The sequence below is a fragment of the Hemicordylus capensis genome, chromosome 6, assembly GCF_027244095.1.
Source record: "Hemicordylus capensis ecotype Gifberg chromosome 6, rHemCap1.1.pri, whole genome shotgun sequence".
Lineage (NCBI taxonomy): Eukaryota > Metazoa > Chordata > Lepidosauria > Squamata > Cordylidae > Hemicordylus > Hemicordylus capensis.
Genome location: NC_069662.1, coordinates 138297162 through 138797098, shown reverse-complemented (window position 1 = coordinate 138797098; position 499937 = coordinate 138297162). Strand labels below are relative to the sequence as shown.

Genomic DNA, 499937 nt, shown 5'->3' with positions numbered 1-499937 from the left:
TTAGGCAGTTATTCATCCTGAATTTCATTAATTGATTCTCTTCTTTTACTCCCCTTTCCTTCCTAAGTGTGTCATGTCTTCAGAATGTAAGCCTGAAGCAAAGGATTGCTTTATTTCTAAGTTTTGCAGAACACCTAGCAAATTTTGTCTTGATGATGATGATGATGATGATGATGATGAGCCATTAACCACTTGTTAGTATGTAGGAAAACATTTATTGCAGGTATTGTTGATCTTGGTCTTACTCACTTTCTTTTAACCCACAGGTTTTCAAACTTGGATCCCTAGATTGATTTATTTAAAATATTTATATACCACCCAAAACTTGCGTCTTAGACTACAGTTCCCATCATCCCCAGCTACAATGACCTTCAGCCACAATAGTCCTTACAGCTGGGGACGATAGGCATTGTAGTCCAACAACATCTGTTTGTTTAAACAGGGTTGTGGAGCACATTCAGATGAATGTCCCTTCATGTGATTAAAGCACATCCTAGTGACATTAAGGTGGGCACATTCTCAGCACATCCCTACCCTAAACACAGGTGCCAGTGGACACTTATCCAAACTGGATTACTAGGACTGCACAAAGCAGCCCTCATTCAGTTCAGGAGCTGTCTTCAATTCAGTTCAGGGCTGTTGACTGATGAAGCGGTTATATTCAGGTAGAAATAATTCAGCCGCATCACCAGCCCCGAAAATACTGTCTTCTCCCCCGAGCTGCTTTACTTACAGAGATAAGAGAGATGTAAATGCTTCAATGCAGCTTATATTTGAAAAGGACTGTTGGAAGAGAGGTTATTTCCTCTTTCTGCAGTCCTGGAGAAATTGCAAGGCCTTTTGGGAATCACAGAGGTCATTCACACAATCAAAAACTGTGTTCTACCTGAATTTGGGAGCTGTGTGTGCTCCCAATTTTCAGTTATGTGGAAGCAAGGTAAGAGGAAAACCTAGGTAGAAGTGATTGTGTGAAAGCAAGGTAGGAGGAAAAGCTACCCAGGTTTTCCTCCTACCTTGCTTCACACAATCACTTCTACCTGGGTTTCTCTCTTCCCTTGCTTCCACACAACCAAAAATTGGGAGCACACACAGCTCCCAAACCTGGGTAGAACACCATTTTCAATTGGGGCTATTCACACAATTAGCAAAAATCGGGCTAGGAGAGCCTAGCCCAATCTTTGCTAATTGTAAGAACCACTGTGCTCGGCTGCGAGCCCGGTGGTTCTTGAGTGGCTAACCCGCTCAAGTAGCCTGCCCCTTCGCCTGGGTTTGCAGAGTGAGCGCTCCGCAAACCCAGGCTATTGGATCGTGAGTAGTCATGGCCTGGCTCCGCACTGCGGCTGCTCACGAGGAAACCCTCGGACGGGAGGCAAAAAGCCACCTCCTGGCTCCGGTGGTCTCGCCAGCATGCCCTAAGCGCTCGCGCGGGGCATGCTGGAGCTTGTGGGGGCCATTCGGCCCCCGCTCCCCCCAGCCCCCGCCGGCTCCGTCATGGAGCTGGCAATCGTGTGGGCAGCCGATCCAGCCGCCCAGGGCTTCTGAGCGATCGTCTGCGGGGAGAGCGGGCTTAGCCTGCTCTCCCCCCAGTTTTGCCAAAATTGGGTCTCATGGATCGTGAGACCCGCCTCATTGTTTGAATGACTTCATGGTCTTTTCAGAGGCTATTGCTTCATGAGAGGAAATCTCTTCCTGTCTTTGGGTCAAACCAACCGGATGGCAATATGAAAACTTACGGCTCATTGTCAGTGAACTGGGAAAGGGGCCTGCCAATGGCCAAACAATAACTCTAGCACAATAAATTGGTAATTATGCAATCAATATTTGGGTATGGCTTGTTTGGCAAGGTCAGTATAGTCTGTGCCAGCACCAAAAGACACTTTTATGTCATGTTGCATCCTTTGGCCCAAAATCACTGCTACAAGTGTCCTCATAGTACATTTATCTTGTAGTGAAGCCTCCTGCACATTTAGTGAAATGTGAATGCTTCCGTTTTTATTGGGCTCTGTTGATGGAACTGCCTCTGGGGTGTTTGGTCAGCACCCCCAGTTTGGGGGAATGTGAGGAATTTAGCTCAAAAGGGGAGGCAGTTCCAAGCAGTTTTAATTTGTGCAAGTGTCTGGACTCAAGAAAATCAGCTTGAGAGAGAGTTTTTAATTAACAAGAAGGAGTTTATTGAAAGAAAAATAAATAAAAGCAATAAGACTAAGTTACTAGGTGGCCCTAATGTAAAGGCAATACATATATGTTTAAAAATAGACTATAGTAAGGCACATTTAGCTTGAAGTTACAAATTATGTGTAAATTCCCAGGTGGGCTAGAGAGAATTACTTTAAGATAGAGGGGTAAGGTTTCAGAAATAAGAGAAAGGGGTAGATTCAGCCCTGAAGGAGCCGGGAAAGAGGCTATATCACCTGTCCTCACAAAAATCTGACTCGGGCAGCTGGAGACTAGCATCCATCCGGGGAGGTAAAGTGGGGAGCAGGAGAGTTGAGGGCTTAGTGGGGTTTGCGGAAAGATAGATGCCCACAAGATAAGTGTCTCAGAGGACTCAGCTCCCTACCCCTGCTAGGGATGCTGTCTGGAAAGGCACACATACTGATCCAGGTAGTGATTTCAGCTCGGGTGGCCCCAATGGAGATGGGGAATACTTGTAGCAGTGGAGTCTCCAGTAGGATGGAAAGGGGAACACACGATGTTCTGCAGTGGGAGTCTCCAGTGATAGATACAGGTGAGCATGAAGATGTTTTGCAGTTGGAGTCCCGAGTTGGAAGAACAAGGGAGCACACTGGGTCATAGGGTTAGGGATATTTATATCCCAAAACATTCCTTGGGGGCACCTTGCTTCTGTCATGCTGTGCTGAATAGGGGAGACCAGACAGACTTTTTTTGAATGCATTGTTTCTGATCGTCCTTCCTGAGTAGGAAGGTGTGTGAATCTCCTATTGTATGCAAGGCTGATTGTAATGAAAATCAGAGTATGCAGGTGCGTCAAAGAATATCCTGTGTTAGGACTGACTCTCCCAATAATTCTATCAAACGTTTCAGTGGGCACCTTTTCAAAGTTATGCCACTGACTCATCCCTATTGTGAGAGAGTCTGCTGCTGCACTTGTCTTATCTGCCTTCCCTTCCTGGTATTGTTGCTTCATTAGCATCAGGTGTTATCTCTCTTACAAGAGGATGAGAGGAGTTTAGAGTTCATCCTAAATCCAAAATGACCTTGGATGCCAGATTTTGCAATCACTAGTTCTGGAGTCTGCTTAGCCGGGCCCCCACATGGGGGGGGGGGCATGAAGCTAATCCCCTTTGCAATTTGTGTTACTTGCAGCCCAAATCTAGGGGCAACCAGTCCACTGCCAACTCAGTGACTTGTATAACATAAACAGGCAGCTCACATTGCCGTGCAGCTTCTGAGCCTAGCAAAAGTACAATCTCCAAGCCTGGAGATGCAGCTGTAAACAGGGAGGCTTCTATGAGCCAGGCAGAATAAGCTCAGTCAGTAACAGTTCAATAAACACTCACATAAATGCTTTAGCTGCTTTTGTGTAACATCTGAAACCACTCTCAGGATGTACCCATTCACATCTTTAATCACACCCTCCAGAAGTTCTCATGGCCAATACTAATTGGCCAATACTAGTGCCAATATTAACTGGCACTAATAGAAGCTTCCCTCATAGGGCAAATAGCAGCCACGGTGGTCTTAGACTTCCTGGCTCATTGCCCCCTGGCAGAGGGCTAAAGCCCACCTCTCCACATGCCATGATTCTAGTCTGGAACATCTACATTCACAGCTATTAACTGAGATCAAGGCAAGTATGTCAGCCCTAATAGTAGGCTTAATGTCATGTGGCCTAGTTTCCAAGGGTCCTTTCTGAAGTCAAGGCCCTCCAGCTGCAGTTGGACTACAACTCCCATCTTCCCTGACTATTGGCCACTGTAGCTGGAGATGATGGGAATCTTATCCATTCAACAGCTGGAGGGCCAACGTTGGTCACCACAAATGAAGCTACTGGAAATGCTTTTGTGTGGCAACTACTCTATATAATAGACACAATAATGTATGAGAGCTGCTTGCACACATTATGTTCAGCACTTGTACAATGAGTGTACAGTGTATACAGGAACAGAGCTGTACACAGGTACAGTCATTCACATGCTATGCTGAATGCAGGTACAGAAGTACACTTTCTATCTGTACCATGCATTTGAAGGGCCTATATCTAGGTTTACTTTTATAATGAATACAGTTAAGGCTATGTCTGAACCAGGCTATAGATTACCTTGATTGATGTGGAACAAGCAATCAACATCTGCATTGTCCATTCCTAGCAAGCAATAGTTCACATGGTCAGAGTGACCCAGTGATGGGCAGATGTTACATGTTAAAAGCACCCCTTGACTCCTCTTCCACCCAGAAGCAATTCTAGAGGCTCCCGTGTGCTAGCTATAATGTAAGAATAATCCTTCATTTCACTGTTGAGAGCCAATGCTAAAGTACTTCATTCACTTCTCTGCTTTGGAGAATATCATCCTTCGTAATTAATAAGATCATTCACCTTTCAAATTATAATTCTATAAATAGGGCCACAGTGCTTCAGATGCAGCAAGTAAACAGTTAATGCGTGATGCAAAGCAAATTAGATTCTTTTAAAAATCAAAGTGAGGTTTTAAAGTTGCATCAACTGTTATAATTGTTTTACCCTTTCATAGGTTGCTTTCTGCTGCACCAGTGCAGGAGTTATACAGTAGATGTCTTAGCCTCTGTTCTGCTTTAATAGATTTCTTTAGCTATTCACTGTGCAATCAAAGATGGATTTTTTATTTATGGATTTGGATTTTTATCCAAAGGGGCACTGTGGACTGCAGTGTATTTGGAATGAAAACAAATGCTAAACATTCCATGTAATCACAATGCAATTCAGACCTCAGAGCACAGGGACTACAAAGAGAACACAGAAATGTGAAGCTCTGAAACGGCAAATTCCTCAGCAGGTTTAAAAAAAAAAAACCTACACAAATCCAATCTGCTTAAACTGATTACTAACCCCATTGCTAACAGAAAGATCATGCAACACTTTTGGAAGATGCTGGGGCTCTGCTGAGGTTCCATGCAGAGAAAATCTACACATTCTCTGCATACCTTTATCTTCTATAGTTCCACTTTCAACCACACTGACCCCAGTACCCAAAACTGTCAAACTGTCACTTGGTTTCTATTCATGCAGTCAACAACACCTGGGTCTATTTATTCTTCCTTCGCCTTTAAATTGTCTTCTTGTTATCATTAAACAATCCCCTTATTGTTCATTTAAATATGCATATTAATTTAAAACAAACAAAGCATGAAGTTATATTTTTCATTGAAAAGGAACGTGAAATTTCTGCATCCTGGGATTCTCCTTTAGTTCTGTCATGTAATCCTGACTATTTTGCCAGTAGATCTGGGAAAAGAGGGCAGCTGTTCTGCTTCTGAAGCCTCTTTGGTCTGTTAGCGCAACATTAGCAGATTTATCTTTTCAAAACTGGGATTCTAGAAAGTGGGAGGTAATTGGCTTGATATGTTTGAAGAACACCTGCTGTGTTAATTATCTGCCTACTTCTCCTTGAGAATGAGAAGATGAATGAGATAAGACATGCAAAAGCTTTATGGGCACAGTATAAGATTCAGATTATTTGATATTAAATCAGTCACATTGTGAGTTCAAGAGTGAGCTCAGTGCCTGTTACAGAAATTAAGACACCTTTTTTGAAGGATGTCAAAGAGTTTCATTACACTGAAGCACAAAAATAATCTTGCTGCAGGTCCAAGAATATGCACTGCCCCATTTTCATGGCAAGAGTCTTCCGTGGGTGCAGAATTAAGGAGGGGTGGACTAAGATTCAGGACCCTCCCCATAGTAGCCTTTTGTCCACACGGTGGAAATTTGCAGCATATCCTCACTTTGAATTAAATTGCTGTTTCAGAGGGAGGGGCTGGGGTGAAAATGGCACCAGGGGTCCCCTCCTTGCCCTGCACCACATTCCCCAGTCAGATCAGGGGCGCAACTCATTTTGAAACATATTTCTGGTCCACTTCCATGTGGGTTTAATATAACATACAATATAATTGTATTAGGGCCAAACAACAAATAATTTCAGTTTAACAATCTGGGGGCTTCCCTGGGTGTACTTCTCTGTTTGTTTCTAGGTATACGTTCCTGGCCACTGCCTCAGCCTGAGAAACCAAAGAGCATTTTGGATCCAGAAGCACTCCCAAGCTACATACTTGCTCCTTCTGGGAGAGTGTAACCCTATCCAGAACAGGCAGATCTAAACCATCTCTCAACTTTAAGATTCAACTTTAGTTTGTTATCCCTCATCCAGCCCATTATTACCTCCAGGCAGGGGTTTAGGGAAGTTGTGCCATTCCCTGATGAGGTTGATATGGAGAAATAGGTAGTGGTGTCATTGGCATATTGATAACATCTGGCACCAAATCTCCTGATGATCTCTCCCAGAGGTGTCATGTAAATGTTAAAAAGCATTGGAGACAGTATGGAACCTTGCAGAACTCCATACAATAACTTTTGCTTTGTAGAGCAACAGTCTCCAAGTGATACCAAGTGGAATCTACCCAAGAAGTAGAACCACTGTAAAACAGTGCCAACCAGTCCCAATTCCCTCAGGTGACCCAGATGGTTTCTATAGTCAACAGTATCAAAAACCACCAAGAGATCCAGAAGGATCAACAGGGTCACACTCCCTCTGTCAGTACCTAATTGGAGATCACTGATCAGGCCAACAAGGCAGTCTGAACACCATAGCCCGCTCGAAAGCCAGTTTGAAATGAGTCTACATAATCTGTCTTCTCCAAGATTGCTTGGAGCTGAGAGGCCACCACTTGCTCAATCACCTTGCCCAACCATGGAAGACTGGAGACAGGTCTATAATTGTCTAACTCAAAGGGATCCAAAGCAGACTTCTTCAAATATGGTCTAATGATAGCTTCCTTAAGGCAAGAAAGTATCCTGCCCTCCATCAGAGAAGCATAATATTTGCCAAACCCTCTCTGATAGTACATTTGTCAGATGAAATAAGCCAAGTTGGGCAAGGGTCAAGAGAACAGGTGGTAGGATGTACAGTCCGAAGCAGATTGTCCACATCCTCAGGAGCCACAAACTGTTAGTATACATGATTATTTAAACACTGTAGTTATTTAAGTGTACATTTCCCCAAAATTTATGTATTCTTTTAGTAAGCTTTCTAGGATGTACATGTGGGGCAAAATATACATTTATTTGACTGCTATTAATGCTACTTTATTCAAGAATGAATGAATTAATGAATGAATGAAGTTATTATTACTTTGAGCATTTTTTTTGTAAAACAGTAGTATTTATATGAAATAATACTGTAAGTGCCCCTCAAGGTCTGTTCCAAAGGTCCTTATCTTCTGCCTTGGTCAAGTCACAGTTTCTCAGACTCAGTTCTCCATATGTAAAATGGACCTAATGTCACGAAGGTGATGTCACTGCAGATGCACCAAGATTACCCAAGAAAAAATGAGCACAATACTTTGGTTTCCAGATGTTGAGAAATAATTTCTGAATACAAGCTGCTGTGATGGAGATTGTCTTTGAAGGATGTCCTTGATATCTTCCTCTGCATTTTTCTTTTATGGTCAGCTTGGATTACATACAGCACCTTAGATCATTTTCAACAAATGGCCTAGGGATAAATTTCTACTACCTGATAATTTGGCCCCAATTTCCTATCTCCCTTCATTGCCTCCTGCTGCTTTGCCTCTTGGGATCATCAATCATCATGTGGGAAGAAAGGAGAAATAGTTGCCTGTAGTTCTTCCATTACACTGCCTCAGTAACTTCAGCATCTGCTTGTGTCCAGTAGCTTTTCTTTTTATAGTGTCCTTTAGCACTTTGAGATCTTCCCATTCTATGACAGCTTTTTAACATTTTGAATTGTATTCGTATTTAGCTTTTATTTCTTTCCTCTCTAACAAATTGTCAGATATCTTTCAGGCTTCTGAAGTTCACATCCCTTGACATAAAAACTTGCATTCCTGTGGTGAGCAGTTTCCTTAGAACAAATTCTAAGGCAGGCCAGAGAAAGTAGCTGATCTTTCTACCTCTACTGTGTCACAAGACTCAGACTTATTTCAGGCTGAATTGCCTGAAGAGATGGCTCCTGTCCTTGTTTTATAGCTGCTTCCCTCATACACAATGGGATCTTATGTAGATTTAACTAAAGGTTTATTCAGCAACAACTCCATTTTTCTCCTTCTCCTTTCCCTTTCTGACTCCACCCACACACTCTCTACAGGATCCCTACTGGGACAAATGTCCAAACAACTAAATACAAAAGGTTACTGGACATATTACATCCCTCCTCTTTATAACAACCAAAAGTTGAATTAATTTAAAATCTAGTGACAAAGTCTTGAAGTCTTTTAGGTCATCTCCTGGCATGCAGACTTCTCCTAAGTCTTGGGTTCTCTGGCACCGGAGCTTTGTTCTTCTGGATTGTCCATCACTTTAATCAGCCTCAACTTCAAGGTCAAAACTGAAGGCAAGATCAAATTCAACTTCTCTCTTGAGATCAGACTCCCTTCTCTCATCTCATAGTGTGCATCTGGAAAGTCTCAAACTGTTCCATTTCTTTCAATCATCCAATAGGACAGAATGTCCTTGGATTACTTTATTTGTTTTGGTCCAGAATACTTGGAACATCCCGATAAACACGTTATAAGGTGGGAATACTTGACCAAAGTCCCCCACCTGAAATGTTCACTGTTTTGCACCCCATTTCTGATCTAAACACCATCTAATTTTTTGTTGCTTCTCCCTTACCCAATCACGCATCTCTGCATCCTCGGGGTGAGTTAGCAGGGAAAGCCCTATCAGTTGTTGCCATTGGATAAGTTTGGTGGAAGCTTTTGTTACCAGACAAGCTGTGTTTCGGGTTAGCACAGAAAGCACCCCTCTTTGTGCATGGGACTGTGGGATCACATTCTCCATTTTGAATGTTTCAGTTCATGGGTTTGTGAACTTTTCACCTGTCTGGGTTTAGCAAGACCCATAGCTGGTCACCAAGCATGAGTAAAGCATAGGGGAAGACATCCGCAGGTAAGGATAGCAAACACCAAATGGGCCACCCCTGTCTTTCACAAAAGAGAAGGCACTAACTGGAGAGCAGACTAGACTTCAAAAGGTGAACTAATTAAGGAAGGAATCCTCCCTTCAACTAGAGATAATGGTAGAGCACTCCTTAGGAGTCACACAAGATAAGCGGTGCATTTCCTAACCCATCTTTGAATTAACAAATAGCTGGCAAGGATTTAGGGAAATGGGTGCATCAAAACTGGGGAGGTATATCTTATGCCCCTAGGTATTCTGCTCTTCAGATATGCAATCCAGAACAGCTCTATTCTACTGAAGTAACATATTTTGCATAACCACCTTTCCATTGTTAGCCAAGATCCATTCAATCAGATTATGCTCAAGTAGCTATGAGCTTCTTTGTCCATGGAATTTGCTACCCTCTGGGTAGACAGCATGGGTTGCAAACTGCCTCCAGGCATGTTTTGGGGTATATGTACCCCCAGTCAAAACACAACCCCAGAATCCATTTGGATGGACTCTCAAAGTGAGTGGTAGCTTTTGCTCTCTGCCCCTTTTCTTCCCTGTCTCGCTGCTCTTCCCATGAGGAGACCAGCAAGTGCAATGAATGCACCACCAGACAGAGGATAGGTAAACTAACCCCTTGCCTTTCTGATAAGTCTCCACTCCCCCTTCTTCCTCCCTCCTTCCCCACCTTGAAAAACTTTCCTCAGCAAGCCTTAAGCCTGGCCCTGGTATAAGCACCTTAGCAAGGCTGGTCTACCTTCAATTTGGACTTTAAGCTAAATTACTGTCAACAAGATTCATGCTCAGAACCTTACCTAAGATTGTATTGCCTTATCTAACGTACGTTTGCCTTCCTGTACCCCATTTATCCTTAATAAAACTTTTAAACTGCATTTCTGTCTCCTTGTCCTTTTCCAAAACTCAAAACTTGCTCAAATGGATACTGAACCCAAACTGCTCCCTCCAGCCAAGCTAATGCCGCATACTCAGCCTAGTTGGAGTGTCTAGCCAGCATTCCAGGGCAGTTCTGATAACACTTCACATCCTCTCTGTAGTTTAAAAGGTGATTTTCCTGTAGTAGAATGAGGAATAGTTTGATAAGCAAATAAGAGTTTCATGGATTGCCTCTTTCCAGGGTTGTTGCGTCGTACCCAGTTGTAATTTCCCCCCCAGTAATCTATTCACTCTTTCCACTAAGCCATTCCTTCAAGGATAGTACAAGGAAAGAGTCTTGTGTTTTATCCCATGGTTATGCAGCAAGTATTGCTCCATTTCAAATGAGGTAAACTGTGTCCCATTGTCAGTCACTAGTTCTTTAGGAAGACCTTCCCTCGCAAAAATTCCAGCCATGAACAGGATCACCTTGTTTGTAGTAATGTTGTCAGCAAATGAAACTTCTGGCCACCTGGAATAGTAATCCACCATCACTATAACAAATCTTTGTTTGTTTTGTGAGTTGGTTATCAAAAGGCCCCATTATAGCAAGTTTTTCCTAGGGACCAATGGGATACTCTACTGGAGTCAAGAGAGTGGTAAAAGTCTTCTGTGGCTTATCAGATACAGCATAAGCCATACAGTGCCAGATTACATTTTCAATGTGTTTGTCCATACCAGTAGTAGTAGTAGTAGTAGTAGTAGTAGTAGTACTTTATTACAGCCAACAGCCAACTCAATACAACAAAATAACACACACAACAGTACATGACACATCAGAAACATCAAGAGAAACTGCAATAAAAACAGTACAGTAAAAGTATCATATATGAAGAATTTTGTCTAGATAAAATCAGATGACCCTCCTACTATACTATGCCCGCATCTAGCCTCTCAATATGTCTTCTGCAGAGTTTACTTGCAATACAAAGAAACTTGGCTACTTTTGTCGAGATGAAATCATCCAAGTCTGCAAGTAAAAACTCCACCTTCTCCTGACCTGAGGTCAATCTACAACCTCTTAAAAGGGGAAAAATTAATTCTGTTCTTAGCTCCTTATAGAAACAACAATTCAACAACACATGTTCAGTAGATTCAACATCTCCTGCATGGCACGGGCACAATCTCAGGGGATAAGGGATTTTCAGAAATCGCCCTTCCAGGACGGCTGAAGGAAGGGCAGTGTTTGTCCATACCTGGCTTTCTCTGATTTGCCTTTTAGTTAAGCCCATGCCAGAAGACCTTTGTGGGCAATTTTGATCACTTTTGCTTGTAAGGAAGTTGGCACCACCAAACGATCAGTCCCGAGCCCCAGCTCATTGAGAAGAGATAGCTCACTTGCTACGTGCATGTATAGTTGAAGATGTTCAGGTACCTTGTTTTTCAACGGCCATCCATGAGTAATGTAAGGTTTAAGTTCAGCAAGCACTTGATCAGCACTGAGGTCCACTTTCCATAAGACATGGTCACTCCATGGGTAAAGGTAAAGTGTGCCGTCAAGTCGATTTAGATTCCTGGCGCCCACAGAGCCCTGTGGTTTTCTTTGGTAGAATACAGGAGGGGTTTACCACTGCCACCTCCTGCACAGTATGGGATGATGCCTTTTAGTATCTCCCTGTATTGCTGCTGCCTGATATAGTACCAGTGGGTGAAGATATTTGCCCAATTACTACTCCTTCATCCTTATCTTCTGGGATCTCCTCTTGGCCTGGAAGTGGAAATCAAGATAAACAATCTGCAGTTGTATTCTGAAGACCTGGAAGATATTCCACCTGGAAATCAAAATCCATAAGCCTGATGATCCATTTAGCTATCTTGGGGTTGCTCAACTTGATCCCTGAGTAGTAAATAAAGTAGATAGGGGTTTATGGTTTGACCATAAAGTGAATTTTCTGCCCCACAAGTAAGTCCTGAAGTGCCTCAGTGCCCAGGAACATGCTAAAACATCTTTTCCAGTGACATAATACGTCTTCTCTGAAGCAGTAAGCATTCTGGAAGCAAAGGCAACTGTAACTTCCCTGTCCCCTTTTTGCGGAATCAAGTCAGCACAGGGGTAATGAAGACTGTGTAATTGTGAGAACTCTTGAACAGAGGAATTTGATGATAGGCCAAAGACAAGTCCAAAGTTGTGAACATTGAGGCCTCTTTCAGAGTAAGCAGCGTTTCATTGATATTGAATAATGGATGACAATCCACTACCGTGTTGAAGTTTGCATCTCTTAAATCCATATGCATTCAAAGTGTACCATTTGATTTCCACACAAGAACAATAGCAGAGACCCATTCTGATGAATGAACAGGTTCTATGATGCTTGGTTGCCAGATTGGCTTTTTTAAAGCCAAATTTTGGGTTAAGGCCCATTTGACCCACGAGTATACCCCTCAGGTTCTCAGCTGTAATCTTAAGAGCCCCTCTCTAAGTGGTTGGTGGCAATGCTATGGATACATTCTTCGCATTGTATTGTACAGGTATTGCATTTGCCTTCATCTGATTTCTATGTTTGAAATGTATGGCAGTGCCAGGAGTATCAGAAAAAAATCCAAGAAATCAGCAGTCATATCAACATATGGATGCTCCATCATTTGTAATACGGGTTTTGTGCTATTTGGGTCTAACATTGTCTGTAGACCTTTCTGATGTTTCCAGCCCAATACTGAGACTACTTTTTGTGACACACACACTTTCCCTTCTGCAGTATGTCCTTTGAATCCCAGGACAGCAGTGAAGTATCCATTTGTGGCAATAGCGGAACCTCCATATCCCCATGGGAGGAGGTCTGAAGGCTATAAGTGCATATCTGATGTAATGAGGAGTTTCTTGTAAAGTAGATAGGGAAATGATAGTGTACGGAGAACCAGAATTAACCAGTATCCGCATTTCATGGCCATTAAGTTTAACTTGACAATGAGGAGAAGCAGGCTCTGACTCTGTCACACTGAAAATGCTGGCAGGAAGCGGTTTAGCTGCCTCATCCTATCATATGGTGAGTCAATAATGGAGTGAACAGCAGACTTACAACTCTTGGCAAAGTGCCCCTTTTTTGCACCTATTGCAAGTGACCTTCTGTGCAGGACAATAAACACAATTGACTTTGTGGGCAGAGTCTCCATGTCAGTAGCATTGGTAGCTCCTCCTTGCTTGTGCTGCCATTTTCTGGGGCAGTGCCATATGAGAAGATTGAAGGATTTAGTCTGAACAGCCTGGATTTCAGGAGGTTAGGGTTTTGAGATACCAAAGAGTGATTTGGCAGAGTGAAGAGCATTTTCCACCCTCCTAGCCATCTCTGTAATTTTATCCAAGATAAGCTTTTGCTCCAATAGCAGTTTTTCACACAGTTTGGAGCGGTTTGTTTTCGTAACAATGTGATCCCTGATCATTTCATCAGTAAAGTTGGCAAACTCACAGGTTACACTGAAGACACATTGGAGTGTAAAAGAACTGTTTGCTGTTTCATATCAAACTGGGCCAGTTCAGTCGTGGTTAGAGTGCTGGACTAGGACCAGGGAGACTCGAGTTCAAATCCCCATTCAGCCATGATACTAGCTGGGTGACTCTGGGCCAGTCACTTCTCTCTCAGCCTAACCTACTTCACAGGGTTGTTGTGAAAGAGAAACGTACGTATGTAATACATCGCTCTGGGCTCCTTGAAGGAAGAGCGAGATATAAATGTAAAAATAAATAATAAATAAAATAAATAAACTGGGACCAGTTCAATCTGCTATCGAACTGGACCAAACCCAGTTTTATGCAAACCGGTTTGAAGTCAAAGGGGGAATGGCTGGCTGCAGGGGAGCAATGAGAACGGTTTACGGTTCTTACCCGCCTGCTGCTGCTCACTGCTTGCGGCAGGGAGCACCTCACTGGATTCCCCTTTACGAGTATTGCCACCCAAACCATCGAACCGGTTCAGCTGAACAAACCAGCCGGTTGGTTCGACCAAACCTGTTTGGCGGAACACAGTTTGGTTTGAATTTGATTCAAATGCAAACTGAACCAAGTTTTTGTGTTCATGCAGAACCCTAAAGGCATGCCATTCTGTAATATACTAATTGATAGATTCACCAGGCAGTAGGGATCTAGAACAGAACTTGTAATGTTCAGCAATTACATTCAAAGTAGGGTTGAAATAATCATCTAAGGCTTGAAGAGCAGCTTCAAAAGAATTAGCGTCCCAAGTTGGCAGGAAAAGGCAAATAATTATATATTATCTGCCCTTCAGGGCCCAGGCAGTGGACCTACTGCTTTGCTGGAGTAAAACCAAGGAGGTAACTGCAGAAATAGGACTTCCATTGTTTCCAGGGAGGAGCAAGTCATCCTGAAGTGGACAAGAAAAAAGGTGGTGGTAGGAACTGAGCCATGCTGCAGTGTGCATCCAGTGAACAACAGAGTTCAGGATGGATAAGGAAACAGGGGTTGTGCAGGTGAGGAAGTTGGAGAAACAATCAGCTACAGCAATAGCAGAATGCAGTGCAGGAACGGAGACCCAGTGATGCAATGAAATGAAGTTACAGAAACTGTCACAAGCTCTGCAGGCTCAAGGCTTAACTGATTCAAAATCTTATCACCAATGTTTTATAGCTGCACCCCTCATGCACACAAGGAAATCTTATGTAGATTTAACTAAAGGGTTATTCAGCAATAACTCCATTTCTCTCCCCCCACCCATTCCCTCCCTTTTCTGACACCTCCCCCACACTCTCTACAGGATCCCCAGTGGGAGGGGGGTGTTATTTATTTAACTGTATTTATTTAACCTTTATTTAACTGTAGCTTAGAGGGAGACCTTTGAAAGGTACAGATCAAAGCAATGATTGGTGCAAATGCATCTATCACTATAATAAATGCAGAGTTAACTTGGATGTCTGTTTCACACATTTGTTGTTGTTGTAGGGATACCAGGAACACTCTTGCAATGCAGTTTAAACTGCAAACTGGCTCCAACACCAGTTCCTAATACTTTTTCTTCAGCACAGGCAGTGGCTCAGTTATGTTTCACCTTGGCACTAACCCAGGGCTTGTTTCTGAAGGTGGCAAAGAGCCCGCCGTTCCAACAAAACCTTCACACTTTGCATGGAGCAGTGTGAGATAATTCTCGATTTGCACATCCCTCATCTTCCAAATTCAGGGAACCATGAGGGTGTTTTATACAAGAGCCTCCAAACTCCTAGAACAGGGTTTCCCTAGAACAGGTTTTTTTTTTAAATGGGAGACTACATCTCCCATAAACCCCAGCCAAAATTACCTTTTATGGGATGACAGGAGTTGGGTCCGCCCAGATGTAGCTGGAACGACAAGGTTGAGGAGGCCAGTCCTAGAGTTTGCATTGATTGCACCAACCGAAGGTAAAACTCATAATGCAGGCAAGCCCTACTTCCCAGAGACACCCTTTGTTTCATCACACTTCCTGGTGTTTACCCCTACTGAGCTGCTGGCTTGGTCTTCAGCGCTTCACTCAGGTGGTTCAATTTTTATACTGCGGCAAATGTGAAAGACAAGCACAGTTACAGTTGTACAATACAGGCAACGACATTTCCAGAATGCAGAGAGCTGTCTGCAAAAATCTCTGCAATAATGTATGCCCACTGCAGCTTATTACAAGAGAAGCCAACTCATAGAAACAGATCCAAATGTCAGGATCTTTCATCCGCAGTCAGATTTCTAGGCAGCCATGGATCCAGATAGCAGCAGCTGTTGGACAACAAGTACAATACAAACAGCATACATTCTGTAGAAGTGTGCATTTTGGGAACATGGGCCACAGAGACATATGGATGCTGGGTATATGGCATCCTGATAATTTCAACAAAAAGGGCAAATGCAGGCAGCAATGGCACTCCTTCCTCCAGATGGCGACGCTGTAGCCAGAGAGGATCAGGCCAAGCTCAGCAGTGTGATCCACGGTGCCTTCCGTTTTTGAAGTTTCTGCTTATCTTGTTGCCATCTAAAAAAATTAGTCTCTGGCACTTAATATGCAACCCTGAAACATTTTGCAGATCAATTCTTACATGTATCCAAAAACAATTGGGAACAAGTAGCCCTGTGAAGACTCTCAAGCTGTTTGGAGGATGTTTTTGAGCTTGAGCTTTCATGGGTGACAGCCATTTCATCAGATGCAAAGCAAGAGCTGGATGAAGCACAGTAGAAGTGTCAGTTAAAAGCATTGTGAAGTTCTTAAAGGGACAGTAATAGTACACTAAGTGGAATCTTGATCGAGTTCCATTTCTGGAAGTGGAGAATGTAGGACACATGCATCTTAAGAAGATGGTCAATCACTTAAGAGCTTGATATTGCCAACTTTGGCTTATGGGCAGCCACTGAAGGGTAGGCTGGAGCCTGAAGTCAGTCCAGCAGAGAATCAAGAGCAAGAGAACTGACCAGGAACTTGGGCCAGGAAGCAAGCCAGGAGAGAGTGCCAAAGCTAAGAGTCAAAGCCAAGCAGACAAATGAGAACCAGGAGCAGAAGACAAGCCAATCAGAGTCAAAACCAGTGACAAGCCAAGCAGGGGGTCGGGATCCACAATGCATCAAGCCCAAGAAGACGTTGAAACTGAGGCAAAACCTGAGCCCAGAAAGGAAGGCTTTATATCCTTCCTATTCTGGAAAGATCCAACTGGCAGGGTCAATCCAGGATAAGGCTGCTGTACTTCCACTAGCTTCCGTTCCGGATGGGGCAACTGAATGTAGGTTCTCATATTCCCAGCCTAAACTCAGGTAGTTCCTGAGAAGTGTATTTGTCTTCTGACTGAGGATTCCTTGCAAAGGAGCAAAATGAAGATTTGCTGAACAGGATCAGAAGCCAAAGCCAAAGCCAGACAGAAATTGTACATAGCACCTTTTTTTGCTCAGATACAGTTGGCATATTTTCTCAACCTTTCTATTGAAAGGCAGTCCAAATGAATCCGGCAATGAATATAAAATATATCCAGCAGGAAAGTGCTCAATCAGCTCATACCAGATCAAGGCTGAAGCTCAGGATTGTTTGAAATAAATCCAAGAACAAACTTGGTTTATTCCAATGCATATTTCCACCTATGATTGTTAAGCCTCATAGTGGTGAGTTAACTATATGAAGAGTCCAGCATCCCAGTATTGATTGCCATTGTGTGTCAAAACCCAGCAGCTAACACTATGAGGAACATTAGTCAGTTCTACAATGAATCTCAGCCCACTTGAGTCTTAATCTAGGAGTGGAGATAGAACCCAGAACAAACATTCCCACTTCCAACAATTTTTAGAAAGGTAAACAAAGGAATAACAGTAAATAGAAATAAATGTCTAAAATTCCCTTGTACAATAGTTTTCTCCCCACCCTTTCCAATATGTTACAGGGCTAAAATTAAAGAAGTCCTGTTAGTTGCTGTGGTGTTGCCCAGGTTGAACAGATTGAAGATCTCACAACATTGGTCTGTGTTGCCGGTTGTTGGATCTCCTGAACCTCATGGACATTTTGTCCCACAAAATAAAAGTCTTCCTGTCTTCCATCTCCAGACTCTACACTCCTGTCCTCTACTGATAACACACAGCTGCCTTCACTTGCCAGTCTAGATTCTACTATCTCTTCTTCTATACTCTTTTTTCACCCTTTTCTTTCACCCTGTCCTTCAACCATCCTGCTCTCCTCAATGGCCACTCGCCAACCTTCTCTTCTCCATAGCAACAACTGTTGCCAGGTGTCCTACACTCTCTTGACCCCTCCTTTTCTTCATTGCCTCCAGATGTATCTGCCACACATACACATAGCATCCCAAAATTGTGAACTAACATTGAGGAGAATCTGGTCTCTCACTGACCCTCACTCGAAAAGTATGTTCAAGCCATTTCAAGCTTGGGCTTCATTTTGGTAGCTCAACTGGCAAACCATGATAGAGCTCCTTCAGAGATGAACATTTTCTACACAACTATTGTTAACGTGCCCTGGGTCCTCAGAAATTAAGGAGCTCTAAGAAGCAGGGTAATTTCAACAGAATTTATGGACAAAAGTGAGAAACAAAGGTAAAGTAGTAAGTCGTCACACAAATACAACATAAACAAAACAAACAGTGACAATTACACAAATATTTTTTTGTATATAGTACTTCATTTCCCACACCTCCGAAGGTGTGCTTCCCACAGTCCCACCAAACTCCCTTGCAGCTTCAGTCAGGCCTGACACTTTAAACAAGGGCTGTATAACTTCAGCCCTCTAACTGTTGTTGGACTATAACTCCCATAATCCCTGGCTATTGGCCCCTGTATCTGGGGATGATGGGAGTTGTAGTCCAATAACAGTTGGAGGGCTCAAGTAGGGATGTGCAAGGAACCAGCGGGGGCAAGTCCGAAGGTGGGGGAGGGATAACTTTAAGGGCAGGAGAGGGTGCACCTCCCCGCTGCATTTTTCCCTCCGGTGCACTCTGTAAAACCGGTCCAGCAGGACGGCAGTGTACCTCCCTCCCACCCTGTCTTCTCCTTGGACTGGAAGTAACCCACACACGTGTGCACATCAGGCACTAACATGCACAGATACACAGGTTACTTCCGGAGAAGTAACAGGAGAGGACAGGGCGGCAGGGAGGTATGCTGCTGCCCCACTTAACTGGTTTTACAGAGAACGCCAGTGAGGGTAATGTGGGGGGGGGAGTGCACCCTCCCCACCTTTAAAGTTATCCCCCTGCCTTCGAACCAGCCAAACCGCTGGGTGTTCGAACCTGTTTGGAGGCCCATAAAAGGGCCGCTGAACAGGTCCGTGCACATCCCTAGGCTCAAGTTGTATGCTTTAAATGCTGCTCTCTGCTGCTCTGGATCCATAATCCCCAGCCACAGTGGCCAGTAGCCAAGGATTGTGGGAGTTGTAGGCCAACATCTGCAGGAGGGCTGAAGTTGAGCAGCCCTGCATTACAGGAACTGTGTCATCAGGTAAGTCTCTTCCTTTCGATTCTGCTTCTTCTCCTCAACTTCTTCTGTAGCCCTCTTCTCCTTAGTAACTCTCTCCTATCTTCCCTCTTATAATTTCTCTCTCTCACCAACTGCTCCAGCAACAATTCAACTGTTCCTCCTGGTTACCTAGGTAACCTGCTCCCTTGTCCCCTACTACTGCCTTCTCCTAGGCATTGCATGCTAGTCTACACTATTATTCCTATGTAGAAGAACATATGCCTGTGTACCTTTTTCACCTTGTTATGTGTGTGGTTGGTACACATGATAATAGGCGGCTGCAGCCAGTCTCCACTTCCCCAAAAAAACATTTTAGATGATCACAACACTCAATCAATCATCCACAAGAGTATGGAGAGTACTAGAGGGTCATTCATCCATAAGAATATGGAGAGTACCAGAGGGCTCTCGGGTGCATCAGAGTGCCTCCTGCTAGCTGCTATGCTTTCTTCCCAATTCAGCACCTCAAACTGACCCAGAATTGAAAAAGTAATCATTGCAGATCCTGTAGGATTGGCATTTTGTGCTCTCAAAATAAAGACTTAGTAAACAGCAGGGCTTCAGCATTTTGGGCCAATGGTAGTATCCAGGTGCTCTTCAAGGCCGGTCCCATGTAGAGTGCATTGTCGTAATTCAAAATATAATCAGTGTAACATTCCCATTCACTTTTTAAAAACCATGGTAGTTTAATAAGAATCCAATGCATATTGTGATGGGTAGTGGATAGGCACTATCACACAGTTATGCATCATCATGGTGCACAGAAAGCTACCAATGTCTGCAGATCTCTTCTTGGATTGGGGCACTTGTGAGAATCGGACCAAAAACATTTTAGAATACAAAATATTATCACACTAAAAATAGCAGCCCCCAGATTTTAATTCCATCTACCATTCTCTAATATGTAGTCTTCCACTTGTTATTGATCTTCTCAACTTTGACTATTGTTCAGGAAATAAAACTAGGATAAACATTTCAGAAGGCACAATAGAATCTTTAAGGCACAAACAATCTTTTTATTAATTATTTCTCCTTGGGGAGTGAGATCTAAATGGACAAAGTATATATTGCAAAACAAATAGAGAAATGATGAATAGTTAACTTTAATGGTTAAATGTATTCAGCGTCTTTGCCATTCTTTGTTTGTTTGTTTTTAGACATAATCATGAAGTTAAAATGATATATTGTAGAGATGTGCAATCAAAAGAATAAGCAAAACTTGATTATGCTGGAGAAATTTTATCCGTTTTATGGTTAGATTCCCATTTTTCTATCCTGCTTTATTCCTTCCTTCTGTTTTGCCTTATCCATTTTCTTTTCCTTGTGAAGAATAGCACTTTGAAGACCAGAAGGCTTATTTTCATAGTCCGCAGTTTATAACTATGTCAAACACACTTCAAAAAGAGTTGCAATCTTCTAGTCATTAAAGTGAATTGTTAATGGATTTTACCAATTTGATAGCTAAATAAGGCTCCCAAAATGTTTCTCAGCAAAATATCTTCTGAAGTTTTGTGAGCTTTGGATAGAGCTGCTTTATTTTTTCTTAGAGAACATGGAGTTCTGTTTCTCAGATATCACATTTATCCTATTCAGAGCTAAAAAGCATTTTCCAATGCCTTTCCAAGGACTACAAAACCCTGTAAGCCATAGGCTCTGACTAGGGACAATGGAATTTTGTGGCACAAGAACTGGTTTTAGCTAAATTGGATCATATTCTTACTCATAGCTGTATGGACATGTCCTTGTAGCTGTCTGTTTCTAGTAAGGCCATACAGCCCACTATATATATATAGTGCCAGGACTCCTTACAACCTGATCTCCATTGGGTCAGAGTGGCACAAGGCCTCCCTGCTCTCCAGGGTTTCCCAGTGCTGCATGTTCACATGCCCAAATCTTTCAAGGAGAGAAATGCATGGCATTTTCCTCCTCTCCGAGGGCCAGCAATAGAGGCACAGCTGACCGGCATCACATTATACCTGCCAATCACTGTAATCTTAAATTGACATGGTGTAGTGGTTAGAGTGCTGGACTAGGACCGGGGAGACCCAAGTTCAAATCCCCATTCAGCCATGATACTAGCTGGGTGACTCTGGGCCAGTCACTTCTCTCTCAGCCTAACCTACTTCACAGGGTTGTTGTGAGGAGAAATTCAAGTATGTAGTACACCGCTCTGGGCTCCTTGGAGGAATAGCAGAATATAAATGTATAAACAAACAAACAAACAAACAAACAAAAAACTGTGATTTGTGTTATGAAATCTTATTCTTAGGTATAAGGAACAGCTTAGAAAATTAGGTTCAAACTAGAAGTGTTCCAACAAGAGAGGCATGTGTCTTTTCCAGCCATCTTTTGACTTGTAAAAGGCTTGTTCTGATGATCATTAATTGGGTAGGACAAACATCCCACCCAGTTTCAGGAGCTGTGTGTGCTCCTGACTTGAACAAGTAAACAAAAGGGTAGGAGGAGGGGGAAATTCTCATGTGTGAGGCTCCTACTGGGTAGGACAACTTGTTTAATTGCTGGATACAAGAACTGAGCAGTACAGCACTATCCTACCCAGTGGGAGCTTCATCCCCCCCCCACTACCCTTTGTAGACAATCAAAAATCAGGAGCATGCACAGCTCCCAAGCCTGGGTAGGATGCTTCTACCCAGTTAATGATTGTCAGAACAAGCCTCTTATGTGTTTTTATAAGCTTAATTTGAGACTGGAGAGCAAAAATCAGAGCAACTCCTGAGTCATCAGACTTGGAGACAAAAGTGGCAAAATAAAGAGTCCTAACTGCTTACAACCAACTGTAATGGAAGAAACTACTGTTTAAATCAGTGGGGTTTGTTTTCTCATTATTTATTTATTTATTTATTTGATTTCTATACCGCCCTTCCAAAAATGGCTCAGGGCGGTTTACACAGAGAAATAATAAATAACTAAGATGGATCCCTGTCCCCAAAGGGCTCACAAACTAAAAAGAAACATAAGATAGACACCAGCAACAGTCACTGGAGGTACTGTGCTGGGGGTGGATAGGGCCAGTTACTCTCCCCCTGCTAAATAAAGAGAATCACCACATTAAAAGGTGCCTCTTTGCCAAGTTAGCAGGGGTAACTATGGCAGGATTCAATGAACTATGCCACTAATTCCATGGACTGTGGACTTGGTTGTGCCCCATCATGGCATGTAAAACTATTTCTACTAGTAATTTTATTTTTGTTGTTTGATTTTTAATACTTCTGTTGACCTTCCATCAACTACAACTCAATTGTATGCCTAAGGGATTTGGATGACCATGTATTTTTATTTATTACATTTCTCCTAGGGCATAACCAACCTGCACATACAAATGGCCAGTGAGCACGTGCAGCGGCCTGCAAAATGGCCTCCGCGAGCAGGCAGAGTGCCAAAAAGGCCTGTAAATGGGCCTAACTGGCCCTAACAAGTCCGGGGGAGGGCGGCAGGGGGAGCAGGGTCCATTGGAGACTCCCCCCCAGCTGTACTCCCTCAAGGCCACCGGGCCAGGTGGTAAGTTTTGTTAAAAAAAGATTCTGACTTCCCACCTTCAAGCTGGGTCCGAATCGGCTTGGCCTCGAGCCAAACTGGGCCTCAGCTCGATGTGCATGGACCAAACCAGGCCTGGTGCAGTTCGATTCAAACCGAACTAGGCTTCCCAGTTCTGTGCACATCCCTAATTTCTCCCTTTCTTCATTGAATCATGGCAACATAAGTGGCATTCCCGGATGGTCTGAGGCACTGACCAGACCCAGACCAGCTTAGCTTTAGCAAGGTTAATGAATCGTGTCTTCAGACACCTATGGAAAGATGAGCCACTCTCTCTAGCTGCTATTTGATACTATTTGATGCTCTCATGTTGTCCATCATTCCACAGAGGATGATGGGAACACTATTCCATATGAATAGGAAAGTTGAGCATGTGTTTAATTGTCTGCCATTGAAAGCCATGAGACTTAATAATTTTGTCTGGATGCTGCCCAAAGTAATTTCTCCAAATCCTGCCTCCAAATTAGTTGTACAAAAACTGGATAAGTAGTTTTTAAAATGCATTAAATAAGTGCAAATTTTAGAATGAATACAAGAAGTATCTGGCAGAAGGACAAGTAATTTTTTGTACTGGGTATATGTAACTGCATTTTCTTTTAAATTGCTAAAATGTTCTACTATTGGGTTTGGGTTTTGTGTGTGTCCAGGGGCGGGTATACATACTGTAACCAATTTCATTAGGCTATGAAAGTTTTTTCATATACAGAGGAAACTGTTGCCAAATTGTGTACTTTATTCCATAATCTATGTATGCAGATATCATTTTTCCCCTTCTTCTTTACATCAAATTATGCAAGATCTTAAAAATAATACAGTGTCTAGGTGCCCAGGATTGGTACTTAATAAAGCAATCTTCAAAGAGTGATAACAACATCTTTGCATACAAAATATTGAGGGTATATTTCAAAAAGACAATTTGATGTCAAATTTAACTTTGTCAAAATAGACAGATCTATCTTCTATCTCAGTCACTACAGAACCAGCTCAGAAACATATAGAACCTGATGGAGAGAATGTCTTTGTCATCAGGGAAAGGTGTTAGGAGATATATATCATAGAGTACAGATGTTAATTTCCTGAAGACAACATTCCTGATAACAGAAACCACCCTGATCTCAGTATAGCCACATATATTTGAAAAGCAAGTTTCCCAACCTGATACATTAGTCTGAGCTGTGCAATAGTGGTGATTAGATTGGGGCCAGCCCATCCACTACCAGGCCTGCTCAACTTAGGCACCCCAGCTGTTTTGGATGACACCTCCTATAATCTCCAGCCACAGTGGCCAATTGTGGGTTATGGGAACTGTAGGCCAACATCTGCAGGAAGGCTGAAGTTGAGCAGCCCTGCTCGGCTAGGCAGACTTAGACGGTCACATAGGACACCAATTTGGGGGAGGGGGTGCTAGCACCCATCCACCGGAGTAAATTAACCAAGTGTGGGTGGGTGCAGGTGCCATGCTGCCCCATGCCACAGTGTACCAGCCTGCCAGTCTCATTTCAGCGGGCACAGGCACCAGCCTCCTGCCTGCCTGGCTAAGAGAAAGGAGATGCTTTGCTGCACTGCTGCCAGCAGCACAGCTCCCTGGGTAGAAGACGAGTGGGCAGGACCTCCCTCCTGGCTGGCCTCTGACTTGCTTCCCTCCTCTTCCCCCCTCAGTGTGCTCTGTCCCTGCCCTCTGCCACTCTGTCCCTGCTGTGGTTGCTGAGGTGGGAGCCTCCATCCTGGTTTCTCAGGTACCTCCTGGACTCAGAAGTAAATGAAGTGTGTGACAATGGGCTTGGCTGCAGTTGGTCACAGGGTGAAGCTCCTCTCAGCACCATTAAAAGCTGCCTCTCAGGGAGACAGAGAGGTTGGCTGTCCCCCAGGAACACAGCAATAGAGTGTCAGGCAAGTGTCAGGTGGCCTCCATGCCTCTTACTAGTGTCTTCTCCTTACCAAACAGCTGATGAGCACCATGCAGATTTCTGTCCTGCAAACGTGCATGTGTGGAGTTGGTCTGGAGCCAATCTGTTCTGTAACCATTTGCTGTTAAGATGTCTCCTGCAACTTAATAGGGAAACAATAGAAGTGGTACTTAATTGGTAGTTAACACCCAACTGTCACTGACCAGGGTAATGAGGGACATTTCACCTGACTATGACCTCAGCTTCTAAGTATGTTATCTCCCTGCCCTCTGCTCATATGCATTTACCTGATGCCATGCCACTAAAACCTAGCATTAAGGTTTTACAGTTACTGAAAGTTTCCAAGACTTGTGACAGCAGGCAAAAAAAACCCTCCACTTAATTCTGAGAATGGAAGGTGACTGCAATAACCTGGCTGGCTGTGGGCCAACACACAGCCCAAGCCTGGTGGTTGTGTGAATCAGCTCTTAGTCAGTAATGTACATCAACCTGAATGAGATTACTTTGCAAAAACACATAGAGTATGACCAGTGTTTCCTCCAATTCTTTACATCTGTATGCAGAATGCATTTTGTTCTGGGCAGCAGTATCAAGGCAGTGTGTGCACATGTGCATTCAGAATGGAGCCTTCCTGAGTCAATTTGAGTGGGATCTAACATTAACTGAGTGGACATAAAAAAAACTGGTGCACATCAGTGTTCCCTGTAAGAGGGAATCCCAGATGTCATTGACTACAGCTCCCAGAAACCCTAGCTGCAGTGCGGTTTGGCTAAGGATGCTGGGAGTTGTAGTCAAAAACATCTGGGATTTTCTGTTAGAGGGAACACTGGTGCACATGCATATGCCAGAGGGAACACTGGATGTGACCTATTATGCCCCTTTTTCCTTTACCCAATAAACTATAATCTGTTAGGATTGGGGTTCTCAAACTTGGGCCCTCAGACACTGCTGGACTTTGAGAATCCCTGTATTAGGGGAAATGATTCTCTGATAACTGCAGTGAATAGCAGGAGGAAGGTCTTTGTTTACTGCATTTGTAAATGAAAATGCCGCTCCACAGTGTAAGTTTAGATGTTGTTCCAATAAGTGGCCAGCATGATGCACTGTGTTGGGGTGAGGCTGTGGATATATAAGACAGCCTCCATACTGTTGAGATTGCGCAGTTGCACAAGCAGCACTACCAGAGTTATTGCCATTGTGGCTTACTGAGACCTCAGTACCCCGGTGCAGACTGCACTGTCACCGGAATGTCCGGCATCATGTCAGCTAGTTTTTCCTTGTCCCTTTGTACACAACTGGACATTATTGGTTCAGGCTTTTTCGACAGCTCTTGTCGATGCAAGTAGGTTTGATTTCTTATTTCTATCATGATAGAATATCTCAGCATTCTGTCTTGGTTACTCCATTCATGGTATGCTTCTGCTTGTATTAAATTGTGAACTCTCCCCACCTCTGATTTTCAAGCTAATGACTATTTATCTCCAGATCAGACAGAGACATCAGGAGCCTCTGATTATCAAAGGGCTTTGCCGCTGGCATTCAGATGGCTTTTCTTTTGGATTAACTCCTTGAGTGTGCAAACAAGATGAATATTTAAGTGTCAGCATGTGAAATACTTTTCTCTAGAAGTTACAAACACAAACATCAACAGTATTTTTTGAACCTTGCATTTTTGCTTCAGTGTCACTAAGGCGGTAGGTGGCAATCACATTGGCAAACTTAGGTTCTCAAACAGGCATTTGTAGAGAATTATGAATGCAAAGGAGAGAACATTTATTGGGAGTATTATGGGGTGGGAGAAGGGGGTGTTTGGACCTTCTGTCATTCATCCTCCTGAGGAGATTTATTTTTCAGTTAGACTCATTTCTGGTTCTGGAGCTCAGGTGAGGAGGAGAAACAGTCAGAAATACTCCAAGAGACATTTGCAGGTGCACAAAATCAGTTGCCAGGGAAGAATTAAGCATCCCCCTCCCACCTACAAATGACCTCCTCCCTATTTTAGCATTATTAGGCAAACATAGGATTGGGAAGCCTGTGCTTATCTTGCAACTTGTAGTTCTACCCGCAATTCATGGCCCTATTGCATCAACAGTTTAAAAAATGGTTCTACCAAATTATGCTCCACTGCAGTATCTCATTAATTGGCATATCTGTATGCTGGCCTTTAAGTGTTCTTATTGATCTCAGTTCACGGTCCTAATGCACATGATGCAAAGCTGGCTCCAGTCAGTGACTGGGTAGAAGACCTCCTGGGAATGCCATATTCTTTACTTTGAGTTCCATGATGGGAAAAGCAGAATATCAACATGGGGAATAATTTCCACTCAACATAAATTGGAGGAAACTTGGCTTTTTCGGAAAAGACAGTACAATGCAGTAAAAAGCTGACATGACCTAGATATTACCACCACTGCTATTGACATTCCTTGCGAAGATACTGATGTTCTTCTATTAAGGAACAAGGAAAGAAAAGAGACCAGAATTGAGTGACCAAGTCAGAATGAAAGCATCACATTAGAGCCTTTTTCAGAGTGCAGAGGACATGAATAAAAAGGTGGGGGCTGTCTCCAGAACCTTGTGTTTTTGAGCTACCAGGCAAGCGGTGTAGTCAGGGAGCTGCAAAAAGCTACAGTAAGTGGGTGATTATTTGGAAACAACAAGTGGAAAAGAGCCGTACCACTCTGCCCACTGGTCTGGTGTAGGATTAGGTTGTTGCTTTGAACCCTTCTTTTTGAGTTGGACTGCTCATCAAATATAAAGAGCAAGTGAAAGAAAAGCCTTTCATTACTTTAGGAGACATCTAAATGTATCCCTTCTTAATCTGTGTAAATAGTTATTGCAGATGTGCATCCTAACTTGGGTCATTGCATGCGCAAATTAACTATATCTTGCATATGACCCCAGGATCTATTATTTTCCCAAGCATGGTGTCATCAGTGTCTAACAGCCACGCAATCCTGTTTTTCCATCAAAGGCTGACAGAGTACCAAAAAACGTCTTTGTAATAAGGCGGGTTTACCTTCTTGTTAATCTGTTGAATCTATAACTGCCTTCTATAACCATAGATTACAGAGATGGAGGAAAAAACCATGCTACATCTGTACAGAGTCACACATACACTAAAAGCATAAATACTCTATAGGTGACATCTACGAAAATAAACCACACACAATTGTGGATCGTTTGCATTTTGAAGAAATGGGGAACATAATAGGCACAGAATCCTGAAAGAAGACTTGATGTGCAGTAGAGGAAGAGAGACTTCATTATGTGAAAGTGGGGGGAAACCCCAAACAACTCTGGGCTTTTGGTGTATGGAGATGCACCCCCATTGCATTAACTGAAGCTTGGACTCATGCAGCTGCTACATCCTAGGAGGCAGGTTTGGCCAAAGGGATGCATGCCATGTGGCATACCTGGGTGGGACAGGTGTGTGATGGAGCAGTCCACCAGGCAAGTAGAGATAAGGAGTACCTGTCAGAGGCAGAACTAGTCCAGAGTCAAGCCAGGGGTCAGTAGCCAGGGAATCAGTCCACAGGGATGAGCCAAGCCAGAGTAAAACATGAACAAGAAGGCAGAGGCCAGGGAATCATATGTCCACAACTAGGAAGCTGGACATGTTTGCAAGCAAAGCTGCTTCAGCAAGAAGCAGGGGCAAACTGAGACCTGAAGTACTAGCAACCAGAGGTGCAGCCCCGCCCAAGCTTGGAATGCACTTGGTCTTATCTATCTGTTTGTTTGTTTATTCTTTTTATATACCGCCCTTCCAAAATGGCTCAGGGCAGTTCACAACAGAATAAAAACAAGTAAAAGCAGTTAAGAATTAAAATCAAAACTAAAAACAACAGAATAAAACCAATTAAACATTCAAACAGCTAAAAACCCTAGAGAACCAGGGCAAACATTAAAACAATTAAAACAGAGCTTAAAGGGCTTGTCTCCTCATTTCCAGGCTTTGGCTCTGGTGGGGCTGGGTAGCTAGTGGAGGAGGTTCTGGTGCCGCTGCCTCATCCTCTGAGTCCAAGAACAAGGGCAGGGGAGTGTTGAGAAGGTCAGCAGGCATGGGGTACACTGGTGGAGGCCCCTTAAACCTCTCTTCCTCAGACCCTTGCATTGTGGGGTCAGGTTCAGGATTACTGACTGCCTCCTCCACTGAGTCCTCAGAGTCAGACTCAGATACCATAGAGTCAGACTCAGGTTTATGACACCATGGTTGTGTGATACAGTCATCCCTCATCAACTGCTAGGGTTCCATTCTGGCAAAACCTCGCTGTTGGCAAATTCACGATTGGTGAGGTATTAACATCTATGGGAAACAGAGGGTTAGGGGTACCACAACCACAAAAGACCTAAAAATAAAGGGGAAAGTACCCCCCAAATGCTAAAATATCACCAAAAAATCCTGTAGTATCTCCAAAGTCACCAAGAATCAAACCTCTGGAATTGTACCTCTGATCGAACCTCTGGAAGATCAAACCTCTGGAAGTTCAAACCTCTGGCAGTTCCAACCTCTTGAATTTTTTTGAAACCCCCCCCCCCAAAAAAAAGATCACTCAAAAGAATTTTATATTGGCAGGGGACAGCAAGGTCAGAAAGGGTCAGCAAGAGGAATGAGCAGATTGAACCGCTGAACCCTCCAAAATCACCGAACCACCCCCATCACCAAAAAACCATAGCCAGCCATGGATATTCAGTTTGCGGTTGGCAAGACCTGTTACAATTTCCTATTTGCATATACTCAGAACTGAGGTTGTTAAAACCATGGTTGGCAAGGGTTGATTGTATTTGGATTACTGTAATGCACTGTATGCGTTACCCTTGAATAGTCTTTGGAAGCTTCAGCTAGTGCAAAATGCTGCAGCAAGTGTACTATCAGGGCCAGGTAGTGTGATCATAATCACCCCAGGGTTTGAAAGAATTGCATTGGGCAGCAATTCAAGGCACTAGTTTTAACATTTAAAGTCCTAAATGGCTTGAGTCCTGGATATCTGAAGGAAGGTCTGCTCCCAGCAGAATCTCCCCACCACACATAAGAAGCTGCTTTATACCGAGTCAGACCATTGGTCCATCTAGCTCAGTATGTCTACACAGACTGGCAGCGGCTTCTCCAAGGTTGCAGGCAGATGTCTTGGAGATGCCAGGGAGGGAACTTGGACCCTTCTGTCTTCCAAATGTGGTGTTTTTGGTTAATCCATTCCTTGATCCAGGCCAGCTTTGGAATGGTGCTTTAGTTACTTTTAGTCCTGAATTAGAGGCAAGGCTAACAAACAATCAGCAGCAAGAGCATAGAAAGTACATAATATCTATTACATTGAACTATTAATATTCCTGATTCTGCTCTGCTGCCTGGTCCTTGTGTGCCACAACTCTTTCCTCTGGATTCTGCACTGGCGATGAGAGTGGCTGAGTGGCTCCTCTATAAACCAACAAACAATCCAAACTCCCTTCTCAATAACAGAAAGTGACACAGAGGGGACAAAAGCAAGGGACAGAAACAAAGACACACCATTCTTCTAACCAGATACCTCTGTCGTTCCCTTACTTGGAATTCTGAATTTTTCTTCATAGAGATAACTCGCTGAGGCTGTTCTCATGCACAGGCAAAACTGGGCTAACAAAGCCAAGCCCAGTCCTGCCTGTGCATGAAAACCACTAGGATCGTACCTGATCCCGGTGGAGCCTTGGCAGCAAGCCGCCCACCCTCTTAAATGGCTAGTGCTCTCTTAGCCCCATTTTTAACATTGTCTACCAGCCCGGGCTGCTTGCAGCCAGGGCTTGGAGATGGCGGGGCTCCCAGCCGGCATCGGGGGAATCCTCATAATGCACCAGGCACTTGTATGGTGCATTTGGGGATTTCCAGAGGCTGGGATGAAGCATCCTCATCTTCCATGCTGCCAGCAGCTGCCAGCAATTGTGTGGATGGGCGATCTGCCAGTCCACTCCAGACAGAGAAGAAGTATCACCTGCAGGGAGGTAGGTTCAAGCAGCCTTCCTCTCCACTCTCCCTCGAGCCCTTTCTTACCCATCAGGAGAAAGGGCTCACAGTGTAACACAGGTTTTTTAAATAGTAGGCTGCTTTTGAGTGCAGCAGCCATCTTATCGACTGTATAGTCTCATAGCTTTGCGTGAAGGAGTGGAGTGGCAGCCATGTGAGTGTTTCTTTTATTACGCGGCAGAACATCATTTTCCAATGGTGACAGGTTCCTCTTCCAATTTTATGCGCTTCTGCTTTTGTTCTTATCGACATGCTTCCTACTTTTCCTGAATTTGTGATTCATGATTCCCACTCTACATTGGGACCTAGATGGGACCATTGCCTTGAAAGACTGGAAAATCTATTTCTTGTGATAAATGAAAATGAACCCACCACCAAGCAGGCACTGCTGTTGCACACCAGCCAGTGTGGTGTAATGGTTAGAGTGCTGGACTAGGACCGGGGAGACCCAAGTTCAAATCCCCATTCACCCATGATACTTGCTGGGTGACTCTGGGCCAGTCACTTCTCTCTCAGCCTAACCTACTTCACAAGGTTGTTGTGAGGAGAAACATAAGTATGTAGTACACTGCTCTGGGCTCCTTGGAGGAAGAGCGGGATATAAATGTAATAATAATAATAATAATAATAATAATTTTGCAGGCAGTGAAGTTCACTAGATTTTCAAAACATTACCTGCTTCTGGAAATGGTGATGATTATGAAAAAGTGAAGTTAGCACTCACCAAGTATTTTAAGCCCTCAAAAAAAACATAGACTTTGAGCAGTATATGTTTCGGCAAGCACATCAAAAGAAAGGGGAAAGTACTGATGCATATTACACCCATCTTCATCACCTTGCACAGTCCTGTGCATTCACAAACACAAATACATATAAGGGCACATATAATGCCAGGATGTTCCTCAGCCAAGCTTCAGCAACAAATTCTATGTGAACCCCAGAGACTCTCATCAAAATATTGGACACAAGCAAATGAAATGCCTGATCAACATGTTCAACTGATTGAGCAAAGCAGCCATGCCCCATTAATGGAAACTACAAAAGCTTCAGAGACACCCCAGTTGCAAGCAGCGAATGCCGGTCTTGTGGTAGCAAGCATGACTTGTCCCCTTAGCTAAGCAGGGTCCACTCTGGTTGCATATGTATGGGAGACTTGATGTGTGAGCAATGTAAGATATTTCCCTTAGGGAATGGAGCCGCTCTGGGAAGAAGGTTCTAAGTTCCCTCCCTGGCATATCCAAGATAGGGCTGAGAGACATTCCTGCCTGCAACCTTGGAGAGGCCTCTGCCAGTCTGGGGAGACAATACTGAGCAAGATGGACCAATGGTCTTTCTCAGTATATGGCAGCTTCCTATGTTCCTATGTTCCATCTTCAACCATGCAGCATACGCCTGAGCAGATGGCCCAATGGGTTTGTTACAACTGTAGTGGATCTTATCCCCACAAGGGAGTTTGCCCTGCCAGGGTCACAACTTGCCATGCCTGTGGGAAAAAGTATGGGGTAGGAGCACGCAACTCTCCCTAACCATATGTATTAGAGTTTATCCAATCTACCCACCCGTTTTCTTGGCAGATGGGTGAATTGAGGTTGTCAGTTACATATATTGGTGTCTACATAAATTGGTGTCAGGGCCCAGAATGGTCAAGATGGACTGCGGTCTGGTCTCAATACAGATACAAAAGGAACAAATGACCAGAGGCAGAATATGTAATCCTGGTACAAGCTTACAATTTAATAAAGCATGTCAAACAAGGAAAAGTAAATAAATAAAGAAGAGTGATGTACCAAATGTCAGTTTTGGCAAAAAAAAAAAAAAAAAAAAAAAAAAAAAAAAGTACCATGAAGGAAAAGTGAAAATAAAAAGTTAAGTTTTCAATAATGTCTGGAATAAACGAAGAAGAGAAGCCACAGAAAAATGTTTCAAGCATGTAGAACCTTTTGGAGCTAGGACCCTAGCAGCATCAGCTCTTAGCTGCAATGTCTCATAGTGACCACTAGGGGTGGGGATTAGGGTCATGGATAAAAGTGCTGAACTCCTCCCCTCTTGGTTCTTCCAGTGTTAGTCTCCATGTTGTCTCTCCAGAGATGGCTGTTTGTTTTGGTTTCTCTCTTCAACCATGAACTACAGCTGAAATTAACAGGCTTTTCCACTTTTGTTTGTAACCTTTTCTTTAAACAAATCCTTGTAGTTCTTGTAGTATATGAAAGAAAAATATAAATCCTTGTAGTATATGGAAGAGAAAGACAATACTAAAGAACTGTCTCAAGACCTCTTGCTTTGCTGCTTTCTCACTAAACTGGTTTTGCTCTGCTATTTGGGGACTGAACTGCTATTCTTCCCCTACAGAACCATGACATAACAAGAACAAAGCAGAAGAATAGTACATTAAAGATAAGTTTGGAAAAGATGAGTACCAGAAAAGTAAAGAGAGTGAGGAGTATGAGGAGAAAGCAGAGATGAGAGATAGCAAGGAAGAAAACTATCAACTTTCTGAAAAATGAATAAAAACCACTTAAATGCAATCTGATAAGGCAGAGGAAACTAATGCAAAGAAGTATATGAAAGAGAAAGACAATTAAGGGGAGAGGAAAAAACAATTAAATGAGCAGAAGAATTGAAGACAGATGTTAGAAAGAAACAGGAATACCAATAATAATATTGCAATGACCAAGAGGCACATGGGACTCTAGATGTTTAAGAGGTTTGAAATGGCCCAAAGATTTTAAATCTGTGATTTTGTTGAATGGGTAGATCAGCCTGTAGAAAGAGATGTTAGATATGAGCATCTCTCTCTCTCTCTCTCTCTGAAGACTGTGCTGCCAATGCAACAAAATTGCAAGTTTAGAATAGTCAAGAATCTTCTTTTTTTGAATGACCCAAGTTCACAAAGCTTGCATAGGGGAACAACAGATATCATCACACCGTAAAACTATTTCAAATATGGTTTCTATTTCAACAAAATGTAAACAGTTGTCATTTGCTCTTTCAAGGATAGCATTAATTCACCATTAAAATATTCAGTCCCAAAGCATTTCCAAATTGTACAGCATTTTACAAAGAAAGCTTAAAAGAGGAGCAAGAACATGTTTCAAATGAACAGATAATATTGCCCTTCTTTCCAGAGAAATTTGGCTCCATTAGTTCAACTGCAACTAGAAAGATTTAACCTGCATGGAAGATCTTTACATGGCATCTCGCTGAAGGACTCTGCAAATCTGATAGCTCTGGAGACATAAATTTTTATTAAGCAAGTTCTGAGATAGCTTTAAATATATTTCCAAGAAATGCATTTATTTAATGTGTTGTAGTTTCTACTCAGCCAGCATAGTTACCACACGTTTTTGTAGCACTGCAATCCAAGAAAGAAATGTGTTCACTGAAATAGCCTTCACACATGAGAAGAAAGTACATCAAACCACCTTCTCCATTTGCAAATTGACTTTCCTGATTTGGAAAAATTCCTCTGAACATTTTGAAAGACAGTGCTAAGAAAAATAGTCATTAAATGTGAATGTATGATCGATGGTGCATTAACAACACAGGAAGATCAACAACTTTTATTAAGTCAAGTGATGTGCTCTAGAACAGGCAGGATGCTCTGAGAACCAGTTGCAGGGGAGTAACAGCAGGAGACAGGGCATGCCCCCAACTCCTGCCTGTGGCTTCCAGCAGCATCTGGTGGGCCACTGTGCGAAACAGGATGCTGGACTAGATGGGCCTTGGGCCTGATCCAGCAGGGCTGTTCTTATGTTCTAACAAGGAGGGCATGCATAATCCCCGTTGGTGTGGCATCACACAAACATAGGAATTAAAAAGGTAACTTCTCGTGTCTCTTCTGAAGTGGTCCTCTGTGCAGTAAATAGGAAATCTGTATTTGCTGAGAATCAGATCTGCACTGCGTCTTGAACTGGTGGCCTAGGCAAGGATAGCACAGGGATTTAGCCTATCCTCCAGCATCTAGTGCTGAGCAAGCAGAGGAATGGCAGGGAGACTAATCACACCATCCAAGGATGGCACCTCGCACCGATTCATTTTCCAGAGTGATTAGGCAATACTCCCTGATCCAAACCAAGGCTTCTGCAGGGGTCTGGACAGCGGGAAAGCTTGAGGAGCAACTCCTCATCTAAATTTGGGGGTGGGGAAGAAAGACACAATTGAGGGCATGAGCTATATGTCATTAGGTTTGGTGGGAGAGAGTTCAATAAAATGAGAGGTGAACACCTCAAATGTTTAGGGGGGCATCTGCACCCCTGGGCTTCTGAGTCAAACTTCTTCAGCAGCCTGCCTGACCATTAAGAGATCCATTCTTGCTGTCTGCAGATTGCTTTCACTTAACCTCACTCTCAACAGCAGAGGAGCTGGAGTTCCAAGAGACAACTCTGTATTTAAGATGACCCCCCTAAAAAGTAGAGATTAAATATAGGTTATACCTGCATTTACTTGAAAGGAACAGGACTCTGAATTTAAGATGACCTCCTCCTGATTTCTAATATAAAAAGACTTGGGGGGAGGAACTTAGTAATGGATTCAGGTAAATACAGTATGGGCTTTCTGCACACAATTCCAATTGTTACATTTCATTGTTAAAATAAAAAAGACATTGCCCTTTTGTTGTGCCTTAATTTTTTTTATGTTTTCCAAAATGTGTGAATACTATCACCTGATTGCAAGTGAACAATATCAGTTCACTGTGGTTTCATGTTGAGAAACTGTTTTCATGCTATCACACACCTTGGCCATTAACAGTTCTGAAAGCTGGAGCTGAAATTGAATCTTGCTATAATTTGACAAGTTCAAAATTGTATTACTTTTGAGTGTGTTTCATATGCAAGTAAGCAGCAGCCTCTTGTTCTTTCCGACTGATACGAAAACCCCGAATCTAAGTAAATTAGATTTTACATAGATTTTCATCCCTGCACATTATCCTTTTTTTAGTACTGGTCTTCCTGGCAGTTCAAAGAGAAATAATTTTTTTTTTTTTTAAAGGCCAGGGGGGTGTAGTACAAGTATGTGCTGAAGGCTTTGTGTCCAGCTAGAAGCTTGCTCAATTTGCCTGACAGCTTTTCATTAATTATGGCAGAAATTGGATCAGGGCCTAAGTGGCCACCTAAATGGCTTTATAATGCATTGGGCCAAGGGAGAAGCAAAGTTAAAATTGAGGCAGAAGCAGTGTCTCCTAGTTTCCTTAACTATTGTGTATGTCTCTTTTCTTACTTGGGTTGCATATTTCTTTCTTGCTGAGCAGGATTAGTAAATTAGAATGGAAATGTAGCCCACCGGTAGAACACATGCTTTGCATGATTTCACTCAGTCCCTGAGAGTTCCAGGCATTCTTAGTATCTTCAGGTAGGGCTGGGAAAGATCCCTGTCTGAAATCCTGGAGAACTGTTGACAATCAGTGTTGACAATATTGAGCTAGGCAGACCAGTGGTCTGATTAAGTAATAAGACAACTTCATATATATTCAGAGCAGCAGCAGATATTCATACTCAAAATGGTTCAAAAAGCTGCAAATGGAAAAGTTTGCAACTCATGGGAAGGAAGCAGAACATAGAAAAGCACCATCAGTTTCTGTAATCTTCCTAGAGTAATCCTGCATCAGAGTGCACACAAGCACATATTGATGCAAAATCAAATAAGAATATAAAGGAACATAGAATGCCACCTTCTACCAAGTCAGACCATGGGTCCATCTAGAGCAGCATTGTCTACACAGACTGGCAGCGACTTCTCCAAAGTTACAGGCAGGAGTCTCTCTTAGCCCTATCTTGGAGATAACAGGGAGGGAACTTGGCACCTTCTGCATGCAGACATGCAGATACTCTTCCCAGAGCGGCCTCATCCTCCAAAGAGAATGGACCGGGTCTCACGATCTGTGAGACCCGGTTTGGGGCGGTGAGCAGGAAGGGAGCCCTGGGTGGCCGGATCGGCCACCCACACGATTGCCGGCTCCGAGATGGAGCCGGTGGGGGCTGGGGAGCTCGGGGGCCGCGTGGCTCCCGGAAGCCCCAGTATACCCTGCGCGAGCATGCAGGGCATACTGAGGAGACACCCCCCCCGGAGCTGGAAGGCGGCTTTTTGCCTCCCCTCTGGGGGTCTACTCATGAGTAGGCATGGTGCGAAGCTGCGCCACGGCTACTCACAATTAAAAAAACCAGGTTTGCGGAGCGCTCACTCTGCAAACCTGGTTTTGGGACAGGGGTTCTCAAGCGGGTTACCCGCTCCAGAATCACCAGGCTCGCAGCTGAGCCCGGTGGTTCTGACTATCGGGAAAAATCAGGCTAAGTAGCCCGATTTTTCCCAATCATGGGAATAGCCCCAATATCTTATAGTGATCACATGTAGTCTCCCATTCAAATGAAAACCAGGGTGGACCCTGTTTAGCAAAGGGGACAATTCATGCATGCTACCACAAGATCATAGCTTGTATCCAGTCTGTGCTAATGCTGGCAAGGAGAGCTGGCCTTGTGGTTACAAACATGAATTCTCTCTTTCGCTAAGCAACATTTGGATGAGATGACCTTTGCTGTAAGCACTGTAAAACATCCCCTTACATTAATTCCTTTTGGGTATTCCCTTTAGGGTATGGGGACACAGCTCAGTGGAAGAGCATCACATACTCGCACGCAGAAGGTCCCAGGTTCACTCCTTGGCATCTCCAGGTAAGGCTGGAGATTCCTGCTTGTAGCCTTGGGGAGCTGCCGACAGTCAGTGCAGACAATATTGAACTAGATGAACCAATGGTCTGACTCTGTAAAAGGCCACTTTCGATATAATGCTTCCTATGTAGCACTATATACTCCTATGGCAGGACTCAGTCAAAAAATGAGGTCACACAACTGAAAACTTGGTTTGGTGTGTGCTCCCAATTTTCAGTTGTGTGAGAGCAAACAAGAAGGTAGGAGGAGGGAGACATGATTGTGTAGAAGCAAGTTAGGAGGAAAAGCGGAGTAGGACAGCAGAGTTCTAACCAGCTTTCATACCCTGCATTTGACCAAGGTAGGAAGGAAAGCTGTCCTGCCCAGCTTTTCCTCCTACCTTGCTTCCACACAATCACGTCTCCCTCCTCCTACCTTCTTGTTTGCTCTCACACAACTGAAAATTGAGAGCACAAACAGCTCCCAAACCTGGGCAGAACACCTGTCCCACCCAGTTTTCTGTTGCCGGAATGACCTCAAAAAATACGTTTGCTGTGAGCATGTTAAACACCGTCTTACCATTTGCTGGTGAGAAAGAATTGGAACGCTGTTCATCATTTTGATTTGCAAAGTTGAAAATAGCAAATACACTGGTAGTTTTGTATTTTTACTCCCAGTTGTGTGGTTCGAATGTGTAGTATGGCTAAAAACATATACACTGGTTGGCATCCAGAGAACCAGAAGTGTGTCTTCCCTTGGCCTCCTTCCCTTCCCTTGAACAGCCACCTTTTGAAACTATAATGGTTATATTAGGACTACTGATGTGTAAATTTGATGTACACTGAGTAGGTATAAATGGAGGTAACAATGGATGTGACCTAGTTGCCTGCTAACTTAGACAAAATAAGGTGTGTATGTTTTTGTACCTGCCTCCCTGATTTATTCTATATGTTTGTTGGGTACAAGCATTACAAATATAACAGGAACTATCTCTGTGGAACCTACCCTACATATCCTGATTCTAGCATCTGCTCTGCCCTATGATTCTGCACCTCTCGGCCCTATGATTCTAGCATCTGCTCTGGACTTAATTTCTGCCTAGCTTGTTCTGCACAGAATCACAGGATTTTAGAGTTGGAAGGGTTCCTGGCAGACTTCTACTCCAGCTCAGTGAAGGAACATCACCTCCGGCGCTCCCATCTGACTGCTTGGAGGTCTGATCCCATGGGGCTCTGTCCACAGGACTCCACATCACCACCATGCACAGGATAACACCAGCATTCTCTTCGAGACACTGAGGTGATTCTCACGATCGCCAAAAAGCGGGCTAAGGGAACCCGTGTGGGTAAGGCGCCGTGTGGCTCCCAGCAGCAAACTGCCCTAATTCCCCCTCCCCTTAGCTGAGGTTAACAGAGTGAGTGCTCAGTTAACCTCGGCGTTTTGATCGTGTGTCATCGTGGCTCAGGGGTCTCTCGCACAGGGCATCCTGGAACTTCCAGGGACCATGAGGCCCCCAATCCCCATAGCCCCCGCCGGCTCTGCGACGGAGCCGGCAGTTGTGTGGGCGGCTGCCCAGGGCTGCAGGGACAATTGTCTGCAGGGAGAGCGGGCTAAGGCTCCTCTCCCCGCTAACCCCCTTATGGCGTGTCTCACTGATCTGGAGACTCGCCTCAAGGAGAACCAGGGAGCCTAGCTAGCACCACTAGTGCTTCTAGGGCTCACGGTCTCAGCATTACAATGAGTGAGTGGAAGAGTGGCCTGCAGTGTTCTGTTTACGGCATGAGCATGCGTCTGCTCAGAATGAATCAGGAAGGCCCCATTCGGAAAGCACATGCACACACACTGCCTTGATACTGCCACCCAGAACAAAACTCATTCTGCACACAGATGGAAAAGATGAGAGGGAATACTAGTGGGCTGTCTTTCTCAAACACAGCCACAGTCTGGATTCTAAGGAGAATTACTGCTTCTACTCAACTATACTGTCAAGAACAAGTCAGTTGTCACTTTGGAAATATGAATTTGTCTTTTGGTCTTTGTGCAATAAGTGAATTGAACAATGATTGCAGGATGGGAGAGAGGAAAGGGGGAAAGCACCTATTACGTTTCTTTTAAAAATGCTATCTAAATGCAAAATCTGAAGAAGATTTTAGGTAATGGTCCCACCTTGGTGCAGAGACAGTCCAGGAGAATGACAGATCTCATTTTCTGTGGCTGGAAACAGCTATAAATATAGCACATTCAAAAATTCCATTTCTGAATTAAATTGAATTGTTATATAGGGAACTATTCTGCTGTGTGTGTGTGTGCGCATGCGCATACGTGTGTGTGTGTGTGTGTGTGTGTGTGTGTGCGCGCGCATTACCCACCAGTAAGATGAGTTAACTAGGTTTATTAATGCACAGGCATCCATTATTAATATTGACAACAAATACACTTTTCTGGGAGATATTCCATTGTTTTTTCCAAGAGTGAGGGCAGTTGCAGAATAACTGCAAATGGTAAATGATAATCTAAACCATGGGTTCTGAGCCTTTTCCAGCAAGTGTACCACTTCTGCCACAAACCTTCAGCTCAAGTACCCCATAGAGATTGTGCGTGTGTGTTTATGCACACACACACACACACACATTTAAATGTTACAGTTATGAGACAGGTTACTCCAGTCACTGGCTTACATCAAGACTGAGCTACCCATGAGCACTCCTACTGAAATTAATGTGGCAAGTTTACTTGTCCTATTTATTCCAATGGGAGTACTCAGTGCTAATTTTCTGAAGCCTATCAAGTCAGACTGAGGGGACGGCTATGCTCTGCTTCAGCATGTAGTCAGACAATCAAGAACAGAAGAAGAGGGTCTTCACCCTCCTTCCTCCCCTTCTGCAATAGGAGGAGGAACTGAAACTAGCTTCAGATCTCAGCTTTGAATCCTGGGTTCCCTGCAGCAGGTAGGTTAGGACATGTAGAGACTGGTGAGTTCAGATGTCCAGACCAATCTCTGCATACACTATTGTAACCTGGAAAGGAGGCAGGCATGTGTGTGAGGATGGAGGGGAAAGCACATGCTTCTGGGGCTGTGGGAGCTCACATGAACCTCAGGTGCTGTGTTATGTGTGAACCCACCCTTAATCTAACTGTGATAATTTAAGAACCAGGATTTGAAACCATAGGTTTTTTCCTGGTTTATTTGAAATACCCACAGTTAAAATGGATCTGCAGTTTCTCTCCCCAGACTCTGATTTGTACCTTCAGTATGTTGTGAGTTTTGCTGCCTTCAACTCAGGTTCTGTGGTACCAGCGTTATGTCCGAATGCAGCACCACAGTCTCCCTCACCGGCAACCAGAGTTTGAGGAAGCTCCTCCCTCCTCCAGCTGTGTTTGGCTGCTGGGGCTGTCTTTCAGTAAAGAAGGAAGGCCAGGTAGCCAGTTCCCCCTGCTCTCTGCAGTCTTGCTGACTGCAGAGAGGAGACTCTTCGTTACGTTCAAATTCAGACGGGAGAGTGGCAGAAGTGGGGAAGCAGAACCGTGGGTCCATTGGATCTACAGTTCTGCATTACATGTGATTGTGGCCTATGTTTGGTTTAAGGGCTGTGGATCTGACAAAGAAAAACAATGGATAAGACATACTTCTCTCAAGAACATATTATAGTAAATTGTCACATTTCTGACTTGCCTACAGGAAGCATCCTAATCCAAGAACAAGTCCATTATAATCAGTTTGATCATTTGGATTCCAATGAAGATCGTTCTTTTGTGCCTATACCTTGGAACACTAACATAACCTTTTAAAGTTCCTCTAGGATTTAAAATTATGGACATTTTTGAGTCATCACTTTTCAATAAGCACAGTAAAATCAGAACGCCAAGAAAACCCGAAGTTCTGCTTTTGATTAAATGAAACTTTTCTTTATTAATACACTGGAATTTGAACTGTTCAACCATGTAGTGAATTCAAAACTAAACTTACCAAGACTGTTCTTTGCCAGCATAAATATCACGTAAGGCTTTGCTTTCCCATGTGGGTGGATGCTATTTTGAATGAAGTGTGATCTGGAGGACGTAATTATTCTTGTATGGAAATCATTCCACTTCCATTCAAGTTACTAATGCTATGCTATTATTTGATTCAATTTTAGAAGCAGGAAAACATTATGCCAGATGAAGTTGCATAAAATATCTGTCTTGTTTTATTCCCATTTTCAGTGACATCTCACAGCGTTTTCGTATTTCCTGTCGTTGTGCCATATAAAGTTGAGGTTGTGCCATACAAAGGGTTGGCAAAGGAATCGGCCATGATGTCATTACTGTGAGAAAGCTGCAGGGGGAGGGGAATACAAGGTCATTTCAATACAAAGTGCTAAACTGAAATAACATATAACAAGAAGTGCTAAACAAAATGCCAGCATATTTGTGTAGTACATTTAAGTAGGGGTGTGCAATTCAGACTTTCTGTGTTTCGATTTGTAACCGAATTGAAACAGCCCTGATTCGATTTGGATCCGAATCTGACACATCTGAATCACCCCAAATTCAATTCGGATCCGAATCGTGGCTGATCCGAATCGAATCGATTCGGGTTTTGGGTCTGTCCTATTAATTTCCCCAGATTCCCAGCTTTCATTTAAAAAAAGAGCTAAGCTCTAGACCTTATAGAAGTGGAGTTATGGAGCAAAATGTGTGGTCACTATTTTTTAAGTGTTCGGATTCTTTGGTGTATAATAACTTTCACTCAATGAATCCTTATGAGGATTCATTACACACCTTCATTTCTTCTATTCATTTTGACTGTCTTTTAGACAGTGCCAATTGTCAACTGCCATGTGCCAACTACACCCCACTCCTACCCACAAGGCAGTGAAGTACTACTCAGTTTAAGTTAAGCGCCTAATGGGTGGAGGCTACCACCCAAATTGCAGAGGAATTGGACAAAGGGCTGATTTTTGGTGAATTGTTGAAGTTTTCCATAGGCAATCATGTAGGTTTCAGCAGCCCCATAACTGCACTTGGGGAGTGCTGGGGTGGCCCAGAGTGAGTGGTGGTGTAGTGAACAGAGGGTGCCAGCCACTCCCATGGGTTTCTAGTCCATGAGGTTCAGGGTGCTGTTGTTTCTGAGGTGTTCTGAGTGTAGATTCTCTGGTAGCAAATGAGATTTTCAATACAAACCATGAATCCACTCTCATTTGCTACCATAAGATCTACACTCAGACCACCTCAGAAACAACAGAACCCTGTACCCCATGGGTTAGCAACCCCATGGGGTACATGTAATGAATCCTCATAAGGATTCATTGAGTGAAAGTTGTTATACACCAAAGAATCCGACAACTTGAAAAATAGTGACCACACATTTTGCTCCATAACTCCACAAAGAAAAACATTCCACAGAAGTCAGATCTTTTGCCTTTCTTGCCCACTTTATGTATCTGAAGAAAGGAGCTTTTACCTGCAAAAATCTATGTGAAAATAACCTTTAAAGTCCTAAATGGCTGGGGATCAGGGCACCTGAAGGATCACCCTTCTAAGTATTAGGATTTTTTTCCCAGGGGCCCAGCTCAGAATGCCCCATCCTTCTGAAGTGAGCTGAATGCCAAACAGGATCAGAGCCTTCACAGACATGACACATTGACTCTGGAATGCCCTCCCTCTCTCCTGCATTCAGGTTTTCTCCTTCTTGATTCTAAAAAAGAACTAATGTGTTTTTTGGCTCTTTTCTGCTGTCTTTCGCCTGAGTTGGTGCTGCTTTTGTAGTTGGTTCTGCTGATTTTTTTTATTTGTTGATGGTTTTTTAAGCAAATGTGAGGGCTAGTGGACACAAATGCCCTCTACTCATGAGCCGCCACTGTATCTTCATAACCACTCATGAAGCAGATTAAGATGGTATCAGTGGAATTATTTGTTTGTTTGTTTGTTTGTTTGTTTGAAACATTTGATATACCGCCCACTCCGAAGACTCTGGGCGGTGTACAAAAACATGATAAACTACAGGGTAAAAGCCTGGTGAAAAAGAAAAGTCTTCAATAAGGATTTAAAAAACGACAAAGAAGAAACTAAACAAATCTGCATGGGAAGGGAATTCCAGAGAAGTGGGGCAGCAACCGAGAAGGCCCTTTCACGGGTTCTAGCACCCCAAACTTCTCAGAAATTGGGGACCGACAAAAGGGCCATCTGACCAGATCTGACCGGACGGGATGTAACTGGATGGGAGAGGCGGGTCTGAAGGTAAACAGGACCTTAAATTGAACTCGGTAGTGAATAGGCAACCAGTGCAATGACTGCAGGAGAAATGTTACCCTGTCATATTTTCTGGCACCCATAAGTAAATGAGCCGCTGCATTCTGGACCCGTTGTAGATTTCTGATCATCCTCAAAGGTAACCCTAGATAGAGGGCTACAATAATCTAGGCAGGAGATAACAAGGACATGGGTCACTGTCATTAATGCTTGCCGATCCAGGTAAGGGTGTAATTGATGAATCAGACGGAGCTGGGCAAAGGCACTTCTGGCTGCAGCCTCCACCTGCTGTTCAAGCAGGAGGTGTGAATCCAAAAGGACTTCCAAGTCACGTACAAGCTCCTTCAGGGGCAGCGCCACCCCATCTAAAACAAGGTTCACATCCAGCTGTTGGCTGGTATGAGGGATGAGCAAAAGTAGTTCAGTCTTGGTGGGATTCAGTCTGAGCTTATTTTGATTCATCCAGACCTTAACAGCTTCCAGGCATCGAGTAAGCACAGATACAGCATCTCCAGAATAGTCTGGGATGGCAATATACAGCTGAGTATCATCAGCGTATTGATGAAATCTCACCCCAAACTGGGAAATGACCTGACCCAGCGGCTCCATATAGATGTTAAAGAGGACAGAGGCAAGAACTGAACCCTGGGGAACTCCATAAAGGAGTGGCCATGGCTCAGAGCATCTGTCCTCAATGCATACCGACTGGACACGCCCGCTAAGGTAAGAACGGAACCACTGTAAGACAGTGCCCCTGATACCCAACCCACACAGGCAGCCAAGGAGGATAGCATGATCGATAGTGTCAAAAGCTGCTGAGAGATCTAGAAGGACCAGGAGAGGAACACTACTCTCATCAAAGAAGGTCATCTACCAGAGCAAGCAGTGCTGTCTCTGTGCTATGCTGAGGCCTGAAACCCAACTGATAAGAATTAAGATAGCCAGTTTCCTCTAAGACCCTCTCAAGCTGGGCACATACAACCCTCTCTAACACCTTCGCTACAAAAGGGAGGTTGGAGATTGGCCTATAGTTGTCAAGGACCTCAGGGTCCAGGGAGGGTTTCTTCAAGTGAGGGCGAACTATTGCCTCTTTAAGGGCTGCTGGTACGAAGCCCTCACTTAACGAGGAGTTCACCAACTCCCGTAGCCAAGAATTAACCTGGGTCTTTCTGGTTAGCTGTCTTCAAGTTGAGAACGTTGGCACCCACAATCCATAAGCAGACACTGCCAGTTGTTGTGCTGACTGCTGCCAGCAAATGAATCAGCAGGATCGCCATGCAAGACATGGCAATTATGGTACAGGAAGTGGAATAGTAGGGCCAAGTCCCCCTGCAAGGACTACTTCTTTGAGTCACTTCCAGTTTCACTTCATATTTTGGTGCTACTAGAGAAGCAGCCACCTGGAAGTGCCACAGGAATATTTACTCTCTTATCCACAGACTGCATTGTTCTATAATATCACCCCAATCTAAAGACCTTTGAGTGATCATTGTGTGCATGGATGTTCATGTACTAGGGCTAGAGATGTGCAAATTGATTCGCACTTGGATCGCTTTGAGCTCAGAATGGGCCATTTCGAGCTTGAAACAAAACACTCTTAAAATAAAGTTTGAAACAGCCCCTTTTCAACTTGAAACATTTTGAATGTTTCAAATGCCATTTTGAGGCCTACTTTTCCAGGGAGATGTGGTCTACCAATTGGAGTCAGTGGGTAGACCAGCCCTTTACTCTGGACTTCACGCGCTGGCCCACCTTGGAGGACTGGTCTACCTGCCGCATGAGGCGGGTAGACCAGGCTTCTGTCCCAAGCTTAAGAGTGTTAGCCCACCTCAGAGGACTGGTCTACCTGCCCACCCCAATTGGTAGACCAGAGCTCCCTGGAAAAACAGACCTCAAAATGGTACTCGAAACACTCAAAATGTTTCAAGTGTTTTGAAGTTGATTTGTTAAAACAACCAGCTTTGGCTGATGTTTCGATGAATTGATACATGGAATTTTTGATTCATTTCAAGCTTGAAACAAATCACAAAATCCATTTTGTGCACATCCCTAGCAAAGGCTAACCAATTAACTTTAATGCCAAGGTCATCTTTGCACATCAAATAAGAATAATGTTCAAGTATGAAGCTGGGTTGTAAGCTGCAAGTGTAGATGGTCTGTGTTATGCACACAGCAGCGTCAAGTTTCAGTCTTTTATACACTTACAATTTAAATATTCTTGCTAATGTGGCATGGAATATCGTTCAGCTTCATAATGACTAAACCCCTGGTTAGGTGATTGATTTCCCCCTCCTTTTGGTTCCTACCGAGGTATGCAAGAAACACATACTGTGTGCACGTTTACTTATGGAAAAAGGAGATGAATGTCAACCTCCAGGCAATGCACTCTATGCTTTTAGTCATTCCAGACAGTTTCTAAAGCAACTGCCTTGCTGATAAGGGCTAGCTTGCTTGCTGTATGTACAACACAGAGAGATGTAATGCTGCATTGCACAGCTGAACTGAACATCCTGTGGCGAAGCCCATAAAGCGGGACTTCAAGCTGTTTGTGGGGATACTCCAGGATTAGTTAGAAAAAAAGAACAAGAAGTGTGTCATCTCTTTCATGGAAGATTTTACAAATTATTTGTGTGTTTACCAAAAGCTTGCTATCGATGAGATCTCCCCCAAAATCTTATTGCTATACCCCTGCTCTTTAAATTTCCTAACACAGTATTTGTTGATGTGAAAACTGCTATCAAAGAGTGGGTGGTGAGACCAAACTGTCTTAATTTCAAGTCCCTTTGCATAAATTTGGAGGTAGGCCAGGGCAATCTGAAATGCAGGTATGTATCAAGCCAGAGGTTGCTGGTTTGAAACCCCACTGGTATGTTTCCCAGACTATGGGAAATACCTATATCGGGCAGCAGCGATATAGGAAGATACTGAAAGGCATCATCTCATACTGCACGAGAGATGGCAATGGTAAACTCCTCCTGTATTCTACCAAAGACAACCATAGGACTCTGTGGGCGCCAGGAGTCAACACCGACTCGATGGCACACTTTACCTTTACCTTTCGTAGCTTCAGTCACTACAATTACAATTATGTTCTCTCTTTGCGGATCAAGATGGAGTCACTCCTACTTCCTGCAAGTGCCTACTTTACTACTGAGGAACTGAAGTACAGCTTTGGTTTATTGCCCTATCTAATCCCACCTTCTTTCTAGCTCCTCCATCTCATCTTAAGTAAGTTCCTTGCATAGCACAGGGAAAGTGAAACTACACTCATACAACGTTGGAGTCATTGTAGCTGGGAATGATGTGAGTTGTAGTCCAGTATTATCTGGGGACTCAAGTTTGAGAACTCCTGGGTTACAGGGATCAGAAAATAGGGATTGTCCCTGGTAAATAGACAATTGGGACATATGATCCTTAGTGAAACAGCTAATGGTACCGGGCAACAACAACAATTAGCAGACGTGAGCAAAACTTTTACGGGAGATGGAAGTGAAGATTTAAACCAGTTTTTCACCTGGCAGTGAAAAATTGGATCATTTTAGTAATACATTCCTGACCACAAAACTTCTTTTTGAAAGCATTTAAAAAAGAAAACTATTCACACAGACCTCCTGCTGTGCCTGCCATGGAGAAACACTGATCTGAACTCCCAGTGAGGCAGCATACTCTGTAGACTACAAAAGAGACAAACATTAGCTTCAGGCCAACCTTATTCAACAGTGAGCAAAACAACAGTAATATTGCCAGCGCTATAAAACCAAAAGCTTACCATTAAGAAAGAAGAAAATACTCATATCATGAGCTGCCTAGGGAATCTGGTGGCTTGATTAGGTCAAAGCAAGAAAAACCCTCATAGACCATCTTGCAAGCCAGCTCTGATTTTGAATTCACGTATCACTAAAAATAATCAGGCCAGTCAATGGCAGTTAATCATCATCAATGTAAGAACGCAAGCCCCAATTGGCTTCCTGCTCATCTGGATAGTAAACACAAGGGAGACTTTAGTGGCCATATCCAAAGGCTAGTCACAGGGGCAGGTAGGATAGGGCACTTAGGATGGAAAATCTCTGGCAATGAAACATCACAAAACAACTGCTGGGTTAGGGTTGGGATTTTATGGTTCATAAAATCAGAGTTGGACGGGACCTTGGAGGCTTGGTAGTCCAGCCCTCTGTTCAGGGCAGGGTACTGCTATATCCCTGAGAGATGGCTGTCCACCTTGTTTAAAAACCTCCAATGAAGGAGAGCTCTCAATTCCATGTGGGAGACTGTTCTTGAGTCGAACAGCTCTTACAGTGAAGATGTTCTTCCTAATGTCTAGCCTATATCTGCTTCCTTGTAATTCCAAGCTATTGGTTCTAGTCTTGCTCTCAGGAGCAACAGAGAAGTCCACTCCTCCTTCTGTGTGACAGCCTGTTGGATAGCAGAAGATGGCTTTCACAGGTTAGAAAGGCAAGGATATCCTAGCACAAATGTTTAGTGTCATAATGCTTCAGACACTGGTTGTTCATCAGAGGCCTCATTCTCATGACCATGGTGTGAACATTTACTCAGAAGTTCAATGGGGCTTACTTTCAAGTAAGAGTGCATAGGACCACTAACAAACTCCCAGTTTGGGTTTTAAATCCCTGTGGTGCATATGATGTGCAGTGTTATGCCCCACTGTGGCAAACAAAAAAATCTGTGGTAGCACTGCTTGCTCCTCTTGTAAACCGCCTTGGGATTTATTTATTTTAATGAAGAGAGGTATATAAATTTAACAATCTAACAATCAATCAATCAATCAATCAATCAATCAATCAATGTTTTTAAAATTGCTCATTCAGAGCAGTGTTGGGGCTGCTTAGGAATCCGCAGCAGCCCTGGGGCATTTTCTTTCTTTCTTTCTTTCTTTCTTTCTTTCTTTCTTTCTTCCTTCCTTCCTTCCTTCCTTCCTTCCTTCCTTTCTTTCTTTCTTTCTTTCTTTCTTTCTTTCTTTCTTTCTTTCTTTCTTTCTTTCTGACACATTTGTATACTGCCCAAAACGCAAGTCTCAAAATGCAGATCTATCAAGGGCTCTGAGCTCCTTGGAGGGAAAGTGGGATATAAGTGTAAAAATCAATAAAAAAATAAAATAATACTGCACATCATGTAAGCCACAGATTTTTTTTAACATCTGGATTCTGCCCAGTAAGCTTTGAATGTTTGCATATGTGCTTTTCAAAGTAAAAAGAAGAAATTCAGTCACAGTATTGCCGGGTCTCTCTTCTGCTCTGAAAAAGTTTGCTTCTGATTTTCATATTACAATTTTGTTTTTCAGTCTCCTGTGAAATAAATCCTGTCACAGATCTCTTTTATCTATCAACACATGAGTGTGCAATTGAAATGGGCAAGAAGACTGCATCAGGAATATTTCTAACCCAGACTTTTCACAAATCCAAACTTGCCAAGTGAATGAACTTGATCTAAAAGCAGATGTGAGAAGCCTTTTACTGAAAGGAAGCAACATGCCATGGTTCATTTTGCTTATGAACTGGGCAAAATCTTATGGTGTATTTATGTAAAGATAAAAGAAATTTTATTTGCTGCTGCCATCCTACATGGCAGCACTGATCATAGTAAGGCAAGCAAGATGCAAGTGGCTTAATCTGAATCTTTGATTCCAGACAGTTCTAGATGATGCCCCTTTGATTCGTTATTTTTAATAAATGGAGTGAATAGCAATCATAAGACAATATTGTAAATGCAATCAGAATATCATTGAGGTTGAACACAGAGCAGAATTTCTGGCCTACAACATAATTCAGTGTTTGCATCCTTTTAATGAAAGCTCCAAATAGATTCCTAATTCCATTTGTAGGGTGTTCAAATGTATCATTGATTGATTGATTGATTGATTCATTCATTCATTCTTTATATCGCCCTTCCAAAAATGGCTCAGGGTGGTTTACATTAAAACAAAACAATTAAAATCAATTAACAGTTAAAAACAGACTATAAAACACCATAAAACAATCAACAGTTAAAAAATTCAACACAGTTTAAAACCCTGGAAAACCAGGTTACAAGAAGCTGACAACACAAACAACAAACTCTTCAGCTTGTCATCAGCAAATGGGATTCAGGAAACTCAAACCAATGAGTGTATTTTCTCCTAAAGTTTGGTTTGCTCCCCATACAATTTCACAGTTGTGTGCATATAGCGACACTGCAGTTAGAGGATTTAAGGACAATGCGACACCCACAGGATTTCATGTTTCAGGAAATTCAAAAGAGTTGCAGGGCATAACTGGTTGAATGAACTCGTTCTTTGTGGCTGCCACCCAACAGACATTGCAGCTGCATCCATTCCATTCATTCCAAAGGGGACTTCCCAGGGAACCTCATGCAGCCTGCTGAAATGAACAGAATTTCCACCGCAGCAATATTGGGGGATTGCAATGATTATTTCCAGGAAACAAAAGTATGCGTGTGCAGCAACTCATGTTGGCATTTCTCCATTTTACCAGCCTTTGACAACAATAAAGACAGAGGCTGCAGAGGTATTACCCTCCAAGTGGAGTTTACCAGTATGCTGAGAGTACGGTTGTCACAGAAATATTTCGTCAACTGCCACTAAGAATGCGGTATCTTTGTAGCACTTGTATTCTTCATTTAAATACATTCACTGAGGCAAACTCTCTTGATGGGCAATATACTTGGAAAACAATTGCAGCTTTATTATCATTCATTTCCAAAAGTGCATGACAGGCTGTTTTCACCTACCTTTATGCTTTGAGCTTCATAAAGTGGATTGTCAAATGAAGTATTGAGGGACTCCTCAGGTTTCCTTTAAAAGACACAGTTTCAAAGGGTATTACATGTTAAATCTTGCTTCCAGTTAAAAATAAGATAGGAACCAAGAGGAAAACAGGGAGCAAAATAAACCCAATATAATGACAACTTAGTTATTAAAATTATGTCATAAGGAATTTAATCAAAATGGTTAACTTTTCTCTCCAAATAGTAAATTTAATGGACCATCCAATCTTCTTTTCTGGAAGGGATGTGCAAAACGTTTCAATGCTGAAATGTTTTGACTCAAAGTTGCCTGTTTTGAGCCAGAAACCGAACACCTTTTAAATAAATGGCCTGTTTCATGCTCAGAGCAGAACCACCCAATTTTGATCAAAACCTTTAAACATTTTGAGCGCTATTTTGTTTTCTCCTTGCTGATTGGTTTTCTGGCACTGGCTTCTGACTGGCTTGCGATCTCCTTGCTTCTTAGTTGGCTTGTTATCATACAAATAAAGTGTTGTCATGGGCAGCTCTACTTCCATTGACTGGAAGGAGGGAGGGAGGGAAAAAACTTTTGGAGGGAATATTAAAGGGACTGGGAAGCAGAGATAGCCCTTATATTGTGCCTCTCTTGAAGAAGAGGCTACATCAGGAGAGGAGGAGGGAAGGTTTGATTTTTGTGATTTTCTTTTCTCAGCACTAATATGCTGTGCTATTGCAACTATAACTATCTGGTTTTGCTGGATCTCAGAACTTGGGTGCCTGTCTTCCTTGAGTTGTGGTTTGTTTTGTTTGTGAGATAGTATTGTGGTGAGAAATGGACAGTGGCAGCTGTCATTCTCTCTGTAATACTTCTTGGTGATTGCTGTGATGAGCTCCATGTCTGACCTTGATACTAACTTGTGCTTCAATCACTGCTCTGGTATGCAATCTGCATTGCAAGGTGTTGTACTCAGTCAAAATGTGGCTGAAATTACTCTAGTTGAGCTTATGGCTATGCTTGCTGCTAAGTAAGGGTGCTGCTGTGGCAGCTGTTGAAATGCTAGAAAGTAATTTAATACTTTTAAAAGACATAATTGTGTGTGAGAGAGCAGTTTGTGCCAATGATGTTACTGCAGCACAGGCACTGTGGCTGTCAGTGGATTCTGGGTCAGTGATTTTTTTATTTTATTTTTTGCCATTATTGAACTGTTTTTGAAATGTGTGTTCTGTGTTGGGAGGGACAGATTCCCTTTTATTGTGTGCTTCTGCAGGGTTTTTCAAGGCAGGTTGCAAAACTTGTGTGCATGCATTCTGTGAGTGCAGCTTGTTCTTGCCATAGGGAACAATAGGGGAACTCAAAACACCCCAGTGTTCCACATGGGTCGGACTGGTTGTTTTGACAGAATGTTCTGGCAGGAAGACAAAATCCATTTCGTTCACATCCCTATCTTCTAGCTCTTGGGACACAGTCTTCCTTCTGAGGTATTTTGTATTGCATTTTAAATAATATTAGATAAAATTTGACACATGTTGTGAATAAAAATGTCATAATTTGATATAATTATAATAATAACAATAACAACAACAACAACAACTTCAAAACCATATCCATTAATTCTAAAGGAACACTCTGATGAAACATACATTCTTGCTATAACTATGAAGTTAACAATTAATTCTTGTTCATCTTTGTCTACATAGTCTATAACATAAGAAAAAACAAGTAAGTCATTGGATTAAAAGGCAAGGTGATTCCAGAAATATCCCAAATAATTTGTGCCACTTTTTCCTCCAATAATTGTTCCTTGCTTCATAACCTCAGCACATATGATGGTGATCTGCATTTAGCCTTGTGGAGAAGCTGCTTAGCCTAATATGCATTTTGTTTAGCTTTGGGAGTTATATATGATATGAACATATTTTAAAATGAGTTTCTTGCATATGAGTAGCAATGGTTAGATTTCACACACACACACACACACACACACACACACACACACACACACACACACACACACACCTCCGCTCTCCTAGTACTATAGTCCTGATACAGTTTTCTCCCCTTCCTTACTGTTTGGTTATTTTGTTAAAAAAATTGAGTGACAGAAGAGGCCCATTCACACGTTATGTTCAACACTCACACAATTGTACAGTGTATATAGGTACAGATCTGTACAAAGATACAGTGATTCACACATTATGCTGACCACAGGTACCGAAGTACATTTCTTATCTGTAACACACATTTGAGGGATCTGTGCCCAGGATCACTTTCAAAATGAATGCAGGTACATTCATGCACAGATACACATTAATAAGTGTGCAGACATCTGAATGCAGGTACAATATAATGTCTGAATAGGGCTAATGTCTCCTAGATCTTCTCTATTTAGTTTGGTCCCAGGGTCAGATGTTAACTAGCAGATTTTTTAATTTAAAAACAAAACAAAAAAACTTTAACCAGATGGTGGTCCATCCAGGACAATGGGGAAATCACAGGATTCTCCACCCACAGAACACCACCCTGATCAGAGTGGAAGACCAAATCAAGCGTGTGACCAGCAATGTGCATCAGCCCCGAGACCACTTGGGATAGGCCCATAGTCGTCATGAACTCCTGAGCCGCCCCGGACAAATTGGTCCCAAAATGAACATTGAAGTCCCCCAGCACCACAAGCCTGGGGGACTCCAACACCAAGTTCAAGACCAAGTCTATCAGCTCAGTTAGGAACTCAGTTGAGCAGTGGGGAGATCGGTACACCAACAGAAGTCCCAGTCTATCCCTGGTCCCCAGACTTAAGTACACACATTGGATATGGTTCAACACTCTAACAGGGATCCTGGTAAGGGAAAGGTTATTCTTATAGACCACAGCCACTCAACCTCCCCGCCCACAGTCCCTCACCTGCTCCCCAACAGAGTAGCCTGGAGGAAGAATCTGGGACCACACTGGGCCCCCAGCCTGGTCTCTGTAAGACATACCAGGTCGGCATCATCCATTCATCCAGAATCAAATCATGGATGGTTTCTGATTTGGTCTGGACCGACCTGGCATTACAGAGGAGCAAGGTGAGGTTCCAAGGGTGGTCGGCACTGCTCCCCAAGGTCAAAGAGCTGGCAGGACAGCTGGAAGGGGAAACAGCTATTAGATTTCCAAGTCCCCTTCCCCTGTAATGGCCCACTGACCTGCCAACGTTCCTTCTTCTGTTCCCCACCACGACTGGAATGGCTGCCCCACAGCCAGTGGACCCGCCCCGTCTCCCCATCTCCAGTTAAGCCCAGACACATTCTAAAATTATCTCACCCAGGACGAATTAAAAGTTTTATGTTTCTGCAAATGCCTCTTGGGCATTATATGGCAACAAACCTGGATTTCTGAGTGGTAGGGAGATGATGTTAATCTTGGTTAGTGACTTCATTGCAGGGGGGGCAGGGGACACAGACCCCCAATGTTTTGGAGGGTGCCCTGGACCTCCTCCACCTTGCCTCTTGCCTTGCTTCTCCACTGCTGCATGGACGGCAGCAAAGGAGCCAAACCACGTGCTGCCGGTGTGTGAAAAGCAAGCAGGGAAATGGCGGTGAGTACACAAGCACCGCTTCCTGGCAGGTTTTTCTCATGCCAGGCAGTGGCATACTGTTCAGTTCCACTGCTGCCAGTGAGGTGACAAGTGGCAGTGGCAGTGGCAGCAACCAAGGCTCCCCCTGCCCCAGATGAACCTTAAAGGGTTTTAAAAGAAAAAAATGTGGTGCCATAGCCGTGAAGACTGTTGGAAGTGAAGGACTTTGCGCTGTCTCTTGTCTCAATGACATAGGAGGACAGACTAGTGAGTCAGAGGGCTAGAGGGTCAAGACACTGGCCATTCCTTCTCTACTACTCTGACACTATCCCTTTGGAATGTAGATTGCTACTCTCAGGGACACTTCCTTCCTGCCTGCCTTTTCACTTCCTCTCTCCCTTCCTCTTCCCTACCTTCTACCTTGCAACATGCAAGCTGCACTTCCTGCACCATGTGTGCAGAGATGCAGAATCCATCTGAATCCAGCTAGATAGATAGGTTAGAGATCCTGACTCCTCACTTTCCTATCTAGAATGGAGTTCTCTAATAAATACCATTTATATTGATTTGAAACTATAAACTGGCTCCAAGTTACTTTACTCTCAGCATACATGCATGCCTAATTAAATTCTGCTGTGTTGTGCCTCTGTGCACTCTGTTATAATGAAAAAGGGTTTCTCTTACCAGAGACAATTCCTAACAAAGACAACAGCCTGTTTGGGGGCTCCCAGCAGCACCTCTACATGTGATTTGGAATGACAGGCTTGTAGTTTCCATTTCAGTTATTGGGACTGAGGGCTCACCATTTGCCTACATGGGCTAACTCCACAAAATAAGCCACTTAGCAGGTAGCATGAGAAGTTAACTTCAGGACAAGCCTAACGTGCAGCTGAAAGGGGGAACTACTCCCCATACTCCCGCTCTGTTTATGCACAGAAGAAGTTGCTGAGTAGACCCAAGTTAAGGAGAAGCTATTTCTCTGCAAGTAGCTGAAACCCGTCTCAGTGTTGGGACAAAGGATTAGCCTTCTAAGCTAAAGCTAATCACCTTCAGAGGAAAAGCAGATAAGATTGCAACAGGCTCATCCCTCTAATACAGTGTTTCTCAACTGCCGGTCCACAGACTGACGCCAGTCCGGTTGAGTACTGGTCCGTGAGGAATTTTACCCCCAAAAAACAATTTTGGGCTGGCAGGGGCTGCTGCTGCAGGGCACTCTCCAGAGCTCATTTCTAGGCAGACAGCCCTTGCTTCTGGGTAACATTCATTTCGAGGAATCAAAATGAACATTATCCAGCAGTGAGGACTGCCTGCCTAGAAACGGGCTCTGGAGGCTGGGCCCCACCCCCTTTGCACATGACATCACGTGCAAAGGGGTGGGGCGGGGGGCAGGATCCACAGAGTCCAGGCAAGCTCTCTGGAGCTCATTTCTAGGCAGCCAGCCTTTGCTGTTGCATAATGTTCATTTTGCTTCCTCAAAAGGAACATTATCCAGCAGCGAAGGCAGGCTGCCTGCCTAGAAATGAGCTCCGGAGAGCTCCCGGCAGCGGCAGCCCCCACCGGCCCAAAATTGTTTTTTTGGGGGGGTTGCTTGGGGGTGGGGGTGAGAGGAGCAGCCCCTTTACTAACTGCTGGTCCAGGAAACTGTGCAAGAAGAATGTCCAGGACTCAAAAAATGTTGAGAAACACTGCTCTAACATATGTGTTAATGGTTGGCATGAAGCATGGGAATCACACTCATTATGTTAAAGCAATATATTTATCTTCTTTCTGTCCAGAAGGTCTTTCTGATGCAAGATAAATCCGCCTGTTCAAGCAGAGGCGCACTAACCCCCGAACCTTGGGGACCTGGTCCAGTCCTCCAAGATCCGGGAGGGGGGGCCTCCAAATGGCCAGGGCTGGGGGCCTCCAGCCACCTCACCCCGCCAAACCTCCAGTATTTTTTAAAAGAACTCTTACTGTGGCTGAGGGATGGCTGTGGGGGGGGGAGTGAAGCAGTCCTTCTCCCTCCCCCCCAGTAGTGGGGGGGAGGAGGACCAGGAGTGACGCTCAGCCCATCCATTCGGGCCAGCGTCTTTAAAGAACTGCAAGGTGCACCTGAGCATCACTCCTGGTCCCCGTCACTGCCAGGGGAGGTGGGGAGAAGGACTGCTCTGCTCCCCCCCAGCCACCCCTCAGTCACAGTAAGAGTTAAAAAAAAACAACAGCAGAGGTTTGGGCCCCCCAAAGGTTGTTCCAGGGGGCCTTGCACATGGGGAGGCCCCTCATGGCTGGACGGTCCGACTGGGCACCCAAATTACCTTGGTGCACCCAGTGTTCAAAGTTTTTACATAAAGGTTGCCTAAACCTTTTCACTTCATTGTTTTCTAGAGGACACCCACCTAGAACTGAACAGGACAAAATGTATTCTTGTGTTCATCACAGCTGTCACCTTCATCATCAATGAGGTGTGATCCGCATTTGGCCTCAAGGCAGACTTCTGCCTATTTGTATCACAGATGCCATCAAACAGAGTGTCTTTTCTCTGGATTCACCCATTGCATGTACATGTGTCTGGGCACCAGCTATTCCACCTGGCTGTGCCTTGGCCCACTTTCCACCTCCAGGTTGGCCCTGTCTCCAGGCTCAATCTGTGCAGCACCCTTGGCTGTATCAGGGAACTGGTCTCTTGGGATCAGACCACCTTTAGACTATTTCTGGCTTCCTGACTTGTGAGTGGCACATGGGTTCCCGCTCTTGCACCTGTTTTCCTGCTTATCCCTGGAGAAAGAGAGATCCCTCAGCACTGGCTGAGCAACAAGTGTCCGACACATCATTGGATGGATATAGGTATACTAACCAACCTCTGATCCAAACTCTTTTGCCCCCTCTTTGCTCTCTTGAAGTCTAAAGCTATTCTCTAAAGGCCCATTTCTCTGGCCAGACTTGAGTAGATTCTAATTCAGATCTCAAGCTAAAACACCTCTTCATGAGTTTCAATTTAATATCATTGGTATTATTAGTCCTCTTAGTTCTATTAGTCAATATTGTGTTGTTTATTAATCAATATTTCCTTTCTCTCCCCCTTTAACACACTGATTTCTCTTCCCCTGATTACCCATTGTATTCTGATTCTGTCAGTAATTTCCAAGACCGAAGTTTTGCACAAATTTGTTTTGTAACGAACTGCTTTCTCTCACTTTGGTGATTCCCCACACAAGCCCAAAAGTTAGTCAGAAGTGCACAGCCAACACTCCAGAGCAGTTTCATTAACATAGTAACACCCCTGCTAGACTGTATGGTGTAAGTGTTCCTAAGCATATGCATAGGGCCACTTTATGGCTGACATGCCCCACAGGCTTATAAGGGCAGTGCAAGAACTTCATCCTCAGAAGAACCTAACTATCTAACTGCTTGCAAGGTTTGCCTCAAAGCTGCACCGTACAGGGAGAGGAGCGGGAAAGCAATTTTATCTTTTCTCCCCTTTCCACAATAGTCCTCATGTACATGATATGTCCATGATAGCTGTGCAACCCTCACAGACATATTTGTGGATACAAAAAGGGGGTTTTGTAGGGAGGGGAGAAAAATGCAATTTACTCCCCCTCCCCCTCTTCACATGCTGCAGCTGTGAGGCAAACCTTGTGTGCAGTTAGTTAGATTCCTGCAAGGCCAAAGTTCTTTCAGGGGGGGGGGAAACATGTGTACACCTAAACACATAATGTAAGAATCAGCGCCTACTAAGGACTGCTAACTCCCACAACTTCTTTCACTGGAATTTCTATCTCTCTGCTCTGCTCTTTGGCAATTCTACAGAGGGTGTCATTGCTCGAGCCACTGGCGTAGACAACAAAAGCAAGAGAAACCCTGCACAAATAGCAAAAATGCTGTGCTGGTAGAAGCAGTCTCACACTGGGCTGTACTGTACTAAACTCCCACCACTGATGGCTCCTGGGAACCAGGCAATGAAAATAAGTTGGGTTTGGCTAATTATCTTGCCAACAGTGTAGATGAGGCACATTCACGCTGCCCGCCGCTTGAATAAGCGGCGCAGTGCTCTTGCCTGGCCCCCTTTGGAGAAGCACGAGGCTTCTCTGTCTCTGATTGGCTGAGGGGCCCGTGCGGGGGCGGAGCTTCAGCTCCGCATCCTGCTCCGGGCCCGTGAGAGCTCAGTTCGCTCTCAGCAGGCATCGGAGCAGGACGCCTTTTCAGGCTCCTGCGTTCTCGGCCCGGAGCGAGATTTAGGAGCGGATACCACCCGAGCGGTGGCAACGGTCAAGGGGGGTGGCTTTTTAAGGCCCCCCCCAGGTTTGGAGCGGCTCTTCAGCCGATCGCGGGGCGGCGGTTCCCGCCCTTGTTATAGGGCCCGGCGGTGGTCCGGCTGGGTGGCGGTTTTTGGGGCGCCCGACGGGGTGGGCGGAGGTTCCCCCCCACCTAACCGGCAGCGGGCATCAAGCGCCCCCCACCACTTATTCCTTCAGTGAAGCATTGGGGGATTTCGGCCTTTCGGACTATTTCGGGCGGCAATCTGTTCCTCTTCCCCGGGCTGTGAAATAGCCGGATTTATAGGCCTAGTGCCTCGAGGGGGTGGTGATAAAGGGCCTTTTCCCACTGGGGAGTCACTCCAGTTGGGATTGCCTGCTATCTCACTGGCACTTGGTGGCCTTACACGGGTTCTTGCGGGCTTATAGCCATCTCACCTGCTCTTAGCTAACACAGCCATGGGGCCTAAGAAAGCCAAGGCGAAGTCTGGCGGGAAGCAGGTCCCCCCCCCCCCCGCGCCCATCTCTGATTCCTCCTCAGACGACGATGGGGATTTGGGTACAGTGAGGGCGCTCATTGCTTGCCTGGAGGCACTTGAGAAAGAGAGGCAAGGAGGGGTGCCTGCTACAGAGAAGGGTGGTCCATCTGGCGCTCCATCTGGTCCCAAAAGGGTTACTAGGGGGGCAAAACGGGCAAAGCTAATACAATTACTCTCATCCAGACTTGATGCTTTGGAAGCACGTGATCTACATTCTGCTACCCCAGCGGTGGACCTGACCTCGGATGCGGCTGGCTCTCTGAGCGTTTCTGAACCTGGAGGAGGAGACATGCGTCCATCGGACAAGCAGGGGGCTGGTGAGTTTCTGCACCACACCTGGCCTTGGGGTATCTCCCCCTGGGCTCAGCCGTTTAACACCTACGGATGGCACCCGGCCCCCTTGGGCTCCATCCCCCCATACGGGGCGTGTTCCCAGGTTTGGCAGGGGGCGGCTCCTTCTGCACTCACTGCATTACCCATGGTCACGGGTTCCATAGTAGATACTTCAGGGACACAGATTCCCTACCCGCCATGTGACACCTCCCTGCCACTGGGTGACCACTTGTTGCCCGCGGTTAGGGAGCGCATTTGGCGCGGGAAATTTGTTGACATCTTCCAACTGCTATTCAGGGAGCCTGAACCCGTCCCGAAGGAAGGGGAACAAAAGAGAGAGGAAGTAAAATCAAAGCGCAAGCCAGTGGAGCATAACTGGGCCAACTGGCTGTCAGGCTTCACGGTCTATATGGGTGTCATGCTCCAGGTACACACCTCAAAAGGCCCTGCCTTGGTGAAGTACTTGGATATAATACATAGGGGTTACATGGATTTTATGGGCAACGCTTGGGAGCGCTATGACCGCTCCTTTCGACTTCGAGCATCCCTGAACCCAGCCATTCCGTGGGAAAGGCAACACCAAGAGCTCTGGCTCCTCATTATGACGCCCTCCAGGCCCATTCAAGGGGAACGTGCAGACAGCGGTCACTTAATTTCTAGGACTCCCGCAGCGCAGTCTTCTGGGTCTGTCGCTGCGCAGGGTGTTCAAAGTCCCCTGCCATGCTGGGCCTTTAATACCAGTGGGAGCTGCAACAGGTCCCCTTGCAGATTTCGGCACGAGTGCAGATTCTGCGGGGGCAAGCATGCCAGCATTCACTGCCAGCGCGTTAAGGGCCCCCGGGGGGTGCACGGGAACCACCTGCAGGCGGCAGGAAGGGAGGTGGCTCCATGCAGGGCACCACTCCTGGAAAAGGGCCCCAGCCCAATTAAGATCCCGGTCCTAGAACGTTTTCTACGGGATTACCCATTGAAGGCACAGGCAAGTTACCTGAGGGAAGGTTTTAAACACGGTTTCCGCATTCCTAACGTAGGCCCAAGAGTTCACAGTATGGCCCCAAACCTTAAGTCCGTGGATGGGATGGAAGCGGTGGTGCTTCGCAAGATTAGTAAAGAAATAGTCTTGGGGCGAGTTCTCGGCCCGTTCCAGGAGCTGCCCTTGCCGGACTTGCGCATTTCCCCACATGGGGGGTGGTGCCCAAGAAGGCGCCAGGCGAATATCGTCTTATTCACCACCTTTCCTTCCCCCTTGGTTCATCTGTTAACGACGGGATCCCGGATGGTCTTTGCTCCGTGAAGTATACTTCATTTGATCAAGCAGTCAGGGTGGTCCGGTCGTGTGGACAGGGTGCCCTTCTGGTGAAATGCAACATTGAGTCTACATTTCGCCTCCTTCCGGTTCACCCAGCAGACTTCAACCTCTTAGGGTTTGCGTTCCAGGGCCATTTTTACATCAATCGGGCCCTGCCCGTGGGCTGTTCAGTTTCTTGTGCGGCCTTTGAGGCATCCAGCTCCATGCTCGAATGGGCTCTTCGGTGGGAGGCTGGTCTCGGGACCACGGCTCATTAACTCGATGATTTTCTCCTGGTTGGCCGACCTGGAACTGACCAGTGCAGACACCTTCTAGCTGTATTTCAGAATCTGTGCGCGGACCTGGGTGTCCCACTGGCTCAGGAAAAGACTGAGGGTCAATCATCCATCCTTACATTTTTGGGCATCGAACTGGACACCATTGCGTGCTGTTCCAGGCTCCCACAGGCGAAAATAGACACCTTGAGGGCTTTGTTGGCCTCCTGCATTCAGGTGCGCAAGGTCACCCTTAAGCAGCTCCAACAGCTTATTGGACATTTAAATTTTGCATGCAGGGTGGTGGTGCCCGGCCGTCCTTTTCTACGCCGGCTTTGTGACGCCATTAAGGGCATCAGGTGCGGTCACCATAGGGTCAGGGTCACGGCTCCCATGTGGGCTGACATGCAGCTGTGGGCCACCTTTTTGGACTCTTATAATGGGGCGTCCTTTTGGCGGGATACCCTCCTTTTGGAAGCGGAGCTCCACGTCCAGTCAGACGCTTTGGCGTCTACTTTCGTGGCTGCTGGTGCGCGGAAAGATGGCCTGAGGCTTGGGTGGCTAGTGGGGTCACCAAGGACCTGACCTTTCTTGAATTTTTCCCTATACAGGTGAAACTTGGAAAATTAGAATATCGTGCAAAAGTCCATTAATTTCAGTAATGCAAATTAAAAGGTGAAACTGATATATGAGACAGACGCATTACATGCAAAGCGAGATAAGTCAAGCCTTAATTTGTTATAATTGTGATGATCATGGCGTACAGCTCATGAAAACCCCAAATCCACAATCTCAGAAAATTAGAATGTTACATGGAACCAAGAAGACAAGGATTGAAGAATAGAACAATATCGGACCTCTGAAAAGTATACAGTGTACTGTGCTTGATTGGCCAGCAAACTCGCCTGACCTGACCCCATAGAGAATCTATGGGGCATTGCCAAGAGAAGGATGAGAGACATGTGACCAAACAATGCAGAATTGCTGAAGGCCGCTAATGAAGCACCCTGGTCTTCCATAATACCTCATCAGTGCCACAGGCTGATAGCATCCATGCCACGCCACATTGAGGCAGTAATTGCTGCAAAAGGGGCCCAAACCAAGTACTGAATACATATGCATGCTTATACTTTTCAGAGGTCCGATATTGTTCTATTCTTCAATCCTTGTCTTCTTAGTTCCATGTAATATTCTAATTTTCTGGGATTGTGGATTTGGGGTTTTCATGAGCTGTACGCCATGATCATCACAATTATAACAAATTAAGGCTTGACTTATCTCGCTTTGCATGTAATGCTTCTGTCTCATATATCAGTTTCACCTTTTAATTTGCATTACTGAAATTAATGGACTTTTGCACGATATTCTAATTTTCCGAGTTTCACCTGTAGTGGTGGCCATACATCTCTGGGCAGATCTTTTCCGGGACAAGACGGTGCGATTCTGGTGTGATAACCAGGCCACTGTACAGGTGATCAATAGGCAAACCTCTAAGTCTCCTATGGTGATGTCCCTAGTCAGGGCCTTTGTTTTAGCCTGCCTGTATAATAATATCCAGTTCATTGCATGCCATGTACCGGGCGTCTAGAACGGCCTGGCGGACACGCTGTCTCGTTTCCAGGTGCAGCGCTTTCGCCAGCTGGCTCCAGAGGCGGAGCATCAGCTCGAGCAGATGCCGTCGTGGCTGTGGAGCCTTGGCGCCTAGAAGCGCAGAGGGCTGTTTGGGCCTCTTTGGCCTCCAGCACGCGGGCGGCATACACTAGACAGTGCAGGGTCTTCCAGGAGTTTAGGACCCAGGTAGGATTGGGCTGGGATTGCCCCCACCCCCACGGAGCAGCTGATGCAATTTTTAGTCCACCTTAAGGGTAAGGGGTTGTCTCCAGGTGCTATGGCGGGTTATCTTGCAGCTTTGGCTTTTCATTCGAAGTCCCAGGGCCTGGCTGACACCACAGGGGACTTCAGAGTATGGAGGATGCTGGAGGGCTGGTCACGGGAACGCCCGGTTACGGCGGACAGTTGGAGGCCCCTTTTGCCCTCTACCATCCAGAGGGCGGTAGAGCAATTTGTGGTGGTTTGCCGCTCTCCCTATGAGGCTGCGCTATTCCATGCAGCCATGCTAGTTTTGTTTTGGGGGGCCTTTCGAGTGGTGAGTTACTTCCTAGAGGGCGGAACAGCCTTGTTTGCAAGGTAGTGCATTTTGGAGACGTGGTCCTGGGACAGGACTTGGTTCAGCTGCGCCTCCGTTTTTCTAAGACTGACCAGAGGGGCAGGGGGCAGCTAGTATCATTGCATAGGGCTGACAATATGCTCCTGTGCCCAGTGTGGGCCTTAAGTCATTACACAACTCTCCAGGGATCCGCACCTGGGTGCCTTTTCATTCACGAAGATGGGCGCCCCCTCTCTCAGTACCAGTTCTGGACTGTTGCTTGTCATGCACTGGGAGCGGCTGGGGTCGACACTACGCAGTTTTCTCTTCATTCATTCTGCATCGGCGCGGCTTCGACAGCCTCCCAGCTGGGTCTTTCGGGCGAGACCATCCAGTGCATTGGGCGTTGGCGGTCTGCCACTTACAAGAGATACGTGCACTAGCGCCCTGGCGATGGCCGCTGATTGTTTTTCTCTTTACAGGCCCTGTGCGACGGGCGGCGAGGGCTCGAGTACTCGTCATGGGCCACTCCATAGTTTTCTGGGCTCATAAGGCAGCACGCGTGGTGCAGCCTGGAATGCAGCTAGGTCTCGGGCGGTGGGCGTCAATCTCCTGGATCGGTCGTCGAGGGATGGTCATCGCCCAATTTTTACCTATGCTGCAGGAATATTTGGTGGCGAATTCGCCGCCTGACATTTTGGTCCTCCACTTAGGGGAAAATGACTTAACGTCTCAGTAAGGGCTATCCATTCTTCATAATTTGCGAAAGGACATCTTACAAGTTCTTGATTGGTGCCCAGGAATTGTCATCTTTTGGTCGGCCATGCTGCAACGTAGGGTATGGAGAGGTGCTGGGGACCCTTACAGAGTGGACAGGGCTCGCAGGAAGGTTAACGCCCAGATGGTGTGTTTCTTGGCTGCCATCGGGGGGGGGGGTCATAGACCATCCTGACATTATCTTTTCGGTTCCCAGTTTGTTTAGAGGGGATGGGGTTCACCTTTCGCCCAGTGGGACTAGTTTGTTTCTGAGGGATTTAGAGCAGGGATTGGCCATATATCTGCGCACCTGGTGGGGTGGCGAGGGTTAAGCTAGGCTAACCCACGCTGTGGCAGGTGCAGTGCGGTTGGGAAAATATTATCAGGCTGTTGAACACCTTCGGGTAAGTGTTTGGCTATGGGTCGGGAAGGGCAACTCCCTAGAGACTGCACGGCTCAGGCATATCTGCCCTTGGTCGACCTACTCTGGCAGGCTAAGCCCCAAGGAATCACTGAACGGCTACCTGGGGGTGATGCTAGCCAGGGGCCCGGCATTAGGCCGGCTAGGATAGGCAGCCCCAGATTGAGAGCATTTGGGGTTGCCTGGAGCCAAGGTGTATCACCCTATGCTATAGGTTAGGCATGCCCTGGTGGCGCATGCCTATAGTACCGCACTGCTGGTTGAGAGGCCATCCCTGCTCTTTAAGTTCTGGTTGAATTTGTTAAATAAATTGTGGCCCAGTTTGCACCAATACCTTGTGTCTCGTGTCTTCTTGGGTGTCGGGCAATGAAGTATATTTTGGCCTTTATTATATTGCAGACTCTATGGGAGGGGTGCAATATGGTTGGTAAAATGAAGGTATCTTATACTGAGTCAAAAGATCAGGTCATCTAGTCCAGTATGGTCTACACAGCCTGCCAATGAGTTTCAGATGGGTGGCTTCCAGCCCCACTTGGAGATGCCAGGGATTGAACCTGGAACCTCTTATAGGTTACTTAAAGTCTATGGTATCCCAAGCAAGGAGCACTCTTTAAAATAACAATAATCTTTATGTTTATTCTTATCAGCATATCAAAATATAATGAGCAAAGTAATCATGAATACAAATGTTAATTAATAATCTAGCACCAAGATTTCAATAAACATCCTTATGAATACCCGCAAAGAGATGGAACATAACTAAACTGACAAATGGAGATACTAAATATAAAATAATTAAGCAGGAAAGAAAACTGTAATTAGGCTGTAATCCTATGCTCGCTTGAACGTAACTCCTATTGAAATCAGTGGGATTTATTTCTGAGTTAACATACATAGGATCAGGATGCAAGATAAGTAAAACTGGGCTTAATCTGAGTAGTGAGGACAGAATTCAAGCTATTATCTGGAATAAAGTATCAGTCTGCCCAGTGTTTACTCACCAGTGTGCAGTGATTATAGGAGGGTTATGGAAGACAGAATCCTGTAGGGCACATAAACTAGGAACTCCTGTAGTGGGATAGCTGCCTTGTTCTGTACTACCATGAAAAAGTTACCATAGGATGGAATTATTGAAGCTGGCTTCAACATGGTTGAAGCTGGCTGCATGGTTGTGGAGGCAGGCAGTGTGCACCCCTCCCCCCCCGGCCAACCCTGGGGCTTTGCACACACAGTTGCCCAAAGGTAGATCTGCCTCTGCTAGTTATTGAAGCAATTCATTAGGGATGTGTACAAAATGGATTTTGCATTCTGGTTCAAGCTTGAAATGAAATGCAAACACTGAAATGTTTCATTGAAAACCACAGTTCAGCCGGCTGTTTTGATGAAACAAATTCAAAACACTTTGAGTATTTTGGCCATAAGGAGCAATGGGGAAACTCAAAAGACCCCATTGTTCCCCATGGGTAGTTTCCTAGGGAGACCAAAGTGGGTTGGATGGTAGGACATGATGGGTGCTACCTACCACCCAACCCCCCAAAAGAAAGAGGCAAGCAGGCAATTTTTAAACCAATTTTTATCCTGTCCCCCAAACCCCATAGGATCTTGTTTCTATGGCTGGAACAAGCTGCGCTCACAGAATGCATGAACACAAGTTTCTCTTCCCTCCTCCCTGCCAATGGAGGCACAGTTGTCCATGACAACACTTGATTTGTATGATAAGAAGCCAACCAAGAAGCAAGGAGATCGCAAGCCAGTCGGAAGCCAAGCCAGTGCCAGAAAACCAATCATATATACATCTTGATTGTTACGGTCGTTCGACCAGCAAAGAAAACCAAACATCAAGGGGAAAACAGGCCTCCAAAATGGCTCTCAAAACATCAAAAGGTTTCACTCATAATGTAGCTGTTCTGCTCCGAGCTCGAAACAGGCCATTTATTTAAAGGGTGTTCTGTTTTGAGCTTGAAATACTCAGAATGGCTCATTTCAAACCAAAATGTTTCGACATCATCGAGACGTTCTTCACATACCTACAATTCATAGATCAAGTACAGATTGAGCTCCCAGACTAATCCCTGCATACTTGCTTTATAGCTTGCTGCTCACCTCCATTACATTAGCGATGACCATGTTACGCCAACATACAGACACACTAAGCAATAAGGAAGAACTAGGGTCCTGCATTTTCCGCCATAGGTTCCACTACACTGAATATTCCTGTTAACAGTTTGACAAGCTATTTTTTAAACAGATCAAGGAGACTCTTCCATTAAGTATACAGTAGTTAACTTGGGGTAATCTCAAACTTGTAATGTTTGCTTGTTGTCTGACATAACAGAGACATTACGCTTATTGGAAATGAAAGCTCATGGTTAAAGTAATCAGCAGTTTAGCCTTCAAAAGGTCTCATAAAGAGTATAAAGTTATGTTGCCACTTTACAGCAAGTAGCAAGCCAACCCACTGCTTGCATATTGTCCAAAATAATCAGAAAACAGGCCAGAATGTTATATTATTTCATATTAGAGTACTTTGTACATAAAATGAAATTAGATAAAGTTCCAAAATAACATGAGTAGAGAGAAAAAGCAGGAATCTATCTGAAGGTTTTTTTTACATGCCAATAGCCAAGATTCCTAGAGAAAATAAATATTTATTGAAAGAACTCAGACAGTTTTTTTAAAGAAAACAACAACAAAAAATAATGCTGACAGGAAAAGGAAAAGTTTAAATCATCTTGGATTCCCCAAAGCAGATCACACGGAGAACTGTTTTTTGTTAAACGTATAACATAATACAGCAGCAACTAGAGATTATGCAAGATCTATATAAATATCCTCCAATGTAGATACTATCATGACAAACCATAGGGGAAAGCCTATATTGATCACAAAGAACTAATCAAGTCTTATATTGATCATAAAGAACTCATCAAGGCTTAAAGAGATCGCTGAATGTTATCATGCATTTTAAGATGGATCTGGTGCCCCTTTATTGATGTAAGCTATTTCTACTCTGCCTTTTGACCATAATTCTTAAAAAGGATTTATATATAGCTTCAGTGGGGGCTGCTATTTCATAGAGAGATGCTACTCTTCTGGGGGCTGAATAATACACCACTTGGATGGGATTAATCACATAAGATCTTTCACACAGAAATGGCTGCCAATATCATGGGAAAGGTCCACACAATCATGTTACCAGGCAGCCCCCTCCCCCTGCATTTTGGAAACTTTGGCCTCTGACCTTTGGTCTCTGCCTTTGGCAAGGCTGAGAGGAATCCTAAGTATAGATGTTTGATATACCATGGAGGGGTGGTGAGCCCTCAGGTGGGTCACATGATGAGTCCTGTAAATCTGTGTCTAGAAAGGCAGCACACCGAATCAAGAATTCCTTGCATTCTTAAAGACACCAGAGTTCCAGGCACAAGAAGTCACAAGTCTTAAACTAAGACCAATCGTGGGAACTTGAAGAACACCAAACTACCATGCAACCAAAGCCAAGCTCCAACTCAGTTCTGTCCATTTGGCACTACAGAGCCGTTTTGTTTCGAAATCCAACTGAATAACAGCTGTCCCACCCACCTTCTTTAGATCCTGAGCTGGAACCATCCTCCTTGTCTCTTTTGTATATCCCATTTTGAACCATAGAGTGTGCTGTGAAGAGCAGCATATACTATACACACATAGCAGCCCCTGATCTCTATTACAAACATGGCAGCCAGCTGCCAGGAGCTGCTGCAAAAGGGAAATGCCCACCCACAACTGAAGACATTGAGGTAGGGGAGCTCTCTTTCCCTCCTACCTTAGTCAAGAACAGAGAAGCTTGGTTACCCGCATTTGAGCAAGCTAAATTGGAGGGATTTTTGTGGGTTCTCGTGAGCCTCCACATTTGTGTTGTATTCCTCCAACCTTCATTTTGATAATTCATTGTGTGACTAGCCCTACTATGTCTGTGAGAATCTGAGGAAATTAGAGCCAAGCTGCATGTTATTTAAAGGTGGGTTCACACATAGCATGAAACCTACTTGCAATCTCGGTTACCCAGTTGTGTGCAATTGTGTGAACCCACCCTATGGCAGGAATCACGTGTTCCCTCAAGGTGGGAAGCCTAGATGTGTCACCAAGAATTGAAAGCTGGGTTGTCACCCCTAGTAATGCTCCATCTTAGGCTGGCACTACTTCTGAATCCACACTCTTCATGAACCTCTGGTTCCTTCCAGATGAGCCAGCCTATGAAGGGCTGATACAGGGAAGGCTTGCCCATTGAAGAGCAGCACAAGGTAGGCTGGGATTGAATCCAGGGAGGTGCAGATGGGAGCGTATCTCTGCTCAACTCAGCAATTTCCAACAAACCGAGATGTGTCTCTGCAGTGTCAACTTTAAGTTCCCTCCATATTTCAGGCTGGGGGAACCACAGGTTCCCACTATGAGCAAACCCATCCTAAGTGTGTTATTAGCCCTTGCATCCTTGATCCCGCCCCACCCCCCACAAAGGCAACCATAGGGGAGCAATCTGAATCAGAACCAAGGCATGAGATGGGGTTTAATCTTTTTGCCACTGTTGTTTATCCCAGGAGCAAAGCTGCCATTGGCCAAATAGCAACACATGTAGCTTTGGGGGGAGGGGTCCTGTCAGTGTTCCCTGTAACAGGGATTTCCAGGTGTTGTTGACTACAACTGCCAGCATTCCCAGCTACAAGGGCCTGTGGCTGGGGATTATGGAATTTGTAGTCAACAACATCTTGGAATCCCTGTTACAGGAAACACTAGTCTTGATCCAGACCATGGCAGGGCAAAGAACTAAAGTCCCTCTATCCCCTCTCTGCAACTTCCAGTCCAGCTATTATTTAGGATATTAATCCAAACATCTGAGGGCCAACAGCATGCTTAATGGAACATGTAGTTTGGTCTGTACCGCTTCAACTGTAAGTGACAAAACTGAAATGTAATGGAATGGAATGTTATGATACATGACAAGAATACTACTGCAGATATGCCCATAGTTGTAAAATCTCTATGCCTGGAATTCATTTATTCATACAAGTCAACTCAGATTCCACAACTCAAGCCCTGAATAAATTCACACACTGCAGAGCGCAACATGGGATGGGTTTAGACATTTAGCTGAAACAGCAACAAAGCAAACCTGAGTGACTCAGACTTCTTTGTCGCTACCTATGGAACTTGTGCCAGGAGGGGGAAATTATATATTCCCCACCACAAGATCTGTGTTCTCCCTTGGGTGCATACTCAATTGCTCACACAGCTCTGAATTATGCTTAATAGACTTGTTCGTTATGTATTAGAAGAAGGGTGCTTTGCTTGAATCACAGCACTTACCTGTGCTAGAGAAAAAACTGAAAGGGGAAAATCATCCTACTCAGATTAAACTGACTCAAATATGTACTTTAAAAGATGTGCCAAATGTTCTGTAAATAAAACTGAAGCTAATACAACTAACAATTTTATCAATAAAACTACCATTGCACACAATTTGAGTATGGGGGAAAAAAGGAGACTATTACATACCATTTACCTAGGAAGCTACCTTGTATTGAGTCAGGCCATTCATCCATCTAGCACAGTATTGTCTGCACAACATTGGCCCTCCCCCCTCATTGCTGGACAACAACTCCAATCAACCCCATCCACAGTGGTCAGGGATGATGGAAGTTGTAACCTAATCGCTGGAGAGCCATAATTGTGCAGCCCTGGACACTGAATGTTTATGACTCAAGTTACGTTTATTAATAAAGCTTATTATTATTATTGACGGGTAGCAGTTCTCCAGGAGATACTACGCCCCCTCTCTTCAGATATATCATACTCATCTGAAGAGACAAATGCTGTATCTGGGGAGAGATCAGCCCTGTGACTGAGAATGTTTGGTGCCCAGTTCTTTATCATGAGATGTGGCCATAGCTCAGTGGGGAGAACAGCTGCTTTGCATGCAGAAGGCCCCAGGTTCATTCCCTGGCATCTCCAGGTAGGGCTGGCGAAGACTCCTGCCTGAATCCTTGGAGAGTCATTGCCTTGAGATACTGCAGGTCAAACATTTTAAATATTTAGGCATGGTTTTTAATTCGACAGGTTCTTGGATGTCTCATCTCAATTTTATTTCGGCCAAGGCCACTAATAGTGCTGCTGCTGTTTTGCATTTTTATCGAATAGGAACACAGGAACACAGGGAGCTGCCATATACTGAGTCAGACCATTGGTCTATCTAGTTCAGTATTGTCTTCACAGACTGGCAGCGGCTTCTCCAAGGTTGCAGGCAGGAATCTCTCTCAGCCGTATCTTGGAGATGCCAGGGAGGGAATTTGAAACCTTCTGCTCTTCCCGGAGCGGCTCCATCCCCTGAGGGGAATATCTGACAGTGCTCACACTTCTAGTGTCCCATTCATATACAACCAGGGCGGACCCTGCTTAGCTATGGGGACAAGTCATGCTTGCTACCACAAGACCAGCTCTCCTCTCCAATAAATGGAGGATACTTTATTTTCCTGGCTATCAAAGTTTTTAGAGCAAAATCTTTATCTCCGTTACTGTTTGATATCCCAGTTGGGTGTAATCAAATCAACCATGTAGAAAAAGTCCAGAAATGATTCCTTAGAAATCTTTTTGGGGAACCTAAATGTGTGGCCAACATGCTGCGCTTGGAAGCTGCCTAACTAACTGCTGCGACTCAAGCATGGTTGGCTGTTTTAAGTTAATGACTGCAGTTATTATGTCTAACACCCCAAGGATGATCACCTTCACTATTTGCTGACTCTTCTGTGTCTTCTTTGGTGAAAAGATTTCCCCCCAGACTTTGGAATGCTCTCCCAGTGGCCATTTGCTCCTTGGACTCCATCACAGTTTTTAGAAAGCTTGTTAAATCTTGGCTTTTTATCCAGGCTTTTACATGATTGTTTTCTATTGCTGCTTCTATGTGTTTTTATCCGTGTATAGTTTTTATGCTTGTATTTTATAGATTTTAAATTAGATTTGTTTTATATTTTTAGCTTAATATTTTTACTGTCATTTTATTGTATGTTTTTTAATTTTTGTAAATCGCCTTGAGATTGTTTTTAATGAAAGGCGATATATAAATTCAACAATCAATCAATCAATGATGACAACTGAAGTTGAATACTATTGGCCTTTCCCAGGATTTGATGCTTTCTTTAGGATACCAGAAAGCCAGAATATGTGAAAGGCAAAGTCTTCTAGACCTAGATCGCCAATATACATTGGCTTCTGCCGGGAAGTGTTGTTCTCCTCTTCATAGCTGTCCTAATCTGACTTCTTCCTCTATTGCCAGCACCTTCAAGCTTGACAAAGATCAAATTTTAACTTGCTAGATTTAATGTTTTACCAACACCTGTGTTCACTGGCCATATGGCTGAAATTCCTATTGCAGAACATCTGTGTCCATGTGGGTCTGGGGAAGTGGACGACTTGATTCATGTATTTTGTTGTTGTAATAACTTCTAAAATAGTTTACATGATGTATTTATTTGGCCATTGCTTATCGTTTGTTCCAGGAGGCCTTTGGGGTTCTATGGCTCTATGGGAGCCAGTGTGGTGTAGTGGCTAGAGTGCTGGACTAGGACCGGGGAGACCCGAGTTCAAATCCTCATTCAGCTATGATACTAGCTGGGTGATTCTGGTCCAGTCACTTCTCTCTCAGCCTAACCTACTTCACAGGGTTGTTGTGAAAGAGAAACTTAAGTATGTAGTATACCGCTCTGGGCTCCTTGGAGGTAGAGCGGGATATAAAATGTAATAATAATAATAATAATAAATTTTTAATTAGCATTACAAGAAAAGTAGCCATCTTTTTAGTTTCTGCCACTAAAGTACGTGGCAAACTGATATAATATGTACTGAATTATTCTGAGTCAATTTTTGTGTTTTTGAGTGTCCTGTGATTTTCTTGTATTGTTTGAACCACCCAGTTTTTGAACCAAAGTGTTTGTTATGGTGACTACTAAACAAATAAACTGATTGATTGTTGGTGCCAATCAGTGTAGGCAATACTGAGCTAGTGGACCAATGGTCTGACTCACTATAACACGGCTTCCTATGTTCCTTTGATAAGGATTTTCCCCTGAGTACAGGTTTTTTTCTGCAGACAAATACTGTGGTGAATGGCAGGGAGCAAGATTAAGGAGTGTGTTGATGCGTGGGGCTTCCTGTATCCCTCCTGTTAAGTTGTAGCTGCATACTGGCATACATAAGCTTGGAGAGGGCTTCTATTTCTTGCTTGATCTCCAAATATAGCCAGGGCCCTCAAGTTCTGTACTTCATTTTCCTCTCAGGCACTTTTGGTTCATTTATATTATTTATAATGGGATATTTATAACTCTCTTAATTATCATGCTTAACTCCATCTCAAGGAATAAATAATTTTCATGTTTTCTGAACAGCAAAAGACTATTTCATCCAATTTCTTTGTATTCAGTCCCATAAATGTAATATGATGTAGATCACCAGCATGATTTTGGATAAACACTAAGACCAAAACGAATCAAAGCTTTCATATACATCAATATAGATATTCTTTCCCCATAGTGACCATGGCTGTGAATAACATAATTCTAAAGAAGTGATTAATCTAGATGATAAAGCCACTCATGGGGAGGAGGCACCTATTTTGATGTTCCATGCATAAGCAAAGAATCACACATCTTTTTGCCCCCCAAGATCTCCTTTAGCCCCTTTCTCCAGCATCCTTCCACTAGGAAGGTGCCCAAACCGGTTGGGCCTCTCAGAATGGAAGTGTGAAACCAGTCCGGTGGGCGCAACCAAGCTAGTCTGGTGGGAAGGGGATGGAGAAGGAACACAGTTCCTCCCCTGCTCCTCCATCGCCCCACCATTCACCTGGGACTGGCACTGGCATGCAAAAGACTGCGTGCAGCTGCTTCCCAGTTCCCAGCAGCCTGCATGCAGCGGCCATATGTGTGTTGATGCCACGTGCAGGCTACTGGGAACTGGGAAGCAGCCATACACGATCAAGCTGATTTGTGCACACCTCTATCTTCCACTAGTTCATCTCTTCTGCCTGGCTGCAAATAATATACAAGGAGATTCTGAAGGCTACAAAATCAGGACCACCATGCCAGCAACATAAGCTGTGCACATTTCATTGGATATGTGCACAGACAGTGCCTAATATATAAGCAGGCTCCCATATGGAGATGCATTTGGGGTCATTCATAGGCTTATGCATATGTGACCAACTTAGTGGTTTTTCCTTAGTGCAGCAAGCTATCGTATATATTGAGGTTTTCTAGAAAGCAACAAAAGATGCTATAAAAATAAATATAAATCAAGAGCATACAGACAATCCAGATCTTCCCAGAGACTGACATTGTCTATTCTTCAAAGATCTGGTGGGGAGGTCATATTGAAAGAAGCCTCATAGCATGATTTACACTGTGCTCCATGTTGGCCAGCTCTTGCTTTTCGTGATTAACCCATGATTAACTCACCTCTTTTCAAATGTTTTTCCTGGAATGAGCTAATCAGGAAAAGCAAGAGCTGGCCAGCAGAGGGTGCAGCGTAAATCATGCCAGGAGACTTTTCTTCCAGTGTGATCTTCCCGCCTGATCTCAGAAGAAAAGGCAGTGGTAATCTGTGGAAGGGTAAGAACATAAGAACAGCCCTGCTGGATCAGGCCCAAGGCCCATCTAGTTCAGCATCCTGTTTCGCACAGTGGCCCACCAGTATGGATGGGCCACCAGTATGGATGGGTATGGATTGTCTGTACGCTCTTGGTTTATATTTATTCACAAGCTCTGTTTGCAACATTTTTATGGCCGCCTAGAAAACCTCATTGGACTGCTGTTCTGCATGTGAAAAATAATTTCTGATTGTGACTGGGGTTCTCTGGATTGGGCTGATTTATTGGACAGGAACCACATGCATTTGAAAAATTGGCTCATTACATCCATGATCATTGGCTTTAATGAACCAATACAGTTAAGTTGGATACAATGTATTTGTTTTGGCTCCTTGAAGTTTAATTTAACCTTGAGATCAAATGAAACCAAGATGGACATAAATATTCTCTTGCTACACACCAATCTGCTGAAAGTCATTTTAGTGCTTCACCCCATTCCCTCAAGAAGGATAGCCACCAGCAAAAGAGGGAAACAGCAATTGCCTGCCCAGTCATTTGCTAAGGAATGAAACCTCTGGAGTTTAAACAGTATTCATATGCATAGCCCTCATAGTCTAGCAGTGTGGGGAATTTTGCGCAGAGAGTTCCTCACTGTGCTATCCAGAAGCAATGGAGTCACTCCTGTATCTGCCTTTCATTGCAGCATTCCTTCTGCTAAACTGTGCCACAGCACCGGCTGGCTGTTTATTGTTGAGCTGTATCATTCCAGTAAGAGTTCTAGGCGTGCAAAGGACTTTTCCAGATGACTGGCTGAAGTCTTACTATTTCACAAGGCAAAAGAAAGGCAAACAGGGCAAGTTTTGCTGGAAGGAACACTCTTACTGGGGGGCTCTGAAAAATACTGAGCATTGTAAGAATTTATAAGAACAAATTTCAATGAAATCACAGTCCAATGCTACATAACAGGCAAACTTCTCAAACAATTAGGAACATAGGAAGCTGCCTTATACCAAGTTTGACCATTGTCGGTACAGGTGGACCCCGTTATCCGCAGGGGTTCTGTTCCCACAGATTTCCCTGGGTAACAAAACCACAGATAATGGGGCATTGAGGCAACAGGAAAAGGAGGGTTAGGTTACTGAGGCTGCAAAAAAGGGTGAGAGAAACTGCAGAAATAATCAAAATAAAGTGCCCTACCATGCTTCACGGGTCTGCAACTGTTTGGCAATAGCCCCCAAAAGTCAAAAATCCACCATTTCCCTGTGATTTTTCACTGAAAAAAATGTTTTTAAATGAGCCTCAAAATGGCTTTTTAACAAAATGGTGGCCAGAAATGACCTTGGAGGTCATGTCCAGCCACCCTGATACCAGGGATATGGGAAATTTAACCCCTTTCCCCCATGTATACCAAGGTTGAGTGTTAATTGCCCAAGCACGGATACGCAGAAACACGGATGTCAGGGCTGTGGATGGCGAGGTTTGCCTGTATTGTCTACAATGACTGACAGCACCTCTCCAAATTTCCAGCCCTACCTGGAGATGCCAGGGATTGAACCTGGGACTTTCTGCATGCTTGTAGGCTTAGCTCATCTCTGAAGCAGGCATTGTAAAGAAGGCTCAGTCCTCAACTATTCCTCAGTAAAAAAATCACTCAGGGGATAAATCTATAGAAAACAGATGCAGTGGTGATGATTGAGCCTGTGGGAGCATGAAATATACACTATGAAATATACACTATGACCCTACAATTTCCCCCCCTAGGTACCTTTTTCATTTGCTTCCTGCACCTTAATTTAAGATAGTTTGGGGGCCTTACAGCTTATAGGGAGAAAAGGAAATACAACTGACTTGCAATTCTTGCTTTCTATGCTTGTTTGTAAAATCCACAACATGCATGGGCTCCACATGATGTGGAGACAAGTTAGGTATCTCACTATTGGGGGGGGGAGGGAGGGATACAGGGGTGTAACTACTATTAGGCAAGGGGAGGCAGCTGCCTGGGGGCCCCCACACCTCGAGGGGCCCCCCAGAGGCAAGTCACATGACTCCCCAACACCCACAGAGCTTCCTTCATTATGATCCTTCCTTCGTATTTCTTCCTTTGACCTGGCTAGTATATCTCTCTCTGTCTCTCGACCCTCCCTCCCAGGGCCGGCGCTTCCATTTAGGCGAACTAGGCAGCTGCCTAGAGCGCCAAAATGGAGGGGGCGCTGGCCACGTGGGGGCGAAAATACAAAGTTCTCCGGCAGAGCGCATTGGCGCTCCCCCGGAACGGTCACTTCTGTGCAGCTTCCCCCCCCCCCCCCTTATCTCCCAGGGCTTGTAGAATACGCTGGCGGTTGTGGGACTGACGACTGAATTTGGTACCGCCTGATGCCTTGCAAGAAAAACAGTGTCTCCTGGGCTGCCTAGGTGGCGTGGGGGGAGCAAGGGGTTGCGCGGGTGACAGATGCTTGGACTTTTTCTTCTTTTTCTTGGGCAGTGTAGGCGCCGCTACAGTTGCAACCGGGTCTGAGGGGCCAGGGAGAGGTGGCACGCTCTGCTTTGGCTGCTTTGGAAGGGGGGACCACGGAGTGGGAGGAGAAGCTGGTGGTCGCTTCTGCTTCTTTGAGCTCTATCACGACCCTGTCAGCTTTGCGCCCCCTTGGAATCTGAGGCCGAGGACAGCCTGACAGTCAATTTCGGAAGAGGTGGCTGGGCGCCGCTTGGACCTGGGAGGGCGGGGACCGAGTCGGGAGGCAAGGGCATAGCCAGGTCTGAAGATGCGGCGCGGGACCGGCAGCAGAGGCAGCGGTCCCGGGCGAGGATTAGGCCTGGCCAGAGAGAGTGCAGACTGGAACGACGCCTCAGGAGTAGCTTACATGGTGTGTGTTGGCAACACAAGTCCCGTAAGGGGAAGAGGTTGTGCCGGCAGGCTTGCAGCCGCTGGGTCTCTGCACGCACGCGCGACTCGGCCGGCGGGGTGCCGAGTCACGCTGTCGCTGAGCATGCGTGCTGCCTAGCGTCCATCCTGCACGTGGTCGCGGATTTGCACGGAGCCGCCGAGGAGAGCGTCGTTGGGGCTGCAGCAGGTGCAGTGTGCAGGCAGGGCAGCAGGACACGGAGGCGCCGCACAACAAGAACGTCGGCGGCGGGGCGGTGTGAAGCCAGCGTGGTGGTGGTCACTCACAAAAACAAGAAGGTGTGTATTTTCAACTTATTTATTCTCGCAGTCTACTTCCTCTATGTTGTTGCAAAGCTTGGTTGGGATGGGAAACATCTCTGGAAATCTACTAGCTGCTCACTGCAGCCTGCAGGGCTGTCCCCCAAACTGGGATCATGGCACAAGAAAAAGGGTAAAGCCTCCTTCTGCAGTACTGCAGTCTTTGCAGATACAAATGGACTCCTTCGCCTATGACTGCTATTAACATTTTTAAAGTCAGGTCCTAGAACACTTGTGTCTATCTGGCTTGGCCCTGAGCTGGCCCTCTCAGAATTTAATTTGCCATTTATGCCACCCCAAAATATTAGTTTTACTTCTGCCATTGGGACTCTGGCAAGTGTTCAGATGAGAAAAGTGAGGCCCTGAGATAATTTCAGGTTAAGTACTATCTGATCCCAACTTTTCCAGATCCCCAGAGGCAAAACATAAGCACAGATTACACCTGTGAATGTCCTTTTTAAATGCTGGGCTGTTTAATATAAACATACCATAACAGTATTTTATTTATTTAATACATCTCTATACTGCCTACTGCAGAAGTCTCAAGCTATGTCACAGGGTTGTTGTGAGTAGAAACCTAAGTATGTAGTATACCGCTCTGGGCTCCTTGAAGGAAGAGCGGGATATAAATGTAAAAATAATAATATCAAATTCAAACAACAAATCAGTAAAACTCAACCAAAAGCCTAGCTGAAGAGATGTATCTTCAGTTTTGTTTCCTAAAAGTAATCTGGGATAGAACAGCTCTAATCTCAGCAGAGAGTGTTCCACAGCCCCAAGGCAAATACAGAGAAGGCCCTCTTTGAATTGCCACCAGGCTAACCGATGGCACCCCCAGTCTAACCTTAGGAAACATAGGAAACTGCCATATACTGAGTCAGACCATTGATGTATCTAGCTCAGTATTGTCTTCACAGACTGGCAGCGGCTTCTCTGAGGTTGCAGGCAGGAAACTCTCTCAGCCCAGCAATGGGACAAATTGTGGAAATGGACGTTGGACGTAAACCCCCCCCCCCCCCCCCGATTACCTGATGTGCCTTGAAATCCCCCACCCCCGAGTTACAGTACTACCTGCTGCATATACTTCATAACCTTGTGGGTTTCCAAATCCTTGTGTGTAAATCGAACATGCTGAAGCATCAGCACTTGACCTGAAGGAACGGTTAACAAAATTTGCAAAGGAAAAGGCACGTAAAATAAGATTTTGATTTGCTTGAAATTGAAACAAAGAGACTTAAATTTCAGCATCACATTTAACATTCACAATTTTTAAAAAATAAATTAACAATTTCAAATTCTGTGCTTTTCATTCTTCCTATAATACATCTGTGTTTGAAATATGATTGGCCGGGGGTGGGGGGCACCAGAAGGTGATCTCGCCTAGGGCGCAAAAAACCCTAGCACCGGCCCTGCTGCCTCCCTGCCTCCCTCCTTGTGTGTTTGTATCAGCGAGGGGCCCATTTTAAAATTTTGTCTCTGGGCCCACTCCAGCCTTGTTACGCCCCTGGAGGGATATGAAGGTTCTGCTTTGAGCATTAGAAATCAGACCAAATCATCTTTATTATGGTCAGCCTTTGAGCATTATAAAGATGTGAAAATATAAGGGCAAGTTACTTGCACTTATGATTTACAAACAATATGCAATGACTGAAGCAAGCCTTAGAACACAAGCATTGAAGCAAGAAACCTGTAATTTGGCACCTGATGTGTCCAGTAGGGGTGTGAGAGCTGGCTTGATTCAAACCAGCCTAGTTTGGGTAGTCTGAGTTTAAACTGGCCTGGCTCCCCAAAGGTCGCTCCCGCTGCTCTCCCCCTGTGGTGGCGGCCGCTGCTGCCATTTGTAAGTAGTACAGACTTCCCTCCCACCCCTCTAGGCTAAGAGAAGCCCCCATGCTCCTTTTCGAATACTCACTAGATTCCCCTTTACCAGTATACTTCCGAACCGTCCACGAACCAGTTTAAACCTGTCTGGATGTCGAACCAGATTGGACCCAGTTCAACCAGAACCAAACCAGGTGGGGTTGGTTCAAAGCTGGTTCAGATTCGAACTGAACTTGCAAAACCAGTTTTGTGCACACCCCTAGTGTCCAGAGTGTGCAGATACTCTTATTTTTTAATCAGTTTGTCCTGCATTGTTGCAGAATACCAACAGGATTGCAAAGTGCGGAAGGAAGGAAGGAAGGAAGGAAGGAAGGAAGGAAGGAAGGAAGGAAGGAAGGAAGGAAGGAAGGGGTTGGTTCTGTAGACTTTTTACTATGTAGGTTTCATTAAATAAATAATAATAATAATAATAATAATAATAATAAATTATTATTATTGGCAGAAATATTATTATTATTATTATTGTTGTTGTTGTTGTTGTTGTTGTTGGCAGAAAAAGACCAAAATAATCCCAGTGGCAATTGGCAATTTCAAAACAACTTGAAGAGCACCTCAACACCATAGGGGCCACATCACCATCAGCCAATTACAAAAAGCAACTTTACTGGGAACAGCCTATATTTTGCGACAATATCTATAATAACCAACAGTATTGATGATAAATTTCAGCCATCCCAGGTCCTTGGGAAGGACTCGATGTCTGGATAAAACAAACCAGTCAATAACACCTGTCTGACTGTGTAAACAAGAAATAATAAATGGCGGTTTATTGTCTGTCTTTTGCCCATGGAGAATGAATGTGCTTTTTCTGAATGTGTAGGGAAGGGAAGGGTCAATTTTCACCAGTCCTGCCTTTCTTCTTCTGCCACCTCCCATGCCTCATAGCACCATGTTCTCAAGAGTTCCCCAAGCCTCAGGAGTAGATTTTAGGGATGCACAGGACTGGGGAGAGGGGGAGATCAGTAAAAACCATCCCTTTTGTGCAATCTGAAGTTCTTCTGTGAGCAGAAGACATGGTTTAGATACAACCCAATGATCATATATTAAATACAATAAATAGAAAGGTGTGGTAACACTTCCTGATTTAGCAGTTACGTTGATGTCAATTCTTTGCACTGTTTCCTGATCAGACAATATTGATTGCACTAAGGCTAATTTTAATTCTTTGGGGATTGCTTTCATTCTGATGTATATTGAAATTTTTAATTCTGTTAAGTTGCTTAATTTTCATTGTTGATAGTCAGGTAAATTTGCAGTAGAAACAAAAGTCCCCAAATGATGATAAGTTGCTCTTTCTCAGACGACAGCAGATCTCTCTGTTCAGACCCACCCATGCTGTAGCACTCCAAGAATGAGGAAACATGGAGACACATTTCAAAGGGAAACAAACAGTTGCATAAGGGTCATTCCTTCTCCCCCACTCCAGCTATATTTACTTAACCCAAGATTCCCTCAGCTGTTTTTAGAGCATGAAACCCAAGATTAGCAGGACAGTACTAAACTCCTTCGCAGTCTTGTCAGATCTATCAACCCTTTAAAATAATATATTTTACAGATGCATCTACATACAAGTTGCTTGTTGTCGCAGGACTCAATTTATAGGCATTAGTATTACTCCATTGGCCACATTCCCTCCCAAAGGTACTATAGTTGTAGATTACTATTAAAGGTAAAGTGTGCCCTCAAGTCAGTGTCAACTGCTGGTCACCACAGAGCCCTGTGGTTTTCTTTGGTAGAATACAGGAGGGGTTTACCATTGCCATCTCCCACGCAGTATGAGACGATGCTTTTCAACATCTTCCTATATTGCTGCCGCCCGATATAGGTGGTTCCCATATCGTAGTCTGGGAAACATACCAGCGGTGATTTGAACTGGCAGCCTTCCACTTGTTAGTCAAGCATTTCCCCACAGCGCCACTTAATAGCAATAGCAATAGCAACAGCACTCACATTTATATACCGCTTTATAGCCGGAGCTCTCTAAGCGGTTTACAATGATTTAGCATATTGCCCCCAACATTCTGGGTACTCATTTTACCGACCTCGGAAGGATGGAAGGCTGAGTCAACCTTGAGCCCCTGGTCAGGATCGAACTTGTAACCTTCTGGTTACAGGGCGGCAGTTTTTACCACTGCGCCACCAGGGGCTCCACTTAAGGAGCCCCTAACCACTTAAGGTGGTTAGATTACTAGTACTGCTACTTATATACCACTTTTCAACAAAAAAAGTCTCAAAGCAATTTACATAGAACAACTGCAGCAGCAGCAAGATGGTCTCCTGTTCCAAAAGGGCTTACAATCTATAGGAAAAACAAGGCAGACACAAATACAAGAGCAACAGTCACTACAGAGATATTGTGCTGGGGTTAAATAGGGCCAGTTGTTTTCCTGCTGCTTTACTACTACTACTACTACTACTACTACTACTACTACTTATATATCGCTTTTCAACAAATGTTTCTAAAGCCGTTTACATAGAAAAATAAATAATTAATAAATAAGATGGTTCTCTGTCCCAAAAGGGCTCATAATCTAAAAGGAAACATGACGTCAACACCAGCAAGAACCATTGCAGGGATGCTGTGCTAGGGATGGATTGCTCTCCCCTTACTAAATATCAGAGAATCTCCACTAAAAAAGGTGCATCTTTGCTCAGTTAGCTGGGGATTCTATAATCTACTATCGTTGTAGACTAGAAGATTTTCACCAAAACTTTACATTAGCTGATACTTCATCACCAGTAAAATATATGAAGTGAAACTGGAATATGGACATGACCTTTTCACATGCATTTGTCCTCCAGCACTAAGCCTTGAAGCTGAATGCCAACCTCAGACACTCCTCCTGGGTGACAGGCAGTTCTGTGTTCTTTAGCTAGTTGCCTCAAGCTGTTGGAAGAGTGTCATCTGCATAGATTTTTGTGGGTCTCTGAGTTATAAATTTTGCTGAGCTAGATGTTTCTCTGAGGTACAGAAGAAGCTTCAAAGGAAACAATTTCAGAACTCATCAATATAATACCACTGCTCTTACCTGGCATTAATATTTTGATGGCATGGAGGCCTGAGGGCCTTTTCAAGTTTAGTTCTCTATAGCAAGTACCCCCAGAGACTCTTACCCTCCATACCTTTGTCTAAAATGTGAAACTTGATATAGTGTGGTGAAATTGTGGGTTGTTGCCTCTGTTCTTTTGTTACAGAGATTGCTGGTTTATTTAATAGTTCTGGATGCCAACTTGATGTTCCTTACACAGTTTCTTAACAGGAGATACCAGGAAGGATAGTGTAAGACTCATAAATCCCAGGTGAAAGTTGTTGATGTTGTCTCACCTGTCATCCTTGCCCTCTCCCCAAACCAAGCCAGAGGCATCTGTTTAGTCTCATGTTTTGTGTGAAAGAGACACAGAGTAGACTGATTTCTGGAGGCTAGAATTCTTAAACTAGGGCCGCATTTGCACATAAAACAAAACTGGAGGTCCCTTACTCCCTTCACCTCCGGTTTCACTAACCGCACATCTGAATACAGGCAACCACAGTTAAAGCCAGAAATGGACCTGCAGTTTCCCTCCCCAAACGCCATTTTGTACCTTTGGTTCTCTCTATGATTCTCCACCTCTACCTCCGGTATAGCGGTGCCAGCATTACATCCAAACACTGTTAGCCTTGTCCCAAACCAGAGTTGAGGAAGGAAACTCCTTCCTTGCTCCAGCTGCTATTGGCTGTGCAGGCTGTCCTTCATGACAGAAGAAAGCCCAGATAGCCAGCTCCCCAAGCTCTCTGCAGTCTCGCTGACTGCACGGAGTACCTTCTCCTGCACATCTGAATGCAGACGGGAGAGTGAGGGGAGGGGTGGTGCAGAACCACAGGTCCATTCAATTGTTATGTCTGAAGGCAGCCTAGGAGAAACCAGAGCCTTCTTCAGATGCTATAATTGGTAAAAATCAGGGAGAAAGTCCTGCCCCCTTGCTGTCACTGACCCCCCCCCACACCTGACAACCATGCTTAGGGTGCTGTTTGTCTGAATGGGGTGGTGCCGTAAGTGGGATTGCCAGCCAGCATGCTTATGGTGCCACACCATTCAGACAAACAGAGCCCTAAGCGTGGTCATCGGGTGCAGGGGGGAGTGAGTGACAGCAGTGGGCGGGACTTCTTCTCTGTTTCCCCCCTCACGATCAGAACTCATGGATACAATTTATACCATCTGAAGAGGGCTCCGGAGTAGCTCAGAGTGCAGAGTTTTGTTCTCTGCAGACAGATATAAACAATCTATTGGTAGGAGTGTGTCCATCTAATTTTCAACGTGAACATTTGTAAATAAACCAAATAGTGCAAAGACACCATAAGTGTCCAGTGACTTCTCCTCCAAGGGAAGCCAGAAATGAAGAAGTGCTGCATCCTTAGAACTTCTCACTGCTCAGAGAAGTGGTGTTGTGGGGGGTGTAACAATATAATGGTTCTCTGGCAAGTGAAGCCAAACCACTACTCAGTTGTCCCCTCCCCTTATTGCTCTTTCTATTACTGAGGTATGAATCTCTCGCAAATGACTAGCTCTGTGAAAACTGACCACGACGACTACCTCATATGGGTTCTGCATGTGGACTCAATTCAGCAGGCATCACCATATGCATAGCCCCAAGTGCCAAATAAGCAGCTTCATCCACCACTCTGTACTTTTTTGGACACGAAAGACTAAATCCAGCTATGGAATGGAAAGGCATGTGCAATTTTTTAAAAATTAAAAACCATTTTTTGATTTTTGAATTGTGCATATTGTACACATATTTTGTACTCTTGACAGTGCATAGATCTTTAGGGGTATCTTTGGAAAAGACAGCCATTTGAGCAGGACTGTATAACTTTGGCGCTCCCGCTGCCATCATCCCTAGCCACGGTGGCCAATAGTCAGGGATGATGGGTGTTGCAGTCCAGCATCTGCATTAGGGCCGAAGTTGTACATCCCTGCATGTGAGAATTAATTTGCCCTTGGAAGGTTTTGCAAAAAGTGATAGGCACACCTCACCCACCTAAACACAAATACATTCAATGATTGCTGCTGAATGTGTATGAATATGGGGTTTATAAGTTCATCAAACCACATTTGCACTTACACAACCAAGCTTCAGGTTACTCTCTTTCTACTCTAATATTCAGTCAATGTGATCTAGGGCTGAAACATATGTTTGTAGGCTTTTTGTCATTCACAGCCTACAGTGATATTTGAAAGTTTAACCAAGAAAATGTGCTGTATTCCCACTGCTCTGTTCTACACTGTGTTTTTGTACACAGTGAAAGGTTTCACTTACATTCTTGGCAATTTCCTCTTTGAAAGGATGCATGAAATGGCAACTGCAATTTCAATCAACAGGAAAGCTAATCCAGCACCCAGCACAGTCCAAGTATCTGTAGAGACAAGCAAACGAATGAAAGAAAGACGTAAACAAAGGTCGCCTTGAAATGGTTCAAAACTGTTTTACTGATGCTAGTGGACCCACCATTTTGTAGAGAACCAGAAGATGGCATCAAGGAAGGATTAGCTTTTAAGTGGCAACGGTTTCCTCTCCATTCTTTTCTACATCTGATGGCAAAAGGGGGGGAAACGGTTGTGAGATATTAGGGAACGGATATTCTATATACCACCCTATGTCAGCCAGAGTATACTGTAGCACAAGCAGAGATGGAACTTACAACATGAGGAATAAGTTTAATAATACAACACAGATGAGGAATACAAATTCTGCCCATCTCCATGCAAATGTGTGCAGAATGCATAAGATTCCAAGTTGGCTTGGAATCAAGCACAAAAGCAAAGCATACATCTTAAACATTCAGAGCAAACTGGACGGGCTGGAAATCAACACGTTAGCATCATCATAGTCCCCAAGGAGAAGTGATGTCATCCTCCTGCACCAAAACCTGATACATTTAACTCATTATCCTGCCAGTCCTCTTACCTATTTATTGGATTAAAACATGAAACATTTCTCAAGAAGGGAGAAAGGCTTGGCAGCTGATAGGAAAGAAGGCATTTCATTCCCCTTGGTTTGATTTTTCAAACTTGTCCTTCCAATATATAGATTGTCATAAAATCCCCCCTTCCAAATTATTTGATAAAATATGTTCATTTTCCCTCCCATAATACATAACGTTTGCCACATCTCTGACTGCAATGCTGGCATAAGATACTGACAAGCAAGGCTAATGTACCATGTGCTGTGATGCTACAATACTGGAGAAAAGGGGCTATTCCTAAGGTGCTGCAGGCACTTTATTGTTGAAATGAAATTATTTTAGGATTATCATTCATGTCTTGAAAAGCTCTTGCTCTGGGCATGTCTGGTTTTCCTAATCACTTCCTATTTAGAGTTGGTAAGCTGGGAATGAGAAGTGAAAGAATATACCTTTCGTTAGACATGAAATGTCCTGAAGAGTCAGGTTGTTTACTTAATCATATCAGCGGATATCCTGATTAATGAAGCACTTGTGGAAAGATGGTCAGAACCCTGCTGATGAAAGAGTAAAGAAGCACCTTATACAGGGTACTTCTCTTATTTCTAGCAGGGAGAGAGCAACTGGCCCTATTCAACCCCAGCACAACGTCCCTCTAGTAGTTGTAGCTGGTGGAACCAAGCATCCGTTAGGGCTAATTCCAAAGCTTCTTGCGGCTGAGCCTCAGGCATCTTGGTCTCGCAAAACGATAGATAAACTTTGCCAATGCAGCCTATCACCCACTCTATTACTAGAGAGCGGTGAGAATACAGCCCGCAGTTTAGTATGACAGAGATTGGTTGACATAGACATTTAGGAAGAGAAGGATTGTTTACCACCTTTTTATAAACAAGTGTATGCTAAGACGGATCTTGCCCCAGCAACGTATTTATTTACAATCACCTTGAGTAAATTCAGATGGGCCTTCTCCAGGGCCAGGTTCAATGCTTTCCCATCTGCAATGCTTTATGGGAAATATCTGAAACTATTATATGAAGAATGGAAATGCCCCTGTGGAAAGGTGATTGAAACCATGGCCTACATACTTTTAGTGTTCAGTATATCAAAACTTGAGGTTTCAATTAATCAGTCCACTGATAAAAGATATGAGGGGACAACCTGAGGATCTTGTTGTAGCATATTTATTAGCAGATAAAGATGCAACTATTTCATATGTTGTAGCTAAATTTTGTTATGTAGTCACCAGATTACAAACTTCAAATAATAGAATACAGTTTGGGGTTCCTTAGTGTTAACTTTAAAGTATGTATATACATTTACCCCTTTCCAATGCTGTTATTTTATTTTTTTTTCTATGTGTAATTATTCCAAAGCCGTTATCCATTTATGTGTAATTGATTTTCTATTTATATTTTTCTTTTTAACTATGTAAAGATTTTCATTTCTTTTTTGGTCAAAGAATGTAAATAAAGTATGACTATGACTAATTAATTAATTAATTAATTAATATACCACCCAAAACACAAGTTCTCTGGTTTACAGGACAATAAGGTTTACAGGACAATAAGAACAGCCAATAAAAGATCAAAACATTCCAACAATTAAAATTAAAAAGTTAAAACTATTAAAACACAATTAAAACATTATTTGTTGATTAGGTTGTATTACAATATTCTATCTATCTATCCATCCATCCATCCTACTCTTCTTCCAAGGAGCCCAGAGTGGTGTACATGGTTATGTTTAACAACCCAGTGAGGTAGGTTATGCTGAGACAGAAGTGATTGGCCAGTCAGTCACCCAATCAGTTTCATGGCTACATGGGGATTTGAACTTGGGTCTCCCTGGTCCTAGTCCACTCTAACCACTACACAATACTTTGGATCACCAGAAAGACATAATGAAGAGGCCCTGCATCAGATTTCCTTTCCATCTGTCTCTCTTCTCCATTCCATTCTCTTCTCTATCTCACTCAGAAGCTGCCTGTCTACAACTTCTTGTCATATCACACATGTTCTCCTTGGTTTGCGGTGATGGGGGAAAGGTTGGGTCGCCTTTTATGGCTTATCTTCCAGGGAAGTCTCCCATTAAGGAAGCCTGGACCATTCAGGAATGCTGGTGGTTTTGTCAAACCCCAGATTCTGACCAGGGAGTGCCTTAGGGCAACAATAGTGAGACACCAATTATAACAGACTCCAAGCTAGTAACAATAACTTAGCACCCCAGAATTTTGTATTTGCAGATGTTAACCCCAGGCACAACAAGTATTCTAATCAAGTATTCTAATTCCTCTCTCCTTCCTCTATGGACAAGGATGGTCCTGTCATAAGGCAAGGTGAGGTGGCTGCCACAGGTGGTGGGTTATTTGGATTCCAGCAGGGCGGCACGATGCCCCCCGCTACCAACACCAGCCCAGCTCTTTGGGACTGATCAGACAAGCAAGCTCTGTAAGGAGTTTCTCTCTTCACACTCCTTGCAAAGGAGAGAAGAGGCAGCTGCTGGCATCCTTTCCTCTTCTATGCTCCCCAGGCCACTTTCAAAGCTTGCAAGGATTGGTTTTGAAAGGGGGCTGGCCCCCATCAGAGTTGTGGGGCAAAGCGGCATTTGGTGCCTTGTCTCAGGTAGGGATGTGCATGGGCAGGTGTGGTTCAAAGGTGGGGGGATGCTGCTTTAAGGGTGGTGGAGGGTGCATTTACCCCTCCCGGCGCTCTGGTTTTCTAAAGTCCCTACTTCCCTGCTGCCCCGTTTACCGGAACTATCTGGAAGTAGCTGCCATCTACAGAGCCACCGTAGCAGCCATTTCTGTCTACAGGATGATTCTAAAGTGGGAGTGTGCAGGCCCATAAAGGGCCTCCCAAGCAGTTCCATGCACATCCCTAGTCTCAGGTGCTGCAATACCACGAGCCACTTCAGTCTACAGAGTGATTCTAAAGACAAAGCCACTACTGCACCTAAAAAGGAGAAGACATGTTGACATGCTGCTTTCCATATCCCCTGCCCTATTGGGCTGGCCTGATGACCCATGGGGTGCCAAGCCAATCCGCCTTTGTTTCTGCTTCAGGTTTCTGGAGACCGGGACATGAAAGCCCTGAAGAAATCTCCAGGAGCCCAAGCCCCATTTCCATGTTAATAAGAGCCACTGAAGAAGTGTTGTAAGGAGATAAACAGGAACCCAGAGGCTTCCTACTGCAGCGATACATGGTTCCAAGCCTCTTATTAGCAATTATTTTTCCAAGTAGGCTTCTACTTGGGGAGGCAGATTTCCTCAACTGCATTATTAAAAAGGAAGAGGTTTTCATTATTGTGGACCTTCTCCCAAAGAAAAGGGAACATTTATTCCAATGTGGGGAAATGTAAGAGGCACAGATTGAAGATGAAGCAAGCAGAAAACAAAAGTTGTAGCTCTGAAAAGTTGGAAACTGGCAAAGGAAGCAAGGAAATGGGATCTCAGGAGATTGGGTGGAACAGTGGTGAAATCAGGGAAAAAATTACATACAGCTGAAAGAGCGAAGATGCCGAGGAAAAACACCAACAATGAAAAGAGGGAGAAAAGGCAGAGCTGTGATTTTTCTGCTTGTGATAATAAACCCACATGATGACTATTGTAGATAAGTGTCCCAAACATGCAGCTGATTTGTAATGACCCTCTTTGGATCTTCAGAATATAAAAAAAGGGACTGGATATTCAAGGTGTTGCCCAAAAATTCAGGTTGGCATCATATTACAGGTTGTTTGTGCTTTTGGATGAAGAACAGTTACAGTTAGAGAAAATATGGATGCAATGTGCAACCATAACTCCCATCAGTATACAAAAATCTCATCTCTACTTTTGCAGAAAAGTGTTCCCAGCATCCCAACGTGAATGGGGGTGGGAGAAACGTCCATGAAAACAAAGGGACTTGTTTCAGGCTTCCCTACTATAAACTGAGTTATCAACTCAGCTGCATAGCAGGGTCAGCAGGGAGCAAGGCAAACCATATGTGCAACAGCAGGGGCCACAGCTCAATGCTAGACCACTTGCTGTGCATGCAAAAGGTCCCAAATTCAATAGCCAGCTTCTCTAGTTAAAAGGATTAGGTTGCAACTGGTTTTGCTTCAAGTCAGTCAGAACAGAAAATGGCCAACATGCAGTGCAATGCAAAGTCAGCATTTCACATGCGCAAAGCTGCAGAGCATGTGAGACCGCGCCTTGGAAGAGCTGCGCAAGAGGACATTTGCAGAACTACCTAAAATAGTGCATGGCCACTTGTATCATGCTACTTCCATTGTTTCCAATGGAACATCACCAGGGCTGGCATTCACATGCGCAGAACCCTGGTGGGTTGGAAACACCACCACTGTGTTGTGCAGCATTTCAGCCACTACTGGCTAGATAGTCTGGCAAAATATAAGGAAGCATCATATGCAGGTGAAGAGACTGTGAGGCCAATCACACAATCAAGCAGGTGGGGGAGTGGGCAGGCAGGGGGGAGGATGCACGAAGCTTACCTTCCCCCCCAGACAATCCATGTAACATTGCTGGCAGCGCAAACCATGCTCCCAGATGTTCCACTGCTGCATCTGTCAGTGTGGAGTTCTGGAGGCTGGTACGACACATCCTGGCTTCTGTGTATCTCACAGTGCATTGGGGGATTCGGGTATCTGAGCACGGTGCATTGGGGGATCTCCTCAGGAGATGGGTGTTCTAGGCGCCCATCTCTGTGTCTCCATGGGATAAATGAAGCCCGAGGAGACACACGATCCTGGAACCTGGGCTAACGGTGCATGGGCCACCAGGATCAGGCCAGATCCTGGCAGTTCTCATGTGCAGCCTAATCCAGGCCATGCTTCCCTAGGCTGTTTGTGAGAACAGCCTCTGCAGAAAGCTCCAGGTTCGATTCCTGGTATCTCCGGGAAGGGCTGGGAAAGATCACTGTGTGAACCCCTAGGGAGTGTAGCGGAGTGTAACAGAGTGGAAACTGAGGCTTGTTAAGTTTCTTGAACAAAGTTACTGAGGTTTATTCCTGAACTATTACCAAATCAAAAACAACAGTCCTTCTCTGAGTGAAAAGATCATCATAACAGAAAAATAACAGACTCAAGATTCCAGTAAGAAACACTTACTGACTAGGTCAGTGTAGCTATAATTGAGTGGATGGGTTCAAAGAACCTGGGCTCTCAAGCTCCTGAGGACCTCCCTCAGCTCCACCCCTCCCTATTTTCTTCATTATCTCCCTCACTCCAAGGGGCTGCTAGAGAGAGGGGTGAACACGGTCCCCCACCCCCATAGCTACGCCCCTGTAAACTGACCAATCATTCTACAGAACTGATGACTGACACGAACGTTCTAAACTCTACCCCAAGCCTATACACAGATATACATACATCACATCAGTGGCAAGAACCAAGACAATGAATATACACCTAAATCCCAGCAGAAAGATTCTGCCATTCAGGGCCGACTGTCTGACTTAGCAACTTTGGGAATTTTAAAAAGTCAGAACAGGCCCTTGAATGCTTGTGTCAAGTGAGTCTTTCTGTTGTCACTGTGCTTTTTATGTTTTCACTGCGACAAAACAACATTATTACACTTCTGGGAAATATTACCCTGGGATACATCGATATGCAGGAATATGAGTCAAATAACGGTGAGTGCCCAGAGCCCTTTAGTAGTCAGATCAACAACTCCTGTTTCTCTCCCTTCGCAATGGTTGGTGCACATTTAGCAACACTTTAATCAGGAAGGAAAATGAGTTGCTTTCTTCCTCCCAAGCTACTGCTGACATGCTTGGTGTGTTGAGGCGAGGCCTGATGGTGCACAAACAATATTGTGACATAAAGACCTTCCAAAGAACCGATCCAATATGTCTCCTCTGTGGAATTTGTTAATTCCACACTAGGAAGGAAAGGAGAGATTCCTTAATAAGCCTCCCTGCCAGGGTCCAATTTATTTTGAAGACAGGCAATTGTCAGAAGTTACCAAGTAAATCCCCTAGGCCACAATGCTCTGAAATTTCCACATTAAATACAAGCAATTAATTTGCCTGGACTAATTGCTTCATGACTAACTAAGAGCAACACTTTTTGGTAACAGCTTTATTATAAAATGCTATCCATTTCCAATCTGAAGCAGAGAGATAACCATTTCTAAAAGCAAAATATTTCTATATCTAGTCAAGGAGCATCGCTTTCTTGACAGTATATGACAGATGAGAGATAAACCGGCAACAGAGTGCTTTAGCTATCTACCCAAGTGCCAGAATGTATTCTGCTATTAGGCACAGTCAGGCTGTTAAGAAGAATGGTTGACTCATGCAGTTTGGCCTTTACTCATGTAAGCAAATGCTGGAGAATGAGCTATATCATCTTACCACTAACATGTAACCTACAGCAGAAGTTTGTATATGATTGGCCTGTTATTAGGGATATGCAAATTGATTCTGGTACAAATCAATTTATACCCAAATCTAGCTAATTTGGGTGATTTGGAGACAAAACAAATCACCCCTGTGGTCCATTGGCTAGATTTGGGTCCAAATCGAATCACGTCTGATTCGATTCAAATCAATTCAAGATTCAGATCCCTCCTATTAATTCCCCCAGATTCCCAGCTTTCTTTAAAAAAAAAAAAGAAGAAGCTAAGCTCTAGCCCTTGTAGAAGTGGAGTTATGGAGCAAAATGTGTGGTCACTATTTGTCAAGTGTTTGGATTCTTTGGTGTATAATAACTTTCCCTCAATGAATCCTTATGAGGATTCATTACACACTTTCATTTCTTCTATTCATTTTGACTGTCTTTTCAACAGTACCAACTGTCAACTGCCATGTGCCAACTACACCCCACTCCCACCCGCAAGGCAGTGGGGTACTACTCAGTTTATGTTCTAGGATTTTTTTCAGTGTTTAGGCTCTTTGGTGTCATCTTGAAGAGACCATATTACTCCTGTATTACAGGAGTTGCACTGGCTGCCAATAAGTTTCTGGGCAAAATACAAAGTGCTGGTTATCCTCTATAATAAAAGCCTTGAGCGTGATCCCGTGTCCTTTTCTGGCCCGTGTCTTTCTCGGCCGTTCTGGGCATGCGCGGAGCGCATGCCCAGAATGTCTGAGAAAGATACGGCCGCAGGGACACGGGCGGCCATGTTGGAAGGACGGCTGGAGGTGGTGGCCGCGGCGGGGCGACTGACCCAGATGGCGGCGGCGGCAGTGCGGGCGAGGCGGTGGTGGCCGCGCTGGGGCGACTGGCCCTGATGGCGGCGGCTGCCGCGGCAGGAGTGCAGACGAGGCGGCGGTGGCCGCAGCGGGCCGGCTGGCCCTGCTGGCGGCAGCCGCCGTGGTGGGGCAACTGGCCCTGATGGTGGCGGCAGTGGCCGCAAGGAGACTGGGCCCACTGGTGGCGTTGGCCGCGGCGGGAGGACTGGGCCTGTTGGCGGCCGCCGCAGGAAGCCCAGAGGCGGCGGCCGTGGAACCGGACCGGCCGTGGGAAGGGTAAGGGAGCCCTGAGGTCGCGGGGGGCCTGAGGTGGGAGGCCTGAGGTGGCGGGGGCCTGGCCCGGCCAGGGAGGCCGGGGGCAGCCCCGGATGGCGCCGGCCCCAGCCGAAGGAGATGGTGGGCCCGGGTGGGAGGAGGTGGCAGTTGAGGGCGCAGACAAGCGCCCGTTAAATTAACGGGCTGAAAAATACTTGTAACCTATAAAGCCCTAAAAAGCTTAGGCCCACGGTACTTAAGAGAGCATCTTCTTCTGTATGATCCCCATCGTCCACTACGTACATCAGGGGAGGCTCGTCTGTGGCGACCTTCATGTCACCTGGTGGCCACCAAGGGACAGGCCTTCTCTGTTGTCACCCTGAGACTTTGGAATGCGCTTCCCGTGGGAATAAGAGTCTCCTCGTTTCTAGCGGCTTTTAAAAAGTGTTTGAAGACTCATCTTTTTACCCAGGCTTTTTAACTTTTTAAATTTTAGACTATTTATCTTTTAAATTGTTTTTAGAATTTTAATTGATTTTAATGTTTTGTTTATTGCTTTGTTGTGAACCGCCCTGAGACCTTGGTTTGGGGCGGTATGTAAATACGTTAAACAAACAAACAGATAATAACTTTTCCTCATAATGAATCCCTGTGAGGATTCATTACACACCAAAGAGTCTAAACACCTCAAAAATTCCTAAAATATAAACTGAGTACCCAGTGGCTTGTGGGTTGGGGGGTAGTTGGAACATGGGATGCCACTAATTCCCCACCCCCACCTGCAAAGCAGTGGGGTTAAAATGAACAGAAGAAATGAAGGTGTCTAATGAAGACACAAAAGACTCTAAACACTTCAAAAATACCTAAAAAAAATAAACTGAGGACTCCAGTGTGTGTGTGTGTGTGTGTGTGTGTGTGTGTGTGTAGGGGGGAGTGGGGTAGTTGACACATGGCAGTTGATCCTTTTTGCAGTATATGAAAAACAATGTGAATTTGGTTTTATTAACGGGGGTTGAAATGTAAAAATAACAGTTGGGGAATTTGTTATAGTAATGAAACTAATAGATTACTATGGTGATGAAAACAAGGATTAGGACATAATAACCAGATATATAAATATGAAGAAAATATTTACATGAGAGCAAATATGGATGTTGCAGTATAACTGTGTTGAAAGATGAACGGGAAGTCACATTGATATGTAGAAAACTAATAAAAATAAAGTGCAAAAAAAAAAAAAAAATCTGTACACAGCCATCAGATTAAATTCCTAGGTAAGAATGAGGGCAGCACCGGGGAGGTGGATGGTGGCAGTGGTGACGAGAGGCTCCTTTAAAAATAAATCAACAGGTGCTTACCAGTGTTAGGGCAGCACCTGTAAGTTGTTTCAAGCAGTGGCACTCCACTCAGAATCCCATGCAGGGTGGCGGCACCCTACCTGGCATACCTGGAGGCCAGGGCCACACTGCCACCCTACAGGGATGCTGGGTGGGGCACCACTGACCCACATGGCCTCATCAGCTGCTACTGAGCGACTCTTTTTTCTAGCCAACTTAGTATAGCAACCTGGCAGGTAACTCCCACTATTATTGACTATGGCTGCAACATTTAATCAGTTCGGGCTGGGGGTTCACACAATGACAAGGATGCTGATTAAAAGGTTAATCAGGATTAGTCAGCCCAGCAGAGCTGATTGTGTTAGCCCAGAATTTCAGGGCAATCCTGGCAAAAGCACTCTGGTTAACTAGGATTTAACCAGGATTATCTATTTTGTTTAAATGTTGATTAACCAAAGCAGTTTAACCAGAATTGCCCTGAAATTTTGGCTCATGCAATCAGCTCCACTGGGCTGACTAATCCTGATTAACATTTTAACCAGCATCCTTGTCATTGTGTGAACCCAGCCTAGATTAATCAGTTAAAAAACTTCTAAGTGACTAAAAGGAAGCTCCTGATTAATTGGGTAGCAGATTAAAAAAATATTTTAAATATTTTAAGTGGTGCAATGGGGAAATGCTTGACTAGCAAGCAGAAGGTTGCCGGTTTGAATCCCCACTGGTACACTATTGGGTAGCAGTGATATAGGAAGATGCTGAATGGCATCATCTCATACATACTGTGCAGGAGGAGGCAATGGTAAACCCCTCCTGTATTCTACCAAAAAGAAAATCACATGGCTCTGTGGATGCCAGGAGTCGAAATCGACTTGATGGCACACTTCACCTTTACTTATAAAAACAGCAGATAGCAATACCCTCTTAAAAGAAGCATTTCCACTTTGCTCTAATGAGATGGTATCTTTCTAGTAAGAAGAAACTTGCTATCATATGTGAAATTACCATCCTAAAAAAGTGTCATTTACGTCAGAACTATCATTTTTACCCATATATAAAGTTATACACATTTAATCATTCTATTAACCAGTGAATTGACTAAAACACATGCAATTAATCAACTAAAATTTATTTAATAAGCCTTATCATGCAAGTAGTAAGTGCTTAAATCTGCCATTTTATCTTGCTGTTGTTTTATTTTTAGGCTTGTTCTATTATTAGCTATTGTTGTATTGTGATTTTATTGTAAGTCACCCTGAACAGCAGGATGCTGGAGGGCGGGACAGAATATTGTACATAAATAAATAAAATGAGCTGGTATAGCAGGATAGCCAAGAAACTGAACTATGAATCAGGTGAATCATTCACATGACCATTACGTGGGGCGGAGGGGGGGAAGGCAGGATCAAACCTACCTTCCCCTCAGATGATTTTTCTTCTTCTGTGGATGCATGGATTGCATGCCCACAAAAGCCACACTGCTCCCAGTAGCACGGCGTTCTGGAGGCCAGGTGAACACAGCCTGGACTACAGATATCACTTAATGCTCCTCACAAGCATCCCTACTCAGGTCGTGTGAACAGCCTTAAAGTGTTTGGTTTGAATCTTGCCTCTCCTATGAATTAACATAGGTGGCAAATTATTCCATCGTTACCTCAGGGCTCCACATCTGTAATATGGGAATAATAATCCTGACCTACATTACAGGGTTGTTGTGAGGATCACAACAGAACAAACATGTGAAGTATTTTGAATATCTGAAAGTGATAGAAATGTTAATGGCTATGAGGAGGAAAATTAGGTTGTTCCACTGGAATGAAAAGGACAAGTTGGGAAATGCCTTTTAATTTCAATTGAACTACTCTGAGTAATTTCCCTCTTCTTATCAGCCAGTATTATTAAGTTCAATGTACAAGAGCACCTGGGATACCAAATGAGAAAATAATTTGTGCACATGTGCTGCCATAACAGCAGCAGCAGCAGCAGCAGCAACCAATCGGAAGGCAAGTGCTCCTTCTTCCCATTCCCTTCAGTGTGATTCTAACTTCATGCACTTGATACCTGACTCTTCTGAGTGGCTACAGAGAAAAAAAAGCCTAAATGAAGAAGGTGAGCATGCATCACTTTCAGGTGCAGATTCCCATGACGGTTTCACTTCTGCCATAGAATCGAAATGCTGCCATTTTCCTGCAGTCATTCACCCCTATTTTAAGAAGACTGCATCCAACAGTTTCAAACACAGGAAGCACTTTAATGTAGAGCAAAGTATGACAATCTGTGTGTAGACTATCATGTGTGATAGAGCTATATACCACATATCATCATGTGTAATAATCACAACTTCCAGCTGAGGTGCATCACAACCATAATCCAAAAACATTCTGATGAGTTGAATCAGAAACCAGTAAAGATTGCTAAAGTGCAAGCAGCCCTTAAAGGATGTGCTGGACAGGGTCAGAAAAGGCCAGAAAGATTTTGATGGAATACATAAACCTGCCTGCTTCAAATCACAAGTGATAAATAAAAGGACCTTAAATTCTGGCCTACTATAGGTAAGGATTTCTATATTATTTTCTTCAATGCATAGGAAGGGTTTCTAAAACTTCAAATAAGTCCTTTTCTTAATTGCAGTTTTTGTTTAAGAGGCACCACTGAAATGGAAATAAAGGTTTGTATGTTACTGCAATAACCAGTGCTATTAACGCTGCCTTTTAAGAAGGGAAATGGTCTTCTTAGTGAAGAAATTTGAAGAATTAATGCCTGTGATTATGCAGAAGTGAAACAAGCCCTTTAATTAACATTAAAAGGACTTTCAAACAAACAATGTGACTGTTTGAAACTGCTCCTTAAAAGTCTAGGGGGACTGCTTAGATTGAAGAATAAGCAAGAATTTCTTAGCCTTTAATTATTAGAAATAAACAGAACATCAGTTTGGAGAAGGAATAGGAAACAATCTTATACTGAGTCAGAACATTGGTTCATCTAGCTCAGGATTGCCAACACTGATCAGCAACAGTTCTTAAGAGCTTTCCCCAGCCATACGTGGAGATGCCAGGCAGCCAGGGACTGCAAAGCACGTGCTCTACAGTGAGCCACCAACAGAAGTACCAGAAGATCTGGCACCTCCTACATTACATTGTGGGACATGTAGGACAGCATTTTTAATCTGTGATTATGCCTTGTCTCACTGTTTCCTCTCTGTTTTACCATTTCTACGCTGGGGTACGACTTTCTATTTCAAATTAATTTCACATTATGTAAAACTTGAAACATTAATCAGGTTGGCCCTAGGGTTTTTGGCACCTGATGGAGAAATTCCGGGAATTCTGGGTTCGTTTAATGAGCAGAGGCCAAGCCATCCATCAGGTTCAAGCTTTTATTGATCACAACATGCCAGGTGTCTCTCTTCCAAGAGCACACACTCAGGCTTTTGGCAAGAGTCTTTTATACTGTTTACATACAGGCTATAGGATTGAGTCCCGAGGCCAAAGTTTCATAGTATACACCATACTAGTACAGGCAGAATAAAGCTTAGCCATTGGTAGACAAGGTGAAACAATTGCAAGGCAGAAACCAGCAATAATGCACCAATCAGCTGTAGCTGTGCATATGCCTAGTCACGCATGGCAAGCTATGATCAGCAGGTGTTTATCTCTTCTCAGGCGGAGCAGAGTATTGTTTCCAAGAAAAGGGGCCCTGTAACAGCAGGGTGAAGAAGCCTGTGACCTTTAGGACTTATGTAGGTAACACAACTAGGTGAAAGGGGATAGTGGAATTTTCCTTCATCACACATTAGGCAAAGTTTGACTTCATTTATTTGATTGATTGATTGATTGAAACTTCTTATATACCATCTCCTCCAAAGACTCTAGGCGGTGAACAACAGAAATACAGAAAACAGAAAAGCCAGGGAGGGGGCTGAACTAATCTGTGGGGAAAGAGTGTTCTACAGAAGAGGAGAAGCCACAGAGAAGGCCCTCCTATGGGCCCAGGCACCATGCACTACACCAGGGCCCGGGACACTAAGGAGGACCAGCTAAGAAGACCTCACAGGATGGAATACAACTGGCCAAGAGAGGCGATCCCAGAGATATACAGGTGCTAAGCCCATAAGGGTTTTGTAGGTGAGAAGCAGCACCCTGAGTTGGACCTAGAAGCAAACAGGCAACCAGTGCACCGACCGAAAAAGAGGTGTGACACTATCAAATCTATGGCCACCCATTAGGAGGCGGGCCGCTGCATTCTGTACTAGCTGAAGCTTCCGAATCGTTTTCAAAGGCAACCCTAGGTAGAGCGCATTACAGTAATACAAATGAGAGGTAACATTTGTATTACAAATGTTTGTATTTAACATTGTATAAAATTTGTATTTGTAATACAAATGAGAGGTAACAAAGGCAAGAGTTACTGTTGCCAGGGCCTGCCGGCTGAGGAAAGGCCATAACTGGCGAACCAGCCGAAGCTGGAAAAGGCACCCCTGGCCACGGCCTCCATCTGCTGTTCAAGCAGGAGCCGCGAGTCCAGGAGGACCCTCAGATCACAAATCATCTCTCTCAAGGGAAGTGCAACCCCGTCAAGAAATAAACTCACACATGGCAGTTGGCCAGATTGCAGACTGAACAAGAGCAACTCAGTTCAGCCAAGAAGGGCAGAGACCCAGCTTTAATTTGAACCATGTAGGTTGCTCATTCACCAAGATGGGGAAAAAAATTTGGGATGAGAGAGAAAACAAAGCAAAACAAGGCAAGGTTGGTTTTGCTCGCTCGCCGTTTCTCCCCACTCCACACACCCCTACTCCCCACTCCAGGGACGAGAACAAATGGGCAAAGGGGCACTCTCAGCAAGTCAGACATGACAGTGGTTGCTTGGAGAGAAAAAGGGAGAAATGTAGCATCCCTCAAGAATTGGTGCTCTAGGCGACTGCCTAGGTCTGCTTAGTGGACGGGCCAGACCTGAACATTAAGCTAGTGAGCACGTGGTAGAAAGTACATGGTTTCAGTTCATTTGAAAAAAATCAGCACAAACCTAGCCCACCCACCCCCGCCCCAATATCCTCTTCTACACAGGTAAACGCCTGTGTTGTTTACTGGTTTACTTTTAATGTAATCTGCACAAGAAGTCTCTGCTTAGGCCAATCCAGTGCCAAAGTCTGGTGTCTCATTTGTGTTTTTAGTTATAAGATGTCACTGTTATTTATTTTACTTCTATTAGATGTATAGTTAGATGTTCCCTAGGTTTTTCAACTTAATTGAAATCAGCTGAGCTACAAGTAGGAGTGGCAATAATACAAGTTGGTTTCCCAGTAGTCATGGCTTTATTAAATGCAAAATAATAAGACAGCAGATAGGATGCTGCATTATTTAGACACTTTTGTCATATTGGTGCGATAGTGTGCTAGAAAGCAGAAAATGACCATTCATCCCAGTTAAAGGATGCTACGTATCTGTTTTCCACGGTGGTTTGCCTTCTGAATATCTTTCCCAATAATGAATCTGCAAAGCCCCGATAAAATTAAACAGTCAGTTATTTTATAGGCCTGAACAATTATGGGATTTCATTGTATACATTATGCCATCCATCTCTGGAAAACAATTCTGTGATAAAATTTTGTGTTTTTCCCCTTTAAAAAAAAGAATCTCAGCGTGGTGTTATCAGCTGAAATAGCCTGCTTCAACTGGAGCTTGCCAGCCTAGGACATTACTCCTGCCAGGTGGATTGCAGTGCATATTGGAGAGAATAAATCATTTTGTCAGTCCCAAGTGAACGTAAATTCATCTACTCCCACAGAAGACAACATTACACAATAATGTCTGATGCTGTTTCTTTACATTGGATAAAACAGGTGCAGCAGGAAAGCAGCACATCCAATCCATAATTATGAGATGTCTTTTCTTCTAGAAATGTGATTTTGCATTTTAAATGGGTGAAAAAATAATGCCAAGATAATGCCAATAATGCCACTTCATAGTTTCCTCCTGACACAATAAATTGTTTGCATTACAATCCAGTCTGCACTTATTGTAACTAAGTCCCGCCAAATTAAATTAGGCTTGTACCCCTCCAAATGTGCACAGTATTGCGGTATTTGTGTGTTCTTCATTTATTATTTATATATCATATTTTATACCACCTGATATGTACATCTCGAGGTGGTATACAAAATTAAAAAACCATATAAAAAGTCACAGATTAAAATCCACAAAACACAATTAAAACAATTGCATAAAACAGTTATGAAAACAAATTATTAAAATTAATTCTTATTAGAGTCTCTTCCTGAAAACAAACAGAGAAGGAGATGCTCTTATTTCAGCGGGAGCATATTCCAAAGCCCCGGGGCAGCCACAGAGAAAGCCTGGTCCCGGGTCGCCACTAAATGAGCTAGCAGCAGCCGTTAACCAGACCTCTCCAGAAGACTGTAACAGGCGGCAGGGTTCATGACAAAGAAGGCACTCTCTTAAATACCCTGGGGCCTAGCCATTAAAAACTTTATAAGTAATAATCAACATTTTTATTTCATCTGGAAATATATCGGCAGCCAATGCAGTTCTTTTATAATCAGTGATGATTATAACCCTTCGTGTTGTCCGAGAGACCAATTTGGCTGCCACATTCTGTATCAATTGTAGTTTCTGGACTACATACAAAGGCAGCCCCATGTAGAGTGCATTACAGTAGTCAAGGCTGGAGGTTACCAGCATATGTACCACTGTTTTAAGGTCATTTACCTCTAGAAATGGACGTAGCTGACTTATCAGCCAAAGCTGATATTATTATTATTCAGTTACCAACTTAACTAAATTTTCAGTAACAGAATGCTGGTACAAAATTAACAAACTATGCCCTCTTTCACTCCAAGGTAGCTTTGTTATTTGTATCACCCCTTAGATTCAGGTGCGTGATGAAATAAAGGGCAGAATGTGTGATAAAATGGTTGTATGAATCATGGAATTTGTAAATTCTAACATAACCTTATATTAAGCAATTAGCCTAACATGAATGAATATATGGAGTGCAGTAATGTTAACGATGGAGATTACGCCCCCTAAATTTTTGAGGATTTCCTTTTCAGTAAAACTTCCTACAGAACCTCCACCTCACAAATACTGATGTGATATGAGCACATTTTGTACTGTTCATGATACTGGGATGCACATGGATATGAGGTCACTGCAGAATCAGTGCTGGTCTGATCACAAGTCAGGGTGAAATGAGCTGCTTCCGGTGGGAAATTGTGGATCTGATCTCAGGGCAGCACAGCTACCCCACCCCTCCCCACCCCCATGGCCTATGGAAAGAAAGAAGGCAAAATGGTACCATATTGCTTTTCTATCCCTCTAGGATAGAGAATGATCTGGAAGTTGGGAAGAGATCTGAAAGAAGGAAGCAATTGCTGTGTGATTTTTATAGAAAAAAGAGAAGGGAAAGGAAGGGAAAGGAGAAAGTGCCATTTGGTGCCTTGTTTAAGGCAGCAAGATGTCTTTGGACAGCACTGTAGAGAATAGATTCCGTGAGTCCACAATTATATCTTAGGTATCATGACTCTGATCCAGATGGTAAGCGCACAATTTTTCTGGAGGGGAAATATACTTTTCAATAATATCCCAACAGAACTCTCAATGCATAGTTTAAACTTCAAAGTGCAGTTGACTTTGGACTGATAATGGAAAATGTCAAAATAACAGGGGATAGGTGCCCACACAGTCCTTTTAAGCGGTCTTTGCACTCAGCTCCCTAAACATGAAGGCATTTTAAAATGCAATTTCTCCCAGAACAGGCCTTATTCCTTGTTTACTAAAATGAGCCAAGCTGAGTCAAGCCAACATTAATATCTGGAAAAAGAAATGTTGAGAGATAAAATATGCAACGTGCAGGGTGGGACAACTACAGTAAGTGATTTTCTTTTTTTCTGACTAAACAGGAATAGGACAGGACTAAGCCAAAAGGTTCAGTAAAGCCTTAAAGAAAGATATTATCAGTGATAGTTTTTGCTGTAAAATAGATTAAAATATAGTAAAGATAAATCTATTTGTTTTTATAAACTTGTATTTAGGATGCGAATGCATAACCTTTGCATATAGAAGGTCCAAAGTTTCAGGCAGGATTGGGAAAGACCCTTGTATGAAATCTTGGAGAGTCACTGCATTGTAGACCATATTAGACTGACCAATGGTCCAACTCAGTGGAAGGAAGCTTCCTATGTTCATATCTATCATAAATCACACAATCTTGTAAAAGTATGCCATGTACAATATGTGGTGGGAAACAATGTCTGAAGTAGAGTTTTAAAATGTTCTGAGTCCAAATTTAAAACTTTAGACCCAAAGCCCTCTATCAACCAAGAGGGAAATGACTGAAGCCATTGGAGTAAGTCCAGTTTCAAACAGAAGAGGGCAATGTTGACGTGTTGCATGTACACCACCAGTGGTCTAATACATTTGCTGCCTCTTTTGATTGAGCACCTGGACTGCAAATATAATGAAAAAAAAGATTACTTGCATTTCAGCACTTTCCAATCTGAAACAGGTGAGAAATAGCCATAAGGGGGGAAAAACACCTTTTCATCATTTTGCTACATAAAACCTTTTGATTATAGGGAAGGCAGATGAGACCACAATTACAAAGAGAATCATAAGTAGTGAAAGCAATTGTTTCAAACACCTGAAATAAATCAATTTATTTAGGTTGGATATCAAATTACTGGATTTCTTTATACTAAATTGATTTTTTTTTTGCTACATTTGACTAGAATACAGGAAATTGACCTGAATTTTAAATTACTGGATTGTTTTATACTCTGTTTGAATTGATGTTTTTATTTCTTTTATTCTTTTTACACATTTGACTACAACAAAGGAAATCTACACTACCTCTTATCACCATACATAGTCTGGATTGCAGGTTACTAAAGTGTCTGCTTCATATCACCTGAGAAATAGCTGGTCATTGACCATAATACAATTCAATTCAATACCACCTAAGAAGAATACTTCAGAATTCCATGAAGAGGATACTGTGAGCAACTCTTGGTTGACATTCATTGGTGCCTCTAAATATATTGCCACCTTAAGTAAACATGAGGGTTTCCTTATAGATGATCTAGTTCTCACCGAAATGGATTTTCTTTTTCTTCCAAATGTCATCAGCAATGGAGATTAAAACCACTGAAAATTTCAGACTTGAAAATAGGTCATTTAACAAAGTTACAGTTTGTTTTATTTTTTCTTTTAGAAAAGTTATATCTGGCTATTCCAATCATGAAAGCACAAGGTAGCTAACTAGCTAACATGAGGAATTAAAAACAAATATATAAAATTTATTTATGAGAAATAAATGTTGCGTTGTACTATTTCATCTCTACACTGTAACTGAGGTTCTCCTTACTTTGACCATTCTATGGTAACAATAATTTGAAGTAAAGCAGTGAGGCTTGTAAAATATATATAGCTAGCTACTCATTTTCATTCAGAGAGTAGCTATACAGTAATATGAAGCTGCTTGGGCCACACTCACTGACATGAAACTCCCAGACCAAACCACTAAATATTGAAACATGCTATTTTTGGAAGTAGATTCCGTGCTAACTTGCCCCTGCTAACTTGTCAAAGAGGCACCTTTTCACATGGTGATTCTCTTTATTTAGCAGGGGGAGAGTAACTGGCCCTATCCACCCCAAACACAGTACCTCCAGTGACTGTTGCTGGTGTCTATCTTGTGTTTCATTTTAAATTGTCAGCCCTTTGGGGACAGGGAACCATCTTATTTATTTATTATTTCTCTGTGTAAACTGCCCTGAGCTATTTTTGGAAGGGCGGTATAGAAATTGGATGGATAGATAGATGGATAGATAGATAGATAGATAGATAGATAGATTCCATACCTCACCCATACTATTAAAAGGGAGGGGGGAGAGAAACCCTGGAACTCTGGGTTTCATTAAGTTCCCAGAAAATGCTGGAAAACTCTCCCATTAAAAATCATGGGAGAATGATATCTCATAGAGATACACGACGACTAGGGTCACAGAGAGCTAAGGAATGCTTGCAAACTTCAGGCCCTTACTAAAGTAAAGGAAAGTGTGCCATCAAGTCGGTGTTGACTCCTGGCAACCACAGAGCCCTGTGGTTTTTCTTTGGTAGAATACAGGAGGGGTTTACCATTGCCATATCCCGTGCGGTGTGAGATGATGCCTTTCAGCATCTTCCTATATCACTGCTGCCTGATATAGGTGCTTCCCATAGTCTGGGAAACATACCAGTGTGGATTTGAACGGGCAACCTCTTGCTCCCTAAGCAAGTCATTCCCCGCTACGCAATTAGGTGGCTTTAAGTCCTTATTAGTATTCACATATTGTAACACAACACAATGCGATGAGTAGGTGAACAAAAGGAAAGAGACTTGTAAGAGTCCAAATTCTAATGTCAGATTTACTACATCTCCCCACCCCCACCTTCAAAGCCTAGTACATTACTTTCACTGGTGAACAAACTACCGCCCTTAACTTTCATCACTTATAGGCACTATTCATTTAATGTACTGCCACATTGTACAAAATGAAATCCAATATTCTATAATAAGATAGAGAAACTTCAGCCATTGAGCTTGATGTAGTTCTCTTAATGGGAGGACTCCCTTTACATTCTGCCTAGCATGCACAAATGGCAACATTAAAAACAACAGGAGCAGTTTACTACATAGCAGTGTTTCAATAGGCTAATTTTAATTCAGTGCACTCTCATTATGAGCAATGTTTAAGGAAATCTATGGAGTTCTCTGCCTTGGGATGTGGTGATGGCCATGACCTTGGATAGCTTGAAAAGGGGCTTAGACAAAATCATGGAGGACAGGTCTATCAATGGCTACTGGTCTACTGGCTATAGACCACCTCCAGCCTCAGAGGCGCCTCTAAATACCAGCTGCAGGGAGAGCAACAGGAAGAGAGAGAGCATACCCTTACCTTTTGCCTGTAGGCTTCTCAGAGGCATCTGGTGGGCCACTGTAGAAAACAGGATGCTGGACTAGATATAGTAGGGTCTGATCCAGCAAGACTGTTCTTATGTTCTTATGAAATGTCAGAAAGCATGGAAACATGATGCAAATATACTGGGAACTAGGTTCATATGAAGACTCGATTTTGTTTGATAGGGACACTGAAATAAGAGTTGGATTCTGGAGATACTTTATGCATGCTCAAGGGCTTGGGAATGCTCAGGGGGAGTTTTGGTTTTATTTCCCTTTGCACAACATTTAAACCCCCAAGCCTCCATAAACTGCTTTTAAAAGTCACATTGAGGTGATTCTCACGATCACCCAAAAGCGGGCTAAGGGAGCCTAGCCCGCTTTTGGGCGATCGTGTGCTGCAACGGGAGCCGCACAGCTCCTGGCAGCTAACCACCTTAAATACCCCTCCCCTAAGACGAGGTTAACGGAGTGAGAGCTCCGTTAACCTCATCTTTTTGCTCATGTGTTGCCGCGGCGTGCAGTGACACACGAGTAGACCCCCTGACCAGGAGGCTGCAAGCAGCCTCCTGGGCTTGGGGGTCTCTCCAGGTGCACGGGGCATCCTGGAACTTCCAGGGGCCATACGGCCCCAGACCTCCGCTGCCCCCGCCGGCTCTGTGACGGAGCCAGCAGTTGTGTGGGCGGCCGATCTGGCCTTCCAGGGCTGCCAGCTTGATTGTCTGTGGGTAGAGCGGGCTAAGCCCGCTCTCCCTGCAAACCCCCTTTCGGCGAGTCTCACTGATCGTGAGACTTGCCTCATTGTTTCATAAGTGATTTGCCATGTGGAACAGAGAACTACTGTTGGAGAAATAAGCCCAAAGCCCTCTTGAGTGCACAGAAATAGTAGGGCTGTCTTTGGCCCTAGGAGTACATCAAAAGCTACAGCAGAAGGCTATCTACTGAATGTCACATCTTCAGGGGCTCAAATGCAAAATAATAATAAATAAATAATAAATTATGGTGGCAGCAATGGTTTTATTTAGTAGCAGTCAAAGGCCAGAAGGTCAGCCAGAAACAAACGAAGGATCACACTGAGCAGAATGCATAGCAAAACAAACATGTCAGAGGATGTCCTCTGTCAATATCATGGTGGGTGCGCTCCTCTCGGCACACCTCTCACGTGTGCCGGTGCTGTAGTGCCTGAACTAGACCAGTATCTGTTATCCTCAGTATGATCCTTGGCTTTTTCCTGACTCCCAACTCCTGTTCTGAACCTCTGACTCTTGACTGCTACTAAATAAACCCAGGGCCTTGTCTTCCATTTGCATTTGAATCCCTGAAGATGTGATATTCCATAGATAGCCTTCTGCAATGGATGATATACTCCTATTGTTGTTGTTGTTATTGTTGTTGTTGTTTACACAGTCAGACAGGTGTTATTGACTGGTTTGTTTTATCCAGACATCGAGTCCTTCCCAAGGACCTGGGATGGCTGAATTTAGTTGCTTTAGTTGAATTTATTTTTTGCTTTAGTTCTTGTTGCTTTTCTGTTAAATGGCATTTGGGTTTTTGAAGTGAAGGCAAAGGGGAGATTGCTTGGTTTTGATTTTGAAACAGTTCAGCAACAGTGGCATCCTCTATTTCCAACGCCTCCTCCACCTGCACCTGAGCAACTTCTTCAGTTGGTGCTAATTCTTCTTCCATATCTTGAGCCTGTGTTGCCCTTTGCAGTTCTTCCAGCTCAACTCCTGTGAATACTTTATTTCTTATTATGAATCTTCTCTGATCTGCTAGCCTTTGTTCTGTTACTTCTGTATCTGGATGCTTCTCTTTCCAAATTTGGTGGAGCCCGTTCGGCTCCTTGGTTTTCCTTGGAGCTTAGGGTGATGAAGCAACTCGGGCGATGGCTGGAGCGACGCTGGAGGAAGTGTCGTCACAAATCCGACCGAACACGGGCTAGAGCCCATTTTAGGGACTATGCCGTGGCGGTGGGGGTGGCGAAGAAATGCTTTTTCTCCGCCTCCATTGCGTCTGCTCAGTGCAGACAAACAGAGCTGTTTCGTGTGGTGAAAACCTTGCTCCACACATCCCCCCAGACAATGGGGGAGGAGTCATCTACAGCTCTTTGTGATCGGTTTGCCTGTCACTTTGCAGATAAAGTCGCTTGCATCCGTGCTGACCTGGACTCCAGAGTTTTGGCAGTTCCGGCAGACGTGCCTTTGGTACCATCTGGTCCCGTTGTGTTGGATTCTTTTCGGTTGGTGCGGCCTGAGGATGTGGACAAGATCCTGGGCAGTGTGCGGGCGACTTCGTGCGCTCTTGACCCTTGCCCTTCATGGTTAATAAAAGCTGCCAGGGAGGAGACGGGCAGATGGTTGGAGGTGATCGTTAATGCTTCATTAAGGGAGGGCAGGATGCCATCGTGCCTCAAGGAGGCGGTGGTAAGACCACTATTAAAAAAGCCCTCCCTTGATCCCTCCAACCTGGACAACTATAGACCTGTGTCTAACCTCCCCTTTTTGGGCAAGGTGATGGAGCGTGTGGTGGCGTCCCAGCTGCAGAGGGTCTTGGATGATACGGATTATCTGGACCCTTTTCAATCTGGCTTCCGCCCCGGGTATGGGACTGAGACTGCCTTGGTTGCTCTAGTGGATGACCTACGCCGGGAACTAGACAGGGGGAGTGCGTCCCTGTTGGTTCTGCTGGACCTCTCGGCGGCGTTCGGTACCATCGACCATGGTATCCTTCTGGGCCGCCTCTCGAGTATGGGAATCGGAGGCACTGCATTGCAGTGGTTCCGGTCCTTTCTTGAGGGGAGGGTCCAGAAGGTGGTGCTGGGGGACTACTGCTCGGCCCCGTGGCCGTTGGCCTGTGGGGTCCCGCAGGGATCGGTCTTGTCCCCCATGCTGTTTAACATCTACATGAAGCCGCTGGGAGAGGTCATCCGGGGATTTGGACTGAGTTGTCAGCAATATGCGGATGACACTCAGCTCTATCTCTCCTTGTCATCTGATCCTAGGGAGGCGGTGGATGTCCTGAATCGGGGGCTGGAGGCCGTGATGGGGTGGATGTGGGCTAACAAACTGAAACTGAATCCGGATAAGACGGAGGTACTGTTGGTCAGTAGGAGAGCCAATCGGGATGAGGAGATTTTACCGGTTCTGGATGGGGTTGCACTCCCCTTGAAGGAGCAAGTATGCAGCTTGGGGGTACTACTGGACCCGGCTCTGCTTTTGGAAGCTCAGGTGGAGGCGGTGGCCAGGGGTGCCTTTGCACGGCTTTGGCTGGTGAGCCAGCTGCGTCCCTTTCTCGAGTAGGCAGATCTGGCCACGGTTACCCACGCCTTAGTCACGTCGCGGCTGGATTACTGTAACGCGCTCTACGTGGGGCTGCCCTTGAAGAATATCTGGAAACTGCAGCTAGTGCAAAACGCGGCAGTGAGGGTGTTATCTGGAGCTGCCCGTTGGGAACATATCACTCCCATTTTGAAAGAGCTGCACTGGCTGCCGGTTCATTTCCGGGTCCAATTCAAGGTGCTGGTTTTGACCTTTAAAGCCCTTAACGGTTTGGGCCTGGGGTATTTGAGGGACCACCTGCTCCCAAGGGTTGCTGCCCACTTGACAAGGACATCTGAGGGGGCCCTGCTCCGGGTGCCGACAATGAGGGAGGCCTGGCTTTCGTGCACTCGGGACAGGGCCTTCTCTGTTGCTGCCCCTAGATTCTGGAATGCTTTCCCGGTGGCCATTCATTCCTCAGACTCCATCACGGCTTTTAGAAAGCTTTTAAAGACTTGGCTTTTTACCCAGGCTTTTACATGATCGTTTTTACTGCGGCTTCTCTGTGTTTTTATCTGTTATCTGTTGTCGTGTTTTTATGCTTGTTTATATGTTTTTAGCTTGATGTTTGTATTGCTTGATGTTTTTACTGCTTTTATTGTATGTTTTAATTTTTGTAAACCGCCTTGGGGTTTTCTTTTAACAAAAGGCGGTATAGAAATGTAAAAATAAAATAAAATAAATAAATAAATAATTTTTTGGGGTACATTCTTTTAAAATAACCTCTTCTAGTTGGACTAGACTTGTAATAGCAGATCATTATTTCCTTGTTGGCATTTTTCATATATTTTTTCCAGTTAAGCGACGTTTCTTCCAGCAACCTTGCAGTCTCCCGCCCTGGTTGCTTAACTGAAGATCCTGAGTCCTGTAGCCCACTTGCCACCAGATGTCCAGGGACTCCAGCACCTGGCACGGTCCTTGTTGACCCAGGCGATGACCGATCCGGTATAGATTTATTAAAGTTATGTCTCACCGTATTGTTGATGGGAGTGCCTCACTGGGGGGGGTGGTTGTTGTTATTATTACTATTATTATTATTGCTCAGGGCGGTTTACACAGAGAAATCACAAACTAATAAGATGGATCCCTGTCCCCAAAGGGCTCACAATCTAAAAGAAACATAAGATAGACACCAGCAACAGTCACTGGAGGTACTGTGCTGGGGGTGGATAGGGCCAGTTACTCTCCCTCTGCTAAAAAAAGAGAACCACCACATTACATCATATTACATCATCCCGTGCTAACTGAGCAAAGAGCAAAGAACAATGTGTCCATGCTAACTGAACAAAGAGACACCCTTTAAAGCTGTGAATCTCTTATATTTAACAGGGGGAGAGCAACTGGCCCTATCCAGCCGAAGCACAGCATCCCTCCAGAGGCTGTTGCTAGTATCTGCCTTATGTTTCTTTTAAGAATGCGAGCCCTTTGGGGACAAGGGACCATTTTATTTATGTATTTTTCTTTGGAAACCACTTTGTGAACTCTGGTTGAAGAGCGGTATATAAATATTCATAATAGTAGCAGCAGTATTAGAGATAGAGGTTAGAGGGAGAAAGAGCTGCTTGTTTAAGGCTTAGGAAGACATGGCTGTGATCTGAACCACATTTATCCAACTCATAGCTTTATGCTCCAAACCACTATGTGACAACCCCCTTTTTATTTCACTTTCACAACAATTAAAGATGTATATACAGAGTGGTGAGGAAATTAGCTTACATAAGCTGACCTTTTAAAAAATACAGACATTTTAAAACAAATCTCAAAAGGTCTTGCATTTCCCATAGAGCCTGCACAATTTCAACAATAATTTCAATATATATTGCCAAATACAATTAGAAGGATCCGTATTCTGCAACTGCCAAAGGGGGGGAAGCCATTCTGGAAAACAAGTACAACAAAATGCAAACATCCTAATTATCAGTTACAGAGAAGCATGTTAATGTGCTATGCTTTTCTGAGCATGAACTTCTGCAAGAATGTGCTTACCTTTTCAATGTAATTATTTTTGCTCAGCGCTTAAAGTTTGTTTGGCTCTTTCTGCCTCTGGATGTAATATGGCCTCTTGCTGTTGCTGCTGCTACAAGTAAGCTGCACATCAGGAGGTTTCAATAAATAAAAGCCCTTTTCCTGTTTCTTTGGTCACCCACACAGCAAAAAGGAAGTTAAACTGTTTGCTGACATGTCTCTTATGGTTTGGGCCTAAGCCGTCTTTTAGGAGCCGGTTGCCAAAGTTTGGCTTGCACAGACAATACATTGTGGGTAGTGACTTCACTGAAATTGGAGCACTTAGGAACTGGAGAACTTGACAGTGGAGATTCCAGACAAGTTCTATGTTTGTGGTGATTAGGAAAGCATAATTTATACCCCACTTTTAAAGCTGGAGCAGATGTGCATATTTTTGAAGCAGTTATACAGCAGAAGGACCAGAAGTGTGAGCACTGCAAGATATTCCCCTCAGGGGATGGAGCTGCTTTGGGAAGAGTGGAAGGTTTCAAGTTCCCTCCCTGGCTTCTCCAAGATAGGGCTGAGAGAGACTCCTGCCTGCAACCTTGGAGAAGCCGCTGCCAGTTTGTGAAGACAATACTGAGCTTCATAGACCAATGGTCTGACTCAGTATTTGGCAGCTTCCTATGTAACTCCTCAGCTCCTATAACTATAACTTAACCAATCACATAGAAATTAAGCATAACACACAGAAATTAAGTATGTCGTAGCATTCCTGCTCAGAGGGATCCAAAGTGAATATAACTGGAAAGGCAGTTCTCAATTCAACCACCTCTTATTTTCCCTTTTGCTCGATGAACTTCATATAGTTGTGCTTTAACTGGGGAAAATAACTTATTTGAAAAGATTGAGAAAGCTTAGACAAGCAAGGCTTTCTGATCCATTCCCAATTTGCCCTTGAGCAAACTGAAGAGGAACTGAAGGGACATTACAAAAACATTAACAATATGGATGCATGTTTGTGCAGTATAATGACACTGCCTCCATCTAAGGAAACGGGAAGAATCATACAATGCCCTAGATGTTCGCATTATATTATCATCAATGAGAGTGCCACATAAGGAATTTGAATTCTTTAGCATGCAAACCACAAACCACTAATGTAATTCCAACATCCCACAAGTTCTGTACTGCATGAGTTCTAAGGTGATGCAAATGTATTTCTTTTCTATGGTATACAAGTTATAAAGACATGCCTCAGGGGGACCAGGATCAAGAGTCTTAGGACAAAATCTTTCCCAGCCTATTTGAGCCAAACTGGGCACGACACAGTGTTAAGGATCCCCTCAATCAGGACTTTGGGGAGTTCTCAGAGAAGCAGTCAGTGGACAGCAGAGGCCCAGATCCAGAGCTAAAGATTCCTCCTTTATGTGGCACTACTACTCACAGTGCTACAGAATACCTGGATGAGGCTACACTGAGGGAAGATCCAGCCCCTTCTGAAGAGCCACCATCAAATCCACCAGATCCCCAGGAACAGTGCCGTCGTTGAACCCAAGCTCAGCTGTGGTAGTGGTTTCAGAGCGCATAAGTGGCAGCCTGCAGACTAGGCCAAGAAAGATATCCTCGTGAAGTGTGTGTGTGTGTGGGGGGGGTGTCTCCTCGGGAGGAGGAGACAGGAGGACACATAGGTGTAGGAGATTAGACCAAATAGTGCCAATAACCTCATGGTGATGTAACCTTTTTCAGGCTGCACTCTCCCAGGTCCATTAACCTGTTCTTTACTCTAAAGGTTCTGTTAGCCCTTCTTGTTCTCAGCCTCTTTGCCTTTCATTACATGCATGGGTTTCATTGCCCTTGGCCTGCCATGACTAGCTTTCCTCAGGCAGGCCAGGTCACAGAATCACATACATTTTTTCCATAGTTTTTTTTTTTTTAAAAAGAATTAAAGTCTCAACAGGTTGCAAGTTTGAGTGCAGGAATGGCAGGGGGAGGCCACGGACCCCCTTCTCCTGTTCTACATAATGGCAGAAGCTGCTTTTTTTTTCTGCCCTGAAAACTATTCTCTTCACAGTCTGACCCTGGTTTACAGGGATCGCTCAAGAGGTTTAACAAGCCAGGAAGCTTTTGATTTAGCTGGGTGTATGAGGGGAGGAGGAAAGGAGGAGAGAGAATGGACACACAGTTCTTAGCTCATTCAAACCATGGCTTGCTGGATCAGGATCATTTTGTTCAAACAAGGCCAATGTCTCAGGCCAACGACTGTACGCAAATTCCCTAACTTCAAATGATTGTAGTATGTTAAATATACCCCACCCCATTTTTATAAGATCTATAATTAACAAAGAAATATTGTAATAGTTATGCAGACATATAACCAGAATATCGTTCTTCATAGATTTTAACTGGCGTGCCTTCCAGTCAAAAGTGCTTTAAAAATGCAGAAATATGTTAGGTTTATGACCCAGCATTTAAAGACGTTTTATGGAAAGATCATAAACAGTCATAATGGTATATTGCTTTTCTTGTCAGGGATGATTATCATCCCGTTGGTAATGTCTGACTTCTGCACCTTTTGCCACATCAGATTTTACAAGGAAAAAGGTAGAGCAGCAAGAGCATCATACCAGAGATGTTAGCGCAACAAAGATGCATTTTAGTAAAGCAATATTTTAATACATATTTCATTTTCATCAACATATTATATTTTGTTGTTCATGGATGTAACTTGTGCAGAGCCAGGATGGCTACCATGGCTGATCTCCAAGCGATAGGACATGGACAGAAGTCCACTTATTTGGAAAACAGAAGTCAAATCTGGCCTAGGATGCTGAATAGGGTCCTTTAATTGTTTGTATATTTTATTGACTGACTGGTGGGCTGGCTGTATTTTATTGCTTTCAAAATTATTATAAGCTGCCTTGAATCATTCCTGAGAAAGGCAGGATATGAATTTAAAAATGAAATGAAAATAAAATATACATTTTAAAAATAAATTAATACATATGGTTGGGAGATAACCAGAAAATAAAGAGAGTAGAAGCCATGATATGGAACTGTAAGGTGGAAGCAGGGGAGCAGTAAAATGGAAGTTTGCTAAAGATCTGGGAGATAGAACAAAGGAACTATCCTGATAAACCATGCTAAGGAAATTGTGGGTTCTCTAAGGGGACCGTACAAATCCCCAAGGATAAAGGGAATAACTTACAGCTGGTGTTGAAAGAGTGGGGAGCCTTGAACTGGCACTGGGTGACAAAGGGGACCAAGTTGCTAGGTAATGCTATAAGATATATCCCAATGTACACGTGTGCACTGTATGTGCGTGCAGCCCAATATCTGTATACTTGTCAGGCCCACCTCTGATGTCTGTACATGCAGTGGAACACTGAATAGAGAAGCTATGCATGTGCAGCTGTATACCCACAGAATCCGCTGACTGACATTCTCCTGAATGTGCAGCTATTAGAGACAAGACTTGGAGATGTACAGATGTCATGGGTAGACATGACAGGTGTGGTCCTGCTTTCCCTTCACACACACAGTAGTATAAGTGCAGGCAGGGTAGGGGACAGGACATCAGAACACCCCTTATAGTATCCATGAACTAAAGGAGGCTTGCAGAACGTTCAACCTTTGGGTCATGCATAGATTGGCAGCCCATACATTGTGGCACACCAGAGAATTTTGTGTTTTGGCTGTCCTGTTTTCTGCAGGTCTGAGTTAAGAGAAAGAACCATGAGGTTCATTTTGGTGAGCAGTGAGCCCATAATTCCATACCTAGTAACAGGGCAATTGACTTGTTATCTCCCTTGGGGGCTTTGTGAGAGATCACGTCAAACTCACCAGGGATCCAGACAGAGGCAGTTCTATTCCTCATCACACAGATGCTTGAGATAGTCAAGACAAATTACTAGAACCATGCTTTTGAGAGCCATGCCTTTGGCTAGCATATATGAAATTACAAACAGGTTGGCTGTCCTCTCCTTACACACTTTCCTTTTACTATGACTAGCAGGCACCCATTACGCAAGGCGGTACCAAATATAAGGGCTCTTTATAGCAATCAGCTGATAAGGTTAATCGTTTAGAATTGCATTCATCTTAGACTGTGCACTACAAAAACTATATCGATGCAACAGTATTTAACGTATTCATTTGACTGCACCAGCATTCAAACAGAAATATCTGAAATTCAGTATTACTCAGATGCTGCGTATCAATCTTGATACATGCATTATTTATGTGAAACTTGCTTGAATTCTGAATCTAGTATGGGTTCCAAACCTTTTTCTGTGGGGTCTAGCTATGGAGCTGGACAATTGTTAGGTAAGGACCTGCCAAAAGCTAGTACACTATCTTTCTTGGGAGCTGAGTGTCAGACTAGAATGTTAAGAGCCATTTCAGTTCAGCTGGTTACAAAAATAAATTCAGAACTCTGCTGCTGTTTTGTTTTGACATCAGGTGAAATAAGAACAACAACAACAACAAAACAGCCACTGTCACTGCATAATTTTGCTGCTGTAACCCAGGGTCGAATATTTATCTGTTTGCAGCAGAAATCCCTAACACCAAAATTAGATCTCTGGATTACTCTGTACAGATTTTCCTTTTAGGTATGAATAAAAAAGGGGGAAAACCGGGTTTGTATATATGATAGGTTCATTTGTGAGAAAAGTCTCATATGTGGGAAAATGTGTGAGGATAACACATAGTTACAGCCTTTCTATCAGGGATGCAAAGTAGTAGCTCATTATCACTATAGCAAATATGAAACAGCGTTTCAGAGTGATGAGAAAAGTCATGTCTCTGTGTGTGTTTAAAATTAAAATTCAAGGAGCTATACTAGTCTGTAAACACTATAATCTACCAGGAAAAGTTCAAGAAGTTCTACTTAATTTGCTAGATTTTTGCATGTGTTAGGCAGTGCCTCAGCCACCTAGCAACGGCATAGAGAATTTAATTTCCAATAGCTGAGCTCATGCTGGTTGAGCAGGAAGAATGGTAAAGTAGGATCAGAGAAGTGCAAGGAAGCCTGCAGCTTGTGAAACAACAGGGAGTCTAATAGGGGCAGACCAGCTGGTCAGAGGTCAGTATGCTGGGCCACAAGCTCAGAACACAAGATAATACATTTCACTCGGTGCAAATCCTTGCTCCTTCCTCCTGACATCAAATGGATCTCTCGAAGAGATAGCTAGGGCCATTCATATTCTGCATGAAGGAAAGTCCTTAATACTGTTATCAGGATAAATGGTTTAAATCAAAACATGTACTGTATGTAATGATAGCCACTGGCTAAGATGACTTTCAAATGTGATTAGACAAATTCACGGTGGCTTAGTCTATCAATGACTATTAGCCGTGATGGCTATGTGGAATTTGAATGCAGTATGGGGAACAACAGCAGGAGGGGGCCATTGTCCTCATGTCATGCTTCTGGGATTGCTGTAGGAATTTGGTGGCCACTGGTCAAACCATTAGAAAGTGTGATGCTGGAGTAGAGGGACCTTTGGTCTGATCCAGCAGGCTTTTCTTATGTTCTCAACCTATATACTTTGTCCTAAATCCAATGCTTGAATTTTTAAATTTGGGATTGCATATTTCAAAGTTATTTTGTGGGGTACCTGAAGGACACATATAGAGTGGCTTCAGACACTGCATGGAGCCTCTGTTGATGTCGATCTATGCATGACATCCCTCAGCCTTGGGAGCACATGCTCTCAATTAAAATGAGGGCATACCAAGACACATGGAGGTTGAGATTCTCTTTGACTTCTCTCTAAAATTCAATGGCAATGGAAGTCTTTATGGAGAAAACCAAACATTTGTGCTTTGGGTGGCAGTGCAGTTGTCTAACCTGCAGATGTCTAACTAAGAAAATACAAATTGATCAACCATGAATTGATTCAGATCGAATCAGGGGTGATTCGATGATCTACCTCAAATTGAATGAACCTCAAAAAAGAAGCCAGATTTGGGGTAGAACAGTATTACCCCCGATTTGACCCAAATTGGTTTGGGAGATTTGGGTGCCATTTTGAGCCGTGTTTTGCTGGGGAAACATGCGTCAAAATGTCAGGGAGAGCTGGTCTACCAATTGGGATCAGTGGATAAACCAGTTCTCCAAGGCGGGCTGACATGCAAAGTTTGGATTGGAGGGTTAGTCTACTCACAGTTCCCAATTGGTAGACCAGCCTTCCCTGTAAAACCAGGAGAGCTGGTCTACCAATTGGGACTGGCGGGTAGACCAACCCTTCAATCCATACTCCGTGCATTAGCCTGCCTCAGAGAGTTGGTCTACCCACTGATCCCAATAGGTAGACCAGCCCTCCCCACCATTTTGAGGCCCATTTTCCTAGCACAATGGGCCTCAAAATAGTGCATGATTCACCCAAACCCATTCAGGTCGAATTGGGGTAATTCATCGAGGCAGCTGGCCAAGCCAGCCACTTTCATCATATCAATTAGGGGGGGGGGGGTCTGTGATTTGATTCAACCTCAAACTGAATCACAGATATTGATTTGTACACACCCCTATGTCTAACCTGATATGACTATATGATTAGAATATAACTATATGATTATCCATTGAATAGAGTTGATGTCACTCTTCATAAGTTTATTTGGACAGAATTCAGACCTGAACCCCTCTTGGCATTCATTAACACTTTTTTCAACTGAATAGACAATGAGCAGAAAAAGAAACATTAGGTCAATGTATGGCCAACTTCTTTAAAAAATAAAACAAATACTGTACATATTTTGAATCTGGTCTAACTACCATTTTCAGTTCCAGTTCCAAATTATACACATTTTTTTAGCTATTTGGGTTTACTGCTCCTTCCTTACACACAAAATAATAAATGTCTGTCTTCAGTTTCCCCCCTCCTGCTTCCTAGTGTTTATTAATACCTACTCCCACAGTCTGCTGTAGTTGCACAGAAATTATATTGAACAATGAATTAACCTTCTCCCTTACAAAGAGGAGCAATGTTTCTTCCCCCCACAGCTTATTTCTCATCTTCAACAATTTTCCTTTCAAGAAAAAAGAATCCTTTCTGGAACATTAGCTAACCTTTGCAATAAAACCTATACACTAAAAGCAATCTGGACCCTCAGATGATCTATTCCTTTCCTAAGCTTCACTGACCCAAACTTAATTGTGGTGAGAGAAGATGCAAGTCATCACGGGGAGCAGGGCTTTCTCAAGGTCTAATAGGCCACTTTTGATGCAAAGATCTAGGCCTTCATCCTGGCTATCCTCACTGCTTGCAGTCACCTGGCTTCCTTTCAAGAAAAGCACACTGTCTTATAAATAAGCCTATGTTTTTGCCTCATTGGGCACAATTTAAAATTGTGGGAATCCGAGCGAAAATGCAGATCATTTATCAGACAGCCCACCATATGCTCTTAGCATCCCAAACACTGATGCAACCTGCCACAGAGTCCTGTAAAGGGATTTGCAAACCCCAGACCTGCGAGATGAATTCTTCCTCAATAATCTTCCAAGGCTTTTGAATCACTCTCCCTTTTCCTGTTCTCTAATGTTTTCCTTTCCGTGTAGAACAGTCTTGCAATACTTTTGCATTAAGAATTCAATTATTTGGATCAGATGCTAAAAATAACTCAGGTGCTGATACCGCATAATCCGACAGGGCTGATAAAATACGAGCAAGAGTGCCTAAAGAAATATTTAGAATGTGTTCTATGATAACTTGCTGAGCAGGGGTTAACGCTTTGCTCAGCTTCAAAACTCTGTAAGAAAAGACGCATATCACTTTCATCAGTTGCCTGGCTTGACTTTGAAACTAGTTCAGGGGAGGGGAAAAAGTTTTGTACTTCTTTGTAAAGAGGAAATGACCCAGCTACCATTCCATGCTGGAAGGAGTCAACCGTCGGGGATGACTGATAGGCTAAATCTGGTCAGTGGCCTTCCATAAAAAATGCCACCCCTGAAGAGAGAAAAAGGTCACCTGAGTGATCTTCAAAGCCATAACATTCCAGCTTCTACAGCACCATTCAAGACACAGTTATTTGCTCCCATCTAAAGTGGCAGAAAAACATGAACTTGAATTATTGGCTCTAAAAAGGAGGTCATTCCAAAATGAAGCTGCAAAGGTCCTGATTGGTACAGGGCCCAGAGGACCTATTATACCAGTTCTCTTTCAGCTGCACTTGTTACCAGTTTCCTTTTGAATATAATTCATTTCCTGGTGATTACCTTCAAATCTCTAAATTGTTTCGTGCCAGGGTACCGAGAGAGGAGAGCTAGTCTTGTGGTAGCAAGCATGAATTGTCCCCTTCACTAAGCAGGGTCTGCCCTGGTTGCATCTGAATGGCAGACTTGATGTGTGAGCACTGCAAGATCTTCCCCTCAGAGGATGAAGCCGCTCTGGGAAGAGCAGAAGGTTTCAAGTTCCCTCCCTGGCTTCTCTAAGGTAGGGCTGAGAGAGATTCCTGCCTGCAAGCTTGGAGAAGCCACTGGCAGTCTGTGAAGACAATACTGAGCTAGACAGACCAATGGTCTGACTCAGTATATGGCAGCTTCCTATGTTCCTAAGTTTCTAAGGTTCACACTTCCCTCATGTGAATCTGCCCATACTATTAGATGTTTTAGGAAGGCCCTCCAATGTGTTCCACTTTCAATTGTAGTTTGTCTCGTGGGCGTGTGCCAGAAGGCATTTTCTCTGATGGCCCCAGACTAGTCTTCTTGAACATCCTCCCCTGAGAGATCCGGTCTGCTCCTTCCCTCCCTATTTTTGGTTGACCAAGGCCTGGCTCTTTAGGCAATCCTTTCTGCATCTTGCTGATGTCTCATATGCTGTGCATATGCTTTATTGTTGGCACCAGTGTGGATCTTGCTTTATTTATTTAAAATATTGATATCCCACCCCTCCGGTGCCATACTGCTCGCAACAATAAAACAGATAAAACAATAAAAACAGTATAAAGTTAAAAACAAAACAACGAAACAGACAAAATATGAGATTATATAAAATAAATCAACCAAAACAGACCCAATTAAAAGTATTAATTTAATTAAATTGCATTTTAATTGTTTTAATTATGTGATTTGTTGCATGGTTTTGATTTTGATGCTTGTGAGACAAATAGGATATTTTGAGAAAAACAGGATACAATTTAAAAACAAACAAACAAATAAATAGTGCCACAAGAAAATTTAATCTCATTATTTGGAATGGATTGTTAGTCTCTTTGCCCCACAATACTTGATTTCAGGAAACAAAACTTTGAGGTTGCTTCATTTCCTCAAAGAAAAAAAAATTTGCCTTCCTCTCATTATTGTAAAAACTGCCCCCAGCACCTAGCAATGGGGTGGCATAAATAAATAAATATGAATGGATTTGAGGATGAGACAACCCAGTTCAAATCCCCAAAGCTCTTCTAGTAGAAGCATTAATGAGAACGATCACATATGAAAACCTTTGTTGACTTTTTGTCTACCAATTATATTTCCTTTAAAAATCCACTCAAACAAGCAGATTTGAGTAAATATGTTCACAGCTTAAAATTTACTCAAGAAATGCAACCTACTTTTATGTTAGTTGTGGGTCTGAAAGAGGACTGGCGTTTCCTCAAAGTTTAATCATTTGAATTCATTAAATGGGCTATGCATTAAAAATATGATTATATGGAATGACTGCTAAAAAAGAATTTCACAGCTACTTGGTGCTTGGTATTCAAGATGTAGTGCACTATAAAATAAATGGTACTAATATTTAACAACAGGAGCATCTCATTTCATCGGTTAAAAGTTATAGCACATATCTACCATTGAGTGCAATTTTATTATATTACAGTCGAATGCTCTGATACGAAACACATTTTTGGAAGTCAGTTCTAAAGTCCTACTGATTTCAATGGTTCTAACTTTCACAATTTGCTCTTGGGACCAAGGGTCAATTCCAACCCTTTCCCCTGAAGTTCATAATTCCTATGTGTGAAAATGAGTAAAATATAATGTGGGATTGCCCATGCACATTTCTATTTCCCTCCAAATCCACCCATCTCATCTGTATCTTCCTCTTTCACCAGAGACATGGGCCAGTAAAATTCCATGATCCTTTCTACTTTACGTGGAAAACCACAGAATCAGGCTATAAGATGAAAAAAAGCTTGTAGACACAATGGAAGTTCAGTCTGGGGTGAAAATGCCACTACTGGTCTATTTTGTCTGTAATAAACTTGTTTGCCACCAATGGAATTATGGCCTCTGGTATGCTACTGTCTCATTTGACACCCTTCCTGCATCCATCATGTTACCCACAAACCTACAGCAACCATCACATTCTTTCCCTACCTGGCTAGAGCTAAGGCAATAGAAGATATCAGCATTGTTGAGGCAACAGTGGACATAATTCCACGCGTAAGGACTGAATTGCCTAAGTGCTCCCCATCAGTCCTGAGCTAAGTGTTCTGAGAATGAAGACAATAGCAAAACCTACTGGCAGATGGGCACAACTTCTTTCTTGCATGTTCCTCCATTTTTGCAGTATGCCATTGGACACTCTAGAAAATAATTAAGTTAAAAAAAATTAATTGTAAAAGGGTACTGGCATAGCCATACGCTAAATACTGGATGTTTTCATTAAACAAAATGTAGTCAGAAGATTTTCCATTTAAAGACTAAACTCCCATAATATTTTATTATTTATTTTATTATTTATTACTAGTATTTTCAAGCCCATTAAAATAACGGGTGCTAGTAGGGCGGCCTCTGTCGCCGTGTTTCTTCTCCCCGCGCTCGGCCCACCCTCTCCCCCTCGCCCGGCTTCCTCCGCCGCCTCTGTTGTTTTTGGCGCCTGGGCCGGACCCGCTGCCGCTGCCTCTCCTCTTCCAGCAGCTGGGCTGGACCTGCCGCCCCCGCCTCTGCCCTCCTCGTGGCCGCCTCTGACCTTCCTGTGCCCGGGCCCACAGCGTCTTTCCCTTCCCTGCAGCCGCCGCTGCCCCTGTTCTTTTTGGCGGGTGGGCCAGACCCGCCGCCGCTTCTATCCCTGCGGCTGGCCTGGACCCGCCGCCGCCGCCTCTGCCGGTCCTGTTGCCGCCGTTTTTGTTCCGCGCCGCCAGGCCTCGGCTGCAGCTTCGCCGCCGCCTCAGCCGGCTTCCCCCACCGCCTCCTCCCCCCTCCATGTCCCCGCTTCTCCTTCTCGGTTCAGCGGCAGGGCCGTTCCTGCCACTGCCGCCTCTGCCCTCCCTGGTCCCCGCTTCCCGCTTCTCCTTCCCCCTTTATGGGAGCCAACATGGCTGCCTGGTGCCTGCGGCCATATCTTTCTCGGATGTTCTGGGCATGCGCTCTGCGCATGCCCAGAACGGCCGAGAAAGACACGGGCAGGGAGACACGGGATTACACCATGGCTCTTTATTATAGAGGATTTATTATTTATACTGCCCTTCCAAAAGGTCAGGGCGGTTTACATTAAAACACCTTTAAAATCAGTTAATAATTAAAATTATAAAGCATAAAACAATGATTTAAATGATTTAATGATTTATACCATTTAAACAATCTACACATATCTCCGCAGGGATGTAGGAAGGTTCATGGCTGCTCCTCTTGCTGTCTGCCTTCACAGTGGCTCCCGCGCTGGCTGAGCAGACCAGAGAAAAGAGCACCCAACAGGCAAACAAAGCGCTTGCCTCACTGCCAGGGAGAAACTGACTGGTGGTTCTTCTTACCCAGTACCAGACATGCCTTCTGTGTCAACATGCTTCTAACATCAACTTGGGGGGCACTGGGCACAGAAACGCCACCTGCCTCCCTCTCGCAACCAGCGAGAGCTTTGTTTGCTGGCTGAGTGTCAGGGTGCAGGGCAAGGGGGTGCTCTGGTAGGTCTAGACCCCTACAGCCCATGGGCATTTACACCCTCTTGTTCCACTATATCCCTATATTCATTCTGGCCTATAATTTGAATACATACAGAAGTATCTACAGCATGATTCAGCCAATGTCAAGTACTTTTCTCATGGATTTCAATGGAAGAGTTAACCATATACCTTCATTTATTTTTATGATACACTATGATCCAGTTGAAATAACACTGAAATCAATGAGGTTAAAAGTACTTAATTTTGACTGCATTAGGCTGTCTATTTGAACCCTTTATTTTATCTAGCAAGACACAGAACTAGGGATGTGCAATTCGATTCATGCACGAATAGATTCATACCGAATTGGGGCAATTTGCATGATTCTAGCACAAATTGAATCACCCCTAAAATAAAGGGGCTGATTTACATTAGAATCAAATTAGCCTCAATTTGATACAAATTGATTCGCATTATTTGAGCAGCCATTTTGGTGGGCTTTCCTCCCTTGCAGATTGGTTTTCTGGCACTGGCTTCCAATTGGCTTGAGATCTCCTTGCTTCTTGGTTGGCTTGTTGCCATCATTCAAATCAAGTGTTGTCATGGGCAACATGAGAGGAGGAGCAGGGAACAAAAAAAGAGGGAATTTAAAAATGTTTTCAAAGTGTCTGGGTCTGGGATGCAGAGAGAGTCCTTAGTGTGCCCTTTAGTGGGATACATCAGGAGAAGAGGAAAGAAGGAAGCAAGGAAGGTTTGATTTTGTGGTTTTCTTTTCTCAACATTGAGTATAATATGCTGTACTATTGCTGCTATATTATTTATCTGGTTTTGCTGGCTCTCAGATTGACAAAGGCAGAATTTGGGTGCCTGGCTTTATTCATTGGGTTGTGGTTTGGTTTGTGTTGTGGCATTGGACAGTGGCAGTTCAGCGCTCTCTCTCTCTCTCTCTCATATATATATATATATATATTTGCTTGGTGTTCATGTCTGGCCTTGAGAGACTAACTTGTGCTTCACTCACTGCTCTGATCTGCTCTGCATTCTTCATTGCAAGGTGTTCTCACTCAGTCAAAATATGGCTGAAGATGGTGCTGTAGTTAAGCTGACGGCTATGCTTGCTAGCTGCTAAGGGTGCTGCTATGACAGCTGTTGCAGTGATGAAGTAAGGTCATAACTGTGTGTGAGAGAGCAAATTGTGCCAATAATGTTACTGCAGCACAGACATTGTGGCTGGCCATTGATTCTGGGTCAGTGATTCTTTTTTGGCCATCTTCAGACTGTGTGTTTGGCAAAATCTGTTCTCTGTTGGAACTGTGTGTGCTTCTGTTCTGCAGTGTTGTTTTCCAAGGTTGGGTTGCAAAATGTGTGGACTGCACTCTGCTTGTTTTGCCAATAGGAAACAATGGGGAACATGAACCACCCCATGGGTAGGTCCTAGGGATGGGCTGATGGGTTCTACCTACCACCCAACCCACAAAAGAAATGGGAATACAGACAATTATTTTTTTTTTAACCTAAACCCTCATAGGATTCTATGGGTTTTTTGGGGAAAGTTTAAAAAAATTGTCCACTTGCCAATTTCTTTTGTGGGTTGTGTGGTAAGTAGCACCCAATATGCCCTACCACCCAAACAACCCACTTCAGTGTCCCTAGGACCTAACTATGGGGAACAATGGTGTGATTTGAGTTCCCCACTGTCCCCTATGGGTGAATAGCAGGGTTTTTTTTTTGCGAATTTTCAAATCGATTTGTCAAACAAAGTATCGATTTGAATTTTTGTGATTTGATTCAAGGTCAAATCGAATAGCAAAAAACAATTTGTGCATATACTATCTATCTATATAATTCTCCAAGGCATACCCGTAGCTAATCACGTGTATGGCAGCTCTCATGAGAGTTCATGAGCAGAAGTACTGTGGTGACTGGGCAGTGGGGATTCCATATGCAGATAGGGAGGAGGAGCCTTTGAGAGCAGAAGCACCATAGTGATTGGGCAGTGGGGATTCCATATGCTGATAGGGAGGAGGAGCCTGTGATGTTTAAAGTCAGTTAGAATGCAACTGTTACTGGTTGGAAGATGCTCTTGATTGTAGAGGAGAGGAATAGGTAGATAGATAGATAGATAGATAGATAGATAGATAGATAGATAGATAGAGTGCTGGACAGGGGTCTGTGAAGAGAGGAGTCGTAAGGGAGGAAAGAGCCCCTTCAGGAGAAGGAGGCTGCCTTTGTGTGAATTAGATGAGGAAACCAGATGAGCAAGGTCTGTTAACGCAGGAAGGGAGAAAGAAAAAAAGAAGGGTGGGGAAGAAAGACGGAGGGGAAGAGTGAGTGGAGGAGGGAGAATGAGAGAAAAAGAAGGGAAAACACACACACACACATTTTTGCAGTAGATCACATTTTTATCCTAGTTTTCTACATATAACAACAGAATATACTAAATATTATCCTGGGGACATTCTATAACGTCTTATCAAAGTGAACCCTACCCATTTTATGTATTATCTCAAATTAAATAAAAATGTTACTCCTGAGTACGAGTAACATTTTGATTTAAAATTAGCAGACTACCTGAACAGCTTGATTCATCAGGAGCAAAATCAATGCAGTCTACAATACCATCACAGCGCTGAGAAACTGGAATGCAGGAATTAGTTGATGGGCACAATAAAGACCCATTGAAGCAATCTTTAATGGCTGAATGAAAGAAAGAAAGAAACAAGATGGTTAGAGATCCCTGTTATTCAGTGATGACACATAACTGGTCATTCATTTTACACATGACCCCTGTGCTCTGTGGTCTGTACTGGTTTTACTTTATTTTTATGGACCATTAAGTTCAAAGTGCTCCTTGTCATCTATAAAGGTCTAAAGAGTGTAGATATGAATATGTATTAGAGTGTGTCTTCACTTCTATGCAAGGGTGGCTCCAGAGGTGGCGGGGGGGACCTGTTAGAAAACTGGTTGCGCCCCCATGCCCCTCCATTTCTGTTTCAGAAATCTAATATGTAGGACACAGCTCAGCCATCCAGAAATGCACTTTGCCCCTTTTGGGACCCCCCCCTCATTCCACACACCCCGGTGCTGCCACTGGTCCTATGCTCCATTGCATTCTCCTGTTTTGACAAATAATGCCTTGATGTTCACTATACGTTTATCTAATTTATTTATTTAATGAATTGATAGACCACTTTAAAAGATAAAACTAGTCACGAAGTGGTGATGATTGCACAAAGTATGTGCAATGTGGGTACATTAAGATGCGTTCCTAAAAGACTCTCCAAAGCATAATTATGAAGGCCAATTTACATCACAGTTGTTGGGTAGACTCCCCAAAGGCTAATCATGAAAGCCTATTCACACATATATGTACACAGCTCAACCCCTAGTTGACCACCACTGAAAAGTATGAGATGGTTGAAACATCTCTGTTTTGATCTGTGACGGCTATTTTACATTTGTAACTAATCACTTGAAGTTCATTCATTAAATGATAAATATGCATTTGCTAACCCTAAGTTATTCCTGAATATCTAAGGATTCCTGAATATCTTGGTGTACTGGTCATGCAGGGGCTCTATCATGGTCCAAGTCTGTGACTGGGCATGCTACTGTTCAATCAGCTTGTGGTAGAACAGCCCATTTATTCATGTGTGATTTGGTCCATCATGTCCTCAGTGTGGAATTTACACTTTAATTGTTATGGGGTGGCCAACAAATAAAGTTGTTGTTAAATATGTGGGAACTAGGGAAGCATACACAACTCTGTTAGAGGTTCCCAATCTTGGGTCACCAGATACAGTTGAACTACAATTCCCTTCATCCCCAGACACAATGGCCTTCAGCCATTATGGAAGGAGATAAATGCGAGTTGTAGTCCAACAACTTCTAGGGACCCCTGTTCTATATTTATAATATTTTTCTGGTGTTTGGAGGTCACTGAAACCTCTGTATTGATTGGTTGAATTATCAAGACCTTAAAAAACAAGGAGATAACTTGCATTTCAGAATCAGAGATAGGCATGCCTATCCAGAAGCATCTTGCATGTAATTTAGTACTGAAACTATATAGGCAGGTTGAAAATATTACAGTACAGACATTTAACACACCATAATTGAATTTAAGTAACAGAGTACTTAATTAATTATTTATCATGGCAGCAATAATTTACCAAATGTCCTAAAATGTTCTATGATCTAAAATGTTCTATGATGTGTTGTTCAAAGCAAGACATACTATAATTCCTGCAATCATAACACTATCAAGATTGCATTCTTCTCCACCTCCCCCCACCCCCAAGCTGCATTCTGTCAGGCTGTAGCATTCAGTTATAATCTTTCAAATCAAATGACCTAAAGGAACTCTGAAGGGATAATCTTGGGGAAAATGAAAAGCCTCTAACTAATTTATGATGGGATCACAGATCTATAGAATGTGACTTAAATGCCTGTGCTTACTCTTCCAGAAACTAACAACATTCTGTCATTAGAAGACCTACTCCAACTAATGAAATGTTCTGTAGCATTGCCTGAGATTATTACTTCGTTGTTTAAAACATTATGGGTGCCCCCACCCTGTACCAACATAAAGAAAAAAACCTGAATAATTCCACATTATGAATAACTGGTCTTAGTTTGACATAAAAAAGGACCATGGAAATACAAGCGCATGCCCAAATACATAAGACAGAAGTTCACTGGACCCCTAGAAACCACAAAATTGCGAACAACCAAATTCTAAGAGTCAGTCTAAAGGCACATGATGCACCAATCTTGCCAAAGCTAAGCAGGTCAGGGTTTGGTCCAAGCTTGGATGAGAGACTGCCTGAGAACCTGAAACATCACTTTGAGTTCTATGCTGTAAAATAGGCAAGATATGAATGCAATAAATAAATAAATATAATGCAGCACGCCTGCTACAGCAACAGTCCTTTGTCTCAAATCACAGTGTTACATAAACGATGCAGCAACATGGGAAGAAATTATCCTGTGCATTTATTTTGAACCAGAACCACAAGCAACATCTAGCATAAGGGGAGTACTTTCCCATGCCATATCAACAGCAGAGTTAAACTTATGGCAATTAGTGGGACATAAAATAAACATGCTCACTTGGAGTAGATCATGTCCTTAGGCACACTGGCACAATTCCAAAATGCAGGCACTAGGGATGTACACAAAACCAGTTTGCCCAGTTTGGTTCAAATCTGAAGCAGATTTGAACTTTACTGGGCATGTTTGGCTTTGCCCCCCGTGAATGGGGCTTGAATTCGAACCAGTTTGGGTCTGGTTCAAGGCTGGTGGTGGGCGTAAAAATGGTCTAAAATAAAGAATGACTTACCACCACCAGTGGCGGTGGTGGCCTTGGGGGTGCTGTGGCCGCTCCCTTTCCCCCTGGCAGCCTCCCCTCTAGTCTCCTGGGGCTGGTTTGGCCTGTTTGAGGGCTGGCTTGGCCCTGTGTGCACACAGTGACTATTTTTTGGGCCACTGTGCATGTGCACGGGCCATATGTGTGGCCACACACAAATGGCCCATGTGCATGCATGGCCACCCCAAAAATGGCCACCACGCATGCACAGAGGGCTGAACTGCCCACCAAATGGGATGAACCAGCCCCAGGAGACTTGGGGGGGAGGCCACTGGGGGGAGGGGAAGCTACCGGAGGCCCTCCATGGCTGCCACAGCACCCCTTAAGGCTGCCTCAGCCACCGGCAGAGGTAAGTCATTCTTTATTTTAGACTATTTTTATACCTCCCCCCCTTGATCAGGGCCAAAACCTAGCTGAGAGGTTCAGTTCAACCTCTGACTGAACTGAGTCCAGTTCGGTTTGAGGTTGAACATCAGAATTGGCCCAGTTCAAGCACTAACTGGTTCGATATCAAAATGGTTTGCACATCCCTAGCAGGGACTAACATGGGGACAAGAGCTGCACATGTGCTCCTGTTTGAATCACACAGACCAGGATGTCACCAAATCTTCATTAAAAGCGCCTGCAAGAGTGTAGCTACAGTTGAATGGAGGGGGGCATACAAATGTCCCTGGACCACTGAGGAAGGGGGCTTCAGCTGACAGCTTACTGTAAAGTAAGCTGCCTCTCTAAAGAAGGAGGAAGGAGCACGGGGTCCATCTTCAGATTTTGTGCTAGGTCCCACTCTACCCTTGCTATGCCCCAGAGTGGTTGGTTGAGATTCAGATTAGCACTGCACTGGTTCAATAGTTCTGACATCCAGACTACCACTGCATTGTCGCATGAAGGGGGAAGTGTTCATTTTTGACGACTCCTCTTTCCCTCTAAAGCCCTCTGTGCAGCATGAAAATATGTCCCTGAGGGTCGCACAACACTCAGGGACTTATTTTCAGGTGACATGGTGGGCTTGAGAGGGAGGGGGATATTGTAAAAGATCGCCCCTTCTCCTGCTCGTGCAATGGTGCACCATTTCTGAAAGGGCTGTATAGAAATCAAATAAACAAATAAATACATAAATAAATACACACACACACATACATACATAATAAATTAGTATGGAAGTTAGCACTGTTGCACCAGCAGAGTGCTGGTCTGGATGTCAGTCAATAAGTAGTGAATATGAACTTTATGACTTTGTAATCTTTGAAATATTTTGACCATAATGTGTGGTTCCTTGTCATCCTGTAAAGTCACATATCTGAGTTTCAGATAAATTCCATTCAGAGGATAATCAAATATCCATTAACTTGACTGAACTCAAGGTTTTAACAGCACACTGTAGCATTTCATAAATTAATTACTCTGACTTTGATTGGTTCAGGTCATTCAGCTTGGAGGAGCATTAGTCCAATTAGTTCAAATTTTTGAGAACTAGTTGATTTTTGCTTACTTCCATTAGTTTGGTTAATATGATTGGACTCATTGATGTGGTGGCTAAATTTTAAAAATAGTGGTAAAAAGTTCCATTCCAGTCTCAGGGTGGGTGCGGGTGGCCTGCAACATTATTGTGAAACCACCCTCAGTACAAAAATGCATTTCATGAGCTTTAGAAACATACAATTTCTTTATTTAACTAGCCAATAAAGAAGGAACTGAGACACATGTTGCATGTAAATGACTATGCTTTAAGGTTATTATTTCCCCTTACTGCTTTGTGCAACCTCCTGTAAAATGAGGCACACTTTCTGTAGTTAATGACAAGCACATTTCTGAAATTCTGCATTTCTTTTCAGAGTTTGGAGTTCCAAATAACCTGGATTTGTTTCCTAAGTGGAATTGATGCATTAGGGATCCTCTTTTAATAAATGAATGAATGAATGCCAAATTTGTATAGCATGCAGTTTTCTGGTTTCAGTTTCTTCAGTTCGTTTGTGCCTGATCCTCCACTACTGATACACACACGTGCACATTCCTAAAACACTGCAAAGAAGCAATCATTATATATTTGTATGTATGAGTATACTAAGATTCTTTTGTGTGGTGTTTTACCAATTTGTGCATGTGCATCTGTAACATGTGTGCATCCATGAAATGTCACACAAAATCAAATCTTGATGCAACCACGATTGATGAGTGCAATGTTGCGTGGGTGGAAGCTGGGGATTTGCACAAGCACTAGAAGATATAGTAGGTATGTTGTGTCCAAATGCACAAGCAATGCAATTAAATAACTCATCACGTGCAAGCGCAGCCTGAACTGCTACTATAACTGTTCTGGCACAAGCAGTGCTGGCTGATTTCTTGCACTATCACTGCTGTACAAGTGGAAACACTAGTCAGCAACGCGAGCTCCCAGCACATAAGAATCCTTTTGTGCATGAATTTTACGTGCTAATGAAACATTCTTCTGCAACTATAACACTGCACAGTATGTCAATCCATATGTACAATTACATCAAAATTGATTTTTGTGTAATGTTTTATTAATAAGGATTGTGCCCATTAGTAATGCAGAAGAGAAAAGACACATGATCACAGCTGAAGGAATGAAAAGCTGCGATAAATTGCACATCCTTTAATTCCAGAGTTACTTTTAGTAATTCCAACACTATTCTTTGAAAGGTTAACTAGTGGAATACTCTGATCATTCTCATGTTTATACTTTCCCTTAAGTTGCATTTATTGCTTTGCAGTTGATGAATATTGTATGTGGTCCAGGGTTTCTGATAGTTAAAACTGAATTTTGTGAGAGACAATTAACATCTTCCTATTAATGTTTCATGATGCTGATATTAAATATATGTAGGCTCATGAATGCTAATGAGGTTTTTACAGGTGCAACTACTCTTGTTTGCAGCACTGGGGGAAAAGATCTCAGCCCTTAAAAAAAAATTTATTCCTTAACGTTTTGTCTGTCTCTTGAAGTTTACAGGGATCCAGACCAGAGCCTTTGATTGCAGAATTAAGGACAGGAAAATAATTTCTTACTCAATGCTGCAAGAAGCTAAGCTAGGCCATATAGACAGTGTATAGATGTACCATAAGTAGGAGTTTAATATTTGTTATTTATTATTTTGAAATAATGTTGTTTTAAAAATACATGAATGAGAGTATCTTTGCTAGTCTACACAAAGACAGAAGGGCTGGCTAAGAATATCATGCGTAAGAACACAAATTAATTTCATGCTTCTTCAAGAAAGAGCAGGAAATAAAATCCACCATATTAATAGCTATAATGCAACATTAACATATATACCCTACTATCAAGCGGTTCCATCAGCACCGCCGGAAACCTCCTGTCTACATAAATCTTTAAATCACACATGGCAAGAATTTTGTGGCAGCAATGGTGGAGATTAGGGGTTCCAAAGATCTGAGAGATAGATTTTCCGATTGCTTCACTTTTCATTCTGGATTTATGCTTTATCTTTACAGAACATGTTCTTCTCAGTCCAGCTTCTTCTCTGGGAAATGTTTTGGCCTGATAGTTTGGGACTCAAAACCCAGAAAAAAAAAATGTGGGCAGCTTGTAGTATGTAGCATAAAATTATAATAGGAAAGGAAATAATGTTTACTTAACCACATGGCTGTCACATTTGGGGAGATAGTTTAAAGCTTTAAAAAAAAACACCCCAAGACTTATGGTATGTTTTTGAAATTCATTTAGAAATCTAACACAACTGTCCATAATAAATAGTTTGAAATCAGGTCTTTAGTATGTCAAAGATGCCCCTGCTAACTGGGCAAAGAGGCACCTTTTACCGTGGTGATTCTCTTTATTTAGCAGGGGGAGAGTAACTGGCCCTATCCACCCCCAGCACAGTACCTCCAGTGACTGTTGCTGGTGTCTATCTTTTGTTTCTTGTTAAGATTGTGAGCCCTTTTGGGACAGGGAGCCATCTTGTTTATTTGTTATTTCTCTTTGTAAACCGCCCTGAGCCATTTTTGGAAGGGCGGTATAGAAATCGAATTATTATTATTATTATTTCTTGTTTACACAGTCAGACAGGTGTTATTGACTGGTTTGTTTTATCCAGACATCGAGTCCTTCCCAAGGACCTGGGATGCCAGAATTTTATTGTCAGTTGTTATAGATATCGTCGCAGAATATAGGCTTTTCCCAGTAAAGCTGCTTTTTGTAATTGGCTGATGGTGATTTCTGTGGCCCCTATGGTGTTGAGGTGCTCTTCAAGGTCTTTTGGAACTGCACCCAGGGCGCCAATTACCACTGAGATTATTTTGGTCTTTTTCTGCCACAGCCTTTCAATTTCAGTTTGTAGATCTTGGTATTTGGTGATTTTTTCTATTTCTTTTTCTTCTATTCTGCTATACCCTGGTATTGCTGTGTCGATTATTTTCACTTGTTTTTCTTTCTTCTCGACTACAGTTATATCTGGTGTATTTGTGTGGCAGATGTTTGTCTGTTTGTAGTTGGAAGTCCTATAATATTTTTACATCTTCATTTTCAACAACTTTTTCAGTTTTATGGTCCCACCAATGCTTGGCTACACGTAGCTTGTATTTTTTGCAGATGTTCCAGTATATCATCCCTGCTACCTTGTCATGCCTTTGTTTGTAGTCAGTCTGTGAGATCTTTTTACAACAGCTGATTAGGTGGTCCACTGTTTCACCTGCTTCTTTACAAAGGCGGCACTTGCTGTTTGTTGTTGACTTTTCTACTTTTGCTCTTATTGCATTTGTTCTTAGTGCCTGTTCTTGTGCAGCCAGTATTAAACCCTCTGTTTCTTTCTTCAAGTTGCCATTCTTAAGCCATTGCCAGGTTGCTGTTGTTATTATTATTGTTGTTATTGTTATTATTATTATTATTATTTACACATTAAGCATGTGCTTCATTGCTTGTTTTTTCTTTGCTAAAGAGCATATGTGAGGGTCCAATCGAGATCACATCAATGGCCATGGGAGATGAGCTTTGACATTTTCCCCCAACAATGATCCAGACTGCCTTCTGCCTGAGACTATTTGACCAGGAAGAATAGTTCCAATTGGTGCACACCAGTCCCTGGTCAAAAGAAGCTGTGGGGGAAAGAGCCCCATTCAGACTAGGACTGAGACAGAGGAAAAGTCCCCTGGCATGGCCCTGCTGCAGACTTAACAAAGAAAAAAAAGCACACAACTGCACAACACACATTTAAAGTAACATCTAGTTCAGGGCCAGGGGCAGAGCCACCATTGGGCGAATAGGTTCAAGGAACTCAGGCCACCACCAATCAGGGGCCGTGAGCGTGGTCCCAGAAGTACCCTCCGCATCTGACGTCAGATGTGGGGGCATTATTTCAGTCCCAAACGGGGCCGCACAGCTCTGTTTCGAGCCAAAATCAGCTCGCGCTGCGTTGGCAGCGCAGTCGGAGTGACTCTCCCTGCCTTAAAGGCAGGGAGAGCCGCTCCTGGCCATGCAGCCCCATTTAGGAGAGAGATCCGCTCGTGTTGGATTGGCAGCGCAGCTGGAATGGCTCTCCATGCCTTTAAGGCAGGGAGAGTCAGTCTGGCTCACGCTGCCCAACGCAGCACGGGCTGATCTCCCTTCCAAGCAGGGCCGCAAGGCCCTGTTTGGGAGGGAGACCACGTCCTCCGTGTCTGACGTCAGACATGGGGGCGTGGCTAGCCGGGCCACTGCGTCTGATGTAAGATGCGGGGGCGGGGCCAGGGGGCCTCGGTGGTGGCTGCACACAGGCTGCCACCAGCCTCCCTACGCTCCTGTTCAGAGCTACACCACTTTGGCCCACAATGTTTAGTTGTTTTTAGACTACAACTTCCATCATCCCCAGTCATATTGGCTAATAGTCTGGGATGATGGTTTGGCCAACACCTGCAGGAAGGCTGAAGCTGTGCAGCCCTGATCTAGTTAGACCCTGAGGAACTAAAAGGAGGACTGTCACGATCCAGTCTCAACCAGCCCCATGATCTTAAGCTTCACCATGGCCACCAAGTAGACTTTTTTTTTTGCTGTGTCTACTGATGTCTACACAGCTCTGTGTCTACAGAGCTTTCCAAACCTCTGTTTCTCTCAAAGTTAGGTAGGGTGGAAAGGCTTTTAAGCTTAGTACAATAGCTACAAATTTTTAAATTCAAAACAAGAACACTTTAAATTAGTTCAATTCAAAACAGTAGTTCTTTTGGAAAAATTAGTACAAAGAAACAGCAATCATATGAGCATAAGGAACAAATAAAATACAAAAAAAAAAAAAATGCATCCAATCTAATCTGCACCTAATACTGTGCCCTAGATCAGTGTCCTTACCAGGAGTCTTCTTATAATCACCTCTAGTCAGCTTCTTCAGCAAGCTTGGCTTTCTCAGCCTCAGGTCTTACTCTTTCTATCCAGTTCTGGTGGTTCAGTTCCAGTCTGTCCATTCAGCAGTTTTTAGAGTGATTCAGTTCTTCACAGAGTTTCAGTTCAACTCTCCCAGTGATTTCTCAGCTCTAATTTCAGCAGCTCTTTTCAGCTCTTCTATCTTGGCTCTCCAAGACTCCAACTGGAACTTGTACTAACTCAGCTCTCCCACTTTTCAACTAACGTCTTCCATTCTGACTTCAACACTGACTTCTGCTTCAACTTCAGCTGCAGCTAACTCTCTGCTACAGGCAAGCCTCCTTTTATTCTCTTGTTTCCCTCCAATTTTTCTGAACAACCTAAACAAAACAACTCAAGTTCCCTCCTTTATTTTAAAACAAACCCAATCAAATCAAATAGGGATGTTAACCAAATTGCTTCGGTGCACATCCAAGGCCCGAAATGTTTCTCCAAAGACACGCCAAAATGTTTTGGGCTCATCCCTAAGACCAAACCTCTCTTCTCTCCAACATTTAACCAGTACAACTCTTCTCCCTCCCAAACCAAACTGCAGAACAGGAGCTGTGAACTTTTGATCCATGCCCAGCTTCTTTTGTACACAGAACATAGGGAGTAAATACACATGCAATACAGAAATCTAACACAAAAACAGGAGTCTCAGGCCTCATTCCTTCACAAGGACAGTTGGTCTTGAGGCAGCAAGCATGAATTGTCCCTTTTGCTAAGCAGAGTCTTCCCTTGTTTGCATTTGAATGGGGCTACATGTGAGAACTGTCTGCTGTAAGATATACCCCTTGGGGTCAGGGCTATAGTTAGATTATCTCCTTGCATGCAGGAGGACCCAGGTTCATACCCTGGCATCTCCAAGTAGGGCTGGGACTTGGAGAACTGCTGTTATTGACAATGAAGTTAATGGGCACTGGGCAAGCTGTTCACTCTGGTTAATGTTACATTTGGTGCTACCTGGCAGACACTTAACGAAGGAGAAGCTATCTATGAGGACAGCAACATTGGCAACAATACCTTTAGCTAGGGAATTAAGATTGCATCTCCCAGCATGTCTATGAGCTCCAACAACAACACTACAGAGGGACAAGGCAGGAATCATGTTCAATTTGACATCCTGCCATGACGCTTCTCTATAATGCTGCCTGGGACACTTTCTGAGTGAGTGGGGAGAGGCAGTAGGAAGAGAGTTCTAAGGACACGTGACTTACGACAATCATCTTCATCTTCATTGAATCTGCAATCAGCCACGCCGTCACATCTCAAGAGTGATGGGATACATGACTGGTTATCACACTGGAACTCAGTTTCCTTGCAAAGCCTTGGAGAATCTGTGGTAGGTTTCACAGTAGGGCAGGCCATTTCATCTGTCCCATCTTCACAGTCGTCTACTCCATTGCATTTTGCAAAGAAAGGCACACACTGCTTCGTGTATATGCAAGTGAATTTGTCACTACCACAGGTTGGAGGTTGTGGTGAAACAGGTCCTAGAGAGATGAGATAAGGACGACAATTTAACTCCTGGATGCTGGAATAAATCCTGATGATTGAATTGCTGGTAATGTGGATGATCTTGCAGTTTTGCCATACAAATTAGGGATATAAATACCATTTTGTACAACAGGCGTTTAAATAATTACAATTATATTTTCTTAATCATTTAAACATGTAAACACTGGAATAACACCCAATCTCTCTTCCTTTGCCTGGGCAGCACCATCTTTCTTCATTTGCTTCCATGTGCAAGTGGTCACCCCTGACTCTCATCTCACTGTACAGGGCCAGCCTCCTCACACTGCAGTTTAAAACTGACACCACACAGCTGCTGTGAAAACTTGAGAAATGAGATTTTTTTAAAAAAATCCCACTTCTGTTGTTGTTCCAGGCAACTTGGTATGCTCTAGTCTCCACAAGTTTCCTACTACATCTTAATGACCCATCTATCTTGCCCTAGGCCACAAACATTTAACTTGTTTACTGCACTTTCTTACCTCTCAGACTGATCGTAATGTTTAAACATTTAGAAGTGTACTATGTTACACTCCTAACACAAGTTAATTCGCTCATATTTTGAACTACAAAAGATCTGCCTAACATTTTGCTTGGGTTCGGTTTTCTGCCATCTGAAAATGCTTGATTTGGTTAATACAAAGATGGCAATCCTGCATCCATTTGTTTGCGCTTAGGCCATGCTGATGTCCATATGGAAATGATATCATGTGTGTGAGAGTGGCTGTATTTGAATGGGATGTTAGCAAGTTGGACCAAAGACCTATCTAATTACTCTACGAAGGAAAGTTGGGACAAATAGAAAGCTTTGGGCTTTCAAGAGTAACTGACCTTGGTTTTAAGCAGGGCTGCTCAACTTCGGCTCTCCTGCAGATTTTGGCCTACAGCTCCCACAATCCCTGGCTATTGGCCACTCTGGTTAGGGATTATGGGAGTTGTAGTAGATGGCAATGGTAAACCCCTCTTGTGTTCTACCAAAGAAAACCACATGGCTCTGTGGTCGCCAGGAGACGACACCGACTTAACGGCGTAACTTTACCTTCACTTTAGTCCAAAAACAGCTGGGTGGCCAAAGCAGGCATGGTTTAAACTAACCTGTAACCCATAACTAATAAGGGAGGAATAGAATCTTGATATTATCTGACAATCTGCAACTGGATTACATCCTGTCAAATCTTTTTGAAGAGAATGTTTTAAAACAATATAACTGTTATAGTAGTGATGCCAATTTCTGTGACAATCTATTGTGTCAAGCACCATCCACCTCGAGCCAGGTTATTTTCAAAATTACAGTGGCATCCTCCACCACCACAGGAAATTCTATGGAATTTAATCTAGTCAGTCTTTATAAAGACCTGGATGTGGAGAAAGCAAAATGGCTTATATACCACTGGACCAACTTAGGACTATAATATTATTCAATTAATATTTGCCTGATAGCTGGCAAATAAATCCACATCAGCATGGGTAAGAGGCAGCTCCTAAATGCATGTCCTTTCCAGTATTATTTCAGCTACGACAAGGGTTGCAATGTGTTGTTCATAGGTCTGCCCCATTCATGTAGGGAACAAGGCCTGGTGGGTTAAACAAAAGGTTTAATGCAGCTGTGGGGAGCTGAATTCCCCCTCCTTGGCCTTATTTCTCCATGCTACATGGCTACGCATTTCTCTGAGCCTAGCTCCAATGAAAGGAGTGAACCAAGCTGTGGAGAGTGGGGGTTGGGTGGGAAGAGTGCTTGAAGTGACAGGACATCGCAAGGTAAGGCAGATGAGAGGGAGTGGCTCAGCTCTTCTCTCACACATGCACTCTTCATTAGAAAGAGGAAAAAAACACCAAGATCCAATTCCAAACCAAAACCCACTTTCCATTTTATGGGTCAGGCGTTCCCCAACCTTGGGTCCAGTGTTCCCTCTAACAGAGATTCTCAGATGTTGTTGACTACAACTCCCAGAATCTTATATTGGGGATTCTGGGAGTTGTAGTCAACAACATCTAGGAATCCCTGTTAGAGGGAACACTGCTTGGGTCCCCAGGTGTTGTTGGATAACAACTCCCATCATCACCAGCAACTATGGCTTTTGGCCACTGTGACTGGGGATGATTGGAGTTGTAGTCCAACAACCTATGAGGACCCTATTTGCCTTTGTGCCACATTTGTGGCTGCCCCTATTATGTCTAGTTTGGCCTTCAGAGACAGAGAATGATTTCTCATTACATATTTAATATTTATCATATGTTTTTATCTATTTATCTCTGCCTATGCTTATTAGGCCCTATCTTCTGGTCTATCCTGAAAAGAGATCTGGGCCAAACTAGAAGTCCTGGCTCCTTGGAGAAAGAATATACATATTTTATGTATAAATATATACATAAAATAAATTAAGTTATATCAAGAATGTGACCTGAGCTGCTTTATTTTTATTCTCTAAATAGCAGCTCACGGGCATTGGTGGTGATCCAGACTGGAATTAAAGAGTGAAGGAAGGCCTTTCAGCCCACTATGGGGGTGGTGGTCTTGATGCATAAGCCCCCATGATTGCTACTTATGCCATTGGTGCCAATGGAAGCTTCCCTCCCAAGGCAAATAGCAGTTACAGTCGGGGGATCATGATCTGGGCCATGACAGAGCAAAGGGTTAACCACCCCCCGCACCCCCCCCACACACACCTCAGTCCCTATCTGAAGCCCTCCCTCCCTGTGGCTGCTATTTAGAGATTACAAATCAAGCATATCAGGGTCAAGTACGTTACTGACATAGCTTGTCGACTGGCCTTCAAAGGCATGACAAGGAACTCCATGCTCATGTTCACCTTCATCTGGTCTCTGAATTCTCTTCTCTGATAACAAAAAAAACTTCCTATATGTTTTTCCTACATTTATCCAGAATGTTTGTATCTTTACTTTGGCATAGTGAAGAGATTATCATCTCTACAGGATACACAGAAGCATATTTAAAGCCAGTGCAAAATGTCTGACGAGAAAAAGCTAAGGAGAGAGGAGTTTTAAGTGTAGCTGATGTCAACTCTCTGACAGAAGGTAGATTAAAGCCATTATTTATTAATTATTTTATTTATTAAAATTTTCTTATATACTGCCTCCTACAAATACACTAGGCAGTGAACAACAATGCCAATAACAATTACTTTAAAATAAAAATAAAATAATACAAGTGGGTCTTAAGAAGGGCCTTAAAAGCAGCCAGGGAGGGGGCTGAATGAATCGTGGGTGGGGGGAGTGTTCCAAAGAAGAGGGGCAGCTACAGATAAGGCCCTCCTACAGGCCCAGGCACCACACACTACACCAGGGCCCGGGACACTAAGGAGGGTCAGCTGAGAAAACCTCACAGACCGGGATACAACCCATTGTACTTGGGAAGTTTTTATTCTGCAATGCACTTGTTCCATGCGACCCCAGTAGTATGCCCTGCTATGTTCAATAGGTCATTGTGCACAGGATTGAAGCCTTTGATTGGTTTTCTGTATACAGCTAGAGAAACAGAGCACCACTCTAGGGTAAAACAAACCTTTATTCCTCACAGAACTGAACGAACGTACAGTATTTGACTTCTAGGCAACGCTTGCTGACAGTAAGTTTCAACATTCCCTGTTTCTGCTGCAACATTCAAAGTGGGACTCATGAATCTCACCATGTCAAATACAACCACAAATTGTAACTACATGGAAAGAAGGAGCATGACTCATCCTCCTTCTGTATAATGTATGAGCCAGCTCTGAAGCACAATCTACACAGAACTAAGTGGTAGAAGAAACTATGTCATAGGAACCTGCCATACACCAAGTCAGACTATTGGTCCATCTAGCTCAGTATTGTCTCCACAGACTGGCAGTGGCTTCTCCAAGGCTGAAATCTCTCTTAGGGGATGCCATTTTGAAATGCTTTTTCGTATGTAACGCACCCACCACCAACAGCATATTGGGATGAAAGTTTATAAACCCAGCCCTCTCTCTGCTTTTCTACTTGCAGGGAATTTCTTTCTTCTATACTCTTTAAAAGAGGGGAAATTCCAAAAATGGCATTCCCTACCTTTAGTCTGAAGTGATATGGCCCTGTCTTAGCATCCCAACAACTTGTTGTAAAGCACTGTAGGTCCCGTAGAATCAGGACTGGCTTGGGTCATAACTGAATTTCTTTTCAAGAGGCCGTGGTGTTGGCATTACTGAACCAGTGGGAGCAAAAACCCCGGGCTGTGGATCTCAGGGGGCCACTTACCAGCCCCTCCTGCCCTCTACCCTTACCCAGTGCCAGCCACATTGCTGAGCTGCTCTAGGTTTGCCTCATCCCATTGAGAACAGATGCCCCCCTTAAAGCAGGTCTGTTCTTGGGCGGGCATGGGGCAGTACACCAGTGCAGTGACATCATCAGACTGCTGCTGGCACCAAGTTGGGTAGGGACAGCTAGCAAAGGCAGCTTGGTGGCAGCTGGTGGATAGGCGGGGGGGGGGATCTGGAAGGCAGTCAGGCAGGTCAGTGCCTCAGATCTCACCCCAGGGCCACCTTCAACCTAGCTACACCCCTGTGAAGAGGTCGCACATATCAGATATCTGGTTGAATAGCAAAATTCGATCGTATAACAGGGACAAGTAGATATGATAGTGTGTCTTTCTGATTATTTTTAAAGTTTTTGAGGAGGGATTGCCTACTTTGGTCCATCAAGCTCTTGTTTGTACTGGATCTGTTGTTAAATTTTTATTTTAGAAGTTCAAGAGTATCCAATTCTTAACCTTTTCTTGCTGATTAAAAAAACACCACCCTTTAGCTGCCGTCCTCTAAGCACTTTATTCTGCAATGGTGCAACTGACTTAAGTAGGATTACTTTTGAGTAAGCAGATAAATTGTTGTAGTTTTTCTTTTACAATCACAGCCAGACAATGAGGCTGTTCTTACAATTAGCCAAAACTGGGCTAAGGAAGCCAAGCCCGGTCTTGGCTGCCCGTAAGAACTGCCGGGATCCTGCCTGACCCCAGCAGTGCTAAGGTAGCAAACCTGCCTACACAACCACTCTCTTAAATGAGGTCCCTGCTCATGTGCAGTGCTGGCTGCTTTTAGCTGGCACTGAAACACGGATGGGTGGCTGCCCATCTCTGGGGGAATCCTCATAATGCACTGTGCACTTGCAGACGGGTGCAAATTATGGGAATTTGGGGGGTCGGAGAAACACATCCTGGACCCTGACCCTCTGTGTTGCCAGAGAAGGCAGCTGCACATCTGAGTGCATAAGCTCGGCGCCCAGACCCAGAGCAACAATAGTCTGAGGGGAGGATAGCTTTTCAAGCCTTCCTTCCTGTGTGCCCTCAAGCCCGATCACTGATCATGAGAAAGGGCTCAGTATCCATTTCTGTAGTTCTGAGGAGGGAGGAAAAAAGGCAGGTGCCCTCATTGCCCTGAAAAATGAGAGTACTTAAACCCTTGTCATAATTAGAGTCTAAGAATTCATGCTTTCTTGACACCTTCCTCTTTAGAAAAGGAATTTAACAGGAGTCGGCAGATACATAAAGGTGAAGGTTGTGATCCAGGCAACCTTATTTGGCATGAAGTTTTAGGAAGAAATCAACTGAAATGTGTTTAGGATTGAGGGGCCAATACGGTTAAGTGTGAAAAGTGATGCTTCTGAGATTTCAACAGGGAAATAACTGATGAAGATGATCACATTTCTATCTCCATTAATCTAGGATAAAGCCAAACATAATGCCTTGGAAATCAGTGGTAATACTTTCAAAGTCCTTAAGATAAAGCAGTGTTAAGCTGTCAGCTAGTAAACAATTAACACAATAAAACCTTAAGGGTATTTTTTTTAACCATTTGCACTTTTCATTATAAAGTTTCATTAACATTAATGATTCAGTATTTCCTGCAGCATTAAGCTTTGGTTTGGATTTGTTAGACCTCATGGGCTGTTTATGAACTGTAGCTGACCATGATACACTGGGGTATAACTTGATTCCTAGAGCACAGAAATAGCTATTTATTTATTTATTTATTTATTTAATTTATTCATTCATTCATTTATTTTATACTGCCTTCCATAAAGCATCCCAAGGCAATTTACAAAAGTTAAAATACAATAAAATATCATTAAAATAATTTAAAACTTTAAAAATCGGATAACAGTAAAAACCATATAACACCAACAACAGAAGCAGGAGAGCTGAGAGAACCCCTAAGGGGTAAAAGTCTGAACAAATAATAGTCTTTAGTTTTTTTTTTAAAGCAGCTACAGATATTAAAGAGTGGACATTCACTGGGAGCTCATTCCAGAGCCTGAAGGCAACAACAGAGAAGGCCCTGTACATATACAATAAATATGTATATATGGCAGACATGACGTGCTTCAGCTTAGAATATTGGGGAGAATTAAATGCTTTTATTTATTACAAGAGATAAATTTATTTGTAATGTATGTATGTGTTTATTTAATTAAGATATTGAAGGTTCTTTGTCTTTAGGATCTTAGCCTAATTAACACTCATGTTTTGTGACTGATCTCATATTAGGTAATCAATCATACACCCATCCACTCCTTCTTTGTTGTTACTTCCATGCAAGTCCTTGCCTTAGCCCAGTGGTAAATGGACATGGTTTGTTTCATAAATCAGAATTTACTGTCCTGGAAAGGATATTTAATAAAGTATTGCAATTGCAAATTTAGCATTTCTTAAAGGGATCCACCCCACCACCACCACACCTCCCCCCTGCCCAGCTTATTTTGTGAACTGCAAGAAGAAACTGGAATAATTTCCCCTGAAACTCTGAAAGTATCTCAGTTTTTGCTGGCCCCAGTTCTGATCTCAGTTGGACCCCATCATGCAATGATGTCTGAACACTCCCCCAACTTCCCCACATAAGCCTCCATATCTTCTATCTTACCTACCTGATTGGCTCCTTCTTACCCTCTTGATTAACCTGGTTGCTGAAGATCGGACAGAGGAGGGAATGGAGATTTCTCTCCTCCTACTGTTGGGTGCATGCATGCTGCTACATTTACCCGAGCAATTAAGTGTACACTTGATTTTGGAGGAAGCATCCAGGAACATATTTCCTCTTCCCTTAGATGTGGAATAAACTACTCCAATTGCATATTTTTGTTAATCTAACCCCTTTATCCTCAATATGTTTTCAATGGGAGTTATTTCCATACATGTGCTTAGAATCACATCCTAAGAGCCTAATGGGACTTAGGTACAACATTTATTATAAAGAGATCTGTTTCTGATCGATAGAAACTAGAGAATTCTGAACTGCAACTTATAACAAAGTGCCATTAAGACAAATACTGGTTTACTGGTTTTTCAATTATTTACGAGGGCCCTTAATTTATTGTGGTATTTTTATTCCTGCTTAGACTGTAGTTGTACAATCTCTCTCTCTCTCTCTCTCTCTCTCTCTCTCTCTCTCTCTCTCTCTCACACACACACACACACACACACACACACTCTCTTTTGGAAAACAATGCTATTTTGAAAAGCCAAATATGTCAAAATTACACCAGTTAATGCTGATAAACTCCCACAATCACATAAGACTCCATGGATGATGAATAACCTGAAGCAGTAGTTAAAATGTTATCCTTGTGTCCCTTCATTTCCCATTAAAAAATTGATCTATGCAAGGACAAGTATCATGTGAATGATTATTGCAAGATTCACAAAGTCAAACTTTCTACGTTTATGGGCTTCCAGACAGCCTTGTGAATGATCATGAGTATTCGCCAAAGCATCAACCTCCCTGCTGATGCCTATAATTCAGCGAGTGAGTGCTCAAGGTCTTGCTTTTGGTCTATAAAGGAGCAGGTAACCTAGTTCAAATCTACTCAAGAGACGATCTGCTCTTGAAACATTAGCGTTTGATAAGACAGGATAGGCTTCCCGACTTACTGAGTAATTCAAAATGTTCAGAAGTCAGTCTTTCTTCTCTTGAAACTTGCATTGTAGTGTCATGGCCAGGCTGGTGATTATACCTGAATCTAGACCTGGAAGCATTTGCTGATAGGTTTGGGCAATACAAATATTGCTGCATTTCTTGGATTTAAAAAAGGAATGGTTGGCCATCCAGTTTTTGAAGGCTCTTACTAGTACTGTAGTCTGTTGCACTGAAAGGACAGCATGAACTAATTTCACCTGGAAATGTGTATATGCATAATCAGACATCAAATTCTGCTTTATTTTGTCATTGATTTCCATGGCACTTCTTGGATTTGCTATGGGGATTTATTAAACTGAAGATACCATGAGCTCTTAGAACTTAAAGATATATGGCTGACATTTTACACAAGGGAATTCAGGCAGTAAGCACCACCTACACCCGTGTGTGTGTGTGTGTGTGTGTAAGCATTGCCAACAGGACTGCACGGCAGGGCACCAGTGCTCTGTTGTAAGCATTCAGTGCATGGTACAACACCCATTATTTCCAATGGGCATTGCATCGCTCAGCCGCATTCACAGAGTGTTTGTGATAGCCCTTCCCATGGTGCTCACACATACAGTACTCCGGGGCATGGGTGGAGCTCCAGCCACCTGTGTTGCCTTGCATGGTATATCAGCCTTCCCTTACTGGTTTTATAAATAAGGTTAAAGGTAAAGGTAATGTGTGCTGTTGAGTCGATTTCGGCCCCTGGCCACCACAGAGCCCTGTGGTTGTCAATGGGATTTACCATTGGCTCCCCCCATGCAGTGTGAGATGATGCCTTTCAGCATCTTCCCATTTGCTGCTGCCCAATATAGGTGTTTCCCATAGTCTGGGAAATATAACAGCCGGGATTTGAACCAGCAACCTCTGGCTTGATAATCAAGTCATTTCCCTGCTGCACCATTAGGTGGCTAAGTAAGGTAAAAGCTGCCCAAAATTTGTAAAATTTTAAGGTGAGGTTTGGGTTTCCCCCCTTCGTTGACACAAACTGCAATTCATCAGTATAGTGGCATCACCAGTGACATCAAGGACTGAAGAAAGAAATGTTGCATGGACTGTTACTAGGCGTCTTTTTCAAGCTTTTATTTCCAACCACCAAAGAGAAGAAAAGCCCTCAAGACTATTCCCAAGTCAGTGGATTGAACATTGTAGTCTGTGTTTATAAAAACCAAAGGGCAGCTGAGATCTCCAAGATTCCAGAAGCTACAACTTCTGGAAGCTACAAGAAAATGCTGGGAACCTCATAGGTGGTGGGGGAGGGGGAAATGTAGTTGGCTCCCTATTAAATGATCCCTATTATGAACAGTAACAAAGCGTGTAAAGGCTGTACATGACTCAGCAGCATGATTTCAATTATATGGGTCCTCAACGGGCAGGAGATGGCAAGACATGTGTCGAAGTGAACAATATTCAGTGGCATCAGCAGATTGCAATGCTTCTTAAATAATTACAAGACATTGCGCCAGCATTTTACTGGAAAAGCACAGGATCACATTTTATCACATTCAAAAGTATTCCATTCAAAAATATTCGTGGGTCTGGCAAAATTCTCTTGTCTAATGAGGGCGTGCTATTTAAACACACACACACACACACACACACACACACACACACACACACACACGTATAAAACTTGGGCGAACTGAAGGAGCTGATAATGTTTTATTGCTTAGAGCTACCAACCAGCTAAATGGTGATTGCTTCCATTTAGAACAGGTTACCCTGGAAAACGTAAAATAATTAAAGTGAGGCTGGAGAAGTAATAATGCAGAAAGAGAGGGGAAATGTCTGCAGCAACAAAGCAATCCTTTAAGGGAAGAGAACATTATGGAGGATAGTGTAACAGTATGTTCTCATACTGGTCTTTTATCTTGAGTTGAAAAGTTGCTGAACAACGGTAATTGTTTTGTGCAAATAAACAAACAAATAAACAAATGCCACTGATAAAACACAAGTTTTTGTACCCATTAACACATACAGATGGAGGGGGAATGGAGCTAGGTTTTTCACCCACAGGGTAAAAGGCGAGAGATCTGTTAGCTTTAATAAGAAAGAAACAGCCTCCCTCTTTGTCTTACAGAACATAAATAGATGTGGATGTTTACAATCCTTAAAAATATATATTAATAAGACTAATGCAATACCACAATGAGCACTGATTCATTGGAAATGAATCGTTCCGGTTTCCAATGAGTCTTTGTGAAATTGTCTGACAGAGTTCAAAGCAATGTCTCAAAACCTATCTCCCAACATGATCGTTATGGCAGTCTAGAAGATACAGTGGCCTACATGGTGGGTATAATTCCTCAAAGTAGTCCCATTGAAATCAAAAGGACACATTAGGCATTGTGTAATATGTCCTTTTTATTTCAATGGAACTGCTTTGCTTTTTCCCTCATGATATCAGCCACTGATAGCACATCAGAATATGTAGCATAGCAAAAAGTATCCACATAAGTCAACCCTTTTGATTTCTATATGTATTGCACTGGAGGGGTGGGATACAAAAGACATATGTTAGAATATTATTCAGCCTTAGCTTAACAGGTAACTTGCTTCAAAAACAGGCCGTGACAGAGAGGCCCACCTGTTTCTCTGCAACAGGATGTAGCTAACCACTGATTGTTCCAGGATGTGACTGTCTGCTAAGAACTAGCTTTTACTATATCTGCTGAGAGTTAGTTTTTGCAAAAGAGCTGACGTGTTAGAATATAAGTAACAAAAGATAATGTAGAGAAATGGGCCTCGCCTTCTAGGAAGGGCAGGAGCATCAGATGACTTGAACGTGTACAGGAGAGATGAGATGCCTATGCCAATCAGAGCTTGTATGTCTGAAATGTAACCATATAGGGATGCTTGCCTGAACTGGGATCGTGTGCGCAGGTGCAAGAACAAGTTGTTTACTGCTTGGTATATAAGAGGGGTTGCCCCAGATGTCGGGGCGGCCGCCACCTGAACTGTTTGCAAATTTAGGCAATAAAGCTTGTTTGAAACTCTGATACTGGTGTCCGGTGTATGACCTAACCAAGAGAATGGACAAAGTGTCAGGGGAGCCCCCCTGACTCTCACCCAACACATATATAGCTCTATATCTATATCAGGGCAGAGCTACAAGTGTTCCAAGGCATCCAATGAACATGGGGCCTGGATCCCAAGGATTTCTGTGGGGCCACTGCTGGGGGCGGGTAAGAAGCGAGCAAGCGAGTGAACCAGGGACAAGTCAGAGAGGGTGAGCCAAGCTACCTGCTGAGGAGGAGGAGGCAGAGGTGGAGGTGGTGTTATCATCAACAAAGAGAGCCCTTCACCTGCCTGCTCCCCAACCCAATTGCCCCAATATTTCCACCAGCCCAACCGCCCACCAGCCCTCATGCCTCTCTCCCTCCCCTGCTCCCTGATGCTATGCATGGGGCCGCGGGAGCCATCTGCCTGCCCGCCTATCCTCCTGCTATCTATATAAGCTATCTATCTAAATATCACAGCTATCTATATAAATATATATTTAAATTTCAGTATATGCCCACTTTGTGATTGTGCAGCCATATTTGCTCTCACAGAAAAAGGCACAATTCTGGCATTTCCAATGAGCGAGCTGAGAAGCAGCTGCGATGCCATATCCATAATTCAAAAGCCTTTCAACATAATATACCCTCTATATGGTGATTTACTAATCTCTCACTCTGGTAGTTAACCACTGATGTCGACTAGAGTGAATGTCAACTTAACAGACATAAGCAGTCAGTCAGTTTCCCCCACTGACGACAAGAAGCCATTTTAAAACACAGCAAATCTTTGATGTACAACCCTGTCAGACCTGACCTTTCACCATCTGAAATATATCTCCCTAGCACATTAACCATGTCTTTGAGAAACAAAGTTCCTGCTGGGGTTCATTTGAGCATGGGCTTCAGCATCTCCTGTAGAAATCAATGAGATTGAAAGGTGGCTGGGTGCATCAAGCTTCAGATGTTCAGATTGGGAACTGAAGCTAAGAAGATAAGATATTTCAGCTTCAGTTCCATTATCTGAACATCTGAAGCTGCTTTATATTAGCCAGGCCATTGGTTCATCTAGCTCAGCATTATCGACATGGACTGGCCTTGACACTCCAAGGTTTCAGATGGATATTTCTCAGCCCTATCTGGATATACTTGGGATTGGTTCTAGCACCTTCTACATGCAAACCATGTGCTCTGACACTGGCCTACAGCCCCTCCCCATCATTCTTAATATGATAGTTAATTATCAACACCACACAGTTGTAGTCCACACAAATGAAATAGTATGCACAGCTTTGCAATTGTACTGCTAATCATACTCCAGAAATTCTCTCTGGAATAAGAATAATAGGCCCCTGTTATTCTGTTTTTATGTTTCTGATTGTCTTGTGTTGCTATTTTTAGTTTGTGAAACTGCTTCATTGATGGTTTTTTCTTTAAAAAGATATGTAAAAACGGATCAATAGAAATTATTTTTTAAAAAAGAAAAAGAAATTGTGATTAATATATATTCCGATGATTCATCAGCTTTTCACAAGAGTAAGGTTGTGCCACATCACCAGCACTTCAAGAATATGCTGCATTTTCCCCTTGAGATGTGTTTTTATTGTCATTGACAAAAGAGGCATTGTTTTAAACATGATGTTAAACAACTCACTGAACAGGCTGATGTTTTGCAAGTGGGGGTCATAATTAGAGCAGCGCAACCAGTGGCAAATTATTCATGAACATATTCTCCAACACTGCTATCATTTTTCATTTAGCCATAACTGCCACTGTTGCCATCTGCTTATTGCCAACCACAGAAAAATTATTCTTCTGAACAGTTAAACAAATGGCCAATTTTAACACGTCTACCCTATTCACATGCAAATAAAGGCATTTACCTGTGCTGGAGTTTTTAATACTTTTAGAAGTACCTCTAACGCGAGCGGAGCTGTCTCATTAAACTCAGATCTGTCCCATTTTCTTATAAAGCAGGGTGTGGTCCAATTTAGGGAGCAAAATGGGTGGTAAGCAGGTGTGGGGTGCTGAACCTCTCTTTCCTTAAACCTTATTTCCCTGCAGTCTGTTCCCCAATGAGCCCATTCTCGTGATCGGAGAATGGGCTCGGCAGGGCAAGGGGAAGAAGCTGTGAAAAGCTTCATCTGCAGACAATTGTGTCCATGTTGCTGGGCAGCCAGATCGGCTGCCCTAACAATTGCCGGCTTCTAGCAGTAGCAGGGAGGGAGCAGGGAACTTTGGGGGCTAGGGGTCATAATGCACTGTGCAATGCCAGTCGGGAGACTACCTGAGTGCAGGTGCCGCGCAGAGTCACGTGGTACCGACACACGAGCATTTAGCCCACTTTTTGGGTACCCTTGCGCCCCAAACCCGAGCTAAGCAGCGGGTTCCCTAAGTGTGCTTGCTGCTGCACCACTGCTAGGAGCCATGTGCATACACACATCGAAAACAGGCTGGGCTTCCTCAGCCCAGTTTTCGGTGCATGTATGAAGAGCTTCATAGATACTTTTCTTGCAACTAGACATCAGTACCGGGAGTGAACCCAGCAGGGGGCACCACCTGGGGAGAAGCACTATCGGGAAGAAAGTGTTAGATGGATCTGCCACTGTTGTATATGATCTGGTCCTCATAGGGGCTTCCCACTCATTTATTCTGACACAGAAATTAATACTCTTGTTGGGAAAGGCATGATTAATTAACAACCTCATGAGTGTCTTGGAGGAGGCTTAGATTGCATTGTGCATAATAATAATCTGAAAATTACTGCAGGTACAGTGCAATCAGAATCTCAACAATATTACTAAAATATGATATATCTCTGTTAGGACTCCCCGCCCCCCAGATTTTATATCTGTAAAATTACTTACCTCCGAATGCACATTCTGGCGTGAAAGAAATGTCATCGATGGCAAATTCTATGAGCTCATTTGCTCCAGCCACTGCTTCAAATGCCACTTTGAAAGGGCTGCTGGTGGAAAGGATCACATTTGCATATGTCCATGCACTACTTTTATTTCCAGTTGCTGACCACATCAAAATATCCATTCCAAATTCTTCAACAGTGTAAACCTAGGTAGCAAAATACATTTCTCAGTCTCATCACACTGTAGCACAGTGATAAAATAGTCAAAAATTCTATCTCAAAACAGAAATCACTAAATACACTCAGGACCACACCCAGTTTTGCAGTCTGAACAATGCCAGTTTATGAGTGCTCGATATAAGGAGTTGAACGGTTAAAAAAATAGGTTGACTTCTGGATCAGGTTGATCAGTTTTTTGTTAACTCCCCACTTTGGTTTTGGTTCAAAAACTAACTTTAAAATGTGATTCAGTAACATTTTCTCACTTTGAACCAGCTTTGACCTGGATAAGAAACATATCATTCAGAATAACACCAAACTCTTTTGCTTGCAGAGAAATGCAATAAAAAGAATATAATGATAACTGTGTAGCTTGTGGGGAAAAAATGGCTTATGTTTTAAGCTGCTTATTTTAAGGGTTTTGACAAACTATATATATGTGTGTGGATTAAAAAAAACAGGAAAATAAAACATTAACCATACAGATGCAAGCCAAGTGTCTGATTACTGAACCACTTAAGGCCCATTTACACATTATGTTCAACACTCATACGAGTGTTCAGTGTACACAGATACAGATCTGTACGCAGGTACAATCATTCACACATTATGCTGAACGCAGGTACAGAAGTACACTTCCTATCTGTTTCATGCATTTTAAGGGCCTGTATTCAGGTTCACTTTTAAAATGAAAACAAGTACTGTCATTCACACAAACAAATGTATTAGTGTACAGACATCTGTACATTCGTACAGCACAATATCTGAATCGGGCTTTAGTTTCAACCAATATTGTGGTTCAGGTTCCATTCAACTCACTGGCACAATAATTAAAAGTATGTTAGAAAATGAATTATAAGCTCTACTGCAATGTCATTTTATACACCAGTGGCATATTAGTACTTTGTGGTTGACATCCTGCCCAGCAAAGCACCATTTCAAAGGGAAAAGCACCAATGTAGCACCAGTAGTTCTGAAGAGTTCGAGACTAATACTGCACAAGTGCTAGTGCATGTGTGGGGAATTTCAACGGATTTCCTTTACCCCAGAAGCAATGTGTCATCTGAAAACATGTTCCTGAGAGCTGTGCGACCATCGGGGACATATTTTCAGGTGGCACAGACAGCTTCCTTGGGAAGAGAAGGTCATTGTAATTTGCCCCCACTTCTGTGGCAGCAGTGGAGCTGAGTTAGTTGAGCTATTCAGAAGAACCAGTGCTTCTACCGTTGTGCAGCTGCTTTGTTCATCACAATGTCAGCCTGTATATTTAAAGGTTCTATTCAGGTTCAAGTTCTATTCAGGTTCAAGGCAACCAAGACATTTTAGGTTCAGGTTCAGTTCTGATTCTCTGGGGGAAAAAATCTATCTGAACCAATTTTGGGATTCAGGTTCCATTCAACTCACTAGAACAATAATTAAAAGTGTTTTAGGAAATTAATTATAAGTCCTACCACAATGCCAGTTTACACACTAGCTGCACATTCTCTAGGCTATGATTAATTATTGAGAAGAAGAGGGTATATTGGTTTTTGTATGCTTTTTAAAAATTCTATTACCTTCTTGTTGAACAAGGCAATATAAAATCTGGATTCTTGTACTGTAGTAATTCTTTTGAATGCATTTTTCTTAAATCTGACAATTATTCCTCTTTCAATCAATAAAGGTAATTTATTATTTGATTCATTGAGATTGGCACTTTTCCATTTTCAACTGATCAAATGAGTCAATTGCAAATGAAAATAAAAACCATAAAATGTGTATGCAAACATTCTTTAGACAGTAAAGATGGAGAGAATTTTTTTAGACCTTCTGCTTGGCAAACACCAACTAACTACACAGAACATTTGAATTGTGAACAAGGAATCCACCTGCTTCAGAGACCAAAACTGACACAAGGTGTTTATTAATGAGTCTTTGCTTCCATAACTGTTCTAGGGAGACTATTCCAAAATTTACCTTTTAAAAAGCTGAAAACTATTTTCTCATCTCAAGTCTCAAATTTGTTTGAGTACACATTATTTCATTTGGAATCAGTGATTTGACAGGGGTATAGCTGTTGAAGATCATATAACTTGTGATCCACAAAAATGAATGCTGCATCCTGTATGCCTGAGAAACCACCCACAGCCCTAAATCCTAGGCAAGCAACAGCAGCAGAAGCAGAAGCAGAAGCAGATATATCAGGTCCTTGGTGGACCTACAGGTAAAAATATGAAGCAGCCTTCTACTGAGTTTGACCATCAAACAATCTAATTCAGTATTGTCTATACCAAGGGTCCCCAATCTTTTTAAACAAGTGTACCCATTCTATCAAACTTTCAGCTCAGATACCCCTTAGAGATTTTGTGTATGCGTGTGTGCATGCATGTGTGTGTGTGCGCATGTGAACATTACAATTATGAGACTGGCAACATTACTCAGACAACTTTACTAATGAGTACTCCCACTGAAATTAATGGGGCAAGTAAACTTGTCCCATTAATTTCAATAAGAGTGCTTATGATATGAGTAGTGGGGGAATGCTTGACTAACAAGCATTTAGTTCAAATCCCCCACAGGTATGTTTTCCAGACTACAGGAAACACCTATTTTGGGCAGCAGAGATACAGGAAGATGCTGAACGGCATCATCTCATACTGCACAGGAGGAGGCAATGGTAAGCCCCTCCTGTACTCTACCAAAAGAAGACCACATGGCTCTGTGGGCACCAGGAGTCGAAATCAACTTGATGACACATGTAAGCTAGTCTCATAACTGCAATGTTTACATGTGTGTGTACACATATATACATAAAAGCACAAATTTAAGTATTATAGCTAGGGAGACAGACTACTAGTCAGCGGCTTACATTGATACTATGTTTCTCATAAGCAATCTTACTGAAATTAATGGGACAATTTTAATTGTCCTATTAATTTCAATGGGAGTACTCAGTGCTTATTTTCTGAAGCCTCTCAGCCAGGCTGAGGGGAAAGGAGCACTGCACATCAGCACATAGCCAGCGAATCAGGAACTAAGGATGTCAACATCATGTCACACTTTCCCATCTTCCCTCCTCTTCTGCAGTGGACACATAGCTGAGGATGCATTGGCTTCAAGCTGGCAACCCTCAGATGGAGAACAGTGTGGTTGCACAATGGGGAGGTAGAAAGGGCCCTGAATAGCCCCTGAAAGCCCTTCAGGTATCAGAAATCCCTGGTCTATACTAAGAGGCAATGGCTCTCCTGTTTTAAACAGCGGTCTTTTCGATCCCTCTTTGGAGGCATCAGGGTTTGAACCTGGGGCATTATGCATACAAAAGCAGGTATTCCCACCCCCAGCACAGTACTTCCAGTGACTGTTGCTGGTGTCTATCTTATGTTTCTTTTAGATTGTGAGCCCTTTTGGATTCTTTTAGATTGTGAGCCCTTATGTTTCTTTTAGATTGTGAGCCCATCTTATTTATTTATTATTTCTCTGTGTAAACCGCCCTGAGTCATTTTTGGAAGGGCGGTATAGAAATCGAATTAATAATAATAATAATAATAATAATAATAATAATAATAATAATCCGCAGCAGCAGCAGCAGCTACTGGATCATGGTCCCATACTTCTGATAGACCTCCAGACAAGACTGGGCTATATTCAGCTTGAGGGTTCACAGGCTGTGCAGTGCAGAGGGGTCTGCAATGAAAGCATGAGTGCACAGAGAGATTATTTTCTTACTGGTTAAATTTGGAGCAGACGGGAAAGACAAGATTAGCAAAGGAAAGTATCTATAATGTTAATAATTACAGTGGCAACTGGTTGAGGAAATGTGAACTCATCTTGTCAGAGCATGGGCCAGTGCCAGTTGAGCTGTGATTCCTAGATCTTGGTGTTGCCAGAAAATGAATTAAAAATAAAAGGCACTGATATACAATAAAAATAAAATACACTGATATACAGTTGTACATGGCATGTCTTTATTATACAAAACTCTTTGCAATGGTGCCAAAAACTGACCATTCCAGAAGCCTTAGTTATAGTTGTGACATTGTGGAAAGCCTTTACAGCTTCCAGATGATACCTTCAGCCTATTTGGAGGAAAATATTCCAAGAACCTAGTGATTCGGCATTTTTGTATTTGTGTTCAGCAGAAATTATTCATGTGTTTTGTATTTACTGTTACATGTAGCACCCCCAAAATGATTTTAACTGATATTCTGGACAGAATGACAAGTGGTAATGGTTTCAATAAGTTTTGCTGCTGTCAGGCAAGAATAAATATTCAGTGTGCAAAACAAAACAGCTTTGTACACTGCTACAGTGCAATGATTTCAAAGTTCAATCTAAATTTGACCAGGTACACATTCCAGTTTATACAAAAATATGGAACCCACTCTGGCTGACAAACTGAGCAAAATTATTCATAGTAGTCCCACTGAAATTAAAAGGACAAGTTAGCTGTTTTACTTTGAGTAATTTTCCTTGTCTTCTCAATTACATTCCCCCTACATTCATAAGCTATTTGCACATACTTGCAGGGAAACATACCATGTCTGCATGTCTCTCTTTGGACAATGGTCCCATACAGGCACAATAAAAATCCCAATATTTTATTTCCTCCTTTATAATATGGGGGCGGGGGGCGGGAGAGAAGCCTTTCTTTACAAAAAATTGGCCTGTTGTGTTTGCCACTATACACTTTGGGTGTTATCTGGCACCAGAAAAGTCTTTATAGAAGCATTGGCATATTCTATCCTCCTCTATATACTTAGGCAGTCATCTTGCACAAGGGTTCAAACTGTAGCATGTCAACACAATTCTTCCAGCAAAGGGAAAGGTCTCAGCCCAATGCACAGAAGACCAAAAGCATCCTATTTTTGCTTTATTGTGGAGGAAACCCCAGATCATAGATTCACCTTAACCAGTGGTCATCAAGGGGTCAAATCTTGGCACTGTGCCTCAGTTGAACAGCCAGGAAGAAAACAAAAAGAAAGAAAAGAAAAACAACGAACAGGTTTGAACCAAGGCAGGTTGGGACGGAAACTGCCTTGATCGACCTGGTGGATGACCTAGGCCGGGAGACAGACAGAGGAAGTGTGACTCTCTTGATTCTCCTGGACCTCTGAACCACTTTTGATACTATTGACCATGGTATTCTTCTGGGATGTCTCTCTGGGTTGGGACTTGGATGCATGGTTATACAGTGGCTCCGCTCCTACCTGGAGGGTCATACTCAGAAGGTGATACTGGGGGATGCCTGCTCCACCCCTTGGCCTTTGGCATGCCATAGGGATCTATTCTGTCCCCCATACTGTTTAACATCTACATGAAACCTCTCTGTGAGACGTCGTCCATAGGTGTGAGCTGCAGTGCTGACCCAGCTCTACCTATCTTTTGAGTCAGCAGACTACCTATCTTTTTAAGGTCATCTGAGGAGGTTCGTCGCCAGTTACCACCAGCTCATCTGGTGGTGACTCAGAGGCAGGCCTTCTCTATAGCTGCTCTGGGGCTGTGGAATGCGCTCCCTGTGGAAATCCGCAATTTGAATTCTCTATTAGCCTTCAGGAGAGCCCTTAAAACGTATTTGTTTGGCCTGGCTTTCCAGGGTTTTTAAATCGGTTTTAATATTCTAACCCGATTTCGGGGCTTTTAATCACTGTAATTGTTTAATTGTTGTTTTAAAATGTTTTTAAATAGTTAATTATTGTTATATTGTTTTTAATTTGTTTTAGCTCTTTACTGTTTTAGTGGTTTGTTTTAACTGTAAACCGCCCTGAGCCATTTTGGAAGGGCGGTGTGCAAATCAAATCAAATCAAATCAAATCAAATCAAATCAATCAATAAGATGGTTTGGAAACTGCAAGCTGGTCCAGAATGCTGCTGGCTACTGGCAAGAATGCTCATGGGCGCAAGTCACTTCATGAGTGTCACACCCATCCTGTGGTAGTTTCATTGGTGACCAGTCCGCTACTGAGCTAGATTCAAGGTGCTGCTCTTGATCTTTGAAGCTCTACATGGCTTGGGGCCGGGGTATCTGTTGGACCACATTCGCCCATATGAACCTGCCAGGGCCCTCCACTCATCATCTCAGGTCCCGCTCATGGCCCTGCCTCTAACAGAGATCTGGTTGGCTGACACTAGAGACAGCACCTTTTCTGTTGTGGCCCCTTGGCTTTGGAAAGCCCTCCTTGAAGAAAATCTCTCCATGCAACTTTCACCTTGTAAAGAACCTAAAGCCTGCTTGGCCAAACCAATGTTAATGAGGCCTAGCTAATATACTATAGTCTGACCCCACCCCCCGCCATTCTTATCCTAGAATATTCTTTTAACCTCCTCCAACAGATTCCCATGTTTTTTCTTTAGAGGGATACTGTATTTCTTCAGCATTATCGAATATTTACAGGGCTTTAGAGTGTTTTCAAGGTTCTTTAAGGCAGTCATGATCGTCATTTATCAATGTCTTCTGCACTGTTGATGTGGGTGATTGGTGAACATTTAAAGAAGTGCAAAAAGGGGGCCCAAAGGGACAAACTGCCCTACAAGCCTCAGGATCCCAACATTGTTATTTTATTTACTGGCACATTTGATGGGGGAGGGGGGAGGTTTTGCCATGGGCCTGGCAAAAGACTAGGTTTTGCCATGGGCCTGGATTACCTCTTTGTAATCTTGAATGTTTGCGTTGTATCTTATGTTGCCAATATTGTGGGTACTCCACTTTGAATAGTATTGTTACATTTCACACTGTTTCAGCAAGCACGTCTTTAATACTTCTCATTTATAAAAAATATTGTTGATTCATACATACCAGTGCTTGTTTTTGTGTGTGTTCATTACAGTTGTGTGTGAAGAGAACTTTTTACAAATCTCTACTAAGCCATGAAACTCACTGTAGTCATTCGCACAAAAATGGAATGAATTCAGTATGAATTGTTCTTATATTGTTTTTAGCATTGTGTTTGAATTGTGGATTTTATGTCTTTTCAAAAAGTTGTTATACACCTCCAAGAGCCTCTGGATGGGGCGGTTTATAAATGTAATACATACATACATACTGTTCTACCTGGGTTTGGGAGCTGTGTATGCTCCCAATTTTTGTTTGTGTGGAAGCAACAAAAAAGAAAAAACTGGGGAGAAGTGATTGTGTGGAAGCAAGGTAGGAGGAAAAGCTACCCAGGTTTTCCTCCCACCTTGCTTCCACACACACAAAAATTGGGAGCGCACACACAGCTTCCAAACCCGGGTAGAACACAGTTTTTTATTGTGTGAATGACCTCACTATGTGCCCTTGGATGAATCACAATCCTGCAACCTCTCCTACCTTATAGGATCATTGTAAGAATAGACTTGGGGTAGAAACAAGAACTTTACACACTATCCTGAGCCTTCTGGACAAAGGGTGGGATAAAAGTATAATAATTAGTAAGTAAGCCCCACTGAACTCATAGGGACTTACATCTGACAAAACATGTATAGGAATGAGCAGGAACACTGGATGGACAAAATATTTTCAGTTTATTTTCATAAACTAAAAATAATTTTCATAAACTGAAATTATTTTCAGAAAACAAATTATTTTCAGTATTCCATGGATACAAGTTTAAAAAACAGAGAACAAAATATCTGCTCATACATGGGAATAGATTTACATGTATAATAGAAAAGGCTCAAGAGCTTTTGCTAAGCTGGTGAGACTATATTTCATAAACATAACACATATTTATCAGCCGAGAGTCCATCTTCTCATCTTAATAATCCTTTTGAGATTATATCCTTTCTTGGTTTTCACCCAACTGTAGCCCTGCAAGTTTACTTTTTGTAAGTTAAACCAATGGTGGCATTAGAAAAGATATGGGGGTGGCACAGAATGAACAAAGTGCAAAGAACTTTGCCCTGCACATTCGATTTCTGAATGGAAAATAATGGCATGTTTCACATTGACACTCCTATGCTAAACATATTTTCTCTGAAGAAAGTGCTGTTGGTTTTGATGGGGTAAACTTTCAAACTGCAGCCTAATTTTAATTCCCAGTTTATGATTCAGCAGTGGGTCCAGCAATGTTGGGGAGGGAGTTACTTGCCTGGTGAATGCTTGCTCCCCTAGAACTCCCTATGAGTTGCTCTCTTGGAACTCCCTATGAGCTGCTGGAACATGGTGCATATGTATTCAACCCATTTCTGCTGCATTACAGTCCAAACATTATGGTTCTGAAGATGCTATAAGTTTTAAGAAGAAAGCTTCTTCTGTCCTCAATGGAAACCTTCTTCCAGGACTAACAAAAATGCAGTTTTTGTGACCGCCCAGAGACATATGTTTTGGGTGGTATAAAAATATGTTAAATAAATAAATAAATAAATAAATAAATAAATAAATAAATAAATAAATAACAATGTTAACATCAGCTAATAATAGAAGCTAATACCCAGGAGCAGAGCTAGGCTGATGGCGGCCCATGTGTGGCCACTGTTGCGGCCCCTGGCCCCGCCCCCCGTGTCTGATGTCAGATGCCGCCGGCTAGCCATGCCCCCGCATCTGACATCAGATGCAGGGGCGTGGTCTCCCTTCCAAACGGGGCCGCGCGGCCCCATTTGGAAAGGAGATCAGCCCGCACTGCTTTGAGCAGCGCGGGTTGGAACAACTCTCCCTGCCTTAAAGGAATGGCTTTTAAGGCAGGGAGAGTAGCACCAGCCGTGTTGCCAATGCAGTGCAGGCCGTTTGGGACCGAAATAACACCCCTGCGTATGATGTTAGACACAAGGGGCGTGTCTGAGACTGCACTCGCGGCCCCTGATTGGGCATGGCCCGGGTTCTTTGAACCCATTCGCCCAATGGTGGCTCTGCCCCTGCTAATATCATGGTCACACCCTCTCTCTGGCTGCCATTTAACTTACAAAAAGCTAACATGCCAGTTTAAAGTACATAATATGACCCTTGTAATTATCACTGGGGAAACTTCTGATTAGCAGAAGCAAGTATACAAATTTGTTAAGTAAAGTTTCATGCAACACTATGATATCACTTCCAAAACAGGGAAAACAGCACAAAAATTGCTTATCCACTGTGTTTTCCCCACAAAAATGAGCTGAAGCAATACAAAATTAGTCATTTTTAATGAAATTGGCCTGTCCTTTGCTGTAATTTATTACACCCCAGTTCACAGCAATTTATGTAATATGAACTGCCTAACAAGCTGGAAAACTGAAATATTGGACATATATTATCACAAGGGGAATTAATTTTGCTTTAACTTTCAGTGTTATGGCAATATGTTCCAGTAGCATTCTAGTGAAGGGATGCTGAACAGTGAAAGTGCAATTACTCTCTGTGCCTCATTCTAGATAGTAAAGCATCATAAGGCACTAAGGACTGAAACCAAGAAGACTAAGAAAGAAATCAAGTAATCCAAGAATAGCTATTTTAAATAGCTTCATTCTTTAAATCTACTAGAGGTAAAACTGGAAGAGAGCTGGTTTGAGTTCATTGAATCATTGAGTAAATGATTTTAATGTTAATGATTTTAATGTTTAAATTATTTTAATTGTAAAATGCCCAGAAATGCAGGTTTTGGGTGATATAGAAATACGTTAAATAAATAATAAATAAAATAATAGTGCATTGCAAAAATATTTATGAGGCAAAGAAGAGCCTGATCCAGACATTAAGCTATATGAGTATACAGGTGTCTGTACACTCCTTCATGTGTTTGTGTGAATGATTGAACCTGTGTTGATTTTAAAAGTGAGCCTAGATACAGGCCCTTCAAATGCATGGTACATACAGGAAGTGTACTTCTCTACCTATGTTCAACTTAACATGTGAATGACTTGTACCTATGTACATAGTACACTCGTATGAGTGTTGAGCGTAATGTGGGAATGGGCCTTAAGAGTGAAGGCGTTGACAAGGAAGTGGCTCCTATCGGCACATATCTCTTTCTTTACAGTTGGGAGATGTTGCCATTCTTGGTGGACAACATGTTCCGCAGCATAACACATGAGGTACTGAGCTCCCACTGGTGGTCTTGCGCTTTGCTCAAGAGTGCAAATATTTAAAGTATTGTGTCCACACTCGACTTCTGGAGTGTGGGTGGACTGCTTTAAGTTTTTGCTTTGATGGTGGTGTTTATAGACACAGCAGCATGTGTTGCTCAGAAACATTATGCCGCAGAACATGTCAGTTGGTATCTTGCGGTATACCAAGACTTGGGTGCTCTGCCTTCTCATTCATTCCCTTCCAATGATGCGAGGCAGTCCAACAACATCTGGAGACCCAAAGTTGGGAACCCCTGACCTAACAGATCCTTGGCAAGTTCCAGAGTGAGACACTTGCCCCAGATAGAAAACAGTGGTAGTGCCCTCCTTCTACTACAGACCATCATGACAGGAATTAACTTCAGCGCCTTGATACTTGCACCTTAAGATTTTTTTTTTTGCTGCCAAAACAATGCACTATTATTTTATTTATTATTTATTTAACATATTTCTATACCACCCAAAACCTGCATCTCTGGGCATTTTACAATTAAAATCATTTAAACATTAAAATCATTAACATTATAATCATTTAAAACCCAACGTTGAAATAATATAGCTATCAATCTAATTAAAAGCCTAGGTGAATAAATGTTTCTTCAGTGCCTTTTAAAAAATTGCGGAGGCTCTTATTTCAACAGGGAGCGCATTCCAAAGTCCAGGGGCAGCAACAGAGCAGACGAGTTGGTGGCAACCACAGCCAAAACTCTCCAGATGATATTAACTGGTGGTGGGGCTCATGGTGAAGAAGACTAGATATTGCTATTTTACTGTCCAGCATCCTGGAGGGTAAATTTTTGGCACCTATGTGGCTGTTGGCTAGTGCAGCCTCTGAGACTAACGCATCTTATTTTTGTGAATGACATACAAGGACAAAAACAACAACAGGTAGACTCCACATGAACTGGAGTCTAAAAGTTAGAAAATCCAGACTTGGAAAAGAATATCCTAGAATTCATTTCCCCCCAAATATTATGTACCTGCAGCACAAAAGAACTGCTAAAAGAATAGAACTGCAACAGTAAATTCTCATCCATGGATATTCTCAAAGACAGCCAACATTTGAATTCATAAAATCCTGTGGTTCGGGGCACAAAGATGAATCTGGGCACAACTGAATCTGTTCTCTTTTACATAAGAATGGAAGCTGATTATTACCAGCTTAGCACCAGGAATTAGTGCATTTCCACAGGGGAGGTAAAATGCCTTCCCTGAAAAAAACAACTGTTTGTTTAAGGTATGGAAGAATTTTTAAAAGTAGCTTAGTAGTTGAGAAGGAGAATTGAACATGGGTTCTTTCCTCACTGCTCTGAAGACTATGGTATGGCCACGCTCAGATTAATACAAACAGATTGGTACCTTTTGAATCTAAAATTCTATTATTTTCCTGTGAGTCCCCAGAGAATCCAACACTCATCACCCTATCATCCATTGCAGAAGAGCACAGCTGAGGACTCAAGCTTGAGGACCCAAGCTTAAAGACCAAAGCTTGAGGGACTACCACCTCTTTTCAAGCCTTCCATTTAACCTCACCTCACCTCCAGTCTGACCTAGCCTCTGGCTAGGCTGGAGGTGAGGTGACGAAGCAGGCTCAAGGTGAGGCTAGAGGTGAGGCAAGGCTGGATGTGCCTCCAGTCTACTGCCTTGCAACACCTACAGCCTCATGCTGCACCTTGCCTTGAGGTTCCCACCTTACCTCACCTCCAGCCTCTCGTCTTGCTTCCAGACGCACCTCCAGCCCAACCTCCTGCATCACCTCAAGGCTCCCACCAGTCCTTGCCTCCAGCCTTGCCTTGAGAATCCTGTCTTGCCTCCAGCCTTGCCTTACCTCACTTCGAGGCTCCCACCTGGCCTCAACAGCCTGGCGTTGCCTCCAACCTAACCCCACTTTGTCTCCAGCCTGATCTTGCCTTGCCTCAAGCTTTCGACCTTGCCTCATGCATCCTGTATGACCTCACCTCAAGTCTCCTGCCTCACTTCACCATATGCCTCCCACTTCGCCCTTGCCTCACCCTGAGCCTTCTATCTCACTTCACCTCCAGCCTCCTGCCTTGCCTCAAGCCTCCCATCTTGTCTCACCTCCAGCCTAGACTGCCTCACCTCCAGGCTCCCTGCTTGCCTTGAGGCTCCCACCTTGCACCTTTCCTCTAGCCTTCCACCTCGCTTCCAGCATCCTGTCTCACCTCAAGGCTCCCACTTCGCCTAGCACCTCCCACCTAGCCTCAAACCTTCCACTTTGCTGTCAGCCTCACCTTCAGCCTCCTACTTCACCTTACCTCCAGCCTAGCCTTGCCTTGCCTCCCACCTCTATCCTAGCCCCACCTCACCTCCCTCCTAGCCTCACCTCCAGCCTCCTGCCTTCTGCCTTGCATAGAACCTCCCACCTCACCTCCAGCCTTGAGCCTAGCTTCACCTCAAGCCTCCCATCTAGCCTTGCCTGGCCTCTAGCCTAGCCTCACCTCCCAGCTAGCCTTGCCTCCTGCCTCACCTCACCTACAGACTCCCACCTTGCCTTCCCTCCAGCCTTGCTGGAAGCTAGGTGAGGCTGGAGGAGAGGCAAAGTGAGGTGAGCTGGGAATTCCTCAAGCTTGGGTCCTCAATTGTGGCTCCCGTCATGGCCTGCTGCAATGGAAAATATGGTGATGGATGTTGGAATCCAGTCACAGCTGGGGACTCATGGTGAAACAATAGAATTTAAGACTTTTAAGGTACCAATCTGTTTGTATAAATCTGAGCAAGGCCATACTACAGAGTTCAGAGCAGTGGGAAAAGAACTCATGTCCCATTCTCCTAATCAACCATTAAGCTAACCAGGTGGCCTTGTGCCAATCTCACAGTCAGATTAATCAAAAAGCAAATTGATTAATTAAAAAAAGCTTTGGTCCAAATCTTAAAAGAAACTGTCATTTTCAGAGAAGGCATGACTCTGTCTCCCATGTGGAGAGAAACTAATTCCTGGTGCTAAGCTGGTTATTAATTAGCAAAAAGGTGCAGATTATGTTTTCATTTGCAAATGAAGCCACAGGATGAGAATTATTTGAAGAACATTTTAAGAATAATTGGAAGTTCAGCAGGATTCTTAGAATTTCCCACCTCACATATTTGCCATGAGAATCACTCGAGAATACTTTGTGGCATTTTCATACCAAGTCTAACCGCCCCCCGCCCCCAGTATATCTAGCCATATACTGATAGATGGTAAAGCAAATATAACAATTCCAATCTGCAAGAATCCTGCAGTTTCTCAGTTCTGGCAATTATATTAACCTCCTCAACTAGTCCATATCTAAGATCAGTAGTTTTAAGAACCTTCATAGAAAGAAATCCAGAATATGTTTCCACCAGAAGCAGTCTCAACACCCAATTTACTGCCCCCCATCCTGAAGGGTAAATTGTTCGTGCCTTTTTAGCTACTGGCCAGTTCATCTTCTGAGACTACCATATCCTAGTTTTGTGAATTATGTACAAAACAAAATTACTCTGCCCCACAGTTATGCTGTCCACAATACATGTGGACAGTGTCAATACATAGCTTGCTTCAAAAGTTCATGTGCTAGCGAGGGTGAGCATAGGAGCAGCAATGCAAATGTGAAAAGCAGATGAAAAGCCTGTTTTGCTCCAGATCTTCTAACTGTCATGACCCAATACTGACTAGTGTCTCCAGGTCTGAGGCACAACTAGCACCAGATCCAGCCCTGACTCCTGACACTAGGCCAGAGCCTGAGAACTCCAGAGATGAAGTCACCCAGGACAGTATCCATAGAGCCTGGACTCCCAGAAACTGAGACCCTGGGGAGCTGGCTCCTTCCCTTCCATCATCCTCCCTGCTATCTGCACATCACCACCAGCAAAAGGCAGGGCTAGGTAAGCTGGGGAGGAGGAGAGGAGCCAGATTCCAGGCCAGAAGGCTGCCCCTTTAAGGCTGCTGCTCTTCAGGCAGGGAGGTGAAGCCCAGCAGAAGTAGATTGAGCTCAGAAGTATTAAGAGTTTCATTTACTTCTGGCTGTTGTTGGATCAACATATCCCACAGACCTATCCATGGTGCTATCCTGGCCAACCCAGATTGCCCAGCTGACAGAAATTGTGGGATAGGACTGGACACTAACCAAACAGGACTTACAGCTGTAAGTCAGATGATCCAACCGTCAGCACGCACAACATAATTTGTGAAAGGGCCGTGCAGGGAGGAACCTATTGCATTATTTGTTAATTACATGAGCTGAATGGGTTGGAGAACTGACTAGAGGAAATAAGTGGGCCAGACTTGCTTTGCATTGTGTACAGTGGCCAGTTCCAGCATGGTTCTTCTAAAATGGCAACCCTGTCGTTTTACCACTGTGGATCAGCTTGGAGCAATGTGTAGGAAATTATGGATTGGCAACCAACAAAAGGATGTATAATGCTAATATGACAATCACAAATATTTCAAAATATTCAATGACTGCAAACATTGCTACTAGACATCCAACTCCTTTTTGCTTACCTTTAACACTCCAATTTGGGGGGAGTTACATGTCCAAAACCAGAAGCGGAGTCTGCATATACCCTGGCTGGCTGGGAAGTATCTGGCAGTAACTATTCTTGCTTTGTCCCATTCTTGTTGAGCAGATGAATTGACATATAAAAAATTACGTCCATTACCTTCAGGTGGATAAAAAAAGTCCTGTTAGTGTTAACATTGCATTAAAGTGGAGGAAACATATTAATCCTCAGCTACCATACACAAGATATGGTCTAAGTTAAATTTTTATATCCTTTGTTGTGTTCACAGATCTCTCTGCAATAAAAGTTTGAGTGAATTGGTTTATAGTCCATGACGTTTCATGTCAATGAAGTGGCTGTGGAATCAGGGGCGTAGCAAGGTTGAAGTAGGCCCTGGAATGGAAAATGAAGATTTATTTATTTTATGTTTACGTTTATATACTGCTCTTCCTCCAAGGAACCCAGAGTGGTGTACTACATACTTGAGTTTCTCCTCACAACAACCCTATGAAGTAGGTTAGGCTGAGAGAGAAGTGACTGGCCCAGAGTCACCCAGCTGAATGGGGATTTGAACTCGGGTCTCCCCGGTCCTAGTCCAGCACTCTAACCACTACACTATGCTGGGCCCTTGCCTCCCCCAACCTCTCCACCTTTTACTTCTGAGAGCTGGGAGAAGAAGAGTGAAAAGCAAGCTGTCAATAAATGGATGGGCGTACTCTCCCTCAGAGGCCCAGGGACATTTCTCCCCGTGCCTCACACCTTGTTCAACTGGATGTCAAGCACTGTTGCACCACTGCAGTGCTAGTCTAGTTGTCAGCCAATATGCTTTTATTTGCTGGATAGAAATTTTTCTTTTTCTTTTTATAGACCAACAAAGAAAATAACTCAGCGCCAAAATAACACTTCTAAAAGCTTATGTTTCTTAATTATTTATGTACTCCCGCAAAACATGGTCAATACTCGGAACGTTCAATGCAGAAACGACAGATCACGCATACGGTATATTTTTTATTGCTTCGAAAATATTGTCAGGTTTAATAAGCACATTTTGCTTCTCTCTCCAATTCATCATTCTTATCTTTAATTAGGACAATACGTTTCTACCAGATACTTAATCTCTGTGGAGTCAAGCTGCTTCTCCACTACTGAAGAAATACAAATAAACCTTTCCAGAATTTTCAGACTGATTTAAAGTCAGGAAGATCCAATGATCTTATGTTCTAAGACAAGTGAACATCCTTAGAGGTTAAGGCATCCTTGTACCATTGTATACACAGTGAGGCTGTTCTCACGAGCAGCCTAGCCCAGACTAGGCTGCTCATGTGGAGAGCTTAACCCTGCTCCTAAGCCCAGCTCTTAGCCAAGGTTAAGGGAGCAAGCACTCCCTTAACTCAGTTGCCAGGCCCATGTGTCTCCTTGCCTTCATGGAGCCAAGGAGACACAGAGACGGGTGCATAGAGTGTCTGTCTGATGGGGGAATCCCCCAAGGCACCATGTTCACTGTGCAGCGCCTTATAGGATAAGCTGAGGCTGGGAAAATGAGTCCTGGTCTCTGTTGCTCTGCACTGCTGAGAGCAACGCAGAGAGTCATCCATGTGGCTCCCAGCAACACAGGTCATGTGGGCACGCGCCTTGTGAAACAAAAGGATAAAGAGGGATCATCAATAGAGCCCCTGGTGGCGCAGTGGTAAAACTGCCGCCCTGTAACCAGAAGGTTACAAGTTCGATCCTGACCAGGGGCTCAAGGTTGACTCAGCCTTCCATCCTTCCGAGGTTGGTAAAATGAGTACCCAGAATGTTGGGGGCAATATGCTAAAATCATTGTAAACCGCTTAGAGAGCTCTGGCTATAGATCGGTATATAAATGTAAGTGCTATTGCTATTGCTATCATCTGGGGGAAGGTAGGTTGAACCCTGCCTTCCCCCTGCCCACCTGGTTGTGGGCTACGTAAGAGAATTAACCATAACTTTATCCTGCAGAAAAGCACCATTCAAACACCATAATACTTTCCAGCAAAGATACTTGTTCTGTAACAGTGCCAGGTTGCTTTAATATTTCCCCTGTATGTTGTACCCCATATCATTTCCCTTGTATTATTTCCCTTGTATGTCATAAGCAGATCTCATTTGAAAAATAATACAACTGAGTAAACTATGTCAAAGGAGGACTTAGAGTTTATAGAAGTAAGGAATCTTAGAGAGAGCCTTCTTCTGCATGATCCCCACCATGCATTAAGGTCATCTGAGGAGGTCCATCTTCAGTTACCACCAGCATGTCTGGTGGCGACTCAGAGGAGGGCCTTCTCTATAGCTGCTCCTGGGCTGTGGAATGCACTCCCAGCAGAAATCAGTAATTTGAATTATTGGTTTTCATTATTATCATTATTATTCATTATTTCATTATTATCATTATTGGTTTTCAGGAGAGCCAGCCATTTGGCCTGGCCTTCCAGGGTTTTTAAACTGTTATAAATGTTCAGCCTGGTCATCCAGGGTTTTTGCATTATTTTAAATGTTTTAATTGTTAATTGGTTTTATGTTGTTTTGTAGTTTTTGTTTGTAACTGTTAATTGATTTTTAATTGTTTTTATTTTAATGTAAATTGCCCTGAGCCATTTTTGGAAGGGTGATATATAAATCGAATGAATTGAATGAATGAATAATGGTTTTATGTTCTTCAAAGAACTGCAGCACCAACCTTCAGGGACAAAATGCAGCATAAATATGACTGGTGGTAAGTATACCAGTGATTCCTATATAGGTACCTGTATGTTTTCCAGAATGGTCAATTTAGACTAGAAAGATGATGTGAGGAAGAGTTAAAATCTCCCTCCCTCATGCCACAGTCAACCCACAGCTGTTTCTAACTTTTTTTTTTTTAAAGCAAAATCCTGATTATGGCTCTCCCACATCACATTTTAGTTTAACATTTTGTCTTAATCCATCATGCATTTTTAACAAATGCCCAAGAATTGCTGTTCTGGATCAGAGCAAAGTTTCACTTAGACTCAGAAATTATACTGTTAATGGGTTAGTACTGTATGTGTGAACAGGCCTTAGAAGGTGCTACCGTATTTACCCCAATATAAGGTGATTCTGAATTTATGGTGATGCCTTAAAAGATAGAGTTCAAATACAGGCTATACCTGTATCCCGCACACACCCCCACCCAAGGACTTGAATTCATGATGACCCCTCACAATATTTAACAGGAAAAAATGGGAGTGGGGGGACTTCTTCCTGGAGTCAGGTAAATGTGGTTACCACAGTTGGTTACATCTTCTAGTCTAGCTGCTGTGAACTTGCATGGCCCACTTCTTCAATATGCTGTTCATGCCTGTGGCATTCTAGTGGAATGAGAGGCAAAAGTTAGATTTTTTGGAAAGCAATTCTGGGAAGTGATTAATACACAGTATGTTGTGTTTGTTATTAAGATATCCAGTGAGAATACCGGCTAATGGAAAATGTTATTAGCAACTGATCATGCATCCAAGTAGCAATTCTTGTGTTCAGGTGGCAACAGGCAGCACTCTACGAAAGTGAACACGGCACAAACAAAATGTGTTTGTGGGAGGGTCTTAAAGAGTCTGGCTCAGCTGAATTGAGGTTACAATCTCAAAAGACCATTTCTAGTTGTTGTGAGATGTAATTTTGTCTTCTTTACTTTGAAAGTGAAGGGATCTAATGGGTTTCCAAGCTGCAATATAACATATCGCAAAGACTTGAAAATGGCTGCTTATTTTCAGACTTGCAGAGTTCATCCCTCAGACCTATGTAATTTCTTGCTGTCATTCAGTTTTCAATGGAAAGGTTAGCAACTGCTGGAAAAAAGCTCCCAGGTCACATTCTGAAGTCACAGATGATGTCTTCACAGTTCAGTACAGTACAGATAACAAAGGTAGGGATCTCATGAGCTTGGAAATTCAGAAGCTCAAGAGAAAAGAATTTGTTTTACAAGTAATTATTTTACATTCTCTAGGAATGATTTATTTCCATGGGAGAAATTAAGTATAACCCATCATACTGGTGAGCTTTTCCTAGCTGAAGAAAAATATCAATAGTCATATCATTATTTTATGTGTTATTCTTGTGGTCTGTTCTCTTTTTCTTAACACTATTCTGATAATACTTACTCAGAAATATAAAGCTACATTTCCCCTTCATCATTTCCCCCTGTAAACCCCCCAATATTCCAGTTAGAGGGAACACAGCCTGCAGTTCCACAATCGGATGTAATGCAGGCTGCGTTTAACTTTGGGTTGGGGTGACAAAACACTATAACTCGAGGGTAAAGAATTTCAAAAAGCAAACCTCAGGTTGCTCTCCTTTTGGAACCGGAGTTTCTTGCATTTGGATGTACAGGTTTGGGAACCTCTGGCCCCCTAAACTCTGGTTTCACATTATGTGTGAATGTGGCCATTGCTTGCCTTAGGCAAGCCACTATTCTTAGTTTCAACCCACCCTCCAGCAACATCTGTCTAAACAGGGCTTAGACAAATTCATGGAGGACAAGTCTATGGCTACTAGTCCTGATCGCTATAGGCTGCCTATATGTTCAGAGGCAGGATGACTCCAAATACCAATTGCAGGGGAGCAACAGCAAGAGAGGGGGCATGCCTTCATGGCACCTTTTAAAAGTGGTGGTTCTCTTTAACAAGGGGAGAGCAACTGGCCCTATCCCTCCCCAGCACCCCAAACCCTCTAACAGCTGTCGCTGGTGTCTATCTTATATTTATTTTTTAGATTGTGAACCCCTTGGTGGACAGGGAGCCTTGTTTGTTTGTTTGTTTGTAAACTGCTTTGGGGACTTTGCTTGAAAAGCACTATATAAATATATTCACCACATCTCCTGGTTGTGCGGCTTTCCAAGGCATTGTGAGAAAACAGGGTTCTGTAAAGACATTCCTTTGGCCTGATCCAGCAAGCTCTTCTTATGTAGAAGTGCCCCTTTGCTAACTTGGCAAAGAGTCACCTTTTAACGTGGTGATTCTCTTTATTTAGCAGGGGGAGAGTAACTGGCCCTATCCACCCCCAGGACATTACTTCCAGTGATTGTTGCTGGTGTCTAAATTAGGGGTTTTTTTAGATTGTGAGCCCTTTGGGGACAGGGATCCATCTTTCTTTCTTTCTTTCTTTCTTTCTTTCTTTCTTTCTTTCTTTCTTTGTGCAAACCACCTTGAGCCATTTTTGGATGGGCGGTATAGAAATCAAATAAATGAATGAATGAAATTAATGTAACATCTGCAAGATAGTAGGACTGACCTTGTTTACAGGCCTGTTGTAAGGATAACTAGATGAAATAATGCATGTGTACTTGTAACACTCTAAAAGCGCCATATAAATGCTAAAAGTGCCATATAAATGCTATGGAGATATAAGCAGTACAGACTAAAACATGTCTAGAAGTCATTTATTTCTCCAAAGAGCTCTGGGAACCATGTTCTTTGAAAGGGGCTAAGAATTCAAACAGGATTCTCCACACCTCCACCAGACAGAGAAAGCTGTTTCCCATTATTTGGGAAAGCCATGATAGTTGACCTGATAAATGTGTTGGGATGCCACGTTACCTGGTTGCTTGGGTGACTCTGTGGAGTCTGGAGAAGGGTGTGGCATCCCTCCTGTAGGGCTTTTGTTTCCTTCAAGGAGCAGTAGGGATGAGAAGGGCCCAGGCTGGTCGGATCCCAGTGGGGTTGAGAGGGCAAGGCAGGGAAAACTGCAGGAAACAGCTCCAGGGAGACAACTAGGTTGGGTGTAGCAGGAAACAGGAAGCAAGGTTAGGAAGGGGGCAGGGCTGGAAGTCAGCTTTAAGCCCTCTCAGCTCTGCACTGGGGTATTTAAAGACAAGGCAGCTGATGATGAGGAGCTGCTTCTGAGTATGGGAGCCAGGAGTTCTCCAGGAGATGGAACTGGCTGAATGCAGCAAGCCAGGAGCAGGACAACTGGGGTGACAAACTAACCTCCTCCCCTGCCTGTTCCTGAGGCTGACCTTTTTTTGGTGTTTACTCAGTCATTCTGGAGTTCAAGAAGGGCTAGGAGCCCACCTCGTCCCCTGGGAGTCTCACAAAATGTCCTTAGTGTTGATATGCCGTCAATATCATTATTTTGTTTTTTTTATTAATTACTACCCCACCTTTCTGTAAACAGTATATTCAAAGAACTTAGCAATAAGTAAAAGAACAACACTACTCACTAAAGCCAACAATTACAATAATGCACCAGAGTAAAAACAAACCTTTCAAAGACAATGAGGCTGTTCTCACCAGCAGCCAAGACTGGGCTAGGGCAGCTAAGCCTGGGCTTGGTTGCCTGTGGGAGCTGCCATGAGCTGACCAGCTCCCTGCGGTGCCTCGGCGGCAAACCTGGCTAAGAAGCTGGGCTCTCAAACAAGGTTAAAGGAGTGAGCACTCCCCTAAGCCCACTTACATGACTGGGTGTCAGGGCCAGTTGCTTTGAGCTGGTGCCGAAGCACTGATGGGCACCCACCCGTCCATAACTGGGGAGATGCCCACAATGCACCATGGTGCACTGTGGGGGTTTTTTTTGGGGGGGTCGGGGGTCGGAGCAACACATCCTGACCCCTGCACTTCTGCGCTGCCCATGGCAGCCATGGACTATCTGGACATGTGAACTGTGTGCCCAGACTGGCTCCCCCCATCACCTGTGGGGAAGGCAAACATCTGCTGCTTTCCCCACCACCCACCCTCATGCCCTTCGTGAGAAAGGGCTCAATAGATTTCAATCTTATTGAAATCCTTTATTTATTTAACATTTCCATCCTCCTCTTCTTCCAAAGAGCCCAAAGCAGACTACATGGTTATGTTTAACCTCACAACAGCCCTTCGTGGTACGTTAATCTGAGAAGTTACTCACTGGCCCCAAGTCACCCAGTGAGTTTCATGGCTAAATGGGGTCTCTCCAGTCCTACTCCAACTTACTACACCACACTGGCTCTTTATTGTCTTTGGAAAGTGGGCAGTGATGGGACTGGAATACCCTTCCAGGGTATTCCAGAATCAGGGTGTCACAGCCAAAAAGAAACTTTTCCTTATGGACACTTGCCATACTTCCAATGGCAGGGGAATAACAAGAGAATGAAGGGTACGGGCAGGTTCACATATGAGATGACAGCTTCTACTGTAGTATTATTATTATCATGACCACAACAGCAAGACAAACACACCAGGAACAAAGAAACCTTAATACTGAGGCAAGGCCTATCAGAGGTTAATAGTGTAGTAGGCCATAGGGATGTGCGAACAGGTTTGACGTTTGAGAAATTCGATGTTGAACCTGTTCAGTTCAAAGGTTTGGGGTCGTAACGAACCATCCCCTATTCGGTCCGACCCTGGGCCAAACACCCCCTGACTGTTAGGGGGTTCACGGACCTTTTTTGTTTTGTTTCTTTTTGTTTTAAAGATTTTTTTTAACTTATCCTCTTTGGGATAAGGAGGCGGCGTGTGTGAGTGTGTGTGTCTATGGGGGTTCCCCCTCCCCCCACCGGCCTTCCTTCGGCCAGTTTTTGGCCTTCTCCCGGTAGCACGGTGGCCATTTTGAAGGCCACACACCTGTGCAGACTCCAAAATGGCTGCCGGGCTACTGGGAGAAGGCAGAAAATTCTGGCTGAAGGCATAAAGAAGGCCGGGCAGGGGGAACCTCCATGGACCCCCACCCCCGCCACCTCCAGGAACTCCCCCGAGGGGGGTAAGGTTAAAGAAAACCTTTTTTCTTAAAAACAACAACGCTTGTGACCCCCCAGACCAAATTGAGCTGGGGGGGGTTGAGGGGGTTCTGGACCAAACTTGCCCAGTCGGGTTCGATTCCGGTCCAGACTCGAACCGAACCAGGCCAGCCAGTTCCATGCTCATCCCTAGTAGGCCAAGGAGGGCTCATGACCACCACCTACTGGTCATCAGCTAACCTGCACTAACTACAGTCATTTATAGAGGCCAGTAGCACGCAGGAACTTCCACAGTGCTCTGTTCACTGAATCCCAAAGCTTCCTGTGCAGGAAGACAGCCTCTAAATGCAAACTTGCAACACCCAAGTCCTGTAATTCAGCAAACAGTATTACTCACTCAAAACAAAAAGCCAAACAGTGCCAAAGGGCATGAAAAGCTATTTACCTCAAACCTCAGACCACACACAGGTCAGAATCAAGCCCACCAATTGCAAACAGGTTGGCAAGGCTGACCTCAGGCAGGATGGGTTCAAATTGGAGTCTGGAGAGAAACTTTGGGTCACACAGTGAATGGGACCGGAGTTACAAGCCTTTGAATGTAACAGTAAGGAAACCTCATATCCTTGGAACTCTGGTAGTGTGTGATGTGCGAATGCGGTCGGTGTGTGTTAAATGAACTGGGCTCAGTTTCAGTGACAGACTGCTAGCAGCCACCAGGGTTAAATGCTACTTAACCATGCTTGTATGATGATCGATGCAAGTACTGAGAAAATGCACTAGACCAGTGGTTCCCAACCTGAGGGCCTCCAGATGTTGCTAAACTACAACTCTCATCATCCCCAGCCACAATTCTACAACTCCCATCATCCCTAGCTACAATAAATTGTACCTGGGGATAATGGGAGTTGTAGTTCAGCAGAATCTGGAGGCCTTCAGGTTAGAATTACTGCACTGGTCAATTTGCACAAAAATGCCTATACAGCAGGAGATAGGATTGTCACCAATTGTCACTCTAGCTAACAATTATCACGCCAGTTGTGACTCTTAATTCTTCAGCCAAGTAGATCTAGCACGGGAAAAGTTTACAAGCACCACTTTAATTAACAGCATTTTTGAAGATGCATGCAAATGTACAGGAAGCTTATTTAATCGACCAGAACATTTTCTCTCTCCCAATGTGTCCTGATTAATTAGTATCTTTACATTTTATTTAGCAGTTCATTATCTTAAGAGATGACTAAACAAATGCACCCAGCCATAGCAGAGAATGGAGAATGATACCATCAGGGCTTGAAAGCGAACAATCTATAAAATTACACTGCCTGTTGCTAACTCAAGCAATGATTAAAATGGCCGATAGCTGGCCATTCTGTCAGGCTTTTTTGTTTTATTTCCAGTCAACTTCGACATTAGACAAGATTCAATGTACTCACTTTGTCCAGTGCTACTCAACCTTTTCAGGTATCTTATTTTCCATTATATTCTCACCCCAGAAAACAAAATAACCTTCTTTTATTGGCATTTTGCAATTAGCTCCCAGTGGCATTTGTTCACTATTGCTTGCTTGCTTACACAACACACAAGATTGATTTCATGTCCACTACTAACTTGACTTGCTGTTCCTTCAACAAAGGGCTTGAAGATATCAGTTTGAGGAATAGCAGCCTTCAGTCATTCGCTAAAATTGGCTGAGAGAAATGGCATATTACCTGGTGTGTGATCCGAGTCCGGGCCTCCTTGTTCTATGACAGCCCTATTGCCAATACGCCAGTCGAATTCATCATCAGAGTCCTGTGTCAATCCGCACACAGCAGTCCAGTCTTGACCTTGCGTCTCAAAGTTACAGCTTCCTGGGATAGTGGTATATTGGCCTGCAGATACACACACATACACACAGCATTGATTTATTGACCTTTATAGACCACCCTCTACAGAAAACAGTGTAGAACAGTGGACAAGCAGGGCCAGAGTCAAGTTTCAGCACTGATGGGCAGCTGCTGAGGGCTTAGGGCCTTCAGAAAGGCCCACTGCTGATCCCCAAGATAAGGTCTGTGCCTATAGGCTTTGTATAGTGGTGGCAGAGTGACTCTCTTGAGGTTCACCCAGGTAGGAGGAGGCCCATGGAGAGCTGCTTGCTGAGAGTCCCCTGAAACCTGAAGGACTAGGTTTGGGGACACCTTGGATCAAAGCCCTACATAGCTATGAAACTCATTGGGAGCCTTGAGCCATTCACCATTTACACAACGGAACGTCCCCTGGAAACCATGGAAGTTCCATTGCACAACAGGGCATGCACTGTTTTAAGTAGTTACGCAACTTTGCTCTTGTGCCATAATGCTGGGGCTGACTTTTAGATGTGCAGCAGAGCCAGCCAATCAGGAACACTGGTGTTGTGTTGCCCACCACACTGGGCTGTATACATGTGAGTTACCGGGAACAGGCAGTGGGAAGAGCTAGAAGAACCCTCAGTTGGATCCTGAAGAACTCTTCTTACACTATTGTACACGATGTCAGGGCTTCTCAAGAGCTATAGAACACCACAGGATCAGCTTTATAATAAAAAAATCACTTTGATAAATACTTGATAAGCCTTTGGGAGTAAGTCCTGAACAATGAACACACTGTTATTTATCAAGGAGCAAATGCTTTCACACATGAAGAATTTGGATCAAAAGACTTTTGTATGTAGTCTGTGGAAATTGATTTGGGAAAATGTTGTGATGAATGAAAGAACCTTTGTTTATGGCTTGCAAGGACCAAGTGCGTTCTGTGTATTTTGTGCTTTCTTGTACCTGAAAAGTTTAAAGAGTGAACTCAAATTTGAAAAGACTTTAATTTAAATTGATTTTTTCCCCCTTTGGTATCTGAAGAACTCTTGATTCCCACGTTTTATTATGTGACTATAAATGAATCTGGTCTTCAATTAAAAACCACCTTGCCTGAGTAAAAGAAATCAATCTAAATAGGCTGGTTTACTTCTGGTATCTTCAACAACCAAGAGTTTAATAGAATGCTCCAGCACTGTTTGTAAAAAAGAAGCAAAGGAGATTTATTTAGTATGCCAGACCAACGCAACCATAAAAAATAGGTAACTACAGGTCTACTTATTAAAGATATTCCCAACTGAATGAATGGCACACTATTGAGCTTGGTTGAAAGAGTGTCTTGATTCTGGCCAGGCCTGAAAGAGAGTGATAGCAGATGAGTATTGTTATGATTTTTTAAAAATTATGTCATCTAAAAGTCACAAGGATGATACTACAAGAACACCTGTTGGTATCTGAAAATCAAGATCCAGGGTTCTAAGTATTGGAGAGAAAGCAGAGATATCTTCACACACACCCCAATGTGAGGGCTGCTTCCACACTGTGCAATCGCACCAAGTACAACTACTGCAACGAATATCTACTCACCACTCTCCAGGATCTCAAAGCAGTTTACACAGAAAATTAAATAATAAATCAATACGATTGTCCCCTGTCCCATAAGGGCTCACAATCTAGCAGGAAACATAAGGGAGACACTCAGTAACAACCACTGGAGGAATGCTGTGCTATATTTGGATAGGGCTAGTGCTCTCCTTCTGCTAAACATAAGAGAATCACCATTCTTACCAAAGAGAACCATTCTTTGCTCAGTTAGCTTCTTTGTGGGTCTGCTGGGTGAACACATGGTAATGAATCAGGGGACATGGCTGTCTGCTTGGGTCTAGATTGCTGGCCCAAGTCTGATAGTTTCCCCTCATCTGCTTCTTTCCAGACCAGGCTGTGGGTTCACCAGGCACAGATAGGAGGAAGAGCCTAGAACTTAGATTGAATACCAATTCCAAAGCTCCAGAAAACTGCAGATTAAAGGAAGGGGCTGTTTCTGTGGGTTAGCATCCGCCCTTTCTCTCTGGAAAGAAAAGGGTGGAACCTGGACAACAGAAACAATTACCAGGGACCAGAAGAGACTCCCAAGCATCCTGCTGTAATGGTACCTTTTAATGTATTTTAATTTTAAGTTTCTTTGGGAGGTAATCTTGGCAGAAATGCTGGCTGTAAAGAGGGTGGATTCACACATAGCGCAGAACCTACTTGCAATCTACTTTGTCTGCAGAACCTACTTGCATAGCGCAGAACCCACCTAGTTGGCTGTGATTATGTGAACCCACTCTAGGGCAACAACTCCATGTTCCCTTGGGGCGATAAACCTAGATGTTGTCAAGTTGGCTTCTCAACCCTAGTAATGCTCCACCGTAGGGTTGCATCATGTCTGAACTCTTTACGAATCCTATATTTGTTCTAAGTGAGCCAGCCTCCTTCACAATTGAGATCAATTGTTGTGAAGCAGACGATGTAGAGAAGGGTACTGCAAAGCAGGCTGGGATAGCATCCAGGGCCTCACTGGGAAGCACAGAGAGGGGGGTGTACCTTTGCTTCAGCTCAACTACTTCCAACAAACTGAGATATGTAACTGCCTGTGGCAAAAATTTCAGGTTCCAGCTACAACCTGGGCTGCTGGAATTGCAGATTTCTTGCTGTGTGTGAACCCACTCTGTATATTACAGGTAGGTATCTGGTTTTTTGCTAAGTGCCATGTGTGGTATAGTGTCCTTGAGTTGGTGTCAAGACTCACTGGATGGGACCATGACGAATCCAAATTTAAGCACTTAAAAAAAAATTCAGCACACTTATGCACACTCTCTCCTACTGTGTATCGGATAAAGTAAGCTCTTACCAATGGAAGCTCATGATACAATAAATTTGTCCTTAAGGCATCACAGCATTCTGTTTTTGTTTCAACAGACTAACACAACTACTCTTCTAGGATCACTACCAGTGAAACGGAAGGGACCAACGTGTTTAACTTTGGCTCTCTTATGCCTCATGATATCATCATTATTAAAAGGACTATCTGATAACAGGATCTCAATAATAATAAGTAATAACTTGCGGGAAAAGAAAATCCGAAGCTGCAAAGAGAATTACAATGGGAACACATAGAACGTAAAACCTTAAAAGCTGTGTTGAAGACATTTCATCCTGGAAAGAATCTATCTATGTGGTCACTAAGAGTTGACATTGACTTGACGGCACTTAATCAATCAATCAATCAATCAATCAATCAATCAATCAATAATTCATTGCATGTTGCTTACAATAAATATTAAGAGCAATTTGAGCTTTTAAATGAAGTCTGCTGCCTCTTTGTACCTGGTCATTCCTTCATTTTTGATGTAAAGCAAATCTATTTACAGGTGATGGGGAAAGGACTCTTCCATTTGTCTCTAAAATTGCTTTTATTTCGATATGTCAAGGTATTTGACTAGATGGTTCATCAACACTGAGGCTTGCTTTTAATAAAACCTATGTGTAATTGAATGCAGTTCAGAAAAATGGAAACTGCTTTCAACGTGCATGCAGTTCTCCCTCACGTCAATACTGTCACTGATTTTTAAAGGGTATAAGGACTGTGTGAAACTGTCAAACTGAAAGACAAACATGTTTTAAAGTTTACACTGCAAAAAGAAAACACTGTGTGCCTTTTTAAAACTGTTTTCTTTTAATCTCACAGCAGCAGTTCTATAAATTCAGTGGGACTTTACTTCTGTGCAAAAGCATTTTCAGCTGAGATTGATGGGAATGTAATGCCAGTCGGCCTAATTTGGTTGCAATACAGAGAAATGCACAGGTGCATTTAGTCCAGATTAGAAAATAAGGATTGCTGGCCTTGAGTAGTGACATCAGAGACTTTAAAGGAAAGTGGTAAAAGTGGAGATTATCCTTACTTTGAACTTTAGTTTTTGAGAAAAGAAGAAAATAATACAAGCAAAGATACAACACAGCAAATCAGACTGCTGGGTGCAAATTGTAGGGATGTGCAAAAAATTTCGGGCACAGAACGATCTGTGCCCGAAATGAACAATTTCGGGTGATTCGGGGCTGAACCGAATCACCCCCGATGTCCCCCGATATTTTTCGGGCACGAGCCGAATCACCCGAATTTCGGGCACGAAAAATTCGGGTGATTCGGTTCACGGTTGATTTTTGGCGATTTTTTAAAGTTTTAGTGACTTTGGGGCAGTTCGGGGGCATAGCATGGGATCTGGGCAAAAGTAGTGGGGTGGGGTGGTAGAGCCTAATGGGTGCAGGCTACCACCCAAATTTCAGGGGGATTGGGCAAAGGGCTGATTTTTGGTAAATTTCTGAAAATTTCATGTCTCGGGGGCAGATTGGGGCATATTGGGGCAGAAAGTGGGGCCTGGGGCAGAATAGTGGGGTGGGGTGGTAGTGCCTAATGGGTGGAGGCTACCACCCCAATTTCAGGGGGTTTGGAAAAAGGGCTGATTTTTTGAGAATTTTTGAAGTTTTAGTGACTTTGGGGCAGTTTGGGGGCAGAAAGTGGATCTGCCCCAAAATCTTGGGGTGGGGTGGTAGTGCCTAATGGGTGGAGGCTACCACCCCAATTTCAGGGGGATTGGGCAGAGGGCTGATTTTTTGAGAATTTTTGAAGTTTGGGTGTCTTTGGGGCAGATTGGGGGCAGAAAGTGGATCTGCCCCAAAGGAGTGGGGTGAGCTGGTAGATAGTGCCTAATGGGTGGAGGCTACCACCCATCCCCAATTTAAGAGTGATTGGGCAGAGGGGTGAATTATGGTGAATTTATTTTTATGAGGTTTGTCTTCATAAGGTGAAGTGTGCTAAATTGATTACTTCCTCATATTATCCATAGTAAAGGAAAGTGTGAAAAAGTGAAAGTGGGGTCATGAGAGTTGTTTAATTGAAAAAAATCTCATTTGCTATGATAGAATGAGAATTCACACCTCAGAAAAAACTTCTGAGGTGTGAATTCTCATTCTATCATAACAAATGAGATTTTTTTCAATTAAACAACTCTCATGACCCCACTTTCACTTTTTCACACTTTCCTTTACTATGAATAATATGAGGAAGTAATCAGTTTAGCACACTTCACCTTATGAAGACAAACCTCATACAAATAAATTTACCATAATTCACCCCTCTGCCCAATCACTCTTAAATTGGGGATGGGTGGTAGCCTCCACCCATTAGGCACTATCTACCAGCCCACCCCACTCCTTTGGGGAAGATCCACTTTCTGCCCCCAATCTGCCCCAAAGACACCCAAACTTCAAAAATTCTCAAAAAATCAGCCCTCTGCCCAATCCCCCCGAAATTGGGGTGGTAGCCTCCACCCACTAGGCACTACCACCCCACCCCAAGATTTTGGGGCAGATCCACTTTCTGCCCCCAAACTGCCCCAAAGTCACTAAAACTTCAAAAATTCTCAAAAAATCAGCCCTTTGTCCAAACCCCCTGAAATTGGGGTGGTAGCCTCCACCCATTAGGCACTACCACCCCACCCCACTATTCTGCCCCAGGCCCCACTTTCTGCCCCAATATGCCCCAATCTGCCCCAAAGACATGAAATTTTCAGAAATTTACCAAAAATCAGCCCTTTGCCCAATCCCCCTGAAATTGGGGTGGTAGCCTGCACCCATTAGGCACTACCACCCCACCCCACTCCTTTTGCCCAGATCCCATGCTATGCCCCCGAACTGCCCCAAAGTCACTAAAACTTTAAAAATTCACCAAAAATCAGGATTTTGCCCAATCCCCCTGAAATTGGGGTGGTAGACTCTACCCATTGGGCACTACCACCCCACCCCAAAATTTTTCCCCGGGGCCCCTTTTTACCCCCCCGAATCGATTCGGATTCGGATTCGGATTAAATCCGAATCCGAACCGAATCAAGGGTGATTCGGGTGACCCAGATTCGGGCACAAAACAGAACAGGGGTGATTCGGTTCGGGTCCGAGCCGAATCACCCAGAATCCCGAATTGCACACCCCTAGCAAATTGTCAACTTTACTTGTGGCTAGGTATGTACATGGCAATCACATTCTAAAGACTGGCTGACATCCTGACTAATACAGCACTGATATAACACTAGTGCTTCTGAAGAGTTCCAGACTAATGCTGCACTGGTGCTGGTATGTGTATGTATGTATGTATGTATGTATGTATGTATGTAATTTAACATTTTTATACCATCCAAATTTGCGTCTCTGGGCGGTGTACAATAAAAACAATACAAATTAAACAAAACCAAAAATGATTATTTTTGTTTGTGTGTGGGAATTTCAATTACCCTCCCCTTTCCCTAGAAGCTCTCTATTTCACCCGAAAATATGTCCCTGAGGGCTATATGGCCCCCAGGGACATATTTTCAGGTGGTACAAAGCACTTCTTGGGGAACAGGAGATCATCAAACCTTTCCCCCACCACTGAGACAGCAGTGCAGCTGAACTGAACTTTTCAAATGCTTCATTATTTAGGATGCCAGCTATTATTTTTCTCGACTTTATACAGAAGGGATATCCCTGCTGTTACAAAAGTGTAAATCATGCATCAAAGACCAAATAGGCTTTTCTCAAAGCAGCACATCATCTCTTGTTGTCAGTCTGATGAGTCAGCGAAAACAAGAAGAAAGGTCCTCTTGCCAGGATAAAGAACTAAAATAGACAGGTATTTACTGAGCAGTGCTCAGCTGTAGCTCATTCTCTACTGGGCTGCTGTATTATCGTTAGCATGGAAAGGACAGAGATGTAAGGACTGAAAGGTGACAGTATTCTGAAGCTGTGGTGGAGGGTGCACACTCATGTCAAGCTGAATGGTAGACATCAGGTCACAGAGCAGCAAAGAGGTACATTGTCTATCAGCCTGGAGAAAGGAAAGGTCCAAAAGGCCAGCTAAACCAAGGTTAAAGTACAACAGCAAAGTGGTGCAAATACCTTAGGATCAGAGAGAGGTGATGTACCCCTTATATTCTCTCCTCTCATTGCTTGTTATTAGAACAAAGTACTGAATAGTATGCCTTTCTGCTTTCAATGCTCCCGGAACAGTACTGTACTTTTTCATCCTCTGTGAAAACCTTTCATCCATTGTTGTAACGTTTGGGTGGCTTTACAGAGGCTCAAACTGATTTATGGGATTGTATGCTCCTATTCATTGTCCGAATGAGGAAAGAAAGCAGATGCTATCAATAGTCCTTCAGGGAGTGCTTTCAAAAAACTACTAGCAAACACAGTATCTTCGAAGAGCATGATGGAATAAATCATGATTTTCATTGGGTTAGCTGAGGGATAATTACAGGGCATTTCAGGTGGGATGCTTTCCTTTTGGAGGCTATAAAACATTTTGAGAAATGAATTTTAAAAGTGCTTTTCAAAGTAAAACTCTATAGAAATGTTGGTGTAATATTGCAAAAAAAGGAAAGCTCCCCACCCCACCACCGGGCGTATCAGAATTTGAAACCATTTTTGTTGTTGCATAATGTTCAGTCTTGATTAGTCCATAGGTATAAGGCTGATTAAAGGCCAAACTATATCATATATCTGTTTCCAAAAGAGCTGGAAATGTTATGATCCTTACAGATGCAAAACTGGAGAACCTGAGAGGGAGATAGGGATGTGCGAACTGGTGTGTGTGTGTGTGTGTGTGTGTGTGTGTGTGTGTGTGTGTGTGTGTGTGTGTGTGTACACACACACACACACACACACCCCACTGGGTCCAGCGGTCTCTGTGGGTGCTCTGTGGGGGGGGGGTGTCTGCCATTTCCCCTCTCCCCACTGGCCTCCCCCCGCTCTTCCAAGGGCCATTTCGGCCTGTTTTGAGGTCATTCCAGCCCCTTCTCCGGTGGCAGTGGCTGTTCTGGAGGCTGCCACACATGCAACCTGGCCATTTGCATGGCCAGGTCGTGACCCAAGTGGTGAGTGTTTTTTAAAAACAGCAGCAGCAGCAGCAACAACAACACCTTGAACCAGGCAAACCAGTTTTGTGCACACGTCTAGAGGGAGATACTGGCAGACTCAGGCTATGCACAGATACACCAGTTTCACAAAAATCTGAAGAAAAAACCCTACATTTGCCCTAGTGTAACTAAATAGAGTGGAATGTTCATCAACTCAGAGGACACTCAACAGACAACTGGGTTGAGGTAATGGAACTCAGTGGTGAGGAGAGGAGAATAAGGGCTTGAACAAAAGAGTAGGAAATGTCTATTCTTAGAGTATTCTTAGTTTGAAGAATACTCCCTCAAGACAGTCCCAAGCCCTTCTGCTTCTGTGGGGGGAAAGTGCCTAACTCATTCACCATGCTCAGGCACAGGCTCAGGCAACACATGCACATCAGGGTTATATTGCAACATTTTGTTGCAGGCTCATCCTTGTCTAATCTTAAAAGCATTTTTAAATAGTGTGCTTGGGACTGGCAGTTGGAGGAGTTCCAAAAAGCACTTGCAGGGGGAGCTGATCTGAACTAGGACCATGGTGCAGGAGGAGGAGGAAGATTTAATCCTATCTCTTCATGTCATTTTTCTGCAAAAGATCCTCACAAGCTCATATTAGCCCCCAAGGCTGCTATTTGCTGCAAACATATCTTTGGGGAGGACTTCTGGCAACAAAGTTGTTGATGACAACAACAAAACTGTACAAGGAGAAAAGGTAAACCCCTCCTCACCTGTGACATGGTCATGATCCAGAATTCTCCCCCATCAGCTACATTTTGTTATGGAAGAAATTTGGGCATATTTACACATATGTTTAATACATAATGTCGTTTGGCCTCAAGAAATGCCCAGAATAATGTAATAGAATTAGCATAACAAATTGTCCTTCAAAATAGGTCTGATTTAAACAAGGTGATGTCAATGCATACTGCTCCATGGCAAAGATTTTCAACAAAAGCACAGCAAATGACACAACAATTTTGGATGCATCAGATCATCATGTATTCTCTCTTCCTAGAAGCAGCTTATATGTGAATTACATTGTGCCATGACTTCTGAGACCTGGGTTTAATGGTTTTTGTTTTAGTATAAACCTAGTGAACCTTTGTCTCTTCTATATATCTGTTGCAGTTTCAAGGGGAATCTTGCATTAAACAAAGCATAATTTAACCACATATATATAATTTAACCACATAATTTAACCACATATAAATGCACAACAAAGCAAGGGCTCAGCAGCTATTGAGGTCCAGACAGTTGGCACATCGAAAAATGGCTTAACAGCCTTCAGGAAATATCTTCTCTCTCTTTTCCCTCTGTGCAGCAAGGAACACCACACAATGGAAGACTCCAGCCATACTCACACGTAACATGAAACTGGAAGTGAAAGAATCTTTGGTTTCAAAAACTGTACATCCCAATGGGCCCATGGTTTCCCTCATAAGAATGTAAGAACAGCCCTGCTGGATCAGGCACAAGGCCCATCTAGACCAGCATCCTGTTTCACACAGTGGCCCACCAGATGCCTCTGGAGATCCCACAGGCAAGAGGTATGTGCATGCCCTCTCTCCTGTTGTTGGTCCCCTGCAACTGTATTGAGAGGCATCGTGCCTCTGAGGCTGGAGATGACCCACAACCATTCCAGGGTGGCCAGAACCTCAGGGGTATACTCGTGAGTCAAATGGACTGTAACCCAAAATTTGTCTTTAAAAAAGCCAAATCTGGCAACAGAGCCTTAGACTAGTAGCCATTGATAGACCTGTCCTCCATGAATCTGTCTAAACCTCTTTTAAAGCCATCCAAGCTGGTAGCCATCACCACATCCCATGGCAAGGAATCCCATAGATTAATTATGTGCTGTGTGAAAAAATACTTCCGCTTGTCGTTCTTAAATTTCCCAACCTTTAGTTTCATGGGGTGACCCCTGGTTCTAGTGTTGTGAGAGAGGGAGAAAAATTTCTCTCTGTTTACCTTCTCCACTCCATGCCTAATTTTATACACTTCGATCATTTCTCCCCTTAGTCGCCTCTTCTCCAAGGTAAAGAGCCCCAGATGCTGTAGCCTAGCCTCATAAGGAAGGTGTTCCAGGCCATTTTGTTTGCTCTCTTCTTCACCTTTTCCAGTTCTACAATATCCTTCTTAAAATACAGTAACCAAAGCTGTACACAATACTCCAGATTAGGATGCACCATAGATTTGTATAAGGGCATTATAATATTAGCATTTTTATTTTCAGTCCCCATCCTAATTATTCCTAGCATGGAATTAGCTTTTTTCACAGCTGCCACACACTGAGACAGTACTTTCAATGAGCTGTCCACCACGACCCCAAGATCTCTCTCCTGGTCAGTCACCGACAGCTCAGATCCCATCAGCGTATACGTGAAGTTGAGGGTTTTTGCCCCAATGTGCAATGCTTCACTTTACACTTGCATACATTAAACCGCATTTGACATTTTGTCACCCAGTCCTCCAGTTTGAAGAGATCTTTTTGGAGTTCCTCACAAAGCACTGTGGATTTCACTACCCTAAATAGTTTTGTGTCATCTGCACATTTGGCCACTTTGCTGGTCACCCCAACTTCTAGATAGTTTATGAACAGGTTAAAGAGCACTGGTCCCAGTACTGATCGCTGGGGGACCCCACTTCCTACCTACCTCCATTCTGAAAACTGTCCATATATTCCTACTCTCTGTTTCCTGTCCTTCAACCAGTTACCGATCCACACGTGAACCTGTCGCCTTATTCCATGACTGCGAAGTTTATTCAAGAGCCTTTGGTGGGGAACTTATCAAAAGCTTTTGGGAAGTCCAGGTATACAATGTCAACCAGATCACACCTGTTGACACTCTCAAAGAACTCCAAAAGGTTAGTGAGGCAAGACTTTTCCTTGCAGAAGCCATGCTGCTTCTCCTTCAACAAGGCCTGTTCTTCTATATGCTTAACAATTTTGTCCTTAAGTATGCTTTCCATCAATTTACCTTGCACCAAAGTTAAGCTGACTTGCCTGTAATTTCCCAGATCCCCCCTGGATCCCATAATGAAAACTGGAGTCACATTGGTTACGTCCCAGTCCTCTGGTACAGAGCCTGATTGTAGGGACAAGTTATATATTGTTGCTAAGAGATCGGCAATTTCACATTTGAATTCCTTCCGAACTCTTGGGTGGATGACATATGGCCCTGGCGATTTGTTAATTTTTAGCTTTTCAAGACAGTTTAGAACATCTTCCCTTGTCATCTCAAATTCGTCCAGTTCCTCAGCTGCTAAACCTGAAAAACTCAATTCTGGAGAGAGTATATGGTCAGTATCCTCCTCCGTGAAGACAGATGCAAAGAACTCATTCAGATTCTCTGCAATCTCCTCATTCTCCTAATAATCCCTTTCACACCCTCATCATCTAAGGGTCCAACCACCTTCCTGGCAGGTTTTCTACTTCTTATATATTTAAAGAAGTTTTTGTTATTCCCCTTGACACTTCTAGCTATATGCTCCTCAAACTCTCTCTTTGCATCCCTTATTGTGTCCTTGCATTTCTTTTGCCAGAGTTTATGTTCCTTCCTGTTCTATTCATTTGGGCAGGACTTCCATTTTCTGAAGGAAGTCTTCTTCCCTTTTATAGATTCCCTGACTCTACTTGTTAGCCACGCTGGCATCCTCCTGAACTTGGTGGTACCTTTCCTCCTTCTTGGTTTACATTCCAACTGAGCTTCTAGTATTGTGGTTTTAAATAAGTTCTGTGCTTTCTGGAGTGATTTGACGCTCTTGACATTCCCTTTCAACTTCTTTCTTGCAGAAGTTTCCTCTTCTGAAGTCCTCAGTTCCTTAGCCGCTAAACCTGAAAAACTCAATTCTGGAGTGGGTATATGGTCAGCATCTGTGTTGCACTTCCTTGACAATTCTCCACTTGCATATATGCTGAATTGGATCACACTATGGTCACTGTTGCCCAATGGTTCTGCAACTCTGACATCTCACACCAGGTCCTGGGCACCACACAGGATTAAATCCAAAGTCGCCATCTCTTTGGTTGGTTCTGCAACTAACTGTTCTAAGGCGCAGTCATTTAGAATTCACCCTCCCCAGACAGTGATATGTATCTTCAGTCTCTAGTGAGATCTGCCACCTGGACCACTGGTTCTGTGGTGCCAGCGTTATATCTGAATATTGGCACTGCAATCTGGTTGCTTTGCAACTGGAGTTGAGGGAGGAAGCTCCTCCCTCTCTCCAGCTGCTATTGGCTGCTAGGGCTGTCCTTCAGTAAAGAAGGAAGCCCAGGCAGCCAGTTCCCTCTTCTCTCTGCAGCCAGAGAGGTTCCGTGGTTCCACGTTATGTCCGAAAATGGCCAAACTCTCAAGAATGTCTTAATAATAATAAAATTATTATTATTAAGACTATTATTATTATTATTATTAATGCCATTTCCCAACAAAATGGTGCTCAAAGCAGTTACATATTTACAAAGAAACAAGATGTCTCCCTGTGCCCAAAGGACTCACAATCTAAAAAGAAATATGGTAGATACCAGCAACACCACTGGAAGGATTCTGGGCTGGGGTTGGATAGGGTCAGTAGCTCTCCGCCTGCTAAATATAAGAGGATCGCCATTTTGAAAAGTGCCTTTTCCCTCATCTGGCAGGGTCTGAATGGACCTGAGTTGTATGTATGTCTTTGGTTCAGCAACTGTCTCCAAGTGATAAAAATGTCAAGTCTCAGCCTCTAAGGGAACAACAAAGAAGCAGTGTGTTCATAATGATCCTCTCTTGAGTAACTGTAAGAAGCTGTGTTATAGCACTTAGGGGAAACAACAACAACAACTTGCATTTCACATTCATGCAGATAGAAGTACTTACTGCAATCAGCTTCATCTGACCAGTCTCCGCAGTCAGCCTTATAGTCACAGACAAGGTGAAATTCAATGCACTTCTTGTTCCAGCACACAAAGTCAGTAACAGTAGGGCACACCCCAGAATCTTCTCCAACTGAAACCAACAGGACAGCAAAATCAATACTTTAATTAAATCAAAGAATGCCCTTTTTGATTTGTTTACCCATTACACACCATCACTTTAGTGATTTACTGCTTCCAACAGATGTTATTCAATCCCACTCACTTTTAATGATGGTTTGTACCTGCTTAGACTACGCTATTGCCTACTTTTCAGGGCTTAATGGATGGACTGGAATTCAATTCAACACCAGGACAGCTTATCACTTGTCTAGTTTGTTCTCCAGATGAATGAGAGTATGATAATGTTGATTGAAAATAAGTACTGAACGAGAGCCAGGGCCAGGTTGTGATGGATCCTTGGACAACGCTCTGTAGAGGCCCGCTTTGTAGAGGCATTGGGCTACTGTCCTCCTAATGGTGCACATGTGGCACCACCTGGTCTCCCTGATGCCTGGAAAAGGCAGCAGATGCTCCTCATTCAGAGCTGCCATTTGCTATAAGACACTTCCATGCATAGTGTGCATGGTGTATAGGAACCTCTCTCAAGCATTCAGCTGAACATGTGGATGCAGAGGTGCACCTAGGTAATTTTGGAGCCTGGACCAAAAGGCCTTTGGAGGCCCCCTCTTCCCTGAAAATGAAGCATCATCATGCTCGGCTGGGTGACCACACCACCCAGGACAAATTAAAGATGATTTGGAGGGGGAGGGGCTGTGGAGGCCCTGGACTTTGGCACCAAAGTCCGTGGGTAAGAGCGCCTCCGTGTGGATGCCAGTCCATGCCAACATTGGAGGTGTGGCCAAAGGCATGGCCCCACTCCAACTTCCACACATTCAGTGAATGGAAGGAGTGAATAAGGTAGAGTGACATCCAAATGTGTGAATGATCGTAAGATGACATACCACTCCTTTCAGCTATTTTGTTCAGTTCAGGCTCAGTACAGACACTATTTAATCATTTTTGCATTTTATAGGACTTTAAATTTTACAGTAAAACAAATACTAAGGTCATTCTCACAGCCATAATAGGGGTAGGGAGGGTGGATGTGGGGGGAGGCAGGGTTGAACCTACCTTTCCCCCAGATGAACAAGGAGCTCCTCTTCGGTGCACCGGAACACACTCACATGATCCACGTTGCTCCTGGCAGCATGGATCACTGGAGGCCAGGAAAATGAGCCCAGGCCTCCATGAGTCCCATAATGCATCACATGATGAGCATGGTGCATTGGCAGATTCTCCTGCGAATCAGGCAATGCATGCAGCCTGAGCACACACAAGATCCCAAACCTGGAATTTTCAAGTGCACAGCTTGGGAGTACTGCTGGACCCAGCTCTGCTTTTGGAAGCTCAGGTAGAGGCAGAGGCCAGAGGTGCTTTTGCACAGCTTCAGCTAGTATGTCAGCTGTGTCCCTTTCTCGAAAAGGCAGATCTGGCCACAGTTACCTACGCCCTAGTCATGCCGAGGCTGGATCACTACTCTACGTGGGGCTGCTCTTGAAGGATATTTGGAAACTGCAGCTAGTGCAAAACGTGGCAGCTAGGATTGTATCCGGAGCTGCCTGCTGGGATCATATCACACCCATTCTGAAAAAGATGCACTGGCTACCAATTTGTTTCTGGGTCCAATTCAAAGTTCTGGTTTTGACCTTTAAATCTCTTAATGATTTGGGCCCTGGATATCTGAAGGACTACCTACTCCCCAAGGGTTTCTGCCCACTTGACAAGATCATCAGAAGGGGCTCTGCTCCGTGTGCCAACAGTGAGAGAGGTGCAGTTGTTGAGCACGCAGGACAGGGCCTTCTCAGTCATTGCCCCCAGGCTTTGGAATGTTCTCCCAGCTGGAATTGCTTCTTAGTCTCCTTGACAGTTTTTAGAAAAAAGTAAAAGACATGGCTCTTCAACCAGGCTTTTGAATGAAAGTATTGTTTTTATTGCTGCTGATTTGTGTTTTATGTATTATTTTTAATGGGTTATTAAATTCTTAAATAGAGATTATTTTTATTTTTATATTATCTGTACCTTTGTATTTTAATTATGCATTGTTTTAATTATATTGTAAACCACTTTGAGATTATTTTAATGAATAAATAATGGTATATAAATTGAACAATCAATCAATCAATCAATCAATGAAATCTGATTAAGAGCAGGGGATAAAGGTCAGGCTAGTGGGGGTGGAAGCACCAGGATTGGGAGTGATCCTGGTGCTCCACACGAGTAGCCCAACCCAGGCTGTTTGTATGAATAGCTTCACTGTGTTATAGCCCTAAGCTTTACTGTTAGGTTTCTTAAGAATCTGCTTTGCTGTAGTAGCACAGGCCACAGCAAATACTTCTTAACAAGAAGTTCTGTAGCAACAACAGCATTTTAAACATGGCAACCAAAGCAGAGAAATGCAAGTATATGTTACCTGCTATAGGAAGGCTATAATATCCCCTGGTTGTCATGAATTTATTCATTCATTCATTTATTTAACACATTTATAAGCCACCCACTACAAAAGTCTCTAGATGGTTTACAACAAACCAAGCCAAAACATTTTTAACACATTCAAAACATATATAAAATTTAAAGTTAAAACAATCAATAAAATTCAACTAAAAACATCAGCTAAAAACTTCAACTAAAGGCTTGGCTGGAGAGATGTATCTTCAGTTGTTTCATAAGTGGTCAGGATTCTTTCAAACAGGGGTTTATTTATTTATTTAGCAAATTTATTGACCGCCTGATGTCCATAGACTTGAGGTGGTTTATATAGATTAAAACAATCATGGAGACCAGAGGAAAAAAGGGGAAAACAGACACACGCACACACTAAAAACTAAAAGCCTGGCAGAATAAATAAGTTTTCAAAAGCTTCTTAAAGGACAGAAGGGAGGTTGCATTATGAATCTGAGGAGTCAGGGTGTTCCATAAGGAGAGGGCTGCAACAGAGAATGCCCTCCCACAAGCCCTGGCCCCCAAGTACCTCCCCTGGGCCTGTAACTCTGAGAAGGCCCACCTGAGACGACCTCACAGGGCGGGTCAAAGTTGGACAGGAGAGGTGGTCCTGAAGGTACACAGCCACCAAACCTTGAAGGGTTTTCTAGGTGATAACCAGCACTTTGAATTGGACCTGGAAGCTAACTGGCAACCAATGAACTGACCGCAACAAAGGTGAAACATGGTGATATTTTCTGCTGCTCATAAGCAGCTGGGGTGCAGCATTTTGGGCCAGCTGAAGCTTCCGAGTCATCTTCAACGGCAACCCCAGGTAGAGCGCATTACAATAGTCCAACTGAGACGTGATGAGGGCATGAGTCATGGTTGCCAGGGTCTGCCAGTCGAGGTAAGGCCACAGTTGGTGCACCAAACAAAGCTGGGCAAAGGCTCCCCTGGCCACGGCTTCCACCTGCTGTTCCAGCAGGAGCCACAAGTCCAGGATGACCCCCAAATCACGAGCCTGCTCTTTCAAGGGGAGGGTGACCCCATCAAGGAAGAAACTTGAAAGCAGAACCTGGCCAGATTGAGAACTAAACAAGAGCAACTCTGTCTTGGAGGGATTAAGCCTGAGCTTGTTTTGACCCATCCAAACACTTACAGCCTCCAGACACTGGGTCAACACATTCACAGCAGCCCCGGATCAGCCCAGGGTGGTGTTGTACAATTGGGTATCATCAGCATACTGATGATACCTCACCCCAAACCGACGGATGACCTCACCCAGCAACTTCATACACTGTAGATGTTAAAAAGCAAGGGAGTGAGGACTGAGCCCTGTGGCACTCTGCAAGAAAGAGGCCATGGGCTACAGCACTCACCTCCAATGCAAACCGTCTGAAACCGTTCTCAACTGGGTTCCCCAGAGGTTGTTGGACTTTAACTCCCACCATCCCCAGCCACAATGGCCAAAGGCCACAATATGTGGGGACCCAAGAGAACCCCTGCTTTAAAGTCTTATACAGTTTGGGACCAGTGTTCCCCCTTAGGCAGCGTATGTGTGCACACAAAAACTTTTTTTATGCCCGCTCAGTTAATTTTAGATCCTGCTCAGCTGAATCAGGAAGGTCCTATTCTAAATGCATGGGCGCACATACTGCCTTGATACTTCCACTCAGTTCAAAACTCATTCCATACACAGATGAAAAAAATTAGAAGGAACATGGTTTGGGACCAGGATATCTGAAGGCCCTCCTTTCCCGCACAAAACTGCACATCCCATGATAACTTTCTTGTGTGTCTCTTCTCTTTCAGAAGCAGGGTATGCAGGGTTGATGTCAATGCAAGAGAGGGCTTTTTTGGTCACTGCCCAAGCCCTGTGGAATTCCCTGCCCCAGGATATCCAGCTGGATCAGCCTATCTTTGACAGTATACCGCCATCTTGTTAAGAATTTCGTTTTGGCTGCTACTCCCCTTCTCCCTCTAGTTCTTGTTTGTGGCACTATGCTAACTTTTTAAAATTTTGTTTAATATATTTGTTTTATTATCTTTTTTGATGTTTGTAATTAAATTCTTTTGGAAGCTGCCTTGAATTTTATAAAGAAAGGCAGAATGCATATATTGAAAATAAAAATTTTAAAAATGAACTTGGAAACAGATAGTGCCCTCACCAGGGATTGTTAAGATCCTGTATAATGTGCCATCAGCAACTATTTTCCGGATCCACTCTGAGTAAACTCCTTTCATAGCCTGGCTGTGCCATGAAGGGATTATAGGAAACATGTTAGGTCCTTCCTTGTATTTGGCAGACAGACCCACAGTTATGTGGGTCTCATAACAAAAGGATATGAAGTGAGTTTGTTAAACAGCCTAGATGCTTTTGCACTGAGGATGCTCTTTTGACAAAAATTAAGAGGATCCTTGTAAAAAGGAGTGTTTTCATTTGCTTTGATCAAAGGAAACTGGTTTCATACAAGGTATTCCCTGATCTGTTCTGTATTTATCAGCTGAATTTTTGAATTTCATTAATTGGAAAAAGTCTTTATTTCAAAATAATGCCAATCATAATGAAGTCCATCCCTTCATATTAAATATAGCTTACTTTACAAATTCTAGATACACATACACAATCCACAATACACACACACAACCAAGAAAATAAGAAAGGAGGTTTCTTTTACCAAACGAAACTTAACATCTCAGTCAATCAGCCAGGAATAAAATTATGGAAATGTACAAAAGAAGACATCACAGAAAAATTGTGAAACTGTATATCAAGTGCAGGCAATTTACAAGAATTTCCTGTTTTTACCTGCTGTGTTTCTCAAGTGTATTCACAGGGCAAACTATGGGGAGATGCTGAACTTGAGAGAAACACGGAAATCCTGAAAGGACGCCATGCTGTGGGTGGCCAACCCCTGAGTTCAATCCCATTATATCTGAGCCCTTACATTTATTTTGAAAAATCAAGTTCAAATGAATACTTGAGACTATAAATACAATTTATTTCAGTCAAGAAATGTGTCTCACTGAAAGCAATGTTCCAGGGTGCTAACAAAATGGTCCCAGGAAAAAAAAAAAGCTTGTATATTTTAATGAATGGGGAAATGATCTTTAGAACTGTGCATAACTAAGTGTTCATTTGTGGTCAAGGGGAAAAAATCAACTCATGGATGCAGTAACTCTGCAAAGTAATTAAGTCATTTAATCATCATTTTGATGTTGGGTTTTCTATGAGGGTTTTATTTGGCAAGGGTGTAATGTACATTATCTTGGACTATGTAAACAACATAATTTGGCAAGACTAGCAAAACGATAAAGCAATTTTGAAATAAGTTCATTACAGAAATAGTGTAAGAACTTAATGATACATAAGGATAAAATCTATGTTTGTCATAAAATTAAGCATCATACTGGGCTCCCACCATAGTCTAGGAATATTTTTAAAAATACTTTGGCCTGGTTAGACACACAAGCCATGGTTAAATCCTTGTCCTGGATTGTAAATCACATGGAAACCACAGCTCCCAGGCAGTAGCAGAGCCAGGCCAGTGTGGCCATGTCTGGCCGCCATTGCAGACCCACCTCCTATGTCTGATGTCAGATGCGGGAGGGGGGCGTGGTCTGGCTCCCAAACGGGGCTGTGCTCCCTGTGCTGTGTTCCCTTAAAGGCAGGGAGCAGGGGCGTAACAAGGCTGGAGTGGGCCCAGAGACAAAATTTTAAAATGGGCCCCTCGCTAATACACACACACACACACTTCACAATATGAAGTCATGTGACTTGCCTCTGGGGGGGCCCTCAAGGCGTGGGGGTCCCCAGGCAGCCGCCTCCCCTTGCCTAATAGTAGTTACGCCCCTGGCAGGGAGAGCTGCTTCTGGCCATGCTGCGAATGCAGCACTGGCCATTTAACTCCCAAATGGGGCTGCACAGCCCCATTAGAGATTGAAACCAGCCACCCTGCATCTGATGTCAGATGTGGGGGGCACATTGGGGCCGCGAGGTGTGGCCCCTGAGGGGCGGTGGCCTGGGTTCTTTGAACAAAGTCACCCAATAGTGGCTACGCCCCTACTCCCAGGTTTGGAGGACATGAGAAGCTGTGGTTTAACAGACCAGAATTGTGGTAGCAAGCATGACATGTCCCCGTAGCTAAGCAAGCTCTGCCCTGGTTGCTTATGAAAGGGAGACTAGAAGTGTGAGCACTGTAAGATATTCCCCTTAGGGTATGGAACCGCTCTGTGAAGAGCAGAAGGTTCCAAGTCCCTCCCTGGCATCTCTAAGATAGGACTGAGAAAGATTCCTGCCTGCAACCTTGGAGAAGCCGCTGCCAGTCTGTGAAGACAATACTGAGCTAGATGGACCAATGGTCTGCTAGATGGTCATATGGCAGCTTCCTATGTTCCATCACAATTATGGGTGCAAAGTGAAGAGGGAAGGGAAGGGAGCATGTGAATTTACCAATCTGTCCACTCATGTTTCTCATCCAAGAGCTGAATGGTTTGTTGTATCTTTTAACCAGGGTCAATGTATCAGATTAGATCATTTCATTTACATGATTTTGCAAATAAATACTTTTAAAAAAAATCTAAAAAACACTTCTGAGGTAACTAGAATAATAATATTGTTCTAGAATAAGGTTCACATAACTTTTATCTTGCTGAGTTTGCTCTTTGCTTCTTCACAATTTTTAGTCTTGCCCAGACAACTGAACAGAGGAGAATCAATAGGCAGAAAGAGAGGAAAGGAATCATGCCCATTAGCTCTGCTTTCATTGATTGGCTCTGTATAGGCAACGATTGGCCCTGTATGTGCAATCTGTATATGGAGGTCAGTGACCATGATCCCATAACCTTTCTCACATTTTGATTCACTCTGCCTCCAATCATCTGTACAAGACTTCAATCATTTTCTTCCAGCATCAAAACTCTTGCATTATGTGACTAAATCCTATGAAGCAGTTATGTACCAATTATGCTATAAGAAGGAATTACTTTTATACTCAAAGGTAATTCTAAGGCCCAGCTCAGATGACAAGCAAAACCACAGGTAGGCTTACTTGAAGTTAACCTCAGAAGCCAAAAATAGTGCCGCAGACAACCCAGCAGCTGTGGTTTCGTTGCCTCTGCCAGAAATCCCCTTCCCTTTTCCTCCTCCACTGAGTTGGTCACTTGCCCAGCAATCATTGGTTGTGAAAGGGGGGGGCATGCTCGCGGGAAGAGCTTCAGTGCAAACCCCAGGTTGCTGCATTCAGATGGCACTAGGGGGTCAGCAGAGCTCCAGTTCAGCAACCTGTCCAACTTCAAACCGAGGGTTCAATCTGCAGTTTGGAAGAGGCAATGGAATCATGGTGATGGGATTTCCCCACATGTGGATGATGAGAGACGCCAACCTCAGGTTAAGTAGAACTGAGGGTTGCCTTCTTGCCTGAATCCCATAGTGAGAAAGGCTATAATGAGAAAAGCTGTATGGCCTTTCTTGGAAGAAGATAATGATAATTTTTCAGCACTGAATAACTTAGACATAGTTCTTTTATTTATTTTTTCTCCAGAAGATTTTTTGTGAAAACCAGATAATCATGCTTACTTATTTATTTAATTTATTTATTTATCTATATCTATGTAAATTGCTTTGGGAACTTCTGCTGAAAAGTGGTATATAAATATTTGTCGTATTTGTATTATTACTCCAAATTAGGGATGTGCATGAACTGGCATTCAGATGGTTTGACAGCCGAGAGGTTACTTTTAAGGAGCGGGGAGGGTGGTCATCCCTCCTGCCGTGATTTCCCTGCTGACACTGATGTGAAAACTGCTGGTGCAAGGCGGTAGTGTACCTCCTTGCTGCCCTGGGCAGCATCGGACTGGAAGTGGCCAGTGTGCATTCGCTTTCAGTCCAATGCTGGTCGAGGCAGCAAGGAGGTACGCTTGCTGTGGAGGTACGCAAGGAGGTACGCCAACAGTGCCGGCGGGGAAAATGGGGGGTGGATGAGCACCCTCTCCGCTCCTTGAAGGTAATCCCCTGCCACCGCCGAACCCACCTGGAACCGGTCCATGCACATCCCTAATTGTGTTGTTGCGTATGTTTGCTTGAAAGCCGCCTTGAGTCCTATGGGAGTAGGGCGACATATAAATCTAACTAACTAACTAAATAAATACTCCAAATCAGTAAAATCCTCCAAATACCCCAAATTTCAAGAGGAATTGAAAATGAACCATAACTCAGATCTTCTTCTGTTATGTACAGAATGGACAAAGGTAAATTAATCATGATAATCAGCATAAAAGCTTTTTATATATGCACCAACTCCCTTTTAAAAATGCATTTCACCTATTCTACAGTGTTGATATAAGAGTTTCTAAGATTATATCTTTTAAGCACTTAAAAAACTCAGAATGTGCTACATAAGTGCTAAATAAATTAGTTGTTATGTCTTAGGACTGTTTCATTTGTCAAGCAACCTCTTGGTTAAAGTCTGGCTCTGCATAACATTCCTCTGAGCCTCAGGAATGCAGGCTCTCCTCTCCCATGCACTGAAATAACCTACTATCTGATACCAAGGTTTGAAGTGAGTTACAGGTTAAAGTTTATTTCATATAATAAACCAAAATGGGTCAGTTTGGGTGTCACAACTGATCTTGGTTTAACCTCAATCAGTAGTGGCTGCTTGCATGGTCATGGGAAGGGGGAAGTTGTGCTCCCAAATCTCAGGGATGTGGCACAGAGCTAGCCTATAACCGTGGTTCCACATGATGTCAGAACCAGCCTTTATAGTTTCGTAGGTATAAAGGTTTTTGTGACACTCATATTGTTGCACAGTTCTCCAGAACAAACAATAAGCCTAATATGTATTTTTATTTGACACATGGTATTTTATATGACATTTACATAACAAATCACATCTGTACCCATTTCGGTTTTGGCATTCTGTTTTCTCTATTGATCAGTACTGCTTCATGAGTCAACCCCCTGCCAGGCCTCCTTAGTTTATAATGTTATTGATGAGCAAACCCAGGATATTTCATAACAGTTTAAAAAAAAATACAGCTACAGCAAATAAACAATGACACTGAAGACAGCCAGAGGTGCACCTAGGCAATTTTGGAGCCTGGACCTAAAAGCCTTTGAAGGGGCCCCCTCCCCTGCAAATTAAGCATCATCATGCTCAGCTGGGCGACCACACCACCCAAGAGAGACTAAAGAGAATTTGGGGGGGTCCCAGGGGCTGTGGAGGTCCTGGATTTTGGCCCCGAAATCCAAGGGTAAGAGTGCCTCTGAAGACAGATAACAAGTGTAAACATGTAAACACAATGCACCATTCACACAGGAGGAACTGGGTTACCAATAGAAATACTATGGATTGTCAGTCATACATAGGTGATCTGATTCAACCCAAGTGATCAATGTATGAGGAAGTAAGTCCCACTGAACACAGTGGCTGATAGCCAAACTAAGCTACTCAACAGTACTACTCAGAAGTTACTCCAAAGGGTGACTTAATTTCAATAGGGTTACTCAGGTGTCAGTCTGGATGTCAGTCATTGGGACGAAGTCCTAGTAAACTTGCACAAGATTTTGCTTTGAGTCCTATGTATGACATACACTACAGAAGATAGTTTGCTTTCATATTTTACTTAACAATCAATTTTTTATTACAGCGGTTGGCCAACCAAGAGATAAAAATCAGAATAACAAATATAATTAATATACCCAGATAGTAACTGATAATAACACACAATATAACAGTATACAAGCATCCAGGATAGATTACTTTAAAAACAGTAAAACAGCTCCTAAAATTGAGACCTCAATCTCATAGCAATATAAAAAAAATTGGCCGCCACTTTTGTGATCTCACAGCTTGTATCCGCGAGGCAATATTGTGTATACAAAAAGCTCACACCTTCCAGGAAATCTAACTAACGGGGGAAATAAGTTCTTCTCTGACACCTCGATACAAAGAACAATATAACAGAACATGGGTAACAGTTTCCAGGAGGCCAGAGCCATAAGGGCAGAAAACTGTAGCTGAAGAATCCTTAGCGAACCTCCTTTCCAAAAGAGAGGAGGGCAGCACATTTAAGCGAGCCCAAGCAAACGCAAACCAAAACTAGGAAAAGTGAAACGTTGTTAGATAATTTGCAGCTCTATCTCCCATAGGGGGGAAAATCCCGAAATGTAGGGGAGAGCAGGTCCTGTTAGTCGAAGAGATAAGTTCCTGATGTCCAATGTCATGCAACCGTAGAAATAGTATTTCCTTCACCTTATTATTCTCCAGAGTAAGTAGTTCAGAAGGAGAAAGTCTCAACGGCATTATTTTGTTGTTTACATAAGATAGCCAGGGGTTTGGATAAGAGTCCAACCATAAATAACGGAAGAAAGAAAATTCCCGAATCTCTAAAAAGAGTTTAATCCATCTAGCAAAAGTAAATTCTCAAGCTTTACAGGCTCTAGAAAGACCCAGATTCCAGGCAAAGAACAAAATATGGCACACACCTAAGCACTGCAAAGATTGCTCTTAGGAATATAGACTATACTCTCTCCAATTCAATTGTTACCCCCTATATCCATAGTGAGGCTCCAAAAGGTAATTGAGCCACAATCTTAGCCCGAAATACCTGGAGTGCCATAGGTATATACTGGCCTCCTTTAGAATAGTAGAAGAGCAAAAAGGCACTAAGAGTTTTACAGGCTATATGGATGGAGGACAGACTGTGAGTATTCCAGTTAAGATTATACTGGGGAAAAATGCCTAAGTATTTATATTTGTAAACCTGCTCAATATAGTTCTGATTTACTACCAATTTGTATAATTTCCTTGATTTAGAAAAAACCAGGACCTTTGATTTTTTTATAATTGATAACTAACTTGTTATTGTTGCAGTAGCAGGCAAAAGCATACAGCAATCTTTGCAAATCTAGTCTAGTCTGAGATAATACAGCCACATCATCCGCGTATAACAACACCGGCACTCATTTATTAGACAGCTTCGGTGCATGTGAATCCACCTTTTCCAGACATTGGTGCAAATCATTAATAAAGAGATTAAACAATGTAGGGGCCAAGACACAAGCCTGTCTGACCCCACGAGTAGAAGGAATTAAATCAGTTAGAGCCCCATTAGTGGCATACCTAACCTGTAACGAAGATATGGAATAAAGCTGCATCATCAGAAATAACAGTCTCTTATCTACTGTAATTTTTTCAAGTTTGGACTATAATAAGTGTCTGCAAATGGAATCAAACACAGATTTTAAATCTATAAAAGCAACAACAAAATTGCCTTTAGGGCCACTACTTAACAATACTACTGAATTTTATCCAAGCACTGTTTGGAGGTCACAATTGGCATGTTTGTAATGTTCACCGCTAATCTTCTAAGATAAGCATTACGATTCAAAATTTCTATAGCAGATTGGGTTTTAATACATGTTTTGGAAGAACTTAAGCACCCATTACTTCAGCCCCCGCCCCAAATACCTTTCCTAGCTCCTTCCTCTCTTCCACCTCTTCAGTTGCCAAATGGGTAGTAGGAACTGTAGTTTCTCCAATGCATTAAAGCCTTAAACTGCTTAGGCCCTGGGTATCTAAGAGAACATCTTCTTCTCCATGACCCCATGACTCCATGGGGTCATCACGCACAGAGGTCATCTGGAGAGGTCCACCTGCAGAATGCCGAGATGGGCATTCTGTTGCTGTCCCAACACTCTGGTATGCACTCCCTAATGAAATGAGAGCCTCCCCATCCATGTTCCCTCTAACAGGGATTCACAGATGTTGTTGACTACAACTCCCAGAGTCCCCAGCTGCAATAGTTTTTGCTTGGGGATTATGGCAGTTTTAGTCAACAACATCTGGGAATCCCTGTTAGAGGGAACACTGCTCCCCATCTTTGTCAACTTTGAAAAAGTCATTAAAGACTTACATTTTCACCGAAGCTTTTTAATTTAATTGTGGTTTTACAACATAGAGCACACTTAAAGATCTATGCTCAGGCAATACGTGTGGCAAAGAAGCAATTCTTTTCTGCCCATATTGCTTCTGTGAGTTCATGTCCGGCAGAGTTGTTCAAGGTTGTGAAGGGGCTAGTATCTGCCCCCACCCCCAAACCAGAATTTGGAAGCATCAGTCACCCACTGTGATGTGTTTAATGAATTTTTCGCAGACAAAATCTCTCAGATTCAGGCCGACCTAGATGGAGACTCCACAATTAATTTGATGTCTGAACTGGAGGTGTCCAACAATTTCTCTTATGTGATTCGACTAGATCAATTTCAGTTTGTGACTCCTGAGGATGTGGACAAGCTGCTTGGATCGGTAAGGCCTACCACTTGTTCTCTTGACCCTTGTCCAAAATGGCTTATTCTATCTAGCAGGGAGGCTGTTGTAGGCAGCCTGGTAGAAATCATAAATGCTTCTCTGAGGCAATTATTAGACTTCTTCTAAAGAAGCCTGCATTAGATCCCTCAGAGTTGAGCAATTATAGGCTGGTCTCTAACCTCCCGTGGCTGGGCAAGGTAATTGAGAGGGTGGTGGCCTCTCAGCTCCAGACAGTCTTGCACGAAATTGATTATTTTGACCCATTTCAAGCTGGCTTTCGGCCAGGCTATGGGATGGAGACTGCCTTGGTCGGCCTGATGGATGATCTCCAATTGGGAATTGACAGAGGAAGTGTGACTCTGTTGGTCCTTTTGGACCTCTCAGCAGCTTTCGATACTATCGACCATAGTATCCTTCTAGAACATCTGAAGGGGTTGGGGGTGGGAGGCACTGTTTTACAGTGGTTCCACTCCTATCTCTTGGACAGGTTCCAGATGGTGTCGATTGGAGATTGTTGCTCTTCAAAATATGAGCTTAAGTATGGTGTCCCTCAAGGCTCCGTACTCTCTCCAATGCTTTTTAACATCTACATGAAACCGCTGGGAGAGATCATCAGGGGATTTGGAGCTGGGTGTTATCAGTATGCTGATGACACCCAGATCTACTTCTCCATGTCAACTTCTTCAGGAGCTGGCATATCCTCCCTAAATGCCTGCCTGGAAGTAGTAATGGGCTGGATGAGGGAGAATAAACTGAAGCTGAATCCAGATAAGACAGAGGTACTTATTGTGCGGGGTCAGAACTCCAGGGATGATTTTGATCTACCTGTTCTGGATAGGGTCACACTTCCCCAAAAGGAACAGGTCCGCAGTCTGGAAGTACTCCTGGATCCACACCTCTCCTTGGTTTCTAGTTTGAGGTGGTGGCCAGGGATGCTTTCTATCAGCTTCGGCTGATATGCCAGCTGTGTCCATTTCTCGAGATCAATGACCTCAAAACAGTGGTATATTTGTTGGTAACCTCCAGACTTGACTTCTGTAATGCGCTCTACGTGGGGCTGCCTTTGTATGTAGTCCAGAAACTTCAGTTGGTTCAGAATGCGGCAGCCAGGCTGGTCTCTGGGTCATCTGGGAGAGACCATGTTACTCCTTTGCTGATGGAGTTACACTGGCTGCCGATAGGTTTCCGGGCAAAATACAAAGTGCTAGTTATAACTTATAAAGCCCTAAACAGCTCAGGTCCTGGGTATTTAAGAGAGCGTCTTCTTCGCTACAAACCCCACCGCCCACTGAGGTCATCTGAGGATGTCCGTCTCCAGTTACTGCCAACTTGTTTGGTAGCTACACAGAGACAGGCCTTCTCGGTCGCTGGCCCGAGATTGTGGAATGCGCTCCCTGCTAAGTTACGATCGTCCCCATCTCTGGCTATTTTTAAAAAACATTTGAAAACCTTTTTTTAACCCAAGCCTTCTCAGCTTTTTAATTAAAAATACTGTTTGTTAATTTTATGGTTTTTAAATTATTTTATTGTTTTAACTTTAATATATGTGTTATATGTTGCATTGTTTTAATTTTTATATATGTTTTAATTGTTAGCCGCCCAGAGATGTATGTTTGGGTGGGATATAAATTTATATACCCAGTACCCAGAATGTTGGGGGCAATATGCTAAAAATCATTGTAAACTGCTTAGAGAGCTCCGGCTATAGAGCAGTATATAAATGTAAGTGCTATTGCTATTGCTATTGCTAATAAATAAATAAATAAATGTACAACATGTCTGAATAATGTCATAAGAAAACAGCCAGTGTTTTTTCTTTCTGTAAAGATATTTTTCCACAGTCCGGCAAATATCATTACTGCCTTTTCAGAAATATAGTGCAAAGAAATAAAAAGCAAATATTTTCTCTTCCATGGGACTAATTAAGTTAGATTTTTAGGCATATACATTCAGAAACATTCCTTGGATGTAAAATTAAGTGATAACAATCATTAAAAACTAACAACTAATTCAGGCACCTTTTAATGTGGTTATTCTCTTTATTTAGCAGGAGGAGAGTAACTGGTCCTATCCACCCCCAGCACAGTACCTCCAGTGACTGTTGTTGGTATCTACGGTATCTTATGTTTCTTTTAGATTGTGAGCCCTTTGGGGACAGGGATCCATTTTATTTATTTATCATTTCTCTGTGTAAACAGCCCTGAGTCATTTTTGGCATGGCGGAATAGAAATCGAATTTATTATTATTATTATTATTATTATTATTATTATTATTATTATTAACCATTCCAGAAAATATTTTAAACACGTCATTTTCAGGCCTTTAAGGATCAGCATGTTTTGCCACATGCTCGGATACTTAGAGGAACAGCAGCGCATTATCGGCATGTTCATCACTAACATCTATGGCTAAGGATGACCTTGACAGTTGTCTTCAAGAAATGCTAGATAAAGCTTTTCCTCAGGCAGTAGCTAGGTCATATAAAATATGGTGTGATTTCAATTCAGAAGCTGTAGGGAATTTTACCCAGCCACATATGTCATGTAAAAGGCCAGGACTAATCTGAAGACATATATTGATTCTGACACAGAACAGACTTAACAAATTATATTGGCTTCTTGAGAATTCTGTCTTGGGGCATTGTAGCCTAGCCAGGTGGGTCCCACAATAAGTAACGATTTGTTGGCTAAGACATCAAGATATTGATAATTCAAGCTATAGCCACAGATTTGTCAAAATGTAATAATCCCTGAATCAAACTTCATAAATTTCCAGTTCTGCTAACTTCTGTTTGTTGATGTAGAGTAAATCATACTGTGAAACAGTGTGGAGGCAAGAAGCGGGTGATAAATAACTGCCCATAGATGGAAGTTTGAGGCGGTCTACAAATCCAGAAAATGAAGGAAGGAAGGAAGGAAGGAAGGAATAGGTGAAGGTAAAAGGTAAAAGTAAAAAGGTAAAGTTTGCACATCCAAGAGAACGATTCAGGGGGGATAGAAGGTAAAATGACTGTCCTCACTACTGGACCACAAAATATATCTAATTTAATTGACATAGAGCCTGGGAGGTTCAGGTTGATTGATGCTTTGTTAAAGTTGAAGAGTCTGAGAAAAGCAACATAGTGCTTTACATCCAGACAAATTTTGAACACATGCAACACGGGAGGGGCAATTTTCAACAATCTCCCATTCTCTGTGCAGTCCACTGTGCCTCCTGAAAGTATGTCCCTGAGAATTGTCAGACACTAAATATTTTTGGAAGATGCAGAGAGCTAAAGGAGGGAGCAGTATTCCCTCTAACAGGGATTCCCAGATGTTGTTGACTACAACTCCCAGAATCCTCAGCTGCAATGGCTTTTGCTTGGGCATTATGGGAGTTGTAGTCAACAACATCTGGGAATCCCTGTTAGAGGAAACACTGGAAGGGAGAATTGGTGAAAATGGCCCTTTCCCATTAATTGCACGAAACATTTTTCAGCACATGCCATTTTAGTCTTGCATGTAAGTCTGTGGGAGCTCAGAACAAAATGGGATGTACTTGCATCTAATTCAGCTAACTGCTTGCAATGAACTAATTTGGCTCATAGCTTCAAGGAAAGCTTTTTCCACATGGATATTAACTGACACAAAAAAAATTTGATGAGCAAAAACAGGCAGCATAACAAATGAAATAAACAGATGATTTAAGACTTCCTGTGCATTTTGTGTATGGCCACCTTCACATAGAACAGCAAACTGCAGGTCCAAAGACTCAGAGTTTGCCTCCATCCACCCTGGACTCATGTGCTCCCAGATTATCACTATCTTCAGTCTGGGAGCAGCAACAGGGGTAGGACTGGCTGAGTGGGCTTACTCCGACCTTGGAAGGACAGCCCGCACCAGCCAATGGGAGGGAAGCCTGCAGGAGGAGCTTCATCCGTTAACCTGTTTGGGTTAAATTCCCAATCTGGATGACATGGACGAGGGAATTAACCCTTGGTTGGGTGACAGTTCACTACAAACTAAGGGTTCATTTCCAGGTTTGGGGACAAAATCGGAACTGTGGTTGGGTCCGCGAGCCATGGTTCTGATGATTCAGACAACATAGGGGCTGAACTGGAGGTGAGTTTGTCTCTAGTTTGGCGTTATGTGCAAAGGCAGCCTTTGTCTCTGTATTTCTGTTATATTTGGAGTGATCAAGTCCCTCATATTCCCCCTTCCCCCTGCTAACTGAGCAGAGTGCCAACTTTTTAAAGTGGCGGTTCTTTTTATTGAGCAGGGGGAGAGCAACTGGCTCTATCCATCCCCAGCACAGCTTCTCTCCAGTGGCTGTTGCTGGTGTCTAGTTTATCTTTCTTTTTTTAGATTGTGAGCCCTTTGGGGAGAGGGAGCCATTTTATTTATATCCATGTAAACTTTGGCAACTTTTGTTGAAAAGCAGGAAATAAATATTTGTTGTATTTGTATTTATATATTATTTGGACTCAACATTTTGCCAGCGCAGAAAATCTGGAAACCTGAGGGTGTGTCCACCTTTTTCACAGCAATTCTAGAAAGAGTTATGGGTTTGTTCTTAAGATAGTCTGCACTTGGTCATAACCAAAGGACTACCTTCTTCCACATGGTCTTGCCCAGCTTATTAGGCTTTTGAGGCCTTGCTCTCTATCTATCCACTACCAGAAGTGCAGCTGGTGGGCACAGGAGCCACACCTCCTCAGAGGCAGCACACAGACTGTGGAACACCATTCTCTGAACAACAAGCTAAACAAGGGTGTAACCTTACTTGTGCTGCAGTTCTTGTATTCAATGTCATCGATTGCTGCTCCGCCTCCAAGATATTTGGCTCGAATGCCCTCAAATATGACTTCAAAGTTCCTCAGCTTTCCCAAGAGTATTTCTGCTCTCCTCCATTGGCCACCATCATTTTCATTTTCTCCAGAATGGCTCCACATCTTTAAAAGGCTACTGTCAGTCTGAAGAGTTAAAAAGAGAGTTATGTGGCATATATCGAGCTCAGAATGCCCCCTATTTTCAGGAGCCACAGTGGACTGCAGAAGGAAGAGGGATCAGCAAAAATCACCCCGGCCCCATTGTGCGTACAAATCATATTTCAGCACATGCGAAACTCATCTGGATAATCAGCCCCTGTACTTAGGAGCTGAGAACAGGATAGAATACACTTGCACCTAATTCAGCTATTTGCAGTGAACTAATTTGGCTTCAGGGACGTTTTCTCCACATGAATATGCAATCTCCACATGCAAATGGCCAGCACGCATGCATGGCAGCCTCAAAAATAGATGTCGTGTACACTCAAAGGAACAAAATAGCCCCCAAATGGGCCAAAACAGCCCTTTGAAGACCGGGTGAGACCAGTGGGGGAAGGGGAAGCCACCAGAGACCAACCCCCACCACCCACCACCCACGGCTGCAGCAGCACCCTCCCAGAGCTGCCGAACCCAGAGGCGGCAGTAAGTACAACAAAAAATTACTCTTGCTAATACCCCTGAACTGGTTCTAATTCAAAATGAGCTGGGCCCTCATTTGGGGGTGACAGAACTGAACATGCCTGGTCCAGTTTGAATCCAGTTCAGATTAGAACTGAACTGGGCAAACCAGTTCTGTGCACATCCCTAACTGTCTCCTGTCTCCCACACAATCACTTCTCTCCCATCATATCTAGTTGTTTACTTCCACGTAACCAAAAGTTGGTAGCATGCACCGCTCCCAAACCTGTGTTTTATCCAGTTTTCGGTTGTGAGATCCAGCCTCATTTTGTCACCTTGTAAAACACCAATACATATTCTCCAGTGTGTGACAATGGAAATAAGTACAGCGTAGCTAGTTGACACAGAGCCCAGGTGGGTAGATTATAGGGATGTGCAATTTGATTTGCACCAGATTGGGACTATTCACACATTGACCATTAGTCGAATCACCCCTTAGATGAAGGTACTGATTCAAGGTTGAATTGAATCAGACACGAATTGATTCATGTGATTCGCATCACGGGTGCTATTTTGTCTCTGTGTTTTTCCCTTGCTGATTGGCTTTCTGGCATTGGCTTCCAGTTTTGGCTTGAGATATCCTTACTTCTTAGTTGGGTTGTTGTCATTCAAATCAAGTGTTGGCATGGGCAAGTGTGCCCCCATTTGCTTGGGGGAAGGAGCAGGGAGGGGCTGATTGAGCAGAGAGAGCCATTGCTGTTTTGTGCCTTGGGAAAAGAAGGCTGAGAGAGAGAGAGAGAGAGAGAGAGAGAGAGAGAGAGAGAGAGAGAGAGAGAGAGAGAGAGAGACTACAGCGGCACTGAGAAAGAAGAATAGTGGTGGTGATTTTGCCTGGCCCCCAGTTTGTTTTTCCTATAAACTTGGAGTGCCAGCTGCTCCCCCCCCAATCTTTTAAAGCACCTTTGGCTTAACTGGGTGCTGCCCAGTTATATTTTATTATCCTTGCTTGTAGCCACCCCACCCCAGGTGGCTTTAATAACTGGGGTGCTGTGCTGTGTCCCCCCCTTCTCTTGTAGCTTCAAGCTGCACCTCTTCTTGGGTGCTGCACTCTGGACTGAATTTTTTTTTGGGGGGGGGTAGGCTGGTGTGCTGTGACTTCTGATTATGTTTCCATTGGTGGAGGGGCCTTTTTTGTTTTGTTTGGGTGGGTGCTTGATTGATGCCCACCTGCTCTCCACCCAGCTGTTCAGTCCTGGTGTATGCTCGGACTAAGAGTGCCTCCAAGAGTAACACCTCACAGACTCCAGCCAAAGATGCCACTGGAAGCCCCCAGCTGAAGACATTGGAAGGTGAGAGACCCCCCTTCCCCATGCCTTGGTCACATTCAATTTTTTTAAATAGGGCATAGTTTGGGGAAGATGGCAAGACTGTAGGACAGGAGGGGTGGGTTAGAGATGGGCCACAGAAATCCCCTTCTTTGCCTTCCCTTCCATTTGACTTGCCCCATTGTTGTTCAGTCCCCTCCAAAAACAGCCCCCCCCCCACAAATAAAGACTGAAGATAGTGATAATCTGGGAGCACGTGAATCCAGGGTGGGTGGAGGCAAACTGTGGGTCTTTGGACCTGCAGTTTGCTGTTCTGTGTTAAGGTGGCCATACACAAAATGAATGGGAAGTCTTAAATCATCTGTTTATTTCATTTGTTATGCTGCCTGTTTTTGCTCATCAAATAATTTTTTGTGTCAGTTAATATCCATGTGGAAAAAGCTTTCCTTGAAGCTATGAGCCAAATTAGTTCATTGCAAGCAGTTAGCTGAATTAGATGCAAGTACATCCCATTTTGTTCTGAGCTCCCACAGACTTACATGCAAGACTAAAATGGCATGTGCTGGAAAATGTTTTGTGCAATTAATGGGAAAGGGCCATTTTCACCAATTCTCCCTTCCAGTGTTCCCTCTAACAGGGATTGCCAGATGTTGTTGACTACAACTCCCATAATGCCCAAGCAAAAGATATAGATAGCACTGTGTGTGGCACACAGAGCATAAATAGACCACCCTTGGGTCCAAGCCCCCATAAAAGTGCTTCTTCTCTCCCTCCCCTTCATCAGAGTTAGGGCTTAAATTTTAAATAAACCCAAGATGTCCAGGAGGGTCCAAAGCAAATCCAGGAGCACAGTGGCAGGTAGAGGGAGGGGTGATGCTGGTCATGGTGGGTGATGGCAAAGAGGGGCCTATTCCCCAAGTCACTTGTGGAGACTGAGATAGAAATTGTGGGGAGGTCTTCCCCTTTCAGGGAAGAAGCTATCCTTTCCATTGCAGTGGAGGAGGTGTTGTTGTTGGCTGCTACCCCAGCCAGAACACTCTCTCCATCCTTCCCAATCCCAGTTGGGAGTGCGACCCCCATGTTTGAGACTGAGGAAGAGCAGGTGGAAGTCATTCCAGTTATTCCTGGACCTTCTCAGCCCTGGGTGGATGGCAGCAGTGGTGGTCCCCAGAATGAACCAGCAGCCCCAGTACCACCACCACCAAAATGATCCCAGACCAAGAACAGCATGGTGTGGGACTACTTCATACTCTGCCATGGTGACCCACACCATGCTGTCTACATCCACTGCAGAACACTACTCTGCAGAATACTGCAGGGTACCATTCAAGCACTGCAGAACACAGGTCAGCAGGGGTAAGAACACCAAGCTTCTTGGGACAATGGCAATGCTGCAGCACCTGTGGCGGCATCACCACCCAACCCACTTTGGTGTCCCTAGGACCTACTTATGGAGAACGAATGAAGTGATTTGAGTTCCCTTTGGGCAAACTGTGGAATTTTCATAAATTTCTGATTTGATTAGTCAAACCGGCTGGCTATAGCTGGCCAGTTGGACCAATTCAATTTTTTGCTATTTGATCCGAAGTAAAATTGAATTGCAAAAAACTATCCTTGCATGACTCTAGAAGATAATACATGCAGCAGGAAAGATACAAGGCTGAACCTGGGGCTTGCACACTCTACCTCATCACACCTATATTAATCAACCACAGCCTATGCCTGGCAATTCAAATGAGGTGTACCTGTATAGATACCTCTCATATTACTCGTTCAGCATGCAATGGGGAGAGGCGGATAAACCAGCCCATTAAGACAACATTATGGTTGTGACAAGGCATGCAATCACATATCTAAACATATATTTCTCATAGTGGGTTTAAAAGAGTGCTTTTCAGTGACGTAACACTGTTATGCATGTTACCAGAAACACCTGCTTTTTTGCATGTGTGGCTTGAAGAACAGTGTGCAGTTTGACAATATCAATGCAGGTTCAAAGCTGCATTTAGATATGCTCACCAGACTGCTAAGAACCCCTGAGAAGACTAGTCAGACAGCAGGTTGAAGCATCCAATTGTCTAGCTCAGACAAATTGCTTCTTCACTTGAGGGGAGCAAGCCACCAATGATCCCAAGTTCCCCAGCTCCTGAGGCTCATCATTTTGATATCATTATTTCAAATGACTGCACTGATGATATAATCTATACTGCTGTAACATCAGCCCTGAAGGCATAGCAGATTTGTAGTGAATTGCTCAAAATGTACAAGAAGCGAAATATCCATTCCTATGTGCATGCTAAATTCAACATTCAATGGCACGTGAATAATTTATCCAATAGCTCTCTACGGTTATATATACAGTATCTCTCTGTGTATGTACACTATCTCTCTGTCTTGTCGATTCCAGTGAGTGAGCACAGACATTCTGAGCCTTTACACCCTTTCTCTCCTGCATGCAGTCAATTTAGAAGCTATGGCATGATTAGTTAACAACAAAATAAAACAAACAGGGCCCTCATTGATACTTAGCTATACAAATGATATGGGTGCCAATGAAAATCAATTATAATTTACATAACTAATTTGCCTACTCCTGAACTCCTGAACCTTTCCTACCTTGGAAGGCAATGCATCTATTTGTTATATATGGCAAACTCATTTTTTGGCCCTCAACCAATATCATTAAAGTAGAGTGAAATTTTTAATTGAACAAGCATTAACTTGCCTTAAACTCTTTCTACAGCTAGAATGTACAACTGCCAGCTTTTCCTTGTGCCTCCTGTGTCATCTCCCCAACTGCTAGCAACCCAAGAGATAATATAAGGATGAAAATTAAACCCTAGAATGCCTCTGGTCATGAGATGCATCCATTTCAGTAGAGAGAAATTAAAGCTGATCAGAAATAACATATCCATTCACAAAATATGTAGCCCACAAGTACAAACTATGGCTTGTAGCTTGTAGTAAGTAAGTACATTTGTTGTTGTAATCACTGTAATCAGCTTCTAGTACATAGGAATGATCTCACACTTGCTTCCCCACACACCAGTGTTATTAGAGCTACATATTTCTTGTGGGTTACACATTTCTTAACAGTATGTTGCTTAACATTTGAAAAAGGCCATCCGGTCATAGAGAGAGGGCAGCAGTGGGTATGAAAACGTAGGTTAGCCAATGTAAAGTTGAGTGTAGTATATAATTATCTGGATTACATACTGAGTAAAATGAGGAAAAACACTCATAAGGGAGAGATCAGTGCACTCTCTGTGTCTAAGGGCTCCTTAGCTGCCAAATACAGAGTCTCATCCAGCTGAAAATGTGCAAACATATACCATGAGTGCTGTTCACATGGCGGCTGAAGTCTGTACTTCAGGGAGGGACGTGGCTGACATGTGTCCTTGCTATTTTCTGATAGATTGCCTATGTAACAGTAAATTCCTGTAAAGTCAGCTACTTGAGATGAGAGTGCATGTCTTCTCAGGATTCCCTGCTGTTTTACATTGTCCCTCCTCTTTTCTGTTCCTCTACCTTCCTTATACTAGGGGCAACCCAATCCACCACACCTCTCAGTTCCTTCCGTCCAGTTGTTTCTCCTTAACGGCCTTTTCCTGGCCCCTACATATTCCAGCCCTTCCTGTTTCTTGAGGACCCCCTCTTTGCTCCCCCCCCCCCCCATTTCAGCATCAACACAGGGCACCTGGTATGTTTGCCAAGACCCAAGTGCCCCAGGGAGGCCACTGCCAACGTTTGTCCTGGGGTCTTCGGGAAGGATTAGGTCCCACTGGCAGCTGACAGTCAATGACTGGGCAAGTCCCCTCCTTACCTTGGCAGCAAGTATTTCAGTCTTGGGTTTTAGGGCAGTAACAACAATGGTGTTCTTCTAACCGGCAGCCACTGGTTGCCAGTCAGCATGTTTTTTTTCTCCCAGAGTGCCCCATATGCTGCATCAGAGAACAAGAGCGAACACATGGTAACTGGCAGCTGCTGTTCAGAATGCTATTGTTGCTCCTGCTAGCCCCCTGCTGCCAGAGGCAGTGGTGGGAAGGAGAGCTGGTCTTGTGGATTGTCCCCTTTGGTCTTGTGAATTGTCCCCTTTGCTAAGCAGGGTCTGCCCTGGGTTGCATTTGAATGGGAGGCTACATGTGAGCAGTGTAAGATATTCCCCTTAGGAGATGGGGCTGCTCTGGAAAGAAGGCCCCAGATTTCCTCTCTGGCATCTCCAAGATAGGGCTGGGAGAGACTCTTGGCTGTAACCATGGAGAAGCTGCTGCCAGTCTGTGTAGACATTACTGAGCTAGATAGCTCAGTGGTCCTATGTTCCTATGTAGCAACCCTTTCATCAAGGTAAGAGGAAGGTCAGTGGGCCCACTGAGGCAAGCCACCTTTCCAAGGGCCTCATTAAACATGGAACCAGACACACTTTCTCCCTCAATAACCCCTTTTTGCTGCTTCACTAATTAATATACTACCCTTTCCCATTTTCATTTCTGCTTCATGCTGTCTTGCGTCCTATCTGCTCTGCTTGGCCACTGTAGACTCTTCCAAGCAACGGTTTTTGGAACAACCTTACACTATCCTACTCCCTTTCATCTACTCCTTGCCCCTTACAAATTGGATAGTTTCCAAACATTGCTGCTTACAGTATTTGCATTTACCACTGAGGAATCTGGGAAGAAGTGTTTGTTGTTTCTTTCTTCCAGCTATAAGCCAACTATAAGCTAAAGAGGTCACGAAAGCATCAGCTATGGGAATAGCTAGCAGAGACTGTAATACAATCCTTTGGTTAATCTATTGGCTGTTTGAGTTAGGAAGCTTCCCAGAGTTGGGTTAGACAATTCTAGGGTTGAACAGCTTTTTCTTCAAGGTTGAAGAGTCACTGGCTGGGCTTTGTCCACTCAGTCCTAGGGCCTTTTGAGGCCATTTGCTTATATTTGTTTGAACTGAGGTTATTGTCCAGAACTTGAGCAAAAAAAAAAAAAGAAAAGATAGAGTATTATAGTATAACAGTACAATCAACAAAATGAATTGATTTAGAATTCTGAGAGAAAAAGAGATTTTCTTAGAGGTCTCTAAAAGCAAATTGCTCTCCAGATACAGTGAGATGTGCCAAAATTCAATTGCTTGTGGACTAGGAAAAAAAATTTCAGTCTGGCCTGAAGAAATAAATTTACTAAAACCAACAAATAAGTCCAACAGAAGCAGACCTGCTACGTTAGTGCACACTACAGGGTAAATCACCAGCCAAGTTAATGCGAAGAAAATTTCTTTTGCCATCCTGTAATTTGGAGATCAGTTAGACAAATCTGTGAGATAGCATGGTTTGTGATACCGATAAAAACCTAAGGCAATTATTAGGCTCTTGCGTTTAGTTCTGTATCGTTGTAGACTAAATATTCAAGCACTTAATTGCATCTAATCCTTTAGTTGTCTCTGCACCTACATCCATTTTGCCCTTGAAATCTTTTTGGTATGGGAAAACATTCCAAAGCATTATTAATAAGAAAGACCTGATTAATTTTATAGAAGTATAAGAGAGATAACTATTGATTTGGGAATTAAGGAGGACCTTTAATTGAAGTGAAAATTAATAATGGTAAATTATAACAGAAAATTGATCCATGTAAGTATTTACTGGTGAATTAGGCATATCTAGTGTTCCCGCATTTGGACACTAATCTTGGAAGACAGAATTGCTTTGTCTGCTGTACAGGGAATAGTCCCACTGAAATCTATAGCTCCAATCAACCACCAAAGCATCTTAGATCAGTTAAAAGTATGGTTCTTCTGCAATTTTCTGAACATGTGTATCTGGAATTACTGTAAGAGACCATTATCATAATGCTTCATACCTTTTGCATTTACAAAATTTCTAAATATCTAATAAAACATCAAAATGAAAATACTAGAGCATAAGTATACAACCCCTCTTAACTAAAATTCTACTTGAAATATCCCATCAGGGTCAGTGTGTACATTGCTATCTGCAAGGATCTGCACCTATGTCCTCACCTAAAACATGGTTGGCAGGCACTATGAATATTAGCAGTGCCTGTCAATCACCTGTTTGAGGGCAGGACTGAATTCAGCCAATTGCCCAATCCCAATGGTTATGCTTAATTATGATAATTTTGAATTGATCGCTTCTTTAGCAATATTTGGACTTTATCCAAGGGACTGGAATTTATCTAGAGGCAAGGGATTATGGCTATTGTGGGCACTAGTTCTGAAAAATGTCTTATACTTCAGAGATGGAGAGTGAAGAGCATTCCTGCGACAGAACAGTGGATTACCAATTTACTGGTTTTGGTTGCATGTGAAAAAAAAAATAGCTTATTTTAAAAGGGAAGCTCATGACATGTTCCAGATAATTTGGAGACCATTCTTGGAATCCTATGCATTGTGCAAGATGTAGAAAATAGTGGTCAGAGTGATTGTGTGACTGGAGTCTTTTTGTTTTGTTTTGTTATTTTTATGTTTATTTAAAGGAGGAAGAATTTTGAGGAATGTGATGGATATATTTCTATAATATATAAAAGGGGGAGGGAATATGTTTTGTCTTAATTTTGCTAAAATTTAATTTTGCTAAAATTGTTCATCCTGTCTGAAAAATTATGAATAAAAAACACAGGTTTTTCAGTTGGATTTTACCATTATTTATTCCAAATAAGTAATTTGTTATAATCTTTACTCCACGTATGTTCCTGACCAGTGTTTCCTCTAAGGCATGCACATGTGTGCGCACTCACACGTTTTTTGATGTCTGCTCAGTTAATTTTAGATCCCACTCATGATGAATCAGGAAGGCCCCACGCAGAATTCACATGTGCACACACTGCCTTGATACTGCCGCCCAGAACAAAATTCATTCTGCACACAGATGAAAAAAATTAGAGAGAACACTGTTCCTGACAAGAATCTACTTTTGTCTAAAGTCTTCTTTAGCTAGTTTGTGTTGGTGTCATTGATATTGCTTCACCAATATACAGGAATATTATGTCTGCTGCTAGTACTGAAATAGGAAACAGTAATGTAGCAATGATCAAAATTCTAGATAATTTTGCATTGTGACCTCAACTGAAACCAAGGCAGGGGCAGAAATAGGAAAGATGAGAACAGCAACCTGTCTAATTTAAGGCAGGCTAATTTTATTAATTACAGTTTCCAAATCCAGAAGTAGTTTGGCAGAAGCAGGGACCCCAGATAATTATGACATCTTTACTCCTGACACTGGTATCCCCAGTTCATTTGTCAGGGATGTGATCAGGGAGGAAGGCAGTAAACAGTATAGGCCCTTCAAATCTTCTGTCACCAGGATCAGGGGTTGTGGCCAATGTGTCAATTTCATATAAAAGGCTGGCCTCCTAACACAACTGATGCCATACTGTTTTTAATTGATTTTAATATTTTGAAATTATTTTATGGCATTTTATTGTATTTTAACTTTTGTAAACCAAATTGGGATGAGTTTTATGAAAGGCGATACAGAAATTAAACAATACATAAAAGTTCCCAAAGTCCCTTAAGGGACTCCCAAGGTGGAATATAGGACGTCCACTTCCACTAGCCCATTGGCTATGTTCACTGCCCAATGTCACAACACCAGAACACAGCAAGTAGTGACGAGCAAGTCAAAGCAAAAGCAAAACACCAAGGTAAAAGTAAAGTTGGGCTGTCGAATTGGTGTTGACTCCTGGCAACCACAGAGCCATATGGTTTTCTTTGGTGGAATACAGGAGGGTTTTACCATTGTCATCTCCTGTGCAGTATGAGATGATGCCTTTAAGCATCTTCCTATATTGCTGCTGCTAGATATAGGCATTTCCTATAGTCTGGGAAACATACCAGCGGGGATTTGAACCAGCAGCCTCTTGTTCCCTAGGCAAGTTAACTCCCTGCTGTTCCAAAGGAATCATTAATTTGTACTGAGAAAGACAAAAACACCCCTCATAGAATCAAGGGACAATGAGGACCATGGGTAAAATTCCTCCCCATCCTCCCCAGGATGCATCTAGTGAGTGACACTAATCTATAGCAAATGAGGGATGCAAAACACAATGGAAGGAGGGAGGATAAGCAAAGAAATGATGATGGGCACCGTGGTTGGGCCTTCAATGTATAATTCAAGAATGGACCAGAGGAAAAAAAGCTCACCATTGGTCTTCTCCAGGGCCCTACCTATACCCCATGCATTTGACCTAAGCCTATTGGTCCAGGCAGTTATGAGGATGTTGACTGATGGTCAGACAACAAAAGGAGCCTACCAGGTATTGGCCATTCCTTCTGTTTTCATGCACCACTTCCTGCACTAATCCAAAGAATGCCTCTGGTTAGACAAAGAGCCAAACTTACTTTCAATGGAGATGAAAGCCCATTTCAGACCTTATGCTGTATGAGTGTACAGATGTTTGTACAGTCATACACATGTTTGTGTGAATGTACCTGTGTTCATTTTAAAAGTAAACTTGGATACAGGCCCTTCAAATGCATGATACAGATAGAAAGTGTACTTCTGTACCTGTGTTCAATATAACATATGAATGACTGTACTTGTCTACAAATCTGTACCTGTGTACACTGTACACTCATTGCACAAGTGTTGAACATAACATGTGAATGAGCCTTCTGTTCGTCTAAGTTCTATTATTCTGATTTTTTAAAAAAACAACACACCAGACTTTTCAGTACAGTCATAGCAAAAATGTAAGAGGTATCATTCCTAATCCTTTGCTTGTCTTGCAACAAAATCAATAAGCTGAAAACAGACCTAACAGATTAACATAATTTTTCTTTTGTTCCTGTTAGTATAACAAGGGAATGATTTCAAGGCCACTGTAGCAACTGGCACGTGGAAAGAAAAAGAAATGAAAAGGTGACTTTTGTTTTGTTTTATTCCTTCAAATACATGTCCAAAAATACCGGATTACCGTTTCCTCTTTCTCATCTGGATTCACATGAATCATTTATTGTGATTACTAAATCCAGTTTATATTTCTTTCCTAAAATAGAGAGGTCACTCCAGTTTATATAGTGGAATTTTCTTTATCCTTTGCAACGTTGTTGCTTACACTTCTACCCACCAAAGCCCCAAAGAATGCAGAGAATGAAAGATGTATCTTGCCTCTGACCAGTCTACTTCACCTCACCTAGCTTTGACCTTTGCAGGTGGTTGTCCACTGAAGGCTTCCCAAAACTGTGAATAATGCCAATTCACATGCTCTCACACAAGTTTTCTTAGAGGCAGGAGATGCCACAAACCATAAAGCAACAGTTTTCTCTCTATATCTATAATGTTGATCAATTGAGGATAACACTTCGTGAACTGATGAAAGAAAGGGGCTGTAGTTCACAAAAACATATTACACAATAAGTCTATTTCATCTTTCAGAAGCCACAAGACTCTACTTATGATCTAAACTAGAAGTGTGCTATATGCCCAAGCTTTCTCATAGATCACAACTATACCAAAAGATCACCCGAAATGACTCTCCATTATGTAAGACATACTTCAGATGTTCTCCAGCCCATTTATCCCTCTGCAGAACAGTTTTCCCTAGTCAGCCCATTCTGCTAAAAGTATGAATGGATGACACTAATGTAGAGGCTCAGATCTTATCACCACATGTTATGGACTGTGTTGGGGTGTGTGTGTTTTGATCCAGGTTGCTTCAGGTTATTGTACTAGACACTTGGTCAACCACAGTGCCCATTGTAGGAAGTGTTCTAATTATTCTAACCTGGAGTGTCACCAGCAATAACTATCCCTCACCCCCTGACCCCAGATTATCAGGTATAACTCCTGGTCTTCAAGTTCTCAAACATATTGGGTGGGGAGCTTAGTATTATGCTTTTTAAACAGCATTATTTAAATGACTAGTTTTGATGGTCACCCTCTGCCAATATAAACTATATTCCAAGAGAAGAACGTAATACTCCCTCTTGTGGTGCTGATATGAAATATTCCACTAATTCCTGGTCATCAATTTTTATTACAGCTGTTGGCCAGCCAAGAGATAAAAATCAGAATAACAAATATAACTAATATACACAAATAGTAACTGATAATAACACACAATAAAGCAGTATACAAGCATCCAGGATAGATTACTTTAAAAACAGTAAAACAGCTCCTAAAATTGAGACCTCAATCTCATAGCAATATAAAAAAAAATTGGCTGCCACTTTTGTGATCTCACAGCTTGTATCCGCGAGGCAATATTGTGTATACAAAAAGCTCACAGCTTCCAGGAAATCTAACTAACGGGGGAAATAAGTTCTTCTCTGACACCTCGATACAAAGAACAATATAACAGAACATGGGTAACAGTTTCCAGGAGGCCAGAGCCATAAGGGCAGAAAACTGTAGCTGAAGAATCCTTAGCGAACCTCCTTTCCAAAAGAGAGGAGGGCAGCACATTTAAGCGAGCCCGAGCAAACGCAACCCAAAGCTAGGAAAAGTGAAACGTTGTTAGATAATTTGCAACTCTATCTCCCATGGGGGGGGGGGGGGAATCCCAAAATGTAAGGGAGAGCAGGTCCTGTTAGCCGAAGACATAAGTTCCTGATGTTCATGTCATGCAACCGTAGAAATAGTATTTCCTTCACCTTATTATTCTCCAGAGTAAATAGTTCAGAAGGAGAAAGTCTCAACGGCATTATTTTGTTGTTTACATAAGATAGCCAGGGGTTTGGATAAGAGTCCAACCATAAATAACGGAAGAAAGAAAATTCCCGAATCTCTAAAAAGAGTTTAATCCATCTAGCAAAAGTAAATTCCCAAGCTTTACAGGCTATAGAGAAAGACCCAGATTCCAGGCAAAGAACAAAATATGGCACACACTTAGGCACTGCAAAGATTGCTCTTAGGAATATAGACTGTACTCTCTCCGATTCAGCTGTTACCCCCTGTATCCATAGTGAGGCTCCAAAAAGTAATTGAGCCACAATCTTAGCCCGAAATACCTGGAGTGCCATAGGTATATACTGGCCACCTTTAGAACAGTAGAAGTGCAAAAAGGCACTAAGAGTTTTACGGGCTATATGGATGGAGGGCAGACTGTGAGTATTCCAGTAAAGATTATATTGGGGAAAATAACTAAATATTTATATTTGTAAACCTGCTCAATCAGGTTCTGATTTACTACCAATTTGTATAATTTCCTGGATTTAGAAAAAACCAGGACCTTTGATTTTTTTATAATTGATAACTAACTTGTTATCGTTGCAGTAGCAGGCAAAAGCATACAGCAATCTTTGCAAACCTAGTCTAGTCTGAGATAATACAGCTGCGTCATTTGCGTATAACAACACCGGCACTCGTTTATCAGACAGCTTCGGAGCATGTGAATCCACCTTTTCCAGACATTGGTGCAAATCATTAATCAAGAGATTAAACAATGTAGGGGCCAAGACGCAACCCTGTCTGACCCCATGAGTAGAAGATAATTCCTGGTCATGTTCATTTTTACATGGTGTGAAATTTGATATATAAGAACAGCGCTGTTGGATCAGGCCCAAGGCCCAATATCAAGCAACAATATCAAGTCTGCTATCAGAATACAGAGCAAATACCCCTGGAAGTTTAATTAATTCAGTACACAAAGACACTTAGAGGCCAATTCAAAAACATGACAATTCACACAACCCCCAAGACAGGAACAGGAACAGAAGTGTTAGGAACACCCAGAAACTCCAATCAACAACCAAACAAAGGGAGGATCAAAGAAGGAAACAAACATCTTCTTTCCCTTCATTATAACTCCTTGCTACTGTGCCCCTTCCGGCTTTACAGCAGATTACATACAAACTATACAATAAGTTCTAAGCTGTGGCTGTTGCATATCCCAACAACACTCACCTACCTCAGGACTGCTTCACATGTGAACAAATTCCCCCTGCAAAAAAGTATAAATAATACATATACTTTGTCAGGACGTGTATAACGGATTTCCAAGTCATCAGATCATCGTAAATCTAGCTCAGTGTTACCAGGAAATTCCCAGAGTTGTTCAAAAGCCACTGAGCTACTCTGAAATTTCCTTATCCATAATTCTTCCAGGACTTTGGACTAGTTTTAGTTGTGTATTATTTGAGGTCACTTCTGAAGTGAAATGGATGCAATAAGAATTCTCAATTTTTCCTTTTTAAATTTCCAAATTTTGAACAAAGCACTATGCATCTGACATTTCTCACAGCGTTCCTTCTGTTCATTTGTGTCTTTCTCTCCAGCACACACACTATCCATGTGCACATAAGATAAAGCACTGGAAAGAAAAAGAGAAAGAATACAAAAGCAGTCTTGATGAGATTGTACTTGAAGCAACAATCATACATACAATCAGATCAAGATGGGTTTTTTGCATGTGTTGTGGTGACAAAGAGGGGGGAAAGATGCACATGAAATGGAGTAGAAAGCCATGTGCTCCAGTTTTAGAAATTATTTGAATTGAACAGAAATTTGGGTGGAGTGGAAAGCAGAGCAGAGCAATCCCACAGAACAGTAAAGAAATAGAAAGGGGAAAGTGGAAGCTCAGCTGGTGGTGACACAGGAGCAGGATAGGGCATTCTCTGTGGTGGCACTCACCCTATGGAATTCCTCAATACGTGAGATCCATTTGGCTCTCTCATTACTGATATAAACTAAAAACTCTCCTTTTCAGATGGGGTTTTCAACTTTCTTATTTATTTTTTAACTTTTTGAAAATGCTGTGTGCTTATTACCCTTGTGTTGGCCCCATTAAATTGTTTATCTCTCTATATAAAAGACTTAGGTTGTATGTGGCAAGCCCTGCCTTCACCCTGCTGTCACAATGCTAAACCAATCAGGACACTGTGGGAGCGTACACCCTCTCTTGCTGATGCGCACACTCCCCAGGCAAATTCACTTTTGGTGGCCGCCATGTTGGAGCTGAGGTGGTGGCGGTGCTCTGAGGGGCCAGAGGAAGAAGAGGCAGCAGCAGTGGTGGCACATGGCCAGCCCTGCACCAACACTTACAGCATGGCCAGCCCCTATGGAGAAGAGGGGAGAACAAGGTGGGGATGGTGGCAGAGGTGGCAAAAGCTCCTTCCGTGAGCCTTCCTGCCACCCAAATTACAGGTTGGGCCATTTGCACAGGGAGTCCCGAAATGGGCCCAAAATGGCCTGACCTGTCATTTGAGTGGCAGGAGAGTTCACAGAAGGAACTTTCGCCACCTCCACCACCATCTTGGATGGCAGGGGGGAGTTTAAGGATTGGCCGGACTGGCCGGAGAACTAGCGCGCAGATGCTCTGCGCTGGCCCAGCTAGTTATTTGAGATTGCTTTAGGACCATTGTTGTAAGCCACCTTGGGTGCCAGTGTGGAGGAAGATGGGATAGAAAATTTTAAATAAATAACATCTACTCATACCTAGTTTTAACAATACTACAAACATGTCATTCATTTATTGTGTACACACAGAACATGTGTAAACACATGACTCATGACAATCACACAGATAATTCTCAAAGGGGAATAACTGGAATTATAATTTCCAGTTATTAATTTCATCATACATGGCATGGAAGAGTTTCCCTCTTCAATTATCAAATTTTTTAAAAAGTAAGAATTAAGTTCCAAATGCACACACGAACGTTGTTGTTCAAAGATTTAAAAAATGGGTTGTAGATGTAAACAAACTATTGGGATCAGCTCTAAAATCTTCAGGGGAAATAACCTCTTTTTACTATCTAGAAAGTGAGCTTAATATTGAATATGTAAGCTCTCAACCTCTAGCTATGGGCAATGGTGAGAATCACATTTTATTGTGTTGGATATTCTTTCTCACATAGCTGTACCAAATAGTACAGCTATAATTATTTATGAGGATGCTCCTATAAGGAATTGGTAACAATCTTAAATGTTATCTGGATAGTCTAACAATAGGTATGCTTTAAAAAGATTTTAATTCTGGCACAATGCCATATTGATAAGTTCCTCAATGAAGGAAAATACATTTATTCTACAAGGGGGGATGAGGGAAGAATGATATTCCCTGAATACCATTATGGGCCGCTACAGTGCTTTTCTCCCTTTCAACCCTCTGCTGATGGAAGTTTTCAATGGCTTCCTTGCTGCATATGCATTTGATAATATCTTCAGAAGGTGAGCAGGAAATGAAACTGTGATTACTAAACAGATGAAGGCAATGGAAACAACTGCACGGCAAGCCTTTTGGCGATAACAAAGACGCTTAAGATCTTCTCTGAGAAGAAAAAGCTCATCCAATAAAGTGACACAAAAAAGGTTACATATTTATGTTATGCCTCTCCCAGCATCCCATACATGCAACAATAAGGGAACTTTCTCCAAGGCAATGAGCTTGGGATTCGCGTTAAAATGTTTCTGGCAAATTATGGGAATTACAGTAGGGCTGTTTGTAATGCTACCTCATTGCTCAAGCCTTCTGATTTTGAATGCAGTCTCTTTGGAAACTAGAATATGTTGTCCTAGTTTTTAAGAAAACACTCCGTGTTATTTGGTTACAACAATTCAGTAATGTCTTGATATGCAGAGTTGCAGAAGCACCACATGAATTCTCTTGCGCAAAAGAAGAAACAACAGAAGAATTTTGGTAACTTTTATAAAACAAATACACACATATGGAAATCTGAGAATATAAGAACAGCCCTGTACATAGGAACATAGGAAGCTGCCTTCTACTGAGTCAGACCCTTGGTCCATCTAGCTCAGCATTGTCTACACATACTGGCAGCAGCTTCTCCAAGGTTGCAGGCAGGAGTCTCTCTCAGCCCTATCTTGGAGATGCCAGGGAGGGAACTTGGAACCTTCTGCATGCAAGCACGCAGGTGCTCTTCCCAGAGCAGCTCCATGCCCTAAGGGGAAGTTCTAACAGTGCTCACACATGTGGTCTCCCATTCAAATGCAACCAGGAAGGATCCTGCTTAGCAAAGGAGACAATTCATGCTTGCTACCACCAGACCAGCTCTGGTCTTGTCCATAAGCTGCTCTGTGTTGGTGAAAAGGGCAAATTATGAGCTGTGCTAGGAAAAAAACTTCGACAAGTATTGTGAGAGACAGGCAACTAGATATGTTACACTGCTTCAAGCAACATAACAGATCTAGGTAGGGTTTTTTTACTTGAGGTAAGAGCCAAGCTTTTCAAAAAGGACTGCTAATTAGAGAATACCATCTCACTTTTCTTGTGATATTTTAACATGACCAGAATAATGAACTTTATTGCTCTCCTTGCATGATGTGTGCTTACTAGCTTATACATTGTGCTTGTCTTTCCCCAAAATAGAATACCATGTCATAGCTGAGATGAGTTATTGCCAATAATTCTGTTATAAAGTGCCACTGCACTGTCTATATTGAATTGTTATCAGCCTAGTGAATGACAAAGTGCCAAGGGACAGGCATTCTCATTCATAACTCAAAGTAAGGTCAGCTCTTGTGACCTTACAGTCTTCATTCATTTTTCTTCTTGTCAAGAGCTTACAAAGAGTTTCATTTGATTTCCTTTAAACATTATTCTTCATGGTGAAATCAGCTGGGATTTTCTTAAAGCCCCATTTGGCTTTCCTCAAGTTTTAGCATCACCAAGTGCAAAATTAAGAAGAGAACTAAGGCTTCTCATACCTGTTCCAGCTAGGAAGCACTAAGGGCAAAACCACATGTTACTTTAATAACACACACTTGTTTTTTATTCCCTATATAGCAACTGCCGGGGGTCTGATACAAAACAAGATGAACATGTGGCATGGAATGGGCGGGGTGGGGGTGGCGGCTTTCCTTCTGGATGCTACTTTATCATGGCCCAACCTGTCACCACCTGCTCTCTCAGTCATGACTCTGAGTCAGATATTGAGCGGGTGGAGCCACTGCCAGCCTCTGTCCTGGATTCCACCAATTCCACCAATGGAGATAGAGCTAGCACTGGCCTCAGCTCTAAACCATGCCACTGATCCAGAGACAAAGGAAGTCCTCAGGATCAGGGGCCCAGAAGCAGCATCCATGGGACCCAAATCCATCACAGAGTCACCCCTCCCCCATTACTATGCGCCCCGCCCACACACACACATTGGCATGCAGTGCCATCTGCAAGTCAGGGAAGAACAGTTTGAACCGAAAAGGAGCTTCAGACTCATGACAGTGACTCCTCTAAAGTAGGGGTGTGTATGAATCAAAACCTGCAATTTGATTCAAGGTCGAATCAAACTGCAGACACCCCAAATTGTTTCGTTGAAAGCTGCTGGCTTGGCCGGCTGCCTTGACGAATCAGCCCCAAATCACCCAAATCAATTTGGGTGATTCAATTCACCATCAAATCAATTGGGGCCGCATCAGGGGTGATTTGCAAATTTGACCTCGGATTGAATCACCCTCAAAATAGAGGGCCCGATTTGGAGTTGAGGAGAATCACCCCTGATTCAACGCAAATCAATTCAGGTGATTCACAAGCCATTTTGAGGCCCATTTTGCTGGGGAAATTGGCCTCAAAATGGTGCTTTTCCCCCTGGGAGAACTAGTCTACCAGTTGGGATTGGTGGGTAGATCAGCCCTCCGCGCCAGACTTAGCGCATCAGCTCGCCTTGAAGGACAGGTCTATCTGGGTAGACTTGTCCTACAAGGCAGGCTAATGTGTTAAGTCTCGAGTGGAGGACTGGTCTACCCACTGATCCTAATTGGTAATCCAGCCCATTTTCAGCCTCAAAATGGCATTTGAATCACTCAGATAGATTCGGGTCAAATCGGGGGTGATTATCCTCAACCCCAAACTGGGCCTCTATTTTCGGGCCCTTGGGGTTGAATGTGCAGATCACCCGATTCAAGCTGAATCAATTCGATGGTGAATTTAATTGCACACCCCTACTCTAAAGCTCATATCTCCAGATCCAGAGGTGAAGCCCAGGAGGGGTAATCTGAGTTTCAGAGCACTTAAGGGCTCAGTCTGGCTTCAGACAATGGTAAGTCACACTGTTCCCTGGGACATCTCCAGTGTCATATAGCCTAGTTGAGCTGAGCCTAGTCTTGCCTAGCCTAAGCTTCACCACAATCTTCCTCCCTCCCACTGTGGCCAACCACTAGCAGCTGTCATTTGGTAAGGAGACAGAGAAAGAAATCAGACCCATTTTGCTCCCAATATCATAGGGAATCTGATTCCAGTTCATAATTGGGCTTAGAATAGATCGAGTAATTTTCCCAGTTTGGGGAAAATCCCACTTGGGGGATTTGGCCAGAGGGTGTTGCTAGGAGATAGTTGCTCTCTTAAACGAGAGCTACCGTTTGGTGTCCCTCAGGGCTCCATCCCATCTTCAATGCCTTTTAACATCTACATGAAACCGCTGGGTGAGATCATCAGGAGATTTGGAGCAGGGTGTTATCAATATGCTGATTACACCCAAATTATTTCTCCATGACATCATCATCAGGAAATGGCATAGCCCCCCCTAAAAGTCTATCTACAGGGAGTAATGGATTGAATGAGGGATAATAAACTGAAGCTGAATCTGAGCAAGATGGAGGTACTCATGGTATGGGGTCATACTTCAAGGGATGTGGTAGATCTTCCTGTTCTAGATGGGCTTGCACTCCCCCCGAAGGAACAGGTATGTAACTTGGGAGCACTTCTGGACCCAGGCCTCACTCTGGTTTCTCAGGTTGAGGCCATGGCCAGGAGTGATTTCTATCAACTTCAGTTGATACAACAGTTATGTCCATGCCTTAAGGATAATGATCTCAGAACTGTGGTGCACTCTTTGGTAACTTCTAGGCTTGACTACTGCAATACACTCTACATGGGGCTGCCTTTGTATGTAGTCTGGAAACTTCAGTTGGTTCAAAATGCTAGATTGGTCTCCAGGGTTTCTCGGAGAGACCATATTATGCCTGTTTTAAAGCAACTGCATTGGCTGCCAATAGGTTTCTGGGCAAAATACACAATGCTTTTAATGACCTTTAAAGCCCTCAATAGCTTAGGACCAGGTTACCTGGGCGAGCACCTCCTTCTGCATGATCCCCACCTCACATTAAGATCATCAGGGCTGTCCTTAGAGAGCTCTGGAGGTGTGTGAGCCCCGGGGCAAATCAGCCAGTGTGGGGCCCCCTTCCAGTTAGTTCTAATGGGGGTTAAAAGAGTGGGACCTGGCCCAGGGCGGTCGCCCTGCTTGCCATGCCCTAAGGACAGCCCTGAAGATCATCAAGAGAGGTCCATCTCTGTATACTGCCAGATCTTCTGGCAATGACTCGGGAGCGGGTCTTCTCTATAGTAGCTCCTGGGCTGTGGAATGCTGTCCCTATGGATATTCATGGCTTAATATCTTTACCAGCCTTTAAAAGAGCCCTTAAGACACACTTCTTTAGCCAGGCTAATATAAAATAAATAAATAAATAGCTCCAGTTTCCAATCACCATTAGAAATCAAACTCCTTGCATGTGCGTGCATGTGTGCATGCATGCATACATGCATGCATGCATACATACATACATACATACATACATACATACATACATACATGTGTGTCTCATAATTAGCCCCCAGCACTACCACTTTTCTATTAAAGATGGTATAGTGTAACAGCTGAGAATACAAAGCTGTGAAATCAGGAAGCCCTAGATCCACTCTTGCTTCTGCCATGAACTTACTTGGTGGCTTTGGTAAGCTGATTTCTCTCAGCCGTAGCCATCTGCAGTATGCGGGATACTGTTGTATCTTACAGGTTTATTGTATGTAAAGGGCTTTGAACCTTTCCAAATGCTACATGAAAACTAAGCAATGTATGTTTCCAACTATAGCAAAAGCAATAATTGAATCACACCCTAGGAGTATATCTTTATAACTATCTTCACAGTGTCTTGCTTTTCTCAATAAATGTAATGGATGTGATATTTGCTTTGACTTTATTTCTGAGGTTAGTATAGCAGTATTTCATATAAGTGCTATTTCTACGAAATCCTTTTCATTTCAAACAGTATTATAGGATCCCGCCCCCACAAACTGTCATGGTTCAGATCTAATATTTACTTAATATTTCTACAGGTTACTGTATTTTTATTTTTTATTTTTTTTAAAATCAGGTTCTATGTGCAGTACATCTAGCAATCATCAGCAAACATTTATGCAAATGAGCAGATTAAATGTATAGCACATTCCAGGAGAAAGTAAAACCTTTGATTCTTACAACTGCAGCATTGCTAATTCTATCCTTCTGTTGAATATTGTAGAGTTCTAAATAGTATGTTGCTTTGGCCTATTGCTTTGGACCCATTTGCATGGGTCTCCACATCCTAAGAGCTTAGGACAAGAGAGGAACACATTTAGATATTCACATGGATCCTCCTTTTTTCCAGAATGGATTCAAGGCCCAAAGATATAGGAAGGAATCTTTCCATGCTCCTCCCAATCCTGTTCTGGCCTTACTCCAGTCCATTAGAGTCTCTCTAATGGTATCCTGAATGTCCAGCAGCTGCTTCCTCTTCTGCTTCTAGCTACTCCAATTGAACATACAATAATATTTCCTTTTCATTCTAATCTTGACCCTTTGTGTCCATGCCATGCCTTTTCGCAAAAGTGCAGGCATGTTACCATTAATTCTCTCTCCTCATCTCACTGGCCAGTGGCATCCATCAAGGAGTATCTGTCATTGCCATCTAGCTGGATGGCCTGCCTATCCCTCTTTGCTTTCCTCAGATATGGGAGTACTATCAACTAGATGGCTCAGGTAAGTTTCATTTGTGACAATAAGGTTCCTTTAAGGGATGGCTGGAAGCAGCAACCAGATAGATATTATTAAATGAAGGATATGGCCAAATCTAGCAGAGAGAACCAAAAAGACAAGCTGGAAAGTTCTCTATAATTGAGTCCATGTGTTAAACAGTTACATTAAAGTGTTATTAGCACACACAGTGCTTGCATTATTCATCACCGCCAGTTCTTCCCAAATGAGACAGTCTTCCTTCATTCCCTCCTTCCCATTTGGACACACCTTAGTCTTATTCTGATACATCTTGGAAAAGCCCGATCAAATAGAATGCAAACATTATACATTCACAGAAAAACTTCACATGTACTTTTCTCCAGTTATTTATACATACAGTTTGCTCACTAGAACACATTAACTCTGCCAAAACTAAGTCTGCATAACACTTCTGTAGGTTGTTGAGTTAAAGATATCTGGTAAATAAATATTGATAAAGCACAAACTAGTCAATTCTAAATCTATAGCATCTGTAAAATACAACACACCCAAACCAAAGGCATGAGAGATCAGAGGTCTTGCTAACAACTACTAGAATCAGAGGTGCAGCTAGGTAATTATGGACCCTGGACCTAATGAGCTTGCGCTCCACCAACCCCCTGCAAAATAAGCATCCTTTCTGTATATATACATTTTAGCACAAACCCACAAGTCTAGGCCAGAGTGCATTTGCCAAAAACACAAAACAACCCCTGCCCCAACAAAACACTATTCAAGCCCCAAAGAATCCATTCAGCTTCTTGATCATTCACTACAAACCCACAGATCTGTGCCAGACTGCATTTGCCAAACAAACTCCTACACAAGCTCGAATGGATTCACATAGCTTCTTGACCATTCACAAACTAACTGTGACACAACATTGTCCACTGCTCCACATTTCAAATACAAAACCAACTTAAACATACAATGCATTCATAAGGCACAGAAGACACATTTATTCACTCAGGCTTTTAATTAGATTCATGGTTTAATGTTGGTTTTAAATGATTTTAATGTTAATGATGTGATTTTAATTGTTTAATTGATTTAATGTTTTAAATGATTTTAATTGTAAACTGCCCAGAGATGCAAGTTTTGGGCAATATATAACAATATGTTAAATAAAATAAAAGAGAAAAAAATAAAACTACAACATGTGACCCTTGCTTCATAGTTCTCAAGCAGACCTTTTGGATCACAAACCAACTTGAGCATAGTGTATTTGTAAAAATAAATAAATTACTGGTTGTTTATTCAGATGTAACAGTTCCATTTTCAATTGATGTGAAGTATTCTCTAAATAGAGATAACTCTTTCTGGCAGATTTACTGCAGTAGGGAAAAATTCATTAAAAATCACAGGATTGACAAATGTTCTTGAAATAAAACTACTCCAGGTCCTGACATCTTGGATGGCATGTGCACCCAATTTCAGAACCAAGCCATTCTGAAAATGTAAAGGGTTGGAGAAAAGGGGGGTGGGTTGTACTTTTTTAATGAAGGCAAAGGGCAGATTCATTAACATGGCATAGAATGATGGTTCTAGGGAGGGCTTCAATTCCAGAAGTTTTGTAATTTTCTTCCGTGAAACAAGCTACTAATAATAGTTTTTTGAAGTTTTTTTTTAAATTCAAAAAATCATTAAAAATCATTAGATTGACCAATCTACTATAAAATCAATAAGCAGAATCCTGTTAACCAGTCCAACATCTGAACCCAATATCAGAACTCTAGGCCAAGCCATTCTGGAAATATAAAAATGATCCTCTTTTCCCTTCGGGAAAATCATGGGGCCCTTTAGGAGAGTTGGCACACGGACCTGGGCCCAGGTCCATGCCTAACGACAACTCTGACTGGAGTCTGTACTAACCCCTAGGGTTTCTACCACACCATCCGACAAGAATGTTATCAAAGAAATGATCTGGAACTGGAGCTGTGCAAGAGTTCAGGATGAACCCATCTGCCCAATTATAGCTCCACCCCTAGTACAGTCTCTCTTTTCTTAGTGATTGGGAAGTGTGAAGATCGGCATCTTGTTTTTTCTGACTACTGTCCTTAATCAGAATGACAGTAGAAGCATGTTTGGGTGCTGGTGACTTCAGTGTTGAAAGACATCTGCAGAGATATCTGCGGTAGCAAACAGGCAGAGCAAGGAAGCAGCTACTCAAGCAAGATTGTAGAAAGCAGCAAGTGTCCTCCCGTATCTGTGCTTTAACGATTGATACAACAGAAAAAGTTGTGAAACTGGGTGTGCTGTAGACATGTGTGAACCAGTTCTAATTGGAACAGGTTCACACTCGAACTGGCTCAGTTTGAGAGGTTCAACTTTGAACTGAACTAGACCCAGCTCAGTCTGAGGTCAGACTGAACTTTTCTCAGACTGGTTTGAGCCTGGTTTGAGGGTGGGGTGTGTGTTCCATTTTCAGGTTAAAAAAAATGACTTGCCGCCCAGCAATGGCAGTGATAGCCTTTGGGGTGCTGCTGAAGGGGCCACGGGAGGGTCTCCTGCATTTCCTCCTTTCCCCATCAGCCTTCCCCCAGTCTCCCACAAGCTGTTTTGGCCCGTAGCCATGACCCGACTATGCAAATGGCCCCTACACATGCATGGTGACCTTTAAAATAGCTGCCATGTGCTCACAGAGGGCCGAAATAGCCCAGAAATAGGTTGGCCTGGCCTGTGGGAGATTAGGGGGTGGCCAGGAGGAGGGGGGGAGGGGGATCCATGGATCATGACCATGGATCCATCAATATAACCATGTTTATATGACTTCACCATTTTCAGTATAGTTCATATTTATATAGTAATTCTTTATGTACTTTTTCCTAATTGGATTATTGGATCTGTTGGTTTTTGTTTTGGATGACAAGTGAATATCACCATAATAATTAACAAACCTACTTCCAGGGGTCACTTCAACATACACGCACCTATTCAGTGTCCTCTCATTGTTCTGCTCTCCTTACAAACAAATAAAATTAAACAGATGTTGGCCAGGCAACTATAATGTTGGAAGACTTACTTGACTGAAAAGGGGAGGGGGGATACTATTAGGGCTGCTTTTACAAAAGCTAATAAATGATGTTGCTTTTTCTTCACATCAGCACTTAACATCTTTTCATACAAAGTGGGTCCCAACCCCTTGGAAAGGAACAGCATCTTGGCAGAAAAAAGGAAAAGAAAGAGAAGAGACTGTCCTTCAAACGTGATTCCATTGTATTAGTAGCATGCCATTTAATTTGTTAAACAAAAAGTAACTTTGTTCACCAAAGTGGCCTTTGTACAAGATCTGTTTTAACTTCTATACCTTATATGCATTTTCCATGAGGCCACACTGAATGTTTGCCCATTTTGATTTGGGGACTGAAAATGGAACTTGGGGTCCCAAAAGATTTCCTAAACCTTGTTAACGTTCACTTTTTTCAAGTCCTCTTACTACTGGCCATTGTTATTGTTTCTCCAACTGTGCTTCTTTGATGCGATTTCTTCCTGGTTTAGAGCAAGGGTGGGCAGGCTTAAGACTTCCAGGAGCTCCTTTTGTGGGTAGTGGTGGGACAGCTACCAGCATGAAAGAGTGGAATGGGGAATTGGAGCCATTCAGAAAATGGCAACTAACAGAAGCTGCCATATACCAAGTCAGTGCATTGGTCTGTCTAGCTCCGTATTGTCTACACAGACTGGCAGTGGCTTCTCCAAGGTTGCAGGCAGGAATCTCTCTCAGCCCTATCTTGGAGATGCTGCCAGGGAGGGAACTTGGAACCTTCTGCTCTTCCCAGAGTGGTCCCATCCCTTGAGGGGAATATCTTACAGTGCTCACATGTAGTCTCCCATTCATATGCAACCAGGGCAGACCCTGCTTAGCTAAGGGGACAAGTCATGCTTGCTACCACAAGACCAGCTCTCTTCTCTGGCTCACAGAGATGGAGCAATATGCAAAATGACAGCTTGACAAAATTTACATCTACAGAATAAGGGGTTTTAACATCAAGCCCCCTGAATTCCAGGAGAATTTTACTGCCAGACAGGAGAGGAGCATGATAGTCAGCTTAGTGGAGGAACAAAGCAGAGACAAATAAATGCAGAGAATGTCAAAACACCCAAAGATAGAGAGGGTAAAAATGGCACGGCCATGCCCCCACTAAGTCAACTTATCAGATGCGCAGTATTGGTTGGAAGGAAAGGCAGGGAGAAACAAGACCAAACACCTGGAGAACTATCAGCAGCTATGTCATGCTATACAAGGGAACAACCTTACTATGTAAGGGAACTATGTAAGGGAACTACCAGAAGCTATGTAATGTCCACTCCTGGTTTAAAGCATCTAATTCTATTTCACAGAGTGATCCTACATAAGCTCAGTAACATGGTTTATCCATTGTATCCAATAACGTGGATTATATGTATAAACCACCCAGAGACGAAAATTTGGGGTGGTATACAAATTTGACAAATAAATAAATAAATAAATAAATAAATAAATAAATAAATAAATAAAATCTCCTATTGCCCTCATTGTATGAGGAAAAAAACTTTTTTAATCCTGTGTGACACATTCCCTAAAAAGTTGGCAGACTGCTTTTAGATCAACACTCTTTTAAAAACTGATATAACCCGCCTGATATATAACTGATATAACCAGTCATATGCTTTTGTTTCCAAATACCATGGCACGCCTATATTCTGCTAGGCCATTTTCTATCATCAAGTCTGGCTTATTGGCTGATCAATCATGGCTAAAAACTTATGTTGCATCAGATCTTACTTAATAACCAGTAATTATTCAGAATTAATGATAGTCAGAACCAAGGGTGTCATGGAGGGGGGACCCGCAGGGACGGAGCGCCGGTACTTCTTGGCTTCTCCGGCTGTTGGGGTGGGCATGGCCATGCAGGCTGTCATGGAGAGTACCTGCACTTCTGAATTTGCAAATACATAACTGGTCATAACATTTATCAAGACCAACTAAAATGTCAACTTTTCCAGTTACCCACACTTCTTCAGGCTGGATATTATATCTATAGATAGATATAGTTATAGTTAATAATGAGAGTGTGTTGAAAAAGCCAAACTCTATACATTGCAAGATGGAGTGGTGGCAGTATTAAGCAAACTACGTATTTCATTAAATGCTTGGTTTGGCCCTTCATTCTGGGTTTTTACTGAACGTAAGGAGCAGCTACAGAATCAGAACCACAATGCATGTGGGAAAGAACCACAATGCATGTGGTTAACCTCTGCTAACTGGGCAAAGAGGCACCTTTTAATGTGGTGATTCTCTCTTATTTAGCAGAGGGAGAGTAACTGGCCCTATCCACCCCCAGCACAGTACCTCCAGACTGTTGCTGATGTCTATGTTTCTTTTTAGATTGTGAGCCCTTTGGGGACAGGGATCCATTTTATTTATATATTATTTTGCTGTGTAAACCGCCCTGAGCCATTTTTGGAAGGGTGGTATAGAAATCAAATCAAATCAAATCAAATCAAATCAAATCAAATCAAATAAATAAAGGGCATGTACTGCCCTAGCAGTACAATCCTGACAAAGATCATGCCCCCAAAGCTGGCTTGGGAGGAGAGCTCCTGTATGAGCCAATGGCAGCTTCCCTCCCACGGCAAACAGCAGCTTCAGGAAGTGATGGATTTTGTCAGAACAAGGACTACAGCATGAGGGGAAAGAGTTGACTTATTTTTAACCAGGATCAAAATGATGGTGTATGTGTGGAGGGGTATTTAAGTTCAATACTTTCTCTGCATGCACCATCGTCTTGATCTTCATTGGGTCTCATGGCTACTGCTTAAGTTCTTCATGACATCCCTCATGGTCATGGCCATGCCCACCTCAACAGCCATATAAGTTTAAAAAAAAATGCAGGGGTAAACCAAATGTTACTTTGGCCCTTAATTAGGTTAAGCCATGCTAGGATCTCAGCTAGAGATACAATATATCCAAATAACTGTGAATGTGAGATTGTGTGTGTGTGCCCACTTAGTTCATCCTAATATTATCAATTTATCCTAATAATAATAATAATAATAATAATAATAATAATAATAATAATTATTATTATTATTATTATTATTATTTCTTGTTTACACATTCAGACAGGTGTTATTGACTGGTTTGTTTTATCAAGACATCGAGTCCTTCCCAAGGACCTGGGATGGCTGAATTTTATTATCAATATTGTTGCTGTTATTATTATAGATATCGTCGCAGAATATAGGCTGTTCCAAGTAAAGTTACTTTTTGTAATTGGCCGATGGTGATTTCTGTGGCCCCTATGGTGCTGAGGTGCTCTACAAGGTGCTTTGGAATTGCACCTAGGGCGCCAGTTACTACTGGGATTATTTTGGCCGCTTTCTGCCACAGCCTTTCATTTTAAATTTGTAGATCTTTGTATTTTGTTATTTTTCTATTTCTTTTTCTTCTATTCTGCTATCACCTGGTATTGCTATGTCGATTATTTTAACTTATTTTTATTTCCTCTCGACTACAGTTATATCTGGTGTATTGTGTGGCAGATGTTTGTCTGTTTGTAGTGGTAAGTCCCTAATATTTTTGCATCTTCATTCTACAACTTTTTCAATTTTGTGGTCCCACCAATTTTTGGCTACAGGTAGCTTGTATTTTTTTGCAGATGTTCCAGTGTATCATCCTTGCTACCTTGTCATGCCTTTGTTTGTAGTCAGTCTGTGCGATCTTTTTACAACAGCTGATTAGGTGGTCCACTGTTTCATCTGCTTCTTTACAAAGGTGGCACTTGCTGTTTGTGGTAGATTTTTCGACTTTTGCTCTTATTGCATTTGTTCTTAGTGCCTGTTCTTGTGCAGCCAGTATTAAACCCTCTGTTTCTTTCTTCAAGTTGCCATTCTTAAGCCATTGCCAGGTCTTGGTGATGGTCTGATTTCCCACTTATATTGTGCAAATATTGACCATGCAGTGGCTTATTTTTCCATTTTTCTGCATGGTTCTTGACTTGTTCTTTCTTGTAGGCCTGCTTTCTTTCATTGGTGTTGAATAGTTTCACATTATTGACCATTTGAAGTGCATCTTCTTCACTGTCCTTGATATATTTTTCAAGGCCTCTTTTCTCCTCCTCTACTGTTTGATGGACTTGCAGCATTCCTCTTCCACCTGAGCTGCGAGGGAGGTATAGCCTATCTACATCACTGTGGGGGTGCAGAGCATGATTGATGGTCATGATTTTCCTAGTCTTACGATAGCGTCTCTAGCTCTGCCTGGGTTATTTATTTATTTATTTATTTATTTATTTATTTATTTATTATTATCTCTGCCGAGGTTGTGGTGGTGGTTGTTATTAGTTCAGTTCTGTTTATTCATGGATACTGAACAGAAAAATATTATTTCTTGTTTACACAGTCAGACAGGTGTTATTGACAAGTTTGTTTTATCCAGACATCGAGTCCTTATTGTTGTTGTTGCTACTATTCTTCTTCTTATGGACCACTATTTTTTATCCAGGCCTTCTTTCAATGCACAAATGCTGGTGATGTCCTTCTTCTGTATATCCCTACTTTGATCTATTTGAAGAAGTTGGCACCCTTGCCCTTCATGGATGGTAAGGCTATAGGCATCTACCCAGAAGCTGGCCACCTATACTAAGGAAAACTCATGGAATTCTCTGTATGCTGCCAAACCAAAATTCCACAGAACAGTTTTAAAAGAAGACTTCTGTGTACCTCCAGTCAAGAAAAGTAGCAATTAATGTTTGCTAGCAATTATTAATAATTTCATGATCATTTTCATTTCACTGAAATAAACAGCATGCAGCAAAGAAATGGGTTTTCCTGCTCTCTTGTTCGTCACCTGATTGTGTGGGTCTCCTCATGGTGTTGGCCCTGTCACACATTCCTGTCCTCTGTTCTGAACTAGAGCACATTGACATGACAGGGGCATCAGATACAATCATTTTTCTATTTGCTAATGGTTACAAAATTAATTCCACTAGCTCAGACTCACAGAATTAACCGGTAGCATTAAATATGAAAGTGCTTTGTGCTCTTCAAATGCAAAGATTTGCTCAAGGAAGAATTACAAACTGCTAGGCTTTATCACTGCTATGTTATTCAATAAAGGCGTCAAGATAAAGCAAGCTGAACTAAAGGGAACCATGCCTGAAATATTTCAAAGCATTTGAATGCTTTTAAAGTTAATGTTTAAAAGTTTAGGCTATTGAACAGATCTGAGGTGCCATTCTGTCCTCCTGAGAAGTCACAAAAGGGGAGCTGGAATTACTGTAAACCATTCTCCAAAGTTGGATTTATGTTGAGTTCTGCCACACTGATTTTGGTTGGCTGGTAGCAAAAGGCAATGGGAATTATTTTATTGGTTCTAAGATACTCTCCCTATGCATATGATTTGCTAGAGTCAATCCTAGGTGCCAAACTACATGTTAAACTCATGCCTGAATGCTGGCCCAACATGCTTAACCTTTCAATACTGAATAGCAACTACAGGGAAGAATCTGAATTGGGACCACAGAATGGGAGGATCCCTGCTATAGTCCTGATTCATGGTTGCTATTGCCCTGAATGGAAGCTCATGTTTCTCCAGACAGAAACAGCTGCGGGCAAGTGGTGAGGTCAAAGGTGCCACAACTCTGATCCAGATTGGCTCTCTGCACTCCTGTTTAAGCAAGACAAATCAAGCATGCCAAGCCAATCACATTATTGACATAGAGGTGCAGAGGGAAAGCTTGAGGAGCAACTCCTCGCTTAATTCTTTTTTGCCGGCGAGGGGAGGAAACACACGTTTGTGGGGGAGATATGAATTATTAGATTTAGTAGGGGGTTAAATAAAAGGGGGGGGGCACATCAAAGGCCTAAGAGGGAATCCTCACCCTTGACTGACATACATGCCGGATGAAGCCATGGTGGAAAATGATTTGCCACCACACAAAGTGTGGAGTGGCTCTCCCAGGCTTGTTAATAGCAATAGCAATAGCAATAGCACTTACATTTATATACCGCTCTATAGCCAGAGCTCTCTAAGCGGTTTACAATGATTTAGCATATTGCCCCCAACATTCTGGGTACTCATTTTACCGACCTCGGAAGGATGGAAGGCTGAGTCAACCTTGAGCCCCTGGTCAGGATCGAACTTGTAACCTTCTGGTTACAGGGCGGCAGTTTTACCACTGCGCCACCAGGGGCTGTTAAGCTTTTGACAGTGTCATTGACCAGCACAGTCAGGAGGAACATGGGGAACTTACTGGTAATCCAAATCTGAAAGGTTTGCAGGAGAGCAGTTCAGGGGATGAAGCAATATTTAGCTATCAGAATCCTTGTGGATCATGTGGGTGGAGGTGATCTGATAATGTATGTATTGGGGCGGGGGGCAGTGGTGATTATGAGTTAATTCCTATAGAAGAGTTATATATCCCTGGAATACCATATATGGAGATCAAGCAGCAAGAGATGGCTAATGCCTTTATGTCTTACTTTGGGGCAGCTGTGAGACCTCTGTTGGAAACAGGATGCTGAACTCGACAGTCCTTGGTCCAGTCCAGTAGGGCTCTTCTTACTCTCTTAGTTATACTGGGAGGAGAGCTGGTCTTGTGGTAGCAAGCATGACTTGTGCCCATAGCTAAGCAGGGTCTGCCCTGGTTGCATCTGAATGGGAAACTTGATGTGTGAGCACTGTGAGATATTCCCGTCAGGGGATGAAGCCGCTCTGGGAAGAGCAGAAGGTTTCAAGTTCCCTCCCTGGCTTCTAACAAGATAGGGCTGAGAGAGATTCCTGCCTGCAACCTTGGAGAAGCCTCTGCCAGTCTGTGAAGACAATAGTGAGCTAGATAGACCAATGGTCTGACTCAGTATATGGCAGCTTCCTATGTTCCTATACTCCCTGGCTCTATTATTTATCGACAGTTACAATCCATACATGCATTGTATGGCTGTGGGGAATCCTAGATAGATCCTCTCTCCAGCTACTTATGTTTATAATCTTACAGCACAGCCAAAAGCATTGTCATACCTTTACTCTGGCCCAAATAAATGTGCTACCTTCGATACATTTGGAGGGAAGATTTTGCCATAGGCTACACTATCAATGACTTTCTCCTTGTCATTCAGGCATGATTGAAACAATTGAGCATGTGCTATTTTTCTGTCTGCTTTATAAAGATATATGTTCCTCTTTTATAGGTCTAGTTCTGTTACAGTATCCAGGCAGGCCAGCTGATTTTTATGTGAATCTTCTTCTCTCTGATGTTGATGCCGAGATTACCTATCGTGTGGCCAAATTTTGCACCACCGCCTGTATTATCAGAAAGTAATTGGTTAATGTTCCTATTGGTATGTAAGGCATAGGTCTGTGGTGCTGGGTTGGTAGAGTCTAGTAATTATTATATGAACATCTCAAATTGGTACTGCTGGAACTGTTATCGTGGCATGTGCTGTTTAGACTTGGACCATAATAAAGGAAATCTGATTCTACAATGTGTAACGTGCTTGCAGCACCCTCCACTTAGAGCACAGTTCTAGTTAATTTAGAAAAACAGTGATAAGCTTGTTTCAATGTAAACCCCTTATTTTCTTTATAAAACACTGCCGTTTCACAATTAAAAAAGAAAAAGAAAACCTCAAAGAGACTGTCAATAAAACACATGAATGAAAATGCATTCAAGTGATCTTTTATCTCCTACACCCTATGGCTGACATATTGTTGTTGTTTCAAGCTCATAATACATCCTTTATTTGCATTATTGTGCCTGGTTTATCATAATTTATCTTTCCTAAAAGGCACACATTACAGAGGCATGCTGGCAATAGATTTTCTGCACTCTTCTAATTTTTTCAGCATTTTCTCATTTCCAAATGGATGCCAATACTAGCACTGCCATTTTTTTTATTTCAAAGATTCTGGCCCTTTTGGTTGGTCCAGATCAGGCTAGGGTGGAACATAGTGCATCATGGATAGAGCTTAGCAGAACCTGGGAGGCCAAAGATAGAGGCAAATCAAGAAACTAGCAAGTCAAGGCAGTGCCTGACAGTTCTGTGTTAGTAATCAGCAGACTTCCCTTGACTTAATAGAGAATTGGCTTTTTAAGCTCTCAGAAAAAGCTTACCCTTTTCTTAGAATTCACTCCTGGCTCATAATATTGCCACATACACCCTGATGGTCCCTCACACAATAATCCCTCACAGAGGCACCTTATTATATTGCCTCTTGAAAGTGGTAATGTTCAACCAACCAACTCCCAACACATTCTCTCTCTCTCTCTCTCTCTGAACTGAACAACAACAACAAAATAGTGCATTGAACCAAACAGAGAAGACTAAAAAAAAAATGCTGTTTGAATGGGTGGTTAGATCATATCATTCCATAATGATTAATGTGCTATGAGTAAGGGGCTAATATTAAAAGAAAGAACTAGCCTGGTTCTGTTTAAAGAAAAAGCAGCTGGCTTTCACATTCATGTAGTTTCAGTGTGATCAATGATTGCGTCAATGAACATTTCATCAAGAGCAAAGTTCTAACATTAAATAACTTTTTGCATATCTGCCTACAAAGTAGGCTGGACAGCCTGAATCAATTCTTTGTTTAGATTATTTGAATGCTGACTGCACATCTTCAAAATCTCATTGTACATTCTGAGCAGGACAGAAACTTCTCTGGCAAATGATGCTCAATTCATTACACTTCCAAGCATTCTGAAGTGGACACATTCAAATTCTGAACCAAATTCTAATTATAAACTCCAGTGACATCACAAGTCAATCCAGTTTGGAATCTTAGTGCATTTCAGATCCTTGAAATGCACTTATCTGTAAGAGGATCATTTTACTGCTCAGTTCAGTAAGATACTGAACAATTCTAGTCAATAATGACCAGTAGGGCACCTTGGAATAGCTCTATGGGCAGTTCTACAGAAAATACAGTCCTAATGAATAAATGGTACCCAAACCACTTCATAAGTCACCTGGTTTTCATTTTGGGGTAAACTTTCAATTCTATGGTTCTGTTTCATTAACCAAGCACAGCTATTGTGTAACCTACATGCAATAACCCATGTCCAGATCACCATTACCCAACCAGGTCTACATTTTGTCCCATAACTACTTTTATCAATTCCTGTAGTTTTACAGTGATATTAAAAAAATGAAAGCAAATATAGAAACACAAACATGATTGATCCATCATATATACCGTCAGAGGAAAAGAAAGGTGAATCTAATTCACTCAGTCCACTTCTCAGCATCTCAAAATCATTATCTAACTTTACAAATATTAGTTGGAGCATATTAAAGAACAGAGATATTTAAAAATATCTAATCTATCATATTACTGCCATAAGGTATTCTGCTATTAATATAGACATTATTGTCTCATAAATGCACGTTCTATATATATTGTCTCATAAATACACAATAGGATTTTGTTTTCCTACAACAATTCTGGAAGAAGCTTCTCTGAAAGCTCAGAAGCAGAAACACCATGACGAATTGCAATTTAGTAGTAATTTCAGCAACATAAAATGTTGCTGAGAAAGGTAATCTGTTTGACTGAGAAAGTGCCAATTTTCTTTTGTTGCAGAACAGCTTTCTTTGCCACCTCAAAGTAATTAGATGTACCTCACACTGGCAACAATAGCACCCAGGAAGAGCATTTACACCACAAATTTATCAAACGGGCTCTGCATTAAATAGCCAAATGAAACATTTTTTATGGAATATTGAAAAGAGAAGAATGCAATGCCTTTTCTTTTTAATGAAATAGTAGTAACGCGCAGGATAATCCCAAATTCACACCATGGAAAAGCAGATATTCAAGACTGTTAGTTGTATTGGGGCTTCTGGGAAATATGTTAGTCAAACACTGCTCTCCATCACTGAGGATGAATGGATATCACCGTCTCAAAGACTCACTGCTTTCATGAGTTGAAGGTCTGGGTTCTAATCGTACTGTTGTCCAACTAGATTTTTGGAAAGGTAGAGAATATGCCTTGCATGCAGGGAGTCTCAGATTCAATCCCTTGCATTCACACTGAGAAGATTTTCAGAGATGGGGCTGGGAAGAGCTACCCATGTGACTTTCAAGAGCCACTGCCAGGCAGAACTGACAGTGCTAGGGGACCAATGGATGAACCATTGGATCAATGACCTAACTCCATATCAGAGTGACTGCTTCTTATTTGCTTCTTATGATATCATTTTTCTGCAGGACCTTGAAGGTGAAAGTGATCTCTCTTTGTTTTTATGGATTGGTTGCTAGTTGGACAACAGAGCTGAGCCACAGGTAACTCTCAAGCAGGAACCAGGACATGCTCAAAATTTTAGAGACTATCATTGGGCAGGAAAAACTGCAGCCTCAACAGGAGGCTAGTACTTCATGGTGAAAAGAGCCATGGGGTGGGTGGGTGAGTCACTCCAATACCCAGGAACTCTTACCTAGGGAAATGTTCCAAGCTGTAGCAATAGTAGCTACTCACCACATAAGGCAGCTGTGCATTGAGTTGTGAGTTTCTGGGTCTAACCCTGGCAACTCCTGACAACCAAGAGATCTTGGTGAAACCGAGATCCTGAAGCCCCACGACATCAGCCTGCCCCCCTGGTCCCCACATACTGCAAAGCAGTCATAAGGAGTTCCAGGCACTGAATGGAGGCTGCATTGCATACATATGAAGATACAATGGTGGTGTGTGAAATCCTGTCTACCTATTCCATTTTCCTATACTTCCATTCACCTACTAAAGCATGGGCTAAGGTGGCAAGAAGCTTTCTGTGCAAACATTTCCTTATCAACTTTCCCATCAAAAAACCTTTGCTTTCACATTTTTATGGGATGGAGATTGCTTTCCCTTCATTTTCCATCTTCACTGCTCACTGGAATTGCCCTAATTTCCAAATTCCTATATTAGTATCCTCCCTTCTGGAGCCTTTGAAAAATCTCTCTTTCCTTACTCTTTGACAGGTGCATACTAGATGCCATTTTTAAAAAAGCACCATAGTATTAAAGATGCTGCATTTTACAAGGGATTTAAAAAAAATTCTTCTTGGCTACCAGCCAACATTTCCCTACCTCCTGGTGTAGTCAAAAATGTATCTGTGGCAAAGAAATGAAGAAAGAGTATGCCATTCAGCTGAAACTCTTGGGCTTTGCATCATGGCCCATCATTAGTATTATATCATGAAGTACCAACAGATGGATCTCCAAACATGGCATCTGGCAGGTAGCAATGAAAGAGCTCTTTTTTGAGCTTCTTGATTGCTTTGCTTAGCTAAGGGACAAGAGACACCATGGTTCCCATCAAAAGAAATGCTGACTGCTTATAGGAATGATTACTGCCTGCAGCCCTTTTCTTTTCTAGACAAAAACTTAAGAATAATAGAATGGGAGGGGATGTAGCACAGGCATAGAACACATGTTTTGGTGTAAAGTTGCAAACTGTAAGCATCTCACCTTCATTAAACTTTTAGTGGTGGGAAGTTGCTTCCCCCTCCCTCCAAGAGATCTAAATTGCAGTGTTTTGCCCATACACATTTTGCAATCCTGCTTGGAATTAGGAATGTAGGAAGCTGCCTTATACAGAGTCAGACCATTGGTCCATCTAGCTCAGTACTGTTTACACTGACTGGCAGTGGCTCTCCAAGGTTTCAGGCAGGAGTCTTTCCCAGCCCTACCAGGAGATGCTGCCTGGGAGTGAACCCGGGACCTTCTGCATGCAAGCGGATGCTCTGCCACTGAGCTTCAGCCCCATCCCCTAAGGGAAATAACTTGTAGTTACCCATGCAAATGTATACCACAGCAGACTCTGCTTAACAAAGGGGACAATTCATTCTCACTACCACAAGATCAGCTCTCTTCCCCAGTTCATGGGGAGTATGCAGTACATGGGGTGGTGGAAGGAAACATGTTTTCTAGGCCAAAGCCCAAAGCTGCAAATAGTCCAAGAGGCTCATGGACACACAGCTCTGCCTGCTATGCACTCAAGCAAAGCAACCCTTTATGAAACACATGAGAATCTTCCCAAAACCTCCCTGCTAGTGGAGCTCAAGCTGGTGCAAGAGGCGACACATATCACACCATTCCACTCTCAAGCCAAACACAAAGATCGCCTAACCAACTGATTGCCCAAGAAGCAGGCTATTGCTCTGTAAATCTATGACTAATTAAACCTTTCAAGCAAATTTCAGTAAAGGCACTTTTGTGCAAGAGGTTAACAGCCAATGTCTGAGCATGTGCTGACAGCAGCAAATGGCTTTGAATGCCATCTGGTCTGATGATTGCCAGCCATGCAGGTGCCATCAGCACATTTGCTCATAATGTATTTTACCATCTACTATTGCTGATAGATTTCTCTTAGGCGTACCCGTCGCTAATCCCGTGGGTGGCAGCTCTCGTGAGACTTCATGAGAAGCTGCCCGGATGGGGACGGGGAGAAAATGGTGGCGGCAGCTGGCTGGCTTGTGGGCAAAGAAAACAGTGGTGAATGGTGGCAGCTGGCCAGCTGGCTGGCCAAAGAAAATGACCACAACAGCGGTGGTGGTGGGCAGGAGGGAAGAAGGCACCGGGGGGGGCACCGGGGGAATAAGACGGGGGCAGATGAAGACGGCCAGTGTGGGGGGCGAGCAGGGGAAGTAGGCGGTGAGCAGGCAGGCAAAAAAATGGCGGTGGGTGGGGTCAAAGCTCCATTTGCAACACGTACTAAAGGGAGGAAATGAAGAACAGCTGCAAACCTCAGAGCAAAGAGACACCTTTTAAAGTGGTGATTCTCATATTTAGCAAGAGGAGAGCAACTGGCCCTATCCAACGCCAGCACAGCATCCCTCCAGTGGGGAGATGCTAGTATCTGCCTTGTGTTTCTTTTTAGATTATGAGCCCTTTGGGGACAGGGGACCATCTTATTCATGTATTATTTATTTATCTATGTAAACTGCTTTGAGGACTTTGGTTGAAGAGCAGTATAGAAATGTCCATAGTAGCAGAAGTTTCCACAGCTTTGGAGCAATTACTGTAAAGGCCCTGCAAGAAGATAAATGTTTTTTCAAAGCAAGAAGCAGGTAAGAAAGTGTAAGCCTCAAGAAGGTCTGATGCTTACTAGTATGCTGCTAATACCTGCTACCCGCCCAGAGGCGCGTTCACGGGCCACCACTGGCAAATATAGGTCAGATGTTCAAGGCCAGTGCTAATTTGACCCTGAAAGGCCTTTTGCTCAATGGATGCTGGCCCCTCACAAGTACAGTTCTGAGATATCTCCTCTATAATATAATCCTTTGCCAGAATCAGACTGTCAAGAATATGACACTGCACAAGAGAAACCTTTCAAAAATGACAGTCTGCTTGATACGTTGAATCTCAAGGCTTGCCCTGTTCATTGATCAATGAAATGAGTCTACTCACACAGGAGTCATATTTGCAAAGATACCTCTTGGTTAAATGAAGAACCCATATTTGAGGGAGGGGGGGGAATGCACACACACACACACACACACACACACACACACACAGCCTTCTCAGCTAGATCAAAACGAAAATAAGTTGGAAAAGGTGAAGGAGCTAAATGGTACAAAGCAGGTGAAGATGACAGTGAACAATTCAGGTAAAGAGCCAATAGAATCTAAAAATAAGCCTCAGGTTTTAATTTGACAGATGGTAGGGCAGCCTTATCTTGCCCTGGCTCAGCAGAACAGGTAATATTTTAGCTGCCAAAGTGACACAGTCAATGTACAAAATCCAGGCCTAAACAAATGGCTTAAAAGCAGCAAGATGCTTCACTTTTGTTCCCAGATGCATCGATTCCAGCATAATACAGACAGAGTGCCTTTTCACATCTAGCCTGCTGCAGAATGCCCAACAAATAGGTATATCTTTCAAAAAACTGTTTCCCTGCAAACCTTCCAGGGTTTGGTCTTGACATTTCCTTATAAAAATAGGTCTCTCTATAGAAAGATAATCTAGAAGCTACTGTCTTAATAATAGATTATTCAATCCTGATCAAGAACTGGAATCATTCAGAGGTAAAAAGAGAAAGGAACACATCAGAAGGTTATAAATGGAAAAGCTGCCCAACCTGCAGTTGATGAGAAGGACTTTCTTTTGCAATCACCAAGGGGACCCTCCTTCATATACTAGAGGTATCTTGGCAAGCAGGTGGTTCAAACACTAGGAATTCCTCTCCCATAGTGGCAGAAAAACCTTAAGCTGCAGCCCCTCTAAAGGGACCTGGTGATAACTGTGTCTGTTCTAGCAGATTCCAGAAGGCCAGCTTATCTCCTGCCTCCTCAACATTCAGCAGGACCCCAAAGGAGGAGAGAAGGGCAGGGGATAGAAGATACAGTGGCTTTCAGGCACAGTACATTGCCTTGCCCATGAAGCCCTGATTTGTCAGGCTTTTATCTATCTACCTTTGGGTGCACTTTAAATAATCCCTCCCATCCTATAACATGCAGTGGGGGCAGGGCCTTTAGTGGGGGGGGGGCAAACAGGACAATTGCGGGTCCTCACACAGGGGGGGATCCAAAGTATGGTTCAGTATTTGAAATGATTAGATGGATCCTTTTCTTTCAAGGCGGTAAAGCTAATCAGTTAAAATATAACTCCAGGATGAAGTTACTCCAGCATTCTGGGTAATTGCATTGACATAGGATGCAGAGGCTGACATAATGAGCAACATCAGGCATGTGGTAGAATGCGACATTTGCCCAGTTGCACAAGTGCAAAAATTGCACAAATTGAGTTTTCTGACTGTGCAGCCATTATATAATAGGGCCAAATTTTTGCCCTTAACACAACTGCACAAACATTACATCCCACCATGTGCATAATGTTGTGCAGTATGTCAGCCACAGGAAAAAAACTGGGTGGGGGGCGGCCGCGATTCAAATGAATATTCTGCCCCAAGCCTCTCTTTCTTTAAGAGGCTCTGAATGGGATAGTCCTGTTGAGAATCCTTTTGATGTAAAAGTTAAGAGACGGAGAGAATGTAGAAGAAAGCTTTTCAGATGTTATTCCAGTCCTGTGGAGGCACTTCTAGGGCAGAACCATTCGAGTTGAATGAGATTTTAGAAAGCAAAAAATAAAGCCCCTTATTTCAATTCTGCTTTTAGGAAGCTTATAGGAGTTTCCTGAAAATGTTTTTAGCTGCTGCTCAGTTCTTCTAATCCTCCTCAATAAAATGCCTTGTTTGTATGGTTTGTGTTTTCTCAGTGGGTATACAATTATACTGTGATTTTATTTCTGTTATGTAAGCTGTCCAGAGATTTTATGAATGGGTGGCACAGATATTGAATAAACCAAACTTCACTTAAGCTGTGTTTATGCTGCATCATACTTGGCAGATCACAGGCTCTTCCAGGGCTAGGCCTTAACCCTGCCAAAACTTAACCCTAAACAACTACTGTGGCAGATTAAAACTTGGAAACGATTACTTAGACTCCATATTCGGCTGAGTAGTAAATTGTCAACTCAGGGACCCTACCTGTGGGAAATGTGTGGATTATTTTTTATGCCCAACTGCTGGCAGTCGGTTTTGCTATTTTGATCTCATCCTTTTGATCTGATTAGCTTGACCTGCCTTTCTAGAAGTTCATGCACTCAATCCATCACAGAAAATAATGTGCTAAATAGCACTGCTCATGGTTTATATGTGATGGCTCTCCCCATTATGGCAGCTTGTGGGATGGTGGTTCACCCATTTACCCATCTGGGGATCCGATACACATGGTGGAAGATAAGCAACCAGTGATAACTAACGCAGTGGCAAAAATCTGCACCAGGGGCGTGCCTCTGGGGTGTTGGTGGGTGGCTTCTTTAAGTGTAAATAGAGCCAGTGCTCCGTGCCACCCAGAAGCCCCCGTGGTGGGGAATCGCCTCTGCCACTTACCTGGCTCCCACGGAGGCGAGCCCCCGCCAGGTGAGTGGTGGAGGTGATTCCCCGCTGTGGGGGCTGCTGGGCGGCATGGAGCACTGGCTCCGTTTACACTTAAAGAAGCCGCCCGCCGCCCCGCCCCCACCAGAGGCGCGTTCACGACCCGCGCCTGATCTACACTATGGCTAGCAGAGTGCATCATGAATTAACTAAGGACTCCTCCAATCTATAATTGAATGAACTGAACAACTTTAAACGACTGAATTTAATTGGACTCTGTGCACATTCTTTTTCAATTGATTATATTTTATTCTATCATTACTTTTGAGGTATAAGTTCTTTACTGTTATACTACTGGTATATATTATACTGTTATATATATTATTTATATTCCCTACTGTCACATCACATCTGGCAATTTACTTACTTAAATGGTGGAAGAGCAGTGGCACACCTAGGTAATTTTTTGGAGCCTAGACCTGAAGGGCCCCCAGCTTCAGTGGGGGGTCGGGGACAAATTAAATCTTAAAAAAAAAATTTCCCAACTGCTGCTGCATGACAGGGGGTGGGTGGTGGGGTGTGGACTGAGGTGGTGGAAGCAGAGGCAGTGGAAAGAGCTCCTTCCCTGAGCCTGCCTGCTGCCCAAATGGCAGGTCAGGATGTTTTCGACCCATTTAGGGGTTCTCTGCACATGGGTGCAGAGGCCCAAAACTGTCATTTGGGCAGCAGGTGGGCTCAGGGAAGGAGCTCTTGCCACTGCCTCCACCTACCCAGCCTTGGTCTGCAGCCCATTTGCTGCCCCGTCTCCGTTACCATTCCCACCACACAGCAGCGGTTGTAAAAAACCTGATTTAACTTGCCCCCGACCCCCCTCCTGCGGGCAATGGTGAGGTGGGTGCAGGGAAGTGGCAGGGCTCTGGGGAAGTGCCCCCAGAACATTTGGAACCCCCCCCCCCTGGAGACTTGAGGCCATGGACCAGATCCCCAAGGTCCATGGGAAAGTGTGCCTCTGTGGAAGAGTATGCATGTGTTTGACTTTCTGGCATGCAAGCCTATTTGGTATTACCTATATAAGCACTAGGGCCACTGGCTCCCATTTTGCGCAACGTTCCATCTACTTTGTAATGGAATGTGCAAGATGGAAGAATTGTGCAAATGCAGTTGTGCAATGGGCAGCCATTATTCCAATGGCCATTCATTACACAATTGCATTTGCACAATTCTTGCACAACTGTGCTCTTGTGCAACAGCACACACATTCCATTAAAAGGCAGGTAGTGCCCTCCTGCCCAAGTCCTGCAATACTGCCTCATCATGGCAGGGGGGTGGTTTCCTGGGAGGGATGAGCAAAGTACGCCGGGAAGTATACTCCCAGTAGGATCACCCAAAGCGTGAAGGTCATCCCAGCTGCCCAGCTAAAGCAAGCAGGCACCTATATTGGGCAGCAGCGATATAGGAAGGTGCTGGAGGCAGACGATCACTTCAGTGACAACGACAAAGGCATCATTCCATACTGCGTGGGAGAAAGCAATGGTAAACCACTCCAAGAAAAGCACATGGATAGACAAAATGGAATGATTGTCGATGTAGTGCCGGATGATGTGCCCCTCCGGTTGGATGGTACTCAACATGTTACTGAGGAAGAGCTGAGGATCTCTCAGAGTACCAATGGTGTTTATGATGTGGTTAGACTAAAGGCTTTTGGACATCTAGCAGCTGATGTTGCCATGCGGGAAAAGAAAATCCGAAGCTGCAGAGACAGAATTACAATGGGAACTGTGGAACGTAATTAGCATGAATATGGGTAAGCTCAACACAGTGAAAGACAAAATGAATCAACTACAGATTGACCTATTGGGCATCAGTGAACTGGAATGGAACACTTTCATTCAGAAAACCATAACGTTTACTACTCAGGACATGAAAACCAAAGTAGGAACGGTGTTGCTTTCATAGTCAGGAAGGATATAGCAATGACAGTACTTGGATACAATGCAGCCAGTGACCGACTAATATCAATCAGATTTTGTGGACAATCCTTTAACATGACAGTTATTCAAGTCTATGCCCCAACAACTAATGCAGAAGAAGATGAAGTTGATGAGTTTTATGCTCAAGTTCAGTCTGAAATTGACAGAACATGCAAGCAAGATGTGATGCTGGTGGTTGGAGACTGGAATGCCAAAGTTGGAAAAGGTAAGGAGGAAAACACAGTCAGCCTATATGGCCAAAGAAATAGAAATGAAGCAGGAGAACGACTTCTTAGTTTCTGCAAAGCCAATGGTCTCTTCATTGCTAACACATTCTTCAAACAACCAAAGCGGTGCCTATAAACATGGACATAACCAGATGGAGTACACAGAAATCAAATTGATTACATTATTGGGGCAATGAGGTGGAAGAGCTCAGTTATAACAGCAAAGACATGGCAGGGGGCTGATTGTGGAACTGATCACGAACTGCTCATGTGCAAGTTCCAAGTCAAGCTAAAGTGGAAAAACAAAGCTATCCAGCTTCCACGAAATGATCTTGAGAATGTACCCACCATATTCAAGATGAACATCAGGAACCGCTTTGAAGTTCTGAACCTCATTGATAGGGAACCAGAGGAACTGTGGAATGAAATCAAAGAAGTTGTTAAGGATGAATGTGAAAAGAGACTGCCAAAGACCAAGAAACAGAAGAAAGCAAAGTGGATGTCAGAACAGATGGTGGGAATTGCCAAGAAGAGGAGAGAAGCCATAGTCAAGAATGGAAGGAACTAAATAGAGAATTTCGGAAAGCTGTTAGAAGAGACAAGGAACAATACTACAATGACATCTGTAAAGTCCTTGAGGATGGAAATAGACATGGAAAAACAAGGCAAGTTTTCCAAAAGATCTCTGAACTCAGAGGGAGTTTCCAACCTTGAACTGGTATGTTAAGGGATGCCAAAAGGCAGATAGTAACTGATTCAGATAAGATCAAACAGAGATGGAAGGAGTATACTGAAGATCTGTACAGAAGGGATGTCAACATCCAAGATACTCTAGAAGATATTCCCTACTTGCAAGAACCTCTAGTATGGGAAGATGAAGTTAGATCAGCACTCCAGTCATTACCAAGTTGGAAGGCTACAGGAATTGATGGAATAGCTACAGAAATATTCAGGCAATAGAAGAAGAATCAGTCAAGGCTCTAACCAAACTATGCCAGCAAATTTGGAGAACGTCACAGTGGCCAACAGATTGGAAGAGGTCAGTCTACATACCCATACCAAAGAAAGGAGACTTAACAGATTGTGCAAACCATCAGACAATATCTTTAATTTCACATGCTAACAAAATAATGCTCAAGATCATCCAACACAGATTAGAGCCCTATGTAGAAAGGGAAATGCCAGATGTTCAAGCTGGCTTCAAAAAAGGCCGAGGAACAAGAGACATCATTGCTGATGCACACTGGATAATTGAGAAAGCCAACGAATACCAGAAAGAAGTTAATATGTGCTTTATTAGTCAACAGAAAAGCCTTCAACTGCATCAACCATGTCAAGTTGTGGAATATCCTGAGGAAAATTGGCATCCCGGAACATCTCATTGTTCTCATGAGAAACCTATACACAGGACAGGAAACCACAGTCCAGACAGAACATGGTGAAACAGACTGGTTCCAGATCGGCAAAGGAGTAAGACAAAGCTGTATACTTTCTCCTTCTTTATTCAATTTATATGCTGAACATATACTGAGATAAACTGGATTGGAAGAAGAGCGTGCTTTTAAAATTGGAGGAAGAAACAGCAATTACCTGCGCTACACTGATGACACCACTCTGATAGCTGAGAATGCTGATGATCTGCAAGCTCTAGTAATGAAAGTCGAGGAGCACAGTGAAAAAATGGGACTACTATTAAATATAAAGAAGACTGAACTAATGACAACGGGTACAGCAACCAGCCTCAGAATTGACAATGAAGACATTGAAGTGGTGGATAGCTTCTGCTTTTTAGGATTGACCATCAACAGTAAAGGATTCAGCAGTCAAGAAGTATGCCGCAGACTAGCACTTGTTAGGGTTGCAATGAAGACCTTGGAAGGATATTTAGATGTCATGATGTGTCTACACCTACAAAGATTAGAATCGTTTGGACACTGGTTTTTCCCGTGACACTCTATGGATGTGAAAGCTGGATTTTGAAGAAGCAAGATAGAAAAAGCATTGACGCTTTTGAACTTTGGTGTTGGAGAAGACTTTTGAGGATACCATGGACAACCAGGAAAACAAACAATCCAGAATTTTCACTCGAGGCACAAATGACCAGGCTCAAACTATCATACTTCGGACACATTATGCAAAGACCCAGCTCCCTTGAGAAGTCTATAATTCTGGGGAAAGTGGAAGGAAAGAGAAGAAGAGGATGACCAGCAGAAAGGTGGATGGACTCAATTACGACAGCACCACTGAGAGAACTTAAAGGTCAAGTTGAAGACAGCTCATCCTGGAGAGAATCTATCTATGTGGTTGCTAAGAGTCGACACCGAATTGATGGCACTTAATCAATCAGAATGTTGCACAGTATATCCTCTGCTAACTAGACAAAGATGCACCTTTCAAAGTGGAGATTCTCTTATATTTAGCAGGGGGGAAGCAACTGGCTCTGTTTAACTCCAGCACAGCATTCCTCCAGTGGTTATTGCTGGTGTCTTCCTTGTGTTTCTTTTTAGACTGTGAGCCATTTGGGGGACATGGAACATCCTCCTTTTTTGTATATATAGACCGCTTTGAGACCTTTTTTTCTTAAAAAGCTTTAATAACTAGTAGCTGTCATCATCATAGTAGTGGTGGTAGTAGTATGTACCACTGGGTGGCACTATGCAGGGAGTCTAGGGGTTGGAAAGAAATTTATGTATGTATGTATGTATGTATGTATGTATGTATGTATGTATGTATTTAATTAACATATTTGTATACTGCCCAAAACACAAGTCTCTTGGGGTTTATAACAAAACAATAAAAACAAATACAAAGCTTAAAACATTACAATTTAAAATTTAAAAATGTTAAAACTATTAAAAACCATCAAACCATCAAAACAGTATCTAATTAAATGCCTGGGTGAACAAATATGTCTTCACTGCCTTAGTGCCTTTTTAAAAGTTGTAAGAGATGGGAAAACTCTTATTTCAGCAGGGAGTGCGTTCCAAAACCTCAGGGCAGCAATGGAGAAGTCCTGACCTCGAGTAGCCACCAGACGAGCTGGTGGCAACTGCAGATGAACCTTTCCTGATAATAATGGGTGGTGTGGGTCATAGCAAAGAAGATGTTTCTGTTTAGGGCTTTATAGGTTTTAACCAAGACCTTGCATTTTGCCTGAAAACTTATCGGTAGCAACATGGTGTCCAGGCTCCTGTTAATTCTGTATAATGTCAGAATGGAAAGTCTCTACAGGGTACAGAAAGCTTTACAGGGCAGTCAGAGGACAGCAGTTCAAACACAAGAACCTTGAAGACTTAGCTGTTGCAGCCTTAATCTGTGTAATACTGCTACCACACCTGATAAAAGGAGAGGACACAATCTCAGAGAAACCTTAACCCTTCCAACTTACCAGGAAGCTACAGAAGATTCACAGGAGGTATATTTGAAAGGCCTCTATTCTTCCCTTGAGGAGAAACCTGGCATCTTTTTTTTAATTTTTTATTTTTATTTTACATTTTATATCCCGCTCTTCCTCCAAGGAGCCAGAGCGGTGTACTACATACTTAAGTTTCTCATCACAACAACCCTGTGAAGTAGGTTAGGCTGAGAGAGAAGTGACTGTCCCAGGGTCACCCAGCAAATATCATGGCTGAATGAGGATTTGAACTCGGATCTTTCCAGTCCTAGTCCAGCACTCTAACCACTACACCACAGAGGCAGCATTCCAGGTTCTAGTAACCCTGGACCTCTACTTTTCTATGACACTCTAATATGGAAGCAGAGGGCCTGGAAATGACATATTTCAGGCACTAGGAGTTGGGACATATAATTTCTAGGGTGGCTGAGGTTCATACTAAGGACTCCTGGAAAAGGACATTAAGAAATCCTGGCTAGGGATGTGCAAAACGTTTTGATGTAGAAACAAAATGCCCTTTAAATAAAGGGCCTGTTTTGTGCTTGGAACAAAAAAAAAACCCCAATTTTGATTCAAGATATTTTGACGTTTTGAGCTCCATTTTGGAGACCTGTTTTCCCCTTGCTGATTGGTTTTCTGGCACTGGCTTGAGATCTCCTTGCTTCCTGGTTGGCTTGTTATCGCACAAATCTTGTTATGGGCAACTGTGCCCCCCATTGGCTGGGGAAAGCCCACTAAACCCTACAGCAATGCTGAACAGTGTGTTCTGCAGCACCTGCAGGAGCCGGCCAGGAGATGGAGCCGGCCAGGAGCCGGCAGGCCAGGAGATGGAGCCAATCCATTTTTGGGCAATGCATTGCCAGGTCTGGCCAGACTTGGCAACGGTTGCCGTACAGTTCCTCTCATGCCCACCAAGCAGTGTCCAGAGCAAAAGAGTGTTCCCAATGGCTAGGGACAGGGTGACGCTCTATTGCTCAGAGACTGACTTGGCAGAGCAGCTGGTCTTCCTGAAGGCCCACCTCTGCCTGCTGGGCTATCCCACACTGGCCTTGGAGGGTGACTGACTCATGGTTACCCCCACCAATGGCAGCATCGCTAGCAATTTGCTCCACCCTGGCCAGATGTGCCACAGTCTGCCTGTTAGCACTGCTGACACATGCAGACATGCACACACACCACCGCCATGGCCTATGATGAGATGGATTGGTGCCCTGGCATCAGTCATAACCATCAGCTGGGGCCCAGCGCCAATCTGAGGCCATGGTGTTATCCAGACACAGGCAGGCAAGCAGTGCTGGAGAAGAAGAGAAGAAAGAACAGTTCTTCTCATGGTAAGAGCCTAGAAACTTTGTTTCTTGTCAGACCATTGGTCCATCTAGCACAGAATTGTCTACAGTACACAGGGTCAGACATTCCCAGGTTACAAGCAGGGGTCTCTTTCTCAGCCCTATATCTACAGATGCCAGGGAGGGAAACTGGAACCTTCTGCATGCACGCAAGCATGCTGATGCTTTTCTGAGAGTGAACCCATCCTCCAGAGGGAATATCTTAGAATGCTGCTTTCTTCTTCTTCTGGCTCCTTCCATCCTGTTCAGATTCTTCAGACAGCTGAGCTCAGAGCTGAGCTGTCCAGACCATGACTGCTCTGTCATAAGAACGTAAGAACATCCCTGATGGATCAGGCACAAGGCCCATCCAGTCCAGCATCCTGTTTCACACAGTAGCCCACCAGATGCCTCTGGGGAGCCCACAAGCAGCAGGTATGTGCATTCCCTCTCTCCTGCTGTTGCTCCCCTGCAACTGGTATTGAGAGGCATCGAGCCTCTGAGGCTGGAGGTGGCCCACAGCCACCAGACTAGTAGCCATTGATAGACCTGTCCTCCATGAATCTGTCTAAGTCCCTTTTAAAGCCATCCAAGCTGGTGGCCATCACCACATCCCATGGCAAGGAATTTCATAGATTAATTATGTGCTATGTGAAAAAGTACTTTCTCTTGCCGGTCCTAAATTCCCCAATCTTCAGTTTCATAGGGTGACCTCTGGTTCTAGTGTTGTGAAAGAGGGAGAAAAATTTCTCTCTGTCTACCCTCTCCACTCCATGCATAATTTTATACACTTCGATCATGTCTCCCCTTAGTCACCTCTTCTCCAAGGTAGAGAGCCCCATATGCTGTAGCCTAGCCTCATAAAGAAGGGGCTCCAGGCCCCTGATCATTTTGGTTGCCCTCTTCTGCACCTCTTCCAGTTCTACAAAATGCTTCTTAAGATATGGTGACCAAAGCTGTACACAGTACTCCAGATGAGGCAGCACCATAGATTTGTATAAGGGCATTATAATATTAGCATTTTTATTTCCAATCCCATCCTAATGATTCCTAGCATGAAAATCCTCTTCTGATGGCAGGCAGAATAGAAGGAAGGTGGGTTTTATTTTGTGGTTTTCTCAGCACTGAGTATAATATGCTGTGCAACTGCTGCTATAACTATTTGGTTTTGCTAGATCTCAGATTGACAATGGCAGAACTTGGGTGCCTTCCTTCCTTTTTTTGTTTGGGAGATAGTGTTGTGGTGAGAAATGGCCAGTGGCATCTCTCTCTCTCCCTCTCTCTCCCATATATGGTGATTGTTGTGATAAGTTCCATGTCTGGCCTTGAGACTAACTTGGGTTTCACTGTGCTCCGGTCTGCTCTGCAATCTGCATTGCAAGGTATACTCAGTCAAACTGTGGCTGAAGTTGCTCTATTCGAGTGTATGGCTATGCTTGCTGCTAGGTAAGGGTGCTGTTGTGCCAGTTGTTGCAATGCTAGGAAGTAAGGAGACATAAATGTGTGAGAGAGAACAACTTGTGCAAATGATGTTACTGCAGCACAGGCACTGTGGCTGGCAGGGGATTCTGGGTCAATGATGCTTTCTTGGCCATTTTTGGACTGTGTTTGAAATATGTGTTCTGTGTCTGTGTTTTCCTTTTACTGTGTGCTTCTGCAATGTTTTTCAAGGCAGGGTTGCAAAAAGCATTGCAAATTGCCATGTGACTCTTATATGTTCACTCTGTGAGTGCAGCTTGTTCTGGCCAGAGGGAGCAATGGGGAACTCAAAACACCCTATTGTTCCCCATGGGTAGCTCCTAGGGACACCAAGGTGGGTTGTGTGTAGGGCATGATGGGTGCTATGTACCACCCAACCCACCAAAGAAATGGGCAAGCGGGCAATTTTAAACAAATGTTTAACCTTTTCCCCAACCCCCAAGGGATCAGTATCTATGGGGTATGGATACCCCATAGAAGAAACCCAAATAGGATTGTATGCACTATATATACATAACATATGTGTATGCTGCAATTTGCAAGAGCATAGAAAAAGCACAGAATGTACCTGCGGGCATAAAAGGCAGCTTCCTGGGAAACTTATATTTTGGTTCTTGTTCTTTAAAACAACAACAACAAAAACTTTCTATACTTCTGCCTGCAAAGGTATGCTTGAAAGTCTGTGGGCAACATCTGCTGAAATCTCAGATGTCAAAGAAGTAGCAGAATAAGATTGTTGGGTCTATGATATGAGACTTCATTATCCTTGCCTCCTCCATAACTAGCAAAATGAGAATAAATTATGCAAAATAGTAACAATTGCAGAACAAATTATAAAAAATTGGAATAAATCCAGATTTTGTTGTTATTAGCGTGGCATGCACACAGCCCTAGATATGACTTTGGAGACAAGGAAGGCATTACATATATGTTGCTGCTCATAAATTTGCTTCTCTAACCTACAGGAAGCTGGCAGCTGCAATGGACTGACACTTCTAATTAAGCAAACTTTCGTTGGCTTATATTTAGATTATCGTTAAATAATGCAGTTTTGCTAGTTGCATGGAAGACTGTGCACAGATAGATTACTAATGGCATGAATACAGATTTTGAATGCTACCTCATTTGACCCTTTTATAGAATTAATTGGAAAGTGTCTGGCTTCTACTATCTTGGATAAAGTAAATTACTTTGGAGCATCACCAAAATTAAATATAGGATCTCCCCTCTTTGAATAGCTAGTTCAGTTTTCTTGCTAGAGACTAGAAATTAAAATCAATCTTGTTAACAGAGAACTGGATACCCCCCCCGCCCCCACCCCCCTGTTAGCGCACCTTTCAATTTTACTGAAATTATTTAAACATATCAGCTGGGATCCAAAGAGCGAATTTAGGCACACCCAAGGTTTTGTGCAAGGCCAGACGGATTGCCTTCCTCCCCCCCAACCCGCCATTGAATAATAGACTACCATAGTATACCATATTTTACGGACTAGAAGACGCTACGGACTATAAGACACACCTTAATTTTAATCCAGTTTTTCAGAGTTTTAACATATTAGACTGTTAAAACATATAAGACGCTCCTGAATTTGGGCGGATATTTTTCGAGGAAAAAAGTGAGTCTTATAGTCCATAAAATACGGTATCACAAATGGGTTTGGAAGCTCTCATCTGTTTCAAAAGTGATTTGCCAAGCACCCTGGGAGTTGCTGCTTCAGAACTCTAAGTCCAACACACGTGGCATTAGCTGCCCAGTTCTATGGACCACTCTGTTGACGTTCTAAGTCTGCTCAATTATCATCCAAGATTCTGAAGAAATGCCTCAGTTCCCCACTTCCAAAAGCTTGCATTGCTAAAGTCATATTTATTATTGTTAATACTGAATGTCATATTTATTATTATTTATTTATTTGATTTTTATACCGCCCTTCCAAAAGGGCTCAGGGCGGTATATTTGGCATCCATATTCTTGCTGAAGTCTTCCTAATGCAAATTTGTCCACTTTGAATAGTGGGTAAAATGTTCCAAGAGTACCTATGGGGCGGGACACAAGGGGGATTAGGAGGAGAGAGGACAATAAAGAGAACGTGAAAGGAGGGAGGGGTGTGTCAAGCAATCCCCATCCTTTCTTGTGAAAGCTTTCTGGGCTCACATGAGGGAAATAAATCAGAAATTCGGTAGCCTTCATGAGTCTGCCTCTCTGTCACTGGATATGTAATGAATGTATTGTCAGTAAAAAGGAACTGCATATGAAATTATTAATTTAGGCTGAAAGAATTATAATAAATACAAGTTCTTGTTTACAAGAATGCACTGTAAGAATTGTCTGACATGACTATCAAACTATTGTAATGTGTGCTCTGGGTAGAATTTGTTTTTAATTTTTGTTTCTTTGTGAGAATGTATCTGTCTGCACATCTATGAGAGAGCTATGTGTTGCAATGCATACATCTATTTTTTAAAAAAATCCCACAAAAGGTTACCTTTGCATGTGTTCTTACTGTGGCAGCAGTGGCAGCTTTAGGCACATGCAACATAATCTACAGCTTAGGGTCTCACATTATGAGGGGCCTCTGAATAATTTTTTTAAAAGACTAAATTTCAAGCTTTACATAACGTATTTTCATTTAAAGGCATTTCTACTACAAACAGGCTTATTGCAAGAGAACTGTTTTGGATAGATAATTAGTTTTTCATTGCAACATTGCCAAGTAAAAATAAAGGTTTATTGTCTCTGTTTCCATTGCCCATTATAATAATATTGTTTTCATAATGTAATGGGATCTTTTAAGCTTGACATAGCTTAGGGCATCAGCATGTCACAATTCGGCCCTGAGTGGCAGCCCAGGCCATTGTTGCTCTTAAGACAAGGCGCCAAATACGAGCCCTCCTTCCTTCCCCGCCCCTTCAACTAGAGGTGAAGGGAGGCAGGTGAGATGGAGGCAGGTGAAGTGCTGCCTTTCTAGTACATCAATAATTGACTCCTTGAGGTGACCACCTCACCTCATGGAAGGACCGCCCCTGCGTTCTTGGTTTCTCTTTGCAAACAAGTAGTCAAATTTAGTTGCACAGGAACACGGATCTCAAAACCATGGACTTGTAATGTCAACTAAAAAAGCTCACCCCCTTCCATTAAAGAACAGATCACATGCAAACAGATGCAAATCTGAGAGCCAAATGGCAGAACTATGTCCCGAAGGGTGCCTCACACTTATATTTGATCTCTATAAAGTTCTGAGCAAAATATATATTTTTAGCTGCTTCCAGAAATCTAAAATCAGAAACAGCTTTTTGGACTTGACAGTGGATTTAAATCTACTATGTTTTCCATGGTTGAAATATATAAATGTAATCTTTTGCTGTTTTAGAAGCCAGAACCAGTGGATTCAAATCACGACTGGGTACTTTTGCCTTTCAAATGTTTTCAGTGCCCTGGAAATGAATTGCCCCTGGAAAGAGGTATCTAGCATGGGAATCTTAAATCTATGAGCCATTTTAGGAGAGAAGATTGGCCAATTTCTCAAACAATTCAGGACAATCTAACTGCTGGATTCAATTCTTATTATTCCTTCCCCTGATCATTTTGAGTCTATGTAAGGAAAGCACAAACATTTTAAACATTTTGAAGTATTCCAATCAACCCATTTCTTACTATCATCATGCTATCATGAAACTTTTTAAAAAATAGTGACCCTTATGCAAAGCAATTTGGTTTTGTGTGCACTGGAAAGGTTTATTATTCCAGGTCACTAAAATATTTTGAATGAATGTTTAAATTGTGTATTTAAAAAACAACATGAGATTGTTTTCCAGTCATCTACTTGCAGTATGACTAGAATAATTTCACATTTTTCATTTGAAACAAATGCAAAACAGCCAATGATAAAATGTTCTGCCTAGATTTATGGATCTCATTAATTTCTGAAAGGATATACAGGTTGTCCATTTTACTGATTTGCTGCCATTATTACACATTTGTATGTATCTCTTGCTTCAATTACTATTTTGGATTAATTCTAGTACCATTATCCACAAGGAGTCAAGCACTAATAAGTACCTGTAAACAGTAATTCCTCACAGGAATCAATCACTTAATTGTCACAGAGGTGTGTTTCTTCTCATTTGTCTAGCTTAGGGATGGGTAAGCTTCCAAGAGTAGTAGTGTAGTAGTAGTAGTAGTAGTAGTAGTAGTAGTTATTATTATTTCTTGTTTACAAAGTCAGACAGGTGTTATTGACTGGTTTGTCAATTGTTATAGATATTGTCACAGAATATAGGCTGTTCCCAGTAAAGCTGCTTTTTGTAATTGGCTGATGGTGATTTCTGTGACCCCTATGGTGTTGAGGTGCTCTTCAAGGTCTTTTGGAACTGCACCCAGGGCGCCAATTACCACTGGGATTATTTTGGTCTTTTTCTGCCACAGCCTTTCAATTTCAATTTGTAGATCTTTGTATTTTGTGATTTTTTCTAGTTATTTATTATTATTATTGTTGTTGTTGTTGTTGTTGTTGTTGTTGTTGTTGTTGTTGTTATTTTGGCTACAGCTTGGTAGCTACCAGCTCAAACTAGTGCAGTGGCCTGGAGACACAGAGTTAGTCACAAAATGGCAGCCTGGGGAGGCAGAGAAATCTGCAAAATGGCTTGTACAAAAATATACATCAACAGAATAAGGGATTTTAACACCAAACCCCCTGAATCCCCAGATAATTTTGTTGCAGGGCAGGAGGGGAGCAAGAGAGGCTGCTTGTGGGTGAAGAAACTGGAGAGAAATTAATGGCGGAGAAAGTAAAATCAGTCAATAGAGTGATTGACTGATAACTCAATAGAGTGATCACTCAATAGAGAGAGATTAAAAATGGCACAGTCATGCCCCCATTCATTTAGCTAGCCAGTCAGATCTGCAGTACTGGCTGGAAGGGAAGGGAGGGAGAAGCAAGCCCAAATGCCTACAAAACTACTTCAGATAAGCCTGGAGCTACGAGTAACCTAACGCTTGCCTCTGCTTTAGTTCATTCAAACAGTCAGTTGTACAATACTGTTTGTACAATTCTGTTTGGTGAATAAAATAGAACTGAATGAAATTAACTAGATATGGCTAGTCTGATTAACCATGTTCATGAGAACACAATACTGTATGCCAAGCCAGGGTGTCCACCAAGGTAGGAATCCTTGGCCTACTCCAAGGGGAAGAGAAGAGCATATAGGATAGCTTTGAGCAGGACCACAAGAGAGATAGCATCATAAGAGGGATTTGCTCCAGCAACTGCTTGGAGGTGATGCCAGTTTTTATGGCTGCTGCCAAGGAAGAGTGGATTGCACAAAGCCCGTCCCTTTCCTGGGAAAGGTTCTTTTGTTTAAAGTGGCTCTTGCAGTACTGGAACCTCTACTTGGGCTGCCAGCTCCTCAAGGGACTCTTCTGAGTCAGAGGATGAAGGAAGAGCTGTGTCCATGGACCATAATAAACGTACTACTAGCTCTGGTCCCCCAGTGTCTGTATGTCGGGGGAGCCGCAGCAGTGCAGGATCTTTCAGGATCTGAGTTGTAGGGTTTTCCTACCCTGTCTCACCCCCTGAAACTGTCTGCTTTGCCCTACATTTGTGGGGGTCATGACATACTACACAGTTTGCCAAGATCTTCATTTTTTTCATACTGAATACAAGTCTGGGAGGTTTGCAATTCTTGACTCAAATACAAGGTGAGTATTATGAACTCCAAATTCTTCTGTGAGCTAAAGAAGAATTCCATCCCTACCTCTCCTGCAAAATCAGCTCTCAGCCCTTGTCCCCCATGTCCCTTCTTACCTGCACCCCATGTCCCCACTTACCTGCACCCCGCTCCTGCCAGAGTCTTAGCAGCAAGTGCAAGGAGGGAGGTCCTAGAAACAGATCCAGATTAGCCTGGAAATAAGCTGAGCGGGGGCGGTGGGATAGATTGGCTTACTGTAAGCCGAACCAGTTTGAGCATGGGAGTGTTTGCCCACCACCACTCTAGCTAGTTCAGTACCCAATCCAAGTTATTATTCCAAAGTCTTCTATCTACATCCACTGATATCATCACTCATATAATATGATTTGCACCACATGGATCCCTGACAAAGTCCACTGCATGTTCTGCACTCGTGCTGTTTGTGGAGCTGCATTCTTGCTTCCACAAAATAAGAAGGCAGCCTCACAACTGCATCTGTGGGTTAATGCAAGCCCATTGAAAAATGTTTGACTTTTGTCACATTACAAACTGCTTCTGGAATGCTACCAGAAAAACGCAGTGTCAGAACTTTCCGCTTACTGTAGATTTGGTTTCCATATTTCTAGCGTGCATTGTATTCCACTACAACTAATCAGGCTGCTTCAAAGGTCTGTGTCATCAGCACCTGGATCTAGACCAATGAAGCAAGCTATTTATATATAACTGCAACCTGCTCTCCTCCCTTCCTTATGCTAGCTGGAAAAGGCAACAGCTGTGATGCCTGATGACACCTGGTAAGAAGCTAGAGGATCCGAGTGACAGATTCCACACTGTATTAATCCATTAGCAGCTTGGGGACTGTAGCTGATGTCTCAGGCTGGCATTATGCCTGGCTTGTCAACTATCCCTGGAACAGACTATGGGACTGTCCTTGTTCAGGTTAACTTTAACTGGCTGGAATGTCTTGTTCCCCTAAATGCCATTATTGTGTTGTTCACTTATGATTAGATACAATTAATTTACTGCGGCAGGTAACAGCACTGCAAGTCTCTGGGGTATTACATACTTTAGTGTTTTCATACATTGCTATGCAGTATCTACTGGAATATATAAATCTAAGACAAAATGCTGGTGCACATCTTATGCAAATTAACAAATTACAAAATTTGCCAAAATTTGTATAACTTTTGGGGACTCCAATATTTATGTTGTCAGTATATTTGGAACTTTGTTTTGCTAATGGAGATAAAGGTGTTGGAAGAATCTTAAGTGGGGGGGAGGGAATAAGGAGATAAGGAGATTCCAAGAAATTCACAACAGGGAGGGGCAATAGCCCGTCTTTGCTGCTGTCCATCAATAAAAACTGGTATTCTGCTTCTTAAAATGGAGGTACTATACATCCAGCAGATATAAAAGAGCATATTCCATATTTTATTTCATTTCATACAAACACACAGCCTCTATATTTTTTATTACTGGCTAAAATGACTGTGAGTAGCACCCACAATCAGCCAAGACTAACTTGTCTCTAAGGGCAGCTGGGGTTTATATGGGCGACTTCTAAGGGCGGCCGGGGTGGCGGCGGCAAGAGGGCAATCTTACTGGTGCTGCCAGTGGCTCCTCTAAACCCCATCACTCCCTCCAGCAATGTGGCCCACACAGCAGTAGCACAGTTCCGGCCTCCGCAGGAGCCATTTGTGTTACCTCTGCACATGCAAATGGCCATGCAAATGGCCTCTGCGCAACCATGGAGGCCGTAACTGCTTGGGCCATGCTGCTGGGGGGGGGGGAGGCAGGGTTTAGAGGAGCCACCAGCACTGGCAAGGTGCCCTTTAGCTAAGGTGTCCTTGGTGCCAGTAAGGTGTCTCCCTGACCACCCTTAGAGACCTTTAAAAGGCATAATTCCCTTTTGCTTGTAAAGGGGAATCCTCACTAAGGATGTACATGGAACCGCGGCAGGACAGTTCGAAGGTGGCGTGGGTGCCACTTTAAGAGCTGGGGAGGGTGCACTTACCCCTACTGCCACTTCCCCCCTGCTGGCATTCTTTGTTAAGAAAGCTGATTGGAGTGGCAGCATACCTCCCTGCCACCCTGTTGGCCGGATATGGCTGGAAGTCCCTGATGTGCCTGCATCTCCCTCCCCCATTCTTAAAGGAGGTGGCACCCTCCCCTGTTCTTAAAGCGGCACCCCGCCGCCTTCGAACCAGCGGAACCGCCAATTCTCCGAACCAGTTCAGAGGCCCATAAAGGGCCTCTGAACGGTTCCATGCACATCCCTAATCCTCACCAGATTCCCCTTTACAAGCATAGGCCCTCAAATTTGGTCAAACTGGTTCAAACCAGTCCAAGCTGGTTTGATTGAATGGACCACCGGCCAGTTCGACCAAATCGGTTCACAGACTGGTGGTTTGGTTCGAATTCAGTTCAAATACGAACCAAACCACCAAAAATGGTTCCGTGCACACCCCTAGGAGGGAGGACAGCTAAATAGGCAATCTGAGCTGGTGGGGTGGAAATCTCATGCGCACAGGCCCAATCACATGACTGGCATTCTAAATAAAAGCAAGGAATCAGCTGTACAATGTAAGCCTATGGGTATTCAGTTTTTCATGCTACCTTTACACATTGCCTTTTTGAAAGTCATGCCATGACATGAATGTCTGGTTGACTGGAAGTAGCAGCTATACTGGATGAGCAAGGAGGAAAGGCTCTTTGCTCCTCTCCATGTTAGGGGAGAGATTTGGGTAGGGTTATCATCTACTACTACAAATATTTATATATTGCTTTTAACAAAAGTTGTTAAAGTGGTTTACATAGAAAAATGAATGAATGAATGAATGAATGAGGTGATTCCCTGCCCACAAAGGGCTCACAATCTAAGAAGATAATGTAAGGTAGACACCAGGAACAACCACTGGAGGGATGCTATGCTGAGGTTGAATAAGGCCAGTTGCTCTCCCATGGCTAAATATAAGAGAACAATCACTTTAAAAGGTTCCTCTTTGCTCAGTTAGCAGAGTTATCATCTGATTTGGCACTTTCTGTTAATTCCTGTTGCATTAGAAATTGATAAGCTATTCGATTTGTAAATAGACAGAAAGCACAGCTATAGCAAGAGCCTATAATATTTATGCAAAAGTAATGTGTTCTTTTCCATATTCTGAACACAGACTAAAGCATCAATGAACTGCTTTTTTCACCTAGATAAAGCTAACCCTTCTCTATACATCAGCCAGAATGAGGTCAAACATAGGAAGCAAACAGTTTAAGACATAAAGGAAAAATCCTTTGTGGGTTATTTCTGAACATAACTCATACAGCTTAGTGTTAAAGCTAGTAATTAAATTTGTATATGTTACATCTTATTAATGAGCAACATATGTTTGCTCAAGATAATGGACAGCAGAAGATAAAGGTCTTTCTAAATGGCACAGTGGAGAAATGACTTGATTAGCAAGCCAGAGGTTGCTGGTTTGAATCCCCACTGGTATGTTTCCCAGACTATGGGAAACACCTATATTGGGCAGCAGCGATATAGGAAGATGCTGAAAGGCATCATCTCATACTGTGCAGGAGATGGCAATGGTAACCCCCTCCTGTATTCTACCAAAGACAGCCACTAGAGATGTGCACGGTCCGGACCAGTCCGGACCGGCACCAAAGGGGGGCCCTTTCTTTTAGGGCGGGAGGGCTTTCTTACCCCTCCCGCCTCTTCGCCCCCTCCAGCGCCCGTATTTGACTGAATAACGGGGCGCTGGAAACCAGCCCCCCCCCAGCAGATTCACATACAAAGGTGCCCATACCCCTGCCGCCGTCGCCAGCCCGCCCACCCGCCAGCTAGCCAGCCCTCCCTCCCTCCCTCCCAGCTGCCCGCCCGCCCGAGTCCTTACCCAGCTGCAGGAGAAAACGAGAGGAGCTCCCGGACAGAGCTCCTCTCGTTAGAAAGGCCTGCTGCAGAATGAAGGCGCTTTGCGCGTGCGCGCGCATGTGCGCGCCACAAAGGACACCGGAGGCCCGGTCTACCCGCCGGGAAAAGGCCGGGTAGACCGGGCCTCCGGCGATCGGAGGCCCGGTCTACCCGGCCTTTTCCCGGCGGGTAGACCGGGCCTCCGGCGTCCTTTGTGGCGCGCGCATGCACGCACGCGCAAAGCGCCTTCATTCTGCAGCAGGCCTTTCTAACGAGAGGAGCTCTGTCCGGGAGCTCCTCTCGTTTTCTCCTGCAGCTGGGTAAGGACTCGGGCGGGCGGGCAGCTGGGAGGGAGGGAGGGAGGGCTGGCTGGCTGGCTGGCGGGCGGGCGGGCGACGGCGGCAGGGGTATGGGAACCTTTGTATGTGAATCTGCTGGGGGGGGGCGGCTGGTTTCCAGCGCCCCGTTATTCAGTCAAATACGGGCGCTGGAGGGGTCGAAGAGGCGGGAGGGGTAAGAAAGCCCTCCCGCCCTTAAAGTTATACCCCCCACCCGGACCCGAACCAGCAAGGGCCGAACCGGTCCGGCAGTTCGGCCATTCCTTAGAATGGCCGCCGGACCGGTTCGGGCACACCCCTAACAGCCACAGTGCTCTGTGGTTGCTAGGAGTTGACACTGACTCAACACACAAAAATCAAAAAGTGAATTGAGATAGCAAGTTTAAATTATGTTGTTACTGAGAACGTTAAGCATAACAAGATCCAAACTAAATTCTTCATGAATAGTCCCACTGAAATTAATGGAACAAGTTATTAATGACTAATGTTGGATTAATTTCAATGGGACAACTCTTGAGTAAATTAGTAGTCTGGCTGTCAGCCACTACTGGAATAATTATATAGGTAAGATTGCCAGATTGTAGCCCAGAGAAGATGTCTACTGTACCTCCCCCCCAAAAAACCCTTTTGCCTCCTCAAGTCACTTTCTCCTCAATTGACTGGACAAACCCTCTTCACATGTTATTAATCCAAGTACTAAAGTGGGTAGGAAGTCCATCCCAGGGCTATCACTCACTCCCCTCTGACACTGCTCACGGTTCCAGTAGTGTTCATGTGAAAACTGGAGCGCGATAACTGTGGTGGCAGGTGCTTCCGTAATTGACAGCCTGGATGGCCCCAGACCACCAATCATGGAAGCACCTGCCACCACGGCACTTCCCTTTTCATACAAACACTGCTGGAACCACGAATGGCATGAGTGGGGGGATGAGTGACAACACTAGGGCAGGACTTCCTGCCTGATTTTGGTGCTGTAAGCATGAGCGCCACTTGGATTAAAAACATTTGAAGAGGGCTCAAGGTTCCATTTCTGAACCACTTGAAGCAGAGATGATGAGGCTCTCCACACAAGCAGGGTGGAGACCCTGCAGGGCTTGACCCGCTCCCCCCTCACCCTAGCTTTACGCCCTCCTTGGGCATCTGGATCGGTTGCCCACATGATAATCGGCTTTGTCATGGAACTGGTTGGGGCAGCGGGATTTGGGGGCCGTCCGGCCCAGGAAAGTCCCAGAATGCCCCACACGAGTGCACGGTGCATTCTGGGGAGACCCCCGATGCCAGGAGGCTTGCTGCAGCCTCCTGGTTGGAGGTCTTCTCATGAGTTGCTGTGGTGCAGAGCCACGCCATGGCAACCCACGATCAGGGCAACAGGGTTAGCAGAGCGCTTACTCTGCTGCTAACCTCATTTAACAGGGTGGGTGGGTATTTAGTGAGGTTTGCTGCCAGGACCTGCATGGCTCCCACTGCAGCACATGACCACTGGAAAGTGGGCTGGGCTCCCTTAGCCCACTTTCCAGTGGTCTTGGGAATAGCCTTAATGAGTGGTTCAGAACAGCAGTAGAGGAATGTGGCCGGAAGTACACCAACTGCAGCCTAAGCCAGTGCCTGACAGTTTTTAAAGGTAGGACTGCTATTTAAATCCTCTTCTCACCTTAACATCACCTGGCCTACAGAACATTTATAGCCAATGCTACTGCTACAGGGAAACTGCGCTATTCGTGAACTCACCATCTGCATTTTTGCATGTATCCAGGTATTCATTGTTCCTAGAGGGCTGGAAGTGACCATAGAGGTAAGTTCCGGCCACCATTTTCTAAGCATTTGTAAGCTGGATGTAAGCAGGAGCCATTTTGTGGTTCATTTCTTATTTTAAAAGACATTTCCCCCGTGATTTTCCATAGCTTTGGGGGGAGTTTTGCAGTTTGGGAGGCAGTGTTGTGCACATGGAGGTCACAAGAAGACTCCAGAGAGCACAGTATAGTAACCCCCCCCCCGTTTCCACCATATTTTGCCCTTTATTCAAGATTGTGGGGGGGGGCATTGCTGGGCATTTCCCCCCCCAGCTCTTTGATGGTTTTTGCCCTTCTTTTCCATTCAGGAACCTAATCCACTGTTTTCCATAGGCACAATGCCTCACTATTTGTGATTTTGTTACTCGTGGTAGTAGGCGAGTAATGAGGTTTTCCTGTTCTACAAATATTTATATACCTCTTTTCAAGAAAAGTTCCCAAAGCAGTTTACATAGATGTAAACAAACAAACAAATGGTTCTACCAAACAAAAAGAGTAGACCAGCTACCATTCATGCCTGAAGAGGCCTTACACTATTTTTAGCAAACAGCTCTTACCAATAACCTTCATGGCAATAACTTTTCCTACTAAACATTAATTTCACAGTGTACAACAACATCATGCATTAATACGAGCCATTTATTTCACACCTATCTTATTAATTCTTATATAAGAAGTCTACCATTAACCCTTTCTAAGGTGTTAATTAGAAGACCTGAATCTAAGGTGTTAATTAGAGCACCTTAATTTCAGTGTAAAAAAGCTACTATTAACCCTTTATAAGGTGGCGAAACAAAAATGGTACAACACTTGTGATTTAATTTCTGAATGTCTTTTTGAATAAATTCATTCCTTTTGTTTTTCATTCATAGCTGCTTTATCACAGCAGTCTAATTTTGGAAACATGTCACTAATAAGAACAGATGTTTATTACCTAGCTATTTGATTTCTAGACTCTGGAGCTTCTGAGAGCAGTATATAACTCACATAATGATCCATTAAATTGTACAGCTAGTTGAAGGTTGGTCACTGATAGTTAGGTGGGAGTTTGTACTAGCTCAAGGGGGATAAATGCCCGTCCCTTGTTTTGATAATTCTGATATTAAAGTCTCCAGGGGTCTCGATAATGAAGTTTCCATCTCTCTTCAGACATTTGAATTGTTCTCAGCAATAACTGGGCTTAGCAATAACTTGCTGTATATAATTTTCAAGCAGAGAGATTAACTGAATATAAATTTTGGAAGGCACAGAGATCCAGAACTTTGCCATCTGTAGATAGTTGCTCTACAATAACCAGGGCCAGCTGCCCATTATGATGTGTTGTGGGTGGCTGAGTTTTCTCCAGGAAAAAATTAGCAGAGCAACCAATTCAGCTCTTCATTCCATACCAAGCCACAACATATCTTCAGGCTCTGTTCACAGCTTTCGCTGGACGCATGGAGGTCGGGTCTGGAGTCAGTGGTCATGACCCCCTACCAGTGTTCTAATTTTTTTCATCTGTGTGCGGAATGAGTTTTGTTCTGGGTGGCGGCAGTATCAAGGCAGTGTGTGCACATGTGAATTCAGAGTGGGACCTTCCTGATTCAACCTGAGTGGTATCTAAAATTAACTGAGCAGACATAAAAAAACTTGTGAGTGCATGCACATGCACACACCTTAAGGGGAACACTGCCCTCTTCCCATGGCTAGAGTTACTTCTTAATATGTTTAATACATACTCATTTCTCTACACAGACTAGAACTCATCAATAATATGACAGTCATGCAGTTAGCAGTGTTGATAAGTGGGAAACTGTTTATAAGATCTCACAGCAGCAAATAACATCCCCAAGTTGGGCTTTATAATTTCTAACATTGCATTCAAAACACCAGACTAATAATTTCTTATTACTACTAGTAGGGAAAGGAACAGAGCACCTACAAAAAGAGAAAATACTACAGAAACATCATTTATTTATGGACTTGATGTCTACACTATTTCCAGTCATAAATATTGGCACTTTGGGCCTTGATCTTTGTGGAAAATCAGAGTTAAAATAATAAATATAATAAAATACAGTTATATTGTTATATTACTATATTATATGACCTCAGAAAGGCATCCATACACTGGAAACAGATGGAAAGTAAAATAACAGAATTTTAGAGTATTTTATTATTATTAATACAATAATGCCACCACCATAAAACATTTCATGCACCAAGCAAGGGTTGAACTAAAAGACCTCAAAGGTCCATTCCAACTCTAAAATTATATTATTTTAATTTCCATCTGTCTCCAGTGTGGGCTGCCTGTCAAGGTACTTATCAAGCTTCAACACATAGCTACAGCTGAGCACATATGGTAACTTTTGTTGGATCATTCAGACTAGAGGTGCAAAATAATATGTTTGGAGGCCTCTGCACATAGAAATCTAACATATCAGGGAGAAGGGTTCTGAAGGAGTCTTCTCCTAGATGTGCTGCTTTTTTTGTGTGAGAATATTACTCTGAAACTTGCCAATGGCCGGCTGAAAAGGTACAGCTTAGGAAAAGATTTATCATATAATTCTGCTGCATATGTACCCGTAGATAAGCCTTTTGTACTTTGTAACACCATGGGAAGTGAGCTTCACACACACACATATATAAAAGTAAACACCATTAACAAAAAGAGCACCAACATTTCACAGATAGCTCTATTTTAGCCACTGACAGCACAATTATAAGCATGTCAGTGGGACAACTGAAGTCAATGAGACTTACTTCATGGTAAGTGTGTTTAGGACTGCAGCTTGAGTCTCCGGAGAGAATGAAATCCAAGAGTCTAATCACAGTCTAATCACAGGAATGTCACGTTGGCGCGGTGGGGGAAGGAGAAATGGAGGCTATTCACACCAAGGAGGAAAACCAGGCTAAGGGGCCCCAGTCCGGTCTTCCTCCTTCGTGAGAACACCAGGTTTGTGGGCAAGCCCGGTGGTTCAATGGTGGCGAGCCCGCCAAAGTAGCCCTCCCCTTAAACAAGGTTAGTGGAGCGAGCACTCTGCTAACTCTGTTTCTTTGATTGTGAGTCACTGTGGCACAGCTCCACGCTGCATCAACTTGCAAGGAGACCCCCGACTGGGAGGCTAAAACAAGCCTCTGGCATTGGGGGGCTCCCCAGAATGCCCCGCGTACCTGCTTCTGGGGGCTTCTGGTAGCCAGGCAGCCCCCGATCCCTGTTGCCCCTACCTGCTCTGTGAAGGAGCCGGTAATTGTGTGGGCGGCCGATCTGGCCACCCAGGGACGGCTCGGTGATGATCTGCGGGATGGGGTAATTTAACCCACTCTCCCCTCAGAGCCACCCCCCCCGCCCTTCTCACTGATCATGAGAAGAGCTTCATGGCCTCTCTTCAATCTGGGAGGAGTTTTTTGGACAGATGCAAGCCCCAAAGTTCTCATTTAGGATTTAAGCATTGCTTGAACAGAACAAATCTGGCCTGTTTGGCACATGTGACGTGGTAGAACAGTCTGTAGGTCTTCTGCCTGCAAGTGGGGAGGGCACCATTTCTGAATACCCTCATATGTAAAATAACATACTGGAGGAAAAGACCCTTGCACCTCTGTGAAAAACATTCAGGCTCCTAACTGTTGCAGTTCTTTTTCTTGCTGAATGCTGCCATGGCCTCAGATTCTGCTCAGATCAGGGGCCTGTGTTCCCCCTCCTCCCTGGAGGCCCCTCGGCGTGTGGGAGATAATGAATAAAATAGGGAGAGGTGGAGCTAGGGGTCCCTCAGGAGCTGGGGGCCTGGGTTCTTTGAACCCATTTGCGCAATTATAGCCACACCCCTGGTTCAGATACTGCTGGATTCTGTCTGGATTCTACAGACCCTCTCAAGTGAGCTGTGGCTGCTGCTCCTCGCTCTTTATCCCTACTTCTACCCTATGCTTTACTCAAGAGGAGGCACATCTGCCCAGCCATCGTGCAACCTAACACACCCAGGAAAGATAGGTAGCCACCTATCTCCAGCCACTTATCTCTAAGCCTCCTCACCTCTTTTTTCACTTCTCTCCCCACTCTCCAGGCAACAGGTATTGCAACCCCCTAAGCAGGCTCTCATTCAGGACTTTAGCCAAATTATCTCAAACTTCTAACCAAGACTCTCATTTATAACCTCAGACAAATTACTGAATTGCCTAACTAACCTTTTGCTTTCTGTATCCCCATTTTTACCCTTAAAACATTGAACTGTACCTACATCTCCTCATCCTTTCCAAACACACCAGACTTGCTTAAATTGATACTGGAGCTGAAATGCTCCCCAATGCAAGCCGAGTCCCCCACTTTAAGCTGAAAGCATAATTGAGGTGTCTAGCCAGCACCTCAGGGCAGGTTTGGTAACACTCTTCAAATGGTAAGTGGGGTAGAAGCAGCACACCTTCTCCCACTACCCCTTCTGCTATGATTTTATCATGCCTTGCCACTTGTATAAGAATTTGTGTTTTCACCAAACCTGTGTACAATGAATAATACTCAAATGGCAGCTATATTTATATTTTATTTTAAATCAGGTGATACCTTTCTAACTCTTGTGCTAAGAATTCTTACTGAATAATTATTTCATATCCTCGTGAGGTCAGAAGAGGTAAAAATCTGCTTTCTTTAAAAAAAGAGAGAGGGGAGGGGGAGAGGGAGGGAGGGAGAGGAGTGGTAGAGCAGTGCAGAGGGAGAGAAAATTCAAAAACAAATGTCACAGGTGTGGCATTTACATTCTATCTGTGCTGGCTGCTGAACATTCTCTGATGACAGATGCCACCATTTCAAAACTGCACTGTTACATATTGCTTTCAACCAACAGGGGACCAAAAACAAAGCTAATATTTTGCTAACATGAAAAGTATAAAAAAACACACCACCCTGACAGTTGTTTGTCATTTGAAGGGAAAATCTTGCAGACCAAAGATAAAAAGAGAAGGAAAGAGAGGGGGAAAGAGCTCTTAATGAATTTTGTTTTGCTGCAGCATGCCATTTCTTTTTCACGTCCAGGTTGGGATGCTGTGCTGAGGCACCATGGGAGTGCTCTTTAGGCTTTGCATTTCACATTGCTCAGCCTCATGTTGAGGCAGGACACTAAAAGTTTAAAGAACTGTAAACAGAGCAGCATGCTGCAGTTTTACAAGGTGTGTTCGAGCAGCCTGGTCCAAAGTATGTTCATGGCATAACTGGGTCAGAGGGAGCTTTGGAAACACAGGTTCTAGGAGCATAGGAAGCTGCCTTATACTGAGTCAGACCACTGGCCCCTCTAGTTCAGTGTTGCCTTCACTGGCTGGCAGCAGATCTCCAAGGTTGAGGCAGGAGTCTTTTCCAGTCCTATTTGGAGATGTCAGGGACTGAACCTGGGACCTTCAGTGTGCAAACCAGATGTTACCACTAAGCTATAGCCCCATCCCCAGGCTTGTAAAAGCCATCTAGTTGAGACCCCTGCTTAATGCAGGAAATCCAGAGCTAGAATACACCCAAAAGATGGCTGTTCAGCCTCTGCTTGACAACCTTCATCAGAGAGAGCCAACCTCTTAGGTTATTGGCAATATTTTCGAACTGCTCTTACAATATACTTGTATGGTTTTTGGTTGTATGGTTGAAAGGGACCTTGGAGTTTTTCCAGTCAAAACTCCTGTTTAATGGAAGAATCAATGCAATAGCAGTTTCTCCAGAATTACTAGTGAGAAATTTCTTCTAATGTTCAACCAAAATCTGTCCTCACATAGCTTAACCTGATAAGATCTTGCTCTGCCTTCTGAAGCAGCAAAGAACAGGTCTTTGCCCTCTTCTTTGTAACAGTCCATGTGTTTGAAGAGTGCAGTGCTTTACTGATGTGCACATGTGCTCCCATTCATTGATAAACGCAAGAAGAATCCCAACAAGTCATAAGAACAACCACGGCAAGATTGCTTTTTTGCAATGTCTTATCAATGTATGTGTGTGTATCAGTAAAGTAAAGAGACCCGAAGACATGACTGAATGGAAGAAAGTGGCAAACTTCACAAACACTGTAGAAAATGTGGAAATGAGAAAAAAGGGAACAAGGGAGGAATCTGAATATATTAATTCTACTTTGTAAACAAGATCAACTCAATCAGAAAGCACTTGGATGAACAGAATTTTGATATTCATTCATTCATCCTTTTTTAAAAAAAAGTGTATGCCCTGCTCATTGAATGCACTATGGCTCAGAGCAGCTAACCAAAATTTAGTAACACATATACAAAAATAGAAAAATAATGTAAAATTAATAGAAATCAAATTGAGAAACATCCAAAATCATGGGTTTAACTTACTCTGTTTCTGCTACTCGTGAAGAGGGGCCAAAAGACGTTCTATAGACAGCAAAAGCTTTTTCTCTTAGTTCAGGATATAGTATTCAGTTTATAGTTTGAGATTTATTAGACTCTCAGTTTATCCTCACAACTTTTCAAAAAGGATGCAGGACTCCGTATCTAATATCAAAATTCTCTTCTTGTTCAACATGACTACAGAATGCACATTATTTATAGTTCCTTGTACATCTGCCCATGCATTTTTAGATCCTGTTGCAGCTGAGTGTGTGAAGGCACCTTAGGACCATTTCAAATGTGACTGAATTTTACACAGATGGCACTGTTGTGTAGGAAAATATAGCAAACCACATATGGATCATTTTGTGTACTGATCTGCATGTATTTCACAGTGCAACAGTCTGTACTCCATTTGCACACATTTTCCCTACAAAATAAAATGTTGTCTGGAGTGAAAACTATCAAGTTTAAGTAACATACTGGGAGAAAAATAAGAGACAATGAAGCTCTACATACAATCCGTGTGTAGAACCAGGGAGGGTTCTGTGGGGAGAGCAGCTTAGCCCTGCAGACAAGCAGCTGCTTGTTGCTGGGAGCCCAGATTGGCCACCCACACAACTACTGGCTCCGTCACGCCCATGGCTCTGTCACACCCACACAACTACCAGCTCCGCCTGGCCCACAGAAGTCCCATGATGCCCTGTGTGAGTGCGCGGGGCATCCTGGGGAGACCCCCGACACTGGTCCATTTTAGCCTCCCAGCAGGGGTCTCCTCATGAGTCGTCACAGCGCGGTGTGGCGCCCGCCATGGTGACTCACGATCGGGGAAACGGGGTTAGCAGAGCACTCGCTCCGCTAACCTCATTTAAGGGGAGGGCTTCTTTGGCGGGCTAGCTGCCAGAGAACCACCAGGCTTGCCCACGAGCCTGGTCATTCTCACGATGGGAGAAAACTGGGCTGGGCTCCTTTAGCCCATTTTCCTCCCATCGTGAGAATGTTGTGTGGAAGATACTTCTGGGCTCCAAAACATCAGTTCTGTCTTACAAAAAAATCTGTTTGGTGAGAAGTAACCTTACACTAAGCTGGGAAAGTGACAGACAGAGGATGTATCAAGAAACACTTGGAGGGGATAAAAGTGAAACCATTACCTTAATGAGAACCTGGATGTGTCCTGTTGCTTTTGAAGATATGTAATACCAGAAACTCAATGTGCAAGTGGTGCTAGATTCTTTCCACCTGGAGCTCTTCAGATGTGCCTTTTCCCCTTTGACGCCTGTTGAAGTAGCTTCAAGATACAGAAATTGTCCTATGACCAAAAATGATATAGGATATGGACAATTCCATAAGCAAAATTCAGCCCAACAAATTATGTACTGTGTATGTTCTACCTGTCAAAAACTAAATGGGTAAGCCAAATGGGTAAATAAATGGGTAAGCCAACTCTTACCCCTTTGGAAAATAGGATCTATTCCTCAGACAGCCGTGTCAGGAGGTCTGGGAAGTGGTAGAAAATAAGGTTGTTTAGCTCTAATCTTTAACTGTTGCTCTAAGTGGTCCTCTGCCATGCATGTTGCTTCCATGGAGACAGTGGGTAGAGAGTAGAGGTGTGCATGAATCATTTTTTGCTATTCAATTCAACCTCCCTCCCTGGCTTCTCCAAGATAGGGCTGAGAGAGATTCCTGCCTGCAACCTTGGAGAAGCCACTGCCAGTCTGTGAAGACAATACTGAGCTAGATAGACCACTGGTCTGACTCAGTATATGGCAGCTTCCTATGTTCCTATGTTCCTAACCTTAAATCAGATTGCAAAAATCAAATCAATGTGTCAAGCTGGCTGGCCCCTGCAAATGAAAAGATCATGATTTCTCCACAGGGAACAATGGGGAACACGAATGACCCCATTGTTCCCCATGGGTAGGTCGAAGGGACACCAAAGTGGCTTGGAATAAGTGCTACCTTTTCTTGGGATAATTGCTACCTAGATAAGTGCTACCACCCAACCCACAAAATAAACAGGCAAGTGTGTGATTTTTTTTTTAAATTAAACTCCCCCCCCCCAAAAAAAACCCCACAAACCCATAGGATCCTATGAGGATTTAGGTTAAAAAATTTAAAAATCAACCGCTTGCCCATTTCTTTTGTGGGTTGGTTGGATGGTAGGTAGCACCCATCACACTGTACCATCCAACCCACTTTCGTGTCCCATGTGGAACAATGGGGTGATTCAAGTTCCCCATTGTTCCCTATGAGCGAAACAAGCAGAGTGCACTGAACACCTTTTGCAACACTCTCTCTCTAATGATCCTCTCCTGAGGCACAAAAAACAATGGCTCTCTGTTCCTCCAAGCAGCCCGTTACCTTCAAAATACATTTTGAAAAGCCCTTCTTTGGCCTCTCACCCTCCCATGCCAATGACAAACCAATCAAGAAGCAAGGAGTCTTAAGCCAATTGGAAGCCAGTGCTGATTAAGGATGTGCATGGAACCACACCAGGTGGCTCGATGGTGATGGGGGATTTCACTTTAAGGACAGGGGAGGGTGCAATTACCCCTCCCTCCGCTCTTCCCCCACTGGCGCCCAGTTTTCCTCAAGTCCTACAGGACGGCAGTGTACTTTCCTGCTGCCCCATTCACTCTTTGGCTGGAAGTGGCAGGAAGTAGCTGGTGGGCGTATGGGCGCTCACAATGTGTGTGTGCTCGCACCCGCTGGGTGCACACACGTCATCTACTTCCAGCCACTTCCAGCTGCCACCCCATTGGACTTGAGGAAAGCCGGGTGCCGGTGGGGGTAAGTGGAAGGAGGAGTAAGTGCACCCTCTCCTGCCCTTCAAGTGCAACCCCTCGTTGCCTTCAAACTTTGAACCACCCGGTTCGTGCATATCCATAGTGCCAATCTCAAGCCAATCGGAACCCAGAAAACCAATCAGCGATTGAAGAACACAGAGACAAAATGGTGCCCATGACACAAACTGCATGAATCAATTAGTGATGAATCAGGGCTGATTAGATTCTACTCCAAATCAGCCCCTTCACTTAAGGAGCAATTAGATGTGTGGCTGAATCCACCAAACGCCCCCAATTTGTCGTGAATCAAACTGCACATCCGTAGTAGCAAGAGCTACCATTGCCTTGCAGATGGATTGTCACTGTTGTGAGTTTACAATAGTGACAACAAGAATTGTTGGGGTACTTCTGCCTTCATGCTGACCTTCTATACACTGAATTATTGTGGCTCCCAACTAGTACATTCATATAAAGCACACTGATAATCACGTTTTTATTGCTTACATATGTTTAGCTCCTATACCCTATTTTAGTACTCAAGTCTTCTTGTAGCCAAGCCTAAATATGTGTAATGGAAAGAAATCTATATTGTTTTCTTTTCTACCTTGCCTTCACCTATCTCCCTTACTTCATTGTGCTCCTTGTGTAGAAGACCATTGGAGTAAAAACTGTAACAATTGTAAGATCATTGGGGCAGGGAACTGTCCTTATATACTTTGTAAGACACCATGCACATGGATGGTGATAGACAGACAGACAGACAGATAAATCTAATTGTGTATAGGTCCATAATTCAAGCAATGGATCCTTTTCCACTTGGATTTAATTTTGGCATACATTTGTTGTTTTAAGTTTGCAACAATGTTGTTGGGAAATGAATTTGCTATTTGAGAGGAGGCAAATGCTGCCACCACATCTCCAGGGGAAGCATCTCATCATCATCAAGCACTGCAAAGAAAAGGTCACTTCTAACACAACAGGCATACTGTGCATTATCATAGCCATGAAAATAATGATGTTGAGGAACTCAGAGTTCTCACAAATCGCATGAAATATGATGCACCAGTGTATGATGAAAAGAAAATCATTTGCGAAAGGAGCACTGGAGGTGCCAGCTGGAACATTTATTATGAAGAGCTTCCTTATGGAGCAAAATACACTATTCTATTGATGTATCATTGCTTTGCCACAGGATACACCATAACAACATATAGGCAGAGAGAGAGAGACAAGGTTAGGTAACCAGCAATAAAGATTATGGTAATATTAAAAGCTTAATACAGGTGGCCCTCATTATTCACGGGGGTTCCTGGCAATTAGCAAAAATATGGAAACTAAATAATGAAACCTTGTGTCAATGGGAAGGGGAGGTAGGTTCCTTGCTCTGGAAAAAAAAAAGCAGTGAGGGGGGCAGAAATAAGGGTAGAAAAGCATAGTAGCTTGTTCTCCAGGTCTTCAAGAATGTCCCCCAAATCCTCTTTTTTCCCCATTTTAATTTTTTTTAACAAAAAAGAGCCACAAAATGGCAGCCAGAAATGACATCAGAAGTCATTGCCAGTCACTCAGAAACCATGGTTGGGCAAAAAAATGCCTATATTTCATCTTGTGGATAAAGAAACTGGGTCTCTAAGATCCATCTGCAGATACATGAAACCGTGATCCGTGAAACCACGGATAACGAGGGTGTTCTGTATAACCTTTCGGGCCACATATAATAATTATGAACACTGCTTGTGGCCCATGGACATTCCCAACCCTTCCTTCTGGTTTACACCCTGAGGTGTACACTCAGGTTAGATTACACTCAGGCTACAGGTCCAGCATCAAGATCTTTTGCTAACATCTCTTCCCTTTGGCTTTACTCACCTCACTCTAATTCCTTGTCTGGTGATTCAAATTCTTATAAGACTAACCTATCAAAGGCTTGCTTGCTTGACCATGTCCCTGATCACACAAAGAAATTGTTTTCCTCCACATTGCATGATCTGATTGTTGTACTGTCATGGTCCTGCAATAAGATATGGCTTCTTTTTAATAAGATTTGGCCTGAGAAACAGATGAACAATTGCCTACAAAATATCACACAGCACACACCCATTCAGGGTCCATGAGTGTGTGTGTGTGTGTGTGTGTGTGTGAGAGAGAGAGAGAGAGAGAGAGAGAGAGAGAGAGAGAGAGAGAGAGAATAAATGAGTACACTTCATGGGGAAATAAAGCTAAATTTATTTTATTTTATTTTTTAACATTGTTGATCACATTTGAGAATGCTTATGCAAACTATTTCTTGTATCCATCTTTCTATATGAAGTGTCCATAACATATCTTGTAAAGTCTTGTGGGATTCCCTGGAGCTAATCCGAAGCAAGGAATAAACCACATGCTGATGGCCCTATGCAGAGAAAGGGTTTTCACAGGAAACCCTCAAGTGTGTGTGTGCGTGTCCCTACAGAACATATTCTCCCAAGTACTACTTGAGTTCCAGACTGCCTGGATAGATAGGAGGTGCCAACAGGTGTGGCACCTTACTGGCATCAGGAGAGAGGGACAAGCATTATAATAATCAGGGATCCTGCAATTCCAGGGACAGCAGAAGCCAGTGCTGCTGATACAGTTTGGCCTCAGAACATATACAAATAAATGGATAGTTAGTTTTCTGGTCTTCAGACTGCATAGTGTCTAGTGACAACAGATGTCAGGGGCAGAGAACAGTAACCAAAGGATATTAGTGATTTCTGCTGTTTAATTCATATATACCATACTGCCATGTTTGACTATAAATGCATGCCAGAAACATAAAGGGCTTAAACAAAGAGAATTAAAATAAGTTAAAGGATCCTAATCAATCCTCCAAAACAGACAAGGGTTCTGAGTGGGGGATAGACAATATAGCAATTAATCGTCCAAAACAGAAGGGATCTTGCTACAAGTTTGTTTTGGGCCTTGAGATAGATAGACAGACAGACAGACATATACATATATAGAAATCAACACTAGGGACTCAACCAATTTACATAGGTATCCAGAAGTCTCCCTTTCTTGCATGGGATGTGATGATTAGCTTTGTGAATGTAATTAAATTCCCTGTGCTGAAATGGCAACTTACTCTTGGAGATGAACTTCCAGTGCATCGATCTTTTGCACCAACTGTCCTAATGACCACTAGGGGCATTGGGAGTAGAGACAGTGATGGTCTCCCTATCTGTCCCTACTCTATGACCCCTGAAATGACTGTGCAGCACTTCCTGCACTAAGTCACAATCCTTCCTTTCCTCCTAGAGAGCAGATGGAAACATCTCTCTCTCTCCTTACCTATCCACTATGTAGTCCTTTAGATTAGATATAGGTCTTTCCTATCTAAGTGTATTTAACCAATAAATGTTTAGTGTTTAGTCATACAAGGCTCTCCATGTGTTTTCTCTAAACAGCTGCAATATCCAAACCATCCTCTGCTACCTACTCTGTAACTGGAGTGTGTGCTCATTCCTTAGTGCTCTGCTGTTCTACCTATTGTGGGTAAAAATCAACAACCTCTAACACTTACCTTTTCCACTTCCAAGAGTGTGGTCCTTGGAAGGTCTGAGGCTTTGAAGGGAGCCAGTTCCCATCACCCAATCAAAGTTATCAGCTAGGGAATTCTGCCAGCCACATAAATCATTTTCAAAAGTGCAGGAGGTCCCGCACTCTCTTTCATCAGTCATATCCCCACAGTCATCCTCAAAATTGCAGCTTTGTTCTGGTCTGTAACACTTCCCATTTAGACATTCCAAATAACCCTGTGAGCAAGATCCTGCAGGTGGGGGAAAGGAAGATTTTGTTGACATGCACCAGAAGTTACTGGATATTTTACATTCAGGACCATTTGACCTTCTAGGCCCAAATCACTTTCACTTAAAAAAAATTGTTTTCCAAAGTGGCAATCTATTCCCCCCACCACACACACACAATGTTATGTTTTGCGTTTCATTAAGAGGCAGCACAAAATAAATCATTGTTTTCTTTGGAAAGCTTATGAAGGCAAAGCTGCAGTCATGCATTCCTTTGTGAATAGCTTTCTAGCCTGACAAAAACTGATCACATATCTCTGTCATCTTGTCTAGCTGGGCCCTTAATTGGTGACATTTTCTGTTACTGTAATGCAGGGTTTAACTACACCAGTGATTTCAAAACTGCTTCAGGGAGCCCTGGAGTTCCTTATAAGCTTATCAGAATACAAAGCTCCCCAGTGAAAAGATCAGTAATGGTGGACAACGATCTTTAAAAGACAGGTTGTCATCACTACCCATCTGCCATTTCCCTCTAATGAACAGTAAATGATGTCCTGCACCAGAGTTTGTGTTATAACGAGGTGAACCGAGGCAGTTGCTTCAGGCAGCAGATTATTGGGGGGTGGTGGTGCTGTCCTTTCCCCCATCAAGCACTATCACACACCCCATGTGCAGTGGGCCCCTGCGTGTCCTGGGTCATGACCTGGCCATGTAGGGCCTATTGCGCATGCGCGGCGGCCTCCAAAATGGTCATCGTGATGGGGAAAAGGCCCGGAAAGGGCCAAAGATTGCCCGAACTAGGCGATTTTTTGCAAAACAGAGGCTGGCGGGGGGAGGGGGGGTCATCCATGGACACACGCACCCATGGCCTCAGAGAAGCCCCCTGTAGGGGGTAAGTTTATATATGGGGGTGGTGGTGGTTAGCTTGACATTGGGTCATCAAACCAAACTAGTTCGACTTTGAACAGTTTCGGATTAGAACCTGTTCATACATCCCTAGTGGAGGGCAGGGCACATGGGTGGTGATGTACTGGTATTTGATGCCCGGACTCAGGTGTTCAAAAGTCTTGGGCCACCTTTGTGCTCTACAATGTACTCTCAGTTATCACAAAATGGCAGTGAGGCCCAGAAGGTCTGGCTAAGCATTCAATGTGGACTGTGTGCCTTAGACAATTTCCCAGAACTAACTGCAATACAAAGGAGTTCTGTTGCAGACATGCTGGTGTTCTACAGCAGATAAACAAACATGGAAAGGACTCCAAGAAGCTAGAAGTTTGAAAAACATTAAACTATAATATTTGAATCCCCAAAACCAAACTGAAGTTTAGCAGTCTCAAACTAAAGGTTGGGGGAGGGTGGGCATTCATATTTCAATTCTTTTGTCTTTCAGTGAACTTTCTCTCCTCTTTGTAGTGTCTTCCATTCTAGGCATTACTAGAAGATAATATAAAGCCTGAGCATTTTACTGGCTTAATTCAATAGTTGCATCTCCAAGCTATATGTTTTTATTTCCAACTTATTTCAGAAATTACTTGGCTGGGAAACAGTCCCTTTGGAGCATCTCTGGCTCAGAATAAACTACAAAAGTGAAACAAAGCAAAACAAAAATATGCTTTGCCAGAGAAGCCTTTGAAAATATATGAGAATGGGGAAAACTTCAGGAATAACTTTACACATTAATAGACACAGTGAGTATAATGAAACTATATAAACTATTTATGCATGTGCTTGCAGGACTGAAAGATTCTGGATGCACTCCTAAACATACTAAGATCCAAACCCCTTTAAATCCAATGGGACTTAAACTTTGAGTAAACATGTTTAGGAATGGCTTGCCTATTTTTTATTTTAGAGGAAATATAATCAGTGGTGTAGGGATGTGCATGAACCAGTTTGGCACTTCCTTTGGGAAGCACCGAACTGGCTCAGGTGCCTGCAGCCAAACCAGTTCAGTGGGGCTGGGAGAGGTTCCCTTAAGGAGCAGTTAAGCAGGTCTTTACCTGCTTGGCTGCTGCCCTGCTGCTTTTCTGGGCATGGCGCTCACTCGAAGAAAGGCTGCATGCAACTGGGGCACTGTACCCTGCAGGTTACATGTGGCATTGATTGCTTGAGGAAGCAATAATCTCCTTTCCCTCTCCTTAAGCCCTTTGCTTTCTAAATAAAAATAATATGCTGCTCATTATCCCAACAGTTTTTTACATAATTGAATATTGGTCTACAATTGATTTTACCCCAATTTTTCCTGTCTTCTATTACAAGAGGTATCCTCCACCCTTTGTGGTTGGCAATCCAGACTAGGCCTGTGCAAAGCTGGATTGGAAATGTTGGAACTCATCCGAAATTTGCAAAATCAGTTTTAAAAGCTGACATTTCCAATTTGACATTGACTTTCTGATATCAGATTGATATCAAAAAGTCAGAATTCATGTTGGGAGTCATGACGGGAGGATGGAAATACAAAATGTTGGAAACCGCCATTTTAAAATCTTAAAAAGAAAATAGGATTTCCCCGCATAGAGGTGAGTGGGGAAATAATAATAAAAAATCACTAAAAATCACTGGTTGGTCCTAGAGCCTTGAAACATGCCACAGATCTGTGGGGAAGGAGGTAGAGAGTTTCCCCTATAGTGAATTTGAAGAGAATTGGTCAATTCCCTGATATTTGGTGAATTTTTGAAATATTTGTTAAAATGGCTAAAAATGGCAAAATCTGGCTTGTTTCAAGCCAGAACTTTACAAAGGTTTCTGGATCTGAAGCCCCTCCTTGAACCATCATTCCACCCACATGTGGAGTAGTCCTCCCTTTGCCTTCATGAAAAGTGATAACAGCATGTACCTTCCCACCCCCCATTTATATCTCTTGAATGGATGGGCACACAGTTATGAAAACTGGCACACATGAAGTCCACATTGGCAGGACTCTGTGTTATTTTTTCAAGGCTATGGGTAACTCCTCTGATTTTGTGGGAATTTTTGAAAAAAGGGCTAAAACTGGCTTGTTTCAAGCGAGATGTTTACAAAATGTTCTGGACCCGAAGCCCCCTTAGTTAGGACCATCATTTCACCCCCATGTAGAGATAAAAGGATATTCCTTTGATTTTATATTAGTTTTTGTCTTTCACATTGCAGAAACACAGTCAGTAAAAGATAAAGTACTTTGAATGTTTCTGTTTTTGTGATTAGAAATAATTTATCACTTTCCCTTCTAGCCATTAAGGGATTAAAAGGTGTCACATCCTTCTAATCCCTTTTAAGAGGTCTTCCTGTTTCTACAATGGGGAAGAAAAGAATAATATAAAATCTAATAAATGTTTGAATATTTAAGAGAGTACCTTCTTTGTCATGAACCCTAACACTTACTGAGATCACATGGGTAGATTCAGTTATGGCTGCTACCAGCTTGTTTGGTGGCAACACGGGACTGGGTCTTCTCTGTGGCTGCCCCAGGGCTTTGGAATGTGCTCCCTGTCAGAGCTTCTCCATCCCTGGCTGCCTTTTAAAAAACACTTGACACACCTGTTTTTTCAGGCTTTTTGCTAAAACTATTTTAAAATGGTTTTTTTTTTGTTAAATCTATTTTTAAAGTTTTATTATATATTAAAATTGTTTTAATTGTTTTTATTGAGTTTTATTTATTGTTTTAAGATGTGTATACCACCTTGAGACTTAGGTAATAGGCCGCCTATAAATGAAATAAAATTAATAACAACAACAATTCTAGACTTGTGTTCCAGACTAGTGTTTCAGCATTTTTGTCCTGGTGCAATAATTATTGCAGCAATTATCTTTGTTGTACACATCAGATGAAATAATGTAGGAAATCCATAAATTTTAATCCTGACAGGATTAAAAATTTATCAGGATTAAAGACCTGACAAATTTTAATCCTGACAGGATTAAAAATGTTGGCTGACATCCACTGGTGTTATGGAAGAAGGGTGTTTTTTTTTCTTTGCCAAGCTCCACTTCCCTCAGAAGCCCACTGTGCTTCCAAAAAACATGTCCCTGAGGATAATGTGGCTGTGAAGGACATATTTTTGGGAGGCACAGTGGGCTTCAAAGGGAAGGAAGACTGGTGAAAAACCCTGTAGCACCAGCACAGCATTAGTCTGGATGCCAGCTGATGACAGTGGTGGGAATGCTTTTCCTCCAAGGAGCCCAGAGCAGTGTATTACATATTTAGGTTTCTCCTCACAACAACCCTGTGAAGTAGGTTAGGCTGAGAGAGAAGTGACTGGCCCAGAGTCACCCAGAAAATCTCATGGCTGAATGGGGATTTGAACTCGGGTCTCCCCGGTCTTAGTCCAGCATTCTAACCACTACAACAAGAGATGTGAGTGGGATGAGTGTGCACACTGCAAGCAATGATCAACCCTTCAACCCTCTGGAAAAACTATCATGGGCCTCTAGCTTTATATCGATTCAAATAATAGTTCATTCCCTACAGAGTAGATTATTTCCCTTTCAGTGGAAAGACTTCACCTTGCCGCCCTCTTTTTAGCTGATCTTCACTTGCATTATAGCCTCAGCCATCTAGTGAGCCTTGTATGAAAAAGCAAAACAGCAACAAAGGAGGGAGATACTTCTTAGTTTTGCTTGGGAAGAATTGGAAAACACACACCACCGAGTTACTTGCTTCAAAATATTACCTACGGATAAAAGAGAAGTGACAAAAAGTGGTCTGGCTATTTAATTGGCAGGAGAGGCTTCTCTTCTTTGTAAAGGTTCAATAACTTTTTCCACTGCAATGATTTTCACAGATTGTTAGCAAGTGGGCTTTTTCTTCTCGCATGGCAGATGCATTGACAGTAATGGGCCCGAAGGAGTTGTTAGTGTCTCTAAGGTCAAGCCCATGAACTGAGAAGATTTACAACAAATAATGGTAATGACTACACAGAAACTACCAGGTTCAATACAGACAGAAATCCTATCTTTGAAAGCACTCAAGATAACTAACGGAAACACTCTAAGATAACTAGGACCAGGAGACCTGGGCAGGGCTGTCCTTAGGGCATAGCAAGCAGGGCGACCACCCCAGGCCCTCTTTTAGCTCTCATTATAATTAACTGGAAGGGGGACCCGCACTGGCTGATTTGCCCTAGGCCCCGCACCTTGCCATTGCTCTCTAAGGACAGCCTTGGACCTGGGCTAGACAGTCCCTTTAGACCTAAGCTCCCTCATAGGGCTGTTGTGAGGATAACATTGGGGGGAGGGAACACTACGTAACCGCCCTGAGCTACCTGAATTTAAAAAAGCCATACAATGAAATAAAATAATTTATAAATAAATGTTGCATAGCAAAAACTAGGCCCAGATAGTAAACACTGAAGTCGTATAGTGAAATAAAATAATTTATAAATAAATGTTGCATAGCAGAAACTAGGCCCAGATAGTAAACCATTACAATGGTATAGTGAAGTCACCGTCCAGAGCCTGTGGCACTGGGATGGGCTCGCACTGGGCAGTGGTGTCATTATACCAGATCTGGGCCACGGAAGCCATCAGTAAATGGCAGGGCAGGCAGATGCGGGGGTGCTGAGGCAGTTGCTGAGGCAGTGGCAGCCGGTACGTGGAGGCCAGCAGTAGCCAGAGGGTTGGCAGATGGCCAGCGGTAGCCATGGTGGTGGCTCAACAACGACAAAAATTGGACGTGGGCCGCTGCCACTGCTGCTATGCCACTAGCCAACGGCAAGACATTTCCAAGGATCCATTATTTTATTTTTGTTACAGTAGTGGTTGCCTAACTTCAAGAATACCATTTTGCATCTATACTACAAGCTTATATTGTTGTTGTATTTTAGTATCTATCTATTAGTATCTATACCCCTGCTAACTAGGCAAAGAGGCACCTTTTCACGTGGTGATTCTCTTTATTTAGCAGGGGGAGAGTAACTGGCCCTATCCAGCCCCAGCACAGTACCTCCAGTGACTGTTGCTGGTGTCTATGTTTCTTTTTAGATTGTGAACCCTTTGGGGACAGGGATCCATCTTATTTATATATTATTTTGCTGTGTAAACTGCCCTGAGCCATTTTTGGAAGGGCGGTATAGAAATCGAATTATTATTATTATCTATCTATCTATCTATCTATCTATTTTATTGTTAAATTTGTATACCGCCTTTCATTAAACCAATTTCAAGGCGGTTTACACAAAAATTAAAAAACAAGACTATAAAAATGACACCTAAAATATTAAGCTAAAATATAAAACAAATCTGACTAAAAAGATTTAAAATACAAGCATAAAAACTGTACAAAATACAAAGAAGCAGCAGTAGAGACAATCATGTAAAAGCCTGGGTAAAAAGCGAAGATTTAACATGCTTTCTAAAAACTGTGATGGAGAGTGGAGACCAAGGAGCGAATAACCACCGGGAGAGCATTCCAGAGTCTCATTCCGGAGCATTTTCAGTGTATCTCCCCTGAAAAATGTAGTATCTCTATTGCAAAAAACATATCCATTGTAAGTTATGCACTGTTGTAGTATCTGTGTATATGAAATAAAATACAGATGAACCAGATATCCTTCACTTGTGGTTTGTGACACCATGTGCCAGTTTTCCAAAGGAACGTATGGATTGTTGGTGTTTCTAGAGCCCCATCAATTGCCGAGGGATCAGTCATCTTGGAAGTATCAAGCAACTGAATGGAATACAAAACAGTGCTTCAGTTTGCAACAGGATCCAGCTGACATGCACAGCAATGGTGTACAATTCATCAAAATCCTCTGCCGGAATAAGAAAAGGATACAACATCCTGAAAATCAACACCAATCAGGGAATTTAAAACGTTGATGGAGGAGGGTGCAAATGGTCAAGGCCATAATAGCCCTTGGGGTAGGTGATATTTATAATCACTACACAATAGGCATCACTGTACTTAATCTCCTTAGCAATTCTTGCGCAGAACGTCAAGCGGAGGGAGCCGAAAGAAAAGAAATACAAAGCTTAACAAAACTGAATCCCTTGGCCTCTAATAATCCTTCATTTGTCAATGCACAATATTGTTCCTGTTCCATAATCTGAATTTAATGAACCTTTCTTCCTGTTCTGCTTAAGGTGCCATAATACACACAAGTGAATAACATGATTCATGATATGCTTTTTGTCTTTTTGTCTTTAGTAACCAGTTTTGACTATCCAGTTTTGATTCCGTAGGCCATTTTCAACAGGTAAGAAAAATCCTATAAGGTAAAGAAATGGAAAGAACCATAGCTCTGATTTAATCCCGCTTCCTGCAGCTGCTTTTAACAAACTAAAAAGACACCAGACACACATTCACACATCCCTGCATCACATCCAGTTTAACCCTACAAAGAGAAGAACATTATTACTGCTTTCTTCTTGGACATTGCTGTATCAATTGTCAAGTCACTTTTTATTCATTACTACTATACAAAGTAACTTGTTAAACACCACTCTAATTAATCAGGAAAAATATAATTAAAGTGTTCATGTAAAACACAGATATAAGTACTATATCTGTACTCATACAGATATTATATTTAAGTCATACAGAGTTAAGAACTATGCATAACACCATAACTAGAGACTGATCCTCAAGCTGGACACTCCAGCTTCCAGCTGCAGAGCTTCCAGCTGCAGAGCTTCTCAACTTGTCTTCACTAGACTGCCAGTAAGCCCACTCCCTAGAAAAATGTTGGGGAAATGGCGGGAACCAATGCACACTCCTGGGGGTCGTATCATGTGAACTCGCCCAAGTCCAGTTCCAAGCTGTCCACATAACATTCTACCAATTTTCTCTGTCCTCTTGGAACCAAGATTTAGCTTGGGATCTGGACTTGGATGGGTTCACACAACACACTCACTGAGTGTATGCTCCCAGTTCCTGGCATCTCCCTGACATTTTTCCAGGCAGCAGACTTGCTGGCAGTCATACAAAATCACCCAAAGATAAATACTTTTTAATGAATATGAGTTGGTGGCATTCCAAAATACAGATTCATTCATTCAGGAGTCTTTGAAAGCCTTCAGGACCAAAGCCCTGCACTGAACCAATAATCTGAACGTATCCCCACATGTTGATGTGCTCTGAAACTCCCTTCCCTGGCTCTTCACAATTACCAGGTTTGTCTGAAGAGACAACACTATACACAAGGAGAGATCCTCCCTCTGATGTGGATCTTTGGGATCAGCATTCCACATCAAGGAATCTCTTCTTGAATATACACAGTTGGCATGAATAGCATGTGGCAGGGTTTCAGACCATGTCAGCATGGGGTGGGCTACCAAGCACACCTTCAGGAATGCTACACACAAGTATACTGTTTGCAAAGCTGAACAGGGCAATTCCCAGCTGGAGTCTGTATGTATTACACTGTATGTTGTAAACATGACTTTCAAATAATAAACATGATTTTGAAAAAAGAAATTTGGCTGATATTGCCTGCAGCAGGACTTGCAGATCATTTCAACCTTGTAAAAATTAAATTTGGGGGCTAACATTCTGTGCAGCATTAGTGGGGCAGCAGAGAGAAGTGTGGCTGCAAAATGATGTCTCCAAGTGTATCCCAGAGTGTTGCCAAGGAGGAAAATGTATGCGGAGAGCGTGGGGAGTGATTTTTGAAGTCCTCTCCTCCCTCCAAAAGGACCTTTTGGCCTCAAAACTATAAGGACATAAGACCAGCCTACTGGATCAGGACCAGACCCATCTAGTCCAGCATCCTGTTACCCACAGTGGCCCACCAGATGCAACTGGGAGCCCAAAGGCAAGGAATGAAGGTGTGCCCTCTCTCCTACTGTTCCTCCCCTGCAACTGGCATTCAGAGGCAACTTGCCTCTCAGGCTGGAGGAGGCCTATAGCCCTCAGACTAGTAGCCATTGATAGGCTTGTCCTCCATGAATTTGTCTAAGCCCCTCTTAAAGCCATCCAGGCTGGTTGTCACCACCACATCCTATGGCAGAGAATTCCACAGATTAATTATGTGCTGTGTGAAAACGCATTTCCTTTTGTCGGTCCTAAATTTCCTGGCCATCAGTTTCATGGGATGACCCCTGGTTCTATAGTGTTAGGAGAGGGAGAGATCCCCACCCTCTCTTTACACAAATTGTGTCCTTGAGGGTCATGCTGGACTGAAGGATGCCAAGTGTTAGTCTACTTGGTAACGCTCTGGGTGGAGCTCTGAGGCCATGTTTTTCCAGCCACTCTGCTTTCTGCCACTTCACTAACATTGAGCAGAATGTGAACCACTGCTAGCATTTGCTCAGCAACCCTTCAGTACTATAGTTGGCAGTTTTTTTCTTTGACAAATGATGCATATTTCTGTTAGTAGGTCTTGAAGCTTCAGGATAACTATACCCAGGTAATGGGGCTGAATAACATAATCTAGTCTCAGTGTATAGTGCTCTTTGTTAGGATAAAACAAAAATAAGGGCACTGATGGAGGTTATCAAGAGAAGGCAGAAGTATAAAATATAAACATTTAAGCATGCTAGGTGCAAGTTCAATTCATGTAAACTCTTTGACAGAAATTGAGATTGTAAGTTATTGCTAAATAGATTGTTGGGGGTGGGGGTATGTTTAAGAATTTTCTACTCCCACTTTAAATTCTATTCATCTTCCAGTCTTTATTTCTAGAAGTGAATTGGGTCATATATTCCATCTTGCAGCTCTGTTAGGAACACACAATGCATCTGAAAGTATGTTTTCTAAGAAATTCTGGCTGATGCGATTGCAGAGAATTCTTGCAAACCTTTTCTTCCCCTCATTATTACTTACATAGAAAGTGACCCAGCAACTGCAAGTTTGTAGTTGTCAGTACACTAAGCTACCAGTCTGGGCCTAATTCCATGATTCTCATTCACGGCCTCCTGTCATTCTCAAAAAAGGTTATATTCTCCCATGTCTGTTTTATAACAGTGTAAACAAAGAGTCTTTGTGCGAAATGAAAGAAGCATAATCATAGATAGCAGGCGTTTGCCCTGAACTTTATGTAAAGTGAATTTAAAATATGACACATCTGACATGTTTGCCAAAGAAAATGGCTGTGACAGGGTCATGTCTGAAATAACTGTCAGCTAATATTCTCTGTTCATTCAAATCCCATACGAATCCTTATGAAATTCCCTTGCTGGATAGGTTCACTATTCCCTTTCCAGTTGTGTTCTGCCTCACAGCTCAAGGGTATGATGCCACTTTCCATTCTCTGCCAGTTCTGCCACCTTCCCCATCACTTAGATGCCCCACTGCCCTTGCCAATCTTGTTCACTTCTACCCATGCCTGTGACAGGGGCACTCAGATGTCCAAACTTTCCAGCAGATGGTTTGGCTGAACCAGGTCATATGCAGAGAATATACAATATATTAGGCTGCCTGCTTGCAACACCACTGTGGATCAGTGATGTGTTTCGTCTCTTCCAGATCACTTTCAGAGCATAGTCAGAGCTGGTAAATTTCATCAGCTTACATAACAGTGCACATGTGGAGGGTCAAAGGGAGTTGTGCACGGGCCTTAGTTGTGTCCCCACTGTCTCTCGTTACACATGCAATTTGTTAGCTAGGATATCCACTCACTCCATAACTCAAGGGTTTGCAAACTTGGGTCCCCTGACGTTGTTGGACTTCAACTCCCATAATCCACAGCCACAAAGGCAATTGTGACTGGGGATTATGGGAGTTGAAGTCCAGCTACATCTGGGGACTCAGGTTTGAAAAGCCCTGCCATAACTAGAGCCTAATGTGATTCTTGGTCAGTAGCAGCAGTTTAGGGGGCATGGCATTATTACGCTTCCCTCTGATGAAGAGATACATTATGCTCAGAATAGTGACAAAACTGCATGACAAAATTGTGGGTGTGCTTTAATAAATGGGGGTGGGGTTGCTCCTTTCAAGGTTTACCTCACTACATTGAACAAAATTATTTGCCACCTTTTCATTATACAGCCTAAATAATGCAGTCAACCATAGCTGGTTGGCAGACTTTATTCCGAGAGTGAGAAAAAACAGAACACTACTTGTTTTTTTAGCTGAGTTTTGTTATCACTGAAGTTCACTATACCAGATTGTGCTCTGCTCAGCATAATAAAGATCAAAGAGATATAAGACTTGAGTATAACTAATCCAATTTCTTCAGGTTCTCAATTCCCACAGAAATGCACTGACCTTGAAATTTTGGAGACCAGAACTCAAGCAGCAGATCATGGCAGGTGAATAAGAGTAGGGGAAAATGAAGGGATTAACAAGAATCCTGTACAATTTTCTTAACTTTAGAGGGTTAAGAATGTAAAGTTTTAAAAAACTAAAACCTTGCTTAGCCTGTAAAAAGGAATGGGCCCCACATGGATGTTTTTGTAGGGTTTTCAAATAAGAACACAAGAAGAGCCCTTAAGAGCAGTTTAAAGGTTTCTCTAATCCAGCACTCCTACAGCAGTCAACCAGATGCCTCTGGGAAACCTACAAGTAGGAGGCAAAGGCATACTCACTTTCCCACCATTGTTTCCCTGCAACTGGTATTCTAGACACATTCGCCCAATTCAGACATTATGCTGTATGAGTGTACAGATGTCTGTACACTCATAAACATGTTGTGAGAATAATTGTACCTAGGTTCATTTAAAAAGTGAACCTGGATATAGGCCCTTCAAATGCATGATACATATAGGAAGTGTTCTTCTGTACCTGCGTTCAACATAACATGTGAACGACCATAACTGTGTACAGAACTGTACCTGTGTACACCGTACACCTGTTGTACAAATGTTGAACATAATATGTGAATGGGCCTATTGCCTCTGAACTGGGAGGTAGGATATAGCCATCCTGACAAGTAGCCATTGATAGACTTGTCCTCCATAAAGTTGTCTGATCCCCTTTTAAAACGAGTGGTCTAAGTGAGTGGTCATCACCACATCTTGTGGCAGAAAATTCAATAGACAAATTATGATTGAAGATTAGTTATGTGTAAAGAAGTAGATCAACTGAGTTAAGAAGTGCTTCCTTTAGTCTGTCCTTATGTTTTTATAAACTTTGGTGTGATAATGAATGTATTTGAAAGGATTTCACTGTCCAAAAGTAAAGATTTAAAATTCCCAAAATGGCATAAGACTCAGTACTACATATAGCTGTAAGGTGAACAAGTGTGTATGTGTAACTTCAGATTGGAGTCATAATAGCAAAATAAAAAGGGTGTGTGAGAGTAAATATTAATCTTGTCTATAGCAAGAATAATACATTCTCATAAGGATCAGTTTAACACCAATATCTGTACCATATGTATCATATTAACACCATATCTTGGACTAAATAAAAATCCAAGGGAGAAATATTATTATAGAGCTCCCTGTAAAAAACACCCTCATCTCTAGGTTTCAGTAATTCCCCATAATATCAAATAGCTTGTAAAGGGGGCAGTAAGTGGCCTAATTTCTCTGATCATTTTTCCCCCTTTGAGGCTGTGAAAATAAAGCAGACTAAGTGCCACTGAAAGGAAAGTTTTTACAAGTTAGAGTATTTATCAAACTCTTTTTTTAAAAGATTCTCATGGGAAGATTCTAGCAGGAAGCAAAGGAAAAGAAGTTTTCACTCATTAGCTAAAAGAAAATGAAAAGAAAGAAAAGCCTATAGGAAAAATATCTATATTATTAATTCTCCAAGATGGGCCATGCGTGGGGACGTGGCAGAAAGGAGGTGATCGGCTGACAGAGGGGGAGCAGGTGATTGTCTGACAGAGAGGCAGAGACTTCTGGAGCAGCAAGAAGTTTTGCGGGGTGGCTAGAGAGCAGTTTGACAGTTGGCTCTGGGGTGCCATGAAGCGGCAGGGAGCTCGGAGGCTGGGGGTGGCTACGGGAGCTGGACAGTTGGCTCTGGGCACTGCGGGTGGCAGACGGTTGGCTGAGCTGTGCCGTGAAGTAGCAGGGAGCTCAGAGGATGTCAGGCAAGCGGGCAACAGTCCCTGGCAGTGGCAGGGGGAAGCAAGGACTGCGAGACAGAGATAGAAAGAAGGAGGACAGAGAGAGAGGGGGCTGTGGGGAAAGCGAGCAAGAGGGTTGTGGGGGGGGGGAGAGCGAGCGAGAGAGTTGCGGAAGGGGTGAGAGCGAGCAAGAACGTTGCGGGGCGGCGAGAGTGAGCAAGAGTGTAGTGGGGGCTGGCAAGAGTGAGCGAGAGAGTTGTAGGGGGTGGCGAGAGCGAGCGAGAGAGTTGTAGGGGTGGCGAGAGCAAGCGAGAAAGTGAGCAAGAGAGCGGAGAGGAGAGCTGGTCATGTGGTAGCAAGCATGACTTGTCCCAATAGCTAAGCAGGGTCTGCCCTGGTTGCACCTGAATAGGAGACTTGATGTGTGAGCACTGCGAGATATTCCCCTCAGGGGATGAAGCTGCTCTGGGAAGAGCAGAAGGTTTCAAGTTCCCTCCCTGGCTTCTCCAAGATAGGGCTGAGAGAGATTCCTGCCTGCAACCTTGGAGAAACCTTGGAGAAAGCTATGATTTAGTTGTTTTTATCTGCACATTCTATAAATAAATAAATAAATAAATAAATAAAGTATGTTTTTAAGTTTGACTTTTGCACTAGTAAACAAGAATCTTAGAACATAGTTCATAACCCAGAGAGCTCCTTATGCAGGTGCATGGACTTCAATACGTATACATGATGAATTTATTTCCTCATTCCTGAAGTGCAGACTCATCGCCACTAAGTTTATGGAAAGAAGTCAAGCGAAGTCAATAAATAAGGACTGTGACTATTCAACTGCAGGCTGCAATGTTTGGGACCAATAGGGGCAACTGGACATCCTTCTTTTCACCAGAGCATGGCCACATGCTCATCATTTTCTACAATCTGCGTTTTTTAAAAGGTGGTGTTCATCTAAGCTACATTGACACTACTGGGGCAATGTCCTTTATTTTAATTTTTTATAGAAGTACTTGCAGTGAACAGGTGATCCTGAGAGCATCACTGGTGCGTTGAATGTGTAGCCTTCAAGCAGGTGAACTCTAATTCACATCAGATAGCACAATTATAAACAAAAACCCTCTTCCTGAAGAAACACTTAAAATAAAAAAAAACATACAGTACATAAACATAATCATGGACACTGCTCTGGGCTACTAGGAGGAAGAGTGGGATATAATATAAATAAATATAAATGTATTCAGCTAATGCATTCTATCAAAAGAATGATTTATACTGTCAAATACAGAAATTTTTGTCATGTTGAAAACTGAAACAAAAAATGCAATTACTTTCTCACCTACATCATTGTAATAAATTACCTGTTGAAGGTAGTTCTGTAGGTTTATCTAGTAATGCTGATGATGGTAAACATTCCTTTGAAAACACAATGTCATCGAGGGCTATATATCTCCAGTGAACTGGTCCAACCCGTCCTTCAAAGGTTATCCAGAAGTCCTCACTAGCATCCAGCAGCAACTCTTTTCTTTTCCAGAAATTTCCCTGATCTTCAGAGAGACTGAAGATCACTTGAGGGGGATTTGACACTGTCACTTGATAGACAGTTAGTGATCCAATTTTGACTCCATACATGTGGTAATAAAATATTATCTGAAAAGAAGCAGCATAGAAATAAATATTGAGCAGTGCCATTAAATCTGATGTCTCCATAGTGAAGCCTAGTAGGGATGTGCGAACAGGTTCAATGTTGAACAGGCTTGACATTGAACTTGTTCGGTTCGATGGTCCAGTATCAAACCGAACCCCCTCCTCCCCATTTGGTTCAGCACCAGACCAGACCCCCCTCCCCACCGGCCATTCAGGGTGTGCGGGGGGGGATTTTTATTAAATTCTCTTTTTGTACTTATCCCCTCCGGGAGGCCCTTCTCCAAGGCAGTCTCTGGAGGTTCTCCCTCCCCTGCCAGCCTCCATTAAGTTTCAAATCACCCTCTTTTGACCCAGCCTGTCTCATGACCTGGCCATGCAGAGGCCCATTGGGCATGCGCAGTGACCTTCAAAATGGCTGCCATGATGGGGTGAGGCCTGGAATGGGCCGAAGACCAGGGCAATTTGAAACATAATGGAGGCTGGTGTGGGGAAGGGGAACCTCCAGAGACACCCCCCATGGCTTCGGAGAAACCTCCTGGAGGGAGTAAGTACAAAAATAAAAAATAAAAAATAATTTACTTTTAAGAAATTGTTTGAGAAACCCCCTGGACTGGACTGAATGGGGGGGGGGGGGTGTTAAGGGGGTGCTGTACCAAACCGGCCCAGTCCTGTTTGGGTCCAGTTCAGACCTGAACTGGGCCAGGCTAGCCGGTTTTGTGCACACCCCTAAAGCCTAGTTTTCATTTCATTTATGATGAAATAAATCATAGGCAGTAGGCAACCCTGGAAGCAAAAGCAACTGTAACTTCCCTGTCCCCTTTTTGCTGGGTCAAAACAGCACCAAAACCATATTCATAAGCATCAGTGGTTATAATAGTGTGCCTATTGGTGTCAAAAGAAGTGAGAGCAGGGCTTTCAGCAATGGCTGATTTGATAGTCTGAAAACTAGCCTTGCAAGCTGAATCCATGTATTTTTTAATTTGATTTCTATACTGCCATTCTCAGGGTGGTTTATATTAAAATAAAACTAAAATCAATTAACTGTTAAAATTGAAAACTTTAAAAACAACATAAAAGCATTATTAAAACATTTAAAACAGTGTTTAAAACCCTGGGAAACCAGGTCAAACCCCTTATAGTTTAAAAGCAGTTTAAAAACACTGGAAGGCTAGGCCAAACAGACAGGTTTTAAGGACTCTCCTGAAGGCCAATAATGAACTCAAATTACAGATTTCTGCTGGGAGTGCATTCCACAGCCAGGAGCAGCTACAGAGAGCAGCTACAGAGAAGACCCGCCTCTGAGTCACCACCAGATGCACCGGTGGTAGCTGGAGACGGACCTCCTCAGATGACCTTAACGTGCAGTGGGGATTGTGCAGAAGAAAGAGCTCTCAAATATAACTTGGACCTAAGCTGTACAGGGCTTTAAAGGTAATAACCAGCACTTTGGTTATTCCCTAATCCAGCCCATTACTGCCTGTAGGCAGACATTTAGGGAATAAATGCCATTTCCTGATGATGAAGATGAAAAGGAGAAGTAGATTTGGGTGTCATCAGCATATTAATCACACCCAGCACCAAATCTCCTGATGATCTCACCAAGCTCCACTATATGGAATCTATCTGAGAGATCAGAGCAGAACCACTGCAAAGCAGTGCCTCCTATCCCCAACTCCCCCAGGCGATCCAGAAGGATACCATGGTTGATGGTACTGAACACTGCTGAGAGATCCAAAAGAACCAGCAGACTCACACTCCCTCTGTCGATTCCCAGTTAAAGGTCATCCATCAGGCCGGCCATGGCTGTCTCAACCCCATAGCTAGCTCTAAAGCCAGTTTGAAATGGGTCTAGATCAGGCCTGCTCAACTTCGGCCCTCCTGCAGATGTTGGCCTACAATTCCCATAATTCCTGGCTATTGGCTGCTGTGGCTGAGAATTATGGGAGTTGTAGTCCAAAAACAGCTGGGGGGCCTAAGTTGAGCAGGCCTGGTCTAGATAATCAGTTTCCTCTGAAACTGCTTGGAGCTGGTTGGCCACCACCCTCTCAATCACCTTGCACAACCAAGGGAGATTGGAGACTGGCCTCCTTCATAGACCCTGCAAAAGTAGTAGAGTCCAAGTTGGCCTGAATACAGGCGACTTTGTCTGCAAAGAACCCACTAAAAGTGTCACAGCAGAATGTTTCTGGGGACTGGTTTAAAGCAGAAGGAGCAGAAATGATTATGTGGAAGCAAGGTAGGAGGAAAACCTGGGTGGCTTTTCCTCCTACCTTGCTTCTACAAAATCACTTCTACCCAGCTTTTCCTCTTAACTTGTTTCCAAACAACCAAAAATTGGGAGCACACACAGCTCCCAAACCCAGGTAGAACACAGTTTTTGATTGTGTTAATGACTTCACAGAGTCCTAAGGGCATCCTTGTTGTGTTGCTGTGGTGCGTCCCGAATAGCTTTCACCAAGTCTGTTCTGCAATGTACGCCACTCTGAGATATTGTGTGGCCCAAGTATGTCACAGAGTATGTGTAAAACTGACATTTCTCTGCAGAGATAGTAAGTCCGTGTTGTCAGAGTTTTCTTAAGAGTTTTCTTCCGTCAGTTTAGCATCATGCTCATGCACTAAAATGTCATCCTGCAAATAAGTGATCCCATTCGTAGTCCCAAAAATTGCATGCATCATTCTTTGAAATACCAACGCTGCAGAGACTAATCCAGAGCATTCTTTTGTATTGAAAAAGGCCCTTTGGAGTAATGATGGCTGTGTATTTGAGAGAAATCTTGAACAGAGGAATTTGATGATAGGCCAAAAACAAGTCCAAAGTTGTGAACACTGAGGCTTCTTTCAGAGTAAGCAGCATTTCATTGATATTGGGTAATGGTTGACAATCCACAAACATGCTGGAGTTCACATTTCTTAAATCTATGTACATTTGAAGTGTACCATTTGATTTCCACACAAGAACAATGGGAGAGACCCATTCTGAGGAATCAACAGGCTCTATGATGTCAGCATGTTGTAGTTTTAAGAGCTCCTCTTTAAGTGGTTGGCACATTTCTATGGGTACATTCCTCACTTTGTGTTGTACAGATACTGCATTTGCCTTCATCTGAATTTTATGTTTGAAATGTATGATAATGCCAGGAGTATCAGCAACAATGTGCAAGAAATCAGCAATCATATCAGCATATGAATGCTCCATCATCTGTAATATGGATTCCATGCTATTTGGGTCTATTCGTAGATCTTTCTGATGTTTCCAATCAAATACTGAGACTCCTTGACCTTTTTGTGACACATACACTTTTCCTTCTGCAGTATGTCCTTTGTATTATGGGACAGCAGCGAAGTATCCACTTATGGCAATATGGAAACCTCCATATCCCCATGGATGGATGTCTGAAAGCTGAAAGTGCAGATCTGATGTAGTGAGAAGATTCTTGTAAAGTAGAAGGGAAATGATAGTGTACGGAGAACCAGAATCAGCCAGCATCTGTACTTCATGGCCAGTAGATTTAACTTGATAATGTAGAGAAACAGGCTCGGATTCTCTCACACTTAGAACACTGTCAAGAAGTGGTTTATCTGCCTTATCCTTCTGATATAGTGAATCAGTAATGGAGAGGACAGCAGACTTGCAAACCTAGCAAAGTGTCCCCTTTTGGGGCACCTGTTCCAAGTGACCTTCTATGCAGGACAGTGAGTAAAAGTGACTTTGTGGGCAGTCTCTCCACATCAGTAGCACTGGTAGCTCCTCCTTGCTTGTGCTGCCACTTTCTGGAGCCGTGCCATATAAGACTGGGTTTGGAAGGATTTAGACTGAACAGCATGGATTTCAGGAGGTTGGTTTTGGGGTACCAAAGAGAGTGATTTGGCATTGTGAAAAAGCATTTTCCATCCTCCTAGCCATCTCTATAACCTTATCCAAGGTATGTTTCTGCTCCAATAGCGGTTTTTCATGCAATTTGGAGCAGTTTGTTTTCATAACAATCAAATCCCTTTATCATTTTATCAAGTTGACAAACTCACATATTCACCAGGCTGTTGGCATCCAAAATGGAACTTGTCATGTTCACTAATCACATTCAAAGTAGGGTTGAAATGATCATCTAAGGCTTGTAGAGCAGCTTCATAAGAATTAGTATCCCCTTCCAAATTGGCAGGAAGTGCAAATGATTATATATTCTTTGGTCTTCGGGGCCCAGGCAGTGAAGCAATATGGCCTTCTGCTTTGCTGGAGTAAAATAAGGGGTCTATATGGTGAGGAGGTAATTGTAGAAATAGGACCTCCATTGTTTCCAGGGAATAGCAGATTCTCCTGGGGTAGACAAGGAAAAAGGTGGTGGTGGGATTCGAGCCATGCTGCAGTGGGCATCCAGTAAACAGCAGAGTCCAGAACTGAGAAGGAAAAAGTACCTTCAGGGGTTGTGCAGGTCAAGAAGCTGGAGAAACAATCAGCAGCAGCGATAGGAAAAAGCAGTTCAGGACTGTAGACTCAGCAATGGCATGAAATGAGGTTGCAGAAACATTCACAAGCTTTGCAGGCTCACACGTTTAGCTGGTTCAAAATTTCATTGACAAACGTTTTATACCTCCTTCCCTCATAAGCACAAAGTAATCTTATGTAGATTTAACTGAGACTTTAACAACTTCATTTTCTCTTTCTGCTTCCCTTCCTTCCAACATATACCTAAAAATATCAAGAGATTTGACTGAGCCTGTAGCAAAGAGACCAGGATGGCTTTAAAAACACCACACACATTTAAAAGTATGTACTTATCAGGAGTGAATTCCTTGAAACGTTGACTCATTTATGAAGAAATCCCATTTCAAAAGAAGTGTTAAAATGTAATATCATCCTTTGAAAAATAAATATTTACTTGCTTCCAGCTACCAATGTTATGGGGGTGGAGGTAGCAGGGGGATTCAGATGATTTTTTAAACTGCGTTAATGCAGTTAATATTTGTGTGTTTCAGTTTCATTTCAATTGCTTAGCAGAGGTATTTAAATGATCAAGTATATTTCTATTGTATGACTTTAAAGAAAAAGCAGTCACAATATAAACCTTAATACCTTTTAAGTGCTTTATTTCATTCCAACAGCTGGATTTTTCAACAGAAACTGATTTTTGTTAAGACTTTGCACCAAAAGCAACTTCTTCTTCTTTTAGAATAGCAGTCAGCTTAATAAGCGAACAAGGTATGCTTAAACACCCACATTTTCTCCAAGGGGCACTTCAGAGATGTTGAATTCTTGCAATTAGTAATTAACTTCTATGGTTTCTGCTAGACATCCCTTCACATACCTTGCAATTTTTGCTCCTTCTGTTTATTGCCACACTAGAGATTCTGGCTACTTGCCCAGGCAACTGAGGAAAGGAGCTTTTTATAAAGATGTAATGACCAGATGGTTCTTGCAAGGTATGATCAGCAATTGGCCCCATGCCTGCCTTTGGGATGCCTCCAGTTCTGAGATTCCAATCAAAGTCATCATTCTGATCTTGTTTCCAGTCACAAAGATCAAATTCAAAATCACAGCGCCCGATGGACATACCTGGCAAAAAATATACAAAACTGAAAATGACTTTAAAAAAAATAAATTAAGAGTAAAATGCCTAAATTAGCATCATAACAATAAACATATTCTCTGCATATATTTCAAAATGGAAGGCAGCTCATTTCACTAATGAGAGCATTTTAACAGGTGGCTGGCACACTGTCAAGCAAAGGCTGCTGATAATTACATAATTTAAAAAGGATTTTAGATTAGCAAACAGCCTCTTGTTTAATTCAAGCATATTCTCCTATACAGGCATCTGATTGCAATTCAAAAATGAGCATTTATAATATGCAGTTGGGTAAACCAAAATATGTGCCTTTGGTGCCCTGGAGCTTTATTCCATCACGTCTGGAGAAAAACAAAAAGCTTTTATTTGTTAAAACTAATTCTTTGTGCTTTCAGTACAGTCATTTCAAAAATCCAAAAAGAGATTCTTTTAAATAGACAAAATGGAGCAACTTTTAAATCACTTTTAGTCTTCATATAAAATTATACTTATGAGAATGAGATGATCAGATAAGGAGACTATTGAAATTACTAGCAAGATACAGCTTATTTCATGTTAAATGGCCTGTGAAATAAGTTATATTTGGATTTAAGTTTAAACAATACTTCATTATCAAACAAGATAATTAAACAGAGCAAAGAGTCTCCTGAACTAGTTATGTTCTTTTACATTCTCAGAATTTAAGACAAGTTGCAATTTCCATCTTACAACTAGGGAAATCTAAATTTTATTCTGGAGTATTCTGCTAGCTAGCAATATTAATGAGGAAAGTGCTTTGGAGAATTGCAGATGGCAAATTAATGTTCTATGATGTTTGTTTTGCCAGTGTTTTAAAGCAACAGAAAGTGTCCAGACTCTTTGAAAAACACTGAATGAAGATATTTTAAAATGGATCACTTTTTCCAACAAAAGTGAGGCAATAACATACAAAAGCAAACATTATAGTTGTTTAATATCACTGCCATAATTCTTTTAGCAACACTAATTATGCGACATGCTGAAGCTTAACTTTATAAGGAGACATTAATTACTTGATGGCTGCTGCATGTGTATTCTAGATCAAAACTCGCAGATGGTACTTTCATATTATCTCACATCATCTTAAATGCAGTGTTTTTCCATGAGCTCAGTTCACACATTCAGTTGACAGACCACAGCATACTTAAGGCAGCTTCACCTGACTGCCGATGAATCTCTAAGTGGGGAACTTGTTGGTCAAATGTTGGCAATTGAGAACACATGGTCCCAACAGGAGTGATGCCTGAACTTGCCCAAATCTGGTTCCTGCACTATCCACACAACATTATTTCAACTTGGGTGGAGCCACCATTGCGTGGAGGTGGGTTTCAAAGAACCCAGGCCGCTGTGCTCAGAGGCCACACCGGGTGCGCCAGCCACACACCTCACATCTGACGTCAGACACAGAGGGTGTGGCCGCATGCCCCGTTTACAAGTAGAGTGGTAGAGTTTGTATTTTAAATCTTTTTAGTCAGAATTGTTTTATATTTTTGCTAATATTTTAATTGTCATTTTTATAGTCTTGTTTTAATTTTTGTGTAAACCACCTTGGGATTGTTTTAATGAAAGGCAGTATACAAATTTAACAATCAATCAATCAGTCACACCCACTGAAAATGCACACTCTCGATTGTCAGCATTTTGCTGACATATCCCCTACTTACAGATTTGCTGTTGGTGAAGCCATAGTGTAAAGAGCTTATTGCATGATCAATGTGTATGCAGTGTACATACATGGTAGGAACTGCAGCAGGAAGCCCTTCTCCATACCTATGCATGCTTATCAGACTGTCTGTAAAATCCCAGTTTGTATGCACATGGGATTGTATAGATGGTCTAGTGCAGGGATAGGTTGATGCTTCTGAACTATAACTCCCATCACCGCCAGCCACAATTTATTACAGCTGGTGATGATGGAAGTTGTAGTTCAGCAGTATCTGGAGAGCTACATGTTGCCTATCCCTGGACTGGTGAGTGTGCATAGGTTGAGGGAAATTTGTCACTGTGACCCATGCCGTGTATGCTCACTGTAAGCACAATTACTGAAACATAACTAGTATTGCATATGAATGTTGAACCACGCTGATATCTTTGCTCGTTCTACAATTCTATTTTAAGCAGGAGAGTTATCATCATCAATCATTTTCTTACAGGTCTTTAAACTTCTCAAGCATCCCAAAATGTTTCATAGATTCACTACTAATGAGGCTGGCATTCTTTATGTTCACAATGCAAAATTACCACTGGTTTGCCTCTGTCTGGGGTCAAAACCCAACCCAACAAGCAATGTTTACAAAACATATACCAATAATGTCAATCATTCCCATTAGAAACACTTCTTTTCCCCAAGGTTCCAGTCTTCCCTTCACATTCTCAGTTTTTAAAAAATCAAGATTTCAATGTGAACATCAGAACTATGGCATACATGTTGGAGCTGCCAATTGCAATGATTACGTCTCAGAAGACAAATACTTAATGTCAAACAAATAAAAATAAACAATACTCAGTCCACAGTTTGTCTGCATACAGTTTCACAAATCTCAAGCAACATTTGTTGTAAAAAATTAATAATAGCAGAGAGAATACATTTTCATTTCAATTTGCTAAATCCTTTCAAGGAATAGTTCTTTTAATTGTGCATTTCTTTGGATCAGGGCTTTTTTTTTTTAAATGTGCAGGCAGTTACAAAACACACTGTTCTATAAACAAAGAATGTGCAGTTCTAAAAGAACATTTGGGCAATTCAAAAATGTAAGTTATGCAAAAGTTGTATTACATTTTAGGATGTAAAAGATGACTGATAACAAAGAGAAAAGTAAAGTGGGTAGTCCAGGCTCCTCTAGAACCTAGACCCTGAACAAATGTACCTATTTCTCTTCCCCCTGCCAAAGACGCTTCCCATAACTCCACTGCTTCTCCACACCAGGGATGTGCAAGCCAGTTAGGTTCGAGCCAGGCATGACGTTGAGCCGGCTCGGCTCGACAGGTTTGGGGTCAAGCCAGACTGGCCTTGGTTGGTCTGAGTTTGAATCAAACCATCTCAGTGTTCTACTGGTAAAGTGGAATCTGGTGAGGATTCCCCTTTACCAGTACAGGGGCAGGAGGCCTTCCCTAAGTCTAGAGAGGGCGGGAGGGGAGTCAGTAACTATGTACAAGCACTATTTGTTGCAGCAAATTGCGTGGTCACTCAAATGGCCTTTGCGTGTGCATGGAGGTCACTCAAATGGCAGGGAAAGGCCTAAACCGGGCTGCCATCAGTCCTGGCTACTCTGGTGAAGATCAGTGGGGGGAGCCGCTACTCCCTCGTAGCCACCACCAAAACAAATAGTAGTTCAAACTGGTCCAGTGGGCCTGGTCCAGTTTGACCAGTGCCAAAACCAAACTGGGGCAGGTTGGTTCAAATCCAGTTCAGATTGGAACCAAACTGGCAAAGCCAGTTTTGTGCATATCCTACTCCCCACGGAGTTTTCATCAATGAATATAACACTCTTCTCCAATAGTGCTATGAAAGTCCCAGTTCTGAGAATTTTCCCCCATTCTATATAGGCTTCTAAATGTCATAGAATATGACTAAGCAACTAAGTATGTGTGCCCAGAAAAATTAAATGCACGGATGTGTGTTAACAGAGGCACATGCTATGCACAGGAATCACACACTATTATTGTATAGCTCAGAATTTTCCTTTTAAAAAAAGAGATTGCTCTGTAAGATGTGATTGCAGTGTATTGTAAGGCCATCCCAAGCAGTGTTTGCCCTCAAAAAGGGGACAGTAAATAATCTCAGACAAGCCTGCATCATTTGCTACACTTTGAGCAGATATTACCCTCAGAAATGAACATAACTAGATGATCAATTTGTGAACATAACTTGATGATGAACGTAACTAGATGATGAACATAAATGAACTTAACTAGATGATCAGTATGATCGGTTTGTGTTAGAAAAAGACAGACCCGAATTCAAAAAGACCTAAACTTAATTAAATCTTATCTGCTAAGGAATTGTTCCACTCCATCAATTTTTTTGCATAAACAGATATTCTTATTATCATCAAGAAAAATCAATGGAGCATGTAGTGGCAGATTTGGCTCTTGTGTAGGACAGAATAGGAGTAACTGCTGAATAGTCACGGGAGCTAGAAAGAAAAGATGCAAATCTTCAAGAAGAGAGCAATCTGAAATTTAACTCCCATGTGCATATGTGTTCCAGCTTCATGACAGTACCATTGTGATTTATGAAGTCAAATTCTTATATTATGGTTATCAAAGTTTAACAGATTTCCACTCCCAAGCAAAGCAAAGTCATTGTATTAGACAGCATGCAGTTCCCTCTTGTGCATATATATTTGTATCTATATTTTACTGCACAGCTTATATATGGTAATGTTTTTCAGCATGAAAGCTTGTAATTATCCTGGCCCACCATTCTAGGATTCATTCCTGAATCTTTTAAAAATGTGTTGGCATAATGTTACTCTATTGTTTTGTCTCTAATACAAGAGACAAAGAGCACCACATTGCAATTTCCTGGGTAAGCAACTGATGGACAGTAATGTGTGTCCTCTTTTGGCCTGAAGACATTATTTTTGTGGCATATCTGGTCCTGAAGCCTGTGACCTCGGCCATTTTATCACCCTTCCTTATGCTAGAACACAAAGTGGATGAATGTCCTAGAGACAGTAGTTATTTTCATGAAATTTTATCTTTTAAAAGTTGCTTTAAAAATACATGAATCAAACTCTCTTTGCTCATTTGATTCTTGGCCATTTGGGTGAACTGCAAATGTAGCAATATACAATTTAATTTTCCTTTCAACTAGTGGGAAGCAGCTGATGGTCAGGTTTAATGTGCAATAAATAGTTCATTAGCTTGCTTCCACCGAGTAAATTTCTATGAATAAATATGCACATTTTCACTTTCTGCATTTTAAAATATGGTCATCTTCCTGAAGATGTGAAGTACAGCAGCTTCAACTTGAGATAATGTTACCAAAATAAGATACTGAAGAAAATCTGGGAGTGGGGTGGGGGGATCTTATTGTGTACTCTGGGTGACTTTGCATATTATCTAAAACATGGTGAAGAGGAAGCAGTAGTGACTCCATTAAGTGAATCCTTAAATGAATGTCCACTTTGATAATAATCTCAGCAATGAGACTAGAAAGTATATTCTACAGTAGTTGGAGCAGGACATGGCATACATTGTTGTTGTTGTTGTTGTTGTTGTTTTGTTTTGCAGATCGCGGGAGGAAGTCAAGGGCACAAAAGCTGGTCCTATATCCTGTTCCAGAATGAGCCAGGATCTCCATGAGTGCACTAGACCTTAGACACTGAGGGTCAGAGCGAAGCAGAGCAACAAGGGCATGGCAATGCAACATAGTAGACTGTTGCTCAAGCGCGGTCTTGCAGAAGGCTGACTAGGCAGGGTGAATTGTTGTAAAGGTGTGCTTTACAACAAAATAAACTGTAACCTTGTAACATCAACAAGTACAATATCCTACACCCACGCAGAGATAAACAAAATCTCAGACACTGAGGTGCTTCACATGATCGGTGTGAAGCGCTGGAGCGAGTTCTGCGGGAAGACATAAAAAAAGCCTAAGAAATTCCTACAAGGGTGATTTTTCTCAAAACACAGAATACTATACCACCCTGAAACCCTGCAGTTTGTTCTCAAAAGCACACGCTTGAATTTCTGGACTCAGAAATAGCTCTGCTCACTATAAAGGGTGCAAACTGATCTTCCATCATGCCCACTTTATATAAGCCCTTTCTCCTCTCCATTCCAGAGACTCTCCTGCCTTGGATATATCAAATGGTTCTTTACTACTCAAACCTTTAACATAAACATATCTTTTTGGAATTATATCTTTTTTATCCACCAGATTAGAACAGATCAATGAAAAGGTAGCTCCAATTTCAACCATTCCTAACATGGTTTGCTGACCAACCACAACATATGCTTTTATAAAACTATTGATTTCACCTCAATTTGAGATTAAAAAGCCACACCTATGCACATCAGTTTCTGACCATGCCTGGTGAGGAGCCCTATATTTTCTTATCTACGTCTGTCTGAAAGAGCTGCAACAAGATGGGATGTGAAGGAGGAAGCATGAATGAAATTTATTCCAAGCTTGATAAATTTGAGACCTATCTGTAATTTGTAATGATCTTCCTGAAGAACTGGTAAATTTTTATGAGGCGTTTAAAGACGCTGTTTACAAGAGATACAAAATGGGTCCAGATTTCTTAAGGGAAAAAATTGAAAACTCTGCAACCAAGGTCAGGTAGATAATATACTGAATGTGGTTCCCAGTTACTGCAGTTTTTGCATAAGTGGGTAGAAGCAGCTTAAGCTGATATGCTGGGAAGTTATAGAATTATTTGGACTTGATCAGTTTTATTCTCAGTTACCACACAAACTGAAAATTAAAGTAAAGGATTTCGCTCAGCAGCAGAACAGCAGAAATAGCTGACCAGTTAATGTTGAACAGAAAAAAATCACCCTTCAGAGTGAACAAGTCTGAGGTAAATAAGAGGGCTAATTACCCAGGCTACTCAAAGAAACCTAGAGAGAGAGAGAGAGAGAGAGAGAGAGAGAGAGAGAGAGAGAGAGAGAGAGAGAGAGTCTCCTGTAAGAGGCAAAGAGGGCATTCAGAAATCTTATTTTAAAATGTTGGAGAGTGATGTGGTGTGTTGTGGAAAGAAAGGACACGTAAAAACTGAATGTTATTTTAAAACATCCTCTTATGATAAGAAAACAGATGTTTCTGAGGTTTTTTTTTATCTCCACAAGACTGTAGGGTATTGTACTTGTTGATGTTACAAGGTTACAGTTTACTTTATTGAGAGGTACACTCTAAGTTTTAATTGAAAGTCCAAATCACTTTCACAGAAACCCAGCCTTTATTTCAAGCTGTCTTATTCTTTGTGTCACAGAACATCTCCTCTTTGAGATTGACCCTAGATAGACCCAGACCCCCAACTAACTCTCAGCTGACTTTTTAACCTCCATCTCCCACCAATGGATTCTTTTGAATGACAGCTTAGCAAGGTTCCAAACATATTTGCATAAAAGTACAGAGCATTAGCTCCTCCAGTGCCATTTCATCACAGGCAGCATAACACCCATCCAGCAGCCCTTCCCCAAAGGATGGCCAGTAGAGCAGGGATGTTCATGGAACTGTTCAGTGCTCCGTTCACCACTGCTCCTGGCTGCAAGGAAGCACGCTGCAGCCCCATGCACCCGCTTTTTGGAAGAGCACCAGCAGGGGAAGAGCAGCAGGGTGGGGGCACCTTCCCTGCTCCTTAAAGCAACCCCCCCCGCCCTCCCGGGAGTACATGGAACCAGTTCCATGCACATCTCTACTGTAGAGGCAGCAAGGCAAAATGGCACCATGTCCTCTTCCCTTCCTCATAGAAAATAAATGAAGGGGAGAGATTTGACAGTTGTGATTTTTAACGGGGGGGGGAGTAAAGGACAAGGAGGGGTGGAGGCACTATTAGGTGTCTACTTTAGGCAACAAAATATCATAGGAAGATAGAAAGCTGCTTTATATCGAGTCAGACCATCGGTCCATCTAGCTCAGTATTATCTACACAGACATGCAGTGGCTTCTCTGAGGTTACAGGAAGGAGTCTTTCTCCACCCTATCTTGGAGATACTAGGGAGGGAACTCGGAACCTTCTGCATGCAAGCATGCAGGTGCTCTTCCCAGAGTGGCCCCACCTGCAAAGGGGAATATCATACAGTGCTCACATTCAAATGTAAACCAGGGCTTACCCTGCTTAGCAAAGGAGATAATTCATGCTTTCTGCTACAATACCTGCTCCCCTCCTGGGCTGGCAATGGACAGAGGCATTCACATTCACACCAGCATTCAGTCAGAGGAAATCATTAACTTAATATTATGCTTTTCTCTTCCATTTCAAAGGAACTGGCAGAAGTATAAGTATATTAATAACTCACTGCAGACATGATATCTTCTGCCTATTAAAGGAAGGAACCATAATACTTACTGCAAATGTTTTGGCTCTCATCTGAGTTATCTGCGCAGTCATTCACAAAATCACAAAGATTATCCTTTGGGATGCAGTATTTGTTGGCACAGGTAAATTCTGCTGAAGTACAGTGTTTGTGCGGTATCAGCAAAGGAGAACAGTCCTCAAAAGAAACATCGTCCACTGCCACATCTCCCACATAACTGATGCCCCGCTTTGCTTTGAAAAGAACCTGTTCGATATTTTTTTAAAAAATAATGTATCAATTATGCTTACTTAGTTGTAAGTATAATACAACTAGGAGTCTTGTGATAAATAACACTGTGATTTATATAGAGAATGCGAAGTGAGGAACACAAATTTAAAAAGTGATACGTGCCGGACAACTCAATTCCACCCCCTTCCCCAAAATTAAAGTTAATATAGTTAATTCACCAACTTTCTGTCAAATGTTCATGAACAGATCCTTGCACACAGCAAAATCCCTATTGGTCTACAACAAAGGCGGGGTAGAAAAGAAGAGGAGGAGGAATTTCTCACATATTACATAAGGAATTCAAAATCACTTTTGAAGATCAGTTGCCAAATTATCTTTCTTATTTTCCAAACGATGATGGTGCCAATAGTGTTGTTTTGTATTCATACACACACACCATTACAATACAGACAACTAAAAAAGCTGCATTAAAAAATACTGGCCTACACGATTAGTAAAATTACACAAAGTAGTTCCATTAAAATTAAAAGGACAAGTTAGGCATTTTTACTACTTTGAGCAATTTCCCACATTATGCCAACCACTATCATTACAATCAAACAGGTAGCAGCTAATCGTAGGACTGTGATACCGAGATTGACATTACCATGAAGCATCAGGAAGAAGCCTGTTCAAGCAACAGGCAATACCGTTTTCCTGCCTACAGTCTCTATTTCACCATTAAAAAGTGAGCTCCTGTAGGGGGTGCCACATTGGATTGGATTGCTTGGAGTGCAAAAAGAAGGTCTTAACGAGGGCATTATGAGATGCACAAAACGAATTTTAAGTAGCTTAATTATATTTGTGGGAAGTGGAGGAAAACAATATTAGGCACACCTGAAAATAAGAGCGCACACCCAAAAACACTTCAGCTCTGTTCCATTGGGGACCCTGGGGACCACTTTGAGCCCAAAGTTCAGAAGTTGTGTTTCCCATTTTGCTGAGCACCTAGAAATCAAACAACATTTCAAGTTAAATTATAAATATTTAATTAGCAGCTCATGTTTTGCAAATCAAAATGCAAACAGTCTTTTAAGCTAACATCTTCAAATTAACTGCTTTATTTCCCTATCAAGGGAAATGTTCATGCAAGCAGTCCTAAGTATGAGGCAAGTTTATGCAGATACCTTAAGAGAGTCTTTTACTCTGGGAGAATAACCCCTAAACCCACTCTATTCACTGATTTGTTAACACATTCAGAATGTTAACAAATCATTCACACATACTGCTTAGTGGCATGGAAGTTCGTTTCTTGTGACAAGATCACATACCACCACAGTATGTGTATGACTACTAAAACCACATGGCCAATAGTGTAAGTCTTTCTATCCTGATTGCTGCCCTCCCAATGAGGATCAGCCTTGCCTGTTTGGCTGCAATATTCAGATGGCATCAGATCTTGCTATGGGAAGTGGCATCCGTATATGAATGGGGTTTCAGTAAGTTGAAGTATGTTTAAACATACTTAATAACATACTTAAACATAAACATGTTTCCTAGGATGATCTGAGTCTCTTTATTTGCTTCTTTATTCTGGGACAGTGATCATGTTAAAAGACAGAGAGAGAGCGGAGTTGTTATCGCTGGTGGGTTCTCCAAGGGAAACACAGCAACTGATTCAAGGTAGTCTCCCAAGAATGAGGAATAGATAACTTTTGTAGCCTGATTATGTAAAGAAACCTCGATGATTCCTATTTCAATTGGGTTGGACAGCTAGTGCTGATGTTGGCCAGGAAGTCATATATAAAAATATGAAGCTGCCTTCTATTGAGTCAGCCCATCAGCCCATCATGAGTCAGACAATAGGTCCATCTAGGTTAGTGTGTTGACTATGCTGATTGGCAGCGACTCTCCATGATTTCAGAAAAAGATCTTTCCAGCCCTACCTGGGCATTTTCCAGATTATTCACTGTGACGTGTCCACAACGCTTCCGCTAAGTGCCCCTCCGTATTGTCTGTCTTTCCACATTGGTGTCGCTACATCGTCAGCAGGGTGCCATTCATATTTCCCATGCCTTGATTCAAATTGTACTGATGCGTTTTTGCCCTACAAATGTTGTAAATGCGTTGCAGGAAAGAGCTGTATTTTTCCATTGTCGGGAGGCTGGCCCTGTACTTTCTGTGTCGCAGCACGGTGTGGTGTGGACTGCTGAATTTCACTGCTGGACCTTTAAACCTTCTCTGTGTATGTGTGTGTGTGGATCACTCAGCATTGTCAGCCCTAGCTCTTTGAAATTCAAGCTCCCCGCTTTGCCCACCTCCTCCTCTCCTTCTGGCTCAGTAGGCTGCCTGCTCCCTCCATCCTTGCTGACCCCAATCAGCCTTCCAGAACCAGAGAGAGGCTGAAGCTGACCTTGCTTCCTTCCTCTTCCTCTCCCTCACAGCCCAAAGGAACCGGAGAAAGGAAGGAAGGTGGGTGAAACTGACTCGGCAGCCCACCAGAGAACCACAAGTGGGTTGACACTGACTAGCTGCCAGCTGAGCTCACAGGGGGAGGCGTGTGGGGTGGGGTGGGGGGGGGGGACTGGAGTTGACAAGCCAGACAGACAGTAAGCCATTACCCCTCCCCGCCAATTCATCACCCCTCCCTGACCTGAGGGATCACTCTTCTTCCCTGGATTCGTGGATGTACTGATGAGAGATCCAGTCTTCCCGGGGGCTTCAATAGCTTACCACCCATTCCACATGCCCAGGCTGTTCGATTTCCCCATGTCTGCCTTCCTAGCAGCTACCCAGCCCTCCTTTAGCAGATCCCAGCCAGGTGGTGGGGGAGATAGACATGATTGAAGCTGAAGCAGCTCTTTTGAAAAGTGGGAAGGAGGGATTCAGAATGAAGAATGGCAATGAAAAATGGAGGAAATGACAAATCTTTGAGGCTCAAAGGTTAGGAAAATATGCTGGAAATTCCCCCTGACAAAGTGCCACCTTTAATCAACACCTTTGCCTTCCAGCCTGGCACTCTCCTTCTCACGCTCTCCTTCCAGCCCAGCACTGACAGGGAGAGAAAGCGGCAGTAGAGGTGACAGCCCAGGCACTTCCTGGGGCTTGCAAGCCTGGTGAGGACCCAGGAACTGTGTCCACGTCTCTCTGTCCCAGAGGAGCCACCATTCTTGCTGCCACCTGCTGTGCTCGCATGAGGGGTGGGGGGCACAGAGATGCTAGGTAGGCAGAGACAGAGACAGGGCAGAGTCGCCGGGTGGGCAGAGACCCGGGCAGGCAGAGACATGAGGCGGGCAGCCCGGGCAGCAGCTGCCCACCTCCCCCAGCCCTGAGGAGCAGAGCCTCCAGGCAGGCAGACCAAGGGTGGAAGGTGCAGGGCCAGGGCTGTGCAGCCACTTCCCCTGGGGTTGGTGCTGCTCCCTGCTATCCTGGCCCTCTCTCCACCACGGGATTTTTAAAAATATATTTTGGCTGCGATCACTTGTGCAAGGGTGCAACGATGTAAGCAAATGCAATGATTCTTGTTTGGGAATGGCACTTCCCCCTGCTGGTGGATTAGCGCAAGTCAGCTGAGAAATTTTTAAAAAATTTTCATGTGCCCTCCCCCAACTCCATTGGTCCAAATGGAGCAGGAGGGAGGGGCAAATGAATTTGTTTAAAGGAGAATATGGACATCTCCTGCCTTGCAAATACGTTACAGTGGATGGAAAGTATGAATGAGCACCAGCCTGAAATGCAGCACTGAGCAACCGTTTACTCTCGATTTTAAACCATTGCACTGTCCCGTCACACTTTGTAATGCTTTACCCATTGCAGTTCTCTTAGTCCAGAAAACACCCTTGAGTTGCTGGGAAGCAAACTGGCATGCAGAGCATAGGGTTCTACTACTGAGCTACAGACCCATTTCCAAGTCATATTGGTTTATGCCAATGAAATAAGTAAAAACGATCTTAATTTCCAGAACAGTAAAACTTGCTATCAGTTCATAGTTACATTCAGTTTTCAAACCTAATTTTAGTTTAGTAATACATCAAACATCCAATTGTTTGGATTAAAAAGTTTTCCAATCAAGCTGCATAGCTCTTGTTTAGTTTGAACTGCAGAAGGTGTGTGAGATGTCCTCCTAGCTTCTTGCCTCAGTAACTATTCATTGAATTGTGACGAGTCCTTCCCAGGAGTCAACTATCCTCAACTGCTTCACTGAAGCTAAAGTGTCTGAACTGAGCCAAACTGACAACATCAGAAGATAGAAGTATGGTGATGTATGTCAAATCATGCTTCTAGACACCACTGACAGAACAATACATCATCAGCTCCCAGAAATGCTTTCCTTTTCCAGGATTAATCACCAGCCATAATGATCTGCAGTCTTAGCTCTGGGACAATCTAGATGTTTTTCACTTTAATGGAAGACAGGGCACTTCTAAAAAAATTATATCATCTTCCCATTGCATATAACACGGCAAAATAAAGTAACTATTCTCTTTTGTATTATGATAGAAGAGTCACTTATCTTAATAGACAAGCCTACAGAAGAAATGCAAAAGTTGTGTGGATACATTCAACAGTAGGAATGCATCACACAACACAGAATATTGCCTGTTGGAAAATATAAGACTGTAATAAGTGGATACTTTCACAGTGGGATACAGTAATTGCCTCTGTGGTACCTTGGCAAAAAAGCTCTCAAGTTGCTTCTAAGCTATTCACTCTTGCCAGAAAGCTACAGCACTGTTATTGCACAAACTACCTCCAGGAAGTTGCAGCATCCATGTGGGCTAAGGCCATGGACTACATACTTTCTATGTAACTGCTTCCCCTGGAACCACTAGTGCGCATCATGTTAGTGCTTCTATACCATGACAACTTAGGGTCAGACATGAAAGGCAGGGCAATCGTATACAGGAAAACCTCATCATACACAGGTTCTATATCTGTGGTTTCGTGTATTCCCAGGTTTCATTTTCCATGGATACAAAAGAGTTAAAAACCCACATAACCATGGTTCCTAGAAGGCCAGAAGTGACCCTGTAGGTCATTTCTGCCCGCCATTTTGTCCATGGGAGCCATTTTGTGACTCATTTCAGCAAAAGAAAAGAAAAGCGGGGGGGGGGTAGAGATGCTATTTTGGGGACCATTTGGTGGGGGAGGATTGCTGGACACCAGAAGAACTGTGGAGCATGGTAGGGCACTTTATTAGGTCCATTTGCAGGGGTGTGGGTGTGTGTGTGTTTGGGCTGGTTTGGGGTTTTTTTCCATCTGAGAAGCTAACACCCGTGTTCCCATAGACTCAATGATTCATTATCCGCAGTTTCGTTTCTGCGGTAATATGAGGGAATGGAACCCCCATACACAATAAGGTCTAGAATAAGGCAAACAGTTATGTCTGTCCTGTTTGCCTACAAAGTGAAAGAAGGGTGTTTGTGAGGGAGGTGAGAAAAACTCAGCCCCTTTCCCTGGCCTTATTTCACTGTGCTTGGCTTCTTTAAGCAGTTTTCTCCCTGTCTGGCTCACTTCTGGTATCTGAGCGGGGTGGATAGGGAAAAAACAGCAAAAAGCAATGCAGTACACCATGGAGAGGGGCAGGTTTTATTACCTCCCCCCAGAGAGCCCTGGTAGGGTGCGGGGCTTGTGGCAAATCAGCCGGTGAGAGGAGGCCCTTCCAGTTGATTCTAATGGGAGCTGAAAGTGGGGGGACCTGGGGTGGTCGCCCTGCTTGCCATGCCCTAAGGACAGCCCTGCCCCCAATGCACTCATTCTGGTATAAAAACTAGGCCCCGACACCTGCAACCATGTTACAGGCAAATGCAGAGTTGTAAAACTTCAGCCCTTCAGATGTGCTTGGACTATAATTCCCATCATCTCCAGTCATTGTAGGAAATTATCAGGGATTATGGAAATTGTAGTCCAACATCTGCAGGAGGGCAGAAGCTGTGCAACCCAGGGCTAATGGGGCAGCCATGTGTTTAGTAAAGTGTAAAAATGATACTACAGTGATCATATTCTGTGATGAATATTCTCACAAAATATTCTGTGAATATGTGTGAATATTCTCACAAAAATGTCTATAAATGGTCTTTTCAATACCTTCAAAGAACCCACTGTTGCCCCATTCATATAGTTCCAAAACACAAGCTTGCACTTGGGTCCAGTCTGAGAAATTACTGGTGTGCTCAGGTCAGCAGTATGTCCAAAAGCTCCATTTGAACTGTCTGCATAGAGATACCAGCCTTCCTTAGTAGCCCTGTGGAGAGAGAAATTAACAAATAAGAACGTGAGAAGATAAGAACAGCCCTGCTGGATCAGGCCCAAGGCCCATCAAGTCTACCATTCTGTTTCACAGAGTGGCCCACCAGATGCCTCTAGGAAGCCCAGAGGCAAGTGGTGAAGGCATGCCCTCTCTCCTGCTGTTGCTGCCCTGCAACTGGTATTCAGAGGCATCCTGCCTGCAATTAATAGCCTGGCAATTAGTTTCATGGTATGACCCCTGGTTCTGGTGTTGTGAGAGAGGGAGAAAAAATTCTCTCTCCCCACTGTCTGAGCCTCAGAAGTATGAATTCCCCTTCTCCTCCCTGAGTGAGGATCTGCTTTCTATCTGGCTTAAAATAAACCAAGATCAGTCATGACATCCAAACCCACTGATCTTGGTTACTTCAAATAAGCTGAGATCTGTACCCACAATTTGAAGTATCTTACAGATCTCGGCTTATTTGAAATAAGTAGACTAGAACAAACTGGTGGGTTTGGTTGTCACAACCAATTTTGGTTTATTTTAACCTAGAATGGAAATTGATGCTTATGTGGGGATAGGAAGAAGGAACATGTGCTCCCAAGGCTTAGAGACATCAAACAGAACCCTGCTTTAACTGAAGTTCCACATGACATTTGAACCAGTCCAATATTTAATGCATGCTCTACAGGTCCATGCCAGTCTTTTCTTCTTTAATTCCATTGCAACCCACAAACTTATATTAGAGTAAGCTCCTTGAGGCTTCATGAACATTCCAGACTATTGGAGAGTAAATAACATGTGAGACAGAAGCATTTCAGTGAATAGAGTAGCATTACCATACTCTGAGATCTGAAAATCAACATGTAAACAATCTTCAGTTGTGGTGGGGAGAATTTGCCAAGACAGCCTAGCAGCCCTGCATCAGCTGTATATCAGTTTTGCTGACATTCCTGTCTGCTAATTGGAGTACACAAGGTACGTATGATCCATAATGGGTGAAATAAAGCCATATAAACATTCATCAGCATTGGGCTGGATCTAGTCAACCATAGAGCCAGAGGTGAAAATCAAGTACTTTATAAGGAGAGCAGTAATGATGAGAGTTAATAAACTGTCAGCCATAAAATATTATATGAGCACTTCCCAATCTTTATTGAAAAGGAAGTACAATAGCAGTTACAGATCCCCCCCCCCTTCCTGGTAATGATTAGGTGTCACAACAACAGAAGTACAAAAATAATGTCTTAACAAGTATAGGCTATATCCCTGGCTGATGAAACTGAAGATTACTCCAGGAAAAGGTAACAGGAAATTCATATAAACCAACTTAATAGGTGTGCTTATTCTATCATACACTGGCTGGATTCAGACCTATACTATAACTGCAATTAACACTATCCAAAATTACAATTCCAAAATCCACGCCGCAGACATACAGCAAACCCCTGTTAGCCTAGGAGGAAAGGGGAGCCCCTCCCTGCCGCTCAGCCTCCCAGCCCAATCCCAGCCAGCTCCGTGACCCAAATGTGGGCAAAGTGCCACTCAGTCACGATTGGCTATGACCTCCAGCGGGGTGTGCCGAGCACGATTGTGCAGTTTTGGAGGGCTCTGCCCACCCTTGGCAGGGGAAGTACTTTGAAAGCCCATTAAATGCTCTGCAATGCCAGCACTGGTTCTGCCAGCCACGCCACTGCCACCTGCCCAAGTGGCTCCATAGCCCGAAAGCACCATGCAACCTCCAGCTCCCGGGGGGCTTTGGGGCCCGGTGGGGGATGGAATCCTGCTTTCATTGTGGGAGGGGAGGGGAGAACCCACATTTACTAGAATGGGATATGCAGATGGGGGAGGGTGTCTGCCCCACCATGACCAGGGAAGAAGTTGCAAGGCGAGACCCCGGCAGAGCACTCCAGCCAAACCCAATACTAAGCTGCTGCAAGCAGTTTGCTGCCCAGTAGGATGACACTCTCAGGAGAGGGCCAATCTATTGGGGATATGCCTGTGCCTGTTAAGGCGTTATCCCCACCCACAGACTGTGAGCTCATGAGCTGAACCAGCCACTTAACCACCAGGGAATCCAAGGCCCCCCCCCCCCCGCTCTAGTTGGGGACCTGCTCTAGTGGGCCCCCCGACCATTTTAGTTGAAAAACAGACCCGCTGAGAGCCTTTGGAGTCAGGCTGTATATAAGATAGATAGATAGATAGATAGATAGATAGATAGATAGATAGATAGATAGATAGATAGATGGACAACAACTTGGCTGCTCTGGAATCCCTTCCGTGGGTCTGCCTTTCAGACCCTGCCAATAGCACTCCCACGCAAACCATTTGCATGAATGGTGGAGGCAGTGGGTTGCAGAGTGGACCCTTCCAGCCATTTGAAACTCCTGGGCCAGGGACCACATTGCAGTATATGTGGCTCTTAAGGCACAGTGATCCCCAGAAATAGAGAACCCCGGTTTCCAGGCACCCCAGGATGGCTGCAGCACCCATTGGGGGCTGTGGGTAGAGCTGCACATCTCCATATTGGCGGGTGGGTTCGTAGGGCATAGGGTTTGACAGTGGCTTGATGGCAGTCACTGAGACCAGGAAACCACTTGCCCAAGTGCCTGTCCTTGCAGCTTTCCTGCATGGAGCATCTTCCCTTGCTCCCTTTAGTCTGCCACTCTCGTGAGAGAGCGGTCCATGGGGTGATGGAGTGCTCTTCATCGTACATTGAGAACACCACCTCATAGAACACGAGTACCATCTCGTTCATTTGGCATTCGTGACTCACAGATGGGTTGTTCTCATGAGTAAGACTCGGGGAGCAAATATCCCCACCTAGGGAAGGAAATGCCCCCACCTTCCCCACCCTTTCTGTTCTGGAAAATAGAACTCGGCTGCTCCAGCTTCCCTGCTTGGGTTTGCCTTTTGGCTTCCCCCTCCTGGTGCCATGAAAGGGTGCTCTGTTTTTGCTGCCACTTGGGGCGTTTGTGCTTGTGGACACCCACGACTGTTGCCCCGAGTGGCTGTGCGGCTGGACAGGCTGACCAGTCTGGGATGGGACATGGTGGTGTCCCTGTAGCCTGGCAAATCCATAGCTGAACGGCTGACAGGAGGGGCGTTGCCAAGTGGCTGCCAGCGAGAAGTGCTGAAAGCATGGAGCAGCCACGTCCTCAGGTGGGTCTGTGCCATCACCTCTATGATTGGAGTTTGGAAATGGGCGCTTAACTGTGGTTATGGGTGAGTCTGCCTTCAGGCGTAAGAGTTTGGCAGCAAAACCGCTGTTGGCAGCAGTTGCAATTGAAGTTTGTTGGGGCTAACTGGAGTTAACTTCAGACCCTTAACCACAGTTTTGCACATTCTGGTGTACTACAGTTACAAACTCTGGCAGCTTTAATGGCAGTTAAAGTATACATATGCACCAGGCCTATATGAAATGTAATTCTTTGCATCAGTAAGCCTGCCTGTGCATTACTATTTGTAGAAACTATGATAATCATGCAGATGAAGCTTTGGAAAAAATGGGCTGTGGTAAAGCATGGTCTTGGGTGCCGAAGAAGCTGTACCTGCGTACAGCTTTCTCCTCTACACTCAAGAGGATGTGGGGGGGGAAAGGAATAGAAAGGCATCCCCAGTTGCTTCCAAAGCTCCAACAGTTTACCCATCCAGAGAGTTGTGTCTACCTTCCTTCTGGATGTGGAGACATGAAGATGACGGGACTGAAGACACTGCACTCTATGCCTACCACAATGTAGATAAAGATTTCCTTACTTTGCCAGGATCTGGGAAGGAACAAAACCTCAGGAGCTGCAAAACAAGTCACTATACTAGCAATCTAAGAATGTGTTAATGAAGTTATATAAGCAGATATAGTAGTCCAAATAAACAGGGGAACAAAAGTTATAATTCAGGAGCATTGTTAGCCTTAAACCTATGAGGGCATGTGCCTCTGACATTTTTGGGGTGCCCCAATGTGTTCCTGGGCACCCCATCTGTTTTTATGGGTGCCACCATCCTTCATTTGAGTAGCATCCAGCCACAGAGTCCTTGCTGGCCTTCTGCTTCCTCTCCCCAGCATGCCATTCCCCCAATTCACCCCCCAGCCCATCAGTGCCACAGCCCCTGAGTCCCTGCTGACTGCCCCTAACCTGAACTGCTGCCTGTTGTCAGTATACCAAGGGAAGGCAACCTTCTGGCTGCCAGCTCCTCACTTGATTTTCTCCCAGGAGCAGCAGCCTAATAGGAACCTCCTCCAAGTTCCAGCTCTAATCTGGTCTGCATTATTTTTTTGCACTATACTACACTGGCTCTCAATTGAGTGGGTTAGTGATTAGAGGAGACATCTTATGGAGGAGAAAAAATGATTTAACTCATTTTAGCTATGAAACAAACTATTGGAGAAGAGAGTGTTGGATTCCTTTAGAGTGCATGAAAAGGTTTAATTATCAAAACTGGTGGGGAAGCTGTGGGCCTGGGCCCCAGATCTTTTCAGCACCTAGCAATGCCCCTGGTTATGATCTAAATTAAATCAAGGCAACTATTAACATACATACGGTCCATCTAGCTCAGTAATGTCTACACAGACTGGCAGCGGCTTCTCCAAGGTTGCAGGCAGGAATCTCTCAGCCCTATCTTGGAGCTGCCATCGTGCGAACTTCCCAGAATGGCTCCATCTCCTACAATATATTACAGTGCTCACATGTAGTCTCCGATTCATATTCAACAAGGGCAGACTACTGCCACCTGGTATTGCTATGTCGATTATTTTGACTTGTTTTTCTTTCTTCTCGACTACAGTTATATCTGGTGTATTGTGTGGCAGATGTTTGGCTGTTTGTAATCAAAAGTCCCATAATATTTTTGCATCTTCATTTTCTACAACTTTTTCAATTTTGTGGTCCCACCAATTTTTGACTGCAGGTAGCTTATATTTTTTGCAGATGTTCCAGGGTATCATTGCTGCTACCTTGTCATGCTTTTGTTTGCTGCTGCTGTTGTTGTTATTAATTTATATTCTGCTCTTCCTCCAAGCAGCCCAGAGTGGTGTACATAGTTAGGTTTCACCTCACAACAACCCTGTGAAGTAGGTTAGGCTGAGAGAGAAGTGCCTAGCCCAGAATCACTCAGCAAGTATCATGGCTGAATGGAGATTTGAACTCAGGTCTCCCCAGTAATCTGGCCTCCCCCACTCTAACCACTACAACAGACGCTGGTTAAAGATACCCTTAACCACTATTTTCATTAGCTTAATGACTGACTGGAAAAGGATAACTACTACATTGAGAAATCTTTTTGTTCACTAGAACAAAAAGTACTAGAGTGCTAGAAATATCTAGTACTAATTCATATGTCTATGTGCATAATAAATACATATGTGCACTAGGGATGTGCACGGACAGAGTATGTGCACTGGTTCGGCACTGGTTGGACGAGGTCCAAACCAGTTCAGTGTCGCAGAGAGGAAAGCGGGATCTTTAAAGAAGAGAGCAGGTGCTTACCTGCTCTCCGCCATCCCATGCAGCTTCTTGCTGCGGTGGCACTTGTCCCATGTACATGGTGTCTGCGCCAGCACGGGTGCCATGAGCATGTTGTCTGGCACTGCATGTGGGTTCTTGGGACAAGTGCCACTGCAGCAGGAAGCTGCATGGAGCGGCAGACAGGAGGTAAGGACCAGCTCTCCTCTTTTTGAAAAATCCCAGTCACCACTCCCCTCACCGCGGTGCCTCAGTTTGTGCACATCCCTAATGTGCACACAATCCACATGAGCTTCCAGTACTTCCTTCTCTGAATTCAAGAGAGTGGTGACTAGAGAATCGTCTGAATTCAAGAGAGTGGTGATTAGAGAGAGGGCATTCTCAAGTGTGCTTCCTACCTGCATTTAGAAAATCCTTCCCAGGGAGGCTCACGTAGTGCCAAATTTGGTGTTGCAAACCACCTAGAGACTTTGGTAGTGGGTAGTATATAAATGTACTTGATTAATTAACTAATTCTGATGTCTTTTTGGCATTAGGAGAAGACCTTTTTCATTTCCCTAAGCCTTTCAGCATGTCATTGAAGGTGGTTCTAACTGTAACTTCTCATCTCTTATGTTCCTGCCAGGTTTAAATTGTTTTTATGCTCTGCTGGGCATAAAATATTAGGTTATCCTTATATTATAATTTATAGCTATGTGAGCCATCCTGGTAGTTTGTTGAACTGAAGGGCATCATATAATTGTTTTAAATAAGTAAAGCAAAATATATTTCCATATACTAGTCAGTGTAACCCTTCAAATATTTTTCCAGCTCTTTAGGGTACAGATTGTTCTTTTCTAAGCTCACCATCTGTGAAAAATGATGCATTTTACACATCTATGTCTACTGTATTTTGTTTTTTTATAAACAAAAAAGGAAGAAAAGAAAAACTCTTGGGATTTGCAGGTCTTATTACAGTTTTGCCCTTGGAAAATATCCTCCTGAATAGCTAAGAGGGTGTTAAGCACACTCTCTTTTCTCTCATGACAGTAATGCTTATGAGAGAAGACACAGAGATACAATACAGTACAGTACGATTTCTTTACTTTGTCTCTTGAGTTCCTTGAGTCTTTTAATGCCTACTGATTCTGTGAAAAAATGCTATAAACTGCACCATTTTGAACTTGCTTTGTTGTACAATTTGATTCACTGTTTATTCCCATTATTCTTTGCTTACTTGGGCAAAAACACATCTCAAAATTCTGAACATTTTAAATTCTATATTTTACTGTATTATCTTTCTCACAGAATCCAGCATTTTAGAAAGAAATGCTATAACAAACAATTAAATAATGATAAGCCAGTTTCGGGGAGGGGGAGATTATAATGTATTTCAAAGCATTAAAAACCAACACTTTCTCAGTTCTGTTCAGTGCAGTCAAGCAGTAAGGAAATGCAGCAGTCAAGCAGCAAGCTATGCAGCAGTCAAGCAGTAAGGAAATGCAGGCTCTTATTACAGTTAAAATAGTCACTGAAACCAATATAAGCCGTCAAGAAGGAACTGTTTCAAAAAGTCAAGTTCTTTTGTTACAGCCTATAAACACGGAACCCAAATTTGAAGTTATACTTCATGGCAACCGCCGTGCTGAAAGATTTTCCACATTATTTTGCACAAAAAATTGCACTTCTAGTTCTCATGCACTGTCCACATGTCTCCCCTCAAGATTATGCTCCTATTACACAAATAGCAGGTTTTCTTTGAGTACTCAATCCACAATATCTTTCTTTAGATTGGAAAATGTGATACCTCCCTGATAAAGCAGCTACTGCCATTTTGTTGCCATGCAATGTGGTTGCCATTATGGATATATATTCGGTGTCATCTAAGGTGTGCGTAGCATACAAATGAGTTGCTGGCCAGAACTAAAGAGCCTCATCTGGCCATCACTGTAACACTAGTGAATTGTGGGTTACTTACTGTTACCCAAGGTGAGATCCCAAGCCTGGAAGGCAGGAACATGGTATGAGGGGACAAACATGATTTGTCCCCTTAGCTAAGCAGGGTCCGCCTTGGTTGCATATGAAATGGAGACTAGAAGTGTGAGCACTATAAGATATTCCCTTCAGGGGATGGAGTCTCTCTGGGAAGAGCAGAAGGTTTCAAGTTTTCTCCCTGACTTCTCCAAGTTAGGACAAGATTTTTTTTATTGAACCAACAAACTACCAAAGCATACAGTACGTTGCTGAGAGAGATTCTTGCCTGCAACCTTGGAGAAGCTGCTGTAAGTCTGTGTAGACAATACTGAGCTAGATAGGCCAACGGTCTGACTCAGTATATGGCAGTTTCCTATGTTCCCAACATTTCACACCGCTTGATGTAGACCTGTCAGGTTTACCCAAAGCTGGCAGTCTGCTGAGTGGCTTAGCTAGTTGATTAATTTGATTGCCATTATAAGGGAGGAGAGCTGGTCTAGTGGTAGCAAGCATGACTTGTCCCCTTAGCTAAGCAGGTTCCACCCTGGTTGCATATGAAAGGGAGATGATGTGTGAGCACAGTAGGATCTTCCCCTTAGGGGATGGCGCGACTCTGGGAGGAGCAGAAGGTTCCAAGTTCCCTCCCTGACATCTTGGACAGGGCTGAGAGATACTCCTGCCTGCAGCCTTGGAGAAGCTGCTACCAGTCTGTGTAGACAACACTGAGCTAGATTGACCTATGGTCTGACTCAGTATATGGCAGCTTCCTATGTTCCTAATAGTATAGCATCAGCTCCATTTGCCTAAAGGAGTAAGAAAATACTTGTACATACAAAAGGTCCTTGTTCAGGGCCCTGGGTTGTGATCCTAACATGCTGGTCTTGATTGTAGGCCTAAGTGTGTCTAAGTTGAAGCACTGTATGGAGGTTGTCGCTCAGGAGTAGAGCATCTGTGCTTCCATGCAGAAGGTCCCAGGTTTACTTCCCGGAATCCCCAGGTAGGTCTGGGAAAGACTCCTGCCTGGAACCCTGAGGAGGCACTGCCAGCATGGATAAAGTGTAGCCAAAACTAAGACAGATGGACTGATGGTCTGACTTGGCTTAAGGCAGCTTCTTATGTTCCTACTGAGGTGACAATTCAGCCACATCAGATGTTATAAAAGAGCTAGATGCCTGTATGTAGAGGGGAAGTCGCATTAGGCATCAGACCACAGCCTCCTACCTGAATTGCATGTTTAAATGTGCATAGGTAAGGAAAGGGGCCACTGCAATGCCCCTTTCCCTACCATATATATTCATCTAGCCTTAAAGTAACTTATAAAGGACTTCTGGTGATTAAATTGGCTACCTTTGGTGGTTAAAAATATTGGCTTTCATCCATTGACTTGTATCCTAAGATGAGTGGTGTCAATCCCCTTACACTGCTGTGGGCAGTCTTGTACTTTTGTGCAAGAGCCTGAATATTTTGAGAAGCTTGCCCATGCTCCAGAAGCATGCCATAGGTCACTGAGGGTCAAGCGATATGTTCCCAGTCTAAGAAGCGCTTCCTGAGCATGGGCATGCTCCTAAAAAGTACTGACAGAGAAACACAGGAAACTGCTTTATACTGAGGTAGACTACTGGGCGTAGCTACAATTGAACAAGGGAGGACAAATGCCCCGGGGCCTTGAGCAGAGAGGCCCAATGGCTGGGTGACCACTTGCTTTTTGCTCTCCCCCTCATGCCTCTCTGAAAAAGAAGAAGAGGGCAGGGGCCCATCCTCGCCACTGGTTGTAGGGCCCACCCCAGCTCTACTACACCCTTGTATTAGGCCATCCATCTAGGTCAGTACTGTCTACTATGACTGGCAGGTTTCAGTCAGTAGTTTCTTCCAGTCATACGACTGAACAAGAGAGGACAGATGGTGCCTTGAGAGAGAGCGGGAGCACTGGCTGGGTGATCACTTGCTTTTTTGGTCTCCCCCTTATGCCTCTCTGAAGAAGAAGGTGGGAGGGCAGGAGCCCATATTCACTGTCTGTCTCAGGGCCCACCCCAACCTTACTAAACTCTTATATTGGCCCATCAAGCTCAGTACTATCTACACTGACTGGCAGGTTTCAGTCAGGAGTGTCTTCCAGTCCTACCTGGAGATGCCAGGGAGTGAACCCGGGTCCTTCTGCATACATGTGAACCTGGGTCCTTCTACCACTAAGCCACAGCCTCATCCCCTAAGGGGAATATCTTATAGTTCTCATGTGTAGTCAGCCATCGAAATGCAAACCAGGAGAGACCCTGCTTAGAAAAGGGGGTGATTAATGCTCGCTACCACATAGACCAGCACTACTGCTCAAAGACTGCCCATGCTTTGCTGTCACCCCTCAGCAGTACAGTAGGATTCCCACTGCCTGCTCTGGATGTCAGCCACTGCTCTGGATGTCAGCCACTGCTCTTAGTTCCACACCATTAAAAACGTTGTGGTTTTATGTCACATTTTTATTGTTTAAATTTCTTCTGGGGTTTGGGAGAAAGGACTGTGGAGGTAGATTTTCCAAAGTTATACCAGACTGTTTACTTTTTAATTGCTGCAATTCAAATTAATTTTATCACATAGCCTACAAAGTAAAGATCCAATTCCTGACCACAGTTTACTTTCCATTTCTTTTCTAATTAACTGATATGTTTTTCTAACAAAAACAAAGAATAGCTAAGATATCTGCTGAGAAAGGCCTACAATATATCTTTCAGCAGTGTTTCTTGGTAGTTAATAAAAAATGTGGATTTGCGGTACTGGCTACCATGGATATATTTTAACAGAACAACAATAACATGTACTTGGGAAAATATTTTTCATCTCCTGTTAATTTGTAGCAATGGATTCTGTTCTGGGAATAAGTGAAAGACACATGCAACCTACAAAAGATTAGGAGAATATTCATATTGGCATTTTTAAGAAGTTAATCTATGTTTTATTTCTGCTCATTCTGTATGCCATTTTCTTAGTACATTTATGTCCTGAGCCAGAAGCCTATGTTCAGAGTGGTAGCTCTTGCAAAAGGGTGCAAAACTGGGGAAATGGGCCTCAAAATGGCAGCTGAATCACTCGAATTGTTTCGAGTGATTCAAGGTTGATCTGTTGAAGCAGCTGGCCAAGCCAGCTGTTTTTGATTAATCAATTCGAGTTTTTGTGCTTCGATTTGAGCTCGAATCAAATAGCAAAGATGGATCCATGCACACCCTTACTCCACATCCTTCTTAATAATCCCTTTCACTCGCTCATCATCTAACGGACCAACCACTTTCCTGGCACATTTTCTGTTTCTGATATATTTAAAGAAGTTTTTGTTATTCCCTTTGATGCTTTTAGCTAAATGTCCCTCAAACTCTCTTTTCGCCTCATTTTTTGTCTCCTTGCATTTCTTTTGTCAGAGTTTGTGTTTCTTTCTTTTCTCTTTATTTGGACAGGTCTTCCAATTTTTGTAGGAAGTCTTCTTCCCTTCATAGCTTTTATTTGTTAGCCATGCTCCCTGCATCCTCCTGGACTTGGTGGTACCTCTCTTCCTTTTTGGTATATATTCTAACTGGGCTTCTATTATTGTGTGTTAAGTCAGTCTCCTGGTTTTCCCTTTCAGTTTTCTTTTCATCAAATTCTTATTTTAGAAAAGTTTCCTCTCCTGAAGTTAGAAGTGTCTGTGTTAGACTTGCTTGGCAATTCTCTCTTCGCATATATGCTGAATTTGATCACACAATGGTCACTATTCCCTAAAGGTTTCACAATACTGACATCTCGCACTCAGGATTAAGTCCAATGTCACCTTTTCTCTGGTTGGTTCCATGACTAAGTCTTCTGGGGCATTCAATGTATCTAGAAATTTGGCATCTGTCATTACCTGTATTTAATTAATTTACCTGCATATGTGAATTTACCTAGTCAATCGGTGGGTAATTTAAGTTTCCCATTATTACAGCTCTGTCTCTCTGATGCCTGTGTGATTTCCAGTCACTGTTAAGGTTTTGATCAGCCTGGTGATAGCACGTTCCTAGTAACAATTTTCCTTTCAGGCCTTGTATTGTCATCCACAGTGTTTCTGTGGAGGAGTCTGGTCCTCCTAGGTTTTCTAGCTTGTTAGATTCTATCCCTTCTTTAAGGTGCACTCAAATAAAATATTTAATTTTATTAAATATTTGAACAAAAATAGTTTTTGTTTGGGGCATGAACAAAAACAGACTGAGATGTTAGGAAAGTGGAACAAGAAGAATTCCCTTTCCCATTTTTGCAAGCAATTAAAAAAACCCAATTTTTGTTGGCAATAAGCATACTGGTAAAAAGTTCTTAGTAGGCAATGAAAATTAATGTTACTTCTTTCATTACATGTTGAATAGAGCTTGACAGGATTATATTCAATAGACCTTGAGACAGATACATTGAGATACATAACCATTACATAGAATAAACAAACAAATATGCGTATACATAGATATATTGAAATAAAGCAAGAAAGTGAGAGTACACGCACAAGCTTTCAGAGTAAATAATACTTTTGAGAAACAATTTGTGGAGTGTAAAAACATTACATAAAAGCCATTTTCTCTGCACAGATTCAAATACTACATTACAGGGAATACTCTCGAGCATTGTTTATGAGCTCTGTTTCCCAAATTCTCATTTGAATGCACTACCATTAATTTCATGCTACCTCAGTGAGACGTCTATCTAAAAATATATATACATATACTGTCAGCACTTTCTACCAACATAAACACAATGTAGTGAAAAATAGCTATCCTTTCACCCAACACTCACCCGCAGTGAAATGCTTAATTGCCAACACAAATGCTGTTCCCAGTGGTTTATTGCTTTTAAATTTTAAATGTGCTTGAATCTGTTATTTGCAATCCATCACTTAAGGTGGTTCTTAGAATGGTTACTTTCAAAAAAATCAAAACAAAAATGGGCCATGTCATCATCATCATTCTCTCTCCCCTACAACTGCCATCATCTTGAAAGCCTTAGTGGCACTCCCAAATGGAGGGCGCCCCCTACACATTCAAATGTGCACAAGGAAGGGGAACAGTTGTTTGTTGATTATTATTATTCCTTTGGCATAGGGTTCAATGGGACCCACTCCATCACTCCCCAGCAGGTTCTTAATAGGCACACATCCTCTGCTATACATTAGACATTATTCACAACTGGGGACCCATGTAAGTCTTCCAGAGTTAGCATCAAGGGTTGGCCACTATTATTGGGCAGCTACCTAAGGGCCAGGGCCACCTCTGGGCCCATAGCCTTCATGCATGGGGTGGTGGTGGGACAACTCTCTTGGAGCCCATCAAAGCCTAGAGCCTTTGGAGTCAGGCAATATATGATAAACAAATAAATAAAATAAAAAGGGACACACCAAGAGAACTTTCCCAAGAACTCCCTGCAAGCTGGAGTCAGCCTAGCATTTTCTTTTATATATATCCATAGTGAGTCCTCTCATCCCCAGGGCACCAGCCCAGAAATACTTGGCTCACTCAGCAGGACCATCATCCAAGGCCTTGACAAGGTAAAGATGACAGGATGCCTATAAAGGAGATGCACATCCCACACTCATTGTGACTGGCCAATGCACTGGAGGCCACACTTACTCAGCCAGAGAGGGAGAGGGCGGGTAAAGGGCTTCCCATTCAGCCCCTCCCACATGTGTAGCTGCACCCACAGATAGAGTAAAGGTAGATGGATTAAAGGTAGATGGATTATATCTTTAGAGGGTTTTTTTTTTAGAATTCAGAGACAGTAAATTCAGTGCAATCTAGACTTGAACGCCACTTGAAAATGGTACCAACACGTATTAGTCCAAATGAAAGACTAGGACAACAGTAGAAGGGTTAATATGAATAGCACAGCTCACAGAAAATAAAACTATTAACCTGTGAATGCAATCATATAAGCATGCGATAGTAGAAGTAGTATTTCCTAGAACAACATGGAACAAACAAACAGCAGGGCTTTTCAAAAGACTATCAAAGAGGGCTTTAGCTCATTCTGCTTGAGTGGTTTGCAGTTAATGACCGAGATCCAAAAATTGATATGGGCATCTATGAACAATGCTTTGCTTTATCACTGCAGTACTTCCCGCTACCAAAGAGACAAACCACTGTTCAGTTTTAAAAATATTTTGTCTCTGGCAGTGCCAAAAAGCAACAAGAAAAGCTCCAGCTTTGTAACTGGTTCTCCTTCCTGAGTGCATGTCACATCTCTTGATCCTAGCCAATACATATTATTTGATTTAAAACAGGATTTTAATTAGATGCTGTGTGTATACGTTTTTAAAATTATTGTTACTACCCTGGAGAGCTTTTGTGATTGAGAGGATTTATAAAGATGATTTCTTTAAAAAAAAAAAAAACCCTCTAGATAAATATACTTTTGCCAACAAGGGATACTGGGACAAGCTTCATGACAGCCAAACTAGACATATTGTAGTTAAATAAGACAGCCAAGCCTGAATGGTAAGCAACATGTCCCTGTTTCATATGGTGTTTTTTTTTTTTTAAATGTAGTCCTTCTAACTCACTTATCTTCCTTTGATAATTCAAAGCTCTCAGATTTCTCACCACCTGATTAAAACAGTATGGCAAACAATACCCAAAGCAAAAGGCAACAGAGATGAAGAATTCCATATTTTGATTAGAATATAGGAATTACTGCATACTAGCTAGAATATCTCTACTAGTGATGTTTGGTTTTTGGTGTTTTTTTTTAAAGTTGGCTGCTTCTGACAAAGAGTTGAAATTAATTCGCAATTCTTCTGTGGCTCTTCCAAAACAGAGCACATCTCATTAAGATTCCATCACAAACCCTCTGAGCTTGAAAGAAAAAGGAAACAATGGGATAGAATCTCACTCTCAAGTAATAAAGATGGAAGTAGACATTCCAGCACAGCATCTAATCACGGTTGGCATGATTTATTTACAGCTTTGCAACTCTTCTGTGGCTTTGCACAATATGAAATTGTGGTTTCACTTGGAAAATGTTTTAATAGTTTCAATTTCTTCTCCTTGGTATGGGTATAAGATTATGTGACACCTAGGCGCTTGCTGCTTTTGACTGTCATGCCACATGATATCCGGACTTAACCATGAACAACTGAGTTTCATTTAACAATTTTACTAGTCACATTCTGCCAATATCTTAATAGCACCTCCCACTTAAAAAATCCTACCTCCATATCTGGTAAACGGCAACACATAAGATGCCTGATCCGATATAACATTTTGAGGCCATATAAAGGGTCTTAGATTCATCCCTCCTGGCAGTAGTACACATGAAAGTGGTTCATGGAAATGGACCATCCAGACAAATTAATCCTAAACGATTCCATGAACCAAGGTTTATGGACAATCACAGAAGAACATCATATTTATATACAAGTAATTACATGCTTTCTTTTTCATGCAACCAAACTTGTAAAGAAACTTTTTGGTACATTTTAGTGGCCAGCATCACATGCAAATCAAGTCCATCTTTTTACTTAGAGATGATGATTTGCACATTGCACCCACTGTACGTCAGCAGTAACTTCTTCCTGTACATGGGGCCTACAAGTGAACAGAGCAGGCCTCTTGTCTAACATGTTGGGAAAGGCAATGTTTGGGCCATACTCAAAAGTGATACCTCACCCCTTCATTACAGCCATTTCTTTGGAGCGCTTACACTCTCAATCCCTTCAGAAAACTAGGCAGTGAAGGAAATTCCAGGCAATATGCCCATGCCCTCTCTCACTCTCCTGCTATCACTCTCACAGATAGAGAAGGTGATGCTACCTGAAGAAGATCTTCTAGAGAGTATGACCCAAAGCGTCCCCCTATCTCATATGCAGATGCAATCTGTAATAAAGCACACTCCTATGCTCCTTCCTTCTTGCAGATGAATTGCACACCTACCTGGTTAATTGTTATATGTAAATGTTGCCTGATGAAACTCAGATTGAGTTCTCAAGTTCTCAAATTGAGTTTAGCAGCCAGTTGAATTCATTTTAACCATTCATTTAGACCATATATAACCACGGATCTGGGTAAGGCAGATAACTCACAAGATGAGGCTGGGGAAATTCATGCACAGGAGAGGAGGGTAGAAAGGGAGGTCCCATGTAATCTTCAGGTTAAACCTGATCCTCAAACTTAAAATTAGATCTACATCAAACATTGGGAACTCCAGGTATAATTTGTATTATTTGATTTCAACTAAGAGTGTATGAAATCTACATATGCTAAATATACTAATAGGTGATTCTACTAATGTCTCCAAAAATTCCTGTTAGAAACTGTCATCCTGACTAACTTCTAAGAAAAGCATCCATTCAGCACTAGTCCCTGCTCTTCAGAAGCATGGGTGCTCTTGCACAAGGCCACAATGATTTTCACCATCTCCCCTACTCTGGAAGCACTTTTGGCTCACATAAACATGTCCCTGAAGGCTGCATAACCCTCATCGACATGGTTCTGATGGCAAAAAGCATCTCTGGAGGAAGGGCAGTACAGTGAAAATGGAGTGCAAGAGCAGCCATGCTTCGGAAATGCAGGGCTAACACTCCATGTGTGCTTTTGTTAGTGTTGGAGCTAGGACCCTGGCAGCATCAGCTCTCAACTGCAATGTCTCATAGTGACCAATGTGGGGTTTTAGGGTCATGGATAAAAGTGCTGGACTCCTCCCCTCTTGGTTCTTCTAGTGTTAGTCCCCATTTTGTCTCTCCAGAGATGGCTGTTTGTTTTGGTCTCTCTCTTCAGCCATGAGCTTCAGCTGAAAATAAGCTGCAGGCTTTTTCACATTTGGTTGTAACCTTTTCTTTAAATAAATCCTTATAGTTCTTCAGTACTAAAGAACTATCTTAAGACCTCTTGCTTTGCTGCTTTCTCACCGCCAAACTGGTTTTGCTTTGTTATTTGGGGATTGAACTTTCATTCTTCCCCTACAGTTAGAAGCATGCATGCACCACCCAGATGTTGGCAAGGTTATCTAATTACAACGTTGAATGCATGTTGAATAGATACCACGGTGATGTATTCTGTTTGCAGTTAGGGTTGTGCACGAACTTCGGTTCATGCACAGGTTTGGTGTCGCCAGAGGAGCGGGGGAGTGAGATCTTTAAAAGGGAGGAGAGCAGATCCTTATCCCCATGCAGCTTCCTGCTGCTGCAATGCTCCTCCCAAGAACTCACGCCCAGCACCAGCATGTGCATGGTGTCTGCGCATGTTCATGCACATCCCTATTTGATCTACTCTAACTATATTAAACAGAACAAAGCTGCTGCATTTTCACTGTTCAAATCTATCATAGCTGATTGAATCTACACAGTCCAGAAAAAAGAATGCACATTTGAGCACTGCACTCACATAGTTTGATCAACCAATGGCCTATGATTCTCTTCACCAGGATGAATGCTTGCTCCTCTTCCAAGGCCCCACTGGAACATATTAGCAGTATGGACTGAAGCTGCTGTTTCCACTTGGAATGCAGGCTGATGCCACTCACATAGGCTTCCATCATCAAAGTCACAAACAACTGAGACTGTTGAAAGGAAAAGAAGAATATTGGTGGTAGACTAAACACTATGAGAATAAGGATCTAATTGCTAATCAGGAATATTTTGGCAAATTTAGCTTTACAATCAACTAGTATTTGCTCCACGAATGTTTACAGTGGTACTTTGAATCTTGACCAAGCTTTGGTATTGCAAGAAATCTTTTAATTGATCATTCTTTTGAATGTCCAAGAAGTCACATGGTATCTTTCAGCAAGATGCTAGAAAGCTTCTGTTAATCTCTTCCTTTATAAGACTGGAGCAATTCTGAAGGTGAATGATAAGTTTCAGCTCACCTTTTATTTATCACAATATTTATATTCACTTTAACCACTCTCGGGCAGCTCACAAATCATAAAACAATATCTAAACATATCAGCATTCCATTAGCAGTAATACAACAAATAATAAAACAACTTAACAGTGCATTAACACAACTCAAAGTGCTAAAATCGGCAGAACAAGAACAAGCCACTAGATTAAAAGCAACTAGATGATTTGCTGGAAGGTCTTTCAAATAAAGAGGTCTTCTCTGGTAGCAACAAGACAACAAATTGAGGTTAGCATACCTGGAAAGGACGTTCTAGATTCAAGGCACCCAAACTGGAAAAGCAGCCTGTTTTGTTAACTATGCTTTTTTAATCCTTCCAGATCTTCCTTTAACCTCAGAGCCAAACTATGTGGGAACAATCTCCTGACTTTTTTCCAATACTGAAATGAAGTTGTGTGGGAAGCTAAGAATTAACAGACAACAGACACCTCTTAAGAGGTGGAGAGATACTTAACCCTTTCCTCACCAGTCATTTTTCCCCAGTCAAATTCTCCCTGCCAGGGATAAAGATATGAAGTCTTCATATGTGTGTTTGGAGTGGAGTTAACTTTTGTTCTTCCTCATATACTAGTAGGCAGAAGCTGGGAATTCTCTGAATATCCATATATATATTTTTAGACAACTGAATGCCAATGTGTAGATGCTTATGGGATCTGTTCAATAAAATGAATCTGTGTGTGCGAAACATTATGGCTGACATCCTAATTAACCAAGCGCTGGGGCTCCATGAGATGCACCCGTACTGCAGACACCATCCAGTAATTCATCATTGGCACTTTTACAAGGGGAGGGACATCAATTACCTCCCCTTCCCCCCGAAAGTCTTCTACAACACTCAAACAATATGTCCCAAAGAGTTGTGCAGCCCTCAGGGACATATTTTTTGGGTGACAGAGAGGGCTTCTGGAGGGAGGGCAGGTTGTCAAAATTTGCCCATCCATGAGCACTGGTGCAGCATTTGTTGGAAACTCATCCACAGCATCCACACATCTCAAGGAGCACCAGCAAGCGTTTTGTTAGTTAGGATGTTAGCCTATGTCAGAACTGACCTAAAGCCATCAACTTTAAAAGCACAGCAACATTTTAAATTTAAATAGTCATGTTGCCAAGCACAGAAAGCAGTAATTTTTAAATACATTAACAGAGCAGTTAATAATAACAAACACATCTGCCTAATTTTTTACAGGATAATTTTTGCCTAATGCTTTCTGACAGTACCACATTGTGAGATTTTTCTTTAGGTTCCCTTTAAAGTGCAGCTGACAGTGGACCATACCCTCCTGTGTAGGGAGTTCTGCCCTCAGGCTAGTTTTCAGCGCTTATATCACATCATTAATTCTCATTCTACAAATATTTGCAAGCAGGTTAATTAAGCAGTGCCATATATCTGTCCAACAGTATCTATGAAACATTTTGGTTAGGGATAGCCTGGGTGAAAGCCAACACTTTTCGATGTTAAGGATCCAAAATAAGAACAGCCCTGCTGGACCAGGCCCAAGACTCATCTAGTCCAGCATCCTGATTCACACAGTGGCCCACCAGATGCCACTATTCTATTCAATAATAGAATAAAATAATTTGGGCCCACAAACCCTAGATTCACATTGCAAATTAAAGGCGTAATACATCCTTCCACAAGTCCCACTGAATTGAGGAAGCAAACAGAAAAAGATTCTGATATGTGTGGTCTTCCTTTCCACAACACAGCAGGATATATGGCTACAGCCCCAGGTATAGGTTTACATTCTGGCTTCAGATTCATAGGAGGCCTGGACTAATCTTTTTCAAATATGGAGGTATAATTTGAGGAGGGCTTTTACAAGCCTTTCCTTTTCAACTATGTATAGAATTGTACTGACTGGCTGCTATTCTCAAATATTACCACCACTATTGTTTAAAAGTATAATCAGCCTGATTATGCCCACAATTTTGTATGTGCGTTTCCTCCAGAATAGCAGATTTACCACAATATGTTCTTGAATGTTCCTTGCATAGCAATCCGTAAAAAGTATTTTTTCCCCTTTCAAAAAGCTTTTTACAGTATTGAACAAAAAAAAAAAAAAGCTATCTTTCTGAATAAATAGTAAGTATAAGGTGGTTGTTCTTATAATTGCCTAAAATTAGTCAGGAGTATATTATTAAGGTTGTCAATAGTATTGACTTCACCCTAGGGATTTTTTAAAAAATGCATTACATCTGGAAACTGATGTGAAAGCTTTTGACTTTAGCAAACAAATGATCCATTTATTCCATAAAATCTCACAGTGTACTCGCATATACTGGGATAGCCATATTAGTCTACTGCAAAAAACAAACCAAAACCCACACAACAAGAATCTTGAGGCAGTAGACTAACATGGCTACCTCTGAGGAAGTCCTTATGCTTCAGGATAGTTTTCTTTGTTATTTTATGGAAGTCAGGAATTTTATTTTATGGAATTAAGAAATTTATCATGGCATAAGATTTTTTGGACTACAGTCCACTTTTTTTAGACGCTTGAACTTCTATCTTTAGTAGCCAAGATACGTGTGTGTCTGTGTCTGTGTGTGAGAAAAAGAAAGAAAGAAAGAATAAGGCCACACGTTGTTTTTTTAATAACACAGTTGTTTTATCACCAATTCTTGCAATTGTAAATTGTCTCTATGCTTATCCTATATACACTTAAACTTTACATAGAGTTGACACAAACTATATATTCTGCATTTCATAGCTATTTGGTCTCACTGTTTACCTCTCACCATAAGGGTATGCATAAACTGATTTGGCGATTCAGTTTGAGCTGAAATAACAGGACTGACGGACCACGAGCTGGTTTGAGTTGAACTAAAAAAACAAAAAAACTAAAAGGGGCAGGTGAGAGGGCACCTGTAACTTGAGCATGTGGTGGTGCAGCTCCTCCTCCTGGACTGGGCCCAGAATTCCAGCACGGCCCGGTTCCGGCCTCCACACATGCACAGAGCCCTGGAACACTGGGCCCAGTCCAGGGAGGAGGAGCCACTCCACCACACCCTCCCATTACAGGTGTCCTCTCACCCACCACTACTAGGATTTTTTTAGGTAGGCAGGGTTCCCCCCTTGCTTGTAAAGGGGCATCCTCACTGGATTTGCCCTTTACAAACATGCCCCTGAACTGCCGAACCAGTTCGTTAGAAATGGATACAATTTAGCTCGAACTTGGACCAGCACCCCTTTTGCAGGGTCTGGTCGGTTCGACTCCAAACCGGTCGAATTGGGCCGATTCTATTTGAACCAGGTTCCAATAGAACTGGTTCTGCACACTCCTATCTTCCCTACTGCCCTATGTTCTTCTCAACACACACACCCCTAACCCTTACAGAGGATAACACTTTATGCATCTGTTGAAGTGTCCATGAAAACTTACATGAATAAGAATAAGAACATTCCTTATTCTTTAAGGTACCAAAAGACTCCTTGTTGTTTAGAAGTGTGTGTTCTTCCTAGGTTTTTAAAATTCCAGAATACTTAAAAAGCATGAAACAAAATAAATAAATTCAATTTATTAGCTATTATGGGACCATTAGATCTACCATATGCTGTGCAGAGTAAAGATTTTAGGTTGGAGCTGCTGGTTTGAGTTATTAAATTAGGTCTATGTAATTAAGAACAATTATGCAGTGCTCTTGTAGGTTTATTTTATGTATAGATACTTTAATGTCACATATTTATAAGTCCTCTGGGCTATGGTAAATGTTCTTTTCCTTTCACGTTTCCACAGTATTTTGTATGCCAATGAGTGCAGGAGGGCTTCAGCAATAACGGGTTGATTTCTTAATCTGGACAGCCATATTTACTTTCAAAATTGGTGGAAATATATGGCTTGGAAATAACAGTGTACACTGGGAGACATTACTTCTAAATTAATGGGATGGGAATTCACATTGTCAAGTCACAATAAAGAAAAAGGTACACAACAGTCCCCCCCCCCCCCGCAAGTAATCAAACTAAATAGAAGTATTTTGGGGAGGGGGGAATGTGAACATAGAATAGCAATCTTTCTGCATCACAGGAAGAATCAGGCTAACATAATGTAATTGGACACAGGAATAATTAATTTGCTCACCACAAGATGACTCATCAGATTTATCAGAGCAGTCAGGTCGGAAATCACACCTCTGGGTAATATTGATGCATTGGCCAGTAGCTCTGCAGATGAATTCCTTTTCTGTACAGTTGTTCATAGGAAGTGTCACAGGAATGGATGTTCCTGATGGGGTTGTTGAATCAGCTGGCAAACTTCCTTAAGAAGAAAATGGCTACAGTTAACTCCTGTTTCTCAATTTTCATCAGGTTCCTCTTTTCATAAACGTTAGCAATTGTTCTGTGCCTTCCTTCAAGTCCTTTATTATTTTACATCCAAACATTGTTTACAAATGTTAAGGCTCTGTGCCATTTTGATCTTGTGTAAATGTCTTATCCATTGCTTAGAGTTTCCATTCTAGTTATATGCTTCCCTGCTACTTGCACCGTTGGCAGCAAATGCCTTGGCAGTTGACACACCCTGTGCCAAACTATTTTAGCCCTTCTCAAATGGTAGGGGCTGCTATGCTTCACATTCAGTGAGTGAGCACGGGGGGGGGGGGGGGGGGGCAGGAAGAGGCTCTATTCTCAATCTACATATTTTCACTGAATCTCTGAAGAAGTCCTATGTTTACAGTTGAAGGTGCAGAAGATTCTGCCCATGTGATCAAGAACCCAAGAGTGCACCATTACATGTACAGAGTCTTCTGAACATTGTTCAAACATTACTTTGAAACACATCAAGGATTATAACATAGTGCATTTCCAGTTTGCAAAATAGAGTTCTATCTTTTTAACTCCTGGTGGAAATCCATCTTTGGATAAGCCAATGAAACAATCTCCCAAACAATCTACTCTCTACCAATGAAACAATCTCTCAAAGTTTATCCACTGCAGATGCACTAGCACTCACTGCTTTGACACACCAGGAATGTTTAATTTGCTAAGATTTAAGGACATGTTCAGAACTGCAGCATCACTGGCAGAAGAAGTGTCATAACAATTACCCAATCTATCCAATCTACCAAAAAAAAAAATGATTTGAGTCTCCCAAAGAATGAGTAAAACACAAGATAGACGGCTGTCTTGTAGCACTGGTTCTTCTTTTCTGGCTTAGGGCACACAGATCAAAAGTAAAATGGGAAGATAAAGGAGACATCAATCTACAGGCTAGAATTATTTAAGGCCTAGAAAGATAAAACTTGAGTAATTCTACAAGCCAGTCATTTTGCAGAAAATCAAGAGTCTGAGAAACTGGACGCATTCACATGTAACACGAAACTGGAGTTGAAGGGGCCAAGGTTGCCAAACCTGAACATCCAAATGCAGCACAGCCCCTTTGAACTCCGGTTCCACATGAGGAGCAACCCAAGGTTTGGCACTCCAGTTTGAACCCTCAGGTTGTAGTGAGTTTTGCTATCCAACCCAACCCAAGGTTTAATGCAGCCTGTGCTACATCCAAATTCTTAACTTCAGGCTTCGTTCCCTGAAACCAGAGTTGAAGAAGGAAGCTCCTCCCTCTCTCCAACTGTGATTGGATGTGCAGTCTAACCTTCATGCAAGAAGGAAGCCTGCCCAGCCAGTTCCCCCTCCTCTATGCAGTCTCCCTGACTGCAGAGAGACTTCTCTCCATTATATCTGAATTCAGACAGGAGAGCAGGGGTGGGTGCAGAGTGGAAACTGCAGGTCCACTGGATCCACGATTCTGTGCTACAAATACAGCCAGTATTTTGAGTTTTTAAGTTTTTCCTCCTCATACTAAGTACACTGAAACTTTTAAAGTCTGTGATAACCTCTGTATCAGAACTGGCCAGTGGTTTTAAACTGAGCTTCATGCCAGAATTATCATATGACTAAGAAGCAGAAGACAACACAGCACTTCATCTGTATCTGCTTACCCTACAACACTTCCAGCTGTTTCTGGGAACCTTCTACAAAGAGCCCATCATCACCCCCTCCTCTCCCTCCTTCCTGTGCTCTTGTTCAGTCCATTATTTCCAGGAATGCCACTCTTGCAGCCCTGTAGTTCTTGCTTCTACTAGCTAACTTGGCTTCCACAGAGCCATTATCTGGCCTGGAGAGATGAGGACACGAGCAGCATCTTCATTAACTCCTACTAACTTTCTTGGATTTCCTGGGGAACCTTGCATGAGAATCATATGATGATTCCAAGTCACCATCTGACCACACCAGATTATTCCCACATTTCTGCTTACCACTGTAAAGTACACAGTCCATAAAAGAGAGGTCATCAATTCCAATGTCTCCAGTGAAGCCATCCCCAACAGTACCCTCTACCAAGATCTAGGGAAGCAATTGTTACAAAATAATCTGTCACTATTGAGAAGACTTCCATTTCTAATTAAGTTCTTAATATTCACTTACCCAAAAAAGACAATGTGGTTTAGCCTATTTTTATGAAGGACAGAGACATTCTTGACGATAGACTGTGTTGTGTGGAATAACCTAATCATGATTAACTCTCTCTGGTGCTCATTTTAATCACAAGGAACACTTATGCATTAGTGTGGCTGGCTACACAGTCATGTGTAAGCCCATTAAAATTCACAGTAATACAGAGTTATGGCAAAATTCTGTAGTTAGTGACTCATCATTGTTAGTGCATTCAGAAGTAATCATCACATTATTAATCATGGCTAATGATTCCAGAGATCATATGGAAGAAGCATAATTTTACGGGAATACTACTATAATGCACCAAAATGAAGATGCTGTAGTGTACTCTGTACTAAAGAAATAACATTTTAGTGCTGTTCAAGCTTGTTTAGATATTCTCCGAGCCATGTGTGGGTTGTTTATCAGTGGAAGCTGGAGGATATTTAAATGAAGAAACAACATGACCAGGGACTGATTGAGGCTCTACAGTCATGATCCGTGTGTAGAGCCCAACTGGGCTCTCCCCACACACGAGCAGGCTGAGCAGGCACTCAGCCCTGAGTGGCCGGATTGACCACCCACACGATTACAGGCTCTGTCACGTCACGGAGCCGGTTGAGGTGGAAGGAATCAAGGGACACCTGCCCCCCTGGAAGTCCCAGGATGCCCCATGCAAGTGCGCAGGGCATTCTGTGGAGACCCCCAAGGCCAGGATGCTTGTTGTAGCCGCCTGGTCAGTCTACTTGCGATTTGCCACAGCTTCTCACGATCTTGAAAATGGGGTTAGCGGAGCACTCGTTCTGCTAACCTCATTTAAGGGGAGGGCAACTTTGGCAGGCTAGCCACCATTGAACCACGGGCTCTCTCGCAAGCCCAGTGGTTCTCATGATGAGGGAAAACCAGGCTGGGCTCCCTTATGATTACTGGCTCCGCCCATTGTAAGAATAGCCTCATTGTATGAATAACCTCATGGTTGAATTGGAACCATACTAAGAGTGTGCAGGAACAGTTCACAGGAGGTAAGTAAGTTTCCATGTCACAAAAAAGCATATACTGTAAGGGACACCTGATTGTAACCAATATTCTGTCATTGCTTTTAATCATATTCTGATTGCAGTTATGCAGACTCATTTTCACCTCAAACAGAAGCATATTTTCACATTGTATTTATTATTTATTTAACATATTTTATTATTATTTATTTAACATATTTTAATACCACCCAATACTTACGCCTCTACAACTATAGGCATAGTTATAATCACAGAAAGGATTTTTGACCTCTCCCTTCTAGTACAACCTCCTCCTCATGCTGCCCTTAAAGGCTGGGGAGACCTCTGGAGCAGCATCCCATGAGAAGTGAAGGGACTGTCACTGGCAGGGAATATCAACAAACACTCCCCTCACCCCACTCACACAGAGAAGCACTTAGTTTAGATCCCAGCAATGTCCTTTTGGGCTGAAGTGCTTCTTCAGCATTACCTAACAGCATTATGTAGTAGTCTTGGCCAGTGTTTGGTGCATGCAAGTCACGTTTAAGACCACAAAAGATGGCACATTTAATTTTGTAGTCTAATTCCGAGTAACCACAAGTGAAAATTTGTCAACAGGAGTTAAAAAGAAGGGATGGTGCCAATGGCTATGCAACCTGGGCAATTAATAAGGGAGCTGGAATAGGAACCAATAAGGAACGTCCAAACAGAGAGATACAAGCCCGTACACTCTATGAGACAAAACTGTCTGTCCCCTTCTTGCTTTGCATCCGAACAATGCGGGGAGGGGGATATAGAAGCTATCAGTACCAGATTTTTCCTTCCCTAAAACTATAGTAAATCTCATTCTGAATGAGATTAAATACCAGAAGCCTTCTTCTCCATCTCTTGTTCTCATAGCTGTGTTCTAACCTCTCCTGGCAGCCTCAAGCAAATGAGAGACCCAGATCCTCAGGCTCTCAAGCCCTCTGCTCACCCTGCAAACAGCCTGAGCAAACACACACTCACCCTTGTAAACCAGCCAGAGACAAAGGTTTGGGGTGGTATACAAAATTTGATAAATACATTTGATAAATAAAATAAAATCTGGGTTACAAAGGTGGGTTAGGCACTGTGGCAGCACTAGGATCCACCTTGATCCTAGTGCTGCACATGAACAGACTAACCCAGACTGGGCTGCCCTAGCCTGGGTTGGCTTGCTCATGAGAAGAGCCTTATTATATTTCTCTGTATGGATTCATTATAATTTGGCCTTTGCCATACTTAGTATTTTTAATTTTTCTATTCTTGAACTCAGCAAGTAAAAAAGGACCCATATCACAGTGTAGCAGCTTATAGCCTTTGTCTCAGAATAAGCTCACATGAGGGAAAGAAATGCTGACTCATCCCTGCAGGGCTTTCTGGCAAAGCTTACTCCTAAAACTCTTCTCTACTTCTGGTAGGTTCAAAAATGGCTGCCACCGCCACCGGCACCAGCACACCTCTCTGTTACAGAGCTTGACCCTCCCTGGGCTTGGGGTGGAAATCCCAAGGGAAACTCTCTTTCTTTTACTATTTGAAAAGTACAAAAAAAAAAAAAACACCCCAAAAAAACTTCCACGTGCAAGCCTACATGTGGGGAGAAAACCAAGTTTAAAATCCACTTGGATGAGGCTTGTAAAAGAAAAAAACAAAAAAGAAAAACAGTTTTATTCAAATGCCACAGACTGCTTCCATCTGAGGCTTTCCCAGCTTTTAGTTGCTGGTAAAAATACTCAGTAGGTACAAGAATACTTCAAAAAGCACCCCAGATGAAGTTGGGGCAGCACGCTTTAAAAATCATGGTTCCCCAGTTGCAAGGAACAGGTATATAGAAAAATACAAAGGCACAATTAAAACTTACAGAGTCTTTTGCAACTCCCAGGCTGGATAGGCATAGGTTAGTGTTTCTTAGCTTAATTATGTTGCAGATAAACAATAATAGACCAGTATCAGGGATATATAAAGCACATTAAAAAGTATCAGAAAGTCTAACATAAAATCTGACTAAACAAACTTTCCCTAGACTAAATTTCCCAAAGCCAAAATCCTGGTTTCCTTTGTCTTGAACTCACCAAATCCTGGATGAGAATTCAAGCTGCCAGCCCTCCTGGATTCCCAAGACCTGCAGAAGGGACCTTCGCCTGCAGCCAGTTCTCATGGCCACATGTCCTCCTCTCTGCACTCCCAGCCAGCTTCTTCTAACAAAGGAACTCTTCTCTTCCTCTCAACAGCTCTCTAGGTCCCACCCACCTGGTTGAGCTCTGGAGTTCACCAGCCTGTCAGTCAGGACAGGGATCACTTCCGGTAACTCTTTAGGGGAGGGCTGGCTGGTCACTACACACAGCATTATCTCAAGGCTTTTTAATCACAAGGACTTGATAGGAAGCTAGAACCTTTGAAGCATGCATGCTATTAGAAGAGAGAGGCATTGATTCTCCCAAATGTTACAAGCAATGTACTAAATCTTTAAAATATAATTGCTTATACTGAAATGAATTAAATAGTCCTGAATTTTAGTTCCTAGAAGATCTGCTTCAGGAATCAGAACCAATACATCTGAAGAAGGCAAAGAGGATCGAACATTTCTCACATTATTTCTGAGAAATATGATTGCATTCCAGGAAAGAAGTCCCAAAATGCACACAAATGTAATGTTGAAACGATAGGTACATCTGCATTGGATCTTTCTACATTCTCAGTTTAAGGCTTAGGAACCCCTCCCAATGTTAGTTCAGTGGTGTGGGCCGCCTGTGGGGACAACTACCTATCTGCCTTCTGCTCCACTCAGGTGTGTTAGAAGCTTCCGGTCACAACGAAGGATTTCACATCAAAGTAAGAAACAAAGCTCTCTATCATTCCTCTCTATTCCATGTGAATGCAAATTTCCAACATTATGGAGCAATTCAAGAAGACAAATTCAGGTAGGAGCAACTACCACACAGCTGATGGAAAGAGTTCTTTTAAGAAGAGCATCAGCCTTGAAAAGGGAGCCCATGCCTCTAGTAGCCAGCTTCTCATCAGACAGAACTACTCAGATCTGCTCTTCAACAGCAGAAAATGTTCTCCTCGGACAGACCTAAATAGGTCTGAAATAGCCCCATCCTTACATTCTCATATTGGTCATTGATGATGCTTTGGGGTAGAAAAGCTATTGGATCAGACACAGACCATTGTCTGAACCAACAGACTACCTATTCCTAAGCATCAGAATTGATCTTTTTATTTCCTGGCATTTCTTCTCTCTTGACCTGCCCTCCAGTTCCGTGTACTCCAGTTCCTTCCTTCAGCTTGCCCTGAATTGCTTATGTGGCTGCAATTCTGATTACTCCTGACCCAGTTCTAGTTCTTTTGCATTTGTCACCTTATTTGGATGCCTTTTCCAATTTCTGACTCTTGCTTTCCTTTGACTCTGCTTTGCCTACTTCTGTTGGGTCCCCTTTCATGGCACCCAAGAACCTCACTCATTTATGAACCTCAGTCACTCAACCACTACAAGGAATGTTATTTACCTGATGAAGCGTGGATGTCCATTTGAATAAAAATATACAGTTGGGTGGTGATGGATTGTCACAAGCAGTGATGCTTTCCAGTATGGACAATATCACCTATGTATGTATCCTGATTGTCAACATTCACTATGCAAAACAGGCAGTAGATCTATGCAGGTTTTGCTCATGGATGCTATGTTGTTTTCAGGAATGAATGAGTGCCCATAAAATGTTTTGTAAGCACATGTCCTATTTTAATGCTCTCATCAATCACAGAAAGTAGAAACATGAATTCCATAGTCTGGATAAACAGAAAGATGAATCTTAGTTTCAAAATTATATTGCCATACACCATCAGGTACAGGTGATAATCGAGACTATACACCCATATTTTTCAAGTCAAATGTGTGACAAAAAAAGAAAAGTAAAGAAGATACAATGCAACTTAAATTATAATGTAACAATTTTCAAAAATAAATGATCTTCACCAAACGTTTGATTAAGAATATATATTTCTCAATTCAATTCATGATCATTGGCATTTAAAGAAGGAGAGATGGGTATGGTGGTTAGTACCTTGGGATCATATATGAATGTATATTTAGACGTTATCTATTTCTTCATCCTTTGTCCTGCACTTAATTAGTTCTTGTGAAGAATCTGCACTTTCAGAAAATTAGTAATGAATACTAGCCAAGTGGGATGCGAGCAAGATTTTTTTTTTTTTTTTTTTAAGGTGAGTGTCTCTTTTTACACTCCAGGAGTTTTCCTTTGATAAGCCTACAAAACTCCAATTAGCTACAATTCAGTGTAAGAGAAGTAAATTTGCTCACAGGAACAAAAAATAAAGCAAGAGGGATTCATCCTAAGAGACTTTCAACAGGAAAGGGGGGAAAAAGACAGTATTACAACAACAACATATTTCACTAGTGAAAACTAAAACTAGGTATTGGATTTATTTATTTGTTTGTTTATATGCACTGCCACATTTTCCCTTAATAACTTTATATGTCTACTACTTTGGAGTATCCTTTATTTAATATTGTAAATATAAATTATAGCTTCATCCTAAAACTTGCCTTTTTAGTACTTAGAGATTTTGCATATATGGCATATTACAGCTGTTAAGCTGGTACAGTATGAAGGCAACTATGTCATAAACTAATGGCATATGCTAATGGAACAGAAGTCTTGCAACATTGTCCCAAGCGTATAGTGCAATGTACCATTTATTACAAACTACGGGCAAAACTACAGGCAAAATTGGTGGATGGTCCTACCTTGAAACAAAGGGCTGGATAGATGTTAGTTGGCCCCTTCTAGCTCTGAATGAGTGGGGCCTTCCAGTTCAAAGCTTCAAGACTGAAGTGTGAGACATTCTGAGATGCAACAAATACATATAGTGTAGGGAGAGGGAAGGAGGGAGAGTGGGAAGTTCTTCCAACTGGGCTGGCCTTTGAGTGTGTGCTTGCTCCTCTCTTCTCTCTTAAGATCTGTGCATACCAAAAGATGTGAGTCTTTGGCAGGAAAGGGCTCCCAGCCTGACATTCAAAGTCTTTCATGTACCATCTTCCCAGCTGTTGCTTTGCAGCTGAGGCTGCAGCAATGGCTCAGAAAATACTACAAATCCCAGAAACACCTTAAAATCCATGGGGAAAGGTTCAATAGTGTCTTTTTTAAAGTCAAGCTGTGGAATGCAACTGCTTGCTCCCTTGGACCCAGAGGGAGGTTCCCCCTCCCCCTGATGGACTTCTAAATCACCTCTTGCCCAATTTTGGTGCTCTTTGGCTGGTTTCCGGCCTTTACCCAGCGCCCCGGCAGCCATGTTGGGGCCATGTGCGCAGGCATCCAGCCCTCAACATAGCCACCAGGCCACCGGTTGAAGGCTGAAAACCAGCCAAAGAGCGCCCAAACCGGGCGGGCAAGGGGGTGATTTAGAATGCCGGTGGTGGGAGGGGGAACCTCCGTGGACACCCCCCCCGCTGCCTCTAGGAACTCCCCCAAGGGGAGTAACACATTAAAATTTTTTTTAAAAAATTAAGGATCGCGAACCACCTGTACCGAACCAAAGGGTGGGAGGTACCAGACTGAACTTGGGCAGCCGGTTCCGTGAACATCCCTACTGGAAGATTATCCAAATTCTGTTTCAAAATAAAAATGCAAACCCCTTTAAAACTCGTCTGCCAGCTGAAAATCTGCACAACTTATATGCTGTTATATATAACAACCTCCAGGGAATTCATTTACCATGAAGCTAATTTCACATCTCATTTATTACATGAATGAGGATAAATAGTTCCTGATTTTGTCAGCTCTAAGAACTTGGAAATCCAGCTTGAATGAAACTTGTACAGGTGACATGTAGTTGGTCAAAGTCTGCTTTACATAAGAAATAATTCTCTGTAAAATGAAGGCTGAAAGTAACACATGCTATCCTAAGAAAAACTATGGATAGCTTCCAATCAAAATGGATTATGCTTTCCACCCTCTATAGAAATTTCAGCAAGAAAAATTTGAGACCATGGAAAGTAGGGATTTGTGAACAGGTTCGACCCTGAACCTGTTTGAGGTTGAACCAGTTTGGTTCAACTGTTTGGGGTCGAACCGAACCTTCCCCAGTTCGGTCTTGACCTTGGACCAACCCCAACCCCACCGATGGTTCGTGAGTTTTTTTAATTAAAAAAATATTTATTTACCTCAGCCCCTTCGGGGGGCTTTCTAAAGGCTGCATGGGGGGGTGTCCGCAAAGCTTCCCTCCCCCGCCAGCCTCGATAATCACCACCACAGCCCTTTTGACCACACTTTCAGGCCCATTCGAGCCTCCATATACTGGCGTGGCAGCCATTTTGCCTGCCGCCATGCATGAGCAAAGGGCTCCTGCGAGGCCTGGAATGGCCCAGGGCCTTGCAGCAGCCATTTGCACATGTGAGGCAGCCATTTTGGCTGGACCATTCGCATAGCCATCAGGACCTCCTTCGCATAGCCTTCAGCACCTCCATCCACACCCTTGGAGAAAGCAGAAACCCCGGGTTGTTTTTCCCCCAAAGCTGCTGGAAATAGAGGAATTTCCCCCCTGGACATAACTAAGGCTAAGCCAGTAATAGCAGCCTCCCTTCAGAGAAAAACAAAGCCCTGTCTGCCCTGGTCCCTGATAGCCCACAGGGAAGTCGGGTTAAATCCGGCAAATATGTGGACTGGCACACTCCAACCAGGAGTAGATTCAGGGGGAAAGCCCTGTCTGTAAAGCCTCCAGGTAGGTCTGGGAAAAACTCCTGCCTGAAACCTTGGGAAGCCACTGACAATCAGTGCAGGTAATACTGAGTTACATAGACCAATGGTATGACTTAGTATAAGGTAACTTCCTATTTTACGAGTTCTGCTCCAATCTCCTCTGAAGTTTCTGTTGTTCCTTGGAATATGCATAATTACAAATTATGCTGCAGATGATTTTACTGGAAACTTATTTGGGGGAAGTATTTGGAACATAAAAAGATTTAAGAGATGATGTATTGCCAATCATAGTTATTAACTTACAAGCCACAGGCAAATTGCAAATTTGTTGTCGATGTAATGGTTTTGGGAAATGCTTTTAATTGCTTTACATTTTGGCAAAAGTATAAGCAGTACAGCTATACAAAATGCACTGAAATGCATCTATCTATCAGATGAGGTTTGTTTTCCTGTGCTGAGAGAGGATTAGAGAAGGTTTTCTTTTTTCAAAAACCCAAAGCAAGAAACATGCTTGTGATTAATATTTCACAGATTGCTCTATACACAAACATGTATAAACTGATGCATCCAGTACATCCCAATAATTTAAAATGCAGGAGCTGCTGCAGAAGTAACAAATCTGTTAACAAGTTACAAGGGAGTAACAAGTATCTGCTTGATTCCATAGGAACTTCCACATTCACTGAGATCATATGAACCATCTCATTCACTGCTGAGATGATCTGGTGAGGTCTTCTCCCACCACTGAAGGTTAAGCAGATGGCCACCAGGTCTTCTTAGTAGTTGCTGCACCCCAGCTTTTGGGAACAGATATGTTTGCCATGCACCTACTCTTATGAGTTTTAGGCACCAAGAAAAAACAGCTTTATTTGCTCATGTTTTTCAGGAACAGTGCCTGATATCTTGATGCAAGAATGCTTCAAGGGACAGCAGGGACATGCTGGGAACTCTTGCACAATTCCTCTACCACCACTGAGTGCATGCAGTTGGCCCCAAACCCTTAAAGTCTGGAGTGCTGTCCAGGTTCTAGAAGGGCTCTGCAAGAAACATGTAGCTGACCATTATTCCCAATGGGGAATAATTATAACTATAATGATGACACACAATCATTAGGAGCATCAATGGGGTTTGGGGATGCATGGAACCAGAGCACACATCTTGATCTTGGATCAACAATGCTTTGAACTGTATGTAAGTCATGGAGAATTCCTCAAGGGTTTTTTCTCTCTCTCCCGCAAACACACCAACATGCACAGATTTCACGAGAGGACCATCAGGAGAAATATTAAGTAAAATATCTTTGTATGACACCCCCTTTACCTCTACAGTTTAATGAATTCGCTATCATATTATTAGTCACATATTACATTTCCTGCTAAAATGATTTGAAAAAAATTTTTTTGATTGGTAATAAATTGCTAAGTGGTCACGGAACATATAGCCTTTCTAATAAATGCAGGGCCCATCATTCCCTTAAATAACAGAGAAGCTACATGATGAAAAATGAGATAAGATGTAAGAAAATATGATAAAATGTAAAACAATTAATTCTAATCCAGTGTTCCAAAATTAAGAAAATTGACTTTAGAGTCAATGTCATTTTTCATCAGGTTGTTGCTGATGCCAAAAATAAAGCCAATTTTTCATTTTATCACAGTAGGAAGTGAATCAGAGTCTTTGTGCTGGAACTAATTAGAAACCTATTTATTCTTCCTCCCCACTTTGAATAATGACAAAGTTTGGGATCTATGTATCTTATCAATAAAATGTTTAAATTGTTCTATCACTTTTTATAGCTTAACTAATATAAATGAAACAAGATAAAACCAATTAGTTATAAGTGATGAATTTAGTTTGGATGTCAAGTTGGATTAATGATTTTTAAAACTGAAATATTTGTGATTATATCCTCTGAAGTGTCAAATCATTTATTTATGAAATGTCTAAAAAAACTAGGGGCTGTACAGTCATGGGTGTCTGGAGTACAGATGTGCAAACTGGCTCAAAACTGGCCGGTTCGTGCTCGAGCCAGCTCGGCTCAAAGGTTCGCCCTCAGACAGAACTGGGGTGGGGGGTGGGGTTCAGTCTGGCAGCGAGTCAAGTCAAGCCCCCACTCACAAGCCAGCTTGAGGGCCATACTTGTAAAGGCGAATCTGGCAAGGATTCCTCTTTGAAAGTAAAAGGCTGCAGTGGGGGGTGAGAAAGAAATTCCATCTTTTCCTTGGAAAAAAGTGCTGCTGTGCGGTGGGATGGGGTGGGGGCAGCAGCCACCACAGGGAGGGCAGTGGCGGCACCTTCCACCTTCCCTCCTGCCTCCCAAATGTCAGCGCAGGCCAGTAAGGATGTGCACGGAACTGGCAGCTGCCGGTTTGACCGAGGGGTTACCTTTAAGGAGCAAGGAGGGTGCCCTTACCACCACCACCCCATGTTTCCCCTGCTGGAGCGGTGCTTAAAAATGGTCCCGCAGGGCAGCAGCATACCTCCTTGCCATCCTGGTGTGCGTCGAACCAGAAATGTCCAGTGCATGTGCATGCATGCGACACTGGGCACTTCTTGTCCGACATGCACTGGGCCAGCAAGGAGGTACACTGCCACCCTGTGGGACCATTTTTAATCACAGTGCTGGCAGAAGAAACAAGGCAGGGGATAGGATCAACACCCCCCCGCTCCTTAAAGGTACCCCCCCCCACCACTGAACCAGCAAAAAAGCCAGTCCTTCAAACCGGTTCAGAGGTCCATAACAGGGCCTCCTAACCAGTTTGTGCACATCCTTACAGGCCGGTCTGCAGCCCATATTGGGCCTCTCTGTATGCACACATGGGCTAGTCAGTTCCATGCACATTCTTAGTCTACAGGAGGGGGGCAAGGTGGCCAGTTGCCCAATCCTTCTCTCTCTCTCTCTCTCTCTCTCTCTCTCTCTCTCTCTCTCTCTCTCTCTCTCACACACACACACACACACACACACATGGATTGAGCCAATATTGGCATGCTAGAGCCTGATTTCTTTTTACATGCTTTTTATGTGTATATTTCCCCACCCCACTGGAAAAAGTCCTGCAGACGCCCATGAATACAATAGATAAAAACCAGAACAAACCCTGCCCAGAAGCTTGCAACCAGAAATTAAGGTTTGTCTACAAAGAGATGTAAGCTAATACATACAAATTTGGTATCTTTAAATTTCATGTAATATATAAGCCACGTGAAACCTAGCCATAATCAAATAGCAGTCTGTCAAGACATTCTTTTGACATACAACACTGTTTCCTACTGGGGCTGGCATTAACTCCAAGTCTCTACCAACTCAAACTTTGGTAACTGGATCTTATCAGGTCTATGGATTGTGACATGACTGAGAAAAAAGTTTGCATCTGTAGGCTGTCATAGGAATCCAAAATTAGAAAAAACATTAATAAATATATGTTTATTTAAATAGGTTGCTCCTTTAGGTACTGAAGAATTCCTTACTCGCAAATGCTAGGCAAATTGTAGCTGCAGTTTTTCACAGACTTGCATACTAAATTTTTATTCTCAGCAAATTTAGTCTAGAATCTCTAGATAATGAGATTACAAAAAGCAGCAGGGGTACCCAACTTATTCATTGTATCTATGTATGAAGAGAACTTTGCAAGAGTCATTAGCAGAGGCCTGCAGCGGTTATTATGGACTAATAAAAGATCAGAGGCATTTTTAGTGATTCCTTACGATTTGGCAGCACCACATGGGGGCAATTAACTCTGCTTACAACTACAAACAATGGATAAACTTTGGCATAGATCTGAAGTAAATGTTAGATAGTCATAATATATCTCCTAAATGCCTCAAAGCTAATGTTTAGGGTATCTGATTACAGGTGTCCTTTATTGCTATGGATACTATAAAGGACATGAGGAGGACCCTTTTATACACCTTTTTCTCATGATATGATGAAAAGTACTAGCCATTTTTTGTTAACATGTGACAGTTTGAAACAAAAATAAAGCTAGAACTGTCTGCCAAAATGTATGAAGAAATACCATACTTCCTCCCAAGTGAAAATTGCATCAGGAATAGATTTTCTGCAGAAGACAAAATAAAAAAGATATTTTCAGGGAGGGCCATTGATGAAATTTTGTCTGGTCCTTCCTCCAAGGAGCTCAGGGCGATGCTCATAGTCCTCTCTTCCTCCTCACATTTTAGAGAACTCTGAGCTTTGGGTTAAGAGATCAGCAGATGACAACATGCAGGTAGTGAAGGTTTAGAGTAGTGAAGGATCTTGTGCAAGTTTGTGAACCAACCTGGATGATGCAAACACTCTTCAGAGTCCCAGCCCGAAATCTAATCTTATGAATTTGTATCAAGAACAATCCAGAGCAACAGAGTGAGGATGCAACAGGAGCTATGTCCTCATAGCTGGAGACTTCCCCACTGCTGCTGTGCTTGCACATGTGGCAGGGAGCAATTTTGGGTGACCTTCCCTGCCTTCAGAAGTGCCCTATGCTCACCAAAACTATAAGTCACATACACTGTTCCCTCTAACAGGCATTCCCAGATGTTGTTGACTACAACTCCCAGCATCGCCAGCTGCAATGGCCTTTGACTGGAGATTCTGGGAGTTGTAGTCAACGACATCTGGGAATCCCTGTTAGGCGGAACACTGGTCACATAGCTATAAGGGCTATAAGTCACATAGCCTCAAGGACAAGTTTTTGGAAGGTACAGGCACTAATTAAAACAGCCCTGATGGATCCGGCCCAGGTCTATCTAGTCCAGCATCCTGTTTCACACAGTGGCCCCCCAGATGCCTCTGAGAAGCCCACAGGCAGGGGGTGAGGGCATGCCCTCTCTCCTGCTGTTCCTCCCTGGCAACTGATATTCAGAGGCATCTTGTCTCTGAGGCTGGAGGTGGCCTATAGCCTTCACACTAGTAGCCATTGATAGACTTGTCCTCCATGGATTTATATATGCTCCTTTTAAAGTCATCCAAGCTAGTGGCCATCACCACATTCCATGGCAGAAAATCTGATAGATTAATTATGCACTGCAGGGGGAAAAAGTACTTCCTTTTGTCAGTCCTAAATTTCCCAGCCTTCAGTCTCCTGGGAACTTCCGAAGGCAGGGAAGATTGCTCAAAGTCACTCCCCCTCCTATCCCACATGTATGGGCACAGTGGCAGTGGGGAAGCCTCTGGCTGAGTGGATGCCACTCCCATTGCATCCCCACTCTGCTGCTCTGGATATCAGCTAATCTGTGTAAACAAACAGCTTCTCTCAAGATATGAGATAAGTAGGAAAATTGCAAAGTTGAAAATAAAAGAGATAGGTACCTTATCTTTATAAAGTATGCACATGCACACATACATGCACACGCACAGTTTCAAAAGCTTGTACTTTAACATTATCAAAATTAAGGTAATTGCCATGAGGGTAAGTATATTCTACTAAGATGTCAAAAGATATGATCATGTGAATGTTCTAGGACTAACTGCAACCGTACACTTTTTGAAATACACCTGTAAAATAAATTAGCGACTTTTTACTTTACTCTTTCTGCCATATCCCTTTCTACCTCACAGTGCATGAAGTTCACATCCATCATTTTGTAGACTCTGTCTCTCCTGGCCTACTGACAAAAAAATAAGCGTGTCGCAAGCATGGGATTCAGTTGAAACAAAAAGGTTAGAAAGAGATAAGATTCATTGCCAATACATAGCACTATGCTGTGGGGGAGGCAAGCATATTGATCTTGTTTACATTTGGACTGCTGCCGAATCAACCACGGACCTCGTGATCAATGTGTTGACTTCCCTGGCACAAAGCAAATCATTCCTGAACTCCTCAGCAAAAAATTACTGTTCTTAGGAAATCTTCCATATTCTACTTTATTTATAGGGTCATCAACTGGCCAGGAAACTACCAGCCTGGCTAGTTTGTGTGTGTGGAGAGGGAGAGTTTCTGCCCTCCATACCCCCTGCGGGCAATGCAATAGAGATAAAACCCAGTGTTCCATCCACTGTTTTAAATTTTAAACACTCTTTTCCCCATATGTGTGCAGTAGGTACATATGAGGACTGGAACAGGGAAGACTGGATCATCCATTCCTTTAAAAAAAATTTAACATCCAGTCATGGAAAAGCAAGTTAGATCAGGATTTTGGGTAGGAGGGACAGATAACCTGGAGAGCACTATTTGTCACATTATATAAAACTAGTGGTTTTGTAGCCCGTTGGATAACGGGCGCTAGGGGAGCTCTGCGCTCCAGACCACCGCCGCCATTACCCCTCCCGCCCGCGGCTCTGGCCGGGTCCGCCACTCACCGCTGCCCGCGGCTCCGGCCAGGCCCGCCACCCACCGCCGCCCGCGGCTCCGGCCTGGTCCACCGCTGCCCGGGCCCACCGCCGCATTCTTCTCCGCCGCCTCGTCCGGCGGCCATCCTGGGCTGCCAGAAGCGGCCGCCCCGAAGAAGCCGGGTAAGCGGCAGCACGGCCAGGCCTCGGCCATGGCTCTGCCGCCTCCCTGGCCGCGCCATCTCCTCTGGCCGAGGCGGCGGCTTTGCCACCGCCTCGGCCAGTGTCCCCCGCCGCCGCTTACCCGGCTTCTTCGGGGTGGCCGCTTCTGGCCACCCAAGATGGCCGCCGGGTGCTGGCGGTCCTGGCTCCCCGGCCTCTTCTGGCCATGCGCTTCACGCATGCCCAGAAGAGGCCAGGGAGGCACGGACACACGCTTGGTGTCCGTCCACGGACGGACACCAAGCGTTTTATAGATAAGGATGTATGTGTACAAATAAGATTTTCCTTATGGGGCAAATAGGAACTTTTGAATGGCAAAATTGTGTGAGGGAAAGGATTAACCTCACTCTTTCCCAGCACCATGGTCCCAGTCCAAATCAGTTCTGTGTGGCTTCTTTTTCCAAAAAAATTAAAAAGAGACATAAGGGTCAGCCATGGATTTCTTTAGTATAATGTGTGTGAAAGTAACTGCTTTCCATTAACACGTAATGCCACTCTTAGGGATATGTAAGACATCTTTTCATTTTGTTATTCCACTTGCTTTCATTATTGTACTTTATGTACTTATCCATTTGTTTAGTTCACATTTGTTTGAGTTAGCATTTCATTCATTTTTGTCATTTTGGTTTTGATTTCTAGCTTTTTTTCTTTCTTTTGACAATTTTGTTTGCCATGCCAGCAATAGAGCTCATTTTGTCAGTGACTGCCATTTCCCCCCAGAATGCTCTAGATATTGCCCCCTTCCAGGATATTATGGGGTGAATAGCGATGCAATGTCCAGGCCATTCTGTGGGGGGAAAGGGTAGCTACGATGGAACATAGGAAGCTGCCTTATACCGAGTCAGACCATTAGTCCATCTAGCTCAGTATTTTCTACACAGACTGGCAGCGGCTTCTCCAAGGTTGCAGGCAGGAATCTCTCTCATCCGTTTCTTGGAGATGCCAGGGAGGGAACTTGAAACCTTCTGCATGCAAGCAGGCAGCCGCTCTCTCCAGAACAGCTCCATCTCCTGAGGGGAATACCGTACAGTGCTCACACATGTAGTCTCCCATTCAAAGGGGACAATTTATGCTTGCTACCACCAGACTAGCTTGCCTGGCCACTGAAATAAGTTTGGTTGATGCTGTGGAAAGGTTAGCCCTCTGAGAAAATAATGGGGAATAAATGGGGCTATGCAATAAAAAAACATTTGTTATTTATTCAGAGTTTGTGGCATTCATTTCAGAACAAATGAGAAGTGACCAAAACAGGCCCCATTGGGTTCATTTTTTATTTGTTCCAAAATGAATACCTATCTCTAGTCATTGTATTTGATCTGGCTCGCAGAAATGGGAGGTTTGTGGCATGCTGAGTGTATAAGCAACTTCAAGCAGTATTTCAGAGCCATATTCCTTATCCAATATGACGACAATAGAATTCGATGCAGAACATCAACAAAAGATGTATCTGAATAATGTTTAGTTGTGAAAGGAAACTGTTTCAAAGGAAATGTGATCAAACAGTCTAACTTCCATTTGCTTAATTTTTTTTTTTAAAGGAAGACAAAATCTCTTATGGTCTCCCAGTGCTTCATTTCATTCTAACAAGCAGATCAGAGATTGAAAGGACCGTACCTGAAATGGCTCTGAACTCCTAATGTAGAGGATTTTCCTTATCCATCTGTCACCTTGATTACCAAATGTGTGCCACAGCAGATGTCCCCTTGTATTGCTCACAGTTCTCTGGGAAACTGCCAGCCTGTAAATGTGCTTTCCAAACATATGATAATGGAAACGAAAAATGCAGCTTTTGTTGCCTTGTGCAGAGGTAGAATTAAAAATTGGGCTTAGCAAAGCAGCTCTGTCTTGAAACATCTGTGGTTCTGAAGAATCTATGTAAAGGTAGTGCCCTTTGGCTGTGCCCAAAGTGTGATCCTTCAACGGTCCTGCATTAAGTTTGGAAGTTGGGCCTTGTTTTCTCGTCCAGTTGAAGTTATCATCTACGTCTTGCTCCCAGTTGCAGAGTCCTAATTCAAAGTTGCACTGCAGTTCAGGCGCTGAAACCAGGAAATTTTTAAAGAGCAACTATATTACTGAATGACACAATAATTTTTCTTAAACTTGATGAGTATTTAAAAGTCATTTCTTTCCATGGAGGTTTCATGCAGCAGCAGTTTAGTCATTGCAATTTAACTCACACTATGAGTCCATTGTCACGATCGGAGAGAAGGGGCTCGAGTCAGGGGTGCACCTAGCCAAAAGTGGTGCCCAGACCATCCCACCACGAGGGCCCCCCGCCATAAGGCCCCCTGCATTTGGGAGGGCTCCTGCCTCTGCCTCACCCTGCAAAATGTTACATTCCTTTAGCTGCCAGTGTGCACCAGGGGGTGGGGTGGGGATGGGTGTGCTCAGAATGCATCCCCCTGCCCTGTGGTGGCGGCGGTGGCTGGAGCGTTCTCTGGGTGGGCCTGTCTGGCCGAGCAGTCCTTGCAAACTGTGAGGCACACTGGGGCTCACCCACCTGCCCACGCATTGGCAGCTAAAGGAAGGTAACCTCTTACAGGGCGGGGCAGTGGGGCAGCGGCAGGAGGCCCCCTGTAGGCTCCCCATCCTTTGGAGGCCCCCTGTTCATTGGAGGGCCCCCCGGACCTTGGAGGCCACAGGGCGGGTGCCCAAGGTCCAGGGGTTAGAGTGCCTCTGGCTTGAGGGCAAGCAGGGAGGAAGCCTTGAAAAGCTTACCTCCCCGCAGACAATCCTTACTCTCGGTCTGGGGACGGAGATTGCGTGCTCAGACGTGCAGCTGCCTCCTTGGGCAGCACGGAGGGTTGGGAATCGGGTCATGTCACCCCGGCCCCTATAACTCTCATAATGCACTGTGTGAGTGCACGGTGCTTTATGAGGATCCCCCCCCCCGCCAACACCAGCTTGGAGACAAGTAGCCAGGGCTGGCAGGCGATCGGAAAGACTTGCTCCCTTAACCTCGTTTTGAAGGCGGGATCTGGAGGTGGGTTTGCCACCACTGGGAGCCATGCAGCCCCCAGCAGTTCTCACACGCAGGCAAAACCGGGCTGAGCTTCCTTAGCCTTATTCATTATTGCCGCGCATGAGAATAGCCTCTATACCTCCTGGTTTTCTCAGGAACAAAATCTAAGCCCTATAGACCACATCTGAATCCTCCTGTTGTTCCTCACTGAAGGAACAACAGCCTCTCTGATTCCTCTAGCTATAAGCCACAACTGGAACTTCCTTCTAGAATATCTCCAAGGAACCATCTCTCTCTCCTCCTTTCCTCTCTTCAAAAAGCTCTGTTGTGAAGCTGTTCGTTTAATACCCTCAGTCTTTGCTTCCAACTCAAATAAAGCCCAATGATTCATTGCTTATTATTCTTGCCTCTCCCTTGCCTTTGTTATCTCCTCCAGTGCTGACATTTATATGAATACAAATATGATGAATATTTATCACTTCCAACAGAAGTTCCCAACGCAGTTTACATAGATATAAATAAATAAACTGGCTCCCTGTCCCCAAAGGGGTCACAATCTAAAAACAAACACACACCAAAACATAAGACAGCCACCAGCAACAGACACTGGAGGGATGCTGTGCTGGGGACAAATAGGGCCAGTTGCTCTCCCCCTGCTCAGTAAAGAGAATCCCCACTTTAAAAAGATGCCTCTTTGCTCACTTAGCACTGGACTAACCTATATTGTAACTATATATTGTAGGCAAAAAATCTATTTTTATGCTGTTCTGAAATGTAACATGTATGAGGATGTTATAAATACTCTGCTAACTGAGCACAAAGACACCCTTTAAAGTGATGATTCTCTTATATTTAGCAGGGGGAGAGCAACTACTCTATCTAAAACCAGCACAGCATCCCTCCATTGGCTGTTGCTGGTATCTGCCTTAAGTTTCTTTTTAGATTGTGATTGTGAGCCCCCTTTCAGGACAGAGGACCATCTTATTGATGTATTATTTATTTTTCTATGTAAACTGCTTTGTGAACTTTAGTTGTGGCGCAGTATATAAATATTCTTCTTCTTTGCCATCATCGTAGTAGTAGTTTAAATAGGGCCAGAATTCTGGTCTGAAGGCACATAATACAGCTACCTTGGAAGGAGTTAAGCAAGGCTGAGTCTGTTCAGTAGTCTGGTCACCTTCACCCAAGTCTGAAAGTGACTTCATATGAATCCTCTTGGGAGCTTTGTTGAAACCCCCATAACATTTAAAACATAACATTAAAACATAACATTTAAAACATAACATAACATCGAAATCCCCATAACATTACCCCTGCTAACTTGGCAAAGAGGCACCTTTCAACATGGTGATTCTCTTTATTTAGTAGGGGGAGAGTAACTGGCCCTATCCCCCCCCCCTCCAGCACAGTTCCTCTAGTGGCCGTTGCTAGTGTCTGTCTTATGTTTCTTTTTAGACTGTGAGCCCTTTGGGGACAGGGATCCATCTTATTTATTTGTTGTTTCTCTGTGTAAACTGCCCTGAGCCATTTTTGGAAGGGCGGTATAGAAACCGAATGAATGAAGGAATAAAATGTATGCTTTTGTGAGTTCTATTGTAGGGAGGCAGGATATAAATGCAATAAATAAAAATACTGAATTAAGCCATTTGTACAGAAGCATTAATTAAAGGAACCTCATTTGAGGTCTTCCCCTCACAAAATTGGAAAGGCTACTATGCATCACTGACAGGGTTAATTTATGTTTAAGAACGGTTCACAGACAGGTTAGAAACAATTCGTATCCCTCTGCAATACTATATTCTGTATCTAACCTAAGAAATATTCAAAGCTCAATGAATGATGGCAGCCTTACAGTATTTAGTCTGGCAAGATTACTTTCTATGGAGCATGCTAAATTGCTATGATTCTTATACAGAAAACTGTTGTTTGCATTTATTCTCAGCTCTGTGCTAGTCATGCACACCATTCAGCAAATCTAGACTTTGTCAGGTACATGAAAACAGTTTCCACAGACCTCAATTTGTTTAGAGTGCAGTCCTTCCTTTTTCTAAGTACCCTCTGGGTTAGACCACCTAAGGAGGTGAACATAACTGAGAAGCTCATAGTCTGAGAAGCACAAATTCAGGCTGCACTGGAATTGACCCATTAATACAGTTTAAGGGGAAATGTTTACAGGTCTTACCGCAGTTGCCCTCATCAGATCCATCTCCACAGTCATCAACAAGATCACACAATAACAACCTGTCAATGCAAGCCTTTGAGTCTCGGCACCAGAAACGACCAGGGCCTTCACAATTTAATGTTGGAGGTGGCAATGCACAATTCTCAAATGTTATATCATCAATTGCTGCGACACCATCATAAAATCCAAGGCTGACTTTATCTAGTGATAATTGGAAGGGCTGTGGGACGCGTCCAAGCTGAATGAAAGCCTTTAACCACTGATCTCCTTGATTGTAGTATATCCTCCAGAGAACTGTAGGATATTTTACTCCATCAACAAGCAATTGCATTTGTGCAGCTCCAACTGACAGACCATAGTTGTAATACCTGGGACAAGAGCATAAAAATTAGAGACTCACATCATCAGAATTAAAACGTACTGAACATGTGAAGCTGCCTTATATTGAATCAGACACTTGGTCCATCTGGACTGGGACTGTGTATAGGGATGTCCAAACTGGCTAGAGTTCAAGATGGTTTGAGGTCTCGCCCACTGCTCACCCTCAAGCCAAACCAGACTCGGTTTGGCTTGAACTCAAACTGAACACCACCACCCCCGGCCGGTCCAGGAGTTCTAATGGGGAAAAATATATTTTTAAAGAAACTCACTGCCTTCAGGAGGCGCTGCCACAGCTGTGGGAAGGGGCTTATTTTCACGGGAGGTGGCCATTTTGGAGGCCGCCATGCATGCACACTGGCTATCTGTGTGGCCCGGTCATGACGGCCAAAGACAGCTGAAAATGGTCCAAACCGGGTCAAATTGAGACTGGCGGGAGTCCAGCCCCCCACAGCCGCGACAGTGCCCCCCCCGGAGGTGGTAAGTTTATTTTAAAAAACCATTTTTCTGTTAGAACCCTCGGATCGGCTCAAATTCGAGCCAAACTGGGGAGGAGGGTCTGTTCGGGGGTGGGGCCAAAACTGAACACGTCTGGTTCTGTTCGAATCCGGTTTGGACTCGAACCAAACCACACATATCGGTTCCATGCACACCCCTAACAGTGTATTCTAAGTCACAATGGCAATCTACAGCATTTTTTCTCAAAAAGTTCCACGGTTTTTGGACTGAATACGGCCAAGATTTTACCCTTTGAGGCAACATAATGCACAGCTTTGAACATAATGCCTGTGTTCAGACTCAATTATGGGTCCTCCTACTGGCTGGAGTCCAAAACATATTTTGTGGCTGTGTACATTCACTAACATAAACAAACAAACAAACAAACAAACAAATAAACAAATAAATATCAGGATGTATTTATGCACAAGACTGTAACATCTGAATTGCAGTCCATATCTTTTTTATTTGCCTATTCTCCCAAATTACTTGGATGCAACAAGGGGCTATTGCAATTTTATAAAGATAAAATGTGAAGGAACATGTAACTGTGGTGCATCAGTTTTGCCCATGATCAAAATATTCGAAGTCAGGAAGTACATTTACTTTTCAGGTTATGGTGGAAATAGTAGTGACACTGGCTATTTTTTTCTCTTCATTGCAGTATATGGCTCAGTTCATTTGCACAACTCAGCGACACCATTTACTCTGAAGTATTTTTCTTTCCTGCGTACCTATGGATGGCTTCACAAAACCACCAGTAAGAAACACTTAGGTAAAATGGTAGGAACTGGGAGCACACACTTCCAATGGGTGTGGTATCTGAACCTGCCCAAGTCCAGTTCCCATTCTGGCCTACCAAGTATCATTTGGCTTTTGCCTGAGATCTCTACCCACTTGTCACCCAGAGCTGAAGTTGAGTAGAGGATCTGGGGTGAACATCAGACACAACTCAGTAACCAGACCTGTGTGGGTTCAGATGTCACTCCTGCCGAGAGCGCATGCTTCCAGTTCCTGAAATTTTACCTAAATGTTCCCTACTTACTAGCTTAAGAATATAGGAGGAGCAAGTACCACACTCACAAACAGGACTGAGGAAATGGAAATGGTGCAGTAGCTGTTTATTAAAGAATAGATATCAACGGGTTTCGAGTTAAGACTCTTCTTTAGGGAAAGTGGTTTACAAAGCTGAATATACAGCTTGCAAGCGGGTTAGTAAAGTGGATTCTTTACTCAAAACATGTCGGGATCTGCTCTTTAATAAAGAGCTACTGCACCATTCCTGTTTCCTTCTCCCTACTTATTGGCTTGCCAGCAGTCATGTGAAGCTGCCCTGTTTCACTTGAGTCACCAAACTGTTAACTAGATTGTGTAGTTTGATCATAGGAGAAAGAGCTGGTGGGAAGATGGCCCTGCCTTACAATGAGGAACTTGGCTTTGGGGTCATCTTGGGTGCTATTCCAGTGTATAAACATGCTTACATACATAAAACCAAATCCATTATTTGTATAATTCCGTTATACTATTAAAATAGTTTAACCAGCTGTGTTCATATCCAGCAGCTATTTACAGTGAATGTGATCAAATGCATTGGCTTATCTACTCTTAAACAGGCTTCAGTTCTTCTGTTGTTTAAACATTCTTTGCATTTTAGATTCTTCTGAAAAGGTGTCAGAGGTTCACCAAGATGAAATAGCTAAGATGGATCAGAGATCTGGTAAGCAAGTTAGAGCAGGATCAAGACTGGGAAAACCACCAGCAGGGGCTTGTATAAGGGGAAGGGCAAATAGAAAAAGAAACCACGGCTGCATTCCTGAACGCATTGAACAAATCTCATTGAACTTAGAAGGGATTAAGAAACATGCTGATGATTCTGTAGTAAGAAACAAAACAGGTGTGTTCAGGGGTACACAACACAGAAAGACAGGGACTGTTATGATCCTTTCGCAAAGACTCCTAAGAGATTGGGGCCAATGAGAACAGAGAAGCAAATTAGTTCTAGGTGTGTTTAATGGAAACCAGTGAGATAGACTGGGCAGTAATTCCTAACAAAAGGCCATAATAAAACTGTAACCCACAAGGTGATATCCTTCATGTATATATGAAAATATCAAACCCCAGAAAAGCAGATTCAGATAAGCAAGTGCACTTCAAGTGACAGTGGGAATGCAACAAGAACCCTCACGCAACATCACCAGTTCCCCTGCACACACATGCTGTCGCACAAGAGTTCAGGGTTCTAGAGTTCTGCCCATTCTCTGGAAGCACTCTAAGACTGGAAACATGTAGCTGAGCGTACAGGGGGACTTGGGGAGTTGCACGAGGGATCCTGGTGTGTCCCATGCAGTTCCTCAAAATATGGATGTAAGCCACAGAATTCAACTGGTGACTTACTGCTCCAACACATAAAAGTGTTTTGGTCTGTGTGAAATTAACCACTATACTACAGCAATGTCACCAGAAGGTGTTACATCAATGTACCATATCTACAATATTGGAAGCTGTCACAATGGCACCTATGCAGAGATTCAGGGTCACGATCTAATAAATAGTCATCAATCGCAGCTGTGTTGTTGTCCAAAGACATGAGCTTTTTCCTTAGGTAGTGAATATATCCAACTCTATTTCCAAAGAGGGTGCAAAATTGGTCCACAGTGCAAAATGAAGCACATACTATGACAATCGCTAACTTCAGCTTCAATCCAGAGGCAGTCATGTGTGCTTGTAAACAAAAAAAAAATCAAACTTCATTCATACCAGAAGGTCATTGTGCAGCCTGATCCTGCCTGGCGGAATTTTGGGCTTTGTAGCTGTGCAATCTGTAAAATATTGCTGCTGTTTCTCCAAATGAACATAAAATGACCTGTTAAAAGAAAGAAAAAAAGAAAAGTGTCTTTCAAGGTACCCGGCCAGGAAAAATGGACATGTGTTATTGGTCCCTCTGCGGTTCAAAAGTGTTCTAATGGGGAAAAAAGTCATTCCTATTCATATATTGCTTGTATCAATTACTCATTCAGCTCTTACCTTCAGATTGGTTATATGTGTGATCTCGTGGGGGAGCTTGCTTCTGGAAAGCAGGGAGTAGACCACTTCTAGAGCTCCTTATCCAGTCAAACGCATCTGCACCAGCTGCTTCCCACCAGCCACAGCTGTCTGTTTCAAAGTCACATTTTGCAGCTAAAATGTCAATAGAGATATTTCTATAGCATTATTTTAACACACAGCAAACCAATCTGCCTAATATCATATCCATCAGTCAGGATGAATAAATGGGCCAGTTGAAACTAGAGTGAGGGAGTAGTTCTAAGGACACTGTGCTGAATTCTCCTTTATAAAAAGTTAGGCTCTGAATACTACTCTCTGGAAAGTCATTTTCTATTTTAGTTTTAATCTAAATAGCTATAACACTATAGGAAAAAGTCAATAGGGACTCTGAATGAAAGCGCTTCACCTTTTGAGTGGTTTGGTCTTAATTAAGTGATTCTCCTAATGAAATAACTAAAACCAAGCCATAAGGCTATTGACGTGTACATTTAAAGATCCTTAAGCATGAATTACAAGTCAATGTGTTTTCACTTACGGCACATGGCTTCATCACTGCCATCTGGGCAATCAGGTGTGAAATCACAAAACTTGTCCGATGAAACACAGTTTCCATCTTCACATGGCAATGATCCAGGTGGGCAATAAAGAAACGAAGAACCAGAGGCTTCCAACTTTGCCTCCCCTTCAACAAACAATATTTCTTTCACAATTCAGTAGATAAAACCCGTTATCATATATACAACAGAAATTTATCATATCTCTAAAGAAAGAAAAAATGTATTGGACATTCTTCCCCCATTTTCCATATCACCCAGATCCAGTGATAGCAATTGCCATGTGGAAACAGGTTCCCATCCATGGGACTGCTTGCAGTAGGGAATGCCAGAGGCCGCTTAACGATAGTGATGTGCCCAGACCGGTCCAGAGGCCATTCTACAGGCCTCCGGTCCGGTCCGGAAATGGGCAGTTCAGGGTGGAGGGGTCCCCTTAAGGGCGGGGGAGGGTTTGCTTACCCTTCCCGCCGCTTCCCCCCCTCCGGTGCCTGTATTTCCTTGAGTAATCGGGGTGGCAGGATACCACCCCTTCCCTGCCACCCCTTCTCCCGGCGCTCTGCTGCAGCAATTCCTTGAGTAATTCCTTGAGTAACTGAGGTATCCTGCCGCCCCTTCCCCCGCTTGGCGGGCAGTGTAAAAGGCTTTAAGAAGCCTTTTGTGTGTACACGCGTGCGCACGTATTTTCTTGAGTAAACGGAGCGGCAGGATACCTCCCTGCCGCCCCTTCTTCCACTATGCTGCAAAAGGCTTTTAGAAGCCGGGCAGGTATCCTGATGCAGGTATCCTGCCGCCCCAATTACTCAAGGAATTGCTTCAGCAGAGCGCCAGGAGAAGGGGCGGCAGGACGATTACTCAAGGAAATACGGGCGCCGGAGGGGGGAAAGCGGCGGGAGGATAAGTAAACCCTCCCCCGCCCTTAAGGGGACCCCCCACCCCAGTGCCGGACCGCAGCTCCGTGGTTCCATGCACACCCCTACTTAACGAGAAGAGATCCTGCATTCAAGTGAAAGGTAAAACACAAGCAAGCCAGATGTAGAGAGCCTCCCCCCCCCGCCCCCTGAGGCAAGCTTGGGCTTTAAAAACACCTGTTACTGTGTTCCCCAACTCAGGAAACAACTCATGTTTTGGAATTCAATTCAAAGCCTATTTCAGATAAATACATAGGAAGCTGCTTTCTATCTAGTCGTCGGGTTCAGCATTGCCTGCTCTGACTGGCAGCAGCTCTCCAGGCAAAGGTCTTCCGGCAAGGGTCTTTTCCAGCCTATCCTGGGGCTTTTACACACAGCAGGCTTTACCCCGAGTTTACTGGGAGGCTTTACTGCGAACTCAAAGTTGTCCCCCAAAAACCAACACAAATAGTGGATTTTTTTAACCCGGATATAAATCAGGCTACACTCGCTGTGAAAAAAAATCGGGCTACACGCGCTGTGAAAAACCCAAATTGTGTGTGAACTGCTCCCTGATAACTTTCAGGGACTTCGGGGTAAATCTGGTTGATATGTGACCACACTCCCTCCATCCCGGGGGAGACGCGAGTTAAAGGGCTTTAAAAGCCCCGTGCAAAAAACTTCCCAGAGATGCCAGGGACTGAACCTGGGGCCTTCTGCATGCAAAGCAAATGCAAAGCATCCCCATCTCCCTGTCTCCATCCCTCTCTGATGCCTTGCATCCTGCGAGGCTGTTTGCAAGATTCAAGGAGTGCTGGAAATATTACTATCATCTGTCAGCAGCACTAGAAAACGACATTCCCCAGTGCTCGTTGAGTCTGGCATGCAGCCCAAGAAGCCTGCCAAATATTAGCAACCAAGAGACCAGAGAGGTCTTCTCCCCTTCCTCTACTGCCAGAGCAGCAGCAGCAACAACAACAAAGGAAGTACTGGGCGGGGGGTGGCGGCTTAGAGATGGGGGATTTGTGGGAGGCACGTGTGAAAAGTAGGCTTAAATTCCTCTCCAGTCTAGATTTTAATTTGAGCCAGAGAAGTACTTCCGAGGTTCAGGGGCAGAGGGAGGCCAGCGGTGGCCCAGGTTCTGCCACCGCTGTGGCCCCCTAGCCCTGCCCCCTGCACCTGATGTCAGACGCAGGGAGCACTTAGCCACAAAACCCGGTGTCTGACGTCAGAGGTGGGGTGTGGTTTAGCTCTCAAATGGAGCCGTGTGGGAGTTAAACCAGCCAGTGCGGCATTTGCAGCTCAGCCAGAGTGACTCTCCTTGCCTTTTAAAGGCAGCACTGGCTGATTTAGCTCAAAAACCTTGCTGTGCAGCCCCGTTTGGGAACTACATCATGCCCCCTGTGTCTGATGTCAGGACATGGCGGGGGGGAGGCGTGTGTGTGTCTGTGGCGCCAGGCACAGATGGCTGCCATGTATATGCGGAAGCCATGTGTGTGCTGGCATCATGCAGGGGCATCTGGGAGACACCCTGCTGGTGTGGGGGCATAGCTGGGGGGAGCATCGGGATTACAAAAATTGTGGTGAACATAGGAACATAGGAAACTGCCATATACTGAGTCAGACCATTGGTCTATCTAGCTCAGTATTGTCTTCACAGACTGGCAGCGGCTTCTCCAAGGTTGCAGGCAGGAATCTCTCTCAGCCCTATCTTGGAGATGCCAGGGAGGGAACTTGAAACCTTCTGCTCTTCCCAGAGCAGGCTTTATCCCCTGAGGGGAATATCTTGCAGTGCTCACACATCAAGTCTCCCATTCAGATGCAACCAGGGCAGACCCTGCTTAGCTAAGGGGACAAGTCATGCGTGCTACAACAAGGCCAGCTCTCCTCTCCGTGAAGGAGGAGCAGCAGGAGGAGGAGCATGTATGGACCTGATCCCCTCCATGTTAATGGGGTTGTGTAAGCCCTTTGTTTCAAAGGGATGTACTTATGATTCAGACACCAAATCATGTTTTGGGTACATCCCTAGTTTTTGTAGGAGCTTCGGAGGCAGCTCCAAGTCTCATGCATTGCAGAAATCCTTATTTTATTTATTTATTTCATTTAAAATACTTATATTTTAAGTGCAATACTGTTTGCAATGGCTCACAAAAAAATCCTGCTCTATCTAGCAACCGCTCTCCTTTCTCTTCAACTCAGAAATTAAATCAGAAGGAATTGACTTTCAGTTCAGTGTTGATCGCCCCATGCAGAATCCGTAACAGTCACTAGATTCAGTACCACAGGCCAGTTCTGTGTAAAATGTTTCCTAGAATAATGCGATCCCTGCACTGTGTTTTATAAACTTTAGTTCTCAGTTGCAGAAATTCTAAGGTTGCATCCTCAGAAAACAAGAGAACCCATCCAACAATATAGACAAATAACCAAAAAATATTCAGACATATCAAAATCAAATGAAAAACCAAAATGTCAGACCCGCAAATCTTCATAATAGAGTGACAGTTGCAGATAACATACCATGCTTGAGTGATATATCTTGGTGAAGAAAGGAGAGAAAAGTCAGTTCAGCTGAACAAACTGCCCAAAAATATTGTTTTGCCCTTACCGTCTTCAGAGATACTTGAGAGTGCTGTATAATTAGTCTCACATGCCTTTGTAAGACTGATGTCATCCACAGCAACAAAACCCTTTGTTGACTGAATCGTGGCTTGTATAATGATCTGTGGTGCCAATGAAATATTATATATTAACACATATACCTGAACTCATCTGTACTTTATACTTTTAAGTGCACTAATACCATTTGCAGTTGTGGAGCCATCTGGATATCACTAGATACTATCTGGAATAACTTTTCATGCAGAGGATGGAGTTCCTCCCCTTCCCTTTGTAACCCTTTGTGCCTCACTAAAAGATGTTCCTCAAAGTTAGGGGACTCTAGGGACATTTTTGAAAGACACAGGCAGCTGCAGAGGGATTGGGAGACTGGCCAAAACCACGCCTCCCCCATTGCACATGTGATGTTTGTCTGGATGTTGGCCACTATTCCAAGTGAGGTATGACCACCACTGAATAGAGTGAATTTTTTTTGTTATGGTTGCTTTGTTATGGATGTTTTGTTGTTATGGTTTCGTTATTATGATTAGGCAGATTGGAGGCAGAGCTACCAGTGTTCAAGGGTGTCCCTTGAACAAAGGCCCATCCGCCCCTAGGGGCCCATCTGCTCCCACCTTCCCCCACTCCCCTCCAGCCTGTCCATTTCCTCTTCTTTCCCTCTTCTCCTCCTCTGCCCATGCAACACTTAGAAGCAATTTTGTGCAGGATGAGGAGGCCGAGAGGGAAAGAGACTGCTCATACCCAGTCTGCTGCCTTCTCGTTCCCTCTTCTGCTCCTGTCCACACAATGCTGGGAAGAACATTGCATGGGCAGAGAGGAGGAAGAGTAGGAAAGCGGAGGAGGCAAGCAGGGCAAAGAGAGATGGCAGTGGATGGAGAGGCAGGCAGGCGGGCAATGGAGGTGGCAGAAGGCGAGTGGCCCTACAGGCGAGGGTGAGTAAGGGGCACATGCTCTACATTCACCACCAGTGGGGCCCTGTGTTGGGGGGAACACAGGCCTCCCCCACACTATGCCAGTGTCCGTGCCAGATACATATTACCTTCAGCAAGGGAAGATCACTCACAGATAAAGAAATAAGGCATGGTGAGAGGCTTTACTCTGTTTCCCTATCTCTGAACTCAAGAGAAGTTCTTGAATCCTCAAGAAGAAAACAAGGGAAACACCGTCAGAGGACACATAGCATGAAGTCTCAAAGGGGATCCATTCCACAAAGTACAAACACCCAACATAGAAAGGGTCTCAAAGGAAGCAAAGGGAGTTGCTGTGGAATTCTTGTGTTCTTAGAGTCCCTTCAGACCCCTCCCTTGCTTCTACACACACATATTGCAGCTGCAAGATGGGTAGAAATACAAAATGCTCCACAGAAGTAAACAGATAAGGGGACCACCATGAGGTGAGGGAGAACCAAAGCATAATATCTGAGACTCAGTAGTGTCCCAGGATCAAGTTAGATGCCTTTCTTAGATAAGCTACTGTGGCTGTTTGCAGATCAGTTAAATTCACATGAATTCATTTTTGTTCTCTCTGCTGAAGCCAAGAAGGCATTTTCACATGAGATATAATATACAGTGTGATATTTTTGTGTAAACACATAATGGCTGCCAACTAACAGATAAAGCCATATTTTATTGCTGGGGTCACTGGAGGGCTACACATTGTGCTACTGAGAAACAGTTCTTTGCTTAAGGGCCGCATAAATGTGAAATATGCCTGGAAGACAATGCTTAAAAACAGAAGCCTCTTGTGTACTGTAAATATTTATGGTGTCCTAAACGACAATAACAGAAGCCCAGTTAGACTGTACAGGCTTACCTCACTGTCCACAGACTCACCATCCACAGTTTCGCATATCCGTGGCTGGGTAATGGACACCCAACCATGACATATGTGGGGGCGAGGGCGATGACCAAGAAGGGGTTACATAGGAACATAGGAAGCTGCCATATACTGAGTCAGACCATTGGTTTATCTAGCTCAGTATTGTCTTCACAGACTGGCAGCAGCTTCTCCAAGGTTGCAGACAGGAATCTCTCTCAGCCCTATCTTGGAGATGCCAGAGAGGGAACTTGGAACCTAGATGCTCTTCCCAGAGCGGCTCCATCCCCTGAGGGGAATATCTTACAGTGCTCACACTTCTAGTCTCCCATTCATATGCAACCAGGGCAGACTCTGCTTAGCTAAGGGGACAAATCCAGAGGCGTAACTAGGGAAAACGGCGCCTGGGGCAAGCATTGAAATGGCGCCCCCCCCCGCGCCCCCAACATACTACATTATACTTAGGTTTTTCCTCACAAGCGCCTGCCGCCAAGCCAGGCCACTGACTGGCCGCCAGACGCCAGCAAAGCAATGGGGGGGGCGCGGGTGGCACGGAAGGGACCGCTCTTGGGGGAGGGGGTGCCGACGTGCTCCCTTGACTGCTGCAGCGCTGCTGCACTGAGCAGGAAACATTTGTATTAACAAAAAAATTTTAAAAAATTAAAAAATTTTTTTTTGTCATGGCGGCGCCCCCCATGTGACCAAAAAAGATGGCGCCCGGGGCACGTGCCCCCCCTGCCCCCCCTATAGTTACGCCTCTGGACAAATCATGTTTGCTACCACAAGACCAGCTCTCCTTTCCAGACCAGAAGAATAGCCCTCCTGGATCAGGCCCAAGGCCCATCCAGTACAGCATCCTGCCCCACACAGTGGCCCACTGTGTGGGTTAATTCTATGTATTTGTAGGTGGGGGGAAATCAACAAAGAGATCCATATGACATTTTAATAATTTGATTAGGTAAACAATATCACCCGTAAATAGGAATGACATTATTGCTAATGATGGGAAACTTATCAAGTTACCACATCTATACGGCACAGGACAGAAGGTTTGAGTAACACCTAGACAGCAACAGAAAAGCTTGCAGAGTATGACATACAGAAAGGTCTGCAGTTCTACTTGCTTCTCATATGATGTTCAGCTGCCTGTTCCACAACTCAGAAGATTAGAGGTAAAACCACACCAAGTCCTAAAGGGCTGCATATATATCTTATGCACTAGAGTGCCATGATCTCACTGTTTTCCAAGATACTGGTTATCACTTAAGCCCCTTCCAGATAGTAAAAACTGCATGAGCTGAAGAGCTTGCCCACAAGTTGGAAGTGAAAGCTAACAGCTTCACATCTTCTTTCCTAGCATTAACTCATGGGCTAGTCACAAACTAATCAGGGACCTTGTACAATTTCACAGTGCCATCTGCTGGTCATTTGCAGCAATCTCTGATGAAAATCAGGTCTTTTGAGATTACTTTAAAAGTACTTTAATTTTCTTCACTTGTCATGCAGCACAGTCCCTGCTTGCCATGTGACCAAAAAAGAGGGCACAGGCCTGTGGGAGGCTCTGAAGGCTCTGTGAGCTCTCGCTTCCAACTTGTGCTCTACAGCTCATGCAGCTTTTTTGCATTCTGGAAGGACCCTTAGTAAGTATTAGGGATGCTGCTGGGTTTTATAATTGGGGGAAAAATAGAAATCCACTCCCCTCCCTCAGTTAATAAATAGTCTGAATCAGATACTCTGGCTAACTACAATTCCCAGAGATTTTTGCATTGGGAACTTCCTGTTGTTAAGGCTTTGGGGCTTTATGAAGTCTCAAGAAGCAGCCATCCCCTTCGCTCCCTTCCCCATAGCAGCTGCTGGAAGACATGTTTGGAGGGAAAGAAAAGGGGATCTGAACCTCAGTCTTCTAAGATGCTTACCTGAAAAGGTCCTGTGACTTTTCCAGTTGTGTTTGTTATAAGAATATTTGCCTTTGTCCACTGCATCGTATTCTTGGAAAGTTTCTGTTTATATAAGTTTCGCAAATCTCCATCAACAGGAGCTTTAATAAAGACATTCAGCTGGGAATCCTGAGACAACTGATACCAAAATCTCATCTGTTGGAAGATATAAAAATAATAATAATGGCCACACTCAACATTTCAGCAATGTCACTCAACATACACACTTGGTATAATACTTGAAAACAATATAACATCACACACACACACACACACTCACTCACTCACACACATTCATGGAGATTAAACTGAAGTCTTAAAAGCTAAATGGAACTTCAGTGTTCAGATGCCATATACTTCTGAATATCAGGTGCTGAACATAAATATCTAACATTAACATGTTCTTCCTGTGAACTTCCCCAGAGGCATCATGCAGGTCACCATTGAACTGGGCTAGAAATATGGTGTGGTATGATCCAGCTGGTACAACGGAGAGTATATAACTACTTATGCAAAGGAAGGCTATGAATGTCAGGATGTTACCTGACAAAATACAACATCACTAGACAGTTTTGTAAAGACTGGACTGCTGAAGTGAGAAACGACCAGCTTGGTCTTTGCCTCTGGTGAGCCAGCCACATAAACAAATGTTCCTGAAAATTAAAAATAAGGGAGATGTTAGAAACAAATACGGTAGTGTACAAATTATTTTTAAAATAGTAATTGAAATTGTGGGACATCATTGCATGTGAGTAATCTGATATGTATGAATCCTTTACTAAGTCCTTTACTGTTAACAAAAACTGTAAAAACTGAACTTGGAATGGCTGGTGTCACGGGCAATATCCAAAAGTGCCTATAGCAGCAATACACACATCAATTTGCCTGAGCACTAGCTGTGTAGCTGGAAACTAATTTCAGCTCTTCTTAAGAACCACTCGAAATAAAGTGCTACAGAAACCTGCAAAACATGTTTGATCAAAGTTCATGATGGGACCAAAAAAAAAAAAAAGTGGTCTACTGTGGTCAGCAGTTCTGTATTGGTGTGACTCTGGCTGAAAAGGTATGGTCTGTTCTCAGTTATAGTGAAGAATCTGTTATGTACTTTGTTCAGCTTCCATCATCAACCTGTCAGCATAGACTCGCAATTTTACAGCATGTTAAGCAGTACTGCAAATCACGGGAACCAATGCCATAAGCTGCATTTTTCTCAAGAGGCCCCCAGGCTTGTTTGTGCTAGTGGGGAAGAAAGATTAATTAAAGATCTAATCTGGAGACTGTCAAGCTATCTGCCTTTGGATTTGAACCACAGCAGATATGCTCTAGGTAGGACAGGATAACATCTCTGAGAATTTTGAGAGCAGAGCATTTTAGATGCTGTTGGTGTTGCCTTCGTGAAAATACTGGCAAGCTTTCATAGAGCTCTAAGCCTGGCTTATTAATAGTACATGAGCTGGACAATATTATAGAAATCCAGAGAACAGAAGGTGCATTTAAGTCCAATGGATTTCAGGGCACTTAGGATTGATTGCAGTTGCTCCATGTGGTCCAGATTGCTGGCCGCTAGTGAGTAAGAACTAGCCTTAACAGTAACACTAACCAGCTTATGGTTTCTTATGGAAAAGCACCCAATGATAGCAGTTTTGAAAATGGTGTAAATGACAGCAAATCTCTGAAAAGACAGATAGGAACACTGATAGGAACATATGAAACTGCCATATTCCGCGTCAGACCATCGGTCCATCTAGTTCAGAATTGTCTACACAGACTGGCAGAGGCTTCTCCAAGATTGCAGCAGGCAGGAATCTCTCTTAGACCTATCTTGGAGATGCCAGGGAGAGAACTTGAAACCTTCTACCATGTAGGCATGTGGGTGCTCTTCCCAGAGCAGCTCCATCCCCTAAGGGGATTATCTTACAATGTTCATGCATGTAGTCTCCCATTCATACACAACCAGGGTGGACCCTGCTTAGCAAAGGGGACAAGTCATGCTTGCTACCACAAGACCAGCTCTCCTGAGTAAGGGGCTATAGCTCAGTGACCAAGCACATGCTTTGTATGTGGAAGATCGCAGTTTCAATCCCTGGCATCTTCAAATAGGCCTGGAAATATCCCTACCAAAAACCCTAGAGAGTTTCTACCAGTAAGTGTAGACCAGGATTCCCAACGTTGGGTACCCAGATGTTATTGGACTTCAGCTCCCATAATCCCCCACCCCAGTGGCCTTTGGTTGGGGATTATGGGAGTTGAAGTTCAATAACATCTGGGGACCCAACGCTGAGAATCCCTGGTATAGACCATACTTAGCTATATGCACCAATGGTCTGACTCAATGTAAGACATCTCCATATGTTCACATGAAGCAGTGAAGAAGCTAGAAGAGTCTCAACCCATTTAAAGTACAGGACAACAAAAGTTGTCCTTCAACTGCACAAGAACATGGTGGTGCAGTTTTCATTCTTTCAAATGGGCTTCCACAGGAGCATTTTCAGAGAGCTTGCACTAGGGATGTACATGAGCTGGTTCGGTGCCTCCTTTGGGAAGTGCCCAGCCAAACCGGTTCAGTGGGGCAGGCAGCGGTTCCCTTAAGGAGCTGGTAAGCAGGTCCTTACCTGCTCTGCTGCTGCTCTGCCACTTTTCTGGGCGTGGCACTCACCCTAGCAATGACCGTGCAGGGCTGTGGCACTCTTCCCTACAGCCTGCACAGTGTGCATTCAGGCTGCAGGAAACAGCACCGCAACCCCAAATGGCTGTTGCCAGGGTGAGTGAGTGCCCAGAAAAGCGGTGAGGCAGCAGCAGAGCAAGTAAGGACCTACTTACCAGCTCCTTGAGGGAACCACTCCCTACCCTGCCATTCATGCACATCCCAAGCTTGCACCAAAATTCAGTTTAAATCCAATCATTACAGCTTACCTGGGTTCTGGATCAGGCTACAAGTTTGTAATGAATTTTGATACTTATACTGAACTAATTGCATCCTACGCTCATTTGTCCAAGTTGAACACAGAAATCAGAACAGGTTCAGAATCCACGTCATCGGATGCAGGAAACATCCTCAGTTCACAGATGATACAGATGATACATACAGAGATGGGTATAGAGAGAAGATGAGGAAAGGCTGGAGAAAAATGTTATTACCAAGTGAGGCCAGTGGGCCTTCTGGCCTTATCTGGCAACAACATCCACCCACTTCATATGTGTGTGTGAATTCTGTCTGACCAGGCAGCATATCATGTGTCTGATGAAGTGACTGCTAGACCATAAAAGCTTCTACCATAATAAAACACTTCAGTCTTTTAGATGCCACAAGACTCTGTTGTTTTTGGTACAATCAACTCACACAAACATGCCCAGATGTATGCGAGTGTGCCAACATGTGGTCTGATATTTGAGGAGTAGGATTCTCCATAGTCAGAGAGTAATTTAGAGACTGTAAGAGTGTGTATTTTAAAGAAAAGTTACAAATGCACTTGAAAACAAGGGAAAACACTATACATGACTCACCTTTCCCACTGTTAGTTGTGTGATCTCGGGTAGGAAGGCCAGAATCACTAGAATCTTGTCCTTTCATTCTGTTCCATGGTATATCCTTAGTGCTTAGTGTCTTCCAGTCACAAAGGTCATATTCAAAGTCACACAGGGTGTAATTTGCTGTTGAGAACAGAACAAAAGTAGTCAAAGAAAAAAAATCTCTCTCTCTCTCACACACACACACCACATTCTCAAACATTTTGTGTATGAAAATTGGGATACACTTTTAATGGTTCTTCATACCAAGGATTACTGCCCAAGCCCCCACCCACAACTGCTGCTGAAGACTAGATTCTATCCACTATATACTGCACACAGGGCAGTGCCTTGGTACTGTGCACCTGTTTACAGGAAGGTGCACTAGAGACAAGATGCTTCTACCTACCCACTTGGAGATTTAATTTCTAGAGGCTCTAAGGAGGGAGCTGAATCCTAAAGAGTGACAACTCTGGCAACTCATGTGAAAACAATTGTATAAGAAACCCCCCAGAGCAGTGGGGGCAGGCGGGCAAGGACAGTGATTTATCAGTGACAGATTCCAGAAAATAGGGGCTCTCCCTGGTAAATAGGAACAGTTGGAGCCCATCTAAACCTATTCAGACATTATGTTGTATGCACATGTATGGATGTGCAAACATTCATTTAAAAAGTGGGCCTGGGTACAGACCTCTCAAATGCAGGTACAGATAGGACGTGTAGTGCTGTCCATGCACTGAAGGTAATATGTGAATAACTACTACCAGTATTTTTATACTGCTCTTCAACCAAAGTTCTCAAAGCGGTTTACATAGAAAAACAAATAATACATAAATAAGATGGTCCCCTGTCTTCAAAGGGCTCATAATCTAAAAAGAAAGATAAGGCAGATACCAGCAACAGCCACTGGAGGGATGCTGCGCTGGGGTTGGATAGGGCCAGTTGCTCTCCCTCTGCTAAATATAAGAGAATCGCCACTTTAAAAGGTGCCTCTTTGCTCAGTTAGCAGGGGTTAACTGCTAACTAACTGCATAACTATAAATGCATAATGATCTATATGAATGTATGCTGTACACAGATTGTACGTGCATTGAACAATATGTGGGAATAGGGCTCATCACAGACACACACACACACACACACACACTAATCTGGCTACTCGCTGCTTGGATAGGTGGCGTGGCGTGGCCTGTTTGCCCCAGCCCCCTTCCGAAGGAGCACAAGGCAAGGGGTATGAGTCTATTGGCTCACTGGGCTGAGGAGGGCGGAGCCTCTGCCGAGCAGCTGCTTGACAGTGTCCTTCTTCTTCAGTCCATTCTTTGCAGGTGCCCTCCCTCCCTTCCCTAGGTACAGTTTGGGCTTGCTGGTTGCCTTTCGGGTGGGGGGAGGAACATTTTGGGCACTCATCTGATTGGCATGTGGTGCATGTCCTTTTTCGCCCACCCCTTACTGTACCTCTTAGTTAGTTAGTTGTTGTTTACAATTATTGGTCACAATTGGGAGGTACAGTGTGGAGGGGATTAAGATCATAGGTATGGTGAGCACTTTCAGGTACGTGATTGGCGATAGAAGGACCTGGTCAATCCTTAGAGTCTTGGCAGCTCAGGGAACTCTGATCTGGCCCACTCTACTCCATCAAGCAATACCTCCTTGAAAGGCTTTGTGGCTTCGCGGGGCGGGGGGGGGGCGGTGCCCCTGTGGGCAGAGACCTGACCTTAGGTTGGCTGAGATGGGCAGCTTTTGCCTTTGGGCAATGGGCTTCCTTGAGTCAATGTGCGTCACCCATGGGAAATTAGGTGAGGCTTGCACTGAAGGTGGCAAGCTACTAGGGATGTGCACAAAACGGTTTGGAGGCCCTTTTATGGACCTCCAAACTGGTTCAAAAGTCTGGCGATTCAGCTGGTTCGAAGGTGGGGGGGGATAGCTTTAAGGACTGGGGAAGGTGCTCTTCCCCCTCCCCCCGCCATGTTCCCCCCGCAGGCGCTGTGCTTTAAAACAGTCCTACAGGGCAGCAGCGTACCTCCTTGCCGTCCTGGTGCATGGTGGACCGGATCTGCCTGGTGTGCCTGCACGCAACATGCGCACAGGCACTTTCAGGTACTTCTGCTCCACCATGCACTGGGGCAGCAAGGAGGTACGCTGACGCCCCATGGGACCATTTTAAAGCACAGCACCGGCGGGGGAAATGCAGTGGGCAGTGGGGGTAAGAATACCCTCCCCGATCCTTAAAACTATCTCTCCCACCTTCAAACCAGCAGTCGTTGGTTCCGTGCACATCCCTACAAGCTACCACACTGTAGGGGTGGTGAGCAAATCCCTATTCCATTCAAGTTATTCCTTCAAGTTATTCAATAAAAATTGTGGCCCTTTTCACCATACCTTCTGTCTCGTGTCTTCTTGGGGGTGTGGGTGCAACCACTAGATTATGAACTAAATCAATCTGTCTCTTAATAAAAAAAAGGATTTGTGTTTTATATTCAAATTCAAAATATTTCCTTTGAACTAAACTAATATCCTAAAAACCACCTATTCCCAGCTAGGGCACACAATTCTAGTAGGGAAGTCTTTATTCATTTCCAAGATCTTAAGTTGAAAAGTAATATCTGAGGGCAGGCCTCCTAACCAATAATTCATTTGATATGTATATACAAATACCTTTCTGACTGCTGCAAATGCTCACTGTTAAAGCAAAGTTGATACAAAAAAGCCATTTACATTTAAGCCTATCTGAAGAATAGGGGATTAGTCCAAGGTTGCTCATACAACAGTGCCTATCTCTCTTCCAGTTCACTAGTTGAGGCTTGACAGTGTCCTGGATTCCTGCCAAACACAAGGCTCAAATCTTGAACTCCTCACAGCAGAAAGAAATGCTTAAGTCTGAGCTTGCTGGGAAGATATACCTAACAGTTCGAATGTGGGAGCTGGCTTGATGTTTCCTAATACTGAGGGAGCTGCACACTACACATGTTTAATGGCCTCTCATTTCTTCTCATATCTCAGGCAAATACAGGGCAGATTAAATGACAAGAGTATTATGTAGAACCCTATCCTTGCATAAACCTCTGGCATATTATTTGGCTCCTACATGATCAGCTTCAGTAATTCCACAGCTGAAATCCGCATCACACACTGTAGAAATGATAGCAAACACAGTCCCGTTTGTTATGTAATGCAGACTTATCATACTTTAAATTTCATCACTGGAAACAGCTTCTGCTCTTTCAGAAGTGTCCCATGGTTTTCTTCTTCTTTTAAAAAAAGCCTTTCTCGACCTCTGTAATGCTTGGAGAGCTAAAAAAAACCCCTAGGAATAATGCTCAAGATGCAGAATAGCTTCAAGGCATGCAGGGTTTAATGATTTGGTTTTTTCCTTCCATACCACAGTATAATATCCTTCCTTCTAGAACCTCCCTTGCCATTCCAGTCCAGTCCTGGGGTGGAGTAGAGATTGATCAACACAGGACATTCTAAAATACTGGCCTGGATCAAGGCATGGATTACTCCAGGGGTCCTCAAAGTTGGTTCCCAAAATGTTTCCCCCACTAACTGGGCAAAGAGGTACCTTTTACTGTGGTGATCCTCTTTATTTAGCAGGGGGAGAATAACTGGCCCTATCCACCCCCAGCACAGTACCTCCAGTAACTGTTGCTGGTGTCTATCTTGTAATTTTTAGAATGTGAGCCCTTTGGGGACAGGGAGCCATTTTATTTGTTTGTTATTTCTCTGTGTAAACTGCCCTGAGCCATTTTTGGAAGGGCGGTATAGAAATTGAATTAATAATAATAATAATAATAATAATAATAATAATAATAATAATAATGTTGGACTACAATTCCCATCATCCCCAGCGACAATGGCCTTTGGTTGCAGAGGATGAGAGCTGTAGTCCAGCAGCAAATAGGAACCTAATTCTGAGAACCCCTCAAGCAGTTAGAAAGAGCAGACCCACCTCACTTGAATGGTTTGTCTTTTCACTTGAATGGTTTCTCTGTTTGAGAATGGTTGAGAAATTGTTTGATTTCTCTGCAATCTGTTTTCCTTCCCTCATTACCCTGACAGCTCACTCAGTCCCCTACCTCAGCCCTCTGTGGGCCAAACTAGACAGAAAGATTAAACACATCTCCATTTTTCTCAGATTTGTTCTTCAAATTAGCACCTATGGGTGGGGATGATGCAGACTGGGACTGTGGCGCAGTTGGATGGGTTGAACCCTGTGCACCCTGTAGTCTGCTGGTTGTCCTTGTGCCATTTCCCCATTGAACACCACACCATGATGTGGCTATTTGCCTCTAAAGGAGCCATTTTCTGCAATGGCACCTTCAGGCCAGTCTCCTGGCTCAGTAAATTTCAAAGGCAAAAGGATGAAGGGGCAAAGGGTTAAATTCCCCTCTGCTGGTAAAGGTAAGGTGTGCCATCAAGTTGATTTCGACTCTTGGCACCCACAGAGCCCTGTGGCTTTTCTTTCTTTTTGGTAGAATACAGGAGGGGTTTACCATTGCCTCCTCCCATGCAGTATGAGATGGTGCCTTCCAACATCTTCCTATATTGCTGCTGCCTGATATGGTACCAGCGGGGATTCGAACCAGCAACCTTCTGCTTGTTAGTTAAGCACTTCCCCGCTGCACCATTAGATGGATTCCACCCCCCACCAAGGTCTGCTGGTGCCTTGGTTTAAATCCAGTTCAACCCCACCCCGCATACCCAGTTCTAAAGAGGCAAATCCCCTGAGAGACAATGGGCTGGATGTAACAGTACTTGGTCCACCCAAGTATCCCAGCACAATAAGGACATATACAATAAGGTACTCCTCCCACCCAATGTATTGGGGTCCCCATAATCAGATGGGGTGACTTCTCCGCACATGCTCTACAGAATATGTATGTCCTTATTTTATATGCTGGGGGCCAGCAGACAATGTATCACCCATTCCAAATCAACCTAAAGACACGTTTACATCACTTCTTGTTTAACCCTTAAATATGTATAACGATGAGTTGGTTCAATCACCTGTAAGGACTTACCAAATAGGTTTGAGAGGAATTGGAAATGGCAGGGAGCATGCTTCTATCAGGCATGATATCTGAACCCACCCAAGTCTGGTTCCTGATGTTGGTTACCCACTTTCATTTTAGATTTTACTGACTTTAAGCTGACTTCTGCAACCAGGATTCAAAGTCAGCTTTGGGAGGGGGGCAGGGATCAGTACAAGCTAAGACAGAAGTGTGTGCCTGGCATTGGGAACCAGATTTAAGTGAGTTCAGAGATCACACCCAATGGAAGCATGCACTCCTCACAATCTCCGTATTTTCTCATACCTGCTTGGCAAGTAATTACAGGCAATGTGTGAACCAGCCCTATGTAAACCAGGAACTTTGTGGTTGGCAAACACCTCTCTCTTGCCATGACATCATATCCTCAGTTGTACTGACACCATATCCTCAATGCATATTAATGTGCACTGCCTCATATAAAACATCTGACATCTGCTCATAAGATCTTGCCATCCTTGGTCTCCAGTGATAAGTGCTTCTAGGTCATCCTTCAGCTTTTGACATTTTTTCTGTGCAAGGTCTACTGCACTCTGCTTTGCTACTGTTTTGTGGTTTTAAAAAATATTACTATTCCCAGTATCCTTATAGGGCTTTCCCATGAATCATACATAATGATACCCCTGGATGCCTAGGTTGAGTGGGGAAAAACAGAACCTTGCTTCTGACTGACACCATATCCTCTTCTTCTTCTGTGAAGAAGCAATATATTGTGAGTGGAGGAGATTCTATTATTTAGCTTTGAAGTATAGCTTTTTATGGAACGTTATAATCAATAATCAAAAATTAAGTGGCATAATGGCATTTACATGCATTACTTATTTTGCAGATCTATGTTACACAGATGGTGGAGCATATGCTTGGTTGTTGGAGGCTTTCCCCTCCATGAAAGCTCCTACCAGCAGGACTTAAGAACCATGTTATATCCAGGGAAATAATTGCATGAGATGCAAACTGAAGAAGCTTAGTACAAATCTGAAACTTAAAACAATATTGTATTATCATTTGAGAAATCGATTTTTTTTCAGAGAAAGAAAAATAAATTAATATACAAGCTCTTCCATTTCTATAAGGGCACAAAAATGATTTCTCCCATTATTTGTATTTATCAGATGCTTCTACTCGCAAGGGATCTAGCCTGTGGAAGCATAGCCCAAAGGATGACCTCTGTTCAGAATCTATACTGAAAGAGAAGAAAGGCAGAAATAGGTTGAAAGGCTTCAACCCAGCAATATGTTCTTTACCTCTAAATTCCCAGATACACTGGATGTTGGCACATTTCATAACTGTTCCTTTCTTTCTCTTGTACATCTTTTCCCCTTGCCTGCTGTATGACACACCTGAAGTCCTGCCCTTTACAAAAGGTAAAGGGCACTGTATAACAGGTGCAGGAGAAGAACAGGATAAAAGAGTCTGAAGCTGTCTCATCTCCTACTGGATCAAAATTAAAAGCTACAAAGTGGATATTCAGGGTAACAGATCATCTTTCTTCCATAATAAATGGGAGGAGGATTTCTGCTTATTCCCTCTTTCATCTGCACACACACGGGTGGCTAGAACATAAGGGGTATACTCATGAGTCAAATGGGCCATAACCCAAAATTTGGCTTTAAAAAAGCCGGTTTCCCAACCCCGATGTGTTTCCTCCAATCTCAGTAAAGAGCTGGGTAGGACAGTGCTGTCTGACACAGCTCCACTTCCCAAGACTTTCACTTCCTCCCACTCCTACTTTGCTCTAGGTAAGTGCTGGTCTTGTAGGTTAGTGCTGGTCTTGCTGTAGGCAAGAGCTGGTCTTGTGGTACCAAGCATGACTTGTCCCCTTTGCTAAGAAGGATTTGCCCTGGTTGCATATGAATGAGAGATTTGTGAGCACTGTAAGATATTCTCCTTAGGGGATGGGGCTGCTCTGGGAAGAACATCTGCATGCTTGCATGAAGAAGGTTCCAAGTTCCTTTCCTGGCATCTCCAAGATAGGGCTGAGAGAGGTTCCTGCCTGCAACCTTGCAGAAGCCTCTGTCAGTCTGTGTAGACAATACTGAGCTAGATGGACCGATGGTTTGACTCAGTTTATGGAAACTTCCTACGTTCCTTGCACATCAACGCATATCAGGAGCATACACAGCTCCTGAACTAATTATGATTGTGTGAACTGCCTTATTATTTTTCATGTAAACCACTTTGAGAACTTTGTTGAAATGTATATAATATTCATAGTAGTATTTCTCTTTATTATAAGGATGCATTGTGTTACAAGGAAATCTGGTGAACAACAGGAAAGAATGGGTATATAATTTGATAACAAATTGTTTCTTCTATGTTAATTCAGCATGAAACATGGCTAGTTCAGCACCAAGAACACTTGAATCACACTCTTTTGAAGGAAAGGTAGCAAGGACAGCTGTCCAACCATAGCTAGAAAAATGTATATCAATTGCTTGAAAGGATTTTTATTAGGTACTCCTATTTTTAAAAATAGCCACAAATCTAAAATTTTATTTAAGACATTTTTATGTGTAGTGTGAAGAAGACTTTTATGGGACAGATGGGGAGATAGGAGATAGACTGTGTTGATTAGGCTTTTGAGATGAAGAACACATAAGCTGTCAGAAAGATTTATTTGGGAAACAGGTGTCAATGTGCTAAGGGCAAATTTCTGTTAGGACACAGTAAGCAAGTTTCTACAGTCTACTTAAGAAGAGCAACCAAGAGCATCTTTTGACTTTTCCTATCACAGGGCAATTTAACACTGACAAATTATATCCTGATGAATCCATGGCCTAGCCAGAGGAATCTTTAAAAAGAATGCACACGAGAGGTGTAACATTTTTGCATGAATTTTTCTATTGCTTTGACACAGTTTACTTTGATAATTCACTGAAGCAAAATTCTGTGGCAAATCTGAAGGTTCTTTCTCAGGTGAAACATCTGTAGAATTTACAAAGCCAAAACAATTTCAGTGACCAGTGAAATCTCTCAAGGGGTTTCTGTACATCAATAACAGCTAAGTTGTAACTACTTATTTTTTCACAAACATTTCATAAACATTAGTGGTTCTGAAACATTCCTCAGCATTTCAGCAATATTTTATCATTCTTTCCCAAAGTGATCATTATTTATTTACCTTTTATCCATTTGTTATTTGGAGTTGCAATTTAAATTAACACTGTGGGTTCATCCCTTGAGACTGTACATGCAGCTTTTCTTTATCTGTGGTCTTCTTAAATATGTAGGAGCTTCTGCCCTCTAGTTAGAGCAGGGGTGGGGAACCTTGGCCCTCCAGCTGTTTTTGAACTACAACTCCTACCATCCCTAGCCACAATAATTGTGGCTGGGGATAATGGGAGTTGTAGTTCAAAAACAGCTGGAGGGCCAAGGTTCCCCACCCCTGATTTAGAGACTCAAGGCCAGGGTTAGTGCCTTGGATTTTTTGATCCAACATTTTGGGGTATCTTAATTATTTATTCAGAGAGACCTTAAAGGCCAAGTTGAAGACAGATAATCCTGGAGAGAATCTGTCTATGTGGTCGCTAAGAGTTGACACCAACTTGACAGCACTTAATCAAAACAATCAATAATTATTTATGCAATGTTTCACTTGGATGGTTATGGGATAGAATGTATACTATATATACACCTGAATCCTAGGTTTTTTCCAAGCTGATGTAGGAAATCAAGAAGTTGTCTTAAGTTCAGAGTCCTCTTCCTTCCAGGTAAATGCGGTATTACTTGTATTTAGCCTGTTTTGGGGGGTGGGGGTGGGGGTGGTGGTCATTTAAATTCAGAGTAATCTTCTATTCTGGTAAATATGGTATGCAGAGGCGCTCTTACCCCTGGACTTCAGGGCTGAAGTCCAGGGTCTGCACACCCCCGGGGGCCCCCAAATTGTGCTTAGTCCGTCCTGGTTGTTGTGGTTTGTGCCCTCAAGAACCTATGTGTTAAAAATGATGCTTAACTTGCAGGGGGTGGGGCGGGCCTCCAAAGGCCTTTAGGTCCAGCCTCCAAAATTATCTAGGTGCACCTCTGATGGCAAGTTAGGCTTCTCTTCCAAAGTTTTGGTAATACTGGGCACCTGACAGGCTAAAGCCTTATTATCCCAAAAGATCAAAGGCAATATTAGGGATTGCCCCTAGACAGGCACCTGTAAGAGCAGTGAAACTGAGTCATTCAACATGTTCTTTTACACTGTTTCTTCTATTCAAATATCAGATCAAAGATTCTACTAGAAACAAGAAAATGTCCAAATGAGCTAATATTATATTTTATTAACACCAACAATGATTATGTATGGAAGCTTTTGCCAAATGTTTTGTAAATGTGGTGAGGCTAAGAGTAGAGAGGAAAGAATTACTGTTTGAAACTTTTGCCAGTTCTTGTACATTTGTTCTTTCTGTTGGTCTTTGACCAGAATAAATTGGAACTGAATAATTCATTTACACTATACTCACTACACTCACCTGCCCTCCAGTTATATAATCACATTGCCAACTGTCTATGATCAACAGTGGCTACATAAAATTGTTCAACACATAATCCCCGATGAAATGGGTGCACCCATGTGACTAATCCAGGAAGGAGGAAATAGCAGTAGGCATCAGGAAAAGAATGAACAAGGCTGAAAAAGTGAGAATGTTCACGCAATCGGCGGGGGCTGATCTATCCTACTGCAATTGCTAGTATCTACTCAAACATCAAAATAGGATAATATTTGGTGCAGCTACGTAAGTTGAGTATCTTCTGCATCTCTAAATTGTTCCTATCTGTACATCAAATGTCTCTTCATACCAATAATCTATCTGGTCCAATATCATCTTAGAACAACTGAGGTAACTTACCACAAGCTGCTGGATTTTCATCACTTCCATCCAAACAGTCTAAATGGTAATCACAGACCAAGTTGTTGTCAATGTGTTGGCCACTAGCACAGGCAAATTCTTCAGGAGAATGAATGCTGGGCAATTCTGATATTGCCTTATCCACAAAATGGTAGTTGTCCAGACAAACAGAGCTTGTCTTGCTTTCAACTGCTCCTTCCAACAGAAGCTAGGAGAATTGTTAGTATTTTATGTTTACAGATAGAAGTATAAAGACTGACGTATAAATTCAATGAATGCCTTTGTTCAGTGTCTTCATCCATGGTCACTTCCCATTTGCTATGAGTAAGGCCTGTTATATGCAGGATGTGAGCACATATAAGCCCCATACTTGTGTGTTTCACATATATCCTGTCACATGTAAATGCACATACCATGTGAGTTGGCCCATTTATATTTTAATAAGGGGAGCTATTAAAATGCCCCATCCATTTTAACTGATGGACTCTAATGGATTCCTCAGGGCTCTGGGAGATTTTCCATCTGGTATGGCAGGTGGTCCTGTCGAAGCTTTAGTTGCTCTCTGGAATGGAGAGATAGCTTGGGCAGTTGACATGATTACTCCCTAGTGCTCTCTCCCATGAAGCAGAGCTTCACCTTGGTATACACCTGAGCTGTGGGTGATGAAATGAGCTGAGAGACGGCTGGAACATAAGTGGAGGAAAATTCAGGATGAGTCTGAACAAACACAGGTTAGGGCTCATTATCAAGCCTATTCCATGGCTGTGATGGACTAGAAGACATGTTCGCCCCCATCTGCCATTGGATCCTCTCAATATCGCCCAGCAGGGCTTTTCTGGGTGGTCTGAGGCCTCTAGTAATCTTGCCCTGGGCAAGATGTGTTAGAACCCTTAGTTGCACACTGTGACACATTTGCACAGCACTTTAAGGGTAAAGTCGCTTGCATTCACCATGAGTTAGACTCTAAGGTTGATGCAGTGTCATTGAGAGAGGTGCCCAGAGTAGCAGCTGGTCCAGTTTTGCTGGAAGAGCTTCAATTATTGGTGCCTGAGGATGTGGATAAGGTGTTCAGTCAGGTTTGGGTGACCATGTGCATGCTTGACCCTTGCTCTTCATGGCTTTTTAAATCTAGTAGGGAGGGAATTTTTATCTGGGTCTTGCCGGTTCTAAATGTCTCATTGAGAGAGGGAGTGGTCCCAGCTCTGCTGAAGGAAGGTATTATTCGACCACTCCTAAAGAAACCTAGTCTGGACCCAGAGCATGTAAACAACTATAGGCCTGTGGCCAATATTCCCTTCCTGGGCAAGGTGCTTAACTGTGTAGCGGCTGACTAGCTCCAGAAACTCTTCGAGGAAACAGATTATCTAGATCAATTTTAATTAGGCTTCAAGTCTGGCTTTGGAACAGAAACGCCTTTGGTTGCCCTGTGGGATGACCTGTGAGAGAGAGACACGGGAGAGTGCAACCCTGTTAATTCTGGCTTTTGATACCATTGACCATGGTATCCTTTTGGATAGGCTAGCCTAGTTGGGTGTGGGAGGCACTGCTTGGAGGCCTGTTTCCAAAAAGTACTGCTGGGGGTGGGGGTACTGCTCAACCCCTTGGCAGTTGTGCTCTGGGATTCTGCAGAGTTCAATTCTTTCCACTATGCTGTTTAACATCTATATGAAACTGCTGGGAAAGGTCATCTGGAGACTTGGCCTAAAGTGTCATCAGTATGCAGTGACACTCAGTTGTAGCTCAATTTTTCATCAGATGCATGGGGGCATGCACGGAACCAGTTTGGGTAGTTCAGTTCTGTGTCCGCCCAAACTGGGCCCAGTCCAGTTCAACCATGGAAATGGGCTGAACCAGTTCAGGGGACATACTTGTAAAGGGGAATCTGGTGAGGATCCCCCTTTACAAGTAAAGGGGCTTGGATCTTAAGCCTGGGTGTGGTGAGAGGGAGGGCAGCGAGAGGGGAAAACTTCTTACCCTCAGCGGGTGAGCTTGGCTTGGTAAAGCAGGGAGGGCCATGCCAGGAGGACAAGCAGCAGCACCAGTAACTGTGCCAGCCGAGGGTGAGTGGTTTCCCCCTTCCACCGTCCCCCCATTCATCCCAAACCAGGTCACCCGAACTGGGCCCGGTTCAATTTCAGGTGAACCGGTTCAGGATTAATTATTTATGCATACCCCTAAGATGCAGGTGAGGTTGTATCTGACCTGAATCAGTGCCTGGATGCAGTGATGGACTGGATGAGGGTGAACAAGATGAGACTCAATCCAGACAAGACAAAAGTACTGTTGGTCAGTGGTTCCTCTGCTTGGGTGAACGATGATCAGCCTGTTCTAGATGTGGTTGCACTCCCCCTGAAGGTCCAGGCTTACAGTCTGGGGGTGCTCGTTGATCCTGCATTGTCACTAGAGCAGGGCTTCTCAACCTGTGGGTCCCCAGATGTAATTAGACTTCAACTCCCATAATTCCCAACCAAAGGCCACTGGGGCTGGGGATTATGGGAGCTGAAGTCCAATAACATCTGGGGACCCACACGTTGAGAAGCCCTGCACTAGAAGCTCAAGGGGCCTCTGTGGCTTAGAGCAGCTTTTATAAGCTTCAGCGGATATGCCAACTATGACCTTACCTGGACAGAGATAGCTTGGCCACAATTACTCATGCTCTGGTAATCTCTCACTTAGATTACTGCAAAGCATTGTACATGGGGCTGCCTTTGAAAACAATCCGGAAACTGCAGTTGGTATAAAATAGGGCTGCAAAATTATTAACTGGGACTGGGCATTTTTATCCTATTATACCAGTGCTTCATCATCTGCACTGGCTCCCAGTCCATTTCTGGGCCCAATCCAAAGTGCTGGTTTTAACCTTTAAAGCCCTAAATGGCTTGGGACCGGGTTACCTGAGAGAATGCCTTGCCCCACTAGGACCTTAAGATCTTCTTTGGAGGCTCTGGTCAGAGTGCCAACTGAGGTGAAGCAGGTGGCTACTAGGGAGAGGGCCTTTTCAGTGGTTGCACCCCATTTGTGAAACAGCCTCCCCAGTGAGGTTCACCTGGCACCATCACTTTGTTCTTTATTGGCCAGATAAAGACCTTTCTTCTTCTGAACTGACTTAATTTTTAAAAATAGCTTTTTACTGTATTTTGTTTTTGTTTTTGGTCTATTGTAATTTCATGTGTTTTATATGTGTTTTTACTCAGTGTTTTAATGCTGTGTTGTAAGCCTCCCAGAGAACAATTTGTTATGGTGCAGCTAACAAATAAAGTTATATTATTATTATTATTACTATTATTATTAGTAGTAGTAGTAGTATGTAACATTTAAGAAGCCAGCATGTGCGTGGGTGTATTACCCACACAAGCCATTAAACCCGGTGTGCTAACATAAATGGGCCAACTCACATGGTTAATGCATGATTAAACGTGATGGGACACATGTGGAATGCTTATGTGGGTAACAGTTTTATCCATAGCCCACATCCTGTGTAACTCAGGCCTAAGTTGCACTGAATGGCATTGGTTATATGCACATTGTCCTGCCACATGAAATCTGTACAACTCCCAATGCTAACCACTTTATGACCACTTACCTGGACCCAATTGGCACTTAATTTCCAAGTAAACATGCATATGGTTAGGCCATAAAAGCCAACTGAATTAAATTTAACTCTCAGTTTTACTCTCTCTCAACTCTGTTCTCAACAACATGACTGTAATTTGTATGGTGTATGCAAGTGGATCAGATAAAGAGCCCTTTAAATGGATGAACTGCAAAACTACAGCTGATATTACAACAATCTGCATGCTAATTCTTGCAAGGAGATAATACAAGTTAACCCCCCAAAGCCATTAGCAGAGGAGGAAAGGTAAATGCAGGGCTTTCCAGTCTTTACAAAATCTTCTTCCTCCATTAGAAAGCTCACTTTAAATCTCCATATAATACATTTTGCTTCCTTAATTAAGATCTGTTGGAACCATGGGACATTAACTCGTTGGAGTGGAATGAGACACTTCCCCTTCCAAGAGTTATAATTGTGTCCACAGGGCCAGAATATTACTAAAACTTTAAGAACATCGAGAAAGGTCAGTCTCCATATACCACCAGCTTGTCTGGAGGTGATTCAGGAAAGAGCCTTCTCTATAGTCGCTCCTGGGCTGTGGAATGCGCTCCCTATAGATATTAATGGCTTAACATCTTTACCAGCCTTCAAAAGACCCCTTAAGACACATTTTTTTAAGCCAGGCTTTTAGTAATTTCTGAGTTTAAAATTTTTAATTGTTGTTTGGATTTTTAAATTGCTGTAATTTCTGAATGTGTTCGATTTTTAATTCTTGTTTTAATAGCTGTTTGTGTTTGTTTCTGTTTTTGTGAACCGCCTAGAGCCTCTGGAGTCAGGCAGTATATAAATTAAGTAAATAAACTAAAACTAAAACTAAAGTTACTAAAATAGATTTGAACTCAAGTGCTCTATTCAAATGGGTGATCATTTTGTCCTCCTGTATTAGCCCAAGCCTCTTTCTCATTTATGTTTGTACAAAGGCTATGGATTCTGATGAGGGCCCAGGTGCAGGCAGTAGAATAAAATTAGTACTGGAGAAGGCAACCCCTCACCCCATGCCTTCATCATTCCTCTTGCTCACTCACCTGTTCCAGTGAGGAAATCTCTGATTTTGCCCATAGTGGACCGGGACCAGTGGGGAAAACAGTGTGGGTTATAGACAGTCTCCTGCATCATAAGAGACTGTAAACCGCCCAGAGATGTTGTAAGCTGCCCAGAGACGTCAGTTTTGGGTGGTATACAAATATGTAAAATAAAATAAAATAAAATAATAAAATAAAATAGTGTTTAAAGAGACATGCAGGGTCTCCAGGTTGCAATATGGCAACTCTGGTTGGAAAAGCAGAATTTTAATACTATTAAAAGCAAAATAAGTCAAGGTGGGGTTTGATAGGTTCCAGGCTCTGGGTGTTTTTATCCCAACTTAATATTTCACTAGCCAATTCCCTAATTAGCTGCTAAAGTAGTGGCTTGAAGAACTTCTGAACTTTTGCAGGCAATTATAATTTCGGCACAGCTGCATCAAAAGGAGAAAGAAAGAGGAAAATTACTAAAGTCATGTGTTTTTGTTATGCTATACGTTGATTTGCTGTGGGAAACTGCCAGGAGGCAAAATGCCCTGAAACATGTTACAAAGTGCCAAGTGTGTCCATCATGTTTCAAATTCTGTCCTTGTCCTAATGGAGCGCGTAATCCTGCTGCAGCACTGGCACACGTGGCCAACAGCAGCAGCTGGTTGGAAGAATTTAAAAGGGACAATCAATTGGAGCTACAGCTGACTCCAGATGACTGTTCTGCTTAATATGGTTATTGGAGAAAGAAGACCATGAAAACACAGAGAGGAAATGGGGAGAGGGTTGACACAGGAGCCTGTGAGATACACTGGATGTCAGTTGTTATTAGGGTGCATGTCCCCTGTGGCTTGGCTTGGCTATTAGGGTGCATGTCCCCTCTGGCTTGGCTAAGTGAGCTGGAGTGCTTAAAATGGCTGAAGATCACATGTCCAACGGATGTGATCCCACAGTCACTTGCATTCAGGGAGCTTCCCATTCTCCAACATGAAAAAGTCTTTAATATTGCATGGTGATTCATGTCTTCACAGAAGAGAGTGGCAAGTATACAGACAGGCCTGTGCATGCAACACACTCATTAGATTGTGTTGCATCAAGAATACCAGCAATCCTCACTATTTTTTCAAGTGGGGTCCACTTGAGCAAAAAACCTTGGATGCAAGAGCCATTTCCCACTCTGCTGATCACAGTACTGCACTTTTTGCAGTGCTGAGAGGCCCCTTAAAGAGAATGGTTGCCTCCCCATGGTGCCTTACTGTTGCTCTAGGTCAAGATTACTGACATAATGAGTATTTCGCATGCATCAGTCTGGTGGCTGTAGGCCACCTCCAGCAAGATGCCTCTGAATACAAGTTGCAGGGGAGCAACAGCAAGAGAGAAGGCATGCCCCCACCTCTTGCCTGTGGACTTCCCAGAGGTATCTGGTGGACCACTGTGTGAAACAGGATGCTGGACTAGATAGGCCTTGGGCCTAATCCAGCAGGGCTTTTCTTATGTTCTTATGCCATGGGACTGTATAGAGTAGTATTCAGCTTCAGCCAAAGCTTCACACAGGCACAACAATTAGTCAGGGGGCCACACTTAGGGTTGATGAGGACCACCACTGGTCCCCAGGCCTTACAATGAAGAACACCACAAAGCTCTTTCACAGTTAATGTGCTGGTGCTCTTCTTTCTTACCTTTATTTTTTCTGATCCTGTTGGTATTTGTATTTCCACTTTCACCCAGTCATTGTTGGTTGGTACACTGGCTTTCCACAGAACGAGTTGTTCATCCTGACAGTAACAAAACACAATTATTATTTTTTAAGGAAATGGGCATGTGTGTTACCTTGGGCATTTGTAAACAAACTTTCCTGATCTTCCTAAACTGTAATCAGAACAGGCCTTCTATCTCATCATCGCTGACTGTAGGAATATGGTTATCTGTAGTTCTTTACTGTATTTACTGCTCTGATGGCATGGACTCCAGGGAAGACAAGGCATTTATAGTAATTAGGCATAATAATTAAGCAATTATCAGGAGATATCTATGTAAATGTACGATGAACTGCAATGAAAAGTTACAAGGCAGACAAAAAGATAATGTTTTTCCCCCTGAGGCATGTGGTTAATAGGAAATCTTGGTACTCCCTACTGCACCATACTAAAAAAGAAAGAAAGAAAGAACCCACCCCCCAAAAAAGTATATTCCTGTGTGAATAGTCTGCAGACTGATCAGGCTTAGCTCCAGATTCTTGTATCCCCAAACATTATATCCCTGATCTCACCCTAGACATTGAACACTGAGAGACCTATATAGCTATGTGTTGACACCCACAATAACAAAGCATGCTGAGCAGCAGGAAAAGGGAGAGTTAGGTGAAAGGAGGCAAATACTGGGCCCAGTAAAATGACAGGGGCGGTTGAGGAGGAAGGCTGCTCAATCTCACCTCCTCCTCCCCCAGCAAGCACAAAAATGCTGCTGGGAGTACAGACTGTGCTCCCAGACAATCCACACTGGGCCACACAGTGCAGAGCTCTGGAGGCCAGGATGATGCTCTGGAGGCCACGAGTGTGGTGCATTGACAGGATGCCCCTTCAGATGGGTGCTCTAGGTGCCCATCTCTGTGTCTCCTCGGGCCACATGCAGCTCAAGGACACACATGATCCCAGAAACCAGGTTAAGGGAGTGCTTGCTCCCTTAACCTCAGCTAAGAGCCGGGCTTGGAAGTGGGATTAGGTTGGATGGGAGCACTGGGATCTGCACAGATCCTGGGACTCCACACAAGCAGCCTAGCCCAGGCTAGGCTGCTCGTGAGAACAGCTTCGTTATATACTTGAAATCATTTCAACTAAAAACAGAATCAAGGGTTTAAACACTTAACTATGAGTCCCAAGGGAAGCCAACTCTGCATCAACTTGCAGATTCTCAGATAGACCTATAGCACTTGAATGCAACTAACCCCAGGTTTTAGCAAACCATTGAGTTCTTAGTCATGCCACTAGCTTAGATGGCTTTTAGAAAAATGAACAAATTAATGGGGGAAAGATGATAGAACTAGTAGCCGTGTTAACTAAATGGAATCTCCATGTTCAGAATCCTAGCAGAGTTAACAAATCAATCAATCCAGGCCAACCCCTTCAATTCCTTCCTGGCCAGAAACTGGGCTGAGTGAGATCATGTGTGCAGGGTCATCTCCCTGCAGAGTTCAGCCTCTCTCCCCACTACATGCTATTGGACAAGAAAACTAGCATGGAAAGTGGACTGGAATGTTTAACCTAATCCAGTAGGCTGGTTCACACAATTGTTAAAATCAGGATAGAAGATGGGCTACACACATTTGCGTGATCATCAAAACCACACAAATCACTCCAGCCCAGGTTGCTCTGTGTGTGTGTGTGTGGGGGGGGGGGTCTACTCAGCTTTTGTACCCATTCTTTATTGAGGGTGGAGGAGAGGACAGCCCTCCTAACTTGATTCTCTGGTCATGGGAACTCATATGCCTCTTCTACCCAATCCAAATGGCAGCCACCTGTCCTCCCCTGCTCTGCAACCATAGAAAGCTATGGCTACAGTGGTGGCATCAGTGGACACAATAGCTTGCAAAGCACACTCTATGATCCTGAAGCTGGAGAAGCTTTGGCAGGTATACATCCACCCCCTGCTTCTTCATGGCCAATGGAATAGCAGCCACTGATGTCATGAAACATTACAGTCAACTAGCACCTTAAAGCATGCTGGGAAGTCCACCCTTGGAGGACCTCCCATGGAGCGGCGGGGCTTGCAGCCACTGAGTTCAGCAATGGACCTGACAGCTGTCTTGATTGTCCATTTCCTAGTTTGCAGACCAATACGGAGATGCAGCTTGTCTGCTGCTGAGCAGAAGCTTGTTTGTCCCCCAGGGTACATCCAAATGGTCATGTGAATGAGCCTAGTATTTTCTAAGAGGAATCTGGCCCATTTTCTGAATAAGTTTGAAAATGTCAGACAAGCTTCATTAATTAGGTAAATAAACTAACAACATTAATTACCTTGCTTCTATAACTATTTAATGTATAGCAATATCCTTGCTCCCCAATCAGTTTCTTTGCTCCACAAAACCAGTTATTTTAGAGCAGGGGTTCCCAACCTGTGGTACTCCAGATTTTGCTGAATACAGCCCCCATCATCCTCAGCTACAATTTATTGTGGCCGGGGATGATGGGAATTGTAGTTCAACAAATCTGGAGTAACACAGATAGGGAACCCCTGCTCTAGAGTCACTCCTGAACATTTCGTGCCATGACTGACTGACTGACTGGATTAAGTGCCATCAAGTCGGTGTCAACTCTTAGCGACCACATAGATAGATTCTCTCCAGGATGATCTGTGTTCAACTTGGCCTTTAAGGTCTCTCAGTGGTGCATTCATTGCTGTGCTGGGTCTTCACACAATGCATCCAAAATATGATAGGGTGCCAACCACCCCCATGGGTTTCTAACACTCAATACCTCAGAAACAACTCCACACTCAATACCTCAGAAACAACAGAACCCTGTACCCCATGGGTTAGAAACCCATGGGGGTGGTTGGCACCCTATGTGCACTACACCACCACTCGCTCTGGGCCACCCCAGCACCCCCCAAGTGCACTTATGGGGCTGCTGACACCTCAATGCTTCTCTATGGGGAAAAACCTTAAAGACGCCTAAACTTCAACAATTAATCAAAAATCAGCCCTCTGCCCAAATCCTTTGAAAAAATTCAGGTAGCTTCCCTGCCCATAACCGGCACTACCACCAACCCCACACCGCTCTAAGCCACCCTTTTCCCCCCGACGTGAAGCGATACACCCTTCATTATATCTAATGGGGGAAAACCTTAAAGACACGTAAACTTCAACAATTAACCAAAAATCACCCCTTTGCCCAATTCCTTTCAAATAATTCAGGTAGCTTCCTTGCCCACCCTAGGAACTACCAGCCACCACACTGCACTCTACGACACCCCTCCCCCCCCCCGACGTGAAGCTATACATTTGCTGCAATCCTCATTATTCTCTATGAGGAATTCAAAAATACTTTAACAATTCACCAATAATCAGAAGAGTGTCCAATTGCCTTGGGATTTTTTGGGTGGTAGGCACCCCTGCCTGTCTACCACCCACCCCGCTTTTGTGCCCCTAGGTGCTCCACAATAGGGGATATGGACTGGTTCGTGTCCCATTATACTCTATGAGAAAAATAATTAAAAATATTTCAAATATTCATAAAAAATCATAGGGGTGTCTGATTGCTTCAGGGTTTGCATGGTTGTTGGCACCCATGGGTGCTCCACAATAAGGAATAATGGTCTGGTTCGAATCCCATTATATCCTATGAGAAAAAAATAAAAATAATTTTCAATAATTCATAAAAAATAGTACGAGTGTCCGATTGCTTTGGGGTTTGGGTGACAGGTACCCCTGGGTGCCAGCTACCATCCTATCTACTTTTTGAGATCCGAACCAGTTCAGTTCAGATCCGAACCGGTTCAGATCTGAACCAAACCAGGGGGTGGTTTGGACAAAACCAAAACCGAACCACCCCCTCCCGGTTCGGACCCGGTTCGGACCCGAACCGAACCGGGCGAACCGGTTTTATGCACATCCCTACTTCAGAGCCCCCCCGCCACTTGAGAGCTTGGGAGGATAAGTTAAATCGGGGGTTTTTTTGTACCTTTTAACCATCCCCAGAGCCCCACTGCTGCCCCGCGCTGGCCCCACACCTGCTGTGCCAGCTAAATCTTTTTTTTAAAAAACTTTTAACTATCTGCTGCTACACCAATCTGTTCCAAATGACAAATCTGGCCATTTTCTGTGCATGCGCAGAGAGCCCCAAAATGGGCCCAAAATGGCACGATCTGTCATTTGGGAGGCAGGTGGGCTCAGGGAAGGGGCTCTTTCAATCTCCCCCCTGCCTCGGTCTCCCCTCGAGCGGCTACCCCAGCTTCCCCATCCCCGTCACACAGCGGCAGACAGTTAAAAATAAAAAAAGATTTAACTGGTGCGGCAGGCACAGGGCAGCAGCAGGGTGAGCGTGGGGTAGCAGTGTAGCTCTGGGGAGGCCCCCTGGAGACAGGAGGCCATGGGCCTAATTCCTAAGGTCCATGGCTAAATCTGCCTCTAATGGTCGATCCTAAAAGGCAGAAGCTATCCAGCACTTCAGTGTCCATTATCAATGGTTGCTGTGCCTGTTTCATTAGTTTAGTCTTCTTTACATTTAGTCATAGTCCCATTTTTTCACTGTGCTCCTTGACTTTCGCTACTAAAGCTTGCAGATCATCTGCATTCTCAGCTATCAGAGTAGCATCATCAGTGTAGAGCAGGTTATTGATGTTTCTTCCTCCGACTTTAAAACCACACTCTTCTTCCAATCCAGCTTCTCTCAGTATATGTTCAGCATATAAATTGAATAAAGAAGGAGAATAAATAACTCCTTTGCTGATCTGGAACCAGTCTGTTTCACCATGTTCCATCTCGACTGTGGCTTCCTGTCCTGTGTATAGGTTTCTCATGAGAACAATGAGATGTTCTGGGACACCCATTTCCCTAAATTTATTCCACAACTTGACAGGGTTGATGCAATCAAAGGCTTTTCTGTAGTCAATGGAGCACATATTGAGTTATTTTTGGCTTTCTCAATTATCCAGCATGCATCAGCAATGATGTCTCTTGTTCCTCAACCAGCTTGGACATTCAGCATTTCCCTTGCCACGTAGGGCTCTAATCTGCTTTGGATGATCCTGAGCATTATTTTGCTAGCATGTGAAATTAAGGATATTGTGCAATGGTTTGCTCAATATGTTAAAGTCTCCTTTCTTTGGTATGGGTATGTAGACTGACCTCCTCCAGTCTGTTGGCCACTGTGCCATTCTCTAAATTTGCTGACATAGTTTGGTTAGAGCCTTGATTGATTCTTCTTCTGTTGCCTGCCATATTTCTATAGCTACTCCATCAATTCTTGTAGCTTTCTGACTTGGTAATGACTGGAATGCTGATCTAATTTCATCTTCCTGTACTAGAGGTTCTTGCAAGTAGAGGATATCTTCTAGAGTATCTTGGATGTTGACTTCCCTCCTGTACAGATTTTCAGTATACTCCTTCCATCTCTGTTTGATCTTCTCTGAATCAGTTACTATCTGTCCTTTGGCATCCTTTAACATATCAATTTGAATTAGTGTCACAGGCAGCCATATCTGATTCTAGACTTGCACATGAAATAAAGTAAGAAGGCACAGACTATGTTCCTTCATATTTACACCAAGCCTGGCCAGCCAGAGGTTTCATCACAAGAACCAGTGTTGTACACACCAATTCCTTTCTGCAGTTGGTGGTTCTTCACAGTCCAAGGTAGCTTACTAAGCCTTAGACTCTGAAATTCCCCATTTCAGAGAGGAAACCTTTTTCCAGAGAGTAAAAATTGCATCACATCACACAACCTGAAAGTATTGCTGCAGGTTCTACATGCACAACATGAACAGAACAAAATGTCTTTGGGCCCTGAGAGTTACTTCAATTTGTTACTGGTCTCAGTACCATTTGTAGGTTGGAAGAAAAAAAATCAGTTCTGTCTCAGTGTTCATGTCCTTTGAAGCCTTGTTGGTGTTACAGCCAGCAAAAGTTATACTAGTTTGTGTAATGAATATAGACTAATTCCTTAGAAATTGGTATGACCTCAAATCATTTCACCTAAACTCTTAAAAAGAAAAAAAATTCATTGGACGGAATGAAGTGATTCAGTATCTAGATTGTGGCCGAACTGGAACTTATTCAGGAGGTGAGAGGCCCCCTGCTTTTTGTTATAATAGCTCCGGGTCAGAGAGACTCATTTTGTCTCTTTTCCAGTCACAAAGGTTTGGATAACATTCTCCACCCCTTCTGGGAAGAAAAAGTAAGTAATTTGGTAATAGATCATCTAAGTGTCATTGTGTTCTGAACACTGCCCTGCAGTTCACCACTTCTGTTGGCTTCCATCCTCAAAACTATGTTCCTTGTACCTTTGTGGCTCAATTTTTGGCTGATGTTTGTAGGCTTGCTCATTCGTCAAGAAGAGCTCTGTGCCATAGGTTGTAAGTTATATAAATTTTTTCCCAGCTTCTTATGTTAAAACAACAGCAGCAGCAACCTTGAAGGCAAGTCATCATGCACCAACTCAAAAGTATGTCTTCTGGAGATGTTTGTAAATTGTTTTGCTTAGTGGATGCATGTTTAAGGCAAATCTTGCTAAACCTACAAAATAATTACATTTTGACTGCAAAAAGAGCATAATGACAGAAACATGAACAGCCTAAGCAAGTTCAGGGCTGGCCCAAGGATGTTTATTTAGTTATATTTATATACCGCCCTGCCTCCTAAGGTCCCAGGGTGGTTAATAATAAGGTTAAAAAGAGCAAAGGACAGCTCATTGGCCAAAAACCTGGATAAAAAGGGCAGTTCACTTTACTCTAAAGGCTGGAAGAAAGGGAGTCATGCAGGCAACAACTGAAAAGATCCTGTCCCACATGCTCAACACATGGGCCTCAGCAGGTGTCGGCACACAGAGCAGAACCCTCCCAGCTGACCTAGTCAAGTGAATAGATTCAGCTGGGAGCAGACGGTTCCTAAGGTACGAATACGACTAATATATACTGTTTGGGATATTTCTTCAACAAAAGTTCCCCAAGTTTTATACATAGATATAAATAAATAAAACAGGGTACCTGGGGTAGTAATGTGCATGGTTCGGTCCGGGCACACTGTAAAAGACCTCCGGACCGGTTCGAAAGTCCGGCGGTCCGGAGGTTCGGATGGGTGGGGGACTGTTACTTTAAGCGGGGGTGGTGGTAGTACTTCCCCCTCCGCCGCTCTTCCCCCTCCAGCGCTGGTCCTCTTTAAAATCTTCTTGGGGCGGCAGAGTTCCTCCCTGCCACCCCTGCCCCCGTCGTTGTTCCCTAAGCCTTACAGAGACTAGTGCTAGCGGTGCGCATGTGCCCTGCGCGGCGCGCGCGCGCTCGTTTACGTTGCTGGTGCGTGCGCGCCGCATACGTCACACGTGACATGACGTGGCATATGCGGCGCGCATGCGCCAGCGACAGAGACAAGCATGCGCGCCGTGCAGGGCGCATGCGAACCGCTAGCGCTAGTCTCTGTAAGGCTTAGGGAACAACGACGGGGGCAGGGGCGGCAGGGAGGAACTCTGCTGCCCCAAGAAGATTTTAAAGAGGACCAGCACTGGAGGGGGAAGAGCGGCGGGGGGGGGGTAAGTACTACCCCCCCACTTAAAGTAACAGTCCCCCCCTGTGCCGGACCGGGGGACTGCCGGACCGTGCACACCCCTAACCTGGGGACCAAGCCATTTACAAATACAACAAATATTTATATACCGCTTTTCAACCAAAGTTCCTAGAGCGGTTTACATAGATATAAATAAAAACATAAAATGGCTCCCTGTCCCAAAAGGCTCACAATCTAAAAAAGAAACATAAGGTAGACACCAGCAACAGCCACTGGCGGGATGGATAGGGCCAGTTGCTCGCCCCCTGCTCATTAAGGAGAATCAACACTTTTTAAAATGTGCCTCTTTGCTCAGTTAGTGTTTAGGGCTTTAAATGTGATAACAGACACCTTGAACTGTTTTTGGCATGCATGCGCGTGCACACGCACACACACACACACACACACACACACACACACACACTGGGAGGCAGAAGACATGGAGATGCCCATCCTTGCCAGATGCCCACTCGCTTGCCTGCCCCCAGCACTGCCTCCTACCTGCCCACTCAGTCGTCTGCCTGCCTTTGTGGCTGCCACATTCCCTGCTGCCAGACTGGACCTTTTTTGGGCCTTGAAGAACTACAACACATTATAATGTCACCTCAGTATGTCATTATAATGTGTAATGGCAGTTTGTAGTGAACTGCAATATCATTATAACACACTGCAGCACTTCACGGCCTAGCAAAGGCAGAGGCCAGCAGTGCTGGATGAAGTGGGTGTGATAGAAAGGTGAGCAGGCAGGCAGGCAGGCAGGCAATGGAGGGGGCTGTGGGCATGCAAATGAATGGGCAGTGGGGCCAGAGGTGAAGGAGGCCATGAGATGGGCAACCGGTAGGTGCAGCAGCACCCCCCACAGCTTGGCATCCTAGGCAACTGCCTAGGTCTGCTTAATGGACAGGTCAGCCCTGAGCAGGCTGCAGCAAAGAACTGAGGCTGAGAATTATGTCCTCCACCACTGAACTATGTCTCCTCTGTGTAGGTACCCAGGATACCTACTTGAAGGAGGCACCAAGCTGAGCTTAGTGGCTCACAGTTTCTTGAGTGTATTGTCTTTCTTGAGTTAGCTAAGCAGTAAAACGTGGCAACACTGAAAAACTATAGCAGGGGCACACACCTTGCCTGGAGAGCTATTTATCTTAGGCCTAGCAATCTATTTTAGAGCTCATCCTGTGTGGAAGATCCTAGGTTTAACTCCCATTGCCTCTGATCTCAAGGAGAAAAGCTGGGAAATATCTCTCCCCCCCACCCCCACAGCCCATGGAAAGCTCCTGCATCTCAGAGTAGACAGTACTGGGCTAGATGAATCAATGTCAAGGCACAGCTTTCCATCTCTCACCTCCTTTACACAGTAACTTTTGGAAGCAGAAAGAAAGGAGAGACTCTGCTAAACTCATATGTGCCTAACTTCAGTGATTAGGCTCTGGCGCGACCTAATTTTGACCTAATTTTAATTACTTTCAGAAGGAAAGAGCGTATTTTTAATTAAATTCTTTATCGATGCTACAGGATACACTGACCCCTATATGGTGTTTCAGATAAGGACAAGGTTGTAATTTTGGAAGTGCTTAATTTGTAAAAATAAAAAATAGCGGGGACACAGCTCACATCATTTGGATATCACACTACATGCCTGGCAGATACTTCTGTACATATGGTTGCCATTTTTTCCTGACAGTGCTCCTCTGCCTTTGATCACTACAGTAGCCAACACTTAATTTGCAGGTCAGGAAAAGCTCCAGGCTATGAAATGCCCAAACCTGCCACAGCCCAATCCTATCTATATGTTACTATATGTGCTATTTTTCCAGCATGGAAAAACATGCCCATGTGCCTACGTTACGTTCCTACACAGGAACTGTAATGCATAATATCAGCTATCCCACTGATCTTCCGTATCACATGAACAGTTTCCTGCCAGAAACTGACACTGATGAGCAGGCACGCAATCTGATGTGAAGAATCCATGTTATAAGTGGCACAGGCATTGCATGCAGCCCCTTTGCAGAGATGTTAAGGAAATGTAGCATGGTGCTAGGAGCCTTCTGTTCTTCATTTATCCAGTCTCCCTCTCTGTAAAGGAGCTGGATGCATATTCTGTCTACAGATATATTCCTACCACTTCCAATGATGTTAGTTTATCATTAAAAAGAGAGGAAAGGAAATAATTATGGGTAGCAGGCAGGGTACTCTTCTAAATGCTGTGCTGTGGTAGGAATTGCCTGCCAAATCCTTGTTTAATCCTTGTTTTAAACTCCAGGTGCCAGTCTCTGGAGCCATGTCTTCCAACTTTCCTACTGGGCATTAGAGCATCATAACTTCACTATTAGGGATGTGCACAAAACCAGTTTGCCCGGTTCAGTTCAAATTCAAACCAGGTTTGAACCAGGAGTGGGAGGTTTGGTTTTGGTTTTGCTCGAACCTCCTCCTGGTTCGGTTAGAATTAGAACCGTTTTGAACCGTTTCAAACCAGTTCGAACCTCCAAAAGTGAATGGGGTGGTAGCTGGCACCCATAGTACCTACCACCCAAACACCAAAGCAATTGGACACTCGTACCATATTTATGCATTTTTGAAATTTATTTTTATTTTTTCTCATAGGGTATAATGGGACCCAAACCAGCCCATTATCCCCTATTGTGGAGCACCTAGGGGCACAAAAGTGGGGTGGGTGGTGGGCACCCAGGGGTGTCTACCACCCACAAAACCCCAAGGCAATCGGACACGCCTCTGAATATTGGTGAACTGTAAAAGTATTTTTGAATTCCTCACAGGGAATGAGGATTGCAGCAAATGTATAGCTTCACGTCGGGGCGGGGGGGGGGGGAGCGTGTCCTAGAGCAGAGTGTGGTGGGTAGTAGTTCCCAAGGTGGGCAAGAAAGCTATCAGAATTATTTGAAAGGAATTGGGCAAAAGGCTGATTTTTTTTTGTAGTTTATGGGTCTTTAAGGTTTTTCTCCATAAAGAAGCATGGAGGTGTCAGCAAATGTATAACTTCACGTCGTGGGGGTGGTTGGCATCCTTGCTCTGGGCCACCCCCGCACCCCCCCCCCAAGTGCAGTTATGGGGCTGCTGAAACCTCCATTCTTCCCTATGGAGAAAAACCTTAAAGCCACTTGTGGGGTGCTGGGGTGGCCCAGAGTGAGTGGTGGTCTAGTGCACAGAGGGTGCCAATCACATCCATGGGTTGCTAACCCAGGGGGTACTGGGTTTTGTTGTTTCTGAGGTGTTCTGAGTGTAGATTCTTTGGTAGCATATACGGTTTTCAATGACAAACCATGAATCCACTCTCATTGCTAACCTTAAAGACACATAAACTTCAAAAAGCACTTAAAAATCAGCCCTTTGCCCAATTCCTTTCAAATAATTCTGATAGCTTCCTTGCTCCCCTTGGGCACTACCACCCACCACACTCTGCTCTAGGCCACCCCTTTGCTCCCGACATGAAGTTATATATTTGCTGACACCTCCATGCTTCTTTATGGAGAAAACCCTTAAAGACCCTTAAACTTCAAAAATCACTTTAAAATCAGCCTTTTGCCCAATTCCTTTCAAATAATTCTGATAGCTTCCTTGCCCACCTTGGGAACTACCACCCACAACACTCTGCTCTAGGACACCCCCGCCCCCCGACGTGAAGCTATGCATTTGCTGCAATCCTCATTATTCCCTATGAGGAATTCAAAAATACTTTTAAAATTCACCAATAATCGGAGGAGTGTCCAATTGCCTTGGGGTTTTGTGGGTGGTAGGCACCCCTGAATACCTACCACCCACCCCACTTTTGTGCCTCTAGGTGCTCCACAATAGGGGATAATGGGCTGGTTCAGGTCCCATTATACCCTATGAGAAAAAATTAAAAATAAATTTCATAAATGCATAAAAAATGGTACGAGTGTTCAATTGCTTTGGGGTTTGGCTTGTAGGTACCCATGGGTGCCAGATACCACCCCACCCACTTTTGGAGCTTCAAACCAGTTCTAATCAAACCACCCTGTTTGGTTCGAATTCAAACCTGCAGCTCTAACCTGATGGCTGGTTTGGTTCAAATTCGAACCTTCGAACCACCCTGGTTCGAATTCAAACTGGTTTGAATTCGAACCAGTTTGCACATCCCTATTCACTATTGTAAATGCAGAAAGAACTGGTTCCACAGAATATTCTAGAATGCTGCCTTTTAAAAGCTTATAGAAAAGCTTTATTTCCCTTTCCCAGTGAATCAGATGGGAAGAGATACTGGGTGCACTTTGCAAGAGCAAGTCTGTCTTTTCAAGTGAAGATGAATTTCAGTTGCAAATGTTTCCTTACCTGATTAGTATAAAGTACTGCTTTGAGAACGCTGCTGTCCCTCAAGAAGTAAGAAAATGAAAAGTTACATTTCTCACCAAAGCAGTAACACATTGAGCCATTCAGGGACATGATTTTGTATAAAGCACTTTTTGTGTTGTCATTATCTTGCACCCACTTACAGCAGTCTGAAAAAGAAAGTCTCTCCATTAGTTTCTTTTGGAAATAAATTATAGGATTCCTGTAGTTTAAAAGGAGATACACCTACTCTAAAGGCCATAACTTTAATAGGTCTTGAATAAGCAAAGTTATCCAAACTCTTAGTTGCTTGGAAATCAACGAGCCGTAGAAATGAAATAAGCCTAAGGATTGCAATGCGTATATAAGGGTTACCTCAGAAACCTGGGAAGGGGGCTGGTCTGGGAATTAACACAGCTGTCTTTAAAAAAAATCAGTAAAGCAAAAGGATCTAATCTTTCAGATCCCTAGTCCACTCACTGCCCTAGGACTTAGTCGACTGGTTGGTTCAAAATCATGTTAAATCAGCCGCTAAGTAAACTAATGAAACTGGGAGCAGACTATAGGTTTTGGAACTCAGGCTTCCAAAAACTGGCTTAGGAGCACTATTGGGTTTGTGCTAACGATGGGCAACAGTGGTCAATGTAATGCTGAGTCATGTTAAAGGGCATCGGGGGAATTCATGCACGAAAAGAAGAAGCTACAATCCCATCACCCAACCATTTAAACTTGAGTCTCCAGATGTTGTTGGACAACATCTATCATCCAGTAGCAGCCTGTATGGGCAAAGCATGAGGACAGTAAACAAGCTGCAGCTCATCCACTCCAGCTCATCCCCACCCCAGCGACCTCATTCTGTCTTGCCTCCCCTGCCACCATGCTAACCCCAGGTGTGCAGGCTGCTCATTCACCCGGTTCCCCAACCCAGGTGAATGAGAAACAGACATGCCTGAGGTTAACATGGTAGCAGGAGAGGCCAGGAAAGGGAGGGGTGAGTGGGACGAGCTGCATCTGTGGCTCATTTACTGCCTCTGTGCTCTGCCCAACAATGCCACTACCTAGAATGCTCCTCTGATCTCCGCCGTCCCAGCCAACTCCATGATGGAGTCAGTAATTGTGTGGGCAGCCAATCCAGCTGCCCAGGGCAAGCTGACTGCTCGTGTGCAGGGAGAGAGGGTCAAGCCCGCTCTCCCCACAACCCTGCTGCAGGCTCTCCACACTGCTCGTGTAGAGAGCCTCAATGAGTGGTTCCACTTGAATACAATTACTGAATTTGCCCAAATAGAGGGCAACTCTTAATTTAAGACAGCCCCCTTAAAAATAGAGATTAAATACAGGTTAAGCCTGTATTGACCCTAAAGGAAGAGGATGCTAAATTTAAGACAAACACCTCTATTTCTAACCTCAAAGAACCTGGGGGGAAACATAATCTTGGATTCAAGTAAATATGGTATGTTAAATGTACTATTATGGATACTGAGGTTTAAAGACCCAAACTGCCACCTTGCTGGCTAACTCCAATTTTCTGTAGAATCATGATGTCTAGTAATCTTGTCTGGATCTGGCTGTTTTCTGTCTTGATGTGAGATGGACAGACAGACAGACACACACTTACTTACACACACTTTTGTTGTTTTTAAGGGAATAATTTAAAACAAAAAATTCTTCCTTTCTGCAGAAAGTGCTAGGAGTTACAAGTTCTGACCAGTATCTGTACAACAGTTCCAGAGCAAAGTGTTAGCTGGAATATTGTGCATCCAGGTTGCAGAAGCACACTAGTTTACAGTTAAAGCTAGAAACCAATTTCAGCTCTTCTTGACCTTTTGCTCCCGATAAAAGCATTTCTATAGAGGTCTAAGAGATTACTTACATCCTCCATATTCTCTTTTATCTATCAGGAATAAAAAGAGTCACTTGTTCTTTATAAAATATATCATCGCTTTTTACTCCACAATCATTGGGCAATCTAAGTATTTTAAGAAGTCGCTAGTTAAAATCTGCTATGAACCATTCCCCCATGATTAGTAAGTATATAATGCTTCACCCTTCATCTTCTGTGAATAGCAGTTTGGATACTAAATACAGAGCTTGTTCTGGGAAAAGTTTACATCAAAAAGAAAAGAAGATGGCACTGCAGTCAAAGAAGGAATGGTAGGTTCTGAAATGAGGTCAGGCAGTTCTGTTCTTGCTGCTGACCTGCTGTGCATGTTATTCAGTTTCCCATATTGCACTGCACTGCACTCCATCTTCCTTCATGTAATTTAATGTGACCTTGGCACTAAAGTGTATCAACCGTCAATGCTAATTTAAGTTGATTGGCAAGGCAGCAGAAATGTAAGGCAATCACATCTTTAGCATTCTGGCATTTTTGATCCCGTAGAAGCCATGGCTCTTTGACCTCTTCTTCAGCTCAGCCTGAACTCAGCCAGAAATGTTCAGCCTGGACAGCCCTTCTTGTTCACAGAAAAACAGTGCCTGAAGCAAAGGTTTCCGCAGCCCTCTGCTGTTAGAGACTCATGTTTGTTAATATGGAGGAGAACTGGTCTTGCAGTAGCGACGAGCATGAATGGTCTCCTTTGCTAAGTAGAGTCTTGCTTGGTTTGCATTTGGATGGATGACTACACGTGAGCACTGTAAGGTATTCCACTTAGGGGATGGGGCCATAGCTCAGTGAAAGGGCATCTGAGGTCCTAGCTTCACTCCCCAGCATCTCCAGGTAGGGTTGGGAGAGACTCTTGCCTGACACCTTGGAGAGCAGTTACCAATCAGTGTAGAGGCAATACTGAGCTATACGGAACAATGATCTGACTCTGTATAAGGCAGCTTCCTATTATTATTGATTATTTGCTACTCTTGAGCTCCAGCAGTTGTACAAACCACAGACCCCCCTCTGTGCTTTTATATATACCTCTTCCTTCTCTCCTATTGCCCAGGTTCCACAACTAGGGCTTGTAGAAATACACCAAGGTGTGGTGATGGCCCTTCTATGGAAGCAACTATTCAGTAGCTACATGTGACCATGTATCCTGTGCTGGTTTAACATGATATCTATGCAACCATGCTGTTGGTACTGGTCTTGGCTTTTGCAACCCTAATGCCTTTGGGACCTGAGTAGTTGAAAGACCACCATTTGCACATGCACTGCCTTAATATCCTCATCCAAGATTCTTTTCTGGGTGCCCCGCCTTCTGAAGTTGGGCAGGTGGCTACTGGAGATAGAGCCTTTAAAGTGGAAGCATCCACATGGTGGACCTCTCTTTCAAGGTATATTCCCTGGTGCCTTCGTTACTATCTTTTAGGCACAAAGTCGGTCTGGTTATCTTTGAACTTTTAATGGCATTTAATTGCTTTCATGTAATCTGATTTCCCCTCTTTTAATGTGGAACTATTTTATTTTTAATCCAATAGAGACATTTAAAAAGAAAACAAAGAAAAAATATAAGATCAATACATTGATAAATACAGTATTATAGTTATATCAATAAGTTGATACACACACCCCATTTTTTTCCATTTGCTGTTGAACTTTTTGTTGAAAAGTGGTATATACATTCTTAATAACAATATACACATAAATATTAGTTACTGGAGCTGTTTTACTGCTCTTTTTTATCTGGGGCATTTTTTGTTGCATATTTACTGGTTGTTTTATTGCTTATATTGTTTTGTTGTTTTTGTCAGTAGGCTTGATCTATGGCAAGAAGACAGATATAAATTCTGAAAATAAGATATATAAAACATATAGGAAACTGCTTAAGTTTGCTATCTGGCAATATGAGGAGGATAATTCTACCAGTTGGAAATGTGGGGGAAACAGAGCCATAGTGAAATTCTCTTCACGGTGGCTTCTGCAGATGATCTTCTCATGTGATTACTTATATACTGCCGTTTGTGACCATGGGGGAAATGGTTATGTGCAGCCACCCCTTGGGGTGTTTAACATTGCTCTCATGAGTATTCTCATAGTAGAAAATGGATCCTAACTTTTAAAAAGATTTTATTGCACCATGTTCTTTATCTCCTATGTGGAAAATCTTCAAGATTCTAGACACATTCCATTCTGACAGAGTTCACTATTTCTTCTGATAATGCTCTAATGCAAAACTGTCAGTTACAAGCTGGATGTTTGCCCCCCCATTTCTTCTGGTTCTTTCCCGTTAATGTGCAGTGATTTGGTAGGTAATGTTTTGTAATGCGATATTTTTGTATTCTTAATTATTAACATGATGAGGAAAATCACTCAAAGTAGTCCTAATGAAATTAAAAGGACAAGTTAGGAATGCCTAACTTGTCCTTTTAATTTCAATGGACTACTTTGAGTATTTTCCTCCCATGTCAGCCAATGGTTTTATTTTCAAAATCAAAATGTCATGATTAAAAAAACAGAAAGTTCAACCAGCAACCCACTGTGCACACCAATATACTAAGACAAGATTGTGGCTCCTTAAGAAATCTGGATATTCAACTTAATGCAAAATTCTTTTGCACCCAATATTAGGGCACACAATGGGCAATATTGTGTTATTACTATTAAAGAAGGTTCCATCACTATCTGAATTGCCTTTTTCAGCAACTTGAGAGACCAAGCAGGTTACAGATAAGACAGAAAGTTGCCTTATACTGAGTCAGACCATTTAGCTCAGTATTCTAGACTAACTGCCAACAGTTCTCCAGGATTTCAGAAAGGAGTCCCTCCCAACCCTACCTGGAGTTTCCACAACTTGAACCTGGATATTTCTGCATGCAAAGCACATGCTCTGCCACTGAGCTACAGCCCCCTCTCCAATTGTACTGAGGAGATTGGATTTAGGATAAAAGATCAGGTTTTATTCAGGCAGGTTTTCTAATCTTGCTCATTTGTATGCATCTGTATACTGAAAGTTCTTATTAGAGAGTTCTGCTTCTAGACAGCTGTATCCTTGAAGCTCATTCAGAGCAGGACCTTGCATCTCATTTTGTAGCTGTCAGTAAACTTTCCCTTGATTATGATTACCATTTTAAAAGATGGAGTTTATAGGTCAATCTGGGTTGAATAAATGCTGTGATAAACCAACTTGCATGCCCAAAGGGTAACACTTGGTTCAGGATAACATGAGTCTGATTTGTAGGTACTTTCATTACACTATTCTGTGGGGATTGTTTTGCACATTAAAGCATCCACTGAGAAATGATGTCTGTGTGTGGTAGGAGCTGCATACAGTGGCTGTACGTATGTAGCTTGGCAGATGAATCTAGAGCATAGGAAGCTGCCTCACACTGACCATTGGTCTCAGTGCCATCTACACTGACTAGCAGCTACACTGACGCCAGGGTTTCAGGCAGGAGTCTTTCTCAGCCCTACCTGAAGATGCCAGGGATTGAAAGTGGACCTTTTGCATGCAAAGCAGATGCTCTGCCACTGAGCTATGGTTCCATCCCCTAAGGGGAATACTGTACAGCAGAAAATGCTCACATGTATGCTTATCCAAATGCAAACCAAGGTAAACCCTGCTTAGCAAAGGAGACAATTTATATCACAAGACTGACTTAATCCCCTACTTGGTTATACTGCCACATAAATCTCCAAGTCTTGCACCTCTGGTTGCCACTGGATCAGCATGGAAACCCTTATGCTCAAGGCTGATTTATATAGCAAGTCAATCGCATTTTAGCTACTACAGTTCTCTGCCACATGGAAGTAATTCTCAGCTGTCTCCATGTGATTGGTTATTCAAATAATTTTCCCCAATCCATGGCATTTATAATGAGACTCCTAGACTGAGAGCTTCCTTAGATAAGGAAAGAAGCTTCTTAAACACTACGAACTAGTTATATACTGTAGAAGACTAGGCCTTATGCTAGCCTCAATGGGATATAAACATATATTTCTATTGGCTAGTAAAGACGTCAGTATGGAGTTGCAGTTAACATGTTGGAGGAGGACCAGAGAAATGTAGGTTCAAATTCGCAGTTGGTCATGAAGCTTATAGAATGACTTTGGAGTAATCATAATTTCTAGCTTAACCAATCTCACAGGGTTGCCATAAGAATACAATTGAAAGAGAGCCAATGGAAAGAGAGCCTGAGCTTCCTTGGAGGATACACATGTAATGAATAACCTATGCAATGGCCCTTTTATGGATCTCAGCAACAGCTTTCTATAGAACACAGGAGCCCAAGGGAAAATCTGGCACAGAACTTATCTGTAAACTGAACAACATTTATTTGTTGCATTTATCAGATAAGCAGCCAAGGAGGATTGTGTACCATAGACTAAGGTTCAAAATTCAAGTGGAAAGTACTTTCCACATGAATTAAGTATGAAGGCTTCATAGCAAATACGTGAAGTGTACTCAGAGAAACAGAAGCTTGAATACAACCACTTATTGGGATGGAAGAATGTGTTATTTATGGGTTGTTTTTTTCAAATTTGAGAAAGCCAATGTAATCTGCAAGAGTTGAATAAAAACCATGTTGCTGGGTTGTTGTTGTTGGGGTGTTTTTTTAACAACTGAGATGAAGAAAATAAGTTTGCAAAAATAATAGTAAAACAGGGTCCCACTCTCTGCTGAGTGATGAATATTTTAACTGCAGAATTCAATGTGTTGTTAATCCACCCAGCACAGTAATCCACCCAGCACAGTACCTCCAGTGACTGTTGCTGGTGTCTATCTTATGTTTCTTTTTAGATTGTGAGCCTTTTGGGGCCAGGGAGATTTATTTATTATTTCTCTGTGTGAACTGCCCTGAGCTATTTTTGGAAGAGAAGTATAGAAATTGAATGAATGAATGAATAATGGTGTCCTTATTCTATAACTCTGTCATTGTCCAAGATATTTGCAAACTGCTAATAGGTAATGAAATCCAGCAAAGTTGCCAGTTATGACAGCAGGAGAGAAACAAAACTGAAAATACTATAAACAAGCAGGTAACAGATCTCTTAACATTAGGAGAATTAAGTTAACACGTGACAGGAAGATTCTTCTTCAGTCCAGTAGCAACTTTGGTAGAAAAACCATCCCTTAAGGAGCTCCAAATCTACTTTTTTTTTGTTTGTTTGTTTTGCTGGAACAGATCAACACAGCTACCTCCTTGGAATCTGTTACCATTAATTTCAATACGGCTTCTACCACCCTGAACTGGAAGAGTTTAGTGACACAGAAAATAGAAATCAACAGATTTTTAAAAGCCAGTCAAAGTCAGAGGAAAGTTTATCATATCAGTGAGTATGAAAAAATGTTCATTCTACAATCATATTTGTTTCAAAGTAGAATAATCTAGTCATCATATAATCTAGTCATCATTTCAGTCCCGGATATGAGACTGAAACTGCCTTGGTCAATCTAGTGGATGACTTTCGCCAGGAACTAGACAGGGGGAGTGCGTCCCTGTTGGTTCTGCTGGACCTCTCAGCGGCATTCGATACCATCGACCATGGTATCCTTCTGGGCCGCCTCTTGAGTATGGTAATTCCTTTCTTGGGGGGAGGGTCCAGAAGGTGGTGCTGGGGGACTACTGCTCAGCCCCGTGGCCATTGGCCTGTGGGGTCCCGCAGGGTTCAATTTTGTCTCCCATGCTGTTTAACATCTACATGAAGCCGCTGGGAGAGGTCATCCAGAGACTTGGACTGAGTTGTCAGCAATAAGCGGATGACACTCAGCTCTATCTCTCCTTGTCACCGGATCCTAGGGAGACGGTGGATGTTCTGAATCGGGGATTGGAGGCCGTGATGGGCTGGATGTGGGCTAATAAACTGAGACTGAATCCAGACAAGACGGAGGTAATGTTGGTCAGTAGGAGAGCCAATCGGGATGAGGAGATTTTACCAGTTCTGGATGGAGTTGCACTCCCCTTGAAGGAGCAAGTACGCAGCTTGGGGGAACTACTGGACCCAGCTCTGCTTTTGGAAGCTCAGGTGGAGGCGGTGGCCAGGGGTGCCTTTGCACGGCTTCGGCTAGTGCGCCAGCTGCATCCCTTTCTCGAGAAGGCAGATCTGGCCACAGTTACCGATGCCTTAGTCACGTTACAGCTGGATTACTGCAATGTGCTCTACGTGGGGCTGCCCTTGAAGAATATCCGAAAACGGCAGCTTGTACAAAATGCGGCAGCTAGGGTTCTATCTGGAGCTGCCTGGTGTGATCACATCACACTTGTTTTGAAAGAGCTGCACTGGTTACCAATGTGTTTCCGGGTCCAATTCAAGGTGCTGGTTTTGAGCTTTAAAGCCCGTAATGGTTTGGGCCCGGGATACCTGAGGGACCGCCTGCTCCTAAGGGTTTCTGCCCACTTGATGAGATCATCTGAGGGGGCTCTGCTCTAGGTGCCGACAATGAGGGAGGCTAGGTTGTCATGCACTCGGGACAGGGCCTTCTCTGTTGCTGCCCCCAGGCTTTGGAATGCTCTCCCAGTGGCCATTCGCTCCTCAGACTCTGTCACAGTTTTTAGAAAGCTCTTTAAATCTAGGCTTTTTATCCAGGCCTTTAAATGATTGTTTTATTGCTGCTTCTGTGTGTTTTTATCCGTGTATAGTTTTCTGTATTTGTATATTATATATTTTAATATCAGATTGTTTTTATATTTTTAGTTAAATACTTTTAATTCATTTTTATTATGTGTTTTAACTTTTGTAAACCACCTTGAGATTGTTTTTAATGAAAGGCAGTATATAAATCTAACAATAAAATAAATAAAATAAAATCATTATTTAATTTCGTACTCCCTATTTAGTGGGGGGCATGGGATTGAACAAGCTTAGAAAGGAACTTTTGTTTGCAAAGTTGAACCTTAATACAAGGTATTTTTGAGATTAACATATGACATTTCATTTATTAAACTAATCTCTGCTTTTCCTTTATGTTCAGCCATGAAGCATTTTGAGTGACCTGGGCCAGTTTCACTTCCTCTTTATTTTCACATACATACATGCACACACACACACACACACACACACACACACACACACACACACACACAATTAAATAACATCCCTTACGGGATTGTTATGATAATAAAATACTAGTAATTGACATCCTGGTATACCAATCAGAGCTTGTTCAAGGAGAGAAGGAAATAAATGTTGTTAATAATAAGAAAAGTTGCTCTGTACTTGAGCTATCAAACAAAGATGGACTGAATCAGTTTTAAACTTTTGGTACCAGCACATTTGCTGGAACCTCCCAGCAGTTATGAAGAGCTACTTTCTTTTCTCTGACCTTAGAGCAGTTTAAACATATGAAGTTGCCTTACACTGGGTCACACCATTGACCCATCTAACTCATTTAGCTTTTATTATTTAATTTTTTTTACATTGTTCCAAACATATACTTAGTTTTGGTAGAAAATATCACTGAATAATGAAAAACATTTTTCTGTCATAATGAATAGAAAATTATCATCTTATCACTTCTACTGCTGTGACAAAAGGATCAGAGTAGTATGTTTCAGGCACTTTAGACCCCCAGGAGAACAGGATAAAGTCTCTTCCCAAGACAGCAGGAAAAAATGTAACAACAATTAATTAAAATTTAGCAACGAGCAAATGAAAAGTAGGGGGAAACCTTGATTATCATCACTCAAATTCATGTTCCTTTCATTGAAAGGACTTATCTTTATCTAAAACTTACCCAGTTTTTCATTCTAGATTAATAATGGTGCTTTGATACATTTTCAAAACTGTTATCACATTTTTCAGATCAGCAGATAAATACATATTAATTTAGTTTTATTACCATTGGTGTCATTGCTTCTGTCTTTCAGAAGAACAGATTTAAAATCAGGTTCATGTAATTCTTTCATAAGCATCCAGGAAACATGTTCCGATATATTTGAATTCCAGTCACACACTTGAATCTTAAAATTGCCGACCTGCTGAACTGAATAAGAGAAACAATGATGTAGCCCCTTTTGAAGCAAATGTTTATTGTGCTGTGTTCATTATGAAGCTGTTACATGTATTGCTTTCTCTGCTCTTCCCCGATACAGGACATGCAACATTCTCTAAACTGTTATTTGGATGCATTCAATTAATTAATTAATTAATTATTCAAGGTCATAAAGGTCTGGAGTAGGATTGTCTGGAGCTAAGAGTGCTTCCTCAGAGTATTCTCAGTGACTCTCAGATTTCTCTTCTTGCTGTAGAGGGTAAAGGTAAAGTGTGCCGTTGAGTTGGTGTTGACTCCTGGCGACCACAGAGCCCTGTGGCTTTTCTTTGGTAGAATATAGGAGGGGTTTATTATTGCCATTTCCCATGTATGAGATGATGCCTTTCAGCATCTTCCTATATCACTGCTGTCCAATATAGGTGTTTCCCATCGTCTGGGAAACATACCAGCAGGGATTTGAACCGGCAACCTCATGCTTGCTAGGCAAGTCATTTGCTGCTGCACCATTAGGTGGTTTGCTGTAGAGGGTAACCTCTTTGAAATCAAGAAAGTCAGAGAATTGGATGAGTATGACAAGTATATGGAGAGATTCATATAAGTCTGGAGTGGAGGGCTGGTCTACCCACCTATACCAACTGGAAGACCAGTTCTCCCCAGAAAAAAGTGCCATCTTAAGGCCTGTTTCCCCAGCAAAACAGGCCTCTCAAAATGGCGGCCGAATCACTCAAATCGATTTGAATTATTTGAGGCTGATTCATTGAGGCAGCCAGCCAAGCTGGCTGTTCTCAGTGAATCCATTCAAGGTTTTTGCTGTTTGATTTGTACTTGAATCTAATTGCAAACATTGATTTGTGCACATCCCTACTCGAATGTTGCAGCATTGCTGACACAAAGCTAAACAGGTCTGTCCTGATCAGCTTCTTGGATGCAAAACTGATGTGATGTCATGTAAGAGCTGGATGCTCAAGAATTCCTTCTCTGCTCTTCCCTATTCATTAAGCTCCTTCCAAAATGCCCATTTGAATTTTCCTGCCTTCCAACACAATGATGTTCTAGCCCACAGGAAAAGAAAGCAGAGATCATCCCCAAATGTTCAGAAGAATATGTTCATATCACAGAAAGACTATAACTACAAATACAAATAAATCTTCCTGTTGTTACTTCTATGGGACAGTTATACCAAATAATGGCTGGCATTAATTGTCCATATTACTCAGTATATTTGACTATATTAGTCAGTAGTACTATTAAGGAGTTACTAAGAACAAAAGAAAAGACTTGCTAGATCAGGCCAAAGGCCCATCCAGTCCAGCATCCTGCTTCATGCAGTAGATAGCCAACCAGGTGCATCTGGGAAGCCTGAAAGCAAGGACAGAGAGCAATCACCCCCTCCCACTGGTTTAAAACCTGCTGGTACTCTAAAAGACTACTAAATTTCAATAGGACTTCTTCTAGTACATTTAGTCAAATTGACAGCCAATGTTATTAAAATGCTATATTCAATAAATCTTACGACAGAATCCTCTGTTAGGAGCACTGGAGGAGATCTTAGATGCATTACTGCAGAGCTCTTGATCTGGAATATGGGTCTCATTACAAGCATGGCTTCTTTCCTTACACAAGGAAGTCTTATCTACTAAGAGAAACATCAAAGCATGAAGAACAAAACTTGAGATAGTTATATATATAAGTACACTGTGTCTTTGTCCACCTATAAATATTATGGGGTGTATCCTAAAAGCTCATTCCATGAAGAAAGGGTTTTTTTGCTGCAGCCCTGAAGGTTCCTTTCAGGAGTCAGTTTTGGGGAATGGAGAGAGTGCAGTGGGAAGGATGGATTGGTGATCCCCCCATCCCTTATGCTATCTGAAGTTCTTCTGCTCACTGAACAACACCTTAGAATGTAACCCAGTGATATTGGCCACAGCTGCAGGTGGAAATATTCATAATTACTGTGGCTGGTGGGTAAGAATCGTCACACAAAAAGAGGAATTCAAAATTCAAAGATAATTTTCCCCAAGGAGAAATATTGAATAATCTTCTCAGATGGGTTCTCCACATCCCTTCAAAAGTTCTTATTTTATTTTATTTTATTTATTTATTTATTGTATTATCATATTTCTAAACTGCCTGATTGAATGTGTGTGTGTGTGTGTGTGTGTGTGTGTGTGTGTGTGTATGGCATACAAATTAAAAAACACAACAAATGTAAAACAATATAAAAACAGTTAAAATACACAAAACAGAATGAAACTCTCTCTCAAGATAAAAACACATAAAATAGTTTGAAATTTTCAGTTAAAAGCCTGAGAAAACAGGTACGTCTTGAGGGTCTTCCTAAAAGAAAACAGAGGAGATGCTCATATTTCAACAGGGAGCATATTCCACAGCCCCAGGGAAGCCACAGAGAAGGCCCGGTTCTGAGTCACCACCAAACAAGCCAGCAGCAACCATAACCAAACATCTCTAGATGATATTAATAGGCCACAGGCTTCATGACAAAGAAGGCGCTCTCTTACGTACCCTGTATCCAAGCCATTAAGAGCTTTATAGGTTATAACCAGCACTTTTTATTTCACTTGGAAACGTATCAGCAGCCAGTGCATTTTTTTTCAAAATTGGTGTTGTATGGTCCCTTTGGGTTGTCCCACAGACCTGTCTGGCAGCCGCATTCTGTACCAATTGTAGTTTCTGGACTATGTACAAAGGCAGCCCCATGTAGAGTGCATTACAGTAGTTGGGAATGGAGGTTATCAGCATATACACCACTGTTTTAAGGCCATTTACCTCCAGAAATGGATGTAGCCACTTGCAATTAAAAAGATCCTATGTTTCAGTATGGCTGCTTCAGACTTACTGGTTTCAAGGAGGGGCTACAGTTGAGTAATTAGAACGCATGCTTTGCATCCAGAAGGTTCCAGGCTCAATCCCTAGCATTTCCAGTTTAAGAGGACCAAGTAGCATTTGATGAGACTTCTATTTAAGACTCTGGAGAGCTCCTGCCAGTCAAAATAATAAGCTAGATGGACCAATGTTCTGTGTCTGGATAATGTATAGAGCTAGTTCAGGTGATGCTTTCTCCAACTGGCCTGCCCCATATGTCTCCCCTGCATGCTGTTCCCTAATCCCATGAGGATGTGGTTCATCCAAACCACCCTTCTACATATGGTAAATTCTATCTTTAAATAGTACAGTATTTGCCTGTAGAAAAGTGGTTCATACAAATCGCCTACACAATTAAGAAAAAGCACAATGAGTAGATGCATGTGTAGCACATGTAGATGCATGTGTGTTCAAGGAATGTTCATGTCCTTATGACATGGGGTGAGCTGGTCAGAGAAAGTACAGTCTAAACTAGCCCATAATTTTAGTCCTTCTAGTGACAAAATGTGCCACTTACTTTTTAAATGACCCCCTGCCTCCTTCCAACTCCCCCACTACCACGGCCATGGTTTGAGACAAGAAAGGAACATGCCTATTGTCCTTATGCTGTTTCAGAATAATGGTTGAAGAAAGCAGTGCACAGGTGAAGCAGGTTTCAGGAGGGGGAGTGTCCCAGCAAGGTGACCTTCCTTCCTGGATGGGCTCCTGCTCCCAATACCATGGTAGGTACCTGGGACATTAAAGGGGAAGATGGCAGGCAGCGCGACCATCTACAATTATGTTTTGTAGCTGTTTCCCTCATAAACACAAAGTAAACTTATGTAGATTTAACTAAGGGTTTGTTCAGAAACAACTCCATGTTCTCCTTCTCCTTTCCCCTCTTTTTTCCTTTCTGACTCCACCCCACTCACTCTCTACAGGATCCCTATTGGGACAAACTCCTCAACAACAAAATGTAAAAGATTACTAGATAGAATACAACAAATTATCATCATCATCAATTATTATAGTAATATTTATTTTAGTAGTAATTACTATTATATATTTTATGTATGAATATATTATTTAATATTTATCATTTATCATCATCAATAATAATAATCATCTGAAAAAATGACTACTTTTACAGTCTATCATTGCTGCATTGCTTCCAGTTTAATTTAATTTAATTTAATTTAATTACATTTCTTGCCTGCCCTATACCCAAAGGTCTTGGAACGGGTTACAATAAAACCAATATAAAACATAATTAAAATTCAACATCATAAAATCAAAAATACAGTAAAAAAATATAGTGCCTGAGAGGGGAAGAACCACTACATCTCTAGACAAAGGCCAGGGTAAAGAAGTGTATCTTCACCATTCTCCTGAATGTACACAATGCCAGAGCTTGGCATACCTCAGAGGGGAGGGCATTCCACAACCTAGGGGCCACCACAGAGAAAGCCCTCTCACGTGCCCTACCCCTTTAACTGCTGGCAATGGTGGCACTACCAAGAGGGCCTCTCCTACAGATCTTAACTGATGGGCAGGTCTATATGGGAGAAGGCATTCCTTCAGGTATTTGGGGCCCAGATTGTTCAGGGCTTTATAAGTCAATGTTAAAACCTTATATTGGGCTCAGTGTCAAATTGGCAACCAGTATAGTTCCTTTAAGACCGGTGTGATGTGCATCTAGCCAGAAGTACCCATCAGCAGTCTTGCTGCTGCATTCTGCACTAGTTGCAGCCTCCAAACCATCTTCAGGGGCAGCCCCACATAGAGCACATTACAATAGTCCAGTTTGGAAGCTACCAGAGCATGGATCACCGTGCTCAGACTATCTGTGTCCAGAAAGGGCTGTAGCTGGTGAACAAGCCTGAGTTGAAAATAGGCACTCCTAGCCACTGCTGCCACTGGGCCTCCAGCAACAGAGACAAAACCAGGAGTACCCTCAAGCGGCGCACCTGTTCCATCCGGGCTATTACCACTCCCTCAAGAACCGGTTATCTCCCCACTTCATGGACTCGAGAACCCCTGACACAGCACCTCTGACTTATCTGGATAAGGTCATCTAAGCAGGAGTTGGCAGAAAGAGCCAAAGTTGCCTTATGTTGTGCAGCATCAGGGGATTTAAAGGTATGAGTCCAGCATCTGGTTCACAAGATGTCAACTCCACAGAGAAGCTGACATTCTCAAAAACAAGTCTTTGCCAATGCTCCAAATATTAAATGGAAATATTCTAACACTGAAGTGACCCATGATAACATACACAAAGACACATGGGTTACATTGGAATGGGCTGGTCTTGCTCATGATATTACTCCCAGAAAAGATGTGTGGATATGATCTTTTCAGCTATAAATGCTCCAAAATGCCATTATACTGTTCCATTATACTGTTCCCAATATTACATTGCAAAATGCCCACCTTCGTTAGCAATCAAGGCTTGAATATAATGAACCCCAGTACGGCTTCCTATATAAAATCAAATAATATGCTGGCTATATTTAGGTCATGCTCTTAGGAGGTCAACTGAAAGAGATCTAAAAAGTGGAAAAAAGGTGTCAGGAATTGTGAATGTTCAAAAGAAAACTTAGCACCCGTATCAGCTAACAGTGGGACCCCAGCTCCTTAGTGTTATCTGAAGTCACGTTACTTGACAGGGAGGGATGGTTTTCATGCTTTCTGACAGGAATGCGGCATGAAAATATGTTATTTATTAAGATGTATAATATTCAGTTTCAGATTCTCTCTCCCCCCCTCCACACACTTTTAAAAAAATATACAAATTGTACATTTCTGAAAGGGGGGATTTGTAAATTATAATGTCCTAAATATACTTTCTCAATTTTGCATGCTCATAAATACAAAGTAGATAAATACTTTGCATAGTAGATAAATGCAAAGTAGATAAATGCCCAGGTTGAGGCAGTGGCCAGAGCTGCCTTCCATCAGCTTCAGCTGATATGCCAGCTGCATCCATTTCTTGAGACAGATGACCTCAAAACAGTGGTACATCTGCTGGTAACCTCCAGACTGGATTACTGTAATGCACTGTATGTGGGGCTGCCCTTGTATGTAGTCCGGAAACTACAGTTGGTTCAGAATGCAGCAGCCAGGCTGGTCTCTGGATCATCTAGAAGAGACCATATTACTCCTGTATTGAAGGATTTACACTGGCTGCCGATATGTTTCTGGGCAAAATACAAGGTGTTAGTTATCTATATGTTTAATTCACTTAGCTGGTGCGTGTCCTAGATTTGGCTGCAGAACTCTCGCGACACATTGCAAGAGTTCCTGGGCCCAGCAATTGTTGAGGGGAAAGAAAAAATGGTGGCGGTGGGGGTGGAGCGGGCCGCAAAACAGCCAGAGGAGGTGGCCTCGGCTGGCTGCTGGGAGGCGGAGGCAGTGGGACGGCCTGTCTTGTCCAGGCCAGACTGTCCCAGATACTGAAGAGCGGGATACGGAAGACCTAGCGGGAGGTGGTGGGGCAGCCTGGCCTGGCCAGGTATGAGAGGTGGTGGCCTGACCAAGCGGGAGGTGGTGGGACGGCCTGGCCTGGCCAGGCCAGGCCATCCCAGGTATGAGAGGCGGCGGCAGAGGCCCGACCAAGGGGGAGGCAGAGGCGGCGGGACAGCCTGGCCTGGCCAGGCCAGGCCATCCCAGGTATGAGAGGCGGTGGCAGCGGCCCGACCAAGCGGAAGGCGGAGGCAGCGGGACAGCCTGGCCTGGCTGTCCCAGATATGGAAGAGGCAGCATCGAAGGCCAGGATGGGAGGGAAACCTTTTGGCCCACCACTGCCCCAGTAAGAAGGACCTGGCTGTGGTGGGAGGGAGAGGGGGCAAAAGAGAGTGGGGGAGGGGGCCGGAGGGAGGGGGAGAGGGGCAAAGAGAGTGGGGGCGGAGGGAGGGGAGGGGGCAAGAGAGAGTGGGGCAGGAGGGAGGGGGCAAGAGTGGGGCAGGAGGGAGGAGAAGGGGGCAAGAGAGAGTGGGGCAGGAGGGGGAAACAGCAGGCCCCCAAAGAGTGCACAGATGCTCTGTGCGGGTTGGCTAGTAACCTATAAAGCCCTAAACAGCTTGAGCCCTGGGTATTTAAGAGAACGTCTTCTTCGTTATGAACCCCACCACCCACTGAGATCATCAGGAGAGGTTCGTCTGCAGTTGCCACCAGCTCGTCTGGTGGCTATTTAGGGACGGGCCTTCTCCGTTGCTGCCCCGAGGCTTTGGAATGCACTCCCTAGTCAAATAAGAGCCTCCCCATCTCTGATAATTTTTAAAGTCTTTAAAGAGGCATCTCTTTGCCCAGGCTTTTAACTGATACTGTTTTGATTGTTTTTAGTGTTGTTTTAGAATATTGGTTGTTTTTTAAAATTAAATTGTTGTGTTTTAAATTTCTTGTTTTTGTTTTTAATTAATGTTCTAATGTTTTATCTTGTTGTAAACCTCCCAGAGACGTAAGTTTTGGGCGGTATAATTTTTTAAAAAATAAATAAAAATATTTTAAATAAAATAAATAAATAAACTACACAATTAGAGCTTTTTGGGAGAAATGCATCTAGAGAATGGTTTTGAGCTGATTAACATCTGCTGGGAAACGGGTGGAGAATCCCTTCCCCGCCATTCTTCCACTCCATACTGATAAGCTTTTCATGGCTGCTTTACATTTTTTAAAAGTCAAGGCTTCATTATATGTATGTGTAGCAATGTGCAGTTTGATCTTGCAATGCAAATGTTTGCTTAAAAAGGAGAAATAAGTTTCTACTATTATTTCTCCTTCCACACATGCACATAACCCCTTTGAAACGAGAAATCCTTCAGAAAGAAATCAGCATTAGCAACAGTGGGTTCTTAATTATTCTTAACAACCGAAGCAGTTTTCTTCTAAACCTTTGAGCTCCAAACATTTACTCTTCTAGGCTACACAACTAAGCACTGTCTGGCCACCTTAATGATATTAAATGTTCTCTTCTCAAAAGCCTTATATCCAACTTTAACTGTACTGCTATGAAAGAATCGATGTGTCATTTGCCATCTTTAAGTACACATGAAAAAGATGAACCCACTCTGCATGCTAAGCACTTCCAACTGCAATCTTCACAAAGGACTCAAAATGTAGAGAGGTCAGTCTGAGAAAAAGTCAACAAGAATCACGCTTAATTAGTTTCTTCTGCACTACAGCAGGATGGATATGCCTTTGAAGAGTAGGGTATTTGGTGGAGCTGAGCAGAATTTACATAAGTTTCAATGTTCGTGTCAAAATGTGAGCGTTCAGTGAGGGAGAAATTTTTGTCAACATGCTAAGCAAATAACACCAAAATAAGAGTGTTTGCCTTCTTTCCCCCCAAATCCTGGTCACTAGTCACAACCTCTCAGAGGCCAATTCTTGTAACCAGGGGCTAGCACAGTTCATGAAAGTTCCCAACCTCAGGAGCAAAGGAGCTGTACAATCCCTTGTCTGATTTTGTTTGTTACTAGCAATTTATTCAATATATATTTCCATTATTCAACATTCAAAATAATACACAATACCAGAAAATGGCAATAATAGTAATAACAATACATTGATATACCCTCACACTCCCAAATTATTAAAACTACCTATTTTTCTGCATATAACCTGCAGGTTATACAGGGTGGTTTTTCCCCAGGAGGCCAGAGATGCAAGGATTTAAGTGGGTGTGGGGTATACCAAAGAAAATAGAAGAACTTTAATTATAGTGCCCGAATGTGTCAGTCTCCTGGGAGCTTTCCAGACTAGCTGTTCATCAGCAGCAAAATGCCTCCATTCAGGCACATTCAAAACGTAAACAGTATGGAGAGCAGTCTCACAGCAACTAACAACCCGAAAGAACAGCAACTTTTTCATGCTGGACATACAACGTCCTAGCTCTATTTCGCAGCAATGAAATTTGAAATAAGGCATTGGAAATGTGAACAGTACCCTGCTGTCCACGTAGGGACTGCAGTGTCACAACGCAGGAAGTGTGGAAGCACACTTCCAAGATACGACGTGACCCCGTTGTCGGGTCTAGTCTGGAAAGTGCCCAGATGAGACAACCATTATGATGCATATAATTCTAAGAGATTCCTCCCAATTTTGTGGAACACATTATCATTTCTTCGTTTAGCTCAGAGAAGCTCCCTCACTGTCTGATTTAAAGGATTGAAAGACTTTTTATTTCTATTCTATGTAAGCCCTCCCACTATAGCTCATGAGACTGTACAATCCTGGAGATGGTGAGAAGGGCTCATCACATGGGCTGGGGGGAGGGCTTCTATAAAGGGACTTTGCCCAAGCTTTAGTTCAGAGGACTGGGGACTTCTCTCAGCTGTATCATACAAGATCAGGGATTGCATGGCTCCTTTGGCCTCAAGGCTGGGAAGCTTCCCTGAGCTGTGACCTGTGGACTAGCGCAGGGACCACACAATTCCTTGCAGACTTAAAAACCACTGTCAAGATCACCACCCCAAGGCAGCACTGCTACATCAAACAGGTAATGGGTGGATATACTGACATGGTTGGGACTCATGGAGTCTATCAGCAAACATTCCTTGAAGGTTTATGAAAGTACTTTGATAGATGAATGTTTTAGGAGTTTGGAAGTATATGGAGTACATTATCAACCAGAGGAGAGCTGGTCTTGTGGTAGCAAGCATGACTTGTCCCCTTAGCTAAGCAGGGTCCACCCTGGTTGCATATGAATGGGAGACTTGATGTGTGAGCACTGTAAGATATTCCCCTCAGGGGATGGAGCTGCTCTGGGAAGAGCAGAAGGTTCCAAAGTTCCCTCCCTGGCATCTCCAGGTAGGGTTGGGAAAGAGCCCTGTCTGGAACCTTGGAGAAGCCGCTGCCAGTCTGTGCCAGATGGACTGAGCTAGATGGGCTATCTAGTACTGAGCTAGATGGACCTATGGTCTGACTCAGTATATGGTAGCCTCCTATGTCCCTAAAAGAGCATTCTTTCTCCTAATGTCTTGCCCGCCATATAAACTATTTATCCTAACTTAACTCCCTAATCTCTTGTCAGCCAATTTTAACTTTTTGAAAGAAAAGTTCAACTGAGGATTAAGAAGCTAAGCCAAAATTGGAGGTAGATAGATTATTGGAGAAGAAATGATTGTCCGAAGGCCTCAGGCTGGAATTTGTCATGTAGGGGAGGATAAAGCAATAGCAAAAGATAGCAGTAGAAAAGCTAAAAGCAGAGAAAAGGTGGGCTGTTGCAGATGGGGGAAAAGAAGGTACACTGGGGAGGCTTAAACCTAGACATACAGAAAATTGCTTTTTCACTATCATAGTGCTGGAGATGCAGCTCCTAATGGCATTGTCTCTTAGCACCAGCAACCCTATTGACAACTAGGGGCACTAAGGAGAGAGAGTGAGGAAGGGAATCCCCTCTCTGACTACACTTTCTTTACTCTACTTCCCCTTTGTTAGACTGATAGTCTCAGATTTCATTCTCTCACCTGGAGACTTTATATTTATTTATTTAGCATATTTGTATGCCGCACACTACCAAAGTCTCTAGGTGATTTATAACATTAAAACAAAACAAAACAAAAAAATTACAGCTTAAAACATAGTATAAAAGTTCAAAACAAAATAGCTGATAACCACTAAATAGCTAAAAAGCCTGGCTGAAGAGATATGTCTTCAGTTGTCTCCTAAAAGCCAACAGGGATGGAGCAGCTCTAATCTCAGCAGGAAGTGCGTTCCACAACTCCGGGGCAAATACAGAGAGGCTCGTCTCTGATTCGTCACCAGATGAGCTGGTGGCACTCTAAGACAACCCCTCACCCCCAAAGATCTTAATAGGCAGCAGGGTTCATATCAAAGAAGGCATTCTCCTAAATATCCTGGGTCTAAGACATTAAGGGCTTTATAGGTAATAACTAGCACTTTGTATTTTGCCCAGAAACCTACTGGTAGCCTGCGTAGTTCTTTTAAAACTGGAGTAATATGGTCTCTTGAGACAACCCAGAGACCATTCTGGCAGCAGTATTCTGCACCAGTTGCAGTTTCCGGGCTACATACAAAGGCAGCCTCACATAGGGTGCATTGCAGTAGTCAAGCCTGGAGATTACCAGCATGTGCACCACTGTCACTCACTTCCAGGAAAAGGTAAAATTGACAAACCAGCTGAAGCTGATAGAAAGCACTCCTGACCTCCACCTAAGGTATCAGAGAGAGCACTGAGTCCAGAAGTACTCCCAAACTGCGGACCTGTTCCTTCCGGGGGAGTGTAACCTCATTCAGAACCAGCAGATCTATCCCATTTCCTGAACTGCAGCTTCCTACAATGAGCACCTCTGGCTTGTTTGGATTCAGTATCAGTTTGCTATCCCTCCTCAAGCCCATTACTACCTCTAGGCAAGCATTCAGGGAAGTTATGTCATCACCTGATAAAGCTGACATGGAGAAATAGATCTTGTTGTCATCAGTGTACTGATAACACCCTGCACCAAATCCCTGATGATCTCTCCCAGTGGTGTCAAGTAGATGTTAAAAAGCACTGGAAACAAAATGAAGCCCAGAGGGACACCATACAAAACTCTTGCTGCATATTAAGATTTCTCTTCATAGAGAAACAGTCTCCAAGTAACACCTTCTGGAATCTGCACAAGAAGTATGAGTGAACTACTGCAAATCAGTGCCCCCTATGCCCAGTCTCCTCAGGTGATTCAAAAGGATAACCTGGTCGATGGTATTAAAAGCCACCAAGAGATCCAAAAGTACCAACAGTTACACTTCTGCTGTCAATTCCCCTTTGGAGATCATCCATCAGGCCAACCAAGACAGTCTCCACCCCAAAGCCTGCCAAAAAACTAGTTTGAAATGGGTCTAGATAATCTGTTTTATCCAAGGCTGCCTGGAGTTGAGAAGCCACCATCTTCTCAATCACGGAAGATTGGAAACAGACCTATAATTGCTCAACTCTGAGGGATCAAATGTAAGCTTCTTCAATAGAGGTCTAATAATTCCCTCCTTTAAACAAGGAGACATACTACCTTCCCTCAAAGAAGCATTTCCTCAAAGAAGCATTTATGATCTCATCCAGGCCCTCTTCAACAATCTCCCTGCTTGATAATATAAGCCATGCTAGACAAGGGTCAAGAGAGCAGGAATCACAAACTGAAACTGATCCAATTTATCCACACAAGAGGAGTTACTGGATACCTCCGCTAAAGACTCTGCACCAATTGTACAATCCAGGTCAACTCAAATACGAGATTTTTTTTGTCTTTGGCTTGAATACCAGAGACTTATGTCTTCTCTGCCTTGAAAAACATGCGTATAAATCTGCCTTCTCTGGTTTGAAAAACATACGTATAAATCCTGTTCCCAAGGTTAGTGAGCCCATTCACAGTGAGATTTGAAAGAGCTGGACATCTGAACTTCTGCACACAGATACTTTGGGTGGGTTCGGACATCATGGTGGCAAGAAAGTAGGAGGAACTGCCAGTTCTCAGCAAGCACATGTTAGAGGAGAACTGGTCTTCTGGAAGCAACCATGGCTGGTCCCCTTAGCTAAGCAGAGACCACCCTGGTTACATATGAATGGGAGACTTGATATGTGAGCACTGTAAGATATTCCCCTTAGGGGATGGAGCTGCTCTGGGAAGAGCAGAAGGTTCCAAGTTCCCTCCATGGCAACTCCAAGATAGGGCTAGGAGAGATTCCTGCCTGCAGCCTTTGTGAGGTCGCTGCCAGTCTGTGAGACAATACTGAGCTAGATGGACCTATGGTCTGACTCAGTATGTGGCAGCTTCCTGTGTTCCTATGTTCCTGGCGTAAACTGGCACTTCTTCTTCTTCTTCTTCTTCTTCTTCTTCTTCTTATTATTATTATTATTATTATTATTATTATTATTATTATTATTACTATTACATTTATATCCCGCTCTTCCTCCAAAGAGCCCAGAGCGGTGTACTACATACTTGAGTTTCTCTTTCACAACAACCCTGTGAAGTAGGTTAGGCTGAGAGAGAAGTGACTGGCCCAGAGTCACCCAGCTAGTTTTATGGCTGAATGGGGATTTGAACTTGGGTCTCCCCGGTCCTAGTCCAGAAATCTAACCACTACACCACGCTGGATCACACTTGCACCCCTTCTGTGTCTTCTGAACCCACCAATGCCAGGTGGACAATGTCAGGTCCCTTCTGCCACCAATTTGGGTGGTAGAGGGGATCCAACATGTTCAGATGATACTGAAGGGGATGAAGTACAGGCTTGCACTGGCATCACACGCTTGCCAGGAACCAGCGGTTCCTTCCTACTTACTTGCCGCCATGATATCAGAACCCAACCTTAAAATAAGTTTTATGGAGCATGTTGTTGTAGCACTATGTTGAGCAGATGAGTTCCAATTTAATATTAACAAAACATTAACTTTCCATATAAACCTACCCATGCATTAAGATCTGTATCGAAAAGTCCCACCTTCGAAGTTAGGCACAGACAGTGCCTTCTCTATGGTGACGCCCCAGTTGTGGGATATTCTCCCCATAAACACTCATCTGGTACCTGTTTTATTAGTTTTCAGGTGACAAAGACAATTGCATTCTCCCAGGCTTTTAATGGATAATATTTTAATGCTGCTCTTTCTGTTTTGTTCTTGTTTTTATGCCTGCTGATTGGCTTATGATTTGCCTTTTATTTCTGCTTCTTGGGTCTTGTTACATGTTTTAATTGAATTGAGTGCTTAAATTGTACCAGTGAGCTGCTTAGAAACTTTATTTTTGAACGGGAAAGTACAGGGCTGATCCTAGGGTTTTTAGTGCCCTAAGTGAAGTTTGACCTTGGCTGGCTGGGTGTGGGTGTGTGTGTGCGCCAAAAAGCACAGAGCCCCAGCTTTAACTTGAGCCACACAGGCTGCTCATCCATCTATCCATCTATCTAATTTGTATACTGCCCAAACTGCAAGTCTCTGGGCAGCTTACAACAAAACAATAAAAATAACAAATAAAAGTGATAAAACATTACAACAATTTAGAATTTAAAAAGTTAAAACTATTACAAATCAAGCAATTAAATCAGTATCTAATTAAAAGCCTGGGAGAACAAGTGTGTCTTGACTGCCTTTTTAAAAGTTGTCAGAGATGGTGAGGCTCTTATTCCAGCAGGAAGCGTGTTCCAAAGCCTCGGAGCAGCAATGGAGAAGGCCTGTCCCTGAGTAGCCACTAAACGAGCCGGTGGCAACCGCAGACAAACCTCTCCTGATGATCTCAGTGGGCAGTGTGGCTCATAGCGAAGAAGACATTCTCTTAAATACCCAGGGCCCAAGCTGTTTAGGGATTTATAGGTTATAACCAAGACTTTGTATTTTGCCTGGAAACCTATTGGCAACCAGTGTAGAACTTTTAAGACAGGAGTGATATGGTCTCTCCGAGATCACCCAGAGACCAACCTGGCTGCCACATTCTGGACCAACTGCAGTTTCTGGACTATGTACAAAGACAGCCCCACATAGAGCGCATTGCAGTAGTCAAGTCTGGAGGTGACCAGCAGATGTACTACTGTCCTGAGGTCATTTATCTCAAGATACAGACCCAGCTGGCGTATGAGCTGAAGCTGATAAAAGGCACCTCTGGCCACTGTCTCAACCTGGGACACCAGGGAGAGGTTTGTGTCCAGAAGCTGCGTGCCTGTTCCTGCTGGGGAAGTCTGGCCCCATCCAGAACTGGCAGATCAAAATCATCTCCCAGGTTACGACCCAGCACAGTAAGTACTGGGTTGAATGGCCAGACTGTATAGATGGGCCAATGACTAGCCTGCACTGGTTTGAGGATACAGTGCGAGAGAGTCCCCAGGCTTTTGCACAGGAACACTGTAACACTTCAGAGATGGAAATGCTGCTGCTGTTAATTTGGAAATCCAGTCTGAGACCATTTCTTTTCAGAAATGCTGAGGCAGCAATTCATATTCAGGAGAGGGAGTGCAGCTTAGAAGACTAGCTATTTATTGGGACTTGTAATGGGCAAAAGAGACTGTATTTGGGGGTGTAGACTATGCAGACTCTTTGGGGAGCAGGGTGCAGTACTACATCTTACATGACTGTGCAGTATTTAAAAGGTACAACACAAGAGAGAGAGAAAGAATAATTGACAGCGCTGTATCTTATCACTGTTTATGCACCTGCTGAAGAATTGGTGCCCAAGATGACTGCCCAGAGGATGGGCTGTCCTGGAAAAGCAGGATAGAAAAGTTACAAATAAATATTTCCAGTTTTGACATTCATGTAAATGAAATACCTGCAATATATTTGTTAATTACAATCAAATCTGCCCACATTCTTGTGTAAGATTTTTTTAGTGACAGTACAGGAGAACCTCGTTGATCGCGGGTCCTGCACCCACAGTTTCGCATATCCATGTTCAGGTAATGGACACCTGACCTCAGCATTTGTGGGGGGGCAGCAATAAAAGGGTTAAACCCGTGTATCCGTGAGTTGGGGTGGCCTTGGAAGTCATTTCCGGCCACCATTTTGACTTCAGTCACCATTTTATGGCTCGTTTCTTTTTTTAGAAATGGGAGAAGCGATTTTTGGCTGAATTGGGGTGGTGTGGGAATCTAACCCTCAATTTGCATTCACTTTAATGCCCCATTATTCGCTGATTTGCTACCCGCCTGTCCCCATGGAATAGAACCGTAAGAATAATGGGGTTCTCATATATTGTCTTTCCACACCACCAACATTCAACAATGTGTAAGCATTTTTATCATGTATACTGATGTCATCATGCAGTAAGTTGCACGATGTCTCCCTCTGAAAAACAAAGTCCGCAGCTTGGCGGTGCTGGGCCTGACATTGTCCTTGGAGGTGCAGGTGGTGGTCGTGTGCAGAAGTGCCTTTTACTAACTACAGCTGGTACGCCAGCTGTGACCCTACTTGGAGAAGTCAGACCTGACCTCCGTCACTCATGCGTTGGTAGCATCCAGATTGGACTACTGCAATGAGCTCTACGTGGGGCTGGCCTTGAAAACTGTTCAGAAGCTTCAGCTGGTCCAGAATGCTGCTGCAAGGATGCTCGTGGGTGTAAATCGTTTCATGAGTATCACACCCATTCTATGGCAGTTTCATTGGTTACCGGTCTGCTTCCGGGCTAGATTCAAGGTGCTGGTCTTGACCTTTAAAGCTCAACATGGCTTGTGGCTGGGGTACCTGTCGGACCGCATTCACCCATATAAATCTGACAGGGCCATCCACTCATCATTTCAGGCCCTGCTCATGGCCTTGCCAATAACAGAAATCCAGTTGGCGGGGACAAGAGACCGGGCCTTTTCATTTGTGGCCCCTCGACTTTGGAACACCCTCTCTGAAGAGCTTCGCCATGTTCCCTCCCTCAGTGTTTAAAAACAACAAGAACAACTAAAGACACACCTTTTAAAGGGGGCTTTTAATGCTCCATCTTTGGTTATATCTGGTAGGTTCTTTAGTTTTTAGTTTTTATAATTTTCAGTTTTTAGCTTTTAAAGTAACTTTTAATTTGAACTTAATTCTGATTGTGGTTTTTAACCTGACTTTACTCAACTTGTTTACTCAATTTGGTTAATTTTATTACTTTTATTGTATATTGTACTATTTTATTTTTGCAAGCCACCCGGAGTAGTAGTGTACTGGAGGAATGGGTATAAATATTTTAAAGAAATAAAAATAAATAAATAAGTTGCTCTGTGCTACTTGATATCATTGTCAGACAATTGGAAGTTTGGAACAACTCACTTAAATAATGGCCCTGATTCATGATGCAAGTGCTGCTTTGTGTTCAGGTGGATCAGGGTGTAAAACACACCACAGAAAGCAAATTCCCATGTTGATCAACCATAATATTCATCTCAACTCCATATCTATTCAATTAAGCCATAACAGAGACAGGATGCTTAGAATCAGATGCTTGATTTTGACATCTTTTTCCTGGGTAAAGGCATTACAGTGAAAGTAAGTTAACAAATGAATATGTTCAATATTTCAGCTCTGTTCAGAAATCAACAACAGTCTACATTCTGCTAGGCGAGTAAGTGCCTCATATATTTTGCTTGTGTGTCCTCAAATCCCAAATGCAGGATAGCACAAATAAACATCTGTTTATTATAATGCATGCCCTAAAAGTATAGTTTCCCAATTTTGCTAAAGGTGCTATGTGAAATAAATAATACAGTAGTACCATATTCCTAGGAGATTAAAATTTTAATGTTGCCCCTACAACACAACAGCATTGCTCAGTATCCTAAAATATTTTTGGAAATTGCATATGTATTGTAGAGAAGTATTTTTGCTTCCATCTCGGGAGACATGCTTGTTTTGGCCTCCCATGCACAGAACTGTTTGCAGAAGCTAAATTTATCTGAGACATAAATACTAAATTCCTGAATATAACATGAATCACCACAGTAAAATAAACTGATGGGCCCCTGGTGCTACATCATACTGGCCCATTCAAAAGGCAATTTTAGGACATCTTTGAACTTTGCAATTCCAAGGTCTTGAATGTACCAGGCAAATCTACTCTGTGTGTGTGTGTGTGTGTGTGTGTTTGTGTGTTGTTGTTGTTGTTGTTTACTTGTTGGCTAGCCACTCCAGGGATCTGTAAGTAAAGTCAAATATTGTAAGGTAGACAGTTATTTAGAATACAGTGGAGTTACAAGCATCCGGCTTACAAACATCAGTACATACATACAAGTGGCCCTCATTATCTGCGGGGGTTCTATTCTCAGCTACAGCTACGGATAACAAAAGCACGGATAACAATACCTTGAGGCAATGGGAATTGTGGGGTTATGTTTCTGGAGGTGGGGGAAAAGGCTTAAAAGGCAGAAATAAGAGAAATAAAGTACTTCACCGTGCTCTCCAGCAATGCCACCCCAAGCTCCTAGTTCTGCCAATTTTCTGCAAAAAATTACAATGGGGGGGGGGAGATTTTTTTGGAAGAAGGGCCACAAAATGGCTCCATTCAGCAAAATGGTGGCCGGAAAATACCTTGGAGGTCACTTCTAGCTACCCAGAAACCACGGATAGACAAATTTCTTCTAGTTTTTCAACTACATATAATGAGATTGGGTATCCATTGCCCGGCTGCGGATACAAGAAACCACGGGTGCCAGGACTATGGATAATGAGGGCCACGTGTACAAAGTTTCATAATATAATACATTAAGGAAGTCTCCAACTTACAAACACCAACCCACACATACAAACCAGTTGTTGCTCTTAGGAACTATATGTGTTCTGATTTATGAACAGTTGCCTGACAAATGAACTTTTGGAACGTAACCCGTTTATAAATTGGGGACTTCCAGTATTTTATTTAGGGTGATACATCATCTGCCTTGAACTCCAGCATTGCTTTCTCTTCTTAATTGCAGAGTCCCTAAAAGTTAATAAGAATGAAAGAGCATTGCAAGATAGGTTAATAAAATCTACTTGTAAGATGGCATCTTGCAAGATGTAGAGTAGTATACACTACTTTACTCTGAGTCAAACAATTGGCCTATCTAGCCCACCATTGTCTGCTCTGACTGGCAGCAGCTTTTTGGTGACTCAGGCAGAGGTCTTTCTTATCATCTGCTAACTCATCATTTTACTGGAGATACCAGGGATTGAACATGGGACCTTCCACATACATGTGCTGTACCACTGACCTGTCAGCCATATGATGTATTCCATTTCCAGCAATCCCTGAGTAACTGCAAGTGAATACATGATAGAACTAGCAGGAAAGTAGATAATCTGGTGAGAAACAGTAGCTTTGGTTATATGTATGTATAGACTTATAGATGTTAAAACTCTCCTGTCGATGTAGTCCTTTGTAGGTGTCTATACTTGTGGGCCTGCTATTTCTGAAGTTCCTTTTGGAGATGTGACACCATAAGCACCAACACCAATAACTCCTATTGACCACTAGGGGCTTTAGGAGTAGCGTTAGACTGTATGGTCGCATTTGCACATAAGGCGAAACCACAGTTAAATGGGGCAGAGGTTTGAATTTGTGAACATCCGAATGCATGCAACCGCAGTTGCATGGCAAAAGGGACCTGCAGTTTCCCTTGCCAAACTCCCATTTGAACCTTTGGTTTGTAGTGAGTCTCACAACCACAATCTTAGGATTTTCAGCGGTAACGTTACAACCAAACGTGGATGCGGCCATAACTGTGGTTTCATGCAGGTTTTGGAATTGTAATCATAGAGATGGCAGCCCAGACCCATCCGGGATTGTACCCATTCCATGCTCGTGGTGCTTCTCTGTTCCTTCTTCTTCCTTCCACTATGAGGTAGCTAGAACAGGGTGCAGGCTTTCTATCTAAGTTTGTAACTTCTTTAAATAAACCTCTACCTTTTTTTAGACCTTTAAGCAATTGTCTCCTGATTTTCTGCCTGAACTCTGTTCTCATCAAACTGGGTTTCTTTGCTGAATAAGGGGTTGATTCAAATTATCCCCTACAGTTCCAAGTGCGCAGAGAGACAACAGCAGGGGAGCCGTCTGCATGTAGTGGGTATCACACACTAAACACATCTCCTGCTAACTTGGCAAAGAGGCACCTTTTAATGTGGTGATTCTCTTTATTTAGCAGGGGGAGAGTAACTGGCCCTATTCACCCCCAGACAGTACTTCCAGTGACTGTTGCTGGTGTGTGTTTTATGTTTCTTTTTAGAATGTGAGCCCTTTGGGGACAGGGAGCCATCTTATTTGTTTGTTATTTCTCTTTGTAAACCGCCCTGAGCCATTATTGGAAGGGCGGTATAGAAATTGAATTATTATTATTATTATTATTATTATTATTATTATTATTATTAAACCAGTTTGTGTTGTACAGCACCAGGCAGATTTGCAATGATACACAATTTGAATTCTCCCTGTGACATCCGTTGCACACCAACAGCTTGCCGCATGTAGCTGTGCAAATACATGTAAAGCAGCTGACCCAAGCCACTGGTTTACTGGTTTCTGACCTTAGAATGCCTCTGACCTATTCTTGCATTTCCCCCACATTTCTAACAGTGTGTAGCAGACTCATTTAGCACAGCTCAAAGAAGGCATCTTACCAGAAGTTAGAAAACATCCTTTGCTGACAGAGATATCATCAATAGCAATGGTTTCACCTGGTGTCCAAGGTTCAAATATTCGTCCTTGAAATACAACCTGCATAAGATTCAGCAGAACATTAGGAAGACATTACTGTTCCGTAGTAGAATTCCTTCCCCGTACAATATGTATGACTGGACTGACCAATTCAATGCTACTGATTTATTGTATCTTCACCACTGGGTATTTATTTTTTAAACTGTGGCAGCTTCTGTACTTTGCTTTATCTGGGTGTTCACTCCTATAGTCTAACCTAGATGAGTCCGTTGCCTGTTTCCTTATTGGCCACTCCTTCTGGCACCATGACCAGAAAAAGAGATAAGGGGAACAGACAGCAACAATCCCTTCCATCATTAATGTCTTGGAAAGACCATCAGCTATAAACTATAAGCTTGGAGACAGAGCAGTTATTACTTTTGAGTTTGGACAGTTATTTTAAAAAAAAATTAAACTACCTTAGAGAGATTTGGAGATGACAGCTGATCACCTAAACTGCATTCTGAAATTTTAAAAAAAATCACTAACCCTTTTGCTATGAACCTCTAATATACGTGAAGAAAAGCAACGAGGGCATGCATACAAGCAGCCGTACCTGAGCGGCCTGCCGGCAGCCTGAGCAACCACAGAGCTGGGCAGCCAGAGCACCTGGCAGCAGGGAAATCCCCCATTGCGCCACGCTTCTTGCATGGTGCATTGTGGGATTTCTAGAGGACGGGCTTCATTTCCCTGGCCTCCAGATGGCCGCACCACTACCAGCAGAATGGTTCATGTGGGCCCGTGAGTGGCACAGCCAAAAAGCAGCTGAGAATAATCTTTGGGGATGGTAGGTGTGATCCTGCCGTACCTCCCCCACTTTCCCAGCCCCACACCATTAGGTCATGTGAATGACCTTAATATTTTATTTCCATTCTGATGACTGAATATAAACTTTGATCAAGCAATCCTGTATTTTGCGGCGAGGTACACATTTCCCCCACACCACGAAATACATAAGCCAGCGTGGTGTAGTGGTTAGAGTGTTGGACTAGGACCAGGGAGACCCGAGTTCAAATCCTCATTCAGCCATGAAACTAGCTGGGTGACTCTGGGCCAGTCACTTCTCTCTCAGCCTAACCTACTTCACAGGGTTGTTGTGAGGAGAAACTCAAGTATGTAGTACACCGCTCTGGGATCCTTGGAGGAAGAGCGGGATATAAATGTAGTAGTAGGAAGAAGAAGAAGAAGAAGAAGAAGAAGCCAATAGCTGCAACTTGAAGAAAGAAACAGAGGGTTTAATACTGGCTGCACAAGAACAGGCACTAAGAACAAATGCAATAAGAGAAAAAGTCAAAAAATCCACAACAAACAGCAAGTTTGTGTAAACAATAGCTTTGTAAAGAAGCAGATGAAACAGTGGACCACCTGATCAGCTGTTGTAAAAAGATCACACAGACTGACTACAAACAAAGGCATGACAAGGTTGCAGGGATGATACACTGGAACATCTGCAAAAAATACAAGCTAGCTGTTGCCAAAAATTGGTGGGACTATCAAATTGAAAAAGTTGAAGAAAATGAAGATATAAAAATATTATGGGACTTCTGACTACAAACAGACAAACATCTGCCACACAATACACCAGATATAACTGTAGTCGAGAAGAAAGAAAAACAAGTCAAAATAATCGACATAGCAATACCAGGGGATAGCAGAATAAAAGAAAAAGAAATAGAAAAATCACCAAATACAAAGCTCTACAAATGGAAATTGAAAGGCTGTGGCAGAAAAAGACCCAAATAATCCCAGTGGTAATTGGCGCCCTGGGTGCAGTTCCAAAAGACCTCGAAGAGCACCTCAACACCATAGGGGCCACAGAAATCACCATCAGCCAATTACAAAAAGCAGCTTTACCGGGAACAGCCTATATTCTGCGACGATATCTATAACAACAACAACATTGACAATAAAATCCAGCCATCCTAGGTCCTTGGGAAGGACTTGATGTCTGGATAAAACAAACCAGTCAATAACACCTGTCTGACTGTGTAAACAAGAGATAATAAGCCAATAGCTGCTCCAATAAATCAGTGTGGGTGAAACTTTATTACATAATGTAAACTGAGCGGGACTGACAATCTGTCCCACAAGCAGAGCGGACATTAGGGATGTGCACGAACCAATTTTTTTGATTTGATTTGTACCCGAATCAAATCGCCCTCAATTTGTTTTGGGTCCGGATCTGGCCAGCTAGCACAGGGGCAATTTGTTTTGTCCACAAATCTCCTGAAACAGGTAGATTTGGGTACAAATCGTTTTGTACCCAAATCGACAGCAAGTTCAGGCAGTGATTGTCTCAGCAGCAGGAAGGGGGTGAAAAAAATTTCTCTTCTCTTTTCCCCAATCAGGAAAGCAGGAACAAAAGCAGAGAATCCATTCGAGGCAGCAGGCAGGCAAGGCAAAGCAAAGCAAAGCTCCTCCGGTCCCCTCTCTCTCTCTCTCTCCCTTCTCTTATGAGGCAGAATCGCAGAATGGTGTCTGGCTGCCTCCTTAAGTACATTTGAAAATCCCTCCTTCGAACTCCCCCCATCCTTGTTTCTTCTTTGACCCTTCCCCTAGCCAATGCAGGGTTAGTCACCGCTGGCAACATAAGATTTGAACAGAAACAAGCCAATCTGGAACCAGGGGAATCACCAGCCAATCGTTGCACACTGTAAAGTCACCAATCTGATGCTTAGGAGGGCAGAATTTTCAAAAAGATTTCCCAACACAAAATGGAGACAGCAAGAGAGATCGCCACAAAATGAAGGTCTGAATCTATGAACTGTTCAGGTCTGAAATCCGGACAATTTGCTTTGGACCCGAATCTGGCCAGCTAGCACAGGGGCAATATGTTTTGTCCACAAATTGCCCAAAACAGGTAGGTGTGGGTTCAAATCATTTTGTACCTGAATTGATTCGCACATCCCTAGCAGACACTACACTTGGGCCAAAAGTTAGACACAGGGCAGCTTCACATATCACACCAAACTAGAGATGTATTTATTTATTTAAAATATTTATACCCTGCCCCTCCAGTACACTACTGCTTCGGGCAGCTCACAACAATACCATAGATACAACGTAAAATAAAACAAGTAAAATAAAGTTAAGGGTCCAGGCTAAACCACAATCAGAATTACTGTTGCTGTTTTATAAGTTTCAAATTAAAAGTTATTTTAAAAGCTAGAAAATGAGAACCTACCAGATATAACCAAAGATGGAACATTATAAACCCTCTTTAAAAAGATGTTTTTGTTTTTTAAAAAACACTGAAGGAGGGAGCATAGCAAAGCTCTTCAGGGAGGATGTTTCAAAGCCGAGGGGCTACAACCGAAAAGGCCCTGTCTCTAGTCCCCACCAACCGAATCTTGATTAGTGGCAGGGCCATGAGCAGGACCTAAGATGGGAATGTGCACATATCCTACTTCCAGTCTCGAGAAAGACAGGCATAAATATGGCATGTCGTATGAGATGGAGGGGGTAAGCACTAAAAAATTTTTTAAAAATAAAAATGGCTCGTAAACACCCCCACCCCCAAAAAATCCCTGAATGGGAAGGTTTCAATGGGGGGCAAAACCGAACTAGCCTGGCCCTGTTTGGATTTAGTTTGGACTTGAACCAAACCAGGCCAGCTGGTTTTGTGCACACCGCTAGTGGGATCAGGTAATTGTAGAGCCCTCATCTCCCCCGCAAGCCAGGGGCATATCTATAATTGGGTGGGTATGTTCAAAGAACATGAGCTGTCCCTACCCTCTAGGAAGAGGGGCTGCCAAGGGCCCTCACCTGCCTCCTTGCACCACCTGCCTATTTCTCTTTAGTATCTATGGCAGCAGCAGTGGCTGTGATAGTGGTGATCTGGCAAAAAAATTGGAGCACAGGCCACTGTAAACATCACTATGCCACCACCCCAAGCCAGTCAGCTTTTGCAGTTGTTGGTGTTCATAAAGTTGGTCAATTCTGGCAGGATACATTCAACTTTTACAATCTGGAATATGTTTCACAGAACTTCAAAGACTACCACCCACATCTACAAGCCTAGCAGCTTGTATCTAATGGCACAGTGTTTCTTTCAGAGTTTTATTGATTACCCTACAGAGTAATAGCATGTGCATGAGAATAATCAATGCCTTTAAGAGGTTGAATTCTGAGAACCAAGGTTCCATTTTAAAAAATAGTTAATATAACAGTAAAATATACCTTAAATTCTTACAGTAACCTATTTTCCTATTAGGTTAATGGTCTTCTACATAAACCAAAATATGGATCTTCTAAAATTAATTTAATGAATTTCAAGAAGACTGTTGCAGTTCTGAGAACTAGGAAAATAGTAATGTGCATATTAGCTAGTGCTGTCAAATAGATATGGTAACTTGGACATGGAGACCTAGGCCGAAAAAGCCTTCTTCAGCTGTGGACTGACTGAACTGCAATCTTGGACATGGCACTGCCCTTCAGCCTCAGTACTCCAGTCTCTGACATGAACAATGGGAAACGAGGGTAATTTAGTGAGCAGATAGAGAGATTACTAAGCACTGAAGTGCAATATAAATAGATATGCACACCAAATTCTGTTTAGGCCAGACCTGCCCAGCTGGTGACCTAGCAAACCAAAGCCCTCCAGCCATCTATCTATCAGGTGCTTGACCACATCCTCCTGTGTGTTTTTTTCCCTTTCAGTCCTAGAAAGGCAGTAGAAATAGTTTATCGGGCTTCTGACAGGTTGCTATATATGGCTGATGGACTCTATTAGGAGGGACAGGCGCCTATACATATACATACATACATACTTACTTACTTACTAGGCTTGAGCCTGGAACGCCATGTTTCAGCGGCAGCGAGGGTGTTCCCTTAAGGGCAGGGGAGGGTGCACTCACCACTCCCGCTGCATTCCCACCGCTGGCGCTCCATTGTTTTAAAGCCCCTCAGGGTGGCAGCATTCCTCCTGCCATCCCGTTGCCCTCATCGGCCGGAAGTGGCCGGAAGTACCGGCTGTCCATGTGCCCGTCATGCATGTGCGCCCAGTACTTCTGGCCAATTTATTTCTTTATTGTTAAATTTATATACCAATCCCAAGGCAGTTTATATACTGCCTTTCATTAAAAACAATCCCAAGGTGGTTTCGGCCAATGAGGGCAATGGGGCGGCAGGGAGGAACGCTTCATTATTATTACGGATGTGCACTCCTTCAGAACAGAAGAACGATGCCTCAGACGCCTCTGAATACTAGTTGCTGGGGAGAAACAGAAGGAGAGAGGGCATGTCCTCAGCTCTTCCCAGAGATTTGGTGGGCCGCTGTGTGAAACAGGACACTGGACTAGATGAGCCTTGGGCCTAATCCAGCAGGGCTGTTCTTAAGTTCTAAGAACAAATGAATCCAAAGAGGTTCATTTTCATTCATTCTTAAATGGATAAGAATTGAAACAAATGAGTAACTATTGCACTTCATTTCACTTTGCTTAGTTTTGTGTGTGTGTTAAACAAAAACAATATTTTTTGATGGCACCTGTGAAGGCAAGAACACTAAAGCTCAGTTTGGTTCACAGCTGCCATTTTTCTTGAGAATGCCCAGACACTGTATTCTTCTGGGGCATTTGGGAAAAATTATGGCCTCCACTGGAAAAAAAGGGTCTCTGTACCAGAAGTTACCATTTATCCCCAGAATGCCCTGGAATGATATAATACTTGGGTATTTTTAAAATGGCAGCCACTGAAATGAACTCTACCACTGATGTCAGCAGAACAATATTTTTTTTAATGGAACAAATGAAATATAACAAATGTATTTTTAATATATTAGTGACAAAACCAGTGAGGTTTTAATTAATGAAAATGAATGGAACAAGGAAATGAAAAATTGTCTTGCATGCCCCCATTTATTATGTTTTTCCACCTTATAACACTAGCATATGTTAATCCAACTAATTTAAATTTGATTTACATGCATAATTGCAAAAATTAATACTTTCATTAAATCATGAGATAAGGTCAAGTAATATACTACTAGCCATGAATTTTTCATCAGAATCTACACCTTAATTTTTTCAATTTAAAGTACTGCTCAGGTTCTAAGTTGACAGTTCTTTCATCCCATCATCTGCACACCAGAGTTGCTTACATACCTCAGCATCATTCAGAGTATTGTTGATTGTGATCACAGCTTTTTGCCACTGACTTCTGATTCCTTCCCTTTCTTGCCATATAGTCTTTAGAGTACTATTGGAGCAAGTCTGGAGACCCACGGTGAGAGTTCCATTTAGCTCACCCATCCAATAGTAAAATGAAACCTACGAAACAGAAATGGCCTAAGAGTGCTGGCAGACAGCCAAGATAACAAACAACATGAAGAGAAATTATATCAAAATACCTGGCAGGTGAGCTGGTTACCAGCCACAAAGAGTACTCTGCTCCTTACAACTGCAGGATATGGGACCAGTTCAGAGGACAATGTGAGGAAATAGGCTATTGATAAGAAGAACAAGACAGAGAGTTCAGAGTTTGGTCTCCTACACTTTGTAAAGTTCATATTCTGGAAAAGCCAAAGACAAAAGGACATAACAGATAATGGATCAAGTAACTGGCCTGAAACTAGCAGAGCCAGCACTGAGTCCTGTAGGGCATGATGATTTGAAGTTGCAGATCAGGAGAGATAGAAAGACAACCCACTTTGTACTCCATGAAAAGACTGATTGTGGCTGAAATATTTATTACAAGCAGAGCATTCGTAGTAAAAGCTAGCATTATGCATCAAGTTGGGTTCAATTAACATGTTAGACTGATGTGCACGCTGTCAAGAGTTCTCAGAGAGAGTTCTACCACAACAAAAGGGAGCCTCTGACAATTGGACTGACATATCACATTTCTGGCATGACACAACACACAACAGTTGGGAGTGGCAGCTATCTGTCATGCCGGGACCCAGCTTTTCCAGCTGTGGACGCTCCCAGTCTATAGGACCAATCAATTAAGATTTGTTCATGGATTTCACACTTTCACGTGTGGTTAATGCTGTTTTCAGATCATCTTTATCCAAATAACTAGTTATAAAATACAAGGCAAATTCCCCCATTTGCTAAGCAGGGTCCTCCCTGGTTTGCATCTGAAGGGAGACTGCATGTGTAAGCACTGTAAAATATTCCCCTTAGAGGATAGGGCTTGCATGCAGAAGGTTCCAAGTTCCCTCTCTGGCATCTCCAAGATTGGACTGAGAGAGACTCCTGCCTGCAACCATGGAGAACCCACTGTCTGTCTGTGTAGAAAATACTGAGCTAGATGGACCAGTGGTCTGACTCAGTATAAGGTAGCTTCCTATGTTCCAAACAGAAGCTTGCCTGGAAACTCTGGAATTCAGAAGCTTACAGGTATATCAGCACTTAGGAAATCTTCATCTGTTCCTGGCTCACAGTTTGGTATTCCCCCTTTTCACCCCAAATTCACCCTTTTTGCATTCTTCCATGGTATAACCAGTATTTAGTTGCCAACTTTGGCTGAAGTAGCTATTCCTGGATATTTTTCTCTTCAATTGTTTCCAAAATTGTTCCTAATTTTGAACCATTACATCTCCAGGACTGCTTTTAATAGTGGCCTGGAGACGGATGCAGAGATATGCATGAGCCTTTTGTTCACGGGCTGGTGGGGTGGGAAGCGGTTCCTGTAAGTAGCTGGTAAGGAGCTCCTTACCAGCTCCTCCCCACCCCACCGCTTTTCTGGGTGCGGTGCCCAGTCCTCAAACGGCCACACAGAATTGTGACACTGTTCCCTGCCGACGCTGTGTGGAGGCTGCCAGGAACAGCACCACAGCCCCGTGTGGCCATTAGGGGAATGGGCGTCGTGCCTGTCAAAGCAGTTGGGCAAGGAGGAACAGGTAAGAAGTTCCTTACCTGCTCCGCTCCCTGCCCCGTCAAAGTGGCTTGACTGCTGGCAACTGAGCCGGTTTGGTGCTTCCCAGAGGAGGGACCAAACTGGCTCCTGCACATCCCTAGACTGATGCTGATTCCTTGAGGCTTCAGACTAATGCTGGAGGGTTGGCAACCCTACCTATACAGCTTCTCCCATCAAGCCACCCCTTCATATCATATCCCCTCCAATTTATTTAATTGATATAGTTGGGGGGGAAATAACCTCGCTTTTCATGTATTTGTTCCAAACTTGACTTACCAATGTAATACGCAATCTGCAATACAATACAATTTAAAATTAAAATGACAAAAACACAGGATACAGAAGCTAAAACAGCTAAAGAGAGCCAAACTATTTCAACCAGTAGTGAGAACAGCCAGCCAGAACAAATGTGTCTTTGGGAGGGGCCACTTCCCCCATGGATGCCTATGGTTGGCCCTTTGGGTCAGTCTCCTAGCAGTGGGTGGCAATAGATGCTTATAGGTCCTTATTGTGAGAAGGCTAGACCCATTTTTTATGGAAGTTCTGCAGCATTAAGGAAGCTCTTGAATGTCACTATCCTCTTTTTAACTAATTCCACCCTCCAGATTTTCTTTATGCAACAAGCCACATTTATATGTTGCCCATGGATAGCATTCGCCTTTTGCCTTCTATGGGTCTGTCTTTTGCTGCCTAAAACCAGATCCATATACACCTCTGTTTCCTTGTTCCTCACCAGCCATTCTGTTCCTAGTTAGTTTTTCTGCCTTCAGTCCTTGGCCTGGACTCTGAACTTCAGGCATATACTATTCTGTCTGGGCAAGTCACGTGTTCTCATTGGATTTCCAGACTCTGAACTGTGGCCTGCTCTAACACAAACCTACTTGTGGCTGAGATTATAGCTACCTAGCAATCACTACCCAAGACCCAACACATGACATATCACTGCCAAACATGTTCAGGACAGTGGCATGAAATCATAAAGTCAACATGATTATAATACATTACCATCAGCCCTATCTGAATAAAAAGCATTTCCACAAACTTCAGTTAGAATGTGATTGGCATTAAGTCAGAGGCTGTGGCTGCATTTGTGTCAAATTCCCAATTGGGCTACCAATCTCAGACTTCGATGACCAAATGTGCTTTAGGTCTGAAACCAATTTTGTGTCTCCTAGAACACTTCCCAATCTTAACATTACACTTGGGAAATGTTTCAAAGATGATATTGAAAAGGAACCTAGGGTGAAAGAGTATATACGAGAACAAATGTGATATTAAATGGGGTTTTAATGTTTTAAGTGGCTTTTTAATGTTTTATCTCCTGCTTATATCGGGATGGGTATTTTTTAGGTTTTTTGTTTTCCGTTTTTAGCCTTGCTATTATAATATTATAATAGAAGAAATATTTTAAATAAATAAAATAAATAAAAATGCTTGTTTGTAGTGTTAACAGAACAGCCAGGAATGAATTCTTAGTGATGAACCTTTAGTATTATCAGGGAAAGAGTTTGTGATAAAGATAGAAGAACTGTTTCCCTCTCCTCTACACTCTTAATCTTACCTGAATTATTTTTCTCCAAACGCTTTGTGATAACTACAGTGAAACAATTACAAGCGGTAAATTCATGTCACTGAAGGCAAGAAAAGCCCCAAACCTGAAGAGTTTAAATAAGTGTATAAGACCTTTAGATTTTTTATGATACCAGTTTGAATCCTCTCAGAAAATAGCAAGGTTGGCCTCTATGGCAAATCTATTAATGATATAGAAATTTGTGTTAAAGCCCCTCTCTTGGAATTTAAGCCATTGTATTGTGCCTTTGAGATACTATGGCTACGATTATGCTACACACTTATGTCGTGCATGTGCTAAGAATATGAATGGTCTTGTAAGAAGCAGTCCCAAGAGAGAAGCAAAACTGCTTTTTAATAAAAATCTAGTTTTTCTGACTGAATTATTAGAATATTTTGCCTGTGCTGGTACTTGGCAAAAGGGGGTAATTAAATTTAGGTATATATATATTTAATACATTTGTATAACTGCCTACTACACAAGCCTCAAGGCAGCTAAGAAACGAAATATATCTCACTCACACTCAATCAATCGTAGGGTTTTTTTTGTTGATTGCCTTCCTAAAATATAAGTTGTAGACATTCTTCTTTAGCAGATCCACTCAGATGGCCCAGCCCTCTTTAAATTTTTAATCTAGTAGAATGAATGCACATAGTAGAGGAGGTGGCGTTTTTGATGGCAAACTTGTTCCCTCCTCCCTAATGAAGAGAAATAGGTTTTTATAACACGACCATAATGCTGCTTTCCCACCACATGTTCATTTTACTGGAGTGAACATCAAAAGAGGGCTCCTGTTAACAGAGGTGCACCAAGGTAATTTGGGAGCCTGGACCTAAAGGCCTCTGGAGGCCCCCCTCCCCTACAAATTAAGCATCATAATGCTTGACCAGGCAAGCACACCACCCGGGACAGACTAAAGAGGATTTGGGGGGTCCCAGGGGCTGTGGAGGCCCCACTGCCTGTTAACATTCCATCCAAGTATCAACCTGTATGACCAACACAACAAACATGTTCTCAGCATTTGCCCTACTACAGTTAGATGGCATTAAAAAAAAATCCTTAAATTAAAAGGCCATGAGTCTATCAAAGGAAGACTCGTTTATTCCTTGCAATGAAATAAGTTGCTTTTACCTGTGTTGTTCCCATTATGGTCAGAGAGAGGAGATCCTGTGATGTTCATTCCATTTCTCCTGATCCATCCAGTGAGTAACTTTCCACTGTTTATCATACTGCACAGATCACTTTCAAAATCACATTTTTCCCAACAGGAACCTAATTTTTAAAAGATACTCTCATAATTCCTAGTCCATATTAAAGGAATGAATACAACTTTCATCTATTATTGTGGCTCTTTATTTACTTTATTTAACATATTTATATCCTGCCCAGAACTTGCGTGTCTGAGCAGCTCACAATAAAATACAAATTACAATAAAATAAAAAGGATAAAATCACAATAATTTAAAATTTAAACAATGTTAAAAACCTATCAAAACAGTATCTAATTAAAAGCCTGTCTCTATCTAGTGAGTTCAGTAGATTAGAATTGGTCTAATTATTTCATTAATTAATAATAATAATTAACTTCATTATTAATTATTAATAATAATAATAATAATTTGGTTTCCAAAAACAAGTGGGTCTCAGCTAAGTATAGATCTATGATTTTGCCACTCTACACTATCATGACTGCACAATGACAACCACATGTGACTGAGTCACAAATAGGGGGGAAATCACCTCGCTCAAAGCAAATCTGGAATGGGTCATCATCCCACTGAATATACCAATACATTAGCAGCATTTGAAGCAAACACATATTGCACTAATTCAGCTTTGTGTTGGACCAAACTGAGACCAATTCGGTCATGAATGTACTCTTAAGCAAATGACCAACTTAAAACAAAACCTCTCTGAATATGAAAGGAGAGAATGGTTTTAGCCTAGTTTTCCACATGCAGGGAGGCAGTTTTTGTTACTGCTGTTGTGTGCTGGAAGACTAAAACCTAAGATCCTCTATTTATAGTCTGAACTGGTAAATCAAGAAAGAAGCCTACCATCTGCTTTTCTTATACATTTGAATAGACTATGCACGGTAAAAGCAACATTAGCCCTACTGGGACGTTCAAGCATCCGGCAGTGGCAGGCAGAGAGGAGAGCAAGTGGGTGGGCCTGCTTACAGGGTGATATAGCAGCAAAGCAGGTCAGATGTCCCACCCCAGCACGTCACTCACCTTCTCCACCTCTCCACTCACCTTGACAACAGCATTTGTCTGCAGAGGGAAAAGCTGTAACCATGATGGCAATCCAGGCTGCCGATCATGAAAATGTCTGCCATCACGATTACAGCATTCCCCTCTGCAGACAAACGCTGGGGTGGGACTTCTGACCCAATTCGGCAATGTAATTGTATTTGGTTGGTTTTCAGTTCAATGTTCGAATAAGAATCAAATGTAGAGGAAGAGGGACACTACAGGGCATTGTTCTCCAAGATCTAAGCCGTTCTCTGTCTAGGGCCAGCAATCCACTAGGTGAATAAGGTGGTCACCTAGGGCACCAAGCAGGGAGGGGTGCCAACAGCCTGGTCTCATGCCACCCATGGGTGTGCATGCACACCTCCCATTATTGGAGTGGGTGGGCAACTGAATGCCCCCCATCCCTGTTGGTACTCCAGGCTTCTCATCCCTGTTGCCTGCCCGGCTACCCACTTGTTCGCCTCGCTGCCACTCCTGCTGCTGCCAGCTGCTTCTGGACAACAGCAAGTTATAATCACATTGCCACATCATGCAGCAACATCATTATAATGTGTAGCGGCAGGCTGGCTGCCCAGATGCAGCTGGCAGTGGCAGGAGTGGCAGACGAAGATGGGTAGAAGAGCAAGTGGGCGGCTGGTGAACAGGGACCATCCACCCAAGAGGAGGCCTGCATGGACAAAGCGGGTGCCAAAGCCAGGCTTTGCCTGGAGTACCACCAGTCCTTGGGCCGGCACTGTATCTGCATTTATCTATATAATCATATAGAAAATTGTAGAGGCCAGGAAAAAAAATATATTCCTCAGTAAAATTCTAACAAATACTGCCAACATCATCAAGGCACCATTTAGCACTAATGCTTCAATACACAATATTGTACAAGTCAGCACCACTGTCCTCTCTTGTACAGTAATGAAGATTAATCGCTGAAGATAAGCATTTGCTACAAACATTTGTATCTTCATCACTGTAATGCTTGGCTAGACTGCATTTTCAGCAAATGCTTGCATTTTCGAAAAAAGTTTCAATCCAGAAAAATATTTTAGGCCCAATCCTGCCAAATTATCTGAAAAAACTTCAGGTGGACAGTTTCAAACCACCAGTGCGCACAGAAGGCAAAAATGATCATCCCAACTCTAAGAAGCAACATTCTTAAAAAGAACTCCCACAGTCATGCTGCAAATGAGATTAATTTGGTACAATTATAAAGTATAATGAGCAAAAGAGATACAAAGGCCAGCTTCACACTCCTGGCCCTGGATCTTTTTTAGCAACACCCCTGCATGAGACTGTCCATTTATATTATTCTAATTGCATGGGAAGAACAGTATTAGGTGTGATATAAGACAAGGATTAGACTTGTATGGTGGTGTTTTGTTTTGTTTTAATTTAAGGGAGAGCATTGCTCAAGTGCCTGTAAGTATGCACAAAAAAGAGCCACATGGTGAAAGTCTAACAAATTCATTGCAGCATAAGCTTTTGAGGACTAGAGCCCATTTCTTCAGATGCAAGAAGTGTTCTCTTCAGGTGGCAAAATGCACACACACACACACACACACACACACACACACACACACAGAGGTTCTAGTATAGGGGAAAATGTAAACAGTGGAGCTAAAAAGTCATGAGATGCAAGAGGTAGTGATGTGTTTAGAAAACCAAAGCAACTCCATTTTACTTAGAAAACCTCATTCTAACTTAAAGTAACCCCAGCCCAGCTCACGGACATCACTGCCTCTCATGATCAACATCATTATCTCTCTCCACTAAATTGTTATCTATGAAACTTGGTTCTCACAAGGTTCTCACTGTTCTTTGCTGACAGTTAAGAAAACAGGATTTAACCAAATAAGGAGTAATCACCAGATGAACAATGAATCATTCGCATGCGTACTAGATACTTAGTCCACCATTTTATTGCCACATATACTATGTCTAGGGTGTCAGCATCATTCAGATTGTTTGTATAAATGTAAGATGCACCTGTAACCAAACTGTAATCAGTTTGAGAGCGTAAGCCCACTGATTACCTGTTACTAAACTGCAGTAGCAATAAAAGCCTCTAAATGATCCCCACTGAGTCTGTTTGATTGACTAAAAGGCGGACCCAGGGATGAACCAAATTCACATCAGTAGGGTCTTTGACTTTGCATGTAAAGAGTGTTTTTTCCACTTGAAGAATACGCCACCACTTGAGACTGTGGGAGTGTGGCCATTAGGGATGTGGCTAAGCAGCAGGGCTGTTGGGGTGGACTATGGGGGTTGTCATGCAAAGTGCCTGCACTTCTGAATTTGCGACTACACCACTGCTGGTGTCCTGGGGTCCAGGCAGCACCAGAAAAAAAATTGAGGGGGGCCCAAAAGGGGCAAAGTGCATTTACGGGTGGGTGAGTTGTGTCCTACATATTAGATTTATGAAACAGAAATGGGGGGTTGAGGCAAGCCACTTTTCGGTGGGCGGGGGTGCTTGCCCACCCCATGCCCTCCTCTAGAACTGCCTTTGCCAGGGTCAGGCCTTTTCTATAGCTGTCCCTGAGCTTTGGAATGCATTCCCTGCTGGAACATGAAGTTTAACATCCCTGGTGGCTTTTGGGAAGGTCTTTAAAACATACCTGTTTAACCAGCCTTCTGGTTTTAATTTAATTATTCTAAGTGTTTAAATTACTTTAATTGATTTTGTTTAGTTGGTTTTTATTATTTAATTTCTCTTCTTGTAAACTGCCATGAGATTTTATGACTTGTAGAAATGCAAAACACACCCAAACTAGCATTCATGCAGAACACAGGGCAGAGTGAACCTACAGGCCAATAAAGAGACAGATATAGGAACATCATTCCTGTGTGAGCAAGAGCTCTTTCTGCTTGCTGCTTGCAACCAGTAAAATCCAATGTTCCTTTAAAAAGCAACAAAAATACTGTCTGTGGAATTTCCTCATTTTCCTAAACTAAACAAGTTAAGACATTCCTAAACAAGTTAAGACATTAAAATATACTGCTCTTTTTAAAATTAAAATGTTTGCTTATTTGTCAATATGAAGCACAGATTTTCACAACATGCTAGCTTAAAGGTTACCCGGCAGCTGGTTTGGATATAAATGTGCTCTGAGAAAGCTGAAACAGAGAAGATGGAGCAAAAAGTGTATGTTGTTTTACACATACATTTTCCCTGTTTGTTTGCAATATACACATTTTATGATTTCATAGTATCACAGTACCTGTCTAAACATACACTATAGCCCAAGCTTTACTGAGCCTATTTAATTTTTTAAGCTACAGAAGAGAGTTTGCAAAGTATCTAGCAGTATCTATTGGATTAAATGTATATATTTGTTGGAGAAGTGGTTTGTCATTTTTCTCCTAAGTGAATAATGTTAGCTGTCTTAAACCTGACTCGCTATACAATCGCTTTTCCAGCCATTTGTCTTCCTCTTCCTCTTATGCGATACCAAAGCAGACACAGCTTAGATATTAAAGTGAATTCAAAGAACTAATGAAAATGTAACACCTCATGCCTCACATTGAAAACTGATTCACAAAAATCTGATCACAGTAAAATACAGTAAATGGGTGTCCCTCTGCTCTGTAGTATTTGGAGCTAGTTATCCAGAACACAGCCCTTCCAACTAAATTTATTGCTTTTAGCTAAATGAAATTTCATTAATAAATCCTTGAAGTGCAGGCCACACAGGTTTAAGAGACATTGAAGCTGTTCTCATGAGCAGCCAAGAGTGGGCTAAGGCACCCAAGGCCACTAGTGCAAAGTAGCGGGAGGCAGGGGCGTAGCAAGGTTGGAGTGGGCCCAGGGACAAGATTTTAAAATGCCCCCCTCACTGAAGCTCAGCTCATGAAGTAAAGAAATCTTAAATGAGGCTGAATAGTGGTAACAAAAAGCATAGTTAAATAAATAAATAAATAAATAAATAAATAAATAAATAAATAAATAAGGTTTTGTAAATTGTGGACGATGCAGGTCATTTAATGGTACTAGAGAAGGACATGTTGTTCTGGTAGCTCCAACTCTTAACACTCACGTCAATTTCAGAGGATGAATACAACCGAAGGAAGCCCAGGCGGGTGTGCGGCTAGGGGAATCAGTCATGTGACTTGCTTCTGGGCCCCCCCCCAAGGCAGTGGGCCCCCAGATAACTGTCTCCCCTTCCCTATAATAGTTACGCCCCTGGCGGGAGGCAAGCAGTGGCTGGTGCTGCCACCACAGCAAACTTGCCTGCAGACCCCAGCGCTCCCTTAGCCCCATGTTTTCAATTGTCTGCTAGCCCTGGCTAATTGCAGTTGGGGCTGGCAGACTGCAGGGCTCCTGGCCAGTGCCGGGGAGTACCCACAATGCACCATGCACTCATGCAGTGCATTATAGGAGTTCGGGGAGGGGGGCAGAACAATGCATTAGTAATTTAGCTCTCAAAAAGGGATCACGCAGCCCCATTTGCGAGCAAAATTGGCCAGTGCCACATTCGCAGTGTGGCCGGGGGCGGCTCTCCCTGCCTTTTAAAGGCAGAGAGAGCTGCTTCGGCCACGCCGTGAGCACGGCGCTGGCCATTTTTTTCACCAACGGGGCCCCATGGCCCTGTTTGTGAGCTAATCCATCCTCCCCTATCTGGTATCAGATGCAGGGGACGTGGCTGGGGCGTGAGACGCGGCCCCTGAAGGGCAATGCCCCAGGTTCTTTGAACCCATTCACGTAACGGTGGCTCCACCCTGCCAACATGTAAAACTGGCATATAATAACCTATTTGCTACAGAGATTTTCATTATTTTTCAAGCATGGCCCCTTCAATGTAAGCGCCATTTCCCACTGTGCTGACCTCCATGCAGTACTGCACTTTCCTCACTGCTAGGAGGGCCCTTTAAGAGATACAAAGCACTGTCTTAAGAGCTCTAGGAGGAAAGAAGTTGGAAACGCTACACTTCCCAGCACTCTCTGCATACTTTCCAAGATGGTGCAGGGGCTCAGGAGGGCCGTGTTTCCCTTAAAAGAGCACTCCCGGCCTTGTGCAAAATGCAGCACTGCATGGTGCTTCACACAGGCCCGAACAATTAGGCAGGGAGCCACACTTAGGGTTGATGGGGTCTGCCACTGGCACCTAGGTCTTATAATGAAGAACACAGATATAAACTATAATCACATTTCAAAAAACTATTAATTGGAATTGCATGGTAGTTTTATACAGAGAGAGAGAGCATGCAAAAGCTATAGTTCAAATTGGGGCCCCACATGGTTACAGTTTGCATTTTAAAAAATACAGAGATGTAGGCCCTCAACCACACAATCAACAATTGCCTGGTTTTTCTCCCTGAGTCAAGAGGGAAATACAGCTGACTAAGCCTGGGTTCTGGAACAAGCTTTGAGACTTTAGTTCTATAGATGTGCACTGTAGTTACTTAACACTGTAAAGGAAATCAATTGAAGTCTAGTGTTATCTACTTACATTGTTGTTCATCGCTGCCATCCTCTGATGGAACCAAAAATCCATCATTACTTTGAAGAACTTCTCCTTTTGAAAGACAAAACACCACCAGATTGAAACATATTAAGGCACAAAGGTTGCTGACTTTGATCATTGAAAATGATTCTGTGGCCACCTTGTCATTGAAAAAAATACTGCAGCAATCAGTTTCCCTGCAAAAATAGTATACAAAATGCCATATCAAAGTATAGGTGCATTTAAAACTCCATTTTTATGCAAATCCAGATGCAGATTGGCAACTCCACATATCTAGAAGTCCTTTTCTGATGCAGTGTAGCTTGTGTGAGGCATTTACTTTTCATATTCACATAGGCATAACCTTGGAAAATATGTAACTGGATTGCTCCACATTTTATGGCATGTCGATCAATTATGCTGCAACTTAGGTGTATATCATTAACTCATTGCTTAAAGTTATTGCCTGATGTCTACAAAGAACAGCAGATAAATTTAATAACAATGGTGCACATTTTACACAAGGAAGTGCTAAAGGCCATTTCTGCCTCTTAGTGAAATCACATGGCCACAGTGATTATTTTTAAAGTATTATACTTTTTTAAAAAATCCTTTATATATAACTGGGGATGCTAATAACTTCTCTGATTTCATCAAATTTCCTAGAATATCAGAATTCCTCTAAACCTTCCAAATCTGACTTCTAATTTATGAATATTGTGGAAAGAAAGGAAGAGATTGATCCTGCATTTTTAATCACACTTTTTCATAAGTAATGAACCTACCACCCTGGAAAGCATGGACTTCACGAGATTCTATGCAACCCAAATATTAGTCTTATTGAGCAAAGGCATTTAGCTGCTGTACTGTTTAGCTGCTGTACTGTTCATTCCATTGCGGCAAACAACATTTCACTACAGAGCATCCTAGCAGGACCTAGATCCTAGGAGCACCAATCTAGCATTGCCTGGAAGGCAGATCAGTAAGTGACATCACACCTCTGAAGACTGGTAAATTGTTGAGGATTTGCATTGATAACATGGAAATAAACTTGTCTTGAAAATGGAAACGTAATAATAAAATCCTGGATAATGCCTGAAGGCAAACAGTTGGACATTTGTGAATCTGTATAGTTGCAGTGATGGAAGCCAGGAGCCACAAATAAATTATTATAGAAAGGCTTGAAATCTGCCCAAAGGCCATTTTGCACATGATACTTTGTCCTGCTGCAAGCCAGGCTGTCAATAACTCTCTGTAATTATATCTCATCTGTTACTTCTTAAAGCATTTTTCCCTTTGGCAGCAGAGCGGGTGACGCAGAGTGTATTTTTATAAGTACTTCAGCAATTTAATATTAGTGATTGAATAATATCAGTGTAATTTAATATTTGCATATGACACCAGTATGCATGAACTTTAATGGCTAAATCCTAATAAAATATGAAAATTCAAGTGAGCCTCCAAGATTGAATTTCTCTGCTTGCCTGATCCTGGGTGGTGGTTCTTATATTTTAAAACATGATGTCAACTCCATTCCCACAAGTTAAACATATTAAAAACAAACATTAAAATTATGTCAAGCTCTTTTCAAATGTTCTTCAACTCCAGATGCTGATATCTTGACTAACAAAGTATGCACGCTTGGAGAGCAGGGGCGCAACAGGAGCCTTGGTACAACTCCCCCTTTCTTCCCCTCAAGCAAGAGCTGCTATGCAGGCAAGGAGCACTTTCCATTCTCTGGAAGAGATCTCAAAGATCCAAAACATGACACCTACCCACAAGAACCCATTTGTTTACATTTATATCCCACTCTTCCTTCAAGAAGTTCAGAGCAGTTTACGTAGTTATGTTCATTCTTACAACTACCCAGTGAGATAGGTTAGGCTGAGAGAGAAGTAACTGGCCCAAAGTCACCCAGTGAGTTTCATAGCTGAGTGGGGATCTGAACTTGCGTCTCCCTAGTCCTAGTCCAACACCCTAACCATTACACCACACTCGCTCTCATTGATGAAAGGCATAGGACACACTGAAGAAGACCCCCAACATTTGCTCTCCCTGTTGCGCATTGCACCATGCACAGCTAGGCTACGTCCTCCACAGTGGGCATGGAGCTCATGTTCCATGCCCAGTGTGGTGCTTAGGATGTCAGCCACTGACTGCAATGATGCATATATCAAAAGCCAGTCCCCTAACATTGCATGACACTCTACTGCGAGCAAACAAACAGAATCCAAGAAGTGTCACTATGCAGATGAAGAGGTGTGCCTATGCATAGCAAAGCAGGCTGAATTTCCAGTAGCCAAGTTCACCGGGAACAGGTTTAGCTAACGTCCCAGTGGCTTCTTTGAGCGTGTTCCATTACTTTTCTGATAGCGCTATAGTGTATAACAAAACAATAGACATATCCTTGCTCCAAGGAGCCTAAATTCTTTTTTTAAAAAAACCCTCTCATGAATTAATTATTGCCATTGTCAGGCCTTAGCAGGGGTCTGTCCTTGACTGCCAGGTGCCAAGACAAAGGCATAGGCTAGGGCATCTCAAACTGCAACCCTCCTACAGATGTTGGCCTACAATCCTCATCATCCCAGGCTACCAGCCATTGTAATGGGCATGTTGGGAGCTGAACTCCAACAACAGCTGAAAATGGCTGCAGTTTGAGATCCCTGGTGTACATTAAACAGTCAACCAAACTGTTGGTATGAACCAAACTGATCATACCAAACAAATCAGGGGCCAAGAGTTCAGAGACGGGGCATGCTTACAGTCAGGCTGGAAGCCAAGTTCCAGAGAAGAAGGCAATCTGAGGCAAGGCATCAACAGTTTCTGCCGCTGCTGCTTTCTCCATTGTCATGATCCTCCTTCTTTTGCTTCTCACAGGACAAATTGTTCAGACAGCTCAGGAAAGAATACGAAAGTAGGATCGTGCCTTTCCTCCAGCTTCCCCCCCACTCCCACCCCGTTTGGTTGTGTTAACCCCACTGACTCTTACTGAGAAAAATAAAGCACCGCACTCGGCGACACCATTGCCAAATTGCCCTCTGCCACTGCCACTTTGATGGCCCAGCCCAGGGGCATGCAGCGGTATGTACCACCTCTTATGATATGCTAACCCTTCCCCAGCATACATCTCACCTGTCATAATGATGAGCATTTCACTAGTTCAAAATAATCACAGCAATACTACTACAATTTAGTTACTACTGGAGAATGGAAATATTTAAAATCTATAATGCTAGGTTTATCTAACTATATATACACAAGATCATTCCAATGCATAGTTTGGCTGCTGGAGGAAAAAATCTTACCCAAGGAGAAATATTGTTAAACTTCTAAGGCTTAGAAATGTAATCAATTTTGAATGCCATAAAACTTTAACCTGCATTCAGCATATATTTGTTTGTTTGTTTTATTGTTAAATCTGTATACTGCCTTTCATTAAAAACAATCCCAAGGCAGTTCATGCCAAATTTTTTTAAAAGACTATAAAAATTACACAATTAAAATATTAAGCTACAAATATAAAAACATAGATTTGACTAAAGAGATTTAAAAATACAAGCACTGTATAACAATTCAAAAACACAAAGCAGCAGCAGCAGAGACAATCATATAAAAGCCTTGGTAAAAAGCCAGGATTTCACAAGCTTTCTAATAACTGTGATAGAGACTGAGGAGTGAATAGCCACTGAGAGAGCATTCCAGAGTCTGGGGGCAGCAACAGAGAAGGCCCTGTCCCGCATACACGACAGCCGAGCCTCCCTCATTGTCAGCAAAGCGGGCAGCAACCCTTGGGAGCAGGCGGTCCCTCGAGTATCCAGGGCCCAAACCATTAAGGGCTTTAGGACCCGGAAACAAACTGATATCCAGTGCAGCTCTTTCAAAATGGGTGTGATGTGATCCCAGCAGACAGCTCCAGATAAAATCCAGATATATGCTGTTCTAACAAATGTATATAGATATAGATATACATTTCTAATATATAATCGCAATTGGTGCTTCACAAAATGTTAATATATTATAAACATCATGAATTTTAAAATATGCATTTATTTAAGTCTGCTTACACAAGAATGGTTTTATTGCATAATAAATAGTGAGGTGGGGAAGAGAAGAACACAAAACAATAAGTCACGTTTCCAAAACAATTCACAGCTACTGAACTGTAAAACTAGATAATGAAGAGGAGGGGTTACAAATGCATTATGGATATGATCGTGTGATTTCTTAAGATGTGAAGTGTTAACCTGAGAAACAGCATGTTCACAATAAAATCCTGAAATAGCCATGACCATGGACTGATTTAATGAGCACCGGCAGTCTTCTTTATGGTTCCCAGAAAGAGAGAGGCTGGTTTCCAAATCTATTACAGCAAACATTTTAGGCTTGGAGCAACACATATCATCACTAATTACATTTCTATCCTATCCTGCAAGGAGCTCAAAGTGACATGCAGGTATCAGCACCACCGCCACCACTTTATCCTCAGAGTAATCCTGTGAAGTAGTTTGAGCCAAGAGCACCGAGTGAACTTCATATTAAATAAGGATTTGTACCTGGATTTCCTCACTCTGAGTCCTACACTCCATCCAGTACATTGCATTGGCTTTCAATTGTTTCCAGACTTCGTTCAAAATGCTGGCACTGACCTATCAAGTCCTATGCTGCTTGGGTAGCTGGATATCTGGGAGGATCATTTGCTTCTGTTTTCTAAGGCTGAATAGATGATGATTCAGAGGCAATGCTGCCTTGGTTGCAGAACACTTCCCAGGGACACTTGGTTGACAGCTACTTGGTTAACCAGATAAAACCTATCCTGCTCTCATCTGTTGAGAGTTTGGAGTTTTATTTGATTTCTGCTTTCTACCTTTATCAATGACATTTTGTTGCTGTTTTCTTGTGATTTTTTAAATCTTTTAAGTTCAAACTGGCGATTTTAACACTTGTTAGCTGTTTCGGAATATTTTAGACAACTGTGGGATAAATTATATTTCAAATAAAATTGGAACTTATCAAGCTGGCTTCTATACAGAGTAGGACCACAGGTCCATTTTGTCCAGTGCAGTCTACTTTGACTGGCAGGCATCTCTTCAAACTTTCAGGACAAGGGGTCAACTCTGCTATGAGCTCCATTTAACTGGAAGAGAGATGACAGAGATTGGACCTGGGAACTTGTACATACAACATATGTGCCCTACTACTGATGGCAAGAAATAGCTAATTTTTGCCTGCTGGTGAGCTGAACCAGTGTCCTGGACTTGCTGGAATCAGGAAAGGGAGTAAGCACTTAAGCAGTGCCCTCATACATGGGACAAGTTATTGAGATTAGAATGTTAGCTGATAGGAATCAGAAATAGTGGACAGGGATTGGTCAGCTTGGAAGTCAGCTGACTAGTGCTCCATCAGGCACCATCTATACTGTAATAATGGTATTGCATCCTAGATGGTGCCTTCAAAGCACAGAGCTCTGCCTGGCTGGATGTGTAAACAGAGCGCTGGTGGTACAGAGGCAAGGCACTAGTTCCTGAACACTAAGAGCCCCAGTTCAAGGAAGTTGAACATCCAGATCTGGATCACATGTGAACTTGAAAAAGTAGTTTGGTAACTGGTTCAGATACTCTGAACCAATTTCAACAATTTTGGATAGAGTTAATGGGAAATACTCTTTTGCTTGAAATGGTACTCTTGAAAATGAACACAAGGATTGTCATTGAGCTTGAGAGAAAATATGATTGAGGGGGAAATTATGTATAGTTCAGGTTCACTTCCAGTTCACCAGGAGTGGGGGGGACCTCTCTCTAAATAGATTCTTATGTTCAGATTCAGAATCAATTTAATTCAATTCACATGCCCCAGTGCAATACAGGCTGCCCAGGCATCACATCATATTGTCACAGTGAGCCTGCAAACAGAAAGGCAAAAAGGTTTTGAAAAGGTCCCTCCAGTCCTATAGGACTCCATCCCTAGATCACTGAGATCATATCTGGGGGTGCTGCAGCCAAGCAACAGGGACAGTTATTTCTGCATATTAGTCCTCCTGTTAGGAAGTCTATATCTCACCCCCCTAGACATTTTGGAATAAAAGTGCTTTGTAAATATCTGCAACAGAACACAAAGAAAAGACAAGTTGTTCTAGTAAGAACAAATTAGCCTACTTTCCTTTCACTGTCTCTACATATGGACTAAATTTGGTGCAAATCAAGGTCCACAAGTTAGATCTCTTGTGCCTCAAATGTTCATGTGTCTGCCATATTGGATCAGGGTGGATGTCATCATTACGAACTGCACCACTGAGGTGTCCCTCTGTGTCACTCACTACAGCTGTTTCAAATTTGGTTCAAATCGGTTAGACAGTCCTCAAGTTAGTGCACTTGCGTCTCAAAAGTTTATGCATCCACTATCTTGGATCAAGGCGGGTGACATCATCACAAACTACACCATCCCTATGTGTCCATTCAGCTGTAGCAGATTAGGTTCAAATCAGTTAGACTGTCCATAGGTTAGTGCACTTGTGCCTCAAAACTGTACGTGTCTGCCATCTTGAATTGGGGTGGATGACATCATCACAATATTTGCCATTGAGGTGACCCTATGTGTCCCTACAGTTGTAGCAAATTTGGTTCAAATCAGTTAAGCAGTTCACAAGTTAGATCACTTGCACCTCAAAAGTGTATGTTTCCACCATCTTAAATCAGGGTGGATGACATCATCACAAACTACACCACTGAGGTGTCCCTGTGTGTCACTCATTACAACTGTACCTAATTTGGTCCAAATCAGTTAGACAGTAGATGACATCATCAAAAACCACCATTGACGTGCCCCTACAGTTGCAGCAAATTTGGTTCAAATTGGTTAAACGGTTCACAAGTTAGCCCACTTGCACCTCAAAGGTTTAACGCATCCACCATCTTGAATCGGTATGGATGACATCATCACAAATTATGCCATTGAGGTGTCCTTGTGTGTCACTCACTGTAACTGTACCAAATTTGGTTCAAATAGGTTAGGCAGTCCACAAATTAGCCGGCTTGCACCTCAGATGTTCACGTGGCTGCCATCCTGAATTGGAGTGGATGATATCATAATCACACCATGCCATTTGGGCATCCCTATGTGTCCTTACAGCTGTAGCAAATTTGGTTCAAATCTGTGAGGCGGTTCACAAGTTAGCCCACTTATGCCTCAGAAGTTTACACATCTGTCATCTTGGATCAGGGTGGATGACATCATCACAAACTATGCCACTGAGATATCCTTATGTGTCCCTACAACCATACCCAATTTGCTTCATATTGGTTCAGCTATTGAGAATTTGATGGGGGGGACGCACACACAGACGGACAGATGGACACACACACAGAATGACGGGTGATCTCATAAGCCTACTAGAAAGTAGGCTAAAAACCTAATACACATTACAGTTTTCAAATACATTATTAACTTAGCATCAGGTTTTAAGTATCCCATAGTATTTTGAAGAAAATATTGGTGTTTAAAATTTTAAAACAGCCATTCTTGAATATTTCTAAAATATTCTTAATTAAGTTATAGTTATAGTTCTTATATAGTTTCCAGGAAGTAACATTTTGTATTGAAACTGAGCAATGAGAATGGCTCTCAAACACACATGAATTATATATATATTATTTATGTCAATACTGGGATTCATTGGAAGGAGATGCAAAAAATATGAAGATGCACCAACTTCTATTTTATCTTCTCTCAGGTTTTCAAAGCACATTCTCTATTAGCTGTCCTAAAAGTATTAAAAGATTCGGGCCATGAAAACAGCTGTAATTGCTTGTATCACTGTGAAAACAAGGCAATTAGAGTCTATTATGTAAATACGATACTGTTTTAAAATGCTGGTGACAACATTGCAATTAAGTAGGATGGGGAATTAGAGCATGTTGTACCGATTAATCATGGCATGGGCCTTAATTTTGATGTTATGGCATATAATGCAAGTGGTTACTGTTATTCCTACTTTCACCGAAGTCCATGGTAATAGAGGTGAATTAAGGTAAAGTGTGCCATCGAATTGATTTCGACTCCTGGCACCAACAGAGCTCTGTGGTTTTCTTTGGTAGAATACAGGAGGGGTTTACCATTGCCTCCTCCTGCACAGTATAAGATGATGTCTTTCAGCATCTTTCTATATCGCTGCTGCCCGATATAGTACCAGTGGGGATTCAAACCAACAACCTTCTACTTGTTAGTCAAGCATTTCCCCGCTGTGCCATCATCTTACCAAATAGTTTTGCCTGCAGACACCAAGAGCAGAGATTATCTTGCCACAGGTCCCACATACAACATCACAATCACTATATCCATCTGTATTGCTTAATGGTCAACAGTATAACCAGGGGTGGTCCTTCCATGAGGCAAGGTAGAGCAGCCTCAGGCAGCAGTTTACTGGGGCACTAGTGAAGTGACAAGATGCCCCTCTGGCCCCTGCTCTTAAATCAGGGGAGTGTACACAAGGGGGGGAGGGACATTTTGCACTCTGCCTTGGGCACACAGAGATCTTGAGCCACCAATGCTTTATAATGGAGTTGGGCCTGCTATCACATATCAGCTGGGTGTTCTGAAATTTTATTGCAGTTTGCATCTTTGTTTTGCTAATTGTAAATCCCAAGTCACATTGGGTTTCTTCTTCACATCCCAGAGCTACTCCAGGTTGCATCTCACCCAGGGACTAATGGTTCAGTGGAAGTGGTCAAAAGCTTACCCGGGGAAAAGCTCCAGTCAGCAGAGTACAGTTCATGGACCTTATTATTGCCTAGATCTCTACTGTGCCTTTTTGAATGGTGGGATTCACTTGCCTGGTACACTATGGGTGGCTTTGTGCACTGACCAAGTAAATAGGAGGAAATCACTGGTTCTTGGTGAGCATGCTCCCAGTACTGCTGCTGTTTCCATGCTGCCAGTATCACGTGGAGAATGTCAGTACCCTTCACCACCTGGCAATCGCAGCCAATTCGTAACTGCCAACCAACATTTGCCTGACTTTAGAAACAAGCATTTGAATTTGAGTGGAGAACGCTGGGTGGTGGAAGGGGATCCAACATTGTCCACGTGATATTTGTGGCTTCAGACAACACAGAAGTGGCAGCAGTACCAGGAGTGTGAGATTGCCAAAACCAGACATTTTCTCCTATTTACTTGCACTGTTGACATATGAAGCCACTCTGTGTGTTAGTTATAACTTCTTCTTCTTCATGTGCAAATTTGCTTCTTTCCATTTGGAGATATGAGGTAGGTTTAAGCTCTGGCACCTTTTGTTTTGCAAATATATTCATTCTTTTACAGCAAAAAGTAATTAGAAGCCTCAAAAGAAAAAACTGTCTTCATAAATCAGCATGTATGTCTTGTACAAATACACTGAACTATCTTCTAAAGTAAAATCATGTACATCCACAGGCCTTTTCCATCAGTATTATCCAAGCACTGAAAAAGCCAACTGTTTTTGATAGAATTCCAAACTTTCAGTAGTTTCTCGCTTCTCATCCCAATTATTTCTACAGAAGGTTCCTTTTCACAATGATTTCACTATATAACTTTAATATTTCTTACTTCATTGCAAGATTATCTCATTTTCTTTTATCTCATTTACTTTTGAAGTTGCATATTAAGCAGCATTAACTTCGTGTCCAGTTCCATTCCTCTGAAGCACCATTTCTTTAGCCCAATGAAAGAAAAAATATCCTGGAATTTTTATACAGAAAAGCAACCCCTCCCCTTAAAATAATCATGAAAACCCTTATTCCAGTGAGTCTATTTATATCAGTGGAAGTACTTAGGAGCAAAGGCTTTCTCTCCCCTGGCAGCCAAAATGGTGTCCCCCTTTTGTGTTAATCCATTTCAGGAACCTTCATAACAATTTTAATATGACATTCCCATTGCGCTGGACAATCCTACAGAAGCATTATCACTTCTGATTATTTATAGTAAACCTAAAAGCCAATACAACTAGTAATTTTGGTTTTTGAAAAAAAAAAAAACACCCAACAACGAATAAAAATATTTGACATTTGGAGAAGGTGTATAATGAAATCTGGAACAACCACCCCTGCAAGAGTAACTTGTTCAAAATTTAAAATAAATATTTCATGCCATTAGGAGCTAGCATATTGCTTTTAAAATATATGGTACAAATACTGCACAAAAGGTGAAATAGTATTTCTGTATAACAACATTTAGAATAATTTGTCATTCTGCCATTTTTATAAGCATGTCTAATCCCAAAATCTAAAATCTACATGCATTCATTGGGAACTTAAGATGGATTTTTATCCTTTCATAGTATTATTTAGCTAGTGGCATGGGATTTTCCTTTGATTTAGCTAGAAGTGAGAATTCTAAAGCATTGCTCTTAGAACCGCAGTGACCTCTTCTGGCCCCTAGGCATGAGAAGTTATGTTAACAGGTCTCTCTTGGTCAGTTAGAGTCAGTTAGAACTGTTCATTTGTTGTTGAAGGCTAGTGCCTGTTTGTGTATGTTGTTCAATGGCTCTCAGTAAGTTATGTTTTAGTTCCTTAAAACTTTGTTATTTAAACTCAAGATACTGTCTCCAGATAATCTCTTGGGCTGAACTTCTTTACCTCCAGAGCATACTGCTGTGTGAGGATTTTAATCTTTCTCCTCATACCCCTCAACAGAGCACAAATGTGTTGCACAACATTTTCAGTGATAATTCAAAAAGACCCAAAGGAAAGTGTCAGTGTAGGCAATGTAAAGAATATGGGCCAAGTCCTTCAAGCCAAGATTATTCACTCAGAGATACTTGGGCCCAGGGAACAGAGGTGCGATAAGGCTGGCAGGGTACACACTCAGAAAGAGAAAAGAGGAGAAAGGGAAGGAAAAGGGTCAGCGGAAATGAGAAGTGATAACAGTGGACCATCTGCAGACAGGTGGGATGACATATACAGCAGGAAGCAGGGCAGGATGTCAGCACTTGCCACCCACAACAGTGCACTAAACAATGACAATAACTTTAAAATGAGCAAAATGTCTGTCTGTCGCCAATGGCTTATTAATTAGTAATAAATTCAGTCCAATGCAATATGATCTCCACTAGAAATTGACATTGCATTGACAGCCATCAGTGAAACCTGAGCAATCACAATAGGATCCATGAAGATTAAAATCTGATGAGGGGGCAACTGGAAGGTTTATCAGTTCCAAAATAAATCAACTAGCATCCTCTAAGGAAAAGCTGTCTGCACTCATCTGTTAACAGTTAATCTGTAATGATAGCAAAATACATCCTAATTGATTTAATGCCCATTAAAATTCTATTTTGGAAAATAAAACACCAGAAGATATAATAAATAAATGATCAGTCATCCATCATGGCAAGAAAAAAATCACATTTATCATGAATTATTTAAAATTGAAATAGTTCTTCTCAGAAGATGTGAATTAGTAAGTCAATGGAGGGGGAAGCAGGGAAATTGGGAAAGTAAGTGATATTTCAGAAGCAGATAGCAATTTCACTTTGGTGGCCTGCTAATAATTATTTAAATAAATTATAAACACAGCTTAGACTTTTACAGCCTACCTTCAATATTCATTTGAGATCATTAGAAATGAATTAATAAAATACTTTTCCCACTTAAAGATGTTTAATTGCAAAACCACAAACAGAGCAACTTTATCACTTTGAATAAAATCTTTAGTAAATCAAGCTTTGGATGCAATATACAAGTAGACAGAAATAAGATGTTGCTTGGACTCCAACTAAGAACTAGATTTTTGCCATCAGCATTAGCAGGCAGACACTTTGTTCAGTTCTGTACAAAGTTACTATTTAAATGATCCATTATCTCTCCTTTGTTGATCAGTGGCAGGGTTATAAAAACATAATTGCTTGCCTTGACGAATACAACTGGATAAAAGAAAGAGTTGTTTCCTTCAAAAGGGGTTCCAACTTGTGGTACTCCAGATGTTACTGAATTACATTTCCCATAATTCCAAGCCAAAATAAATTGTAGCTGGGGATGGTGGGAGTTGTAGTTCAGCAACATCTGGAGTGTCATAGGCTGGGAACTCCTACACAGCACTACAATTGCAGCTGGAGATGATGGGAGTTATATTCCAACAACAGCTGGAGAGCCTCAGTTTAGCCTCCCCTGCACTAGTTCATGAGAGGCCAACTATGACACTCAAATCTATTTCTCCATGTCAGCATCATTGGGAGAAGGCATAACCACCCTAAATGTCTGCCTGGAGAGAGTAATGGGCTGGGTGAGGGATAACAAACATAGGAAGCGAGATGACCATTGGTCCATCTCGCTCAGTATTGTCTACACAGACTGGCAGCGGCTTCTCCAAGGTTGCAGGCAGGAATCTCTCTCAACCCTATCTTGGAGATGCCAGGGAGGGAACTTGGAACCTCCTCTTCTTCCCAGAGCGGCTCCATCCCCTGAGGGGAATATCTTACAGTGCTCACACATCAAGTCTCCCATTCATATGCAACCAGGGCAGACCCTGCTTAGCTAAGGGGACAAGTCATGCTTGCTACCACAAGACCAGCTCTCCTCCTGAGGCTTAATCCAGATAAGACAGAGGTACTTATTGTACTTCTGGGGATGCTTCTGGATCCCCACCTCTCTCTGGTGCCCCAAATTGAGGCAACGGCCAGAGGTGCCTTCTATCAGCTTCATGTGATATGCCAGCTGCATCTGTTTCTTAGATAAATGTCCTCAAAAAGAGTGGTATATATGCTGGTAACCTCTGGGCTTGACTACTGCAATGTACTCTATATGGGGCTGCCTTTGTACATCATCTGGAAATCGCAGTTGGTACAGAATGCGGCAGCTAGGTTGGTCTCTGAGTCATCTTGGAGAGACATATTGCCCCTGTTTTGAAATAACTACATGGGCTACCAATACGTTTCCGGGCAAAACACAAAGTCCTTGTTATAATCTATAAAGCCCTAAACAGCTTAGGCCCTGGGTATTTAAGAGAACGACTTCTTTGTCATGATTCCCACCACCCATCTGGAGAGGTTCATCTACAATTGCCACCGGCTCATCTGCTGGCTATTCAGGGATGGGCCTTCTCCGTTGCTGCCCTTATGCTTTGGAATGCTCTCCCTGTTGAAATAAGAGCCTCCCCATCTCTGACAACTTTTAAAAAGTCAATCAAGACACATCTGTTCACCCAAGCTTTTAATTAGATTTACTGTTTTAATATTTTTAAACTTGTTTAAGTTTTAAATTGTTTTAATGTTTAAATTTTGTTTAATTTGTGCTTTTATTGTAAACCTCCCAGAGACATAAGTTTTGGGTGGTACAGAAATCTGTTAAACAAACAAACAAACAAACAATCCCCCCCCCCATTTAGCCTTGTTAATCTGTTGCAGCAAAAACAACAGTCTTGAGGCACCTTGAAGACTAACACATTTATTTCAACGTACGTTTCATCTAGGTCCACCAGTTTAGGATCTAATAAGAAACCATCGTTCCTATCTCAAAGCATAGGCTAATTACCCTAGCATCATCACGAAGACTGCTTTGACTCCTGTTTCTACCATTGTCAATTGTACTTATTTACTTCATATGTTCAAGTGTTACATAAAAATGATTACAGGCTGTACCTCTTGCATTCTACTGCCCTTCATCTCTCTGTCTCCCCCCACCCCCATACATAGGGCACACCTGCCAACAAAGAATAACCATAAATCTGATAAAGTGGGCTCTAGGCCATGAAAGTTTGTGCTAAATTAAATGTATTAATCTAAATACACCACAAGATTATTTCTTATGCTTATTGTGATGATCACTGTGCAGGGTGTTTTACAAAGTATAGAGGGCAGGTCCCTGTCCTGAGGGGCTTATGATCTGACACAGGTGAGAGAGCAGAGGAAGGAAAAGGGTTGAAGTAGATAGAAAATATACATTTGTTTCAGTTACTTAAGCTAACCTTTAGTTATAGAAAGGAATGGGGACTTGGGGGCTGTATCATGAATTGAACAGGGATTGTAGACTGAATATAAAAGACCAATGTTCCCTCTAATGTTTTTCATCAGTGTGTGAAATGAATTTTGTTCTGGGCAGCCGTATCAAGGCAGTGTGTAGCACACAAGTGCATTCAGAATGGGGCCTTCCTATTTCAACCTGAGCGGGATCTAAGATTAACTGAGCAGACATCAAAAAGGTTGTGTGCATGCCTCAAAGGAAATACTAAAAGGAACCTCTGTTATAAGATTGGTGAGTGAATGGGAGCACCTTGAAATCAGGGAAGAGTGAGCACAGAGCAGAAAGGAAAAGCTGAACAGAGAAAGGGAAAGCAGTCAAAGGCTCAGCCTAGCTGAAAGAAAGAAGAGCCACCATAATTATCAGAGGCCCCTGAGCACCTTTCCTACATTGAAAGGATAACACATCTGGGATTTTTTTAGCTTAGAGAAAGGAGGCAACTAAGGGGAGATATGACAAAGTGTATAAAATCATGCACATCGTGGAAAAAGAGGATAGAGAGATGCTCGCCATCGCATAATACTAGACCCCAGTGTCAAGGAATGAAACCGACTGAAAGAAGATCCCAGACAAAAGGAAGGACGTCTTCACACAGAGCATGCTTAATTTATGAAATTCACTGCCAGAAGATGTGGTGATGCCCATTAGCCTAGATGACTTTAAAGGGGGATCAGATAAATTCATGGAGGACAGGCCTATCTATGGCTCCTAGTCATAATGGCTAGATTCTACCTCCAGGTTTAGAGGTAGAATGCTTCTGACTACCAGTTGCTGGAATGAGAGGCTAATAGTGGTAGAGGGCTACTTGCCTACATGTCCCACTTCAAGGTTTCCCAAAGGCATCTGGTTGGTCACTGTGAGAAACAAGATGCTGGGCTAGATGGAACTTCAATCTGATCCAGCAGTGCTCTTCTTATAATCTTGGGAACACTCGTACAAGAAAACACAAAAGAAAAATCTCAGAATTGCCCAAGAGGAAATAAATAACTGAAAGCCACAAATGAGTAAAGAGATGGAACACATCATGCGAAGGGCTGAGCAACTGAAATTTGAGTTTTAAAATTCAGGAAGCTGGCCCAACGGAATCAGGAGATCTCAGAGAGCCAGGGCGTTTTTAATACTCTGAGAAGCCCGGGGACAGAATGTTCATTTGAGTCTGTCCCCGCTGCCACTATTTCTTCTCTCTGGCTGACATACTGAACAACAATATGTAAGCAGTGGAACATAACATCTGCACAGTTGCACAAGACCGCCATTGTACAACAGTGCCCAATAGTGTCATTACATATAATGGTTGCATTATTTCAGGCATAGTATCCTGTGCCAATGTTATAAGCCCAAATACGGAAATATTTTGATCCTGGGATTATATTTTAACTGATTCACTTTACTGCCTAGAATGCAAAGGATCAATCCAAACGTTTCAAATACTAGACCATACTTTGGGTAGGGTCCTCGGGCATGAGGTAATTGCCCCCCTTTCTCCTCCCCACCACCCACAAAAATGTCCTGTTCAGAGCTTCAGGATGGTTTCTGGTCTACTGTGGCAGGAATACCAGGTAAATGTTCCAAGGTTTTTCTGGTTGTTATTAAATATGCCCTTACCAGCAAAAGATGAATTAGACTGTAAAAGATGGGGATTATCTCCCAGACAGAAGAACCCAATGATTAGTCTATAGAAATGGTTGTTATATTAAAATCCAGTCTGTATTTGGGTGGTTCTTACATAACTTAAGAAGTGTTTGCAAAGAAAAACATGTGCTCCCAGCAATCAATCAAAACATTCACTCAGTTATCTGCAGCCAAGGTATTTTGAAGCCCTATGATACAGCTGGCTTTTGGCAAATCCCTCTTGCCAAGGAATCTAGGCCACAGACTGCTTTCATCACTCAATCTGAAATGTACTGTTTCAATTAACTCCCTTTTGGCCTACCTTCAGCCTCTGAGTATTTCCAAAAGAGAATTTCTCAGACTGTCTCAGAGTTGCCTGGTATCATCTGGCATGTAGATGATAAGTTTTGTTTATGGCAAAGTTAAGGGAGAACATAATGAGAAATTACATGCAGCTTTGAGATATTTCAGACAAGCTGAACTCACTCAAAGTGAATGAAATGTGAATTTTGGGGAAAAAATATAATTTGTTGGACACATAATTAGCAAGCAGGGAATCTAGCCTGACCCTGAGAAAAGGCATGCACCCTTGGGACTGACATAAACTTCAAGATGTGTCAGCAATGGGATGGTCTCCAGAATAACAAAGTATTTTGTAAATGTATATGTTTATTTGTTTTAACAAACTTGGCTCCTGTGACAAAACCTCTATGAGAACTCTTAAGAGGACACATATTGGCTGGGGCACTGCACTGTAAAGTATGTTTGCTATGAATTGCTGGCTTCTTCATTAATTTTGGCAGTATAGGTGGGATAATACCAGCTACAAACAGAAACAGAACAACCCTCAAGTAGAAAAGTAAACGTTAGCTGTCACTTGGGCACGTGAATGGCTCTGTTCTCACTTGGCTGGAGTGCAAAACCAGTGGCCAAACCAGAATCTGAAACCATGTGTTCAAACTAGTTTGCAAACTGTACTTTGGCATTACATTTAACTTTCTATATTAACCACCTGTAGCTTCTCCTTTTCCCTCCTTTTGGACTTTGTCATCAGCTGCTAGGGACCAGAAGATTCTGCAGAGCAGTGGAAGGGCATCTTTACCTCCAGCAAGTCCATATATGGCTCCTCCTGGCCCCTCCCTCTGGAGAGAAAAACATAGAACATGGACTCTGCCAGGGACCAGAAGACTCCTATCCCTTGTGAGCCTCAAGTCCACGTTAAGAACTCCAAGAGGACTGTTGAAGCAATGCTGAAGGCAGGACTAGACCAAGGGGCACTAGGTTGTATCTGCTTTTCATAAGCATATCTTGCTGACTTGTCACATCTGATGGGGGCAAGCCCCACTCAGAGGTTATGAAGGAATGGGCAGGCAGAGAAAGTATATAGAGCTGGGAGACAGCAAATCTGGTGAGGGAACTGCCTCTGGGGTGTAACGGCTCCCTAACAGGACATTTTTTTTAAAAAAAAAATACTTTTTATTCAATTTTTCACAACATAAAATACACACACACACACACACACACACACACACACACAAACCTAACAGGACATGGCTGATATGGGAACAGGGCAAGCCATGATGTAATGAGTCTGAAAAGGCTTGCTATGGGAGAACAGATGTGACCATATCCCACAGCATTACCATGATAGGTAAAGGAAATTATCATTACTGTTTTTGTGTGCTTTATGAAGACTTGAGATGGCCTGCTCAACCCTATACAATATGATGCGGGTACTTCCCACTTACAAAGACCTGACACCCTCTCATATTCCTATTATTGCTATACTGAATATATAACACAATATGTATGTATGTATGTATGTATGTATGTATTTATTTATAAGTGTGTGTGTGTGTGTGTGTGTGTGTGTGTGTGTGTGTGTGTGTGTGTAACTAGAGATGTGCACGAAACAGATTTTGTGTTCTGTTTTGAGATCGAAACGAAATGTAAAATGGCTGAAATGTTCTGTTGAAACAGCAGTCAAGCCAACTGGACAAAACAACGTGAAACATTTTGAGTGTTCCGGCCATAGGGCACAATGGAGAACTCAAAACATTGTTCCCCATAGGTGGCTCCTAGAGAAACCAAAGTGGGTTGTGTGGTGGCAAATTGTACAGATTATCTTGGGGTCCCCCTCCAAGTACACACTTGGTCTGTTACTTTATTCAGATACACAAGACACCTCCTTAGTACCTCCACTGTCTGCATCAGGGCTGCACAACTTCTGCCCTCCTGCAAATATTAGCTTACAATTCCCATCATCCTTGACTATTCGTCACGGTGGCTGGGGATGCTGGAAACTGTAGTCCAAAAACAGCTGGAGGGCCACAGCCGAGTAGCCCTGGTCTACATTTACATTTACAAAACATATCACACACACACACACCACCTTTTGTGCTAAGACCCCAGGATGCTTAACAATAAGACAAACAGAACAAATGCAGCTAAAATTTTAGAAAAGAGCAAGGGACAGCTCATTGGCCAAATGCGTCAATAAAATACATAGTGCTGTGCCACTCTTGTTTTTCATCTCTCCTCACAATTCATTTATTCCTCTATCCACAGACATTTGTCTTTATACAGTATAGTACACCTAATTCTGAAGTTTCAGTTTCTTTCTACGAGACCTGCAAAAAATTGTTCAAATTGCTATGAGGAACAAGGCAAAGATCAAGCAGAAACAACCTTGAAAAGAGAAAGGGTTTTTAAGTTGAAAAGGAAATGGAGTGCCTGGGTTCCTTGCAGGCAAGAGTATCAACCTATGAGAACAAAGTCTTGAACTTTTGGACCACAAAAGCAAGAATAGTTGTTCTGAAAGAGAAATATTTGAGATAAGGAAGCACTCTTACTGCATGAATAGCATGATCTGGGGGAGAATGGTCTTAGCTTAGTGGTCAAGCACATACTTTGCATGCAGGAGGTCCTCCTAGGTTCAATCCCTGCTCCTTCCAATTAGGGTGGAGAAAGACTCCTGTCTGAAACCCCGGAGAGGCAAAGCAGGATTCCCAGTCCTGCAAACTCAGATGTTGTTGTACAACTCCCACTGTCTCTAGCCACAACGGCAGAGGTCCTAAGTTCAATGTCTACTCTTTCCAGTTAGTGTGGAGAAAGACCCCTCTACAAAACCCTGGAGAGTCAGTGCAGACCAGGAGTTCCCAACCTTGTGTCCTTAGATATTATTGGACTACAACTCCCATGTCCCCACCCAGAATGGCCACGGTTGGGAACTCCTGGTGTAGACAACAGTGAACTAGAGGGATCAAGAGCCTGACTTAGTATAAGGCAGCTTCCTATGTCTTACTTAGATTTATTATTTTAATTACAACATGTGTTGCATGTTCAGAAAAGAGAGACTGGAAAACAGAGTGGGACAGAAGTGATTCTGATTTATTAAAGTCCTAAGATTCTAGTAAAACAGAGACAAACCTTTCTGTCTCTGGGAAGTTGATCTACATGTTGAGAGTACAGATCTGTACAAAGTATAGATCCCCCAAGGATCTGTACTTGGACTATCTGTACTTGTTCATGAATGATCTAGAAGTTGGGGTAGCCAGCAAAGAGGCCAGATTTTCAGATGACACTAAACTATTTAGGGTAGTGAAATCTGTGAGGAGCTAGTGAGGAGCTCCAAAATGATCTCTGCAAACTGGGTGAGTGGGTCACAAAATGGCAAATGTGGTTCTGTGTAAGCAAGTGTAGACTGATGCATATTGGGGCAAAAAACCCAACCTCACATATACCATGACAGAGTCTGAGCTTTCAGTGACAGACCAGGAGAGAGATCCTGGGGTTGTGATGGACGTCTTGTTGAAAGTGTCGACTCAGTGTGCGGCAGCTGTGACAAAGGCAAATTCCATGCCAGGGGTCATTATGAAAGGGATTGAAAATAAAAATGCTAATATTATAATACCCTTTTACAAACCTATGGTGCGGCCACATTTGGAGTACTGCATGCAATTCTGGTCACTGTATCTTAAGAAGGACATTATAGAACTGGAAAAGGTGCAGAAAATGGCAACCAAGATGATCAGGGGCCTGGAGCACCTCCCTTATGAAACTATAGCATCTGGGGCTTTTTAGTTTGGAAAATAGGCAACTATGAGGAGACATGATAGAGGTGTATAAAATTATGCATGCAGTAGAGAAAATGGTCAGAGAGAATTTTTTCTCCCTCTCTCACAACACTAGAACCAGGGGTTGTCCCATGAAACTGAATGCCGGGAAATTCAGGACCAACAAAAGGAAGTAGTTTTTCACACTGCACATAATTAATCTATGGAATTCTCTGCCACTGGATGTAGGGGTGGCCACTAACTTGGATGGCTTTAAAAGGGGCTTAAACAAATTCATGGAGTACAGGACTATCAATGGCTACTAAGTCTGGTGGCTATAGGCCACCTCCAGCCTCAGAGGTAAGATGCCTCTAAATACCAGTTGCAGGAGAGAAACAGCAGGAGAGAGGGCATGCCCTCACCTCTTACCTGTGGGCTTCTCAGAGGCTAAATAGGCCTTCAGCCTGATGCAGCAGGGCTGTCCTTATGTTATATGAGAGGAAAAATCACATAATGGTGTCCAGCTGCTTTCAAAAGTCTATACATGTGACTCAGTTGAAGACAATCGCTATCTCTATGACTCCAAAGAATAATTTATTTTCTTAAGTTTTCATAAAATCACTGTAGGGCAATGCATGCTAATTAACCTACTTAACATTAACTGACACATTAGATAAAAATGTTACTTATAAAATGTTTTAAATGCCATATAAAGATGATCAGGTCAAGTTTCACTTGCCTATTGTGACGGATCATAAAAATTTTAATTAGCAAGGGACCCAGTATTGGGTCATGACCTATACTTTGAAAACCACTGATGTAGTCTTCCTGAGATTGTTCTACTTCAAAGTAAATGTTGGGGACCATTTGTCTGAATCACTACCTTCAGCTAGCCCATGGATCTCTCTGCAGCTCCTTTTGCCCCCTGCCTCTGCATAAAAATAAAACAAACCCCTCTACATAAAGAACACCAAGGAAAAGACTCAGCTTAAACTCTTTTTCCAGACATGTTAACTTTCCATGAGCAGTTTTTGATGTTGGGAGAGTATTCAGTCATGTGATCAACTACCTGCTTTTTGAATTGGTATCGGGAGAATCGTACTCTGTGTGAATATTTAATGAATGGATTGGCATCTTGTTCAGTTAAACACACTGTTCTATACAATAAAGTACAGCAACAAAATATCACAATTTAGGAGTGTAAGACATGCAACATGCATTTCTATGTCTTTTAACAACATTTTTCTTGTTTGATCTACTTGCTGATGATATTCAATTGTTCTGATTCGAAGCTTCTCTAAGCTCCTGTTTTATTAGCTCACTGCTAATGCCTTGCTCAACTGTTTAATGAAAATGTTTAATGAAACTGTGAAAGCAACACAGTGAAGAGGTCAAAGTCCTACAATGCCACAGTCTTATCACTATCTAAATCTTACCAGGGTAAACAGTAATATTCCCAGAAGAGGAAGCTATAGAAGGAAAGGTCACATCAGAGTCAACTCCAATAGCGTTTATGGGCCTACAGCAATCTCTATAACAAGACAGGCTGCACCTTCTGAAATCTGCCTGTTTGTACAACTGATATAAACTCTGGCTCATACAAACTAACAATTTTACAACCCCTTTGAAAAAGTTTTCTATTTTAAAAGTAAATTTGGCAGTGCTTAAAAAAAAAAAAGTAATAGCTTTTGTGCCTGCTATTTACATTCCAGTTGATACAATCAGAACTGGAAGAGGCCAAGTGGTAACTTCATTCAACTCTCTAAGAATGCCTCACTACTTTCTCTATATAGATATGTTTCCCCAACAAGATTTGATATAAGGAGATTCCTAGTTTAAGTGTTGGAGAAGAACAAACTCTTATTTCTTTCACTCAGCTAGAGGGTTGCTCCCCAATGAAAGAGGGGAGGAATTGGCAGCACAGGCTTCTTCCTCCTCATGAAGGACAGCTGCTGCAGCCAATCCAAGACAGAGAGAGGGAGGAGCTTCTTACACTCAACTCTGGTTACAACTACAAGCAGCCCTCAAGACGACATGCCACTGCTTTCAGACTGGAAGTTTTGGCAGCAAACCCAAAAAGGAACTAAGGGTGACAATTCAGGTTTGTGGCCGGAAACCTCAGGTCACTTTTCTAATGGCACCAAGGTTTCCTGCATTTGGACGATCACAAGCCCAAATGTCTGGCATGGTTGTCTCTGGTTTGGCACGATGTCCAATGGTAGCCTGAGTCTCTGGTTACGGCCAAATTGCACAATCCTGGTTTACTCTAGTCAGAGCTTCAAAATAAGGCAGGCTGGGATTGCATCTAGCTAGAATAAGCCAGAAGCACCCAGATGTAGTAAGAGATCCTCGTTTCTTCTAAGGAAATAAAATCCTTCCTACACACACACACACAACACACAACACACAACACACAAAGGGAGAGCGTGTGTGCCAGAGGCTAAGGGACATTGCATGGAATAGGATTTAATCCAGGCTCCACATTACATCTGAACGGAGCCAACACCTTACTTTTTATGCATGCCAGATAGTGCTTGGCCAATATGTTGTTCAGGATCCTAAGAGTTACTTTTAGCATACCCAAAGGCATTTCCCTCTGAGCAACAGACTCCCACATTTCAATGTCTGTTTTATATATCACCTATTGTTCATAAGTGGCTTGACATGTGGCATGGTGAGCTGCTTTGCTTTTTATGAAAGGCCAAAGGCAAATGGAACTAGTTTGCAGTGCTTTCGATCTTGGCCATTGCCATTTATACTCAGATGCCCATTACAATGTTATCCTAGAGGTGAAGTTTTTTGCTATTTGAATGTCTCATTTCTTTGTGACACAGAGTGATTACAGTCCTCATGGAGAGAATTAAAGAGGCCTTGTTGCTAGCTACTGAAATCCTTTCTGTACAAATGAATCATACACTATCTCAAGAACTTGCCATCTTCAGGTCCCCATGTGCAACAACCTAAATGAAGGCAGTTTTCATTTGCATCACTCTGCAGAATGAAAATTCTTCTAAAATGGAGCAGAATTAAGACACGAATATAATTATGACAAAAAATGTTAAGCTTTAAACCATAAAAGCCTTTTCCCCCTGACACTACATAAAGTATGAGTGAATGTGACTTAAATTGGAAAATCATTCACTGTGTAATAGAAGTACCAAATAGTCTTATGTATGGGAAGTAAATGAGGTGGAAATGAAAGAGCAAGCACACTGGGAATAGAACACTGTTTTTCATGTTCTACATTTTGAGAGTCCAAGAAGAATGTTCTTGACCAGGTCTTTCACTCAGTATGAAGTGAAAATATACTGACAATACAAGAAACAGGCTTGTGGTTCTTAATATAGAGTTGCTAGGGGAAAGACCATATCATAAATCATTTAGTGCCCCAAAGTGCATAGCCCCCTTTGTTGAAGTGTCTAATTCTTTGCACAACACATTCCTATGGACCCCACCCATATTTTTCTCTCTCTATCCCCCTCTCCCCCACACTCTGCATGAACACGCACACACAGTATTTCCACCTGAATCTACTGCCATCTCCACTCTGATGTGTGACACTGCATTGCATCTACTCCATACCTTAACATGCTCTGACACACCCAGGTTATATTTTAGAAGGAATGCAGGGGGAAAGGGGTGCAAGTTGCTGCACAGTAGCAGCTAGTTACTGGCAAATTTACCCTTTTGCCCTATTAAAGGTATATAGTTCCTTGCCACTAGGATAGTCATTGGATGACAGACTAACTTACTCAGTAACTCTATTGGAGTTAATGGGACAAGTTAGTGATAACTTGCCCCATCTTTTCAATGGGACTGCTCACAAATAATTTAGCCTGGCTGTCAGTCAGTGAAAATAGTTCAGTCACTTCTGTGGTAGGAGACCCTTGTTATCTTTGGTTTTGCGGATCACGGTTTCATGTATCTGTAGATAGGTCTTAGAGACTAAGTTTCTTTATCACTAGCAGGAAATATAGGCAATTTTTGCCTATCCGCGGTTCCTGGGTGGCCAGAAATGATTTCTGATGTCATTTCCAGCCACCATTTTGAAGCAGAGTCATTTTCTGGCTTTTTAAAAAAAAAATAATAATTTGGAATTAAAAATAAGATTATTTGGGGGATTTAGGGGGCATTCCTGGAGAACAGGGTGCTATGCGTTTCTACCCTTATGTCTGCTCCTTTACTGCTTTTTTGGCTTTTAAAAATTATTATTTTTAAGAGTAAGGAATGTACCCTCCTGATTACCATAGGGATAGTGTTTCTTTCTTCGCGGTTTCAATATTCATGCTAATTGGTGGGAAACGAACCTCTGTGAATAAAGAGGGCCTCCTGTATTTAAATTATGATAGAGGCCACTTGGGGCACCTAAAGGTCCCCTAATAAGACTCTAGAACCTTTTGTTTGGCATCCATTATGCATTCAAAGAGGCAGTGGCTCACCTAGGTAATTTTGGGTCCCAGACCTGAAGGGCTTTGGAATACCACCACCCGCAGCTTGAAGGGGGTGGTCAAGGGCAAGTTACGTTTTTAAAAAACTGATGTGGAGACAGGGTGGCCAGCAGGGGGCGGACCGAGGTGGGGGAGGCGGAGGCAGCAGCAAGAGCTCCTTCCCAAGCCTGCCTGACACCCAAACAACAGGTTGAGATATTTTTGGCCCATTTAGGGGCTCTCTGCACAGGCACACAGAGACCCAGAACTGTCATTTGGGCACTCAGCTCTTGCTGCTGCCTCCATCACTCCGCTTCGGTCCTCACCCCGCCGGCCACCCCCTGTCTCCATTACCATCCCTGCCACAGAGCAGTGGTTGAAAAAAAGTTTTTAAAAAATAACTTGAGCCTGACCCCCCCTCCTGCAGGCAGCGGGGGGGGGGCAGCAGCAGGGTTCTGGGGAGGCCCCCCAGAACATTTTGAAGGCCCCCTTGAAGACAGGAGGCCGCAGACCAGATCCCAAAGGTCCATGGCAAAGTGCGCCTCTGCAAAGAGGAGTTTGCTTAGAAAAGCAAACACCCTTGCTTGAACACTCATGAGAAAGATCAGAACCCACTGCAATCTGCCTCCACCATTGCTGTTTCTCCTTTGCAACGCCCCAAGGCCCACCCCGAGAAACCTACTTTGGGGCAGGGGGAAGCAGAGACAACTGTGGATCCTCCAGACCTAGTGGAATGTCTTTTCCTGCCACAGCCTGGATGATAGGGCTGTGCATCAGACGTGGATCTGGATCCAAATGCGATGCTTTGGACAGCTTTGCCTCAGACCTAAATCATCCATCATCTGAATTGGGTTTAATTGTGGCAAAGCTACAACTGCATCCAAACTACAATTCAGATAAGACTAAGTGATTCCGAGGATGTTTTTTTAAGCAAAAATTGAACCTTTGGGGTTCCACCCCCCCAAATTGGCCTAGGGAGGGAGGACACTAAGTTATCTTCTCTATACTGAAAATGCTAAGAAGGAAGTGGGAAGGAAGTGGGAAGGATAAGAGCTCTCTGAGTAACTGCTCTAACTGACCAGTGAGGGAAATGACTTTCCAGGTTTGCCATTTGCTCAAAACATGCTGTAATTGATCAATCATCTGCCTCTCATTTCCCTTTCACACAGTGCTTCAGAGCCTTCATGCTCTCAGAAGGTGCTATATCCCTGCAACTTTTATCCAAATATTCCAAGAAATGAGACAGTTGTAGGCAGTTTTTGTATCAAAAGCAGATGACCTCAAAATTTAAAGTTTCCCTCTACAGAAAACCCTAGACCTAGTTGTCTGAAATTTGGGGAGCTTCATGATCCCAGATGGGGCTACTATCCCGGCAATTTTCATTCACTTCTGCTTCAAACACATAGTAATAGGTATTTTTTGGGTGAAGCTTCAGATCTGAATTGAAGCAAACATCTTAATCAGGTCAAAATAAAGTGCAATGTGCTGCTGAAGCACCAAAGTGATTCAATCCTCTTCTGAATTGACTTCCAAAATATAAAAAATTCCATGCACACGCCTATTGGATAGGAACTACAAGTCCTGGTATCTCTGGCAGGAAAACGACAATCTGCACACCATTCTCATTGGGAAAGCCCCTTTCCCTCAAGTCAGCAATATAATATATTCTAAATAATGCTCAGTCACTTCCCTGACTTGCTTAAAACATGCTATAATTAATGATAAGCCTCCTGAAAACTTCTCTAAGGTGATAAATGGCTTTTAATGATAAATGAATATATCAACAAAGAATGAATCAAATAATCTTTGGGCCATAGTTGTTATTATTTCATATATATATAATACACACACACACACACACACACTGAATTTTTCAAGGTAATCAGCTTTCAGGTTGAAGTATACACACATTTATCCTTTTGGTGATTTCTAGCTGATCAGTAACTTGTAGTCAGAGTGTAAACCTGACTACAGAGTGTAATAACATCTTCATTATTGAACTGGACAATAGCCCTATTTAGGTGTTATAGTATCTGTGGACATTGGGCTGATGGACTAACAAAGCGCACATGCAGGGGCGTAACTATAATAGAGCAAAGGGAGACAGTTGTCTGGGGGCCCACTCCCTTGGGGGGTCCCCAGAGGCAAGTCACATGACTGACTCCCCCAGCTGCGCACCTGCCCGGGCTTCCTTCAGTTGTATTCATCCTCCGAAACTGATGTGAGTGTTAAGACCTGGAGCTACCAGAACAACATGTCTTTCTCTAGTACCATTAAATGACTTGCATCGTCCACAATTTACAAAACCTTTTAAAAATAATTTAGGATTATGTTTTATTGTGGCACATAGGTGTGTATATTTACTCTGCTTTTTGTTACCACTATTCAGCCTCATTTAAGATTTCTTTACTTCATGAGCTGAGCTTCAGTGAGGGGGCGGGTGCATTTTAAAATCTTGTCTCTGGGCCCACTCCAACCGTGCTATGCCCCCGTACTAAACACACTAGAGTCGGGCCCGGCAATTTAAGTGTGAATCGACTCGACCTCGAGCCAGCTCGCTCATCCCTACTTATGTATGCATTTTTAAATAAGCAGGCAGAACTGTCCTTGTAACTTCAGAATGCATTTGTTTTCCCCTTTTGTAGATGAACTCTGTTTTACCGGTGGCTTATATAGATTTATTTACTTGTATATGTATAGTCTGTGCTTCCTCCAAGAATCCCGGAGTGGTGCACATAGTTACATTTATGTTCCCAACAGCCCTAAGGGGAAGGTTATGCTGAGAGATAAGTGACGGGGTGATTCCCAGAACCACCCAGTGAGTTTCATGGCTGAATGGGGATTTGAACTTGGGTTTCCCCAGTCTAGTCCAGCACCCTAACCCCTCTACCACTCTGGCTCAGAGTTCGTTCTTCTTGTTATTTATTAGTAATAGTATTCATTTTTGAAATAATCAGGAAGTCAGAGCTGCCCTGGTGACTTCAGAATGCATTTACTCTCCGTAGAAGCTGCTTTTTGTAGCTGGTCTGTGCTTTATTTTGTTTTATTTATTTAACATATTTGTATACCACCCCAAATTTACATCTCTTTACTTGTGGCATATACAGTTCTTTTCCTGTGTAGGTGTGTTCTTGTGTTTTGATCCTGCTGTGTGAGACACAAATCTACACACGACACGACTGTAGGCCTGTTAAGCACTATAAAGCAAAGATGTTTTCCATATTTCTCTGTATCTCCGCTGATGATCATTTGAGATTTGTGTGCTTGTGTTTGTTTCCACAAAACTACACTTTGCCAGTTATTGCTAATGCACCCATCTAGTCCTGGCTCCACCTCCACAGCTGTGCACGATTGGCTCCACCTTTTACCACCTTTGACTCCACCCATCACCTGTCCTGCCTAGTGCCCCACCCCCAGTCCCAGAACCATCAGACACTGGCACCATGCCTGAAACCCAAGCACCATCCCCACTCACCTGGATCTCAGTGTTTGTCTGAACAGTGTTTGTCTGCATAGACAGACCTTGTACTACTACTAATATTTATATACCATGCTTCAACCAATGTTCTCAAAATGGTTTACATAGGAAAATAAATAATACATAAATAAGATGGCTCCCTGTCCCCAAAGGGCTCACAAGCAAAAAGAAACATCAGGCAAATACCAGCAACAGCCACAGGAGGGATGCTGTGCTGGGGTTGGACAGGGCCAGTTGCTCTCTCGCAACTAAATATAAGAGAATCACCCATTTAAAAGGTGTATCTTTGCTGAGTTAAGCAGAGGTTACTTGTACTCAGAGAAAGAGCCTCTCCATAATTAGGAATACTGGCATCCCAGCGTTTCAAATCTGAGAGAGACTTTCAGGGTGCTTCTCCTCAGTAAATTAAAGTAAATTAAGACACTGTGAAGATCATCATCATCAAAGTAGTATACGGCCTGGTTAAGATGTAACGAGAACTGAAGGTCCATTGTACCCACGCCACCCTCACCCCACAATCCCATCTGCATTTGGATGTTGGGGAGAGCTAGTTCAGATGTAATGCTGGGCACCGCATTACCAAAGGTTCAGAGTGGAGTTTAGCTAGGGAAACTGTGGGTAGCTCCCCACCGCAAACTCATTTTCCCCAAATTTGGACATTTGGGTTAGGAAACTGCAGGTGAAGGGACCTGCAGTTTCCTGTTACATCTGAACAGGGCCTGTGTTTCTTTAGCAAAGTTTCCTCAAGTTTTAAAATATTTCCTGCTCTCCTTCCCCTACTGTCTTTCCAAGTTGCAAGGTCCTTGAGGACAGGACCTTTTGCTTATGAAACTCTGGAAAGTGCAGGTACATGGATGTTGCTGTATTATTATTATTGATTGGCAGCTATCATTTTTATATACAATTCCATCATACCATTTTCTAACATTACCTCCAAGATTTCAACAATAGGTACATGCCTGTGAATGTGTACAGGGTCTTGGCTCATGGGGTTATATTAGCGAACAATTTGGCTGAAGTCATTGACAAAAGCTGTGCTGGAGACAGGAGGTAAGGACCTCCTGCCTTCAGCCCACAAAGTTGTACATAAAGTCATGTATAATGCAATGGTACTAGCTGAAGACATTGACAAAAGCTGAAGACATTGACATAACAGCTGAAGACATTGACATAACAGCTGAAGACATTGACATAACAGCTGAAGACATTGACAAAAGCTGTGCTGAAGGCAGGAGGTAAGGACCTCCTGCCTTCAGCCCACAAAGTTGTACATAAAGTCATGTATAATGCAATGGTACTAGCAGAGACTGGGCAAGTGGCAGGTAGGGATGTGCACGGACCTGTTTGGAGGCCCTTTTATGGGCCTCCAAAGAGGTCTGAATGACCGGCAGTTCAGCTGGCTCAAAGGCATGGGGGATACCTTTAAGGGTGGGGAAGGGGTTTGGATGGAGTTACACTCCCCCTAAAAGATCAGGTTCGTAGTCTGGGAGTGCTCCTGGATCCCAAACTCTCCCTGGTTTCTCAGACTGAGGCTATGGCCAGGAGTGCTTTTTATCAGCTTCGGCTGATACGCCAAATACGTCCATTTCTGGAGACAAATGACCTTAACATGGTGGTAGATATGCCGGTAGCCTCTAGGCTTGACTACTGTAATGCACTCTGTGTGGGACTGCCTTTGTACATAGTTCAGAAACTACAATTGGTACAGAATGTGGCAGCCAGATTGGACTCTGGGTTTACCCAAAGGGACTATATAACACTGACTCTAAAAGAACTGTACTGGCTGCTGATACGTTTCCGAATGAAATACAAAGTGCTGGTTATTACCTAGAAGGCCATTAACAGCTTAGGTCCAGGGTACTTAAGAGAGTGTCTTCTCCGTTATGAACCCAGTTGCCTATTAAGATCATCTGGAGAGGTCCAGTTATGGTTGCCAACAACTCATTTGGTGGCAATCGGGACCAGGCCTTCTCTGTGGCTGCCCCAGGGCTTTGGAGCACACTCCCTGCTTAAATAAGAGCACATCCTTCTCTGTTTGCTTTTAGGAAGACCTTGAAAATGTACCTGTTTTCCCAGGCTTTTAACTGAAATTTAAATTTTAATGTCTTTTTATCGTGATTTTTATCTGTTATTATGAATTTTAACTGTCTTGTTTTATATTATGTTTTAATCTGTACACCACCTAGAGATTTCTATACTTGGGGGTATAGAAATGCAATCAATTAATCAATCAATAATGTTCTCTATAGGCCTGTCTAGCAGCCTTTCAGAAATGAGGGTTATGAAAAATGGAAGTAAACCTCTGTACAGCTTTCCTTATGGTAAGGTTGGAGGGCAGATCTTATGGAGGATATGCCACTTTGGAAGGAGAGCTGTAGGACTGAGCTGCCAGTTATAAGTAATACATGTACTATTGGATGTAAGCAGATGAGGTAAATAGATCTTTGGGAAGATAAATGGTGTCTCCTGAGTTTTCTGGGCTGCTTTGCCAATATGATTGCTTCAACTCACCGATGTGTCTCCTAAGAGACATTTAGAATCAAACAGTAATCTACAAATAAATTATACTGGACTAGAGTCCACCATCTTCAGAAGAGGAAAAGGTGCATGATCACATTTTCTAAAACAAAAAAAGATATAGTGGAAACCACTGAATGGGGAATTGTTTACATATATAATTCTCCTGGGTGTGCCTTAGAATGTGCGTCCCAGCGCCCAGCTGATTGGCTGGGTGGAGGATGCGCCCGATTGGCTGAGGCGCACCCTGGAGGATTGGTTGCTGCTGCGGCAGCCCGGCCATGGAGGCCAGAGGCGCCAGGCCCAGCCCAGCCACGGAGACAAGGCCCAGGAGGAGGGAAAGAAAGTGGGAGGGGTCAGAAGTGGCGGTGGGGAGGAGAGGCGGCTGGGCCCGGAAGCAGAGACTGGGGCAGAAGAGGGGGGGAGAGGTAACCACCGGCCTCAAAGAGCGCACAGATGCTCTGTGCGGGGTCGGCTAGTTGTTTACATATTAAGGTAAGAGTCCTACATATCATAGGAACTATAATCTTTTGTATATCCATATTCGAAAGTCTTGTTTGAAGGCAACTGATAGAAAACTTGCGGAACCTTACCTAATTAAGTTTGGGACTGGTCAGTGCCACTTGGGAATCTTATGTACACTGCCTTGAATTCCATCATGGCAGAAACGTAAGTTAAACATGTAATAAATAAAATTTGGCAATTTTAATGTTTGTATTTATTTATTTTTATTTATTTATTTATTTAAAATATTTCTATGCCACCCAAAACTTGCGTCTCTGGGCGGTTTACAATTAAAATAATTTAAAACGTTAAATCAATTAACAATTAAAATCATTTAAAAGATTAAAAACATTTAAAATCCAGTGTTAACATTATTTAAAACTATAAATTTAATTAAAAGCCTGGGTAAATAAGTGTTTCATCACTGCCTATTTAAAAGTTCCCAGAGATGTGGAGGCTTTTATTTCAACAGGGAGTGCATTCCAAAGTCCAGGGGCTGCAATGGAGAAGGCCTGTTCCCGAGTAGCCGTCAGATGAGTTGGCAGCAGCTGCAGGCAAACCTCTCCAGATGATCTTAGCAGGCAGTGGGGCTTGTGCCAAATTAAATGTTCTCTTAAATACCCAGGGCCTAAGCAGTTTAGGGCTTTATAGGTTATGACCAGCACCTTGTATTTTGCCCAGAAACATATCAGTAGCCAGTGCAATTCCTTCAAGACAGGAGTAATATGGTCTCTCCTAGATGACCCAGAGATCAACCTGGCTGCCATGTTCTGAACCAACTGCAGTTTCTGGACTACGTACAAAGGCAGCTTCACATAGAGCGCATTGCAGTAATCCTGCCTAGAGGTTATTACCAGCAGATGTACCACTGTTTTGAGGTCATTCATCTCAAGAAACGGACGCAGCTGGCGTATCAGCCAGAGCTGATAAAAAGCACCTCTGGCCACTGCCTCAACCTAGGACACCAGCGAGAGGTTCAGATCCAGAAGCACCCCCAGATTGTGTACCTATTCCTTTTGGGGGAGCCTGCCCCCATCCAGAACTGGCAGATCAAAATCGTCTCCCAAGTTTCGACCCTGCACAATAAGTACCTCCGTCTTACCTGGATTCAGCCTCAGTTTGTTATCCCTCATCCAGCCCATTACTGCCCCTAGGCAGGCATTTAGGGAAGTTATGCCTTCTCCTGATGATGTTGAGATGGAGAAATAGATTTGGGTGTCATCAGCATATTGCTGACACCCTGCACCAAATCCCCTGTTTTATTCTTTCATTCATTCATTCGGTTTCTATACCGCCTTTCCAAAAATGGCTCAGGGTGGTTTACACAGAGAAATAACAAATAAATAAGATGGATCCGTGTCCCAAAGGGCTCACAATCTAAAAAGAAACATCAGATAGACACCAGCAACAGTCACTGGAGGTACTGTGCTGGGGGTGGATGGGGCCAGTTACTCTCGCCCTGCTAAATAAAGAGAACCACCATGTTAAAAGGTGCCTCTTTACCAAGTTATCAGGGGTAACCAAGTTAGCAGGGGTGACTGTCTGCCCCAACAGTTTCATGTAGATGTTAAACTTTTACATGATCCCCACCGCACATTAAGGTCATCTGAGGAGGCCTGTCTCCAGTTACCACCGGTTCATTTGGTGACGACTCAGAGGCGGGCCTTCTCTGTGGCTGCTCCCGGGCTGTGGAATGCACTCCCAGCAGAAATTTGTAATCTTAATTCCTTACTGACCTTCAAGAGAGCCCTTAAAACCCATCTGTTTGGCCTGGCCTTTCAGGGTTTTTAATTAGTTTTAATCGTTTTAATGCTAACCTGGTTTTCAGGGTTTTAATTGTTATGATAGTTTAATTGTTTTTTAAGATGTTTTAATTGGTGTTAATATTTATATCTCTGTTTTAATTGTTATTGGTTTTAATGGTTTCTGTTTCTAATTGTAAACCGCCCTGAGCCATTCTGGAAGGGCGGTATAAAAATCAAATAAATAAATAAATAAATAAATAACATTGGAGACAATATGGAGCCCTAAGGGACACCATACGAAAGTTCAGATTTTGAAGAACAACTGTGTCCAAGAGTCACCATCTGGAATCTGCCCATGAAGTAGGAGCACAACCACTGCAAAGCGGTGCCTCCCACCCCCAATCCCCTCAGATGTTCCAGAAGGATACTATGGCCAATAGTATCAAAAAGATCCAAAAGGAGCAACAGAGTCACACTCCCTCTGTCAATTCCCAATTGGAGTTCATCCATCAGGCTGACCAAGGCAGTCTCCACCCCATAGCCTACCCGAAAGCCAGTTTGAAGTGGGTCTAGATAATCAGTTTCCTCCAAGACCACCTGGAGCTGGGTAGCCACCACCTTCTTAATCACTTTGCCCAACTATGGAAGGTTGGAGAAAGGCCTGTAGTTATTTAATTCTGAGAGATCCAATGCAGGCTTCTTCAGAAGTGGTCTAATGATTACCTCCTTATGACAAGGAGGTATCCTGCCCTCCCTCAGAGAAGCATTTATAATCTCTGCCAGGCCCTCTACAACAGCCTCCCTGCCAGACAGTATAAGCCATGTCGGGCAAGGATCAAGAGGGCAGGTGGTAGGCCGCACCATTCCAAGCAACTTGTCAACATTCTCAGGAGTCACAAACTGAAACTGATCCAGGGTCATCACATAAGAGGAGCTGCTATACACCTCTGTAACAATTGTGGAGTTTGAATCCAAGTCGGCCCAAATATGAGAGAAAGAACTTATTTTTTAAATCACAGCAAGTAATTGTTGGTTCTAAGTACTGGTTCAATGGGGAAGGAGTGCACATTAGCCCTTTCATGACCCTGAACAACTCTGCTAGACATGAACTTGCTGAGATGATACGAGAGGAAAAGAATAGCTTCTTTGCTGCACGTATCGCCTGAGCATAGATCTTCAAATGCTCTCTATGTAATAATCTGTCAGATTTGAGTCGAGTCTTCCTCCACCTGCGCTCTAGTCGTCTACCTCATTGCTTCAGCCCCCGTAGTTCTTCCATATACCAAGGGGCCAGTTTTGAAGCGGGATGGAGAGGATGCTTAGAAATAATCGTGTCCACTGCCTTGGTGAGTTGATTATTCTAGTTCTCCACCAGAGTGTTGACAGGGTCACCAGTACAGCCAACACTAAATCCCTCCATGGTGTCCCCCCATCCCTCTAGAAGTGGGACGTGGTCATGAGTCCAACCTTAACCAGATAGTGGTCCATCTATGACAAAGGGGAAATCTCAGGAGTCCCCACCAATGGAATACCACCCTGTTCAGAGCGAAAGACCAGATCAAGCGTGTGACCAGCAATATGCATCAGTCCCGAGACCGAGATAGGTCCATAGTCATCATGGGCGCTTTGAACTCCTGAGCCACCTCAGACAAACTGGTCCCAAAGTGAACACTGAAGTCCCCCAGCACCACAAGCCTGGGAGTCAAGCCCGAGACCAAGTCTGTCAGCTCAGTTAGGAACTCTGTCAGGCAGCAGGATGATCGGTACACCCAAAGAAGTCCCAGTCTATCCCTGATCCCCAAACTTATTTGTCCCCAGTCCCCAAACCTATTTGTTGTTGGACTACAAATACAATTTCTTTTTTTAAAAACTGGAGGGATCATGGAGGAACAATTCACATTGGGGGCCTTCAGTCCTTTGTTCAATAATCATCATCAAACTTTATGGTACATTATATGAGAATTTCACAATAAATTGAGCGCGAATTTTCTTGCCCCATACTGATAACAAAAATGACAAGTCAACAAGGCATTTCTATAAAGCACTGAATCCATTTGAATGAAAATATTTTTTAAAAATATTTATAACAGTGTTATTTTCCCTTTATGAGCTAGGAATTCAAATGTGAATTGTGGCCATTTCTAAAGGCCAACTCTGTGTGTCATCTCCCAATGGCATGTACAAAAAGAAAAAGAATCAGACTCCTAAGCAGAGAGAGAACTCCAAATGCCACCATAAAAAACCCAAATAGATTGTCAACAGCAAGTCAAACTGAGATAGAGGAAGTAATTAAGAGTGTCTGCAGAGTAAGCAATTTGCCTGGGAGGAAACAACATACATATATCATTTGCATACAATATAGGGAGAATGTTAATTTCTTTGTGAACAGTCATGTTTTCAGCTTTGATATACTGCCAAACACTAAATGATATGAATGTACATGAATGCTAGCACAGCAAATATTCAACTATTCATTTTCTATGGAAAGGTAAAACATGGAAGAAAAATTGGTTGTAGATTTGCTTCTGCATGAAACAGCACAAACTATACAAAAGCATCCTAGTATTTTCTGTTCACACTTTCAGTTACAAGAATGTATCAAAACTGTACTAATATCAAAAGAAGGTCTCTTGAACTTGATGGGCTTTGGGCTCCTTGGTTAATGTGCAATTAAATTCCTTGGAATCAGTGAATCAGGAAGCCTATGACAAAATGATGATAGAGATGGTTCACTTTGTAATATATTTACTCTCATCTTCAACTGTATGATGACCATACTAAAGGGGAAAACATAAAAAAGGATAATCTGATGTCTTAAGCTCCTTGGTGTAGGAACCTAATTGAAGAGGCAAGTCTCTGAAGGAATTGTCCCAGTGATACCCTCTGTGCCCCACCAACCTGCCTGTGCAACATACATAAGATTAAGCTCCCAAACCAACTGCTCATGGACAGCCTGATATCAAGGGGCTGCAGGCTAAAACCTTCAGCACTGCAGTGAGTCACCAGGATGTAGTCTGGAGCATCTTTAAGGACAATAAGTGTTTCCAGGTTCCAGCCTGACTCCAGGACGTTCACTGGGCCTTCCTAAATCAGAGAGCCCATAAAGCCTCCCAGCTTGGGAGAGGATCTTGCTTGGGTAACCCTTGTCTCCAAGCTCTGACTCTTAGCTCATCCTCTGGCTCCCCCCTGACCACTACACAGGGCCCAGCCTGACCCTGCTACTTAATAGCCACTCATATCACCCAGAATGCACTGTCAAATACACTCCTGTCGAAATAAGAGCCTCCACATCAATGACAACTTTTAAAAAGGCAGTCAAGACACATTTGTTCACCCAAGCTTTTAATTAGATACCGTTTTAATAGATTTAACATTATTTTAAATTTTAAATTATTGTGATTTTTCAACCTTTTTATTTGTTGTAATTTGCATTGTGTTATTGTCTTAAAGAGACTTAAGTTTAGGGTGGTGTACAAATATGTTAAATAATAAATATTTCGTGAGGAGGCAAGCAGAGAGGACCAACCCCAGACCTGCATACCCTTCTGAATGGGTATGGCACTATTACTGTGTTTTCTAACTGGACTCTGTGCACACAAACTGATTAGAGAAGGAACTACATTGACTCTGGAGAACCAGGCTAGTAGTGTGTGAGAGCCAGTCTGCTCAAGCTGTGCTTCCCTCCCCCCCACCCCACCGCCTGCGGTGGCAGGGTTTTTTTTATTTATGATGAGTTTAGCAAGAACCATATAAAAACATAGGCTCATAAAACTACAGATTATTTCATCATTTAATTATCACAATAATTAAAAAGAAAGGAGGAGGAGGAAATCCAGAGCTATTGTTTACCTAAAGAATTAATTCAAAAACCCAACATAAAAGCATTAATACAAATGGAACCTGAAAAATGCAAATCAAAACACTGAAAATTTTACAATTTTCACTTATCAAGGAACATAAAACAAATGTATTTGGATGGCTTCAAAAAGCGTGAACCTGGCTTATCGACAGAAACAACAAACCAGAAACAAACTTTAATGCCTCTAGTGTATACTCGCCTAAACTCACTAACCTTTGATGGGTTAATTTCTCCATATAAAATACATTTTCCCAGACCACAGATATTACATATATACTGTAAGTAACCATTACATTCTCCTCATAAGGGAACTGTGAAACGTTCTAAGTTCACTCTTGCTCGTGAGCTGCAAAACTCAGACTTTATCCTTTCCTCTTCTCTAGCTACATTTGAACTCCCAGCCTCTCTACTGTGCTACCAAATAAGCAGGTGAGATGAGTAGCTAGCAGCTGCCAGCCATCAAAAGTTTTCAACGCTAATTTTAAAATAACCTCTGCTATCCAGGCAAAGAGGCACCTTTTAAAGTGGTGGCTCTCATATTAGTAGGGGGAGAACAACTGTCATTGTTCAGTCTTTTCAATTCAGCATGGTATCCTTCTCAGTGGCTGTTGCTGGTTTCTTCTTTGTGTTTTCAGATTGTGAGCTCTTCCAGATGGTGATATATTCCAACTTCAGCACAAATTAAGATGAGAAAATGAGAAGTCCACATTACATACAAGGATACTGCACAATATCCTTAGCACCCAGGAGCGTATCTAGGGTTGGGCAGGCAGGGCACGTGCCCCAGGCACCACTTGAAGGGGGCGCCATTTCTTAAAATTAAAAAATGGCTGCCAAAAACAAAATGGCCACCATGCATGCTCAAATGAGAGGCCCTAGGCCATGCCAGGCCTCACAGAGGCCATTTGAGCATGCGCAGTGGCCATTTTGTTTTCTGAGGCCATTAAAAAATTTTTTTAATGGCCACTGCATGTGCTCAGATGGTCCCTGTGAGGCCCTAGGCCTTGCCAGGTCATTTGAGCATGCATTGCAGCTTCCAAAATGGCCACCAAGCCGTTCTTTGCAGGCCTGAACAGGCCCGAAAATCAGCCCGGGGCAGGCTGTGGCGGTGAATTAAAAGGCCAGCGGGGGGAGGGGGAATGGTGAGTTTGTCTTTGAATCAGTGTGAAATCCTTAGTATAAGGCCCACTGGGAGTTTCTTTCTTTCTTTCTCTCATTTTAACTGTCTTTCTGAAATACTAGAATATATTCAAAGTGGTGACACAGTTTACTCTGCATATCCTTTAATTATTTTCAGAGTATCTGGGAAAAGTCAAATTCTCCATTTATTTTTAAAACTTATGTAATAGAGATGCTACAATGCAGAGTAGAGAATTAGACAGGCACTTCAGTTTAGTTTTCCAGGTATACTTCCACATAGTATTTGGGTATTTCATGAGCCCCAACATACTGAAATTTGAAGTTTCCCAGCATGTTTTGGTCTGGCTACGTCCACTGCTAAATAGTTTTTGAAATATTAAAAGAATAACGAGCTTGACTTGTATTTTTGAGCTGATATTATGGTAAAGTTATCTGAAAGATGGGTGTCAGATGTTTGGACAGGGGGCGCAATTTCAGTGCTTGCCCTAGGCGCTATTTTCCCTAGATACGCCTCTGTTAGCACCAGTGGCTTGCAATCTGCAGCAATCCATGAATAAACTGTTTCTTTTTAAACTCCTTTTTTCTAACGTGGAAAAAACACAGATTGTTCATGGGCTAAGCCACCTAATGGCGCAGCAGGGAAGTAACTTGCCTAGGGAGCAAGAGGTTGCTGGTTTGAATCTCCACTGTTATGTTTCCCAGACTATGGGAAATGCCTATATCGGCCAGCAGCGATATAGGAAGATGCTGAAAGGTATCATCTCATACTGCGCGGGAGATGGCAATAGTAAACCTCCTCTGTATTCTGCCAAAGAAAACCACAGGGCTCTGTGTTGCCAGGAGTCAACACTGATTCAATGGTACTACTTTATCTTTACCTATTCATGGGTTGCCACAGATTGTCAGGAGATGGCACTAAGAATATTGTGCAACATCCTTATACATTGTGTGGATTTCTCAAATTGTATGTATTGTCATAATTTGCACTGGAATATATCACCATCTGTGAGTCCTTTGGGGACCATCTTTATTCTTTTTGCTATCTGAGAACTTGTGTGTTGAAAAGCAATATATACATATTCTAACAACAACAAAGATATCGTGAGCTATCAGTCGTGCAGAAGTCTAGAGGAATTTGGCGTATCAAAACAGGATGCTTGCAATCTTATTTCTACTTACATTCTTATTGTGCTAAAAGTCTCAAAAGGGAAACCATAGATATTTAAATGATGGTAAAACTGTAATCTAGCTTGCCATAATAAAATGTAGCTTTCTCAGTTAATAATGTCACAGTCCCTTGAGCTCAGAGGAATTAGAAGTTTCACAAAGCACTCCTCCACATTCCACAAACAACAAAAAAAGATAATGACACGGGGCTTGCTACTTAGAAGTACTGTGAAGCTTGAAGCACATGCATTAAGTTTGTGCAACCTTGGCAAAAATGAGATCTGCTTCCCTCATTATGAAGCCTGCCATCCTTTATCTAGTATCAAATGAGATTATAAACACAGAGAAATGAGATATATCTTCTGCATAAGGAGCAGTATAATCCTTTTCTTGATTTAAATAATAGATTCATAATTTCTCTCAACACTAAGCTAAATGATGTATTAAAATATTAATAAATATACATATTTAATAATATGACAACCACATGCTAAATTACAGCTGCAGTAATGCTTGGTAATACCCAGGTGACACACTTAACATTAGAAGGTTTATTACTCATTGGAATTCCTTTACTGAATATTATTTTAAAAGATCAGGTTATTAGGACTCCTGAAAAGAATGGCCGACATACAGTAAGTACTCCCACTGAAATTAAGTATTGCCTAACTTGTCCTTTTAATTTCAATGGGACAACTTTCCTCATCATGTCAGCCAGGATCTTTAGGTGATAAGCACTAGGGCATCTAGTTTTGAAGCATCTAAATATAGTTTATTGAGTACATGCTAGACTGACTGAATACCCTAAAAGAACAAACAGTGTCCTTTTGTTGAATGTATTTAGTACAGGGGCGTAGCAAGGTTGGAGTGGGCCCAGAGACAAGATTTTAAAATGCCTCCCCCCACCCCTGCTCACTGAACCTCAGTTCATGAAGTAAAGAAATCTTAAATGAGGCTGAATAGTGGTAACAACAAGCATAGTAAAATTTATATAGACAGATAGATTATAGATATAGATATAGATATTAAAAACCTATGTGCCACAATAGAACATCGTCCTAAATTATTTTTTTAAAGGTTTTGTAAATTGTGGACAATGCAAGTCATTTAATGGTACTAGAGAAAGACATGCTGTTCTGGTAGCTCCAGGTCTTAACACTCACATCCATTTCAGAGGATGAATACAACTGAAGGAAGCCTGGGCGGGTAAGCGGCTGGGGGAGTCAGTCATGTGACTTGCCTCTGGGGGGGGAGGCAGAGGGCTCCCAGACAACTGTCTCCCCTTGCCCTATTATAGTTACACCCCTGATTTAGTAAACTAAATGACACTTTGTATGTATTTTTCCTTCTTGTAGTTCTGGATAGCTGCCTGATATAACGTGGGGAGAGGAGAATCCTGCACAGAGGGAAGACAATGGGTCTGCTAGCTGCTGAAGTTATAGTTGCATGTTGCCTAAATGTGCAAAAATGTGAAAGGACAGAGGGAGATGATTGGTTTGTTCACTGCTTATGTCATAACGGCCTCTAACCCTGCTGGGGGCGGGGAGCCTTTCCCTTACTGCTGTTCTGTAGTGATAGTCAAGCTTGAGGGAGGACTAAGCCTCAATTAGAGTAACTGCTTGGAGTGTGGGCTTCTCCAAATAAGAAAGAAAGCCTGGGAGAATTAAATCCATGTGGCCCAATCCAGAAAAAGGGGCAGGGTTTACTGGACAACAGCCTATAAATGAGTAGTGGAGGTGTGTGTTGAGAGTTCAGTTCTTTCCTGGAGACCTCTGAAGGAGGTCTGATCAGCAGCTACTGTAGGAAAAGGGGATAACAGCAGCCTTGGGCTGGGAATCAACTAGAAGTTTCTTACCTGGAAGTAGGAAGCATACGGGCCAGTTTAGTTAATAAATAATAATAAACTTTGTTAGTCACCTCATAACAATTTTTTATCTGGATGGCAGCATTAACACATCAAATAAAATCACAATACATTAAACACAACATTAAAAACACATACATTAAATCACAACCGTCCAAAGGGGCAAAATAATACAAAATGCAATTAAAAGGTGTCTAAATTTCGTGCAGCTGATGAAGCACTGGCGTAATATGACCAAAACATCCAGTCCCACTTAATAAACTTGCAGCCCTATTTTGTACCAGCTGCAGTTCTTGGACTCTTTTCAAAGGCAGCCCCATGTACAATGCATTGCAGTAATTCAAACGAGAGGTTACCAGAGCATGAATAACTATGGCCAAGCTATCTCTATCCAGGTAAGGTCACAGTTGGTGTATCAGCCCAAGCTGATAAAAGGCATTCCAAGCCACATAGGACACTTGAGCCTCTAGTGACAGCTCTGGATCGATGAGCACCCCCAGACTGCAAGCCTGGTCCTTCAGGGGGAGTGCAGCCCTATCTAGAACAGGCTGAATATCATCCACACAGGCAGAAGAACCACCGACCAGCAGTACTTCTGTCTTGTCTGGACTGAGTCTCAACTTGTTCACCCTCATCCAGTCCACTATTGCATTCAGGTAGTGATTCAGGACAGTCACTGCCTCACCTGTGTCTGATGAAAAAGAGATATACAATAAATGTCATCCGCATACTGATTACACATCAGGCCAGATGGCCTCTCTCTTTCATGTAGATGTTAAATGGCAGAGGGGAAAGAATTGAACCCTGTAGAACTCCAAAGCACAATGCCAAGGGATTGAGCAGTAATCCCCCAGCACCACCTTTTGGAAACGGGCCTCAAGGTAGAAGCGGAACAACCTTCAAGCAGTGCCTCCCACACCCAACCTGGCCAGCCTATCCAAAAGGATACCATGGTCAATGGTATTGAAAGCCGCTGAGAGAGCCAAAAGTATTAACAGGGTTGCATTCCCCCTGTCTCTCTCTCCACAGGTCATCCCACAAGGTGACCAGAGCAGTTTCTGTTCCAAAGCCAGGCCTGGAGCCTGACTGAAATGGATCTAGATAATAAGCTTGACGCATCAGACAAATTGTGCTTGGATCCAACTGCATGATTCTTGTAGTTTCTGGGGAAGGGGTTTACTTGAATGGAATCAGCAGTCGTTGATCCCGCTATAGTTTTCCTGTTCATCCAGTTATTGTTGTTATAGAGTGTCACTCCTTATTGGGTCCTGCCCTAGCCACACGCTCTTGAAGGCCTAAGACTGCTCAAGCCTTTCTTGTAGGGAGGTGTTTTCCACTTTACTCTCCCAGATATTCCGCTGGAAGGGTGAATCTGCTCTTTTAAAGAGTGGGTGGTGGCAGCCTACCCAGGACTCCTCACAGCTAGAGGAGGGATTTTGTATCCCCCCCCCCACTTTTGATCATTAACTTTTTCTTACACCCTTTGTTGATGTTTCCTTCATGTGTAGGATAAATATATGGAGGGAAAGCAGGACGGTGCTTGCTGGACCCAGTCCTTGACATTGCTGTGCCCTGCTCCAACCTCTGTGCTTTAGCTGGAAGATCTGGAAATGGGTGCTTATGCACATATATCTGTATGTAGATGGTAACTCCTCCAGGCACAGGATTCCTGACTGCATGGAGTGCCTATGTTGTGTGCACATAGGTACCTTTTCAGACCTAATGTATGGAGGCTGACAATGGAGCATGCAGGCTGTAGTGATGAGGCAAGGCTGGTGGGCACAGTCTTACACCCTTCACGTGTTTAGTGTTAGGAACATCTTTAGAAGACTCTAGTAGAATAGGATATTTGGGGACTTTCTCAGGTGAAATATTTCATGTTCCTTATACACAGTCTACGGTATTACTTTTCCCACACTTTAAGCTTCGTGACAATACTTTTTCTAAACAGTTCTGATGACGCAATGCAAGATTATGGAGATGACAAACATGCCAACTCCTATGCCCACAAACTATTATAAATCTCCCCTTCTCTCTGCTGCCCCTGAATACATGTCCCTGAGAGTGGGGGGGATCTTCAGGGACATATTTTTAGAGAGCACTGGGGACAGGAGGAGGAGAAGGAAGGGGAATTGGTGAATCTTTGGGGGAATCACCGTTATGAAAAGTGCACACACACACACAAACACAGAGTTAGTCAATATGCAAGCCAGAGATTTGAAGCATTTATGTATTGTATTCAACCAGTAACACAATACAGCATGGAAAGGCCTTGTAGACTACAACAGCTGCAATGTCAGAAGGTATAGGTTCTGAAATATTTTCAGACTGATGGTTTTTTGCAATTATTTTGTCTATAAGATGTTTGTCATGACCAAAGTATCATTTTCTTCGCGTCTACCCTCCGCTTGTAAGAACTAAATAGATTAATAAATGTTTTCCCTCTATTTACAGAGGAAAATAACTCCATGGTGTTGTTTTTTTAAAATAAGCCAATTTAAAGAAGATTTATGGGCTTCCATCTGAGCAGCTAGCTTAACGAGAACAATGAACAATCTTCTTTCAGAGACAGGAACCAATATACATTTATGCAGACGTAAATTCAAAACTGCACTCCACAGTATCAGTCAATACTTCCATCTGCTGGCCCAACCACATAGGAACATAAGAAGCTGCCATATACTGAGTCAGACCATTGGTCTATCTAGTTCAGTATTGTCTACATAGACTGGCAGCGGCTTCTCCAAGGCTGCAGGCAGGAACCTCTCTCAGCCCTATCTTGGAGATGGCAGGGAGGGAACTTGAAACCTTCTGCTCTTCCCAGAGTGGCTCCATCCCCTGAGGGGAATATCTTGCAGTGCTGACACTTCTAATCTCCATTTCATATGCAACCAGGGTGGACCCTGCTTAGCTAAGCGGACAAGTCATGCTTGCTACTACAAGACCAGCTCTCTCCACAAGTGATAAGGACGTGCACACCATTATTGTGCACATATTAAACTAGTTTAAACTAGTATTTGTTCACATATAGAGGAGCAATGTGGATGAACCACTTCACCATGTGCTTAGGGAAAGGCACCCCAGCAGGTGGTGTTGAGATGGGGCCATAGCTCAGTGGGAGAGCATCTGCTTTGCATGCAGAAGACCCCAGGTTCAATCCCTGGCATCTCCAGGTAGGGCTAGGAAAGACTCCTGTCTAAAACTTTAGAGAGCTGATGCCAGTCAGTATAGACATGACTGAGCTAGATGGACCAATCATCTGACTCAGTCTAAGGCAGCTTCCCATGTTCCTTTGTCTATCGTATGTGGTCAGGTCCTGGAGGAAGTATAATCCAAACCAGTCTGGGCTGTGCTATAGACTCATTAGATAGCCTTAGCAAGACTTTCAGCCTCAGCTACTTCATTTATTTATTTATTTATTTATTTATTTATCGTTAGATTTATATACCGCCTTTCATTAAAAACAATCCCAAGGCAGTTTACAGCAAAATTTAAAAACAAGATTGTAAAAAAGACACAATTAAAATATTAAGCTACAATTATAAAACAAATCTGATTAAAAATTTAAAACAAAAGCATAAAAGTAATAGAGAGTACAAAGAGCAGCAGCAGAGACAATCAAATAAAAGCCACGATACAATATACAATCTGGGTATAATACTTACAGCTTGTTGTAAGGATTACAAGAAGCCAGGTAATGTGAGTGCTTTGAATACTTGAAAGCACTATAAAATGCTAAGTATATTCCTTTTAACAATTGCGCAAACAAATTTTATGGCTTCAGGGGGAGTTTCCATGCAAATAGCAGCCCCAGGGGTCCCAATCCAGATCAAGGCCATGGCCTTTGCCACGCATTGTAAGCCTGATCCATTCCTGGTCCCCCAGCAATGCTATTTTTTTTTTAAAAAAAATCTCAAACACACCAAGGTTACACATGTAATGTAACATCTAGTTTGGCTTCCCTGGGATCAGATGGTGGAAATGAGAGACAGAGCTTTATATCATCATTATGCTGATGACATCTTAGCCCAAACTTCCAGATGACCTCTCTCAGTGCTTTCATGTAGATTTTTTAAAAAGTTAATTAATGTTTACCATATGAAACTGTCTCATTTTGAATCAGACTTTTAACTTATCTATTTCAGCTTTGTATGCACCAGGAGTTTCCAACCTGTGGTACTCCAGATGTTGATGAATTACAACTCCCATCACCCCCAGCAACATCTGGAGTGCCACAGGTTGGAAACCCCTGGTCGAACTCACAGGCAGCAGGTGCCCAAGGTTTCCCATATTTATAGATTGTGAGCCCTTTGGGGACAGGGGCCCATCTTTATTTTTATTTATCTATGCAAACCACTTTGGGAACTTTTGTAGAAAAAGTTGTATATAAATATTCATCATCGTCATTGACATGGGTCTTTTCCAGCCCTATTTTAGATACCAGGGATTGAACCAGGGATCTAATATCTGCAAAGCATGTACTCTAACTCTGACCTTGGAACTCTCCCCATATTTAATAGAAGAACTTGCAGATGCAAGGTAATATCCTGGAAAAGACTCCTCTCTCACATAGGAGGGTATGTATTTTCAAGAATGATACCATGGTGCAACAAAGAAGAGCATACTTTCCCCTTCAAACTATTTTTTTGTTTGCATTCAAATTTATGCATCAAATAAAGAAGGAGACCAATCAAATAAAATAAAGAAGTAAATTACAATACACATGCTTAATCTGCTGTGATTTCTTTAATTGGTTGATAGCCCTTGGAAGCCAAGCATTGGGGATTTGTATACATATCCCAATTGTTATCCAACAAATACCTGCCAATTAATTTTTTATAAGGTAGATTTTTCAAACACCACTTTGGTCCCTCATGAGTATTACAAGATGAGAAGTTAGAGCCCAAGTGAAAATCTGATCCAGTAATGCTTTAATACCTATCACAAAGGCATGCACGAGCAAAAATGTCAAATGTATTTCTCAGCTCTCTGTTGCTTTCAGTTGGAGCTCCACAAATCAATTCTAACCAAGTTTAATATGATTCCGTGTAAGCATAATATTTTCTCCCATAAAATCAATGTCAGACCATAACCTATGCATACTATTTTGGCTGAGATCTGCAATCCATATGATTTTTATTTTTGTGACAATGGAAATGGGATTCCTTTGAAGCAAGCAGGATTGCAATTTGTTACTTTGAAATGGTGCCCTGCTCACTTGATAAAACTTTTTTCCACATGATACCATCCAGCTCTCCAGAAACACCATTTGCCTGATTAATATAAAGTGTGCCAAGAACAAACTCACCAAGCTAATAGCAGCTGCAACTACCTAGAAAGTACTCTTATGATTGCGACAGTATCTATTAGGACTGTGCAAGGTCAGGTCAGTAATGTCAGACATGGTCTGATATGGGCCGTGTTAGAAGGTGTTGGGGATAAGTCAACCCCAATGTAGGGAAGTCTATGTTGGATTGGAGTTTTTTGCCTTTTTAAAAAAACCTCATATTAACAAGTGGAAAGTTTTCTGGGTTTTACATCACTTCCCCTGAGATTCTCAGACGTTACATCACTTTTCTTATGCATTTTCTCTGTGAGTATAATTTCCAAGTTACTTTTTAAAAAATAGTTTTAATTCAATATAGTGTTCAGCCATTCTTGCCTACTGGAATGCCAACTTTCAGAGCTCCTGGGCTAGCCTTTGGGTTTTGTTTGTTTGTTTGTTTGTTTGTTTTTAAATTCCCCATAAAAGTCTATGGGAAACTTTGTTGATCAAAAAATCAGCGGGATTTTTTTTACCCTGACCTTCTGAAGTATCCAAAAGGACCTGAACCAACGTCTGGGGCTCTGGATTCGACATAATATCTGCAGCCAGGCACAGCCCTATTATCTATGGATACCTTACTGTATGCCTTACTGACAGACATTGCATCATGTCTTACTATTAGATATAGAACCACCCTGTCTAGAGCAGGGTTTCTTAGCCTTTTTGTGTGTACAGACCTCCCATATCCTCAAGTATTACCCATGTACCCCACCCCTTTTAAATATTTTCTTAAGGTTCCCGCAAACATTAGAGAGGGGGAAAGCACTCAGGATATTTATTTTCAAGACATTTATTCTGGTTCTCCAGGAATAAAATTAAGTTCAATGCAGCAAAGATGAACCACCACATACCCCAAGTTGAGAACCCCTACTCTAGAGCTAAGTATCCAAAAATCACACTGAAAGTTTAAGCAGCCTGGTTTTCCAAGGTGGAAGATAAAAGGTCTCTCTGCACCAGTGTGACACAAGGAGCAGAATACTCTAGACAGGGGCATCGCTATAATAGAATCAAGGGGGAACAAATGTCCCTAGGCCCCTGAGGGAGAGGAAACCATCAGTTGAGCAGCAGCTTACTCTTTGTTCTCCTCCTCCTGCCTCTCTAAAGAAGAAGGGGGCCAGGGGCCCATCATCCCTTTTTGCCCCAGGGCCCACTGTAACCTTGTTACACCCCTTCCTCTAGAACAGATATTCCAGCTACTTTTGATGGCTAAACACACAAGGGATTAAGGATGTGCATAAACTGGTTGGGCGCTCCTTTTCTGGAGCATCAAACCGGTTCGGATGTCTGGTGTTCAAGCTGGTTCAGAGATGGGAGGTTCTTTAAGGGGCAGGAAGGATGCCCTTACCACCCCTGGTGCTCCCCCCCGGCCAGTGCGCTCCCCAGAAGTGTTGGTATGGGGCTGCAGCATATCTCCCTGCAGCCCCGGTAAGCATCGTACCAGAAGTGGCTGACGCGTATGCTTGATGTGCACACGTTCGGCCACTTCCGGTACAATGCTTACCAGAACTGCAGGGAGATACGCTGCAGCCCCACACCAACACTTTTGGGGAGCGCACTGGCCGGGGGGGAGCACCAGGGGTGGTAAGGGCACCCTCCCTGCCACTTAAAGAACCCACACACAGACACCTCCTGGAAGTGCACGAACCAATTCATTCACCCTACAAGGGATGTGCTAAGGCAGTGCTTGAATTATAGCGGGAAAAGTAGGGCTGTCCTTAGTGAAATCCAGAAAGCTTACCTTGATTCCATCCAATACATGTCCCTGCCCCAGCCTTCTGAGGAAAAAAGAAAAACAGTCATTGAGAAGACTGCAGTAAATCCCTGCTCCTCTACTCCCCCTTGTTTCCCCTGCCCATCAATATCACTGAGTTACTCGCCACTTAGGGTGCTTTCAGAATTCTCAATTTTTCTCCCAGTTCTGGATGTTTTGATGTTGTTTTGCTAAGTGGAACTGCTGCATGAGGAATTCTTCATTATTCCATGTTTTCTACATTTTATGCCGTGGATGCTCCATTTACCCTAGCTTCCAGTTCCTTCAGCAGAAGTGCAGTAAGGTCTTAGAGAGGAGAGCTGGTCTTGTGGTAGCAACAAGCATGACTTGTCTCCTTAGCTAAACAGGGTCCACCTTGGTTGCATATGAATGGGAGATTTGATGTGTGAACACCCTCAGGGGATGGAGCCGCTCTGGGAAGAGCAGAAGGTTCCAAGTGCCCTCCCTGGCAGCATCTCCAAGATAGGGCTGAGAGAGATTCCTGCCTGCAACCTTGCAGAAGCCACTGCCAGTCTGTGTAGGCAATACTGAGCTAGATAGACCAATGGTCTGACTCAGCATATGGCAGCTTCCTATGTTCCTAAGGTTTGATTGGGCCCTCGGGCAAAAAGTTAAGATGGGCTCCTGCCCCGACCCCTGCCTTCTTTGGAGAGGCAGGAGGTGAGAGGATAGAACAAGCTGTCAACCAGCTGGTGTGGGGCTCTATTCCTTAGGCACTTGTATCCCTCTCCACTATTCAGTTATAGCTATGCTCCTGTACTTCAGTTCAGTTTTGCCTTCTGTGTACTCTTTGATAACACACATACACACAAATCACTGAAAAAAGCAGTATTTGAGTTAGTACATTATCAAATCAAGACTGTGTGTGCGTGCATGTGTGCTTTGCTTTACTGTACACATACACTTGTGTTCACTGATAAAAACACCAGAGCCGCTCTCAGAGTCATATTTTTTCAGTCACTTGGGGCAAATTGTTAGCTACCCACTGCTGCGCAACCTCATTCAGTAGCTGGGGAGCTCTGTTGTGCAGACAGAACTTCCCGGTGCATTTAGGTAATTTTGGAGCCTGGACCTAAAGGCCCTTGGAGCCCCCCACCCTGCTGGAAGCCCCACTCCTGTTGCAAGTTAAGCATCATCCCCCTATACACACACTGTGACACACATAGAATTTTTAACACGTGAGGTATATTTGTGCAAATATGCAGTAGAAGAAATATTTCAGCACATAACATATTCCCATCCCACATTTTTCTTTCCCCACTCCCCACTCTATCTCTAAAGCACCCGGCACAGGTCACAATTGCACTTGGCCGCCCAGTGCTGTGCGGGTCAGCAGTGACCATACCACCCAGGACAGTCTAAAGAGGATATGGGGGGCACCAGGGGATGTGGAGGCCCTGGACTTTTGGCCCGGAAGTCCAGGGGTAAGAATGCCTCTGGCACTGGGTATCAACCAGTGTATTTTGCCACAGAAATTGATCTCCTCAGTGGTCAGGCTTCAAAATAAAGCTGTATCCTTAAAATGTGAAATCCCTGGCTCCTCCACAAATTTCCTCCTCAAAAATAATTCACTTTTCCTTGTGAGTGAACCTGTAGTCAACATAGGAACATAGGAAGCTGACATATACTGAGTCAGACCATTAGTCTATCTAGCTTACTATTGTCTTCACAGACTGGCAGCGGCTTCTCCAAGGTTGCAGCCAGGAGTCTCTCTCAGCCCTATCTTGAAGAAGGAAGGGAGGGAGCTTGGAACCTTCTGCTCTTCCCAGAGCGGCTCCATCCCCTGAGGGGAATATCTTACAGTGCTCACACTTCCAGTCTCCCATTCATATGCAACCAGGGTGGACCCAGCTTAGCTAAGGGGACACGTCATGCTAGTTACCACAAGAACTCAGAGAGTTCACACACATACAGTTGTTTTTACAGTTATGGGGGGGGAGCCAAACCAAGACCTCTCAGTAACACAAAAGTGTGAAGTGGCTGGTGAGAAAACCAAAGAGTTTTAGACACCTTTCCCCCTCAGAAGCAGGAGTTGTGACTGTCCTGAGACAGTATTCTTCAAGCTGAGAATTTCCTGCTCTTTTTATTCAAGCCCTCCTCTCCCACACCTCACAACTGAGTTCTATTAGCTCTGCCCACCCGGTTGTCTGTTAAGTGCCTTTTTAGTCCACAGACATTTTTGTTAGCTGCCCCAGAGAACAGTTTGTTATGGGACATCCATATAAAGTCATCATTATTGGGGCAGGGGGTGGCTGCTGCAGTTGAGCTGAAGGTAGAAAATGAGCTGCAGGTATATTACTTGTTCATGCTTTCCACCCCACCCAGACTGCCTAACTCTCCCTCTATGCTCACCCCACCCTGAGCTGCATGGGCTACCATTTGCCCAGTTGGTGATAGAAATTATGGAGGCTTGTGATCTCTCTCTAATATATGTTTTATTTACAAATATTGAGGATCAGATGGAGTTGAAATAGCAGAACACTCCAACAAACAGCAACAGGTTACATCAGATCTCCAAATTCTAAGGCACTTCAGCTAGCTCTCTCTCTCTCTCACTCTCTCTCTCTTTTTCTGCATGCTTTCCTGTATTTGGCTATTCAGGTGTTACTGTTATCTGTACAAACTCCCATTAAATCCAATCCTCTACGCTGTGTAACTGCACTCCCTCCTTGCCACAAGGACAGTGTTCATCTGAAGATACAAAACACTGAAGCCAGAGACAGATCTTCCCCATTATTAGGAGGGTCCTCAGTACACCTAATCACAAGAAGAAACTCTCCTTGAGTACAGTGTTCATCTTTCCAGACAAATGCTGTACTTGTGGGCAGGGCAGGGTGGGATTCTGTACTGCCCAACGTTCATATTCATAGAGAGGATCTCTCCCCGAGTACATCACTTGTCTTCAGACAAATACAACCCTCATGGTCAGTGGAAGTGGGGCTCTGTATAGTGACACCATAGCTGGAAGGGCTCACTGGTGTATTGTGTTGAAATCATGTGCACTGTACAGTTACAGTAATACCTGAATAAGGGTGCCTTCTCCTTCTGATCAACTGCCTGTTTTCCAGGCTATTTTGTTGTTGCTCCTTAAGACAACCCCCCCCCCCATCAGCTGACAGATAGATGTGGTCTCCACCATCATGGTACTTCAGAGCTCTATTTGGAAACATCCTCTGGTCTCCTGAACTATCAGCCAGTGATCTACCTAGGAAAAGAATTGGCCAGCTAACATTCATAATCATCCCAAATAAATTACAAAATACAGTGAGCAGTTCGAGATATCACCATTCTTAGTAGACATCTACCCTTATTTATCAAGCTGCAGAATAATAAAGATGTTCTGTAATCTTTACTAGCATGATGGAAATATTTGGACTGGGTGTGGATTATTGCCAGAGCTGTCATCCAGTAGACATTTCAGCCTAGTGATAGTGATAGTCATCTGCTCTCTGCCGAATAAAACATGCATTACTGCTTTAATTGATTTGATGTGAATTGGCAGCATCACTGCTGCACTCTGGCAGAAGAGCCAGAAATGTTGGTCCTGGGAAATAATGTACAGAGGAGCGATGACATATTTAGCCAATGAGAGAAGCCTCTTCCCATTGCTGTCTAGCTATGAAGCACTGACAGCAGTGGGACCAATTTATATTTACTACAGTTGGGTAATTACTGAAAAGCAAGTACCCCATCAATGTTTATTTCAGAAATGAAGTTGTTTCAGACAGCCATGGCCTGATACGATGCATAGATACTCAGCACATCAAATAATTACTCATAAGTGAAGAATAGATTTTAATGTTTGCACACAAGTTTTGCAGAGCTGCATAAGAAGAATATCATTAGGAACATGTGGTTGCTAGAGGTGTAGATCATCTGAACCAATCCTTATATAAAAATCATATGACAAAGCAAAGTTTACCATCCAACTAGTGGGACAATGACAGCTATTTTGATAAATCCTCAGTTTTCTACATTTCCAATGAATACTAGTGGAGGAACAGAGAATTTCCTAGGGAAATCTATATGTAACAGTGAAAGAGGAGAGAATCTCAGGCATCTCTCAAGGAACAGGCATCTCAGGGAATATAGTCACCATCCATATTGTATGGGAGAAAGTTGCAAAATAAGTGGAGGCTATCACATAGTGCATCTCTCCGCCTACAATCCACATCAATAGCATTCACCAGCAGAAGAAGGAATTCACCCCTCTGAACATGCCCTTCCACCCTGGACCAACAGGAATAGGTTTTAGAGCCTAGAGATTTTTGCCTGCTCTTACATGATAATGGAGTGGTGGCCATTTTGTGTAACTTTATTGGGAGGAACAGGGTCAAATCACGCATCTATAAACATGCCTAACCATTGGGACTGATAGGTATAGGTCCCAGCCCCAGAGCCATCTTGTTTTACAGAGTCACAGTTTCTCACCCTGCTGTGCAATCATGGGATCCACAAGCAAAACTCCTAAGAGATCTTTGGTGCCAACTGTGAAACTGCCAGTTGTGAAAGTTAACTCAAAAAAAGTTTTTTAAAAATTCATTATTATTATTATTAATTTATTTGATTTCTATACGGCCCTTCCAAAAATGGCTCCGGGTGGTTTACACAGAGAAATAATAAATAAGATGGATAGTATTAGTTCTGATGGTCAGAGGGTTCTTCTGCCAACCAAGTGTTCAGAGGACGAAGACCAAGAAATGTATGAAAAGTGGTTGCAACTAATAATGGCATTTGTAGCAGAATCTCCTGAAATGTGGGTAAATATGGTTGCAGGAAAATGTTATCAGTGGCTGGAAATCTGCAAATGTGATGGGGATCTGTAAAAAGAAACTGAAAATGTGTTCATTTTCTAGGAGGGTGATACAAGTTTATGATCAGGAGTTATTCCTTAATGTATGGCTTTTAGCAATGTGGGACATGGCAGCACCAGGAAACATGCACATTAAGGTGCACAGGAAGATTGGGGGGAATGAAACACACATTTTAAAACAAAAGGTTCCCCACCCCACCCAGTTTAGGAATCAATTGCTGTGAAAACTCATCAGGCTTCTTGTATTACTATGTAAAGTTTTCTGGGACTTCACATTGATGCCTCCAAGTATGTTCAACCCAGAAAATGGAAGTCCGCTATTAAATGTCTTGTGAGGACAATGGTGCATGGAATTTTGAAGCATTGTCTGTAAGAGTACACATATGATTCCTGTATCGGATGTATGATTGAAGTGTCAGCTCAGACTGCTCACAGATGCATCAATTGGACTGAAAGGAATTTCTCCAGAAATCTTAGAATTCTGTGCTCCATTTTAAATCAGTTTTGCATACTGCTACTATAATTGCTTATATTTTGAAAATCCTTATGTTAATTCAAGAGGAAGTGAATCAAGTTTTTAATATGGTAACAAAGTCTAGGGATACAGCTAAGCCTCCGAAAGTTTTTGAAGAACTAACATTTGATATGTGGGTGTTAGAACATGTGAATGTTGCAATTCAAAAAAGAAATGTCAGAGTTTAAGATTTTGCAAAAAAAAAAAAAGAAGAAAGTGTTATGTTCAGTTGCCTCAACAATCAGGCCTTGTCTCCTGCAATGGACAAAAACCAGCCCATAGTGTTGATGAAAGCAATGGCATCTTTTTTAAATGCTGAAGGTCTTGCACACTAGTAAGGTTATATTTGTTTCCTACAGAACAAACAAATTCTTCCTACAGAAGACTTTGTTGATATTCATTGGACTAAAACACCTAGATCTTCCTTTTCATTGAGGGGTAAAACTGACTCTGATAATTTTGTATTTTAAAAAAAATACTCTTTATATGCAGCCTAGAAAGCCGACTAGGTTTCCCCTTTCCCATCATGCAAAAAATCTTATCAGCAATCAAGCCAAAGCAGCTATTCTGGTAATAACTTTTTCCATCAAAAGATTTTTATGAAAATCCTGTTCTTTACTCTATAAACCTGACAGGTTTGTTTCCCTCCCAAAGGTAAACATACCTCTCAGGAACAAAATAGTAACTGCTTATGTAAATGGTACAGTCTATAATACTAGTGTAGGATTTTTGCTCTTTAAATAGCAAGGACTTGGGAACATCTCCTCAAAATGGTAAAAATGTTTTTAACAACCTACATATAGTTTAGCTTGTGAGTTGTGTTGAAAGGAAGCTCAATGAAGCAGCATGTGAGAAAGCAAGTAATGAATTCAACAGTGTGTCTGTCTTATAAAATTAATGGGTGTTATATATTCCAGGAGGAAGACCAATCATGGAAACTACGCAGCCTAAGAGAATGCAGCATTTTAATAAAGAGCTTGTTTACAAGCTCTATACAAACTATTGTACAGTATTCTGCATAGATAATAATTGTATACAATGTGGTGTGTTGAGTAATTCTGTATATTTTCAATTATTGCAGAGAAAATCCCAAACACCCCACCTCCTGTTCCAAAAGAACCCAAGACATCAGTTTTCTCAAGCCCCATGACAATGGTAAAGAAACCAAAAAGGATACAAAAAGGAAGCATGTTCTAATGAAGCAATTGGAAAGAGCATTTTGTTCATCTGTAAAACTGAGAAGGGTTTTTTCCCCTTTGGTGGTTATTTATTTGATTTGATGTATTTGCACACTGCCCCAAACTTCCATCTCTATGTGCTTTATAGCAACATAAAACAAATTAAAACCACAAGTCAGGTTAAAAAGCTTGGGTGAATATATGTGTCTTTAAAGACTTTTTAAAAACTGTAATGGCTTATGTTTTTGTTTGCAGTTAACCTCGTGGACAGCCAGCCCGCCCTCAAGAAATCCAAAGCAGCATGTGAGAAATCTGAACATAAGAACATAAGAACAGCCCTGCTGGATCAGGCCCACGGCCCATCTAGTCCAGCATCCTGTTTTGCACAGTGGCCCACCAGATGCCGCTGGAAGCCACAGGCAAGAGTTGAGGGCGTGCCCTCTCTCCAATTAATTAAACTCTGTACTTATTTTGGCAGAGATATAACAATACCAAAGTTTCCAACTTTTGCAAAGATATTCTGACCATTTTGCTTGAGAAATTTTTCTGTAACTCAAAAACTTATTTTGTGCATTTTAAACAACTTCCAGCTATTTTAACAGCCAAAAATTTGAAAGTAGGCAAGTCTTCATGAAGCATGAGCTCCAAGGGCGCAGTTGGTAGTGCATGGCACTTATATAAAAGCACAATGCCATGATTGTGAGGTTGAGTCCCACCTGAGGTACTAGTTTGGTTCCGCAACTGACATAAGTTCTGTGTTTCATTCCAATATAAGTTCTTCCGTTAAAGTCAGAACCCTGAGCAAGAAAGCTGCTTGGGCTTTTAAAATTATTCAGACTTACAACAACCCTACGAGGTCGGAGGTGGACTGATTTATAGTTTTATAGCCATTCTGACTCCGATGCAAAAACGGTTCTTGTTTTAGAACTCTGCCAAGAAGGCAGTCCATGCTGATGCGGTGCAAGATCAGATGGCTTCACAGACAAAAACCATCCCCAAAACGTAACAATGATGACTGTGATGATGAAACAAGCCCACCCCGATTGGAGTGGAGCCTCAGGATGGATAGTATGCTGCTCAGTTACGCAGAGTAGTTCAAGGCGGCAGCAGCAGAGTGCTACAAGCTTCTGGACAAGTATGAAACAGATGCCAATAATCATCTCAGAATGGTTTTTCAGAGTATAGTGGAATTGAAGATGTATTGCAAGGGTGTAGGCAGTTGTGAGCCACCTAGAAGGTCGGACCAAATTAAAAACCAGTTCATGTACTGTTAAAACATCTACCTGACAGTAGGGCAGGGGCATGAACACATGTAGGGGCAGAAAGCCTCAGCCTTGAGAGCAAAACACAACTATTGGCATAGACATAATTAAAGTGATATAGAGGGCTTAAATAAACCTTTATGTGCCCTCAGCCATCCTCTGAAGCATGAACGGCTGCTAATCAATTTGAGTCCCAGCCCATGGCACCCTCTTCAGCAGGATCCAATCCTGAGTCATTGGAATCCCAGAGATAGGGGCAGCGTGGGGGTTGGGGGTAGGAACCAAGAAAAAGATGCAGTCCTGGATAATCAATAACTACCAAACTGATACTGAAATAAGTTCTATTATAAATGGAATATAAACAAACATGATACAATGAGGTGGAGAGGCACTATGACCTTAGGGCCCGGTCCATAGCCTCCAAGGCCCACTGCCCTGCGGTGCCGAAAACGTCAATAATTCTAGCCGCCATGTGCACTGCTGTGGGGTGTGTGGGGGTGAGCCAAGCAGGCTCCCCCCACCCCCATCCTGGCAACGGCAGCGGATGGAGCGGGAGCGGCCACTGGGCCTGGCTGTTCAGCCCAGCAGCCCTTGAGAACTGCAAGGCGCTCCAGTGCACCTGCCTCGTTAGGATAGAGTGCCGCGAGCCTGTGAGATCGGGGTTTACAACACTCTATTCCAACTGTGCAGGCACACTGA

General features: G+C 43.0%; 1 protein-coding gene across 12 annotated transcripts; it reads right to left on the bottom strand.

Moving 5' to 3' along the window:
• Positions 1 to 40968: 40968 nt before the first annotated feature.
• On the bottom strand, positions 40969 to 491459 carry MALRD1 (MAM and LDL receptor class A domain containing 1). Of its 12 annotated transcripts, none has more exons than XM_053266536.1 (43): positions 491439 to 491459; positions 444032 to 444097; positions 437467 to 437607; positions 433252 to 433346; positions 433007 to 433171; positions 426830 to 426926; positions 408440 to 408562; positions 406774 to 406917; positions 397070 to 397236; positions 385185 to 385280; positions 378883 to 379090; positions 369000 to 369146; positions 366039 to 366148; positions 365475 to 365651; positions 361733 to 361847; positions 358222 to 358368; positions 357666 to 357818; positions 357399 to 357504; positions 353766 to 354133; positions 350236 to 350657; positions 334222 to 334309; positions 332049 to 332225; positions 327448 to 327622; positions 310538 to 310694; positions 305348 to 305458; positions 304273 to 304486; positions 295973 to 296220; positions 290387 to 290675; positions 275940 to 276185; positions 270764 to 270921; positions 202670 to 202859; positions 185076 to 185204; positions 172142 to 172303; positions 162756 to 162913; positions 148062 to 148263; positions 133976 to 134251; positions 123610 to 123735; positions 119679 to 119742; positions 83763 to 83845; positions 83574 to 83670; positions 50042 to 50105; positions 46906 to 46971; positions 40969 to 41381 (listed from the first exon to the last, which is right to left on the bottom strand). In XM_053266536.1, exons 3-43 carry the CDS (start codon positions 437561 to 437563, stop codon positions 41277 to 41279), a joined length of 6522 nt encoding a protein of 2173 aa, XP_053122511.1. In that variant the 5' UTR covers positions 437564 to 437607; positions 444032 to 444097; positions 491439 to 491459; the 3' UTR covers positions 40969 to 41276. The 12 variants fall into 12 exon arrangements, 11 of the variants coding, with proteins under 11 accessions (XP_053122511.1, XP_053122510.1, XP_053122505.1 ...); XM_053266535.1 differs by lacking the exon at positions 491439 to 491459 and adding an exon at positions 465110 to 465187; XM_053266530.1 differs by lacking the exon at positions 491439 to 491459 and adding an exon at positions 465110 to 465162 and having other exon boundaries at positions 444032 to 444222.
• Positions 491460 to 499937: the final 8478 nt, after the last annotated feature.

Coding starts and splice junctions, on each gene's coding strand:
- MALRD1 (XM_053266530.1), bottom strand. CDS start 444,164: ATGATCAAAGTCAGCAACCTTTGTGCCTTAATATGTTTCAATCTGGTG. Junction 369,147..378,882: donor TGAAAATCCAGCAGCTTGTG/GTAAGTTACCTC, acceptor TGTTCTCAACAG/CAAATTACACCCTGTGTGAC. Junction 357,819..358,221: donor CAGTGATGAAGCCATGTGCC/GTAAGTGAAAAC, acceptor TTGACATTTTAG/CTGCAAAATGTGACTTTGAA.